This window comes from Bos grunniens, chromosome 8 (genome assembly GCF_055505025.1).
Source record: "Bos grunniens cultivar Pamir isolate PY7600 chromosome 8, Bosgru_T2T1.0, whole genome shotgun sequence".
Taxonomy (NCBI): domain Eukaryota; kingdom Metazoa; phylum Chordata; class Mammalia; order Artiodactyla; family Bovidae; genus Bos; species Bos grunniens.
In genome coordinates, this window is record NC_141172.1 from 83,445,439 (window position 1) to 84,022,154 (window position 576,716).

Below are 576,716 nucleotides of genomic sequence, written 5' to 3' on the forward strand. Positions count from 1 at the left end.
CCCGATGGGCTGCCGTCTATGGGGTCGCACAGAGTCTGACACGACTGAAGCGACTTAGCAGCAGCAGCAGCAGGTCCTCACTGCAGTCAGATTCTTTACCGTCTGAGCCACCAGGGAAGCTGGTAGACAGGACTTAAAGTGGTCTGAACCTACCTTGTATGATAGAAGTTGGTCAGGTTTAAACTGGCTTAAAGCTGCTCTCCCAGGAGGCACAGGTCACACGCATGCAGGGTCTCTCATCGTTGGACAGGCAGCTCACCCTCATGTGGGAACTACGATGTACATTTCTTAAAGAAGAAATCATCACTGGGCTCCATACGTCACCCACATCAAGCAACTGAAAGAACCTTTGTCATTAAACACTTCAACAGGCAAAGCAAAACTGTTAACAATATCTGGCCACATGATGGTCAGGATCCAGGGAAGAGCCAGGGAGTTCTCGAGTTCAGCCCCGTGTTCTGTAAAGACAGACAGAAAGTGCCCTGATCCCATCATCCCAGGCTTCCGGCAGGAGGCAGACACATTGGAAGCCTGCTCGAAAAGGATATTCTTTATCGGAATAAAAATGTATTGTTGAAATTGCAAGCACACTAGTTATTATTTGCCAACCTCAAATATTCTTAAAAGCTTAGTCCCCTGATCTTTGTGGATCATTGGCTCCTTTGTGTTCAGATATTTGGGTAGAAACAAGCCATCATTTCAAATTAGTTTCTTATAATTCTGTTATTTGCTGTTATATGAATGAAAGGTCACACTTGAAAAAATACATAAGAAAATCCCTGCAAAAGTCAGAGCCAAAGAAGCCACAAGCTGCATGCATTTTGCCTTCTAACAGTTTCAGCTTTCTCCCTGAAGAAACCTGATAAAATAGGCACCCTGATTTTTTCACTTCTCTGTTCAAACTGTGCTAAAATGAAATGATTTTCATATCAACAAGTAAGAATTTCTGAGTTTTGAGATGTCACACCAGGGTAACAGGTGCTGGAGAAAACAGAACATTCCTATGCTGCTGCTGCTGCTGCTGCTGCTGCTGCTGCTAAGTCACTTCAGTCGTGTCTGACTCTGTGCGACCCCATAGACGGCAGCCCACCAGGCTCCCCCGTCCCTGGGATTCTCCAGGCAAGAACACTGGAGTGGGTTGCCATTTCCTTCTCCAATGCATGAAAGTGAAAAGTGAAAGTGAAGTCGTTCAGTCGTGTCCGACCCTCAGCGACCCCATGGACTGCAGCCTTCCAGGCTCCTCCATCCATGGGATTTTCCAGGCAAGAGTACTGGAGTGGGGTGCCATTGCCTTCTCCACTCCTATGCTACTGGTAGGCAAACCACATCTTTAAAATAAGCTTAGTTTCAAAGTGGATTTAATTATGACACTACATGATTATATGAAGTATGAAGCAAGAGTCTAAAGATCTCAGGCAATATGTAATGACAAATTTGATACCACATTTGTGAGAGTAAAAGCTACTGGTTTTTCCAGTATTCATGTACGGATGTGAGAGTTGGACCATAAAGAAGGTTGAGCACCAAATAATTGATGCTTTCAAACTGTGGTGCTAAAGAAGACTCTTGAGAGGCCCTTGGACTCCTAGGAGATCAAACCAGTCATTCCTAAAGGAAATCAACCCTGAATATTCATTGGAAGAACTGATGCTGAACCTGAAGCTCCAATACATTGGCCACCTGATGCAAAGAGCCAACTTATTGGAAAAAAAAACCCTGATGCTGAGAAAGATTGAAGGCAAAAGGAAAAGTGGGTGACAGAGGAAGAGATGTTTAGATGGCATCACCAACTCAATGAGCAAGAGTTTGAGCAAACTCCAGGAGATAGTGAAGGACAGGGAATCCTGGAGCACTGCTGTCCATGGGGTCACAAAGGGTCAGACACAACATAGCAACTGAACAACAATGTAAGAGCAAGTGTTTCTTGTTAGATCTGCAGCTGGTATGCACAAATTGGCGTAGAATACTCTCCAACAGAGAGTAAGTTGATTTAAGTAAGTAGGGCTTAACTAAGCCGGTTAAGTGTGTCACAAGTACATGCGTCAAAAGGTGATGTATTCGTTCCAGGAAGGAACAGAATGTTACTTTGAACAGTCTGTAAAACTTATAGGTAATCCACTCAAGATTTAAAATAATAAAACATTTATCTGAAATTTACAGCCTTTTGGAAAGTTGTGTTCTATCTATGAAAACATTTCCTCTCTGCCTTTCTATTAATTGAGGCTTCCCTAGTGGCTCAAATGGTAAAGAATCTGCCTGTGATGCAAAAGACGCCTGTGATGCAAAAGACCCAGGTTCAATCCTCGGGTTGGGAAAGTCCCCTGTAGAAGGGAATGGCAACCCACTCCAGTATTCTTGCCTGGAGAACTCCATGGATAGAGGAACCTGGCAGGCTACAATCCATGGGTTCACAAAGATTTGGACACAACTGAGCAACTTTCACTTTCTGTTAATAATTTTTCACATATTTAACACTTTAACTCCTCAGTTGCAGATGTTATTACCAAAATAAACTTGTCTTCATGGTTGAGGGAGGTGGAGTTGATTCATTGTGATTGCTGTATGGTCAAATGACTCTCCCAGTTTCTAATCATGTTTCTACATTCAAAATATTTCTTTTTATATCCATCAAAGTCTACTTCTCACATTTTCATGTACACCAAATACATGAAGATAAGAAATAAGAAATATCTGGTGAGTTCAGATTATATTAAACACTCTTTCCATAGCTTTTCCCATGTCAGTTGAGTCAGAACAGGGTGAACCAGGGAGAAGTGTTGAAATTTTAAATGATTTATAAGGCCCCTAAAAAAATATACATTAGACAGAAATCCTAGCCTTCACTGGTCTATACGAATGAATTACAATGTCTCTTTCTTATGACATTGCAAGACATGACTAATGAGAGTTGCAACAAATTGGAGTTATGCTCGGAATGATTTGAGCTGAAACAGTTTGGATGAGGGCATATGAAGATGTGTGGGATGACACATACTTAAGGAGGTATCAACAAGTATGTATCATTAAGTTGATAAGGTATATTTTGTAAACAAAGATGAAACATTTAACTTTTTTTCACTACCTGACCTTTCCAGAATTTGCCATCACCACCTGAATCTCCTGGGACTTGATGGTTTATTTACATGAGTCCTGGTTAGATTTGTTTTCTTTGCTTTGAAATTCTTTATGTGTCCCTCTCATAATATGATTTTCTAAATGCCACTATCTGTATCACTTATTTTATCTACCTATAAGGTTGTCTCTCACACTGTCCACTGTGTAACCATCTTCTGTGTATATGGATATTTATATGTCTGTGTATATATATATTGGAGAAGGCAGTGGCACCCCACTCCGGTACTCTTGCCTGGAAAATCCCATGGACAGAGGAGCCTGGTGGGCTGCAGTCCATGGGGTCGCGAAGAGCCGGACACGACTGAGCGACTTCACTTTCACTTTTCACTTGCATGCATTGGAGAAGGAAATGGCAACCCACTCCAGTGTTCTTGCCTGGAGAGTCCCAGGGATGGGGGAGCCTGGTGGGCTGCCGTCTATGGGGTCGCACAGAGTCGAACACGACTGAAGCAACTTAGCAGCAGCAGCAGCAGCAGTATATATATATCTACATCTATATGTATATATAATAGATATTCACGTCTGTATGTACATAGATATTTATGTCTATATGTACATAGATGTTTATATTTCTCTTTATGTAGATATTTATGCCTCTATGTACCCTGGCATTTATATCTCTATGTATATAGACATTTATATATCTATGTACCTAGAATTTACATTTCTGTGTACCTAGATATTTATATATTGATGTTCCTAGACATTTATATATCTATGAACCTAGAATTTACATTTCAATGTAATCTAAACATTTATACATCTAAGTACATGGATATTTATGTCTTTATGTACCTAGAATTTATACCTATGTACACATATGTATAAGCACATAGATGTCTTACAAGTGTAACAGGGCCTGGAGAAAAGGGAACACTCCAACAAATATAGTCAGATATGATGACTAAACAATAACAAAATAGAAAATATATTCGGTTCACCTGCCACCAATAACACATTGTATATCAGTGTTACTACAATATGAAATAAAGGTTAATTTAAACAAGAATGCACAGGGGTACTTCTCTGCAGTCCAGTGGTTAAGATTCTGTGCTTTCCTGGATGGAATATGGAAAAAATTCTGATTAAAATTATATTCAGTTCAGTTCAGTGACTCATTCGCATCCAACTCTTTGTGACCCCATGAATCGCAGCACGCAGGCCTCCCTGTCCATCACCAACTCCCGGAGTTCACTCAGACTCATGTGCGTCGAGTCAGCGATGCCATCCAGCCATCTCATCCTCTGTCGTCCCCTTCTCCTCCTGCCCCCAATCCCTCCCAGCATCAGGGTCTTTTCCAATGAGTCAACACTTCACATGAGGTGGCCAAAGTATTGGAGTTTCAGCTTCAGCATCAGTCCTTCCAATGAACACCCAGGGCTGATCTCCTTCAGAATGGACTGGTTGAATCCCCTTGCAGTCCAAGGGATTCTCAAGAGTCTTCTCCAACACCACAGTTCAAAAGCATCAATTCTTCGGCGCTCAGCCTTCTTCACAGTCCAACTCTCACATCCATACATGACCACTGGAAAAACCATAGCCTTGACTAGACAGACCTTTGTTGGCAAAGTAATGTCTCTGTTTTTGAATATGCTATCTAGGTTGGTCATAACTTTCCTTCCAAGGAGTAAGCATCTTTTAATTTCATGGCTGCAGTCATCATCTGTAGTGATTTTGGAGCCCCCAAAAATAAAGTCTGACACTGCTTCCACTGTTTCCCCATCTACTTCCCATGAAGTGATGAAATTATATTATTCCTGAAAATTATACTATTTTCAGGAAAATGTATTTACATATTCTCATCTAAGGCAAGCTTGTCAGAAAACCACAGAAAACTGCCACAGGAAATCACACTTAAGTTCAATGTAAAATATGACACAAATGAACTCATTTATGAAACAGAAGGAGATTCACAAATCCAGAAACGAACGGATGCTGTGGGGATTTGGTTGTGGGTGCTGCCAGATGTGGGTAGAGGTTAAGAGAGAAAAATCACTATGTATAATGTATGGAAAATAATAGGATATAGTATGCAGCAGAGAGAAATAAAGACATGATTTTGTAATATCTTTAAATGGCATATATTCTATTAAAATATTGAATCACTATGTTGTATCTCAAAGCAAATATATAACGTGAATCAACTGTACCTCAGTTGAAAAAGAAACAGTGGATGGGTAGCTACAAACACAAGAAATAATCAAGGATGAAGGTTAGCAAAATAAAAATGGGAAAATTTTAGGAATAGAAATTCCTATCAAGAAATTAATTTGGATGAAATTACTAAAAATGCTCATTGGTTCATCCACTAGATGGAACAACATGAGGATCTTCAAAAAATATAACACAGAAGTGCCTTAGGAAGCAGTAATCACATGCCTTGATACAGTCAGGGAAAAGCAACATGTTCAAAGACAAGGGTTCCCTTGCCATCCCTGCCAGACCAGTTTCCATAGCAAGGACACTGGTGCAACCTAAGTGTACAAGGACACAGAAATGAATAAAACAAATGGGTTCTATACACACAATGGTATATTAATCAGTCATAAGGAACAATGAAACAATGCCACGTTCAGGCACAGACAAGAAGGTAGAGATGATCATAGCAAGTGAAGTAAGAGAGACAGGGAGTGATGAATAAAATATGATGTAACTTCTAGGTGGAATCTAAAAATGGATACATATGAGCTCTTTGAGCCAAGATAAACAGTTCACAGACTTAGAAAAAACTCTTCTCACTTACTGTTAGCAGAGAAGAAAGGTTTTGGAGTGAGCTACTTGACTAACATGTGCACACTGCTATTGAGAAAATAAGCCCCAAGGACCTACTGGATAACACTAGGAATGATACTCCACTTTCTGTCATAATCTATACAGGAACAGTGTCTGAAATACAGCATGTACACATCAATGTGTGAGTGAATCAAGTGACTATGAATTAAAAAAAAAAACCACTGCCTTGTAATTCACCTATATACTCAAGTTCAAATAACTGGATAAACACAATAAATATATAAACATATGCTGACTCTATTCCCTTCATCCCATGGTTACGTTGGTTGGAATCACATCTCTGAAGACTGGGCAGGCTTGGGTCCCAAGGCTGGATTGTTGTGGGGCTCAGGGTCCTGGGAGGATGTGGCAGGCAATGTGACCCCACAATGTTGCTGGAGTGCCTCTTGCCCTGTGCAGAAGCCCTCCATCTCTAGATACAGGTGAAGTAAATTAAGAGATTTGAATTAATGTAGACACACAAATAAATCCAATAGATTGTGCGAGGGTTATTAAAACTAAGAAAATTAGAATGAGGTTAGAACACTCTCTAACACCATCAGTTCAGTTCAGTTCAGTCGCTCAGTCGTGTCCTACTCTTTGCAACCCCATGAATTGCAGCACGCCAGGCCTCCCTGTCCATCACCAACTCCCGGAGTTCACTCAAACTCACGTCCATGGAGTCGGTGATGCCATCTAGCTATCTCATCCTGTGTCGTCCCCTTCTCCTCCTGCCCCCAATCCCTCCCAGCATCAGATCTTTTCCAATGAATCAACTCTTCACATGAGGTGGCCAAAGAATTGGAGTTTCAGCTTTAGCATCATTCCTTCCAAAGAAATCCCAGGGCTGATCTCCTTCAGTGTGGACTGGTTGGATCTCCTTGCAGTCCAAGGGACTCTCAAGAGTCTTCTCCAACACCACAGTTCAAAAGCATCAATTCTTCAGCGTTCAGCTTTCTTCACAGTCCAACTCTCACATCCATACATGACCACTGGAAAAACCATAGTCTTGACTAGACGGACCTTTGTTGGCAAAGTAATGTCTCTGCTTTTCAATATGCTATCTAGGTTGGTCATAACTTTCCTTCCAAGGAGTAAGTGTCTTTTAATTTCATGGCTGCAGTCACCATCTGCAGTGATTTTGGAGCCCAAAAAATCAAAGTCTGACACTGTTTCCACTCTTTCCCCATCTATTTCCCATGAAGTGATGGGACTGGATGCCATGATCTTCGTTTTCTGAATGTTGAGCTTTAAGCTAACTTTTTCACTCTCCTCTTTCACTTTCATCAAGAGGCTTTTTAGTTCCTCTTCACTTTCTGCCATAAGGGTGGTGTCATCTGCATATCTGAGGTTACTGATATTTCTCCCGGCAATCTTGATTCCAGCTTGTGCTTCTTCCAGCCCAGCATTTCTCACGATGTACCATACACAAAATTAACTCCAAATAATAAAGATCTCAAGGTCAGGAGGGAGTCTATGAAATTCTTAAGGAAAACATAGTCAGGACACTGGATTATATAAACTACAAGGTCTTTTGGGGTTTGGATGACAACATTACAAGGTCTTTTGGAATCCATTTCCTAGAGCCATGAGAAATAAACCAAAAACAGCAAAGCATGACCTACTTCAATTTCAAAGCAGGTGCCCAGGAAAGGAAACCTTAAGGAATGAAGAAGGCAACCCAGAATATGAAGAAATATTTGTAAACCAAGATATCCACAAGGAATTCATCTCTGAAACCAGCAAGCAACTCACAATTTGGTCATATTTAAATAAAATTTATTCTGTAAAAATATTGAATAATTATGTTGTATTGCAACACAAATATTGTCATGTTAATATACTATACAATTACAAAAAATATTTGATGTAGAGCTACAAACACAAAAGAAAAACAAGAAGAAAAAAGAAACAAAATGAAAATGGAAAACTTTATACAACAGAAAAACCAATTGAGAAATTACTTTGGATGAGATTATTATAAATCACATAAACTAGATTTACTGCTTTAATCTTTGCTTCAAAAAGAACTAGTCAGAAGAGGCCAAAGAATCTACCAACAAGATAAATACGGACAAGGAAGTGATGCAAAAGTCACATTTTACCAAGCCTATGTTCTGATAATGAGTACCGTCATAAGATGCATAAAAATTTTGATGATTTTTTCAAAAACAATTCAAAAGGTGTTAACTCTGAAGATGTATTTCCCATATTTTTATCTAAGCCCCAATTTTTCTGGATGAAATGTGTAGAATTTCCTATTTCAGGCAGGAAAATCTGCACCCTAGCGTTCCTGGATGAAATATGGAGAATTTCACATTTCAGGCAGGAAATTCTGCACCCCAGTTTTCCTGAATTACATATGGGGAGTTTCACACTTTAGGCAGGAAAATCTGTGCCTCAGTTTTCCTGCATGAAGTATGGAGAATTTGACATTTCTTGCAGGAAAATCTGCACCCCAATTTTCCTGGATGATGTGTGGAGAATTTCATATTTCAGGCAGGAAAATCTGCACCCCAAGTTTCCAGGCTGAAATATGGAAAATTTCATATTTCAAGCAGAAAACTCTACACTCCAAGTTTCTGGGCTGAAATATAGAAAATTTCATATTTCAGGCAGTAAACTCTGCACCACAGGTTTGGGGCTAAAATATGGAAAATTTAGTACTTCAGGCAGGAAACTCTGTGCCCCCAGTTTCTGGCTGAAATATGGAGAAATTCACAGTGTACCATTCCATGAGAAAAGAGGTCAGGGGAGAGTGTTCTGTGAGTGTTGACTGCCATACCTGTCGTTACCCTGATTAGTGAATCTGTCCTGTCAGAGGACGTCCCAGGAAGAAGTGGCAAGCAGCCTGTTTCTTTCAGAAAATAGAAAACTAGACCAAAGCTGTTGTTATAATGAATAGAGAAGTGAACCAGTGTGATTTTCTGGCAGGACTGAGGCTGCAACTGTTGAGCTCTCACAGTTGGAAAATAATTCTTTAGCCATTAGACCCCAGGTCCCAGGTTTAAAAAAAAACAAACATATTTTCCTGCATTTTAGAGCTTTGTAAAACACATGTAGGAAACACTGTACCACTTCATGAGAAAAGAGTTCAGGGAAGAATGTTCTGTGTTCTTTGAGTGTCAACTGCCATAGCTGTTGTCACGCTGATTAGGTGAAACTACCATCAGGTGACTTTCCAGCAAGAGGTGGCAAGCAGCCTGTTTCATTAAACTCAAAAACTTTTCCAAAACTGTTTGTGAATGAAGAGAAAAATGAACCAGTGTGGTTTTCAGGCAGGTTGAGGCTGCAATTATAGTGCTTCCACAGGTGGGAAATATTGCTTTTACCATAAGGGCACAATTCCCAGGTTCACAAAGGCATGTTTTCTGGCTGTTTCAGAGTTGTGTAAAGACACAGGTAGGACTCAGTGTACCATTCCAAATGAGATAAGATGTAAGGGTAGAGTGTTCTTTAAGTGTTGACTGCCAAACCTGTTGTTACCCTGATCAGAGAATCTGTCCTGTCAGAAGACTTCCCAGCAAGAAGTGGCAAACAGTCTGTTTCTTTCAGAAAACTCAAAAACCAGACCAAAGTTGTTGTTATAATGAAGAGAGACATGAACCAGTGTGTTTTTCTGGCCAAACCAAGGCTGCAACTATTCAGTTTTCACAATGAGAAAACACTGTTGCCATCAGGTTCACAGAAACATGTTTCCCTGCGTTTTCAGAGTTCTGTAAAGACACTCCTATGAAACGATGTACCATTCCTTGAGAAAAGACGTCAGGGGACAGTGTTCTATGGGTGTTGACTGCCATACCTGTTGTTACTCTGATTAGGTGAAATTTTATGGTCAGATGACTTTCCAGCAAAAAGTTGGAGGCATGCTTTTTATTTCAGAAAACTCAACATTGTGAACAAAGCAGTTGTAATGAAAAGAAAAATGAAGAAGTATGTTTTTCTTGCAAGTTTAAGGCTGCAACTATGCAGCTTATACTGGGGGAAATACTTCTTTTGCCATAAGTTCCCAGTTCCCAGGTTTACAAAATCATGCTTTCCTGTAATTTCAGAACTGTGTAAAGACCTCATAGGATACACTGTACCATTCCATGAGAAAACAGGTCAGAGGAGAGTGTTCTGTGAGTGTTGACTGCCATACCTGCTTTTACCCTGATTAGGTACTGCTGTTACTCTGAAATGGTGCTGTTATGTGACTTCCCAGCAAGACGTGACAAGCAGCCTGTTGTTTGTTTGTTTGTTTGTTTCAAAAAACTCCAAAATTTGACAGAAGCTGTTGTATTGAAGAGAAGAATGAACCAGTGTGTTTTTCTGGCAGGTCTGAGGCTGGAATTATCCAGCTTCCAAAGGTGAAAAATACAACTTTTACCATAAGGGCCCAATTCCCAGGTTCACAACAGCATGTTTCCTGGCTGTTTCAGAGTTGTGTAAAGACACACCTATGACACACTGGACCATTCCATGAAAAAGGTTGTCAGGGCAGTGTTCTGTGAGTGTTGACTGCCATATCTGTTGTTACCCTGATTAGGGGATTCTGTACAGTCAGATAGCCTCCCAACAAGAAGTGGCAAGCAGAGTGTTTCTTTTGGAAAACTCAAAAACTTAACCAAAACTGTTGCTGTCATGAAGAGAAAAATGAACCCGTGTGTTTTTCTGGCAGGTTTGAGGCTGGAATTATCCAGCTTATAAATGTGGAAAATACATGTTTTACCATAAGGGCCCAATTCCCAGGTTCACAAAAGCATGTTTCCTGGCAGCTTCAGAGTTGTGTACAGACACACCCAGGACACACTGTACCATTCCATGAGAAAAGATGTCAGGGGAGACTGTTCTCTGAGAGTTGATTTCCATTCCTGTTGTTATTCTCAGTGGGTGAAACCATACTGTCAGGTGACTTCCCTGCCTGAAGTCAGAAGGAGCCTGTTGCTTTCACAAAACTCCAAAACTTAACCAAAGCTATCGCTTTAATGAGAAAAATGAAACAGTGTGTTTTTCTGGCAGCTTTGAGGTTGAAACTATCCAGCTTTCACAGTGGGAAAATACTTCTTTTGCCATCAGGCCCCAATTCCCAGGTTCACAAAATCATGTTTCCCTGCACTTTCAGAACTGTGTAAAGACACTCCTAGGACACACTGTACCTTTCCGTGAGAAAGGTACAGTGTCAGAGGAAAGTGTTGAGTGCTGACTGCCATACCTGCTATGACACTGATTAAGTGAAACAGTAGTCATGGGACTTCCCAGCAAGAAGTGGCAAACAGCCCGTTTCTTTCCGAAAAATAAAACACTCAACCAAAGCTGTTGCAATGAAAGGAAAGATGAACCAGTGGGTTTTTCTGGCAGGATGAGGCCACATATTTCCAGTTTCCTAAGGTGAAAAATACAGGTTTTAGCATCTGGGCCCAATTCCCAGGTTTACAAAAGCATGATTCCTGGACATATTGTACCATTCCGTGGGTAAAGATGTCAGGGGAAAGTGTTCTTTGAACAAATTGACTTACAAACAATGCTCAGAATGGAACTTATTCATAAGTAGGGGACTTAAATGTAATATATAAAGCTTAACTAGGACTAGAACTTCAGAAACTATGAAAGAAGAGACGGGCATATTTAAACATGTAAAAAAAATTACTTATGAATGAGAACTATCATATACAAAGTCAAGAGACAATAAGTTTTTTTTTTTTAAGTTACTACATTTAGTATATAAAAAGCTGTAACATACTGACAAGACAATCCAAAAAGCAAAATTTATGAACAGTTTATAAAGACAACCTGCAAATTAGCAAAGTGGTAAAGGAACTTTTAAACAGGTATATCAATATATCCATTAAAATAAAACTAGTTATCACTTTGAAATCATAAAATTCCTCAAGGTTAAAGAATAATAGCTACTTTTAATAGAGGGGAAGGGCACATTTTTATACTATTAGAATTATGAAATATTAGTCTTATTCAAGAGAAATCTGGCAACCTCTGTTAATATAGTTGAAGTGAAGTCGCTTAGTTGTGTCCGACTCTTTATGACCCCATGGACTGCAGCCTACCAGGCTCCTCTGTCTATGGGATTTTCCAGGCAAGAGTACTGGAGTGGGTTGCCATTTCCTTCTCCAGGGATTTTCCCGACCCAGGGATCAAACTCAGGTCTCCTGCATTGCAGGCACACTTTACCCTCTGAGCCACCAGGGAAGCTCTCCTGTTAATATAAGAAAATACAATTCAATCCATCAGTCTCATTTTAACAAGGGAAAAGAAGGCTCTGGTAGGTAAGAACATGATTATACTGTCCTCTAACCTGTTTTCTGTGCCACCTCTTGAGGATGGTGGATCAGTTTTCCTCGTGGCAAAACTGTCAATAAACAGTGGCAAGAGGTTGAAAAAAATATGGCATGTCCACACCATGGGCTCTTCAGCTGGTTAAAAGTACTACTGAGTGCAAAAGATGCAAAAATGCATGTAATGCATGTATAATTCTATATTAAGATAATGAAAACACACATATGTGTGCACAAATAACATATTAGTGTGTCCATATGTGATCATGTGTAAAAAGAAAAATATAAGAAGCTCATCAACATTGCTTATCTGTTGACAGACTGTTGATGGCTGGAGTTACTGAGAATTGAGAAAGTATAAAATTCAAGAGACAAAATATGTCACACTTAATAAAGTTTTGCATGTATGCACATGTGTGTGTGTTTTTAATTAAAAGAGAGGCAATTTTTGGACTGGCCTATTTATCCTCACTTGTTCTACAGACATGAGCATGAAAGCTAAGAAATAAACAAGATGAAAAATTGCTTCTAGAGGAAGACTTCTTCCACTGTATCAAATATATAGTTTCTTCCTAGTATTAATTTTGTGGCATTTTAAGAAAATGATATATTCTTAGAAGATTTACTTTTCTTAGTTATTTATCTGTTGTCAGTAAGGTGTAACTCATGGGCAGAGACATATACAAATTACAATAATCATAGGGCCTTTCTATTGTGTATGCTTAGTCACTCAGTTATGTCCAACTCTTTGCATCCCCATGGAGTAGCCCACCAGGCTCCTCTGTCCATGGTGATTCTCCAGGCAAGAATACTGGAGTGGGTTGCCATGCTGTCCTCCATGGGATCTTCCCAACCCAGGTCTCCTGCATTGCAGGTGGATTCTTAACTATCTGAGCCACCAGGGAAGCCTTTTTGAAAATATAAATTACATAAATTATAAATGAATAATTTATAATACTGACTTGTGTAAGAAAACTTTCTCACTTTTAAGAAATACTTCTGTATAAGTACAGAATACTGAAAACTGATTTATGAAAGAAAATATTCCATTTAGTGCATTAATCTTGCTCTAACAGAAATTTTCTGATAACTTCCAACTGTGGAGTTCTCTAGTTATTGCTTTTACAGGGTTTTCCCTCCAAAATGAGTTTCTCTAAAGAAGTATAATTTGTGAATGCACTTGTACTCAAATTTAATCATACAAAGAACTCTCCCCTATGAATTATCTGATGCATAAATATTGGTTTGGGTGAAAGCTTTCTCATACTGAATTCACAAAACAAGATTCTTTTTTGAAAAATTAACATAAACTGCACTTTAACTTAAAATTTTACATTTTAAGCTGTCTTAAAATAGTTTTGCTGTAAATACAAATGAATTGTATTATAGTACTGTCATAAAAAGATATGGCTAACTCACACTACTTTCCCTAGTCAAGTCTGTACCCTACACTTCCTTCAATCAGTTTATACTAACCTTGGGATTTACCTACTTAAGATTTAGTTCTCATATTCCACTGATAATTTTCCATCATCCATTCCTCAGTTAATTCCCAAGTATTCCTTGAGATGTTTTTCTGGAACTCTTGCTTTTTCCATGATCCAGCAGATGTTGGCAATTTGATCTCTGGTTCCTCTGCCTTTTCTAAAACCAGCTTGAACATCAGGAAGTTCATGGTTCACATATTGCTGAAGCCTGGCTTGGAGAATTTTAAGCATTTCTTTACTAGCATATGAGATGAGTGCAATTGTGCGGTAGTTTGAGCATTCTTTGGCATTGCCTTTCTTTGGGATTGGAATGAAAACTGACCTTTTCCAGTCTTGTGGCCACTGCTGAGTTTTCCAAATAAGCTGGCATATTGAGTGCAGCACTTTCACAGCATCAAGTTTCAGGATTTGGAATAGCTCAACTGGAATTCTATCACCTCCACTAGCTTTGTTTGTAGTGATGCTTTCTAAGGCCCACTTGACTTCACATTCCAGGATGTCTGGCTCTAGGTCAGTGATCACACCATCGTGATTATCTGGGTCGTGAAGATCTTTTTTTACAGTTCTTCTGTGTATTATTGCCACCTCTTCTTAATATCTTCTGCTTGTTAGGTCCATACCATTTCTGTCCTTTATCGAGCCTATCTTTGCATGAAATGTTCCTTTGGTATCTCTAATTTTCTTGAAGAGATCTCTAGTCTTTCCCATTCTGTTGTTTTCCTCTATTTCTTTGCATTGATCGCTGAAGAAGGCTTTCTTATCTCTTCTTGCTATTCTTTGGAACTCTGCATTCAGATGTTTATATCTTTCCTTTTTTCCTTTGCTTTTTGCTTCTCTTCTTTTCACAGCTATTTGTAAGGCCTCCCCAGACAGCCATTTTGCTTTTTTGCATTTCTTTTCCATGGGGATGGTCTTGATCCCTGTCTCCTGTACAATGTCACAAACCTCATTCCATAGTTCATCAGGTACTCTATCAGATCTAGGCCCTTAAATCTATTTCTCACTTCCACTGTATAATCATAAGGGATTTGATTTAGGTCATACCTGTATGCTCTAGTGGTTTTCCCTACTTTCTTCAATTTAAGTCTGAATTTGGCAATAAGGGGTTCATGGTCTGAGCCCCAGTCAGCTCCTGGTCTTCTTTTTGCTGACTGAGCTTCTCCATCTTTGGCTGCAAAGAGTATAATCAATCTGATTTTGGCGTTGACCATCTGGTGATGTCCATGTATGGAGTCTTCTCTTGTGTTGTTGGAAGAGGGTGTTTGTTATGACCAGTGCATTTTCTTGGCAAAATTCTATTAGTCTTTGCCCTGCTTCATTCTGTATTCCAAGGCCAAATTTGCCTGTTACTTCAGGTGTTTCTTGACTTTCTACTTTTGCATTCCAGTCCCCTATAATGAAAAGGACATCTTTTTTGGGTGTTAGTTCTAAAAGGTCTTGTAGATCTTCACAGAACCGTTCAACTTCAGCTTCTTCAGCATTACTGGTTGGGGCATAGACTTGGATTACTGTGATATTGAATGGTTTGCCTTGGAAATGAACAGAGATCATTCTGTCGTTTTTGAGATTGCATCCAAGTACTGCATTTCAGACTCTTTTGTTGACCATGATGGCCACTCCATTTCTTCTGAGGGATTCCTGCCCGCAGTAGTAGATATAATGGTCATCTGAGTTAAATTCACCCATTCCAGTCCATTTCAGTTCGCTGATTCCTAGAATGTCGACATTCACTCTTGCCATCTCTTGTTTGACCACTTCTAATTTGCCTTGATTCATGGACCTGACATTCCAGGTTCCTATGCAATATTGCTCTTTACAGCATCAGAACTTGTTTGTATCACCAGTCCCATCCACAGCTGGGTATTCTTTTTGCTTTGGCTCCATCCCTTCATTCTTTCTGGAGTTATTTCTCCACTGATCTCCAGTAGCATATTGGGCACCTACTGACCTGGGGAGTTTCTCTTTCAGTATCCTATCATTCTTGCCATTTGCAAGAATACTGAAGTGGTTTGCCATTCCCTTCTCCAGTGGACCACATTCTGTCAGATCTCTCCACCATGACCTGCCCATCTTGGGTTGCCCCACGGGCATGGCTTAGTTTCATTGAGTTAGACAAGGCTGTGGTCCTAGTGTGATTAGATTGACTAGTTTTCTATGAGTATGTTTTCAGTGTGTCTGCCCTCTGATGCCCTCTTGCAACACCTACCATCTTACTTGGGTTTCTCTTACCTTGGGCGTGGGGTATCTCTTCACGGTTGCTCCAGCAAAGCACAGCCAATGCAAGAGAGTTCCATAAAAACATCTATTTCTGCTTTATTGACTATGCCAAAGCCTTTGACTGTGTGGATCACAATAAACTGTGGAAAATTCTGAAAGAGATGGAAATACCAGACCACCTGATCTGACTCTTCAGAAATTTGTATGCAGGTCAGGAAGCAACAGTTAGAACTGGACGTGGAACAACAGACTGGTTCCAAATAGGAAAATGAGTACTTCAAGGCTGTATATTGTCACCCTGCTTATTTAACTTCTATGCAGAGGACATCATGAGAAACGCTGGGCTGGAAGAAGCACAAGCTGGAATCAAGACTGCTGGGAGAAGTATCAATAACCTCAGATATGCAGATGACACCACCCTTATGGCAGAAAGTGAAGAGGAACTAAAAGCCTCTTAATGAAAGTGAAAGAGAAGAGTAAAAAAAGTTGGCTTAAAGCAAAACATTCAGAAAAGTAAGAGCATGGCATCCAGTCCCATCACTTCATGGGAAATAGATGGGGAAACAGTAGAAACAGTGGCTGACTTTATCTTTGGAGGCTCCAAAATCACTGCAGATGGTAATTGCAGCCATGAAATTAAGACACTTACTCCTTGGAAGGAAAGTTATGACCAACATAGATAGCATATTCAAAAGCAGAGACATTACTTTGCCAACAAAGGTCCGTCTAGTCAAGGCTATGGTTTTTCCTGTGGTCATATATGGATGTGATAGTTGGACTGTGAAGAAAGCTGAGCGCCGAAGAATTGATGCCTTTGAACTGTGGTGCTGGAGAAGACTCTTGAGAGTCCCTTGGACTGCAAGGAGATCCAACCAGTCCATCCTAAAGACCAATCCTGGGTGTTCACTGGAAGGACTGATGCTGAGGCTGAAACTCCCAATACTTCGGCCACCTCATGCGAAGAGTTGACTCATTGGAAAAGACTCTGATGCTGGGAGGGATTGGGGGCAGGAGGAGAAGGGGACGACAGAGGATGAGATGGCTGGATGGCATCACTGACTCGATGCACATGAGTGTGGGTGAACTCCGGGAGTTGGTGATGCACAGGGAGGCCTGGTGTGCTGTGATTCATGGGGACACAAAGAGTTGGACACGACTGAGCGACTGAACTGAACTGAACTGAACTGAAAGGAATGAAGAGCTTTCCAGGCGGCTCAGTGATAAGAATCTGCCTGCCAATGCAGAAGATACAGATTTTATTCCTGGGTCAGGAAGATCCCCTGAATAAAGAAATGGCAACCCACTCCAGTTATTCTTACCTGGGAAATCCCATGGGTAGAAGAGCCCGGCAGCCATGGGGTTGCAAAAGAGTCAGACATGACTTAGCAACCAGACAACAAACGGACAAAAGTAGAATTAAGGTCCTTCAGTGGAGGAGAGGCCTGATAAATCTCTCAAAGACCTAAGTCTTGAAGAGTATCCTCTAAGAATAAGAGTGAAAAAAAATAAATAAATAAAGAAGTCTTCACAGGGACTGAAACCCAGTTTCAAATAATCTCAATATATGATTGGATGAAGGCAATCAGGGATTACTCGTCTTCCTAGACTGTTCACCTGTTAAAAGCAAAGACAAACCCTCTCTGAAAGATAATATCATCCAGAGCATCTAATTATATCTACAGTTTTTAGTATATAGTGTCTAAGCTGTTCTTCTACAATCACAAGTTATATGAGAAAACAAGATATTACCAAAATCCAAGAAAAACAACAACTATCAGAAAAGGGCTAACAAGAAATCTAGACAATGGGGTCATCACTAGGAGAAGAGATGGAAGATAATCAAGTAACTGCATAATTTGAATAAATAATAACTAAAATTTTCCCCAAGTGTGCAAAAAACCCCACTAAGCTACAAGTTTTTTACAGACTGCAAATCCCAAGCAGAATACATATAACATCATACCTAAGCATACCACTGTCAAACTGCTGACAGCCTAAAACAAAGACATAGATTTTCAAGGAGTGAGAGAAAAGAATTTTAAAAAGAACGTAACCTTCAAAGATAACTAGATTGAAAGCTTAATTTTCAACAAAACAATGAAAGACAAATCATAACAAAATCTCAAAATACTAATAGAAAATAAAACTTGGAATTCTAAACTCAGTAAAAGCATCTTTTAAAAATGAAAGCAAAATTAATACATTTTCCAACAAATGAAAGCAATTTGTCACCAGCAAACATACACTAAAAGAAATACTAAAAGCTGTTGTTCAGTCAGAAGAAAAAAATTCAAGAAGGAAAATTAAAGGACAAGATAAGTAACAAAAAGGGTAAATATATGCATTAATTTAAATGAATATTGAAACAGTAATGATTAATGAAATAGTAATGATTGAATATGTCAAATACATATAGAATTAAAATGCATGACATCAATACCATGTCAGAAAGGAAATAACAATGTTCTATTCATCTTACAAACAAAATGGTGAGTACTAACTTACATTAGTCCTTAACAAGTGAAGTATGCATAGTGTATTAATATCTTACATAGTAAAATTTGAGACAAAAAGCATGACTAGAGATAAAAAGGAACATTTTATAATGATTAAGTTTCAATTAACCAGAAAGAGTATAACAAGTCTAAATGTAAATGCATGTAGAACCAAAGACTTAAAATATATAAAATGAAAATAAGGAGAAACAGATTCACAATTACTCTGGAAGACTAGAACACACTTCATTCAGTACCTAATAGAATAAAAAACCAAAAAAAAAAAGTTAAAAAAAAATAGAGGATTCGAGATCAAAATTAAGATCAATTTGTAGAGATTAAGAGGAGATAGGAATACTCTTTCAAGTATGCAACTTTCTTCCAAGAACACAAGCTCAAATGCAAGACAATTGCCTCATGGTAACCTAATATGTCCCCTTCATGGATCATAGCCTTGTCATGATGACGGGGCTTGCATAACTGACTGAAGCTATGAAACATGTCATGCAGAGCCAACCAAGATGGATGAGTCATAGTGAAAAGTTCTGACAAAACATGGTCCACTGGAGAAGAAAAGGGCAACTCACTCCAGTATTCTTGCCAGAGAACCCCATGGACACTATGAAAAGGCAAAAAGGTATGACATGGGAACATGAGTCCCCCAGGTTAAAAGGTGTTCAATATCTATAGGGGAAAAGCAGAGGGCAATTACTAATAGCTCCAGAAAGAATGAAATGGCTGGGCCAAAGGAGGAACCATGCTCAGCTGTGGATGAGCCTGGTGGTGAAATGAAGTCCAATGCTGTAAGAACAGTAAATATTGCATAGCAACCTGGAGTGTTAGGTCCACGAATCAAGATAAACTGGCCATGGTCAGGTAGGAAATGGCAAGAGTGAACATCAACACCTTAGGAATGAGTGAACTAAAATGGACAGGAAGAAGAAATAGAATAGCTCTCATAGTCAACAAAACAGTCTGAAACAGAACAGAACAGTGTCCATTTTGGGTGCAGCCTCAAAAATGACAGAATGATGTCCACTGTTTCCAAGGAAAACCATTCAACATCACAGTAACACAAGGCTATGCCCCAATCACTAATGCCAAAGAAGCTGAGGTTCACTGATTCTATGAAAACCAACAAGACCTTCTAAAACTAACATCAATAAAGATTTTCTTTTTATCATAGGGCACTGGAATACAAAAGTAGAAGTCAACAGATAACCAGAATAACAGGCAAGTTTGGCCTTGGAGCACAAAAGGAAGCAGGGCAAAGCTTAACAGAGTTTTACCAAGAGAACGCAGTGGTCATAGAAAACACCCTTTCCCAACAACCTAAGAGACAACACTACACATGGACATCACCAGATGATTAATACTGAAATCTGATTGATTATGCAGCCAAAGATGGAGAAGCTCTATACAGTCAGCAAAAACAAGACATGGAACTGACTGTGACTCAGATCATGAGCTCCTTATTGCAAAAGTCAGATTTAAATTGAAGAAAGTAGGGAAAACCACTAGGTCATTTAAGTATGACCTAAATCAAATCCCTTATGATTATACAATGGAGGAGGCAAATAAATTCAAGGGATTAGATCTGGTAGACAGTGCCTGAAGAACTAAGGATAGAGGTTTCTAACACTGTACAGGAAGCTGTGATCACACCAATCCCAATGAAAAAGAAATTCAAGAAGGCAAAATGCTTGTCTGAGGAGGTATTACAAATAGCTAAGAAAAGAAGAGAAGTGAAAGGCAAGAAAGGCAAAGATATACCCAACTCAATGCAGGGAATATCAAGAGATAAGAAGGCTTTCTTAAATGAACGATGCAAAGAAATAGAGGAAAACAATAGAATGGGAAAGACTAGAGATCTCTTCAAGAAAACTGGAGATATCAAGGGAACATTTCATGCAAAGATGGGCACTATAAAGGACAGAAAAAGTAAGGACCTAACAGAAGCCAAAGAGATTAAGAGGTGGCAAGAATACACAGAACCATACAAGGTCTTAATGACCTGGATAATCACAATGGTGTGGTCACTCACCTAGAGCAGGACATCCTGGAGTGTCAAGTCTAGTGGGCCTTAGAAAGCATTATTATAAACAAACCTAGTGGAAGTGACAGAATTCCAGCTGAGCTATTTCAAATCCTAAAAGATGAAGCTGTTAAAGTGCTGCACTCAATATGTCAGCAAATTTGGAATACTTAGCAGTGGCCATGGGACTGGAAAAGGTCAACTTTTATTCCAATCACAAAGTGTGTATGAAAGTGTCAGTTGCACAGTCGTGTCTGACTCTTTGCAACCCCATGGCCTGTAGCCCATCTCTGTCCATGGAATTCACTAGAGAAGATTACTGGAGTGGGTAGCCCTTCCCTTCTCCAGGGGATCTTCCTGACCCCGGCATCAAACCCAGGTCTCCTGCATGGCAGGCAGATTCTTTATTGTCTAGCCCAATTACAAAGAAGGGCAATGCCAAACAATGTTTAAACTATGATACAACTGTACTCATTTCACATATTAGTAAGGTTATGTTCAAAATCCTGCAAGCTAGGCTTCAGCAGTGCACGAACCAAGAATTTCCAGTCCAAGTTGGGTTTTGAAGAAGTAGAGGACCCAGAGATCAAACTGCCAGCATCCACTGGATCACGGAGAAAGCAAGGGAATTCCAGAAAAACATCTATTTCTGCTTTATGGACTACACTAAAGCCTTTGTGTGGATCACAACACACTGGAAAATTCTTAAAGAGATGGGATTTCCTGACCACCTTACCTGTCTACTGAGAAACCTGTATGTGGACCAGGAAGCAACAGTTAGAACCAGACATGGAACAACTGGTTCAAAATCGGAAAGGAGTATGACAAGGCTGTATATTGTCATCCCGCTTATTTAACTCATATGCATGCAGAGTACATGATGTGAAATGCCAGATGGGATGAATCACAAGCTGGAATCAAGATTGGCTGGAGAAATACCAAAAATCTCAGATATGGAGATGATACCACTCTAATGACAGAAAGTAAAGAGAAACTAAAGAGCCTCTTGATGAGGGTGAAAGAGGTTTCAAGCCAGCTTGAACTCAAAATTCAAGAAAACTAACATCATGGTATCTTGTCCCATCATTTCATGGCAATTAGAAGGGGATAAAATGGAAGCAATGACAGATTCTATTTTCTTGGCCTCCTAAATCACTGCAGACGGTGACTGCAACCATGAAATTAAAAGACACTTGCTCCTGGAAAGAAAGCTATGACAAACCTAGACAGCATATTAAAAAGCAGAGACGTTACTTTGCCAACAAAAGTCTGCTTAGTCAAAGCTATGGTTTTTCCAGTAGTCATGTACAGATACGAGAGTTGAACCATAAAAAAGGCTGCATGCCAAAGAACTTATGCTTTCGAACTGTGGTGCTGGAGAAGACTCAATCTTGAGAGTCCCTTGGACAGCAAGGAGATCAAACCAGTCAATCCTAAAGAAAATCAACCCTGAAGATTCATTGGAAGGACTGACACTGAAGTTGAAGTTCTAGTACTTTGGTCACTTGATATGAAGAGCTGACTCACTGGAAAAGACCCTGATGCTGGAAAGATTGAAGGCAAAAGGAGAATGGGTTGACAGAGATGGTTAGCTAGCATCACCAACTCAATGGATATGAATTTTAGCCAATTCTGGGAGATAATGGGAGAGAGTGGAGCCTGGTGTGCTATAGTCCATGGAGTTGCAGAGAGTGGGACATGACTGAACAACAACCACAAGAAACTTAGTATGTAATAAGTAAGTAGAGGATGCATTAACAAAATTGGAAGGAAAGAATTCTAGGTTTTAAAACTTTCTTAATTTGTCTCTTTAGAAAAAGAAATCATTCAAAAAGTAGAGGTTTCTGTAAAAGACAGTGAGAATCCAGAGTGCCAAATCTGTAACCTGTGGCTAACTTTCATGATCTCAGAACCAGCTATAGTGTAACAGGTAATCTTTGGGGCTGCTGCTTACATCAATGATCACTTCTGGGATATAGTCTGGGAGCACTTTATACCTCTTGGGCATGAGTTACCTGCTGCCATGGTAGGGAATTAATAAATAAGGAAACACATTAGTTACCTAAAGATGCCTGTGAATATCCAGGTAAGTCTGTGGTTTTTGCCAATCTCGAAGTCAAATTTTAAACTTATTAATCTAAATTTCCACACACTAATAAACATTGTAAGCTATAAATAATAGTGACATCCCAAAGAAAAGAAAAAAAGTAGAGTCCATCTTTGTATCTTTAATGTCAATTTTCACAAAAACTTCTAGATTCTTTTTATTATACATCTGAATTGTCTACACTGTTGCCTTGATTTTAGTGTCCATAGAGTGCTTGGACAATGAAAATTTTTCTTGGAAATCTACTCAAGAAATTCCTTTGGTCAACATTGAATATTTTTGCTATACAGGGCATGAACAACTCAACAGCCCTGATTTATAAAGCTGCTTATCCAAAACGTGAAATAAGAACTATTGCCAAGTCATCTTCTTGCACATGTACTATTATTTGCAGGTGCTTAAAAATCCCAGTATCTGTCAAGTAAACAAGCATGCCATTAATCACTGCTTAAACACTTTCTCCAAAGTGTCTGCCCATATGTATAAAACTGGACATAAGCTATGAGATCCAGATATTCATACCTCTGACTAGTTGGAGGAAAATTGACTTGGGTTACCTCCTGCTTCTTAGTCAAGCTATAGCTCCTCACAACTTTGTATCCCTACCCCATGATTGTGGCACTGGGCATTCTACTTCCTCAGTATTAGATTTCTGATGTACACTGAATTGTGCTTTCCAGTTAAAGTCTTTCCTAAAGTCACTAGATTTGTAAGGTTTCTGTTTAGTATGAATTTTCTGGTGTTTAATAAGATTTGATCTGATGGAGAAGGCCTTTCCACATTCAGTACACATATAAGGTTTCTCTCCTGTGTGAATTCGGTGATGTTCAAGGAGTTGTGACTTCTTAATAAAAGCCTTCCCACAGTCACTGCATTTATAGGGTTTCTCTCCAGTATGAATTCTCTTATGTCGATTTAAATGTGACTTCTGGATGAACGACTTCCCACATTCAGTACAAATATAAGGTTTCTCTCCTGTATGAATTCTTTGATGCATAATGAGTGTTGATTTTCGTGCAAAGGCTTTCCCGCATTCACTACATTCATAACGTCTTTCTCCAGTATGAGACTGCTGATGTATATGGAGGCCTGACTTTCGAGTGAAGGCTTTTCCACAGTCATCACATTTATAGGGTTTCTCGCCAGTATGAATTTTCTGGTGTGTAAAGAGATTTGATCTGTCCGTGAAAGCCTTTCCACATTCAGCACATCTGTAGGGTTTCTCTCCTGTGTGAATTTGCTGATGTACATGAAGCTGTGACTTCTTTGTGAAAGATTTCCCACAGTCACTGCATTCATAAGGTTTCTCTCCAGTATGAATTCTCTCATGTGTAATAAAATGTGACTTGTGGAAGAAGGCCTTCCCACATTCAGTGCAAACATAGGGCTTTTCTCCTTTATGAATTCTTTGGTGCATACTCAGTGTTGACTTCTGAATAAATGCTTTCCCACATTCATTGCATTCATAATGTCTCTCTCCAGTGTGACATTTCTGATGTATCCTGAGCCGTGACTTCCAGGTGAATGATTTCCCACAGTCACTGCATTTATAGGGTTTCTCTCCAGTATGAATTTTTTGATGTTTAATGAGATTTGACCTGTCAGTAAAGGCCTTCCCACATTCAGTACATATATAGGGTCTCTCCCCAGTATGAATTTTCTGGTGTATAATGAGATTTGTCCTGTGAGTGAAGATCTTCCCACATTCTGAACATATGAAGGGATTCTCCCCTGTGTGAATTCGCTGATGCACATGGAGTTGTGACTTCTTTATAAAGGACTTCCCACAGTCATTGCATTCATAAGGTTTCTCTCCAGTATGAATTCTCTCATGTGTAATAAAATGTGACTTTCGGATAAAGGCTTTCCCACATTCAGTACATACATATGGTTTTTCTCCTGTGTGAATTTTCTGATGCATACTTAGTGTTGATTTTCTTGTGAAAGATTTCCCACACTCAATACATTCAAAGTGCTTCTTGCCAGTATGAGCTTTTTTGTGTATACTGAGATTTGAATTGTGAGAGACATTTTTTCCACATTCACTGTAATCATGGGGTTTTTTCCCTCCAGTAGGAATTCTCTGGAGTCTGAACAGATCTAACTTCTTGATAAAGGCTTTTCCACGTGCACTGCATTTATAGTCAATTTCCTCAGTATGAGAAGTTTTCTCATGGTTTGAGTTGAGGGAAAATTTCTTCCCATGTTCAGTGCCTACATAGGATTTTTCTCTTGTATAAACCTGAGGCACAGCAAATTGGGACTTCTGAGTGAAGATCATCTCACATTTGGTGCACTCAGGATGTTTCTCTTCAGTATAAATCCTTTGATGTGCAAAAAGGTGTGTCTTATGGGTGGAGAATTTTACACAATCAGAAAATACATGGAAGTCCTCCCCAGGATGGTGTTTTTGATGCTGAATGAGAGCTTGCTTGCTCAGAAGTTTCTTACATTGATTATATTCACAAGCATTCGTTTTCGTATGAGAATTCATATAAGTGTTACCATGTCCAATAATCTTATCAAAATTTTCTGTTGCATTGTTTCTATTACAATTACATAAGCTTACAATAGGCTTCAAACTCTTTTGAAATGAGTCATAGTTATGGAGTCTTTTTCTTGAAGGAACAAGGTTTGTGTTTACATGAAATTTTTCCCCAATGTCTTTTTTATAGTCACAGTTCCCCTTATTAGCTAGCATATCCTTGTTGGTGAAGATGATAGGACTTAAATGTTTGTTCTGGTTTTCCTTATCTCTTCCTGTCTGTTTATTATCTTGACAAAATTCTTCTAAAATGGAATATAAGTCATCTCTTGGGAAGAGACGTATTCCCTCAAAGCAGACTGAAACATCTTCAGATATTCCCTGTTGTGATGTTTCAAAACCAATATCCTGATCTAAAAAATAAAATACACAAAGAACAGTTAGCAAAACACAGAAGGGATAATAGAGTGGATACAAGATGAACACAGAGAAATGGGAGAGGTTCTATACACATGTAATACTAAATATAGATAAATATATAAAATAAGAATAAATATATATAATAATCTCTTTATATGAAATAATATGCAATAATAAAGTAAGCCCTTACATTTACTGTCTGATAATAGAATTTAGATGTCTCAGGCATTGTTCTAACTCATTTAAACATCAACATAACCTTTTGCTATTAATGGTATTATTGTCCCTACTTTACAGATGAGGAAACTGAGCCACAGAAGAGTTAAGTAATGTGCCCAAATCAAATGCTTAGTAATTGGGGAAGACGAGATTCAAACTGAAATATGCTGTTCTGAACATGTAGCATAAGTACATAATAGGTGTTAGAACAAAGTGACAAACCATGTGGCTAAAAAATATTTCTGAGTCTAGATTCTTATTATCCTTCATCTATAAATCCTAATCTCTCTGCTTTCTCTATTCCCTATTAATCACTGTTCCATAAATACAAATTTATTTATGTACAGAAATCTATTGTAGCCACAGTCATCCTGAATTAGCTTTACCGTTTACAAATGGTAAATATATATCTATGATTCAATACTTTATGCCTGGTTTTGGGGTGCAGATACACACACTTAATAACGAAGAATATAACAGCAAAAAGGGCCAACTCTGAAGCAGAGACAGAAGTTGTTCATTAAAATCCATCCCCTTCCTTCAACAGTCTTAAGCCTGTAGCCAAGCATGTGTCTGTCTCAAAACAACAGGCATATACAGCCTCATTTGTAGGTAAATCCAGGTAATTCACCTATCACCATTCAAATGAGAATAGGAATTATATTTGTTATAATCAGGTCAATGTTTTAAGGAAGTAAGTGTGTCTCCCATAACTCTCTTCCCACTGGCTATATTACAGACTTGATAGCTCAGTTCTATGTTGCTGGTGATGCCCAAGACAAGAGATTAGAAAACTACAGCCCTCAGGCTAAATCCAGGCCTGGTTAATGTTTGTGTTCTCTAAGTCACTGTTTCTTGGGGTCTATCAATGACAGGAGGTGGGTTTTATTCCAATATACCATTCTTACCTACAACAAGAATCACTAATATCCCCAACTGTGGAACAGTGTATAAGACATAGCAGAGTCAGTTCTGATGAGGTGGATGAACCTATAACCTATTATACAGAGTGAAGTGAGTCAGAAAGAGAAAGATAAATATCGTATTCTAACGGAGAAGGAAATGGCAACCCACTCCAGTATTCTTGCCGAGAGAACCCCAGGGATGGGGGAGCCTGGTGGGCTGCCATCTATGGGGTCGCACAGAGTCGGACATGACTGAAGTGACTTAGTAGCAGTAGCAGCAGCAGCAATGCATATATACAGAATCTAGAAAAATGGTTCTTTAGAATTTATTTACAGGGCAACAGTGGAGAAACAGACATAGAGAATAAACTTATGGACACAGGGAGAGGGGAGGAGAGGGTGCTGCTGCTGCTGCTAAGTTGCTTTGGTCGTGTCTGACTCTGTGCGACCCCACAGACGGCAGCCGACCTGGCTCCTCCGTCCCTGGGATTCTCCAGGCAAGAGTACTGGAGTGGGTTGCCATTTCCTTCTCCAATGCATGAAAATGAAAAGTGAAAGTGAAGTCGCTCAGTCGTGTCTGACCCTTAGTGACCCCATGGACTGCAGCCCACCAGGCTCCTCCATCCATAGGATTTTCCAGGCAAGAGTACTGGAGTGGGGTGCCATTGCCTTCTCCAGGACAGTGTGAGATGTATGGAAAGAGTAACATGGAAACTTACATTACCATGTGTAAAATAGATAGCCAATGGGAATTTGCTGTATGGTTCAGGAAACTCAAAACAGGGGTTCTTATCAACCTAGAGGGCTGGGATGGGGAGGGAGATTCAAAAGGGAGGGTATATATGTATACCTATGGCTGATTCATGTTGAGGCTTGACAGAAAACAACAAAATTCTGTAAAGCAATTATCCTTCAATTAAAAAAAATTTTTTTAAGACATAGTAGATTCTTAGTAAATACTTACATAAAAATCAGATTACTCTTTAATATAGACACAGTCCAACCTTGTATCCATTTCATTCTATCTCTAGGATCTTATAATGTTTGTAATATCCCCAAACACATTCTTTTAACTTTTATATTTTTGGGCTTCCCATGTGGTGCTAGTGGTAAAGAACCCACCTACCAATGCAGGAGACTTAAGAGACATGGGTTCAATCCTTGGATTGGGAAGAACCCCTGGAGAAGGAAACAGCAACCCATTGCAGTATTCTTGCCTGGAGAATTCCATAGACAGAGGAGCCTGATGGGCTATACAGTCCATGGGGTTGCACAGAGTTGGACATGACTGACGTGACTTAGCACACATTACAGTTTTACTCACACATATTAATGTTTTCATTAAGCCTGAGGACCTCTAATACTAGATTCCTCAACATGGCTTTCACCTTTTGCAACTTTTCACTTTCTTTAGCTTATAAACCCACTGCTATGCCTGACAGTATTTACATTATTATCAATGATGTTCAATGTAAAAAATTTGCTCCTGTGGTAAAAAGTTTAATTATTCATAATTCCTCTGTCACAAACTGAATTATCAATTCAGTAAAATACAAAGTCATAATTCAGGCCAATAAAATGAGTGTATGTAAGCTATCTTTCCACCAGTCACTAAAGTCTATTTTATTACTGAATCTAAACATATATTCTTTTCCTTTTCCCCACTAAGCTTCCTTTTCCTGATCTTTATTCCTTTTCAAAATTCATTTCCTTCATGGATCATTTAGGGTTGTATGCTGTGAAAATGAATCTCAAACCTCAGCAAAACTCTAGGAAGGCTCTCTTTTCTCTTAACTTAAAAATAAACACAGATATTCTGAGCCTTACAAAGTCATATTTAATTGGCATAGATGTACACAATAATAAATGCTTAATGCTCAAATGCTTAAATTTTAAACATTTCTTTCAGTTGTCTCCCTTTTCCAATTACAATTATTGGTCCTTTAAATTACTCTTAGCAGAAAAATTTCAAATCCCTCTGAAATAGAGCAAAATATCACCTCAAGAATTTAATTTCACTAAATATTCTCTAGAGAAACATTTTTGAAATAGGTAAAAGACTCAGTTGTCATTCAAATTAATGTCATTTTCTCTGAGTTTTTGTGGGTCAGAGAATTAGAAAAGGGAAAAAGCAATGTATACTGTAATATGTCCAATAAAAGAGTTAGTGAAACATGAGAGCAAAGTATAAGTATGTAGATTATCTGAATAGGCAGACAGATCAGAAAATAAAGGGTCAGATACAGAGGAATAATTAAAGAAAATGTTAAAATGAACCAAACATGATTATGGAAACTAAATAAAGATAAATGTGAATTGCAAATATGAGGCATGTTTTTCCTGTAGTTTATTAATCCATTGAGAGAAGAATTTCTCATATGTTAGGTAATATTTTGCATCATATAGTTACAACAAGATAAGCACAGTATTTTAACCAGTAGCACCTAGAAAAAAAATGTTTTTAAACATCAAAACAGGATTAGAATAATTCAAGCATAAGTAAATATAGACTTGGTCTTAGGTTTTACTTTTCACTGGAAAGTCAAAGGAAGAGGGCATCTAAATGATACTTTCTAAAAGAGAAAAATTAGTAGAAAGAGCATAAAGAATTGTTTGAGAAGATGAGTCACAGGGAAAAGCAAAAATATGACATTAAAACAATAAACAACAATAAAATATGACAACATTTAGAAAAGTGGTTTAGCATGCTGCATTGTAACTGCTCTTCCTTCACACAAGTAGCTGCCTGATAGGCCCTTATATACATAAGGTATCAGTTGTTCCCCTGAGAGCTTTATACAATGAGAGCCAATCTGATCTGTTTCCTTAATTCTGGTATCAGTCATGGCTTATGCCAGAATTGAGACAAATGATTCAATTTGAGACACATACATAGGTCTTAAGCTACTTTATGGAGGGCCTAGTTCTTTACATCTGTCCCAGAATACCAACAATAACTTCCAACTTCAACTGGAAGTTATATTTGGTGTGTGTGTGTATATATATATATATATATATATTTGGAAGTTATATTTGGTGTGTATATATATATTATATAATATATATATATATATATATATATATATATATATATATTTATATATATATTTATATATATATATATATTCTCTGGCAGTGAAGCCAAAGAACAAGAGAAGAAAGACCCCCTTGGTGGCGATCATCATCCAAAGGCCCTGCTTACTACACAAACTGTTAAGTCACCTGCAGAGGAACAATGGACTCCCACACCAAATTTGGTTCAGATGTCAAGAGTGATGATTTGACACACAACCAATAAGATATGAAAAAGTTCATTACTCATTTAGTGAGGCTTTTGAAGGGAAAGCTCCTAAGCAGGTCTAAAAGTGGCTTACAAGAGTGAGAAAAGGAAACTAGCTTGGGTTTTTTATAGTAGTTGGGGGGTGGTGCTAAGCTGACTGATACAGAGCAATTTCCCACTAGCACTAATGGAAAGAGCATCTGAGTTTTCTTGTAGTTTGCCCAGATGTGGGGCAGAAGATGAAGAGAGAGTGGTGAAGTTTGGAAGGTGTCAACAGTCAAATACCAAAAATGAAATCAGAATCTATTACAAGGTACATGATAAGATGTTCAAAACATTTTGTTATTAGAGAAACACAAATTAAAACAAATGGTTAGAAATTAAAATCCAATAGATTATGAGAAATTATTAGAAATATGGGCAGGGATGTAGAGAAACTGATGCCTTTGTATGTTTAGAGGACTGTAGACCAATACATCCAATCTAGAAACCAATATGGTTATACTTAGTGAAATAAAGCATTCATATATTCATTAATAAAACACTCCCACTACTCTTCCTCAAGAAATTCTTGTTTCCTATAAGAATAGTTCTTGAAGAAATTTATTATAGTACTAGCTATAGTAGCTAGAAAGCTGGACAAGTAAATGTGGCATATATATATACTATGGAATGTATATATCTATTAGAAGCAATGAGCTAGAAAAACAGTGTAACATGAACCAATTTAGTGCTGAGAGGAAAGAAATAAACTAAGGATATATATATAGGATATATAGCACAGTACCATTTTTAGAAATTAAAATGACCAACAATTTAAATTTTACAAATACCCAACAAATTCAAGAATAAATTGCAAGCAAACATATAAAATACAGGAGAGCAACTGCCTCTGGGAAGAATAAAAATGAGTAGGGAGTGAGGATTAAAAGGGATAAATAAAAAAATTAAATAAAACTTTTTTAAAAATTGTAAAATAGGGGATTCCCTGGCTATCCACTGGTTAGGACTCTGAGTTTCCACTGGAGGGCGTGCAGGTTCAATCCCTGGTGAGAGGAACTAAGATCCCGCATGCTGTGGGGTGTAGTCCCCTCAAATTATAAAGAATTAAAATAAGAAGCTATCCCCAAATGTAAGTAATAGAAATCTCAAAGCCAACAGTTGAGGGAGAGACATGGGAGATGATATAATATGGCCATCTTTAGATGACAATTTTGAAGTACCTTAAGGGAAGAGAAAGAAAATGAAGAGAAATATGCAGGTGAGTGACCCAAAGTAATTTTTTTTTAAGGCAATTTTATGAGTACCTGAATGTGTAAGGAAAGGATTTAAGATATTGACAGAGATTTAAAAAAAATTTTGTTAATGCTATAAAAAGGGAGAAAAAGCAAAACAGCAGGATCCTACAGCCAATGTACCAGTAACTGTAGCATATCCCTCTTAAAGAGTCAAACAAAGAAGACACTGATATTGGAAGGGGCCTTAAATGGGAATGGCATTTAGATGTCTAAGAGACCAATATCAACTCTATCCATGCAGTTTCAAAAGTTCAGAATGTTAGAGAAATATCATATTAAAAGCACTTCAAAGTTGCCAAACTCTGCCAGCAAAACTGATTTGGTTATACGATCTCCTATGCTTTTGGTTCCTACTCACCCAGACAGCCCTGGCTTGAGATTTTGCCATTCCACATATATGGTTCTTCTCCCCACTCCAAGCTGAAAATGACTTCTGCTTTGGGAACTTGAAACCCTGATGATAGGAAATAACAAAGCCCTCCATTTACTTTTCAGAAAAGTTCACGGGGAACAGAAGTATATTCTTAATGTCCAAAAGAGATTGTTAAAAACATAGAACAAAATAAGGACAAAACTATTACACACTTCAGATGTCCTACAGGCTTTAGAAGTCCCACATACCTTAGAAACACCAGATTTCAGAAATTCCACTAAGGAGAAAAAAAAAAAAAAACGTTCAGTTAGGTACAGCCTTACCCAGCAGAGCTGTGCTTACCCACTGAGATCAAGTTGAAATAGTTTTCCAGCATCACATCCCTGTATAGACTTTTCTGAGCAAGGTCCAATTGTTGCCACTCCTCCCTGCTGAAGTCTACAGATATATCTTTGAAAGACACTGATCCCTGGAAAAACACATGTTTATTCAACGAAAAGTATCAGGACTGTAGGATAAGAGCAAGATATTTATGAACTTATTTTTAATAATTTTTAACATGATACAACATATAAGCTTCTCACTAAATACCTAAATTTGACATTATTATTTCAAGGGAAAAATAAATATTAAAAGTATCAGGTCATTCTTTCTGTGGCTCTAATAACATTCTGAGGTTTTGTTTTTATCTGCATGCTGGTTACAAAAGAATAAAGTAAACTCATCAAGCTGCAAACCTGATTTCTGCATTCTTTTCCATGTATGCCATATTTCATTAACACTTCACTTAGGCAATGATTTTTCAGATATAAAATCAGAAGCACAAGCAACCAAAGGAAAAAATAGATAAATTGGACTTTATCAAAATTTAAAACTTTGCACTAAAAAGGATACCATTAAGAAAGTGATAATATAAGGGAATTTGCTGACAGTCCAGTGTTAGGTCTCTGCACCACCACTTCAGGGGGCATGGGTTCAACGCCTGGTAGGGGGACTAAGATCCCCATGCTATACCCAATGGCCAAAAATGAAAAATAAACAAAGAAAAATAACAACAACAACAACAAAAAACAGAACAAACAAAATGTTTACTTAAAAAAGAAAGTAAAAACAACTCAAAGACTATGGGAAAATGTCTGCAATTATATATCTGATAAAGGATTTGTGTAAAGAATATATAAAGAACTTTTACAACTCAATAAAAAGATAAATGATCCAATTAAAAATGGACCAAGGGGACTCCCTGATGGTCCAGTGGCTAAAACTCCATGCTCCCAATGCAGGGGGCCTGGGTTTGATCCCTGGTCAGGGAGCTAGATTCCACATGCAGTAACAAAAGATCCTGGATTCTGCTTACAAAGCTCGAACATCCCTCATGCCACAGCTAAGACCTGGCACAGTCAAATAAACAAATGGACCAAGAAAGAATATACATATCTCCAAGGAATATATACAAATGGCCAAAAAGCACAAAAGGTTCTCAATACAGATCAATATAGTCAAAAGGGATATCAAAATTCAAAGAGATACCCCTTCAAATTCACTAAGATGATTATAAAATAAAAAATGCTCTGCTTGTGTGTATTTGTATTTTTATTATTTTTGTAGCAAAATAATAAATGCAATTAAATCTTGAATTCTGAAATTTAAAAAATGCTCCAGTCATTAGTTATTAGTCATCAGGAAAATGCACCTACTAGGATGGCTATAATAATAAAAAACAAAAGGACACATAATATCAAGTGCCAGTGGGGAAGTGGAGATATTGGAACCCTCATATAGTAAAGGTGGGAAGGTAAAACAGTCTGGCACTTCCTCAAAAGGAGTTATATGAGCTAATGGTTCCACTTCTAGGTATATACCCAAGAGAAATCAAAACATTCATTCACATAAAACTTATATAGAAATGTTCATAGTAGCATTATTCTTAATAGTCAAAAACAGAAACAACCCAGGGTATCAACCAATGATGAATTTCAAAATGTGGCATATTCATAAAAGAGATTATTCAGCCATAGAGAGGAATGAAATACTGATTTATGCTATACTGTGGATGAATTTTGAAAATATTATGCTAAGTGAAATAAGCCAATCACAAAAGACCACATATTATATGATTCCATTTACATGAGATGTCCAGGACAAGCAAACCTATTAGGACAGGAAGAAGACTGCTGGTTTCCCAGGGTAATGGAAGGATGTGGTGGGGAGGGAGGTAGGAACAGCTAAAAGGTATGACTTTGGATAGGGGAGGGAAAGAAAGTGTTCTAAAACTGGATAAAGATTGCACAACTCCATGAATATACTAAAAATGATTGAATGTACACTTTAAATGGACAGTACATATGATACACTTAGGTGACCCTTTTGAGGCACTGTCATATCCAGATGGCATACAAGAGTTTGTGATGGTCCAGGGTTTCTTCCAGGAATAACTATACTTGCCAGATGAAATACTGAAACTATCTGTTTGAAAATACTGGAAGCAGTTAGGTGCCAAGACTCTACAGACAACATTGAAGGTTTAAGTTGATGTACGTAACCACTTTTACACTAGGAGTATTTATCAATTCTGGGTGTGGTAAAAGGTGAAAACCCAGGCTTTGAACCAGCAGAAGACTAAAGTTGGGTGATAGAGAAACCAGAATTCAAACACATGGACGGTTTTCCCCCTAAGACATCTGCTAAATTCTAGGGCTGTAGGAGCAGAAGACTAAACACTTAAGCAGATAGCCTCTGAAAAGCAAGGCAAAATGTTAGTAGTCTGATAAGAAAACACTGTTGGCACTTATCAAGAGGAGGGTCCACAGAGGGCAAACTGGGCTCTCAGCTGAAACTCCTGGATGGTCAGAGTGAACCTGAGGTAGACTATTATCAGAGCTTCAACTTAGTCTTGATTCAACCTAACACTGCTTGACTAGACAAAGGTGTTCATCCTCCACTCTATCTGCTAAGGGAAACAAGAATCCTCTCCTGAGAAAGTTTGTTATTGTTCAGTCATTAAGTCATGTCTGACCCTTTGTGACCCCATGGACTGCAACAAACTACGCTTCCCTGTCCTTTGGTATCTCCTGGAGTATGCTCAAACTCATGTTCATTGAGTCAATGATGCCATCCAACAATCTCATCCTCTGTCATCCCCTTCTCCTCCTGCCCTTAATCTTTCCCAATGAATATTCAGGATTGATTTCCTTTAGGATTAACTGGTTTGATCTCCTTGCAGTGCAAGGGACTCTCGAGAGTCTTCTCTACCACCACCCCTCAAAAGCAACATTCTTTGGTGCTCAGCCTTCTTTATGGTCCATCTCTTACATCCATATATGACTAATGGAAAAATCACAGCTTTGGCTATTTGGACCTTTGTTGGCAAAATAATGTCTCTGCTTTTTAACACACTTTTTAACACGCTTTTTAACGTTCTAGGTCTGTCATAGCTTTCCTCTCAAGGAGCAAGTGTCTTTTAATTTCAAGGCTTTAGTCACCATCTGCAGTGATTTTGGAGCCCAAGAAATAAAATCTGTCACTGTATCCATTTTTTCTCATCTATTTGCCATGAAGTGATGGAACCATATGCCATGATTTTAGTTTTTTTCGAATGTTGAGTTTTAAGCCAGCTTTTTCACTCTCCTCTTTCACCTTCATCAAGAGGCTCTTTAGCTCCTCTTTGCTTTCTGCCATTATGGTGGTGTCATCTGCATAGCTGAGGTTATTGATATTTCTCCCAGTAATCTTGATTTCAGCTTGAGCTTCAGCCAGCACAGCATTTTGTATGATGTACTCTGCATATAAGTTAAATAACTGAGAAAAATACCATAATCTAGATCCTTAACAATGTTTTATATGTGTTTTGATACAATAAAAGAAATGCCTATCAAAAAACAGAACAAAATATCTAAAGCCAGAGGAAAAAAAATTCAATAGAAAGAGTCTTACAGGATTTTGGAGTTAGATGAAAAGGTGGAGAATTTCATCAGAGAAATGGAACTTATACTAAAAAAAATGAAAACTGAAAAATTAAGTATCTAAAATTAAGAACTGAGAGGGGTTTAATAGCAGAAGAACAGAATTACTGAAATGGAAGACAAGCAAACAGAAGATATCCAAACTGAACCACAGAGGTTTTTTAAATAAAAAAAGCAGAAGAGCATGTGATGTATCACATGTACAACACCTTGGAAAGGAAAAACATATTGTTGTCTGAGACAACAAAGAGGAAGAATATGAGGCAGAAGCAAAATTTGAAAAGGAAAGGTGAATGACATCAACTCAAAGACTCAAAAAGTTTCTCAAATCCCACTTTATAAAACTGTAAATACTGACTATGCAAAAACAGTAATAATAATATCTTGTGAAGTTTAAAACATATGTAGAATTTAAATGTATAAAAATAATAATGTAAAAATGAGAGGCAGTAAATGGAATTAAGATGTTTTAGCATCTATTAAGGGGGTAAGACAATAATAAGTTAAAGATGGATATTATAGTATCTAGGGAAACAAAAGAATGCATCACAAACAAGCTAACAAAATAAAAATTAAAACTTTGACTAATCTAAAAGAAAGTCAAGGAAAGAGTGGAAAAATAGTATTAGACATTTCAAGTATGAAACTAATAAAACTGGATATAAATACAAATATATCAGTAATTGCATTAAATGTAAATAAACTAAACAGTCAAGTTAACACCAAAGACTGAGACTTTCAGCTAAAAAAATTTAGTAAGGTACATTCTACCCTGTTCATCTTGCTAAACACCTAAAAATCTAGAAAAATATTCATATATAAAGCATCTATCCACACCCTTGACTTTCTCTCAAGAACATCCTTTCCTATAGTGAAACTAATTATAGCATCTTTTGTAATCTTGATAGCCCCCAAATATCCCAAATCATCAAGTCTAGTTCCTTTTTGCTTAACAGTTCTTCCTCCAATCTATCGCTTAATATTCATATTTTATTGTAAGCAGGAAAAAGAAACCAGGCCACATCTCCAATCCTCTGCTTGAAATCACCTCAGAGAAAAACACAAGTCCATCACTGACAAATCTGCTTTCCATATAACTACAGGAAAAAATCCAGCTAAGCTTTCTGCTACTACATACCAGAGATGTTCCCTCCCCTACTTTCCAGTAACATATTTCTCATTTCCTTCTGAGTCTTCACCAGAAGCACCTTTAACACCTGTATTCTTGTCAACCGTCTGTTTAAAATAATGAGATATTCTGGAGAAGGAAATGGCAACCCACTCCAGTATTCTTGCCTAGAGAATCCTGTGGACAGAGGAGCCTGGTGGGCTGGCGTCTATGGGGTCGCACAGAGTCAGACACGACTGAAGCGGCTTAGCTGTAGCAGCAGCAGTGCCACAAAGTGAAAATATAGGTCACTAGCTACAAACCACCAAACGGTTCCATTTCCACTTAAACCAAGGTCATACACTTTCTGTCTGAACTTTTTTTATTTTTTGTCTTCATTCATATCTTGGTAGTTTTCCCTGCTTTCCAATAACGTTTTTCTATGAGGGCTATTATAAAAAAAAATAATAAAATAAAATAATGAGATATTCTATAAAACAATATAGTTTTTTTCCTACTGTGCTCCTCACTTTCTTCTGAGTTCTCTAGCAGAGTTAACAACAATATTTCTATTATCAGTCTGTTCAAGGAAATCTAGGCTATTGCTATTATACACTTCAAATTTTTTACAGTTTTTATTCATTACCAAATTCCAAAGTCTTTTGACATTTTGGGGTATTTGTTACAGCATCATTCCATGTCCAGGTACCAAAATCTGTAATGGTGTCCTATTGCTGCTGCAACAAATTACTGCAAACTTAAAACAACACAAATTTATTATCTGGATCTTCCTATCACATCCAGTAAGAAAAGGTGGGATGATTAAAGTAGAAAGAATGTCTTAAAATTTCTGAGTAAAAATGACTTACAATCTAGAATTAGCTATGAAATTACTGAGGGTCAAATAAAAATACTTTTAGACATGCAAGGTCTCAAAAAACCTAATTCCCATACAATACTTTCTGGATAATATTCTCTAAAAATGAAAGCACGAATCAAGAAAGAGCCAAAAAACAAGAGATCCAATACTTGAGAGACATGAAAGGAATTCCTAGCAGCATGCCAAAAGAAGACCCCCCAAGTCAGTGCATGAGAATCAAATAGAGAGCAACTTCGGTAATGTCAAGAACTCCAAGGGAAGTTTCTTTCAACTGCTGAAATAAAGAGCCTGTATTCTGGAGCCAAATTGCTTGGGTTTTACTCCTGGTTTCACCACTTACTAGCAGTACAACCCAGAGCAATTTACTTAACTTCTCTGTGGACCTACTTCCTTCTCTGTAAAATGAGGATAATGATTATAGATACCTCAAAAGGGATGTGATTAAATCAGCTGAGAGAAAGAGTGTGTGTTTACAATGCCTAGCATACAGTAAGCACTATATTAATATTTATGACTGGTGTTAACTGTCATTACCTAATATATTTTAACATATTGTAAAGATATTTATATTGCACTCATTTCACATGCTAGCAAGGTTATGCTCAAAACCTTTCAAGCTAGGTTTCAGCAGTTCATGAACCAAGAACTTCCAGATGTACAAGCTGGGTTTAGAAAAGGCAGGGGAACCAGAGTCCAAACTGCCAGCATTCACTGGATCATGGAGAAAGCAAGGGAATTCCAAAAAATATCTACTTCTGATCTACACTAAACTCTTTGATTGTGTAGATCACAACAAACTGTGGAAAATTCTTAAAGACATGGGAATACCAGATCACCTTATCTACATACAGAAATCTGTATGTAGATCAGGAAGCAGTCATTAGAACTAGACATAGAACAACTGATTGATTCAAAATTGGGAAAGGAATATGACAAGGCTATGTTCACCCCATGTGTATAACTTATATGCAGAGTACATTATGTGAAATGCTGGGCTGGATGAATCACAAGCTGGAATCAACATTGCTGGGAGAATTATCAACAACCCCAGATATGCAGATGATACCACTCTAATGGCGGAAAGTAAAGAGGACTAAAGAACCTCTTAATGAAGGTGAAAGAGATCGAAAAAGCTGGCTTGAAACTCAACATCAAAAAGCTAAAATCATGGCATCTGGTCCCATCACTTCATGACAAATAGAAGGGGAAAAAGTGGAAATAAGGACAGATTTTATTTTCTTGGGCTCCAAAATCACTGTGGACAATGACTGCAGCCAGGAAATTACAAGACACTTGCTCCTTGGAAGGAAAGCTATGACCAACCTAGACAGCATATTAAAAAGCAGAGACATCATTTTGCCAACAAAGGTCCTTTAGTCAAAACTATGATTTTTCCAGTAGTCATGGACAGATGGGAGAGTTGAACTGTAAAGAAGAGGGAGTGCCAAAGAACTGATGCTTTCAAATTGTAGAGCTGGAGAAGACTCTTGAGAGTCCCTTTGACTGAAAGGTAATCAAACCAGTCAATCCTGATGGAAATCAACCCTGAATATTCATTGGAAGAACTGATGCTGAAGTTCCAATACTTTGGCCACCTGATGAAAGAGATGACTCACTGGAAAAGACCCTGATGCTGGAAAGATTGAAGGCAGGAGGAGAAGCAGTCAACAAAGGATGAAATGATTAGCTAGCATCACCAACTCAATGGACATGAATTTGAGCCAACTCCGGGAAATAGTGAAGGACAGAGGAGACTGGTGTGCTGCAGTCCATGGGGTTACAAAGAGTCGGATATGACTTACTGACTGAAAAACAATAGCAACAAAACACCTAACCTTCTGAAAGTGTTCCACAAAATTACAGCTGTAGGAAAACTTCCAAACTCATTCTCTGATGCCACCGTCACCCTGTGATCAATATCACACAAAGATACCACAAAAAAAAGAAAATCACAGGCCAATATCAATGATGAATGTTAGAGACATAAATCCTCAACACAATACTAACAATCCAAGTCCAACAATACATTAAAAAGATCATTCACGATGATCAAGTGGGATTCATGTACAGATGCAAGGATTTTTCAATATCTGCAAATCAATCGATGTGACACACAAACTGAAGAATAAAAACCATATGATTATCTCAGTAGATGCAGAAAGACAAAATTCAGCACCCTTTTATGATAAAAACTCTCCAGAAAGTGGGCATGGGGGGAACATTCCTCAACATAATAAAGGCCATATATGACAAATCTACTGCTTAACATCATACTCAATGTTAAAATGCTGAAAGCTTTTTCTCTAAGATCAGGAATAAGACAAGGATGTTTGCTCTCACCACTATTATTCAGCATAGTTCTGGATGTCCTAGTTACAGCAATCAGAGAAGAAAAAGAAACAAATGGAATCCAAATAGAAAATGAAGAAGTTAAACTGTCACTGTTTGCAAATGACATGATACTATTCATAGAAGACCCTAAGGACACTACTACAAAACTATTAAATCTCATCAGTGAACCTAGTAAAGTTGCAGGTTACACAATGAATACACACAAAAAAACTGTTGCATTTCTATACAATAACATCAAAAGATCAGAAAGAGAAATTCAAGAAACAATTCCATTTACCATATATCAAAAGGATAAACTACCTATGAATAAACCTACCTAAGGAGACTAAAGACCTATACTCTGAAAATTATAAGGTGTTGATGAAGGAAACTGAAGAAGACACAAACAGATGAAAAGATATATCATGTTTGTGGACTGGAAAAATTAATATTGTCAAAATGAATATACTACCCAAAGCAATCTACAGATTCAATGCAATCCTGATCAAATGACCAATGGCATTTTTCACAGAACTACGGCTTTCCTGGTGGCTCAGACGGTAAAGAATCCGCATGTAATGCGGGAGACCTGGGTTTGATCCCTAGATTGGGAAGATCCCCAGGTGCAAGGAATGCAACCCTCGCCAGTGTTCTTGCCTGGAGAATCCCCATGGACAGATGAGCCTGGTGGGTACAGTCCATGGGGTCGCAAGGAGTCAGACATGACTGAGCAACTAAGCACAGCACAGCACAGAACAAAAAAATCTCAAAATCTGTATGGAGACACAAAAGACCTTGAACAGCCAAAGCAATCTTAAGAAAGGAAAACGAAGCTGGAGGAATCAGACTTCCTGACAAAAGTAGAAATACAGATCAGTGGAACTGAACAGAAAACCCAGAAGTAAATTCATACACCTTTGGTCAGTTAATCTATGACAAAGGAGGCAAGACAATACAATGCTGGACAGACAGTCTCGTCAACAAATGGTGCTGGGGGAACTAGACAGCTACCTGTAAAAAAAAAAATCATTCTTTAATACCATACACAAAAATAACGTCAAAATGGATTAAAGACCTAAATGTGAAACCAGACACTATAACACTCCTAGAGGAAAACATAAGCAGTACAATCTTCAACATAAATGTAGCAATATCTTTTTTATCTGTCTCTCCAAATAATGGAAAGAAAAATAAAAATGCACAAATGAGGCCTACTTAAAATATTTTGCACAGCAAAGAAAACCAATAACAGAATGAAAAGAAAACCCACAGATTGGGATAAAATGTTTGCAAATGATGTGACTGACATGGGATTCGTCTCCAAACTTTACAAACAGCTCATGAGGTTTAACATAATCAAAACAAACAACTCACTCAAAAAATGGGCAGAAGACCTAAATAGACATTACTTCAAAGAAGACATACAGATGACCAAGAGGCACAAGAAAAGAGCTCAACATCGCTAATTACTATAGAAATGTAAATCAAAACTACAATGAGATACCATTCACACCAGTCAGTGTGGCCATCATCAAAAAAATCCACAAAGAATAAATGTTGGAGAGAGTGTGGAGATAAGGGAACCCTCCTACAATGTTGGTGGGAATGCAAATTGGCACAGTCACTATGGAGAACATTATGGTGGCTTCTCTAAAAACCTAAAAATACAGCTACCATATGACTTTGCAATCCCATCCCTGGGCAGATTCCTGAAGAAAATCATGGTCCAAAAGGATATATGCACCCCCAGAGTTTGTTTCAGTGCTGTTTACAATAGCCAAGACATGGAAGCAACCTAAATGTCCATCTACAGAGGAATGGAGAAAGAAAATATGGTGTATATATACACAATGGAATATTACTCAGCCATTAAAAAGAATGAAATAATGCCATTTGCAGCAACATGGATGAACCTAGAGATTGTCATACTTAGTGAAGTAAGTTAGACAGAGAAGGATAAATAGTGTATGATACCCCTTCTAAGCAGAATCTAAAAAGAACTGGTACCCACGAACTTATTTACAAAACGGAAACAGACTTAGAGAACAAACCTAGATGCCGGGGCGGGGCGGGATGGGGGAAAGAATACGGGGAAGGAATAGTTATAGTTAGGAAGTTTGTGATTGACATATACACACTGCTATATTTAAAATGGATAACCAACAAGGTCCTACTGTAGAGCACAGGGAAGTCTGCTCAATGTTATGTTGCAGCCAGGATGGGAGCAGAGTTTGGGGGAGAATGCATACATGTATATGTACAACTGAATCCCTTTGCTGTCCACCTGAAACTCACATCATTGTTAACTGGCTATACTTCAATATAAAATATAAAGTAAAAAAAAAATCTATCAAAATTTTTCTCAAACATCAAGAACCAGGAAGTAGTTATTATAGATGAAATAAATTACTTTTTAACAATATAATGCATGTATTTCATTTCCATTATTTCTGTCTTTCATGAAGATCAGAGACAATTTTGTAGTTCAAAGTTCAAAACTGTTAAGTCACACAACTCACATATACCTATAATCCAAGCTTGACTTGGAGCTGATAGTCTCTTTTTACTGTCTTTGATCTTAGTTTTTATTTATTTACACTTGTCCATTCACTATATGGGTTAATAGATACCTTCTAAAACTCACTGAAAAGTAAAGAAATAAATAAATGAACAAATAAGAACTTACCAGGGACTTGGTCATTTCTGGCTCTTCTGGGAAAGGGGCAGAGATCTGAGAAAACAGATTGACAGAGGGACACGAGAGAAGGAAACGTGTCAATGTCATTTACTGTCCATGAACCTGACCCAAAAACTTATTTGTAGAACCATATCACAAAAAAATCATCCTGTACTGTACAAAGATTTAAATGCAGGAGTTTTACCACAGCATGGCTAATACAAAAAAAAAAAAAAAAGAAAATTAGAAACATCTTGATACCCAATAATTATGAACAGCTTAAATACTTTACAGGGCATCCATAGTATACAGTATTATGTAAAATTAAAGTACTATAGAAAAATAAAATGGTAAGTAAAAATAAAAAGATGTACCAAACAGTATGGGTCCATTTTCATTGAATAATATGTGTGTATGTACACATGAACACATACATGAATGCATTCATGCACACAGAGAAAATCATCTGGAAGGAAATATATTAATATGTTAACAGATATAACATTTGGATGATGGGAAAATTATAGGTAATTTTTGGTATAGACCATCTGGTGATGTCCATGTGTAGGTCTTCTGTTGTGTTGTTGGAAGAGGGTGTTTGCTAAGACCAGTGTGTTCTCTTGGCAAAACACTATTAGCCTTTGCCCTGCTTCGTTCTGTGCTCCAAGGACAAATTTGCCTGTTACTCCACGCAATGGCACCCCACTCCAGTACTCTTGCTTGGAAAATCCCATGGACGGAGGAGCCTGTTAGGCTGCAATCCATGGGGTCGCTAAGAGTCGGACACGACTGAGCGACTTCACTTTCACTTTTCACTTTCTTGCCTTGGAGAAGGAAATGGCAACCCACTCCAGTGTTCTTGCCTGGAGAATCCCAGGGACCTTGCCTGGAGAATCCCAGGGACGGGGGAGCCTGGTAGGCTGCTGTCTATGGGGTCGCACAGAGTCGGACATGACTGAAGTGACTTAGCATAGCCACGTATTTTTTGACTTCCTTCTTTTGCATTCCAGTCCCCTATAATGAAAAGGGCATCTTTTTGGGGTGTTAGGTCTAGAAGGTCTTGTAGGTCTTCCTAGAACCATTCAACTTCAGCTTCTTTAGCATTACTGGTCAGGGCATAGACTTGGATTACTGTGGTATTGAATGGTTTGCCTTGAAAATGAAGAGAGATCATTCTGTTATTTTTGAGTTTGCATCCAAGTACTGCATTTCAGACTCTTTTGTTGACTATGATGGTTACTCCATTTCTTCTAAGGGATTCCTGCCCACAGTAGTAGATATAATGGTCACCTGAGTTAAATTCACCCATTCCAGTCCATTTTAGTTTGCTGATTCCTAGAATGTCGACATTCACTCTTGCCATCTCCTGTCTGACCACTTCCAATTTGCCTTGATTCATGGACCTAACATTCCAGGTTTCTATGCCATATTGCTCTTTACTGCATCGGACTTCAGTTCCATCACCAGTCACATCCACAACTGGGTGTTGTTTTTGCTTTAGCTCTGTCTCTTCATTGTTTCTGGAGTTATTTCTCTACTGATCCAGTAGCATATTGGGCACTTACCGACCTGGGGAGTTCATCTTTCAGTGTCCTATCTTTTTGCCTTTTCATACTGTTCATGGGGTTCTCAAGGCAAGAATACTGAAGTGGTTTGCCATTGCCTTCTCTAGTGGACCCCGTTTTGTCAGAACTCTCCTCCATGACCCGTCCATCTTGGGTGGCCCTACATGGCATGCCTCATAGTTTCACTGAGTTAGGCAAGGCTGTGGTCCTTGTGATCAGATTGGTTAGTTTTCATCCCCATCCTTGGTACTCAATTCCTCACTCCCACTCCTAAATTTTCTTTTCCAACTGCCAATCATTGCACACTGACCTCACCCCAGCAGCCATTACTCACAGACCAGAATCACTGGTTCCCATGTTCTACTGCTCACAGGCCCCAGATGAGGCAGGAGATAGATGGGCTCCAGGTTAGACATTTACAGCCAGCATCCTATTTACACTTCCAGATAGAAATAACAACAGGAACAAGTTAAATACCTGTACTTTGCCTCCAGTGGATACTTTAAGATAGCAGTCCTGGCCATGGCAGAGAGGAGCTGAGTCCTGCTCAGATAAAGAGACCACATATTTCTCATTCTTGAGGTCAAGGACACTTCCCTATCTATATATGCACAGAAAGTTTCCTCAGCAGTCAAAAAGGGAGGGAGCACCACCCATAAGAGGTGGTGTCAACCTTCCCATAGGTTGCTGCACTGGAACCCACCTTGGCAAAAAGATGTGCACACATATGAGGGAGGACCTAGGTCAGGTCAGTTATGAGGAAAAACAGTGAGATAACTGGTCAAAGGCAAACAAAAACCTAGAACTGCCCTATATAAAAGACGTAACTGTCTCTTTACTGTGCTCCTCCTCACTAGTGGGGATGCCCACACTCTTTCTCTCCAGGCATGTATCTCTACCTTGCTATGTCTTAACTAAACAAACTCTACCACATGTTATGCTGTGTCTCTAATAATAAACTTTATACTGGTTTTTGTTTTGTTTTTTTACAGTTTTTGCCTCCTTAAAACATTTTTGCTTTCAAATAGGGCAAAAGCCAGGGAAACTCTGCTTCTGGCTCTTGCTGGTGGAGTGGACAGGATTCCTGGTTTTCACCCAGGTTCAATTCTTGGGCAGGGAACAAAGATCTCACTTCAAGCCACCATTGTTCTCTCTACAAGATCATAATCATTCATTCTATAGTTCCTGATCACAGAGCCTCCAATAACTGTACCCCATGGTCCTGACTCTATGTCAATCAATCCCATGCGCTGAAAAGGAAAAACTCCTCCTGTGTGTTTTTCTTCTATTCTCACACCATCTACTTAGAGTTTTAGCATTATTCACACAGGTTAGGGGCTCAGTCCTATAAGACTGTCCCCACCCCAAATTCAGATGCCAACAAGTTCAGGTTCTTACTTGTGTTTCTGACAAACTGGCTACAATTAGATGTTCCCATGAGGTTCCCTCATATTACACTAATTTTCTAGAGTAGCTCATAGAACTCAAGAAAATATTTTACTTATTAGATTACCAATTTATTATAAGAGAATATAATTCAGAAACAGCCAGGTAGAAGAGATGGATATGCAAGATATGTCAGAAGGAGTGCACTGCTCTTCCAGAATCTCTACATGTTCAATCTAGAAACTCTCCAAACTCCATTCTTTTGAGTTTTTATGAAGACTTCACTATGTACAGATGACTGTTTAAATAACTAGCCATTAGTGGTTCAACTTCCTACTCAACTTCAAGCCCTAAAACTTTAAGAACTTGCTTGGTTCCCCTGGCAAACAATCCCCATTGAGTGATTCACTAGGGGCTTTCCAAACATCATTTCATTAAAATAAACTCAAGGGTGTTTCAAAGTAACTTATTATTTATAACAACAACAACAAAAACCCTACTAATTTCACCTTTATCTCTCTAGTGCTACGTCAAGAGACAGAAATAAAAGAGGCCCCTATAACTCTTATCATTTAGGAAATTAGAAAGGTGTTAGGAGCTTTGTGCTGGGAACTGTGGATGAAAATCAAAATACGTATTTATTATATCACAATCCCGCATGCACCAATAACTGGCATCCACACCTTTATTACTACTGTTGACTGAAAAAAAATTCTCACCCTAAAAGGTGAGGATTATTTTTATTCAGTAGACTTACTGAGGACTTAAGTCCAGGATACAGCCCCTCAGACAGCTAACAGGGACTTTTCTGAAGAGATAAAGGAGGAGCCAGAGTAAAAGGGAGCTTTTGCAACAAAACAAAAACCAAGTATTTGGAATATCAAAAGATTCAGTTCAGTTCAGTTCAGTCCAGTCACTCAGTCGTGTCTGACTCTCTGCGACCCCATGAATCATAGCACGCCAGGCCTCCCTGTCCATCACCAATTCCCAGAGTTCACTCAAACTCATGTCCGTCGAGTCGGTGATGCCATCCAGCCACCTCATCCTCTGTCATCCCCTTCTCCTCCTGCCCCCTCTCCCCCCCAGCATTAGAGTCTTTTCCAATGAGTCAACTCTTAGCATGAGGTGGCCAAAGTACTGGAGTTTCAGCTTTAGCATCAGTCCTTCCAGTACTGTCTGTCAATTAAAGAAAATCCAGGCATCTCAAGTTAATGAATTTAGCATTTTTCTATATATGGGACAATGCAAGAGTTTGCATTCATTAGAAATCGTTCCTTTGATAAGCACTGTAACAATCTGGGACCAATGTCTTATTTTTCTCCATTCTGAATTCCCCTAAAGGTGAACAACTGCGGGTAGCAGCAGTGGCTGATGGCTTGATGGTCACAACCTCTTTTGTTTACTGAAATGTCAGGCCACATTCTTGGTCCACACTACTCACCATACATCTCCATTGGTAATCCCAAGTCTCCAGTTCCAGACAGGCCTGCACCTTAGTGGGCCGTGAAAAAATCACCCAAGGACTCCTCTCACTATCCACACACAGTAGACCTATACCATTAGTTTTCCTAACAAATTTACATACACACACAAACAATTGGGAACTCAATCAGTGAACAAAGCTATGAATATTCCTGAATTTTAAAGATAAATTTTAAAATCTAAAACACATCCAAATCTAAAGTGCAAGTGAATGAACAGATTATTTACAGAGAAAGAATTAAAAAAATCAAGATGCCTCATCTGCAGTAATGAATGCTAAGTGACATCAGAAGTAGCATCTAAAGGATGACTTCTCTGTTAGGGCCAAAGACATTTTCAAAAATGAAAGCACTTATAAAGTATCTCTTACCATTATCTGAGAAAAAAAACCCCACAAAAGTATTCCAAATAAATGTAAAATAAATCAGGTGAGAAATAGCAAACAGAAATATATTTTTCAGCAATAACTTTTGTAAGGTATATAATTATTAAAAAGGACAATGATGATGATATGATAAGAATGTAATCAAAGGGAAAAGTAATAACATTATCATATGACAAAACATTTCAGGAAAAAATCAGAAGTTATCTGGGGTGTAGAATGGAAACAATGAACAAAAATTTCATCAATCCAATGAAAAAGGAAAAGAAAATCAGAAAACAGTGAGTTAAAATAAATAGTAAACATTAAAATGGAAGGTATAAAATTGGGTAAATCATTATTACACCAAACTGAAAAGGTAAAATTATCTATTGACAGACTAGATTATAGGTTAGATTTGGAAAAACCAAAGTGTATCTATTGCAAGCAGTAGATCTAAACAATGAGAGCAATAGAAATACAAAATAAAGCCCTGGGCAAAGATAAATCATCCAAATGAAAGTGAAAGCTGGGATAGCAATATAAATATCAAAATGAAATTCAAGGTTGAAATTGCTTTTCACTGAAAAGACAGATCCTATAATAATAGCATCCAATAAATTTTTAAAAATACAAAATGCATTAACCATTAGATTTATGCATGCCTTTCCCCCATATACATGCAAACAAAACTAGTAAAAAAGCACATAGAACTACAAAGTGAATTATTAGTAAAAAATTATTACTGCAACTCTTTGGAAATATGATGAATCAAGTAAACCAAAAATAAGAAAAAAAAGACTTGAAAAATACCAACAAGCTATATTTAATATACATTAGGAAAGGTTTATACCACACACACAGAAAATATGCTTTCTCTTATATCCATTGAACAAAGTTCACTGTAACTTGTGTAGCTTGCCTTCAAGTCACAAAGAGAAAGAGAAATATCGTATTCTAACACACATATAGAATCTAGAAAAATGGCTCTGAAGAATTTATTTACAAGGTAGCAATGGAGAAACAGACATAGGGAACAAACTTACAGACATGCGGAGAAGGGAGAAGGGGAGATGTATGGAAAGAGTAACATGGAAACTTACACTACCATGTTTAAAATAGATAGCCAATGGGAATTTGCTATATGGCTCAGGAAACTCAAACAGGGGTTCTGTATCAACCTAGAGTGGTGGGATGGGGAGGGAGATAGGAGGGAGTTTCAAAAGGGAGGGAATATATGTATACCTATAGCTGATTCATGTTGAGGTGTGGCAGAAAACAACAAAATTCTGTAAAGCAATTATCCTTCAATTAAAAAAAAATTTTTTTAAGAAAAAGCTTGATAAATTGTTAAAAGTTGAGACTTTGCAGTCTACAGTCTATGAAAATACAATAAAATTAAAAATAAACAAAACATAGCAATAATTCAGGAATAAAGAAACTCAGGATCAAAGTGGAACATCAAACTGAAATTACACATTTCAAAAATAAAGATGCATATAAAAGAAATATCATACCCCTAAATGTATCCAGTATGGGAAAGAATGACAGTTACATAAAATGGGGGAAAATGGGGGAGTGGGGAGAAAACATTTTTTAAAAAGATAAAATTAATGTAAAAATAGAGAGTATAAACATAATGAATACTTCAAAATGACCAATAAAATAAATCTTGAGATTCCTGATAATAAAAAAAGGAAGAAAAATGATACATAAATAACTAGGAACGACAATGTAGCTCCTAACCGGGATACAAAGCACATAACAATATATTTTTAAATCTCTAGCAAAGTGTACCATGAAGAAAACTTTCACATATTGAGGCACGGAGAAGTCGTTTTGGCTTACACATGGTTCAGACTGAACTTTGTGTGAACACACACAGCACATCTGCTTTAACCATTAAGGTGTTTGGAAGATAAGAATAAGTAACTCCCTTCTTATAGCATCCCCTTAACAGGAATCATGGTCCTGCAGTCTCACTGTGTAAGTATTAAATCTGGCTGCTTTAAAACGTTGAAGGAATGTATCCCTGTCGTGTTTGATATATGATCTTTGTTCTGATAAGTTTATAAGGCTAAGCTGAAAACCATATTCCAACCCAGCAATTCCTCAGAGCCTCCTAGCTGTCTCCTGGGCTACAGTCCTCAGTTTGGCTCAAATAATACTAACAAAATTCTTTTCTACTCCTATTATGATTATTTATTATTTATTTCCATCAATAATTTTTTAAAAATCAGAAATAGAAACAACCTAGTAAGCAGAAAAAAAGAGAGGATATTAATGACCATCTACCATCTCTCCCCTTCAGATCCTTCATTTCTCAGGCCCCACAGTTACCCTCCCCCCACAGAATCCAAGAACCTGCCCACCGATCCAACAACAAAGGTCCCATAGATCCCATCACTCCGCCTGGAGTTCCACCATCTACTATCAGTCCCACCCCATGTCTCCAGGGATTCACCATTACAGACCCCACCAATCCTGCCGGAATCCACCATCAAGACCACACCGACCCCTATTATTCCATCCACTGACCGCCTCCCCATTGTTCATCACGGACATCAGCGACACTTTCCCACTAAATCCCCACCCCAACGCTCCCTGCACTCACCAGCCCCTCACCCATGCTCTTTCCAGACAGTGGTCATTTAGATGTCGCAGTGGTAAAGAATCTGCCTGCCAATGCAGAAGGTGCAAGAGGCATTGGTTGGATCCCTGGGTGGCAAAGATCCCCTAGAGAAGGAAATGGCAACCCGCTCCAGAAAATTCCATGGACAGAGGAGCCTGGAGGGCTACAATCCATGGGGTCGCGAAGAATCGGACACGACTGAGCGACGGAGCGTGCGCGCGCGCGCGCGCGCGCGCACACACACACACACACACACACACACACAGTCACAGGAAATACAACTCCACCTACTTCCTTTTTCTGGATTTCCCTCCTTGCCATTGTGGAAATTCTTAGCTCCGCCTCCATATGCCCATGCTCAACAGTGGCTTCTCTGCGGAAATTTGCCAGTATTCAACATGGCGCTCTCCTGAACTCTGCTCTTCTCTAAATGATTTAAATTTGATTCAATATGGCGGCGCCCAGGTAGTCACTCAGGCCTGTGGGCGGCCATGTTGAAATGAGGTAGACTTGTGTAGTAAAGAGCTGCTAAGTCACTTCAGTCGTGTCCGACTCTGTGCGACCCCGTAGACGGCAGCCCACCAGGCTCCCCCGTCCCTGGGATTCTCCAGGCAAGAACACTAGAGGGGTTGACATTTCCTTCTCCAATGCATGAAAGTGAAAAGGGAAAGTGAAGTTGCTCAGTCATGTCTGACTCTTAGTGACCCCATAGACTGCAGCCTACCAGGCTCCTCCGTCCATGGAATTTTCCAGGCAAGAGTACTGGAGTGGGTTGCCATTGCCTTCTCCGTAGTAAAGAGCTGTCAGGAGGAAAGGGGGAACCGAGGGATGTATCCTGGAATTAAGCCAGGAACAACCAGAGCTGATCACCCAAAGCAGCCCCAGGCATCTTTCCTATTCCTGTGGATTTGAAGCACCTCAAACAATAATATCTAAGCAGCAATTATTAAGCACTCCATCCCCAAGTAGCAGAATAAATATTCTATCCAAGCATCTAGGGAGCATTTACCAAGGGATACCATAATTTGTGGGCTTCCCTGGTGGTGTCAGTGGTAAAGAACCCGCCTGCCAATGCAGGAGACACAATGAGATATGGGTTTGAAAAGAACATGAGAGACCTGTAACCAAATTGGCTTTGGACTTGAACAGCAATAATGGAACCTAGAAGATAAAAGAGCAATACATTAAAAATTTGTGGGAAAATTGTTTCCAACTTGGAACTGTTATACTATACAAAATTTATTAATTACGTGTTGGTATAGAAACTAACATTTTCAGACGTGCATGGTCTCAAAGTAATTGCTCTCCTATTCATACTTTTCTTAGGAAACTACTGGAGAAAGAAATGTGAAATCAAAATAGCAGGATCCAGCAAAAAATCACAGATGTGCAGGAGTTCTAGAGAGCTTTCATTACAGATCTGAACAGCTCAGAATAAATATCTCCAAGAATATGACACTGTCAAAATCAGTGTTACTGTGAATGCATTAGGAACTCATGGGGGGAAAAAAGACCTTTGAAGGTGGTATGAAGAGGTTGGAAAAAAGTATTGTTTCAGAGCATGTTACACTAGTTTCTCCCAGATACATATCCTCACACACATACATTTTCAATAAGTAGGCAAGAAGAAAAGCAAGTCAAGAAAAGCAATACAAGCAGAGGGGCATATATATATATATATATATATATATATATATATATACACACAAACTAGCAATAAACATATCTTTGTACAGAATGATTAGCATTCTGATCCTACTGGATTTGATTTAGGTCATACCTGAATGGTCTGGTGGTTTCCCCCATTTTCTTCAATTTAAGTCTGATTTTGCAATAAGGATTTCATGATCTGAGCCACAGTCATCTCCTGGTCTTGTTTTTGCTGACTGTATAGAGTTTCTCTGACTTTGGCTGCAAATAATACAATCAATCTGATTTCAGTGTTGGCCATCTGGTGATGTCCATGTGTCTTCTCTTGTGCTGTTGGAAGAGGGTTTTTGCTAAGATCAGTGTGTTCTTTTGGTAAAACTCTATTAGCCTTTCCCCTGCTTCACTCTGTACTCCAAGGCCAAATTTGCCTGTTACTCCAGGTATTTCTTGACTTCCTACTTCTGCATCTCAGTCCCCTATAATGAAAAGAGCATCTTTTTTGGGGTGTTAGGTCTAGAAGGTCTTGTAGGTCTTCATAGCACCGTTCAACTTCAGCTTCTTCAGCATTACAGGTCAGGGCAGAGACTTGGATTACCGTGATATTAAATGGTTTGCCTTGAAACTGAGCAGAGATCATTCTGTCATTTTTGAGATTGCATCCAAGTACTGCATTTCACAATCTTTTGTTGACAATGACGGCTACTCCATTTCTTCTAAGGGATTCCTGCCCACATTAGTAGATATAATGGTCATCTGAGTTAAATTCACCCATTCCAGTCCATTTTAGTTTGCTGATTCCTAGAATGTCAAATATCACTCTTGCCATCTCCTGTTTGACCACTTCCAATTTGCCTCGATTCATGGACCTAACCATTCCAGGTTCCTATAGAATACTTTTCTTTACAGAATCTGACCTTGCTTCTATCACCAGTCACATCCACAACTCAGCTTTGGCTCCGTCCCTTCATTCTTTCTGAAGTTATTTCTCCACTGATCCCCCGTAGCATATTGGGCACCTACCGACCTGGGGAGTTCATCTTTCAGTGTCCTATCTTTTTGCCTTTTCATACTGTTCATGGGGTTCTAAAGGCAAGAATACTGAAGTGGTTTGCCACTCGCTCTCCAGTGGCCCACATTTTATCACTGTAAAACCACTAGACCATACAGGTATGACCTAAATCAAATCCCTTATGATTATACAGTGGAAGTGACAAATAGATTTAAGGGATTAGATCTGATAGACAGAATGCCTGATGAACTATGGATGGAGGTTCATGATATTGTATAGGAGACAGGGATCCAGACCATCCCCAAGAAAAAGAAATGCAAAAAAGCAAAATGGCTGTATGAGGAGGCCTTCCAAATAGCTGTGAAAAGAAGAGAAGCCAAAAGCAAAGGATAAAAGGAAAGATACAACCATTTGAATGCAGAGTTCCAAAGAATAGCAAGGAGAGATAAGAAAGCCTTCCTCAGTGATCAGTGCAAAGAAATAGAAGAAAACAATAGAATGGGAAAGGCTACAGATCTATTCAAAAAAATTAGACATACCAAGGGAACATTTCACGCAAGATGGGCTCAATAAAGGACAGAAGTGGTATGGACCTAACAGAAGCAGAAGACATTAAGAAGAGGTGGCAACAATACACAGAAGAACTGTACAAAAAAACCTTCACGACAGAGATAATCACGATGGTGTGATCACCGACCTAGAGCCAGACATCCTGGAATGTGAAGTCAAGTGGGCCTTAGAAAGCATCACTATGGACCAAGCTAGTGGAGGTGATGGAATTCCAGTTGAGCTATTTCAAATCCTAAAAGATGATGCTGTTCAAGTGCTTCACTCAATATATCAGCAAATTTGGAAAACTCAGCAGTGGCCACAGGACTGGAAAAGGTCAGTTTTCATTCCAATTCCAAAGAAAGGCAATGCCAAAGAATGTTCAAACTACCGCACAATTGCACTCATATCACACGCTAGTAAAGTAATGCTCAAAATTCTCCAAGCCAGGTTTCAGCAATATGTGAACCGTGAACATCCAGATGTTCAAGCTGGATTTAGAAAAGGCAGAGGAACCAGAGATCAAATTGCCAACATCCACTGGATCATGGAAAAAGCAAGAGAGTTTCAGAAAAACATCTATTTCTGCTTTATTGACTATGCCAAAGCCTTTGACTGTGTGGATCACAATAAACTGTGGAAAATTCTGAAAGAGATGGGAATACCAGACCACCTGACCTGCCTCTTGAGAAATCTGTATGCAGGTCAGGAAGGAACAGTTAGAACCGGACATGGAACAACAGACTGGTTCCAAATCGGGAAAGCAGTACGTCAAGGCTGTATATTGTCACCCTGCTTAATTAACTTATATGCAGAGTACATCATGAGAAACGCTGGGCTGGATGAAGCATAAGCTGGAATCAAGATTTCCCAGAAAAATATCAATAACCTCAGATATGCAGATGACACCACCCTTATGGCAGAAAGTGAAGAAGAACTAAAGAGCCTCTTGATGAAAGTGAAAGAGGAGAGTGAAAAAGTTGGCTTAAAGCTCAACATTCAGAAAACTAATATGGCATCTGGTCCCATCACTTCATAGCAAATAGATGGGGAAACAGTGGAAACAGTGGCTGACTTTATTTTTTGGGGTGGGGGGAGCTCCAAGTCACTGCAGATGGTGAAGCTGACTGCAACCATGAAATCAAAAGACGCTTACTCCTTGGAAGGAAAGTTATGACCAACCTAGATAGCATATTCAAAAGCAGAGACATTACTTTGCCACCAAAGGTCCGTCTAGTCAAGGCTATGGTTTTTCCAGTAGTCATGTATGGATGTGAGAGTTGGACTATGAAGAACGCTGAGTGCCAAAGAATTGATGAATTTGAACTGTGGTGTTGGAGAAGACTCTTGAGAGTCCCTTGGACTGCAAGGAGATACAACCATTCCATTCTAAAGGAGATCAGTCCTGAGTGTTCATTGGAAGGACTGATGCTGAAGCTGTTAACTTCAATACTTTGGCTGCCTGATGCGAAGAGCTAACTCATTTGAAAAGACCTTGATCCTGGGAAAGATTGAGGGCCGGAGAAGAGGATGACAGAGGATGAGACGGTTGGATGGTATCACTGACTCATTGGCTATGAGTTTGAGTAAACTCCAGGAGTTAGTGATGGACAGGGAGGCCTGGCGTGCTGCAGCCCATAGGGTCGCAGAGCGTCGGACACAAACGACTGACTGAAACGAACTGAACTGATCCTACTGGAAGAGAATATATTTGTGGGTACTAGTGAAATGCTGTAGATAATTGGATGTGTTGGCCCAAGAGTGTTACATGTGTGCTTTGAGCACAGAAATCACATATATAATTTGAACATTATCGCAGCATTGTCTATAAGGTTACATTGGTTGATTTCTTTGGTTTGTTTTGAGGAAATGAGAATAAAATTTGAGAAAAGCTTAACTTTATAATGTCACAGTAAATGTAAGCCTTAAGTGCTAAGACTTAAAATTAGAGTTAAAGGGAAGTGTTAGAACTGGATATGGAACAACAGACTAGTTCCAAATAGGAAAAGGAGTACGTCAAGGCTGTATATTATCACCCTGCTGATTTAACTTATATGCAGAGTACATCATGAGAAACGCTGGACTGGAAGAAACACAAGCTGGAATCAAGATTTCCGGGAGAAATATCAATAACCTCAGATATGCAAATCATACCACCCTTATGGCAGAAGCCACAGGCTTCCCTGGTGGCTCAGAGGTTAAAGCGTCTGCTTCCAATGCTGGAGACCCGGGTTCGATCCTTGGGTGGGGAAGATCCCCTGGAGAAGGAACCGGTAACCCACTCCAGTATTCTTGTCTGGAGAATCCCATGGACAGAGAAGCCTGATAGGGTACAGTCCACGGGGTCGCAAAGAGTCGGACACAACTGAGAGAATTCACTCACTCACTTATGGCAGAAAGTGAAGAAGAACTAAAGAGCCTCTTGATGAAAGTGAAGAAGGAGAGTGGAAAAGTTGGCTTAAAGCTCAACATTCAGAAAACTAATATGGCATCTGGTCCCATCACTTCATGGAAAATAGATGGGGAAACAGTGGAAACAGTGGCTGACTTTATTTTTCTGGGCTCCAAAATCACTGCGGATGGTGATTGCAGCCATGAAATTAAAAGATGCTTGCTCCTTGGAAGGAAAGTTATGACCAACCTAGACAGCATATTAAAAAGCAGAGCCATTACTTTGCCAACAAAGGTCCATCTAGTCAAGGCTATGGTTTTTCCAGTGGTCATGTATGGATGTGAGAGTTGGACTATAAAGAAAGCTGAGAGCCAAAGAACTGATGCTTTTGAACTGTGGTGTTGGAGAAGACTCTTGAGAGTCCCTTGGACTGCAAGGAGATCCAACCAGTCCATCCTAAAGGAAATCAGTCCTGGGTGTTCATTGGAGGGACTGATGTTGAAGCTGAAACTCCAATATTTTGGCCACCTGATGCGGAAAGCTGACTCATTTGAAAAGACCCTGATGCTGGGAAAGACTGAGGGCTGGAGGAGAAAGGGACAACAGAGGATGAGATGGTTGGATGGCATCACCGACACAATGGATATGGGTTTGGGTGGACTCCGGGAGTTGGTGATGGACCGGGAGGCCTGGTGTGCTGTGGTTCATGGGGTTGCAAATAGTTGGACACAACTGAACTGAACTGAACTGAACTGAAAGGGAAGTGTAGCTTCAGCGGCAAGACAAGAAGTACCTAGGGATGAGGACAATAGGGAAAGGAAATAATGACCAATACAGATTCAACTAATAGGTGCTTAATAGGAAAAGACCCTGATGTTCTTCACAATTGCTTATTAAGCACCAACTATGTGCCATGAACTCCTTAGTGCCAAATTCAGACTTAAATTGAAGAAAGTAGGGAAAACCACTAGACCATTCAGGTACGACCTAAATCAAATCCCTTATGATTATACAGTGGAAGTGAGAAATAGATTTAAGGGCCAAGATCTGATAGGTAGAGTGCCTGATGAACTATGGAATGAGGTTCATTCCATAGAACACTTTTTCACTCTCCACTTTCACTTTCATCAAGAGGCTTTTTAGTTCCTCTTCACTTTCTGCCATAGGGGTGGTGTCATCTGCATATCTGAGGTTATTGATATTTCTTCCGGCAATCTTGATTCCAGCTTGTGTTTCTTCCAGTCCAGCGTTTCTCATGATGTACTCTGCATATAAGTTAAATAAACAGGGTGACAATATACAGCCTTGACGAACTCCTTTTCCTATTTGGAACCAGTCTGTTGTTCCATGTCCAGTTCTAACTGGACATGGAGACAGGGATCAAGACCATTCCCATGGAAAAGAAATGCAAAAAAGCAAAATGGCTGTCTGGGGAGGCCTTACAAATAGCTGTGAAAAGAAGAGAAGCGAAAAGCAAAGGAGAAAAAGAAAGATATAAACATCTGAATGCAGAGTTCCAAAGAATAGCAAGAAGAGATAAGATAGCCTTCTTCAGCGATCAATGCAAAGAAATAGAGGAAAACAACAGAATGGGAAAGACTATGGATCTCTTCAAGAAAATCAAAGATACCAAAGGAACATTTCATGCAAAGATGGGCTCGATAAAGGACAGAAATAGTATGGACCTAACAGAAGCAAAAGATATTAAGAAGAGATGGCAAGAATACACAGAAGAACAGTACAAAAAAGATCTTCACGACCCAGATAATCACGATGGTGTGATCACTGACCTAGAGCCAGACATCCTGCAATGTGAAGTCAAGTGGGCCTTAGAAAGCATCACTACGAACAAAGCTAGTGGAGGTGATGGAATTCCAGTTGAGCTATTCCAAATCCTGAAAGATGATACTGTGAAAGTGCTGCACTCAATACGCCAGCAAATTTGGAAAACTCAGCAGTGGCCACAGGACTGGAAAAGGTCAGTTTTCATTCCAATACCAAAGAAAGGCAATGCCAAAGAATGCTCAAACTACCGCACAATTGCACGCATTTCACACACTAGTAAAGTAATGCTCAAAATTCTCCAAGCCAGGCTTCAGTAATATGTGAACCATGAACTTCCTGATGTTCAAGCTGGTTTCAGAAAAGACAGAGGAACCAGAGATAAAATTGCCAACGTCTGCTGGATCATGGGAAAAGCAAGAGAGTTCCAGAAAAACATCTATTTCTGCTTTATTGACTATGCCAAAGCCTTTGACTGTGTGGATCACAATAAACTGTGGAAAATTCTGAAAGAGATGGGAATACCAGACCACCTGATCTGCCTCTTGAGAAATTTGTATGCAGGTCAGGAAGCAACAGTCAGAACTGGACATGGAACAACAGACTGGTTCCAAAAAGAAAAGGAGTTCATCAAGGCTGTATATTGTCACCCTGTTTGTTTAACTTATATGCAGAGTACATCATGAGAAACGCTGGACTGGAAGAAACACAAGCTGGAATCAAGATTGCCGGGAGAAATATCAATAACCTCAGATAGGCAGATGACACCACCCTTATGGCAGAAAGTGAAGAGGAACTAAAAAGCCTCTTGATGAAAGTGAAAGTGGAGAGTGAAAAAGTTGGCTTAAAGCTCAACATTCAGAAAACGAAGATCATGGCATCCGGTCCCATCACTTCATGGGAAATAGATGGGGAAACAGTGTCAGACTTTATTTTTCTGGGCTCCAAAATCACTACAGATGGTGACTGCAGCCATAAAATTAAAAGACGCTTACTCCTTGGAAGGAAAGTTATGACCGACCTAGATAGCATATTCAAAAGCAGAGACATTACTTTGCCAACAAAGGTCCGTCTAGTCAAGGCTATGGTTTTTCCAGTGGTCATGTATGGATGTGAGAGTTGGACTGTGAAGAAGACTGAGCGCCGAAGAATTGATGCTTTTGAACTGTGGTGTTGGAGAAGACTCTTGAGAGTCTCTTGGACTGCAAGGAGATTCAACCAGTCCATTCTGAAGGAGATCAGCCCTGGGATTTCTTTGGAAGGAATGATGCTAAAGCTGAAACTCCAGTACTTTGGCCACCTCGTGCAAAGAGTTGACTCATTGGAAAAGACTCTGATGCTGGGAGGGATTGGGGGCAGGAGGAGAAGGGGACGACAGAGGATGAGATGGCTGGATGGCATCATTGACTCGATGGAGGTGAGTCTGAGTGATCTCTGGGAGTTGGTGATGGACAGGGAGGCCTGGCGTGCTGCGATTCATGGGGTCGCAAAGAGTCGGACATGACTGAGCGACTGATGTGATCTGATCTGATGTGCCACGTCTAGACAAGCAATCAGAGTAGAACAACTCATTGTGGGCTATAGAGCTTGGTTTCTGTCTGATTTTATATGTCCTGTTGAATTAATTTTATCTCCCTTCTTCTTTCAGATGAAGAATTTAGACTTGAAACTACAAAAATTGAAATTTCTGAAGAATGTTTCTTCCTTTTTGAGATGTTAGATCAGTGTGTATATATCCATTTCAAACTCCCTAAATATCCTTCCTCCCATCCTTCTCCCAGGCAACTATAAGTTTATTTTCTAAATCTGTGGTTCTGATTCCGTTTTGTAAGTTTATTTGTATCATTTCTTTTTCCATTCCACATATAAGGGGTGTCACATGTGTCTTTTTTATTAATTTATTTTAATTGGAGGAGTCATATGACAGTTCTACTTTTCTGACTTACCTCACCTGACACCTGCATTTAGAATATAGGAAAATAAATGAGCATTCAAGATTGCACTCAGGACTATGGAAAAAAGAAGAGAAGGGAATAGAATGGACAGAGTAAAAGTGAGCATTTGCTTTACACAGAGTGGCCATGAAGGCCCAGATGGGTGGGTGCCATCTGGGCAGAGGCTGGAAGAGATCAGCAAAGCAGAGGTGCCAGAAATAGGAACAAAGACTAAATATATGTTGATTATAAATCACAATATCACGAGACCCAAGTGACAAAATGGTGGTCAGTTCTTTGGGTTTTCTTTTTGTGTTGTACATCCTGCACTTAGAACTGAAGAGGCCAACAACCCAGGGATGCCAAAGAGTGCAGACAGACAAACACACACACACACACACACACACACACACACACACACACACACACAAAAGCTCTAGCCAAAGGACCAGAAAAGAGAAAACCTAGCAAGACAGAGAACTTTTAGAGAATAACCTCTCTATTCCAGCAAAAAACCGTAAAATACCATTACTAGGGGCTTCCCTGGTGGTTCAGATGGTAAGGGGTCTGCCTGCAATGCAGGAGACCCAGGTTCGATCCCTGGGTCAGGAAGACCCCCTGGAGAAGGAAATGGCAACCCACTCCAGTACTCTTGTCTGCAAAATCCCATGGGTGGAGGAGCCTGGTAGGCTACAGACCGTGGGGTTGCAAAGAGTCGGACTCGACTGAGCGACTTCACTTTCACTTTCACCATGACTATGGCTGCATCCCACCACACCAGCAAAGTCCAGACCTCTACCCTCAAATCACTTTGTTATAACAAAGTATTCCCAATCATCCCCTTTCCTGACTTACGAGGATGGTGTCAGAGAAGGCTGAGTAGGGTTAGGGTTTACTTCTTTCAACTCCTTGGTAAAATTTATTCTTTTTTTCATTCTTCATTTTTATTGGAATGTAGTTGCTTGACGATGTTGTGTTAGTTTCTACTGTATAAATCAGCTATACATATGCATATATTTCCTCGTTTTGGGATTTCCTTCCCTTCTAAGTTACCACAGAGCATTGTATAGAGTTCCTTGTGCTATATAGGTTTCCACTAGTCATCTATTTTATACATAAATTTATTCTTAAACATTTTATTGGTTTTGATACTATTATAAATATGGTCGTTTTCTTTATTTCTTTTTCATATAATTCATCATCAGCTTATAGAAATGCTAGCAATTTGTGTATGATAATTTTGTATCCTGTAACTTTACGGAAGTCATTGATTGGATCTAGTAGTGACTGGGTGGAGTCCTTAGGATTTTCTTGTCGGAAATTCTAACATTTGTTTAAACTTGGTCTTGCTATCAGTGATTCTTTTGTCATGAGTTGTGATTTTCTTAGTTCTTAGAATAAAGATTTTCTGTTGTTAGGAGGCTTAGGTTCCTATCTAAGTCTTTTATTTTCGCAGGCAGGTATCCTGTTCTGTTTAGCGTACAGGTCTTAACCTCCTTTTTTAGATAGTGGTTCCCCTGACAGTTTAAATTTTAGCAGCTTTGTGGTGTCATTTTGGTCAGCTTTTGGAAAAGGAAATGGCAACGCACTCCAGTACCCTTGCCTAGAAAATTCCATGGACAGAGGAGCCTGGTGGGCTACAGTCCATGGGATCGCAAAGAGTTGGACACGACTGAGCAACTTCACTTTCGGTCTGCTTTAACTGGTGCCACTGGGGCTCTCTGCTAGTGCTGCCTGAGGGGATAAAATGAGTCTTCCTAGGTTGGGATGCTGAGTCTCTCTCTGGGATGAGAGGTCTTTGGCCTCAAGGAACTAAGAAGTTTCTCTGTTCTAGAGCTGCCTTATCTTTGCGCTACAGGCCACATGCTTATTACAGTGAGACATTCCTCTCCCCCCAAACCCTGGCCCTCTCTCCCCTCCCACACACACTAGTTACCCTAGTCACCCTGGTGTCTCTGGCAAAAGATGGGTTACTCAGGCCAATCAGAACAAGAGGCTGCCTTGTCTGGGTGCTTATGGTAGGATGCCCTCTACTGGTCACCCCTTGTAATACCTGGTTTCTGGGAGGAAGTGGGGCTTGTTGTTTACTGCTTAATGTTCCAGAACTCCTTTGTTGATGGTGTTGGGTTTGTGTCATACACAGGAAGTCCCCTACATACAAATGATTTTCGTTCAGAGAGCTTGTTCATATGACCAGTTTGTTTTAAAGTGAACGAAGTTAGACTGGGTACCTAACTAACACAGTAGACTATATAGTACCATACCATAAAAAGTTTATAATACTTTTCATACAAATAATTTGGCTGGCATACAGGATCTGTCAACTCATGAAGGGTTACTGACTGGAAGGAGAGGAGGTGGGAAATGGTAGAGCTGAAGGATTGTCAGCAACAGGAGATGGAGGGCAAGCTGCAGTTTCACTCACAGCTGATGTTGCTGGCACAGGTTCTGGTTCCTTGCAGGATTCAATTTTATCTACCTTCTTGAAAAAATGATGCAGTGATGTCTGGGTGATAGCTTTTTTTTCCTCATCATAGATGGCAAGGTAGCATAGGTTGCATTCTGAATGGCTGCTGCAAATTTCAGGTTCCATCCTATGTACCTGTGTCTCTCCTCATGTTGCACAACAGTACTGTCAAGTACAGAAAAGCACAACCACTCATAGAGCATGTGTGCAAGGGACAATGTACGCCAGACACATGAACTAGCATGGTTGGACATGCAAATATGTGTCACATCTCTGAAAGTTTACAACTTGAAGGTTTGTATGTAGGGGACTTATCATAGTTTGAGGGACTTCTGTTTGATCTGTAAGAGGAACCGACTACTTGACTCTCTTCTATGGCTAGGTTGGATCACCATCTTCTGTTCAGTGGGGAAATTAAATCCTACCACTTAGGTTGTCTTTCCAGTCATGAGGTTCCAAATCAATTCACCTCCCTCTTAACATTTTTGAGAGTTTTCCTTTGGTTGCCTCCTTCAGTTCAGTTCAGTTCGGTTCAGTCACTCAGTTGTCCGACTCTTCGTGACCCCATGAATTGCAGCACACCAGGCCTCCCTGTCCATCACCAACTCCTGGAGTTCACTCAAACTCTTGTCCATCGAGTCGGTGATGCCATCCAGCCATCTCATCCTCTGTCATCCCCTTCTCCTCCTGCCCCCAGTCCCTCCCAGCATCAGGGTCTTTTCCAATGAGTCAATTCTTCGCATCAGGTGGCCAAAGTATTGGAGTTTCAGCTTCAGCATCAGTCCTTCCAATGAACACCCAGGACTGATCTCCTTTAGAATGGACTGGTTGGATCTCCTTGCAGTCCAAGGAACTCTCAAGAGTCTTCTCCAACACAACAGTTCAAAAGCATCAATTCTTTGGCGCTCAGCTTAGTTATTTCCATAGTTTATAGAGGAGCAAAAACAAACAAACAAACAAAACAGGTCTATGCACTCTTGTACGGACCCGAAGTCTATGTTTAACTTTTAAGAAACTGATGTTTTCCAAATTAATAGTATCATTTTATATTCCCAACGACAGTGTATGAGGTCTAGTTTCTTTCACATCCTTGCCAACACACGATATTGTCAGACTTTTAACTTTTAGTCATTCTATTGGGTATGTAATGATTGCCATTATAGCTTTAATTTCCAATTACCTGATGACTAATGATGCTGAACAATATTCATATGCTTATTTGCCATTTGTATCACTTCTACAGTGAAATGCCTATTCATCTTTAGCCAAATTAAAAAAAAAAACTGGGCAGTTTGTCTTACCATTGTTTAAGAGATCCTTATATATTCCAGGTTCAAGTCCTTTTCAGATACATTTTGCAAATATTCTCTCAGTCTGTGGTTTGCTTTTTATTATCTATAAAATATCTTTTGGAGAAATGAAGTCTTTAGTTTTCTAAGTCCTACTTACTCACATTTTCCTTTATAGTTTGTGCTTTTTGTAACCTATTTAAGAAAACTTTTGCCTTGCTCTAATAAATTATCACCAACTTAGGTTAAAACAACACAAACTTATTTCATATAAGTTGGTAGGTCAGAAGTCTGGTGGACTTCGATGACTTCTTTGCCTTGAGCCTCACAAAGCCAAAGTGAAGGTGTTGACTGTCTAGGCTCTTATCAGGGCCTTCTGGGAAGATCTATTTCTAAGGTTGGTCAGGCTACTGTTAGATTCTAGTTCCTTTCTGCTGCAGGACTGAGGTCTCTGATTCCTTGCTATCATCTGGGGCTGACCTTAGCTCCTAGAGGCCCTTATCCAGTTCTTGCACATCAACCCCGACATCATTGAGCCAGCAACAGAATAGCAAATTCCTGTATTTGGATTTTTTTTTAATTGGAGGATAATTGCTTAACAACATTGTGTTGGTTTCTGCTGTACAACATGAATCAGCCATAAGTATACATATATTCCCTCCCTTTTGAGCTTCCCTCCCACCCACCCCCACCCCAGCTCAGCATCAGGCCGAGCTCCCTGTTATACAGCAGTTTCCCACTAGCTATCTATTTTAAACATGGTAATGTATATATTTCAATGCTACTCTCTCAATTTGTCCCATCTTCCCCTGCTATGTCCACAAGTCAGTTCTTTACGTCTGTCTCTATTCCTGCCCTGGAAATAGGTTCTTCAGTACCATTTTTCTAGATTCCATATATATGCCTTGTTAGTTGCTCAGTTGGGTCTGACTCTTTGTGACTCCATAGACTGTAGCTTGCCAGGCTCCTCTGTCCATGGAATTCTCCAGGCAAGAATACTGGAGAGAGTAGCCATTCCTTTCTTCAGGGGATCTTCCCAACCCAGGAATCAAACCTGGGTCTCCTGCATAGCAGACGGATTCTTTACCGTCTGACCCACCAGGGAAGCCCCCAATATGCTTAAATGTACATTTGTCTTTCTCTTTCTTCACTTGTCATGTTTGGAATTTATTACCTCCCCTTCTGTCAATTTCTCTTGCCTCCAGAGAGAAAGTTCTATGCTTTTAAAAGCTGTGATTAGACTGGGCCCACTCAGATAAACCAGAATAATCTCTTTAAAGTCTATAGCCTTAATCACACCTGTAAAGATGTGACCCTGGGTATTTAATATACTTACAGGTTCCAGCGATTAAGGTGAGGACATCTTTGGGAGACCATTTTACTTACCATACAAAGTCACTAAGGTTTTCTTCTAGTTTTATAATTTAGCTTTACTTCTGTTATACATTGTGGTAAAATATATTTTGCCATATTTTATATTTGTTGTATTTATATATTTTGACTTACGAGTCCTTTTGTAAATGGAGAGGTATAGAACAAGGTTCTGTGTATGTGTGTCTATTACAATCCACTTGTTACAGCACCATTTTGGAGAAAACATTATCCCTTTCCCATTGATGTCCTTGGCATCATTAAAAAAAAATTAATTGAAAAAATATAGATCTATTTCTGGATTCTCTATTCTGCCCTAATGCTCTATTTCTTATCTTTCTGCCAATTCCAGTCTTAATTACATAGTTTCATAAATCCTATAATCAGATTGTTTAAATCCTCCAAGTTTGTATTTCTCTTTGAAAATTTGGGTCTTAAATCCTCTGTATTTCCATATAAAATTTAAAACCAGCTAGTTAAGGTTATAAAAAAATCCTGCTGGGATTTTGATCAGTATTACATCAAATCTTTAGATTAACTTGGGATAACTGTCAGCTTAATATTATCTTCGGATCTATGAAAATTATAAACTGAGTTGTTTTCTTGAAATTCAAATGTTGACATTCTAATGCCCATGTGATTGCATTTATATTATAAAGTTAATTAAGGTCACAGGTGCCAACTAGCTTTAGTCGTGTCCGACTCTTTGCAACCCTATGGATTGTAGCCCGCCAGACTCCTGTCTATGGAATTCTCCAGGCAAGAATATGGAGTAGGTTGCCATTTCCTACTCCAGCGGATCTTTCTGACCCAGGGATAGAACTTTGTCTCTTACTTCTGTCTCCTTGAATTGGCAGTTCTTTACCACTAGCAACAACTAGGAAGCTGAAGTCATGGGGTTATGTCCCTAAATCCATAGGACTGGTGTCCTAATAAGAGACACCGGGAGTTCACACACACAAAGAGGCCATGTGAGGACGCAGTGAAAATATAAGAGCCCTCAGGACAGACTAAACCTGCAGACTTGGTGATATTGGACTTCTAAACTCCAGAATTGTGAGACAATAAACTTCTGCTGTTTACGACACCTGGTCTGTGGTATTTTGTTATGGCAGCGCTACCTGACTAATATGAACATGACATATCTCTTTCAATCATACAGGCTTTATTATCTCTAAGCAATATAATTTTCAGGATACAGGTACTACACATCTTTGGTCAAATTTGTCCTTGAAGTATTTCACAGTGTTTGATGCTATTACAAATAATTTTAAATTTAATTTTCTTCCACTTATTAACAGAGTTTCCATACACTCTACAACCAGCTTACCTTACTGCTAACTTACATCTTACATTTATCATGGTACATTTTCACAGTTATTGAACCAACAATGATACAATACTGTTAACTAAACTCCATACTTTATTTGGATCTCATGAGTTTTCCCCTTCAGATTTTTTTCTGTTCCTGGATCACATCCAGGATGTCACATCATATTTAGCCTGTCTGCTTTGTCCCCTTTGATCTGTGAATATCTCAGATACTCCTTGTTTTTGATGACCTTGACAGTTTTGAAGAGCCAAGTACTGTCAGAATCTCTCTCAGTTTATGTTCCTCTCGTGGTTAGCGTGGGGTTCTAAGTGCTTGGGAAGACAACAGAAGTAAAGTAACAGTCTCATCAAGTTCTCTTAAGCGTATATGCTGTCATAACTGATGATGCTGACCTGTCCGAGGCAGTGTGTCCCAGTTTTCTAACTGCGAAGTTGCTTTTTGTCCCCTTTCCATACTTTATACTCTTTTGATGTAAATCATGAAGTACAGCCCACTCTCAGGGTATGGGGAGTTAAGGCATACCACCTTGAGAGGGAACATCTATATAAATTATGTGGAATTTTACCAAGATCTGTCTCACCTCTCTATTTACTCAATCATTTATATCGGCATGTACTCATTGATGTTTATTTTATACTTTGGATTTTAATTCAATACTAAGTTACATTTTTGTTCAAACTGTTCCAGCTTTGGCCATTGGAGGCTCTTTCACGTTGCCTTCTGATCCTCTGACATTCAAAAAACAACTTAGCTATTTTTAAGGATCAAGCTTAGTATGTTAATTATATTCACACTGTGCAAAAGACCTCTAGAACTTTTCAAAACTTGCAAAACTAAAACTATTCCCATTTCTCCCTCTCTGTAGCACCTGGTAACCATCACTGTGTTGTGTTTCAATGAATTTGACTACTCTAGATATCTCATACAAGTGGAATCACACAGCATTTATCTTTTTCTGACTGGCTTATTTCACTTTGCTTAATGTCCTCAAGGTTCATCCTTCTTTTTCAAGACTGCATAATGCTCAATTGTATGTATACATTACATTTTCTTGCTTCATTCATCCTTTAGTGGACATTTGAGTTGCTCCACCTCTTGGCTACTGTGAATATGTTGCAAAACCTGGGTGTGCAAATATTTCTTCAAGACCTTGCTTTTAATTCTTTTGGATATATATCCAGAAGTGGATTGCTGGATCATAGAAATCATACTAGTTCTACTTTTAATTTTTGAGGAACCTCTATACTCTTTTCCATAGTGACTGCAACATTTTACATTCCCACCAACAGTGCACAAGGGTTCTAGTTTCTCTGATCCTTGCCAACATTTGTTACCTTGTGTGGTTTCCTCCAACTTTGTGGGTTTGGATTTGAATGCATTTATTCTAGTGGCTACAGCCACATGATTCAGAGTTCCTTTCAGGAGAATCTGATGTAGGGAGTATACCTGATCTAGCTACTGGATTTTCAGATCAACGGATACATCTGTGCTGAGGCCACAGTCCCCTTCAGCCACTAAGCAAGACATGGTCCAAAGTCAGGTCATTTCTGCCTAACTCTGGACTCCTTCTGAAGGCTCTACCTTTGTCTTAAACCCTCCCCTTTATTTTTTGTGTATTAGAAAGATACCCTTCCCCTAGTAGGTTCTTGCACATCTAATTTTGTCTTGGCATCTACTTCTCTGACACAGCATTTCTGGGAAGAAGTGAAATTAGATATTTAGTTTACTACCATAATTTAACTATTAGGACAATTGCTTCAAATCACCCTCTTTAGTTTGCTGACATTAACATGGTCATAGCCCTGGAAATAACTTGGTGCCAAATGTGTTTCAAAAGTAATCTGAAGAGTTTTAGAAATAAATTTCTTTCAATGAAAAGGAAAAAAAGATATTTAGTCTAGTGTCTTAATATGGAAGTGACTATTAAGTTTTGAGTTCTTTAAAGATGGGAGAATGAATTACTTCTAATGTATTATCTGAGAGAAAGTTTATTGTTCTCATTTACTGAAACTTAAAATATTCCATCAAGTTACCCAGGGAAATCCAGGCAGCAAAAATTATACAACACTGTCCATTCCTTTAACAGATTTCAAACCAGTTTTAAAAGGCCACAGAGCTATATATAAATATATGAGTGTGTGTGTGTGTGGACACACACACTATACCATTTAAACTACTTCTATATTCTATACTTAAAATTTCAAGTGTAGAAGCATACTTTTTAGAGCTGAGGTAACACCAACTTTCCCTCAACATAACTGCATAGGTGTTTAAGGTTAAGTGTGAATACTCCTGTGAAGTCTCAAGTCACCCGATCAATTCCATTTTGATTTTAGGTAAAAAGCAGTATATTATACTGCATCTGAACGAAACATCTTCAATACGTCTGTGTCCATGTGTCTGTGTCAGTGGAGGGGGGAAGAACAGGTATATGCCAGGGAAAAGCTGACTGAACCACAGATAACTGAATGTTAGAAGTCTGCTGTAGTTGGTAACACAGAAACATACACAGTCTTCGTATTCAAAGTCTTCATAGGGATTTCTTCTGTAATTTCTAGAATGGAAAGAAGAAGTTTTAAGGAAATAATTTTTCTATCTATTCTGGATGATATTAAAAAAAAAAATGTTAACTGCCTGGATAGCAAGATATTCAGCCTTACCTTAAGGGAAGCCTAAACTTTGTCTCAGCTACTGGGTCGGGGGGAGGTACTTTTTCCTGAATGACAGGAGTATCTTTTGTCATACATTGTGAACACGCCTGGTAGTTTATGCTAATGAGATGACAATGAGATGACTCAGGGTGGAGCTGGCCACACCAGAAAAAACAATCATACGAGCAATTATACCTATGTAATGAAGTCTTAATATAAACTCTGGACATCAAGGCTCAGGTGAGCTTCTCTGGTTGGTAATACACTGTACATGCTACTGTCATGCTCTGGGGCTAGGAGGAGGTAACACTGTCCACGGCTCCTTGGGGAGAGATGATCTGAAGTTATATACTTGGACTCTCTTCCAGATTTGGCCCTTTGCATCTCTTCCCTTGGCCTGATTCTAGTTTTTTTTCCTTTCCCTATAATAAATATGGTCATGAGTACAACAGCTACCATAAGTTCTGTGAATTCTGCTTGTAAATTATCAAACCTGAGAGTAATTTTGGGAAACTCTCTGAAATGTGCAGTTGGTGTCAGGGGGACCAGAGTCTTGTCCGAAGTCTTTTGTCTGCCTAGCTCCTAATACTTGGGGTTAGAAGTTTTAGGCAGATTTCTCGAGGACTGTGTTCTTAACTTAACTAATCTTAACTAATCTGAGTACTGACTAAGATGTACCTACACCCTCACTCAAATAGTATTTTCTTTTTTTTTGAATGCATGAATTCCTTTATTGAAAATATTGGGCTAGCACTGCATTACATACACTCAATATCCATAAATGAAGGGCTACACATGTCTGATGGACAATATTGTCAAACAGTATTTTCTATGTCTACAGAAAAGGCCTAGACTCAATTCTAAGCAAGTAGCTCAGAGTTGTGGTTTCTAAATACTAACACCTTACAATAGGAAGAACAATCAGTTCCAAGTTTAGGGAAGAAAGAGTATATGATAAACCAAGGACACTTACAATGTCAGAAAGCAAGAAGTTATCAAAGATTGAAGGCTCAGGTCAAAAGATATAGGAGACAATATGACTAAAGATAAAATATTTGAGCATCCAAAAGTATAACACAGATGTTATAGATCAAAACACACTGAATACATAAAAGCTCAAAGAAAATGGGGACAGAAAGGAGAGAGAGAAAGAGAGAGAGAACAAAAGAAAGCCACAACTACTGAGCCTATGAGCTCCGGAGCCCACACTCCACGATCAAAGAGCCCATACACACCAACTATTGAGCCTGAGTGCCACAACTAGAAAGTCCGTCTGCTGCAACTAAAACCCAACACAGCTAAATTAAAAACAAGAAAAAGTGTCCCTGTATACTGGATAATTTAGAAAGCCATATGCATGCCCAGAGCAGTATGCGTACATAGAGAGACCTGAGAAGACCCTAGGCATTCGATTCTGATAAAAATAAAAGGCTTTTGTGGCCAAAGGTGGCTGACTTTCAGGACTCTGTGCAAAAAGAAAGAGAAGCCTAAGGCAGGGCGTGGCAGAGTTGAAGGAGTGGCCCAGAAAAGACCCAATCTTTAAAGACTAGGAGAAGTGGGTATTTTATTTTTAAACTTTTAGTTCCTGGAAGTCAAAAAAACTCTTGTCAAAATATTAATAAAGGAACTATTTTTAAAAATAATTTGGAAAAGTCATTGACAGTTACAGCGTTCAATCATTAAAAACAGCAAATCCTGGGGAGGAGAACCTAATTTCCAGAGTCACCACATTCAAATATCCAGTTCTCAACAACCAAAAAATTACAAGGCATACAAAATATAGGAAAGTATGGCCCATTCACAGAAAAACATAAGTAACAGAATCTGTCCCTGAGAAAGTGCAGATACCTGAACTTAACAGACAGACTGTCTTAATCAACTGTCTTAAATGGAAAACAACAGACTAACGGAAAGGCCAATGGAAACCACAGACAAAGAACTAAGAAACCACGAAAACTATCAACAAAATGAGAATATCAATAGAGAAATTATAAAAAGGAATTAAACAGAAATAGTGGAAATGAAAAGTATAATAACTGAAATTAAAAGTCACTTGCGGGACTTCCCTAGCAGGCCCCTGGTCCCTTCTGATGCAGTGGGTGAGGGTTCAATCCCTGGTCAGGGACCTAAGATCCCACATGCCTCATGGCCAAAAAACCCCAGAAAACATAAGACAGAATGATACTGTAACAAATCCAATAAAGATTCTTAAATGGTTCACATCAAAAATTCTTTAAAAAAAAAAGTCACTAGACAAGTTTAACAGCATAGTTTAGCAGACAGAAGAATCAGTGAACTTGAAGATAGGATATGTGAAATCATTCAGTCTGAAGGAGAAGAAAAGAGAATGAAGAAAAGTGGACAGAACCTAAGAAGCCTGTGAGACACAGGCCAAGTGACCAACATACATTTTATGGGAGTTTCAGGAAGAAAAGAATATAAAGAATATTTGAAAAAATAAAAACCAAATCATGAAAGCAGCAAAAGAGATGGAAAATACCAGGGATTCTCAGTAAGACTAAAAGATTAATTTCTAACCAGAAACCATGGGAGCAACAAGGCAAAGGGGTAACATATTTAAAGTGCTAAAAGAAAAAACTATCAGCAAAGAATTCTCCATTTAACAAAACAGAGTTTTTCTTAATTTTTTCTTCAAAAATTAAGGAACAATTAAGACATTTCCAAGTAAACAAACATTGAGGGAGGAGATCATTACTACCAGCTCTGACCACAAAGAGACGCTACATGGATCGTTCAGGTTGAAATGAAAGGGTGCCAGACAGTGAATCAAAGTCATGTTGCTGCTGCTTTTAATTTTTAACCCCACTTTTTGTTTTCTACATGATTTTAAAGTAAATACATAAAACACAATTAAGAATTTATGTTTTGGGGCACATAATTATAAAGATATAAATCCTGACAAGAATACAAATGGGGACAGAGCTGTATAGAAGCAGAGTTTTGTATGTTATAAAAGTCAAACTGGCATCAATTCAAACTAGACTGTTATAAATTTCACATGTTAGTTGTAATCCCCATGGTAAACACTAGCATCTTAAGAGAAAAAATCACAAAAGGAAGTGAGAAAATAGTACAACACAAAAAAATCAACTGAACACAAAAGGTGACGGTAATGGAGGAAATGAAGAGAAAGAAGGCACAAGGCTCCTAGAAAAAATGTCTCAGTAAAATGTGAGAGCTTCTTCCTTATCAGTAACTATTATTTTTCTTTTTAACCAGAGCCTAACTGACCTGGAGAAAGAGAAATACCCATCTCTAGGCCCCTTCAGCCTTCCTTTCTACCTAAAGAGGAAATATTAAAAAGCTGAGTAAACATCTGTGAAGGTCACAGCTCAGAGGCATAGGCCCACTAAAGACTGAAAACTAACTTTAAAATTATAGAACACTTCTGCCACTTCTCCTCCCCTCATACTCTACTACATCAGAAGGGCTCCTGTATAATAGGGTATTACAGCTGAAAGGATGTGCAAAGCTCTGACCATATTTAAAAAGGAATCTCTAGGGAAACCATAAAACAACAGAAGGAAATTGGAGCCTCTGGAGCCTACAGCAACAATAAACAATTATAGCCTAATTCCTAGAAGATAAACATAAAACTTTACAATGAAGGCCTACCTTACCTCAGTTCCCTTTCCCCAAAACATCATACACTGCTATCAACCAAATATCACAAGTTATTCTAAAAGGGAACACAGTAGGAAGAGATGAAGCAAGCATCACCACTAGACTCAGATGTGACAGAGATTTTGAAATTATCAGACTGGGTATTGAAAATAACTAGGATTAATGTTAAGGATGCTAATAGAAAGGGTGGACAACATTGAAGAACAGATGGGTATGTAAGCACAAAGATGGAAATACTAAGAAAGAATTAAAAGGAAATGTTAGAAATCAAAAACTGTAACAGAAACGCAGGATGCATTATAGCAAAAAATTTATACTCAAGAACAGCATATTCAAACTTCAGAAAATCAAAGATATGACTACTTTGGGAAAGACAATGTCTAGTAACTTTCCACCAGTGCTGGGAGACACAAATCTTGATTTAGAAACTCCAATAAATCCCACGCTATAAGGCTGTAAAAATAAAAGGATGAAGTGACAAAAGGTTTTTGGGATGACAAGAAGGATGGCTATTAATCAGAAAAAAACAGATCCCATTAAGGGAAGCTATTTGAGGAAATGATTCCAGTAGCATCAGCATTAAAATGAACACCCATGTGAAACGGGATTATAGAAAAGAACACAAGGGGAGGGCTAAAAAGTCAATAGAGAAATTGTTGGAACAGCCACAGAAGCTGAAATCACAGAAGTGGATGATGTAAGTGGGAGTAAGAGAAAACCTATCTTTAAAGACACTAGCCCGTGTCTTGTCCTGACTCTGTCTTCTCAATTATGGAATGGAGAATGTCAACTAATGACCTAACTCTTCACATTTTTATGCAGCTCATTGAGAAAAGGTATGCTTTATAAGTTGTAAAGGAGGAGGCACATAAAGTCAGTTATGTTTCCTTTAAGCTGTTATTTTAAGATACAGTGATCATTTTGATTCTCGGGGAAGAGGACAATTTTGGGATCAGCAAACAAGCTAACTTACCTAGAAGCGTATGTTTTTAATAATATACCATTATATATTTTTAGATTTATTTCCAAAACAAAAAGTAATCATCCTTTTAATTATTATTAATATTCACAATATGGCAAATTTCTGGAGATAGCAAAAAAGTAAAAGAAAACAATAGCATAATCTCTTACACATATAATCTACAAATGATTGATGGTATCAAAATCTATTTTCAAGAAAATAAAAACAAAAATGAAAAAGATTAGCATGTTCTAAAATCTCCTCACCTTCTGTTTGAGTCTCATTCAGAAACAGCTTTAGCTTCCTGCTCCGGAGGCCAAACATCTTGGCAGCTTCATACAGAAGACCTTGGTGGGTAAGCCCATTCTGTCCAAGTGGATTTTCAAGCAGAAGAGTGCCTACTGTTCCCATTAAACACTCTATAGAAAAATAAAAAAGATTTAAATCCTGAGAGTTCACCCTCTCGCTGGTGGATCCCTACTGGAGGTGGTAACCAGCTCTACTGGGCAGAGCTACAGGCTTGAAAGCCAGACGTGGGTACAAGAGTGGGATTCACTGTAGAAATAGAAAATATTCCACTGGGGGAAAGAAGAAAGGGAAGAAAAAACAATTAGTACAAGAGCCCAGGAGTTTAGGGAAGAGATATTCAGTAAACAGTCAAACGAAGCACATGAAGACAGTAATAAATGTGCACAATGAGGATCTTAAAATATCAAGGAAAAACAAGTGTCGATCTAGTCTGCTGATTAAGGTGTGGATACTTACAACAGTTCTCAGAACATATTTCAAGAGAAAAAGGGGAAAAATTACCAATTACAATGGTCTGGCACTTAGACAATTCAGCTTCATTTGGCTGTAATTTTTACCTAACCAATTTACCTTATTTCCTAACCATGTTAGATGGACGGGTGTTCTACATAAACACACCAAAGAAACAGGCCATGAGTGTCCCCCAAAGAAATGTGGGCGTCTACATTTTAAATTACTAAGTTGAAACTGACTTGAAAAATCCATATAAATCAGAAAGATTGAACATTAAAGGAATCTTAACACCTAGCATTCCATTACCTGCCCGCTGAGTGTTCACAGTTGGGGGAGGTACGCACCTTGTGGATCTGCATTCAAGAGCTGTAGGTTGATGTACTGACAGAGAAGAGTACTAGGACTGTCCACCACAGACAGCGCTGATCCTGCAGTCACACAAAGTGTTTTCCCACTAAGATTCAGTAAGTTGGTTTGGTTTTTTATTTCTAAAAATAACAACAACAACAAAAAAAACAATCATTCTTTAGGGAGAACAGTTCAGAGCTGAAGTCATTCACTTTTTCTTACTTAATTATTAAACTATCATGTACCTTTATAGTGACGCTTTCCACTTAATTTACATTTATTAAAGAACACTGCCTTTTCTATAAAATTAGACATTAATGACATGCACATAGTAGGAAATCTTAATGTTGCAAAATAACATAATATTCATAACTTATAAATAAAGCAAATTAATTTCCCCCTTTAGTATTTTTTCCTCCATACTATGCATGTGCTCAGTCGCTCAGTTGTCTCTTTGTGACCCCACGGAGTGTAGCCCGCCAGGCTCCTCTGTCCATGGACTTTTCCAGGCAACACTGGAGTGGCTGCCATTTCCTACTCCAGAGGATCTTCCCAATCCAGGGATTAAACCTGAGATTCTTGTGTCTCCTGCATTGGTAGGTGGATTTTTTATCACTATGCCACCTGGGAAGCCCCATAGTATAGGTTCCTTTTAAAATTTCTTCCTACATAAACTTACCATGAAAAGAAACCTTATGTCAAAAAAATTATGGTCAGAAGGTAAACTGATTAATGAATATAGTCAACTATAGCAAGACACACAGAACAGACATAGTGTAATTTCATTTATATACAATTAAATATTGTTTCAATGGTAAAGAACCTGTCTGCCAATGCAGGAGACGCAAGAGACGTGGGTTCAATCCCTGGGTTGGGAAGATCCCTGGAGAAGGAAAGGGGAGTTGGACACAAGGAACTGGATACAACTGAGCACACCCATGCTAAACACTGCTTGAGGTAGAAGATTAGTTATAGTTACTATGTTCCTAAAGGTCAATGTGGGGCCCAGGCACGCCTCAGCTTTCACAGGCTGCCACTTGCTGGGTCAGAGGGGACAGCAAGCAACCCACACTAACCTTTCCTGTAACCTCCCATCTTTTGAGCCAGGTACAAGAGCAACTCTCTGGCAAAGCTCTTCTGCAAGTCCACAGACTGTCAGTGTTAGATGTGGCTAGACAGATGTGTTCCAGTCTTTTTCTTTCTTATTTTACAATGACTTGAGACAGAGATCCAAGCTGTCCACTGACTGACTTACCAGCTTCCCTTGGTGGATCTGGGTCAGAGATTTTTCCCCAGATCCTCCAATGAACCATCTGTCTTTTAGATCTTACTTTTCCAAGTTTCTCCCATATCAAGTTTGTGTCCCTTACTCAGCCTTAAATGATACAACAGCAAATGGTTTTCATGTTGCTTCTATCAATTTATAATCCAACATTAAATGACAGTTCCTATTACATAATATCCCTGACAACATCTGATATTATGAAATTTTTCTGGTTTTTTGCCAATCTGGTTGCATGTAACAGTACCTCATTGTGGTTTCTACTATTGAGGTAGAGCAGTGTTTTCTTTATTGGCCACTTAGATTTCTTCTTTTAAGCTATTTAGACATTTCACAAAATGAACATTCAAATTTATTAATTGAGTGTATTAGTTTCCTATGGCTGTTGTAGTAATCACAAACCGAGGAGGGGAGTGGTGGAGGGTGAGGTAAGCAAGACAGCTTAAAACAACAAAAATGTATTGTCTCACAGCTTCCTGAAGGTGATACGTTCAGAATCTGTCAATAAGGCCATGCTCCCTCTGAAGCCTGTAAAGGAATTCTTTCTTTTCTCTTCCTAACTTCTAGAGGTTCCCAGCAATCTTCGGTGTTTCTTGGCTTGCAGGTTTGCCTAATTCCAATTTCTGTCCCTGTCACCACATAGCCTTCTGTTTCTGTCTTCACATGGCCCTTTTCTTATAAGGACACATACTGGGGTAGTGCCCACCTTACTCTAGTATTATGTTAACTAATTCTAATACATATGCAATGAACCTGTTTTTCAAAGGTCACATTTGAGTGCACTGGGGGTAGGGAAGAGGACTTCAACATATCTTTTTTTGGGTAGAGATGGTGGGGTGCTAGTACCACAGTTAAACCCATGACAGTAGGAGGAAATGCACTTATAATTCTTTAAAATTTTATGTAGGCTTGTCTTATTGAGAATTTGGATTTAAGATGCAGATACTATGTCTAATAAAGTTAAAACTCAAGAGGGAAGTCTCTGAAGCCTAGAATACATCACATGGCTAACAGGAAAGACAGCAGATTAGAATCTTCATCTCCTATTAAGTTCAGTGTTCTATCAGCCACATCACACAAAGGAGGCACAAAAAGACAGGGCAGGCAGGAAGTACTGTAGAGGCCAGCCCTGACTCAGAGTTAGGAAAAAGGCAAAGGTTATGTATCATAACTGTTACCAAATTAAGATCTTCACTGATTCACCTCATGTCAAAGGACACAGGTGAATACCTTTGACTTCCCACATACCTGTTTCACCAAGGAAGACAGCCAGCTCTGTATTTTTTACACCAAAAATGCTAGTAACAACATTCTTCAGTTTTACAAGGTCCAACCTATTATCTCCTTTTGGATTTTCCAGAAGTAATACTCCACCTAAAAAGCCACAAATATAAGTGAAACTGAAAAAAAAAAGTTAAATTTGAATGAAAAGTCAAGGGGAACATCATCTATATATTTTCTTTGGTCAATGTCTATTCATGTCTTCCCATTTTCTAATTAAATTTTTAAAAACTGCTGACTTTAAGAGTTCATTATATATTCTGCATACATACATCCTTTGCTGTATACGTGATTTGCAAAGATCTTCTACTAGTCTATAGCTTTTTTTTTTTTTTTAATCATTTTCACAGGATCTTTCACAAAGCAGGATTTAAAATTCTGAAGAAGTTCGACTTTCTAGTTTTTCTTTTTATGAATTGGACTTTTATTACTAAGTCTTAAAAACTCTTTGCCTAATTCTGAATCCTAAAAATTTTGTTTTCTCCTAAATGTTTCATAGTATCATACTTATGCCTGTAATCCCTTTTAATTTACTCTCTGGACAAGGTGTAACACTTAGGTCTAGGACAATTTTTGCATATGTATGTCTAACTGCCTGGTACCACATAATGAAAAGACTAGTCAATTAAATCACTTTTGCTGATCTATTGAGTGCAGCATCATCTTTTTGGATTTGAAACAGCTCAGCTGGAATTCCATCACCTCCACTAGCTTTGTTTGTAGTAATGTTGCCTAAGGCCCACTTGACTTCACAATCCAGGATGTCTGGCTCTAGGTGAGTGATTACACTGTTGTGGTTATCTGGGTCATGAGACATGTTTTGTACAGTTCTTCTGTGTATTCTTGCCATCTCTTCCTAATATCTTCTGCATTGTTAGGTCCATACTGTTTTTGTCCTTTATCATCCCCACCTTTGCATGAAATGTTCCGTTGATATCTGTTCACTTAAGAAGGCTTTCTTATTTCTCCTTGCTATTCTTTGGAATTAAGCATTCAGCTGGGTATATCTTTCCTTTTCTCCTTTGCCTTTCGCTTCTCTTCTCTTCTCAGCTATTTGTAAGGCCTCCTCAGACAAGGATTTTACCTCTTTGCATTTCTTTTTCTTGGGGATAGTTTTGATCAGCACCTACTGTACAATGTTACGATCCTCTGTCCACAGTTCTTCAGGCACTCTAACAGATCTAATCCCTTGAATCTATTTGTCACTTCCACTGTATAATCATAAGGGATTTAATTTAGGTCATACCTGAATGGTTTAGTGGTTTTCCCTACTTCAATTTAAGTCTGAATTTTGCAATAAGGAGTGCGTGGTAGTGGAGCCTAGTTTATTCTCTGTAGTTGGTTGGAGTAGAGCAGTTATGGTCTAGACGTTTTTTTGTCTTGCTAGGTTCCCCTTGAAGAGACAGCAGGATTTTCTGTGTGCGTGCGTGCTTAGTCGTTTCAGTCATGCCTGACTCTTTTCGACCTCACGGACTGTACCAGAGAGGCTCCTCTGTCCATGGGATTCTCCAGGCAAGAACTGGAGTGGGTTGCCACTCCCTCCTCAGGGGATCTTCCTGACTCAGGGATTGAACCTGCATCTCTTGGTTCCTGCATTGGCCACAGGGTTCTTTACCACTAGTGCCACCTGTGAACATTCTGCTGGGGTGTTTATATTCATGCCCGTTGGTCTTTCATGGTTGCCAGCTTCTTCAGCTCCGAGTCTGGGATACATGAAGCAAAAAGAAAAACTAGGGAATTTTCCATCTTCTTACTTGATCCCAAGATTCTTAGTTGGTCTGCCTTCTTCCCTCCACCATTAAGAGTCTTCTTATGCTTGCTTTTATATATCATGTCTAGGGTGTTTAGCAGTCCTTTGTGGCGAGAACAGGGAAAAGTATGTCTACTTCACTTCCTAGAAGTGGAAGTTCAATCATTTACTTTTTTTTACCAATTCTCTTATAATAGCCTTAAAAACATTCATAGGTTTAACTAAAAAATAAAATAAAAGCTATGGAATTCATTTACTCTTACCTTGCTCACTGCCATTTGTACAAATGTTAAGATTGACATATGCACAAGCAGGGCCATGCGTGGAAGATCCTTTGGTGAGTGTAATTTCCAGGTCAGACCCTTTTAACTAAGCATATGAGAAAATGTGACTGGGTAACTACAGCATCGGATCAGTGTCACCAACTAAGATAGCAACTATTCAGCAAGAATAAGAGCTCTACACAATTCTGAGAGCATATTTAATCTAATTACTAAAACAGCCAAGAGCTACATTTCCCCCCGCTTTTATCTTATTCTTTCCCATTGAAAAGACAGTCACATTCAGGGCCTGCTTGTCTGTTCCATTTGTCCCATACAAAATAGGATCAACACAAGGAACATATGACTGAATATATGATTAACTGATATAGAAAAGAATTTTTTTCTTTCAGATATACTTCTGAATTACTGGCCAATATTTTTCATATCTTGGTCAGATTTCACAGTTACATCTAAAATGTACCAACAAGAAATGAAATTGTAATTCTATGTATAACTTATTACCATAAAAGTAAACTGCTTTTCAAGTCAAGTGCTATTTACACAATACTAATTTTTATAGTTTTAGATAAGACAGCACCATAAAGTCATCTAACAATTCTTATGTATGTCCTGGTTACCTTTTCCAAGAGAATAGCTCTAATTTTCTTTTTTCTCTTTTAGACCTCACTCTCTAATCCTATTCACTATTCTCCAGAGAAGACTAAGAACTATACTAATTGCTACCAGGGGAGAGAACATCAAGATATGACTAAAAAACTTAACATAAAATTTAATCCTAAATCACTTACTAGTTCAACAGAATTCAGAACTTACCTGCATTTTTTCTTGAATAAGTATTTCATCCGATATAGGAACTGGATATGGTTTCAAAGGAGACTTTATGGTAGCAAATATGAAGTCTGTGTGGCTTTCGATAACATTATTCAGATATTTTCCCTCAGAAGTTGCTTTATAATAAACTGTTATTTCATCAGTTGGAACCAGATTACACTGAAAACACAAAAAGAAAATTTAAAAGGGAAGCACACTTGTCAATTAAAACATAAAACACTGTTAAATAGAGCTGATGATCCCACACTGAATCATTATGGAAGGGTACGATATCCTGACAAATTCTCTGGGAAAAAAAGCAAGAATTCACAAAGCTTTTAATTGAGACATAGTTCATAAGCACACCATTATCTATTGGAGTGGCTACCTCAGACCTTGAACTCAGTCTCAAAAACCTGACCAGATGAGGACAACTTGTGGGGGGCCCTCCCTGAGATAGAAACTCTCTGGCTCTCTCACCCAGTAAGGGAAGGCAATGGGTTTTGTGCACTTGCTCTGGCTCTCAGCTTCTTGAATGAGGAAGAACCACCTCATTCCATCCAGATCCAACAATCTCTCTCTCCCCTGAGCTAAGAACCCTTCCACACTGAGTGCACCTCTACTCTTCTTCAGAGGTGTTTGCTGTCATCTCTGATAACCATATGTGCCAGCCAGGAGGACTACCTATCCAGAAGATGGTTTTGTGGACACCCTAAGGAACTGAAAAAGGAAGACAAGGAGCACATGTCAACAGAAAGCTTCCGATCAGAGAAACAAGAGTCACAATTAGCTTGGGAGTGAACAATGAAAGGGAAAAGAGGCCTAAGAAGTATAATCTGAATGGATCGTAGATCAATGATAATCAGTAATAAATTACTGTGGTTTATATTACCTGTGTCTCCTCTCTTTCCCAACAAGCAAAACAAAAATCAAAACAAAACTCTAAACAGTAGCTTATCTTTAATTTCACAAACTGACCTTTTTGCGAAGTTTCTGGATACGATTGATGACTTCCCGAGCCATTCCTTCATCCACCATTGACTGGTCAGGGGTGACATCTAAGAGAACCAAAACCTGTAGGAATGAACAGTGTACACCATGACAATCAAACATAGAAAAAACAGTTCTTTCAAACTCAGCAAAATGGTGTTTAAATTCTTCGAAGTCTATAATGCAGCACCATTCAATCACAAAACTGAGTCAAAGACATGAAATTAGTCTCTTTATAGTTTGAGTCCTCCGTTGTAAACAGTTATTTTCTCATCTGGAGAAAAAGGTGCAACTTTTCATTTTTCTTCTGAAGGGTGTTGCTCACAGGAGATGTCCTGAGACCAACTTAAACCACTTCAGTATTCTTGCCTTGAGAACCCCATGGACAGTATGAAAAGGCAAAAAGATGTAACACCAGAAGATGAGCCCCCCAGGTCAGTAGGTGTCCAATATACTAATGGGGAAGAACAGAGAAATAGCTCTAGAAAGAATGAAGAGGCTGTGCCAAAGCAGAAACAATGCTCAGTTGTGAATGTGTCTGATGGTGAAAATAAAGTCTGATGCTGTAAAGAACATATTGCATAGGAATCTGGAAAGTTCGGTCCATAGGTCAAGGTAAATTGGACGTGGTAAAACAGTAGATGGCAAAAGTGAACACTGATATCTTAGGAATCAGTGAAGTAAAATGGATGGGAATGGGAGAATTTAATTCAGATGATCATTATATCTATACTGTGGGCAAGAATCCCTTGGAAGAAATGGAGTAGCCCTCATGGTCAATAAGAGTCCAAAATGCAGTACTTGGGTGCAATCTCAAAAATGAACAGAATGATCTTGGTTCCCTTCTAAGGCAAACCATTCAACATTATGGTAATCCAAGTCTATGCCCCACCACTAATGTCAAAGAAGCTGAAGTTGACTGCTTCTATGAAGACCTATAAAACCTCTCGAACAAACACCAAAAAAAGAGGTCCTTTTCATCACAGGGGACTGGAAAGCAGAAGTAGGAAGTCAAGAGATACCTGGAGTAACAGGTAAGTTAGGCCTTAGAGTACACAATGAAGGAGGGCAAAGGCTAACAGAATTTTGTCAAGAGAACACACTGGTCACAGCAAATACCCTCTTCCAACAACACAAGAGACAACTCTACACAAGGATATCAACAAATGGTCAACACTGAAATCAGATTAATCATATTCTTTGTTGCCAAGGATGGAGAAAGTCTATACAGTTAGCAAAAACAAGACCTGAAGTTGACTGTGGCGCAGATCATGAGCTCCTTATTGCCAAATTCAGACTTAAATTGAAGAAAGTAGGGAAAACCACAAGACCATTCAGGTATGACTTAATCAAACCCTTTATGATTATACAGTGCAGTGACAAGTAAATTGAAGGGACTAGATCTGGTAGACAGAGTGCCTCAAGTACTCTGTCTTGTACAAACGGATGAAGGTTTGTAACACTGTACAGGAGGTGGTAACCAGATCCATCCCCAAGGAAAAGAAATGCAAGAAGGCAAGTGGTTGTCTGAGGACTTACAAATAGCTGAGAAAAAGAGAAGCAAAAGGCAAAGGAGAAAGGGAAAGATATACCCAACTGAATGCAGAGTTCCGAAGAAGAGCAAAGAGGTAAGAAAGCCTTTAAAAATGAACAATACCATGAAACAGAGGAAAATAATAGAATGGGAAAGACTAGAGAACTCTTCAAAAAATTAGGTACCAAGGGAACATTTCATGCAAAGATGGATACAATAAAGGACAGAAATGGTAAGGACCTAACTGAAACAGAAGAGATTAGGAAGAGGTGGCAAGAATACACAGAAGAACTATAGAAAAAAGATATTAATGACCTGGATAACCATGATGGTGTGATCACTCACCTAGAGCCAGAAATCCTGGACTGTGAAGTCAAGAGGGTCTTAGGAAGCATCATTATGAACAAAGCTAGTGGAGGTGATGGAATTCCAGTTGAGCTATTTCAAATCCTAAAAGATGATGCTATAGTTCTGCACTCAATATGCCAGCAAATTTGGAAAACTCAGCAGTGGCCACAAGACTGGAAAAGGTCGGTTTTCATTCCAATACCAAAGGAGGGCAATGCCAAAGAATGTTCAAACTACCATACAATTGTGCTCGTTTCACGTGCTAGCAAGGTAATACTCAAAATCCTGCAAGACAGGCTTCCACAGTATGTGAACTGAGAAATTTCAGATGTACAGCCTGTATTTAGAAAAAGCAGAGGAAGCAAGAGATCAAATTGCTGACATATGCTGGATCATAAAGAAAACAAGGGAATTCCAGGAAACCATCTACTTCTGTTTCATTAACTATGCTAAAGCCTTTGACTGTGTTTATCACAACAAACTGTGAGAAATCTTAAAGAGATGGGAATACCAGACCATCTTAGCTGTCTCCTGAAAAATCTGTATGCAGGTCAAAAAGCAGCAGTTAGAACATGATATGGAACAATGGATTGGTTCCAAATTGAGAAAGGAATATGTCAAGGCTATATATTGTCAAACTGCTTATTTAACTTATATGCAGAGCACATCATGTGAAATGCTGGGCCAGATGACTCACAAGCTGGAATCAAGATAGCCAGGAGAAATATCAACAACCGCAGATGATGCCACTGTAAAGGCTGAAAAAGAGGAAGTAAAGAACCTCTTAAGGATGGAGAAAGAGGGTGGAAAGCTGGCTTAAAACTCAATATACAAAAAACAAAGATCATGGCATCCAGTCTCATCACTTCCTGGCAAACAAATGAGGAAAAAGTGAAAAGAGTGGCAGATTTTATTTTTTTGAGCTCCAAAATCACTGTGCACGGTGACAGCAGCCACGAAATTAAGAGACACTTGCTCTTTGGAAGAAAAGCTATGACAAACCAAGACAGCATATTAAAAAGTAGAGACATCACTAGGATGACAAAGTTCTGTATACTCAAAAGCTATGGTTTTTCTAGCAGTCACGTACGGATGTGAGAGCTGGACTGTAAAGAAGGCTGAGTGCCAAGGAATTGATGCTTTTGAATTGTGGTGCTGGAGAAGACTCTTGAGAGTCCTTTGGACAGCAAGGAGATCAAACCAGTCAATCCAAAAGGAAATCAACCCTGAATATTCACTGAATGTACTGATGCTGAAGCTCCAGTACTTTAGCCACCTGATAAAAAGTCTACTCATTGGAAAAGATCCTGAATCTGGGAAAGATTAAGGGCAGGAGGACAAATGGGCAACAGAGGAGGAGATGATTGGATGGCATCACTGACTCAATGGAGATGACTTCGGTCAAATTTTGGGAGATAGTGAAGGACAAGGAAAGCAGGTATGCTGTAGTTTATGGGTTGCAAACAATAAGACACGACTTAGCAACTGAACAACAATAACAACGACATGGAACTCTGCTTTCTAATAAATAATATCAACTCTGCTCATAAATAAAATCACCAATCATGAAGCTAGTACAGCAGTATAACTTTTCATAACAGATTCACCACAAACAAGTGAACCTCAAAGCAGCCATCTCCGTTGTTTTCTTTAACCATGACCTGTTCTATCCACTGGTTGGTTTGTACAATTCAAGATACAATTTCTATAATGGGCCACAATACTTTTTAAAATTGCCACCTTCCTGTCAACTTTATCCACTATTTCATCTTCTCTGTCATAAAGGTTGTCAATGATGATGTGGTAATAATGACAGTATCACTTCTATTACAGAGGGAAATACATATATATATATATATATATATATATATATATATGAATTAGGCACCATCCCCATTTACATTTTTGAGGACACTCAAAGATAACAAACTTGCTCCATTTTATGAAGATGCATAGGAGGTAAACTGAAAATGGATAAGTCACGGCAGGGTAACCATGGCCCACAATACACAAATTACATTAAGAAACTCAGAAGTATCACAAGACAACATTTCCTTAAGTATAGACAAGCTCTTCCAGCCTCTCTTATTTACATCTTCTTGCTGGTTACAAACCTTCTTCCCTGGCCCCAATTCCTTCTTTTGTAGTTTTCTCACCTTCAGCTCCTTACACTGTCTGCCCACGTGGAGTTCTGTCTACATCATATTTAAGACTCTGTGTATGGCAATTCCCCAGCAGTTCAGTGGTTAGAGCTCAGTGCTTTCACTGCTGGGGGCCCAGGTTCAATCCTTCACTGAGGAATTAAGATCCCATAAGCTGCATAATGTGGCCAAAAAAAAAAAGACCTCATGTAAAGGTTGACTAAACTCACACGAGGTATTCTCCATCATCCCCCATATGTGGAATATTAAGCACAGAGGAACTCCAGCAGGTCCCTTACTCTCATATTAGAGATCTTACAATCTATCTGTCTGGAGAAGTCTGGTCAAGAGTGAAGAGAGATGCTGTGATCCATCACAACAAAAAACCCAGACCCCAGAATCCACAACTGTCTGTACATCCTCTTCAAGGGATGCTCTCTAACCACTCCCACTTCTACCCCAGACTTAGCCCTTCCCTGTACTTATCTCTACCAGATAACTTACCAAGTAGAATAATAAGAACAGATTTACTTTTCTATCTCCATGACTGACCCATTCCTTGAAGGGTAGGATTACATCTTCCATGTTTTTGTATGACCCAGCACTTATTGGCATGCATAAAGTCACAAAATATTTATTTATATATCCATTAAAGAAATGCGTATGTCAAGAAGCTATAATAGAGAAGTTTAATAAGGCCAATCTAAAATAAAAGCCATTTTACCCTGAGACAAGCTGCCAATACTGTCAGGAGGAGCATGCTGCTGCTGCTGCTAAGTCGCTTCAGTCGTGTCTGACTCTGTGCGACCCCATAGACAGCAGCCCACTAGGCTCCTCTGTCCCTGGAGGAACATGGGTGAGTATTTTTTTCCTCTGATGTTCTTATTTTTTGGTAAATGTTCTAGGGAATAGAAAAATACCTGGGCATCCGAGTGTGCTTCAAACTGTGTTGTTCCACCTGTCGCCTGATCAAAGGTGTATATGAGACGGATATCTTCTTCATGCAATTCATGGCCTTCCACAACAATGGTCCCTATTGGAAAAGCAACTGTCACTGTTACTCAATCAGTAACCCACTCCTGAAGCTGCCCTGCTACCAATATACTGTGCCACTCTCTAATAAAAACTTCAAATCATCAAGCTACAGTCTTTAAGAGATTATGTCTTACTGACTGACTCTTACTGACTCATGACTACTGTTGTAGTCAAGGATGAGATAAACTTTCCTTAGACTACACCATGCTATCGTAAGGCCATTTATATCACCAATATCTACTGCTGTATATAAGGTCCTAGATCCAAAAACATGTGCCAGAGGCAACAAATGAATCCCCATCATAAACATAAGCAGCAAGCTACAATGAAGAAAGCACAGTCTGTAGAGTCAAGCTAGACTTAGGCCTACCACTCAAAGGTGGTAAATCCCTGGTGTTCTTCTACCTGCCTATCCGGGTACAGTCAGGGTGAAAAGAGGTAGACAGCGTGAAGGTCTGAGCATCATACCTATTCATGGTAGGCAGAACATGTAAACAGCTGAGGATGGCAGTTCCCATTTCCCATACCATTTACTATAGTAATTCACAAAACAATCTTCTGGATCTTTGAGCAGTGGGCTGTCATTTTCACTTTATGTCACTGTATTCTAAAAACTGCTTTCCATCAATATGGAACAGTTCACTCAGAAACTACAGTTTAAAAACTACAGGCTTTCAGTTTCAAATAAAGCTTATTTCAAGAATTTTTAATATTTTGGCTAATTGGTGAAACAACTTGAGATTTATGACCTGAAGGCTGATCAAAGATTTTGTTAATTTAACAAATCAAGCTGAATTAGTACTGATTCAACTTTTAGTTGCTAGTCTCTAATGTTTTATAAATTTTATCTAAAAATTTGGGGAATCTTATGGACATTTCCCCCAATTTCCATAACTACTCATCTGAGTTATGAATCCTTAAATCTTTCTTCATGACATTTCCATGCTTATGATTTTCAATTTCAGAGGGAACCCAAACAATCAAACACCTTGTACCCTAGGATTGCTGCAGGAAGTCAAATAGCTGTAATCAGACCATATATGATTCTAATCATGGCAGAGGTCAGAACTCCTGGGCACCTGGAACAGCTTCCTAAAGATTTCCTTCAGCACACTTATCAAAAATATGATTATATTCATACATCTTTAGCGTCTACCAGCACCATGAGGGTAAGGACAATGTCTGTCTTATTCAACTCTATGTTCTCAGTGTCAACAAACAGAAGGGCTTTAAAAAATATTTGCTGAATGAATGACTCCACTCTTGCTCAATTGAGAACAAAATATGTATTCTAGATATTTCAGAGAAACATTTTAAGTTCTGACACAGTTTTGGAAGAAGCTCCAAACCTCAATGCTAAATCCCTTTCATTAAAAATACTTAAGTGTTTAAAAATTACAATTTTGAATTAAAATTAAAAGATAACTTTCTTCTTTGAATATCTTCTGGTCTTCATTCTGGCAACTCAAGTCATCTTTTTGTCTACAAGCAACATCTGACAAGGGTAACACTCTATACCACTGGGTGGTGAATCTGAAGGGTTTTGCTCTCTCATTAGGGTAGATTTTTCCAGGCCCATATTAGCACTTATAGAATTCAATGGTAACTTACAGTTTATCCATCTGACTCAATGATTTCAAGTAGAAACCTAGCTGAAAGTGAAAGTGAAAGCCACTCAGTTGTGTCCGACTCTTGCGACCCCACGGACTGTATAATCCATGGAATTCTCCAGGCCAGAATACTGGAGTGGGTAGCCTTTCCCTTCTCCAGGGGATCTTTCCAACCCAGGGATCGAGCCCAGGTCTCCTGCACTGCAGGCTGATTCTTTACCAGCTGAGCCACAAGGGAAGCCCAAGAATACTGGAGTGGGTAGCCTATCCCTTCTCCAGGGGATCTTCCCGAACCAGGAATGGAACTGGAGTCCCCTGCATTGTAGGCGGATTCTTTAACAACTGAGCCATGAGGAAAGCCCCTAAACCTAGCTAGAATGAATCAATTCCACAAAACATCTACCTGTGAGAATATTCACTGAAATATTAGTTATACTGTTAAAAGAATGGAAACAATGAAAGCACCAACAATAACAGACTGGTTAAAAAAATACCAGGTAACCACAGGAAGAAAATTTTTGCAACACTTATTGAAATAGCATTTTAAAGACTGACAAAACACAGAAATGTTTATAATGTAAAGTGAAAATGCAAAATAAAAAGGTAAATGAAAACCAAATAATGTAAATATAAAAAAGTGAAAAATGTGAAATAAATTACAGGGTGATTCCCATTTGTAAAGCTATAATTATATGACTACATACGTATATAGGATGAACTAAATCAGAATTTTAACAGTGAACTAAATCAGAATTTCAATCTACATTAAAAGGACGGGTGATGGGTCATTTTTATTCTTTGTACTTTTAAAAAAATAAATTAGCAGAATTATTCATAATAAATATTTTTATGAACAGAAAAAAAAGTTCTAATTTAAGGGAAGGCTGTAATAGTAGAAATCAAAGAGGAGGCTAAGTACGAGATATCCATCAGGTTGAGGACACAAATGGTGCCCCCCAGTGAAACAGATGCCCACCATTTTCCTGGAACCGCTCCAGCTCCTCATTGCTCAGCTGTTTGATGGATGTCATTACCATCTTGAAAGCTCCTTTCAGACGCTTCCCCAGGACCATGTGATCTGGCTCTGCCCTTAGGCGAACGCCATACTTGTTTTTATCTGTAGATAATGTAACTTTTCGAACATTCAATTCCTGTATTTGATAGACATGCAAAAACAAAAACGAAACAAATGAAAATATGTCCACAAAAATTTGAATACAAATATTTATAGCAATAACCAAAAAGTGGAAATAACCCAAATGCTGATCGACTATGAAAGGATAAATAAAATGTGGTATATCCACCTAGTGGGCCATCATTTAGCAACATAAAGGAAAGAAGCATTAATACGTGCTATAACATGAATGACCCTTGGTGCTAAGTCACAGAAGCCAGACACAGAAGCCCACATATTGTATGATTTCATCTATAGAAAATATCCAGAGTGAGCACACCCAGAGACAGAAAACAGACAGAAAACAGGACTGTAGGATCCTGAGGGGAAATGATGCATGAATGATAATTTGGGGTCTCTATTTGGGGTGATGAAAATTCTACAAAATTGTGGTGATGACTACACAACCCTAACTCAATTAACAAGGACTGTAGCATTAGAAATATGGACTTCATGTCTCAGGGGTAACCTTTGCTCAAGCAATTTAACTGTCAATTAACCAGAAGAATCAGTTAATTGTAGTATTTCATGTCTCCCTCATGCTAGCAAGTTAAGGATTACTAATGTAGTAGGAAATGGTGACTACACAGCAGGAAATAAGAAAATGAAGTATCATGGAATTGTCAACTGAAGCAAATTATATGGAAATATTTTGCCATTATACATTACTATATTATTTGATCTCAGAGTGCTCAAGATATTTAAGAATATTTTATTTTTATCCATATCTTAAGCATTCTTTACAGAATTTATATTTCCTTAGTTATAACCTTTTAAATTTCTAAAGAGTTTTATAAACTCTATTTATCCAGAATTCTCAAGTAATTCAAAACCAAATATAGAAATTATTTTCTATCCTTAAATATTATCTGTGAAAGGAATAAAAATGAAATTTGAAATATATATTTCATTTAAAAACACCATAGGATAAAGCTTTCTGGGAGGACAACTGACAAGACAGTTTAAACTTCTGACCTCACAACTCCACTTTTAAGAACCTGTCCAACATCCACACTGTCAACTAGCAATTGGCACCTGCCATCGACTTATCTGGGCTTCACAGGTGGTACTAGTAGTAAAGAACCTGACTGTCAACAAAGGAGATGACTCAAGAGACACAGGTTCGATCCCCTTGGGAAGACGCTCTGGAGGAGGGCATGGAAACCCTCTCCAGTATTCTTGCCTGGAGAACCCCATGGACAGGTGAGCCTGGTGGGCTACAGTCCATAGGGTAGCAAGGAGTGGGACGTGACTGAAGTGACTGAGCACACATGCATCTACCTATACCTGTACATTGGCACCCCACTCCAGTACTCTTGCTTGGAAAATCCCATGGACAGAGGAGCCTCTTAGACTGCAATCCATGGGGTCGCTAAGAGTCGGACATGACTGAGCGACTTCACTTTCACTTTTCACCTTCATGCATTGGAGAAGGAAATGGCAGCCCACTCCAGTGTTCTTGCCTGGAGAATCCCAGGGATGGGGGAGCCTGGTGGGCTGCCATCTATGGGGTCGCACAGAGTTGGACACGACTGAAGTGACTTAGCATAGCATAGCATACCTGTACAAGGATTAAATTGTGTTGCTGCAGCTGCTGACCTTCACTAACCCCCTGAAAGGAGTTCAGGGTGGACAGCAGAAATGAGACATTCTGTGTTTGGGGAAAAACTGGCAGGAGAGGTCTTTAGATAGGTGTTTTCAGGAGCTGATTTTATAAGCCCAATTCTTGAATCTCCCCATGGAAAGGCCCCCAAAAACCTTCATGGTGGTAACTGTTCCTCGTGACTAGCAAAGCTTCACAAGACTAGCAGAAACCTTCTGGAAAAAAATGTACTTGACTGCATGTATTCCCCCTTTACCAAAATCACATATATACTGACCTTTTCCCACTGCTTCTTAGGAGCACCTTCTCAGAGCTATCTGAGGTGCTGTATCCTGGGCTGCATCCTCATTAACTCGCATAAGAGTTAACTCGCAACTCTTATGTTGTACATTTTTTAAATCTACAGTTAACAACTTATTTGCACAAGCGCACACACACACAAACTTTTATTTTTAATCTGAAACATAAATTTCCAACAATACTAGAGTAACTAAATAAATAATGATGCAGCCAGAAAGTGAACACTATGCAGCTGGCAAAAAGAATAAATTAGATCCCTAATGTTTTGTTTTTAAAGGAAGAGTTCTTTAAAAATATTTATTTAAAAATTTTATTTATTTATTTGGCTGTGCTGGGCGTTCGTGGCATGCAGGATCATTAATTGCAGCACATGGAATCTAGTTCCCTGATTGAACCTGAGCCCCCTGTGCTGGGAGTGTGGTCATAGCCACTGGACCAACAGGTAAGTCCTAGGGCTCTAGGTTTTAACATGGAATGTTGTTTAAGTGATACTATGAAGTGGAAACAATTAGTAAAAAACTACATATATGATCATCTCTATTCACAAATAAAACCAGTGATGTGCGTATTTGATGTTTAGTTGCTGAGTCATACCTGACTCTTTGCAACCCCAAGGACTGTAGCCTGCCAGGCTCCTCTGTTCATGGGAGTATCCCGGCATAGGTTGGGAAAATACTGGAGTAGGTTGCCATTTTCTTATCAAGAGGAATCTTCCCGATCCAGGGATCAAACTCAAGTCTCCTGCAGTGGCAGGTGGATTCTTTACCACTGGGCCACCTAGGAAGCCTGCATGGGTGTAGATGTATGTACAAATGTGTCTACATGTACGTAAAATGCTAGGAACAACCCAGTAGGAGATACCGTAGTGAACATCCCTGTAAGTGGGAAATGAGACATGACAGAGGGGCCAGGGTGAGAAGAGACTTTGTCTTGTACCCGATTGCTAGTGTTTATTTATAACCAGTGTTTACTTGATACTTGGGTAATTTGAAGGACTAAGCTTTTTCTTTTTGTTAATTATCAAAAATTACCTAGGGGAAGAAAAGTGGATGAAGGGATAAATGATCCAATGAAGGTGAAAAATTCATGGACCTTGAAATCACTGTTAAAGAATTATAATTACCGGGACTTCCTTGGTGGTCAACTGGTTAAGACTCTGTGCTTCCAATGCAGGGGGTGTGGGTTTGATCCCTGGTAGGAAGAACTAAGATGCCACATGCCCCCAGCATGGCCAAAAAATAAATACAAATTCTTAAAAAAAATTTTTTAATTACATTGCAAAAAATTCATGATGAATCAAAAAGCAAACTGTAAGATTTCACAGATGGTTACATTTATGTATATACTGATAAAGAATACTAACCAAAATAATCTTCCCAAGGACAGAAGCCTGTTTGGACTAAATCACACAAATCAACTGTCTTACCTCAATGATATATTTCTCCAAAGACTTAACTTCATTAAGAGCTTCCTGATCTTGATGGATAACAACAATTTCTTTCAAAGGATACTAGAAAGAAAAGGGAAGGGAAAGTTCACTAAGCATCCAGGCTTCTAAACTGCAGAAATATGAATGTTACATGTTCTATCTGAATTTCAAGCTCTAGACTAAACAGGCTTAACTAGTATTAAGTCATTCACAGCCTTACTGCAAAAAGAAATTAATGCCATTGCTGGAAGCCCTTTATATTAAGAAAATACTCCAAAGACATAATTCTCTAGGTGTATGCAATTTAAAATAGAAATAAAATCTCAAACCTTTATTGGAATAGTTTTGCGGTCTCGAATCACTCGGCCAAGTTCAATCACAGACTGCATTCTAGATACTGCACTCTCAGTTTTCTTGTCGATCAATTCTTCACTGATTGGGAGAGGTAGGAACATAAAAGATAATAGATTTAAAAAGAGAAAATCTCAAAGAAGAAACGTGCTTCATTGAGGAAGAAAGTCGGATGAGAGATGTGATGGTGTGGTTAGCTTCCCAAGGGAGGCTCTTGGGAACATAGTGTGACTGTTTTGGGGGCTTATAGTGAGAGGCAGGGAGAAGGCAATGGCACCCCAGTACTCTTGCCTGGAAAATCCAATGGGTGGAGGAGCCTGGTAGGCTGCAGTCCATGGGGTCACAAAGAGTCGGACACGACTGAGTGACTTCACTTTCACTTTTCACTTTCATGCATTGGAGAAGGAAATGGCAACCCACTCCAGTGTTCTTGCCTGGAGAATCCCAGGGACGGGGGAGCCTGGTGGGCTGACATCTATGGGGTCGCAGAGTCAGACACGACTGAAGCGACTTAGCAGCAGCAGCAGCAGCAGTGAGATGCAAGCTTGAGCCTGATGCTCAGTGCATAGCAGCTCCCCAAAACGATACCAAAGGCCTACCCACACCCTACATGCCACAGCTCTACAGGGGATTCCACCCTAAGTATCCCTCTTATACTCATTCTGTAGCCTGAGGAATAGCTCAACTGGAAGGCATGGCATGGGTGAGCTGGAGCAGGGAGCTGGGGCCCCCACATGAGTGCATCTCTAGCAACTCTCCTTCCCATGGCCCAGGTGACGCTTAGGTATATTTGATTCTTACCGAACATGGGGCAGCATGAGGTAGTGAATACTGAATGTGTCCTTGTCCTGGACAGAAACAGGGTCAATCAGTGTCTTCAGATTCTGATACATCAATTCAGTAAGAAAAGGGGTATAGGGGGCCTGTATAAGGACAGAAAACATTATGTCATTCATATGTAGCCATCATTAACTGATCTCAGAGTTAGAAACAACTAAAACATTTTAGAGAAATGACAGGGGAATATGCACAGAACTGGACATGAGGTTAATACAACATGCCCTAAGAAAATGACCTCATTTTGAACTTGGTGAGACACACTCACGAAGCAAAGAAGTAGGACTACAGACAGAAGTGTCCAAAACATCCTTGAAGATGTCCATAATAAAAACAGGAGCCGATGACCACATGGCAGTTAGGTCAATTGCAGAGGAATGAATATTCCTAAAATCTCAGAAACCTCATCTGTAAACTGGAGAAACACTACCTGCTTAACAGGAAGAAGGAATGAGCTCATACATGAGACACCAGGTAGAGGACCTGGGATAAAGCAGGTTCTCATTCCATGTATGTTTAGGAAATAAACAGAAGGCTTGTATCATTAGAGTGAAAGAGCAGAAATAAGACACAGGAAACTAAGGGTGGAATTTTTACTTATATATCATTTAATGAATATTTCAATTGGTAGGAACATGTCTCAAGTGAAATACTGTTTGCAATATATGTATTTGTTTGGTTAGCTGTTAGCTCAAGACCTTCCCTGATACTCACAGAAGATTACAGGACTTTAAAATGTAGAAAAAAGAGAGAACAGATACAAACAGAGGACAGTGCAGCAACTGGGCACCACAAGCAGCCCACAGGGCTAGAGCTTTAGAACGGGATCAAGCATCTTACCATAAGTCTGCACAAAGACAGCAGAACACTAAACAAGGTCTCCAGGGCCTTAACACAATCCTCTACTCCATTTTCACCCTAAGGATGAAAAACACACACAGTAAACTGTTAAAACCAGTAGCTCACTACAGAGAAAAAAAAAAGGTAATAAAAAGGGGCAAACTCAGCTATAATTAAGTTATCCAGAGATAACATAACTACTTTAAACATTTTAATGTTCTGTTAAATATATGTGCATACACACACATACATGCACGTGTATGTAATATATTTTAACAAAACAAAATTACTGTTTTGTTACAGGATTTTATCATTAACACATTTGAAGGTAGTACTGATGGGCAGTGGTCTGGGTGCACCTCACTCCCTGTTTTGGAGCATTGCTGTTTATGCATAGCTTAAGTTCTGGGACAGGCTCCATGCTTCACTCATCCTATATCCCCAAAGGCTTAATGAAGAGTATCATCAATAAGTAACTGTCCCTCTAGTGTTAGAAGCGATGAAGTGCCCATCTGAAGATCACAGCTGTACCGAACAACATTTGCAAAATACCTGCATGAATTATTTGATTTTAACAGGTCTGTTCAGTACAGTCCTAAATGGCCTGAGACTTTGCCTCTAATATGATGTCTATAATTGTGTTTTGAAAACATGTGAGATGACTTTTAAACTTAAGGATTCCCCTATCCAAAACATGGCAGTACAGTTAATATGCAACGTAAAAGGAAAAAGATAGCTTCACCAAGTGAGAGCATTTGAAAACGCCCTTTTTCCTTTGGGTTGTTCTCATTTTTCCTCAACTCTCATACTTCTTGCACTTTCTGCTCTTCCCAATAGAAGCCTTCACTTACCTTTAATCTTCTACGGTTCATCCGAACATACCAATTGGTCAAAATATCCACAAACTTGACCAGGCGAGGAACCACAGTATAGAGCCTGTAAGCTGAAAGTAAGACAACCAATTGGACCGTGAGAACATATAAAAGTCTTGGGAGCTTAAGATAGGGCTGGATACAAGAAGAGCAAGTAGGCCCTGCCATTCAAGGGCTATCACATCTATTAGAGAGATAGGTCAGTTTTCATTCCAATCCCAAAGAAAGGCAATGCCAAAGAACGCTCAAACTACCACACAATTGCCCTCATCTCACATGATAGTAAAGTAATGCTCAAAATTCTCCAAGCCAGACTTTAACAGTACGTGAACCATGAACTTCCAGATGTTCAAGCTGGACTTAGAAAAGGCAAAGGAACCAGAGATCAATGCCAACATCCATTCGATCATCAGAAAAGCAAGACAGTTCCATAAAAACATCTGCTTTATTGACTATGTGAAAGTCTTTGACTATGTGGACCACAACAAACTCTGGAAAATTCTTAAAGAGATGGGAATGGGAATACCAGACCACCTGACCTGCCTCTTGAGAAACCTGTATGCTAGTTGGGAAGCAACAGTTAGAACTGGAGATGGAACAACAGACTGGTTCCAAATAGGAAAAGGAGTACGTCAAGGCTGTATACTGTCACCCTGCCTATTTAACTTATATGCAGAGTACATCATGAGAAACACTGGGCTGGAGGAAGCACAAGCTGGAATCAAGATTGCCGGGAGAAACATGAATAACCTCAGATATGCAGATGACACCACCCTTATGGCAGAAAGGGAAGAAGAACTAGAGAGCTTCTTGATAAAAGTGAAAAAGGAGAGTGAAAAAGTTGGCTTAAAGCTCAACATTCAGAAAACTAAGATCATGGCATCTGGTCCCATCACTTCATGGCAAATAGATGGAGATACAGTAGAAAGAGTGACAGACTTTATTTTTGGGGGGCTCCAAAATCATTGCAGATGGTGACTGCAGCCGTGAAATTGAAAGACGCTTGCTCCTTGGAAGAAAATCTATGACCAACCTAGACAGCGTACTGCAACTTTGTTAACAAAGGTCCATCTAGTCAAAGCTATGGTTTTTCCAGCAGTCATGTATGGATGTGAGTATTGAACTATAAAGTAACCTGAGCGCCAAAGAATTGATGCTTTTGAACTGTGGTGTTGGAGAAGACTCTTGGGAGTCCCTTGGATTTCTCAAGAGGCAGGTCGGGTGGTCTGGTATTCCCATCTCTTTCAGAATTTTCCACAGTTTATTGTGATCCACACAGTCAAAGGCTTTGGCATAGCTAATAAACAGAAACAGAAACAGATGTTTTCTTGGAACTCTCTTGCTTATTATGCATGTTTAAAAGTGGGCATAGTCCTTTAGGATGACTGATAAAACATTCAAAATTTCCTGGACTAACCATCCAATTATGCCAAATACAGAGGCATCAACTTTTCCATGAAGAGCTATGTACCAGCTGAGGAACTGAAGACCCCTACATGAACCACCTGATTGCTCTGGCCTCTTAAATCCACTGGAGTGCTGTACCTGAGTAGCAGCACCTGCCAACCCCAGGATGCTGTGCGAGGGTGGTTTATGTTACCAGGGTGCACACAGGGATGCCATTTTTTCTCCACTGGCCACCGACTTTATCAGACCCATAAACACTCAGACCCATCTCAGGTATCCTGGTTAACAGTTTCTTGAATTTCTCACCTTGACTTATGGTTGTCTATCTCCCACTTTAAGGGAACCAACATTACCTACCTTTTCAACCTCTGTCTAAAAACACATTCATTGTTGTTAAGTAACAAAAATGTGGGGAAATGTCGATTTCCTTACTGTGTTTCTGAATTTCCTAATTTTTCCAGTCTACTTATTTAATAAAGTAGACCTAAAAATAAATTAAAAACATATTAGTAACAAGTACTACTTATTAAGAACCTGCCTATTATCTGCTAGCTACTGCATGTACACAGTTTCTATCTAAGTCTTATAAAAACTATTACTAGGTACTTTTTGGAGATAGAAATGGAGGCTCATAGACTAGACGATGCTTCCCCCAGGGAACAAGTGGTGTACAAGTTGGGATCTGAACCCATGGGCATCCACTACTGAAGCCTGTGATTCCATGGGCCTGTGTGGTGTCTGTGGTGGGGTAAGGCCACTAGATATCCCCTCAAGACAATCTCTCAGGCCTTGGAACAATACATTTCTACAACAAACAAGCCTTAAAATTATATTTGAGAGGTAAAAAGAAATATTTATTCATCTAGTGTTCTGTCTCTCTCGAAATTTCTATAAAATTTCCTCTATGTTTAGAAAACCACACACCTATGGTGAATTAATCTTCCACAAAGGAGGCAAGAACACATAATGGAAAAAAGATAGTCTCTTCAGCAAGTGGTGTGGGAAAACCTGGACAATCACATGTAAATCAATGATATCAGAACACTCATTTACACCATACATAAAAATAAACTCAAAATGGCATAAAGACTTAAGACATGACACCATAGAACTCCTCCAAGAGAACATAGAAATGGGAACAAATACAAATGGGATGTAATCAACCATAAGCTTTTGTACAGCAAAAGAAACTATGAATAAAACAAGACAATGTGTGGACTAGGAGAAAATATTTGCAAACAATGTGACTAACAAGGGCTTAATTTCCAAAATATACAAATAGCTCATACAAAAAAAAAATAAAAACAAGAAAAAAAAAAATGGGCAGAAGACCTAAATAGACATTTTTCCAAAGAAGATATACAGATGGCCAATAGGCACATCAGATGATGTTCAACACTGCCAATTATCATTTACACCAGTCAGAATGGCCATCATTAAAAAAAGCCCTCAAATAACTAATGCTGAAGAGGATGTGGAGAAAGGGAACCTTCCCCTACACTGTTGGTAGGAATGTATACTGGTATAGCCACTATGGAAACAGTATGGAGGTTCCTTAAAAACCTGAAATTCTAACTTGAAAAGAGGCATGCACCCCAGGGTTCACTGCAGCACTATTTACAATAGCCAAGATATGGAAGCAACCTAAAAGGCCACCAACAGAAGAACAGATAAAGAAGACGTGTGCGTGCACACACACACAGAGGAATGCTCCTCAGCAATAAAAAGAATGAAATAATATGAAATAAAGCCTTTGCAGCAACATGTATGGATCTAGAGAATATCATACTAAGTCAGAAAGAGAAAGACAAATACCGTAAGATATCACTTATACGTGAGATCTAAATAAAATATGATACAAATGAACTTATTCACAAAATGAAACAGACTCATGGACATTTAAAAAAACCAACCAACAAACAAACAAAAACCTTACAGTTACCAAAGGGGAAATGGGATGGGGGAGGGATAAATCAGGAGTTTGGAATTAACAGATACAAACTACTATAAATTAAATAAACAACAAAGTCCTATTGTACAGCACAGGGAACTATATTCAATATCCTATAATAAACCATAATAGAAAAGAATATGAAAAAGGAAAAAAAAAAACATATATATCTGAATCACTTTGCTGTACAGCAAAAACTAATGGAACATTGTAAATTGACTATTCTTCAAAAAAAAAGTCTGTGTTTATAAAGAAAAACAATTAAATACTAAAAGAGTAATTATAAAGAGAGAATCTTTATTCCTGGGAGGAAGGCTGAAAAGAGACATACCTGCCATTTCGGTCTCAAAGAACCCAACGAGCGACTGCATAAAGGACAGGACCCACCGGTCTGTGATGTTGGTACTTTCTTTAACCATGTTCTCGTTGTAAAGGAATTCCACTTCTTCTTCCTAGGAAGTGACAATTATTGAAACTTTTTGCATGCATGGGGGAAACCACTGTAAGGAAATGAACTCTTTAAATGATTTAAACTGAAAGAACTAGCCAAACCAAAAAAAAAAAAAAAAAAAATCACAAAATACAGACTCTACTGGCAATCTAAATTGCTGATTCTTAACAATATTTTCCAAGTAAATGCTAAATTTGGAACATTAAGTCCTCAATTAATGAAATACATTTCTGAATGAACTAAAGAGAATTTAGGAAAAAATGATTCCTATTATCAAAGAGTAATTATGAATTCAGAAATATTTCAAAATCCTGTCAGTAAATATAGTGTTTAGTTACCTTAAATCTGAGGAAGGATGGACAGTAAAACTGGGTAGGAATGGACAACTATCTATAAGCTGAAAATGAATACTAGGAGTTAATGTCTTTGCTTAATTTATTTTACCCAGAATGCTCTATTCACCTGCTGCTTTTTCCTTTGCAAATCCTCCTTGATCCTTAAGGCCCACTTCACCTGTCCCTTCTCAACAGCATCACCATCAGGATGGCGAGGGAGCAACCACACTGACTCCTGCCCTGATTTAAGCACCCAGTGCTGTAGTCTGCATCTTTCTGTCAGGCCCAGATAAGCCCCAGAGATGACTGGTTTAACCCAGTCTGTTTTCTTGAGTTCCACACAGGCAGAGGTCTGCAAAGTAGACCCACTTCATGACTACTGGCCTGAGAGGTGGTGGGATCAAAAAGAGGAACAACACTAGGGCCTGGAGAAGACCCCGTTCTTCCTGGTAGGGGGGGTTCATTAGCAGACAAGATGAACCAGAGGCAGCAAAACATATGGGGCCTTCTCAGAGGATGCTTCCCAAGTCAGCAGGTCACTGCTCTGAGACACCTTCACGTATATCACAACCACTGTTTTTCATCCCAGCAACTCAATGAGAATTTTTCTTGGAGTCTCAGCCCAAATGCCCTCATGAAGTGGCCCTTCTTGACCACTCATAGGCAGCAGCCTTTACGAGGCACTCACTCTGACAGTAGCTGACTCTTTACTTGCTTGCTCATCATGAATTTGGCTGGCTAAATGAATATCCAAAGCAACTCTTCTTAAACAGGTGAAGCATCTGTGTCTTGCAGAGGTGAGCATCTGCCCAAATGGCAAAGCTCCAGTCCTGTTCTCCTTGGCTCAGCACAGTCCCCAGACAACTGTTGCACCTTCATCTATGGCCTTTCCAACGGCTCCGAGCCCCCACCCATGGGGCCTGCGCAGCCGAATCTCTCATGGAACTCCACCTCACAGCTCACCCCTATCTTTTACAAACCCAGCTCAGTGGGGCAGACCCCACTCCGTAGCATGGCAACCCATACCTTCTGTAGCCTTAGGACGTTCTGGATGAAGAAGCGATAGGCATTGTACCAAGGGAGCAGTACATCCTTCAGGACATCTCGGACACCCTCTTCCTTAAAGCGAAGGTTTTCTGCTCTCACCACAGGGGAGTTAATCAGATATAATCTGGAAGAAGAAAAAATTACATGGAAATGGAATGAAGACAGTAAACCAAATATTACTGACATGTTGACAGGGTAATACCCATATCAGCACTTTTTCTGCAAAATGGGGACATTATAAATACTTTTCAAACAGTCCGCTTAAAACTGACAAAGTTCTCACTTTCTGTAAGAGACCTAGAAAATTCTAAAGGGGAGACCAAGAGTGCCACACCAGAATATGGCGCTGGACTAACCTAGAATCATGTCCTGGCTGGTTTGGCACAGGCCCCAGGAGGCATGGCAGCACCAAGAGGAAGTAGCCAGGCCCTCCTCCCAGGACTGTGTGTTTAGGCATCAGGGATTCACAAGGGACAGCCACACAAGCATTTTGCCAACACAGAGGGAGTCAGAGGGCAGAGGCCAGGGACAGTGTTAAACATCCTGCAGGACAGCCTTCAATACAAAGAATAATCAGGCCAAGTAGTCAGCTATGCCAAGGTTGAGTCTAACAGATAACTGGGGTTGCAGGACACTGAATAAACTGCTCCTGGGCAACATGGGAACCGCGAATACGCTTGCCCAAAGGCCCTGGGTGTGGGTCTCCTGTTAGTAACAGGAGGATGCAGAACAAGATCTCCGTGGTTCCTTTTAACCTGAGCACCGAAAGTTTATGACTCTATTTCAAGCAGTATCTTTCTCTAAAAAATTTTCAGTATTAATTTTTATTTGCTCTAGCATAAATGTACCTCATATGGTTGTCTGAGGAGTAAGTGCAAAATAGAAATAAATGATATAAGAATTTTAATACCAAGACAGGGAATCTATAGGAGTAAGTCAGAGGCACCAGCAACTAACTTGGAAGTACCTGTGCTACTCAATAAAATCTAACACAGAGACTCATCTTCCAAAAGACCTCTAGATTTAGAAACATCTTTACAATTTAGAAAATGATCTTTGGATTTAAAGTCAATAACATATCAATACAATTCCATGTAATAGACGTGCATTTTTAAAAAAGAGCTAACTATAAACCAAATTAATAGAATGATCAGCATCACCGAAACCATGACTGTATCACTGAATGTAAGATGCTTACATAAGAGACGACAAATACACACAAGGCAGAGCACTGGTCCGTACCTGAGGGCATCAGCACCATATTTATCAATTACTGAAAGTGGGTCTGGATAATTCTTTTTGCGTTTGCTCATTTTTTGACCATCACTTGAAAAACAAAAGGGAGACATCAATTAAATAAGTCAACATCACAGTTTATATATGGCTACAGATTATCTATAATTTGGAATACATAACTGCAAAGGGGACACAAGCTACTATTAAGGCACAACAATTAGGTTGTTTTGTTAAAATCTGTGTAAGCTTCTTTCAGACTACTGTAGTGAGTAAATGGAGAAGTTTCAGAATAAATGGCAGCAGGAAGATGTAAGAGTATAACAATTCAAAAACACAGCTTTTGTATTTATCCCAGAGAAATGAAAACTTCGATTTGCACAAAATCTATGAAGAAAAGTTCACAGTTTTACTCATAGTTGGCAAACACTAGAAACAACCCCAATGTCTTTCAGCAGGTGAAAGATCAAACTGCTGGTCATCATGGAACACTGCTCAACAACGAGAAGGAACTATGGATACATACAACCACCCAAGGGATCTCCAGGAATTACACTGAACAAAAAAAAGTCAAGCACAGAACTGGATACAAATCCATTTATGCATCATGCTTGAAATGACAAAATTACAGAGATGGGGAATAGATTAATGGTTGCCAGGTGTTGGAGATTAGGGCTGAAGCTGAACTTGGTGGGGTATGAAGGGGTAGAGAAGGTATGGTTATAAAAGGGCAATAGAGACATCCTGTGATGCTGAAACAGGCCCAGTATTTTGACTGTGCGGGTGGATAGAGGAACCTATGCATGAAATATTGCATGCAATAGCAAATGAGTGTAACTGGGGAAATCTGATTAAGATTGGTGAACTGAATCAACAGCCTGATCTTGACGATATGCTATGGTTTCAAGAAACATGACCACTGGGGAAACCAGGCAAAGCACATAAGCGGTCTCTATTAATTTTCGCAACTATAATTCAATAAGATTTCTATTTTTTTTTTAAGCACAGACTGTAGAGCCAGACTACGTAGGTACAGAACTAGAATTTATCACTCTGTTGCAGTGTAACCTTACTTCTTCTGCACCTCAAATGCCTCAGATGTTGAACCGGACAATTAAAGGACCCATTTCAAATGGCTCTGGGAGTAATGAGTAAAGATGTATAAATGCTCAAAACAGGGCCTGGGACAGTGCTAGGTGTCATCCCTCACTTTGAAGGGCACATGAAGCAAGATATCTATGTATAATAATTAATTTTCTTATTTTTGTTTTTACTTTTAATGACTAGAGGCAACGGAAGCAAAGGAAAAAATAAGAGTTCTCTATTATAAGCCTCTGGAACGAACAGGTTCTTCATATATTAAAAAGAGGACAACTAAAAGTACATTAAAGGACCAGTTCACAGATTAAATAAGAGCTATAAGCAAAAGTACTTTATAAAATTCTAAATGACAAATGCTATTTTATCATTAGTAGTATAATGGGACACATGTCCCCCCCTTGGTCCGCCTCCATTAGGCTTAGTTCTTAATGAAGTCGTTCTCATAAGATAGAGGGATATGTAGAGATAGAATGCTACAGGTGGAGAAGGACAGAAGTTGGATGAAAACAGAAAACAGAAAGAAGTATAAAAGTAGAAGGAAGGAAAGAACAGGAACAGAACTGGTGCATTTCTAAATTCCTCTATTCACAAAGAACGGTTAGATCCAACCAGAAAACGCTCTAAGAACAGAGAGGAACTGGAACTCATAATTATACAAGGGAGTGCACCTGCCTTGCCAGGACAAGTCCATTCACAATCACATTTTTGAATGGTGGCCGTCCAAAGAGAGATGTGGCTAGCACCAGCAAGGTGTAAAACCTGGGGGGAAAAAAAACACACAAAGAAACAGTTCAATAAAATAAGAAATAGAATTCAAGCATAGGAAAGAAAACTGTGTTTACTTATTGCACTGAATTTCTATTTTAGGTAAGTTACATTTCTTGATAAGCACTTAAAGCAATGGTTCTTAAGCCTGGTGATATATCAGGATCATCTAGGGAGCAGTAAAAAAATTAAGGACAGGACCCACTGTAGACCAATCATACTAGAGCTTTTCACTAGGAATAAAATGTACTTTATTTAAAGCAAATAAAACTCTGGAGTGAGGTACTGACTCTCTGCTGGGGACAGTACTATCACCTTCCTTGGGGAGCTAGTTGGACAGCCACAAGGCAGAGGTGGGCAACGCTGGGTGTTCTCTCAGGACCTCCCAGAAATGCCAGGCTGAAAATCCAGAGATGTATGTTGCCTTTAGCACAAGGTCATAGGGGACAGCCTGATGACAAAAGACGCAAAAAGCACTCTCATTCAAAAGTCAAAAGGTAGACTGTAGGAACATAGAAAATGTTTTTATTATATCAGATATCATGCATGCCATTTATTTGCTAGCTAGATTGTTTCCTAAAAGAACCACATAACACCCATGTAAGCTGTCCCAGTGTCATCTAGGACCGGATTTTGCAGTCAAAGAACATCACCAGACACAAATGATGGGGATGGGAGACCAGATCCCTTGAATAAATGATCAGATACCCCTTCCTCTGAGGGCAGGTCAATAGGACCATAGTTCTCAGGAGAGGCAGACCATGCCTGACAGAAGGGGAAGGAGGCAGTGTGCACATGTGGACCCACATGACAGCTTTTAACAGTTGCCAGATCTGGAAATTCCTCAAACAACTTATTGGTCAGTCATCTGGCTTTCTCTTTAAGAAAAGCTGTTTCTATAGAAAAATGGATTGAAAGCTAAAAATAGTACATTCCAGAACATTAAGGCTGGAATTCCAACAGTTTGTGAAGACTACTAGTAGTAAAGACAGAAAATGACCCAGCATTCCTTAAATACTCCTTCAGAAACATTACAAATGAAAGTATAATAAGAACGTGGGTCAGTCCAAAAACACTGTTTTTTGTTTCTTTTTTACTTTATTTTTATAGAATCTGAGCTGGCTTTAGAGTGTCAGCGTTCAGCAACAGCTCAAGGAAGGATGCAATTATCTGCTGGTCCTCACCTCCCCAGGTTAGGGTGAAGGAGATTTCATGCCAACAGCTGTAACTCCTCTCAGCTTCCAATTAATGCCTGTGGCTCAAGCAGGGGGATAAGGAGTGGGGAGGGGGAAGCTCCTGAGGCTCACACGCGGCTTGCTTCTCCCTCCTCCCCTTTCCCTTTGCTCCCCAGCAGAGCACAGCTGACCTGAGGCAGCAGTTGGAGGGAGGTGGATGGGACAGAGCACCAAAAGGAAGGAGCCCTCAGCCCAAGGAGGAAGGGACCTAGCATCCCTCAAGCCTGCACCTACCCGTGGGAGGAAATGATGGGACGACTGATATTACCGTTAGTGGTCACAACATTCAGTTCCCACCTGATGTCATGGGGCAAACAGGACTGGTCCAGGTTATACCGAATCACAGCCAGTTTGCAGTCTTTAGATTATGGCTAAAGTTCAAAACGTGTAAGTCAAAATGATCTATGAGGTCAAATCCCAGGCTCTCCACAGGAGACAGACTGATACCCCCAAAGAGGACAATCTCGTCACCAGCAATACAGCAGGGTGGGTGGACAGTCCAGCCAGGCCTCAGTCCTCGTGTCAAAGACTCAGATAAATCTCACTGCTGGAATGGAATGGCTCAAAATGGTTGGAAGGACCCCCAAAGACATACATGTAACTAACCAGCATTGTGGCCCAGTAATTCATCTTTTCCTAATTAAAAGGATGAGGGCACCACTTTCAGTAAGGCACCAGATAAAACCAGGGTCCTCCTGACCTGCCCTCAGAGGAAGGGGTATTTATTTGGTCTTAATTGTAGCACATGGGATCTTTGATCTTCCTTGCGGCATGTGGGTCCTTCAGTTGTGCAAGCAAACTCTTACTCCCATCATGGGCTTTGTTTTTTTTTTTTTTTAGATTTTAAATCTGGATTTTTCAAAAAGTTATGAGGCTAGCCTTAACACCTGAGTACATTTTCAACTATTTCTCAATTTTGTAGCAACCTCCCCAATATCTTGTATGTAAATACCCACTAAATATTTGAGTAAATGATTTGAAGTAAACCAACTAAGAGGGACATATATTGTTTTGTATCACTTAAACTTCCAATATAATAAATCTCTGTATTCAAAAATGTCAAAGAAATAATTCAAACTCTAAAACTACCGCAGTAATGTAGTAAGAGATACCTTCTCAAAAGACACTTTTTTGGTATGTGGTGGTAAGGCACAGAGGGCAGGAGCAGAGCCTATCTTGTCTGACACAATCTCCCCAGCACCTAGCTGATTAAAAGTAAAATACCTGCTAAGTTAAATCAAATCAATAAATCACTTTTAAGAACAAGGAACATACCATCCTCTTGTTTGGTCAATGCCTTCAGCAATGAAGTCTGCAGGAAATGCATCCTCAAACTCCCTCTTGTTTTCAAATGGATAATGAATTTGAGCATATGGCATGCTGCCACTCTCGAACCAACAGTCAAACACTTCAGAGACACGATGCAACAATCCCTTTCCACAGCGTGAAGGAATGGTCAGATGGTCAATGCTAGTAAACAAAGAAGTAAATGAAGAAATAGCTGCTTCAATTAACTTTAAGCAAAACAGAACATACAGTTTAATTGCCAAAAGGAAACACAATGCTCTCACAGCTCTTTTACATGCAAACAGAAATACTGGCAATTATCACAGGCTTTCACAAAGTGTCATCAGTGCTCAGTCTGGAAGGTTATATGTCAGAGTCTCCTGACATCTAACTCAAGGACAGATGCCACCTTTCCTCAAGATGACATGAATCATCAACAGCAAAGTAATTTAGCAAACTAGTGTTTGATCTCTTCATGGAGCTCTATGACATGCAACAGAGACCATGTATTAACAGGCTAGGACCTAGCCCCATACTCTCTGAATGACAGAACAGAAGTGAATCAAACCGGCAGAAACTGACCTCTCTCTGTGGAGATCTGAGATCTTTGTTCCTGATAGTTCTTCCAGTTCTGCTATTGACCCAATACATACTACCTGTCAAAGATAAAAGGCCTCAGAGTCAAAGATCACATGCAGTTAATTTATGTAACATTTATTTTTAGATTTAGAAACCTTTCATCTTCACAACAGTTATCATCAATGTGGCTCCACATGAAAGACTGTGGGAAACTGTCTGAATAGGTGAGCAGACTTCACTTCTTTGCTACCTATCCCTGTATCACAGAAATTCCCGACAGAGAGAGAATTTCACAGCCATCATCTCAACTACTATTTCTTGAGGATTTACTATGTCCAAATCTCTGCTAAAAGTAATAAGCATAAGTGAAATGCCTAGACTATTGCTCTAAGGCATCTTAGTTTATTCCTGGCACCTGAATTTGGCTTTTTAATCCTAAATCTTCTCAAATTAAAGCTGGAACTAATTTATTGTGTATGAACTGGACCAAATAATCAGATTGAAAGATACCAGGATTATGTTCATGTAAGGAGGCTGGGAAAGGGACTTGGCCGGGGCTATTCATAATGGGGAGTCATCAAACAGGAGCCAAGTTCCTGACTTACACTAGTAGGAGCTGCTGTAGTTCACATCCAGAGGACATCTGCTATCTAACAAACATACACAGCCTTCTTTCTCTGCCCCTCCTGCTCAGTTCTGAAAAGTCCTCTGATTTAGTTATTTCACTCTTGCCTTTCAGGTCCCTATCAGAGATTTACTGAGGTCCCTGGGCTGCTGCTCTTCATAACCGTTCTAATGCTCTTAGCATTCAGCACAGGAAATACATCTATATGTCTGTTATTATTATTTACACACACACACACACATTTGACTTTATAGATTAAAGGTCTATAATCCTTTGGTAATTTTAAGTTGTCCTTTTTATCACTAAAAGGTTGTTTCAATATACTGCCACTTAGTGCAGGGCGTGGAGTCTTTTCTGTTCATTAAAAACTCAGAGGTAAAAAAGAATCTAAGTAACACAAGATAAACAATGTGAGGATTTCCCAGAGACAAATACAACTTGCATTCTTCACTTTTACACAAAGGGAAATTTAAAACTATATTTAATTAAAGAAAATATAATTTAAAATAAATTTAAAACATATTCTTATTTATGTCATGATATTAGGAAGGAATAAAGAGGAAAAAAACCTGATGAAATAAAGGAACGAAATAATAAAGAAACCATATTCTTTTACCCCATACTGAGATACATGAATGAGGTGCTTCTGCAAAAATCAACACGAGGATATACTGCCCTCCTGCCCTGCCTCACCTCCTCGAAGTCACCGCTGACCCACAGTGGGATAGGAGTGCCCCAGTATCTGTTTCTGGAAATTGCCCAGTCACGTGCATCTTTCAGCCAATTTCCAAATCGCTTTTCTCGCACAAACTCTGGGACCCTGCAATAAACATATCAGATAATCACATCAAAACATTAGTAAGTAAACTTATAAAATTATATCTGCATAAGCCTTTGTATAATCCTTTGTGAAACTAACACTCTGGAATCTGTGCACTCACTTCTAGGAGAATGTTTTCTACAAGGACAGTACCAAAAAACCTACAGTGGTTGTTTCTGCTGTGAATTCATCCCAGGGAAGATGCTCTGTAATATGAAACTCCACAGCACATAAGCTTCCCAGTCCTGCTCTCCAACTGCAGGACTGCTGCAATTCTTTAACTAATCACCCTGATCCTACTCAGACCTAGTCTTCCGGTCAACCACACAATAGTGGTTTTACTAAAAGTCACTAGGTAAGGGCTCTTAATCACCTATAAAGTAAGAGTGCGAACGAGTGGGGCTGTTTGTAGTCGGTGGGTAGCTGCCTCTCCAGGCTCACCTGCAGTCCCCCTGCCACTGCACTTCAGGGTCCAGGAATAAGGCGAGTACTTAGAACGTAGCTGCTTACCTCACTGCCTTTGCCTGTGCCATCCCTCCACTTTGATAACCTTCAACTTGCCACCCTCCTTCCCCAAGGTTCCTACAGCTTCTGACTGGTAAATGACTCCTTATTCTTTGAGGTTCAACTTTGCAGAAAATCTTGCCAAACTTCAAGCCTGAGTTAGGGCACCCTTCAGCTCCAAAATACCCTGTACGCTCAGGCACTGCAATTAACATCCTAGGTCAATTTATAGGCCTGTACCCTCTCCCCACAATTCCCAATAAGGCAGCCACACTAATTATCCATACTGAGCACTCCACTAGGAAACGAAAAGGTATACAAATGAAAAAAACTACTTTCTCTTGAGAAATCAGGGTCAACTTACTAAGAAATATACAATTTCCTCTTACTGTCCAGAGATTCTCTCCATTCTTCCAAAGTCAAATGCACTATTTCTTACTTCCCCCAAGAACTTCTTGGAAAAGTAAAAACTAGTGATTACCCTCAAAACTCTCCATAAAAAAATGTTCTTCTGGAATACAAAGATTTAGACTTAGATCATTTTTGCACCTACAGTGTACCTGCTTCGTCACCCAGACACGTACGACTCTTTGTGACCCCACGGACTGTAGCCTAGCAGTTACCAAGTCAGTTACCAGGTCACCTGTTGACTACTTCAGTGCCTGTGTTCAGATAACCCTTATTTTTACTTAATAATGGTCCCAAAGTACAAAAGCAGTGATGCTAGCAATTTGGGTACTCTTATTGTGCCCAGTTTATAAATTAAACTTCATCACAGGTGTGTAAATATGTACAGGAAAAGCGCCGTACATAAGGTACAGGGTTCAGTTGTTGTTTTGTCACTAAGTTGTGTCCAACTCATGACCGGTAGCCCACCAGGCTCCTCTGTCAATGGATTCTCTAGGCAAGAATACTGGACTGGGTTGCACTTCCTTCTCCAGGGGATCTTCCTGACCCAGGGATCAAACTTGTGTCTCTTGCACTGCAGGCGGATTCTTTACCACTGAGCTACCAGAGAAATACATTTAGGATTCAATACTATCTGCGTTTTCAGACATCCACTGGGGGGGTCTCGGAACACACCCACCATGGCAAAAGGGAAGAACTACTGTAACACCTCTCTGCAATTTAGATATTAGCTGAAAAGAACAAGGATTCTATCCTTGCAGTATTTATCTATGAACCCACAGTACACAAGGTATCACCGTATTTTAGGAACTCAATAAGTGTCAAAAATAAAGTATTAAATGGCTTCTGTAGTACCTCCAAAGATAAATTTTTATCCTGAAAATGACTATCACTTAAAGCTAGGGGACTCTGACAGTTTTCCAAAGTCATTCAGATCAAATGAATGGCAACTTCTCATTTTCACTGGGTTAAGAAAAATATTCCCCTGTATGTCTTATCATGAGGTAAGACATATCCCCTATATGTCTATCACGAGAGGGATTCTGCTTCTGTTATACAAAATTATTTATTTTGTGTTCCTGAATAAACAAAATAACACACAGCTATTACTATACAATTAAAGATGGCTTTTAAAACAATTATAATTTGGAGGAAGTGTAAACCAATATTAACTACTGACAAAGGACATTATGAAGATACACATTTAACTGCTCACCAGTAACACAGGTCATTGTTCCTCAGCAGCTGATCCACCATGTGCTCCACCCTAACGAACCAGCTAGGCACTGCTTTGTAAATGAGTGGAGTGTCTGACCTGGGAAAGCAAAAATGCAGAATGTGGCTGGTCAGACTGAGGTATGCAGGGACCCAGGGTAAGACTGACCTTTAGTTTCTTACTCACATCACCATCATGTATTAGGTCTTCTACTGCAAATACTAGTGTCTATGTCATCTCCCTCCACGACAGGTGGAAAATGACAGTTAACAAAACTGTAGTTCTGCTTGTGTGACAGCTGTCTAAGAACTGATGTCAACCTCAGCAAAGAGGAAACAGGAATGAAACATGATGCCACTGAACATTCCATTTTAACCCACATCTTCATACTATGATGTCTTACATCACATGATATTCCTCACTAAATTCCATTAGAAAATTGTAGACATATATCTCATCCCAGAGAAATGTGATCTTAACACAAAAGATATTGGTACAGATCTATTTTTCTAACATCTAAAGATAGAATAACTATATAGGTGAATTCATAAAATTCTCATTAAAACAAAAATGAAGTTTCCACACACTAACTTGAAAGGATACAAATGAGATGGGAAGCACGGAATGATGAAATGGTTTTACATAACAAGTATATTCACAAGTCTGAAGCTCTAGCTGTATTTCATCTCACCTCCAACAAAAAGGGTAGCTATGGGTGAAGGTGCTGGCAACAAGAAGTCGACCTTGTTCCTTTAGAGTCTTGATGATATTTTTGTCAGCATCCTATTTTTAAAAAATTAAAATCTAGCCATTAAAAAATCCCACAATAATTACTAATATAATATAATTAAGTATATTACTAAAATCTGTTATTTTGTTTCCTTTACTGTGACTAAAACACATAAATAACAAAAGTATTACAAAAATACTTGGTCTATATCTCAGCTATTGTATAACATTAAGTACTTTTAAAGTATGTTCCAGATCATTTAAGAAATGAAATTTTCAATTAGCAGTGACTACACAAGGTCACAAAGCTGCTTCCTGAGTCACAAACCAGAGTTCATTTTTTCTGATTCCTACCCTTGAAATTACAGCATGCATCCTCTGAAAATATTAGACCTTGGAAAGCAGCTAATCTGATTTTATATGCTGAAACAAAACAAAACCAACTTCCTGGGGGAAAAAAATATCCCAGATATGAAAGCTATTTAGTAAAAACTAATTAATGAAAGAAGTAGGATGAAACTGACACCTTTCTAAGTCACATAGATACAAACCTTCACATACTGTCCTGCAAAATCTGTCACTTCAGCTGTAAAACAGCCTGAGGCATCCACAGGGCAAATAGGGAGAGAGTCTTTCTGAATGATGTTGAAATCCATACAGACCCGATAATCGTCCTAGGGCAAAGGAGAAAGGAGGAAGGGAAGTACAAAGTAGTTACGTGTGGATATGGCAGGAGAAAAGCATGCCAGGCAACAGATTTATAGAATTTTTCAGTATCCTGACCTATAATTGTAACCGACTTTTGTTATTCTCTCAATTGAAGTTAACTCAAGGATCATTCAGAGAATCCAGAGCCCTACAGCAGTGTTTTAGATCTGGTAGAGAGAGTGCCTGAAGAACTATGGACAGAGGTTTGTGACACTATACAGGAGACAGGGATCAAGACCATCCCCAGAAAAAAGAAATGCAAAAAGGCAAAATGGCTGTCTGAGGAGGGCTTACAAATAGCTGAGAAAAGAAGAGAAGCAAAAAGCAAAGGAGAAAAGGAAAGATATACCCATTTGAATGCAGATTCCAATGAATAGCAAGGAGAGATAAGAAGGCCTTCCTCAGTGATCAGTGCAAAGAAATAGACGAAAACAATAGAATGGGCAAGTCTACAGATCTCTTCAAAAAAATTAGAGATACCAAGAGAACATTTCATGCAAAGACGGGCTGAATAAAGGACAGAAATGGTATGGACCTAACAAAAGCAGAAGATATTAAGAAAAGGTGGCAAGAACAAACAAGATCTTCATGACCCAGATAATCACTATGGTGTGATCACTCACCTAGAGCCAGACAACCTGGAATGCAAAGTCAAGTGGGCCTTAAGAACCATCATTATAAAAAAAAAAAAAAAGAACCATCATTATGAACAAAGCTAGTGGAGGTAATGGAATTCCACTTGAGCTATTTCAAATCCTAAAAGATGATGCTGTGAAAGTGCTGCACTCAATATGTCAGCAAATTTGGAAAACTCAGCAGTGGCCACAGGACTAGAAAAGGTCAGTTTTTATTCCAATCCCTAAGAAAGATGATGCCAAAGAATGCTCTAACTACCGCACAATTTGCACTCATCTCACATGCTAGCAAAGTAATGCTCAAAATTCTCCAAGCCAGGCTTCAATAGTATGTGAACCATGAACTTCTACACGTTCAAGCTGGATTAGAAAAGGCAGAGGAACCAGAGATCAAATTGCCAACATCTGTTGGATTATCAAAAAAGCAAGAGAGTTCCAGAAAAACATCTATTTCTGCTTTATTAACTACGCGGAAGCCTTTGACTGCTGGAAAACAACAAACTGTGGAAAATTCTTCAAGAAATGGGAATACCAGACCACCTGACATGCCTCTTGAGAAATCTGTATGCAGGTCAGGAAGCAACAGTTAGAACTGGACATGGAACAACAGACTGGTTCCAAATAGGAAAAGGAGTACGTCAAGGCTGTGTATTGTCACTCTGCTTATTTAACTTATATGCAGAGTACATCATGAGAAACTCTGGGCTGGGTGAAGCAAAAACTGGAAACAAGATTGCCAGGAGAAATATCAATAACCTCAGATACGCAGATGACACCACCCTTATGGCAGAAAGCAAAGAAGAAGCCTCCTGATGCAAGTGAAAGAGAAGAGTGAAAAAGTTGGCTCAAAGCTCAATATTCAGAAAACTAAGACCGTGGCATCTGGTCCCATCACTTCATGGGAAATAGATGGGAAAACAGTGGAAACAGTGGCTGACTGTTTTGGGGCTCCAAAATCACTGCAGATGGTGACTGCAGCCATGAAATTAAAAGATGCTTGCTCCTTGGAAGAAAAGTAGTCATGTATGGATGTGAGAATTGGACCATAAAGAAAGCTGAGCACCAAAGACTTGATGCTTTTGAACTGTTGTGTTGGAGAAGATTCTTGAGAGTCCCTTGGACTGCAAGGAGATCCAACTAAGTCTATCCTAAAGGAAATCAGTCCTGAATATTCATTGGAAGGACTGATGTTGAAGCTGAAACTCCAATACTTTGGCCACCTGATGTAAAGAACTGACTCATCTGAAAAGAGCCCGATGCTGGGAAAGATTGAAGGTGGGAGGAGAAGGGGACAACAGAGTAAGATGGTTAGATGGCACTAAATGGACATGTGTTTGGGTAAACTCTGGTAGGTGATGGACAGGGAGGCCTGGTATGTTGCAGTCCATGGGGTCGCAAAGAGTCGGACATGACTGAGTGATTGAACTGAACTGAACAGTAGGGTAGGGAGCTAGATCTGTCTTCCCAGCCATTACCTCACAAACCCCTAATAGAGCAGAATATCTACTAAGTGAGAAGATGACACATGTGAATATATTAGAACAAAATCAAATTTCAATTATAAAAGCAGCATATATACACACATACATGTATACACAAAGCCGAAGAACATACAAGTATAAGGTATGTTTAGTACTGGACAATGCTTGATGTGCTTCTGGATTTGCATCCTGTCAGGGAGCACCTGAAAGTATGGTAACACTTATCTAAATCCAAATTATCCACTTTATGGGAATTTCCCAGCAGTTCAGTGGTTAGACCTTGGTGCTTTCACTGCGAGGGCCCAGGTTCAATACTTCATTGGGCCAGTAAGATCCTGAAAACTGCAAGGCTCAGCATATATAATTAACTAATTAAAACAACTCCCTGACCCAAACTATTCACTTTACAAAATAACACAGGCCCCAAGCAGCCTGGGTACACCATGATGCTGCAGGAGTATACTTTGAGCAATGTTAACAATAATCTGGGCAAACAGTTATAAAGCGCTGTATCAGACAGTGCTCTGAACACTTGACCACATTTACATTAGCTTATTTAAACCTTTACAACAATCCTGTGAGGAAGGCAGATAGCTGTACTAGGTTTTCACCATATGCTCCCCTCAGACAACCTAGCAACTATCTCCATTTTATGAATAAAGTAGCTGAGGCACAAAGAATTAATCCAGCTGCAAAGCGGCAATGCTCAGATTCAAAAGCAAACAGCCTGGTTCCAGAGTCCAAGGTCTTTACCTCTTTGCTATGTTGCTTGAAATCTAAAATTAAAGGGATTATCTAAGATTAAAAGTAAAACTACATCCTAGTTTGACTCCAAAACAGGCTGGAAAGCCAGCGTGGTTCCACGTGGGCCTATGTTCAATTGTCGTTATGCTGAGAGGCTGTCTGGTATGAAGTGACATGTGAGTGTGCCAGCAGCAAGGGAAGTGACATCCTGGTCATGAAGGAGGACCCTGAAAAGGAAACTAAGCAACACAGATAGGGCAAGCCCCAAAGCCCAGCATTTTAAATCATTTAGTATAGAGCAAACAACCCTATACAATTCAAGTAGCTAAGACAGCAGCATTCCTGAACAGAGCCAGAATGATACCCAACATGGTCATGTAGAAGTCCACAGACTCTGCAGAGAGATTATATAGTACACTGTCTGGCAAAGTCGCAACATGGAAAGTCTCTTGGAAAATGTCTACCGAGTTTAAAGGCTGAAACTTAAAGATATGATCTTCTATAATATTTACCTGCCTGGCATTCAGAACAGAGAAGACACCAAGAAGTTACCTCTTTATTATTTATTATCAGTGGAACAACCACACCAGTTGACCCTAAAATTATTATGGATAACTGAAATTTGATCAGTTCCCAAAACTCAATAAATAGTATTATCAGGAGTGTTTCCTTTCCATCTAATTTGAATACCGACCAAGCATTGGATGATATCAAGCAACTATTCCTTTCATTGGATATAATGGCACAGTGGCTATGTTAAAAATCAAAGTCGTTATAAGTCAGAGATGCATACAGAAGTACTTGCAGATGAAAGATACAATCGTGAAGATTTGCTATAAAACCCTCCAGTCAAAATAAAAATGGTGTTGGGGAAGGGGAGATGTAATGAGATAGGTAAAATGGAAATTCCAAAATGTTGATGATTATTTTTAATGATTAAAGCAGCTGGATGACATGAACCTAAGAAATTACTGTATTTTCTTAACATCTGTGTATGTTTGAACATTTCCATAATAAAAATCCCTGCAAAGGTTTAGTATGGGAAAAAAAAAAAAAAGACCAATAGGGACCAACAAGCTTCACTGCCTCTCTCACTGACAAAATGATCAAGTCGAAAAGAATTTGTTTTGTCCCCAGTGGGGTCTACACTCCCTGCAGTGACTGCACACACTCTTATAAGTGTCAGGTATTGTACTAATGCTCTAAACGGATGAATCCATTTAATCCTTGCAAGTTACCCAGATAGGCTGGTACTATCACCGCGTGTCACACAGGAGGGAAAGGAACTCAAGACAGGCTAAGTAACTTACCTACAGATGGCCTGTTAGTGGCAGGGCTGTGAGTTAAAGTGTGGTTTAGTTCTAAATATGTGCCCTTCATACCTATGCTCTTCAATTTTATTCATACACAAATTACATTAAAAGGATTACATTTTTAGAAAAATTACCCTGGGAAAGACTAGAGATTTTTTCAAGAAAACTAGAGATACCAAGGGAACATTTCATGCAAAGATGGGCTCAATAAAGGACAGAAATGGTATGGACCTAACAGGAGCAGAAGATATTAAGAAGATGTGGCAAGAATACACAGAAGAATTGTACAAAAAGATCTTCACAACCCAGATAATCATGATGGTGTGATCACTCACACTTATCTAGAGCCAGACATCTTGGAATGTGAAGTCAAGTGGGCCTTAGGAAGCATCACTATGAACAAAGCTAGTGGAGGTGATGGAATTCCAGTTGAGCTATTTCAAATCCTGAAAGATGATGCTGTGAAAGTGCTGCACTCAACATGCCAGCAAATATGGAAAACTCAGCAGTGCCCACAGGACTGGAAAAGGTCAGTTTTCATTCCAATCCCTAAGAAAGGCAATGCCAAAGAATGCTCAAACTACCACACAATTGCACTCATCTCACACGCTAGTAAAGTAATGCTCAAAATTCTCCAACCAGGCTTCAACAGTACGTGAACCATGAACTTCCAGATGGTCAAGCTGGTTTTAAAAAAGGCAGAGGAACCAGAGATCAAATTGCCAACATCTGCTGGATCATCAAAAAAGCAAGAGAGTTCCAGAAAAACATCTATTTCTGCTTTATTGACTATGCCAAAGCATAGTCAATAGTCAATAGTCTGTGTGTATCACAATAAACTGTGGAAAATTCTGAAGGAGATGGGAATACCAGACCACCTGATCTGCCTCTTGAGAAACTTGTATGCAGGTCAGGAAGCGAGAGTTAGAACTGGACATGGAACAACAGATTGGTTCCAAATAGAAAAAGGCGTACATCAAGGCAGTATATTGTCACCCTGCTTATTTAACTTCTATGCAGAGTACATCGTGAGAAATGCTGGGCTGGAAGAAGCACAAGCTGGAATCAGGATTTCCGGAAGAAATATCAATAACCTCAGATATGCAGATGACACCAGCCTTATGGCAGAAAGCAAAGAAGAAGCCTCTTGATGCAAGTGAAAGAGGAGAGTGAAAAAGTTGGCTCAAAGCTCTATATTCAGAAAACCAAGACCATGGCATCTGGTCCCAACACTTCATGGCAAATTGATGGGAAAACAGTGGAAACAGTGTCAGACTTTATTTTTTGGGGCTCCAAAAACACTGCAGATGGTGACTGCAGCCATGAAATTAAAAGATGCTTACTCCTTGGAAGGAAAGTTATGACCAACCTAGACAGCCTATTAAAAAGCAGAGACATTACTTTGTCAACAAGATCCGTCTAGTCAAGGCTATGGTTTTTCTACTGGTCATGTATGGATGTGAGAGTTGGACTATAAAGAAAGCTGAGTGCAGAAGAATTGATGCTTTTGAACTGTGGTGTTGGAGAAGACTCTTGAGAGTTCCTTGGACTTAAAGGCGATCCAACCAGTCCATCCTAAAAGAGGTCAGTCCTGGTTGTTCATTGGAAGGACTGATGTTGAAACTGAAACTCCAGTATTTTGGCCACTTGATGCGGAGAGCTGACTCATTGGAAAAGACCCTGATGCTGGGAAAGATTGAAGGTGGGAGAAGGGGACAACAGAGGATGAGATGGTTGGATGGCATCACTGACTCAATGGACATGGATTTGGGTAGACTCCGGGAGATTGTGATGGACAGGGAGGCCAGGCATGCTGCAGTTCATGGGGTCGCAAAGAATCAGACACGACTAAGCGACTGAACTGAACTGACCCTGGGAAAAATTTTAAGTTAATCACACTGCATAGCTCTGAAGAAAGAAATCAAAGTCTCTTCTGATGATATAGTATGTAGTCAACAACACAGCACAGGTGATGGAACTTTTCTTCATTTTGATGGCTGTGGTGACTGTATAACTCAATGTGCCCTTGTCGAAACTCCCAGCTGCGTATCATAAAACAAAAGGACAGTCAATCAGTCGTGTCCGACTCTTTGTGATCCCGTGGACTGTATGTAGCTCACCAGGCTCCTCTGTCCATGAAATTCTCCACGTAAGAATACTGGAGTGGATTGCATTTCCTTCTCCACATAAAGCACAAAGTGTATAGCAAATATTTAAATAATGAATGGACGAAAACATTGCATGCCTTTTAGAAAGACAAAATGCCTAGCAACACTCAGGATTTAGCCTATCATTTTCAGAACCAGCTCAGGATGGAAAGGAATTTCAGATGCAAGGTTTTTCTCTTTTGGGGGAGGTATCTCCATAGTCTGAACAACAGTGAGAAACATCTTTCTGTGATACACATACACACACATACAACTTAGTGGCCAATGACATTTCCTTCTCATAAGTACACTTGCAAGATTTATAGTACTCACAGCACCGAAGTAAGGAGCTTGGTGTACAATCCCAGTGCCTTCTTCCTCTTTCACATAGTTGTCCACAAGCACAGTAAAAGCACCACTCTCTTTACACTGGAAAAGAAAGGTTATCGGGCTTAAAGAATAAAATAAAACCATATCATAATATTAATTTAATAATAGTTTTTGGTAAGACCCTGAAAAAATTTTAACACTTAATTTTTGGAAATAGAATGGACAGAATAATTCAGATTGGGAAGAAATGTGCCAATTCAAATCATTTCCATGAATAACAACAGTTCACCATTTATAAATGAAATCGTTATCTAAAGACTTACAGATAAAAATTTCTTCCTTAGTCACAAAACTTTTCATCAGTTCTTCCAACCTCACTCCTGCCCCAGTAAGCAGTTTATCTTAAAATGTCTCAGAAGATGTGCTCCCTCAACAATTCCCTTCCTGCTGTATTTCCAATCACTGAAAACACTTTGCTGCTGCTCCTTTTCCTTTCAGGTCAGCTCAGGTTTTTCAGTAATAAAAGGCAAACTTTGAAAGAATCAGGATGGGAGCCAAGTTACAAGTTCTACATTCAGGTAGTCCAAGTACTGTAACACTGAGGGGAATTGCTTTCAGTTTTATTTTTTTGGTAACAACTAAAGTCAGGTTTATACATATAAGACTACTGACTTACTTTTTCTACCTTCGTCTCTTAGTATTTCTTTTCACATACCCTTTGTTTCAGTCAACAAACTGTGCTTTCTTATCCCTCTGCCTTTGTAAAATGTACTTTCAGAAATGATTTTCACATTGAATCCTATAATACTGTCAAAAAGGCACTGGCAGTCCCATGTTTTAAAAATATTCTGGTTGTATTTCAATTTCACAGATGAACAAACTCTGGACAAAGATGGAATTGTTTGTCCAGATTATACAAGTAAGTAATGATGAAGCCAGGCCTTCAGTGATGAAGGCCTTTGGATTCCAAACACAATTTTATATTCAACCACATCACAGCTCTTTAATTCTTTGGCATTCACTTAAAATTAAACTTGAAAAATAACTCTGAATTTTTAATTGCTATAACCCAAATCACCTGGAAACATTTTTGGTGTGGTGTGATAGGTCCTTTTCAATAGTTTAAACTTGGAGAGATAATATGCGTATCCTCAGAATCAGACGTAAGAAGAGGGAATACAAAGGATCCTACTGTTTGTAACTGTAGACAAAGAAATGCTGCATTGCATTCCTATTTCTCGAAGTCAAGTTTGAGGTATTACCCCTGCTGAATCTTAGCGGGCAGGGTCTGAACTGGGTTAGCATTCACACAGAGAGCTATAGTGCTGCACTTCACAGACAGCATCTATTCTCATAGCTCCCACTTAAAACTTCAGAACATGGGTATTTTTACATATACACCGGATGATTTTTGTTGTAAGTCAAAGAACTTGCAGCATCGTTCTAAAACTTACCAAATGTTCTAGAAATTTTATGAAGATAACTGAACGCATATGTGCTATTCTTAAAAAACTTAAATCAGTATGAACTGAATGCATATTCCAGAGAGACTCGTGACTTCACACAAAGTTCCTATCTATTGTGTCCATGTACATTTTCTGAAAGAGCTCAACTTTCCTTAGGGTCTCAATAGGATCTTCCCAATAGGGTCTATAATTCAGAAAGGTCACTGATACAGTGCAAGAGTTTTAAGACAAATAAAAACAAATATTTTTAAAAAATGTTAAGATACAGAAGAATGGAGTAATGATATTTTTCAGAGGGAGAAATCAAAGAAATATTTCAGAAAATGCTTTTCCCAGAGGGCATCTGAGTTTACTGTTGAAGAGTGTCAAGTTGATATGACAATAAAGAAAGGTGAACGTTTTTTAAAAATAGGAGGAAAACAATGAAAACAATAAAAACAAAGGCAAGGAGAGAGGAAAAGAAAGGACAAGTTTGATGGATGCAAAGGATATGTTTAAATCAACATTAGGAGACATGGTTAGGGAGCGGGACTGCCCTGTGTCAAGTAGAGAACGCCTAGTGAAAGACCAGGTAAAGCATTTGGCAATCCATTAGCGACAACATGCAGTGAGGAAGTTTAGTTAGGAGATAAGAAATACAGGAAAATACTCAAGTGCACAGAAGTATAGACACAGGTGTTGCTGTGGACAAAGCCCACCTGCATTAGTCAAACTCTTATTATCTCCACACTGAACCAGAACAGAGGTAGTAAATATTTTATCCCAGCCTGTGATGTAAGCTTTTGCTGGCTAATGCCATGTCCAGCTGAATATAATTTCCAGTGTGTAAAACCAGGTCTGACGGTGTTGCTCATTATTTCGCTCCAAGACCTATAAATAAGAACCACTTCAAGAGGTCTCCCCTGGTGGCTCAAATCAATGCAGGAGACATGGTTTCGATCTCTGGTCCAGGAACATCCCACATGCCTCAGAGCAACTAAGCCACAACTACTGAGGCTGTGCTCTAGAGACCAGGAGTCACAACTACTGAAGCCTGCACACCGAGGGCCTGTGCTCCTCAACAAGAGAGGCCCAGGTGCTGAAACTAGAGAGTGACCCCAGCTCACAGCACTAGAGAAAGCCCGTGCAGCAACAAAGACCCAGGAAAACCACAAATAAAGAGATTAAAGAATCAACGGGAAATTCCTATTGTTTTCATTCTTTTGTTGTTGCTGGAGTTTACAACTACAGCCGTGGATTCTGTTGACAGAAAATGAAAAACCACGTAAAATAGTTCTGTGACTCTGATGAAAATTAAGTTACTAAATGTCTGAGCTTAAAGAACTTACCTCATAAATTCCTTGAAATGAACTGTTACTTTGACACACAGTTTTATTCTGAATTATATTTTAAATTTATAAAAACAAATCCCAAACACTACCTGACAGCAATGACTTTCCTGGGTGATAATAAGCAATACAAAATATACACATATAAATCTTATCAAACATAACTGATTCCATACATAATTTGAGAAAACTACTTAAAATTTTATATAGTATTTTAATTATTAAAACAAGAAGGCAATATGAACAGAATTTAATTTTTTAAATACCTAAAAAAAATTTTTTTGGATTCAGGCACACTTATATAAACAATATAACCAATAAGACAACATGAATATCACTCCAGTTATCAAACACATAGGTTGTGGAGAGTGCCTGTGGTAGAGGGCTCTAAGCTTACCTTTACAAAATAGTCAAACAGGGGCCGGTATTTCTTGCCTCTGAGAGAGGCACCAGGAAATCTAGAAAACAAGAGGAGCAAACTCACAATTAAAATCATCAAAGAAATGAGGCTGCAGCCACATCAAATTACCATTTCTTTCTGATTTCCTTGTTTCTAAGTCATTAGTGCTAGAACATGTGACTTGAATATATTTGATTAAGCTTGAATACTATATATAGCTCTTGGGCAATAAAGTATCTCACTTTTTAAAACTAAAGACACACACACACACACACACACCACACAAATGCATGCATGTATACATCAATGATTTGTATATTCACCTTTCAAGGATCTCATAGTCACTCTCCGATTTATAGAGGGCTGATAATCTGGCTTCCATTAAAATGAGTAATTTTCCTCTGACAGAATCTATGAGAGCAAGGGAAAATGTGGACTTCAATGACATGCATTGATATTTTCTGAATAAAAAACAGAACACAGGGTTCACCAACCAGAAAAGTTGTATACAGGCAGATGAGTGACGTGACTGGAATCTTAGGCAAAGGGCCTTCAAGGGTGTCACGTTCACTGACCCAGAGGTCACACCAGTACACTTATACAGACAGAAATGCACTTGCCTACAGAAGTAGAAGTAGACACCACAGGTAGCTTCTATGGTGGAAGCAGCTCCTTCCTGACAGTAGCATTAGAAACCAACTGTTGGTTCTTAAATTCTCCTAAGGCATAGCTAAATAAAGGTAAAAGTATCTGTTTTCTGACTACCAATCCTTTTCCATTCCTTTCTCAATATTATTCCCTGATAGTACAAGCTACTGTGAATCAAACTGTCTTGTAAGATGAATTTCTTTCTGGCTATGAGCTTTTCTTTCTTTCCTTAGCTTCCCCCTGCTCTCCATAAACTGCTGAAACCGGTCATCTGAATTATATTCTCCCATTCCTGTTCATTTTAGTTCACTGATAATAAGAAATATATATTTAGTCTCTGTTCTGGCATGGGTGCCTGCTCAGTCACTTCAGCTGTGTTAGACTCTTTGCAACCCTGAAGACAGTAGCCTACCAGGCCCTTCTGTTCATGGGCTTCTCCAGGCAAGAATACTGCAATGGGTTGCCATTTTCTCCTCTAGGGGATCTTCTGAACCCACAGATCAAACTCATGTCTGCCAGTATCTCTTCCACTGCAGGTGGATTCTTCACCTACTGAGCCATCTTTTCTGGCAGAGCTCTTAAATCTCTTGGAATTTCTTAAGTGATGGGAGCCATAAATGTGTCTTTTGTTGATAACAAAACATGTTATGAGGTAGTACACCCCAGTTCTGGAGAAACTTGAGACCCTTCCAGATCTCTCTATGTACTTCACTTGGCCGTTTGAGTGTATCCTTTACAATCCCTTTTTATACTTAACTGGTAATCTCAAGAGTACAATGTTCTCTGAGTTCTGTGACTTACTCTTTGGACCCAAGGAGGAGGTCATGGGTTGGTTAGAAATCTAGGTGACAACCAGAACTCATGACTGACATCTGAAGTGTGGGTGCAGTAGCAGAGGGTCATCTTGTAGGACTAAGCTCTTAAACTGTGGTATCTGACTCTTCTCCAGACACCTAGTGCTTAAATTGATTTAACTGTTTGGCAGTGTTGAGAAAACACATATTGGAGATTCCTAATAGCAATGATATGCTACTTCGTTGAATCTCAGGTTCCTGGGCTGCTGAGTAAAAGTACAATAATCTGAAAATAATAAGAAATTTTTACTTTTCATCTCTCTGTATAATGTTAATTTTTTTGTGTTAATTTCAACTTGTTACTTTTTTAATCAGAAAAACACTTGAGGATGTTTTTCTGATTATGTCTTAATAGTTTTTCAAAAACGTTTTTATTCCAAAAAGAAATGTGATTTTTTTCTTTTTTAACCATTGTGTCAAAAAGAATAAAAAGCTAGGAATAAATCTACCTAAGGATGTAAAAGACCTTTACTCCAAAACTTATTTGACTGATGAAAGACATCAAGGGTGACACAAACAGATGGAAAAATATACCACATTCTGGGACTGGAAGGATCAATGTGGTCAAAATGAATATACTACCCAAAGTAATCTACAAATTCAGTGCAATCCCTATCAAATTACTAACAGTATTTTATCAGATCAAACAATTTTAAGATTTGTATGGAAACACAAAAGATCTCAAATAACCAAGCAATCTCAAAAAATGGAGTTGGAGGAATCAGGCTCACTGACTTCAGACTCTACTATAAAGCTACAGCAATCAAAACGGTATGGTACTGTTATTCTCTATTTTAGAGTAGGGAAATGATGTTAGACAAAAAGCAAATTTGAGAGATTTTCTCATTCAAGTTCAAAATGAGTTCAACAAGCAGCAGTTCAAAAAGCAGCAGAGACAACTTACAACCTCAACAACAAATTTGGCCCAGGAACTGCTAATGAATGTACAGTGCAGTGGTTGTTCAAGAAGTTTTGCAAAGGAGACAAGAGCCTTGAAGATTAGGAGCATAATGGCCAATTATTGGAAGTTGACAATGACCGACTGAGAGCAATCATCAAAGCTGATCCTCTTATAACTACATGAGAAGCTGTCCAAGAATTCCAAGGTTGACCATTCTATGGTCATTCAGCATTTGAAGCAAATCGGAAAAGAGAAAAAGCTCAATCAGTGGGTGCCTCATGAGCTGACGGCAAATTAAAAAAACTGTCATTTTGAAGGTCCCTCTGCCCAAGAAAGAGTCAAATTATTTCCAGTTTTAGAAATATACTGGAAGCTAACTGGCTTTGTTGTGCTGTTTGAAACTTATTATCAGATTCTCCTTTCAAAATATCTTGGTATATAACACCATACCTATGTATTCACCACTAGACAATTATTTCTTAGAGGCTTTCTGGGTTTCTAAGAAATTTTATTAGTAGGCAAATTTCCCTGGGGTTATTAGCACATAAAAGTGATTATGATATACCTAAGTACAGATTCTCAAACAATAAATTGTAAGACATGTGACCAGAGAGTTCATGCTACCTCCCAGCCCCAACAACTTTACTGATTCTAGTAAACATTTATTTCTTATATAACATGCAGTATGTTAATTAAGTTATAATTTTAAATCATGCCCTGATTACTAATAGTGATGTCTATTTAAAAATCAAAGAATATTTTTTAAAATGTAACACATTTAGGCATGACAAGTTATTTCCTATAAAAATTTTAGACGTTATCTAATATTGTATCCAACTGAGTTTTCTTAATGAATTAACTGTGTGCTGTTTCTAGTGTGACCCATCTGCTGCTGCTGCTGCTGCTAAGTTGCTTCAGTCGTGTCCGACTCTGTGCGACCCCATAGACGGCAGCCCACCAGGCTCCCCTGTCCCTGGGACTCTCCAGGCAAGAACACTGGAGTGGGTTGCCATTTCCTTCTCCAATGCATGAAAGTGAAAAGTGAAAGTGAAGTCCCTCAGTCGTGTCTGACTCCTAGCGACCCCATGGACTGTAGCCCACCAGGCTCCTCCGTCCATGGGATTTTCCAGGCAAGAGTGCTGGAGTGGGGTGCCATTGCCTTCTCCGGTGACCCATCTACTGTCTATTTATTTATTGAATACTTATCTTGTTTCAGGTAATGGGATATAAGGGCATGCTGTTGCTGCTGCTAAGTCGCTTCAGTCGTGTCCGACTCTGTGCGACCACATAGACAGCAGCCCACCAGGCTCCCCCATCCCTGGGATTCTCCAGGCAAGAACACTGGAGTGGGTTGCCATTTCCTTCTCCAATGCATGAAAGTGAAAAGTGAAAGTGAAGTCACTCAGTTGTGTCCAACTCTTCGCAACCCTGTGGACTGCAGCCTACCAGGCTCCTCTGTCCATGGGATTTTCCAGGCAAGAGTACTGGAGTGGGGTGCCATTGCCTTCTCTGATATAAGGGCATAGCCCTCAACAATACCTATCCAGGTCCTGCCTTCCACAAACCCCGGGAGTTAGGATTTTTTTGTTATTTGCTAATAACAACATCCTTGGGAATTCCAGGGCATTACAGTGATTAGGACACGGTGCTTCCACTGCCAGGGCCCAGGTTTGATCCTTGGGTCTGGGATCCTGTAAGCCATGTGGAAGGGCCAAAAAACAAACAAATAAAAAACCTCAACTGTATCCTGATAATCTCTCTCTGTAGCTAAATGAAATTACTCTAATAAATGCCTTTTGGAGGAAATATACCTCAATATAACAAAGGCCATATAAGAGAAGTCCACAGCTAACATCATATTTATGGGGAAAAAGCTGAAAGTGTTTCCTCTAATATCAACAAGATAAAGACACCAAATCTCGACATTTTTATTTTAGTACTGAAGTCCTAGCCAGAAGAGTTAAGTAGGAAAAACAAAAGAAATCCAAATTGGAAACAAAGAGGTAAAGCTCACTATTTTCAGATGACATGATAGTACATATATAAAATCCAAGACTCCATCAAAAACTTAGAACTAAAAAACAAATGCAGTAAAGTAGGATACAAAATCAACATACTGAAATTCACTGCATTTCTACACACCAATAATGAACTATCATAAAGAGAGAAAATAACTGCATTTACAATTGTATCACAAAGAATAAAATACCTAGGAACAAGCTTAAGAGTAAATGAAAGACCAAGACACTGAAAAGTTTAAGACACTGATGAAAGAAATTAAAGACACAAATAAATGGAAAAGAATTCTGTATTCAGGGACTCGAAGAATTAACAGTGTTAAAATGTCCATACTACTCAAATAATTCTAGATTCAGTGCAATTTTTGTCAATATTTCAATGGCATTTTTCACAGAAATAGAGTCAACATTCTTAAAATCTATATCAACCCACAAAAGATCCTGAAAAGTCCATTCAGTCTTGAGAAAGAAGAACAAAGCTGAAGGCAGAACACTTATTTATTTCAAACTATATTACAAAGCTCCAGTAATCACAACAGTATGGAACAAAACAGAGAGTCCAGAAATAAACTCACATATATATAGACAATTCATATACAACAAAGGAGCCAAGAATATACAATAGAGAAAGGAGAGTCTCTTCAATAAATAGTGTTGGGAGAACTAGATCACTCTCTCATGCCATGTACAGAAATTAACACAAATGAATTAAAGACTTGGACATAAGACCTGAAACCCTAAGATTCCTTCATGAAAACATAGCTGACTGGACTTCCCTGGTGGTCCAGTGGCTAAGACTCTGCACTTTCACTGCAGGGGGCATGAGTCTGATCACTGCTCCTAGTTGGGGAAGTTTCACACGCTGCTCAATGTGGGGGAAAAAAAAATCCCCACAAAACATATTTGATAAACTCCCTGATGTTGGTCTTGGCAATGTTTTTGTTTGTTTTTGACCTGACAACAAAAGAAATCAGAAGCAAAAAAAAAAGTGGGACTACATCACACTAAAGCTTCTGCATAGCAAATGTAATCAACAAAATGAAAAGGCAACCATGCAAGAAAATATCTGTATATCAAATATCTGATAAGGGGCTAACATCAAAATTATAAAAAGAACTCACACAGTGCAACAGCAAATGAATAAATAAATGGGTAGAAGATCTGAATAGATATTTTTCCAAAGAAGACATACAGATATCCAACAGGTACATGAAAAGATGCTCAATATCACTAGTCATCATGGATACACAAATCAAAACCCTAATAAGGTATCACCTCATACCTGATGGAATGGCTGTATTCACAAGAGACAAGTGTCGGCAAGGATATGGAGAAGATAGAACCTTTGTACACTGCTGATGGGAATGTAAATTGATGTAGCCACTATGGAAAATAGTATGGCAGTTACTCAACAAAGTTAAAAACACGTATGATCCAGTCATTTTACTTTTGGGTATTTACACAAAGAAAATGAAAACACTAACTTGAAAGATATCTGCAACCCATGTTCATTGTAGCATTATTTACAAGAGCCAAGTCTTAGAAACAACCTGTGTCCATCAGTGGATGGATGGATGAAGAAAATCTGGTATATATATATACAATGAAAAGCTATTTGGCTATAAGAAAGAATGAAATTTTGCTGTTTAAAACATCATGGATAGATCTTAAGTGAAAGAAGTAAAAAAAAGACACATCATCTCACTTTTATGTAGAATAAAAACAAAATCAAAACAACAAAAATATACCTCATGCATACAGATAACAGACTGGTGGTTACCAGAGGCAGAATATGAGGAAGAGGGGGTGACAAAATGAGTAAAGGAAGTCAAAAGGTATAAACTTCCAATTATGAAATAAGGCATGGGGATAAAATTTATAGCATGGAAACCATAGTTAATAATACTATATTGCATACTTGAAAATTACTGAGAGAGCAGATCTTAAAGGGTCTCACCACAAGAAAACAATTCTGTAAGTATTACAGATGTTAACTAGACTTACTGTGATGTTTATTACCCAATGTATACAAACATCTAATTACTTTGCGGTAAACCTGAAACTAATATGTGCTACGTTGTTTCAGTTGTGTCCTAATCTTTGCAACCCTATGACAGTAGCCTGCCAGGCTCCTCTGTCCATAGGATTCTCCACGCAAGAATACTGGAGTGGGTTGTCATTTCCTCCTCCAGGGAATCTTCCTGACCTAAGGATCAAACCCAAGTCTCTTGCCTCTTGTGCACTGGCAGGCAGGTTCTTTACCTGGCAAGGGTGTTCCTTACCACTAGTGCAACCTGGGAAGCCTGAAACTAACACAATGTGTATCAACTATACTTTAATTCAAAAAGTTAAAAAAATAAAAAAGGAAGGAAATGTCAGCTTTCATTCATTAAAATTATTTTATTCATATCAATCATAAAGAACGAGGCTCACACTTACCTTTAATCTTCACATACTGCAAGTCGGGATTAACACACAGGGCAAGGTTACTAGGAAGAGTCCAGGGAGTAGTTGTCCAGGCAACCAAAGAAATATTTTCATCTTCCTCCAAAGGGAAAGTTACAAATATTGAAGGATCTTGAACATCCTGAAATCAAATGAGATAAAATATTCTTTTATAAAATTCGTAATAGCAAACTTGCAAGAAAAAGGAACTGATCCTAAAGAATACAATAATTTGATTTTCAGAATAAGCTGAGCTTTAAAAAAAAAATCTGCCATATTTGTAAGAAGAAAATACAAAGCAAGAAATTCCAAATACATTTTTATATAAAGAAATGCTTTAATAATTACCTTAGTAGTCACAATTAAAATATTTAAAATTTATCAAGAGGGATACCTAATGGAGATTTCACTATTACAATGATCTATTTTATAAAGTCCATAAAGAGTTAGGTCAATAAAATAACTATTTTGGAAAACAGCTATTATTTATTCAAAAATATATTAATAAAAATTTCACTGAAGGGTATATGAGAATTGTGTTTTCAACTTTTCAGGAAATCTGAATTATGTCAAAAATAATCCTTAGTATACAATTAGAGCATGACCAGAGCAAAAAAAAGAAAATACTAAATGTTGGCAAGGATGCAGTGTAATCATAGCAGTCTAGTGGAGGTATAAATCAGTATAACCCCTTTGGAAAAGTCTTTAAAAGTGGGAGACAATGAACCATGGTCCTTGAGTCAAATCTGGCCATTACCAGTTTTTTGTACAGCCCAAGAGCTAAGAATGGTTTTGACAGGACTGACAGACCATGTGGCTTACGAAGTCTAAAACAATTACTATCTGGCCCTTTACATAGTTTGCCAACTCTAGTACTAGAGCTAAATGTAAGTATATCTTACACACAATAATTCCACTCCTGGGAATGTAAGCAACAGAAATGTCTATATATACTCCCCAAAACTCAAGTTCTAGAATATTCATTAACAGCCAATAACTAGATATTACCCAAATGGCAATCAACATTAGAAGGGATAGGGACTTCTCTGGTGGTCCAGTGGCTAAGACTCTGTCGTGCAATGCCAGTGAAGCACGTTCAATCACTGGTCAGGAACTAAGATCCGACATGTCGTGGAACAACTGAGCCCACTTGGCAGCTACTGAAGCCCATGTGCCACAACTAGGTAGTCTATGAGCCTCAAAAAAAGATCTCACACGCCACAACTAAGACCTGACACAGCCAAATAAATACATACATTTAACCATTAGAATGCTAAGCTGCTGCTGCTAAGTCACTTCAGTCGTGTCCGACTCTGTGCAACCCCACAGACGGCAGCCCACCAGGCTCCCCCGTCCCTGGGATTCTCCAAGCAAGAACACTGGAGTGGGTTACCATTTCCTTCTCCAATGCATGAAAGTGAAAAGTGAAAGTGAAGTCGCTCCGTCGTATCCGACTCTTAGCGACCCCATGGACTGCAGCCTACCAGGCTCCTCTGTCCATGGGATTTTCCAGGCAAGAGTACTGGAGTGGGGCGCCATTGCCTTCTCCAACCATTAGAATAGATAAGTTAAATACTTGGCAGTATGTAAAATGATCTACAACTACATACAACATGGATGACTTCCAGAAACACAATCTTGAGCAAGACAAGTCAGACAGACAAAAAAGAACAAACTGTACTATTGTATTTATACTTAGTAGAGAATCACTGAACAATGAGGCTGGAATGAGGACAGCAGTAACTATAAAGGAGTAGGGTGATACATACTAAACTGAAAGGACCATGAGAAGGTAGAGCTCTTGATAGATTAATTGATAAGGCTCCTTTTGAACTTTATCAGGGTGTTGGCTTCAAATATACATTCATTTTGTACAAGTATATGGAATAGAGCAAGGAAATGGAAGAGCAAAAAAAATGCTGTCTTATTAAGTCAGGAAATAGGTACTATATTAATTTTAATATATACATAGTAATGAACATAAAAAACTTAAAAAATAAAAAAAGCCACTAAAGGGAAACCTAAAATAAAACATTAATAGTGATTTCCTTTGGGTACTGGGATTATAATTTTCTCCTTCTTCTTAATATCTTCTATGGCTTCTAAATTTTCCACAATGAGCATAAGCTTCATAAATAAACACATCAACCAGACTTCTAGAAACTAAAAATTAAGACAATATAAAAAACAAGTGTTTTTATATACCATCATTTAGTTTGGGTGTGTACGCTCAATTATCTTTTGGAAAAGTCTGGAAGGATTTTCTTCGTTAACTCAATTTACTTCCCTACAGCTTGCTCTTTCCCAGTAAGAAAATATATCTATTTACTATATAGATGAGTATAAACTTTGAAAACTCTAGGACCAAACTACTATAGGAAACTAACATGTAAAAATTTAGTTACCAAAGAAAACTGCAGCACAATACACAAGGATTTGTATTACAAAATGTTTGGAACAACACTGTTACCATTTGAAGAAAGAAAAAAAAAAAAAAAAAAAACCCGAGCCCTCTGAACAATTCAAATATCTATTGAAAGAATTAACAGATAAATTGTAACCTATTTGTTATATGAAAAGATCCAGGAGCTGTAAGAGATGGGGGTTTGATCCCTGGGTCCAATTCCTGGGTTCCTAAGATTCGCTGGAGGAGGAAATGGCAAACTACTCCAGTATTCTCACCTGGAAAATTCCAGACGAAGGAGCCTGCTGGGCTACAACCCATGGAGTCACAGAGTTGGAAACGAATGAACACACACACATGCAGCAGGGGTCCCAAACCTCTGGGATCTAATCCCTGATGGTCTGAGGTGGAGGTGATGTCATCAGTTCAGTTCAGTTCAGTTGCTCAGTCAGGTCCAACTCTCTGTGACCCCATGGACTGCAGCATACCAGCCTTCCCCATCCATCACCAACTACCAGAGCCTACTCAAACTCATGTCTATTATGTCGGTGATGCCATCCAACCATCTCATTCTCTGTCATCCCCTTCTCCTGTCTTCAATCTTTCCCAGCATCAGGGTCTTTTCTGCTGAGTCAGTTCTTTGCACCAGGTGGCCAAAGTACTGGAGGTTGAGCTTCAGCATCAGTCCTTCCAATGAATATTCAGGATTGATTTCCTTTAGGATGGACTGGTTTGATCTCCTTGCAGTCCAAGGGACTCTCAAGAGACTTCAACATCACAGTTCAAAAGCATCAATTCTTCAGCACTCAGCTTTCTTAATGGTCCAACTCTCACATCCATACATGACTACTGGAAAAACCATAGCTTTGACTAGATAGACCTTTGTTGGTAAAGTAACGTCTCTGCTTTTTAATATGCTATCTAGGTTGGCCATAGCTTTTCTTACAAGGAGCAAGCATCTTTTAATTTCTTGGCTGCAGTCACCATCTGCAGTGATTCTGGAGCCCAGAAAAATAAAGTTAGCCACTGTTTCCATTGTTTCTCCAATTATTTGCCATAAAGTAATGGGACTGGATGCCATGATCTTAGTTTTTTGAATGCTGAGTTTTAAGCCAACTTTTTCACTCTTCTCTCTCACTTTCATCAAAAGGCTCTTTAGTTCTTCTTCACTTTCTGCCATAAGGGTGGTGTCATCTGCATATCTGAGGTTATTGGTATTTCCCCTGGCAATCTTGACTCCAGTTTGTAGGTCATCCAGCCCGGCATTTTGCATGATGTACTCTGCATATAAGTTAAATAAGCTAAAAACTAAAGGTGATGTAATAATAACAGAAATAATGTGTACAATTAGTGTAATGTGCTTGAATCATCCCCAAACCATCCCCTTACTTGGTCTGTGGAAAAACCGTCTTCCACAGAATCAGTCCCTGGCTCCCAAAAGGCTGGGGGTCACTGCTATGTTGTTGCTCATTCGATAACTTGTGTCTGACTCTTCGTGACCCCACGGACTGCAGCACGTCAGGCCTCCCTGCCCCCTCTATCTATTACAGTTTGCCCAAGTTCACGGCCACTGAGTCAGTGATGCTATCCAACCATCTAATCCACTGCTAAACAGCAGTTAAAATTAAACTTAGAGCTACATGTATAAATGAGAAGGAATTTTAAAACATAATGTTTTTGTAGAAGGCAAGGTTCAGAATAAGAATAATGGATGATACTCAGAAACATATATAAAAAATAGTATATACTGTTAATGAATACTTATGTACATAGTAAAAATATAAAAATATGCATAATTAAGAAATCTCAAATTGAGCATAGTGGTTACCTATCAGGATGTAAAGAAAGAAATGGAAAAGAGAAAGGTGGTATAAATAAACAAACTGTGGTATATTTACCTACACAGTAATTAGAACAAAAGATCCATAACTCTACAAAACATGGATGACTATCACAAGCAATGCTGAGTGAGAAAAGCCAGAAAGAAAAGAATACATAGTATATCTTCCCATTTCTTCAAAGTACAGAACCAGACAAAACTAATCAACTGTTATCTGTGATATTTGATGTATTTGAAAAAAATAGATGCTTTTAGTGAAACCCATTTTATTTTTAATTCTTTTGGCCATGGCACAGGGTTGGCAGGATCTTAGTTGCAAGACCAGGGACAAAACCTGTACCCTCCGCAGTGAAAGCTCAGAGTCCTAACCACCGGATCACCAAGGAATTCCCCAGTGCAATCCATTACTTGGTATGCTTAAGATCTGTGCATGTCCAAATAAAAAAAACAAATACCGACCTCTATTATATACGGTCAAAGAAAAAACAAACAGAGAAACAAAGTACTTATATCTATAAAATTCAGAGGACAGAGAAAATGTTAAATCAGATTATGAAGCTGCAATCATTAAAATTCAGATCATGGGAAACTCAACAAAGCAAAACCTGTTACCCAAACAATGATTTGCAAAGGTGGGAGGTGGGCGGGGGCGAGGGAAGCAAAAGAAGAACACAAAAACAGAAATGGAGACCTACACATTAAAAAAGATCTAAGAGAAAACTATTACTGGGTATGAACTTTCCTTAGGTCTGGATTAAAAACAAACAACTAGAAATAACCTTAGGGGAAAAAGATGCTATTTAGAGACAAACAGAAATGTGAACACTGATGATATCCAGCAGTTGAACAATTACAGAATATTTAACACTAAGAATATTAAAAATGATTGATGATGACTTTTTAAGGTGTGACAATAGTAAGGTACATAATGGATTACTTATCAATAAAATGACATGTCTATTATTTGCTTTTGAAAAAGCATCTGGGAGAAATAACTGTAGTGTGCAGATGGGGCAGGACTGGCTATAGAGACTGTTGGGGATACATGATAGGTACAGGAGAGTTAGCTAATTACTGTCTAGTTTTGTGCATGCTTGAAATTCTTCACGTTAAAATGTTTTTAAGAAGGAAGAAAATACAGCAATATAATCAGATCTGACAAAGTTTTAAGCCGTTGGTACTCAACAGTTATTATATTAATCTCTACATTTTTATGTCTTAATATATTTTATTAAAAAAATACAATAACAGGAGTCCCTAAGAACAATCTAATGAGATGTTGAAAGCATTCTCTAAGATGGAAAATGCATCCGAAGTGCAAGTTTTAATAATTTCCAAACCTAGCCATGAAATAAGAATTCTGAACAAATCGAAGTCCTTTAAAAACAAAGAGGGTTAAATAATATCAGAAATAAAACCACCACTTGAATACAAACACATGAGAACAGATACCTCTTATTTCTAAAGACTTACAGTCTTTACTATCTCTCTGGCTAAGGTAAAGCAGTACACTGAGTCCCCTGGACTGCAAGGAGATCAAACCAGTCAATCCTAAAGGAAATCAATCCTGAATATTCTTTTGAAGGACTGATGCTGAAGCTCCAATACTTTGGCCACCTGATGCAAAGAGCTGACTCAGCAGAAAAGACCCTGATGCTGGGAAAGATTGAAGGTAGGAGGAGCAGGGGACAACAGAGAACAAGATGGCTGGATGGCATCACTGACTCAATGGACATGAGTTTGAGCAAGCTCTGGGAAATGGTGAAGGACAGGGAAGCCTGGCATGCTGTAGTCCTTGGTGTCGCCAAGAGTTGGACACAACTGAATAAAGTACACTGTGTAAATATAAGACATGTTTAAATTCTTATACCAAAGACAGCAAGTTATTTCATTCATCAAAGAAAAGATCATAACACACCACTAACTGCAAATCAGATTTTCTTCCAAATACTTTTGACAAATAAATGATATTACAAGGTCTTAGACGAGGCATAAAATAATCCTAAGCAATAAGCCTTATGAAACAAGTGACTTGAGAAAAATAGAGCACAGCTGGACTTCTTAAACAAAGAGAGGCATAAAAATATGGTTAAAATAAGCAAAATCTATCAATCAAAATCTATCTATTAAGACCAGCCGAGGGCTTCCCCAGTGGCTCAGTTCATAAAAAACTGCCTGCCAACACAGGAGAAGCAAGAGACATGGGTTTGATCCCTAAGTGGGAAGATCCCCTGGAGAAGGAAATGGAAACCCAGTCCAATATTTTTGCCTGGAAAATTCCATGAACAGAGGAGCCTGGCAGGCCACAGTCCATGAGGTCTCAAAGAGTCAGACAAAACTAAGAGCACACGTGCACACATCACATTAAGATACATCATTTATATTACTCCCCAGGCTTAACGTTCCACACCGGGACTAAGTTACCATGATCATACAACCATTTAACTTCTGATTCCATAACTTAATGTCCAATGCCATCTCACATACCTTGTAATTCTGGTGAGATTCAAAGTTGGAGAGTGGAGTATTGCATGCAGTGGAGAAGGGCATGACTTTCACACCTCTATAAACAAGGCCTTTATCATAGAGTTGTTTGAAGATCCACCTGGCAAGTAAAGAGAAAGAATTTTTCAAAAATTACATCACCAAAATCCTGTTTTCCCAAATACAAACATTTATGCCAGTCTAGTTTCCGTTTGCAGAGTATCTGACAGGCAAAGACATAGAAACACAATGTCTCTCAACCAGTGAATAGCTGGTAAATTATAACAGATTAGTATAAAGAGATATTATGTAGACATTAAACCTGGAGAGGGAAACAATAATCCACTACTGTATTCTTGCCTGGTGAATCCCATGGACATAGGAGCCTGGCAGGCTACAATCCATGGGGTCGCAAAGAGTCAGACACCACTTAGCGACTAAATAAAAACAATGTAGACATTAAAAGTGCTAGTATCTGCTGACACAGAAAGATGCTCATGACTTGATGTTGACTGAGAAAAGCAATTGACACCATATTGTACAATGAGGTACCAATTATGTAAAACTGTACATATGTATAAATATGTATACATATTTATATTTTTAGAGATGCTAAAAAAAATAGGTTTCCATCAATGTATTAACTTACAGTTGGGATTTTAGGTTTTTTGTTTTTCTTCATACTCTTCTGGTGTACTGTTTAAATTTCACTATAATGGACAGTTTTACAAAGGCTTAAGTAGAAATAATTGGGATTAGGATCAGATATCTCTCCTTTAGTCAGTCAAGAATGTTTATTAAACACTGAAGCATGTTGCTTTATGCTAAATACACCAAGACACTGCAAAACAGTCATCCCAGGTTCTCCTGTGGTAACCAGTCACCTTTTCCAGACGGATACAAGAATGCATTTGGTGGGAATCCTTACTTAATTCTGCCTTTATTTAACTCATTTTTGTAGTTTGAGTCCTAAGTACTTGGAACAATAAATGAATTAAATTCTCTCCCATATGCTAAAATACATTTTTGTGAAAAAACTGTGCACAAATTTTCATGGTAATCAAATTTCCTTGACTTTGGATAAAGTCTGAAAGCCTGGTGTCTTTTAACAAATATCCCAAGTTTAAACTTTAAATGATATACTCTGATTCAAGTACATTCACAGGAGACCAGAGGAACTGTCAGATTTGATATCATTAAGACCCAGATTCAAGCCTAAGAGCCATATAACTCGCTGAGTGATCTCAGAGAAATCACAGTCACTTGCCTTTACCTCCAACAGGGTCTGACCCCAATTCACAGGACTTTCTGAATCATCTGGGAAAAGGGATATGGACGTACTTAATATATACTCAAAAGTACCAACTCAAACCAAATTATCATCATTATCATTTTAAATGTATCACCTACTATTATTTTTATATTCACGCTAGGTTTATGTGCCTTATTTATATGCCAACATGTTCCTCAGGAATAACTAACATTCTAATGCTGAGAGGCTTTGAATGGTCTTCCCCTGACTGAAATATGTTTGAATGTAAATAAAGAAGTACGATGTAAAGCTGCACTGTCTACTGTGGTAGCACTAGCCACACGTGCTCATTTAAATTTACTAAAATTAGAAACTCATTCTCAGTCATACCAACCACATTTAAGTGCTAAATACTTAAATGCTGATCTAGAGCATAAAGAATACCTTCTTTTTCAGATATTTAACAGAAACCCTGCTTTTTTACAATGCACTAGTCATGAGAACTCCAGCTTGTCAGCGAAATAGGAAGAAAGTTCCTGTCCAAAGTTCCTGCCTTGTCAGAGAATTTAATCAACTTCTACCCTTGGATACATGGGTCTGGAGATGCGCTCACAGGGGTACATTAGAGTCAGAGGGTCTGAGAACTGCCCTAGATATCTAGCTCCTCAAAGGACATGTGCCAAGCATGTGCAACAGATCTTGACTAATAGAGATGTAATCAGGGAGACAGGAGACAGTAAGAAGCACAAGCACTTCAGTGTAGGGCCAAAAAAAAAAAGAATCCTACAAAAGATCTCTGCAACTCACCTGTAATTATACATAACTTAACAAAAGCAGGACTTCCTCAAGGTCTGAGTTATGTACACAGGGCATTTTGTAGCCATAATAATTGTTTGCCAATTAATGATATGTAATGATTCTCAGACTACTGTAGGAAGCTCAAGTTAAATTACCTATCAAAACTGGCATTGCAACAATTCTTATTTACAGTTAAAGGAAGCAAAATTAATTTTGAATCTGTTAGGAAACAGTGACTGCATATATAATTTCTCTCAGTAAAAAATTCAAGTACACATCAAAAATTCAAGTATCATTAATACCTTCTTAGAATCTAAAATATACTGAATTTAAAAATAAATTTTGGAGTGGAAGGAATGAATAGTACTGTAGAATTTCAGGGAATATAAATACTCTGTATGATAGCAGAATTATGGAAAGTATGTCATCACATTATCTGTCCAAATCCAAAGAATGTACAAGAGGAGGGAACCCTAATGGAAACTCTGGACTTCAGTTGATTATGATCCCTCAATACAGGTTCATGAATTGTAACAAACGTACCACTCTGGCGGGGGATGTTAATAATAGAGGAGGCTCTGTATGTGTGGAGGCACAAAGCATGTGGGAAATCTCTGTATCTTCCTCTTTTTTCATCTTTTTAGAGCATTTTTAGGTTCATAGCAAAATTAAGTCTTTAAAAACAAAGGAAAAAACAAACCAATTCCTAAAGATTTCAGGTAACTATGAAAAAAGCTGATTCATACTAGAGCATCTCTCTACTAACTAATATAATAGAACAGTCATTATAGTTATACCGTCAAATAAACTTACCAAACAGATTCCATGAATTGTGGATACAGAGTTTTGTAGTCATTGTCAAAGTCAATCCATCGGCCAAGTCTGGTAATAGTAGACTTAAGACATGTGAATATTAAAAAAATAGGAATATTAGAGTTTTTAGACAATGACATGTTATTACATAGCAATTTTCATTATATATGATGATTTTGGAAGAACAATCAATAGTTCAAGTAAATCTATATTGTAAACAACTCATAAAAGTCTACCAAAGCTACCAAATGTCCAACACTGCAGATCTAACCGTTGCTGGCATGAATCATCAATGGTTGCTAAAATTAATGAGTCACAGTGTGATAAGAAACAGGGTACTTACTAACTACAAAGGAAAACCTGAAACCTGACAGTGGAGAAACTTCACAGAATCACCTTAGTGAACAACATTAACAATGCCAACGAGACATATCAGCACTGTGTGCCTTCTGGTATGACAGACTAAGAGGGCTTGATGTTACTTCTTAGGCATTTTTGCCAAAAAAGTATAGCCCAAACTGAATCATGAGGAAATACCAGACATTGAGGGAATTTCTGTATTCTTTAAAAGTCACAGGGTCAGGAAGACAAAAGACTGAAGGAATGTCCCAGATTGAAAGAGACTGCAGAGATATGACAACTAAATGAAATCTGTATTCCTAGACTGGATCTTGCATCAGAAATAAGAATTAGTGGACACTGGTTAAATCTGAATAGGTGTATAATGTTGTATCAATGTTAATTTCCTGATTTTGATAATTATACCATAGTCATTAAAGGTTAGCTTTTGGGAAGTGGGTGATTGGTACAGAGGCTCTTTATACTATTTTTTGGGGGGGAAAAAAGCCCACATGTATATTATAATCATCAGGACGTTCCCCTATTAGTGACCAGGCAATAAACGTAGATTCAGAAAAGTTAGGTTAGGAGAAAATTAAGGAGCTTTGATTTTTAGGTTGGTGAAATCAAATTTCATTAAACAATAAAAATAAGTTTTGAGCAGAAAGAGCACAATAAATAGTCTTGAGAGAAATAACTTGGCAAGCTAAGTGGAAAGAACACGAGCAAGAGACCAATTATTAGATTGTTATAGAAATGAAGACCATGGTGGCTGAAAGACTAGGCTGTACGAATGAAAAGAAATGTCTAGATAAGAGACTGGAGAAGGCAATGGCAACCCACTCCAGTACTCTTGCCTGGAAAATCCCATGGATGGAGGAGCTTGGTAGGCCGCAGTCCATGGGGTCACTAAGAGTCCGGCACGACTGAGTGACTTCACTTTCACTTTTCACTTTCACGCAATGGAGAAGGAAATGGCAACCCACTCCAGTATTCTTGCCTGGAGAATCCCAGGGACAGAGGAGCCTAGTGGGCTGCTGTCTATGGGGTCGCACAGAGTCAGACATGACTGAAGTGACTTAGCAGATAAGAGATATTAAGAAAAGTTTGCTTGAATTTGACATTTGAACAGGTCATGATGACTAAAATTTGAAGTCTGGAAGACTGATACCACTGGCAGGAACAGCAAATTTGAAAAAGTGGTAAGATCATGAAGATGGAAAAAAATAAAAGCCAGACATGTTTCTGAATTGTACAGGTATCTGTGAAGTGAAGTGAAGTGAAGTTTCTCAGTCATGTCCGACTCTTTGCGACCCCATGGACTGCAGCCTACCAGGCTCCTCCCTCCATGGGATTCTCCAGGCAAGAATACTGGAGTGGGTTGCCATTTCCTTCTCCAGGGGATCTTCCCGACCCAGGGATCAAACCCGGGTCTCCCGCATTCCAGGCAGATGCTTTAACCTCTGAGCCACCAGGGAAGCCCATACAGGTATCTGTACAGTTGTACAACAATCCGAGAGGCAGGGAGGAAAGGGGAAGTTGAAGACCTTTGTTTCTAAGCCCATCAGAATTAAGAGAAGATAAGAGCTCTGCCAGACTTGACAGTTATAATACGTAAATGCATCAGCTGTGGGAGCTCTATGACTAGAAAAGCAGTGGGCAAGATGGGAATCAAGCTAATATAACAACCATGAGTCCAAATGTGAATTATTTTTAACATCTGAATTTTAAAATTGCAACATTCTAGTTAATCTGTTTACTAGGACAGCATGATTCCTGTCATACACTGTGGGTAGGTAGGAGATTAAATTTGGAAGATCAATCAGGAACACAGAAATCAGAAAAGAGAGGGTTCAGCATAACAGTTTAGGTAATGAAGTTGAAGATGGAAGCTAAACAGTCTTTTAAAGAGGACAGTCAACTTTGGGTGCATGTCATAAAAAGCACAAATGATCATAAAGTATTTCAACTCCCCTTTAAAAAACTAGTTTTTTAAAAAAATTCTACTTAAAACAACAAACTATACCTTCCATTCAGTAGAGTATCGCATCACAATTGCTCGGCACTGACTGTTATACTCTGCAATCCCCAATTTGGCTACATCCTCTGGTCCTCTGATTCCCAGGGTCTTATCAATTTCATATTCCTGAAAATTTGCATTAAGATTGTTAACATCCCTGCCCTATGACATAAATGCAATTCAACAAAGCTAGAAAATAAAAGGGATTTAAAAAAATTAGTTCTCAGAAAATCTATAGAGAAAATGAACTGTACATACTATTATAGAAATAAAGTTGAATAATATCTGATTATAGTAAAAATTCATATTTTAACATATTATATATTGAAATATAATGCTTATTTTAAAATATCAGAACATAATATGGCTGATGACTCAAACATACCACAGGTAAACCATGACAATCCCAGCCAAATCTTCTGTCAACGTGAAACCCACTCTGGTGAGCATATCTTGTAACTATATCTTTAATTGTCCCTGCAAGTATATGTCCATAGTGAGGCAGTCCAGTTGCAAAAGGAGGCCCATCATAGAAGGTAAATCTAAGAGGTAAGAAAAATTTGTTGTTACTTTAAAATAGACAGCAAAAACTAAGACAGCATTTTACTATAGACCGCAACTCTAACAGTAGAGTCTTTGGGGAGAAGAAAAGCTGCAAGGCTAGGAAACTCAGACATAACTGATTAGATATCTACTGGAGGCCTTGCATTCAAAAAGGCTAATTATGACCATTTGGAGAGACCTGCATTAGACCATCCATTCTTCGTTTATTAGTTCTATGATCTAAAGGAAATTATTCATCCTGCTCGTAAGTTAGATTATCTGTAAAATAAGCCAAAAAACAGCTATTATAAGGTTTTTTGAGCAGAAGAGACACATGATAAAAACAGTAATTAAAGAAAAGACTGGTTTTTAGGTGAATGAAGACTAGAGGTAGGAAGAACCCCAATAGGAAGCTACTACACTCTGCTTGTCTAAATGCTTAAATGAGAATGGTAATAATAAGAAAAGTGGAAAGGAAGAGACTTGACATATAAACTATTTGGAAGACCTCTTTAAGAAACTAAATCTACCTCTAGTAATTAAGAACTCATTCATTCAACATATATCTACTACTGAGATATATAAAGAGGTAGGAAATTCTGAAAAATGATTATTTTTAGACTATACCTTTACCAAAGAAATTCACATACTTTGGCCTATGTTTTGATTGCTTTAAGCATTCCTGGAAACAATTAAAGTCAGACCAAAACTGCAAGATTTTCTCTTCTTCAGCAGGAAAACTGATGTTTTCTGGAACTTGTTGAACCATTTTTGTCACTGCAAGAGAAATCAAATTTTTTATTCTCAGAGGAGAAGTCGAGGAATAACAGAGTACCATACATTAAAATGAACGTTCCTATCACTAGCCATGATACTACATGGTACTTTAAACTTTTTAAAGGTAAAGTTCACATACCATAAAGTTCACCCTTTTAAAGTGTACAATTCACTTTTGCCTTTTTCTTTTTAAAGTATATACACAAGACTGTGCAACCACCATCACTCTCTAATTTCAAAACATTTTCATCACTATTCCCTCTTCAGCCTTCCCAAAAAATGCAAACATTAGCAGTCATTCTCCATCCTCTTCTTCACTAGACTTCTGGTGAATGTTCTGCCTTCTTTCTAGATCTTCCTATTTTGGACATTTCACATAAATGAAATTACGTATATACAGACTACTGGGCCTGGCTTCTTTTACTTAGAATTATGTTTTCGAGGTTCATCCATGTTGTAACACGTACTCGTACTTCATTTTTCATTTACGGCTGAATAATAATTCATTTTACAGATATGACACTTTTTCTTTATTAAATTCCTCAGTTCATGGACATTAGCATTGTTTTCACTTTTGGAGAGGGCAGCTTTTATGTGGACGTAGGTTTTCAGCTCTTAGGTAAATACCTAGAAGTGAAACTGCTGGGTTATGGTAACTGTGTTCAACTTTTTGAGAAACTGCCAAAATGTGTTCCAAAGCTGCTGTGTCATTGTACATTCTCCTAGCAGAGAATAAGATTCCAATTTCTCTACATCCTCACTCCTTATTGTCCATCTTTGGATTATATGAAATCCTAGGTGGTATAAAGTACTATCTCACTGTGCTTTTGATTTCCATTTCCCTAATGATTAGTGATGCCGAGCTTATTGGTCGTTTTATACCTTCTTTGGAGAAATGTCTACTCATCTTTTGCCTACTGTTTAATTGGGCTGTCTTTTTACTGCTAAATTGTAAGACTTCTTTATACATTCTAGATATAAGCCCCTTATCAGTTACAGGATTTGCAAACAAAATTTTCCCATTCCACAGCTTGTTTCTTATTTTCTTCATAGTCTATTTTTTGAAGCACAAATACTTTTAATTTTGGTGAAGTTCAGATTATTTACTGGTTTTGTTACTTGAACTTTCAGTGTCATATCTAAGAAATCACTACCAACAACAAGGTTGTGATGTTTTAGCTCTTATGGTTAGGTCACTGATCCATCTTGAGTTATTTTTGTATATGGTATGAAGTAAAAACATATGGTACTTTTAAATTTCAAAATTTATATCCAATTCACACTCATTTATTCTTCAGCTACAGTATAACATTTAGTAATCACAGACCACACATTTCTTAAAAGAAAAGAAAACCTTGCCAATTGTAATGATACTAAAAATTCATTAATATTCTGAAAAAATAAATCTCAAAGTAGGTAAAATTCTTACCTACAGTCACTTTTGTCGAATCAAACTAATCTGAGGAAAACAGGCAAAACCTTAAAAAATGTTAAAGCTAAAAAGATAAGAATTACATTCAAATAATTCCAAGATTATTTTAATTTTACATTTTATCAATTGTGCTACTTACTCATGAATTTTGTAAAGGACAAACCCTATGCCTCTCTGATTTAGTGCCTACTGAGAGGTCTTAGTGTCTTTTTCAGAAGTTAACAACCTCATTCAGAAATACCTGATCAGTCTGGGTTTAACTATCTAGTGGTTTAACTATCTACTGAGCATCCTTGAGTCCATTTCTCCTCAAAGCCTATTTATTCTCACTTTATAATTTTAATAAGGTTGGTGATCAGATTTCCAGGCCAACATCAGATTACAATGGGATAGGAACGCTAATAATGAGAAAACAGAGAAGGCGGAAAACCTTAAGAACTCAAATAACAATCTGAGATAATTGACTCTAGAAGCTCAGAGATTGACATACTTCAACCAATTCTGAAAAATCAAAGCCTAAGCACCATAACTGAACTATGCCATAAAAATTTTTTTTTAATTAAAAAAAAAAAGCTACGTATATAAAGCAATGGTAGAAATTATGGAATTTCAAAGATATAGTTCTCACTATGTTAACTCATTTTTATTCTATTTTATTTGACAGAGAATGTGAAGAGACAAACTAAAGGACTGACCACGAAATGGCAAATACACAAACTGATTAAAAATAAAATTAGGGAATCAAATTAAAATTATATGGAAATTCAAGACCAGGGAAAATTTAAATCATGCAGATCCTTGGTCTAAATTACCAACACTAATTCAAGATATGACTGTAAGCTTCCTGGCAGCCAAGACAAGGGATTAAAAACTCAAAAGGATATTGATTTTGTACATAAGTGAAAATCTACAGAAAATGAGATTTATGCCACAGAAGTCTGAGTCACACACGGAAATGAGTGATCTGTTTAATTAATATTTTTAACATTAGAAAAAGTTGTTTTTAAAGTTTGTTACAAGCAGTATTTCTCCTTTTGTCCCTCTTTTATTCATTTTTGAGATGTGAGAGTGCCTTTGAGTTTTATACAGGAAAAAAATAAGGAAGAACATGTGTGCCATTTAATTCTACTATCCATTTTCTGATTAGAGTAAGCCATTTGCATGCATGTGTGCATGCTAAGTCGCCTTAGTCATCCCCAACTCTGTGCGACCCTATGGACTGTAGCCTGCCAGGCTCCTCTGTCCATGGGATTCTCCAGGCAAGAATACTGGAGTGGGCTGTCATGCCCTCCTCCAGGGGATCTTACCAACCCAGAGACTGAACCTGCATCTCTTATGTATCCTGCATTGGCAGGCAGGATACATACTTACTACTAGAGCTACCTGGGAAGCCCCAGAGTGTGTGCCATTGCTGCTGCTGCTACTGCTGCTGCTAAGTCGCTTCAATCGTGTCTGACTCTGTGCGACCCCATAGACAGCAGCCCACCAGGCTCCCCATCCCTGGGATTCTCCAGGCAAGAACACTGGAGTGGGTTGCCACTTCCTTCTCCAATGCATGAAAGTAAAAAGTGAAAGTGAGGTTGCTCAGTCGTGTCCGACTCTTCTCGACCCCATGGACTGCAGCCTACCAAGCTCCTCCATCCATGGGATTTTCCAGGCAAGAGTACTGGAGTGGGGTGCCATTGCCTTCTCCGAAGAGTGTGCCATTAAATATTATTAAACAAAAGTTGAAAGGCATTTTGGATCTTCAGCTCTTGTTATAACTCACAGACTTTCAAGGATGGAGAGAGGCGTTAAAGTCTGTGCATTTACTGATGTAGTAGGTGTCCTATTGGATTAGTGACAACCTTATTAGAGGCCAGTTTAAACTTAAAGAGGTTATATCTGAAGACTAACAGATCTTCAGATATCAACACATTTATGTCTGTCACTCTTAATGCTCGTCAAGGCTGGTCCTATTATTCCAGCATCTATAAAAGTTGACTGGAGTAGACTCATCAGCCCTTCCTCAGATTAAGGAGTCCAAATCTACATTTTAACAAGATCTGAGGGGATGAGAATGCACATCAAAATTTAAGTCCTTCTCTTAAACTGTTCTGTTATTTTATTTATCTGAACATTTTTCCTTTTTTTTTTTTTCTAAGAAAATGAGAGTTAAGCTTTCTGTGAAGATGGCTTTAGAGTTATATACAATTTCCAGTGAGCCTCTACATCTCCAGAGATTAAGAACCACTGCATCATTAGACCAAATACAAACACCCCATGTAATGGCACTGACTATTCGAGGAACTAAAAAGCCTCTTGATGGAAGTGAAAGAGGAGAGTGAAAAAGTTGGCTTAAAGCTCAACATTCAGAAAACGAAGATCATGGCATCCGGTCCCACCACTTCATGGGAAATAGATGGGGAAACAGTGGAAACAGTGTCAGACTTTATTTTTCTGGGCTCCAAAATCACTGCAGATGGTGACTTCAGCCATGAAATTAAAAGACGCTTACTCCTTGGAAGGAAAGTTATGACCAACCTAGATAGCATATCCAAAAGCAGAGACATTACTTTGCCAACAAAGGTTCGTCTAGTCAAGGCTATGGTTTTTCCTGTGGTCATGTATGGATGTGAGAGTTGGACTGTGAAGAAGGCTGAGCGCTGAAGAATTGATGCTTTTGAACTGTGGTGTTGGAGAAGACTCTTGAGAGTCCCTTGGACTGCAAGGAGATCCAACCAGTCCATTCTGAAGGAGATCAGCCCTGGGATTTCTTTGGAAGGAATGATGCTGAAGCTGAAACTCCACTACTTTGGCCACCTCATGCATAGAGTTGACTCGTTGGAAAAGATTCTGATGCTGGGAGGGATTGGGGGCAGAAGGAGAAGGGGATGACAGAGGATGAGATGGCTGGATGGCATCACCGACTCAATGGACGTGAGTCTGAGTGAACTCCGGGAGTTGGTGATGGACAGGGAGGCCCGGCATGCTGCAATTCATGGGGTCGCAAAGAGTCGGACATGACTGAGCGACTGATCTGATCTGATCTGATTCCAGGAAGTGTCATGTATCAGTGACCGGGCTATGGCAGCTGCTGAGGAGAAACAGCCCCCATGCATATATCACAGGATTGCTCTAGCCCCTCATATCCACTGGAGAGCTGTACCTGCACAACAGCATCCAGTAACCACAGGGCTTGTGGGTAAAAGTGGGAGCAGAAAGAGGAGGGGGATTAACCTTACCAGGTCATGCTCAGGGAAGCAATCTCCTCTTCTTCCTTTCAACTATAATTCAAGGTCTCCACTATCTTCCCTATTCCATGACTCCTGACCTCTTTAGCCTCAACATCCTGTTCAGCAATTTCTAGATACCCTCTCCTTGACCTTTACTTGTATTTTCCTCAACATATCTTGGAAAAGCACACCAAAAAAATTTAAAAATAAATCTCATGATCTTTACCATACTTGCTCCCATTTTTAATATCTAGTAGTTCTAGTAGTTCCACTATTTCTTCCCATTACCTGAAATTTCTGAGTCACCTTTAATACAACCAGATGATCCCCACATCCAAAAGATCACCAAGTTACATGGGTCTGACTTCTAAGTCTTCTAATTTCTCTATTCTGTCTTCCTCATTCCCAGATTTCCATAACCTGTTACATTAAGTCAAATTTAACCCCAATGGTGGGTCCATCTCCAGTCTTTTTTAAAAACAACTTATATCTTATTAACATATAAGCCAGAGAGGCATGCAGTGGAGAAGGAAATGGCAACCCACTCCAGTATTCTGGCCTGGAGAAGCCCAGGGACAGAGGAGCCTGATGGGCTGCGTCTATGGGGTCGCAGAGTCAGACACGACTGAAGCGACTAAGCAGCAGCAGCAGCAAGCCAGAGATATACTTACGCAAATGTGTAAAATATGTACAAAGATATCGACTGAAGCACGTCTATAGACAAATATCTGAAAACAATTTAAATATCCATGAATAGGTAATAGCCTAAAATAAACTATGTTACATCAATACCACGCAGGCAGTAAAAATAATAAACCAAAATATGTAAGCATACATATTACTTAAACATGCTGAAAAACAGTGAGTCACAGTTGCTGATAGTAATTTATACTATATGCAAAATATTATTTTCAAGTGATTAGAAAATATACATATATATACTAAGTTTATGTTTAAGCAATTTTGTACTTAATTTAGAAGGCTACCCACCAAACAATGGCTACCACCAAAGATTAGGATATGATGGGGAAAGTGTGAAGGAACAGATTTTTATTTACTTCATATTACTGTTTTGGTTATTTTTGAGTATGTCATTAACTTTATCAAGTTTCCCTGGTGGCTCAGAAAGTAAAGAATCTGTCTGGAATATGGGAGACCCAGGTTTGATCCCTGGGTAGGGAAGATCCCCTGGAGGAGGGAATGGCTACCCATACCAGTACTCTTGCTTGGAGAATTCCATGGACAGAGGAGCCTGGCAAGCTACAGTCCATGAAGTCACAAAGAGTCGGACATGACAAGAGAAAAATAAATACTATATATCCTGCACACCACCTTCCTAATGGAAAAGTTCTGGAAGTACCATTTCTGTATTAAAAAAAAAAATCCAGTGGTTCCTTACTCCCAGTGGTTTCTGTTCAGGCTTTTCACTGGGGCACCATGATCTTACCTACAATTCCTGCTCTTGACCTTTTCTTTACTCTTACAAAACTCGAACTCCAAATTATATCACATTCTTAGATACTGCTGAGAAACAAAACTTTTGGCTGACATAACTGCTTTCCAGTTTCAGGCCCTTTCTCTTAAGTACTCTAGCACTACTTAGCATAAATGTACTCTGCTCTATGGGAATTTACCAATCCACCTTTTTCAAAATTAAATATTCCCAGTCCCCAGAATCTGTTCCTCTCCTACACATCAAGGTTTATTTATATTGCATGTCTCTCCAATTCAACTGTAAACTTGTTGCTGGCAGAAGCATTTCACTAACCTCTTACTATTTTATGTCTTACTGTGTGCTTACACAGCATAGGTGCTCAAAAATATTTAAACGAATCCCTTTGTCAGCATCCTTAGTGATACTCCTCCCAATTGATCTTCCAATCTATCCCACTCCATGGGCTTCTCTTGGCAAGAATGATTAAGAGGGTTGGCTTTGGAATGTGACGGTTTTGGTGCCACAACTTAATATGTGGCTTATAGGAAAAGTTATTCAACCTTTAAACTTCAATTCCATCATCTGTAAAATAAAAGTTGTAAATACTCGCAATGCTAAATCACAGCAATTACTTAACATCTATGGAAACTATTACTACTTCTTCGTTCACAAATGCTACTCTTACTGCCTTTGCCCAGTCACTAAATCATCTTTCCAAAAATAATTAGAAAAATAAATAAATAAATAAATAAATAGAGTGCAATCTACATTGAGGTGCCTCCTGTTCCCTATAATTCACTCTTTAATAATCACTTATGAAAAGGATATTTTGTCCACTATTTTACCGATAATTTTTAAAAGCTCATCTTATTTACTAAAATCCCTAAATCAACTGCTTTGCCTCTAGTTTCATCCTGCCTTTCTTCTCAGCAACTCCTGAATGAATGCAAAAACTAATACTGTCCCACCTAAAAAAAACCCTCATCTTCCTTCATGTATTCATTTCAAACACCACTTCACTAAAGAAGAAAATCATAAATTCATAAGGCTGGAAGTTAAACATCGTCTCCCACTTGCTCCTCACACGAAGCTACAGTGAATACAGCAATTCCTCATCTCCTGAATCACACACAACGTAAAATCCTGCTATACATTATACTACAGTCCTCTGCACCTACTCCTCCAGTTACTATTCATTTTCAGGGCCAAAACCACTGCAGTTCTTGAGAAGCCTTCTTCTCCCACCGAAGAACTGGTCCTCATCTGGGCCCCTGAATTATTGTATTAAAGACTGTTATACGGGAGACGCCGCGCTTACTTACCAGCAATACCCAGACACCCAGCAATACATGCTCATTATGGGAACCTAAGACTTGATTTGTTCTTATGAATACCTAGACTTTCAAGTAATTTCATCCACCTTCTGAACTTCTCCAGTGAGCTTGATCACACCAAATTCTCTGAGTCACTCAACGGCGCAAGTGTTAGTTACCAGTATCCCAGGCTGAAGCTGAGTAACTTGCAAGGTTTGTAACGCTCGGTCAAACCGCTGAGCCAGGACTGGTATCTGGTTGGATTCTTTCGCCCCATTTAGACCGTCTCCCAATCTTTTCCTTGGAAACGGATATGCACGTACTAACCCACGGCCCCCAATAAACATTAAAAAAAAATTCTTGTGAACCAGAGGGGACCATGGGTCCCCGTGGGCAGCAAGGGGCGTATCTGAGGGGCCCGTGGGCAGGACAAGGTGACCTGAGGAGCCCCACGGGCAAGACAGGGAGTACCTGAGGGGCCCCACGAGCAGGGCCGAGCGTACCTTAGCGGCCTGCAGGACGGCGTAGCTCTGAAAGAAACCAGTCTATGTCTTGGCCGGGTGATGCAATGTCCACACAGCGTGAGGCTAAGAGGAAGAGCCCTGGTTTGCTACGGCCAATCAGAGCCCGGCATTTGACACCTATCAACAAGCCGGATGCCGATTGGCAACGTGGGTCCCAATCACGCCCACCGGCCTTTCCTAGGTGTGCACTGGGAAGCTTGCAGTATAGTCCCAGGCGTGACCGCTGTACCTTGCGTTCTTCACGCAGCTAGGGCAATGGTGGAGGACGCGACCGTTTTATAAAACGGAGACTGATTGGGAGAGGCACACAGGAAACATGTTGTGCATCTTGACAGGGCGTTGTTACACAAGATGTTTGCCTTCATCGGTGTTCACCTCACTACACGGAACAGATGTGCATTTCCCCACAGGTAAACCAAATGCAACGCCAGGGCCTCAGTTATGGTGTGGAGCCGTGAGTGCTCATTTTCAAGGCTGCTTTACTAGGCGATATTAAGGAAAGCAAGCCTAGACATTAAGGCAATATTTTTTTTGGTGTAATGGAGACCTGCACCAAAGCACCTTGGAGTCTGCAAATATGCAGAGTCCTGGAGCAAAGACTAGGCTTGCTAAATCTCTGATATGGGTCACAAAAATCTCCCTGTGGAATGTTCTCAGGTCTGTGCAACTCTTTGCGACCCCATGGACTGTAGTCTGCTAGGCTCCTCTGTTCATGGGATTTTTCAGGCAGAAGAATACTGGAATGGGTTACCATTACCTCCTTAAGGGGATCTTTCCTACCCTGGGATGGAACCTGTGTCTCTTGCATCCCTTGCATTGGCAGGCTGATTGTTCACCACTACCGCCACCTGGGAAGCCTATTTTAACACACATTCTGGATAATTATGCTCCTCACTAAAATTCTTGACCTGCCTATCTGAAGAGACCCTCCTATATCGCAGGGAAATACAGAGGCCACAGAACAGTCTGAGAGGAGCTGAAGCATTAGAGGTCAGTGCAGTTCACAAAAACCTTTCCTTTCTCCTTGAGTGCCACACAGAGTTCTCATGAATTGTACTGCAGAAATAATGGTAAACAAACATACAGAGAGATATAACAAGAAAGGAAGAAAATGCCTGACAACCAGCTTTGTAAGTATTGCATGTTAATGTTTCTTGTATTGAAAACAAAATTATTTGCATATTAGTCTGCTTTCTTATGTATTTTGAGTCTCCCCAGCACCCTTTGGTTATGTTGATTAAAAACCAAAGGGAATCCAAAGCCATGCAAAGGACAGTTGATCTCAGGATTGGAGCCTTGACAAATTGAGAGTCCCTCAGTGTATTAACTGCTTAGTATAGCCAATAACATATCCCGGACTTGCTTGTGGGTGTCCAGGAGTCTCCAGTGGAGGCTTGGGTCGGTGGTGGCCTGCTGCAGGGTTGGGGGCACAGAGTGTAGCAGTACATGCTGCTGCTAAGTCACTTCAGTCGTGTCCGACTCTGTGCGATCCCATAGACGGCAGCCCACTAGGCTCCTCTGTCCCTGGGATTCTCCAGGCAAGAACACTGGAATGGGTTGCCATATCCTTCTCCAATGCATGAAAGTGAAAACTGAAAGTGAAGTCGCTCAGTCGTGCCCGACACTTAGCAACCCCTGTGGACTGCAGCCCACCAGGCTCCTCCGTCCATGGGATTTTCCAGGCAAGGGTACTGGAGTGGGTTGCCATACATGCATGGAATCTTTTGAGGGAGGTCATCATTATCTGCATTACCTCCACTAGTTTGGTTTCACATAAATAGTAGGGAGGGAACACAGCTCCACCAGAGAAAACCCAGCTCCTCCATCAACAGAAAATTGGATTAATGATTTACTGAGCATGGCCCAGCCAATCAGAACAAGACCCAGCTTCCCCTTCAGTCAGTCTCTCCCACCCCAAAGCTTCCATAAACCTCGTATCATGTTCCATCAGAGGGCAGAAAGACTCAAAACCACAGTCACAGAAAACTAACCAAATTAATCACATGGACCACAGCCTTGTCTAACTCAATGAAACTATGAGCCGTGCCATGTAGGGCCACCCAAGATGGATGGGTCATGGTGGAGAGTTCTGACAAAATGTGGTCCACTGGAGAAGGAAATGGTAAATCACTTCAGTATTCTTGCCTTGAGAACCTCACGAACAGTATGAAAAGGCAAAAAGATAGGACACTGAAAGATGAACTACCCCATATTTGGTAGGTGCCCAATATGCTTCTGGAGATCAGTGGAGAAATAACTCCAGAAAGAATAAAGAGACAGAGCCAAAGCAAAAACAACACCCAGTTGTGGGTGTGACTGGTGATGGAAGCAAGGTCTGATGCTGTAAAGAACAATATTGCATAGGAACCTGGAATGTTAGCTCCATGAATCAAGGCAAATTGGAAGTGGTCAAACAGGAGATGGCAAGCGTAAACGTCAACATTCAGGAATCAGCGAATTAAAATGGACTGGAATGGGTGAATTTAACTCAGATGACCATTATATCTACTACTGTGGGCAAGAGTCCCTTAGAAGAAATGGAGTAGCCATCATAGTCAACAGCAGTCCTAAATGCAGTACTTGGATACAATCGCAAAACAACAGAATGATCCCTGTTCATTTCCAAGGCAAACCATTCAATATCACAGTAATCCAAGTCTATACCCTGACCAGTAATGCTGAAGAAGCTGAAGTTTAATGGTTCTTTGAAGACCTACAAGACCTTCTAGATCTAACATCAAAAAAAAGATGTCCTTTTCATTATAGGGGACTGGAATGCAAAAGTAGGGAGTCAAGAGATAACCTGGAGTAACAGGCAAATTTGGCCTTGGAGTACAGAATGAAGCAGGACAAAAGCTAATAACGGTTCTGCCAAGAGAATGCACTGGTCATAGCAAACACCATCTTCCAACAACACAAGAGAAGACTCTACACATGGACATAATCAGATGCTCAAAACCAAAATCAGATTGATTATATTCTTTGCAGCCAAAGATGGAGAAGCTCTATACAGTCAGCAAAAACAAGACCGGGAGCTGACTGTGGCTCAGATCATGAACTGCTTATTGCCAAATTCAGACTTACATTGAAAAAAGTAGGAAAAACCACTAGACCATTCAAGTGAGATCTAAAGCAAATCCCTAACAATTATACAGTTGAAGTGAGAGATAGATTTAAGGACTAGATCTTGTAGGCAGAGTGCCTGATGAACTATGGATGGAAGTTCATGACACTGTACAGGAGACAGGGACCAAGACCAACCCCCAAAATAAGAAATGCAAAAAAGCAAAATGGCTTTCTGATAAGATCTTACAAATAGCCGTGAAGAGAAGCAAAAAGCAAAGGAGAAAAGGAAAGATATACCCATTTGAACGTGGAGTTCCAAAGAATAGCAAGGAGAGATAAGAAAGACTTCCTCAGTGATCAGTGCAAAGAAATAGAGGAAAATAATAGAATAGGAAAGACTAAAAATATCTTCAAGACAACTAGAGATAGCAAAGGAACATTTCATGCAAATATGGGCTCAATAAAGTACAGAAATGGTATGGACTTAATGGAAGCAGAAGATATTTAAGAAGAGGTGGCAAGAATAAACAGAACTATACAAAAAAGATCTTCACAACCCAGATAAGCACGATGGTGTGATCATTCACCTAGAGCCAGATATTCTGGAATGTGAACTCAAGTGGGCCTTAGGAAGCATCACTATGAACAAAGCTAGCGGAGGTGATGTAATTCCAATTGCGCTATTTCAAATCCTGAAAGATGATGCTGTGAAAGTGCTGCACTCAATATGCCAGCAAATTTTGAAAACTCAGCAGTGGCCACAGGACTGGAAAAGGTCAGTTTTCATTCCAATTCCTAAGAAAGGCACTGCTAAAGAATTTTCAAACTACCACTCAATTGCACTCATCTCATATGCTAGTAAAGTAATGCTCAAAATTCTCCAAGCCAGGCTTTAACAACATGTGAACTGTGAACTTCCAGATGTGCAAGCTGGATTTAGAAAAGGCAGAGGAAACAGAGATCAAATTGTCAATATCCACTGGATCATTGAAAAAGTAAGGGAGTTCCAGAAAAACGTCTACTTCTGCTTCATTGACTATGCCAAAGCTGTTGACTGTGTGGATCACAACAAACTCTAGAAAATTCTTCAAGAGATGGGAATACCAGACCACCTGACCTGCCTCTTGAGAAATCTGTATGCAGGTCAGGAAGCAACAGTTAGAACCGGACATGGAACAACAGACTGGTTCCAAATAGGAAAAGGAGTACGTCAAGGTTGCATATTGTCACCCTGCTTATTTAACTTCTATGCAGAGCACATCATGAGAAACGCTGGGCTGGAAGAAGCACAAGCTGGAATCAAGATTGCCGGGAGAAATATCAACAACTTCAGATATGCAGATGACACCACCCTTATGGCAGAAAGCAAAGAAGAACTAAAGAGCCTCTTAATGACAGTGAAAGAGGAGAGTGAAAATGTTGGATTAAAGCTCAACATTCAGAAAACAAAGATCATGGCATCCGGTCCCATCACTTCATGGCAAATAGATGGAGAAACAGTGGTAGACTTTTTTGGGGCTCCAAAATCACTGTAGATGGTGACTGCAGCCCTAAGATTAAAAGGTAGTTACTCTTTGGGAGAAAAGTTATGACTAACCTAGACAATAAAGCAGAGACATTACTTTGCCAACAAAGGTCCATCTAGTCAAGTCTATGGTTTTTCCAGTAGTCAAGTATGGACATGAGAGTTGGACTATAAGGAAAGCTGAGCGCCGAATAATTGATGCTTTTGAACTATGGTGTTGGAAAAGACCCTTGGGCTGCAAGGAGATCCAACCAGTCAATCCTAAAGGAAATCAGTCCTGAATAGTCACTGAAAGGACTGATGCTGAAGCTGAAACTCCAGTACTTTGGCCACGTGATGCGAAGAGCTGACTCATTTGAAAAGACCCTGATGCTGGGAAAGGCTGAAGGTGGAGGAGAAGGGGACGACAGAGGATGAGATGGTTGGATGGCATCACTGACTTAATGCACATGAGTTTGAGTAAACTCCGAGAGTTGGTGATGGACAGGGAGGCCTGGCATGCTGCAGTCCATGGGGTTGCAAAGAGTCAGACACAACTGAGCAACTGAACCGAACTGATAGCCAATAAAAGGACAGAAAAAAACTGATAGAATATGTGTAGGGCATTCCTGAGATAGTTTAATTAAGAACATTTAGCTTATTAACTAGAAGTTGGAATGTGTTTTAATTTTCACATTCCTCAAAATGCCATCTTGTTCATTTTATCATCTGTCTGGATAGGCCAGATTAGAGCAGAACAGAGGGTTTCCAGACAGACGTGTCCATGGGGAAAAAAGGTTGGGATTATAGGTCTAATTATTTTAAAATGATGTCTAAATTTAATGTCTAAAACTGAAAAACCAAGAAATCACAGTATAACATGTTAGGTAGAAATTCGGAAATAATGTCAGAAGAAACAAAATTTCTGAAAGTGCATATATCTGGGGAGCACGAATTGGGGATGCACAAGGCTACTTGATGTTACATTTGTCTACTCTGGAGATGGAGGGTATAACAGATTTAAACACGGCCACAGATTCTGAACACTCTTTGCACTGAGACGTGAGCATCTATGTCCCCTCACTTTTGAGTCTCGGTTGGCTCAGTGTCTGTTTTACCCTATAAGATAAAGTGGAAATAACTGAGCCAGTTTCTGGGTTAGGACTGAAGACATCTGCTTCCTGCTCCTAAAATAGGAACAGGAAGAAAATTGATTGCTATGAAACTGAAAGTTATGTTGCTATGCTGTGAGGAAACTAATGGACAGGCACTGAGTGAACAGGCCATTTTAGAAGTGGATCCTTTAGTGCCAGCTGGGCCACTCCCATGACATACATGGAGTAGAGATGAGCAGTCCCCAAAGTCCTGAAAAAGTTGTTTATCTGTGAGCAAAGTGAACGAGTGTTAATAGGATGACTTGTTATGCAGCAATAGGTAAGATGGTACAAATATAGTCAACATCAAGAAAAGGTGGAGTTATTTGTCCTGCTGAGGGGTGGGTGCCATTTTTCATGAAGTCTGAAGCCTTGGAAACAGGAATTCTGAATGACTCTTCAGTTACTTAGCTCCTCAGACTCTGTTTACTGAGCACCCAGTTAAAGCCAGACATAGTTCTAGGTAGTACCGACATAACAGTTAACAAACCAGGTGATATCTCAGCCTTCACAGAGTTTATATTTGATCAAGATGTAAATCAATAAATATGTAATTTCAGATACACCCACTATGGTTCAATGATAATCCCCTGGGACTTTATTATATAAAGCATAATTTTGTACAGAGCCCAGTTTGATAGAGGCTTATCTATAGTGAATCCTAGCCACGTTAATTTAATGAGGTATTAAATCTGTTTCCTTATCTGGACCCAGGGCACTGACTCCTAACTGTGACTATGTCATCTGTCAGGCACTTCAATTTTTCAAAAACTTCTAATCTAACTAGAATTTGGGATTGACGAGTCTGCCTCCATCAATTCCTGGAGGCTGAGGAAAGGAAAACTCTGCATTTAGCATTCTTTTCTGGTCCTCACAGAACTCTCCCATGAAAGTTGGTCTGAAATGTCCTGCATTTCAGTTAGCTTATTCAACAGGACACAAATACAGAACTCAAGGTTAACTTGTATTCAACCTCTTAGAAAAAAACCACAAAATGGAGGTAAGGTATATTTAGTACAATCAGAAATATTTCAAGTATAATTTACATGAAACATAACTTGAAAAATATAAGTGCTCTGATGCATATATTTTAAAACCTCATGTCAGGAAATGTCCATTAGTTATTGAAAATGGAGGGCAAATATATACAAAGTATTTTGAGGGACTATCTTATGCTTCATTAAAACAAATGTTCCGGTTGTTTGAAGTAATTTGGTAAGAACAAATAGGAAATGTACAGAAAAAGAAAGCAATCAGAATGATATCCACCAGATAAGATTTAGAATATTCCTTCACTCTGAATTCTTTGCCATCTAAACTCATTTTCTAGATCACTCCAATATCCATGGTAAGACTTCTTTACATTCAGTATCAAAACTAATGATGACATTTATTATTTTAGCTTCAATCTCCTTTTGGCATCTTTATGTTTCTTCCGACAGTCCTAGAAAAACATAAAATCAAAAGCCCTCGTTAGGTGTGGCATGGCAGGTTCATAAATAAGACAGAGTGTGCATATTGTTATTTTGAGAGTAGACTCTTCAGTCAAAGTCTCCAATAATTCCCTCATGTTATTTATATTCTTTCTTATACTTCCTCCATTTTCCAATAAGTTATTGGAAATTCATGAAGCCATTAAATTAAAAAGAAAGTCTTTGTTAAAAATAAAATAACTTTCACAGTGTTCAGTAACTACATAAAGTAAAATTTAGATTATTCAGTGACTGGGTCGTAGAAATCATTTTGGAAGTGCTCACATGTATGTGGAATGTTCAGACTTTTGGCTTTAAGTGCTTACAATGGAAACTGTAATTCAGTCTTTCAAAAATTTCATCATTTCCTGTTACTTAATAAGCATGATGAGAACTCAGATCAGTCACTCAATGGAGCCACTCTTTAGTCTCCTTTCTGCACATGGGTGGATTGAGTTAAACAATTAAAACTTCCCTTCCAGCACTATTAATTGTGAGCATTTAAATCATGTTTTCAGTTATCTCAAGTTTCATGCCTTCCTATATTCCTACACCAGGAAAATATTAACACAAAGGTAACATCATATCTATTTCAGGAGACAATTAACATGGCGATACTCACCATTCGCAAATTGTTTGTTCTGATCTCCCAAGAATTCCTGCTAATATTACTTCCCACTCCTCTCCAAAATAAGTCAGAACCTAGAAGGAAAAACAAAGAAAGGCAAGGCAGCACAGTAATATTAAAACAGACAATATTTTAGTGCTGGCATTATCAAGGTCTTCAAGTTAACATGATTCCCCACCCGCAGTTTATGCTAATTTTCAAAAATATTTTATTCTTTTAGAAAATGAAAATGTAGAATTGCTAGGATTTTTACTGTTTATAAACCATTTACTGTGATGTAACTTAGTTTCTGTTTGTGTTAGGCTTCAGATATGAGTTCAACAGCCTCAGCATTTTCATGTGAACTTTTTTTTCTATTTTTGTTTTACTGAAGTATAGTTAATTCACAATGTTGTGTTAGTTTCAAGTATACAGCAAAGTGATTCAGTTACACACATACATTCTTTTCAGGTTCTCTCCCATTACAGTTTATTACAAGATATTGAGTATACTTCATGTGAACTTTTTAGGGTACTAAAAACTTGCGAATTTTGTATTTCTAGCATCTCAGCAAGCCCCTGGAACAAGACAAGCCCTTGCTGAGGATAGCGAGTAAGCTGAGGTGATGAATGGGAGCTTTCAGTTTTCCAGAGCTTTATAAGTCAACAAGCTTCTGTCTAACAAGAGGGGGCTAAAGCATATCACACTGCAAAGAATCAGAATTTTTCCCAATCAGTTCTTACTTGGATGCATGTTAGTATTAATATATCAGAATACACTATGTATAAATAGAGATGTACTATATATGCCATTTAATAAAAAAACTGACTTACCATGAAGTCTCTCATCATTCTTAGAGAAAAAGAAAAATCTAGTAGTCTCTTTCTCAGGTAATGGTACTTCTCTGAAGTGAGAAAGACAGAATTGGCCACTTAATTTCAACATTTAAGAAATGTTCACATTGTAAATATAAATGAACTATGCCTTAAATATCTGTGCTTTGTGTCTTGCTCATTTTTGCCCTGAGTCAAAGTAATACCACCCTTTCTCTATTCAACATTCTTCGCTTCTACCTGTAACTTTGGTAACAAAGATTTAAGTACAAGCTCTATCTTCCCCATGCTGATTGTTAAAACTCTCACCCAACCACTGCTACCCATTTTGCCAGTGTTTCCTATGAGGTAGCAGCCAACTAGATGAAGCATCCTCTTCCAGACCAGGGACTTCAGTGGCAGGCTTTCTTCCCTACGTGCAGCATATCCCCCACCCAGTGCTATCCAAATCTCAAGGAAAAGAAACACGCTCCCAATGACAAAAAGACTACAGAACTCTCTAAAGGAGCAAAAAAAAAAAAAAAAAGAAAACTGTCTTGAAAAGCTAAACTTAAGATACTTCTATAATATCTCTAAAGCATGTCCAACTCAGATTTTATAAATTATGAAATATATCTGGACAGAAGCACATTACTTACTGAGGGCTCTGCTTTTTGTCATCTGTTTCTTCAGTAACATCTTCCTCTTCTGAACTGCTGTCTTGGAAACGAGGGTCTCCCTGCCAGGCGACCTTCCCAGGTTTTACTGCTTCAACTCTATAGGTCTCTATGTCATCAAGACAATGAAAGATGACACAACTGTGACCTAAAGCCCAAGTATTTATGGACACATTCACTTGTTTACTTTCACCATGCATACATATTTCTACATTTTGAATATCATAATCATTAATTCAAAATGTGTAGTAGTATCTTTTTGATTTTCAAATATTGAGAGAAACTTTTATTTTTTGGCATTGCTACAGTGATCTCATAAGGAATACAGTAATACTCTCAAAAGATATAAAAGCTGAAGGTTTATAAATGAGCAACACAATTTACAAGAAAGATCAAAATAAGTGTGACACCTGTGCTAGCATTGAGCAGTCTAACGATGCAGTGAAACCCATTTGCCTTCCTGCTTATTCATAAAGGAGAAAAGGAACATATCTTTACGTTTTCAATTTCCCAAATTTCCTTCTAAAACTGCTGAAAAAGCTGCTGCTAAAAGCTGTGGATGATCACCTCACAAGTCCTCATAATTGCCAAAGCACATAAAACACATCTCCCAGGTTGCTTGGGTGTCTTAGCAATCATTTCAAGGCCAATTTCTCACACTTGGCTCTCAAAGTTAGAAAAATTAAAACATCTATATCATACCAACTCTGTTCAACAGTTTAGGACTGACCTTGGTACTCAAATGGACAGCATAGGCAAGAGAATGAAATAAGCAGAGCAATGATATATTGTATCTTATTTAGGACAATTTTGGAAAAACTACTTGATTGTTGTACCTCCTTTTGTAGCACCACAAAGCTGGAATCTAATACCTATCTGCTAAACACAAGGATGCTATTTTAACTGCTGATCTTTCAAGTAGAACTTATTGTTAGGTGTATTCTGTATAGGTGTACCTTGCTTTTACAGTGAACTTTCAGAAAAACTACACTTACATCTTAAGGTGAGAAGCAACTTCCTAAGGAATATTTGTTTCAAACTTTTAGACAGGTAGGACTTCAGAGGTAAACCTCCTGAAGTAGAATGGAAAATTGTATATACCAGTGCTATACTTTTCTCTGCTGCTAAGTCACTTCAATCGTGTCCAACTCTGTGCAACCCCTAGATGGCAGCCCACCAGGCTTCTCCATCCCTGGGATTCTCCAGGCAAGAACACTGGAGTGGGTTGCCATTTCCTTCTCCAACACATGAAAGTGAAAAGTGAAAGTGAAGTCGCTCAGTCGTGTTCGACTCTTAGCAACCCCATGGACTGCAGCCCACCAGGCTCCTCTGTCCATGGGATTTTCCAGGCAAGAGTACTGGAGTGGGGTGCCATTGTCTTCGATACTTTTCTCTAGGTTCTGGCAAATCTCCAAGGATAAAGTTTGAAACAGCTGGTATATTGATGACACAGCATATTTGTTTAGAGCCAGGGTTACATATTTCTTCTCCTAACAAATAACACTGGCTTTCCTTAAGTTATGGCTTCTCCAACTGCATCAAAGACGTAAAGCTATTTAAATATATGACTTCTTAAACATATTTAAATATATGACTATTTCTACTCAACAGAAGAAGGAATGTTGCATATTTCTCTGGCTTGCCTTCATATGGCAGCTATCTATAAGTTTGCTTCCAAATTCAAGAACAATTTCTTACTGTGTTGAACACAGCTCTAGGCACGTTACATTTATGGTTATGTAATGCTGACTGAAATACTGTTTATCTAGATAAAGAAGAGAATATTGCCTTCAGCTAATGTTAAATCATCATACTTACAGTAGACTCAATTAAATTCAAACTGCATGAAATGAAAAAGTAAAAACAAACAAAAATATACCTTCTTTTTCATCTTTGGCATCAGACTCAAAAAAGGAAAATGTGAATCCGCCGGTTTGCTCACTGCGAGTCATCAGAGCTGGAGTGTCCTGGACTACCTCAGCTTTCTCTCCATCAGAGTCCTCATTCCAAGGTGTGTTATCTTCCTTTTCACTAGTATCTTTTACACTTTGGAATATTTGTTTCAAATCCGTAGCAATGTTATAATACATTTCTTTAGACACCTCAGGTAGTTTCTCAGCTTCCTCCCTTTTCTTCTTTCGTTTTGCTTTACTGCATTGACATATATAAAGATCACAAAAAAGTCAATGTTTGGAAAAATTCCAGAAATCAGGAAATAAAAATACCTTGGATAACATTAGTCCCATTGTTTCAACCACCAAGAGGATCCACATATACAACTCATAAGGACAGAATCTTAACCAAAAAGCTTTTAATAGCCAAAATTATTTCAAACAGCTCCAAGTATTAAACATGAATCATATTGTCCTCTCTTTTATCCTCTGAACTACACTTCAGAAATTACACCTAAGATATCAGCTATGAGTAAGACAATTACTTAACTGCAATGGCCCTCAGTATCCTCATTTACAAAATGAACCAGGTTAAACCACATGACTTTTAAGACTCTATCAAATTGTAAAATGGTGAGTTTTATGATACTGGCATTAAAGGTTTTAGTCATAATTCTGTTGTAGAAATGCATTATAAGTATGTCTGGGATGAAATTTTTCTGTTTCCATCAAACCTGCTCTATATTTAGGAATATGTTTTTGTTTTTGGTTTTAACCAGAGTTACACAGTAGTTTCCAATACTGAGTTTTTAGATAGTAAGAGATTCCTCTTCCAACAACACAAGAGAAGACTCTACACATGGACATCACCAGATGGTCAACACCAAAATCAGATTGATTATATTCTTTGCAGCCAAAAATGGAGAAGCTCTATACAGTCAGCAAAAACAAGACCGGGAGCTGACTGTGGCTCAGATCATGAACTCCTTATTGCCAAATTCAGACTTAAATTGAAGAAAGTACAGAAAACCACGAAGCCATTCAGGTATGATCTAAATCAAGTCTGTTATGATTATACAGTGGAAGTGAGAAATAGATTTAAGGGACTAGATCTGATAGACAGAGTGCCTGATGAACTATGGATGGAGGTTCGTGACATTGTACAGGAGATAGGGATCAAGACCATCCCTATGGAAAAGAAATGCAAAAAAGCAAAATGGCTGTCTGGGGAGGCCTTACAAATAGCTGTGAAAAGAAGAGAAGTGAAAAGCAAAGGAGAAAAGGAAAGATACAAGCATCTGAATGCAGAGTTCCAAAGAATAGCAAGGAGAGATAAGAAAGACTTCCTCAGCAATCAATGCAAAGAAATAGAGGAAAACAACAGAATGGGAAAGACTAGAGATCTCTTCAAGAAAATTAGAGATACCAAGGGAACATTTCATGCAAAGATGGGCTCGATAAAGGACAGAAATGGTATGGACCTAACAGAAGCAGAAGAGGTGCAAGAATACACAGAAGAATTGTACAAAAAAGATCTTCACGACCAAGATAATCACGATGGTGTGATCACTCACCTAGAGCCAGACATCCTGGAATGTGAAGTCAAGTGGGCCTTAGGAAGCATCAGTATGAATAAAGCTAGTGGAGGTGATGGAATTCCAGTTGAGCTATTTCAAATCCTGGAAGGTGATGCTGTGAAAGTGCTGCACTCAATATGCCAGCAAATTTTGAAAACTCAGCAGTGGCCACAGGACTGGAAAAGGTCAGTTTTCATTCCAATTCCAAAGAAAGGCAATGCCAAAGAATGCTCAAACTACCACTCAGTTGCACTCATCTCACACGCTAGTAAAGTAATGCTCTAAATTCTCCAAGCCAGGCTTCAGCAATACGTGAACTGTGAACTTCCAGATGTTGAAGCTGGATTTAGAAAAGGCAGAGGAACCAGAGATCAAATTGCCAACATCTGCTGGATCATGGAAAAAGGAAGAGAGTTCCAGAAAAACATCTATTTCTACTTTACTGACTATGCCAAAGCCTTTGACTGTGTGGATCACAATAAACTGTGGAAAATTCTGAAAGAGATGGGAATACCAGACCACCTGATCTGCCTCTTGAGAAATCTGTATGCAGGTCAGGAAGCAACAGTTAGAACTGGACATGGAACAACAGACTGGTTCCAAATAGGAAAAGGAGTATGTCAAAGCTGTATATTGTCACCCTGCTTATTTAACTTATATGCAGAGTATATCATGAGAAATGCTGGGCTGGAAGAAGCACAAGCTGGAATCAAGATTGCCGGGAGAAATATCAATAACCTCAGATATGCAGATGACACCATCCTTATGGCGAAAGTGAAGAGGAACTAAAAAGCCTCTTGATGAAAGTGAAAGAGGAGAGTGAAAAAGTTGGCTTAAAGCTCAACATTCAGAAAATGAAGATCATGGCATCTGGTCCCATCACGTCATGGGAAATAAATGGGGAAACAGTGGAAACAGTGTCAGACTTTATTCTTTTGGGTTCTAAAATCACTGCAGATGGTGATTGCAGCTATGAAATTAAAAGACGCTTACTCCTTGGAAGGAAAGTTATGACCAACCTAGATAGCATATTCAAAAGCAGAGACATTACTTTGTCAACAAAGTTCCGTCTAGTCGAGGCTATGGTTTTTCCAGTGGTCATGTATGGATGTGAGAGTTGGACTGTGAAGAAGGCTGAGCGCTGAAGAATTGATGCTTTTGAACTGTGGTGTTGGAGAAGACTCTTGAGAGTCCCTTGGATTGCAAGGACATCCAACCAGTCCATCCTTAAGGAGATTAGTCCTGGGTGTTCTTTGGAAGGACTGATGCTAAAGCTGAGACTCTAATACTTTGGCCACCTCATGGGAAGAGTTGACTCATTGGAAAAGACTCTGATGCTGGGAGGGATTGGGGGCAGGAGGAGAAGGGGACGACAGAGCATGAGATGGTTGGACAGCATCACCGACTCAATGGACGTGAGTTTGGGTAAACTCCAGGAGTTGGTGATGGACATGGAGGCCTGGCATGCTGCAAGTTATGAGGTCGCAAAGAGTCGGACACGACTGAGCAACTGAACTGAACATCCTTTTTTTCTATTAGAGTCTATTTTATTTATTAGGCCAAATATTCTGTTTTACCTAAAATAATAATGTCCTAAATGATCATCTTACTGGTGGAGACTATCTTATACAGAGAAACTTTTAATACTTCATTAAATAAACCATAGGCTATAAGTCAAATATGCCTCCTACGAAACTGAGCTTCATGATCAATGAAACACAAGGTAGTGGTTTTTTTTTTTTTTTTTTTAAGGTAGTGGTTTTAAAGGTGGTCCAAATGTCCTCTGATACTTCAAGAAGTGGAAGTTAATTCCTCCACCCCTTTCAGTGTGGGCTGTTCTTAATGACCTCTTCTAAGGAACAGAATAAGGCAGATGTGGTTGGGTTCAACTACTGAAACTAGGGCTATAGAGTGCACTGTGGCTTTCTCCTTGCTCTCTCCCCTTTCCTAATCACCGGCTTTGGGAGAAATCAGATACCATGTTCTGAGGCCACCCAAACACCCAAAAGGAGAGGTCAGCAAAGCAAGGAACTGAGGCCCCTGCCAGCAGTCAAGTGTGTGAACCATCTTGCAAGCAGATTGCAAACTTTCAGAGACTATAGTCCCAGGTGACATCTTGACTACAACCTCTTGAGAGCCCAAACCAGCACTACCTGGTGAAGTGCTCCCAAATTCCTGACCCACAGAAATTGGGACCTAATAAATTTTTAGTTTCAAGCTCTTCGTTTTGGGGGCCATTTTTTACATAGCAATATCTAACTGATACATATTTTGGTACCTAGAAGTGGGGTACTGCTATAAAAGCCCAAAATGTAGGAATGACTTCATAGCCCACACAATGAGCAGAAGTTGGAAGGTCAGCGAGGAGGGTGTTAGCAAAAGCATGAAAACTCCCTGAAGAAACGGTTAGTAGAAACTACATGCCAATTGAGGCTTCAGGTAAGGCCTTGCAGAAAAGTGAAGTAAACGCTATTGGAAAATGGGGGAAAGGAGATCATTGTTATATAGTGGCAGGAGGCTTAGCAACACTGTCGCCTTTATTAACTGGTAAGTAGAAAATGCACCTAACGAATGGGTGATCTAGCAATGGAGATGTCTAGGAAGGTGTTGAAGGCATTTTCTGATTTCTTCTTGCTGCTTACAGTAACATATAAGCAGAGATAGTGAAACTAAAGAAAGAAGTCTTTTTTAATAAGGCACTAGGACCTCATGACTTTGAAGACTCCTGTTCTCTAGAAGGCAAGTAACATAAAATTTAGGAAATATCTTCTAACCAAGAACAAATCTATTTTTTCAGGAAAATATAGTGTAAAGCAGGTTTTGGCAAAGTAAACCCATGGATGAGATCCAAGCCACTGCTTATTTATGTACAGATTGCAAGTTAAGAATAATTTTTGTAGTTTGAAGTGACTGGTAAAAACTATATAAAAAGATGGCTTCATAATATGTACAAATTGCATGAAATGCAAATTTCAGTGTCCTACTAATAGTTTCATTAGAATACAGCCTACCTTATTCATTTTATGTATTATGTATGGCTCTGTTTCTGTTATAAGGACAGAGAAGAGTCACTGCAAGAGACACCATCTGGCCTGCAAAGCCTAATACATTTACTATTGTACTCTGAAGAGAAAAATTTGTACACCAGGCTAATTATTAATATAAAGCAAAATCCTTTGTTGAGAGCCTAGATATAGCTCAGAAACTCCAACTGTTCAAACAAGAGGGCTTCTTATGAGTTTAAAGGTATTATTTCTCAGCAGTCCCGGCAGAACACCATGGTGGAAAAAAAGTTTATCTTACACTGAATTTTGGCTTTTGTCTAATGAAGTGAACCCCAGAAAGATTCACAGGAGACCCAAATACTTTAAGACAATTAAAGGAACAAAAACACCACTAGATTTGATGGGTAGGTACAGAGACATTCCACAATGAGGAGGCTTGCATGGTCTGAATGTGATTCTTTTTAAAAGAATCTTTTAATTTTGTAATAATTTTAGATTTACAGAAAAACTAGAAACAGATTTACAGAAAAACTAGGAATAACTTTCACCTAGTTTCCCCTCATAGTAGCATCTTACACAGATATGAAACAATTGCCAAATCTAGAAGATTAACACAGGTACCTTACTAGTAACTGTAGCAGTTTACCTTTCTTTTGGTTTATCATCCTGCTTTCTTTCATAAGTTGCATGGTCATCCCTTGTTGGATCATAATGTATGATGTCCCTATTTAAAAAAGGAGAGTGATAAGTTTGAAGGGACAAATCAGAGTATAAATCCAAAAAACTAATAGCAAAACATAATGCAAAACCAGGACAATTCCACTTTTGAGCAAGACAAAGGCATAAATATCAAATAAGTGTAGCAGGAGCTCCTTAGAAGCAATTATATTTTAAATTACCCAGTTCTGAGAGGATCTTTGAAAATTTTTTAAATATTATTTTAAAACAGGAAAATATATATAGATAAAATGATATACTATTGGGATTTGTATAAAATATTTCAGTGGTGACAGTAGTGGGGAGTGAGTAAAAGTATAGAAGAGAAAACTGGTCACATGTTAGTGATTGGAGAAGTTGGGTGATGTACACAGGGGTTTCATTACACTAGTCTTCCTAAATTATATATTTTCTATAATAAACTGTTAACATTTATTAATATTTAAACAGTTGTCCATTTTTTCAGTAGTAATAAATACAGAAAAAATTTTAGATTAGTTTCTTGAAGTGAATCACTAGGTAAGTATAATATTAAGAGTATGATACATATTGTTAACTGATCTCCCCAAGAAGTTGAAAATGGCCTAATTTTGTGGCAAAGGAAGAGAGAAGAGTGAGATGAAACATAAGACATACTTAAATTTCTTAGCAGCTACTGATCCTTTGCTTGTAGAATTGCTTAAGCTGATCTGCAAAACACTCTGCACAACATTCAGGGCTTTCAATTTTTCTGCAGCAAGCTCTTCCTCCTCAGGAGTTTTCTTTTCATTTATTTCTTTGAGGGAAGAGGATAATTAGTAATCTTTTGGCAAACCTAACTTGAGAAATCTCAATAATCAAATACTTATCAAGCACTTAAACATGTGCAAAGCACATTAAGACAGGAAGAACAAAAGTTAAACCTTGTTTTGCTAACCTCTCTGTCCCTAAGCCCCTGATGTCACAGTGAATCCAGAAATTGCATGATCAGCAAACAAAATTCCCATTTCTACTTATAAAAATGAAATACAAAATTAATGGCTTTCAGTGGCAAGTCTAAGTTTTTAAGGTAAAGATTGACAAATGTAATAGAGCAAGATAGTAATTAAAAACCTAAAGTGAATAAAGATTCTTTGATTTTTGGCAACAATCTAGAAATTAATCTAAATTACATGTAAATCTAAAAGTGAAAGACAGAAAGGTGGTAATTGTACTGACTATTAACATGATATGTTAGCAGTTACTTTAGCTTTTAAACTCAGTAATAAATATCACAGGAATAGAGCCTACCCACAGGGCATTGTGGAATCCTATAAGCTGGCTTTCTTATTTACTAAAAACAGACAAACATCAGGGAACAAAGTTAAACATTTAACAGCCAGTTTGGATTATAAGAGAAAACATAAAAGAAGTCTGAGCCTTAAAGACCTTTTCAAATTACTGTAGAATATAAACAACTAAATAACAGAAATTAATAGAATAAAACACTGATTTGCATAAGTTTTCTATAGAGATGGCCCAAAAGTGTCTAAGGGTTCAAAAAAGGTAGGGATTATGTTCAGTTGGATTAAGAAATGTTTTACAAACCAGGTACAGTCTAAGGTAGGAAAGACAAAGTAGTTCCCTGAGGAAGGAAGAGAGCACGCTAGGAAACAAAATGAACACGTAACTGAAATAAGAAACTGCAAAGAGTTTACATTGCATTAGGCTAAACCACATGAAACTGCTCACATTCAATGATTTCTGACTTCAAAAAGTGGCAATTTTAATTTTATCCTAATATTGCCAATTAGGAAGTAGAACAGAATGTTAGAAAGGGCTCAGTGTATTGGCAGGCTGCTTATCTGCAGGACGGTCTTTGTGCAACACACAAAAAGCTCAGTCTCAAACGTTCCCAAGGAACCTCTGATACAGGCTCTTCCTAAGGTTCTGTAAGATCCTCTGGCTTTAGCCTTTTTTTATACATGAATATTTTCCAAATGTAGGTAATCTTTGCTCATGACTATTCTGCTGAGCTCCCAATTATTCTTTCCTCAATGCCTGGTGGATATTTCTCACAGGTGTATCTAAAGTTGAAAAGCAGAACAGCCAGGAGCAAAGATGACCCAGATTTGGAAAATATTCATGTAAAAATGAAGGCTAAAGCCACATGGACTATAGAACCTTGGGAAGAGCCTATATCTCAAAGCAAAGGGAAAATTTAAGAACCAAGAATTATGAAGAAAACAAGGAAGTTATAGTGCAATAGAAGCAAAGGGAAGAGAACATTTCAAGGATGATGATCAACAGTAACAAATGCTATAAGCAGGTTGAAGGATGAAGCTTGAGAAGACGCCACTGCATCTGGTAAACCAGTTATTCACAGCTTTGAGGGAACGCACGCTAAAGAGTTGTAAATATGAGACAGACAAAAGTGGCAGGAGTTAGAAAGCAACATCTATAGCTTCTTGACTAATCCCAAGGTTCTATCCATTCCTATGTTATCAACATGGAATTCTGAGTGAAAAGTTCTGAAACAATAAGTTGGTATGGATCCTGGAGAATTTACTCTCGGAATACTTGTTTTCAGAAATGTATAATATACAGAATAATCACTTCAAAGAATTGAAAGTATCATATCCAGAGATTGTACTTTCAATAAAATCAACTGCTTCTAAATTAGATGAAATTTATTTTTTCATTTCAGGCTTAGAACTGAAAAAAAAAAAAAAAAGGAATGGCAACTTAAAAACTGGCAGGGTTGAAGAATGGCTTTTTGAACCTATGAGACCGAATTATGTCTGCAGAAAGAGCGAAGAGATAGAAGAAAGTTAAGTGTGAAGATGCAAATGAGAAAGGAGGGAACAGGAGGTATAAATGGAGAAGATCAAGATACAGATTAGATAAACTCAAGAAAGAAGAAAAAAGAAAGGACAGAGTAGTTTGAGATTGGAAAGGAAAGCAGGGAGCTACCTGAAGTGACCATCATCTTGGTCAAGTAGGAGGTGAGGTCTTTTGCAAAGGATAAGAGTAGAAGATCTTGTAAAGAAAGTTTGGAACCATTGCCGATGCTTCCGATAGCATCAATGCTGTTAAACATATTCAAATAAGAATGAATTTAAGTAGAGTGATATTCAGTGGTACATTGCTTTGAAAAATCTGCACCGAGCATGAACACTTTCTTTAAGTAAACCAAGTGGGATGTATCTGTCTTACACAACCTCACGAGGACCTGTTGACCTACTGCCAGGTAGGGTCCTTGACTTATAACACCAGGATGAGGGAAGATGGTACCTTTGGCAGATGCTACTTATTCCTATCTTTTCTGGCAGCTTCAGGAAATTAAAATTTTATAAATAAATTAATATGTACAAGTGTTACATGTACATGTAACACACCATGTACACGTAACACTATATGTGTTCAGATCAGATCAGTCGCTCAGTCATGTCCGACTCTTTGCGACCCCATGAGTCGCAGCACGCCAGGCCTCCCTGTCCATCACCAACTCCCGGAGTTCACTCAGACTCACGTCCATCAAGTCAGTGATGCCATCCAGCCATCTCATCCTCTGTCATCCCCTTCTCCTCCTGCCCCCAATCCCTCCCAGCATCAGAATCTTTTCCAATGAGTCAACTCTTCGCATGAGATGGCCAAAGTACTGGAGTTTCAGCTTTAGCACCATTCCTTCCAAAGAAATCCCAGGGCTGATCTCCTTCAGAATGGACTGGTTGGATCTCCTTGCAGTCCAAGGGACTCGCAAGCGTCTTCTCCAACACCACAGTTCAAAAGCATCAATTCTTCGGCGCTCAGCCTTCTTCACAGTCCAACCCTCACATCCATACATGACCGCAGGAAAAACCATAGCCTTGACTAGACAGACCTTTGTTGGCAAAGTAATGTCTCTGCTTTTGAATATGCTAGCTAGGTTGGTCATAACTTTCCTTCCAAGGGGTAAGCATCTTTTAATTTCATGGCTGCAGTCACCATCTGTAGTGATTTTGGAGCCCAGAAAAATAAAGTCTGACACTGTTTCCACTGTTTCCCCATCTATTTCCCATGAAGTGGTGGGACCGGATGCCATGATCTTCGTTTTCTGAATGTTGAGCTTTAAGCCAACTTTTTCACTCTCCACTTTCACTTTCATCAAGAGGCTTTTTAGTTCCTCTTCGTTTTCTGCCATAAGGGTGGTGTCATCTGCATATCTGAGGTTATTGATATTTCTCCTGGCAATCTTGATTCCAGCTTGTGTTTCTTCCAGCCCAGTGTTTCTCATGATGTACTCTGCATATAAGTTAAATAAACAGGGTGACAATATACAGCCTTGACGAACTCCTTTTCCTATTTGGAACCAGTCTGTTGTTCCATGTCCAGTTCTAACTGTTGCTTCCTGACCTGCATACAAATTTCTCAAGAGGCAGATCAGGTGTTCTGGTATTACATAAAACATTTCTCTGTGTGTTAAGTGAAGATGCTAGACAAGTTGATTTCTTGAGGTACGCCAGCTCTAACAACAGGACTGTTTGTTTGGACAATGAGTCATTTACCTTCATGATCATCTTCACTATCACTTTCTAGAAATCGGGAGTCCATGCGAAATCTGTCATCAGTGCCAAAGTGAGACTGCAAATTCATGAGCTAAAGACAAAACACAAAGACAACTGACAGTCGCATTCCCAAGAAATTACTTATAAAAAAGACCCTCCAAGTATACTTCCCATGCTGTGAAATTTACTACATTAATGTTTGCATAACCTCACCCACTCATGAACCAAACAAAGAGGGCCATGGAGGACTCAATCTCAAAAACCTTAATGTTAAGAGTATGGGCAAGGTCTGCCTTCATTAACCTAGATTTAAGGACTATGTTGAAAAAATAAGAGCATGTTGCAAATTTTTTTTATTTTCAGTCTTCACTAACCTTCTGTCCAGCTCTGCCCTCAAACTGAGGTTTAATTCTGAACCTGTTATTGTCATCTTCGGCACAAGATTCCTCATCATCGCTGCTGTCAAAGAGCTTCCCAGAGGCTCTACCCATGGACTCCTGCTACATAAGGACAGAAATGTTTATTAATAACCAAGACAACCAGTATTTCCCTCATTATGCAATTTTCCTCATTACACTTAAGAAACAACTCAGATGCATATCCCAGGAAACAGGGTGGTGGTTATAATAGAAACTCTTGAGTCAGTGATATTTACATGGGCCCCTGGGTCTCCAGAGGCTCCTAATGCAGCCTGAAAGGGGGGTAGTTATTATATATAAGAACATTTTCTGCATGGTTTCACTAATATTGATGTCACTTTGCAGAGGACAGATTTATGTGCGAGAAAATCTTTAAGGCCCCCGTAGCATCCATGCGTGGTGGTCTGGGGAGTTTTGTGTTTCATTGTGGCTTTCAGAGGAAATTTTATGTTGAGCCCAGCAGTCGGGGGCAGGTTTTGGTATGCAATATGCAGAAATGAATCTGCACAAGTAGAGGCAAGCCCATAGGGACATCTTACATTTCTTACTTTTACCAGTTCCTCTCCTGGATGGCTTTGCTCCTGAGTGGATGTCTCCTCTGTTTCGCTTTCACTATTGGAACCAAAGATGATGTGCGTCGGCTTGTTCTCTGGATGACCATCCTAGAGTGGTCATCAAAAGCATTACCTTTAAGACAACCTCTCTTCTTCCCCAAGTAAGTCTATTTCCCACCCTATTTTTTCTCTAGTGAATGCTGCCATCATCCCAAGATAGAAACTTCTCGCTTTCCATTTGCAGTTGATCACCAAGTCCCATCAGTTGGGCCTTCCTGCTATTTTAAAAATATATTCCCACAGTCACTGCCTTGGTTCTGGCTCAAAACCTCCCAAAGGCTGTCTATCCTTGTTCCCTTGTTTGTCCCATTTGATTTGTTGTTCTCACCACATCCTGAACCATTTGCCCCAAACAGAAGTTGGCAAACTTTCTCTGTCAAGGGCCAGAGAATAAATATTTTAGGCTTTGCAAGCCACATATAGTTTTAGTTCTATATTCTTTTTTTTTTAACTCTTTAAAAATGTAAAAACCATTCTTAGCCAAGAGGCTCTTTTAAAACAGGACTCATTTTAAAACATGGGCTCGTTTGCCAAATCCTGTTCCAACACAACTAATTTTTACTCCCTTACTTCCAGTCCTTCAGTTTTTTCCCACACTTAAGAATAAACTCCAGCCCTGTAGCCTACTTATCTCTCTCACTTGTCACCACCTTGTACTCTATTTAGTCAGTTATTGCAAATATTCACTTTTGTACAAACTGCTGCCTTATCTTATAATGCCTTTCCTCTCTCTTCCTAACCTTTTGCCTCTGCCAGACCAATTTCTACTGAGCCTTTCCCACTAGATTTAGGTCAGCTGGGGAAGTACCCACTCCCCGGCAATGCCAACAAACTGGTCTGCTTCCTATCAGGGCACGTAGGCATACTTGTTTCCCATTGCATGGAACTGAACTGTGACCCTCTGTTCACCACACTGTGAGCCAATACTGCCTGATAGTGATCTTTTCTATACAATCGAACACTTGCTGTGAAGGACTGGAACTTTGCAGGAAGTTAATAATTCTTGAAAAAATGAATAAGGTCCCATTATAGTAAATCTTCATAAGACACGACTCACTTGACAGGTGATATATATGACAACTGAGACGTATTAGTACACATCACTTAATTATATCAGTAATATCTTCTAAAGCAATATCCAGATATACTATATAGACACAAAGACATAAAACACAAACGTTCAGCTCTAAAGGGGCCTGCCTACCTTTGTGGGAAAGAAAGAGACTAGACCTGGAGAGAGTTCTTGGTAAATTCCTAGACTGAAAATATACTCACCAAATTTGCCAGAGCATTGTGAACCAACTTCTTTTGGACTTCTTTGGCTTTCTGCCTTGCCTCTAAGGCTGCCAAACGTTTCTGATTATCTTCAGCATGCTTATCTTTAGCGTTAACATCTGATGAACTATTAACAGAAAGTGGGAAGTCAGTTTTGCTTCCCTGGGAGTCTCTCCTTGAGAAAACCTCTGGTGATTTCTCAGGGGTCTTGGAGCTGCACAGATCAGGCCTCCCTTCAGAGCTCTCTCCTGACTTTCCAGTCCCGTGGCAACAGTCTTCATCAAGGCCTCTGTTGGGAGTCTTAGCCCCACAACTTGAAGATTTCTTATCTTTCAGTGGCAACAGACTAGAAATAGGATTTCTATTTCTCTTTTCTGAACTGTTAGGGGACACCACTTTGTGACCCTGGCTCAAAAAAGACTGTCTCTTTTGAGGGTGAATTTGGTTTGAGTCATTTGCCTCCTTTGCATGTTGGAAAGGAGTCTGTTCACTTGATAGGCCATTAGCACACAGGGACCATTTTCCCATGGACACGTTCCTCGGTTCCTCAAGTTTCAAGGAAATTTGATCTTTATTAATATTATTAGAGGCAACACTCTCTTGCAAGGATTTTTTCACTGATTCCTTTCCATAGAGACAGCCCACTCCTTTGAAAGCCTGAAATTTTGGCTTTAAGGTATTTTCCTTTGTTTTCTGTTTTCCACATGGGTTCTCTCTTCCTTCTAAAAGAGAAGCCACAATTTCCTCAGGATGAATACACTGCTGGCCTCTGCGGAGGTCACCTGGAGTCCTTCGGCTCTTGGAGGCCCTGTCACACTTGGCAGTGGTTTCCTGGCCACTGCTCTCAGTCTTTTCTTTTGGAGCCTCCTGGTTACCGCCAGCCAGCTGTTCCAAATCAGCCAAAGTCAGATTCACATGGAGACAGTTTTCCATCAAGGTGTTATACTCCTTATCTCCTTCACACTCAGTTGATTCTGATACAGAATCAGCATCTTCACTGCTACTGGACTCAATCAGAGATTTACAACTAAGAGGCTTAACTCTGTGACTGAGGGCTATCTCTACTTTGTTTTTTCTTTTTTGTTCTTTAATACAGTCATCAGAAAGATCATACTTTTTTCTGCTTTTCAAAGTCTTCTTGTACATAGACTTTTCTCCTTGTGAAAAATCTACACCGTTTTCGATCTTACCAGAACTTTTTTTCATTGCAATGATTTCATCTGTATCTCCTGAATCAGAGTCACAACCATTTTCCGTAACATTATTTTCACTGTTTTTGAGGCCTAAACCTGTTGAAGTATGAAATTTGTGAAAATCAGATTTAAAATCATCCCTTACAACTTCAAAGGGATCATTTTCAAATTCATTTGAGGACCATGTAGTTTTCTCTAAGTTTTCCTCTCGTGCAATCATTAGCCTTAATTCATCTTCAGAATCAATATCATCATCAGATATGCTATTTCTCTTTTTGGTAGTTTCTAAACCAGAAGTCTGAAAAAATACATTTTTAAATTTCTGATGATCAAAATCAGTTATATACGGTGATTTAGGAGTACTGGAATTATGAGGTGCTTTTTGTGCAAGCTGTTGTATTAAATGTGGACTCTCCACTATGCCACTAGGTTTTGATCTCATGGTAGGAAATGCAGTAGAATCCTCATTCTTCTGTACTTTTATTATCTTTTTGGCAGGGCTGTGAAAGTCAGAGAATTCTCCTCGCCGTTTCTTACTCATAGGATCATTCCCTCCTTCCAGTTCCCAGGTGAGGTTGGATATAGGGACAGCATTTGTGAAATCCTCCCCTATCTTCTTTAAGTTGTGGCAGTATTTTGAGGGATCATACTTTATGATGTCACCAACAGTCAAGGAACAAAAACAGGCACTAGGTTTTAGAAAAACCTATCAATCTGATTAAGCAAAAGAATCCTGTTTAATCTTGAGCAAATCATTGACTCATTTTACCCTCAGTTTCCAATCAAACAAAAAAGGACTTCATTAGGTAACTCAGGGTCTTTGGAACTGACATGTGCATGGCATGTCGAGAGTGAAAACCAACGATCATCACTATTAACTAGAAGAAATTACTTGGGTTGTATATGTATATTACAACAAACTGATTTAAGGTTATATTCTAGGTACTTTTCTATATGTCTGAGAAATCTATTCACTGCTAACATCATAAAGCAGAGTATAGAGGGGCAGTCAGAGGGGGAACAACTAGACACTCTGTTGGTTATCTCAAACCTGAGAATCAAAGATTCTCCAACATTTTGACCACTCCTGTCTTTTCAATGCTGGCTCATCCTAGACCTGATTCTCTTAGCTCAAACATCCACTTCACATTTCACTCACTCTCTGAATTTTTGCAGGTCTTTCTTAGAAGGCTAATACTTATCAGATCTGTTTTGTTGCTAACCCTGTCCAGAAAGATTCCAGTCAATGTCAATGGCATTGGCTGATTTCCTAAAACATACGAATAGACAAGTATAAGTTGCTTTCATCTCTCACTCCTGAACAGTTCCTTTGTTCACTTAGTAATTACTGAATACCTGGCTAATTATATGTGAAGTGTGTCAAATACTGTTTATTATCTCTTGGCTTTACACTGTCCTTCCAAATCCTCCTCTCTGCTGTCCAAAGCCTACTTTTATGACTGCACTGTGTTCCCTTGCCCTTCCTTAGTTCCTCTGGAAATGGCTCTGAATCCATGTCAAACGAGAGGAATGATATATAAATAAGTAAGTAAAAGTGCTTGCTTAACAAGCATCATCTGTATTACTTACTTGTACAAAACGTCACTACATTTTCTCATCCTCTAATTGCTTCATACATGTAGGTAAATGGATCTTACCTTATAGAGAAATTGGGAACATAAAAACTCTTAAACATCTAAAGATTTACTGACAGCAGCAGTGAAACTCCAAAGACACGAAGTTAACTTCTGCAGTATCCATCACTGTAGTCAACAATAATTTCTCTGAAAGGCCAACTGCTAAGGATATTTTACGTTTACGTTCATTCTTTAGATGAAGGACAGGTAAGACTCTTCCAAATTTACTCACAACCCAATTCTAAAAGAAAAAAAAAGGATATATTTATTATACTTGTCACAAACAGAAAAGATTAACCATTCTGCATAAATATAACTTAAGAAAAAAAAGTATAGAAAGAAAGAAAATTGAGGCAGTTGTTGATCCCATATAAATCACATAAGATGGTACAGAAATAACAGCCATTAAAAAGGCAAACTTGGGACCTGTTTGGACTCCTCACCACCTCTATTTCCCTCAGGAGACTTGCCTCCATGTGGGTTTTTATTTCTCTTTCTAAAATGGGGGAAACCTGTGCTTTCCCAAAAGCTGTAAATGCACTTGGAAGATCAAAAAGCACTATTTATGTTAACTGCTTCAAAGCAAGAGAGAAAAAGCAATTGCTTTAAACATGATGTTCATGGTCATTTGGTCTCAGGAATTGGTTCCTAGGCTACTCAGGCTACCAGGGGTGACTTACTTTGTGCCCTGGTACTTCTGTTCCTGGCACAGCTTTCACATGGAAATCCACCGTTTTCATCTTTTCTAACAAGCTGGTGTTGCCTGTTGTTGATTTTCCTTTCTTTACTTTTGCTTCTTCTCTCTCTTGGGCCAATCTGAATCAAAGAAAAAATACAAATAAGTGAGTTACAATAACCAATCACACTATTAACCATGCTTCTGTCTTGTTTTTTCATACTATAAAGCTGTTTAACTTCATAGGTATCATTTGGGGTCTCTCAGCTTTTCCCTTTCAACTTATGTACTTTTGGTATTTTAACTATTCTTAATCCCTTCTCTTTGTTATGAGGAAAAGGTCTCTTCTTTCAGATTCTCATCTGCTAAATCTTGAATATTACTACTCTCATAATGAAGAGAAAGCAGAATAGAATGCCAACTAAATCCTCCAATTCAAACTCCCTATCTGATTCAGGCCTGGTCAACTGTGCTGACCAATTCTCACTGGCCTCTTTGCCTCTGGTGTGGCTCTTTTCTGAGCACTGAAGAATTGATACTTTTGAACTGTGGTGTTGGAGAAGACGCTTGAGAGTCCCTTGGACTGCAAGGAGATCCAACCAGTCCATTCTAAAGGAGATCAGCCCTGGGTGTTCTTTGGAAGGAATGATGCTGAAGCTGAAACTCCAGTACTTTGGCCACCTCATGCAACGAGTTGACTCATTGGAAAAGACTCTGAGGCTGGGAGGGATTGGGGGCAGGAGGAGAAGGCAACGACAGAGGATGAGTTGGCTGGATGGCATCACTGACTCGATGGACATGGGTCTGAGTGAACTCCGGGAGGTGGTGATGGACAGGAAGGCCTGGCGTGCTGCGATTCATGGGGTCGCAAAGAGTCGGACACGACTGAGCAACTGAACTGAACTGAATTATGGCTCTTTTACATTTCAACTTCCAAGATTCATGCTCCACAGGCAGACGTGCACAGGTACTCAAAGGCAGCAGCACTGTGTGCTCACCCTGCTCAGGATGGGAGCCCCAGTTCTTGCCTATAATAGGCACAAAAGTACTGCTGAATCAAAGTCTCATCCTTACCCTGTTTACAGAGGCCCACAGCTGAAGAACAAAATCCTCACCTTCGTCTCCAGACTAGTTCCACAAAATTTGATTTAGACCTTATTTTTCTTTGTGGCATTTCTTTGCTTGAGAACAATCTTAAAACTCTCTTGGTCACTTCATCTGTACATTCCGAAAATGTCTCCCATTTTGAAAGCATCCAAACGCGTACAATCTTTTCTCCCTAAGGATACTTTTCGGATCTTAAAATGCTTTAATTGCTTTTACATTGCCTTCTTCTTAAATCTTAAGCTTAATTAATCTTATGCCTCTCTTACAGGGATCCCTATTATCTTTAAGTTTTTGTATGATACTTTCATTAACAGTTTAAAGCTAACATAAGCAATTTGGTATCATCTATTAAAATTTTAAGTGTGCTTAACTCCATGACATAGCAACTCCTTTTGTTGACATACACACCAGAGGGACCCTTGTACATATATAGAAGTTATCTTCAAGGGTCATCTGTTATCAAGAGGAAGTGGAAATGGTCTAAAGGTCCATGAGTCGGGGATGATTAACTAGACTATGGGACATTTTCTAAAATAGTACTAAATAGGTATTACAAAGAAGGGGGAAGATCTACATCATCATAAAAGTTTGTGTCTAAAAAGCTGCAAATAGCTCTACTTATAATGCATAAATTTGTTAAAACTATAATAGTGTGATAGTTTCAAATCAATTAAGTGAACATATAAAATCACTTACAATATTAAGAAATTAGTGTGTTAATGTTTGGATTAAATCAAATACAGCAAACCTTACCTGTGCAAAAAACTTTCCTTTGCTAGCTGAATTTGCAGTGTCCCACCTTTCCATTTTGTTTTATTTAAAACAGACATACCTATAAAGCAAAGAATTAGTACCCAAGTACATAGCAATGCAAAAATATATTTCAGCATGTGCTTTTACTAATTAGTACCAAAAAAAGAAAACTTGTTTATCACAAACACACAGAGGAAAGAGAATAAGGAAAGTGAAAACAGAAAGAGGAAGCTTAGGTCCCATTCTTATCTTGACCACTTAGTAGATTCTTATGTTCCCTATTGTCTCATGTAACTGGAAGATTTGAATGAGGCAAATCTGCAAACCTTTAAGCAAAATTTGTCATTTGTTTATAATGTCAGAAATCTCTGGCAAATGGTTGGTATTTATTTAACATATCACTGTTATTTACCATACTAAAACTATAGAATATTTATGTAATTTTCTTAGGGAGAATCAGAGGACACTGGAATCCTACAGCTCCTCATTCTTACTTACTACCTCATACTAATTATTACTGCATAACTTGCAAACATATTAGCACAAGCAACTACACTGTGTTTGAACTACTGTACCCTAGTAGCTGATTTTTCTCAGTATCTGCTATCAGCTTCCTTAATAATTATCACTGAGAGAAATTTCTATGAGACAGGTACTATGCTAAGTACAGAAGTATTATTCAATTTCATATTCACAGTAATATTATGAGCCAAGCTGTATCTTGGTCATATATCAGGTAAACAAACTGGGTCTTCTATTAAATAGAATCCAGTACTCTTGCCTGGAAAATCCCATGGACAGAGGAGCCTAGTAGACTGCAGTCCATGGGGTTGCTAGGAGTCGGACATGACTGTGTAACTTTCAAGTAGACAACCTGAGTGACTTCACTTTCACTTTCCACTTTCATGCATTGGAGAAGGAAATGGCAACCCACTCCAGTGTTCTTGCCTGGAGAATCCCAGGGACGGGGGAGCCTGGTGGGCTGCCGTCTCTGGGGTCGCACAGAGTCGGACATGACTGAAGCGACTTAGCAGCATCAGCAGCTAAGTCACACAACAGAACTGTGTTTATGACTGCAATGTACTTGTCATATATGTTTCCCAACTGGATGATATTACAAAAGGCCAATGGCCTTCCTTCTCTATTGGCATGTTTCCTACTCAGTGTCTTTTGACTTTTCAGTCTCCAAATAATTAGAATGCATTTCTACATTAGTGGCAGTATGAATTACTTCTCACTCTTCACTGAAGGCCACAGCTGGTCCTCAGCTTTCTTAAACTTATTGATAGATACTTCATCATTTCAAGGATATGATCTTATAAGGGCATAATGTAAAGCCCTCTTCTAATAGCATTTATTAATAAGAATTATTTACCTGAGAAATGAACACCCTGAGGAGTTGGGTATGGCATAATATCCAGTGGGATATAGGTAACATACAGTTTCTACTAAAGCATGGTCCTTTGTCCACAATATTTGATAATGCCACTTTTGAGCAAACTTGTTGGTAATGTGCTACCATATGTCATGCATTATGGGATGAATCTAAATCTCAAACTGTAGAATATCAGAATTCTATTCATCATGGTTGTCCCTCTCAATGACGTAAAAGTGGCTGTTTAGATTTAGAATCAAAGTTATTCCAAATTACATAGTGACATGAAATGGTAAATAATATAGAAAACATTCATTACATTTCTTCAGGTCTGCTTCTGTTACTCTGATGTTGATATATGCAAAAACTTTCTGTGGGTTTCCTAAAAAAAAAAAAAAAAAAATTAAATTCTTTCTCAGAGAATAATGTAAAAATGACTTCTAAATTTAAAAAAGACCTCTTAGAAACTTACTCTTCCAAAGAAAAACCTTGTTTATTTTTCATTGGATACAAAGATTGCAAATTTTTAAGCACGATTATCTAAATATTTTAAAAGAAAATATGTACGAGAAAAATGTCAAGCAGTCAGTTAAGGAAACATTTTTCATGTTTATATGTTAGTGGTATTCTAACAGGACATTTACTAATTATTAGAATTTTAGCTCTGAAAATTTAAAGCAACTTGTTTCAGAAATTGAATGTTTGGGAATTCCCTGGAGGTCCAGTGTGAGATTTTGGGCTTTCACTGCAGAGGGCAGATTCAATCCCTGGTCAGGGAACTAAGATTCTGCAAGCCACATGCTCCCTCCCCCCTACAAAAAAGGGGAGTGGGGATGTTTGGGAATTTAGAACTTTTTTATTTCATACATAACACCTCCAGGGCATATGTGCTGGGATGGGGTTAGTACTATACTCTCATAATAAAATAACATCACTTTCAGTGTTCAGGGCTAACATTCATATTTGGGGGTTCATTTTGTGATATTTGACTTGAGTTATATTTGCTTTAACTACCCATGAAGAACTCTAAATTTACCTTGATCATCTTTCCGAGTGATGATCTCCACATCAGAAACTTCTCCAAATCTGCCGAACTGATTCTGCAGGTCTGCCTCAGAAATATTCTGCCCAAGACCACCCACAAAAAGGCGTTTCATTTCTCTGTTGGCTTTCATCAAGGCTGGACAAACACTCAGGGTGTTCTAGTGGAAAAAGACTTCTACCTAGAGTTCTTTCCCTTAAATCTAAAACAAACAAAGAACAACAACAAAAATAAAACTCCAACCAATTAACCAACAAACGAAAAAACCCTCAACTCCTTTCCCTGAACCTTCTATGCCAATTGGTTGCCTGGATTTGTGCTTCCCTTCCTATTGTATTGTTTCCAATTTTATTCCTGAAGACTCTGTTCACACACTACATCCTTGTTCTTCATGAATGCATTTTGGAACAGAACCGCTAGACAGACACAGGTGCAGGTGGACATTTTTCCCTCTAAATGACCACAATATACACTCTACTCCCCCTGAGTTTACTAATCCATATTGTTAGGTGTTTCTCCTTTATTCACTCACTTTAATAAACTGACAGAAATGGGATGGGACATATTAACATCTACGGGATCTTCCCAACCCAGGGATGGAACCCAGGTCTCCCACACTGCAGGCAGATTCTTTAAGCTCTCCATCTTCAAGTTTCTCACAGTCAAATGAGAAGTAAGCAAATGCTGAAATTGCAATACTACATTACAACAGAAATACATACAAAGTGGTTTTCAGGCACAAAAACAGCAATGGATATCAAAACTAATACAGAATTTTTTTTTTTTTTTTTTAACACTATGCGCCAGCGTTGTACGAAGTAGTTTGCAGGTGCCTTTCTTTCAGATTAGCAGGAGAGGTGAAGTCACTTTCCCAATCCCATTTAGAGAAACAGCGGTGAAGCTAAGATTATAACTCAAATGTAATTTCAGAACCCGTAATTCTAACAATGTACCAGGGAGGTTGCTGGAATAGAAGGGACTCAGGAAAACTCTTCCAGAGATACTGGGATTTAAGGCCTACAATGCCTATCTCGCTTAGTGCCCAGCTGTTGCTCAGCTCCCAACAAGCCCCTCCCCCCAAGTTGACAGACCTCGCACACATGGAACCCCCAAACAACGCCAAAATGCCAAAGCATGGGTCGAGATCTAGGCGTGAGCCAAGGCCTATATCTTCCTGGTGGCTTCCTCTGTCCCAAACCTACCCACCCCATACTTCTTTCTCTGAGAAGACTCGAACACAAGCACGGAGAAGGTAGGCCAATTAGCCCCTTCCCATCCCAGGCCCCAAGCCCCGGGCTCACCACTTCTTTTTCTACATCCAGCGCGGCGTACAGGCCTAAATTCTAGTCACGTGTCCCAACAAGTACCCTATCTCTTTCTTCCTACTGGATTTCCAACCCAGCCTCCTCAGGTTCCATTAATACGCTCAGTTTCCCAGTGTTCTTTATTTCGTTTCCAGTCTTCCAGGCAATCGCGATGACCCCGTCCCCTGCCTCTAAGTCCGCAAAAGACCCCAAACAAAAATTCTCTAATTCATACAGAAGAAGGTTATCATCTTATCTCCTGGATACAGTCGGCGGAAATGAGGAAGGGGAAGAAATACAAAGAAGCTCCCTCTTCAAGTGCTCGCGGAACCGCCTCTTCCGTGACTGGGGCTCCAAGCCGCCATCAGGTCGGGGTGGGTAGCTACGCCGTTGGGCCTCGAGAGGGATTTCAGCTCTCTTGAAGCGTAAGGACTGCTGGAGGACAGCTGTGGAAAAGTGCGCAGGGATGGCAACTAGCCGGAGACACTTGCGGGACCGAGTTATAGGCGCGGGAATTGCGCATGGTTCCCTTGCCTCCCCCGCCGAGTTCCAGAATGGTTCGCTCCAGGAGCGCGCGAGGCTTGAAGAGCCAGACCTGGCGCGCCCAAGTCAGGGAGCTTCACGTCAGCACAGCTCCATGGATTCCCAGCGGGCAAAAGCCCGCGCCTTGGAAGCCGAGATCGCTGCCTTGAGGCGGGCGTGCATAGAGACACAGGCGCCCGGGGACGACGACTCTCAAGTTCGGTACGTGGCATTCCCCATACCTGGTGAGGTGGGTGACAATCTCTTTACTAGAGGCGCCCCGGACCTCCCCACAAACTTTTCCCGAGCACTTGACGTGGGCTGGAACTTACCTGTCTGTAACAACAGGGGTGAAAGTGATAAGCCCACGCATGGACCCCGTTGTAAACATATTGCTGCTGCTACTGCTGCTAAGTCGCTTCAGTCGTGTCCGACTCTATGCAACCCCATAGACGGCAGCCCATCAGGCTTCCCCGTCCCTGGGATTCTCCAGGCAAGAACACTGGAGTGGGTTGCCATTTCCTTCTCCAGTGCATGAAAGTGAAAAGGGAAAGTGAAGTCGTACAGTCGTGTCCGACTCTAGCGACCCCGTGGACTGCAGCCTACCAGGCTCCTCCGTCCATGGGATTTTCCAGGCAAGAGTACTGGAGTGGGATGCCATTGCCTTCTCCATGTAAACATATTACCATATATTATTTGATTAAATCGCAGTCATTTAATTTCAAAGTATTCTCTTTCTCTTACTGGTAACACTCAGGGTGAAAGTCTTGGTTGTCTCCTTAGAAATCTTCCTTTTACTGATGATGAGCAGTATCTAATTGTTCAGTCCCTCAGTCGTGTCCGACCGACTCTTTGCGATCGCATGGACTGCAGCACGGCAGGCTTTCCTGTCCTTCACCAACTCCTGGAGTTGGTTCATACTCATGTCCACTGAGTCAGTGATGCCATCCAACCATCTCGTCCTCTGTCGTCCCCTTCTTCTCCTGCCTTCAGTCTTTCCCAGCATCACGGTCTTTTCTAATGAGTCAGCTTTCTCATCAGGTGGCCAAAGTATTGGAGCTTCGGCTTCAGAATCAGTCCCTCCAATGAATATTCAGGGTTGATTTCCTTTAGGATTGACTGGTTTGATCTCCTTGCAGTCCAAGGGAGTCTCAAGAGTCTTCTCCAGCACCACAATTCAAAGACATCAGTTCTTCAGCGCTCAGGCTTTTTTATTGTCCAGCTCTCACATCCATACATGACTGTTGGAAAAACCATAGCTTTGACTATATGGACCTTTGTAAGCAAAGTGATGTCTCTGCCTTTTAATATGCTGTGTAGGTTTGTCATAGCTTTTCTTCCAAGGAACAAGTGTCTTTTAATTCCATGGCTATAGTCACTGTGCACAGTGATTTTGGAGCCCAAGAAAATAAAGTCTGTCATGGTTTCCACTGTTTCCCCATCTATCTGCCATGAAACGATGGGACTGGATGCCAGGATCTTCATTTTCTGAATGTTGAGTTTTAAGCCAGCTTTTTCACTCCTCTCTTTCACCTTCATAAAGAGGCCTTTCAGTTCCTCTTCACTTTCTGCTTTAAGGGTGGTGCCCCCTACATATCTGAGGTTATTGATATTTCTCCTGGCAATCTTGATTCCAGCTTGTGCTTCATCCCACCTGACATTTCGCATGATATACTCTGCATATAAGTTAAATAAGCAGGGTGACAATATATAGCCTTGACATACTCCTTTCCCAATTTTGAAAATTGTTGTTTTCAAACAATAGTCTGTTGTTCGGTATCTGGTTTTAACTATTGCTTCTTGACCTGTACAGGTTTCTCAGGAGGCAAGTAAGGTGGTCTGGTGTTCCCATCTCTTGTGAACCACACAGTCAAAGGCTTTAGTGTAGCCAATCAAGCAGAAATAGATGTTTTTCTGGAAATTTCTTGCTTTGTCTATGATCCAATAGATGTTGCCAGTTTGATCTCTCATTCCTCTGCCTTTTCTAAATCCAGCTTGAACATTTGGAAGTTCTCGGTTCACTTACTGTTCAAGCCTGGCTTGGAGAATTTTGAGCATTACTTTACTAGCATGTGAGATGAGTGCAAATGTGTGGTAGTTTGAACATTCTTTGAATTGCCCTTCTTTGGAATTGGAATGAAAACTGACCTTTTGCAGTCCTGTGGGCACTGCTGAGTTTTCCATATTTGCTGACACATTGAGTTCAGCACTTTCACAGCATCATCTTTTATGATTTGAAATAGCTCAACTGGAATTCCATCACCTCCTCTAGCTTTGTTCATAGTGATGCTTCCTAAGGCTGACTTGACTTCACACTCCAAGATACATGGCTCTAGGTGACTGATCACACCTTTGCGGTTATCTGGGTCATGAAGATTTTTTTTGCATAGTTGAAGATATTTTTTTGCATAGTTCTTCTGTGTATTCTTGTCACCTTTTCTTAATATCTTCTGCTTCTGTTAGGTCTATGCCATTTCTGACCTTTATTGAGCCCATCTTTGTATGAAATGTTCCCTTGGTATCTCTAATTTTCTTGAAGAGATCTCTAGTCTTTCCCATTCTATTGTTTTCCTCTATTTCTTTGCATTGATCACTGAAGAAGGCTTTCTTATCTCTCCTTGCTATTCTTTGGAATTCTGCATTCAGATGGACATATCTTTGCTTTTCTCCTTTGCCTTTAGCTTCTCTTCTTTTCTCAGCTGTTTGTAAAAGCTCCTCAGACAACCATTTTGCCTTTTTGCATTTCTTTTTCTTGGGAATGGTTTTGATCATCGCCTCTTGTACAGTATTATAAACCTCCATCTATAGTTTTTCAGGCACTCTATTAGATCTAATCCCTTGAATCTATTTGTCCCTTCCACTGTGTAATCATAAGGGATTTTATTTAGGTCATACTTGAATGGCCTAGGGGTTTTCTCTACTTTTCAATTTAAGTGTGGATTTTGCAATAAGGAGTTCATGATCTGAGCCACAGTCAGCTCTCCAGTCTTGTTTTTGCTGACTGTATAGAGCTTCTCCATCTTTGGCTGCAAAGAATATAATCAATCTGATTTCAGTATTGACCATCTGGTGATGTCCATGTGTAGAGTCTTCTCTTGTGTCATTGAAAGAGAGTGTTTGCTATGACCAGTGTGTTCTCTTGGCAAAACTCTGTTAGCCTGTGCCCTGCTTAATTTTGTTCTCCAAGGCCAAACTTGCCTGTTACTCCAGGTATCCCGTGACTTCCTCCTTTTGCATTCCAGTCCTCTATAATGAAAAGGACATCTTTTTTGGTGTTAGTTCTAGAAGGTCTTGCAGGTCTTCATAGAACTGTTAACTTCAGCTTCTTCAGCATTAGTGATTGGCGCATAGACTTGGATTATCGTGATATTGAATGGTTTGCCTTAGAAATGAACAGATATCATTCTGTCATTTTTGAGATTGCACCAGAGTACTGCATTTCAGACTCTTTTGTTGATTATGAGGGCTACTCTATTTCTTCCAAGATATTCTTGCCCACAGTAGTAGTGGTCGTCTGAATTGAATTCAGCCATTGCTGTCTGTTTAGTTCACTGATTCCTAAATTGTTGATGTTTTCTCTTGCCACCTCCTCCTGTTTGACCACTTCCAATTTACCTTGATTCATGAACCTAACATTCTAGGTTCCTATGTGATATTGTTCTTTACAGCATTGAACTTTACTTCCACCACCAAACACATCCACAACTGAGCATTGTTTCAGATTTGGCTCAGCCTTTTTATTTCTTCTGGAGCTATTTCTCTGTTCTTCTCTAGTAGTGTATTGGGCCTCTCTTGACCTGGGGAGTTCATCTTTCAGTGTTATATCTTTTTGCCTTTTCATACCATTTGTGGGGTTTTCAAGGCAAGAATACTGAAGTGGTCTGCCATTCCCTTCTCCGGTGGACCGCGTTTTGTCAGAACTCTCTACCATGACTTGTCCATCTTGGGTGGCCCTACATAGTATTGCTCATAGTTTCATTGAGTTAGATAAGGTTGTGATCTATGTGATCAGTTTGGTTAGTCTTCTGTGATTTTGGTTGTTTTTCTCTTTATGACTTACTTCGCTCTGTATAACAGGTTCTAGGTTTATCCGCCTCACAAGAACTGACTCAAATTTGTTCCCTTTATACCTGAGTAATGTTTCACTGTATATATGTACCATGTCTTCTTTATCCATTCATCTGTTGATGGACATCTAGGGTGCTTCCATGTCCCAGCTATTGTAAACAGTGCTGCTCTGAACATTGGGGTGCATGTGTCTTTTTCAGTTACGGTTTTCTCAAGGTATATATCCAGTAGGGAGATTGCTGGGTCATGATAGTTTTATTCCTAGTTTTTAAGGAATCTCCATACTGTTCTCCATAGTGGCTGTATCAGATTACATTCCTACCAACTGTGTAAGAGGGTTCCCTTTACTCCACAGCCTCTCTAGCATTTACTGCTTGTAGATTTTTTGATGATGACCATTCTGACTGATGTGAGGTGATACCTCCCCGTAGTTTTGATTTGCGGTTCTCTAATAATTAGTGATGTTGAACATTTTTTCATGTGTTTATTGGCCATCTGTATGTCTTCTTTGAAAAAGTTTGTTTAGGTCTTCTGCCCGTTTTTTGATTGGGTTGTTTGTTTTTCTGATATTGAGCTATATGAGCTACTTATATGCTTTTTTGGAGATTAATCCTTTGTCACTTGTTTCTTGTTGGCAATTATTTTTTTATATTCTGAGGGTTGTCTTTTAATCTTGTTTATTGTTTCCTTTGCTGTGGAAAAGCTTTTAATTAGATCCCATTTGTTTATTTTTGGTTTTATTTACATTATTCTAGGAGGTAAGTCAAGGAGTATATTACCTATGTTATCCTCTAAAAGCTTATAATTTCTGGCCTTACATTTAGTTCTTTAATCCATTTTGAGTTTGTTTTTGTGTATGGTCTTAAGAAGTGTTGTAGTTTCATTCTTCCACATGTAGCTGTCCAGTTTTCCCGTCACTAGTTATTGAAGAGGTTGTCTTTTCTCCATTGTATACTCTTGCCTCCTTTGTCAGAGATAAGGTGCCCATAGGTGCTTGGGTTTATCTCTGGATTTTCTGTCTTGTTCCATTGGTCTCTTTCTATTTTTGTGCCAGTACTAAACTGTCTTGATGAATGTTGCTTTGTAGTATAATCTGAAGTCAGCAGGATTGATTACTGCAGCTCCATTTTACTTTCTGAAGATTGCTTTGGCTATTTGAGGCTTTTTGTGTTTCCATACAAATTGTGGAATTTTTTGTTCTAGTTCTGTGAAAAATAATTTTGTGTTCTAGTTCTGTTGGTAGTTTGATGGGGATTGTGTTGAATCTGTAGATTGCACTGGGTAGTATAGTCATTTTCACAATATTCATTCTTCCAGTCCAAGAATATGGTGTATCTCTCCATCTATGTGTGTCATCTTTGATTTCTTTCATCAGTGTTTTATAATTTTCTGCATACTGATCTCTTGTCTGTTTAGGTAGACTGATTTCTAGGTATTTTATACTTTTTGTTGCAGTGGTGAATGGGATTGTTTCCTTAATTTGTCTTTCTAATTTTTCATTGTTAGTTTATAGGGATGCTAGGAATTTCTGTGTGTATTAATTTTATATTCTGTGCTTTTACTAGTAGCTCTAGTAATTCCAGTTGAGCTATTTAAAATTCTGAAAGATGACGCTGTGAAAGTGCTGCACTCAATACGCCAGCCAATATGGAAAACTCAGCAGTGGCCACAGGACAGGAGAAGGTCAGTTTCCATTCCAATCCCAAAGAAGGGCAATTCAAAGAATGTTCAGACTACTGCACAGTTGCATTCACATGCTAGCAAGGTAATACTCAAATCCTTCAAGCTAGGCTTCCATTGTACACAAACCGAGAATATCCAGATGTTCAAGCTGGATTTAGAAAAGGTAGAGGAGCCAGAAATTAAATTGCCAACATTCATTGGATCATAGAGAAAGCAAGAGAATTCCAGAAAAACATCTATTTCTGCTTCATTGACTACACTAAATCCTTTTACTGTGTGGATCACAACAAACTAGAAAATTCTTAAAGAGGTGGGAATAACTGACCACCTTAGCTGCCTCCTGAGGGAACCCTGTATGTAGGTCAAGAAGCAGTAGTTAGAATGGGACATGGAACAACAGACTGGTTCAAACTTGGGAAAGGAATCAGTCAAGGCTGCGTACTGTCACCCTGCTTATTTAATTTCTATGCAGAGTACATCATGCAAAATGTAGTCTGGATGAAGCAGAAGCTGGAATCAAGATTGCTGGGAGAAATATCAATAACCTCAGATATGCAGATGATACCACCCTTAAAAAAAAGAGGAACTACAGAGCCTCTTGATGAAAGTGAAAGAGGAGAGTGAAAAAGCTGGCATAAAACTCAACATTGAAAAAACTAAGATCATGGCATGTGATCCCATCACTTCATTCCAATAGATGGGAAAAAAGTGGAAACAGTGTCAGACTTTATTTTCTTGGGCTCCACAATCACAATCACTGTGGATGGTGCTTAGCTATGATATTAAAAGACACTTGCAAAAAAAAAAAAAAGATAGAAAAGATACTTCTTCTTGGAAGAAAAGATATGACAGACCTGCTGCTGCTGCTGCTGCTGCTAAGTCGCTTCAGTCGTGTCCGACTCTGTGCGACCCCATAGACAGCAGCCCACCAGGAACCCCCGTCCCTGGGATTCTCCAGGCAAGAATACTGGAGTGGATTGCCATTTCCTTCTCCAATGCATGAAAGTGAAAAGTGAAAGTGAAGTTGCTCAGTTGTGTCAGACTCTTAGCGACCCCATGGACTGCAGCCCACCGGGCTCCTCCATCCATGGGATTCTCCAGGCAAGAGTACTGGAGTGGGGTGCCATTGCCTTCTCCATGACAGACCTAGACAGAATATTAAAAAGCAGAGACAGCTGTTTGCCTATAAAGGTTTGCATAGTCAAAGCTGTGATTTTTCCATTAGTCATATATGGATATGAGCATTGATCATAAAGAAGACTGAGCACTGAAGAATCAATGTCTTCAAACTGTAGGGCTGGAGAAGGAAGACTCTTGAGAGTCCCTTGGACTGCAAAGAGATCAAACCAGTCAATCCTAAAGGAAATCAACTCTGAATATTCACTAGAAGGACTGATGCTGAAGCTGAAGCTTCAATACTTTGGCCACCTGATGTAAAGAACCAACTCATTGGAAAAGACCCTGATGCTGGGAAAGATTGAGGGCAAGAGGAGAAGGGGGTGACAGGATGAGATGGTTAGAAGGCATCATCAACTCAAGGAACATGAGTTTGAGCAAACTCCAGGAGATGGTGAAGGACAGGGAAACCTGGTGTGCTGCAGTTCATGGGGTCTCAGAGTTGGACATGACTGAGCAACTGAGCAGCAACTAGTGATTTTCTGGTGGCATCCTTAGAGTTTTCTGTGTATAGTGTCATATCATCTGCCAACAGTGAAAGTTTTACTTTTTCTGTTCCAATCTGGACTCCTTTAATTTCTTTTTCTTTCCTGATTTCTGTGACTAGGACTTCCAAAACTATGTTGAATAATAGTGGCGAGAGTGGGCACCCCTGTTTCTGATCTTAGAGGAAATGCTTTCAGTTTTTCACCTTTCAGAAAAATGTTCGCCGTGGGTTTGATGTATATGGCCTTTATGATGTTGAGGTATATCTTTCTGTGCCTATTTTCTAGACAATTTTCATCATAAATGGGTGTTTAATTTTTTCAAAACTTTCTCTGCATCTATTGATGTAATCATATGGTTTTTATCTTTCAGTTTGTTAATATAGTATATCACATTGATTGATTTATTATGTATATTGATGAAATTCTTGCATGCTCAGGATAAAGCCCTCTTGATCATGCTGTATAATCTTTTAATGTCTTGTTGGATTCTGTTCACTAGACTTTTGTCGAGGATTTTTGCATCTATGTTCATCAGTGATATTGGCCTATAATTTTCTTGTGGTGTCTTTGTCTAGTTTTGGTATTAGGGTGATGGTCCAGTACTCTTGCCTGGAAAATCCCATGGACGGAGGAGCCTGATGGGCTGCAGTCCATGGGGTCGTGAAGAGTCGGACACGACTGTACGACTTCACTTTCACTTTTCACTTTCATGCATTGGAGAAGGAAATGGCAACCCGCTCCAGTGTTCTTGCCTGGAGAATCCCAGGGACGGGGAAGCCTTGTGGGCTGCCATCAATGGGGTCGCACAGAGTCGGACACAACTAAAGTGACTAAGCAGCAGCAGCAGCAGCCTTGTAGAATGGGTTGGGAATTTTCCTTCCTCTGCAATTTTCTAGAAGGATTTAAGCAGGATATGTGTTAGCTCTTCTCTAAACTTTTGGTAGAATTAGGTGAGCTTTTTGAATTCATGTCACTCGTCAAATATCAACATTTTTCACCATTATTTCTTCAAATAGTCTCTCTTCCCCTTTTCCTCTTGCTTTTTCCTCCTGTACTTCCATGATGCATACATTGGTCCTTATGGTTGTGTCCCCACTAGTCCCTTGGGCTGTGTTCGCTTTTCTTCAGTGTTTTACTTCCTGTTCCTCAATCTCCACATCCATTATCTTCTCTTCAAGTTCACTGATTGATGCTTCTCTACTCTTAAATCTGCATTTCAATTCCTCTAGTGAATTTTTCATTTTATTTATTATAGTTTTCAGCTCCTGAAATTCTTTTGGTTTCTTTTTACACGTCATTTTCTTAACTTTCTCCAGATCTTCCTGTATTTCTTTGAGTACCTTTAAGACTTCTATTTTAAAGTCTTTGTCTGATATATCTGCCAATAAGTCTTTTTTTAGGGACAGGTTCATTTGAATATTTTTTTTTCCTTTGAGAGTGCCATACTTTTTTTTTTTTCTTTCTGTATGCTTTGTGATATTTTGTTGAACACTGGACATTTTAATTTAATACTGTAGTAACTCTGGAAATCAGATTCTCCCCCCTTCCCCAATATTTATACTTTTTTGTTACTGTTTTAACTTTCTTTTTGTTATTTGTGCCTTATACTGTATTGAGCCATATCATTAAAAAACATAGAATGCCTCACGAATTTGTATGTCATCCTTGTGCAAGGGGATTACTAATCTTCTCTGTATTGTTCCAATTTTAGCATTTGTGCCACCAAAGTGAGCACTAATTATGTCTTTTCTGAGCTTTTCCTTCAGTATGTACATCATTTTCTAATTTTTCCCATATATTTAGTTGGATTTTTGCATGTCCTAGTCTTTAATGTCTGAATCCTAAAAAGGTAAGATAATGAAGATGGGAAACAAAATGCAGCAGCTCTTTTAGTATCCTTAAAGTTATCTCAGTCAGAGGGTAGGGGCTTGAAACAATAACTCCCCACCTCTTTGTCTGCATCTATGTGATCAGAAGCAGCAATCAGCAATTGGAGCACATGTACCCAGTATTTGGGGGACAGTCCTTTTTTGCCCACCCTTGCTCCCCTAAGCTGTATGCACACTGCTCCCAGAATATGTGCACAGCACCCTGCCATGTTTTTCAAGTAGGCATGGGTACTTACTTACTGTACTAAGAGCTGAAATTGCCCCAAATTTATTGTACCTTATTTATTTACCTTAAAGCATTCTCTGTGAGGTTGCAAGCATTCAGTAGTCTCCTGAGTTCTAAAAAAGTTATATTAGACAGATTCTGCCTTGCAATTGCTGCCTGACTGGGGAGTAGATTACTGGTTCTTCCTACTTTGCCATCTTCATAGAATCCTAGATCATCGACTTTTAAACTGAAGTCTCTGGGTAGATTTGCTTTGAAGGAAAAAAAGCTTCTTGTGAACACCTAGTTTTGAACAAAAAATATATGCTACTAAAACAAATATGCAAATAATAAACTACAAAACCATAAAGCCCATAACCCCAGTTCATTCAAAATAACATCATTAATTTCAATGGACCAATGGTATTTTGTTCAAAACAAATTACTATTATGAATGAGTCTTTTTTCAGTTCAATTGCTCACTCGTGTCTGACGCTTTGCAACCCTATGGACTGTAGCGTACTAGGCTTCCCTGTATATCACCAACTGCCAGAGCTTGCTCAAACTCAGTGTTCATCGAGTCGGTCATGCCATCCAATCATCTCATCCTCTGTCGTCCCCTTCTCCTCCTGCCTTCAATCTTCCCCAATATCCGGGTCTTTTCCAAGGAGTCAGTTCTTCACATCAAGTGGCCCAAGAATTGGAGCTTCAGCTTTACCATCAGTCCTTCTGCTGAATATTGAGCACTGATTTCCTTGGACTTACTGATTGGATATCCTTGTAGTCCAAGGGACTTTGAAGAGTTTTCTCCTCACCGCAGTGCAAGAGCATCAGTTCTTCGGCGCTCAGCTTTCTTATAGTCCAACTCTCACATCCATACATGACTACTGGAAAAACCATAGTTTTGACTAGACAGACCTTTGTTGGCAAAGTAATGTCTCTGCTTTTTAATATGCTCTCTAGGTTGGTCATAGTTTTTCTTCTAAGGAGTAAGCGTCTTGTATTTCATGGCTGTGGTTACCATCTGCAGTGATTTTTGGAGCCCCCCAAAATAAAGTCTCTCACTGTTTCCATTGTTTCCCCATCAGTTTGCCGTGAAATGATGGGACCGGATACCATGATCTTAGTTTTTTGAATGTTGAGTTTTAAGCCAGCTTTTTCACTCTCCTCTTTCACTTTCATCAAGAGGCTCTTTAGTTGTGCTTCGCTTTCTGCCATAAGGGTGGTGTCATCTGTGTATCTGAGGTTATTGATATTTCTCCCAGCAGTCTCGATTCCTTCTTGTGCTTCATCGAACCCGACATTTTGCATGGTGTACTCTGTATATAAGTTAAATAAGCAGGGTGACAATACACAGCCTTGACGTACTCAATTCCCAATTTTGAAATAGTCTGTTGTTTCATGTCAGGTTCTAACTGTTGCTTCTTGACCTGCACCAGTTTCTCAGGAGGCAGGTAAGGTGGTCTGGTATTCCCCATCTCTTGAAGGATTTTCCAAAGTTTGTTGTGATTTGCACAGTCAAAGGCTTTGGTGTAATCAATAAGGCCAAAGTAGATGTTTTTCTGGAACTCTGTTGCTTTTTCAATGATCCAGCAGATATTGACACTTTGATCTCTGGTTCCTCTGTCTTTTCTAAATCCAGCTTGAACATGTGGAAGTTCATGGTTCACATACTATTGAAGCCTGGCTTGGAGAATTTTGAGCATTACTTTGCTAGTGTGTGAGATGAATGCAACTGTGCAGTAGTTTGAGCATTCTTTGGCATTGCCTTTCTTTGGGATTGGAATGAAAACTGACCTTTTGCAGTCCTGTGGTCACTGCTGAGTTTCCAAATTTGCTGGCATATTGAGTGCAGCACTTTCACAGCATCACCTTTTAGGATTTGAAATAGCTCAACTGGAATTCCATCACCTCCTCTAGCTTTGTTGGTAGTGATGCTTCCTGATGCCCACATGACTGCTCGTTCCAGGATGTCTGGCTCTAGGTGAGTGATCACACCATCATGGTTATCTGGGTCATGAAGATCTTTTTTGTTTAGTTCTTCTGTGTATTCTTGCCACCTCTTCTAATATCTTCTGCTTCTGTTAGGTCAGTAAGATTTCTTGCATGAAGATCTTTTTTGTATAGTTCTTCTGTGTATTCTTGCCACCTCTTCTTAATATCTTCTGCTTCTGTTAGGTCCATACTATTTCTGTTAGGTCTTTTATTGTGCCCATGTTTGCATGAACTGTTTTCTTGGTATCTCTAATTTTCTTGAAGAGATCTCTACTCTTTCCCATTCTATTATTTTCCTCTATTTCTTTGCATTGATCACTGAGGAAGACTTTCTCATCTCTCCTTGCTATTCTTTGGAATTCTGCATTTAGATGGATATATCTTTGCTTTTCTACTTTGCCTTTAGCTTCTTTTCTTTTCTCAGCTGTTTATAAGGCCTCCTCAGACAACCATTTTGCTTTTTCGCATTTCTTTTTCTTGGGTATGGACTTGATCACTGCCTCCTGTACAATGTCATGAACCTCCATCCATAGCTCTTCAGGCCTTCCGTCTATCAGATCTAATCCCTTGAATCTGTTTGTCACTTCCACTGTATAATTGTAAGGGATTTGATTTAGGTCATACCTGAATGGTCTAGTGGTTTTCCCTACTTTCTTCAATTTAGGTCTGAGTTTTTCATTAAGGAATTCATGATCTGAATCCACAGTCAAACCCTGGTCTTGTTTTTGCTGACTGTATAGAGCTTCTCCATCTCCATGTGTAGCTCTTATGTTGTTGGAAGAGCGTGTTTGCTATGACAAGTGCATTCTCTTGGCAAAACTCTGTTAGAAGTGAAAAAGAACTAAAGAGCCTCTTGATGAATGTGAAAGAGGAGAGTCAAAAAGTTGGCTTAAAACTCAACATTCAGAAAAGTAAGATCATGGCATCCAGTCCCATGACTTCATGGCAAATAGATGGGGAAACAATGGGGAAAAAAAGAGAGTATTCACTCTCAAATGACATAGTGCTATTTTCTCTTAGAAAAGAAGAGACACCAAAGGCAAGGAAGAAAGGGAAGGATATACCCATCTGAATGCAGAGTTCTGGAGAATAGTAAGGAGAGATAAGAAAGCCTACTTAGGCGAACAATGCAAAGAAATAGAGGAAAACAATAGAATAGGAAAGCTAGAGCTCTCCAAGGAAATTGAAGATACCAAGGGAACATTTCATGCAAAGGTGGGCCCCTTGAGCCAGACATCCTGGAATGTGAAGTCAAGGGGTCCTTAGGAAACATCACTATGAACAAAACTAGTGGAGACGCTGGAATTCCAACTGAGCTATTTCAGATCCTATAAGTATGCTGTTAAAGTGCGGTGTTCAGCATGTCAGCAAATTTGGAAAACTCAGCAGTGGAACAGGACTGGTAAAAATCAGTTTTCTTTCCAATCCCAAAAAAACAGAGTGCCAAAGGATGTTCAAACTACCATACAATTATGCTCATTTCTCATGCTAGCAAAGTTAAAGTCACTCAGTTTTCCAACTCTTTGCAACCCCCGTGGACTGTATCCCGCCAATATCCTCTGTCCATGGGATTCTCCAGAAAAGAATACTGAAGTGAGTACCTATGCTCTTCTCTAGATTGGTTGCATAAAAGGATCATTAAATTTCTGGTTAATTTCTCCAGGCCACATACTAGAGTAGTAACCATTCCCTTCTCCAGGAGATCTTCCCAACCCAAGGATCAAACCCAGGTCTCCTGTGTTGCTGACGGATTCTTTTCCATCTGAGTCACCAGGGAAGACCAAGAATACTGGAGTGGGTAGCTTATCCCTTCTTGAAGGGATCTTCCCAACCCAGAAATCAAATCAGAGTCTTCTGCATTGCAGGCAAATTCTTTCCCAACTGAGCTACCAAGGAAGCACATATGCTGGTGAGGTAATGCTCAAAATCCTTCAAGCTAGGCTTCAGCAGTATGTGAACTGAGAACTTCCCGACATACTGGCTGGATTTAGAAAAGGCAGAGGAACCAGCGATCAAATTGCCAACATTCATTGGATGATAGAAAAGGCAAGAGAATTACAGAAAAACAGCTACTTCTGCTTGCCAATACACATAGATGTTACGCAGGTTTGATCCCTAGGTCAGGAAGATCCCTTGGAGAAGAGTATGACAACACACTCCAGTATTCTTGCCTGGATAATTCCATGGGCAGAGGAGCCTGGTGGTCTATAGTCCATAGGGTTGCAAAGAGTCAGACAGGACTGAAGCAACATAGGACTGGAATACTCTGCTTCATTAAGTACACAAAAGCATTTGACTGTGTGGATCACAAGAAACTGGAAAATTTTTAATGACTTGGGAATACCAGACTGCTTTTACGTGCCTCCTGAGAAACATGTATATAGGTCAAGAAGCAACAGTTAGAACCAGACATGGAACAACAGACTGGTTCAGAATTGGGAAAGGAGTCTGCCAAAGTTGTGTATTGTCACCCTGCTTATTTAACTTAGATGCAGAATACATCATGCAAAGTGCCAGTCTGGATGAAATACAAGCTGGACTCAGGATTGCTGGGAGAAGTATCAGTGACCTCAGATATGCAGATGACACCACCCTTATGACAGAAAGTGAAGAGGAACTTAAGAACCTCTTGATGAAAGTGAAAGAGGAAAGTGAAGAAGCTGATTTAAAAACTCAGCATTCTAAAAATGAAGATCCTGGCTTCTGGTCCCATCACTTAATGGCAAATAGATGGGAAAACAATGGAAACTGTGAGAGACTTTATTTTCCTAGGCTCCAAAATCACTGTGAACATTGACTGCAACCATGAAATTAAAAGAGGCTTGTTCCTTGGAAGAAAAGATATGACTAACCTAGACAGCATGTTTTAAAGCAGAGACATTACTTAAGTCAGTCCTTAGTATTCATTGGAAGGACAGATTTTATTTTTTCTTGGACTTCAAAATCACTGTGAATGGTGATTGCAGCCATAAAATTAAAAGATGCTTGCTCTTACATAAATCATAGCAAGATCCTTTATGACCCACCTCCTAGAATAATGGAAATAAAAGCAAAAATATATAACTGGTACCTAATTAAACTTCAAAGCTTCTGCACAGCAAAGGAAACTATAAACAAGGTAAAAAGGCAGCCCTCAGATTGGAAGAAAATAATCAATATGAAACAACTAACAAAGAATTAATTTCCAAAATATACAAGGAGCTCATACAAGTCAATAGAAGAAAAACAAACAACCCAATCAAAGAGTGGGCAAAAGACCTAAATAGGCATTTCTCCAAAAAAGACATACAGATGGCTAATAAACATATGAAGAGGTGCTCAACATCACTTACTATTAGAGAAATGCAAATCAAAACTACAATGACATATTAGTTCAACCCAACATTGGAAAGGACCTTGATGCTGGAAAAGATTGAGGGCAGGAGGAGAAGAGTCTGTTAGAGGATGAAATGGTTGGATGACATCACCAGCTCAATGGACATTAGTTTGAGCAAACTCTGGGAGATAGTGAAGGACAGGGAAACCTATCGTGCTACAGTCCATTGGGTCACAGCGACTCGGACATGACTGAGCAACTGAACGATATCAAGTTCAATCTACCTTGCAGATAGAAGAGAGATGATTGGAAGTCTGATTTACAAGTACTGGCCTGAAAGAACTGAGATTAATCATCAAACATTTTTCTAGAATGAGAGGATGCATATTTCGAAGACCAGAGGCAAGATTTAGAAGATTTTCTTCTGACATTGGAGACAAGATGCATGGACAATAAGAGACCCAAGATGTAAAATGAGAATCAAGATAATCATGCCCCAGAAGGCAAGGAAAGTATGTTGTAAGACAGTGGAAGTCAACAGTGTAAAAATGTGGCTGAGAGCATGATGGCAATAAAGGATTACAAAAAATAAAATATAATTTAATGCAATTATTTGCTGAAATTTTACTCTTTTTCAAGGAAAATAGAGCTACATATTCTTAATGAAAAATATCTGATTACAGTGTTGTTTAGAGATCATGCTGTTTGTTATTCCTCTGGAATTTTTACCCCCATACTCTTCAATGTCCCAAGAATATCTTTCTTACTATAAAATGCCCTCTGATACTGCACTTGTTTAAGAAGCAAAAGATTTATTATTTCATCATATCTTTTTAAATAGTTTGCAACGTCCTGGGATAGCAGATACTTAGGTTAGAACACTTAAAATATTCCAACCTAAACAGACATTTTAATTCTGCAAAGTATTCCTATTATAATTTATTTTATCAGTTCGGTTCACTCAGTTGTGGCCGACTCTTTGCGGTCCCATGGACTGCAGCACTCCAGGCTTCCCTGTCTATCACCAACTCCTGGAGGTTACTTAAACTCGTGTCCATCGAGTCGGTGATGCCATCTGACCATCTCATCCTCTGTTGGCCCTTTCTCCTCCTGCCTTCTATCTTTCTGAGCATTAGGGTCTTTTCCAATGAATCAGGTCTTTGCATCAAGTAGCCAGAATATTGGCATTTCAGCTTCAGCATCAGTCCTTCCAATGAATATTTAGGACTGATTTCCTTTAGGATGGACTGGATGGGTCTCCTTGCAGTCCAAGGGACTCTCAAGAGTCTTCTCCAGCACCACAATTCGATAGCACCAATTCTTTGGCGCTCAGCCTTCTTTATGATCCAACTCTCACATCCATACATGACTATTGGACAAACCATAGCCTTGACTAGACGGACCTTTGTTGGCAAAGTAATGTCTCTGCTTTTTAATATGCTGTCCAGGTTGGTGATAGTTTTTCTTCCAGGGAGCAAGCATCTTTTAATTTCATGGCTGCAGTCACTGTGCACAGTGATTTTGGAGACCAAGAAAATAAAGTCTCTTACAATTTTCAATGTTTCCCCATCTCTTTGCCGTGAAGTGATGGGACCAGATGCCATGATCTTAGTTTATTTTAAGTTGTTTCTAATATATAGAAGTATGGTATTATAACTTGGATCAGTTCATTTCAGTCGCTCAGTTGTGTCCAACTCTGCAACCACATGAACTGCAGTATGCCAGGCCTCCCTGTCCATCACCAACTCCTGGAGTTTACCTAAACTCACGTCCATTGAGTCAGTGATGCCATCCAACCATCTCATCCTCTGTCATCCCCTTCTCCTCCTGCCCTCAATCTTTCCCAGCATCAGGGTCTTTTTCAATGAGTCAGCTCTTTGCATCAGGTGGCCAAAGTATTGGAGTTTCAGCTTCAACATCAGTCCTTCCAGTGAATACCTAGGACTGATCTCGTTTAGGATAGACTGGTTGGATTGCCTTGCGGTCCAAGGGACTCTCAAGAGTCTTCTCCAACACCACAGTTCAAAAGCATCAATTGTTCTGCACTCAGCTTTCTTTATACTCCAACTCTGACATCCATATATGACTACTGGAAAAACCATAGTCTTGACTAGGTGGACTATAGTTGATAAAGTAATGTCTCTGCTTTTTAATATGCTATCTAGATTGGTTGTAACTTTCCTTCCAAGGAGTAAGTGTCTTTTAATTTCATGGCTGCAATCACCATCTGCAGTGATTTTGGAGCCTCTCAAAATAAAGTCAGCTACTGTTTCCACTTTTTCCCCATCTATTTGCCATAAAGTGTTGGGACCGGATGCCATGATCTTAGTTTTCTGAATGTTGAGCTTTAAGCCAACTTTTTCACTCTCCTCTTGCATCAAGAGGCTCTTTATTCTTCTTCACTTTCTGCCATAAGGGTGTGTCATCTGCATATCTGAGGTTATTGATATTCCTCCCAGCCATCTTGATTCCAGCTTGCGCTTCATCCAGCCCAGCATTTCTCATGATGTACTCTGCATATAAGTTAAATAAGCAGGTGACAATATACAGCCTTAACATACTCCTTTTCCTGTTTGGAACCAGTCTGTTATTTCATGTCCAGTTCTAACTGTTGCTTCCTGACCTGCATAGAGGTGTCTCAAGAGGCAGGTCAGGTGGTCTGGTATTCCTGTCTCTTTCAGAATTTTCCACAGTTTATTGTGATCCACACAGTCAAAGGCTTTGGCATAGTCAATAAAGCAGAAATAGATGTTTTTCTGGAACTCTCTTGCTTTTTCCATGATCCAGCGGATGTTGGCAATTTGATCTCTGGTTCCTCTGCCTTTTCTAAAACCAGCCTGAACATCTAGACGTTCATGGTTCACGCACTGCTGAAGCCTGGGTTGGAGAATTTTGAGCATTACTTTACTAGTGTGTGAGATGAGTGCAGTTGTGTGGTAGTTTGAGCATTCTTTGGCATTGCCTTTCTTAAGGATTGGAATGAAAACTGACCTTTTGCAGTCCTGTGGCCACTGCTGAGTTTCCAAATTTGCTGGCATATTGAGTGCAGCACTTTCACAGCATCATCTTTTAGGATTTGAAATGACTCAACTGGAATTCCATCACTTCCACTAGCTTTGTTCATAGTGATGCTTCCTAAGGCCCACTTGAGTTCACATTCCAGGTTGTCTGGCTCTAGGTGAGTGATCACACCATCGTGATTATCTGGGTCGTGAAGATCTTTTTTGTACAGTTCTTCTGTGTATTCTTGGCACCTCTAACTTGGTTAGGATGTTTTATATTGAGATTAATGGCTGCAGTGTTAATAACCACACTCATTTTAAGAAAACTCCTACTAGTGTTTTAATGGGAAGAGAATAAGAAAGATAAAATGGAAATGATTTGAAGAAATTTATAGATGTTAGTTGAAACACTTGTTAGTAGTTTCTTCATTGGAGTAATTATTTGTGTTTTGTGCTTTTTAGGAAATCATTTCAAGAAACACACCAATCAGATTCTGAAGAATGGGGATTGTCAAAAGATCTGAGAAGTCATCTTGGAAGTTTAGAATCTGAACTTCAATTTCTAAGTAGACTTACTGGTATCAGTATAAGAAATTACTGCAAGAACACAGAAGACCTAACTAACACTGAGATGGCAGAAAAGAGTAAGCAGGTTTTTTTTTTTTTCTTTTGGCTGCACCAAATGGCTTGCAGAATATTAATTTTAGTTTTCCAACAAGGGATTGATCCTGATTTTACAGCAGTGAAAGTGTTGAGTCTTAACCATTAGACTCCCAGGGAATTTCCAGAGTAAGCATTAATTTCAATCAGGAAGTAGTATTGAGGTTTACCTTATTATGCATAGAAAATTAGTTTTCTTATCATTGAAATAAATTCTCCAAGGTAACGATTTGAATGTGTGGTTGTGGTAAATTTGTTTGTCAGGTGCCTATTGAACTTTACAGCGTGTGTAATATTCTTAAAAGCTGCCTGACATAGATATTAAAGAAGACATGGTCTCTCGTTATGTACCTGAGTAGTCAAGTAACATAGAAAAGTGATTTTAAGGAAAACAGCACTATTAGTTTGTAAATCTTAGCTGTTGTTCACTACTGATATGAGAAGTGTGTCATCTCTCATACTCAGATATTTCAAGAACTGGATCATTTGGCAGAGAAGGGTTTCTGGTCCCAGTGACTAATGCTATATTACTAAGAATCTGTGATACGCTAACAAGTAAAAAGAAGCTAATTCAGCTCTACAGTTGTATGTTGGGATCTTTGTTTAGAAGAAGAAATCATTTCAGGAAATGCTTCCTGATTCGTACAAAAATAACTCTCCTGACTGGGGAGAGCGAGAGTGAATGCATTTAGAATGGTCTTGTTTCAGAGCTTTTCCTATTGCTGATTTAGATTTCAATTTTCCTGGCTCTGCCAGGTTACTTTCAATTTTTCACATAATATCCAGCTGATCCATCTGATTTTCATCTTATAAAATTAGTTTACTCTCATCTTTTTTCTCTATATCCTTGTAGAGTTGTGCCCTTCTGGTAGAAAGGCCAATACAGGGTAGATTAAGAGGTACAAACTATTAGGTGTAAAATAAGCTATAAGGGTATATTGTACAATATGGGGAATATGGCCAATATTTTATAGTAACTGTAAAGGAGTATAACCTTTAAATATTGTGAATCACTGTATTATCCACCTGTAACATATATCGTATAGTACCTGTACTCCAGTTTAAAAAAAGAGCGAATTGTGTCCTTCTAAAAACAACTTCATTAGGAAAATATAATAAAGTCAAAATCATGGTTATCTCCTTTCTGAGACATATTGTATAACTTGGAAAAGGCATGAGGAACTTATGCGATATGTTAAAATTTCTGTATCTTGATCTTGATCAAGTATACAGCAAGTATACTTGCTGTATACTTAAGAAAGGACATTTTATGAGTGTATTCGTGTTATACCTAAAAAATACTTTTGCTATCATTTTAGTAACGTTTGGAGAGTTAACTGAGATAATTGCTTGGATTTAATTTATTGTCTAACTGGAGCCAGACAATGTTGAAAATATGAAAAATACCAGTTATCATAATTTGAATTTGTCTAGGGTTATACTATCATATTTCTATTTCTTACTTTAATCTTTGGTATCATTGAGAACTAGAAAATACAAGTTATCTTTAATCATATTTCTCAAAGGTGCACATCCTTCCAAGTATTTTCAATGCAAATGCTAATACTCTCACACATAAACGCATGTGTATTATAGACAGCCACACAAAATTAAATAATTGATATTTAAAGAAAATTGTTATTTGCAAATAAAAATCTTTGTTTTTCTGATTTACAGGTATTAAAAAAGTTTTGCAGAGACACAGATTATCAGGAAATTGCCACATGATTACGTTTCAGCTTGAATTTCAGATTCTGGAAATCCAGGTAAATGAAAGAACATGTTGTGGTAGATAACACAGATTCTGCTGTTATGAAATAAAAATACCCTACACCCCAGTTTTCAGCAGTGGCTGAGTTGAGGAGACATTCCTGAGCAGGACCCCTTGTAGCATGTTCATACAAAGTGGTACCATTAAAACATTTTTTTTTTTAATATGACTTCCCCAGCAACTGCATATGGTAGTATTATTGCTGAGAGCATAGTCTTTATTGGAATAGATGTAATGAGATGTTTGTGGGATTCCAGTGTGAGCCCTGAGGTCATGTGAACAGTCTTGGATGCCCTCAGTAGTCATCAATCATCTGTTAGTTATTTATTGCTGCTTAACATTTTCTCCCAAATTGAACAGTTTAAAACAACAAAAACCATTTATTATCTCACCATTTTCTGTGAGGCAGGAATTTGTGAGTAGCACAGTTGGTGTTCTTCCTCTGGCCTCTCCTATAGTTGTGGTCATCTGGGACCACCACAATCTGAAGACTGTTCAGAGCTGAAGGATTAGATGTCAGGATGGTCATGGTTATGCCAGCCAGTTATACAGGACTACTGAGGCACAACACTGGAGGAAGATACTCTTGGCTAGGATTTTCACATAAAATCAGAAAGGAGACAGACAGAATGTTAACATGCAACCCCTGGCCAGCATAGGGAGAATAAGACTCAGAGATCTTCAAAGTCTGGCTCCAAGAAGGGTTGGATCCAGGCATAATTTTGAGAACTAACCAAGTCTGGACATGTGCTTTGATAGCAAAAAAACAATTTCAATCAGTTTGTTTTATGAGTTTGGGCCTATAGGGAGAATGTATAGAGGAGAGAACAGGTAAGGACAGGCAAATTGCCTTGGCCTCAGTTCATCAGATAACTAAAGTGAATGTAGACCAGTTGTCACAGCCAAGTCATAGGGATAAGCTGTTTGTTTGCACTCACAGTACTGTGCCTGGATTCCTCATGCTTATCCTCAGCCACAGAAATAGCCTCAAGTTGTCCCTTTTTGTATAGGGGTTGATGCCAGATATTAGAAGTTACCCTCAACTAGTCATGAGTGATTGGGTCTAGGTATCTGCACTAGAAGTTTTGCCTCTTGTGAACTCTTTGCAGTCTATGTCCCTGGTGGTCACCACTGACCCTGGCAGGCTGAGAACTGACTAGGTCTCTCATCTGATGACAGAGTTTCCAACTTGCTCCCACCTCAGGGTATCTCTCTTTAGTCTGTCAAAGTGACACACGAACATCCACAGTGTGGCATTACCAAAACCAGTTGAGCAGGATGTCAGGTACATGGGTGATGAATATCCTTGGAAATACACTGCTGGCAGGTTGGCACCAGGTCTTGAAGCCATGCAAAATTCTCAGGATGATACTATAGTTCTGCATGACCTCAAAGATCATCTGCTGAAGACTAGAATAAAATATGGACCCAATTGAGTTGATCTCATTTATGATGAACAGCCCATTCCAGGACTCCAGACTCCTCAGAATTCCTGGATGTTGTCCCATTGCAGAAGGATGCATAGTTGGACCAACTGCCTTTTCTTTCTGGTTAATGTGATCTTAAACTCAGAGTGGTGATATACCAATGCTTACTTGCATTCTTGCCTCCATTAATGGCCAGGCCTATAGACTGTGTCAGGTTGGCAGAATCAGACCTCTGAGATCTAGTTCTATGTCTTAAAACATCTGCACTATCAGTGTATACATGTCCAGGAAACTGCTCAGGGACATCCTATTAGGTTGGTGCAAAAGTAATTGCAGTTTTGCATTGTTGAACTTTGCTGCTTGATATTGGAATACCTTCTTAAATAAATATGGTTATGTTATGCATCATTTTAATGTACATTTCTCACTTTATGTTTGTTTGCTAATTACTTATTACTTGCTGTTTATTTTATATTTATTTTAGACTATAGAAATGATATTAGACAAAAAGCAAATTTGAGGAGTTTTTTAATCTATGTTCAAAATGGGTTGTAAAGCAGAAGAGACAATTCATAACATCAATAACACATTTGGCCCAGAAACTGCTAACGAGCATATAGTGCAGTGGTGGTTCAAGAAGTTTTGCAAAGGAGACAAGAGCCTTGAAAATGAGGAGCCTAGTAGCTGGCCATCATAGGTTGACAATGACCAACTGAGAGCAGTCATCGAAGTTGACCCTCTTACAACTACATGAGAAACTGCCAAAGAACTCAATGTCAACTATTCTGTGGTCATTTGGCATTCAAAGCAAATTGTAAAGGTGAAAAAGCTCAGTAAGTGAATGCCTCATGAGCTGACCGAAAATTTAAAAACCGTTGGTTTGAAATGTCGTCTTGGCTTATTCTGTGTAACAACAGTGAACCACTTTTCAATTAGATTGTGATGTGTGATAAAAAGTGGATTTTATACAACAACCGACAGTGACCAGCTCAGTGGTTGGACTGAGGAGGAGCTCCAAAGCACTTCCCAAAGCAAACTTGCACCAGAAAAAAGTCATGGTCACTGTTTGGTGGTCTGCTGCCCATCTGATCAACTCCTGCTTTCTTAATCCCAGCAAAACCACTGCATCAGAGAAGTATGCTCAGCAAATTGATGAGATGCCCCAAAAACTGCAACACCTGAAGCCAGTATTGATCAACAGAATGGGTCCAGTTCTGCTCCACAACAATGCCTGAATCCACGTTGTACAACCAATGTTTCAGAAGTTGAACGAATCAGACTACGAAGTTTTGCCTCATCTGCCATATTCACCTGGCCTCTTATCAACTGACTACTACCTTCTCAAAGTATCTCAGCAACTTTTGGCAGGGAAAATATTACCATACCCAGCAGGAGGCAGAAAATGCTTTCCAAGAGTTTGTTGAATCCCGAAGCATGAATTTTTATGCTACAGGAATAAACAAACTTATTTCTCATTGGTAAAAATGTTTTGATTGTAATGGTTCCTATTTTGATTAATAAAGATGTGTTTGAGCCTAGTTATAATGATTTAAAATTCATAGTCTGAAACTTCAGTTACTTTTGTATCAACCTAATAGTAGCCTTGGGCTTTTATAGGCTTTTTCTTCCGTTGTTATTTATCTTTTTTATAGTCACTCCCTGGGTTATCTGGAGAGAAGCCAGATTGCTGGTAAAATTAGGCTCCTCCTTGGGAAGTTGTTGTTCAGTCACTCAACCATGTCTGACTCTTTGCAACCTTGTGGACTGCAGCACACCAGGCTTCCCTGTCCTTCACCATCTCCTGGAGTTTGCTCAAACTCATGTCCATTGAGTTGGTAATGCCATCCAACCATCTCATCCTCTGTCATCCCCTTCTCCTCCTGCCTTCAACCTTTACCAGCATAAGGGTCTTTTCTAATGAGTAGGCTCTTCGCCTCAAGTGGCCAACATATTGGAACTTCAGCTTCAGCATCAGTCCTTCCAATGAATATTCGGGGTTGATTTCCTTTAGGATTGACTGGTTTGATCCCCTTGCAGTCCAAGGGACATGTATGGGAAGCTGTACATGAGTCCAGTTGGATAAAAGACGATACTCTGAAGTTGAGATGAACAATCTACTCGGTGCAGCTGTACATTCCAGGATAGGCTGTGGCCAAAAGTTGATTGGTGTGCTCATTAGTGGGGCTTTGGTCTGAGAGATAGAATAGACTATTTTAATTTCATTTTGTTGAAGTTGCATACTTGTGGTCACTTTAATCCTTTGAAGGAAAGCATCAGTGGCAATGTGATCACATCAGAAGTCAGATCACACATAAGGTTTCAATTTAGGGACATTTTTTAAAATAATGTGATGTGCTTCTGAAGAATGGCTATTATTTGACCAGAGGCATTCCTAGCATGAACTGGTACTGCAGTTCCCACAGTGGCTTGACTTGAATGGTCCTGGGTGGCCACCATGAAGTCACACAGACAGGACCAGAGCCATGTGGGGCCTGCCATACATACTATAGTGACTACACTCCCTACCTCCTACCAGACAGTAGTGATACCAGCCCAGACCTCACCTCCCTATCAACAGTACTTTAAGCTAATATTCTGATCCTCATATTGCCAAAGCATGATTGAAAATTTTTTAACCATTTTATAATGGCCTGCAGTTACACTGTTAGTTCATATGCTTAACAAATTAAAATTAGTTGTACTCCATGTAATAGAAAACTTTATCTCTGTTGCTTAAACAAAATTGCAAGATCTGTTTTCAAGGACTAGTATTGTGGTTTTATGATCATCAGGCTCTGCCATCACCCACGTGGCTGCCACATTGTGGTGCAGTTATCACTTGAGCATTTCAGACATTGGGAAAGAGCTGGGCAAACAGGGGCTCACCTTTTCCATTGAACAGCATTTTGTAGAAATTGTAATACCCATCATTTTCACCTGCATTCTAATGGCCAATAAGTAAGTGCAGGGAAGGCTGGAAATTTAGTCTTCATTATGCATGGCCATGGGGCCAATGGAAAAATTGGAGCAAGAAAGAAGTCCACATATTGTGGACTACCAGCAGTTTCTGTCCCATATACTTTAGGGGATGCAGGAAAAAAAACTAAGGAAAAGAACAATTCATACAATTCGAAAGACCTAAAACTCAGTAATCGCTGAATCTCTAAAGGGACGTAAGTTGTTATTATATACATTTCAAAGTATGTAGGTACTTTTGAACTGCTTGGTTTTACCTAATTTGCTATAGAAAGAGCATGCTGTCCCAAGCTATGTTAAGAACACTCTGTTTCTCTCTATACCTTAGAACTATATCTCTAGTGAAATTGCCAGGTTAAAGGAGATGTACATGTACATTTTGATTGATAGTACCGAACTGCCTTCTAAAATCCTTTTACCATTTTACATGTTGGGCAGACTTTTATACTTGAGACTGATAGAAAAAAAGCAGTGGTAAAGAAATAGCTATATTTTATGTTCTAAAATATTTTTAAAAAACAAAATTTCCACTAGAGGGAGATGTTTAGCTATCAGAAAGTTTAAAAGTAATCTAATAAGTCTATCTTACTTTAGAATATTGTTTTTATGAAATCATAGTAGTACAGTGTTAGAAACCACAGGTGACCTAAAATCGTATAAATCAGATGTTGGGACCAAAAGTAAACTGATAGATTATCTGGCTCAACCCTCTTACTCTGTAGGGAAACACACCCAGAATGTTTGAATGATTACCCATGTTGGCACAGTTCTTCTTGTCATATGCAATTGGAGCATACAATTCTTTTCTCCAGATTTACTGTCTGATGTTGTTAGTGTTGTTGTACTGTTTGTGAGGAGTTGCAAGAATATTAGAATTAACATGTATCAGCATTCATAGTCCATGTAGCATAATAAATCAAATGGGTGGCAGTTTGTGGAATAAGAGACAAATTGAATGTATTTTTGTAACTGCTCTCCCTGAAACCCAACGAACTGGAAAAAATGATCCAAAAATAGGGAACTTTTTAAACTAAAAAGAATATTTGTCTTGGTACAAGTTCAACTACTGGGAGCTATAAGAAATAAAATTGACAGCTTGGGTAATCACAAAGTTATGTGAGACAACCAAGAACAATGGCAGGGTTGAACAATAAGGTTCACCTCCTACACAGAGCCAGCCCTTCAAAACTGAAGAGGTGGCTATTTCATCTAATGCATAGAAACAAACAAAGACAATTAGGTAAAATGAAGAAAGATAGTAATATGTTTGAAACAAAAAAGAACAAGATACAGCCTCAGGAAAAAAACCTAATGATGCAGAGATAAGTAATTTACCTGATGAAGAGTTCAAAGTAATGGTCACAAAGATGCTAACAAACTCAGGAAAAGAATGCATGAATACATTAAGAACTTCAACAAAGATATGGAAAATGTAAGTTCCAAACAGAGGTCCCTGAGTTGAAGAATACAATAACTGAATTGAAAAATATGTTAGAGAATTTCAACAGCTGACAACATGAAAGAGAATAAAAGATCAGTGAACTCAAAGACAGGGCACAGAAACTCACCAGATCAAAGCAAAAAGAGGGAAAAAGAATGAAGGTGAAGGTAGCCTAAGGGATTTATGGGATAAAATGAAGCATGCTAACATTCACATATAGGCATCCCAGAAGGAGAAGAGAAAGGGTACAAAAACATACTTAAACAAACAATGGTGGTAATCTCACTTCCCTAAACTATAAAAACAGTTCTTCAGATCTAGGAACCCCAGAGAGTTCCATGTTAGAGAAACCCCCCAAAACCCCACACAGAGACACATTAAAATCAAAATACCAAAATTTGAAACCCAGAAGAGACTCTTAAAAGCAACAAACGAGAAAAACAATTGTTATATATAAGGGAACCCCCTAAAGACTTTCAGCAGGTTTTTTAGCAGAAACTTTGCAGGTCAGAGGAGAGTGGCAGGATGTATTCAATGTGCTGAAAGAAAATAATTTCCAACCAAGATTAAACTTGGCAAAGTTATGATTCAGAATTGAAGGAGAGATAAAAGAGTTTTGCAGATAAGCAAAAGCTGAAGGAGTTTATCACCACTAAACCAGCCTTAAGAGAAATGTTAAAGGGATTTCTTTAAGCTGAAAAGGTCAGTAAATTGGTAACAGGAAAACACGAAAGTATAAGTCTCACTGGTAAATGTAAATATATAAGTTTTGTTGTTCAGTTGCTAAGTTTTGTTGTTCAGTTGCTAAGTTGTGTTCGATTCTTTGCAACCCCATGGACTGCCGCAGGTCCGGATAGGTAGTGAATTAATCACTTACAAAGCTACTATGAAGGTCAAAAGAAAAAAGTAAAAACAACTAACTACAATAATTATTTCTGGGAGTATGGCTGAGTCCCTTTGCTCTCTACCTGAAAATATCACAACATTGTTAATCAGCTATATTCCAGTATCAAATTAAAGATATGAAACCCAAAGATAACAGAAGGAAGGGAATAAATAACATAGATCAGCAGAATTGCCTGGCGGTCTAGTGGTTAGGACTCTGCACTCTCACTGCAGAGGGCCTGTGTTTGATCCCTGGGAACTAATACCCCACAAGCCATGTGGTATGGCCAAAACAAGGAAAACTCTGAACATAGATCAGAGCAGAAACAAATGAAATAGAAACTAAAAAGACATTAGAAAAGATCAGTGAAACTGCCGCTAAGTCACTTCAGTCGTGTCCGACTCTGTGCAACCCCATAGAGAGCAGCCCACCAGGCTCCCCTGTCCCTGGGATTCTCCAGGCAAGAACACTGGAGTGGGTTGCCATTTCCTTCTCCAATGCATGAAAGTGAAAAGTGAAAGTGAAATCGCTCAGTCGTGTCCGACCCTCAGCGACCCTATGGACTGCAGCCTTCCAGGCTCCTCTGTCCATGGGATTTTCCAGGCAAGAGTCCTGGAGTGGGTGCCATTGCCTTCTCCACAATGAAACTAAGAGCCGGTAATTTGAAAAGATAGTCAAAACTGAATAAACATTGAGTTAGACTCACCAAGAAAAAGAAAAAAGACTTAAAAAAATCAGAAATGAAAGAGGAGTCATTACAGCTGCTACCACAGGAATACATAGGATCATAAGAGACTACTATGAACAGTTATGCACCAACAAATGGATAAACAGCTAAAAACAACCTTCCAAGGCTGAATCAGGAAGAAATAGAAAATCTGAACAGACTAATTACTAATAGATTGAATCAGTAATTTAAAACCTCCCAACTAACTAAAATCCAGGACCAGATGGTTTCACTGATAACTGTACCAAACATTTAAAGAATTAATACCAGTGGTTCTAAAACTATTCCAAAAAGCAGAGGAAGAGCACTTTGAACTCACTGTATAAGGCCAGCATTACCCTGATACCCCAAACAGACAAGGGCACAAGGAAGAAAATTATAACCCAATGTCCCTGGTGAACATAGATGCAAAAATCATTAATAAAATATTAACAAACTAAATTCAACAATGCATTAAAAGGATCATACATGATGATCAAGTGAAATTTATTTCAGGGTTGCAGAAATTGTTAAAAATTTGCAAATCAATTGATGTGTGTATCACATTAACAGAAAAATAAGGATAAAAAATATGATTATCTCAATACATGCAAAAAAAGCATTTGATTAAAGTCAACAACCATTTAGCAAATTTAACCATTTAATCATTTCAACAAAGTGAGTATAGAGGGGATATACCTCAAAATAATAAAGGATAAATATGGTAAGCTCAACAGTGAAAATAACTCTTCCTGTAATATCTCACTGGAGTAAGAAATGGCAAGCCACTCCAGTATTCTTGCCTAGAGAATCCCATGGACAGAGAAGCCTGGTGGGGCTACCATCTGTGGGGCCGCAAAGAATCAGACATGACTGAAGTAACTTAGCAGTAAGATCTCAGATAAGACAAAGGATGCCTACTCTTGCCATGTTTACCCAACACAGTATTGGAAGTCATAGCCAGATCGGTTATATTTTTTTAAAAAAGGACTTTGCTAGTGGCACAGTGGGTAAGAATCCACCTGTAGTGGACACAGGTTCTGTCCTTGGTTCAGGAAGATTCCATATGCCACAGAACAACTAAACCCATGAGCCAAAACTACTGAGCCCATGTACCCTAGAGCCGGTGCTCTGCAGCAGGAGGAGTCACTTCAATGAGAAGACCACACAACACAACTAGAGAATAGCCCCCACTTGCTGCAACTAGAGAAAGTCCACACGCGGTAATGAAGACCCAATGCAGCCAATAAATAAATAAATTTAAATAATAATGAAAGGCATCCAAATCAGATAAGAAGTAACAATGTCACTGTTCATAGGTGATATATGTTGTTATTTATAGAAAACCCTAAAGGCTTCCTCCCCACCAAAAAACTGTTAGAATAAATGAACAAATTTAGTTAAGTTGTGGGATACAAAATCAATTAATCTGTTGCATTTCTATACGATAATAGCTACCAGAGAAATTAAGAAAACAATTTCATTTACAATAGCATCACAAAGAATAAAATACCTACAATAAGTTTAACCAAGGAGATGAAAAGCCTATGCACAGAAAGCTATGATATTGATGAAAGAAGTTTAGAACAGAAGTAAATAGAAAGATATTCCATGCTTGTAGATAGGAAGAATTAACATTGTTAAAATGTCCACACAGCCGAAAGCTATATACAGATTCAGTACAATGCCTACCAGAGTTCCGATGTGTTCTTCACAGAACTAGAAGAAACTCCTACAATTTGTTTGGAAGCACAAAATATCTCAAATAGCCAAAGCAGTCTTGGGAAAGAACAAACCTGGAACCATTACACATCTTGATTTCAAATTGTATTACAAAGCTATAGAGATCTAATCAATATTGTCTTGGCATAAAGTGGACGCATATGTCAATAGAACAGAATAAAGAATCCAAGAAATAAACTCATACATATGAGTTAATTTATGTCTGCTTACCTGATAACTCAGTTGGTGAAGAAGCCGCCTTCTTCTTCACAATGCAGGAGACCCCGGTTCAATTCCTGGGTCGGAAAGATCCACTGAAAAAGGGATAGGCTACCAACTCCAGTATTCTTGAGCTTCCTTGGTGGCTCAGCTAGTAAGGAATCGCCTGCAATGAGGGAGACCTGGTTTCGATTCCTGAGTTGGGAAGATCCCCTGGAGAAGGGAAAGGCTACCCACTCCAGTATTCTGGCCTGGAGAATTCCATGGACTATAGAGTCCATGGGGTCTCAAAGAGTCAGACACAACTGAGTGACTTTCACTTTTATGTCAAAAGAGCCAAGACTATAGAATGGGGAAAGGATAGTTTCTTCAATAAATGGTGTTGGGAAAACTGGATAGCCACATGCCAAAGAATGAAACTGGACCACTCTTACATCATACACAAAACCTAACTCTAATTAACAATTAACAATATTAACTCAAAATAGATTATAAATTTGAATGTAAGACCTGAGACCATAAAAATGCTAGAAGAAAACATAGGTGGTAAGCCTCTTGACATCACTCTGACAATGACTTTTTAGATTTGACACCAAATGCAAAAATAAACAAGTGGAACTATATGAAACTAAAAAGTTTCTGCACAACAAAGGAAACCATCAACAAAATGACAAGACTGAATGGGAGAAAATAGTTGCAAATCATATCTAATAAGGTATTAATATCCAAAACATGTAAATCATAGGCTTTATAATGACAAGATAATTTGCCTATTCTAATGGGTAAAAGGCCAAAATCCAACATACACACACATACTCAAACAAAGACAAGATATTCCTCTGAGATTTTTTCTTTCCTTTCTTTTTCTTTTGTCTGTGTGGGTTATCATAGCTTTATATGAGATGTAGTTCACATAACATATAATTTATCCATTTAAGGTATACATTCAGCAGTTTTTAATCTGTTCAGATTTGTGCAACCATCACCGTGTCCAGTTTAGAACTTTATTACCTCAAAGAGAAACTTCATGCTCTTTTTCACCCCTCATTTGCCCTTCTTCTGCCCAAACCTGACTTATCCATATATCTTCTGTCTCTATAGATGTGCCTATTCTGGGCATTTCATAAAAAATGGAGTTACATAATTTTTGGTCTTTTTTTGACCAATTTCTTTTACTTAGCACCACTATTTTCAGGATTCATTCATTCATGTTATCACATGTATTGTTACTTCATTCTTTTTTTCTAGCTGTGCTGTGAGGATATATCACATTTTGTTTCTTCATTCATCAGCTAAGAAACATTTGGCAGCTTGTTTTTTCCTTTTGGCTGCTATGGATAACACTTCTGAAACTACTCATGTATAGGTTTTTCGGTGGACATATTTTTCATTTCTCTTGTGTATATCTAGGTAGAGAATTACTATGGGGCTTCCTTGGTTGCTCAATGGTAAAGAATACACCTGCTAAGCAGGAGACCACCTGCAATGCAGAAGACTTGGGTTCAATCCTTGGGTTGAGAAAATTCCCTGGAGAAGGAAATAGCAACTCACTTGAGTATTCTAGCCTTGAAACCCCGTGGACAGAGGAGACTGGTGGGCTACAGCCCTTAGAATCACAAGAGTTGGACACAACTTTGCGACTAAACCACCAGCACCAGAAAATTACTGGGTCAGATGGAAGTACCAGATATGACTAGTATGTTGAGCATTTTTTCATAAGTTTATTGGCCATTTGTATTATCATCTTTGATGAAATGTATGTTGAGATCCATTGCCCAGTGTTTAATTGGGTTATTTGTCTTTTTATTATTGAGTTGTAAGAGTATTCTGGAAATTTGTTTCTGATTAGATGTGGTAGTAGAGGCCCACAGTCTTCTTTAACTACAGCTGCTCCTAATAATTCCCACTATATTCTTGAGCAGCTGAAAAACTAAACAAAGATTACAAGCCATTAATACCCATTTCTCCAGCAGCTGAAAATACTGAAAAGTCAGATACACCCAGACAAATGGGGAAGAGTCAGTCATTTATCTGCTCATCCTGTATCCTTAGGAAATAGCAGAAATTGCTGGATCTACTCCTGTAAACAAAAAAGATCCACAGAGTACACAGCACAAAGATGGTACAGAGTTTGTTCATCATCATTTAGGATTCTTGCCATGAAAGGAATTAGAAAATGGAGTTAAAGTCTCTTTGAAAGAATGAATCCAGGAAATGCAAGAACATGCTATATTGTAACTGTTTACATTCTCAAATGAAAACATTCAAAGAAAACTGAATAAAAGGGAGACAGCTGAGAGAAAGAAAGGAAGAAAGAATAAAATGATTATAGTGCTGAAAGCTAAATTAGGAGTAGCTAGGAGTAGAATATAGGAGAAGGCAATGGCAACCCACTCCAGTACCCTTGCTTGGCGAATCCCATGGACAGAGGAGCCTGGTGGGCTGCAGTCCATGGGGTCGCATAGAGTCGGACACGACTGAGCGACTTCACTTTCACTTTTCACTTTCATGCATTGGAGAAGGAAATGGCAACCCACTCCACTATTCTTGCCTGGAGGATCCCAGGGATGGGGGAGCCTGGTGGGCTACTGTCTATGAGGTTGCACAGAGTTGGACACGACTGAAGCGATTTAGCAGCAGCAGCAGCAGGAATAGAATATGGAGGATAGGCTTGAGAAAAACCACAAGTGCAACTGAAAAGAAAAATCTGGAAAACAAAATGAAGATTTGTGTGATTTTTTTCCAAAAAACAACCAAAAAAATGAAACAGAAATGATAGGTAAATATATAGCATGAGAAAATTTACTAAAGAAGAAAACCTTTATTTTGCACCTTAAAATATTTAACAGTTTATTTAACAATCCTCATTATTGTATATAGTGTTGTTTTAGATTTTTGTAGTAAGGAGCTGTTAGGCTTTGTCTTCATTTCATATTTCTTTAAAGTACAAATTGGTGTAGATGGTAAAGATCTGCCTGCAATGCAGGAGACTGGGGTTCGATCTCTGGGTTGGGACGATCCCCTGGAGGAGGAAATAGCAACCCACTTCGGTATTCTTGCCTGGAAAATCCCATGGACAGAGAAACCTGGTGGGCTACACTCCATGGGGTTGCAAAGAGTCAATGATATATTAGAATTCAAATTGCTGAGGCAGAGAGTATAAACTTTTTAAGTTATGCATTATCAAAATGATGTTATAGATTAACATGTCATCTCATTGTTTTATATTTACATTTATCCTGTCAGAGTGAACTTTTTTTTTCCATGTAACTTGTCATTTACCTATAAGTTTTTAGTTCATGTTCTTTGCCTTTTTCTTTTAAGTTTTCATATCTCCTTGTCATGTTTATAGAACAAATTTTCCTTGTTTATTACTTTTCTTTTAGTTATGTCATTTTATAGCAATAGTTTGTATTTTTATGTAATCATATTTGCTATTTTGTTGTTGCTGTTTACTTAGAAAGTTCTTTCTCACTCAGTAATCGGTTAAATGTCTATATTTCTTCCTCATATTTTATGGCTTCAGTGTTTACATTGAAGTAAGTAATTCACTCAGTGTTCATTTTCTTTTTTTTTTATTTTTTATTTTTATTTTTTTATTTTTTCCTAATTTTATTTTATTTTTAAACTTTACATAATTGTATTAGTTTTGCCAAATATCAAAATGAATCCGCCACAGGTATACATGTGTTCCCCATCCTGAACCCTCCTCCCCACTCCCTCCCCATACCATCCCTCTGGGTCGTCCCAGTGCACCAGCCCCAAGCATCCAGTATCATGCATCGAACCTGGACTGGCAACTCGTTTCTTACATGATATTTTACATGTTTCAATGCCATTCTCCCAAATCCTCCCACCCTCTCCCTCTCCCACAGAGTCCATAAGACTGTTCTATACATCAGTGTGTCTTTTGCTGTCTCGTACACCGGGTTATTGTTACCATCTTTCTAAATTCCATATATATGCGTTAGTATACTGTATTTATGTTTTTCCTTCTGGCTTACTTCACTCTGTATAATAGGCTCCAGTTTCATCCACCTCATTAGAACTGATTCAAATGTATTCTTTTTAATGGCTGAGTAATACTCCATTGTGTATATGTACCACAGCTTTCTTATCCATTCATCTGCTGAAGGACATCTAGGTTGCTTCCATGTCCTGGCTATTATAAACAGTGCTGCGATGAACATTGGGGTACACGTGTCTCTTTCCCTTCTGGTTTCCTCAGTGTGTATGCCCAGCAGTGGGATTGCTGGATCATAAGGCAGTTCTATTTCCAGTTTTTTAAGGAATCTCCACACTGTTCTCCATAGTGGCTGTACTAGTTTGCATTCCCACCAACAGTGTAAGAGGGTTCCCTTTTCTCCACACCCTCTCCAGCATTTATTATTTGTAGACTTTTGGATAGCAGCCATTCTGACTGGTGTGAAATGGTACCTCATAGTGGTTTTGATTTGCATTTCTCTGATAACGAGTGATGTTGAGCATCTTTTCATGTGTTTGTTAGCCATCTGTATGTCTTCTTTGGAGAAATGTCTATTTAGTTCTTTGGCCCATTTTTTGATTGGGTCGTTTATTTTTCTGGAGTTGAGCTGTAGGAGTTGCTTGTATATTTTTGAGATTAGTTGTTTGTCAGTTGTTTCATTTGCTATTATTTTCTCCCATTCTGAAGGCTGTCTTTTCACCTTGCTAATAGTTTCCTTTGATGTGCAGAAGCTTTTAAGGTTGATTAGGTCCCATTTGTTTATTTTCATTTTGTTTAGGTTTGGAGTGAGGATCTGAGGCATTCTTTTAAGAAATAACCCAGATCTTCCCTAGTGGTTCAGTGGTAAAGAATCTGCCTGCTAATGCAGGGGACACAGGGTTGATCCCTGGTCTGGGAAGATGCCACATGCTGCGGGACAGCTAAGATTTATACCACAACTACTGAGTCTGTGCTCTAGAGCCCAGGAGCCACAACTGCTGAGCCCATGTGCCACAATTACTATAGCATGAATGTTCTAGAGCCTGTGCTCTGCAGCAAGAGAAGCCAACTCAGTGAGAAACCTGTGCCCCCACTTACTGCAACTAGAGAGAAAGCCCATACAGCAATGAAGACCCAGTACAGCCAAATAAATAAATAATATTTTTTAAAAGGAAGTAACCCTTTTGCACAGTGAAGAAAATCATAAACGAAAAGACAACCCACAGAATGGGAGAAAATATTTGCCAATGAAGCAACTGGCAAGGGATCACTCTCCGAAATAAACATACAGCTCATACAACTCAATACCAAAACAATGAACAACCCAATCAAGAAATGGGCAGAAGATCCAAATAGACATTTCTCCCAAGAAGACATAGAGATAGCAAGAGGCATATGAAAAGATGTTCAACATCACTAATTGTTAGAAAAATACAATCAAAACTGCAATGAGGTATCACCTCATGGATGATTCTGGTGATGGTCAGAATACCCATCACCAAAAAATCTACAAAAACCAAATGCTAGAGTGGGTGGAGAAAGGGAACCCTCTCACACTGTTTGTGGGAACGTAAATCAGTACAACCGTTACGGAGAATAGTATGGAGCTTCCTTAAAAGACTAAAAATAGAGCTGTCAATCCCATTGGTGGGAATAAGTCTGAATAAAAACGTGGTTTGAAAGGAGTTTTTATTGTTCAGTCACTAAATTGTGTCCAACTCTTTGTTGTTTCACTGTTTCCACTTTTTCCCCATCTGTTTACCATGAAGTGAGAGGATGGAATGCCATGATCTTACTTTTTTGCATGCTGGATCTTAAGCCAGCTTTTTCACTCTCCTTATTAACCCTCAGAGAAGGCAACCCAATCCAGTACTCTTGCCTGGAAAATCCCATGGGCGGAGGAGCCTGGTAGGCTGCAGTCCATGGGGTCACTAAGAGTTGGACACGAGGACACAACTGAGCAACTTCACTGTCACTTTTCACTTTCCTGCATTGGAGAAAGAAATGGCAACCCACTCCAGTATTCTTGCCTGGAGAATCCCAGGGACGGGAGAGCCTATTGGGCTGCCATCTATGGGATAGCACAGAGTCGGACACAACTGAAGTGACTTAGCAGCAGCAGCATTAACCCTCAGCAAGAGTCTGTTTAGTTCCTCTTCGCTTTCTGCCATTAGAGTGGTATCTTTCAAAGGATAATGTACCCTGGTGTTCATTGCAGCACTGATTACAATAACCAGGACATGGAAGCAACTTCAGTGTCCATTGACAGAAGAATGGATCAAGAAGATGCGGTACAATGGAACATTACTCAGCCATAAAAAGGAGGAATAATGTCATTTGCAGCCACATAGATGGACCTAGAGATTGTCATACTGAGTGAAATCAGATAGAGAAAGACAAATGTGTATCACTTATGTGTGGAATCTTAAAAAAAAAAGGTACAAATGAAATTATTTTAAAAACATAAATAGAGTCACAGATGTAAAAAACAAACTTATGGTTAATAAGAGGAAGGGGAAAAGGGATAAATTAGAAGATTGGGATTGACATGTTGTTGTTTAGTCACTAAGTTGTGTCCAACTCTTTGTGGCCCCATGGACTGCACACTAGGCTTCTCTGTCCTTCACTGTCTCCCAAAGTTTGCTCAAACACATGTCCATTGAGTCAGTGATACCATCCAACCATCTCATTCTCTGTCGCCTTCTTCTGCCCTCAGTCTTTGCCAGCATCAGGGTTTTTTCCAACGAGTCGGCTCTTTGCATCAGGTGGCCAAAGAATTGGAACTCCTACTTCAGCATCAATCCTTCCAAAAAGTATTCAGGATTGATTTCCTTAAAGATTGACTGGTTTAATCTCCTTGCTGTCCAAGGGACTCTTAGTCTTCTCCAGCACAACCGTTTGAAAGCATCAATTCTTCAGCACTCAGCCTCTTTTATGGTCCAGCTCTCACATCCATACATGACTACTGAAAAAAACATAGCTTTGGCTATATGGACCTTTGTTAGCAAAGGATATCTCTACTTTTTAATACACTGTTTATGCTGTCTAGATTAGTCATAACTTTTCTTCCAAGGAACAAGTGTCCTTTAATTTCATGGCTGCAGTCACTGTCCACAGTGATTTTGGGGCCCAAGAAAATAAAGTCTTTCAGTATTTCCATTTTTTCCCTGTCTATTTGCCATGAAGTGACAGGATCAGATGCCATGATCTTAGTTTTTTGAATGTTGAATTTTAAGCCAGCTTTTTGACATGTATAGACATTTTACATATAAAATGGATAACTAATAAGGGCTATAGCACAGGGAATTCTACTCAGTACTCTGTAATGATCTATATGGGGAAAGAATCTTAAAAAAAAAGACTGTGGATGTCTGTGTATGTATAACTGATTCACTTTGCTGTGCATTTGAAATTAGCACAACATTATAAACCAACTGTACCCCAGTAAAAAAATTTTTTTTAAGTAACCCATATTTGCAGTACTTTTTATTGGTTACTTTTCCTATAACTTAGTGACATTTCATTTGGCGTATTTTGAAAAGTAGTTTTTTCTCCTTATTTAAAAGTTGACTGTGCTTTGATAAAAAAAAAAAAAAGCTTTTTTTTTTGTTCTTATTTTAGGATAAAGAGAGTTTATCTTCTGTTATTACTGACCTCAGCATAATAATGGAGCCTACGGAATATTCAGAATTAAGTGAATTTGTGTCTAGGTAAGATATTTACTTATTTTTATAAAGATATTTCTTTCAGCTTACAATTTTAAGTTTACCTGTTCTTTTTCTTGATAAGTAAATATCAAAATGCCTCTAAAAGCATAACACCGGTTTTGGTCCTGATACATAGGCACTGTGCTAAGGGGGAAGTGAAGTGAAGTGAAGTTGCTCAGTCGTGTCCGACTCTTTGCGACCCCATGGACTGTGGCCTGCTATGCTCCTCCATCCATGGGATTTTCCAGGCAAGAGTACAGGAGTGGGTCGCCATTTCCTTCTCCAGAGAATCTTCCTGACCAAGGGATCGAACCCAGGTCTCCCGCACTGTAGGCAGACGCTTTACCCTCTGAGCCACCAGGGAATTTAAGGGGGAACATGACATCTGTTAGCAACTGACAGGAGGGCAGAGTGACTGGGGGAGTGTTGGATAAGATACAGTCAGCAATGTATGTAAGGTCCACATTATGGATTTTGGAGCTTGACCATAGTCCTATGACAAATGTGAAGGTATGGAAAGATTTTAAACAGAGCCTAAGCGAGGCAAAATTTTGACATCTCGGAAAGGATTGTTGTTGATGTTGCAGGGAGAAGGGATTTAAGGGGTGCAAAATTGGATACAGGAGGATCGGTGACTAGCCCATTAAAACAGTTCAGGGAAACAGAAATTTGTAGTTTGGACTAGACTAATGGTGGCTGAGGTAGAGGACTGGGTAGATGGGGTATATTTAGGAAGCACCATTGAATAGGCATGATATTGGTTGAAAAAGAGGGGTCAGGAATCACTGACAAATGATAATTCCTTGATGATGGTGACTGCATTTGTTGAGATAGGAAGAGTTGCAAGAAGAGCATGTCAAATGAGATTGTGGCTTCAGTTTGGACATGTTGAACATAAGTGCCTTTGAAACACTAAAGTAAAAATAAGAAGTAGGCAGCTAAAAAGAGATGTAAGTAGTAGATATAAACACTGGGGTTTTCCACCAGTGGGTAAAGTTAAAACTTTGAGCAAGAATGAGATTGCCTGTGGAGAGAATATAGAAAATAGGGAAAGGACTGAAACTGAACCTTGAAGAATTCTAAAATGTATGTTGAATAGATTTGAAGGATCCTGCAAAGGATTTAGAAAACTGAAAGATGGGAGGGCAAACCAGGAATTTATTGTTGACCTTTGCCAATTGGATTGACAATTTTTCTTACACGTCTTTAAAGAAATCCTTCCAGTGTCTACTGGAGTACATAGGTTGTGAAAAGAAGTCTGCTATATTGTTTGTGTGTATGCATGCATTTTGGGGGCTGCTTTCATATCTATTAATTTTTTTTTTGACAGTTTCTGCTATTTCTAGAGAGTGTTTATGTGAACATTTCTAGCCATATCTTTTCAGGTACTTTTACTGTCCTTTTCTCTTTCTTCTTCTCCAACTCTGATTACTTATATGTTAAAACATTTGATATATTATGTTATCTTCAAGTTCTGCAATGAGCTCACTGAAGGGATTCGTCATGTCTAAAGTAATGTTGTTTTTATTTCTAGTGTTTTCATTTGATTCTTAATTTTTTCTCTCTGCTTAAATTCCCCATTTTTTCATGAATATTATCTAGCTTTCTTACTAGATCTTTTAATCTATTAATCATAGTTATTTTTTTCTTTAATGTTTATTACGGAAATTTTCAAATATAGGTTCCTACTGCTTTCCAAAAATAGAGCATTCCTATGAAACCTTTTGTAAGCCAAAATAGTGTAAAGCAAAGAAGCTGTTACCTCTGGACAGTTTTTGCTAATAGATGTGCAGAATAAATCAATATATAGCACAGATAGTCATAGACACAGTTCAAAGTTTGATGCTGAGATGCTGAGTGTGGTTTCTGGGGAAGGAGCTTGATGGTACCAGTCTTGCTGCTCAAGGTGCATGTTGGCTTGCTGCAAAACAAACCCTGAATCCTGTTTTCACTTTTCACCTTTTTTCGTAAAAGTGAAGATTCTTTTCAGATTTCTTTTGTTTAGCAACAAGAGGTAATAATGTAGGTCTTTGGTAGAAGTAAAGTGGTGTGAGTATTCCTTGCTGGCTCAGTGGTAAAGAATCTACCAAAGCAGAGACATGGGTTCTGGTTTGGGAAAATCCCACATACTGTGTAGCAGCGAAGCTCGTGCACCACAACTATTGAGCGTGTGCTCCGGGGCCCAGGAATCACACCTACTGAAACCCATGTGCCCTAGAGCCCGTACTCCACAAGAGAAGCCATTGCAATGAGAATACTTCACACTGCAATGAAGAGTAGCCCTTGATCCCTGCAACTAGAGAAACGCCTTCATATCAAGGAACACCTGGCACAACCATAAATAAATGACAAGTGAAAGTGAAAGTCGCTCTGTTGTGTCCGACTCTTATGGAATTCTCTAGGCCAGAATACTGGAGTGGGTAGCCATTCCCTTTTCCAGGGGATCTTCCTGACCCAGGAATTGCACCGGGGTCTCCTGCATTGCAGGCAGATTCTTTACCAGTTGAGCTAACAAGAAAGCCCCATAATTAAATAAATAATTTAAAAATAAAAAGTAAAGTGGATTGACTCAAACTTTTGAGAAGTGGAGGGATACATGGATCTATAAAAATAATAGTATAATTAACCTGCAGCTACATTACTTTGGCAACAAAGGTCCATCTAGTCAAGGCTATGGTTTTTCCAGTGGTCATGTATGGATGTGAGAGTTGGACTGTGAAGAAAGCTGAGCACCAAAGAATTGATGCTTTTGAACTGTGGTGTTGGAGAAGACTCTTGAGAGTCCCTTGGACTGCAAGGAGATCCAACCAGTCCATTCTAAAGGAGATCAGTCCTGGGTGTTCTTTGGAAGGACTGATGCTAAAGCTGAAACTCCAATACTTTGGCCACCTCATGCGAAGAGTTGATTCATTGGAAAAGACTGTAATGCTGGGAGGGATTGGGGGCAGGAGGAGAAGGGGATGACAGAGGAAGAGATGGCTGGATGGCATCACCGACTCTATGGACATGAGTTTGAGTGAACTCCGGGAGTTGGTGATGGACAGGGAGGCCTGGCGTGCTGTAATTCATGGGGTCACAAAGATTCGGACACGACTGAGCAACTGAACTGAACTGAACTGAACCCATTAGGCACTTTCAACAATTATAAATATTTTGTGACACTTATTTTCATCTTTCTTACATGTTTTAAACTTTGAATTTAGAAATAATTATAGACTCACAAGAAGTTGCAGTAAAAACCATATATAAGGAGACTGAGAGTGGTAGCATCTTATATAATTGTAGTATACTATCAAAAGCAGAACATTGATATTAGTAAAATTCAGAGAGCTTTTGCAGATTTAAATCTACAGTTCAGTGATATTAAATACATTCATAATGTTATACAGTCATCATCACCATGCATCTCCATGACTCTTTTCATCTTGTAAAATTGAAACTCCATACCCATTAAACCAGAGCTCCCCATTTCCTTCTTTGCCCAACCCCTAGCAGCCACCATTCTTATTCTTTCTCTGTGATTTTAAATCATAGTCATTTTAAAGCCTATATCTGATATTATCAACATTTGAGTCATCTTTGAGTTCAATTCTGGTGACTACAGAACTATTACTATTAGTTACCATTAACTAACAATAATAATATTACTATCACAATGTTATTGTTGTCACTATGAACTATTGTCTACAGTAGTTCATCTTTTCTTGAATTTCTGTGTCTCATAATTTTTTTATTGACTGATGGACATCAGTAAATGTCCATCTATTGATGGACATTTCAGTAGAGACTGAAACAAATAGTATTTATGCTCAGAAATGGGCACATTTCACTTATCAGTCTGTTCGTATGGGGTTTAATTTAAGGTAGTCAGCAGTTGAGCTGGTTTGGGGTTTTTATTTCTTTTATTAACTTTAGTCACTAAAGATTTCAAATTCTTCCAACAGTGAATTCAAACTCAACTTCAAATTTCGTTCTTCCTTATGTTTGGAATGGAGAAGGCAATGGCACCCCACTCTAGTACTCTTGCCTGGAAAATCCCATGGACGGAGGAGCCTGGTAGACTGCAGTCCATGGGGTCGCTAAGAGTCAGACACGACTGAACGACTTCACTTTCACTTTTCACTTTCATGCATTGGAGAAGGAAATGGCAACCCACTCCAGTGTTCCTGCCTGGAGAATCCCAAGGACAGGGGAGCCTGGTGGGCTGCCGTCTCTGGGGTTGCACAGAGTCGGACACAACTGAAGCGACTTAGCAGCAGCAGCAGTATGTTTGGAATAGAGTTTAGGGAGCTGGAAGGTTTTCATCAGTATTCTAGCTTCACTCTCAACTTTTAGTAATTCCTGTACGTCTGTATCTCAGAGGGGAATGTTTCTCCCTGCACTTGACACTCTCCAGCAGTAGGTGTCGATGCTTGTTACTTGGTGCTAGGCTCATGGTGGGAACAAAGGGAGATCTATATTCCATGGTTCATCCATAGTATTGGGCAGATCCTATGGACCTGCACCTTGAGGATTGGGAACACAAGTTTTCCTGCTCTTCCCAGTGCAGCCAAACTCAGCCTGGGTCTGGGGTTGGTCTTGGGTGGAAGAGTGTTCCTTGTCCTTCTCACCCCCACACTCCTGTGGTAACAGGATTATGCTTGGTTTTAATGTAGGATCCTGCACCCACAGGTTTTGTACCCCTCCCATGGAACAGAGGTGTTTAATTTCTGTCCTTCTTTATAAAGCAATGGATCTTTCTCTATGTAACCTGAGCATTTTCTGCCCTTCCCCCAGGGTCAAATGGGTTTGACTTTTATTCCTCCCTTGGAAAAAAGGGATTTTTTTTTTGCATTGCTTTCCTGCTGCTTCTTTAGCAATTTAGAGTTTTGGCTTCCTACCAGAGAAAAGTTCTGGCTTCATTTTGAACCCCAGCAGCAGCTGATCACCTCTTTGTGCCTGTGCCACTGAGGGGAGCTCCTGCTGGGCTCCTGCCATGATCTTTCTGGTGGAGTCCTTTTGTGCCTGGGGTTCCCATCTGTTCCAAAATGACATCTACCCCACAATTGTCCTTTGATAATTCACTGGAATTTTAGCTAATTTCTTGTTACCCGCTTGTATGGTGGCTCCTTCCCTCCCCTCTGTTTAACCAAGGGTGAATAGTTTATGTGTCCTGTTTCTCCTTTGAGGAAGAAAAGTGTTAATTTATTTGGTTGCCTTGTGATTCAGATCTTTGATGGGCTCAAGAAAGATTATGATTTTATAGATTATTCAGATTTTCCATGATTATGGCCCTCTCTGCAACTTTTTATGTTTTTTGTAGAAGTGGTTCAGTTTTAATTTTCTCTGATTCTCAATCTGGAATTTGGGCCATACTATCTTTTTATCTTCTGTATCTATCTTACTCTTTATATTTTCTGTCCCTTCATATCTTTGTGCTTATTTCTGATTGTTCCTCAGATATGTATTTTGGTGCAGTAATTATTTCTTAATTTTCTAACTAGTCTTTTTTAAAAAACAGTTATTGGAGTGTAGTTGATTTATAATACCAGGCTCCTCTGTCCATGGGAATCTCCAGGCAAGAATATTAGAGTGGGTTACCCTGCCCTCAGGGAATCTTCCTGACCCAAGGATCAAGCCCACATCTCTTACATTTCCTGCATTGGCAGATAGGTTCTTTACCACTAGTATCACCTGGGAAGCCCATTTTATATATAGTAGTGTGTATGTCAATCCCAGTTTCCCATAATCTGCTCTTAAACCCCTGTCCATTGAGTCTTTTTTTAAAATTGAAATATAGTTGATTTACAGTGTTAAGCCAATCTCTGCTGTACAGCAAAGTGACTCATTATACACATATATACATTCTTTTTTATATTCTTTTCCATTATGCTTTATCACGGGGTATTGAATGTAGTTCTCTGTACTATGCATTAGGTCCTTGTTCTTTGCATCTACTAACCAACTCCCAGTCCATTCCTTTCCCTCCCCCTCCCACTTGGCAACTGCAGGCTGTTCGTTACGTCTGTGAGTCTGTTTCTGTTTTATAGATAGGTTCATTTGTGCCATATTTTAGTTCCCACATATAAGTGATATCATGTGGTATTTGGCTTTCTCATTCTTACTACACTTGCTGCTGCTGCTGCTGCTGCTGCTGCTGCTGCTGCTGCGTCGCTTCAGTCATGTCCGACTCTGTGCGACCCCATGGACTGCAGCCTACCAGGCTTCTCCGTCCATGGGATTCTCCAGGCAAGAACACTGGAGTGGGTTGCCATTTCCTTCTCCAATGCATGAAAGTGGAAAGTGAAAGTGAAGTCACTCAGTCGTGTCTGACTCTTAGCGACCCCATGGACTGCAGCCCACCAGGCTCCTCCATCCATGGGATTTTCTGGGCAACAGTACTGGAGTAGGGTGCCATTGCCTTCTCCCCTTACTACACTTAGTATTATGATAATCTCTAATTGCATCCATATTGCTGCAAATGGCCTTATTTCATAATTTTTTGTGGCTGAGTAGTACTCCCTGGTATATGTATATCACATCTTTATCCATTCATCTGTTGATTGATATTTACATTGTTTCCATGTTTTGGCTATTGTGAGTAGTGCTGCTATGAACACAGTGGTGCATGTATCTTTTTTTTTTTTTTTTAAGATGCATTCTCATTTATTTATTTTTGGCTGTGCTGTGTCCTCATTGCTGTGTGGGCTTTTCTCGTTGCGGCATGCCAGTCAACTCTAGTTGTGGTGTGCAGGCTTCTCATTATGGTGGCCTCTCTTGTTGTGGAGCACAGACTCTAGGGTGCACCAACTTCGGCAGTTTTGGCTCTCCCATTCTAGTGCACAGGCTCAATAGTTGTGGCACACAGGCTTAGCTGCTCCACGGCATGTGGGATCTTCCCAGGTAATGGATCAAACCCATGTCTCCTGCATTGGCAGGCAGATTCTTGACCACTGAGCCACCAGGGAAACCCCCATGTATCTTTTTTAATTATAGTTTTGTCCAAGTATATGCCTAGGAATGGGATTGTTGGATCATATGGTAATTCTATTTTTAGTTTTCTGAGGAACCTCCGTGCTGTTTTCCACAGTGGCTGTACCAACTTATATTGTCACCAACAGTGTAAGAAGGTTCCCTTTTCTCCACACCCTCTCTAAGGTTTGTTATTTGTAGACTTTTTAATGATGGCCATTCTGTCTGTTGTGAGATGGTACCTCTTTCAATTTTGATTTGCATTTCTCTAATAATTAATGATGTTTGAGCATCTCTTCATATGCATTTATCCATGTTGTTGTTTAGTCACAAGTCATATCTGACTCTTGCAACTCTGTAGCCCACCAGGCTCCTCTGTCCATGTTCTTGCTGGATTTCCCAGAAAGAAGTGAGTTGCTATTTCATTCTCCAGGGGATCTTGCCGGACCCAGGAATTGAACCCTCGTCTCCTGCAGTGACAGACAGATTCTTTACCACTGAGCCACCAGGAAATCTCTTTGCTTATCCATTGAGTCTATAACTTCACTGACAGTACTTGTCATTTGTAAAAGTTCTATGTGTCTGATTTTCAAATTTTCTTATCTTTTTTAAAAATAATCTTTTTTTTAATTATTGCTTTTCCATGTAATTATTCTTGGTGATCTCCTCACTTGTATATTCCAGTAAAGTAGATAATTATTGTTTCAAATTGTCTAACCATGTATTAAAGCTGTCCACTCACTGATCTTTTAACCTCACTGTCAGGACCAGTCTTTCCTCAAAGTTCTCTGTGTGACTTCTTTCATAATTTTTCTCTTTTCTCTTCTTTTCTTTCTTCCTTTTCTGTCTTTCCTTTCTTCCTCTCCTTTTTGCTTCCTTCCTTCTTCCATCCCTCCATCCCTCTCTCCTTCCTTCCCTCCTTTTTTCTCTTCTTTCATAATTTTTTTAGTATGTTTCAATTATCATACAATAAAATTGACTTTCTGTCATAGAAGTATTGTCAATTTAGCACAAATATAAATTCATAAAGCTGTCACTATAATCAGAATAAGGAACAATTCCATAATACTAAAAAACTCTCATGCTGACCTTTTTAGATATGACCATTACTCCTCCTCCTAGGCACTGACTATCTTTGGTATGTTCTTCATCAGTAGAATTTAGCCTTTTCCAAGTGGAATCACATGGTATGTAAACTTTTGAGACTAGTTTATTTCACTAAAGCTAATTCCATTGAGATTAATTCATATTTTTGTGTGTATCAATATCTTTTTCTTTTTATTATTGAGTAGTATTGTATTACATGTATATTCCATAGTTTGTTTATCCATTTACTCACTGACCGACATTTGGGTTGTTTCTAGATTTTTGCTATTATGAATAGAGATGCTCTAAACGTTTGTGTGAAGCGTTTTGTGCGAGTGTAAGTTTTCATTCCTCTTAGGCAGAGATAGGCAAATTTTGATTCACAGACCATTTGCTTATTCTTTTTTAAGAGTCAGGTCAATTTTATTTGGCTGTGCACCATGCAGCATGCAGGATCTTAGTTCCACAACCAGAGGTCAAACCTGTGCCCCCTGCACAGGAAGTGTGGAATCTTAACCACTGGACCACCAGGGAAGTCCCCAGCTACCTATAAGAAAAGTTTTATTGAAATGTAGTCATGTCCATTTCTTAAGTATTGTCTGTAGTTGCTTTCATTGTAAAATATCAGAGTAAATTAATTTTACAGTGTTATAATACAGACTACATTGTCTGCAAACTTGATGTATTTACTATCTGATGTTTTAAGGAAAATTTACTGATTTCTGCTCTAGGATGAATACTTGGGAGTTGGACTGTTGGGTCATGTGATAAGCACATGTTTTGTTTGTTTGTTCTAAGAAATTGTCAAGCCATTTTCCAGAGGCTTTTACCATTTTGTGTTTCCACCAGCAATGTATGAGAGTTCCTATTGCTCTGCAAGGTCTCCAGGACTTCGTATGCATGTATTTTTAAATTTATCCATTCTAGTAGAAGTGTAGTAGAATCTCATTTTCCTGCACGTTTGTTTGTTTGTTTGTTTTTTATTGCTTCTTTAGGTTGTTTCTCACTATTGTTTTGAGAGTTCTTTACATATTCTGCATACCTGTATACAAGTCCTTTATCATATATGAAATTTCTAAATATTTCTCCCATTTCCATAGCTTGTCTTTTCATTTTCTTAACAGTATCTTTCAAAGAGCACAATATTTTGGTTTCAAGATCACAGTTTGCCTTTATTTATTTATTTTTTTGCTCATGTTTTGATATGATGTCGGAAAACTTTTTGCCTAACCTCAGGTCATGAAGGCTATCTTCAAAATCTTTAGAAATTTTTATATTTTCACCTTTTACACTTAGATCTTTGATTTATTTCCATTTAAGGTAATTGTTGATCTGTTTGGATTGGGCTCTACCCAGCAGTATTTGTTCTCTTTGTTTTTTTCTTGTATTTTTCCCTTCTGTATCTTTTCTAGATTCTTTGAATACTTTTTAAAATTCCACTTTAATTTGACTTTTTTCTATATCTCTTACATAAGTATATATATATTAAAATAATATATCTAAATGTGTATTATGTTTATAATATATATATGTATATAACTGGTTGATATAGGGATCACTGTCTACTTAGAATTAATATTTTACCACTTCAAATAGAAATTTTGTACTAAATAGGTCCCTTTACATGCCTATCTCTTCATATTAAAGCCATCATTTACTTCTACATACATTTTAACCCCATCAGATAATATTACAATTATTGTTTTCTAGATTTTAATATATTGTAACAGTCTGATATAGCTATGCAGATTTTTATGATTTGGGTTGTTTTTATTTATTTTTCATATTACCAGTTTCCCTCTAGCATCATTTCCTTTTGAGTAGGTTGAGTTGGACAAATTCTTTCCATTTTCTTTCTAAGAATATCATTATTATACCTTCATTTATTAAAAATATTTGCACTAGATATTGAAATCTGAATTGACTTCCTTCTGGCCTCCATGGTTTCTGTTGAGAAATCTATTCTCTTTGAATCTTTGTTACTCAATATGGCATGTGTCTATTTTCCTCCAACTGATTCATGAAGTTTTCTTTTTAATTTTCAATAGTTTGGTTACGATATATTTAAGCGTGGATTTCTTTGAGTTTATCCTCGCTGTGGTTTTTCTGAGCTTCTTAAATTTGTAAGCTTGTATCTTTTACCTAATTTGTCAAGTTTTCAGCCATTATTTTTCCAAATATTTTTTTCAATCAACGTTCTTTCTCCTTTTCTTCTGGGTCTCTGTCAACATAATTATAAAATCTTTTGGTGGTGTTATACATGTTATACAGGAGTCCCTTGGACTCCATTAATTTTATTTAATTTTTTCCTTCTGTATTATTCCAATTAGATGGTTTCTGTGTACTCACTAAAATCAGGATATTAAACACTTCCATCAATGCAAAAATTCCCTTATACTGTTAACACATGGCAAAACCTGCTCTGATCTTCATTACTGCAATTTTTCATTTTATGAAATGTCAAATAAGTGAAGTCGTGTAACCTTTTGAGATTGGCTTCTTTCCTTAGCCTAATGCCTTTGAGATTCATCTATCTTTTCATTTGTGAGTAGTATTCTGTTGTATGGATAATATTTTATTTATACATTCATCTACTGGAGGACATTAAGGTTATTTCCAGTTTTGGTGATTATGAATAATACTGCTCAGTAGAGGTTTTTATGTGAATTTAAACTTTCTATTTTCTAGAGTAAAAACCAGAAGTGAGGTTGCTGGGTCATATGATAAAAATATGTTTAAATTTCTAATAAACTGCCAAATTGTTTACAAGAGTGACCATGCCAATTTGCATTCCTACCAGCAGTGTATGAGAGTAACTGATAGTATTTTAGTGAGTTAACTTCTGATAATCATTTTATTTTATTTTATTTATTTTTTAATTATTTATTTATTTTTTTTTACATTTTATTTTATTTTTAAACTTTACATAATTGTATTAGTTTTGCCAAATATCAAAATGAATCTGCCACAGGTATACATGTGTTCCCCATCCTGAACCCTCCTCCCTCCTCCCTCCCCATAATCATTTGATTTTAGACCTAGTATTGGCCACCCAAGACAGATGGGTCATGATGGAGAGTTCTGACAAAACGTGGTCCACTGGAGAAGGGAATGGCAAACCACTTCAGTATTTTTGCCTTGAGAACCCCATGAAAAGTATGAAAAGGCAAAAAGATAGGACCCTGAAAGATTAACTCCCCAGGTCAGTAGGTGCCCAATATGCTACTGGAGATCAGTGGAGAAATAACTCCAGAAAGATTGAACAGATGGAGTCAAAGCAAAAACAACATATGTGAATGTGACTGGTGATGGAAGTACAGTCCGATGCTGTAAAGAACAGTATTGCATAGGAACCTGGAATGTTAGGTCCATGGATCAAGGCAATATGGAAGTGGTTGAGATAGCAAGAGTGAGTGTCGACATTTTAGGAATCAGTGAACTAAAATGGACTGAAATGGGTGAATTTAACTCAGATGACCATTATATATACTACTGTGGGCAGGAATCCCTTGGAAGAAATGGAGAAGCCATCACAGTCAATAAGAGTCTGAAATGCAGTACTTGGATGCAATCTCAAAAACGACAGAATGATCTCTGTCCGTTTCCAATGCAAACCATTCACTATCACAGTAATACAAGTCTGTGCCCTGACCAGTAATGCTAAAAAGCTGAAGTTGAACACTTCTATGAAGACCTGCAAGACATTCTAGAACTAACACCCAAAAAAGATGTCCTTTTCATTATAGAGGACTGGAATGCAAAAGTAGGAAGTCAAGAAATACCTGGAGTAATGGGCAAATTTGGCCTTGGAGTAAAGAATGAAGCAGGGCAAAGGCCAACAGAGTTTTGCCAAGAGAACACACTGGTCATAGCAAACACCCTCTTGCAACAACACAAGAGAAGACTCTACACATGAACATCACCAGATGGTCAGTGCTGAAATCAGATTGATTATATTCTTTGCAGCCAAAGATGCTTTATACAGTCAGCAGAAACAAGACATGGAGCTGACTGTGGCTCAGATCAGGAACTCCTTATTGCCAAATTCAGACTTAAATTGAAAAAACTAGGGAAAACCACTAGACCATTCAGTGATTTACCTAAATCAAATCCCCTACGACTATACAGTGGAAGTGACAAATAGATTCAAGGGATTAAATCTGATGGACAGAGTGCCTGAAAAACTATGGATAGAGGTTTGTGACATTGTACAGGAGGGAGTGATCAAGACTATCCCCAAGAAAAAGAAATGCAAAAAGGCAAAATGGTTGTCTGGGAGGCCTTACAAACAACTATGAAAAGAAGAGAGTGAAAGGCAAAGGAGAAAAGGAAAGATATACTCATCTGAATGCAGTGTTCCAAAGATAGCAAGGAGAGATAAGAAAGCTTTCTTCAGTAATCAATGCAAAGAAATAGAGGAAGACAATAGAATGGGAAAGACTAGAGATCTCTTAAAGAAAATTAGAGATACCAAGGGAACACTTCATGCAAAGATGAGCACAATAAAAAGGACAGAAATGGTATGGACCTAACAGAAGCAGAAGATATTAAGAAGAGGTGGCAAGAATACACAGGAAAACTATACAAAAAAGATCTTCATGACACAGATAACCACAATGGTGTGATCACTCATCTAGAGCCAGACATCCTAAAATGCGAAGTCAAGTGAGCCTTACAAAGCATCACTATGAACAAAGCTAGTGGAGGTGATGGAATTCCAGTTGAGTTATTTCAAATCCTAAAAGATGATGCTGTGAAAGTGCCACACTCAATATGCCTGCAAATTTGGAAAATTCAGCAGTGGCCACAGGATTGGAAAAGATTAGTTTTCATTCCAATCCCAAAGAAAGGCAATGCCAAAGAAATGTTCAAACTACCACACAGTTGCACTCATTTCACCCATTAGCAAAGTAATGCTCAAAATTCTCCAAGCCAGGCTTCAACAATATGTGAACCATGAACTTCCAGATGTTCAAGCTGGATTTGGAAAAGGCAGAGGAACCAGAAATCAAATTGCCAACATCTGTTGGATCATCAAAAAAGCAAGGGAGTTCCAGAAAAACATCTACTTCTGCTTTATTGACTTGCCAAAGCCTTTGACTTTGTGGATTACAACAAACTGTGAAAAATTCTTCAAGAGATGGGAATATCATACCACCTTACCTGCCTCCTGAGAAATCTGGATGTGGGTCAAGAAGCAACAGTTAGAACTGGACATGCAACAATAGACTGGTTCCAAATAGGAAAGGAAGTACATCAGGGCTGTATATTGCCACCCTACTTATTTAACTTATATACGGAGTACATCATGAGAAATGCTGGACTGGATGAAGCGCAAGCTGAAATCAAGATGCCAGGAGAAATATCAATAACCTCAGATACGCAGATGACACCACCCTTATAGCAGAAAGCAAAGAACTAAAGAGCCTCTTGATGAAAATGAAAGAAGAGAGTAAAAAAGTTTGCTTAAAGCTCAACATTCAGAAAACTAAGATCATGGCATCTGGTCCCAGTACTTCATGTCAAATAGTGGGGAAACAGTGGAAACAGTGACAGACTTTATTTTTTGGGCTCCAGAATCACTGCAGATGGTGACTGCAACCATGAAATTAAAAGACGCTTGCTCCTTGGAAGATAAGTTATGACCAACCTAGACAACTTATTAAAAAGCAGAGTCATTACTTTGCCAACAAAGGTCCCTGTAGTCAAAGCTGTGGTTTTTCCAGTAGTCCTATATGGATGTCAGAGTTGGACTAGAAAGAAAGCTGAGCACCGAAGAATTGATGCTTTTGAACTGTGGTGTTGGAGAAGACTCTTGAGAGTCCCTGGACAGCAAGGAGATCGATCCATCCAGTCCATCCTAAAGCAAATCAGTCGTGAATATTCGTTGGAAGGATTGATGTTGAAGCTGAAACTCCAATACTTTGGCCAGCTGTTGTGACAAACTGACTCATTTGAAAAGACCCTGATGCTGGAAAAGATTGAAGGCGAGAGGAGAAAGGGACGACAGAGGATGAGATAATTGGACGGCATCACTGACTCAGTGCACATGAGTTTGAGTAAGCTCCAGGAGTTGGTGATGGACAGGGAGGCCTGGTGTGCTGCAGTTCATGGGGTCACAAAGAGTCTGACACGACTGAGTGACTGAACTGATTCCTAGGGTTTTTTTTTTTTTTAAGTTTAAAATTTTTAGTCCAAATTTTTCTTTGTGCTTACTTTATCCTTGCTTGAGAAAGAGACATTTGGAGTTACTTTACGTTTTTGACTATCATAGTTGCAATTGAAAGGCACCACTGCCAACATTTAGTGAAGGAAGTCCATAACATCTGTTTTACATTTAGTGAAGTTTTAACTGTGCTTGGGAAAAATAGATAAAACGCAATAATTCCTACAGCTATAAGAGCCAACACATGCATGCTCTCTTTCTCTCTCTCTCTCTCACCCACACACACACACTTTCTAAAATAGTATACTATGGACATATAAAATGGGAGTGAGGGAATTGTGACTTAATCCACTTTAAATGCAGTTTTTTTTAAAAGTTATGTAACAAAACTATCTTTTTCTTTTTCTCTCTTTCTCTGAGTATCGTGTGTGTGTGTGTGTGTGTGTGTGTGTGTGTGTTTAAACTTTGGGCATTGTAGTTTTTATTTTTTATTTCTTGGCTCACTCCAGCATCACATGATTGAGCGCATATTTTTTGCTCCCTTGCTTGATGAAGATCAAAATGTCGTATCAGTTTGGCCTTGTAAGCTCTAATGAAATAACTACTGCTTTTTATAGGTTTCCCTTGATGGTTCAGTGGTAAAGAATCTGCCTGCCAATGCAGGAGATTCAAGAGACTCAAGTTTAATCCCTGGGTCAGGACGATCCCCTGGAGAAGGAAATGGCAACCCACTCCAGTGTTCTTGCCTGGAAATTCCCATGGAGAGAGGAGCCTGGCGGACTTCAGTCCATGGGGTCATGAAAGAGTCAGACGTGACTTTGTGACTAAACAACTGCTGTTTATAAGCCTTTGTTCTTTGGAGAGTAATTTCATCTCTCAGGCATTAGAAAAGTATTGATAATATTTTTATTTTTATTGTCTGTCTGAGATATTTCAATTACATAAGGTAACTTTTGACAGTCTACTTAGATTTAATACTTCACCACTACAAGTACTGTCTGGAAATGCTTATAGCCATATAGATCTCTTTCTCTCTCTTCGTGTTTCAGATTTTATATGAATTACATTCATATGTATGCACTGAAAACCCCATCAGACAACGTTATAGTTTTTTACTTTTCAACCATGATATATAACTTAAGGAACTAAAAAGTGGTAGACTGTTATATTTAACCAGGTTTTTACCATTTCTGTTGTTCTCTTAGGTACTTTGGTGTACAACCTAAGAATAGAGGTGTTCTCTTCTGTACTCATAGTGCAGTGAATGACTCTATAAATTGACGTTTTTAAAAATAATTTCTGGTTTTTTGTATTTATTTATTTGGCCACACCAGGTCTTAGTTGTGGCACACAGGGTCTTTGTTTCTTCGAGTGGGATCTTCTGTTGCAGCACAGACTCTCTAGTTGTGGTGTGCAGACTCAGGAGTTACAGTGCAGGAGTACCAGAGTGTCTGCGGAGTTGGTTGCTCCATGGCATGTGGGATCTTAATTTCCCAACCAGGGATCGAACCCACATCCTCTGTATTGCAGGGTGAATTCTTAACCACTGGACCACCAGGGAAGTCCTCATAAACTGACATTGATATAATACTTTCATCTATTTTGCCATCCATATTTCAGTTTGGTTAGTTGATCTAATAATGTCCTCTCTTGTGTTTTCTTTTCCTCTGCAGTACATGATCTAGTCTAGGGTCAAGTATTGCATTTAGTTGTCGTGTCTTATAGATTTCTTTAATCTGGAACAATTTAAGAGCGCTTCATGACTATGCCATCTTTACAAAATACAAGTCTTTCACCTCCCCCCAGTCCTGCCACATATAGAATGTTTTTAATTTTATCTTGAATTTTTTTCTCATCAATTGCTCTTATGTTAGACAAAATACTGTATAGGTGATGTTTTGTCTTTTTCAGATATCTTTTACTCAAAGGTGATGTTAATTTTAATCATCAGCCAAACTGTTACTTGATTCTCCTCTATATCATTACTGCTTTTTTTTTAACCTCACAACTAATAGGCAATCTATAGGGAGACACTTTATGACCATGCAGATGCTACTCATTAAGATTTCTGCCTATATTTAGCATCACCTGGTGATTCTTATCTGATCTGCTCTTTACTATGATGGTTGCAAACTGATGATTTTTCAACTCCAGCACTTCACTTTACATTTCTCAATAAACATTAGACCTTGCTTAAGAAATAAATCACCCTTCACCCTGTGTATGTGTACATATGTGTACATATCTATTTATTATAGATATTTTATCATTCTTCTTATTTTTCTTAAAGATGTACAATTCTTTACTCCTGTATTTTTGAACACTTCCTTACATTTTGGCATAAAAAGACTTTCCAGTCTTAAAAGATACCTCTTCTGCCCCAGAATGAAAATTTAAAAATAAATAAATACATACATGTTGAATGTGTATTATGTACTCTGTACCGTATTAGTCTCTCATAATATAATTGAACAATATTAGATAGTGCTAAGTGGTATCAGGGATAATAAAGCCATGCCCTCCTCCAAGTAATCTTCCCAACCCAGGGATTGAACCCAGGTTTCCTGCATTGCAGATGGATTCTTTACTGTCTGAGCCACCAAGGAAGCCAATAATAATATAATTGAACAATATTAGATAGTGATAAGTGGTATTGGGGAAAATAAAGTGGGATGGGAAATAGGGAATATACGTGATAAATGAGAGCTATTCACTTTTAAATAAGGTGGTCAGGGAAGGCCTTATTTAGAAGATATTGTTTTTGTTGTTCAGTCACTTAGTCATTTCCAACTCTTTGCGACCCCATGGACTGCAGTACACCAGGCTTCCCTGTCCACCATCTGTTGGAGTTTGCGCAAACTCACGTCCGGTGATCCCATCCAGCCATCTCATCCTTTGTCGTCTCCTTCTCCTCCTGCCTTCAATCTTTCCCAGCATCCGGGTCTTTTCTAATGAGTTGGCTCTTAGCATCAGGTGGCCAAATTATTGGAGCTTCAGCATCAGTCCTTCCAATGAATATTCAGGGCTGATTTCCTTTAGGATTGACTGGTTTGATCTCCTTGCAGTCTAAGGACTCTCAAGAGTCTTCTCCAACACCACAATTTGAAAGCATCAATTCTTTTACAAGGTGACATATGAGTAAATCAGGGAGCTAACCTTGCCTTATTGTACCTCGCTGGGTATCAACTCTAGGTACTCTCTAAAAATGAATCATATGCTGCCTTGTATTATAATCACCTAGTGTGTATATATGTGTATATGTATATATATATATATGTTATCTTTAGTTTACAAATATGTGATAACAAGGACAGTGTACCAGTATATAACACATTTCATTGGTTTTAAACTAATGACTAACACCTCTGAATTAGGAAAAATACTTAAACTCTGTGGAGCTCCTTCCTTATCTGCAAAATGAAGGAACTGGATAAAATTCTTTGCAAGCTTCTGCCCCATTCCAGAAGTTTATATGAAGGATAACAAATCAAAGAATAAAAATATTTCTGAGAAATAATGGAACTTATTGGAGTTGGAATAATAGAACTATGAGAACATCCTTAAGCTATTAATAGGTCTCTCGTTTACAGCATGGAGTGAGCCAATATTTGGGGAATGCATCTCAGCAAAACTAAAGCTACAGTTTTGTATTCCTCTGGGCCACCCACTCTACATAAAATTACTTCATCTAACAGATTGCCTATTGTTTGATATTACTTGTGGCATAGATTCCTAAACTCCTTCAGTAAGAATATGTGCCCACCACTATTTACAATACACTCAACTGATCTAGTTACAGGGACTCTTTAAGAATGAAATCTATGTGCCAGATGACTTCTTTGCTTTTTTGCTGTTGTTTTTGAAAAAGCAAAAGCATAAAAAGTTCTAACTGAAAGAGATTTAGGATAAAACTACTCAGATTAATCATTTTACACGTAAGCTGAATGGTTATTACATAAGCATGCTCTTTTTTCGTATGCCTGAGACAATTTTAGATCATTTTCCAAGAATCAATTCAATTAATCCCCATGCTGACTTCCACAAGCTACTTGCTCTATGGAGTTACTTACTATTCCAAATTTTAATAAATTCACCAAGATTACTTTAAAAGTAGCTTCAGTGATCATTATTTTTTACTCAGTGATCAAGACATGCCACAAATTGGTCACTTTCATAGACATATCACTAGCTTCCATGAAGACTAGGTTGGTGAGATCCCTCTGAGAAGCAGTTCCAGTGTGTTCTTTAACTCATGGTTACAGGGTTATTTGCCTGAATGACCAAGTATGGAGAGAATAAACCTCTCTACTGCTGTTTATATAGTCTCAGTTCAGTTCAGTCACTCAGTTGTGTCTGACTCTTTGCGACCCCATGAATTGCAGCATGCCAGGCCTCCCTGTGCATCACCAACTCTCGGAGTTCACTCAAATTCACGTCTATCGAGTCAGTGATGCCATCCAGCCATCTCATCCTCTGTCGTCCCCTTCTCCTCCTGCCCCTAATCCATCCCAGCATCAGAGTCTTTTCCAATGAGTCAACTCTTCGCATGAGGTGGCCAAAGTATTGGAGTTTCAGCTTTACCATCAGTCCTCCCAAAGAACACCCAGGACTTATCTCCTTTAGAATGGACTGGTTGGATTTCCTTGCAGTCCAAGGGACTCTCAAGAGTCTTCTCCAACACCACAATTCAAAAGCATCAATTCTTTGGTGCTCAGCTTTCTTCACAGTCCAACTCTCACATCCATACATGACTACTGGAAAAACCATAGCTTTGACTAGACGGACCTCTGTTGGCAAAGTAATGTCTCTGCTTTTGAATATGCTATCTAGGTTGGTCATAACTTTCCTTCCAAGGAGTAAGCGTCTTTTAATTTCATGGCTGCAGTCACCATCTGCAGTGATTTTGGAGCCCCAAAAATAAAGTCTGACAGTTTCCCCATCTATTTCCCATGAAGTGATGGGACCAGATGCCATGATCTTAGTTTTCTAAATGTTGAGCTTTAAGCCAACTTTTTCACTCTCCTGTTTCACTTTCATCAAGAGGCTTTTTAGTGTAGGGTAGTCTTTTTCCTGTCTACAGGAAGCTACAGATTACATGTGAAATAAACATCTATGTTCATATATCCTACCTGGCTGATGTTTAAAGTTAGTAATAAATGCACAGGAAACTATTTTAAAAGATTTTTTAAAATTATTTGAGTATGGTAAGTCCATCAGATCAGAAAGATGATTACGATTGGAATTTTTCTCACATTTCCTGCAAGGAGGGGTACATCATGCCACAGGCACCACTAGAATAGGTCAGGAGTCAGTGGGAGAGGGGGAAACTGGTCATCTGTGGTTTCTGAGGTAAGGAAAAGGTAAGTCAAGGTGAACAGGCTTACACTGGCTAGTTTGAAAAATTTTAGAAGGCTCTGGGTCATAAAAGCTGTCACTAAATGCCTCTGGTACCTAAGCCTGGGCAAGTGGATAAGGGTATAGCAAATATAAAGGAGGTGGTTGAGATACAAGTTCTGGACTGGTTGGATCAAGTTAGAAAATCACACTCAGGAGCAAGTTGTTTACTATCTCTAAGAATGGGCTAACCTTGGGAGGCATAGTTTGCTCAGGGTTATCAAGACTCTAGATGTTAAAGCATCAGAATACAGAAAATAAAAAGACATGATTAATGCAGAGCCCTCTCTGAGTCCTTTTAAAATCGAAGGCATAGATGTCAGTGAAACTAACAGAGTAAGTAAGTACCTTTGAAGATTCTATCCTCTCTAAAAGCAGCAAGAAAACTGGCCAAAACTGTCATGATCAGATTTTTTGGAATTCTAGAAATGAACCATCTTTGCATGAAATGTTTCCATTTTCAGTTTTCTTGAAGATATCTCTAGTCTTTCCCTATTCTATTGCTCTCTGTTTCTTTGCGTTGTTCACTTAAGATGGTTTTCTTATAACTCCTTGCTGTTCTCTGCAAAGATTAGTCTGAAGTCTGAAGCCAGGAAACCTGATTCCTCTAGCTCCGTTTTTCTCTTTCAAGATTGCTTTGGTTGGCTATTTGGGATCTTTTGTGTCTCCATACAAATTTTGAAATTTTTTTTTTCTAATTCTGTGGAAAATGCCATTGGTAATTTAATAAAGATTGCACTGAATCTATAGATTGCCTTGGGAAGTATAGTCATTTTGATAATATTGATTCTTCTAATCCATGAACATGGTATATCTTTCCATCTCTTTATGTCTTCTTTGATTTCTTTCCTCAGCATCCTACACTTTTTGAAGTATAGGTCTTTTGTCTTCTTAGGTAAGATGCAATGGTAAATGGAATTTCTTCTTTAATTTCTCTTTCTCATCTTTCTTTTTTAGTGTATAGAAATGCAACAGATTTTTGTGTATTAATTTTATAACTTGCAGCTTTACCACATTCACTGCTGAGTTCTAGTAGTTTTCTGATACCATCTTTAGGATCCTCCATATATACTGTCATGTCATCTGCAATCCAATTTGGATTACCTTTACTTCTTTTTCTTCTCTGATTGCTGTACCTACGACTTCCAAAAATATGTTGAATAAAAGTGGTGACAGTGGACATCCTTGTCTTTTTCTTGATGTGACAGGGAATGCTTTCAACTTTTCACCGTTGAGTATAATGCTAGCTATAGGCTTGTCATATATGGCCTTTATTATGTTGAAGTATATACCCTCTATGCCCACTTTCTGGGGATTTTTTTTTTTATCATAAATTGGTGCTGAATTTTGTCAAAAACTTTTTCCACACCTATTGAGATGTCCCTTGGACTGCAAGGAGATCCAACCAGTCCATCCTAAAGGAGATCAGTCCTGGGTATTCATTGGAGGGACTGATGTTGAAGCTGAAACTCCAATACTTTGGCCACCAGATGCGAAGAGCTGACTCATTTGAAAAGACCCTGATGCTGGGAAAGATTAAGGGCAGAAGGAGAAGGGGATGACAGAGGATGAGATGGTTAGATGGCATCACTGACACAATGGACATGTGTTTGGGTGGACTCCAGGAGTTGATGATGGACAGGGAGGCCTGGCGTGCTGCAGTTCATGGGGTTGCAAAGAGTCAGACATGACGGAGCTACTGAACTGAACTGATTGAGATGATCATATGGTTTTTATTCTTCAATTTGTTGATGTGGTTTATCACATTGATAGATTGGCAGATGTTGAAAAATTCTTGTGTCCCTGGATGAATCACACTTGATCACAGTGTATGATCTTTTTAATGTATTGTTGGAAAAGAATTGCTAGTATTTTGTTGAGGATTTTAAATCAATGGAGTAGGATACAAAACCCAGAAATAAGCCCATGCACCTATGTTCAGTTAATCTATGACAAAGGAGGCAAGACTGCACAATATTCCTTCTCTTGTGTTCCCTGCCTAGAGAAGTTCTTTTAGCATTTCTTGTAAAGCTGGTTTGGTGGTGCTGAATTCTCTTAACTTTCGATTGTCTGGAGAGCTTTTGATTTCTGCATCGTATCTGAAAGAGACTCTTCCTGGGTAGCGTATTCTTGGTTGTAGGTTCTTCTCTTTCATCTGCATAGACTTTTCTGTTGACCATGATGGGCTACTCCATTTCTTCTAAGAGATTCCTACCCACAGTAGTAGATGTAATGGTCATCTGAGTTAAATTCACCCATTCCAGTCACATCTATTCTATCTATTCTATTACTAGTACTTCTATTTCTAGTCACATCCACAACTGGGTATTGTTTTCGCTTTGGCTCCATCCCTTCATTCCTTCTGGAGTTATTTTCCACTTATCTCCAGTAGCATATTGGGCACCTACCGATCCACGGAGTTCTCCTTTCAGTATCCTATTATTTTGCCTTTTCATACTGTTCATGGGGTTCTCAAGGCAAGAATACTGAAATGGTTTGCCATTCCCTTCTCCAGTGGACCACATTCTGTCAGATCTCTCCACCATGACCCGCCCATCTTGGGTTGCCCCACGGGCATGGCTTAGTTTCATTGAGTTAGACAAGGCTGTGGTTCTAGTATGATTAGATTGACTAGTTTTCTGTGATTATGGTTTCAGTGTGTCTGCCCTCTGATGCTCTCTCGCAACACTTACTTGGGTTTCTCTTACCTTGGACATGAGTTAGCTCTTCACGGCTGCTCCAGCAAAGCGCAGCCACTGCTTCTTACCTTGGACTAGGGGTATCTCCTCATGGCCACCCCTCCTGACCTTGAACGTGGAGTAGCTCCTCTCGGCCCTCCTGCTACTGCACAGCCACAGCTCCTTGGACGTGGGGTTGCTCCTCTTGGCAGCTTCCCCTGACCTCGGGCATGTGGTAGCTCCTCTTGGCCGCCACCCCTGACCTCGGGTGAGGGTTAGCTCCTCTCAGCCACTGCCCCTGACCTCAGGCATGTGGTAGCTCCTCTCGGCCGCCACCCCTGACCTCGGACGTGGGGTAGCTCCTCAATCTCAAAATAGACAGAATGATCTCTGTTTATTTCCAAGGCAAACCATTCAATATCACGATAATCCAAGCCTATGCCCCAACCAGTAACGCCCCAACTTCAGAAGCTGAAGTTGAATGGTTCTATGAAGAACTATAAGACCTTTTAGAACTAACATCCAAAAAAGATGTCCTTTTCATTGTAGGGGACTGGAATGCAAAAGTAGGAAGTCAAGAAACACTTGGAGTAACAGGCAAATCTGGCCCTGTAGTACGGAATGAAGCAGGGCAAAGGCTAATAGAGTTTTGCCAAGAGAATGCACTGGTCATAACAAACACCCTCTTCCAACAACATAAGAGAAGACTCTGTATATGAACATCACCAGATGGTCCACACCAAAATCAGACTCATTATATTCTTTGTAGCCAAAGATGGAGAAGCTCTATACAGTCAGCAAAAACAAGACCGGGAGCTGACTGTGACTCAGATCATGAACTCCTTATTGCCAAATTCAGACTTAATTTGAAGAAAGTAGGGAAAACCACTAGACCATTCAGTTATGACCTAAATCAAATCCCTTATGATTATACAGTGGAAGTGAGAAATAGATTTAAGGGACTAGATCTGCTAGAGTGCCTGATGAACTATGGACTGAGGTTCGTGACACTGTACAGAAGACAGGGATCAAGACCATCCCCATGAAAAAGAAATGCAAAAAGGCAAAATGGCTGTCTGAGGAGGCCTTACAAATAGCTGTGAAAAGAAGAGAAGCAGTAGAGCCTGAAGTCAGGTAGGTTGATTCCTCCAGTTCCATTTTTCTTTCTCAAGATCGCTTTGGCTATTCGAGGTTTTTTGTGTTTCCATACAAATTGTGAAATTATTTGTTCTAGCTCTGTGAAGAATACTGTTGGTAACTTGATAGGGATTGCATTGAATCTATAAATTGCTTTGGGTAGTATACTCATTTTCACTATATTGATTCTTCCAATCCATGAACATGGTATATTTCTCCATCTATTAGTGTCCTCTTTGATTTCTTTCACCAGTGTTTTATAGTTTTCTATATATAGGTCTTTAGTTTCTTTAGGTAGATATATTCCTAAGTATTTTATTCTTTTCATTGCAATGGTGAATGGAATTGTTTCCTTAATTTCTCTTTCTGTTTTCTCATTATTAGTGTATAGGAATGCAAGGGATTTCTGTGTGTTGATTTTATATCCTGCAACTTTACTATAATCATTGATTAGTTCTAGTAATTTTCTGGTGGAGTCTTTAGGGTTTTCTATGTAGAGGATCATGTCATCTGCAAATAGTGAGAGTTTTACTTCTTCTTTTCCAATTTGGATTCCTTTTATTTCTTTTTCTGCTCTGATTGCTGTAGCCAAAACTTCCAAAACTATGTTGAATAGTAATGGTGAAAGTGGGCACCCTTGTCTTGTTCCTGACTTTAGAGGAAATGCTTTCAATTTTTCACCATTGAGGATAATGTTTGCTGTGGGTTTGTCATATATAGCTTTTATTATGTTGAGGTATGTTCCTTCTATTCCTGCTTTCTGGAGAGTTTTTATCATAAATGGGTGTTGAATTTTGTCAAAGGCTTTCTCTGCATCTATTGAGATAATCATATGGTTTTTGTTTTTCAATTTGTTAATGTGGTGTATTACATTGATTGATTTGCGGATATTGAAGAATCCTTGCATCCCTGGGATAAAGCCCACTTGGTCATGGTGTATGATCTTTTTAATGTGTTGTTGGATTCTGATTGCTAGAATTTTGTTAAGGATTTTTGCATCTATGTTCATCAGTGATATTGGCCTGTAGTTTTCTTTTTTTGTGGCATCTTTGTCAGGTTTTGGTATTAGGGTGATGGTGGCCTCAGTACCATTTCACGCCAGTCAGAATGGCTGTGATCCAAAAGTCTACAAATAATAAATGCTGGAGAGGGTGTGGAGAAAAGGGAACCCTCTTACACTGTTGGTGGGAATGCAAACTAGTACAGCCACTATGGAGAACAGTGTGGAGATTCCTTAAAAACTGGAAATAGAACTGCCTTATGATCCAGCAATCCCACTGCTTGGCATACACACTGAGGAAACCAGAAGGGAAAGAGACACGTGTACCCCAATGTTCATCGCAGCACTGTTTATAATAGCCAGGACATGGAAGCTACCTAGATGTCCATCAGCAGATGAATGGATAAGAAAGCTGTGGTACATATACACAATGGAGTATTACTCAGCCATTAAAAAGAATACATTTGAATCAGTTCTAATGAGGTGGATGAAACTGGAGCCTATTATACAGAGTGAAGTAAGCCAGAAGGAAAAACATAAATACAGTATACTAACGCATATATATGGAATTTAGAAAGATGGTAATGATAACCCTGTATACGAGACAGCAAAAGAGACACTGATGTATGGAGCAGTCTTATGGACTCTGTGGGAGAGGGAGAGGGTGGGAAGATTTGGGAGAATGGCATTGAAACACGTGAAATGTCATGTATGAAACAAGATGCCAGTCCAGGTTCAGTGCACGATGCTGGATGCTTGGGGCTGGTGCGCTGGGACGGCCCAGGGGGATGGTATGGGGAGGGGGGAGGGAGGAGGGTTCAGGATGGGGAGCACGTGTATACCTGAAATTTTTTTAATTTAAAAAAAAAAAACTATGAAAATAAACAATTTTAAAATTAAAAAAAAAAAAACTGGGAAAAAAAAAAAAGAGTCACTGCAGGAAGCTTGTTAAAAAAAAAAAAAAAAGAAAAGAAGAGAAGCAAACAGCAAAGGAGAAAAGGAAAGATATAAGCATCTGAATGCAGAGTTCCAAAGAATAGCAAGGAGAGATAAGAAAGCCTTCCTCAGTGATCAATGCAAAGAAATAGAAGAAAACAACAGAATGGGAAAGACTAGAGATCTCTTCAAGAAAATTAGAGCTACCAAGGGAACATTTTATGCAAAGATGGAATCAATAAAGGACAGAAATTGTATGGACCTAACAGAAGTGGAAGATATTAAGAATATGTGGCGAGAATACACAGAAGAACTATACAAAACTTCATGACCAAGATAACCATGATGGTGAGATCACTCACCTAGAGCCAGATATCCTGGAATGTGAAGTCAAGTGGGCCTTAGAAAGCATCACTACGAACAAAGCTAGTGGAGGTGATAGAATTCCAGTTGAGCTATTTCAAATCCTGAAAGATGATGCTGTGAAAGTGCCACACTCAATATGCCAGCAAATTTGGAAAACTCAGCAGTGGCCACAGGACTGGAAAAGGTCAGTTTTCATTCCAATCCCAAAGAAAGGCAATGCCAAAGAATGCTCAAACTACCACACAACTGCACTCATCTCACACACTAGTAAAGTAATGCTCAAAATTCTCCAACCCAGGCTTCAGCAATACATGAACCATAAACTTCTGGATGTTCAAGCTGGTTTTAGAAAAGGCAGAGGAACCAGAGATCAAATTGCCAACATCCGCTGAATCATGGAAAAAGCAAGAGAGTTCCAAAAAAACATCTATTTCTGCTTTATTGACTATGCCAAAGCCTTGGACTGTGTGGATCACAATAAACTGTGGAAAATTCTGAAGGAGATGGGAATACCAGACCACCTGACCTGCCTCTTGAGAAATTTGTATGCAGGTCAGGAAGCAACAGTTAGAACTGGACATGGAACAACAGACTGGTTCCAAATAGGAAAAGGAGTACGCCAAGGTTGTATATTGTCACCCTGCTTATTTAACTTATATGCAGTGTACATCATGAGAAACGCTGGACTGGAAGAAGCACAAGCTGGAATCAAGATTGCTGGGAGAAATATCAATAACCTCAGATATGCATATGACACCACCCTTATGGCAGAAAGTGAAGAGGAACTAAAAAGCCTCTTGATGAAAGTGAAAGAGGAGAGTGAAAAAGTTGGCTTAAAGCTCAACATTCAGAAAACTAAGATCATGGCATCTGGTCTCATCACGTCATGGGAAATAGATGGGGAAACAGTGGAAACAGTGTCAGACTTTTTTTTGTGGGGGGGACTCCAAAATCACTGCAGATGGTGATTGCAGCCATGAAATTAAAAGATGTTTACTCCTTGGAAGGAAAGTTATGACTAACCTAGATAGCATATTCAAAAGCAGAGACATTACTTTGCCAACAAAGGTCTGTCTAGTCAAGGCTATGATTTTTCCAGTAGTCATGTATGGATGTGAGAGTTGAACTGTGAAGAAAGCTGAGCGCTGAAGAATTGATGCTTTTGAACTGTGGTGTTGGAGAAGACTCTTGAGAGTCCCTTGAACTGTAAGGAGATCCAACCAGTCCTTTCTAAAGGAGATCCGTCCTGGGTGTTCATTGGAGGGACTGATGTTGAAGCTGAAACTCCAATACTTTGGCCACCTCATGCGAAGAGTTGACTCATTGGAAAAGACTCTGATGCTGGGAGGGATTTGGGGCAGGAGGAGAAGGGGACGACAGAGGATGAGATGGCTGGATGCCATCACTGACTCGATGGACGTGAGTCTGAGTGACCTCCAGGAGTTGTTGATGGACAGGGAGGCCTGGTGTGCTGCGATTCATGGGGTCACGGAGAGTCAGACACGACTGAGCAACTGAACTGAATACAGTGGATGGTACATAGTACGACTTCAGCCTAAGGAATGAGTGAACAAATGAATTGGCACTGTCCTAATCTCATCTCTGATATTTTCCTCTTCACTTGTCTCCTTCTACTCCTCACTGTAGCCATTCTGAATACCTTGCAGTTCTTTGAACACAGTGTTCTCTTAACAGGGACCAGTCTTTGTCTGTACACCTTTCCTGTGTGCTTCCCCAGTAATGGAAAGTAGTGTCGTGCCTTCTGTGTAGGCATTATTGTATAACTGAGTTCATGGGGTCACAAAGAGTCAGACATGACTGAGCGACTGAACTCTGCATAGAATTAGATAAACAGGGTGACAGTATATAACCTTGTCATACTCGTTTCCCAGTTTGAACCAGTTCATTGTTCCATGTCTGGTTCTAACTTGCTTCTTGACTTGCATCATGTTGCTCAGGAAACAGGTAAGGTGTTCTTGTATTACCATCTGTTTAAGAATTTTCCACAGTTTGTTGAAATCCACATAGTTAAAGGCTTTAGCATAGTCAATGAAGCAGAAGTAGATGTTTTTCTAGAATTCCTTTGCTTTCTCTGTGATCCAATGGATGTTGGCAGTTTGATCTCTGTTCCTCTGCCTTTTCTAAATCCAGCTTATACATCTGGAAGTTCTCAGTTCATGTACTGTTGAAGCCTAACTTGAAGGATTTTGAGCATTACCTGGCTTAGCACATAAAATGAGCACAATCTGTGCTCATAACTGTCCTCACCATACAACTACTGTACAGGAGTTTGAATATTCTTTGGCATTATGTCTCTTTGGGATTGGAATGAAAGCTGACCTATTCCAGTCCTGTGGCCACTGCTGAGTTTTCCATATTTGCTGGCATATTGAGTGCAGCACTTTTACAGCATCATCTTTTAGGATTTGAAATAGCTCAGCTGGAATTCCATCACCTTCACTAGCTTTGTTTGCAGTAATACTTCCTAAGGCCCACTTGACTTCACACCCCAAGATGTCTGGCTCTAGGTGAGTGACCACGCCATAGAGTTTTCGTGATTGTTAAGACTTTTTTTGTATATTTCTTACGTGTATCCTTGCCACCTCTTCTTAATCTCTTCTTCTTCTGTTAGGTTCTTATCATTTCTGTCCTTTTTTGTGCCCATCCTTGCATGAAATAATGACTAGGAACTAGTAACTAAGACCAGATATATTCTTTGTTATACCATGGATCATCAAATGAGGTATCAAGGAGGATGTGGCATTTGTGTGATGTCTTGAAAGATGGGTAGAATTTAAACATTTGAAAATGGAGAAAAGTGAATTCCAGTCTGAGAAATCACACAGGGGCACATACTCAAAAATGCAGAGTTTGGTATATACAAATATATCAAGCAAGTACTTTTCAAGCTGTAGTGTCAGGTCTGTAAAAAGCAATAATAAAATAAAGCCAGATTGGGGGGGGGTTCATTTAATGATATTTATTAATCATAGAACCTTGTATTTCTACAGAGCAGAAGAAAAAAGAGATCTGCTTATGTTTTTCCGAAGCCTACGCTTCTTTGTGGAGTGGTGTGACTATCGTAAGCGCACATTTAAACATTTCAAGGTAGAGTCTAAAGTCTTTCAATTTAAACATATATGGAAAGTGAAGCTGATGTCAATTTGGGGATTTAAGATAACATTCTTAAAGTTTTCAAACGATAGAAAATATTTTTATTGGCTTCTGGGATTTGCATTTGTTTGCAATAAATAGAGGAGGAATGCTTCTGTAGAAATCAGTGAACCATTTTCACTGAAAGAAAAATAATTATAGTCATATTTATTTTATAATATACATTTTGAAAAATTAATCTGTCAAGGATACTTGAAGTAAAATGCTAAATGCTAGTAAAGAATATGAGCTTAGAAGCCTTATAATGTCATAATGTAATCTTTACATTCTAAATCACTCTCTGTATTTAAGCTTCTTATTTATTGTATATTTCAAGTTTAAATATTGAGGTCTGATTCTTATAAAGTAATGCTTCTTAGGCCTAATGCAGATACATTCAAAGACATTTTTAAAACTCCCTGTTTTTGTTTGTCATAGCTAGAATTATGTTTGGCTACGTTGTAATCCTCTGACTCATGCTTAGCTGGATAGGATCAAATTACTGACAGCAGGGATCCACACAGAAATCAGTTCTAAAAGAGTTCACATGAATAATATGGCAAGGTTCAGGTTTCCTCAAAATCCTGAGTCATGACTTTTGTCATGACTATTGTTTTTATGACTGGTACTAACACTCATTTATTTTGGATTCTTTCTTTAAATCATCGTCATCATCATTTGCATTTTATTTGGTTGAGCTAATCTGTCAAGCATAGGATTTTCTTTAGAACGAAGCATGCTGATTTCTGTACTGTACTGTGGTCCCTTGAGGAGTTCTCAGGATCATGTTGTTTACTTGCAGGTGCTCTTGAACAAGAACAGTTAAATAGCTCTTCTTCAGAATTGGTAAAATAGAGTAATAATTGAGGAGCATGCTGGCAGTTATGATAATAAATCATATCATATGGCCATTTACTTATACATTAGGATGAGCTGTGGGAAATGTGAGCACTGGTTCCATTTTCAAGCTGACTTTCCTTGACATGTTTTTAAGGCAAGTAGAGAAGTATAATTGGTGTGCTTTTCCTGTAGCAAATAAAGTGCTTATTTGAGCTGGTCTTTGCTGGTGACAAGGTTGTTAGAATGGAAAGAAACAGTCACATGGTTGTGCAGTCATCACCAGTGTTTATCTACAGAATGTTTTATTCATCCCAAACTGAAAACCTTGTCCCCATTAAACACTTAATTTGTCATTCCTCTGTCTCCCAGCTTCTGGGAACCATCATTCTATTTTCCATTTCTGTGAATTTGACTAAGTATCTTGTTCAAGCAGAATCATCAAATTTGTTCTTTTTGCCAGATTATTTCACTTAACATACTGTCCTCAAAATTTATTTATATTGTAGCATGTGTCAGAATTTCATTCCTTTTTAGCCCTGGATACTATTCTGTTATATGCACTTACCAAACTTTGTTTATTCGTTCATCTTTAATAGACACTTAATTGTTTTCACTTTTTGGCTATTGCAAATAGTCCTTCTCAAGTCATTGGTGTACAAATATCTATTCAAGTCTCAGTTTTAATTCTTTTAAGTATATATACCTGTGAGTGGAATTGCTGGATTGTATGGTAATTCTCTCTTTCAGCTTGCACCACTTTATATCCCCAACAGCAGGGCATGAGGCTTCCAATTTCTTCACATCCTTGCCAATATTCATTATTGTCTGGGTTTTTGTTTTGTTTTTACTTTTTTTTGTTTTTTGTAGCCAAACTGTTGGGTGTGAATTTCTATCTCTTTCTGGCTTTGATTTGCATTTCCTTCCTAATGATTAGTGACCTTGAGTATCTTTTCATGTGCTAATTGTCCATTTGTATTTCTTCTTTGGAGCAATGTCTATTCAAGTTCTTTGTCCCTTTTTGCATCAGGTTTTTTGTTGTTGTTGAATTGTAGATTTTTTTTATATATTTACTTCATCAAATATGATTGGCACTTATTTTCTTCCATTCACTGAATTGTCTTTTCATTTTCTTGATAGTGTTCTCTGATGTATAGAAATTTTTAATTTTGAAGTCCAGTTTATCTATTTTTTTCTTTTTTGTCCTGTGCTTTTGGTGTCATATCCAGGAAATTGTTGCCAAATTCAGAGTCATACAGAATTTTCTCTTTATTTTTAGTAGGAGTTTTATAGATTAGCTCTTAAGTTAGGTATTTAATTCAGTTTGAGTTAATTTTTGTGTATGTTGTAAGCCTGCAGTCCAACTTCATTCTTATACAAGTGAATATCCAGTTTTCCTAGCACCACTTGTTGAAGAGACTGTCTATTCCTAATTGAGTGGTCTTGATGCACTGAACTCCGGGAGTTGGTGATGGACAGGGAGGCCTGGCATGCTGCGATTCATGGGGTTGCAAAGAGTCGGACACAACTGAGCGACTGATCTGATCTGATCTGATCTGATGCCTTTTTCAAAAATCATTTGATTGTACATGAAGTTTTGTTTCTGGTCTCACTATTCTATTCCATTGGTCTATATGTCTGTCCTTATGCCAGTATCACACTTTTAATTACGGTAGCGTTGTAGCTAAATTTTGAAATGAGGAAGTGTAGAATCCTCCAGTCTTGATCTTTCTTTCAAATTTCTTTTGACTATTTGGAATTCCTTGAGATTCCATATGAATTTTGGTGGGTTTTCCCAGTTCTTCAGAATATTACATTGAGATTTTGATAAGGATTATTTTGAATCTATGAATTGTTTTGGATAGTGTTGACATACTAACTTTTCCATCTTTCATTCATGAACACAAGCTGTCCTTCTATTTATGCGTATCTTCTTTAGTTTCAGGAATGTTTGTAGGTTAAAATACTTAAAATTTTAATCTTCTGTTTCTTTCATTATCAGTGTCAAAAATAAAGCATTATCTATTTAAGATAATGGAAATGAGCATATTTTTACTTTTATTATTTTATCATGAAATGAAAAAACACCAATAATATTTGTTCTGGAAAGAGGATAGAGACCAACTTGATTCTCATTTATAATTGATGTTGGAAACAATGTTGGTTATTTTTATATACGCCCTTCAGACTTTTATTTCTAAAGCAGTGATAATTTTATATGCAACCCCAAAGAAGTGTGGAAGTTAAGAATTTTGAATGGGATTTGGGCAAGAGGAAAGTTAATTTCAGGAATTTCAGTCTTGCAGCAGTGCCATTATAAATCATCACCATTAGATTAGAGATTAATTCTTATCTTTAAACATATTAGTTAATCGTGGATCTTTAGAAAATGTTTCTGAGATGCTTTCTTATGAATATATGGCCTATATTCATGAACATGAATGTGAATGGGTGGTTGGGAAGGTGGTGTGCAATAGTAATGCCACAGAATTTGCTTTGTTTTCATATTTTATATTTGGATAAATTTATTGATAAGATTCATTCCTATAGTATAAAAAATATTTTGTAGGTATGTCATAACTGAAAGACTTTACAGTGGAGAACTTTATGGCTATATTCTGAGAAACAGAGTGGACTTTCAGTTTTTTTAATAAGCATACTGATTTTGATGTGCCTAGCTTCCTAAAATGTTTTGTGGTGGACTTAGAATGTTGATTATTTAGATTAAATAAATTTTCGTACTACTTTACTAAAGCTTTTAATTGTGTAACCACAAAACAGAATAATTGAACATTACTATATTAGCTCTTTGTCAAGAGAGTAAAATTATGCTTTATTTGGAAAGTTTTGCTTAGGTATAAGACTATACCCTATTTCTCAGGCTAAGTAAAAATATAGTAGCTGCCTTAAAAGAAAGAAAACAGAGTTCCTACTTCATAATGAATAATGTATAAATCATAAAAGAAAGAAAAGTGAGAGATCCTTAGAAATATTCAGCTTTTCAAAGTCTTTGGAACATATGCCTTAAAAGCTTTAGGGATCCAGTGGAAGCCAGGAAAGACAGTTGAAAGTTTCTTGGACTTATCTTTTAACTTTGTAACACTTCTTAATTTTGGGTATTTATATAAAAACATACCTTTTAAGTGTTACTCTATTACGAACTACAGGGATTTTGTAATTCTGTTCAAATATTTTCACATTTCTGTTTTGAACTTAGAGATTCAATCTTACTTTTTACTTGTTGTTATATATAAGACTTTTTTTTAAACATTCTTGCTTAAAGCATAAGTTCCTTCAATAGTCAGATGCAAAATTAATATTAAATATTTATGCTCCTTTAGACATTGTTGAGACAGATTATAAGTATGTGTGTACTTTAGCTATGCTGCATTGATAGTGGTTAAATGTATGACCCTACAGGCAATCTTTTTAAGCAGATAAAACTGTTGGGATGTTTTCCCAGGATGACGGGGTTGCCCTCCAAGCGTATCTCTTCAATGCGGTCCCGAATATAACTGGTGTCATTAGCCTTGCAGAATGTATCATCTGTAATTGAAGTTATGTTGTTAAACTGGAAAACAAAAGGGAAAAAATCATTTATAAACTCCAAATCATCCTTTTGTATGCTATGTAATGAGGTCTGGCAGAATATTTTATCTGTCGATAAAAAGTGATTTTTAAAATATGGTACATACTGTATATCTATCTTCATGGTAATAAAAAACCCTGTCTGAGCAATCTGAGCCTCCCTTTTTAATGTCTACAGTATTACTTTGAAAGAACAGACTACTTGCTTTTTCTAAGAATAAAACTCATGTATGTAACAAATTTCTGAGTACAAATAAGATTGTACTAACTGGAAAATGTATCCTGTTGTATAGTGTCAACTCAAAATGGGTACTGTGTCCTTAAATGTACTTTAAAGAAGTAAAAAGAACAAATGAGAATTCTTGTGATGGTGAAAGACTACTTTTAGTCTCTTTTTATTCCCTCTTCACTTTTCTATTACCCTTGATGTTGGACAATAAAGTCAGCTGGGAAGTCTCCAAAAGCAAGTGTTTACTGCTATTTGGAGAAAGAAACATAAACCACGTCTTAGTGTCCCCTAACTTCAAATCCACATGTCAGATTAACTAGGAGATGCCAGGTACACACCTGGAGACAAGCCATCCTGTAAGAGCAGACCTCATACCTGGTGTTACTGATCCTTTGGCTTTGCTCTGAATAGAACTGTGGCTTCTGGGCAAGAGAGAGCATTTGACTAAATATTAATGCTTTTGATGGGCAACATTTACATATAAGTAAGTGAATTTCCTAATGAATTGTAAGATTGACCCATAGTAATTTGAATTAAAGTCTGATACTGTGAAAGGAGCAATCATACCTGAAGATGAATTACACGCAGACTTTCTGGTAAATTAAGAGGCACAGATTCCAAAGCATTGTGATCCAAGTAGAGGAAGGAGAGGTTATGCAGTTTCTGTAAGGAAAAGGTGCTTTTGCTTGAGTTGATACCTGAGATCAGTGCATTTTTTCACGACTCAAGCTATATACACATATATATAAATATACATATGTATAAAATACATAGATATAGTCATGTATCAATACTATTAGTCATTGGTATGGGAGTTTTTGATTTGGTGGGATTTTTAGTTTGCTGTTTTGGTTTTACAAGTAGTGTATTTCAGTCCTTTACAAAGGGCAATAGAACCCTAATGCATCCCCATGTCTGTCTACTCACCTCACATCTGAATACCCAGTCATAGCCAGCCTCAGCCCTCATGTCAATTTCTGGGGCTCTTTAAATTTGTCTTTGGAATAGGTGATGATATTAATGCTTATGCAGGATTGTATTTGGATCCTGGTACTGCTATAACTTCTCTTGAATCTCCAGAACTTTCCATTTCAGCTCCACTAACTTATAGTAGAATGAATATTCCTAAGAGATGTGTGTGCTTGTTAGTAAGATATCTTCCAAAGCAATGTATTAAATACGTGGCTGGGTATGATTTTTCTTTTTACCCTGCTAAGGGGTCTACATTAGATTACTCTTCATAATCAATAACCCATTATTGTGTATAATTCTGTAGTTTCAAGATATAGTTTCCCCTGACAGTAATGTTTTACCTTACTTTTGATATACATCCTATGGCAGAATTTGGATTCTATTTTTTTTTTTTTTAGAATTAATTTGTTGTTATTTTAATCCTTTCTTAAGCATCCTACATGTGTGCTTAGTCACTCAGTAATGTCCAACTCTGTGTGACCCATGGAACCCACCAGGCTCCTCTGTCCATGGGATTTTCCAGGCAAGAACAGTGGAGTGAGTTGCCATTTCTTACACCAGGAGATCTTCCTGAACCAGGGATCCAACCCAAGTCTCCTGCTTTGGTGGATAGATTCTTTACCACTGTACCACCTAGGAAGCCCTCTTAAGCATCCTACAACCCATTATATAAGAATCAAGCTCCTGTCTTCCCCAGTGGACCTCTTTACATGGATTAGAGTGACTTGATTTTACGTGGCTTTTGCAGCCTTGGGCATTAAGCAAAACTAGAAAATAGCTGACTTTATCATTTTGATGCCAATTTGTCATTAATCCCTTCTGTAATAAATGCGTAAAATAGTCAAATACTTCTTTTGTAAATGTTGACTGGCTCCTGTAGGTCTTTAACATACCAGTTATTCAAAGGTTTACCTGCTCAAATTGTGTATGTTCAAATTACAAGCATTTTTTTGTTTGTTTTTAAAGTAAGGCCAGTCTGAAAGTCCCCTAAGAGTTCCTTAACTTCTGAGGAACTGTTAGAAATTGTCAAAAGGAGCTACAATCCTGTATTTTGAGCAAGGTCTTCTGTTGCTAACCAGTAGCATGATTATCTCAACCTTTCATCTGGGGTTTCTTCCAGGACTGGGAATGAGTACTTCAGATCTATGGAAGTCCTGGGCTGAGGTGATTACTTCTCTGTAGACTGCATTTTGAGACAACCTGGCTACCTAAATCAAAGTAAATCACCTTCCTTTTTTCCTGAGCATTTATTTTCTTGAATGATTAAATTAAGAAATATATTTAATTTTTACTACATACAGAATTTTGTATTAGGTGCCATCATGGAATTCAAAAGAATATTTCCCTACAGAATTCTATGGGCTAATACTTTTAAGTATTAAAAATAAAATTCAGTCTTTACAGCATGATTTTTCTGGTGTTTATGAATTACTAATACTGTAGGGAAGAAGAAACACAGGAAAACTTCCATTTTGAGGTTTTGGAGACTCTTGGTACCATGAGTCTTTGTCTATATAAATAAATATTTGCTGTGTGAACAAAGGAAAAAGATGTGACACCAGGTAGTCCCATGAAACCAAATAAAGTTATTTTAAGTGAGGTACAGGCATAAGCTAGACTTGAATAAGCCTAATAATATCACTATTTATTATGTAATAGTTTTAAAACAAAATTCTAGGCTATAGTTTCTTCTTCTTTTATCATGTTATTATTGGCTGTATAACAATGATATTATATTGTGCTCAGTCATACTATAAAATACTTACTTTGAATGTATTTGCTTTGATTCCTCTACTCTTGATTTTGTTATATTTTGCATTAAATAAAGTAAGCTTGGGAGGGAGAACTGGAAGCTTCAGTAGTTGATTTTCAGCTAGTGTAAGTTCTTCTAACAGAGAAAGTTTTGAAAAAGTACCGTCTTCTATGTCTTCAATCAAATTTCCCGTAAAATCAAGTCGTCTTAAGTTAGCTTGAAGGAAAAATATACAAACAATACAGAAAAAAATTTTTTAAATACATGAAGTTAAATTCTTAATTGTGTGGACTGAGGAAAAGCATTTATTTAACAGGTAATTCAAATTTCTTTTATGTTTAGTGCTTTGCAGAACATGTACAATTAATAGCTCAGTAAGTTTTATTGAATGAATACTCAGCATGTACTCAGTGCTTGACACTGATGGCATTTCTCACTGGAGTTCTAGAATTTCAGGTTTGGAAGGGAACTTTAAGTTAATAGAGTCCTTCCATCCTTTTTTGTTTGAATTCTGAGTATGCTCAAGTAATATGAAAGAAATTCTTTGTTGCAAATTATGGAAGGCAAGCATTATGTTTGATTGAATAGAATCATGTAAATATTTGTGAATTTCTTGCCATCCTGTTGCATTGTGATTATGGGTTTGTTTTGTTTGCATTAGTTGCTCAGTTGTGTCTGACTCTTTGCAACTCTATAAACTGTAGCCCACCAGGTTCCTCTCCTCTGTCCCTGGCATCCTGTCCAGGCAAGAATACTGGAATGGGTTGCCATTCCCTTCTCCAGGGGATCTTCCTGACCCAGAGATTGAACTCAGGTCCTCCTACGTTGCAGGCAGATACTTTACCATCTTAGCCACCAGGGAAGCCCCTGTGATTGTGGGTATATTATCTTAATCTCTCCATGCCTTATTGCTTAAAAACAACAAAGGCAAAAATGTTCCCTATTTTGTTAATGTGGTACATACTGAGAGAGAAATTCAATATGTGTGTATGTATGCATCACTTTTGTTCTGTCTGGGATGATAAGGAGATATGGTCACTTCTCACTATTTAAGGTAGTCATCTATAAAGTCGACAGAAATGCTGAATTAGTGAATATGGAACCATTGCTCCTAGGGAATATACGGATTCGAGCCTTTCATCACACATTTTCATCAGCCAATCAGAAAATTGTATGTGTGTTTCTTTTTTAAAGGCATCTTAAGCACTGTAACTCACTGTAACTCACTTAAATGAAGACTACTTAACACGTATTTTCTCTGGAAGGCACATCACAGCCTTCTTGCAGTTAGAAATAATATACAGCACTTCAACACTATATTTAGGGAGTGTTTCAAACAGCAAAAAAAAAAAGCCAAAAAATGAAAAGTGAAAAATATTGCACTAAGTAGGCTGTAAACGAGGTACTTGTTTAAAGCTGAAATAAAAGACAAAAAAAGCATCTTGTTCTACCTCACCTGGATGACTCAAATTTTTTGCCACAGGCATGTGCCTGTGAATAACCCTGAAAGTGCCAGAAGTATTTATTTTGGGGTTACAAATAAATTTATAAAGTAGGTGAGTTTGAAAACATAAAATCCACAAATAATGAGAAACAACTGTATTCAGTCAGTTGGAACTACCAGTGACAGCATGAATTCAGGATGGTTAATCTCGTCAGTGTGTAGTGGAGCCAGTGTGCATTTCTTGGTATCATTTTCTTCAGAAGCCCTCGACAAAATTGGAATATAGGAAACTTTTCTGGAATGAGTGATCCAGGACTTGGACTTGACTGCAGAAGTAGTTGCTGTGTGTGGTGCTCATAGCAACACCCTCCTGGCAGGATACTTAAAATACCCCAACAGTGACTATCCTACGTGTGACCTAGAAACTTGTGTTTATATGAGTTAAATAACTAACATGAGTTAACACTAATATTTTATTTAAAATTAGCTTACGTATGTCTGCAAAATCTTTGGCGGTCAGCTTTTTAATTTTGTTGAATCGTGCATAAAGATAGGCTGATTCCTTTGGCAAAGGTGGTACAGCATCAATGTCAACTTCTTCACAGTATACAGAGCCACTTAAACAAACACATAGCAGGCATGTGGGCATTTCTGAATTGGGAAACAAAATCATAAAAATCAATAATTTAAAAATATCTGACCTCTAGTATTAAAATTCTTGCTATCATGAATGTTATTACTAATTCGAAAAGATACTTTACACAATTATAGATGATAACAGGAAAGATGTTATGGCCATATTAGCTAGTGATCTATATTGTATCTGGTAACTCAGCGTAATTTTATTTTAAATTCTGTAATACACAATCTCTTTTACTGTCTGTTTTGGCAATGATCATTTATTTAATTGCTGAATTGATTGACAGTTACATTTCTTCATTTGCATATCAAAAAATCATAAAGCTGGACTTAAGGTAAGCACAAGCTTGATTTATCACTTGTGGTAGTGCAAACACATTTCTAATGAGTTTGTTGTTCAGTTGCTAAGTCATGTCCTCCTCTTTGCAACCCCATGCACTGCAGCACACCAGGCTCCCGTCTCCTTCACTGGCTCCCGTAGTTTGCTCAAATTCATGTCCATTGAGTTGGTGATCCTATCTAACCATCTCATCCTCTGCCACCCACTTCTCCTTTTGCCTTCAGTTTTTCCCTGCATCAAAATCTTTTCCAGTGAGTCAACTCTTCGCATTAGGTGGCCAAAGTATTAGAGGTTCAGCCTCAGCATCAGTCCTTCCAATGAAACTAATTAGTGAAAGTATGAACTTGGAATCATAGAGAATGTTGAATTTTAGCTTCGTAATAATCTCCTCCATTCTCCCTTAAACTTAGATTCAAGTAAAAGTCATTTCCAGCAACAACAACAGCAACAAAAATTTGGAGTCATTGTGAGCACTTTTAGAATCCCATTGCACCCTGCATCATTTTTTTTAATTTAAATTTATTTATTTTAATTAGAGGCCTGTATCATTTATTGCACTTACTTGTCATGCCTTCATCCTAGAAGAGTTCCTTAGTCTTTGTTTTTTATATCTTTTTACTGTTTTGGAAATTTTTGAATTTTTTAAAAATTTATTTTCAGGGCATTTATTTTGCAGAATGTCTTTCAACTGGGGTTTATAAAAAAGGTTCCTCATTTTTGGCAGGAATACTACAGAAATAATGTTTCATCCTCTGTGTCATGTATCTGTGTCATTCCTTACAATGCTGTCTTGGGTAACTTGGTTCAGTTGGTGTCTGCCATGGTTCTCACCCTGTAAAATTACTGTTTTTCGCTTTGTAATGAGTGTGTACCTTCTAGAGAAGTACTTTGAGATTCTAAACATCAGGTTTGTTATCAAACTTTCATGTTTTAAAACTCTAGTTTTCATCTATTGATGAGTCTTACTTGAATCATTTATCACTGGGATAGTTGCCAAATAATAATTTTTCTGATTCCATCATTTCTTCTATATTTGTTAGTTCACATTCTGATATGAGGTGGAATGTTCCCTCCTTATTTATTTTTGTCGGTATGAACTTATGAATTCCTTATCCCATGGGTCATATGTTACTGTCATATTTATTTTGATAATCAGATTGTCCCAGATTAGTCGACGAGAACTCCTAAACTCTGTTTTATCATCCCATAGCCTTTTTGTGATTCAATGTTATACAATAAGTTGCACATATTTAACTTGTAAGATTTATAAGTTGGATGTCCATCACCGCAGTCAAGATAATTAACATATCGATCACTCCAAGAGTTTCCTCATGCTCTTTGGTAATTATCTCTCCCTCACAGTAACCACTAATATCCTTTCTGTCATTATCTTAATATGTTAATATTATGAATATATTGAGGACCAGAAACTTAATATATTATGCAGTATATACTCTTTTGTCTGGCTTCTTTAACTCTGCATAATTATTTTGAGGGTCATCTATTTTTGCATTATCAGTAATTCATTTCTATTTGTTATTGAGTTCAGTCCAATTCATTCCATTCTGTCAGTAGACACAGTTTATACAGTCATCTCTTAGATATATTTGGGTTGTTTCCAGTTTGCAGCTATTTCAAAGAGAGCTGCTATGAACGTTAATGTATGGACTTATCGCTTTCATTTCTCTTCTATAAATACCTAAGCATAGAATGGCTGTGTCTTATTATACATATATATTTTACGTTTTGGAAAAAGTCCTACTAAACTGTTTTCCAAAGTCATTGTGCCATTTTAAATTCTCGTTAGCAGTGCATATAAGTTCCAATTGCTCCGCATTCTTTCCAACATTTGGTATGTGTGGTTGGACTTTTTGATTTTAGCCTTTCAAGTAAGATGTGTTGTGGTATCTCATGTTTGAATTTACATTTTCCTAATGACTAATGTGCTGAGCATCTTTTTATATACTTATTTGCCATCCACATGTTTTTGTGTGTGTGGTGAAGTGTCTACTCATGTCTTTTGCCTGCTTTTTAAACGGGTTTTGCATTATTAGTTTTGAATTATATATATTATATAGATATAAGTCATTTGTCAGAATATGTTTTGGAGAAAATGTTTTCTCCAGTTTCTGGCTTTTTTTTTTAATTTTCTAATCAATGTCTCTTAAAGAGCAAACATTTTTTATTTTAATGAATAATAATTGATTCCCTTATAGTTCATGCTTTTTGTGCTGTGTTTAAGAAATCTTTGCCAACCACCAAGTTTTTATCCTGTTTTCTTTTAAAAGTTGTATAGTAAGTCTTGATATTAGGTAGTGTAAATTCTCCAAATTTATTCTTCTTTAATGTTATGTTTCTTCTAGGTTCTTTTCATTTTTATATAAATTTTAAACTCAGCTTGTTAATTACTTAAAGCCTGCTAGAATTTTAATTGGGACTGCATTGAATCTACAGACGAATTTGGGAAAATAGACATTTTAATGATACTGAGTTTTCTGGTCCTTGAATACAGTGTATCTCTATCTATATATTTAGGTCTTTTTAAATATCTCTCACCATTATTGTCTGGATTTTAGTGAATAAATCTTATACATCTGTCATACATTTATACATATATTTTTTTAATATTTTGATTAAAAAATTAAATGTCTCTACTATTCTTTGAGAGCTTACTTATTTTCTGGCATGCTGAGATGTCCCATACCAATCCTTGCCCTTTCCCTGCCCCAGGTCTGAAATCAGCTATTACTTTAAGAAGTACTGGTCCATGTCAGTGGAGAATGGTATTTAGAAACCAAGATTTGGGTGTGCATGTGCTCATTGCTACTGGGATCTCATTGTTCCTGGGATCTTTCAGCAAAGAGGACTGGGAAATATATTTATTTTTATTTTGCTCTCTTTTCATATATAATACAGATAAGGAAATGGCAACCCACTCTAGTATTCTTGCCTAGAGAATCCCGTGGACAGAGGAGCCTGGTGGGCTGTTGTCCATAGGGTTGCACAGAGTCGGACACGACTGAAGCGACTTAGCATGCATGCGTGCACTGGGGAAGGAAATGGCAACCCACTCCAGTATTCTTGCCTGGAGAATCCCAGGGACAGAGGAGCCTGGTGGGCTGCCATCTATGGGGTCACACAGAGTGGGACATGACTGAAGCAACTTAGCAGCAGTATGTATAATACATACATACACATGTATATGTTTTTATACATGGACACACTACACATGGACACACATGTAAACATATATAATATATATGTACCATATGCTCATATAAAACCATAAACATATCATATGCATATATGCACATACATACTCATACAGGGAAGCAAACATGTTTATATCTTTTTCTGTATATCTGTATACAAACCAGGAGTTGATGCTGATACCTTTCATTCCAGTCCATTCCACTCCATTTCCACAGTGTTCCTTCCAGCCTTCCCCCTGACCATATCTTTTAACACCCTTCTCTGATTATGAGAGACCTGACTCTCCTGATCCACTTTGTATTTACTTTACTCAATCCTAGAACACACGTTAAGTAGTTTCATTATTGTTAACCTATAACACTATGGAAAACAAACCTACTCATTGGAATTTTAGTATTTGTCTACTGAAAGTATACATCAAAATACTGAGTTACTTCAGTTAGATTTCCCTTCCTGTAATGTGTTATGTTGCTCATTTGAAATACAATTAAGTTTGTATTTTTCTGTTTGTTTGTCAGTTTGGGTTCTTTTTATCTTATCCTTGTTGATTTTATTTATGAATGTACTATATTTATTTGCTTATGTGAATATAATGTTCTAAAATCAGATATGCACAAAAAGTGTGCTCAGAGAAGTTCTGCCACCTTTTCCCTGTACCTATAGTTTCTGTCTCCCCCTCCTTCCACCCCTAGTCCATCTGTAACCCATAGGTAACTAGTCTCAGCTTAATTGCCCTTCTTGAATTTCTTTCACACAAGTGTATCTTCTCTTATATCCCTTTCATTTTTAGAAGAGACAGCATACTGTAGATACTCTTTTGCACTTTGGTTTTTTTCACATAATCTCTTCTAGAAATCAATCCATATTCGTTATATAAATATTCCTCATTCATTTTTACCACTTCATAGCATTCCGTAGGTAGATGTACCATACTTTATTCAACCACTCTTCAATTTATGGATAATTAGATTGTTTCCAATATTTTGCTGTTGCAAGCAATCCTTCAGAGATTTTGCATATGTATTTTCTTACTTTTGAAGGTATATCTTTAGGATAAATTCCTAGAGGTCAGTTGCTAGGTCACAAAGTAAATGCATATTAGGTTTCATCAAATATTACCAAATTCCTCTCTGTTCTACCAATTTGCATTACTATCAGCAACATATGTCAGTGTCTGATACCACGCAGGTTTTGCCAGTGGAATATATTAATATATTGTCACACTTGTGTCAGATAAGTTAAAAAATTTTATCTCAATTTAAATTTCCATGTGAGATTGAACACCTTTTATGTGTGTAAGGGTCATTTTTATGTCATTTTGTGAATTGTCTGTTCATACCTTTTGCCCATTTTACCCATGGATTTTTTATCAGTTTCTTTTTCCTGGATTTTTACTTGTTCTTTATAAATTAGAGATATTAACTCTTTACAGTGCTGTATATTGAAAATATTTTTCTCAGTTTTAAGCTGTCTTCAGCTTCATTTATGATGATTTTTGCCATGCAAATGTTTTTCATTTATGGAGTCAAACTTACTGGTCTTTTCTATTATCATCTCTGGATTTTGAGACATCCCACAGTCAGGTAATCTTCTACTATTTAAATGGTTTCACTTTTTACATTTAGACCCTAATTTATTTGAAGTTTATTTTTCTGTATAAGAGGGATATAATTGTATCCCTTTTCAAGGTTGTCCCAGACTCAGTTTTTAAAAACATCATCTTTGGGACTTCCCTGGTGGTCCAGTGGTTAAGAATCCATCTGCCAATGCAGGGGACATGGGTTCAATCCCTGGTCTGGGATGATGCCACATGGCACAGAGCAACTAAGCTCCTGAGCCACAGCTCCTGAGCCCACATGCTACACCTATCGAAGCCTGAGCACCTAGAGCCTGTGCACTGCAGCAAAGGGTAGCCCCATCTGCAACTAGAGAAAACTCACGGACAGCAATGAAGACCCAGAGCAGCCATACCTAAATAAATAAATATTTTTTAAAAATAAAAACATCATCTTTGCTTCAGTGATTAAAGATGGTCCCTTGGTTATTTACTAAATTTCTATATGTATTTCTTTCTGTCTGTGGACATTCATTCATGTACCAGTATTATACTTATTTTAAGTTTGGAGGCTTTAAAGTATGTTCTGATAGGTGATTTCATGCAGATCTGATTTTCCATCTGAACTTGAGGATCAACCTTACCCAACTCTTTAAAGAAGTTTATTGTTACAGATTTAGGGAGAACTACCATCTTTGTAATATTAAATCATCCTATCCACGAGCAAGAAATGTCTTTTAATTTCTTCTAGTCTATTTTCACTATGATGCTTTTCAAATTTCTTGAGATATATTTTCTGTTTTGTTTCATTTTAATTTTATTGTAGCACTATAGAAATTAGTGTGTGGTTTTTTTTTTCATATTGTCACGTGAAATAATGGTCTGTGAGAGAGCAATAATAAACCAAATAGAAACTAATAAGTAGTACTTTGTAATTTGTTATTGTATAAGTTTTCTATTGTTTTAATTGAAACATACATTATAATTACGTATATAACCATTTCTCCTGTGAATTTCTTAAAAGCAAAAATAATATTTTATTTACTTTATCCTCAGACTACATGTGAAAGTGAAAGTGAAAGTCGCTCAGTTGTGTCCAACTCTTATGGGACCCCATGGGCTATACAATCCATGGAATCCTCCAGGCCAGAATACTGGACTGGGTAGCCAGTCCCTTCTCCAGGGGATCTTCCCAACCCAGGGATTGAACCCAGGTCTCCTACATTGCAGGCAGATTCTTTACCAGCTGAGCCACCAGGGATTTGCAACTAATTGGAATTTAACAAGTATTTCTTGAATTGATTTTATATAGATAGAAGCACACACTTTACAGAGGCTAAACCCAAACTGAACTTTGGTTGTTCTTGAATGTTCCTATTCCATGTTTTTCACTCATAACGTGGAATGGCAAATGGTGAAAATTCACAATATACCTGTTTGACTTTATCATTGGAGATAAAATTCCACTGTTTGGATTTACTGTATCCTGATGCAGTTTTGAACTATAGCAGATAAAGTTCCATTGTAAGCTACTTTTTAAAGCTCCTTTTAAAAATAGGATAATAGAGTATTCATACTTACCATCATTTTCTTTCTTGGGGGGTAATGGCGTTATATTCTCATCTTTTTGTAATTGAAAACTTTTCTCATTGGGTACTATTATCATAGTTTCTTTTTCCTATTGGAAAAATAAACGTTTATTTACAATTATTTACAATTTGGTAATTTTGGTATTATTTACAATTTGGACTGTAAAACTGAGGGATTACAGACAGCATTCTCCCATAAATGTTCTGGTTGAACAGTCCTTCCACTCTCCATTTGTCTATTAAGTGCTGTTGAATTCTGCTCCACTTCACAAATATCTTGGTCCCTGTGTTTAGAGAGACTCCTAAAGCAATGTAAAGAGAAGAAGCAGAGAACTTTTTTACTTACTACTTTTTAGGGACCAGGAGATTTTGAAAGTATTCTTTAAACTGATTGATAAGATTGAAATCAGCCATGTGAGCCGACAGCTTGTTATAATAGGCCTTTTTTTTTTTTCTAAGCACCTGGGAAGCATGACTATTTATACATATATTATTAATATATACATATATGATAATAATAATACTAGGATATTAGCCAACTTCATTGAAAGAAATTGTAGTATTAACATTTGCTCATCTGTACTGAAAAAAAAGAATCTATTATAACTGTTCACTCTTAAAATACTTATCATCTTATTTATAGTAGAGAACTTTTGAAGGAATCAACATTGTTAAGTATTTGGCTGCATCTCTTATTTTCCATTTTGCGTGTGTGTGTGAGAGAGACACGTACAGACACACTGTAGGAAGGCAGCAGATCCTTATGTGCTGTATTAACTTTTTCTTTATCCAGTATTCATTTCTGTGTTCCAGTAAAACCACAAGTAATTACTTAGTCCCTGTGCAAGCAGAATATGAAAAATGTGGTAGGAAAGTCATCTCTGTAGACAATGACAGTGACAGTTACTTGGTAAAATGATAGAGCCTAAGTTGTTGAAATTGATTGAAAATCATGCTGCATATTAGTAGTTTTAATTTTTTGATACTGTGTAGTTGACATACGTGAATTATTATGAAATCCTGTAGATACAAAATAAGCAGTACTCTTCTATTTATGTACTTGAACTACTTCTTCCTAAAATAATAAACCTTAAACTGGTAATCCATCTTTATTTCTCCTAATACACATTTCTCCTGTTTTATTTTAATATGCAAATAAAAGGCACTATGTATTGTGACTTAAATGTAAATCTCTGCTGATAAGAGATCATCTTTAAATTGAATTTTCCTTAAATTGTATATTTCAAATTTTAGTTTTCCTTAAATTTTATGTTTTGGTTGTTACAGATACTATTTGGTTATCACAGAGTCTATTTATTAATTTGGGAAGCATGCATACTTTAAAAATATAATTTAGGGACAGTTATTTTGAATTGTTTTGAATCATTTCAAGTGCTTTTCCTTTCCTCTTACCTTATCAGACACATTCAGAAAAAAACAAAAACATGCATTTAAATGGGTGACTATTTTATAAATTAAATTTAGAGTAGAAATAAAATACCTTAGTACTTTTTCCATCCAGGTATTTATCCTCATAATCTTGGCTAAAAAAGGTTTCTTCAAGATTATCTGTTCCATAATCATAGATAATGCGTGAATCCTGCTGAGATGGTGGTGCTGGCTTTATCAGAGGCACAAACAGGAACAGGAGAAGTGTAGATTGCAGAGTCTTCATTTTAATAGAAATTAAGGTGACTGAAAACTAATAAGCTAGTGGCCTGCTGACTGTGGGACAATACTCTCTTTTTCCCTGGAAATAAAAATGCAGACCATCGAAGCAATATTTAAAAGCTTAGAGGACTTTTTGGCAGGGTATACGCAGCAGGGGCCAGCGAACAGTATTTAACCCTTTGTGATCTTTAATTAGATGCTAAAAGTTTTTATGTATCAGTGATATTCTGAAAAATAGTTTCAGAAAATGGTTTTAGTTCTTTTTCTATCAAAAATCCAAGCAACGTTGATAATTTCAGTTTTTTAATAATTAGGTACCTTGAACAAAGGTATGCAATTGAAGTCTTCTTAGAATACCTGTAATATAAACAGTTAAAATGAAGACCCATGATCCTGTCTCATGTGAGTTAAAAATATCATATTTCAGCTTTGCTACTTTATAAGAACTCCTGATTTGTATTGGTATGAGCAGAAACAAGTTCCAGGAACAGTTTTAAAACTTAAACTTTAAATTTAACATTTTGAAAAATAGTCATTAACACTTACTTTTAGGTGATACAGAATATTGAAAAAGCCATGATTTCAAATTCCTCAGTTTCATAATTTCCATAGATATCATTATTTTTAGGTAATAGCATTTCTTTTAAAATTTAAGGTATGAAAAATGCAAAAATAGTATTGCAGACTAGAAAACTAATAGAACTTTAATCAAAGATTTCAAGAGAATGAAATGGGAAAGATTCTTTTAGGCTCACCACTGGATTTTATCTGGTGGTACACATTTTCTGCTTTTTCTTAAGTAACTTCAGACAGAATCACTCAGAATTGCTGGTGCTGCGTTTTAGATACTAGTTTGTCAAAAAAGTCAGTGGTTGAAATTAAGCATAACATGGTTTTGTGACTTTTGCAGCACGCTGTTCTTGCCTGCATGGACATTCAAGTTATGCGGTGATATACTTAAGTGCTTGTTAAAAAATAGTTATCCGAGGTAACTGAGACTTAAAAAGATTTAAGATTGCCTTTATATTTACTAAGATTGTTATATGTCACATTTTAACAAACAATATTTAAAATAATATGTGAGAAAAGAGCCTACCGTTGTAGCTGTTTTGAAGTTTTTTGTGGTTTTCCTCAATAGATGGTCATGGCTTGCATTAGCCCCAAGTGGGAGGGTGAATGAGAAAAGCTGTGGAGTGATTTCAAACTGTTGAGTAGAATTTCAGGGCCCAACAGCTTTAAAAGCAGTTTCCATGTGGTAGAGATCTTTGCCAACATTCTTTCTGCAGGGTGAAATGTAGTGTGTTGTACTAGAGAACTAAAATATTTGTAACTGCTGTACTCAGATTGCTTCCACTGATTATCATAAACTTCTGTTATTTTTTACTTTGTGTAATAAATACTCGTAGCACAAATTATTTTTTAGTTTAGTCATTTGAGGCCCACTTCCCCCTTTATTTTGTTATATGTAACAAAAACTCAACTGTCAGAATCAGCTTTTTAAATATAAATGTTACAATTCGGGATTTGTAAAATATGTTTTTGTTTGCTGAATGAAGAAAATAGTATTAATTACCTTAATATTATTTTTTTTGAAGTTGAAGTGGTATCTAGATAACTAGGTGAACATCTTTAAAGATTAATTTTATCACTGGTACTTTTAGCAATCAAAGTAACCTTTCTTTCTCCTCTCAGCTGAAATTTCAGTGTGTGGATATGAATATTTTGTAAAAAAAAAAATAGAAAGTGAAAGAATACTGGTTTGTTTTCTTTTCTACTCAAAATTGGCTTTGGAGTTTTTTGAATTAAAGCTTGAATAAACTAAGATGTGAATACTTACATTTTTACTTGAATGTGAATTAGTTTAAATTTAGTTGTGATATTCTCTGATTTGGGTTGATTTTATGACTTTAAATTCTTTGGAAAAATCTAATAATGAAATAGCAGATATTGATTTGTTTTCTGTTGTGTGGCAGGTTTAACGGGATGTTGAGAAGTGAACTGAATAGATGTTGAATAGATTTAGAGAATCTTAGAGGTTCATAGTTTACTATGGTATACACAGTTTGGTACTTTGTACTACATAAAATTATTTTGTGGATTATAACTTTTTTTTCCTTGAAAAGTTCTGACCAATGTGTATAGTTTTATTGGCATTCATTCATTTGTTGTTATTGTTCAGTCCCCAGTCATGTCCGACTCTCTGCAACCCCATGGACTGCAGCACGCCAGGCCTCCCTATCCCTTACCATCTTCTAAAGTTTGCCCAAGTTCATGTCCATTGCATCGGTGATGCCATCCAGCCATCTCATCCTCTGATGCCCTCTTCTCCTTCTGCCCTCAGTCTTTCCCAGTATCAGGGATATTTCCAGTGAGTCGGCTGTTTGCATCAGGTGACCAAAATACTGCAGCTTCAGCTTCAGCATTAGTCTTTCTGATGAGTATTCAGGGTTGATTTCCTGTAAGATTGACTGGTTTGATCTCCTTGCTGTCCAAGGGACTCTCAGGAGTCTTCTCCAGTACCACAGTTTTGAACGCATCAATTCTTCGTCTCTCTGCCTTCTTTACTATTCAGCTCTTACAACCATATGTGACCACTGGGAAGACCATAGCCTTAATTATACAGACCTTTGTCAGCAGAGTAAATTCATTCATTTAGTAGAAGTTTATTGAGTGCCACTTCTCTGCCAGTACTGTAGAAAAATAAACCCAGACAAGCAAAACTTGTTTTTTCCCTTCAAGGAGGAAGAGTTTGTAAGTAAGCAAGAACAGCAGCAAACAAGCGATAGAAGGCACAGTGAGCGACCTGCTATACAAAAATATTCTGCAGTGATCTGGGAAAGGGTAAAGCCACTGAGGTGGCACCAAACTGACTTCTGTAGAGAAAATGAGGGGGTAGTCAGGGCAGGAGCAGACCAAGGGAGAATTGCTCTAGGAATGGAAACAGCACATAGGTGGGGGAGGATAGATCATTAAGATAATTTATAATTAGTTGTATATGGCTAGAGCTTAGAGGGAGAAAGAGAAGAGGTTAGGGGGGTGGTATATATTAAGAGATCAGACAGGGTACTAGAGGTCAGATTAAGGAAAAGTCTTTTATACCTTGCTGTGGTGTTTGACTTTCATTTGTATTCAGTGAGAGACCACTGAGAAATTTTTTTAAGCCAGCGAGTGGCATGATTCTATTTTCATTTTAGAGATAGCTCTCTAATGTTGCATTTCTGAAGAATACTACTAGTTACCTATTTTATTGGTTATTTATTACAGGTATAGTGATCTAAAATAACACACCTTTATTATCCCATAGTTTCTGTAGCTCAGGAGTCCAAATATGGCTTTGCTTGTGCATGAGTGCCAAGTTGCTGCAGATGTACCCGACTCTTTGCAACCTTTTGGACTGTAGCCCTCCAGGCTCCTCTGTCCATGGCTTTGTTTATACCTCATTTGCAATCAAGGTGTTGGCTAGGGCTGTACTCTCTTTTCAAGGGTCAAGTAAGGTAAAGGTGTATGAGCCTATGTGGTTGTTGGCCACAACTCCATTCAGAATGTAGGACTAAGCCTCAGCCTTGCTTGATGTTGATTGAAGGCCACCCTCAGTTATTTGCAACGTGGCCTCCACCATTGGGCAGCTCATATTATGGCAGATTTCTTCTTCATAGCCAGAAAGGAAGATTAGTATTCCAACAAGATGAGCAGTACAGTTTTTGTAGCAATCATGTACCTGTAATCATATATGCCATCTCTTTGTAGTATTTTGAGATCAGAGGTCATATCCACATTGAAGGGGAGATGACTGCACAAGAAAGATTCTAGAAATATTCAGAGTTACACCGAAAAATATGTATGTTCCCTCCCAGAGTTAGTCAAACTAAAGTTTGAGAGCACAGTTCCAAAGACCATCTTCATTTCTTATACCAACTGCAAGTTTGAGAGTTTCCCAAAACCACCCTTACATTTGATAATTTGCTTAAAGGACTCATGGAACTCACTGGAAGCCATTATTTCATGGTTATGGTTTATCACAGAGAAAAGACACACATAAATATCACCCAAACGAAGAGAGGCAGTAGTCAGAGTCTGGGAGGGTTCCACATACAGAACTTGTATTGTTCTCAGGATGTTCTCATCAGTGCCCTCCCAGCATTGACGCATGACAAGGAACATGGGTATTGCCAACCAGGAAAGTGCTACTGAACCTCATGGTTCAGCTTTTACTGGGGCTTCAGTACATAGGCATGATCAATTGAGTATTCCACATGGTTGAACTCTGCCCCCAGTTTGACTGATTCTACATGACCCATCCTAAACCACATGGTTGTCTTTCTGGCGTGGCCAACCTAAGACTGTTAGGTTTGGCCTGTCCCATTCTAAAATCTGTTGTTGTTGTTCAGTTGCTAAGTCTTATCCAGCTCTTTGCACCCCCATGGACTACAGCAGTCCAGGCTTCCCTGTTCTTCACTGTCTCCCAGAGTTTGCTCAAACTCATGTCCATTGAGTCAGTAATACCATCCAATCATCCCATCCTCTGTTGCCGCCTTCTCCTCCTGCCCTCGGTCTTTCCCAGCATCATGGTCTTTTCCAATGGCTGTTCACAACAGGTGGCCAAAGTATTGGAGCTTCAGCTTCAGCATCAGTCCTTCCAGTGAATATTCAGAGTTGATTTCCTTTAGGATTGACTGGTTTTATCTCCTTGCTATCCGTGGGACTATCAAGAGAATTGTTATTGTTGTTCAGTCGCTAAGTCATTTTGTGACCCCATGAACTGTAGTACACCAGGCTTCCCTGTTCTTCACTATCTCCTGGAGTTTTCTCAAATTCATGTCCATTAAGTATAACCCTCATTTTAAACAAAGATATAGATTAATTCCTAGAAGCTGAACAAAGCCCAAACTGCTCTTTGGAGTCAAAGTCTTTACTACCCCATTTCCAGTGTAAAATATGTTTCAAACTTAGATTGTTTTCTACTCCAAAAAGAGCTATTTAACTTTCACTGCACAGTAATAAAAGATGAATGCCGTCAAGGCTCAAGAGCAGGCATTTATCCAAAATTGAGAGGGTTATCTCTGTGGAGTTCTTTTTGTTAACCCTACTACATTATCCTTGGTATCTTTGTAGGGTTTTATGTCTTTGAAGGTGTATCAGAATTTTACCTTGTGTAATTGTTGCTCCTTCAGTGTGGGAAAGACCTCTGACTTGTTTCTAACCAACATTCTGGGCTTTTTGTGGGACGTCTATGATTTGAATCTCCGTATCAAATACCTGCTTATACCTAATAAGCAGGTATAATACACCTAATAATATAATATACCTAATAAGCAGGTACAATACCTTATACCTTGGTCAAATGAAATAAAGATGGGAACCCAAGTACTTTCTGGACTAGAAGGCTAAAACTTAAAGGGAGGGGAATTATGACTCAATATAAATAAGAGTTAATGTTTAAAATGGATCATATTTGTGATTTTAATTTTTCTGAGTAGTATTCATAAGTCTCCGTATAATAAGTTTGCAACCTAAACATGCAACGACAGACATATCCAGAAATGCTGTGATATTTACCTGCTGGGCATAGCAGGTTATATTTATTTAGGAAATTGGAACATAAAAGAAACTGGATTTTTAGCTGTTATGATTTAATTTTGTTTCCAGCTGCTGTTATTCTTCATTTCCAAGATTTAGAAAAGATGGATTTGGAATCAGGAAATTGGAGTTTTAGTTCTAGCTTTCCTTGGACTTCTTTGCTACAGTAAAAGTATACAGAAGAAACAGGTTTATTTTTTTTAGCTTTCATACCATGGAATTGGTTAAGTGTGTTACATGATATGCATATATCTGCGTTTTGGTTTAGTGGTTCCAACTTGAGGAATAAAGTAAAAAATGTATAGTTTTCAGGTTATACTTAAATACATGCTAAACATTCTCAACCAGTATATTGTAAGCAAATTTATTGAATATCCTTTATTTTTATTTCCTTTTTAATGTATTTGTTAAGCTTGGGTTCATGGTATCATTTGAATTTATTCCTTAGTAGGCACAAAGACAGAAAGTTCAACCTCAGAGCTAATATAGCTAATATTTTGAAGTGTAATGAGAAAATTGATGAATTTTCATCTTTTTCTTTCCTGATATATCACCTAGTTTTGTCTGTAACTCTGGTAGGAGGTAGAACTTTATTCTTCTGTTCTGCAGAAAGCATTGGTGGTTATTTGTTTTGTTTTCTTTTTACTGAGAACTACTTGGGGTATGAGTTCCTCTGGGTGTTTTTGATTAATGTAAGATGGTTGTTCATCTACCTCCCTCTGGGTCCTGCAGCTGGAGGACATTTTGTGACGTGTTTATATGTACTTGCCTTTAAAGGGAGAGCAGAGTTGGCCTCTTTGACCTCTTCTACCTAACAGACAAGAAGAGTTTCACCTTACTCTGGCCAGAGGAGCCAGGTAGCCAAATGCCTCGTGAAGGGTCTGGGAAACTGCTCCTCATCCTTCTAGGCTATCTAGAGGTGCTTTGGAAAGCTAAACCATCAAATAATGACTTGGAATATGTTTGTTGTGGGTATATGATTTTAGATCTCTCTTCTCTCTCCCTAATGAAACCTTTAGTAAATTCTCTGTTGTTTACTAATCTTTTGTACAATAGAACCTTGGAAGGAACCTGAAAGATGCAAACTCCTTTCTAGAGGGTCCACTGAGGCGTGTGAAGCACAGCTGACGGCTCGGGGCACATAGATCCAGCAGGAGGTTGGGCCGGACATGCTGCAATAATAGTTACTGCTTGTAGGATACCTGTAACTGGCATGCATGTGTGTGTGTGCTTAGTCGCTCTTTGTGACCCGCTAGGCTGTAGCCTGCCATCCTCCTCTGTCCATAGGATTGTCTCGACAAGAATACTGGAGTAGGTTGCCATTTCCTCCTCCAGGAGATCTTCCCTACCAGGGATCGAAGCCACATCTCCTTCGTCTCCTGCATTGCAGGCATTCTTTACTGCTGAGCCACAGGAAACCCTTGTAACTGGCATGTGCTTTGTTAAATGCTGTGGTATGTATTGGACTTCCCTGGTGGCTCAGACGGTAAAGCATCTGTCTACAATGTGAGAGACCTGGGTTCAATCCCTGGGTTGGGAAGATTCCCTGGAGAAGGAAATGGCAACCCACTCCAGTACTCTTGCCTTGAAAATCCCATGGACGGAGGAGCTTGGTGCAAGCTACTATCCATGGGGTCACAAAGAGTCGGGCATGAATGAGCAACTTCAATAACAGCCCTGTGAGAACCACCTTCCTTACAGAAATGCAGAAAGAGAGACTTCAAGAAGTAACTCACTCAGAGTCATCTTGCTTAGTTACAAGAGTGAAGTCAGGCTTCTACCAAGGTATATCTGATTTCAAATTCCATGTTTCCATCAGTTTTTTTCTTTGCTAAGCCTGTTCTTAAATGTATTTTCTTTTGTCACTTTAGGAGGAGATAAAAATAAATGCTCCAGAATTCTCAAAATTTGGGATGTTTTAACTGTACAAGAAGCGAAATAACTAATTACCTCATCTTTATGTTAATCTCACCTTGGGACCTTATTTTCTTCACTCCTGCCAGTCAGTTACTATTCACACATCAAAGTGCCACCTCTTCCTTGAAGCCTTCAGTTGCTTCACCACATCCTGGCCAGAAGCAAAGTTAATATATCTGTGTTCATATCATTTTTCAGTTACTGCCACATTTTCTTTCTTTCTTTCTTCCTTTTGTTAGAATGAATTATTACATCTTATTTTCTTTGTTACATTTTTAAATAACAGCTTTATTAAAATAATTCACATCTCATACAACTCACTTTTTTAAAGGGTGCAATTCAGTAACTTTTAGTGTTTTCAAACTTGTACAGTTATCACTACAGTCAATTTTAGAATATTTTCATCACCCAAAAAGAAATTCTCTATCCATTATCAGTCACTGCCTCAGTTCAGTTCAGTTCAGTCGCTCAGTAGTGTCCGACTCTTTGTGACCCCATAAATTGCAGCATGCCAGGCCTCCCTATCCATCACCAACTCCCAGAGTTCACCCAAACTCATGTCCATCGAGCCGGTGATGCCATCCAGCCATCTCATCCTCTGTCGTCCCCTTCTCCTCCTCACTGCCTAGTTCCCCTGTTTCTCCTGCTCCCCAACCCCAGGCAGCCAATAATCTTTCTGTGTCTATAGTTTTGCCTGTTTTAGACATTTCATATAAATGGAATCATACAATACGTGTTCTTCTGTGACTGACTTTTCACTAACTAGCATAATGTTTTCATGGTTCATCTATATTATAACATGTATCAACATCCTTCCTTCTTTTGACTGAATAATATTCCATTGTGTGGATATACCACATTTTGTTTATCCTTTCATCAGCTGAAGGACATTTGGGTGGTTTCTACTTTTTGGCTATAAATGGATAATGCTGCTATGAACATTTGTGTACATATTTTTGTGTGACCACATGTGTTCAGTTTTCTTAGATTTATATCTAGGAATGGAATTGTTGGTTCATAGGTGACTAAATGAAGGACTGCCAGACTGCTTTCCAAAGCAGCTGTACAGTTTGACTTCGTCACGAGTGGATTCCACTTTCTGCGTCTCCTCACTAATGCTTATTGTTTGTCTGCCTTTTTGATTTCAGCCATCCAGTAAATGTAAACTATCTGGTTGTAGTTTTTTATAATTTGTATTTTCCTGACAGCACTCATTACATTTTAAATAGTCTTCTCTTTCTCATCTCATAAAACATCCACAGTGTTTTCCATATGTTAGATCATAATAAATGTTTACATTTGTAACCCTGTTTTTTAAAATGTCAGTAAAGGAGGAGATGGTCCTTAAAGTTTTTTACCTCTTTTGAGAATGTGCTTTACCCACATCACTAACATTTACTCTTTACCATCACAGCTGTTGTCTTACAGTGTCACAGATGCACATATCTATTCTGTTTGACCTCTCATTGCTAAGCCCTACATGCCTTGATGAATGTTTATTAAGTGAATGAATGGAGTATTGTTCATATTCATTCTGGATTGTTGAGCTAGCCCCTAGGACACACGGGTAGTCTGTTTCTGCTAAATGTTAATAACCTGCTCAAAGATATAAATGAGCATGAGAGGCTTCATTTTAAACTGTCATCTCCAGAAAGTTAGACTCATCGCTAGAAAACTGCTTCTAAAATATTGTTCTAATTGTCTGGTCTTTTTGAATACTGTTTAAAAAAAATTTTTTTTAGGAGTTTCCTATATAGGCAGTCCCAGATTTGTGTTTATTCCTTACCTGAGGAATTCTATAAAATACTAACCTGGTAAATCAAGAAAGTTCATCATAGAAGTTATACTTCATTATAGGCATATTAAAATGCTTCAAAATGATATGTGATTATTAAGGTTTTAAAGAAGATATCAAAACCTGTTATTCAAATTTCAAAGGAACTCTGTTCAACTTTAGCACTATGTACATAAACATTGGCTGATATACATATATGTTTCTAATATATTGTGCTAGGAAAATAGGAGTGTTAATAATGCTGATATACTTTCTTGTGCTAACATTAACTTAATCTTATGAATAGAGCAATTATTTATTAGCAAATTTTTATGTAACTAAAACCTTTCTCTAGTGAATTTATTTAAAAAATGTTTATCCCAATTAAAATGGAACATAGAAAAGATTGTGTTGTATAATAGCTGAAATTTGCTAAAATACAAATTTTGCTGTTTTTCTGGCATCCAAATGGGCATCCCAGGTGGTGCCAGTGGTAAAGAACCCATTTGCCAATGTGAGAGACATAAGAGATGCAGGTTCTATCCCTAGGTCAGGAAGATCCCATAGAAGAGAGCATGGCAACCCACTCCAGTATTCTCGCCTGGAGAATCTCCGTGGACAGAGGAGCCTGGCCGGCTACAATCCATAAGGTTGCAAAGAATCAGACATGGCTGAAGCATCTTAGCATGCACACATGCAGTCATCCAAATACAAGGTTTAAGTTTTTGTTGCTTTGGTGCTCTGAGAGAAAAGTAAGACGAGTTGATTTCAAAGGCACATGTATCCCATTTTTCACTGCAGCACTGTTTACAATAGCTAGAACATAGAAGCAATCTAGATATCCATTGACAGATGAATGGATAAAGAAGTTATGGTACATATACACAATGGAATGTTACTCAGCCATAAAAAGGAACACCTTTGAGTCAGTTCTAATCAGGCAAATGAAACTAGAATCTATTATACAGAGTGAAGTAAGTCAGAAAGAGAAAGATAAATATTGTATTCTAATGCATATATATGGAATCTAGAAAAATGGTACTGAAGAATTTATTCACAGGTCAGCAATGGAGAAACAGACATAGAGAATAGATTTATGGACATGGGGAGAGGGGAGGAGAGAGTGAGATGTATGGAAAGAGTAACATGGAAACTTACACTACCATGTGTAAAATAGATGGCCGACGGGAATTTGCTGTGTGATTCAGGAAACTCAAACAGGGGCTCTGTGTCAGCCTGGAGGGGTTAGGGTGGCGGGGGAGATGGGAAGGGGGTTCAGGAGAGAGAGGATATATGTATACCTATGGCTGATTCATGTTGAGGTTTGACAGAAAACTGCAAAATTCTGTAAAGCAATTATCCTTCAATTAAAAAAAATAAATAAATTTAAAACAAAACAACAAAAAAGTAAGACTGGTTGATTTCATAAATTTGTGCCTTGGATCCTTAGTTAGGATAACCTCTTTTGAAAATCAAAACTCATTCTGTGCTCTAAGTGGTAGGACCAGGGTGGGTGGCTGTCATGGTGATGATAGCCAAATAAAAGTATGAAAGCTTTTCTGGAGATTAGACCAAAGAAAATAGTCTATTCCTTAAATGAGTTGCTGCCTGTTACATTAATATGACCTCTTGGCATTTAAACAGTATACTCATAGTGATTTCAAGTGCGTGGTTTACAGTTGTTAGCTTCTAATGCTACTTCTTTCATCATTTTTAGAAAAATTACTGTTAATACAGATAAGCATACTTGTTTTTTTTCTCAACATGATAATTTTATGTTCAAAGTGTAGTTTTTTGATCCTACTTGTCATTCTAATTTATATTTCTACAAGATTTGTATCATTTTGAGTAAATTATAATCCTATATAATGATGAAGATGTTATCAACAACCTAAATTCAATCTGATCTTAGTATACTAAGTACTCAATTCTATCTATATTACTATGAACTATGCATATTTAGCTAAATTTATATTGAATAATAAGATCTTATGAAGTTATAAATGTATACCTATATAGTTTCTTGCCATTCTTGACTTCCATAATAGTGAGCATCAATGTTTTCTTCTGTTCCTTCTTCTTCTGGGCCTTCATGATGATCATCATGATCTTCACTATCACCATCATCTTGAAATCTCCTGAAAACTTGGGTCTTCAGTTGTATCGTTTGACCGTTAGTGCTTTGTTGTTCACCATAATAAATAGTGTGTATATGAGGGAAGCAGAGGAAAATGTATGAGCTTATTGGCGCTTTCAGCTTATTTTGATCTATGCGAATGTGTGTTAAATGGTGGTAATGTAGTGGATCAACTGATGGACACATCACTGTGACATTGACATCTGAAAAATACAAATTAAAAATTAATCCTTCTGTATTATATCCATAATACTGTAATGGATTTTATTAAAATATTTGTTACGTTTAATTATTTTATAGTACTCAAATAATAAAATGAATAAAATGAAACTATAAATGAATTTTATATTATCAAAATAAATGATGGCTTCATTGGCTATTAAGTAACTATTTAATTATTAAATAAATTATTTAAGTAATAAATTCTTAGCAGAAACAATCTCAAGAGAAAAAAAGTGAAAATCACGTATAGTTCTACTATTCAAGATCTCATATTTCTTTGTGTACTCTATAGTATTTCATATTTTTTTCATATACTTTGTAGTACATATTCTCAGAGTTCAAAGTGATAACATTTAATAGAAAAGACTATAAACCTTGAAGTACAAATTTCTCTGGGGCCTATTTTCTGCCATTTCCCTAGCCAGCTTCAAAGCAACCATTTGTAATTTGTAGCACCATGTAAAGCATGGGTTTTTAAAGATCTGTTCTTTAAAAGAACAAAATAAGATTTCTTCTATCTTTAAAAGACAATAATGGACTTCCCTGGTGGTCCAGTGGTTAAGAATCTGCCTGCCAGTGCTGGGAACACAGGTTCGATCCCTGGTCTGGGAAGATTCCACGTGTAGTGGGTCAACTACGCCCCTGCACCACAACTACTGAACCCACACTCTAAAGCCTGTGTGCTGCAACTCCAGAGTAGCTCCCATTTGCAGCAGCAAAGACCCAGTACAGCCATAAATAAATAGATAAATAAAATAGGTAACCAACAAGGACCTACTGTCTAGAACAGGGAACATTGCTCAATATTTGGTAGTAACCTAAAGGAGAAAAGAATTGAAAAAAATAGATATTTGTATATGTATAACTGAATTCCTTTGCTATACACCTGACCCTAACACAACATTGTTATTCAACTATGCTCCAATATAAAATAAAAATTATAAATAAATAGTAAAACACAGACATACACAAAATGAAATTTTACATACTTTCAATTTCATTATTTTCTAGGTATAGGTGTTCTAAATTCCTTGGAATATAGAATGCTTGCTTCAGTTTGTTGTGTCCAACATTGAGCTCTATAAGGTTGGAAAGATTAAAAATATTATATGGGATGTCTTGTAGTTTGTTGTGTGATATTCTTAGAGCGTGAAGTTTCGGAAGTTTGTTGAAGTAATTTTCTGGTATAGAAGATATTGAATTATTTTCTAAAGACAGATACATAAGTGAAGAAGGCAAACCAGGAGGCATTGATTCTAATCTATTATTACATAGGTTGAGCTGCATTAATTTTTCCATTTTGGCAAGTACCTTTTCTTGTAACACAGAATCATCAATTTTATTAAAACAGAGATCAAGCATGGTCAAGTTTACAAGCCCATTCACAGCATTTGTCTGCAGTCTGGAGATTTCATTGTAACCTAGAAAAATCCTTTCCAAAGACTTAGGAAGAGGAAACGGAAAGTCTTCTAAATTGTTATGCTGTAGGTGAAGCTGTAGTAGATTTGGCAATTTAGCAAACACACCATGATCAATCTTTTGAGATTTAATTTTGTTGTGGCTGAGGTTGATTTCTTTAAGATGAGTGGCATTGGTAAATGAATCTGCAGTCACAGCCTCAATTTCATTGAACTGAAGATAGACTTGCTGAATGTGTGCTGGAATATTTGGAATAGTCTTCAATTTGCGATTATCACAGTACATTGATGATGGAAAGTTAGGTGGACAGAAGCATTCACTGGCACAACCTAAAGTATGCTGATGAAACGGAGCTTCATAGTTTATATTTTGTTGAAATTGGAATTCTGTTTGGTAGACATCATCTGGTTCTTGGTCATAATCTTCATCCCATTGATAACTTTCATATTGACAATATACTTTGACTCCAAGAAAGAAGAAAAGGACACATACTAAACTTGAAAAGCCCATGTTTCTTTTTTGTCCTATTACAAGGCAAAAGGAATATATAGTGGAAAAAGTGAGTGAAACATGTAATAACTCTTATATAAATTGACAATTATCTAAAATGCACAGTATTTAGGTCTGATTTGAAATATGTAAAAGAATGTCCAGAATTAATGGCTGCTGCTCAGAACAAAATTAATGTTTAAGGTAATATTTTTTAAAAAGCCTCATGCTGCATTAAACCAGACTAAGTAATCATCTTTTTAGAGAATCTCGATTTGTCTGGCTTACTAGACTGTGAATTCACAATGATAGCATGACATCTTTCTACCCCAAAGCTGAGTGCTTTTTCCATATGGATATTAGATGTTCTCACTATTTGGCCCCTTCAGTGATGTTCACTACCTGTGAGAAGAGAGACCCTATGTTTTAGTTACTTAGGAGATTATTAATACTGACCAAAATTTGCCCACTGTAACTCCTGTTTGCTGATGTTCTTTTCGGTTCTTTGGAAAAACATAGAACACTCCATTTTATGTGAAAGCTTGAGATATTAAAAATAAGTATCATGTTTCCTCTTAGTGTTTTCTGTCCAAGTCTGACTGTCACTTCAAATTTTCCCTGTGAAGTAGTTTCCAGAATCCAATTATTTTGTCTCTGACTCTACTTGAATAACTGCATCAAATCCTAGATATACACAATATTTACATTCTATAAAGTTTTAGTTTCTAATTGTTTTTTCTATACATTTTTCCTAATTACCCTCCTAGCTTTTTTCTTTCCACTAATTTTTTTTTTTTTTTAGTTAATTTCTAGATACACAGGTATTAAAAACACACTCTCCTTAGTTCCTAGGAGTTTAGGTCTAGTGGAGAATCGGACGTGCAATACAGTGAATAGGAGGGTATGTGTGGGGTAGGATTGTAAAGGAGGGAGTGCTCAGCTTGCGAAAGAGAGACAAATGACAACAGCCGTGCTGAAACTTGAAGTTGTAGTGAATGATGGGGAATGTGAACTGGATGAGGAGTCTGAAAACCTTCATTTCAGTCCCATCACTTATGACAGTCGAGTCACTTACATCTGCCTCTTGCCTCATCAGTAAAATAAGAACTATAATCACTTGCCTGCTTATCTCACTTGGTAGTTGTTATCGTCATAAATGCATATGAGGTATGCATGTTAAAGTACTTTGCAAATTAGAAAGTGAACCAGATGGAATAAGTATGTTATTTAGGAAAAGTTTAAAAAAAATCATACCTTTTATTCTAAGGCCATTTTTCTCTACCCTTCTCATCCAGGATTTCATGAGAAGATTAATATTCTAATAGAGAGAATTAATATCCTACATCATTGTATGTAATGAAACAGCTTATCTCCTGTTCATCTAGAATGGTATTATTTTTCATCATTGGATAAATGAAAAAATAGTTACTTAAATCATTTTCTCTGACAGAACCCTCCTTGAGAAAGGCTGCCCTAGATCCTAACAACTTAGTTTCTTAGTCTGTTTTCTTTTCTTGTCAGAATCTGAATAGTACAGAATGTAAATATTCCTCTAGTCTTCCAGGTGCTGCTAGTAATGAAGAACCCGCCTGCCAATGCAGGAGATGTAAGACACGCAGGCTTGATCCCTGGGCTGGGGAGATCCACTGAAGAAGGGCATACCAACCCACTCCAGTATTCTTGCGTGGAGAATCTTGTGGACAGAGGAGCCTGGCGGGCTACAGTCCATAGTCACAAAGAGTCAGACACAATTGAAGTGACTGAGCATGCCCTTATGCAGCCACATGAAGGGCCTTGTCAAGGGTACTGCAAGTCTTTTGCATACTGACTGCTATCTCCTGTCTTTATAACTTACTTCATGTAGTAACTCCAACTGCAACAATTTTCACTTTCAGTGGGACCTAAAAATTATTTGATCCAACTGTTTTTCACTGCTCCTCATTCATACCTCTCAGTATACTCAGGTCCTACCAACCTAGATCCCATAGTGCATCATGACCATCACTGCACATGCCCTCAATTTGCTGGCCCCTTGACTCTTCATAGTCCAATCCTGGTTACTCCAGTTCTCCATCCTCCCATAGCCTGACTCATGCAGCTGACAGCATGAGAGAAAATAGGACAGTGCCAACTGGCTCACTTTAAAGTCATGACCATTCAAGTGCTGCCTGTGTGACCTCTCATTAGTGCATTCCTTTTCCCTTACTCCTACACAAGCCTCTAAAACCTCACCATTGGTTTTGGATGATGACCCTGCTTCCTGTTTCACTCAGAAACTATAATAGATAATCATTTACTCTAATATATTGTCTTGTATTTAATCCTGTCCCTTCCTACAGAAAATGCCAAAACAGTAATAATTTGATCTTTTTAAACAATTTTGACTTTGAAATTTGTAGTTTCCTTTTGATAATCAGTTAGATTCCTGCCATGTAGGACATGGCATTTAAATTAGACTTTGAAGGAATATGAGGGTTCCTCCAGAGGGAAGTAGAGAAGAAAATTTGCAGATAAAAGAAATGAGCAAAAAACATGTAAAGCAACAAAGGATGAGATGTTTGAGAAGTTGCGGTTAACTGTTGAAATAGCAAAATAAGATTGTACAGCTAATCTGGCCCAAAACCTTGAGGCCTAAATTGTGATCTCAGGAATTTGCACATTGGGAATGAACACCTAGTTCATTAATATAGTTGAGCCATGATCTTCACACTGCAGTGTTCATGCATCAAGTAAGAGTCCTGGGAGGGGAAGTGAAAGAGTATGGTCTCATCCCAAAGGACAGTGTTCAGTGCTGGCTGATCCACACTGGGGAGCTCCCAGTGGGTATGATTAAGAGTGCTTTTTCACCTGCTAGAATTAGTGACCATGTACTAGGTAATTGTGTTGACATTATTAACAAAGCAGCTTACAAATATTACTGGTGATTTATTTAGTTTGATTTGGTTATTCAGTGATTGTCTTGAATTTTAGGGGTGAGGCACTGTGATCGGTGGGGAACACAGACTGAAAAAACCATGAAGACATGGCTCCTTCTATAAAGAGCATTCAATTTAGTGGACAAGAGAGTCGCAACACAGTGAACCGATTCTCAGACAAAGGGAAATAATGGCTTGCAGCAGAGATATCAGTGCTGTGGGAGCCAGTGGCTTAACCCTGCAAGAATGAGACAGGGAAATCTTTGTAGACATCATTTGGCCAAGATTTAGGGAGATTAGCAGGAATGGATAATAGAACATAAAGTACTGCTCCATGAAGTTGAGATGAAAGTAGAAGCAGAGGCAGAAACATAACAACTATCCAGGATCAGGCCGTGTATAGGGTCTCAGAGGTTGACTGTTATACAGTCAAACTTCAAAAACAGCACTACTCATCAGAGCTCTGAATTTTACCCTTGTGTTAAGAATATCAGTAATTATCAATTAGTAACCTTATATTTGAGAATTAAAGTTGTGACTATTCAATAGTTACGAGAAATTTGGGGGTAAAAAGAGACCTGGATGATACTTTTTAGTTCAGCCTTTACCTTTGACTTGGAATCCAGACCTGAAGATAGGAGCCTTTCTGAAAATGAGATTCTTAGTATTATCTGCTTTTGATCTTTTTGGCCAACTAAGAAGAAAGGTCTTTCCCTGAAGATAGTTTGTCTTCTGAATCTGAGCTCATCCATTGAGCCCTCATTCATGGAAGACCTTGGCTCTATAGCTCAACTTTGTCCCACTCCCTTTTGACTTACTGCAGTTTTCTGTTCAGAAATCCACTCCGTCTTCATGGATATAGCCATTATTTTCTATTCCTCTTACTCCTCAACTTCACCCCTGATCATTTTACTTGTTACAGTGATCTTGTTTCTTTTCATCCAAATTTTTCATTCAGCTAATTGTTTACCAGTCATTTGTTAAGCATATTGTTATTACTTCTACCTTTGATGTTCAGCAATTTATGTCATGTTTCCTATAGGATAAGTCATAGTGAAACATTATAACTCACTGTCAATCATCTCATATCCCAACTTCTAATTTTTGATAGGCTGTAGTACAATGAACATTGTGGAAGTGCTCAGAAATTTGCTGGATGAATGATTAATTATAGATTACATCTCATTGGTGATGTTTATTACTACTAATGTTGATTGTTTCTAGGAATTTATTTCACCACAGTGATTTCTCTAAAAGAACATAGTCACAGAGAGCATGGCTGTTTTCTTTTCTAATAGAAAAGAAAATATTTCTGTCACAATATACTATATTCACTTCTCTATTACCTTGTTTAGTAGAAAAATAACAAATGTGAAACAGAAAGTTTAAAGCAAAGTGAAACATGTTACCAGGCTTTTAAAATTATTTGTTAATGTGTATTTTTCATATTATAGCTAAAAAAGTTTCTATATCATAACATTTCTCCTACCTGGAAAAAAGCACTCTTACTTTCATCAAGAAAGTTTTAATTTAAATTACTAATCAAATTGACATGAAATTTTGTTCTGAAAAGTTTAAAGTAATTTGAAAGCTTCATAGCATTTAATTATTTTAAATATTTGTCTCATTGGTATGCCATAGAAGCTAAAGTGTAATAAGAGACCCAACTATTAGTATATAATTCAGAATTTTTTCCAAACCAGTTTTAAATTTAAGTCTGTAAAATTAAAGTTGTATACATCAGTATCACACCCAAGGCCTAAAGAAGTAAGACTCTTTTGCTATTAAAAATATGAAAGTCTCAAGATTATTTTTAGCCATAATACATTTGAATCTTAGTTAACTGAAACCCAAGAAACTAGATCCTTTAGAGCTACAGTACTTACATTTTATCTTTGAGGAAGAGGCAAACACATTGTAATATTTGGTTAATAGAGAAATTTTGAGAAAATGTCCAGTGAAATTTATACAAATACCCATTTCTTTACAACCAGAATCTCTAGCATTGCTCAGATGTATGACTCAAAGGTGTTTGCTGATTTTTTGTCAGCAACTTTTTTGGTCAAAGTTGAGAAAGAAAAAGAAAGAGAAACAGAAATTACTGTATTAACCTGAAAATCTTTCATTCAAAGTAAAAAATAAAACTCTAAACAAAGATTATTTATTGGGTAAACCTTAAGTTAGAAAATTAAATTTCCTGCATTACTTCTTTCCCTGAATATTTTGGCTAATCCAAATTTAATGTAACTTTTACCAGATATTGCTTACCAAAATTATGCATTTATGGTGGCTACAATCTATTTTAATGTTAAATCAAATATACTTTATTTTTAACAGCAGGAATATTTTTTTAAAAATTGAAAATTATTTTATCATCATACCTGTTGAATTTGCTTTAGTTTTCAGGGGCTGATGAATTTGCAAATCCTGTGAATGAATCAGAAATTCCTGAATTCTTAAACTGAGTCTCTTAAAAATCCACAGTAACTGTTGTGTTCAGGCAGGGCTGTCCCTTGAATTGGTATAGCAATTTAAGCAAATATAATCTGCTTGGAAAATACTTGGGTTGAATTAAAATTATGTATTTCTTTTCATTATCTGAAACTTGTGGACTCTTAATTTAAATGCTTGTGTTCTTGGTCAGATTTATGTGGCTTACTTCTTTCTTTCCCCCTTAATTTTGGTTTGAGGAATGGCAAGAATTTCCTCTAATATGAAAGGCAAACAGAACTAAATGAAACAGCATGTACTGATTACTGTTTTTATTTTCATTTTCATGCCAAAGAATTCTTCAAATTAAGGTTCACAGTAACATGGAGTTCAGTGTCTTGGCATTTTAAGGTGGAACTCAGAGTCGTCTTGAGACTTCGGTTATCTGATACCTTGTGTTCTCACCAGTGCTTTCCGTTATTAAGACAGGGAATCAGGATTAGAAATATACAGCATTTCACTTCTAGTTTATTTTAAAAATGAAATAGATTGTCATTTGTGACACAGATTAGATATATTGCTTTTCCATAAAAAGAATTATACCTTTTCTATCAGCTTTCTCACTTTCCTCCCAAATAGATCCACTAGCATACCTTCTAATAAAATATTTGAAATAGAATTATTCTCTTTGTTATGGAATTTACTCAGAAGGTATATCTCTAATTTGTCTATTTTTACTAGTACAAAAATTAATTTTATATTAAATAAGATGGAGTTAGGAACTTCTGTTGACCAACCATTTTTGCCTTTATTTTGCAGATGTTAGGAAATTTACAAATTTCACTGAATAGTCTCTCCTGAAGAGTAACAATTAACTACTTAAATGCTATATTTTTATACTAATGTTTTCATATTTTAAACAGAGAGTTAACTTGTATCTCTTGGCAGTGAATTTTGAGTTCATTCTTTTGGGAGATTCTTTTAAGCTTGTACAAACTAATAAGATAAAGTAATTATTGAAATTTGTTTTTGTTTCCTCAAAATAGTATTTTCCATTAAGTTTTTACAAATAACTCGCAAGATTTATTTGGTTATACTTCAGACTTTTAAAAAGTGTATGGTGTTTCAGGAGATGTTTTGGCAGTATTATAAAAATCTTATCTGTTATTTGAGACACTGGTCTGTAAAACGTGGCAAATCATATTTGGGCCAAGATTTCATCCCGTTACTGATCTTTTCCATATGTTTCCTATTAGTGTTTGTTCTTAAACCTCAGGCTTTCACACTAAGGATGTACTTTATCCAAAAATTATTCTATATGCCCTGATGGTTCTTTTGGAAGATTAATTTAAAATTAGCAGCTTAATTTTTCTTTAATTCTTCATTTAACTCTGAGATTTGAACTTGTGATAGTGATTATATTTTCATGTTCTTAACAAATGTGAAAATATTTATCAATAAATAGCTAGAACACTCAGAATTAAAAGTAGTATCTAGGAAATTTAAATAAAGGTTGATGATGTCATCGAGTTTTAGTTTGGTAGGGGATGGGAGAGTTGGTTTGAGTCAGACCTTAGAGGGAAAATAGAAGCTGCAAGTAATTGTGATAGTTCACTGTTTCAGTTGGAGTTTATTTTATTTTTTAATTAGTTAATTTATTTTGGCCATGCTGTGGAGCTTGCAGGATCGTAGTTCCTCTACCAAGGATTGAACCCTTACCCTCAGCACTGAAAGCACAGAGTCCTAACCACTGGACTGCCAGGGAATTCCCTCAGTTGATGGTTATAATTGTAGCAGTTAGGGAGAAAAGTCAGTTGAATTGGTGAAAATCTAAATTACATTCTACGATTATAATTTGATTGAAGTAGATTCAAAATGTCAGAGCCAAATAATTAGTGCTGGCTAGGAAAGGTCTGACTGAGACCTAGTAATTATGGTAATAAACCATAATAAACATTTTTAATTCATTTATTCATCCAGCTAATACTTGTTGAACACCTACTTTGTTCAAGGCAGTTTTAGTTGCTGAGGAGCTAGCAGCTAAAATAGTCTCTTTTTATCATGGAAGAGGAAGATAGAAAATAAACATATATCAAGTGGTGTGGAGTGCAATGGAAAAATGAATGAGCACAGAGGTATAAGTCAATAGTTCTGACACTACTGTGATGTATGCTGGTAAGGAATGGTGGTGTAACTGGCAGAACTGCTGGAGGGAGCTTACAGATAGGCAAGTTGAGGTGGTGGGAATGAAAGGCAACAGTTGTTTTAGATCTCACTAACACTTGACATTATCTGACTGTTTCCCCAATTTATTTGGTATATGAAGGTATTACTTTTGATTTTAATTTCCATTTCCCTTATTACTAAACAGGTTGAACATTTTTTCAAATGTTTTTCAGCCATTTGGATTTTCTCTTCTGAGATATGCCTGTTAATTTTTTTTTTTTTTGCTCATTTTTCTATTATGTTATTTGTCTTTCTGATTGATTTTTAGGGTTTCTTTTTTTATATATTATGGCTACCTATATGCACGACTGTGTCATTTTTCAGTTGATTGTCCTGGGTTTTTCAGGTACATATGAATCATATGCAAATGATGTTGTAACTTTTTTCTTAATATTTTTGAAGGGATAGCTTGTATTTCAAGAAGACATTTTGTAAATCTTTACTATTCAGACAACTAGACTGTTGGTTTGTATTTCTCTCAGTTAACACCTAACTAAACCATGTGAGATAAAAAATACAATTCAAATCAATAAACCATACAATAACAAAACTGGGAGATACCATAGAAACCTCATCATATAAGGAAGTAAAGAGAAGAATTTTATTTTTCTTTTAAATTAATTTCTTTATTTTAATTGGAGGCTAATTACTTTACAGTATTGTGGTGGGTTTTGCCATACATTGACATGAATCAACCATGGGTGTTCATGTGTCCCCCCATCCTGAACCTCCCCCCCTCCCCCCAGTCCAGGGAATGTAAAATATGTATTTCCACAAAGCATGAGAAATCCAGAGCCTAAACTGTTTAACTAGAAATTGGGGGTTAAAATAAACCAAATTCTTACCAAAAGAAGAGACTTTTAAAGGCCAGTATACTATTAGCCATAAATGGCAGAGAGTGCAAAGGAGCACTCAGAGGCATCCAGTACTCTCCACCCTCACACAAATTTCCAAAATAGTATATACAATTAAAAAGTAGTTGTGATGGTACTAATGAACCTATTTGCAGGTCAGGAGCAGAGACGCAGACATAGAGAACAGACTTATGGGCGTGGGGTTGGGGGTGGGAAGGAAGGAGAGGGTACGACGAATAGAGATAGGGGCATGAAAGCATATGCGCTACCAAACAGATAGATAGCCAATGGACATTTGCTGTATGACTTAGGGAGCTCAAACTGGGCCTCCTGTAACAACCTAGAGGGGTAGGAGGAGGGAGGGAGGTTCAAGAGGGAGGAGACATGTGTATACCTATGGCTAATTCATATTGATGTATAGCAGAAACAAAAGTCATGTTGTAAAGCCATTATCCTTCAATTAAAAATAAATTTTTAAAAAGTCAGCTTGCCAATTCAGGAGAAGCAGAAAAATAAAGTTGTTGTTTATATAATCCATTCAATGTTTTGTTTTGTCTTTATTTTCACTGACTGGGAATAAAGTACAAAGCAATAGCATTTTCAGATTCAGGAAAAAGTGATAAGATATGTTTCCCTTTGCCAAATTAATGAGAATGTTTTGTTTTGTTTTGTTTTGTTTGTTAAAGAGGATGGGATATGTGGATCCAGGGAGCAGAATTACTATCACTTATGTTTACTGAGTTCAGTTCAGTCACTCAGTCATGTCTGATTCTTTGCCACCCTATGGACTGCAAAACTCCAGGCTTCCCTGTCCATCACCAGTTCTTGGAGCCTACTCAAACTCATGTCCATCGAGTTGGTGATGCCATCCAGCCATCTCATCCTTTGTTGTCCCCTTCTCCTCCCGCCTCCAATCTTCTCCTCCCACCTCCAATCTTCTCCTTCTCCTCCCACCTCCAATCTTTCCCAGCATCAGGTCTTTTCCGATGAGTCGGTTCTTCACATCAGGTGGCCAAAGTATTGGAGTTTCAGCTTCATCATCAGTCTTTCCAATAAATATTCAGGACTGATTTTCTTTAGGATTGACTAGTTTGATCTCCTTGCAGTCCAAGGGACTCTTAAGAGTCTTCTCCAACACCACAGTTCAAAAGCATCAGTTCTTCAGCACTCAGCTTTCCTTATAGTCCAACTCTCACATCCATACATGACCACAGAAAAAACCATAGCCTTGACTAGACGGACCTTTGTTGGCAAAGTAATGTCTCAGTTTTTTAATATGCTATGTAGGTTGGTCATAGCTTTTCTTCCAAGGAGCAAGTGTCTTTTAATTTCATGGCTGCAGTCATCATTTGCAGTGATTTTGAAACTCCAAAAATAAAGTGTCACTGTTTCCATTGTTTCCCCATCTTTTACCATGAAGTGATGGGACTGGATTCCATGATCTTAGTTTTCTGAATGTTAAGTTTTAAGCCAACTTTTTCACTTTTCTCTTTCACTTTCATCAAGGGGCTCTTTAGTTCTTCTTCGCTTCTGCCATAAGGGTGGCGTATCTGAGGTTATTGATATTTCTTCCGGCAATCTTGATTCTAGCTTGTGCTTCATCCAGCCTGGCATTTCTCGTGATGTACTCTGCACAGAAGTTAAATAAGCACAGTGACAATATACAGCCTTGACGTACTCCTTTCCCAATTTGGAACCAGTCTGTTGTTCCATGTCCAGTTCTAACTGTTGCTTCTTGACCTGCATACACATTTCTCAGGAGGCAGGTCAAGTGGTCTGGTATTCCCATCTCTTGAAGAATTTTTCAGTTTGTTGTGATCCACACAGTCAAAGACTTTGGCATGGTCAATCAAGCAAAAGTAGATGTTTTTCTGGAACTCTCTTGCTTTTTCAATGATCCAGCAGATGCTGGCAATTTGATCTCTGGTTCCTCTGCCTTTTCTAAATCCAGCTTGAACATCTGGAAGTTCACCGTTCGCATACTGTTGCAGCCTGGCTTGGAGAATTTTGAGCATTACTTTACTAGCATGTGAGATGAGTGCAGTTGTGCAGTAGTTTGAATGTTCTTTGGTATTGCCTTTCTTTGGGATTGGAATGTTTACTCAGGTTAACAGTTATTAAGGAAATTTTTAGGAGATGGTTATATTGCCAGTGGCAAAGTTCTGGGATGGATATGTCTGCTTGGTTCAGTGAGTGAATGAATGAATATATGCTGGATGAAGTGGGAGTATGAACTAGAAGGGAGCATGGAAGAACCTTCTGGAGTGATAGAAATCTTTTATATCTTGATCTCCTTTGAACAAATGGTGCTAAGACAACTGGGTCACATGTAAAAATTTAGTGAAAATGGAATAAAGATCTAAGTTTCAGAGCTAATACTATTACATTTCAGAAGAAAAATTAGTCATTATGACCTTGGGTTAGGTAGGCATCAGTTTCTTAGATGTGACCCTGAAAGCATAAGAAACAGAAGAAAAATAGATGAATTGGGTACCATTAAAATTTAGATTTTTTTTTTTCTGTACCAAAAGATACCACAAGAGTGGGGGGAAAAAAACAACACCCACACGTGGGGAAAAAAGTTTGCAAATCATATATGTGACTAAGAACCTGTGTCTAGAATAGTTAATAAACTCATACAAGTCAATAATAATGATAATGACCAATTTTAAAATGACTGGAGGATCTAAATAAATGTTTCTCCAAAGATAACAAATGATCAATAAATACATGAAAAGATGCTTAACATCACTGATCATCAGGAAAATGCACATCAGAACCACAGTGAGGTACTACTTCATGTTTTCTAGTAGCTGAAGTAAAATATATGGACAACTGTGAGTATTGGTGATGATGTGGAAAAATTAGAATCTCTATATATTGCTGATGAAAATTTAAAATGGCACAGCCACTTTGGAAAACAATCTACAGTCCTCAAATAATTGAACATAAAGTTGCCACTTAACCAATCAGTTTTACTCCTAAGTGTATACCCAGGAAAAGTGAAGATACATATTCACACAAAAACTGTGTGCACGTATTTATAGCAGCATATTTATAATAGCCAAAAGGTAAAAACAAATGTCCATCAGCTGATGTGTGGATGAATTAAAGTGGTCCATTCATACAATGGAGTATTGCTGCTGCTACTAAGTCGCTTCAGTCGTGTCCGACTCTGTGCAGCCCCATAGACGGCAGCCCACCAGGCTACTCTGTCCCTGGGATTCTCCAGGCAAGAACACTGGAGTGGGTTGCCATTTCCTTCTCCAATGCATGAAGGTGAAAAGTGAAAGTGAAGTCGCTCAGTTGTGTCCGACTCTTAGCAACCCCGTGGACCGCAGCCTACCAGGCTCCTCCAATCATGGGATTTTCCAGGCAAGAGTACTGGAGTGGGGTGCCATTGCCTTCTCTGTATGAAATGTCCAGAATAAGCAAATTGATGAAAACAGTGGATTTGTGGGTTACTCAAGAAAAGTTATGACCAACCTAGATAGCATATTGAAAAGCCAGAGACATTACTTTGCCAACAAAGGTCTGTCTAGTCAAGGCTATGGTTTTTCCAGTGGTCATGTATGGATGTGAGAGTTGGACTGTGAAGAAAGCTGAGCATCGAAGAATTGATGCTTTTGAACTGTGGTGTTGGAGAAGACTCTTGAGAGTCCCTTGGACTGCAAGGAGATCCAACCAGTCCATTCTGAAGGAGATCAGCCCTGGGGTTTCTTTGTAAGGAATGATACTAAAGCTGAAACTCCAGTACTTTGGCCACCTCATGCAAAGAGTTGACTCATTGGAAAAGACTCTGATGCTGTGAGGGATTGAGGGCAGGAGGAGGAGAAGATGACAGAGGATGAGATGGCTGGGTGGCATCACTGACTCGATGCACATGAGTTGGGTGAACTCTGGGATTTGGTGATGGACAGGGAGGTCTGGCAGGTTGTGATTCATGGGGTCGCAAAGAGTCGGACACAAATGAGTGACTGAACTGAACTGAACTGAAGGCTGGGAGTAAATGAAGAGTGATTTTAATCAGGACAGGATTTCCTTCAGAAGTGACAAAAATGTTCTGTAATTAATTTTGTGATGGCTGCTAACCTTGAATATGTTAAAAATCTTTGAGCTATATGCTGTTTTTTGAACTGTATGCTTTAAATGGCGAATTGTATGATATGTGAATTATACTTCAAATAATGCTATTATTAAAAATAGTAATAATGATGAGAGTGTAAATGAATATAATTGGCTATAAGAATTCCCAGATTGCTCAGTTGTAAAGAATCCACCTGCCAGTGTAGGAGCTGCAGGAGATGTGGGTTCAATCCCTGGGTCAGGAAGAGCCCCTGGAGAAGGAAATGGTAGCCCACTCCAGTATTCTTGCCTGGAAAATCCCCCAGACAGAGGAGCCTGGCGGTCTACCATGCATGGGGTCATAAAGAGTTAGACATAACTGAACATCCTTACACACACGTAAGTTGGTCCTTTTAAAAATTGAGTCAGAAGTACATGAAAGTTCATTTTAGTGTTTTTCTGCTTTTGCTTCCATTATAAATTTTCCTTATTTAAAAAAAAAATCTCCAAACCATAATTCAAAGTCACACTTATCCCAGTGTTCATTGCAGCACTATTTATTAGGTTGGTGAAAAAGTAACTGCTGTTTCATATTATTAATTTTAAATCATTATAGGGCTCAGACACATCTTTATTAATCAAAATAGGAACCATTACAATCTAACCCTTATGGCAGAAAGTGAAGAGGAACTAAAAGGCCTCTTGATGAAAGTGAAAGAGGAGAGTGAAAAAGTTGTCTTAAAGCTCAACATTCAGAAAACTAAGATCATGGCATCTGGTCCCATCACTTCATGGGAAATAGATGGGGAAACAGTGGAGACAGTGTCAAACTTTATCTTTTTGGGCTCCAAAATCATTGCAGATGGTGACTGCAGCCATGAAATTAAAAGATGCTTACTCCTTGGAAGGAAAGTTATGACCAACCTAGATAGCATATTGAAAAGCAGAGACATTACTTTGCCAACAAAGGTCCGTCTAGTCAAGGCTATGGTTTTTCCTGTGGTCATGTATGGATGTGAGAGTTGGACTGTGAAGAAAGCTGAGCACCGAAGAATTGATGCTTTTGAACTGTGGTGTCGGAGAAGACTCTTGAGAGTCCCTTGAACTGCAAAAAGATGCAACCAGTCCATTCTAAAGGAGATCAGCCCTGGCATTGCTTTGGAAGGACTGATGCTAAAGCTGAAACTCCAGTACTTTGGCCACCTCATGCGAAGAGTTGACTCATTGGAAAAGACTCTGATGCTGGGAGGGATTTGGGGCAGGAGGAGAAGGGGACGACAGAGGATGAGACGGCTGGATCGCATCACTGACTCTATAGACATGAGTCTGAGTGAACTCCAGGAGTTGGTGATGGACAGGGAGGCCTGACGTGCTGCGATTCATGGGGTCACAAAGAGTTAAGACACGACTGAGTGACTGAACTGAACAATCTACACATTTTTGCCAATGATAAATAGTTTTCATGTAGTGTAAAAATCTATGCTTTAGGATTCGCTGAACTTTTGGAAAGCATTTTCTATATGCTGCTGGTTGTGGAAGCATTTTCCCTGCAAAAAATGTTTGAGAGGCTTGAAGAAGTAGTAGTCGGTTGACGAGAGGTCAGGTGAATATGGAGGACGAGGCAAAACTCCTTAGCCCAGTTCAATCAACCAAAGTATTGATTGTGTGATGTGTGGTCGAGCGTTGTCATGGAGAATTGAGCCCATTCTGTTGACCCGTGTGGGCTGCAAGCGTTGCAGTTTTCTGTATATCTCATTGATTTGCTGAGCATATTTCTCATATATATGGTTTTGCCAGGATTCAGAAAGCTATAATGGACCACTCTGACAGCAGATCACCAGACTTTGACCATGATCTTTTTCTGGCGCTGGTTTGACTTTGAGAAGTGCTTTGGAACTTCTCAGTTCTGCCACTGAACTGGTCACCACTGGTTGTCGTATAAAATCCACTTTTCATCGAATGTCACAATCCAGTTGAGAAATGGTTCATTGTTGCACAGAATAAGAGAAGCCAACACTTCAAAACAGCCTTTTTTTTTTTTTTTCAGTCAGTTCATGAGGCAACACTTACTGAGTTTTTTCACCTTTCCAATTTGCTTCAAGTGCAGGCTGTAGAGTGGTTGACATTGAGTTCCTCAGCAACTTCTCATGTTGTTGTAAGAAGATAAGCTTTGGTGATTGCTCTCAGTTGGTCGTTGTCAGCTTCTGATGCCAGCCACTATGCTCCTCACCTTCAAGACTCTCGTCTCCTTTGCAAAACTTCTTGAAACCCCACTGCACTGTACGTTCATTAGCAGTTCCTCGGCCAAATGTGTTGATGTTGCAAGTTATCTCTGCTGCTTTATGACCCATTTTGAATGGAATAAGCAAATCACTTGAATTTGCTTTTTGTGTGACATCATTTCCCTAGTCTAAAATACATATACATTGAATTTATATTATGTGTAATATAAATATAAAGCAAGTAATAAGTAATTAGCAAATAAAGTAAGAAATGCACATTAAAATGATGCATAACATAACCACATTTACTTAAGAATGTATTCCAATATAAAGCAGCAAAATTCAACAATATAATGCCACTATTACTTTTGCACCAACCTAATACAATAGCTAGGAAATGAAGGCAACCTAGATGTCCATCAACAGATGAATGGATAAAGAAGTTGTGGTACATATATATATATACAATGGAATATTGCTCAGCCATAAAAAGGGATGAATTTGAGTTAGTTGAACTGAGGTGAATGAACCCGAAGCCTGTTATACAGAGTGAAGTAAGTCAGAAAGAGAAAGACAAATATCACATATTAATGCATATATATGGAATCTAGGAAAATGATACTGTGAAACTATTTGCAGGGCAGGAATAAAGACACAGGTGTAGAGAACAGACTTGTGGACAGAGCAAGGGAAGGAGAGGGTGGGACGAACTGAGAGAGTAGCATTGAAATATATGCATTACCATATGTAAAATACACAGCTAGTGGGAAGTTGCTGCATAACACAGGGAGCTCAGCCTGGTGCTCTGTGATGACTTAGAGGGGTGGGATTCCCCTGACTATGAAAGGGCTCATTTTCAACCAGTTGTCTTTATTATCATATTATTATTTTACCAAGGGAGAGATGTTACTGCTTACCTTGTTACAGCACTGTTCAGAGCTAACTGGGTGGGAGGATCTGTTTCATTTAGAGTTCTCCAGAGCCTGTGATAGACACTATGATGAATCCTTTTGATAACACTGAATGCATTGGGAGAAAATGCCATCTGCCCCTATTTTAGAGTAGTGTGGGACACACAGTACATCTGCATCAGGTAAGTATACGTCTGTGAGAGAGCTCAGGTGAGAGGGGGTGCATTTAGGATGAAAAGAAAGACATGTAGGATAAAAACACATTGCTTTGTTAGAGTGAGGATAAAGGCTTTTTATTTCCGTTCAATACACACCCTTTGTTGATTCCAGAAGTATGTTTTGAGGTAACGAAGTGTGCTACCCTTTGGTGGGAGAGAGAAAAGGGATGCAAACCTAACTAAAACATAAGACTGGGCCTTCCTTGACAGTCCAATGGTTAAGAGTTTGCCTTCCAACTCAGGAGTTGCTGGTTCGATCCCTGGTTGGGGAACTAAGATCCCATGTGTCTCTTGGCCAAAAAGCCAGGACATTAAACAGAAGCAGTATTGTAACAAATTCAATAAAGACTTTAAAAATGGTCCATATAAAAAAAAATCTTAAAAAAGAATACAGTGCTTACAATCAAGATATTTTCAATTCTGTAGAGAATATGAAGGGAAAAAGCCCATATTTAAATAGCCACAATAAGTTAAGATTATGATAAGTGCAAAAGATAAGCATATTAAAATACTGGGAAGGTTCTGGAGATGGGATGTGAGAAATCACATCTGTTTGTGGGAGAATCAGGAAGATGAACTGAGAAGGGTGAACTTTGACACAGACAGTTGAAGTTGGAAAAGATTTTGACAGATGCACATCATGTGGTATTAATAAAGTCCCAGAAGCCAGAAAATACAGAGCATATTTGAGAAACAGCAAATAGTTTTCAACTGGAGTATAAAAAGATGTAAACAGGAAATAAAAACCTCAAAAATCATAGATAATCTTGAAAGGTGAATTAAGCATTTTTTGTAATTTTATAATCAATGGGAACTGTTATAGTCTTTTGATAAAGGACTGACATAATCCAGATAGCACGTAAATCTGTTTGGTTAGTCATGATAGAGTTGAATTGGCAAAATGAGGCCAGGAACTTATTTTGATACTCCAAATAGAAAATAAAATGATTTGTGGTATGGTGAATGAGAATAAAAAGGAAGGAATGGATGCAAGTAACATGGGAGGTAGAGCAGGAATGGCACTTGCTGAAGTTTAAAACTAGAAAGATTGGGGGAAAGAAGAGCTCAGGAGAGTCTGTGTAGGTTTGAAAGAAATTGTTTTTGATGTTGATTTTTATTGAATTTTATATCTCCAACTGTTTGGATTTTGAGAGTTTGTTACTCCCCAGCAAAATCCTCTTTTGAGAGGTGGATTTCAGAGGCCTCACCTGAAACATTATGGCTAATGTTTAGAAATGCATCAGTTTATCAGGAGCAAAGTGAAGAGGCCAAAATAGTATTGAGGAGGAACACTAGCCATTAAAGAGCAACCTGAAAGGCGTGGTGTGTGGGAGCCAATAAGCGTAGAATCTCCAGGAGGAAGCACTGTCCACTATTTTATACGCTTGATCTCACTAACTAAAACATTAGTGTGTTATCATGGTTAGAAGCTTTGAGCTAGACTGCTGGGATCAAATCCTAGATAGGTAAAGGTACCTGCCTCATAGGGCTGTTGTGAGGATTAAATGAATAAATGCAAGTAAGGCATTTGGAAGAATATCTGAAAATGTTCTTTACACACTGCCAAGATAAGACAATTCTTGTACCAAAAAATGGAATTAGAAAGGAAAGAAAAATAATGCTGTAGTTTAAGGAGAAACAAAATTGACTAAAAAAAAAAAGCTTTTAGCAACTTCAGGTGATTTTCTAAAAGTATTACATTTGTTTTGTGAATTCTGTGATATTTTTTACTGTAGTATTTGGAAGGAAATAAAGGTAGATAGCCTCTGAGATTTTTTTTCTGCCTGGAAGCCCTTAGTAAACTCAGTAAGTTGCAGTAATTCATTTGCTTCCAAACTTTAACAGATTTTTAGTGGGTGATATTTTGTATTTACCATAAAATATGATTAAGAAAACTTAATACAGTTTTGGGTGGTTATGCTTTTATTACTGATTTGCTTTTTGCAAACTTACAACCAAAAATGATTAACACCTGTGGGATGAAAAACACAGACATTAACTACAGGAAATTAATTTTAGTGGTTTCAGGAATCATTTCCAGTAGTTAGAAAATTTTGCTGTGTTTCCTTTTTAAAAAGAAAAGCTTCTTTCTTTTAAGCTTTTCTATTCAGATCATAGGGCTTCCCAGGTGGCTAAGTGGTAAAGAGTCCTCCTGCCAATGCAGAAGCCGCAGGAGACATGGGTTTGATCCCTGTGTTGGGAAGATCCCCTGGAGGAGGAAATGACAACCTGATCCGGTATTCTTGCCAGAATAATAGCATGGACAGAGGAGCCTGGTGAACTACAGTCTATGGGGTCCCAAAGAATCAGACACAACTGAGTGACTGAACAAACATGTTCAGATCATAGACTAATTTATTTGTTTAGATGATTCTAACCTTAGCACTAACTTATACATTTAATTATTAATTCCCAAAGCTGGATTATTACAATTTCAGTGAATTTCTACTTATGTTCTCATAAGTGGCATGATGTCACATCTTATTTTTATGATATATTGTAGAAAATGAATTTTATTTGTTAAAACTATTAGAACTTTAGAACATTTTAATTTTAAGATGATTGTCATTGTTATATATCCTTTTTAAAAGCTTTATTTATTTCTTGGCTCTGTTGGGTCTTCGTTGCATGCAGGCTTTCTCCAGTTGCAGTGAACAGCCTACTCTTTGTTGCAGTGTGCAGGCTTCTCATTGCTGTGGCTTCTCTTGTCGCAGAGCGCAGGCTCCAGGTGCATGGACTCTAGAGTGCTGGCCCAGTAATTGTGGCGCATGGACTGAGTTGCTCCACAGCATGTGGGATCTTCCCCAACCAGGGATTGAACCAGTGACCACCACATTGCAAAGCTAATTCTTAATCATTGGATCACCAGGGAAGCCCTGTTATGAATTTTTTTTTGCTTTTAGACCTCATAATCTTTCATTTTTCTTGTCAGTAAATTATTGTCCAGTATAATAGTTAAGCATATTTCATGAATCTTTATGGTTTACAGAGCATTTTTCATACACTTTTTTCATTCAGTTCTTACAGCAACCTATCAGATCAGTAGTGTCATCCCTACCCTTTTTAGATGAGAGGACAGGTTCAAAGAGATGGTGATTAGCTCAAGGCTATAAATGGAACTGGATTTCTGGGTATATATTCTCAACTCAGACCTCTTTATCCCTGGGCTCTTTCTGTTATATCACTACTGGTGGTATTATTTTAATCACACTTTGATCTTGCCCTTGCAGTTTTCAGTTCAATTCAGTCACTCAGTCGTGTCTGACTTTGCAACCCCATGGACTGCAGCATGCCAGGCTTCCCTGTCCATCACCAACTCTCAGAGCTTGCTCAAACTCATGTTCATCGAGTCAGTGATGCCATCCAACCATCTGATCCTCTGTCATCCCCTTCTCCTCCTGTCTTCAATCTTTCTCAGTATCAGGGTCTTTTCCAATGAGTCAGGTCTTTGCATCTGGTGGCCAAAGTACTGGAGTTTCAGCTTCAGCATCAGTCCTTCCAATGAATATTCAGGACTGATTTCCTTTAGGATTGACTGTTTTACCAAACAAAAAAAACTATTTTATTTCAGGTTTGCAAACTTGTGCCAGAATTTAGAAATTAAGTAAATTTTCTATAAATCAGTGGTTCTCAACCAGCTACAGTTTGGCTCCACCCTTTCCCCCTGGCACATTGGCATGTTTTGGAAAAATAGTTGATTGTCACACAGTGGTACAAGTGCTACTAGCGTCTAGTAAATACAGACCAAGGAGCTGCCAGACATTCTGGAAAGGACAGGATAGCACCCCTTCTCTGTCCCGCCCTGGCCCCATGCCACCCAGAATGATCTAGCCTACAGTGTCAGCAGTTGGGAAACCTCACTGTGAAAAACAGATCTAATTACTCTTTCTTGATCTGGATATCCCAACCTTCCACCCCTTTTTATGTGTCTGTAACATATGGCTCTCCCCAAAATTATTTGAAGTCTAGTTTTTGAGGTGGTTTACTATAAAGGTGGTTAGCTCCCATAGCTCAGGTATGATTTGGGTTGTTTCAATACTATTATTAAGAATAAGCATTAACACTGTACTAAAAGTGTCATATATAAGAGTTTTATCAAAGATAGTTTATTTTTCTGGATGGGGGAAGAAAAAGCACAAATATTTTATTTCAAGCCAATATTTTAATGTTTTTCTTATTTTTTTTTAGTTTTATTTATGTTGAACACCAAAAAATACATATGTAAGTACTGTTAATTTTTATACAGAGCTAGTTTCTATTTTATGATCTGCCTATTCAGTTATACAAGATGTGTTCTTCAGAGTTATCCAGTCTGTGCATATTTAAGGAGACAGTTTGGTGTAGAGTTGATAGTATCCAGTCTCTTCCAACCAAGGTCTTACAAAGGGACATCTTGAAAATATTCGTTAGCATTGAAGTGACAGTGTTATATAACCTAACAATTGACACACTGTTAAAAGCTTATAATAACTGTAATAATAAAAAAATGTGAGATTTTATATAAACACTCACTATGCATTTCTATAGAGAGTTTATAACCAGGTAATAATCATTAAAGAGAAAAGTATGTGCTACAGCTTGAAAAACAGCCGTATGAATAGCATCTGTTTGAGTTGGTAATAAACACTTACTGAAGACTTTATTATAAAGAAGTTTTAAACATAAAGACAGTAAGTCTTGAAGTTGTGAGAATTTGAATAAGATTATATCAAACCATACTTCAACATTATTAGAATATTACAGTAATACCCAAGTTTTTAAAGAAAGAATAAGAATAGTATAATGTATTCTTTATATAACCGTACTTGTCAATTTTCTTTTTCTAATAGCAAATGAAAGAACACAAATTTTGCTAAGTCAAGCATTCCATTTACAGTACAGTTCTTTTTTAAATGCACTTGATAACAAAGTATTAAATATTGAATGTCTTTATTTTTTGTTACTGAGAAAGAATGTTCAAGCATGAAATTTATGCAAAATCATTTACATGTAAAAGGAAACTGCAATAAATGCCTATTTCCTTTAATCCTGATGTATCAATAGTTTTTGCAAAATTCTGTTGAAATTTATTGTCATACAATAAGTCAGTGGACTTAAGCACATAGGAATAGATTTTTGCATTGATGCATAGTACCACCATTATTAATAGAGTTCAAGTATTCCAAATGTAACAATTTTTGAATTTTATATTAAATGTATACTGCTAATTACTAATTATCACTTTCTGAAGTTCCCAAGCTGAACACTCATTCTGCTCAAAACACAACGAAATGTTGCAGGTTGTACCTCCCAATACTTTACCGGGTTGTTGGATAAACTTATTGCACTGTATAAAGATTTCTTCATCTTTGGCACTGTTGGGCAGAAATCATTCACTCCCACTTTTGTAATTGAATTAGAATGAAGAAAGATTATCTGTTGTAATGGGGGAAAGAATGGATAAAAAATTCTTGATAAATGTGAAAAAGAAGATATTCTATTTGTAGTCAGCATTTGTTCATGGACATATTTTGCTTAAAATATATGTGCTCATTTATGCCTATTAAATATTTATTATAAAGACTCAAGCTCCTGTATTATACAGAAATTGCTGTATATATGAAGTGTGGTGTAGTATTCATGCCAAAGCCCAGGTCAGCCTGGTCAGCACATGCCACTCTCCTGTCCCTGTCTCTCTCTTTCTCTCTCTACATACACACACACTCACACACACACATAGATGAAAGTTGTTTGTCATACAGTAAGTCAGGAGACTTACCACATGGGAATAGATTTTTGCTTTTATGCATAGTAATACCCAACTTTTATATATGGATGTGTGTGTGTGTAGGGTTGTTTCAGTACCATATGCAATAATGTGTTTTTAAAGTATTAGAAATGAGTGGAAGAATGAAATTTAATGCTCTAAGAATTAGTTTTACAAAATGAATGTGAAGAATTTTTAGCTAGCATTTTCTGTGTTCAAAGGAGAGAAGTGTAGATAGAGCTACTTTTTTGTTTTATAGAAAAATATGTCTATTGACATCTTAAATACATATCTGTAATATAGCATCAATAGTTGAATCTTTATTTGCACCAGTGGACAAAATACAATTTTATAGGCTGTGTATATGTCTTATTAAATTATTACTCAGAAAAAAAATGGAAAATATAAGACCTTCCATTCATTCCCTTTAATAGCCCTATAAATTCCTTCTTTGGACTCTTTTGACAACTGAGATTTCTAGGAAGTAAAAGCAATCTACTTAACTAACAAAGTTTTGGCATATTATAAAGAGCGAGCCTTTTGCTGGCAGGCTAGGATACCAGTTCTAGGTTTTGTTACCTCTGCATTTTGCTTTGGTGAGATTGATCTGAGCCAGTCCTGAGAACTGTAGGCATTGCTAAAACCTCTTAAGTTTTGTGTTTGAGTCGCTGCTGCCCTCTATTAATCTTGGGGGCCTCATGGCAGATGCATTATATGGTTTCCTAGCAGCTCAGCAGCAGTGCAAGATGTAGTTTACCACAGCATTGACCTCATTGGGAATGGAAAACGTTGCTGGACATGGGTGTGTTTGGTTTGTGGACGTTTGTTGAATGTATCCTTATGACTATGTTTGTGTTATAATTCTGTTTAATTTTTTTAATGCTAGCAATAGTATGGATAGATTTAAGATGCTCAGAATCTAGGATCAGTGTTGTGGAGTAAAGTACTGAAAGACTGGACAGCTTAAGGGAGGAAAGACCCCGCTGTGCCCACTGTTTTTTTTTTTTTTTTTAAAAAGGTTATACACAACATTTGAAAAAAATCAAAGCAGAAGCCGTAATCTTAATTGGCAGATTAGCACCTGCCAATGTCACATGCATTTTGATTGCTTCTAGGCCAAAGGGTTCGTTTTGTGTAGTGAACAAAACTTAAAGAAAAATTAGAAAGAAATATAGAATCAAGTGGCTCAAGACCCATTTTGTTCTCAATGTGTTTTTCCTTGGATGATGAGGACTTTGTATAATATATCAAGGAAAGCACATGAGAAAAATGGACTAAAGGTGATTCAGATTAAGTAGAGATGCTTAATTTGAGGTCCATAGATGAAAATCGGGAAGATCTGTGAAATTCCTAAAATTATGTGAAAAAATTTTCTTCATATTTTTTCTTGGGAGTATCTAAAGCTTTATCAGATTCTCCAACAATTCTGTGGCCCCTTCTGGCTAGTCAAGAGTTGCCAGATTAGAAGGGAAAGTTTTTCTAATAATTAAGAATAAGAAATGTGAGCCCTTAATGTTCCAAACACTGACTTTTGATTATATATTCTGGCCTGAGTTTTTTGAAAAGCATGCACACTTTTAGTCTGGCACCATATTGATAGTGAAAACACCTCGGACTTTATCCACGTGCTCTTCCTTCATAAAATGTGTACAGAAATGAAAGGTTATATAATCCTACTTCATTGCCTCCTGACCAGTCCTGTCTTTACATAGTTATTGCCACCTCAGAACCTGAAATTAGCTGTCAGCACCTTAACCACAATGACCTTGACAGTTTCAGCAGAAGAAACTGAGGGTTAGAAATGGGTTCCTGAGTGTTTTAGCTTATACCTTAATAGAAACTGGCCTTCTAACACTCTTGCTGCATAAAATATGTTGCATAATCTGGAGGGTCATTAGGCTGTGAATTAGGAGGGTCATTAGGGTGTTAGGAGGATCATTAGGGTGTGAAGCTACTTGCTGCTTTGCTTCATATACTAATATATTTCATAAAAACAAAGGAAAGTATTAATATCTACAAAACACAAGTAGAATGTTTTACCTGGAGGTATTTCAACTCTTGTAATCCTGAAGGCACTTTTTTTAGTTTGTTGTTTTCTAGGTGTATTTCTCTCACACGTGGTATGTTAGCAAGACTTCCGTTTTCAATATCTGTGATCCTGTTGTTTCCTAGACCCAGCCTAAAAGTGATATAAAATGCATCAGTTCTTGAGCAGATGATATGATTCAATTAGCTGAAAACACAACTAAGTTAGAAATATTTGTATGTATGTTCAGAGAAAGGTATTCCATGCTTTCTTTTAATAACCTATTTCAGGATGTAATAGCCCTCTCCTCTACTGTCAGGAAATTTTCTAACCTGTTTGCAACAAAAGGAACATTTGGAAAGTGTCCTTTTACTCATTCCCTCTTTCATTTCTGAGACAGAATGATAGCAATCCATTCTAGTTTTCCCTTAATTTTGATTGTGTCCCTCTCTATACATTCTCTAACGAGTTTCATTAATATTGTCATCATATGGACTACCACCTACAGGTTGGATAGGATTTGAGAAATGTTTACCTTTGCAGATCTTTGTATCGTTTAAAATCCTCAAGTTCCACAACTGAAATTTTATTATAATCTAAATGTAGCTCCAGTAAAGTTGAAGGTAGTTCTAATGATAAGAAAAGAAATATGTATGTTAGATCAGGCGAAGACCAAGCCCTGTTGAGTATTTATTTTCTTGTTAAGTTTCACATTATAGACTTAGGCAGTTTGGGGGATTTGCTTTTTTTAATTATTATTATTATGGAAAATTTCAAACATAGAAAAATAGAAACTAGAAACCTTGCTGGTTGCTTGGCTTCAACAATTATCTCCATTTTTCCAATTTTGTTTCATCTACCTTAGTAGTTATGTGTTATCGATTTGTTTTTATTAATTTATTTTTTTGCTAGAGTACTTAAAATCAAATTTCATATATAGTGTCATTTCATTTGTAAAGACTAGACATCTCTAACCCATAAGGTCATCTTTTTTTTCCCCTTTCATAGTCATCATGTCTGTATCACGTCTAACGAAATTAGCAATAATTCTTTCCTATCATCTAATAATCAGTTCCCTAATAAGTATATGATTATTACTATATTATTTTACAGTTGATTTGTTCAGGTCAGGATCCAAATAAAGTGTACAGAATATATTTGAGTCTTGTATCTCTTTAAATCTCTTCTTCTGTTACATACTACCTCCTCTTTCTCCTTCTAGTGATTGTTTTAGATATTAAATTGTTTGAGATACTCATTTGTAGATTGGGCTAATGGCCTCCATCTAGGCCCTTTATTTCTTATTACCTGGTAGAAGAGCTGACTCATTTGAAAAGACCTTGATGCTGGGGAAGATTGAGGGCAGGAGGAGAAGGGGACGACATAGGATGAGATGGTTGGATGGCATCACCGACATAATGGACATGGGTTTGGGTGGACTCTGGGAGTTGGTGATGGACAGAGAGGCCTGGCGTGCTGCAGTTCATGAGGTCACAAAGAGTCAGACATGACTGAGGGACTGAACTGAACTGAACTGAGTAGTTAGATCTAGAGACCAGATTAGATTCAGTAAATTATTCTTTCATCTGATAGTCTTCACACTCATTCATTGATTACTGCTACTTAGACTTATTATTTCATTAACAATTAGAAAATGGTGATTTTCTGATTTCATCATTCATTATGCATTTATTAGGTGAGATTCTTCTCTAAAGAATTTTCCTTCATTAATTATTTAGTTACTTTATAATACAGTTTTTATAGAAAAAGCAGCATAAATGTTTGATTTCATTAAAGTAATGAATTGGTACAATACCCAGAGGTGACCAGTGAATTTTTTTTCTAATTTTTGGCCACATCCTTCAGCTAGTAATTGGGGACCTTAGTTCCCCAACCAGGGATCAAACCTGCGCGTCCTGCATTGATTGGATGGTGGAGTCTTAACCACTGGACTGCTGGGGAAGTCCCAATGAATTTTTTTTAATATCATCTTTTCCTGGGCTCCAAAATCATAGTGGGCAGTTACTGCAGCCACAAAATTAAAAGATGCTTGCTCCTTAGAAGAAAAGCTATGACAGACCTAGATAGCATATTAAAAAGCAGAGATGTCACTTTGCCAACAAAGGTCCGTATAGTCAAAGCTATGGTTTTTCCAGTAGTCATGTACAGATGTGAAAGTTGGACCATAAAGAAGGCTGAGCGCCAAAGGATTGATGCTATTTAATTGTGGTACTGGAGAACCTCTTGAGAGTGCCTTGGACAGCAAGAAGATCAAACCAGTCAATCCTAAAGGAAATCAACTCTGAATATTCATTGAAAGGACTGATGCTGAAGCTGAAACTCTAATACTTGGGCCACCTGATTTGAAGAGAAGATTCATTGGAAAAGACCCTGATGCTGGGAAAGACAGGGCAGCAGAAGGGGACAACAGAGGCTGAGATGGTTGGATGGCATCACCGACTCAATGGACATGAGTTTGCGCAAACTCTGGGTGATAGTGAAGGCAAAGGAAGCCTGGTGTACTGCAGTCCAGGGGTTGCAAAGAGTCGGACAAGACTTAGAGACTGAACAGCATAAACACAAGAATTTTTTTCCTCTGATATGTTTGGATCCCTGCAGTTCTGACCCTAGCTTTCTCCATTTAACTGAAGCTGGAATGAAAGAGACTAACCAGTGATTCAGTCAGACCTCATTTCATTAATCCTACACATAATGTATTAGTTTTCAATCAGAATTTCTTGTTGCCTAGCTAGGAAATGCATTCTTTTTTTCAATTCTTGCTAAAACATTTCCTTACTTTATTAGTATTAAGACTGTTAAAGATAATTTTCAAATCCTTATGAATAGCAATATTCATCATGGCTGAATTTATATTGATTTTATAATGTACTTTTATTTTTAAAAATAAATAAATTAGAGAGCAGGAAAATAATTCTAAACTGAGAGCATCCTAATTTCTTGAATTCTGATCAGTTGAGGTTACTCATATTTAAGGAATGACTATACTCACATATAAAAAACATAAAACTGCTTCATGGTTTTTTGTTAATGACATTACGTGTTTATTTTATATTTATTTTATAGTATGGAAATAATGTTAGAAAGCAAATTCAAGCAATTTTCTTATTTGAGTTCAAAGTAGGTTATAAAGCAGTGTAGACAACTCAACATCACAACTCATTTGGCCGAGGAACTGCTAACAAAAGTAAAGTGCAGTGGTGGTTCAAGAAGTTTTGCAAAGAAGACAAGAGCCTTGAAAATGAAAAGTGTAGTGGCTGGCCATCAGAAGTTACAGTGACCAATTGAGAGCAATCCTCGAAACTGATCCTCTTAAAACTAAAAGAGAAGTTGCCAAAGAACTCAGCATTGACCATTCTGTGATCATTCGGCATTTGAAGCAAATTGGAAATGTGAAAAAGCTTAGTAAGTGGGTGCCTCATGAACTGACCGAAAATCAAAAAAATTATTGTTTTGAAGTGTTGTCTTCTCTTATTCTGTGCAAAAACGATGAGTCATTTCTTGATTAGATCGTGACATGTGATGAAAAATGGATTTTATATAACAACCAGCAACAACCACCTCAGTGGCTGAACTGAGAAGAAGCTCCAAAGCTCTTCCCAAATCCAAACTTACACCAGAAAAATGTCATGGTCACTATTTGGTGGTCTGCTGCCAGTCTGATTCACTGTAGTTTTCTGCAAAACCATTATATCTGAGAAGTATGCTCAGCAAATTGATGAGATGCATAGAAACTGCAACACCTGCAGCTGGCCTTGGGCAATAGAATGGACCAAATTCTTCTCCATGACAATGCCCAACTGCATGCTGCACAACCATCACTTCAAAATTGATCAAACTGGGCTCCAAAGTTTTGCCTCATCTTCCATATTTACCTGACCTCTTGTCAATCGACTACCAATTCTTCAAGCATCTCGACAGCTTTTTGCAGGGAAAATGCTTCCACAACCAGCAGGATACAGAAAATGCTTTCCAAGAGTTCGTCGAATCCTAAAGAATGGATTTTTATACTACAGCCGTAAACAAACTTATTTTTCGTTGGCAAAAAATGTGTAGATTGTAATGGTTCCTATTTTGATTAATAAAGATGTGTTTGACCCTAGTTATAATGATTTAAGATTAGCAATATGAAAGCACGATTACTTTTGCACCAACGTAGGATATTTCTGTATCTACTCTATAGTCAAACAGGTCTCTGTTCCACTCCACACAATTCCATTATGTAACAAAATTTTCCAGTTGAATATGAAGGAAAAACAGTTTTCAGTCTACTTCTTTTTTTTTTTTGGTATGGCCATTTTTATTTTAAAGTCTTTATAGTTAACATTACTTCTGTTTTATGTTTTGGTTTTTTGGCTACAAGGCATGAGGCATCTTAGCTCCCCGACCAGGGATTGAACCTTCACCCCTTGCATTGGAAGGTGAAATCTTAACCACTGGAGACAAGGAAAACCGCTTTTCATTCATCTTACGTTGTCCAGTCTAGTTAAGAATCCTCTGGACCTCTGCCTAATTCACCCTGTTGCAATGGGTAGTGATGATTGAATTATAACATTTAGGCAGTCAACCTTAACATTTGAGCAAATAAGGCATAGAAACAAAAAACTGTCTTTTGAATGTCGTAAGGATTTTAGTGTCATAAGCTTCCCTTGTGGCTCAGCTGGTAAAGAATCTGCCTGCAGTGCAGGAGACCTGGGTTCGATCCCTGGGTTGGGAAGATCCCCTGGAGAAGGGAAAGGCTACCAAATCCAGGATTCTGGCCTGGAGAATTCCATAGACTGTATAGTCTATGGGGTTGCAAAGAGTTGGACACGACTGAGAGACTCTCACTTATTAAGGACCTTAAAGAAGTAGTTATGTAAATTTAGAGATTTGAAATTTAAATTTCTAAATATATAAAATCTTCCTTTAGACTTTGGAAAAATCTCGAGAACTTCATAAGGAGTTAAAACTTCATTTAAAGATACACTTTGAAACTTGAGAATTACTCTCAGCATGTTTTGTAGTAAAGAAAACTGCTAATATAAATATAAAGAGTGATGATAACTGCAAGACCTGGGAGCCACAGCTCTGGGGTGGTGCCCCTCTGTTCTCCTCTAGTACATCCTCTTCCCGTCTGCGTCAGCTTCCAGCTTATAAAAGTTATTTTATTTAACTTGTTAGGTAGAGTATGTGTTTTTGTTGTTGTTCTAAAGATTAGACGGTAAATATAATATTTCAGCTTTCTTGTGGAAAAACAGCCAGCTCCTTGAAAACTAAATTAAGGTTGTTTTTAATTGTGTAAGTTCTGAACTAAACTGATTTTTCCTATACTAAATGAAATTGTCTTTTCACTTTAGATGAAATGAAAGATCAGTAATAGTAGCCTTGCTTGATTTTTTATCAGCTTATGTTTGTTTTGTTAATCTGGATCTACTGAGTAATATAGAAAAGGAGTTAATGATAAAATAGAAGAAAAAAAGATTATTGCTGATTTTACTGTGGATACTGAAAGAGGGCTGTTTGAAAGGAAAGTATGTTATTAATCATAGGGGTTATTTCTGATCCAGGTATTAGCATAGGAGAGAGACTTTGTCAAGGGGGAAGAAGGTGAGACTTTAAGCATGGGCTTGGAGAAAGGTAAATGCTATCTAGTTAGTCATTAGTCTGGGATTTTGTAAGTAATGATTTAGAAAATTGGTCCTGTGGCAAACTTAAGAAACATTTTACTTTGAGGTACCAGCTTCAGGTCATGTGATAGAGCATGGTGGTCATTCTGGTACTGGTTATGTCTTGTAAGAGTGTTTAGAATGTGCCCAACGTTGTCTTCAGACCTTTCTGTGCATTAGCCTGTTAATGTACACAACTCGGCTGTAAAAAAAAATGAGGTGTAGAGTTCCTTGCCTAGAGTATACACCCACCCCCACCCCTGCCACTGCCAGCACCTGCCAGTCTCTCCTCACAATTCCCACCCTGAACTACTGCTGCAAGCCTGGAGAAAGGTCTCTGACCCTGTGCATTTCCCTCTGCTTTCTTCTCTACAGAATTCTCACCTCTCTGAGACACTTCACAGAATGACAGGTATAGACAAGTAAATGTCAGGAAAGAGAAAATTAAAAGTTCATTGCTTCTTAAGTTTTATTCTCCCTGGGAATAAAGATTCTGGTTTCAAACTATCAAAAAAAGGAGAAAAAAAACCTCTTTTTGTGTACATGAGAAAATACTAAATTGCATACTATATGACCAGATATACCGGTAAAAAAGAATTCTGTGGTTTTGACAGTGTTTATAGCATTACATTTAATAGTCATTTTAAGATGACAATTTAAAAAATACTATACAAATACAAACCTTTTGGAATTGAGGTCAGTTTTGCTTCTGCAATTCTGATATGGAACACTGTTACCCCTTCAAATGCCCCTGGTTCAATCCCATTGTTATCCAGAGGGTTTGCACTCATTTCTGTTAGGGGTGGAATTATATAGTTTAGTACACATATGTTGTATATTGAAGGAAACTCAGAATACAGAGATACATGTCCCTAGAAGTGTGAGCATTATTGTTCAGACTCTTCTTTGCTCAGTGTATCTGTTTCTGTGTCTATCTACTCTCCTTTCTGTTAGTCTCAGATGACAGAATGCTTTGTATTACATAGGCTGGAGTATATAACAGCTTTACTCTTTTGCTTTGAATTACTAAATCAATAACTTACTTATTCTTTTCCAACCATGAGCATGATCAAAGTTTTGTTACAGAAATACTACATTAGGAAGAAAGACCATCATTCATATAATTCAAAACCTTTGTGTTTTTCAGTGTACATTTATTTGTCACCTAAACTTTTTAAATTGCAAGTCAATTAAAAATTATTTGTTAACAGAAATATAACTGAGGAAGTACCAGATAGTGAAACTGTTTGGTAAGTGTCTGGCACTTGGTTGAATTAAATGAATAAATGAATGAGAATATTGGTTAGGAATTTTGAATAGATATTGTGGGGGAAGTTGGCATGGTCATACCAGGGGTGTTAGAAGTAAAATACTGTGTAAAATTTAAAGTATATAGTAAAAATGCCATAGTTCAATAATCTTAAAGAAATAATGAAAAGTCAGCTGTACATTCTAAATAATATCTGAATTAATTTTATAGGTTATATTTAAGTAGTTTTTACATTAAAAATGATATCTTTAAATTAAATGAGAATAACAAATATTCACCACTTAAGGTACAATCAGAAAATGGAAACCACATTAGGGAATTCTTGAGAGTGCATGTGTATTTATGTACAAAAGGTGTATTTCTTTAAGTGCTATAAATTTTGTTTGATACTTTATTTTTGAATGGCTTATCTAGGTAAAGCTTATTAGATTCAAAAAATTAATTTTAGAAATTATCAATCCTAAATTTGTTAATGATGATAAAGATCTCTATATCTGCATATTGCATATAATTTCAAAATGTCCCATTTATTTGCAAAAACTTACCTAGAACATGTAAAGCATTCATTCCTTTGAATGTTTCCTTTTGTATTTTCTTAACTTTATTGTCATGAATTCTGAGTTCTGCTAATGATTTGGGAAGATTAAGCGGTATTTCACTTAGTTGATTGTGGGACAAATATAGCCTTCGCAACTTCTTTGTGGTTAGAAAGGCTTTTGGGTGAATCTTTGTTAGCTTATTGTTGTTCAGAATCAAACCCTAGATAAAGCATAAAAAGTTGTACCGAATCAGGAATTTTATTTACCAATATTTGATTACCAATATTCAGTAGTGATTGGAAATCATGGAAATCAACGCAAATTGTGTCATTCATATACTTTATTAACCATGTAAATAATTCTACAGTCCAATCTAAGCTAATAGACACGCGCGCGCGCACACACACACACACACACACACACATTTGCCACTGCATTGAAACAGTGCAAAGCTTTAACAGTTGGTTTCATGCCTTTGATTTATCTTGAGTAGGTGAAGTGTTCCTGTGTTTAAGATTCCCCTCTCCTATTTCAATTCATGGAAGTAATGAATGGTATTATCTTTATCTTATCTTAAACCTGTTCACTCTACAAAGTTAAGTTCAGTACATACCAAATACATTTTTGCATGATTTTATCTACTCTTAAAACCTCATTTCTGTCTTGTTTACTAATGTTTACTATTTTCTCCAGAATAGAGACTTGTAAGAATAAATTCCTACAATGTGCCCTCAGCATTCTGGCATACTGTAGACACTGGGGAGGTGGTAGTAGGTTCTGAGGAATGACTCAACCCCTTCTCAGTTCTGTGGCTATTTCTTGGTGCAACGTGGCAAAACTCTTCATAAGAGACACAACCCCAGAAAGTGAACGAACTTATACAGCCTGAATCTGCGTTCCCCACGGTCAAACCCTTTATGACACGTTGAGGGTCTGACTGCAGCCATCTAAGTCTACTGGGGTGCAGAACTTCAGAACCAAAACTGGGAAAGTCCTTGGTACCAGGGCTTGCCAGTCACATAGCAACTATTTTCAAAACATGCCAGATTTTGCAGAAAGAATTTTCAATGTTTTCCAAGGGCAATGGCAAGTGGTTTAGCATTCCTAGAATCTACTGGGGCACAGAACTTCAGAACCAAAACTGGGAAAGTCCTTGGTACTAGGGCTTGCCAGTCACCTAGTAACTATTTTCAAAACATGCCAGATTTTACAGAAAGAATTTTCAATGTTTCCCAAGGGCAATGGCAGGTGGGTTTAGCTTTGCTAGAACTTTTTATTCCTCTCTGCTAATCTGGATCCTCTCATTCTTTTAGGGAGCAGATTGAGATTCTTTCCTTTTGACTTCTGTCTCTGGTACCATTGTACAATAATCTTCCTTGTTTCCAGACTGACTTAATATGCCTTTATCCTGTTATTTACACTGTTGTTGTTTCACAGAAGAAATACAAATACTTTGGCAGTTAGAGTCCCTTTATTATCATGTCTACTGGTTTCACTGCAGGCCTTTACTGTCTCCTTTTTCTTACCCTTCTTTCAGACATCACTAATTTTAACAATTTCAGCTAAAAAAGGTTAAACTGAGAAGAATTTAAGCTACATTTTGTTACCAACTGGTGATATATATTCCTTTCTGTGTGCTGCCAAATTTAGAATGTGTTCTCTTTTCCTTTGGTTATACTGAAAAAATGAGAGGACAGGGAAGATTGAACAACTTGACGAACTCACTCAACCCCCATGAGGTAAATTTAACAGAAGTTATTTCTGTCCTCTTAGTGACGAGGACATGAGCACAGTGAAGAAAAGTGATTTGCCCCTGCCTGCCCCCACCCCTCAGCCCTCCATACTTTGCTCTTCCTCTTGTGTGCACTCCCTGTGGGCTGCCACTGTCAGGAGCCCCAGTGGGAATATGGGCCTCAAGTAGATCCAGCCATCACAAATGGGGTTTTGTTTGTTTTTTCCCTCTGGTTAAGACATGCGGTTGTCATACTGCATAAAAGGAAGGATAAGAATACAAAATGGGGTAAGACTTTTAAACCCTCTAATGCTGCCCCAGCAAGTTGAGTTAGCACAGTGTCTCCATTTAAGCAGTACTTTCAATGTTGGCTTTCACATGAAAATTCCAAACATAGCAGTCACAGAGCCCCAAACAATGTGGTTATATGTAAGGGCAGAGGATAAGAAAAGTATAGTCTTTCAGTGGTAGGACAATAAGTCTTCATGATGAATGTGTCTGTAATAACGGGCTGGAAGTGTACTTGGAATATGTGCGTGTGTGTGTGCAGTGATCTCACTTATTCTCTAATGCTTCGTTGTTCTCTGTGCAAGAATCAGAATGCCAAACAAGCAGCTAAAACATATAGAGAATTTATAGGATATCTAAAAAAATAATTTTAGTTCTCTTTAAAGACCAGTGCCATGTAGATGATACTATAATTAAATAAGTGTTTTGAGATATACAGCATGCTAACAATTTAAGTATAAAGTGTGCTTTTAAAAGTACTTAACATTTCATGCATTGACCGGTCTAGAAACAATAAGCTGGTAGCAGTAATAGCTGACAGCTGGACTCTGAGCACCTTATATGCATTCACTCGTCTAAATAACCATTCTGAATTCCATACTATTATCACACTTCTTTTAAAACTGAGAGAAGCCAGACTTAGAGAAGTAAGTCACTTTCCCAATGTTTCTAATTCTGTTAGACCAAGGTTTCAGCCTGGGACTGCTGAACTCCAGAACACTCCAATACAATGCCATTTAAAAATTGACTAAAAGCAAGTTAAGGAGGCCTAAGACAGCTCCTGACACCTTTTTGATTCTCATTTCTCAATGAATAACTGGAGTACTAGTAGGTTAAATCCCTGGAATACTCCTAAAATATAATAAAATAATGATGTGAAAAAGACTTAATGATTCAGAGTTAAATATGGCATTAATGATTGTGGTTTTATAGATAAATATAGGTTGAAGAAGTGGTAGAAGCATTCACTATATTTCCAACATCTGAGGCTAAAATAATGGCCTTGGTATTTAAAAGTCTTTGTAGACTGGAGTTAGTGGGGTAGATTGGACAGATCATATTATGCTATTTCTGACTGTTTAAGTGAGGCCTCATTTATAAGATATATATATATATGTTCTTCCATTTGCTCTTTTCTTTTTAACATGGAAACTTTATTATGTATGGAACCCAGAAAATCTGCACTGTATATTTGAAAGGGAAAAGAGCAGTCAAGGCCCCACAAGCCCAGCCACCAGGCAGTGCAAGGGAGAGTATGGCTTCACAGGGGGTTGACTGGGCTCTCTCTGGGTGCCATCCGTGCCAGGCCTTATCAAGGGGATTTAGCAAGAGAGTTGAGTAAAACACCCCATGTGGTGTCTAGAACACAATCTTCCAGCTGACATTTAAGCACTGGTTTCGTAATGGGATTTGGTAGTCTCCTTCCCTGCCTGCTAGGGTGGTTCAGCAGGGTTCATGTGGGTAGAGTGGCCTCAAGCCTCTCAGACATAGGAAGAGAACAGGGCTATATGGGTGGCTACATAGCAAGAGACTGCTATGGTCATAATATCTCTCCCATCGCCTCTTGGTGCCTTGCAGGTAACAGGTTTACTTTCTTCTCTCCAGCGTAGCATGAGAATGTGGAAAAACAGCCTAGAAGAGCAGTATTACCTTACCACCATAGCCTGGTGCAAAAAAGAAGCTGTTCTACTCTAATATTACTCTGAGGGGAAGAGATGACATCCCATGTCTGTGACAGTGTGGAATCAGGTTCTTCCCCGAAACCAAATTTCAAATAGCATTCAAAATTTTACCTGCTAAAATCTAGAGGCCCAAAATGTTAAATAGAGAAATAAGAATCTTTTAAATTTTAGAAAGCTAAAATATTAATCAGTATAGTAAGAAAAGTTCTTTTTCATCTTCAGAAGTCTAGAAAAAAACTCATATAGATATATTTAATCAATTATGTATGTTGCACATGCTGCTCTTAGAGCTTTATGGTTTCTTAAGTCAGTGGGTTTACATACTGCTTTTCTTACACTGTACATTAATAAGTTGCTATAAATAACCATAGTTTCATTATTTTAGTGTGTAATGACTGTGATTACTGAAATAATCTCATCTAAGGACCATTTACTTGAATTCTTAGCCCACTGCCTTTCAATCGTCTATTATTCAGTAAACATCAGTTGAATCAAATTAATAATTGAATTAAATCTATCATTTTTCATTAACTAGAACAATGCAAAATAACAGGATTTTGTCATTCATCACACAGAGTAAATAAAGACTTGTTTATACAAACACAAATACAAGTAATCATTTTAGCAGTGATAGAGATTTTCACTTAAATATTTGAAAATATGAACATGTATTCTTACATAAAGTGAGGTGAGTCCTTTAAAGTCATTTTCTTTGATTTCCTTAATTTTATTGTTTTGAAGGTCAACCATTCGAGTATCAAATGGAATGTTGCTTGGGACGGAGGACAGACCTGAGAAAGAAACACATTGCGTACATATTATATCCTAAAGATAAGATTGCTGATATTAGTGTGCTTTTTAAGAAATCCGTGATTGCCATTAAATAGTAGATGACTTAATGTGTAGCAGATGACAAAAACATTGGTCTTTGGAATGGCCTAATCTTATCAAGTAACTTTATTTTTACAAGGTGTCTAGCTAGGTCTAGCTATCACTTCAGTCATAGTGACATTAAATGGAGCTAAGTTGAAATGCTCTAATATGACTACAAGGAGGAGACCAACAGTGGAGGCACAGATTCTGCTTATGCACTTTCGACTAAAGAATATTGACATTCTTTGCAGATTTTCAGGCAGTCATAGTGCTAAATTGGAGCCTGTGGGTTTTGATCATTTTAAGAAGCATCAATATGTAGAAAGTTATGCTTAGAAAATAGGTAAGTTTATTTTCATGTATACTATTAAAAACCTTACCACCCATTTATTTTAATAATGAGCTTCTCTAATTAGTTGTAACTTATTTGATTTACAAAAATTTATTCATCTGTTTGTGACCCCATGGACTGTAGCCTGCCAGGCTCCTCTGTCCATGGACTTCTCCAGGCAAGAGTGGAGTGGGTAGCCATTCCCTTCTCCAGGGGCTCTTCCTGACAGAAATATCAAAATTGGGTCTCCTGCATTGCAAATGGGTTCTTTACCATCTGAGCCACCAGGAAAGCCCTAATTAAATTATTTAAAGATGTTAATGTGTTTTTTCTTTTTTAAAGAAGCAAAAAATCAGCAGGAGCAGTATGTGGTACATTTCTTCCTTACTTTCCTTGTTTTCCTCGAATGGTTGAAAATGTGCACCCCTGATTGTTACCAGACATTCCATATGATACTTATGCTTGATGCACATGGGGCCTTCTTGGTTTTCTTCTATATTTTATTATTGAAACATTCAAATATACAAAAAAGTTTAAAGAATTTTCCAGTGAAATCTAATATTCCTTTTTCTCCCATCAACATTTTACTATACTATACTTACTATCCATCCATACATCAATTTATCTTTTTTATGTATTTTAAAGTGAGTTTCAGATATTACTACACTTTTAGTGGAGCCATCGTTACTCCTGAAGAGTGTTGTTTTTTATTTAGTCGCTAACTCACATCTGACTCCTTTGTGACCCCGTGGTTTGTAGCCTGCTAGGCTCCTGATGAGTAATATTAATATTATATTTAATAGCCCAAAATTGAAGAATTAAATATTAAAAAATACTATGAATGTCAACATTCCACTTGACAGCCCTCGATACTTTCTCCTTTATACTTTAAAACTGACAATTCTTTGAAGAAGTTTGACATAGTTGGAAAGAGGGAAAAGGGGGTAACTTGATGGGTTACCAAGGTAGCAGCAGTTTTGTTAGGAGATTACTTTGATTTTAGAAAATAAGTGGAAGGTCTTGTAGGAAGCTAGAAGTTCTGCAGACAGGACCTATAACATAAATTTTGAGAAACCTTCCCTTACCCTACCCCTGATGAATTTGGAACCTTCATTTTCTGTGATCATGGGGTAGGTGACATTTATGCTGCTAACAGTGCCATGTCATTTTAAGATATGTGCCTGTATATTCCATTAAGACTTTCACAGTGATTCTAGCTGATAATAATATCCTCTTTTTCTGGATGGTTTTTGTTCACCTTTCTCACTATATCCCATAATAACACATTTTTAAAGTCTCTGGAATTCACTGTAGCAAGTTTTGCATATTGCCGCAAATGCTGTGACCATGGGAAATGAATCTAAAGCTTGCAGAGGCATTGTCTGCTCATATATACCCTCCAAGTGGCCTTGATGAGCTCCAGGTCCAGTATGGCAAATGTGAACTATACCTTTGGCTTCCCACAGTGGGTCAGGTCTGAGTCATTCTGTGTTTTGGAAACAGCTGACTACAATTTCAGTGTGCATTCCTGTTACATCTCTCCCTGAGTATGCCCTTCTGTTTGACAGCACTCTTGTTAGAAGTATTAAAATAATAAAATACTCAGCAGAGAATTATGCGTTTTTAAGAAACTTTAGAAAGCGACTTGCATTTCAGCCACTTCTTTTCTAGATAGTTTTAAACCCAAATCATTCAAAACACATAGAGTATTGTCTTTAAAGTGCCTAGATTAGAGATTTCACAAACTCTATAACCTATTCATTGTTCTGGGCAGACAACTATTTTGTTATTGTAGAATTTTGCTAGAAAGCACAGTTTAAACCAGTTGACACTCTATAAGATGAAACCGCAGTGACATCCATTCTCTCTGAAGGAAATTAAAGTGAAGTATTGATTGAAATTTGGAGAGAGAAGGAAATGTTCTGTATATGAAATTTCCAATGTTTTCCTCAGATTTTCTGGATTTTTAAAATAAGTTTGGATGGACTTTGGGGTTTGTTATACTTTTCAAAAATTTAAATGAAAAAATTCCTTTACAATTAGCCGATTTTTAAAATTTCAGTGAGGTCTTTCCCTGTCCTTTAAATTTTATCAGAACAACATAATTCTTCAAAACAAATTGATGTATGTTCTTACCTAGATCGGAACAGTGTACAACTCTCGAATAGCATTGGCATCCAAATGGACATGTTGAAAACAGATCAAATGGGAAGAAGGGGTTAATTGGCTCTCTTGTTGGAAAGAGAGAGTTGTCAGCATCACTGTCACCTTCGTCTTCCATGTCCTTCAGCATCAAATTCTTCAGTGTCAAGTACGAAGGGTGAAATAATGGTTTGGCAGAGCACAAAGTCAAGAACACTAGAAGCACATACACCTTCATGTCTTCCTATGTAGAGGACCGATCTAGAAGTAAGTAGACATTGAGGATTAAGTTCAAGTTTAAATAGATATAGTTCCTGCTGCTATATAGTTCCCAGGGCTGGCAAGAATACAATGAAATGGCATTCTTATTTGTTACTAATGTGAGAGTAAGTTTATTAAAAGTTTTTGGAAAGCAGTGCAACAATATGCATTGGATGCTTTATGAATATCTTTATTTTTTCATCTAGTAATTTTACTTTTGGCATCTAGTCTCAAGAAACAATTCTAATGTGCATAAAGGTGTTCACAGAATTATGTAATAACAAAAGATGTTTTAAGATTATACTTATGGTTAAAGGGAAATACTAAAATAAAATAGGGTGTATTTATTCCTTGAAATACTTTGGAACTCACAAAATATTTGCAAATATATTTAAAAATAAGAAATACTGTTGTTTGAAAGAAAATATTTAAAAAATCTATATGTAGTATACTTACACACACACTCAAATCCTGGCACAAATATACCTAATTGATGATACTATCTGGGTTGTAGAGTCATGTCTTTTTTCCTTCAGTTTCTATACTGAGCAATAAAAATTATATTTATACCTAGGAAATTAATGTTTTGTTTTTAAAAAAAAAAAAGGTTATCATATTCCCTTATTCCTAAAATCTTTCCATTGCCTTAAAGTCTATGTCACTTTTAAAGTAAAATCCTTCATGTCCCATTAGTACATCTGGAAGTTTTCTTTAACTTCTATCCCACCAGCCTCCCTAGCCTCATTCTCAGAGTTAGTTACTTTTTCCATAGTGTTACTGGATTTCTTCCTTCCAATCTGTTCCATTATCCAAAACATCTGATGTCCAGGCTATTCTTTCTCAACTCATCATTCCACTGAGTTTCCTTTTGTTTAGTTTTTCGGAGGTGGGGGTGCTATCATTTGCATTTTTCTAAAGCCCACACAGAGCTGGAATGCACAAGTGAGAAACTTCTGAGGGTTTATTGTCATATGATGGCAGATCTTCCCACAGGTATGTTTATATATCGTGGTTTCTTAACTATGAACTGTGAAACATATGGTTTTTTTGGTTAATTTTCAAAAAGTAAAACCATTATGATATCATCTAAAACAGACTTATGCCTGTCTTCCCTTTGGGGCATTCAGTTAGCCGCACATAAATCCATTGGTGAGGCTGTAGCCTGGCAGGGGGTAGTCCACACGCAGCCGAGTCACCCAACAGTGTGGTTGGGCTGCTATGCCTGAGCGTCAGACAGCGCCTTAGTCACAAAGGACTTCTAGAGTCACTTAGAATTGACCCAACCTCAGGAAGACCTGGCTCCCTGGATCCTTGAATTATGCCAGCTTCTTACAATTCTCCAGAAATTAGGTTTAATGTCTCTCCACCACCTTGCTATTTCTGGACTTGAAAATCAGAAATGAATTAACTAATTTAATTAAAATATTCATATATATGTATATACGTTTTAATCATCAGAGGAAGATTTTTTTTAAAAACCCTACTGTCATCAGTGATTAACCTGATAATTAATATTATTTAACTCTTAGAAATCTATATGGCAATATGCACATTTTGCCCAGTGGACATCACCAGCCTTGTCAGATTTCCCTATGATAACTCACACTCAGTTGTGCTAGGTAAGGGAGAATATAGGGCACAGAACAGTAAAAAGTTTTTTATTTTTATAACCTTACTCTGAATCCCACTCCAGGAACAACAGTTCTGCCCTCCCATCTCTGCACTGCCTTGTGGAATTGTCAATTCAGTTTATTCTAGATACATCTCTCAGATTAATCAGGAGGAATAGGAAGAACAAAGAGCTTCAGTGGCTTCCCCAAGGCCACATGACCAAATTGAACTAGAACTTGAGTTAGAGATCATGTGTTCTGACCCATCCTTGCATCTTCTGCTACAACCCACACAGGAGCACTCTCTTTTATCTTCTTTTAGCTAATGGCTTCTGTCACCTCTTCCTTTCCAGCCAGTCCACACATTGCTATCCAGTATACATCTCTGCATAAAGGAGTGCACTCAGAGCTTTCAGAGGGTGGAAATGGGGGTGGTTTGGCAGTCAGATTTGTATAGTACAGAGAGAAATTGTGCTGGCAACTCACGGCCCAGCAGCTTCTGTCAGCAGGTTACCTTCCAGTCACCCTGGAATCCTGGCACCGGCACCTGATTATGGTCAACTGGGCTTCATTTCCAACATCATTTTTTGGCACATCATTTCTGCTTCTTGGCTGCCTGCCTAACTTTGCTCCATTATGTTTCTTGACCACAGGTTTATTTGTGGTTCCTGGTTCCTTAGCGCTTGGTGCCCTGCCTTGTCTTGATTTCTAAAATTCTCATTCTTGAGCTAATTTAGCTTTTGGTCCTTATCAAAACCAAAGCTTGTCCCTAGTACCAATTTATTCTTTAAGATTGTTCTGCATTGCAGCTTTATCTTCTAGGTCCATAGCTGCCCCAGCCTTGTTTGACCCTGGTGGAGAAGTTAGTGGTGGCGAAGAATTAAATGTCATTTGATGTCCTGTCTCTAGCTTTCTTTGAGGTTGCTGAAGTTTTTTGTTGGGCATTTATCAGTACGCGCTATGTACTAGGCACAGATGCAGAATCCATGAAGTAGAACGTATTTGGATGCTTTCAATGGATGTGTCTCTCCCTATGCACTTCTCCCACACTTCCTTGCTCAAAAAGCAAAAACATACCTTCTAATCCCCTACTCTGAGGTAAGTGTGGAATTATCGTAAAAGTGAATGCTTAAATGGCAGGTGCACTAATAGAAAAAGTAAAAAATAAATGCTCAAGTTAGTAAATAGAACTAAACTGCAGGTGATCAGTGTCAGCTGTGTACACTGTGACTCTAATGTTTTGGAAGAATCTCCACGTGTGTGGTTCACAGACTCTGAAAGTAAAATTCTTCACCATAAGTCTCTGTGTTCCTCATAACCTTCAGTTTACTGTTTAAGACCAATAGAAATAAAGATGTCAATAAAATATACATACACAAAAAAATGGTTGAAATAGAATATACAAACCTAATAAAAGGGATAGTGGGATTATGAGTTAAAGGTTATTTTCTTGTCTATGGTGCATATTTTGTAAATTATTATTTTGCTTTTTAAATATTTTAAATAGCAGTCTGCAACAAAATTGTCTTTGCTCTGGTCCTCCATGTACTTTTGCCTTTTCTTACCACTTCTATAGCATTAGACAGTACAGTTAAAGGTTTCCCATATACTACCCCCTCAAAAGTCAACCAAAAATGCTTCAAAATAGTTTGGAGCTACAGTTTTTGGTAGGACTAGCACTATTTACTCTGGTCCATGGGAGGCAGAGAATTTTCATAAGGTTATTTTTGAGTTAATTGGTTGTTTGAGTTTCATTGGTTTTTGGTTTTTGTGGGGTTTTTTGGTAGAAGCTTAGAGATAAATAGGTTGTAGTTTCCCTGTCTAAACCAGAAAAATCTAACATATAATATCCTAGAAATATAGACCTAAGAAAGCCAGAAAACTTTTTTAAAAAATACATGTAACAAGAGGAATATATTAGAGATCCAAAGTGGGAAGCCATACCACATCTTGGCCTTTCCTTGTAACCTGGCAGCAGGCCAAGAACTTGCCTTCATTCCTGCAAACCCGATTTCCTGCTGCACTCATGTTTCCCTGTGACATAGAAGAGCCCTGGAGTGGGATGCAGGCTGGGATGAGGAAGAGAAAGGCAGTTGTGACAGACTTAGAGGGACACTGGTGTGAAGGATGCACAGAAGGGTGGTGTACAGGTGAAGGAGAGGAAGGAAGCCAGGCATGAAGTGGGGCGGGGGGGCTTGTTTCTCTTCTATGTCTCTCCCAGTGGGCTTTTGATCAGCCTACTTGCAGAGTCAGAAGGGGCATCAATCAGTTTCCTTTCCTCTCTTCTTATACTGATGAGCTACATAAGCTCCTCCCTGCCTTGGATGAGATGGCAACTCTGGCTTGCTAGATGAGGCAGTGGCTCCTCTGTGGTAGTTGGGAAGCTTTCCTTTGGCTGGCTGGTGGGGGCAGCCACCTGTCATGCCTTCCTGGACCCTTCCCTTGTGAGTGAGAGAGGAGACATGCCGAAGCAGAAAATGTCATTTAGTTGAAACTCCCTCCCAGTGTTGAAGTTTCCTCCAGAACATTGTGGACCAGATGGCGTGTCCGCTCTCTGATTGCATGACTCCAGTGAGAGGACTCAGGGAGCACACCTCCTCAAGAGACATCCAGTTCCACTGTTGTCCATCTGTGGTTGATAGGAAATTCTTTATAGAGACCAAAATATCTTCTGTCACAGTCTTCTCTCTGTGCTACTTCTGTCTCCTATTAGTCATATGAAATTAATCGGATCTTTTTGCATTCTCTTATCCTGGTTACTTGAAAAGAGAAGTCGGGAGAACCTTGATTCCATGAGGAATTTACCAGTTATTCCCTTCATTTGAAATGACAAAGCCTTGATAAAAACAAGTGATTATAGACCCTAAATCTCTCCCTATTCTAGTTAAGCACTTTTTATCAGTAGGAAAATACTGGAATGTCCAAGAGGGAACACCAAACAGTAGTGTTTTTCTATTCAGTGTGGAGTGTAGAGAATATTGTTTCTCATTTAAATGATGCGCCTTTTAGTTTTTTATCTTATTTTGAGATTTTGAGCTTATTAATATGGATCAAACTCTTATTTGTTTAGTTTTGGCAGTATTTAGATTGTTATTTTTAAGACCTTTTAAAGTGTTTATGTCTTGTTCTCAAGAAAACTCAGTATTTCCCTGATTTAAACCAGTTTTGCCAGAGTTTCCTACTCATAGAAAGCTTTGAATTTGGTTTCAGGTTTCTCTGAGTAGTATTTGAAATATTATTTCAATGCTACTGCTGTTATTACTAAGCCATTACATATTAGAGCCAGGAGAGGCCTTTGAGACTTTGCTACCGTGCCCTCTTTTAAAGTGGAAGAACCTGAAGCTGGCCTCCTCATTCCTGCATTGTCCACCCTTCTGCTTAGCCTTCTCTAAATGGGTCTTACTCTCACAGTGACTTCCAGACAGTAACCAGACTCCCCTCGGAGAGAATGGGGCTAGAGGTTTGGCCAAGTTCTTAGGATTGGAATTGTAGCTAAGAAGTGTCTTTCTGAATTTACATAAGCTCCTATTTTCTGCTTAAATGTTCCACAAACTTAGAATGGAAAATCTGTCTAAGTGAAATGGTATTTCCTCTCAGACACTATTATTAGGAAAATAAGCCACTGTGCTTTTAAATCCTATCCTTAAAGATCCGCTTGGCTGAAATGTTCCTATAAATTCACATGTACCAATAATAGTTTTCAGTATATAAATGTGATATACCATTCTTTGTGTATTCACAAAAGGAATCCAGACTAAATTCAGCTGGAATCAAGGTACTTGTAAGTGAACAAGTTAAATCAAACATCCAAACATGCATTTGGAAACTTAATCACAGTACCTTTTGGTCATGGAAACAGATGCTTTTAAAGCCTACGATTTCCTTAAAGAAATAATTAACTTTACCTCAAAAGTATAAGTAGCAGCTGATTGAAGAACTTGCTGGCTGCTTTTCTCTTTATATGTTTTGTCCTTCATCAGTTTTTCAATGCATCCAGCAACCTAGCTGCTTTTAAAAACAAAAAACTCCTACCTCTTCATTTTTCTAATTTTTCCTATGCTTCCTTAAAACTTGTGCTTATAAAGTTAATCTATTCTGTCTCAAACCTCAGGTCAGATATCTGAATATTCTTTTTTAATGTAGTAGTTGTAACAGAGGACTGCATATCCCCTCTTCTTTCCACCAGTATCCTATTTTTCTAAATACTAAAAACATCAAGATGCTTTTATGTGTGTGTGGGCTTATGTTTTTTTTTTTAAAAAACAACTCAATTCTTAGTGGGATTTTTTAAGTCTTTATTTTTAAAGACATATAGACTCCCTCAGATTTCTTTGTAACTTAATCCTATACCATGTGGCTATTGTTTATGACTGCCACACCTCCAAATAGATTGAACAAGAAAGAAAAGTGTGCTCTATTAGATTATGAGGGAGTAGGATATCAAATACATTGTTTAATCTTTTAAGAATTTACTTTGAGAGGGGATAAAGGAAATCTTTATTTTACATTCTGACTGGATTTTGTGAAGTCTCTAATCTTTCATATTGAATATAGAGCTTATTAAAGTTTGCTAATAAATATTCTTTCTTAGACTTATATGAATCTCCATTTTAACTGTCCAGTGCCATTTCATTACATAAGAATAAGGAAGACATTTATCAAGGAAAAACATGAATATTCAAATGTATAAGTAAAAACATTTGAATAACTCATATTTTTTAAATGCCTTAGAAAATAACATAGTTTCACATTTTGGAAAGAAGTTTTTTTACTATTTTCACTTAATGTATTTTTAATATCCCCAAGCTTTTTTTATCATTAATATAATTTTTTAAAAGAACATATTCATACACTATTTGTTTAAATGATTTTAAAAATCAGCCATGTTAACTTTTATGGCAAAGCATAGTGACAGGTTATCATCTAGCTGTTTTAAGAAGTCACAGTTATGTTGAAAGTAAATCCATTATATATAAAACATAAAGCTAGAATAATATTACATATGTATCTAAGTGCTGTTTTTTAAGAAATTATACAGATAAACTTTATATTATATAATTTACAGGCATTTATGTTAATAACATTAATGTCCTCTTAGTATTGACTAAAATAATTGTACACTAGTGCATGAAAAAAAGACATGAAAACATACCTTGTAAGAAGAGAGTAAGTCCTCTTGAAAGTAGAATTTTCCACCATGTACTACAAATCTATAACGTAAATGTCCTCAGCTACTATTTAAGAAGAAAATATGAGAAGGTATTACATTTAAAAGAAAAACACCCTTCCACAGAGCCTGGTGTGGCTGCACCCTGGGTGACACTGGAATAAGCTGCTTCCACAGATTAGCCCATGTTAGTACTGAGAAGCGAGATTAAAACTTGTTACTGCTCATGTGTTTTCCATCACTGTTTGTATCATAGCCAAGACTTCTAGCTAAACTCTAGACGTCTACTGGAAGATTCTGAAGAAAAAAAAAAAAGAGTCTAATAATTCATGGCAACTGGCCATTGAGAATACAGTCAAAGTCATCCAAGAAATACCTGATTAAGAAAAATACTTTATGAAATTCTTAAATGAATGAATACTTATACATTACGGATTTAAAACTCACTCTATATAGACTAACAAAATATTTATCAATTTTAGAAAGGGGTACTGAAAGAGTACATTATTGAAATATAAACCCAGTCTCCAGATGTACCTAAGAAAGGAGCCATGCTGTTAATTTTCTTCTGATGACTGAAGCTATTACATCAAGCATATGTCTCAAGATTGTCTTTAAAAGCTTTTACTCCTGCCATAGGCATGTCAGTGGAACTGCAGACCAGGCCCTATATAATCCTTCTAGCCTTTATACTGTGATACAAACATAGACTCAAGGATACAGGTGATGCTTCCTTGGACTTTACTTTTCAAGAGAATATCACCTATGACCACATAGAGTTTAGGGAGGATGTGGGAGCAGGAAAGCAACATTCTCTGTTACCCTGAAAGAGTGCCCAATTTACATCAGTTAAGAGACCGTTCTTCAAGAGGACGTTTTTCTAAGTCTGGTGAGAAAGACTCACCAGTACTAGGTAACACCAAACCAGCATCTTCATGATGTGCAGATTTGGGGGCCAGCCTGTTTGCAAAGTGTGTTTATACTAGTTAGCAGAATTTCTTCTCTCCTCCCACAAAGAAAATCTGACTGTTGTTTGTTCCCAATTCTCAGAGAAATGGCACATGTTGAAGCAAGCCATAGCAAGAGTACCGTGCCTCCATTGTACAGGGCAGCCAGCCATCAGTTAAATAAAATATCCTTCTGTGGCCCTCACATCAAAGAGTTCCATATGCTGGACCTCCCTCTGCAGAATTTTAGGCCTGTCCTCGGTACAGCACCTGAGGTTTGGCAGGCCTCCTGTTTGGTTATAATGCTCATGTCCATATTTATTCAGTTATATTTAGTTCAAAACATTTGTCTGTTATCTTGATGAATTGGGACATTGTAAAGGTTGAACTGGATTTTATTAACCTGAGTTCCATCAAAGCAGCGACCATAAATGGGAAGCTCCTTGGGCAGAAATCTGTGTCCTTCACAATGTTTTGTTTTTTTAATTTTAACTGGAGGTAAAGTTTAGATTCCAGAAAAATAAACATCATACTGGTACAGCTCAATTAGTTTTCACAAACACCTAATCAAGAAATTCCAGCACTCCCAGACCCCTCTTCCAAATCACTCTGTCTTCAGAGGAGGCCGCTGCCTGACTTCCAACACTGTAGTTCCCTGAACGTTCCATGTATATGGGTCATACATTGCATTCTCTTTTGAGCCTGGATTTCTTCATCCAGTGTTATGTTTTAGAGATCCATCAGGGTCATTGTGGTTAGCAATAGTTTGCTTATTCTCATTATAAGCATACCTTCTTGTGCTTCACTTCATTGCATTTCATAGATCTAGTGTTTTCTTTGTGTTTTTTCACGAACTGAAGGTTTGAGGCAACCCTGTGTCAAGCGAAACTATTGGCCAATAGTTTCCAATATCATTTGCTCACTTCATGTCTCTGTCACATTTTGGTAATTTTTGCAATACTGCAAACTTTTCCGTTGTTATATTTCTTATGATGACCTACAGTCAGTGGTCTTTGCTGTTACTACACTTTACTGATGGCTCAGATGACGGTTAGCATTTTTAGCAATAAAATCTTTTTAATTAGGTACATTCTTTTAAAGACATAATGACATTGCATGGTGACACTTGACTGGGGCCGAGTGGCAGCCTCTCATTGCCAGGGAACATGTGCTTCCCACCCTCTCCCTTTGCCTCTGTGCACACAGGGCCCCTCTCCCGTGTTACTCTTCCGCCCTTTCCTCACCTCACCTCTCCTCTTAGTCATGGCGTCTGCCCCACCACCACCCTTCTAAGCTGGGCTCTGCCACCTTATCTAGAGAACTGGGAGGCACGTCATGTGAGATTGTTTTTCTAAAGATATGTTGTAGCCTCTCTCCTCTCCCCACTTGTGAGCCCTGAGCTTGTCTTCCTCCAACATGATGTGATCTTTAGTCAGAGGCTTAGGCAAAGAAATAGGCCTTGAAGTATAATGCCAAAAAGTGAGTGGTCTTTTTGGCTTATTCACCCTATTCTGCTGACACTGTGACTAGCAGTACAGCCCAGGGCCCACAACCCCTCGCCATAGTCTTGGAGCTGCCAGTGGGAAGATTTACCTCACAACTACACAGACAGCCCAGCATGCACAGACACACCGTTTGGATATAAACGGGAGTTTTTTCTCCACACCTTTGCACATTGTCATTCTAGACACATCAGTTTACTTCCTCTTCCCTAAAGTATTGTGAGGAGAATTTCTTCCATTCTTGGTTCCTATGAGGGTCCTCTGAAGGGGACCTATTTCTTTTCTACATGTCTGTTTTTTACTGTTTGGGTTTTGCCTTATCTAAATTTGTCTTGGTCTAAATATTGGAGAATTAGCATTACTATTTATAGTCTTTAGGAATCGTGAATAATCTGCACATTATTATCTTGTAAACAAGATAAGTTTCAAAATTAGAAAAGCACTACTCGCTTGACTTACATTTTAGGAAAAGAAGCATTGGTTGCATGTGTGTATATGTGTATATTCAGTTGCTTCAGTCGTGCCGACTCTTTGCGACCCTTTGGACTGTAGCCCACCAGACTCCTCTGTCCATGGGATTCTCCAGGCAAGAATATTGAAGTGGGTAGCATGCCCTTCTCCAGATTGGGGTACTGGAAAGGACCTTAAAAATCATTTTATGAAAATTAAGACTCCAAAGGGTGAGGAGTAGGGCTGATTGTGGCCACATGAGACACCTTCCTGAGCTTGAGTATCACTAGAATTAATGAGTTTTATGATGTTTGTCAGCTGATCTCTTGTGTCTCCTCCTCTGTTTACATTAGTTCAGTTCAGTTCAGTTCAGTCATTCAGTCGTGTCCGACTCTTTGCAACCCCATGAACCGCAGCACGCCAGGCCTCCCTGTCCGTCACCAACTCCCGGAGTTTACCCAAACCCATGTCCATCGAGTCGGTGATGCCATCCAGCCATCTCATCCTCTGTTTTCCCCGTCTCTTCCTGCTTTCAGTCTTACCCAACATCAGGATCTTTTCAAATGAGTCAGCTCTTTGCATCACGTGGCCAAAATATTGGAGTTTCAGCTTCAACATCAGTCCTTCCAATGAACACCCAGGACTGATCTCCTTTAGGATGGACTGGTTGGATCTCCTTGCAGTCCAAGGGACTCTCAAGAATCTTCTCCAACACCATAGTTCAAAAGCATCAATTCTGTGCTCAGCTTCCTTTATAGTCCAACTCTTACATCATACATGACTATTGGAAAAACCATAGCCTTAACTAGACGGACCTTTACATTAAGTACATTTTAATGGATTGTGTAACAGTCTCTTATAGTAGTAATCACAAGGAAGATTTTGGTCATCCATTTATTCAAAGAATGGTGTTAAACTCGGGGAAAAAAGGCAAAATGGGGTGGAGGATTGTCAGGGAAGCCCTGAGGAATGTGAGAGGATGTGCCTTGTAAATACCTACTTTAAGAATGTTCTAGACCATCAAACACTAAGATGTAAATAATGTATTTTATTTGTGCATAACCAAGTTTGTATATAGCTCTATTCAGTTCAGTCGCTCAGTTGTGTCAAACTCTTTTCCACCCCATGGACTACAGCATGCCAGGCTGCCCTGTCCATCACCAACTCCCGGAGCTTTCTCAAGCTCATGTCCATTGTGTCGGTGATGCCATCAAACCATCTCATCCTCTGTCATCCCCTTCTCCTCCTGCCTTCAATCTTTCCCAGCAACAGGGTCTTCTCCAGTGAGTCAGTTCTTCTCATCAGGGGGCCAAAATATTGGAGTTTCAACTTCAGGATTGATCCTTCCAATGAGTATTCAGGACTGATTTCCTTGGACTGGTTGGATCTCCTTTCAGTCCAAGTGACTCTCAAGAGTCTTCTCCAACACCACATTTCAAAAGCATCAGTTCTTCGGTGCTCCACCTTTTTTATGGTCCAGCTCTCACATCCATACATGACTACTGGAAAAACCATAGCTTTGTCTAGATGGACCTTTGTTGGCAAAGTAATGTCTCTGCTTTTTAGTATGCTGTATAGATTGGTCATAGCTTTCCTTCCAAGAAGCAAGCATCTTTTAATTTCATGGCTGCAGTCACCATCTACAGTCATTTGGGAGCCCAAAAAACTAAAGTCTCTCACTGTTTCCATATCTATTTGCCATGAAGTGATGGGACCGGATGCCATGATCTTAGTTTTCTGAATGTTGAGTTTTAAGCCAGCTTTTTCATTCTCCTCTTTCACTTTCATCAAGAGGCTCTTTAGTTCTTCTTTGCTTTCTGCCATAAGGGTGGTGTAGCTGAGGTTATTGATATTTCTCCTGGCAATCTTGATTCCAGCTTATGTTTCATCCAGCCTGGCATTTCTCATGATGAACTCTGCATATAAGTGAAATAAGCAGGGTGACAATATACAGCCATGACGTACCCCTTTCCCAATTTGGAACCAGTCTGTTGTTCATGTCCTATTCTAACTGTTGCTTCTTGACCTGCATACAGATTTCTCAGGAGGCAGGTCAGGTGGTCTGGTATTCCCATCTCTTTCAGGATTTTCCACAGTTTGTTGTGGTCTACACAGTCAAAGGCTTTGGCTTAGTCAATAAAGCAGAAATAGATGTTTTTCTGGAGTTCTCTTGTTTTTTCAATGATCCAGCGGATGTTGGCAATTTGATCTGGTTCCTCTGTCTTTTCCAAATCCAGCTTGAACATCTGGAAGTTCATGGTTCACATACTGTTGAAGTCTGGCTTGGAGAGTTTTGAGCATTACTTTACTAGCGTGTGAGATCAGTGTAATTGTGTGTTAGTTTGAACATTCTTTGGCACTTCCTTTCTTAGGAATTGGAATGAAAACTGACCTTTTCCAGTCCTGTGGCCACTGCTGACTTTTCCAAATTTGCTGGCATTTTGAGTGCGACACTTTCACAGCATCATCTTTTAGGATTTGAAATAGCTCAACTGGAATTCCATCACCTCCACTAGCTTTGTTCATAGTGATGCTTCCTAAGGCCCACTTGACTTCACATTCCAGGATGTCTGGCTCTAGCTAGATGATCACACCGTGGTGGTTATCTGGGTCGTGAAGATCTCTTTTGTATAGTTCTTCTGTGTATTCTTGCCACCTCTTCTTAATATCTTCTGCTTCTGTTAGGTCCATTCCATTTCTGTATATAGTAGGTATTCCCAAAGACTTCTGAAAGAAGTGAATTCTTGGGTTTGATATGACTTCATGGGCTGTTTTGAATGTTCAAGCATCTCTCATGGTGAATTAGGCTCTGTAGTTTATAATGAATTGACTTTATACAGTAGGTCATGACCCATGGGCAGTTTTGAGCCCACAGCTGTGGTTTGTTTAGAGCATGTATTATTTTTAAAAAACAGGAAACTTACATCAAAGGCCAGATTTACCATATTTTAAAAGTTCAATTTGGAAAAGACTGCACTGAATTTCTGTGTCATTCCAGCAAATGGGTGAGCTCTCGGTGATGGTCTTCTTCAGATTGGTTTCCGGTCCCTGGCTCTCACCTACCATTCTTCTATACCCAGTGCTATAAGGACTCACTTCTACTTCCTGCAAGTTGAGCTACTGCCATCATCCTGTTTAATGTTTTCCTCTAAAAATGAATTAATGCCATAAATAGTCATTTTAAATGAATTGAGTTGGATTTATAAAAATGTGGGTATCAAATATTTTCAGATAATGCTTCATAGGTCAGTTTGCTTTCAGGAATGAGTATAAGTAATGGTTTTCTTTTAAATAAATTTTCTACCACTTTCCTCTGAGAAGACTGGAAAACAGTGAGTGCATCTAACTTCCAAATCTGTGTTGCTAAGGTCCACTTTTCATTAGGACGAGCAAGGCTCCTGAGAAAAATGTCAAGTAACAGATCAGGACCAGGGAATTTGTAAGGTATGCCTGAAACATCATACCAGCAGGCACAAAAGCACACAGAGATTACTGCGGACTTGTGAACAGTACATAGAAGCTTGGGTAAAGGCATAGTTTGAGTTCAGTTCAATTCAGTTCAGTCGCTCAGTCATGTCTGACTCTTTGTGAACCTCATAGAATAAGGGTGGCAGTGGATTATAACACATCAAATGCAAAGTCCTTTTTATTGTAACAAGGAAAGAGGGTCAAAAGGGTCACAGCTTCTTCTGTAGAGGAATGCCAACTAATGAGTACAGAGGAGCCATAGAATTAGAAAATCACCACTGTGAAACTTATAATGTAGTCACTGATTTCGGCAAAGAACTTCAATAGGAGCTAAAAGCCACTAAATGAAAAGTTATTGGATGGCATGATATTCACACAGACCTAAAGTCTTACTTTGTAGGATATTTCTTAATTACAAGGAGATGAAGGTACCACCTTAACCAAATGTCTCAGCATCACCAATTACAGGCCAGCCCAACATTTTGTGCTTCTTGATGTGATACAAAAGGAAGTACATGATATCAACTATGTGGAATTCTTGCCAAAAGTATTCTGCCTAAATCTAAACAATGAGACAAATGTATATTAGGGGACATTCTACACGGCAGCTGGCTTAGAATCCCTTCATAAAGTGAAGGAGTGAAAAACGTAGAGTGACAGCTGCTGCTCTAGATTGCCAGAGACTAAGGCAAGCGAACTCTGATTGGATCTTGAGCCATTAGATCTGCACTACACACAGCGATTTGGACATAGTTGGGACAGTTGGGGAACTCTGAATATGGACAGGATGTTGATCCTGAATCAATATTAAATTTCTGGGGTTTGACAATGTGAGAGAATGTGGTCATTGTTTCATGGTTATGTAAGAAAATGTCCTTGTTCTTAGGAGATTCGTATTGAAGCACTGGGGCAACATGTTATATCTGCAACTTACATTCAAATGGTCCAGCCCCTGTACCCCACAAATACATATATATGTATAGACATGAATGTGGAAAGAGTGACAAAGATAGAATGAAGATGACAAAATATTCATTGGTGAATATAGCTGAAAATATATAGATGTTCATTGTATTCTTTCAACTTTTCTATGACCATTAAAAATATTGCTAAATGGGGAATAAAGGCTAAATATTTGTGGGAAATAAGGGAATAAGTTGTGGTAAATAAGTTGCCTTAAATTAAGTTTAACTCTGATTTATCCTTAACTGCAATAAAATATTTACATGAAAAATTTAAGTTAATTAAGGTCTTATTCTACATGTAGGGTGGGTTTTATGAGTCTGTTGATACATGCGAAGTGTTTGTATATTTTTCTGCATTGAAGAGCCATCAGAGCTTCGATCATATCTTCAAAGGGTAGGTCCATTCTTCAAATAGTTTAAAACTACTGACCTAGAATAGATTTACAGTTTTCAATGCATTGTTTATTCTGAGTATCACACACTATTAATATTTCAGGCAGTTCATATATAAATTTGGTAATTGTGAATGTAATTCTCAACTTACGTAAAGCAAATGAACTTTCAGCAGTTTCCAATTTATAAAAAGATTTTCTTGTATCTTACATTAAGCTGTTAGTTTAATGTAAGTTTATTTGACCACAAGATTCTGTTACTTAGAAACACACCATGACATTCTAGTAACATGATGTATTCCTTTTCTTTTCCAAACTAATATGTGTTTAGTGCAATCACATGTTATTTTTAATACAGTCTACTTTCCCTTGTGTGGATTCACATTCTTCACATTTTGTGCAAAGGGAAAAATACGCTAGACTGTAAGTTTTTTTAATCCGTTTTCTTGTAGAAAAGGAAACATAATGTCAAAGAAGAAATAATCATGCCATTTATTCTTTAGTTGTGTAATCACTAAGCTCTGTTGATCTAATTAGAAATATTCACCTCTTTGCCAATAACAGTGTGTGACAGACCAAATTTCAATGTGACTTATAGTTTCAACTCTTCCTGTTCAGCATGTTGAAGCAAAGGCATGTAAGTAATATGTTATAATATGCCAAAGTGTTGTTTAAGACATTATAGGATGAAATGTACACTAACACATAACTACACTATTTACATAGATTGTAGTTCCTCTAAAAGTCTTTCACCAATGCTTCTGGGTCTGTTGCAGTAGGTTTAATCAGAGCTGATGTTCACAAGAATAGTAAATACTTAAACACCCCAGAACCATCTGCCCAGAGCATGCCGCACCTGGCCAAGGCTTACACGCAGACTCTTACTATATCCCTGTAGACCCACTTGCGGATTATCTCTATGGTAGAAACCCATCTGCAGGACAGGTTTATTGATCAGGTAGTCTTCTCATTTGGCTATTTTAAATACAGTTTCTCTCTCTCTCTCTTTTTTTTTTTTTTGGTTTTATGTTATTATAGTGAATCACACCTATAAGTCAAAATTACTTTTCTTTCCTATAATCAGGATTTTTTAAAATCTGCTTCTAATCTACTCCCATATCTATGACAATAAATGGTTTAGCTTCTTCGAGTTCTGGTTTCACACTGCATTTATAACATGTTCTAAGCGGGTTTCATTCTATTCTGTGCAATGGATGTGAGCATACAGTGACACAGCACAAAGGCCACCAAGCTCAAGAGAGCTCCTGACGCGGCTGCAGCGTCCCACGTGAGCCCAGCCCTCTACAGAGAGCAGTGTCTGACCCTGCTCTACTGTAATGGGCCCATTCCTTTTTCCAGTATATATCACAATCTAAGGAATCATTTCCTTAAATTATTAATATCTACCATATTATAAGACTTGGCAGCCTTGAATAAGTCACTGAACTTTCCTACCTTCTGGTTTCCCAGCACCTATCCTTGAGGGAATGGATAGTCATCTGACGTCCACCCTGTGCTCAGTACTCTTGTGGACATCACCTTATTTAACCTTCACAGACACCTTGGTAGGCAGATATTCTCCTCAATTTCATGGGCAAGGAAACTGGAAATCAGAGTCTAAGTAACTTGATCATGTCCACAGCTAAAAAGGATTCCAGTTTCAGACCCAAGATACTCATTCTTGTTTTTTCATTGCAAGAGATGGACTTCATTTTTCATAGACTTCTAGGGTTTAAAGCCCCCTGGAATCATCTGGTATAGGTTAGAGTTGGCCAGAAACATCTATTTTCATACATATGTGTGTGTGTGTTACTTGCTCAGTCGTGTGCAACTCTTTGCAACCCCAAAATGCTTTTAATGTTTTTGAATTTTAAGTTGAATTCATATTCAACTATGGACAAATGAATAATTCAGTCATTACCAATTTGTAAATACTTCTCCTATGAGGACACTTTCTGTTTTCTAAATAAGGGAAAGAGGTGAAATAGATATCATAGAGGGTTTACCCAGTCCTTTGAGGTTTCACTTAAACAGCAGAACTTGAGTATTTTATTCTTTTATGTCAGCATCTATGAACCTAGTAATTCATGTTGTTTAAATGATGGCTTTGGAAAACATTGTCAGTGTTGCTGTTATGGAAAACAATCAGTTGTCAAAGCATGACTTATTTTTTTATAAAATATACTCTGCCTTATAATGTCTATGTCAGAAAATATTAATAAGAGAAGTTATTCCTTACTAATCATATGACCGTATATAAATCTTTATCACTTTTCCTTTAAAAATCCTTAAATTTTGCACATTTCTCTTTGTTTTGTTTAGGGATAGTATTAATGTCAACTTTGGACAACTCATGAGCTGATCGTTTAGACTGAGGGATCAACAATTATATTAGTACCTACTCTATACACAGAATATAGGGATTTAAGAAATGAATTGTCTCTTATTTTAAGTTTTACAATCTTTTAGGAAAACATGGTATACCGTCTACCAATCTACTGTACAACATCCTATAATGCAAATAAATAATCAATGCAGACCTAACTCATAAAACCAGACCTGTCTGTCAGGAGGTTGGCGGAACAGATGCCAAGTACCGAAGGGAGGAGGCACTTGCTGAAGAGCTGGGCTTCTAGGCACAGCTTGCTTTGTGCCTTGGAAGCTCCTTGAGGTCAGATCATATGGCTCAAGTCAGATGCAGCCATATAGTAAACTTATTCCCCTTGAAATTGAAAGTTGGTACCCATTAGGGTTCTTCTCCTGCCCTTCTCTTCATCCACCCCTCATTGTAACCTTTCCTTTGGATTCCCCTCCAGCTGAGTGCATTCCCATCCTCCTGCCTAAATTCCATGATGACACCTCCAAACTTCAGCATATTCTCACCCAAACTGTCTCTTTCTCTAAGTTTCTCAGCAGCATCACTGAGACTCAGAGCAGTTCTCCTTTTTATCTGCTTTTCTCTTCTTTGTATCTCTTGTCTGGTAGATCACTATCCCTTTTCTTTTTTTCTTTGTATCCCTTGCATGGTAGATCACTACTTCCCTTTTGTTTTTTCTTTTCTTCTCTTCCTTTTTACAATCAATCAGTTCATTTTTTAAAATTTATTTATTTTTATTTGGAGGATAATTGCTTTACAATTTTGAATTGGTTTCTGCCATACATCAACATAATCAGCCATAGGTATGCACATGTCCCCTCCCTTCTATCAGTTCATTTTATTCTTAATATATTCTCTATTGGACTTCCCAGTGGCTCAGTGGTAAAGAATCTGCTTATGATGCAGGAGACACAGGTTCAATCCCTGGGTCAGGAAGATCCCCTGGAGGAGTGCAAGGCAAGACATTCCAATATTCTTGTCTGGAGAATCCCATGGACAGAGGAGCCAGGCGGCTACAGTCCGTAGGGTCACAAAGAGTTGGACACAACTGAAGCAACTTACCATGCATGCATGCATATTCTCAGTTTTTGATGGTTCATAGTGTCCTCCTGAGATCGAGCCCCTCAGAAGATGGCAAATATGGCAAGCTTGCCTTCAGACTTAATCTACAGCAATGAGAATGTGGGGGTTTTTTTTCTTCTTTCAAAGTCTCTGTTGTACCTATCCCTGTTTTTGCTTGTTCCTCCTGTCGCCTATACTGAGTGGGTCCCTCTTATTCTGTTTCTAGATTATCAGAGTGGTGGCTCTTTTCCCTTCATTACTTCCATGCACCTCTCTTCAGAGGTTTTTGGTGGTGTCCTATATTTCTCATTGCAATAAGTATGGTCTCCTCTTATGGGCCTTCCAGGCCACCCCAAGCCTCTTATTTCCTGTATGGTCTCGCCTCCCCTGGTGAACCTCAACTATGCTTGGCTCATGCCTCTTTGTTTCAGTCAGTTATTCCTTCCCCCTCAACTGATTCAAATTTCAAGCCCCAGTTTAAGCCTAGGGATCTTTTCTCCCCCAACTCAGTGCTAGTTATTTCCTATACCATATATACCACAGACTTCTTTGTTACTCCTGATCTAAATTTGTCAACTCAGGGAAACCATTTTTGCCTGTAGCACACTGTGGCACCAGTAAAAATTTGGGATTTTATCCTAATTTAGCTATATACCCATCATCTGTGGCTAAATTTCCACATACCAAATCTAAAAATATCTTGAAACAAGTATTATAGTTTATTAACACTTTCCAGTGAACTTAAAGGTTTTGACTACACAGTTTGAACAGTTATTGGAATAATCACATTCTTCTGTGTGAATGAGGTGATCATCCTTTCTGCTCTTAGTGGTGTCAATGTGGGATAGAGGCACATTTCAACTCGTGTTGTGGGTGGTGTTTTCCATGTTAATAGAAGAAGTCATCCCTAGGAATAGTTAACTTTAACCTCTCAAGGCCAACTCCTGAGGGATGTATGTAGAGTCACTTGACAATAAAAGCCCAAGGAGACAGTGTTGTATCTACTCAATCTTGTTGGCAGCACCCGCCAGATTTATGGGTGCGCCTACCCACTCTCAGGTGTCCAGACTTTCCACTTTCGGGACTGCATTCAGCAGATGCATGTTAAGTCCAGGCTCAGTCACATATTCCCTGTTGTTCCCAAATGCCACACATCCACCCTTAGGGTGCTGTGGGCATTCTAACCTGCCTGCTCCACAAGGAGTCACACAGTCTGGCAGAGACAAAGATGTGATCCCAATCTCTGTGTGTGGCAGCATTGCCATGTTGTCCCCATCCTATAGAACATGCACTCACGCTAACTGCCTTTCAGGGTGTTTTAGGTCAGAGGTCAGCAGTCTTTGGTTGTGGCAGAGGTGCTCAGGGCTGATCCCCACTATGACACTGGAGGTCCAAAGGAACAGACACAGCTACTAAGCTTCCTTGTCCCGGCATATCCAGAGGTTGGCTCTGTTCAGGCAGCTGTAATCCTTGTAACTGAGAAATGTTTCTTCAGGCCAAAGCTCTCCAGTGAAGTTCTCTGAAAGTATAGGAGGAGCTGAGGAGAGGATAAGGACCAGGGACTTTGGCTGAATGTTCTTTATGACTTTTAGAACTTGATGTGTGATTTATATAGTACCTTGTCTATTGGTTTCAAGAAATAAGGGGAGCTGGGGAGGCAGACAGGAACAGTGTCAGCTAACCCTTTCTGATGGTAGCAGAGCTGTTTTGTCTGAAGGGAGTACACAGACTCTGTGTACTTCCTCTCTAAAGGACGCTTCCTCCCCAGGGCACCATGAACTCCTGATGAGCCATGCTTGAAAACCATTGATGTGTTCCAAGAATGCTATTTTGTAATTGAATCAAGTGATCTCAGAAAAGTAAAATGACTGCATAATTACTGGAGACCAAGATGGGTACCCAGATGTCCTGATTCTTGGTATAATTACTTCCTTATAATTCTAGGCTATAAGTTTCTTTAACCACATCATATCTTTAATGCTTTTTACAAAATACCTTAATCTACAAAGCCAAATCTCAAAATTGAAAATATAGTTAGTATTTCCTGTACATATGTGCAAAGATGACACACTATTAAATATTTTCAGACCATGACTGGGCCAGGATTTCCTTAGTGTACATCTGTGTTAGTAATTACAGTATACTTCTGAAGCCAAACAGAACACCTCTTTGTTACACATTATATAAACATTATATATCATGAACAGTGTTTGCTATATGGACATTTATCACTTTTCTAAAATGAAATTAAAGCTTCTATCCAGAGCATTATGAAGTTTCAAAGCAAACAACTTCAGTGCTAGATATATTTTATATTTTAAATTATATAATCAGTAGATATAAAAGCATCTTCCAACTTAAGAACAAAGCTTCCATCAGTCATTCTGATTTTTCACCTTTCTAGAGATTCTTCTCCCAATTCTCAGTGCACAGTAGAGTCTCAGTGCATGCCTGGGTCTAGTGTTACTCCAAGCCTCCTGGGGGTTGCAATGTCTTATTGCAACTTTTGTTATTTGCACACTCTAGAGACCCACAATCTGGGAATACCCCTAGGCCTAGGCACAGGGGCTTTGGGACCCCAACATACTTTATTACATCACCACCCTTTGTGCTGATTTCATCATACTTGACTTGTTGATTTGATTGTCTGTTTGATTTCCTGCTTATTGCCTCTAAAACACCACACATTCCCAGAGAGCAGAGACCTCATCTGATCTCTTGATCCCTTTCTCTCTAAAACAGCATCTGGGACACAGCTGATTAAAATCATAATGACAAATTAATGCAAGAATGCTTCAGTATTCATCTCTATTGTCTAGGATGCTAATTCTTTTGACTCACTTTATTTGGTTTGAGTCCCCTCTAACAGTAATTTTTTATTTTTTAAGTTTCTTTAAATCATTTACATTGATGCATTTATATTCAAACAGCACAAGGGTTCTTGTTAAGATAAACAGATACCTGTATCTTATTATTTGTCTCTTTCATTCAACTTGGCCAATTTAAATTAGTAATGCTTCTACATACCCAAATTGGTTATAAATCTGAACTTTTTGTTCCATAAGATTTTATTTCTCTTCTTAGCCACCTGGTTTAAGCCTTTGATGCTCGATTCTAACATTTTGTATCATATTATTATTCTTGTTCATTTTGTGATCTCAAAAGCCTATATGTTAAGAAAGAGAGCTTAGAAATAACATTATCTTAAATGGGATAAATCAAACTTCTACATCTTGAAAGCTGCCCGGGTAATAATGAACTTTGACTGAATATGCTGTTTACTGTCAATTTTATATGAAAGGTTGGCAATATTAAGTGTACTCACTATGCATATCACACTTCTCAAATACTTTTTATTCTTCTCTGGTTCTCATAACAGCCCTGTGAAGTGGGGCTGAAAGGCTCTGAGAACTGTGGGAGAACTATTAAAAGATTAAATAACTAAAGTTTGAAAAATTAGAGTAATCTGCCCAATGGGGCCAAGACTAGAAATTAATCTAGTGTTTTAATTAATTAAAAACACCTAATCTGGTGTTTTTCCAAGGTACAAAACTGAGAGTAACAAGAAAAATCAACATGGTTTCTATATGTGTCTTTTAAATATTATTTTAGAAATAAAGATAAGATGTCATTATATAATGAAAATTTTAATACATGATATGATTTTGTTAGGATCTACTACATAATGAATACTAATAGCTTTATGTTGTATTGAGTAAAAAGATACATTTGAGCAAATTAGGACAAAGACAAGAGATGTTAACAATGACCAGAGGAGCAAAAGTTTTTTAAATGTATGCATTAGGTTTATATTTACAAGGTTTAGTCAAGGGTAGTTAACTTATATTTTAAGCAAACTCCACTGCTTTCCATAAATCTTTTGATCTTGAGCAAATAATCCTGAGGGTGATCTTCAGATCAGATCAGATCAGTCGCTCAGTCCTGTCCGACTCTTTGCGACCCCATGAATCGCAGCACGCCAGGCTTCCCTGTCCATCACCAACTCCCGGAGTTCACTGAGACTCACATCCATTGAGTCAGTGATGCCATCCAGCCATCTCATCCTCTGTCGTCCCCTCCTCCTCCTGCCCCCAATCCCTCCCAGCATCAGAGTCTTTTCCAATGAGTCAACTCTTCGCATGAGGTGGGTGATCTTAAAATACTGTTAAACTTTTTAGACTTACAGAGAAATTAAAAAATCATACAGAATTCACATATACCCTTCTCCCAGCTTTCCCTAATGTTAATAAGCACATATTTAACCATAGTATAGTTCTCAAGATCAGGAAATTAACTTTATAGTAATTATATTTTAATTCTATTCATGTAATTAATAGGAACTAAAGCTAAGCCAATGATTAAGTTTATTTATATCAATAATTGTATTAGAGGGTCTTAATTACTTATAGAAAATTAATAAAGTTTTGCTTTAACAGAATAATAAACAGAACATTAGTTCATAAATTCTACCTATTATTTTTTCCAGCTATCCACTTCCTGGGCTTGAACCATAGCATATATACTTTTTTAAAAGACTTAGGGAGTTCTTAGCTAATAGAAATTCTGTGGTCTGTTGTAAAGGTCATATTTAGTTTCAGATTTCTCTCAGTCTACTTCAGCAGCACACAACATCCTATTCTTGTGAGAAAAGTTTGCAACAAGATGGCTTCTTTCTAGAGTGTGAAACTGAAAGTTTCACTAAAACTGTTAAAAGACTAAACCTTGTAGATATATGTTTGGTTGTCCTGTGCATTGGTGAATCAGGTTGACTAGCATAATGACACTTTAATATGACATTATATCTCTTATTTAGGAAAATGCTACTAAAACAAATATATGAGTATGATTTACAAATGACAAAGAAAAACTCGAAATTATTTGATATTTTGTGGTTTAAGAACAATACTTGAATATGATCTTATGCATGAAAATGCATAGGATGGTATTTCTCTTGTTTTAATGTAGTTGTTTTCAAGATGAAGATGTTGTAGATTTGAATCATCATCTTCTTCAGCATTGCAAATTTGTTCTGGAAGAATATTCCTGAGGAAAAATAGACATGCAGGTCATAAAGGATTGAAGTAATATTCCATCTTCATAATTTAGGAGTTAAAATAAAATTAGATCCTTGTCTTATATACCAGAAAAAATTCCATATATGTCAAGATCTGCGTATGAAAAAATGAAGTCATAGAAGTGATAGAATAAAGCATGGTTATACCCCGGGGTGGAGGGAGAAATCTTCCTGTGTGTGACTCAAAAACCAGAAGCACTAGAAGGAAAGATTTAAAAATTGGCTACAGTTTTTTTTTTTTTTTTTTAATGCAAAGTTAAAAGACAAATTGCAAACTGGGAGAAAGTGTTTGCAACTTAAATAAAGGGCTAATATACAAAGACCTAAAAATCTAGGAGGCGAGGGAAATCAAAGAAAAAAAAAGATATCTGGTGACCAGTTTACAGAAGAGAAAATGAAATGACATGTGAACATAAAAGGATGCTTAATTTCATTTATGATAAGAAAAATTAAATTGAAATGATACTGGCATGCCAACTCTAACTTATCAGATTTTTCCACCTCTCCACAGAACAAATCAAAGCTCATTCACATGTTCTGATGATAAAGTTGTATAGGATCAAGCATCACTGAAGGGAATTCAAAACTGTTCAGGCCCATGGAAAGGAATCTGGCAGTATATAACAAAATTACATATTCATTTTATTCCTTTCAATCAGCAATTCCATTTCTACGGATTTATCCCAAAGTTAGATTGGAAAATACAAAATTATATTTGAACAGAGTTACTTATACGCACAGTTGCACTCATGTCACACGCTAATAAAGTAATGCTCAAAATTCTCCAAGCCAGGCTTCAGCAATATGTGAACAGTGAAATTCCAGATGTTCAAACTGGTTTTAGAAAAGGCAGAGGAACCAGAGAGCAAACTGCCAACATCCACTGGATCATGGAAAAAGCAAGAGAGTTCCAGAAAACATCTATTTCTGCTTTATTGACTATGCCAAAGCCTTTGACTCTGTGGATCACCACAAACTGGAAAATTCTGAAAGAGATGGAAATACCAGACCACCTGACCTGCCTCTTGAGAAACCTATGTGCAGGTCAGGAAGCAACAGTTAGAACTGGACAAGGAAGAACAGACTGGTTCCAAATAGGAAAAGGAGTACTTCAAGGCTGTATATTGTCACCCTGCTTATTTAACTTCTATGCAGAGTACATCATGAGAAACGCTGGGTTGGAAGAAACACAAGCTGGAATCAAGATTGCCGGGAGAAATATCAATAACCTCAGATATGGAGATCACACCACCCTTATGGCAGAAAGTGAAGAAGAATAAGGGCCTCTTGATGAAAGTGAAAGAGGAGAGTGAAAAAGTTGGCTTAAAGCTCAACATTCAGAAAACTAAGATCATGGCATCCAGTCCCATCACTTCATGGCAAACAGATTGGTAAACAGTGGAAACAGTGGCTGACTTTATTTTTCTGGGCTCCAAAATCACTGTGGATGATGGTTGCAACAATGAAATTAAAAGACGCTTATTCCTTGGAAGGAAAGTTATGATCAACGTAGACAACATATTAAAAAGCAGAGACATTACTTTGCCAACAAAGGTCCGTCTAGTCAAGGCTATGGTTTTTCCAGTGGTCATGTATGGATGTGAGAGTTGGACTATAAAGAAAGCAGAGTGCCGAAGAATTGATGCTTTTGAACTGTGGTGTTGGAGGAGACTCTTGAGAGTTCCTTAGACTGCAAGGAGATCCAACCAGTCCATCCTAAAGGAGATCAGTCCTGGGTGTTCACTGGAGGGTCTGATGTTGAAGCTGAAACTCCAATACTTTGGCCAGCTGATATGAAGAGCTGACTCATTTGAAAAGACCCTGATGCTGGGAAAGATTGAGGGCAGGAGGAGAAGGGGATGACAGAGGATGAGATGGTTGGATGGCATCACCAACTCAATGGACATGAGTTTGGGTGGGCTCCGGGAGATGGTGTTGGACAGGGAAGCCTGACATTCTGTGATTCATAGGGTCACAAAGAGTCGGACACGACTGAGTGACTAAACTGAACTAAACTGAACACGTTGTGGCATTATTTATAGTATAAAGAAGTGGAAACAATCAAATGTCTATCAGTAAGAAGCTGGTTGAATAAAGTCCCTACATAATAGTACTATTCAGTTGTTAAAAAGAAAGAGGAAGTTTTCTACATACTGATTTGGAGTGATATTCAGGATATACTGATAATTTTTAAAAGTAAAGACTAGAAAAAAGAGAGAAAAGAATAATACTTATTCTTCTTATTCACAGATGAATAATACTTATGTGAGATAATTTGTATAATAATTCTGAGGGGGTATGGAATATAAATGTGTATGTTTCAGATCAGATCAGTCGCTCAGTCGTGTCCAACTCTTTGCGACCCCATGAATCGCAGCACGCCAGGCCTCCCTGTCCATCACCAACTCCCAGAGTTCACTCAGACTCACAGCCATCGAGTCAGTGATGCCATCCAGCCATCTCATCCTCTGTCGTCCCCTTCTCCTCTTGCCCCCAATCCCTCCCAGCATCAGAGTCTTTTCCAATGAGTCAACTCTTCGCATGAGGTGGCCAAAGTACTGGAGTTTCAGCTTTAGCATCATTTCTTCCAAAGAAATCCCAGGGCTAATCTCCTTCAGAATGGACTGGTTGGATCTCCTTGCAGTCCACGAGACTCTCAAGAGTCTTCTCCAACACCGCAGTTACAGAAGCATCAATTCTTCGGTGCTTACCCTTCTTCACGGTCCAACTCTCACATCCATACATGACCACTGCAAAAACCATAGCCTTGACTAGACGAACCTTTGTTGGCAAAGTAATGTCTCTGCTTTCGAATATGCTATCTAGGTTGGTCATAACTTTCCTTCCAAGGAGTAAGCGTCTTTTAATTTCATGGCTGCAGTCACCATCTGCAGTGATTTTGGAGCCCAGAAAAATAAAGTCAGCCACTGTTTCCCCATCTATTTCCCATGAAATGATGGGACTGGATGCCATGATCTTCGTTTTCTGAATGTTGAGCTTGAAGCCAACTTTTGCGCTCTCCACTTTCACTTTCATCAAGAGGCTTTTGAGTTCCTCTTCACTTTCTGCCATAAGGGTGGTGTCATCTGCATATCTGAGGTTATTGATATTTCTCCCGGCAATCTTGATTCCAGCTTGTGTTTCTTCCAACCCAGCGTTTCTCATGATGTACTCTGCATATAAGTTAAATAAGCAGGGTGACAATATACAGCCTTGACGAACTCCTTTTCCTATTTGGAACCAGTCTGTTGTTCCATGTCCAGTTCTAACTGTTGCTTCCTGACCTGCATACAAATTTCTCAAGAGGCAGATCAGGTGGTCTGATATTCTCATCTCTTTCAGAATTTCAGTTTCAAAAATAACACTGTAATCATCAACAGGAAATTAATTTAAAAATTTGATCAAAGGAGAAGGATGGAATACAGTATAAGGGACAGGCATAGAAAAATATTATGTAGGAAGTAGCAATTCCTAAAAAACTTTTGAACTGTAGTGTTGGAGAAGACTCTTGAGAGTCCCTTGGACTGCAAGGAGATCAAACTAGTCAGTCTTAAAGGCAATGAAACCAGTCAGACTTAAAGGAAGTCTTAAAGGAAATATTCATTGGAACGACTGATGCTGAAGCTGAAGCTCCAATACTTTGGCCACCTGATGAGAAGAACTGACTCATTAGAAAAGACCCTGATGCTGGGAAAGATTGAAGGCAGGAGGAGAAGGGGACGACAGAGGGTGAGATGGTTGGATGGCATCACTGACTTGATGGGCATCAGTTTAAGCAAGCTCCAGGAGTTGGTCATGAACAGGGAAGCCTGGTGTGCTGCAATCCATGGGGTCACAAAGAGTTGGACACGACCGAGTGACTGAATACTAAGCAAACTAAAGACCTATCTGAATATTAAATTGTTGACATACTGTTACAGAGAAAACTACTGTGCTTAAGCTATACATCCTCCTTGGAACATATTCAAAGGACAAATAGAACTACCAAAAACATAATAAACTTAATTAAATACTTTTGCTGTTAGTTGTAATAATGGTATACATTTATTACCTTACAAAATAGGTTTATATTGTTGGCAATGTAGAATTTCAACATAAGATAAGTCTACATCAGAAGGATTTCTCTATAATGGTAAATGTTTTTTTCTTTTGTTTTTTTTTCAATTGGAGGATAATTGCTTTACAATATTGTATTGGCCTCCACCATATATATCAGCCTATAATGATAAATTTGATTTGGGAATATCAGTATGAACTGTTTTTGTTCTTGTGTGTGTGTGTGTGTGTGTGTTTAACAAAAATGCATATTTCTGGCAGTCCACTGAAAGGCCTTGAGACTAAAAATACATTTGAAAGAAAGATGCCTGGTGCCCAGACTGGGGCCTCTGAACACTATTCCCCAGTGAAAGGAGCTAGGGCTCTTTGGAAGAAGGCTGGCATTGGCCTATAGTGGGTAATGTAAAAGTGAGCCATCCAAGATCTCTGGAGGCCTGTCCAAGGACTCAGGAGCCAGCTCGAAGGGCTCCATCAGCTGAAGATGAGACAGTTATTGCAACTGATGGAAACATTCTTAATATATAAAGCCATAAGTTCATATTGAGTCTCCAGAGAAAGAGAGAAGGCCAGAAACAAAGTAATAAAGCAAAAATATTTAGGCACCAACTTCTTTTTTTTTTCCTGAGACAGCCACTATTAAAATTTTTAAATCTTTTATAGTCTTTTTCATCTGTGGTTAATGCATATGTATAATTTTTTACAATTTTATAAAGATTGGCATAACATTGTATTAGTTTCAAGTATACAACATAATGATTAGATGTGTATGTGTGTGTGTGTGTGTGTGTGTGTGTGTATGGTTGAAATAATGACCACCATAAGTTAATTTGCATCACCTCACATAGTTACAAATTTGTAACCAACTTCTTACCATGATGGGCAATTTAAAGGAAAGAACAGAGCATTTATCTTACCTTTCAGAGTAAGGAACTTGCCCTTGCTGATAAGAAAATATTATTTACAGAGGAATGTGCTTAGTCGCTCAGTCATGTCTGACTCTTTGCAACCCCATGCATTGTAGCCCATCAAGCTCCTTTGTCCATGGGATTCTCCCAGCGAGAATACTGGAGTGGGTTGCCATTCCCTTCTCCAGGTTACAGAGGAATTCCATTTAACAAATGTGGAAAGAATGACAAAAATAGAAATTCACCATTTTGTTACCCCTAAGGAAATAACAGATGCAAGCAAGAGTCATCATGAGTAAAAAAACCATTGGTTTAGTGGTGGAGGAGAACGGTTATGATGGAGATATCATACCATTGCCACCTATATCCTACCAGAAGTGGGATAATTTATGCCTCCTGATGAAACACAATAAGAACCATATGGCACAACCTAGAAATTATCTTCCCCCCAAAAATTATACTCTGAATATTTTAAAGCCCTCCCCATCCCCACCACTTCCCTATAAACTTGACTCTTTGTTTTATTTTTTAGAAGTTTGTGTTTGGAATTTTAGAGATAGGTAAAAGAATAAAGAGTATAATCTTCAAAGACCAGACCACAGAGCTCAAGGATCTGTTAGCCTCATTGGCTGCACTAAGAATGTGTCCCAGGTTAATCTTGAGACATTCATACTTTTTAGGCAGGGGGGATGACTCAGTCAGCAAACAGAACACTCACAGAAAAATGTGTCCTCAGAAGTGAAGAAACTGAGTTTTAATAAATGTTTTCAGAATTTTGTTTTCAGAAAAATCTAGATAGAAGCAAGCAATTTTAATGTTAGCATACACTTAGGTTTTGTGCTCTACAGATCAGTGTGTTTGAAATCACATATGGAGGTAGGAGCAGCACCATAACATGCGGCCTTGAAGTCTCACTTGAAAGTGTCTCTAAGATTCTAGATATTATGTAATCATACTCTATTTTTTTAAAAATTTACATGGAAGTTTGCAAACATAGAAAAGTAGGGAAAAAACTGTAATGAATCCTTATGTACTTATTATCATCCAATTTCAACAATCGTTAACATTTGCCAGTGTTGTTTGATGCAACCTCTTGTCACTTTTTCTTTAAATTCCAGACATTATGTCATGATCATTTAATCAGATTTTTTTCACCCATAACAATTTAAATGGATATTTGAGAAAGTCAAAATTTACCGTATCTTGTTGTTGTTCAGTCTCAGGAAATGCAGTGCTTTCATTTCTTGTACCCCAGGTGGTATAGATTTTAATTCATTATGATCCAGAAACAGCTCTCGCAGAGAATGGTAAGCTCCATAGAAGGAGACTCGGTCTATGCCATCATCCACAAGCTTATTAAATGACAGGTACAAGTATTCCAGGCCTGGTTCCATGTGACCAAACACATAGCCAGGGATGCGTTCGATCTGGTTCCCGATGAGTACAAGGTGCACCAGCGACTTGGGTAGATAGGAGGGGACATGGTAGAGCTTGTTGTAGGAGAGGTCTATCGATTCTAGATTTCTAGAAGAGAGTAAACAGTGTGGGTGCATCAGGGCAGTGACTGTTAGCTCAAAGTTTTGACAAGCCAGTCAGGATGCTTGTCTGCTTTCATGCCAGTGTTTAGTAATGATTCCCAGTGCAAGTGTGGCTATATGACGGCTAGCTGCAAGGTTAGTGCTCTTACCTGGGTAACAGCTACTTGAGTTCCTGTCTTATGGAGAAGCACCAGAGTTGAGAGAGAAGAAACTGATGTCCTAGAGGTAATGCTGAGACCCAAAGAGGGCCCACAAATATCTCTGAGGCATAACTTACATTGGAAATAAAGTCCAAAGTTCTAGCTGACATCAAAACCCTATCCCTACCATCATCTTTGGTTCCAGCAAGGAAGTAGCAGTAAGAGGTCTGTGCATTCTTCTCCCACATTTGATCTGATAACTTGGGATCTGGAACTTGGGGTTAGAATGAGGGATCTAGAAAAAGTTGATAACCAATCAGAAGATCTGGGAAATGTGGTGAACTCCCTGGCTTTTTTCAGGAGCCTCACCTGCAGCTTCTGCCCACTGCATGAAGATTTTTCACTTGCTGAAGACTCGGTTGCCCTGCCACTGCCACATCCTGCTATACCTAAAGGGCCCTCAAGGTCTCTTTTCATCTCTGTCCTGCTTCTGAAACATGCCTATCCCCACGATGCTACTCAAATCCCTCATTCCCTCACGACATGACTTCAGATCTGCTCTGATGGCACCTGCTGCTGGGGCCTGACCCTGCTTCCCTGGGTAGCTAATCATCTCCCTCCTGACAGGCAAGGCCTCGACACTTTGCACTTCCCTGAGAGCTACAGCCTGGGACCATTGATTCCTCTCAAGGAAAGTGGGCTCTGTTTTTCCCTTCCTCTATCAGGTCATGCATTCTTCAGTCTCTTTTGTAAGACTTGAGATAGAGAAATAGTATCAAGGAATGAAGACAGTGTGGTATAGAATCTAGTGGTGAGGGAGGAGAAAAAGGGAGAAGGGCAGCTTGCTTCCTTACTGTATTGTTGTTATTGTTGTCTCTAAGTCATCTCTGACTCTTTGTGACTCCATGGACAGCAGCACACCAGGCTTCCCTGTCCTTCACAATCTCCCAGAGTTGGCTCAAACTCATGTGCATTGAGTCAATGTTGCCATCCAGTCATCTTATTCTCTGTTGTCCCCTTCTCCTCTTTCCTTCAGTCTTTCCTAGCATCAGAGTCTTTTCCAATGAGTGGGCTCTTCACATCAGGTGGCCAAAGTATTAGAGCTTCAGCTTTAGCATCAGTCCTTCCAATGAATGTTCAGGGTTGATTTTCTTTAGGACTGACTGGTTTGATCTCCCTGCTGTACAAGGGACTCTCAAAAGTCTTCTCTAGTACCATAATTTAAAGCATAAGTTCTTTGGAGCTCAGCCTTCTTTATGGTCCAACTCTCACATCCATACATGACTACTGGAAAAACCATAGCTTTGACTATACAAATGTTTGTTGACAAAGTACTGTCTCGGCTTTTTAGTATGCTGTCTAGATTTGTCATAACTTTCCTTCCAAAAAGTGTCTTTTAATTTTCTGGCTTCAGTCACAGTCTGCAGTAATTTTGGAGCCCAAGAAAATAAAATCTGTCATTGTTTCCACTTTTTACCCTTCTATTTGCCATGAACTGATGGGACTAGTTGCCATGATCTTAGTTTTTCAATTAGAGTTTTAAGCCAGCTTTTTCACTCTGCTCTTTCACCTTTATCAAGAGGCTCTTTAGTTCCTCTTCACTTTCTGACACTAGAGTTATATCATCTGCATATCTGAGGTTGTTATTTCTCCCAGCAATCTTGATTCCAGCTTGTGATTCATTCAGCCTGGCTTTTCACATGATGCACTCTGCATATAAGTTAAATAAGCAGGATGACAGTATACAGCCTTGACGTACTCTTTCCCTATTTGGAACCAGTCCATTGTTCCATGTCTAGTTCTAACTGTTGCTCCTTGAGCTGCATCCAGGTTTCTCAGGAGGCAGGTAAGGTGGTCTGGTATTCCCATCTCTTTAAGAATTTTTGTTTGTTGTGATCCACATAGCCAAAGGCTTTAGTGTAGTCAATGAAACAGAAGTAGATGGGGTTTTTGGAATTCCCTTGATTTTTCTATGATCCAACGGATATTGGCAATTTGATCTCTGGTTACTCTTCCTTTTCTAAATCTAGTTTGTACATCTGGAAGTTCTCAGTTCACATACCGTTGAAGCCTAGCTTGTAGGATTTTGAGCATTACCTTGCTAGCATGTGAAATGAGCAAATTGTATGATAGTTTGAACGTTCTTTGGTATTGGAATGAAAACTGACCTTTTCCAGTCCTGTGGCCACTGCTGAGTTTTCCAAATTTGCTGGCGTATTGAGTGCAGCACTTTAACAGCATTCTCTTTTAGGATTTGAAGTAGCCCCACTGGGATTCCATCACATCCACTAGCTTTGTTTATAATAATGCTTCCTAAGGCCCACTTGATATCACACTCCACGATATCTAGCTCCAGGTGAGTCACCACACCATCATGGTTATTTGAATCATTTAGACCTTTCTTGTACAGTTCTATATATTCTTGACATCTCTTCTAATCTCTTCTGCTTCTGTTAGGTCCTTGCCATTTCTGTCATTTATTGTGCCCATCTTTGCTTCAAATGTTCCCTTGGTATCTCCAGTTTTCTTGAAGAGATCTCTAGTCTTTCCCATTCTGTTGTTTTCCTCTATTTTTTGCTTTCCCATTCTGTTGTTTTCCTCTATTTTTTTGCATTGTTCACTTCAGAAGGCTTTCCTATCTCTCCTTTCTATTCTCTGGGACTCTGGATTCAATTGGGTATATCTGTCCTTTTCTCCTTTGCCTTTTGCTTCTCTTCTCAGCCATTTGTAAGTCCTTTTCAGACAACTACTTTGCCTTCTTGCATTTCTTTTTGGGGGAGTGGTTTTGGTCAACATCTCCTGTGCAGTGTTACAAACCTCTGTCCATAGTTCCTCAAGTACTCTATCAGATCTAGTCCCTTGAATCTATTTGTCACCTCCACTTATAATCATAAAGGATTTAATTTAGGTCATACCCAAATGGCCTAGTGGTTTTCCCTACTTTCTTCAATGTAAGCCTGAATTTTGAAATAAGGAACTGATGATCTGAGCCATAGTCAGCTCCAGGTCTTGTTTTTGCTGACTATATAGAGCTTCTCCATCTTCAGCTACAAAGACTATAATCCTCTCTGCAGGTAGAGGATTATCAAACTTAAAGTTCATGACTGCCTGTGAGGTCAACAGACCAGCACAGTGATCAGACCTTGGGTCATGCTGCTTGGGCTTGGCACTTGTACATTGTAGGTTATCCACAGCAGCAGTGACCATAGCTATCCTAACATCAGTTATATCATGAACAATTTGAACTCTGAAAATAACCAAGTTTTTGGTAGGGGGAGGTTCACTAAGAATGCTGTCATCTTCCTCACTCATTCATTTTCATACCCTGTTTAGTAATAGCAAAGGAAAAGAATTCATCTATGAACATCAAATTGTAGCATGTACTTACTCTTGATTTATCCAGGCTAAAGGAGCAATTCTATTTTCTTCAATTTTATTATAACGTAATCCAATGACATTGATCTTTCTGGTATGATTAAAAGAAATTTCAGTTATTTCTTCAATTTGGTTATTTTCTAGGTATAATTCCTGTAATTAAAAGAAAAGACATTTTTCTTCATATTACTTGATATGATAAATATATTCAATTTCACAGAATTAAAATATATTCAGTTTCACAGAATTAAAATCATGTTATAAACTGTTGTCATTAGTGTTAGTTAATGAAAGAGTCTTGCAGCTCTTCCAAATGAGTTAATTTTTTACATTGTCAGATTTTCTAGCTAGCAAAATAAAGTGTACTGTCTGTCATGGTTATGGAATTAAATGAATTTAATTATTTTTAACCATAAAATGATATGATATAGCATATCATGATAATTGTATAAAGCTTTCTAATTTATAAAACTTATTCACATAAATTATTTCATTTGGGCTTCAAAGACCTAGAAACTAAAAAATAGGTAGAAATTATCCCCATCTAGTAGTGAAAAAACTCAGGCCTGGAGAGATGGCAAGGTGTTTGCAAAGTTAAACGGCTGATACATGAGGGAATGCTTGCTGGCCCCAGCTTAGAGTCATCCTGTTTCCTGCCAGTCCATGCTGTCTGTAATTTTTTTAGGCTCACATTTTCAAGGTTTGTTTGTATTATAATTTCTTTAATTAAAAGTTCATTAAGAGCCTTCATTTAACATCAGGGTGAAGTTAGAACTATTAGTAAGTTGTCAGTAGCTAGCTGCCTTCAAGTTAAATTCATTTGACTTTACAAGGAATTTGTCACTCAGAAATCTTGTTGGAATTCAGAAGTATGATTTGTGTATATATATTTGGAGTAATTCCTATTGTCGTAATTTCCCCCTCTTTGTCATTTAATTTTGATATTGTTGGAACTGTGTAAAGTAAATTTTAGTGTTCTGCTTCATACCTATTTAGGGGTGAACTCTTATTAGTGGCTCCTAAACTTGATTGTAGGTTAGAATCACTCGTCAGCTTTTTAAAGTATAAATTCCAACTTAAATTAACAGAGCACACTCATTTATACGTTGAAACTGCACGTGTGAAGTGGTGCGTTGAAAGGGTTCAGAGTGTATGTACATGCATGGACAACAGCTCCCAAGAAGCTAGTAAGAGGGTCTTTAGAAAGAGAAACCAGGGATGGGAGTGTCAGACATGGAATGGAGACACACTTCCCTTTTGTACTATTCAAGTGTTGTGTGTGTGTGTTTTACTGTGTGCATGCATTATCTATTTAAAATTTTATTAAAAAAAAAAAACAATAAATTGTTGACCCCATTCTCCAAAGAACCTGATTTAGCATGTCTGGTATAGGCCCCAAAATCTGTATTTGTTTAGAATCCAAGTAATTCTGAGGTAAAGCTAGGTTATGAGTGCAACCTCAATTTTTACAGTTTTGGTAAATTCTAAATGCCTGTCTTAATCTACAAATAGGAGGAAGAGGAAGCATGGTGGCTGTATAGCAGCAGTATCAGATTGAGATTGATGGCCCTCTTTTGGCTCACTAGGTTCACAGCCATATGAAGCTTCATCCTGCTGGCTGATTGTTTATGGGACAGAAATAGAGCTCAGAGGAAGTAACCTACGGGTCACCTGGATCTGCTAAACCTCAGTTCTTAATGTGGAATGTCAGGGTGTACACTTAGCAGGGAAGGCCCCACCAGAGTACCCCCATAGTAAAGTGTGTCCTGTGTTGTAGCAAGGGAGACCACACACTTGGGCCGCAGGAAGTCTATCCAGAGGGGACGGACACCGGACAGTGCTAGTCAAAACTAGTAAGCTGTGAGAAGTGAGTGAGGGGTGGACTGCTCAGCAGCCTTCTCTGCAAATCTTGTCCATCCTTACAGGGTCACTGCTAGCCTAGGTGGGCCTCTGAGTGGAACAGACTGAGATGAACATCACATTTCCAGTTTGAGATAGTTTAAACTACTTTGCAAATCAAGGTGCTTTGTCCAAGTTGTACTTTCTGTTTGAACTTTGAGTTCATCTTCCCTATTCTCTCCCCAAGAGCTGTCAGTAAGACCAATTTTCACTTTACCAAGATTCTCTACTAGTAGTAATAATTCTGATTCATAATTTTGTATTGTTTGAAAACAGTACTCAAATTATAATAAATTTTATTTATAGCACCAGAATGACTCAGTTTAATATGCATCACGATAATCTTTTTTTGTTGTTGTTGTTTCCCTGTGAATTTTTTTTTTTTTTATGGAATTTATTTTTTTTTTTTATTCTTCCAATTTTATTTTATTTTTAAACTTTACATAATTGTATTAGTTTTGCCAAATATCAAAATGAATCCGCCACAGGTATACATGTGTTCCCCATCCCGAACCCTCCTCCCTCCTCCCTCCCCATACCATCCCTCTGGGCCGTCCCAATGCACCAGCCCCAAGCATCCAGCATCATGCATCGAACCTGGACTGGCAACTCGTTTCCTACATGATATTTTACATGTTTCATTGCCATTCTCCCAAATCTTCAATATATTGTTTGTTTTGTCATTGTGTGCTATATTTAAAGTATAAAACATTATAAAGAAAATATTGGTACCTCAATAGAAGCAGGAAGACCCTGTGGTATAATTCTAAATTTATTTCTTCCCAGACGCAGGTAGGATAGGCTCTTCAAATGTTTGAAAGCTAAGGAATTGACATTGGTTTCACTGAGATTGTTTCCTTCCAATTCTAAAGTGACCAATTGATTTAAGTCTATAAAAAAAAAATTATTGTGATATTATGATTTAAAAACATGCAATTTCTATAGGCTTTCAAAATTTCATGTGAGATGTTCACTTTATTTGGACGACTAATGTTATAGCTTCTTTCTTTGAATCCCCCCATAGAGCCTTTTCCCAAGTACTCTTCACATTTGCACAACAAATGTTCAGTTCAGCCAGGACTCAGTGCTGACTGCATGGTTCAGGAGAGACACACCTGTAGAGAAATCACTGTTGTGTTGTATGATGAAAGTTTGTAACCCTCATACCAAAGCCAAAAAACACCACAGAAAGAAAGAAAATTATAGGCAAATATCACTGAAAAATATATATGCAAAATAACTAACAAAATACTGGGAAACCAAATTTAATAATACATTAAAAGGATCATAAACTGTAATCAAGTGGGACTTGTTTCAGAGATGCTAGAATGGCTTAATATCCACAAATAAATCAGTGTGATACACCACATTAACAAATTGACAAATAAAAGTAATATGATCACCTCAATAGAGGCAAAAAAAGCTTTTGACAAAATTCAATATCCATTTATGTAAAGACTCAACAAAGTGGGTACAGAGGGAACATCCCTCAACATATATGACAAACCTACAGCCAATATCATACTCAAAAGTGAAAAGCTCGAAGCATATCCTCTAAAATCAGGAATAAGACAAGGATGCCCAATCTTACTGCTTTTATTCAACATAATGCTGGAAGTCCCAGCCATAGCAATCAGACAAGGCAAAGAAAGGAATCCAAGTTGGGAAGGAAGAAGTAAAATTGTCACTGTAGACAACATGATACTATATATATAGAAAATTGTAAAGACTGCCTCCAAAAAGCTATTACAACTAGTACATGAATTCAGTAAAGTTTCAGGATACAAAATTAATACACAGAAATCTGTTGAGCTTCTATACACTGGCAATAAACTATCAGAAAGAGAAATATTAAGAAGACAGCCCCATTTCCAATTGCCTCAAAAAGAATAAAAACTTAGGAATAAATGTAAACAAGGAGGTAAAAGACCTGTACTCAGAAAACTATGAGACACTGATGAAAAAATAATTGAAGGCAACACAGACAAACGGAAAGATATTCCATGTGCATAAACTAGAAGAGTTAATACTGTTAAAATTACTATACTGCCTAAAAAGACAGTCTACAGATTCAGTGCAATCCCTATCAAAATACCAATGGCATTTTTCACAAAACTAGAACATGTAAGTGTAATATTTGTATGGAAGTGCAGAAGATCTCAAATAGCGAAAACAATCGAGAAAGAAGAACAAAGCTGGATAGATCACACTCCCTGTTTTCAGGCTACAGTAATTGAAACAGTGTGGTACTACCACAAAAACAGACCTGGAGACCAATGGAACAGAATAGAGAGCCCAGAAATAAACCCACACATTTATGGTCAATTAATCTTTGAGAAAGGGAGTTAAGAATGTACAGTATGGAAAGGAGCGTTTGTATAATGAACAGAAGTCAGAAGAAGGAGGTGGGGGAGCAGGACACCACCCAGAGGTGGCAATGAAGTATTTGCAAAGACAGATAGGTATGAAATGGTGGCATAACCAGGGAGGTACAGAGAGTGTAATGCAATGGGTGGTTCCTTTTTTCAGGACACAAAAGGAGCACTCTTGCCTGGTAAACCCTCAGTCTTTGAACAAGGGAATTACAGCAGTAAATTCCCATTGCAGCGTTCACTTCCTGGCAGAGTGAAGCCAGATGGACATTTTGAAAGAATGACTAAAAATTCCACACATTCAGATTGAGCTACCAAGAAAGGCCTTTATACAAACAAGTTTCTTTCTAAATTGTTTCTTCAGGTCTCTGGAGTGGTATGACCAAATCAATTGGAAACTTAGAAGAGAATGGACAGCTTAGCAGTGATGATACCCAGAGGCATCTGAGTCAGACACTCAGGGTGTAACTTTGGAGTTTGTTCAGTGGCCAAAATTTTCAGAATAGCGGATGTTTTCATATTCAATTCGAGTCATGGATATTGCGCTGATACGCTCTGTGCAACTTAGATCCTACTCTTAGGCATGCAGAGAAGTAAGACATAGTCTAAAGTGAAAACAAAAGACACTGCCATCACAAGTACCTCATAGGTTCTAGAACATGACAAGGAGAAGATGGCAGTGTAGACTTGAGGGGTACGGAAGTGTGAGTGGAGCTAGACTCTCAAGATAGAAAGACATAGGTAGAAATGGGAGGGTGAGGCAGCCAGGTGAACACATGGAGGTATGAGCCCACATGGTTGTGCTCAGGAGTAGGAAAGAGATCAGCCCTAGAGTGGCCCATCTGTAAGAGAGGATGAAGGTTGTGGAGAAGACAGAGGTAGGCTGGGCAGGGCCTTCATGCACCAGAAAATAAGGTGTGACTTTCCTTCTGGGCAGCGAGAAGCCTCTGGCCAGGGAACAGCATGACAAAATACTAATCTGCTGGTATTTAATATCAACTGAAGGGCAGAAAGGAAGTATGGAGGCCAATTATTAAATTATGATACATGATTCTATTTCTTTATATAACCAATTCCACAACTAAAGGTACTGAGGATCCAAGCATATTTATCTAGAACATAGCTGAGGTTTGGGAATGGAGAATTTTTTTCAGAGAAAAATAGGTGACAGAAGTAGACTAGTGGTTATTACATGAGCTCACAAGAGAGAGAAACACAATAATGCAAATTCATGATCTTATGCATTAATGTACAGTCATTCTGAGTGGATAGCCACACGCCATCATCGCTAGAAATGACACCATGATCATGGATTTTGGTTTGTTGTCATCATTAATGCAGACAGGAACATTTTTTAGCATGTCCTGTTTTCTTCTGCTCTCCCCCTTCTAGCTTCACCTTCCCTTTTGATGTTGTTGTTTAGTTATTAAGTCATGTCCAACTCTCTTGCGACTCCACAGACTGTAGCCCACCAGGCTCCTCTGTCCATAGGATTTCCCAAGCAAGAATACTAGAGTAGATTCCCATTTCCTTCTCAAGGGGATCTTCCCGACCCAAGGATCAAACCCATGTCCCCTACATCGGCAGGCAGATTCTTTACCACTGAGCTGCCAAGGAAGCCCCACCTTCTCTTTTAAGACCTTCCTTTTCTCTAGAGTGGGTATGCAGGTCTCCCAGTAGATCCTGGATAGCCTCCTAGCACCTTGGCATAGCGTGTATAGCTCTCCGTTGTGTGGTTCCTTCTCATCTTTTCACATCATCTTTTGTTCTTCACTCCTTATCATAGCCTGCATCTAAGATTTATGAAACTGAAATGTTTTTCCCATAGCATCTAGATTGTTTTTTACACTTTTGCATGTATTACTTTCCATGAAGTGCCGTCTTTCCCACTTCCTTGGAACTATACATTAATATATAAAACCTGGAAAGGTCATGAGGGAGGTAACAGAAGTGCTGCAGGCCACTGATAGTCAGCCCAGGGGCTTCCACCCAGAAAAGCAGTGTCACAGCGCTGGCAGTGGCCTTTGTTTTGGGCTTGCCTTGCTCACTGCCAGCCAGCCTGACCATCCACAACAGTGGGACTCACAGGAGCTGAGGAGCTGCAATGGCTGCAGCAGTTGAAAGAGAACTCAGTACCAAAGGTGCCAACACTGGAGCAGAGCTAAGAAGCCAGTACCGAAGGACCAGCACTGGAGTGGGGCTAAGAACACAGGCTAAACAGAAGAGGAGCCTTCAGGACACAAAGCCTACAGAGGCTTCGCTGGGCAAGATGACAGTGCAGAGCCTCCTCACTGGTCACCTGCAAGGAGCTGAGGCATATGAGGTACTCAGACTGTGGAGATGGGCAGGGGAGGCTAGGTCACCCTGGACCACAGTTAGCCCTCTGGGAATATGGAAACTTTTTCATGAGGGAGAGGTGCATGTGAGTGGAGAAGCAGTTATAGGAATGCGAGAGAATACTTTCCAAACAAGGACTTAAAGCATGCCATTTTGATAGCTCTGCTAGAAATACCATCTCACATGTAGTTCACATGTAGCCCATTAGTACACTTGTCCTAAATTGTGTTCCTTTGGTCTGTTTCACCTCGCAGCTAGAAGTTGAACTTTCTAATGTCTTTTCCATATGACAAAAGCCCTTCAAATTTTGTTTGTTAATGTTTTTCACGTGTACCCTGAAATCCATCTGGAAATAGAGTATTTCCATAACTCTGTCATCCTCAGATTTGGCAATTTTCATTATTGTTTTTTTCCTATCACCAGAAGTGTTTTGTCCTTATGAATTTTTTTGAGGAGTAAATTCCCCATTTTAAAGGAATAAAGGTAGGGTGATCAACACTAACATCATAAGTATAGTTCAGATCAAATAAACAAAAGTTAAGCACCATATCTCTATACCTCAAGAGCTACACTAGACTGGTAGGAAGATAAAAAGAAAAATCAGACAGTCTTTGTCTTAAAGAAGCATATAATCTAATCAACAACATTAGCTAGAATTCTTGAAAAGGCAAATGTAATACTACCTTATTTATCTTGAGTTCATAATATGACAACCTCAGTTATCCAGCTCAGTCCAGAAATAGTCTTAAGAAGAGTGAATTCCAGTTGTATCAAATGAACAAAATGTGGGGCACCTTCACTTCAGCCCATCCATGGGAAAGCCAGGCTGACCTGGCAACCACATACCCATGCACATCATTTGTCTTGCCTTGTGGGGCACATGCACCTCGATAACACACAAGTGCCAGGAGTGACAGAGCAACTCTCAGGGGAACAAGACTATTAAAGCCAAAGTGACTGCCGTATATAGTGCATGTGCTAAAGTTGATGTTTGCTTTGATTTTAGAATAGCCCCTCAAAACCTCACATCCCCATTTACTTACATTTTATATATGATTCTCATGTGCCAAACCATGACATGTTAAAATAGCAAAATGTTTGGATGTGATGGAATTGTGGATGGGGTATTTTGAGCATCTAAGGGTGATAAAGGAGACCATTTAAACAAGCCATGGTTATATCACCATTAACACCATCGTGTTATCACCAATACCAAAAACAGTACAAATATAGGATGAGAACACATGGCTATTTGGGGAATGTTAGTATAACTCTTAGGACATTATGGATTTGTTGTTCAGTTATTGTATTATAAATGATGAAAACCTGAAATCATTGAAAGTTTATTTATAGAATACTTTTTAAAGACAACAGGCAGTTTAAAATACATTTTTTAAAGTTTCACCAATCAATAGTTAAAATAAGTTTTATCAACTTAAATGGTAACATGAACTAAAAACTTTTTATTAGCTATTCACTTAGCAATATTGCAAATAAAATTTCCATACAACTATAGAAGAAAGATTATAAGGACACACGTCATAAAGTCAAATGTTAAGTACCTGATAAACTTTCTTCATCAATAACCTGCAGCTTGTTCTCATTGATTTTGAGTTCTTCTAATGTAGATGGTAGTTCTGAAGGAATCGTTACCAAATTGTTTCCATCCATATTTAAGCGCATTAAATTCTTTAGAAACTTCAAAAAAGGCAAATCTCAAAATTACTTTTTTATCTTGTCACAGAAATGCAGTCATATATATTATTTAATAGTCAGTTTGCAGTAGTTACTAAAGTTTCACAAACTTTCAGTTTATTCGGGCTTAGGCATGAATCCCCAATTCTCCCTGCCAGGTAGATGTTGATCCTGTTTATAGCATTTATTCCCTGGTATTTTCAGCAAACCACATTTGGTGATTTTGTATCATACTCATCCATATTTTTACTGTGACTTATATTTTAAGTCATATTTTACTGTGACAGGAGAAAGTTCCTATCACCACTGGACCAGCCATATTTTCCTAGATCTTATGTTTTTACCTTCTCAGCAGTAGAGTCAAAATTTATTAAATCATGCAGTAATCTGAATCTGTCATCAATACTAACAATATAGCAGTTTGAATCCTTTCAATGTGTTTGTAAACCTCAGTTTTCTGTCTGTACTAAGCAGAAACAGTCATGAAATAGCACTAACTATTGTGGAAATTCATCAAAATTAAATGCCACAAATATCACAAACTATTTCTATATGGTACCCAAACTGTTCTGACAGTCTGGAGAGTGTATATCCACATTTGTAGTTACATGTTTGTTGGCCAGACTAGCCCCCACTACCGAAGTTGCAGAGTGATTTACTTCAAAGATGCTGAAAGTCAATTTCAGCAGTTTGGAAATGAGGTAGAGAATCCCAAAAACAAACAAACAAAAAAAGCAAGTTATTTCCTACAATGTCCTCTTTTTTGATCAAATAGAGAAAATGTACAAGTCCCAACTGTTGTTCTATCAGAAGGACAACTAGCATGAAGCAGGACTCCAGGTCTTTCACATGAATGTGGACACCAAGTGTCTGGAACTCTCTCATCTGCAGCCCAGAATGTAAATAAGAACCAGGAACTAAGCTTGTAAGAGGCCAGTGACTTATCCAAAGAGTGGAAGAAAACCATCCAAGGGGATAAAGTTTGACTTCCTGGCATATAACATATTTTACTTGGGCTTCTTTAACCACACACAATTTTGAGTAATTGTTTGCACACACAAATTCCTCCTTTCTTCTGCCTTTGTTTTTCGGAAAGCCCTTGTTACTCTCTTTTCTCCCTTTAGAAAAAAAATTTAGTTAAATCTGATTCTTTCCAAAGTTTACTCTATGCTTTTCTCTTTCCCTCTCTGCCCAACCTATCCCCAAGCTAATTTTCTTCTGAGCCTCTTTGTTCTTGCAGAACCCTACCTGCTGAAGTATTCTTTACCAGATTTTGCAGACTGCACAAAATAAGGAAGTTTTGTCTTGCTGGCCTGAAAATGTTAACAATTTCTAAATAAGCTCTCCTTTTTCCCCAGAAATACCTCACATACTAAGAGACCATATTTCAACATGTTTTCAGGTACTTGGGAAGAAACTCTTCCATAAATTCTAAACATTAGTTTTGTCATTGATGCAACTGTGGGTGCGTTAAGGACAAAGCATAGAAAAAACAGAAATTTGTAAAACAACCAAGTATATTCAAGACATAACTTGGATACAGTTTAGGGATATCAGAGAAGAAAATTCCTTTGACAAAAACTCCTTTAAAACATTTTACTGGGACTTCTTTGATGGTGCAGTGAATAAGAACCCACTTGCCAATACAGGGGATATAGGTTCAATCCTGGTCCAGGGAGATCCCACATGCTGCATGGCAACTAAGCCCATGCGCCACAACTACGGAGCCTGTGTTCTAGAGCCTTGAACCACAGCTGCTGAGCCCAGGGGCTGCAGCTGCAGAAGTTCGCATGCCTACAGCCTGAGCTCTGCAACAAGAGAAGCCAGCACACCACAACAGAGTAACCCCTGCTCACTGCAACTAGAGAAAAGCCTACATGCAGCAACAAAGACCCAGTGCAACAACAAAAAAGAACATGCTTTTCTTTCCTTCTCCATCTCCACCCATTATCAGTACAGTTAATGAGAAAGCCATCCAAGTGGACTTTTAGAAATCATAGTACATATTTACCTTGAATGCTTTTGGACCTATGCCTGAAGAGGTGATATTATTTTTGCTCAGATCAAGCCTTTCCAAATTCGGTAATCCATTAAATGCTTCATCCGGAATGGAGGTGATGGAATTGTCTAGGACACACAGCAATTATGTTTTAGGCCTATGTGCCTGTAAATACATATATACATGTACATGCATAGATAGCAAAAGAGAGCTTTATCTAGAGGAAAACACAGTCCTTAGAGCAAGGACAGTGTTATATAATAAATGAGTATTTAGAAAAAAATAAAAGACTGAGACTAGACTATTACATGCGGTCAAAATTTTCACTCTGAGGACCTGTCTTGCTGTAGTACATCATGTTTAGATGAAACTGCTTAAAACAGCCAGAATGTGGGTTGCCAGACAATTCTGTTAGCAATGTGCATTTTACAACAAAGATGTGTTGTGGAAGGTACTATAGAAACTGAATTTTATAGTTCTTCATATTTTCCTATTGACACTTCTTAGACTCTGGACCAGAAATATTTTTTAATGAAATCTTAGGCAAGTAACTTACCTTCTCCAAGCATCAGTTTGCTCTAAATAAGAAGTTTGAGGAGATTATTTCTCAGATTGCTACCAGATCTAATGTTAAAATTCTATGACTTCAATCTATAGAAGTTCCTGCATGCTTTAATTTATGGGGTTTTGTTTGACATTTAGTTAAATATAGTAGTCAGTGATTTTATACCCAGAGAATGAGCTTAACAGAAATGGTGGTGGTTTAGTCGCTAAGTCGTGTCCAACTCTTGTGACCCCATGGACTGTAACCTGCCAGGCTCCTCTGTCCATGGGATTCTGCAGGCAACAATACTAGAGTGGGTTGCCATTTTCCTTCTCCAGGGTACCTTCCCAACCCAGGAATTGAACCCACGTCTCCTGTGGCTCTTGCATTGCAGGTCAGTTCTTTACCACTGAGCCAATAGGGAAGCCCAAGAAATGGTGAGTACTATAAAAACCATGTGGTAGCTTTCTTATAAAACCAGGATAGTGTAACTGAGCACACATCATCTTTTGTAAGATTTTCTACCTTCACAGATTAATAGTTTGTCTAATGGCAGAGCACACCTAGCAGTTAGGCTACAGAAGGAGGGGGCATTGCTAAAAAAGGAAGCTCTCAGCATAAGAGTAATTCCTTAGGAGATCATATAAGCCTAGCATCAGGAAGGCTATAATACCTGAAGTGTCCTATTGTAAACTGGCTGTCCTGACTAAGGAGTCAGGCTGTGTCAGTTGAGTATTTATATGATCATTTATTATTTCTATGGTAGTTTATTTCTGTTACTTCTCCCAAGACACGTCTGAAACCCCACTCAGATTCTCTCAGCCCTCCATCTTAAGAGCCATGCCCAGCGTGGCCTTATCGCCGAGACTCGTTCACTGTCCCAGTCTCCACACCAGCCAGCCTCACACACATATCTGTCCTGCCGGTCCTCTACTCAGAGCTCTTCTTGACCCTTTAAGAACATGAGCAAACGGTCTGGATCACGTCATGCCTACCAAGTAGCTAAAATCAGGGGGAAAGCAACAGGGACGCTGTGATATTGCTGGAAGGAGTCTCACAGCCATTTTAAGGAAGTCTGGCCATTTCTTATAAAGGTAAACCTGCTTTTACTGTATCATTCAGCAATCCACTCCTGGGTATATGCCCTAGGAAAAAGAAAACTTAAGTCCACACAAGCATCCATATATGGATCTTTATAGCAACTGTTGCATAATTGCCCCAAACTGGAAATAATCCAGATGTCCTTCACCTGGTACGTGTGGTCCATCCAAACAATGGAATGCCACTCAAAAGTGAGGAGGAACAACTTGTTGATAAACACAAGAACCTGAATAGCTCTCAGAAGTTTTATGGTAAGTGAAAGAAGTCCAACTGAAAAGGCTCCACACTGTATGCATTTCTGTGGCATCCTAGAAAAGCTACTCTAGAGACAGAAAACATCAGGGCTGGTGAAAGAAGGGACATGAGAGAATTTGGTGAGGTGATGAAAATGTTATACCTTGAATGTGTGACTGTATGACTATGCATTTGCCAAAACTTAAAGAATAACACGCTAACAATTTTTTTACTGAATATAACTTATACCTCATAAAGCTGATTTTAGAAAAAAAGTCAATGGGACATCATGATTTGATTTGGAGGAATTTGCATTATACCTGATGGTGCTTTTCTGTAGTAAACACCTATCTCTTCTGCAAAGTTTTTATGTTTGAAGATTGTGAAATTAATCTGTTGGGGTCCATTTATATTATGAAATTATAATATCACATTCATAGGGCAATGAGAGGTAACCACAGAATCAAACAGACATCCACATCTTACCTATGAGCTCCAGACTTGTAATCTCTGGTGCTGTTAGCGGTGGTATTTGTGTGAGGTCAGCGCTGATACAGGAGATGGTTTTGTAGGACAGAGAGCACATGCTTGGCAGAGACGGTATGCCTCTGGGGGTAGCTGGGATTGGGAGTCGAGGGGGCATCCTGAACGTGTCTCCTCTGATGGTCTCATCCTCATCGTCATCGTCTTCCTCCTCATCGTCATCGTCTTCCTCCTCCTCCTCGTCGTCTTCCTCATTCTCCCTTGCTGGGTTTCTGTGTTGATGGGCCTGCCTCCCCTCCTCTTCAGGCCTCTGCGCTTTCCCTTCTCTGCTCTGTCCCTCATTGATAGGTCTCCCCCAGTCTCCAGGTCTAAAAGTCTTTTTCTTTTGCTCCCTATTTTCATCTTGTTTGACTTCTTCATCCTCCTCAAGTTGAAGTTCCTCTTTTCTCAGTGCTCGATTCATTTCCACCCAAGGAGGTGACTGTTGCTTATGAGGTAAATTGGTAGGTTCTCTTTGTTCTGAAGAATCACCAGAAAATTCAGTTCTGTCATTTAATGCTGTACCACTGAGTAGCAAATAGGAGGCTACTGACCACGAAATAAGACAGCAAGGGCAAATTGTGGTATTAATGAAAGGAAAAATCATAGTGAAAATTAGGTTAGTAAATATTATTCCCTCCAGGAATATGAGTGCAATTTAAACATGAAATGCATTTGTAGTCTTTGCTTGAATAATTTTAGTAGAAATAAATGAATGTTATTTGTGTTTTGTAAGATGTTATAGGCAATTCTTGTTTGCTTTATGAGCCTTATTTTACTAAGGTATCATGCTATCTGATGACTAAAGAGGGAATAATATTACCATATGTTACAAAATGGTAAGCAGTCCTATTGTGAGATTATAAAATAATCAGATGTGATGCCTTTATAATAGATACTGTTCAGTTAATTGGGGTTATTGATAATGTAAGAATTTGTACACTGTCAGACATAAAAACATGAAGCAGGTGTATATTTTACTTGTTTATGATAATGAAATCGGCTTTTATTATATTTGTCTGATTTTCTTTCAGCTCCATGTGCCTAAAAGTATCCTCTGAAATTCAGAATTATAGAAAATCATCTTCTCTTTTCCTCCCAGACTCTGTACTTAAATCATGTTTACTGCTTGAGATCTATGGAAGATGTCCTGTTTAAATGATACTTTCTTAACCTAGACATATGCATAGAGTATTTTTTTATTATTTCATGATGATAACATAATATATTATAGTAGAAAGCTTATCTACATTTGTATTTAATTGTTATTATCTTTGGCAGAGAGCAGGGAAGACTTGACACAGACCAGACCCTCTGAATGAAGAGTTTTTAAGGGAAAAATAAGCTCAGTACATAGATTTTCTTTCATCAAAATATAAAAATTTACTTAATCATTTCCATGATCTTATTTAATACCATACATAAATCACCCCAAAAAAGAACTCAAAATGTAATTATTTGAAATAATTACTTGAAATTTCAATTCAGTATATATTATAAAGTCTGTGAGTTATTTTTTTCACATCTCTTGACAAACATGCAAAAGGAGAATAGGAAAAAATTAGCAAAAGGAAACTAAAGCTATCATATTGAAACATTTAAAATCTTTCCTGTGTATCCAAGTTTATTTTTCCAAAATAACCACAGTATTTTTCAAGAACAGTAGTTCAAGTTTTGAAAAATATCTGAGCATTTCTGGATCTTGCCTTTATAAACCTTGTGTTTCATCTCCCAAGGTGTCAGTTTCATTAAACACTTTTATTTTCTAACACTTTTTTAAAAGTTATATTATCTTAGTAAAACAATTGGTGCTTAGTCACTCCATTGCATCCGACTCTTTGCAACCCTTTGGACTGTAGCACACCAGGCTTCTCTGTCCATGGGATTCTCCAGGCAAGAATACTAGAGTGGGTTGCCATTTCCTCCTCCAGGGAATCTTCCCAACCCAGGGATCAAACCTGCGTCTCCAGTGTCTCCCGCATTGCAGGCGGATTCTTTACCCAATGAGCCATCAGAGATTCTCAAAGCAGTTGGTACTCTACACCAAATACAGTTCCTAAATGTCCTGAAGTTCTTCTTGGAAGGAGACTTCGGTGGATAGCTACCCTGTGATCATCCTGTGTGTGTGGAAACAGTCTACCTTAATCATAGGCAATAGAAAACATCCCTGTTCCCTATCCCTTCCCGTCAAATTATCTAACACACATTTATTTCATAAGCTACTGACTAGGCTTTTCTTGAAGGAATCCTGAGCCTCCTTCTTGAGAGTCCTCTGCCCCATCAGTCTCATAGGATAAGGGACAGTGAGCAGCCAACAAAACCTCATAGCATATAATCTTTCTCTGCACAGCAGTACCACAAAAGAAAGCCACTGCTCTTGGGCCATGGCCTTTATTTCCCAAGGATTACCTGAGCAGTAATAACTGCACATAGACTGAGAGAATTGGGCTTTATTCTCTCTAGATGCAAGCCCCTCCCCACTTTCTTCACCCTGAGTTCTTTATTTGGGTTGATAACTGTAGGTACATTGAGTTGAATTGAGACGACGCATATAAGGAACTAAACAGAGCTCTTCACACCTACTAAGAATGTGGGAGCTGTTTACTGTGTAAATTCTGTCACTCCATCTGTAAGGCTGAGAGTCAAATGTGGAATGTGATGTGGGCCGAGTTCAAATTGAGCTAAAACTCTAAAACCACTGTCTTTTATTTCTCTCCTCTGATATAATCTCCCAAGTAATTTCCTTGTTTGTCATCACTGTGCCAGTATTTAAGTACCCTGCTGACTAGTTTATCATAATTTAAATTTTAAGATAAGGACTTCTGTGGTGATCCAGTGGCTCAGACTGCACTCCCAGTGCAAGGGGCCCAGGTTTGATCCCTGGTCAGGGAATTAGATCCCACACACTGCCACTAAGAGTTTGCATGCCATGACTAAAAAAGATCCCTCATTGCAGGAGCAAAGACTAAAGAACCCACCTGCTGCAACTAAGACCTGGCACAGCCAAATAAGCAAGTATTTTTTTTAAAAAGAAATATCCTTTAAAAAAATAAAATTTAAGGTAGTGATGAAATAAAAGCAAATGAAAGTTAAAGACTAAATCACGTGTGATATTTTGTTTGGGCTAAATATTTGTACCAGTATCAGAGCAGACAGGGCAGCATTCTCCTTCAGGTATAATTGTTTGGGGGCACATCTGAGGGTGGCACTTGGTCTCATCACAAAGCACTTTTCCATTCAAGCAGAGGCAGGTAGTACAGGGCTCCGGAGACCACACAGCTTTGTTATACATGATCATCCCATTTGCCAAACAGTGTCCTTTCTTTCCTAGAAGAGAACAGTAACATTTAAATTCCTTCTCTGATCACTAGCACCTTTGAATGGAAGTGAGCCCAATGTGAAGCCCAGAGTGATAGAGCCACACAAGAATAACATTATATGTTCATTCATACATAGGGTAAAAGTATCTTACATATGTAACCCCTTGAAGTGCTTTTCACATGTACTCTCAAGCCCTCTTACTTCTCTGAGTGGACCTCCTCATGGTAACTTGACTCTAAATTGTGCTTTTCATCCTGCATCTGTCAGGATGGCTGAGCTATTATAATGGCGACAAATAATCCTCAAATCTCAGTTATTTCTTGTTCATGCTGGATATCCAATGTAGATATTGTTTGTCGAGACAAACGATAGGCTTCGTCTCCAAGCAGGCTACCCTGCTGGCCACAGCAGTGGGAATATGAGGTTGCAAATAACACACAAGCTCTAAATGTATCTAATTACATTGAACCAAGGCAAATTATATGGCTACATCTAACTTCAGAAGAGAAAAAGCAGTATAGTTCCATAACATGCCAGAGAGCAGAGAACCAGAACAGCACTAATGATGAGCCAGCCCACACTGTACCCTTCTCAGTGTGCAGATGGAGAGGTGAAATTAGGCTATGTGCCTGTGGTGCTTCTGGCATTGAAGTCTCAATAATACATTGCAGCTATCTCTGGTTTTAGAATTGTTGTGTTGTTGAAATACAGTTCTAATACCCTTTTAAAGTGCACAGTACAGTGGGTTTTAGTATCTTATTCTCTCCTCATACATGGATAAGTGTGCCAACTAAGCAGGCCATTAGACAGCCAATTTGAATATTAGAGGTGATGTTTTCCTTCTAATCCTAATGTTAGTCCTGATAACTCTTCTCCATTTGATGAGCCACTGTCCCCTCAAGTGAGAGCTCACATTTGTCTCCTTCTCTCCCTCACCACTGTGTTAGCCCTATTCATCTCTAGGTTTATATGCAAGGGAACAGGAATTCAGATAGAAACTTGTACACAAATATTCATAGCTGTCCTATTCACAGTAGCCAAAAGGTGGAAACAGCACAGTTATATCCATCAGTGGATGAAAGGATAAACAAAACGTGGTGTTTCTCTGCAGTGAAATATTATTCAGCCATAAAAAAGAATGAAGTACATACTACATGAATGAACCTTGAAAACATTAGGCTGAGTGAAAGCAGTCAGACACAAAAGGCTACGTATTATAGGCTTCTTTTCATATTAAATATACAGAATAGACAAATTCATAGAGACAGAAAGATTAGTGATTGCCAGGGACTTGGTGGGGAGGGGTGGGAAAAGAAAATGGGGAGTAAGTGCTTAATATGTATGCAGTTCTCTTTTAGGGTGAAGAAAATGTTCAGGAACTAGGTAGTGGTGATGGTTGTACAATATTGTGAATATACTAAATGTCACTGAATTGTACACTGTATAATGGTTAAATGATAAGTTTTATGTTATGTGTGTTTTATCACAATTTTTTAAAAGTCTGTTTTCCAGACCACTGGAAAACATTTTAGGACAATTTAGAAATGTTTAGTATACATTGTTTGTACTTTATACACATCACCATATATTGTATATTTTTAAAACAGATTTGAGATCACATTATGGATACTGCTTTTCAGTCTTTTTATTTTCTGTTATTATAGCTTAGATATCTTTCCACATAATTAGAGAAATTGACTTCATCATTCTTTAAGAGTTGTGGGTACACTATAATTATCATTTTAGATTCCCTGCCTTGAGACTCTTTCTTCTCTCCAATCATGTTGTAAATATGACCTAAATTGTCTATTTTCATCATAATTGTATGTTATTTCTGTTAGCTTCATGGAAATAACATCATTTAAAAGTATTTGGTTCTCTTGAGACAGATATGAAGTATTGGTCACAGAACATTATGTGGTGATATTTTCTTTTGTCTTCTGAGAGTTTTATGTAATGATAACATACGTAAAATATAATTACTTTTTCCTTCCAAACCTGGAAAAATGCGGACCATTACATATTAGTGTTTAAAATGCCTAGTTGAAATCTTTGGAAGAATTTCCAATCTTTTCAAACTTTAAAAATTCAGGAAAAAAATTCTGTAATTTGATCTATATAAAATAAATTCAGTGGCTTAACTTCATATTTGTTTGAAAATATTTAATAGCCATGAGTTCATAGACTCATTTGAATCATTTATTTCTATATCCTAGATAACCTATCATGATAAATGACATGTATATTACTATAGTAGGATTACAACTATTTAAAATACATGGCATAGTAAACAGACTGGAAATAATAAACCAAATAGTAAGTATGGTTTTATAAATATAGTTGTGGAATAAGTAATGTTTTTCTTTTTTCCAATAATTTTATAAGTATATTCTATAAATGATTTTTTAATTACTTCAAAATTTATCTTTATAGATTAAATTAAAAGATAATAACTTGAGTTTTTAAAAATTTTCTTCATGGAGCTTCTCTCTCTCTTCCTCTCTCCTACTATTTTCTTACCTGGTAACACATTATAGCTTGATTCTACTCCAGGAACACTTAAAAAAGATTCAAAATTTTCCTCAATACTGTAATCCAAGTTAATTATGGGAAGTTTTGCTGCAGGTGTAACTGTCTTCATCTGCTGAATTCCAGGCTGTCTAACAGATCTGTGGGTGGACAAGGAACTTTTTCTCAGTCTTCTATGATACATCTTCCTTCTTTGCCTCCTAGAAGTTTCTTCATTTTGTCCAAAGTCAGTTTGAAAAATGAGAAGCAGAAGAAAACAATACAAGCTTGAAAACTTCATGCTTTCTTTTTCACCATTTGATTCCTAGGATGAAAATGAAATGGAATTTTGGAGTTAGTGACTAAATTTTTTACCTCTGAAAATTGGCTTATAATTGCCTATATCCCTCAGCAGCAAGTCTCTGAGAAATAAAACATAGATATATGGGCTCAATGCTATACTATTATTGCCAAGTCAGAATTTAGAATTTTTCTGTCAGAATCAAAGGTTTTTGTTTTGGTTTGGCTGCACTGGATCCTCGTTGCTGCATGCAGGCTTTCTCTAGTTGCAGGTGAGCGGGGGCTACTGCTCATTACAGTGCACAGGCTTATCATTGCATTGGCTTCTCTTGTGGCGAAGCACAGGCTCGAGGTGCTCAGGCTTCAGTAGTTGCAGCACACGGGCTCAGTAGTTGTGGCGTGCAGGCTCTAGGGAAGGCTCTGGGGAGGCTGTGGCTCGTGGGCTCTAGAGCACCAGCCCAGTAGTTGTGGGATGCTGGGTTAGTTGCTCCTCGGCATGTGGAATCTTCCTGGTCCAGGGATCTAACCCATGTCCCCTGTATTGGCAGGCAAATTCTTACCCACTGTACCACTATGGAAGTCCAAAGAAATTTTAGTATTTTATCTTTATCTTTATAGACCAGGCATGAGCAAACTTCTGTCTATAAAGAACCAGATAGTAAATATTTTAGGTTTTACAGGCCGTGCATTCTTTGTCATAACTACTCCACTCAACTCTTGTAATATGGAAGTAGACAATATGTACGCAAGTGGGTATGGCTGTGTTCCTATAGAAGTCTATTTCCAAAAACAGGCAGTGAGTCAGACTTAGCCCCTACAGTAATTTGCCAGCCCCTTTCTGGACCGCTGTGTTGTAGGTTTCCAGAGGTTACTTGGGAGATTTCTCTCCACTTGTCTGCCAAGTCATTCTGTGACTAACGTCATCCGAAACTTATTTTCCCAGCTCTTCTATTCTATTCTTTTATTGTTATAATTTTCTTTGTTGGGAAGGAAGCAGCATAATTTCATCATATAAGAACAGTAGCAAACTAATACCAGACCACCTGACCTGCCTCTTGAGAAATCTGTATGCAGGTCAGGAAGCAACAGTTAGAACTGGACATGGAACAACAGACTGGTTCCAAATAGGAAAAGGAGTACGTCAAGGCTGTATATTGTCACCCTGCTTATTTAACTTATATGCAGAGTACATCATGAGAAACGCTGGATTGGAAGAAACAAAAGTTGGAATCAAGATTGCCAGGAGAAATATCAATAACCTCAGATATGCAGATGACACCACCCTTATGGCAGAAAGTGAAGAGAAACTAAAAAGCCTCTTGATGAAAGTGAAAGTGGAGAGTGCAAAAGTTGGCTTCAAGCTCAACATTCAGAAAACAAAGATCATGGCATCTGGTCCCATCACTTCATGGGAAATAAATGGGGAAACAGTGGAAACAGTGTCAGACTTTATTTTTGGGGGCTCCAAAATCACTGTGGATGGTGACTGCAGCCATGAAATTAAAAGATGTTTACTCCTTGGAAGGAAAGTTATGACCAACCTAGATAGCATATTGAAAAGCAGAGACATTACTTTGCCAACAAAGGTCCGTCTAGTCAAGGCTATAGTTTTTCTAGTGGTCATGTATGGATGTGAGAATTGGACTGTGAAGAAGGCTGAATACCAAAGAATTGATGCTTTTGAACTGTGGTGTTGGAGAAGACTCTTGAGAGTCCCTTGGACTGCAAGGGGATCCAACCAGTCCATTCTGAAGGAGATCAGCCCTGGGATTTCTTTGGAGGGAATGATGCTGAAGCTGAAACTCCAGTACTTTGGCCACCTCATGTGAAGAGTTGACTCATTGGAAAAGACTCTGATGCTGGGAGGGATTGGGGGCAGGAGGAGGAGGGGATGACAGAGGATGAGATGGCTGGATGGCATCACTGACTCTACGGACGTGAGTCTGAGTGAACTCTGGGAGTTTGTGATGGACAGGGAAGCCCGGCGTGCTGCGATTCATGGGGTCGCAAAGAGTCAGACACGACTGAGCGACTGAACTGAACTGAACTGAATACCAGTTATAAAGAGGTAAGAGAAACAAACTAACTTTTAATCAGCTGGTCTTAAGAGCAGCACAGGGCCCAGTACATGATAAAGCTGAAAAACAAGTTTGAGAAATGAATACTTTTTCAGACCATAAACATGGAGTAGCACAAAACAGAAATCTCTGAGAGGGGGAACATCCAAATTAACCTCCTGCGCACTGCCTAGAGGGAGTTCCTTCCCAGGCTGAAGCCAAGGGTGAAGACCCAAACAGAGCCTCACAATCTCCTAGAGCTGAAGAAACAAAACCTGGGGTCCCAGAGAGGCAAGAATTTGCAGAGCAGAGCACAGAGAGGTGAGAGCAACCCTGAGAAAGCCTTCCAAAGATGCCAGTTCTTCAACTGAGTACTGATTAACACATTTGTATGAGCAGACTATTCAACACTGAAGAAAGAACTACCATGAATGACAAAAAAAAAAAAAAAAAATTCTTTGGGCTAGAAAAGACTGGACAGACTTTGTGTGTCCACCAGTCATAGCGGAGAACCTGTACTGCAAAGGGCATCAGGCAGAATGCTCAGAAGGGCATTGGCACATCAAAGAAAACAATTTACTCTGGGCTGATGGCTGATCTGATCACATGTAACAGAACTGAACAGCAAGCCTTCTGGAAAGGATCAAACTGTATGCAAGCACCCAGCAAGGGTTGGGAAAGTCAGCAAAAATTTACCAGGCACAAAACAGGAATTGTTGACCCATAATGATGAGGAAGATCAATCTATTGAAACACATCCATAGCACAGCTGGCATAATTATTAAATAGGTCATTAAAAGTTATAAAAACTTTAATTTCAAAGTTATTAAAACTATAATTTGTATGTTCAGGAAGGTAAAGGAAAGATATTTAAAAGAAATTCAAATGAACTTATAAAGATATAAAATAAAATGTGAGAGAGAATAAACTATACTGCAAGAGATGAGTAGGACATTAGACACTATAGGAAAAAATTAGTAAAGTGGAAACTATAGTCATAGAAGTTACTCAAAATGAAACAGACACACACACAAGACCAGTAAAAAAAACATGAACGGAATATCATCACATTGTCAGGCAACTTTAAGCAGATCAGTTTACATCCAGTTCCAGCCCCTGAAGGACTGTGTTTGAAGAAATAAAGCCTGGTCTTTTCCCAAATATGAAGAAAATTATAAAGCCACATATCCAATATCAATAAACCCCAAAAATAAGAAATATGAAGAAAATTATGTCAAATATTCAAATTGCTTTTAAACCAGTAATAAGAATATCTTAAAAGTAACCAGAGAAAAAAACATTAGAATAAAAGACTTCTCATTCAAAACAGTACAAGCCAGAAGACAATGGAGCAATAGCTTTTAGGTATTGGGGGGAAAAATAAATAGAGTTCTTTGGGGTTTTTTTTTAAGATTTTTTTTTTTTGATGTGGACCATTTTTAAAGTCATCATTGAATTTATTACAATATTATTTCTCTTTTATGTTTTGGTTTTTTGGTCAAGAGCCATGTAGGCTCTTAGCTCCCTGACCAGGATTTGACCCAGCACCCCTTACATTGAAAGGCAAACTCTCAACCACTGGACTGCCAAGGAAGTCCTTACTTAGAGTTGTATACTCAGTGAAAATGTCTTTCAGAAACACAGGCAAAATAAAGACTTTTTCAGACATAGAAAAGCTGAAGGAATTAATCACTAGCAGAAATGCACTACAAAAAATGCTAACATATAAGGAAAATTATATTAGATGGAATTATGGAGCTACACAAAGGAATGAAACCACAGGAAATGGCATACAAATGGATAAGTACTCTTTTATTTTAAAATCTCTTTTAAAAATTATTGTTTAATACAGTCATCTGTTTAACAGTTGTGTTAATATAATAATACCATATTTTGGGCTTTCTATCTTAAGTGAAAGTAAAGTGTATGACAACAGAAGCAGAAAGGAGAAAGTGTAAATATACTGTTGTAATGTACTTATAAGTAAAGAGGAATATCAATTGAAGGTAAACTGTAATAAGTTAAAGACACATATTATATGCCCTGGGGCTTAGAGGGTAAAGTATCTGCCTGCAATGCAGGAGACCCGGGTTCGATCCCTGGGTCGGGAAGATCCCCTGGAGAAGGAAATGGCAACCCACTCCAGTACTCTTGCCTGGAAAATCCCATGGACGGAGGAGCCTCGTAGGCTACAGTCCATGGGGTCACAGAGTCGGACACGACTGAGCAACCACACATTTTTTTTTAGCCACTAAACAAAAAGTTATAGCTAATAAGCCAATAAAGATGATAAAGTGGAATAATAAAAATAATCCAGAACATTACATGTACTATGTGTTGTGCTCAGTCACTCAGTCGTGTCCGACTCTTTGCAGCCCTATGGACTGTAGCCCACCAGGCTCCTCTATCCTTGGGATATTCCAGTTAAGAATACTAGAGTGAATTGCCATTCCCTTCTCCAGAAGATCTTCCCAACCCAGAGATCGAACCAGTGTCTCCTGCATTGGCAGGTGGATTATTTACCACTGAGCCACCTGTAAATCATATTGAATGTGGATTTGTTAACTGCTACAATTAAAAGGAAGAGGCTATCCAAGTAGAATTTTTAAAAATTAAGACCCAACTCTATGCTGCCTATAAGAAACTCATGCTAAATAAAAATACAAATAGGTTAAAATTACAAGGATGGAAAATATACCTTAGTAACACTAATCAAAAAAAAGTAGATGGAATATTTTAGCAATAAAGTATTTTGCCACCAGGGCTTCCCTGCTGGCTCAGTGGTAAAGAATTCACCTGCCAATGCAGGAAACACAGGTTTGATCCCTGGGTCAGTAAGATCCCCTGGAGAAGAAAATGGTAACCCACTCCAGTATTCTTTCCTGGGAAATCCCATGGACAGAGAAGCCTGGAGACAGTCCATGAGATCTCAAAGAGTCAGACATGATTTAGCAACTAAACAATAGCAATATTTTTTTTTACATAATGCTATTTCACACTTAATAGACTAGAGTGTACTATGAATATAACTTTTATGCACTTGAAAACAAACAAAAGAAATGTGTGACTCCCCTTATTGGCGGTCTAATCAAATCCACAACATCTCTGTATTATGCTTGTATGCTCATTAATCAGAATTGCACGTTCCTTTATTTATGATCCTACTTTCAGTTTTTGTTTTCGTTGTGCTCGGGTGATGCTTCTGTTTCCTTGAAATCTGTATCATTTATAATGGTGCTTCACTCTATAGAACTTAGATTTTGAATGAATCTTTGAAGTCATCTGCTTTTCCATTCATGGGAAATTCTTTTTTTTTTTTTTTTTTTAAATTTTAAATTTTATTTTATTTTTAAACTTTACAAAATTGTATCAGTTTTGCCAAATATCAAAATGAATCTGCCACAGGTATACATGTGTTCTTTATCATCCATGTTCAAACTGCTCTGCCAGAAAAGTCTTCCTTAGATTGAGCTACAATTTGTTGTTGGTCACATCATGGCTCATAAGAGGTTTAAAGATAAAAGCCACATTTACACAGTTATCTTTCCTCTGAGTTCTTAATCTTTTTTATCAATGCTTTTAAAGATGTGTTTAAGTTTCTAAAAATAGTACATAGTTCTTAAAAAACTCAAAATGATATGTAGGCATAAAAGACAAGTTGCTTAACCATAATTCATAGTTTATTACAAGGGTAGGCATACTTTTTCTTCAGGGTCCAGAGAGTAAACATTTTCAGCTTTGCAAGACAACAATCTCTGTTGAAACTACTCAACTTTGTTATTGTACCCCAAAATAGCAATGGACAAGAAGTAAATGGATGGCCGCAACTATGTTCTGATGGCACTTTGAAAAACAGGATTTGGCCTGTGGGCCATAGTTTCCCAACTGCTAGTTTAAGAGTGTCTTTCAAGATGCCTCCTAAACATGTATGAGCATATATATTTAAATGTAAATGAACTATTCTATATATGTTTCAGTACAACCTGTTTTCTTTCCATTCAGTAATAAATCATAGTCATATGGACATATATAGCAGTGTTTGTAAATGCTTATAGTCTGTGCACTCTATTTTCATTCCATAAGTTATGTAACAATTTGGTGATGGATATTTAATTTTTTTTTTCATTTTTCTTTTATTATAAACACTCCTGTGAGAATTCCTTGGCAACCCAGTATTTGATACGCCACCCTTTCACTGCCAGTGGCCCATGTTCAGTCCCTCATTGGTTAATATATTTTTGCATTATTTTACTTTCACCCTTTCATATTTTCAATATACTTTCTATTAGCATATCATTTTTAGTGTGACATGACAATTTTTATCTTTGATCTTTTAATTGAATATTTTGTCTATTTGTATTTGTTGTAACATTTGATATCTTTGGATTGAAATCTATTTTCCAGTTATCTGTTTTCTAGTTGTCCTGCATGTTCTGTGTTTTTAATTTTTTTTCATTCTTGCTTACTTGGTTTTTGCTGCTTTGTTTTTATTATTCCATTAGTCATTATATACTTTTTCCTTTTATGTTCTGAGATTACCACATACATCCTTGACTTATCAAGTCTAATATAAATTAGTACCTTTACCTATTTCCAGACAACTTTAACTTTACTTACCTCATTCTAACACATCTACTACTTTTGTTACATATTTTAGTTCTTTATTCAAAAGACGATGATGATGATCTTATGCTCACAGTTCATTTAGATCAGGCTCTCTAAATCTTAGCACTATTAACATTTGTTTCAGATAATCCTTTTTTGTAGTGGAGGGGGGAGCTGGCCCTTGTAGAGTTGGTAGTATCCCTGGTTCTACCCAGATACCACTACCACCTTCCTCTCAGTTACAGCAACCAAAAATATCTTCAAATATTACCATATGTGTCTTGGGAGATGGAAAGAATCAGTCTGCCTCCAGTTAAGAACCACTAGTTTAGATCTATGTAAATATTTATCCTTTTTCTTTCTCATTTCTTCCTGCATCTCCAGTCTTCTATCAGGATTATTTTCTTCCTAATTGAAGAATACCTTTTAGTAATTCCTTTAGTGCAGGACAACTGGTGACCAGTTCCTTTGTATGTTTGTTTATATGAAAATATTCATATCTTATGTTCATTCTGAAAGAATGTATTCACTATATATGGAATTCTAGGTTAGCAAGTGTTTTAGCATTTTGAAGATTTCACTCCAATGTCTTCTTTTTTCCATATTTTGTATTGAGTAGTCATCTGTCAATCTAATTATTTTTCCTTTAAAGGTAACTTTTTTGGGGCTGCTTTTAAGATATTCTCTATTGGGATTCATAGCACTTCTTGAATCTGTGATCTTATATTCATCAAATTTGGAAACTTCTTAGCCCTTACCTCTTCAAATAATTCTCTTCTGCTTCTCTCTCCTTTTTATTTTAGAACTACAATGACATATATGATGTGTTAGTCACTCAGCTGTGTCCACCTCTTTGTGACCCCATGGACTGTATGTAGCCCACCAGGCTCCTCAGTCCATGGAATTCTCCAGGCAAGAATACTGGAGTGGGTTGCCATTTCCTTCTCCAACATGTATGATGAAGTGAAGTGAAGTCACTCAGTCATGTCCAACTCTTTGCGACCCCATGGACTGTAGCCCACCAGGCTCCTCCATCCATGGAATTTTCCAGGCAAGAGTACTGGAGTAGGTTGCCATTTCCTTCTCCAGGGGATCTTCCTGACCCAGGGATTGAACCCAGGTCTCCTGCATTGCAGGTAGATGCTTTACCATCTGAGCCACCAGGGAAGCCCACATGTATGACAGTCTTCTCATTGTCTTTAATGTCACTTTCTCTCATATTTTTCATCCTTTCGTCACCCTGTGATTGATCCTGGTTATTCCACTAACCTCTTTCCTTCTGTTCAGCTGTGGTTTATCCACTATTGACTTGAATCCATCCATTGACTTCCTTGTTTCTGTTTTTCTGGTTTCTTAGCTTTTCGGGTTTTTAATGGGTTTTTATTCTTTCTGATTCTCTACTGAAATTTTTAATCTTTCATGTTTTCCACATGGTAATCACATTTATTTAAGTCTGAGTCTGACAACTCCATTTTGGGACCATGTATATGTCTATTTCTATTGTCTGTTATTTCTTTTTCAGTTTTTAGCCATTTTCTTCTGTTTCTTCTTATGCCTGATGGTATTTGACTGCCAGCCATTACATATGAAAAATTATGAAAATACTTTGAAGCCTATAATGATGTATTATTTATCCTAAAAGAATTTACATTCAAACATGAAATTAAGTGTACTATCAATCATAAATTACATGATTTGAAGCTGAGTTTCACTATATCTAGTTAATAATTATATTTTAGGTCCCAAACCAAAGCCTGGTGATTTCATCAGCATCACTTTTTCCTACCACCCCTGCTACTTCCTGCTCCTTTCCTTGAGTTTTATTTCTGTCATGACTTGAGCGGCTGCTTTAAAGCTATACTAACCTTCTCAGTCACCTCTTTCGGTTCCACAGATGCCTCCAGAAGAAAAGATCTTTGGGTTTTAGTTTTGTCCTAAATATTGGCCCTGTTATTTTTCCTACTTTTTAAAAAAACAATTCTCAGCAGTCTAAATTGCCTAGACTGCAGTTATGAAAGCAGAAGTCACCTCAGATTAGTTTTATTTCACTGAAAATATATCCTCTTTCTTTGAGCAAATGTTTTGGGTTGTAAATTTTAATTCTTTTATGTCAGAAAATATCATTTTGTTTAGTTGGAAGTAGAATTATGATTTTAAAATCATTTTCCTTCAATACTTTATATGTATTGTTCCATTTGTTTTTTTATATCTGCTTTTATTGATGAAGAGTTTAACTTGAATCTGATTCTCATCTCTTTGTAATAAACCCTTTTTCCTCTCTCTGGAGAGGTTCTTTTCACATCTTAAACTTACTTTTAATATTCAGAGGTTTTAATATAATGTACAGGGTTTTTTGTTTGTTTTTTCCTTCTTTATGTATCCTTTTTGGGATCTTTTACTCCCAAGTAAAAGAAATATTTCTTTTCCACATACGTTCTTTAAACTCAGTTCTTTCCTATACCTATTCAAGGCTGTTTTTCCTCTTTAAATTCATTCACATCTTCTCTTTGTATTTGAAGGATTCCTCACGGTTTCTGTCTCACCACAAGTTTCCCTTCTTATTTCCTACATAGCTACATATCCATGTGTGTATTTATTTGTAATATATCTTCTCTTATTTCTAGGTATTTGGTGAGAGGAAAGGAGTGATATCTGCTTAGCTTGCCCTCTTGAATCTCGGTAGTTCTTTTTATAACTTTAGCCACTTGAATTATCCTCCTCTAGTCAGGTTGTACTTGGGTCACATGCTGACTTGTCACCACTTTACATTAGCTCAACAAGTGGCAGCCTCTAGGGTATTTTCATGTCAACTAACCTCAGCATGCAATCTTTTTTTCAGTATATATGTACATTAATTACTGCATTTCAAACCCTTTACTGTAGGTCATTGAGATGAAACTATATTAGAACAATGTTTTGTCATCTACATTAGGTTTTTAAAAAACTAACTTGCAAAATGTGAGGGAGGAGCAAATTCCCTAGTTGACTGGCAACTGAAATTGTAAAAGTCAATTCAGAGAACAAGCTAATATGTTGGGAAGAAATGATAACAGCAGCAGGGGAAAGCAATATGAAAAGTTGGCCCATGAGACAGGGTAGAAGTAGAATTTGCTAAGTGGCAGGGGAGGTGAACTGTGGTAGTGTAAATTCTGTGTTGTACATAAAATCTGTACATGGAGATTTTCTTGCTTTGACAGTTGACAGTTGGATATGTAACTCTCCATTCTGTGTTAGGTGAGAGTTATGAGGAGTCAGGCCCTGGACCTAAGGGCTCTGGAGGTAAACTTAATGAGTGTCTCAGGCATCATGTTGTCCCTGAGCCTGTTAACTTAACAAGAGTACTGCCCAAGCTCACCCTTCTCCCATTATCCCTACCTCTCTCTCTCTGCCTCCCCCACCCCAAATTGGCTCATTTTTTGCTTATACAGAAGCCTAAATAGGTATATACAGAAATAAATTTACAGAGCTATCTTAATTTTAACAAAATCAGACTCTATAAATAGTCTCATTGAAATGTTTAAATAAGTTTTATGAAATGGCCTCTCAATAATAATTTTATCATTGATGCCTATGCCTTTGTTATTTTCAGTGATTTATAAAATTTCACATAGCATTTAATATTTACTTTATAATTGAGTGAATATGTTTCTGGAGGTAAACGTTTATGATACAGTCGGTCTAACCACTGTAGGCATTATTTTGATCAAGTAAAATTGTCTTTCTTTTTAGTATTTTTTGTGTTTATCCCAACATTAAATATCATCTGTAAATCTTGATTAACTTATTTTTTTATTAAAAGTTTTTCATCAGCTGTCTTAAGTAAGCTTTAAAAGGGTTTAAATTCAATTTTAATCTTCTACACAAAGCCACAAGATACCTATTATCCCTTTTAACTTCGCTTAGTAGGCTTAAAATGAAAAACATTTTTAATTAATCCTTTATGCTCCTTAGGACTGTAAAATAGAAAAGAATGAAATTTTCAAACCAACTTATACTTCTATTGAACAAGTAACTCTATTTAAACATATAAAAATATATTTAATCCTAATTCATAAAGTTTTAAATACTTCAGAAGTAGTCATCCTGAAAAAAAAAAAAACAAGTAAACAAAATAATGTACACTTTAAACTTTAAAAACCTATTAGTAAGAGCTAATTTCCTCAAGTGCTAAACATATTTGCCACACAAAACACCCAAATATTAAAACCATTCCACACGCTTTAGTAGAAACTTAAAATTTAAAACATTTTACCTGGAAATCTAAACTAAGTAGGCTTTGCTTGGTGTCATTTAAGTCTCCGGATGAAAATGAAACAAAACCAGAGCTTTCTTTAAGACAAAGAAGGGAGTGTTGAAAAATGTTAACTGACTTCTTTGTAAAATCTAAAATAACTGCCTCCCTTGGGGTTACATGCCTTTCGGTTCTTTGTGCAGAAAATCAGCCAAGAGAGTAACTAGGGAAAATGGTTACCAAGGCAAATATTTGTTCTAAATCACGGGAAAATGGAAAGCAGCAGGGGGTGGGGGCGGGAAGCTTTAGTCTGTAGGCTGAGAAAGTGGAGTTAGAAACAACAAAAGTGGAGCTTAAGAAATGTGTGATTTTCACAGACTAATTGCATTAAAAATGTTAACATTCATACTAGCCTGCGTGTCACTAGAGCTTTATCAGACTGCAGAGATGCTATTGTTCCCAAGTTAGAGGACTATACATTCCTGGGATGCCTTAATTGGGTTAATGTTATTTAAATCTCTAATCAGCTCCCTGCCAGCCATACCAGTCTCCCACACAATATTGTTAACAAAACAGGGCTTCCCTGGTGGCTCAGTGGTAAAGAATTTGCCTGCAGGCGGACACGGGTTTGATCCCTGATCCAGGAAGACCCCACATGCCGCCACACATAGTAACAAAGACCAAGAACAGCCAAAAATAAATAAATTTTTAAAAAGCTGTTATATATTAGTGTCACTGAAATTATATAACTTCCAACCTTAAGCAATAATAAAATAGGCAAGAGAGCCGTGAGGCTTCTGATTAGGGCAAATTGGTTATCTAGTTCAGCCTCAGTTTCTTCATCTGCGAATGAGCAGGTCACAGTCAGATCAAGGTTCCTGGCCTACAGTGCTCCTTATGGGGGACCTTGGATGAATTACTGCTGTTTATAACTGTTTATTCTTTATACAGCTGGGATGGTAATACCTACCCTTCAAATTTTTGTGCAAATAGAATGAATAGCAATACAAAATGCCTGTCATAGGCTAGGTAATTTTAATATCTGTTTTTTTTAATTCTTAATTTACCTCAAGGGTCTTGACAGAGAAGAACTTGCTTGACAGAGAAGAACTACATTTTTGTCTTTCCAAAATCTTAATGTGACTTGGATAGATCAAATCAAGATGATAGATTGAGCACATGGGCCACCCAAATTCCTAAAACTAAAAACTACATTTTCTTTTAAAAATGTAGTACTGCATCACAAAATTATTAGTACTATTAGAAGACAGAATTTTTGATAAATTCCTTAAAGACTGAAGGCATATAGGCTCTGACAGATGACACTATAGCCCAAACAGGTGTAAGACAGGATAATTTTGTGAGTGTTCCAAGTTTAAAAATTATAGATCTTAGGAATGGTGAGATTCATTGGGAAACTGCACTCAGCAGAAGCAAGGTATATGACCCCAATCCTCCTGATGTCTCCATCATTTGTTCCAAGTATTATGCATTTACCTCCAAATTGACCCATGTTCTCATCTACTTGGTTTTGCGTGTCTAATAGAAAAGGGATCCAAACTAGCTCAACCGAGTACAAACACTAAGTTGACTATCTCTACCCACACATTCTGAGCTTTTGGTCAGTGTTTCTAACATAAGTAGATAGCCCAGGATTACCAAATATTTGAGAAGATACTAACATTAGAGATAGGAGTTCCCCTCATCTCTTCCCCCAGAATACCTACACACAATCTGAAAAGAGCTTTGGAGATTAAATCAAGAATGAGATGCCACTAGACACCTATTGCTTCTGCTGCTGCTGCTGCTGCTAAGTCGATTCAGTCGTGTCCGACTCTGTGCGACCCCATAGACGGCAGCCCACCAGGCTCCCCCGTCCCTGGGATTCTCCAGGCAAGAACACTGGAGTGGGTTGCCATTTCCTTCTCCAATGCATTTGTAACTTATAAGCCTGAGTGATTATGTTGTATATAGGTTCATCAGATGTAACAAATGCACCACTCTACTGGGGGAGGCTGTGTGATGAGAGTACTAGGGATATATGGAAAACTTCTGTACCTTCCTCTGTTTTTCTGTGCATCTGAAACTGCTTTAAAAAAAAAAAAGTCTTTAGGCCTTCCCTAGGAACTTCCCTATAGCTCAGATGGTAAAGAATCTGCCTCTAATGCAAGGGACCCAGGTTCAATCCCTGGGTCAGGAAGATCCCCTGAAGAAGGAAATGGCAACCCATTCCAGTATTCTTGCCTTGAGAATTCCATGGACACAGGAGTCTGCCACGCTACAGTCCATAGGGTCGCAAAGAGTCAGACATGGCTGAGCAACTCACACACACACACACCCAGGCCTTCCCTGGTGGTCCAGTGATTAAAAATCTCCCTGTCAGTGCAGGAGACATGGGTTCAATCCCTGGCCTGGGAAGATTCCACATGCCGTGGAACAAATAAATCCTTGTGACACAGCTACTGCAGCCTATGAGCCACAACTACTGAAGCCCACACACCGAGAACCCGTGTTCTGCAAGGAAGAGTGGCCCCTGCTTGCTGCAACTAGAGAGAGTCCATGCATCAAAAATAATAAAATAAAATAAAATTTTTTGATAGTCTTTAAAAGAGAATGTGGCTTGATTTGAAATATATACATTGTTTTCGGAAGAAAAAAATGTGAATAACATGCAGTATTGGACACATTGCCTAGAGCAAACAAAAACTCATTCTTTTGAGAACAACTTAGCAATAGCTATGTTCTGTCCCAGCCTTCCACTTCTAGGAATCCATTATAGAAACATGTCTTTCTCTGCACAAGTGTACCTCCAGGAAAGTACTTTAAAACATTGTACCCAAGTGTAGAGGGTAATTAATCAGTTGTATACTGACAGGGAACAGTAGGCTGTTATAAAGTTACATCGAGAGACTGAAGTAACTATTATACAGACATCATAGTTGTCCACAGTATTACCAAGAAGAAGAAAGAAACTTTAAAGCAGCGCATGTGCTATTATGTTACCTTCTTTTAACATATACAATTTAGTATCTTCCTAGAGAAAAAAATGGAAGAAATAAATAACAAACTGTTAGTTATCTTTGGGTGATGGAATTATGAGAGGATTTTTAGTATGTGATTCTGTATTCTTATAATGTTTTGAGCTTTTCATAACCAGGTCAGATAAAAGGAATCTTTAAAAAAAAAATTAAACAATTAGAAAGAGAAATAATTTAAATAGCCACATAGAGGAGTAGCCAAGACTGGCAAAATTGCAGAGAACCAGATTATACAGTTTCTGAGGTCCCTGCTCTAAAATCTTGTGAGTTAATGGACTGTTACATGAGTCCTTCTGCAGAAACTGTTTTAACCACAGTAGTATCAACACATGGAAAATGCTGGTATTAGTGTTCTCCTCCCTTTTATTATTGCAGCCATAACTATGTTCTAAAGCTTGGCTCTGACGGCTGCTCTGCAGTTTGGTGTTGGTCACCAAACAGGATGTCAACAGGTCCTTCAGCACTCGGGCTATAAGCACAGCCAGTGCAGGTACCAACTCCTTTTCGGTATTTTTACCTCTGTGGTAGAAAGTGCCAATGAGTTAGTTTTTCTTTTAAGGTTGTAGTTGCTTATGACAACTTTGTAGATAACACTCAGATAAAGCTAAATTTTGAAAATTTTAAGTAAGGGTCCTCTCAGAAATGGGAGTCTTATCTTACCTCAAGCCTATTCTATATCCCTTCCTAGTGTCATAGTCAAATGCCTTTTCAGCTAACTCATACTGAAGTTGCTTCATCTTCCCACAAAGAATACTACACACATCTTTTGGCCACATCACATGTGGGAACACGTGCCCCGGGCATTCGAAGTCCAGAATCTCAACCAGTGGACCACCAGGGAAGTCCCTACTACAGGCCTATATTAATCAACACATTCTTCTGAACAGTTCTTTAAGGTCAGCATAACCATACTATAACCTGACAAGGAAATTATAAAAAAGGGTAATTGTAAATCAGTCTCACTAAGGAACATAGATTTTAAAAAACTAAAATATTAGCAAACCAAATCTACTAGTATATAAATAGGATAATATATCATGACTCTACTAGGCTTATTCAACAAGTACCTGGTTGATTTAAGGATAAAATCCAAACATTATATGATCATCTCAAGGTCTAAAGAAGGAAGAAGGAGGAAAAAAGCTTTTACGTACTAGAAATAGAAGAGAACTCATTAGTGTGTCAGAGTATCTACAGAAAATAACTTGCTTCCACTCCTAGCTATATACCCAAGAGAAGTGGAAACATAAATCCACATGAAAACTGTACACCAATTTTGAAGCTACACTCTTCATAACAGCCAAAATGTGGGAACAACTCAAATATCTAGCTGGTGAATGGAGAAAGTAAGTATAGTCTGTTTCTACAGTGGAGTATTATTCAGCAATGAAAAGGAATGGTATGATACATGCTACAACATGGATGAACCTCAAACACATTATGTTCAGTGCAAGAAGCCAGTCACAAGAGGCCGCATATTGTATGCCTCTTTTGTATGGAGTGTCCACAGTAGGCAGATCCACTAGGCAGAAAGTAGATGAGTGGTTGCTGGGGTGAGGAGACTTAGAGTGGGGTGACAGAATGGGGGGTGACTGCTACTGAGTACAGTGTCTCTTCATAAAGTGGCCCAAATGTTCCAAAAATAGGCATTAGTGATATCTCCCAAATATGAAAATACTGCTGCTGCTGCTACTGCTGCTAAGTCGCTTCAGTCGTGTCCGACTCTGTGTGACCCCAGAGACGGCAGCCCACCAGGCTCCCCCGTCCCTGGGATTCTCCAGGCAAGAACACTGGAGTGGGTTGCCATCCCCTTCTCCAATGCTTGAAAGTGAAAAGCGAAAGTGAAGTCGCTCAGTCACGTCCGACCCTCAGCGACCGCATGGACTGCAGCCCTCCAGGCTCCTCCATCCATGGGATTTTCCCGGCAGGAGTACTGGAGTGGGGTGCCACTGCCTTCTCCGATGAAAATACTAAACCCCACTAAATTTGTACTCTAAAAGGGTGAATTTAATGATATGTAAATTATATCTCAGCAAAGCTATTATTAAAAAATAATGTTGTGATACTGCAATTTTTCCTTTTCTGGGAACGAGACAAGCAGGCTCACTGAAAATTCTGGCAAGTGCAGTAAAACAAGAAAAGGGGGGGGGTGTGGAATTTAAGTAGAAAAGTAGAAAATTGGGTATAAGTAGAAAATCAGGAATTCTCTGGTGGTTCAGTGGTTGGGACTTTTGCTGCCAGGGGCCTAAGTTCAATCCTTGGTCAGGAAACTTGAGATCCAACAGAACATGTAATGCAGTCCCCCAAAAAGTGTAAGAAAATTAAGGAAGGAAAAAACTTATTAGACAGGTGAAATGCTTTCTTTGCATAGGAAATCTAAAATGAGGGGGTGGTGAAATGAGTAAAGGGACTCAACTGTATGGTGAGAGATGGAAAATAAATTTTTTCTGGTGAGCATATTACAAGTGCTTAGGAAGCATCACTACAAACAGAGATAGTGGAGGTGATGAAATTCCAGTTGAGCTATTTCAAATCCTAAAAGATGATGCTGTGAAAGTGCTGCACTCAATATGCCAGCAAATTTGGAAAACTCAGCAGTGGCCACAGGACTGGAAAAGGTCAGTTTTCATTCCAATCCCAAAGAAAGGCAATGCCAAAGAATGTTCAAACTACCACATAAATTGTACTCATCTCACACACTAGCAAGGGAATGCTCAAAATTCTCCAAGTTAGGCTTCAACAGTACATGAATCAAGAAATTCCAGATATTCAAGCTGGATTTAGAAAAGACAGAGGAACCAGAGATCAAATTGCCAACATCCATTGGATTGTAGAAAAAGCAAGAGAATTCCAGAAAAACATCTACTTCTGCTTCATTGACTCTGCTAAAGCCTTTGTGGATCACAACAAACTGTGGAAACTTCTTAAAGAGAAGGGAACACCAGACCACCTTATCTGCCTCCTGAGAAATCTGTATGTAGGTCAAGAAGCAACAGTTAGAACCAGACGTGGAACAACAGACTGGTTCCAAATTGGGAAAGGAGTACATCAAGGATGTATATTGTCACCCAGCTTATTTAACTTATATGCAGAATACATCATACAAAATTCTGGGCTGGATGAAGCACAAGCTGGAATCAAGATTGCCAGGAGGAATATCAGTAACCTCAGATATGCAGATAATACCACCCTTATATCAGAAAGCAAAGAGGAACTAAAGAGCCTCTTGATGAAAGTGAAAGATGTATCTAGTCAGTCCTAAAGAAAATCAGTCCTGAATATTCATTGGAAGGACTGATGCTGAAGCTGAAGCTCCAATACTTTGGCCACCTGATGTGAAGAACTGACTCATTAGAAAAGACCCTGATGCTGGGAAAGATTGAAAGCAAAAGGAGAAGAAGGCAACAGAGGATGAGATGGTTAGATAAACAGCATCACCAACTCAATGGACATGAATTTGAATAGACTCTGGGAGATAGTGAAGGACAGAGAAGCCTGATGCCACAGTCCATGGGTTACAAAGAGTAGGAAACCACTTAGCAACTGAACAGCAATATTCCATTGTATATATGTACCACATGTTCTTTATCCATTCCTCTGTCAACAAACATTTATGTTGCTTCCATGTCTTGGCTCTTGTAAACAGAACCACAGTGAATACTGGGGTGCCTGTATCCTTTTGAACCATGGATTTCTCTGGATATATGCCCAGGAGTGGGATTGCTGGATCATATGATAACTATTTTTAGCTTCTTACGGAACTTCCTGATTTTTGTCCATAGTGGCTGTACTATTTTACATTCCCACCAACAGTGTAGGAGGGCTCCCTTTTCTCCATACCCTCTCCAGCATTTATTGTTTATAGACTTTTTTATTATGGCCATTATGACTGGCATGATGTGGTTCAGTTCACTTCAGTCGCTCAGTCGTGTCTGACTCTTTGCAAACCCATGAATCACAGCAAGCCAGGCCTCCCTGTTCATCACCAACTCCTGGAGTTTACCCAAACTCATGTCTGTCGAGTCAGTAATGCAATCCAACCATCTCATCCTCTGTCGTCCCCTTCTCCTCCTGCCCCCAATCCCTCCCAGCATCAGAGTCTTTTCCAATGAGTCAACTCTTTGCATGAGGTGGCCAAAGTACTGGAGTTTCAGCTTTAGCATCATTCCTTCCAAAAAACACCTGGACTGATCTCCTTTAGAATGGACTGGTTGGATCTCCTTGCAGTCCAAGGGACTCTCAAGAGTCTTCTCCAACACCACAGTTCAAAAGCATCAATTCTTTGGCCCTCAGATTTCTTTACAGTCCAACTCTCACAACCATACATGACTACTGAAAAAACCATAGCCTTGACTAGACGGACCTTTGTTGGCAAAGTAATGTCTCCGCTTTTGAATATGCTATCTAGGCTGGTCATAACTTTCCTGATGTGGTATTTCATCGTAGTTTTGATTTGCATTTCTCTAATAATTAGTGATGTTAAGCATCTTTTCATGCATCTCTTGGCCATCTGCATGTCTTCTCTGGAGAAATGTCTATTTAGGTCTTCTGCCCATTTTTTGACAGGGTTGTTTGTGTTTTGGATGTTGAGCCACATGAGTTGTTTATAAATTTTGCAGACTAATCCCTTATCAGTTGCATTGTTTGCAAAAATTTTTTCCCATTCCATGGATTGTCTTTTTGTTTTGTTTGTGATTTCCTTTGCTGTGCAAAAGCTTTTGAGTTTAATGAGGTCCCATTTGTTTATTTTGGTTTTATTTACACAAGTCTACTCAGAAAATGGCTCAGAAAAGATACTGCTGTGTTTTATGTCAAAGAGTGTTCTGCCTATGTTTTCCTCTAAGCGTTTTATCCAGTTTTCCCAGCACCATTTATTGAAGACACTGTCTTTTCTCCATTGTATAGTCTAGCCTCCTTTGTCATGTTGGTCACTTAGTTGTGTCCGACTCTTTACAATCCCATGGCTGTAGACCACCAGGCTCCTCTGTCTGTGGGATTCTCCAGGCAAGAATACTGGAGTGCGTTGTCATTCCCTTCTCGAGGTGATCTTCCCGCCCCAGGGATTGAACCCAGGTCTCCCACATTGCAGGCAGATGCCTTACCATCTGACCCACCTGAGAAGGCCTTCTTTGTTGTAGATTTATTGACCATAGTTGCGTGAGTTTATTTCTTGGCTTTATATCCTGTTCCATTGATCTATATTCTGTTTTTGTGCCAGTACTGTACTATTTTGATGACTGTTGCTGTGTAGTATAAAGTCAGGGAATGTGATTCCTCCAGCTCCATTTTCCTTTCTTAAGATTGCTTTGCCTATTCGGGGTCTTTTCTGTCTCCTTACAAATTTTAAGGGTTTTTTTTTTCCTTGTTCTGGTTCTGTGGGAAATGCCTTTGTTGATTTGATAGGGATTGCATTGAATCTATAGATTGCCTTGGTCAGTGTAGTCATTTTGATAGTATTGATTCTTTCAGCTGAAAAACATGGTAGGTCTTTCCAGCTGTTTGTGTCATCTTCAATTTCTTTCATCAGCATCTTATGGTTTTCAGTGTACAGGTCTTTTGTCTCCTCTGGTATGTTTATTCCAAGACCGGGTAAACATCACTAAACACTTGGACTTGAATGTCACACTCTGGAGATAGTTGAGTCATTCAGGCTTAGGTCATGAACACAAAAGAATGGAGAGCTGGGATAGCCTAATATTCACAGCTCCCAGCTATCCATTCTTTTGTGTTCATGACCTAAGCCTGAATGACTCAACTATCTCCAGAGTGTGACATTCAAGTCCAAGTGTTAAGTGATGGCACTGACTGTGTCTTAGTGGAATCATGGGGCCGTTAAATCAGCAGCATGGCATTTTGCATAACTGTAATTTGTTCTTCTTTGTTTACTAGTATATTCGGTTCTGTCAGTCAGAATCTTCCTATATCCTGTCTGGATGTCCTCAAACTACCATCTATTCCATCTTCCTATTCTCTCCTTGATTTCTTGAAATAATATCTACAGAAAATACCTCCACGTGTTTGGGCTCCCATTTGTCCCTTAATCTACTGTGACTCAGCTGTGGCATTTATGGTCAGTGTAAAAGTGCCCTCTCAAACATTCAGAGGCCCACAGAAGCCGTCTATCAGCCTTCTTTTTTCTTATTGTCTTATTGATCGCCTTATTCTTGGAAGTCTGTCTGTCCTTCCTTCTATCCATCTTTCTTTCTCTTCATCTTTTACTGACTTCATCCCACCCACTTCCACATCATAAGTATTCATGTTCTCCATCCTCCATAGCCCTCTTCTATATCTGTCCTTGCTTGCCCTCATAATATTGTTCATCCAGTAAGCAAACGTAAAGGAGCACTAACCACATTGCTTTAACATACGCCAATGAGCTACAGATCTATTCTAAGCGCTTAACTGTTTCCTGAGCTTTATATTCAAATTGCCAACTTTCATTTGTTCAGATTGGTTTGCATCTCTCCCACGCATTGTATCAGCACATACAGAAGAACAAGATGTACCGTCTACTCCAAAACTTGTTACTCCTCCTGTATTCCTTATTGTGATAACTCATGGAAATTCAGAAATTCAAGATTTACCTAATTACTGGTTTTACTGCTCAGAGGGGTTTTAAATTTTGGTTCCGTCTCTCCCTTTTATAGCTATTTATTTAAGTTTAGGCTTGAAAGGAGATGTGAGTTTATATCATGTCTTCACAGCCAGGATATAGTTTTGCTTATCCAAACCAACTTATATTAACACTTGCAATATTCTGACAAGTGTTTCAAGAGGTTTTGGGTAAATTTTTTGGAGGAGAAATTTTGTGCAAAGAAAATCACATTTGGTATTTATGGTTTAATTTCCATTCTTAAAAACTATAGTGATTTTTTTTTGCCACAAGAATGTACATTCAAGGGTAAAAATATAATGCAAGTTATTTTAGCAGTTGGTTTTATAGAGTCTTAAAAATAACCTAAGAACAGACATTTTTTGTATGTCCTTTGGCAGAATCAGGTCCTCACTTTTTCCTACATACCCTGTACATGATGGGGATAGAAGAGAAACAAAGAAACTGGCAGCATTAACTAGCTCCACTATGTGCCAAATATTCTCTGGCTAGGGGCAGTGCTCAATAAATCAACCCAATAATATACCTTGTTATACTCCAGTTTTCAGAGGAAGAACACTGAAGTATTACAGTCTAAATGAGGAAACTAAAGCTTCACAGAGTTAAATAATTTGTCTGACTTGCTGAGAAATGGAAGAACTGAGCGTAACTTCAAGTTCGTCTGATTTCTTTCTTTTCACAACAGTCAGGCTACACACTTTTCAGCTCACCCCTACAGTGCTTCTTCTCCCAGCAGAAATGGAAGGATGGGTAGAATATATTCTGCAGCCCACATCAGCAGAAACTGACTCTCATCACCATTATGACTCCACATGTCCATAAACCATAGGAGTCAGATGCCTTCAAGATGAAAACCAGATTGCCTGAGTGTTTGGGGAGCAGACGTGATGAAAGTCACTGCAGAGGCATCAGGACCAGAATTCATCTTGGCCTCTTGCCTGCCAGGAAGAACTGGATGAGTCCTACCCTCCCCTGGGACTAGGTTCTTATCTTTAAAAAAGACCACTGTTGACAACCCAGGTGTTTCTCTCTGGCATTCTGGATGTGTCATTCCCACTTAGAGATGAACCACCACAGCCACAGCCTCCAGAACTGCTCTTTCCCTGTAATTTTCCTCCTGCCAAACTCTGAAACCTACACTTAGCGTGAGGTTTGTGAGATGATTACACATATGGTAGTTTTAACGTTTGTTGGGAATGGGATTCTTTTCTACTGATACACTGTCTAAAGGCAATGGCTATAAATCAGAGCAACCACAATATTTACAAAGGTATTTTGTGGAAAAGAAGACTTTGGCAACTGGTTAAGCCATCACTCATGGGGGATAAAGTAAAGCTCACTTGCAGTTTAATAAATCAAAACATAGTGTGTTTGTCCATGGCCTCATTTTTTCCCCATTACTAGTGGGTGATATCATCTTTTTCATTTCCATTAGAATCTTTCAGCATCCGAGAGTAGGAAAAAATTAATGCTAACTTCATTTATTCCATTTTTAAACAAATTTAATTTTAATTCTAGCAGATTTATAAGTGCAATTTTCAAACTCTTCCAGGGCTTATGGAATTTTTATGAATAGTATTCTGGAAATTACTGACTTTTTTCTGTATGTGCAAATATACTGTTTTTGAATTACGTTCTTTTCTCAATTTGCCCAGATGAAACTCTGATCTTAAAAAGAATAAAACTAAACTCCTCCCTCCAAATTACAGCAGAAGAGTAAATTTAGAAATTGATAAAACAATGTGTAACAAAGACTAAAATTATCCGTGATCATACCCTGTTGAGACAACTAATCCATAAATAATAGTATTTTTAAATACAATGCTCACCTTTACTCTGCATTTCTCTGCCAGAATGAAAAGTTTGAATGTTCCCACTCACATGCACATAGGTATTGAAAGCAAACAGGTGTTACTGTTTTAAAAACTCAAGACTCCACCTTCTGATAGCCTGATCTTTTCTTCAGTCCCTAACTTTAATATCATCTTTTCCAAGAAACTGTCTCTAGTTCCACAGTTCACCCCGGTAGCACATTGGCTTTACTACTTTGCCAGGGCTGATTAACTCTGTTTTATATTATAAATAGTGGTTTCCATATGTTTTCCCCAAATCTATATAAATTCTTTGAGGACTCACACACATGTGTGCTGCTAATTAAGTCATTTAAGTTTGTTTTTTTCTTTTACTGTGTGCATCTTCAGCTCATTGTTAAAATCTGTAAAAATAAGTAAGGTTGACAAAGGTCTTACTTACATTTGGTTATAGTCAATTCTTGTGACTGTGTGGATCACAATAAACTGTGGAAAATTCTAAAAGTGTTGGAAATACCAGACCACCTGACCTGCCTCTTGAGAAACCTATATGCAGGTCAAGAAGCAACAGTTAGAACTGGACATGGAACAACAGACTGGTTCCAAATAGGAAAAGGAGTACATCAAGGCTGTATATTGTCACCCTGCTTATTTAACTTATATGCAGAGTACATCATGAGAAACGCTGGGCTGGAAGAAGCACAAGCTGGAATCAAGATTGCCGGGAGAAATATCAATAACCTCAGATATGCAGATGACACCACCCTTATGGCAGAAAGTGAAGAAGAACTAAAGAGCCTCTTGATGAAAGTGAAAGAGGAGAGTGAAAAAGTTGGCTTAAAGCTCAACATTCAGAAAACTAAGATCATGGCATCTGGTCCCATCACCACATGGGAAATAGATGGGGAAACAGTGTCAGACTTTATTTTTTTTGGCTCAAAAATCAGTGCAGATGGTGATTACAGCCATGAAATTAAAAGACGCTTACTCCTTACTTCCAACTTGCACATCCATACACGACTACTGAAAAAAAATCTATTGATTAAACAGACCTTTGTTGCCAAAGTAATGTCTCTGCTTTTTAATATGATGTCTAGGTTGATCATAGCCTTCCTCCCAAGGAGCAAGCCTCTTTTAATTTCATGGCTGCAGTCACCATCTGCAATAAATTTGAAGCCCAAAAGAATAAAGTCTGTCACTGTTTCCATTGTTTCCCCATCCATTTGCCATGAAGTGATTGGACTGGATGTCATGATCTTAGTTTTCTGAATGTTGAGTTTAAGTCAACTTTTTCACTCTCCTCTTTCACTTTTACCAGGAGGCTCTTTAGGCTTCTTCACTTTCTGCCATAAGGGTGGTGTCATCTGCATATCTGAGGTTATTGATATTTCTCCTGGCAATCTTGATTCCAGCTTGTACTTCATGCAGTCCAGCATTTTTCATGATGTACTCTGCATATAAGTTAAATCAACAGGATGACAATATGCAGCCTTGATGTACTGTTTTCCCTATTTGGAACCAGTCTGTTGTTCCATGTCTGGTTCTAACTGTTGCTTCTTGACCCACATACAGGTTTCTCAGGAGACAGGTCAGGTGATCTGGTGTTCCTATCTCTTTCAGAATTTTCCACAGTTTGTTGTGATCCACACAGTCAAAGGCTTTGACATAGTCAATAAAGCCAGAGATAGATGTTTTTCTGGAACTCTCTTGCTTTTTTGATGATCCAATAGATGTTGGCAATTTGATCTCTGGTTCCTCTGCCTTTCCTAATCCAGCTTAAGTATCTGGAAGTTCATGGTTCACATACCTTTGAAGCCTGGCTTGGAGAATTTTGAGCATTACTTTGCTAGTGTGTGAAATGAGTGCAATTGTGTGGTAATTTGAACATTCTTTGGCATTGCCTTTCTTTGGAATTGGAATGAAAACTGACCTTTTCCAGTCCTGTGGCCACTGCTGAGTTTTCCAAATTTCCTGGCATATTGAGTGTAACACTTTCACAGCATCATCTTTTAGGATTTGAAATAGCCCAATTGGAATTCTATCACCTCCATTAGCTTTGTTGGTAGTGATGTTTCCTAAGGCCCACTTTACTTCTGCATTCAAATGGGTATATCTTTCCTTATCTCCTGTGCCTTTTGCTTCTCTTTTTTTCTCAGCTATTTGCAGGACCTCCTCAGACAATTATTTTACCTTTTTGCATTTCTTTTCTTGGGGATGATATTGATCCCTGCCTCCTGTATAATGTCACAAACCTCCGTCCATAGTTCATCAGGCACTCTGTCTATCAGATCTAGTCCCTTAAATCTATTTCTCACTTCCACTGTATAATCGTAAGGGATTTGATTTAGGTTATACCTGAATGGTCTGGTGGTTTTCCCTACTCTCTTCAGTTTAAGTCTGAATTTGGCAATAAGGAGTTCATGATCTGAGCCACAGTCAGCTCCCGGTCTTGTTTTTGCTTACTGTATAGAGCTTCTTCATCTTTGGCTGCAAAGAATATAATCAATCTGATTTTGGTTTTGACCATCTGGTGAGGTCCATGTGTAGAGTCTTCTCTTGTGTTGTTAGAAGAGGGTGTTTGCTATGACCAGTGTGTTCTCTTGGTAAAACTCTGTTAGCCTTTGCTGTGCTTCATTTTGTACTCAAGGCCTAATTTGCTTGTTACTCCAGGTTATCTCTTGACTTCCTACTTTTGCATTCCAGTCTCCTGTAATGAAAAGGACATCTCTTTTAGGTGTTAGTCCTAGAAGGTCTTGTAGGTCTTCATAGAACCCTTCATTTTCAGCTTCTTTAGCATTACTGGTCAGGGAATAGGCTTGGATTACCGTGATATTGAATGGTTTGCCTTGGAAATGAACAGAGATCATTTTGTTATTTTTGAGATTGCATCCAAGTACTGCATTTCAGAATCTTCTATGGCCTATGAGGGCTACTCCATTTCTTCTAAGGGATTCCTGCCCACGGTAGTCGATATAATGGTCATTTGAGTTAAATTCACCCATTCCAGTTCATTTTAGTTCATTGATTCCTAAAATGTCAGTGTTCATTCTTGCCATCTCTTGTTTTACCACTTCCAATTTACCTTGATTCATGAACCTAACATTCCAGGTTTCTATGCAATCCATCACCAGTTACATCCACAACTGGGTGTTGTTTTTGCTTTGGCTCCATCTCTTCATTCTTTCTGGAGTTATTTCTCCACCAATCTCCAGTAGCATATTGGATACCTACTGACCTGGGGAGTTCATCTTTCAGTGTCCTATCTTTTTGCCTTTTCATACTGTTCATGGGGTTCTCAAGGCAAGAATACTGAAGTGGATTGCCATTCTCTTCTCCAGTGGACCATGTTTTGTCAGAACTCTCCACCGTGACCCGTCCATCTTGGGTGGCCCTCCATGGCATGACTCATAGTTTCATTGAATTAGACAAGACTGTGATCCATGTGATCAGTTTGATTAGTTTTCTGTGATTGTGGTTTTCATCATGTATGACCTCTGATGGAGAAGGATAAGAGGCTCATAGAAACTTCCTGATGGGAGAGACTGACCAAGGAGGAAACTGGGTCTTGTTCTGATGGGCTGGGCCATGCTCAGTAAATCTTTAATCCAATTTTATATTGATGGATGGGGCTGTGTTCCCTCCCTGTTGTTTGACCTGAGGCCAAACTATGGTGGAAGTAATGAAGATAAAGGCGACCTCCTTCAAAAGGTCCCATGCAGGCACTGCTGCACTCAGTGCCTCTGACCCTGCAGCAGGCCACCACCGACCCATGCCTCCACTGGAGACTCCTGGACACTTCTGGGCAAGGCTGGGTCAGTCTCTTGTGGGGTCACTGCTCTTTTCTCCTGGGTCCCAGCGTGTACAAGGTTTTGTTTGTGCCCTCCATGAGTCTGTTACCCCAGTCCTGTGTAAGTTAGGGCTTCCCTGGTGGCTCAGAGGTTAAAGCGTCTGCGTGCAATGTGGGAGACCTAGGTTCGATCCCTGGGTTGGGAAGATCCCCTGGAGAAGGAAATGGCAACCCACTCCAGTATTCTTGCCTGGAGAATCCCACAGACGGAGGAGCCTGGTGGGCTACAGTCCACTGGGTTGCAAAGAGTTGGACATGACTGAGCAACTTCAGTTTCACTTTCTTTCACTTTATGGTGGTGTTAATGGTGACCTCCTCCAAGAGGCCTTATGCCATACCCAAGTCTGCTGCACCCAGAGCCCCTGCCCCTACAGCAGGGCACTGCTAACCCGTACCTCCACAGGAGACACTCAAACACAGTTCTGGCTCAGTCTCTCTGGGGTCTCTGGGTCTTGGTGTGCACAAAGTTAGTTTGAGCCCTTCAAGCATCTCAGGAGGGTATGGGGTTTGATTCTAAATGTGATTTCGCCCCTCCTACTGTCTTTCTCGGAGAAGGCAATGGCACCCCATTCCAGTACTCTTGCCTGGAAAACCCCATGGACGGAGGAGCGTGGTGGGCTGCAGTCCATGGGGTCGCTAAGAGTCAGACACGACTGAGCAACTTTACTTTCACTTTTCACTTGCATGCTTTGGAGAAGGAAATGGCAACCCATTCCAGTGTTCTTGCCTGGAGAATCCCAGGGACGGGGGAGCCTGTTGGGCTGCCGTCTATGGGGTCGCACAGAGTCAGACATGACTGAAGCGACTTAGCAGCAGCAGCAGCACTGTCTTGCTGGAGCTTCTACTTTGCCCTTGGACATGGTATATCTTTTTTTGGTGGGATCCAACATTCTCCTGTTGATGGTTGTTCAGCAGCAAGTGGTAACTTTGGAGTTCTTGTGGGAGAAGATGAGCGCACATCCTTCTACTCTGCCATCTTGAAACTTCCTAAATATATTTTCAAAAGAAATGTGTGCACATGTACATTCAGAAACGTGCATAAAACTATCACAGCACTGATCGTTTTGCAATTTGTACATTTATCAGATCATTGTACATCTTATGTAGTATTATGTCAATTATATCTCAATAAACTGGAAAAGTGAAAGTCATATAAATAGAAACTGATAGATTTTACCTCTAACATATGTTCATTTTAGAATTAAAGGATATTCTTCAGGCAGAGGGAGAATGACCCAGGAAAGGATTTGAGATGTAATAAGGAACAGAGAATATGGTAAATACAGAAAACAGTTTCCGTATAAAGTCATAATAATGTCAAGTGAGGTGTTTTTTTTTAAGCTAGAATTCAGACTGAAATTAAAACATTATAAAGCCCTTTGTTCATGAAGAGCATTGAGACATGGATTAATTTGGACTTTGATGAGTATGCGTGATAAAATATCTAATGTCTATTTGACATACAGGAATAGATCATGTGACATCCTATCTAGTATAAGGGAAAGCAAAATTTTTAAAAGCTAATAAAAGGAAAGGCAAAAAGACAAAAAATTTTTTTAAGAAAATTGTAAAAATCAGTTGTGGCGGAACTTTCAACTGTTGCAGAATGATGAGATCATTGAATCTTCTCCACAAAAAAATACACGTAAAGCTGGGAAAATTGTTCAAAAGAACCATTTCAGAACTGAGGAGATTGATCAAGGCAAAGAACAAATAATTCAGAGCTTAATTCTCCCCTCTCTTTTAATATCTATGTTCTCTCATGATGTCCTAGATAGGACATCTAAATATCTCCTAAATATCTCCCTTATCCATCCCATACTTTTTATTGTCAATAATGGAATTGAAATGGCCATTTTGTTTGTGAATACATTTCAGTTGCAGGTAATTCGACTTCAATTACAGAAACTCACTTCAAATAAGCCCAAGAACAATGTGGGTATATTGGAAGGACACTGAGAATACCCACTTATTGAACGGCCTTAGAGATTTCCAAGGCCCTGGGACCAGGAATGAGGTGGTTCTCATAGTCCCGGCAGCCCTCGAGGACTCTTACCTTGCTTTCTTTTTCAGAGTTGTCTCATCCTTATCATTTTCTGCATGTTCACTTCATTCTGCTCTCAGTAGGTCTTGCCTTCTGCAGGACAACTTCTTCTGGGTTGACACGCATATGGCCAGCCAGTGGCCCATCTCCAAAAATACAAACCTGTTTACTTTCACTTCAAGCTACTTCCCAGATTGGTGGTATGGCCCTTAATTTCAGATTTCTCCAAAGAACCTGATTTAACCAGATTGGATCATGTGTTCACCCGCTGGTCCTATCAACTATGATCTCTAGAGGAAGCAAGGTCACAAAAATTTTCCTGGGTATTGGTGATAAAATGTAGTACAGAGGTAAACATACTCAACAAAAAAATTTTCATATTGACTATCACATGTAAAGCTTTTGTGAGAAAGAGAAAAGTCATTAATATTTAATATAACCTTCTTCAATCAGCCTGTATTTATCTTCACTTCCTAAAGAGAACATCTTTATACTGTTGTAATACTCTATTGTATAGCCTAGGGCAAGTTTCTTACCTATTAATCTGTCAGTAAATATTTAGTGATTATTTCTTTTTAGATTGTTTCATTTATACAATACTTTTAAGTGAGTGTTGAGATTTTATACAATTTGTAAATCTTTCTCATGAGAATTGTCCTTTAATTAGTATATACACATTTCAAAGACTATGGCTGCTTAATTTTTTTCTGAATATATACTTAAATTACAGAGAGGTTTCTTTTTTTCTATTTTAGAGGGTGGTTAAAAACCATTTGTTGTACAAAAAGCAAAGTCCTCTCTGGCTAAGGAGTTTTTTTGCCTTTCAGTTCAGTTCAGTTGCTCAGTCATGTCCGACTCTTTGTGACCCATGGACTGCAGCACGTCAGGCTTCCCTGTCCATCACCAACTCTCGGAGCCTACTCAAATTCATGTCCATTGAGTCGGTGATGCCATCAAACCATCTCATCCTCTGTCATCCCCTTCTCCTCCCACCTTCAATCTTTCCCAGCATCAGGGTCTTTTCAAATGAGTCAGCTCTTCACATCAGGTGGCCAAAGTAATGGAGTTTCAGCTTCACCATCAGTCCTTCCAATGAATATTCAGGACTGATTTCCCTTAGGATGGACAGATTGGATCTCCTTGCAGTCCAAGGGACTCTCAAGAGTCTCCTCCAACACCACAGTTTAAAAGCATCAATTCTTCGGCGCTCAGCTTTCTTTATACTCCAACTCTCACACCCATACATGACTACTGGGAAAACCATAGCCTTGACTAGATGGACCTTGTTGGCAGAGTAATATCTCTGCTTTTTAATATGCTGTCTAGGTTGGTCATAGTTTTTCTTCCAAGGAGTAAGCGTCTTTTAATTTCATGGCTACAGTCACCATCTGCAGTGATTTGGGAGCCTAAAAAATAAAAGTCTGTCACTGTTTCCATTATTTCCCCATCTATTTACCATGAAGTGATGGAAAGGGATGCCATGAACTTAGTTTTCTGAATGTTGAGTTTTTAAGCCAACTTTTTCACTCTCCTCTTTCACTTTCATCAAGAGGCTGTTTAGTGCTTCTTCGCTTTCTGCCATAAGGGTGGTGTCATCTGCATATCTGATGTTTTTTGCTTTTAAAACTAATTTCAAGCAGGCTTTAGTGAAACAAACAATATTTTCACTATGAAATCACCAGTACGATAGCAGGAGGAGCCATGCCGTCATCTATTTATGATGGCATGCCATTTGGTATCTGTGATTCAGAGTAGTGAAAGTAAATTTTAAGTGTTTTCATGCTGGAAATGGTTTATTTATGTCTTTTGAAGGGAGAATTGGCAATGATCAAGCACTTAGCAGTGATCATGTTTTCTGTCTACAATTTGATGGCTCCCCTTAGTTCAGTTTATTTAATACAATTTTTAAAGGTTACTTTCCATTTATAGTTACTACAAAATATTGGTTGTATTCCCCATGTTGTGCAGTATATCCTTGGGCCAATCTTACTTACATCCAAAAGTTTGTACTTCCCCCCCACCCCTGTATTACCCCCTTCCCCTACCCTCACTGGTGACCCCTCATTTGTTCTCTGCTTCTGTGAGTCTGCTTCTTTTTTGTTATATTCAGTAGTCTGTTATTATTTTTTAGATTCCTCATGTAAGTGATATTATATAGTATTTGTCTTTCTCTGTCTGATTTCTTTCACTTAGTGTAAAGCGTTCCAACTCCATCCATCTTACTGCAGTTTCTTGAACCATCACAAGACCTATGCAAGCATTATGCTCCATGTCAAATAGGAATAAAAGACTAAATCAAACCACTGTAATTAATCTTGCTTCCTCATATTTTCTCAGAGACTCTTTCTCAGCACTGCATTGCCCCTCCCCAGTACCATCTTGGCCAATTTCATGACTGTAACACACAACTGGATGCCAGTTCCTTCTAAACAAGCTGCTAGCAGTGACTCCCAGCATGCATCTGCTTTGTTCCAATTCCTCTTTGCCTCTCAAAATCAGATGAGGGTCTTGCCTAAGTATGTGTTTCATATACTTTTGGCACAGAGTTAGGTGCTCAGCATTTTATTTTTTGGTTTCTGTTTGTTTTAACCAACTACTCATATTGTTTATTCACCAGGCACTTATGTGCCAGGAATTACAGTAGTTGCTTCTGTCTTGGACCAAGTGTCTTTCCTGAAGTTTTCCAGATTTTATACTAAAACATCTATCTAAGAACTTCTCTGTATTTACTTCCTTATTTAAAGCTTTGTTTTTCAATCATTCTCCTATAATTCTCAGTTTCACTACATTACTTTTGTTTCCTTTGGCTTTTTTACTTGTAAGTCATGTGCCTTCAATGAATTCAACAGATATTTGTTAAGCCTACTGTATGCCTTGATACATACCCTCTTGCAATGAATGGAGCCATCAGTGTCAACATCCGACCCGAAGTTTTGTGGAGGTGTCCATCGTATTCTGTGGAATGGTCCTAACACCATACTTATATTATGTAGCAATGAGTGACTGGTAGAACGTGGTGGTAGAGGGTGGACATCAGTTGTTTGGTGCCCAATATCTTCCCTTCCTTCTGCTAAAAGCATTCCTTTCCTTTGAGGAAATTTTCCCTCATGGGCTGACACACCCTTGAAAATTATTCACAATGGAATACTACACAGTGATTAAATACTACCCAGCAATTAAATACACAATGGAATACTACACAGCGACCCCAGATAGAAACTCTGTCTTCACTGAGAAAGCTCTTCAATACACATTGTTGAGTGAAGAAAAGAAATGAGAAAACAATATGGTGTAATATGATTTTATTCACTAAATTTTCTCTATTGAGGTATTTTTCATTGAGATGTAATTTCATATCTTCTGTGGGTCTGTAGAGATCTGTAATATGGGAAGAGATCTGCAAGATACCTGGGGACAGAGGGTTGCAGACTAGAATTGGGGTTATGTCAAAGAAGACTTTAACTTAGCTTTTACCATTTAATATTTCTTTCTTTATGGCTGCACTGGGTCTTTGTTGCTGCACAGACTTTCTCTTTGTTGGGGTGCTCCAGCTTCTCAGTGTGATGATTTTTCTCTTGTTGTGAAACAGAGACTGTAGGCGAGCAGATTTCAGTAGTTGTAGCACATGGGCTTAGTTGCACCACGGCATGGGGGACCTTCCTGGATCAGGGATCAAACCCATATCTCCTGCTACGGTGGGCAGATTCTTAACCACTGGACCACCAAGAAAGTTCCTTTAACCATTTGATTTTCATAGTGCGGATGCATGTGTTAATTATTTGTATAATTAAAGAGAAATGAAAATGTGATATTTCTCACCAAAAAGAAAGCAAGTGGAGACTTAAATATGTCAGGAACTAACCTGGTGGTTAAGATTACACAATTCCACTGCAGGCGGCACAGGTTCATTTCTGGTTGGAGAACTAAGATCCTGCATGCCTCATAGCTCAGCCAAAAAGAAAAAGAAAGTAAATATGGCAGGCTAAGATGACCATGTGTACCCTTTCACACCATTTTAATTGTTCAGAAATCCTGGATTAAGTATAACATGTCTTAAGTACTATAGTCAAGCTCAAAAGAAAGAAGTAGAAATGTCCCAAGAGCCATAAATAAGGAGACAAATCAAAGCAAGAACAGGAGCTATTGCTGGGTAGAACACAGATTTGGGCCCTGGGTCTGGAAGACAGCCTGGACTGTATCAGATGCTAGGGTGAACCCTCCTCCCAGAGCCTGGGGCCTCAAAGATTTCTGTTAGTTGACAGAGGAAGAGGAAAACTGCCAGCCAGGCCAAAGAAACTGCAGGGAACTTAGGTGGAGAAACTCACGTCTCCAGATCCCTGGCATAGATATATACTGGATCTCAGTTTATACTGCCTGTGTGGTTTAGGTAGAAGCCCAACTCTGGAAAGGAATATAAATTGTAAATACAGGGACTTCTCCAGGCTCTGGGAAAAGCCACCTTGAAACTGCTAGAGAGGGAAATTCTCACACAATTTCACAGAACTGTCACAGAAAAATATGACCCCAGATAAAACAGTGTTAGTCACTCAGTCACATCTGACTCTTTGCAACCCCATGGACTGTAGCCTGCCAAGCTCCTCTGTCGATGGAATTCTCCAGGCAAGAATACTGGAATGGGTAGCCATTCCATTCTCCAGGGTATCTTCCCAACCCAGGGATCAAAGCCAGGTCTCCTGCTTTGCAGGCAGATTCTTTACCATCTGAGCCACCAGGGAAGCTTGTAGATGAAGCAAGTATACATTTAAAAAATTATGCATTAATTGCATAAAACAAACTTCTATAAGTGAGAATTATAAAACAATCTAGACAAAAACAACAAGGTACAAGGTTAAAGATATCAAAGAAGTACCTGAAATATAAACCTAATTTAAAAATAAGGGACAGTTTCTTAAAATTTATTTATTACGTTTGGTTGCACTGGGTCTTTGTTGCTGCATGCGGGCTTTCTCTAGTTATGGTGAGCGGGAGCTACTCTTGGCTGTGGTGTGCAGGCTTCTATTGCAGTGGCTTTTCTTGCTGGGGAGCACAGGCTCTTGGAGGGCTGTCAGTAGTTGTCATACCCAGGTTCAGTAATTGTGGTTCTCAGGCCCTAGAGTGCAGGCTTGGGCTCAGAAGTTATGGCACATGGGCTTAGTTGCTCCACGTCACGTGGTATCTTCCTGGACCAGGTGATCCTTGCATTGGCAGGTAGATTCCTATCCACTGTGTCACCAGGCAAGCCCCAGAGCAATTTTTTTTTTTTTACAAAAACCTATTGGAAAAAGAAACAAATTTACATCTATACATTTTTTCAATGTCATTAGAAATTTTAAAATTTAGAAACCAGTGGATAAATGAAATAACAGGTTAAATATTAGTAAAAAGAAAATTAGAAGATGTATTTGAAGAAGTCAGACAAAGAACTTCTAGAAAGATAATTAGATGGAAAATAAATGAGTTCAGTTAAGCATAGAATTAGGTGGTTTAATGTAATCCAATAAGAGTACCAGAAAGAGAGAATGAAATAGATGCTGTATTTTAAAAAAAGAATGTTGTTTTGTCAGACATCCTCAGGAGTTTGTCCCAGTGCAGAAAAATTTGAATGACAGGATCCTGTGTAAAAATAGGGACTAGGTTTAAAGAGACAATTAAAACTTCATACATGAACGTATCATCTCAGAATTTATCAATTCGGTTCAGTTCAGTTCAGTCGCTCAGTCGTGTCCAACTCTTTGTGACCCCATGAATTGCAGCACGCCAGGCAGTGTGTGTGTGTGGGAGGGGTGGGGGAGGGAAACAGCCAAACTCTTAAGTGGCTATACCATTTTACATCTCACCAACGTCTGAGGTTTGCATTTGTCACATTCTCACCAACATTTGTCTTTTTATTGTCTGTCTTTTTTATTATAGATATCCTAGTGGATCTGAAGTGGTTCTGTATGCTTTTAAGGTAGATTTCAAATTAAGCATCCTGCAAATCTATTTTTTACACTAAAGTATTACATTCAAGCTATTTATCATAGTTCACATTGTTGTTGAATGCCTTTTTAAACTATCTTACAAAGTCTAGTTGTAATTTAAATAGAAAATAATATATTCACATTTCCTCTTTATTCATTCAGTCTTTTATAGTCTTTATCCAGTCTTTGATTACAATATTTTTAATGTGTTTTAAATAGTGTATTTTTCTGATAAACACAAACCAGACAGTATTACCATCACTGCCCACCCCGCCACCCCACCCCCAGTACCCACCCAAAAGAAAAGACTGATTATATTTTTGCCTCAAGAACTTAAAGATTGGTTACTTAGGGAAAGCATGAGGTAATAATCACCTTCCTCTTGTAAGTAGTTAAATGATTTCAGACAACCATAATCATGTTTGCATAAATCAGGGTCTGCAGGCCAGTCATTTAGGAGCATCTTACCAGAACATTATTATCACTTTCATGTAGAAACGTGTGGGAGAAAAGCCCAGCTATTTGCTAGTGCTCTTGGAAGAAACAGGAGGGCCCCGCTTAAGTTCACTAGTAGTATTTCAGTGGAGGCATGCTTCAGCAAAGGGCTTTCAGCTACTCAGTTCTGTTAGTAGGACAAATTGTTTTAATTGTTTTATACTTGTTTTAAGATTTTTTTTTAAACTCCAACTGTTGGTTCTTCTCTGTATGTTTTCTTGCTTTGTAAGAGGCAGTAAACCACATCTGGTTAGTATTCAGTGCTTTTGGCACTTATAAATAAAGGACCCTCTTTCTGTTGCAAATGTATAAATACTGTGCTTACAGCTTTTGATATTTAAAACAGGATGGAATTTATATTCATATGAGGCTGAAGTATGACCTTTAGGAAAATGGAATCTCCTTCGACTGTCTTGTCTTTAAAAAAAAAAAAGCTCGACTTTGTTGGCTCACATCCTCTGTTTCCATTTTCTCTTGTTGCTGGGCCACGTAATCCACCTTGGACTGTTGTTGGGCAAGCCTCTGGGGTCCTGGGGCCTGAGTTCCCCACCGGCCCTTCATCAAGATGTCTTTCTGTTCCCAAATACAGATAAGTTTGTACAGGCCTTTTCCATTTCTTTGGTCAGCCTCAGCCTCTGGAAATTAGTATGTTTCTTCAAGTATTATTTAAATGTACCAATTGGCTGAACTTTAATATAAGGAGATTAGGAAAGATAAGTAGAAAGTTTACAAACATTCAGGACTTCCCTGGTGGTCCAGTAGTTGAGACTCTACCTGCCAGTACAGGGGACACAGGTTCTATCCCTGGTCCAAGAAGATTCCATGTGCCGTGGGGCAACTAAGCCCATGCACCGCAACTCCTGAGCCATGCTCTAGAGCCCGTGCTCTACAAGAGAAGCCACTGCCGTGAGAGGCCTGGGCACCACGACTAGAGAGTAGCCCCGCCTGCTGCAGCTGGAGAAAGCCCACGCACGGCAACAAAGACCCAGTGCAGCCAGAACGGAAAAGATGTTTACAAGCATTCAAGCAAACGTTTTTACAAGTAAAATTTTCATGTAACAAAAAAATTTTAAGCTGCAGCTTTTGGCCCACTTATCTCAAATGTGGTTCAACTAATTCCAGTTTAACAAAGTCACGTGGACCATATTTTCATAATAGAGAAGTGTTAAGCAATTGAACAGTTATAAAATGAGCCAAGAAGAAGTCAACAGTAAAATCTCCATATTTTCGGACAACTTTAAGCCTTTCCACATATTGAAATACCAAGAGAATGGGAATGCAGTGAAAACATTAGTTAGAGGACACAAAAAAATAATAAAAATTTATTGTGCATAAGATAAGACCTTCAAGGAAAAAGAAATCCAGAAAATACCTATCAAAAGATGGGCCCTTGGGGACTTCCCTGGCAGTCCAGTGGTTAGGACTCCATGCTTCCACTGCAAAGGGTGTGAACTTGATCTCTGGTCAGGGAATAAGATCCCACATTGCAATGCAGCATGGCCAGAAAAAAATGTGCCTTTGGCTATCAGTAGTGACCCCAAAAAAGGCATATTACTACTTCTCAAAACAGTATTTCAGATACCTCAGCATCAAGAAAGGCTTGCAGATTGTTAGCCTTAATTCAGGATGATCAGGTAAAAGAAAACAGATTTTATGTTCTTTGTCCCAAATCCTAGAATATCTGTACATATTTCATGCAGTTAGGTTTGGCTCTTCAGGACAGATATGATAGACCTGGAGAAGACCCAAAAAAGATAGCAAAGTAATTGAGATGGCTACTGGGCTTCCGGATGAGAAAAAGAACAAAGCTTTCTCCACCCTGGATGGCAGAGGCAGAGGGGAAGCATTTCTGTGTTTACTTGCTTATGGTCTGTCTTCACTAGGTTGTATACTTCATGGGCTGAGGGGTGCTGTCTTTTGTATTTTAATTTTTTGTTGAAATATATAGATACAGGAAAGGACACACACGTCATAAATGCACAGCTGGATGATTTTTCACAAAATTACAGAACCATTCACTGGAAGAGGAAGCAGAGCAGGAGCAGCCCCCAGGGCCCACCCACCTGCCACAGGTGCTACAAGACGGGTTGGTGCTTGTCACTGCATTCACTGTCCCTGAGATCCATCCATGTGGAGTGTAACTGGTGACCATTCATTTCACAGCCCTTGAGCCTTCTGTCACATGGATGAGCCACAAAGCGTTCACCCAGGGCTCTGTCCCTGGCCCTTTCCAGGTCCTGGCAGTTGTAAACAGTGCTGCTGTGTGCTCATGTCTTTTGGTGATACTGGTACATGTTTATGTTGAGTAGAATTGCTGAATCTTAGGGTACATGTATGTTCAGCTTTTGGAGGTGTTGTCAAAATAACGGTGCCCATTTACACTCTCACCAGCAGGGTGTGAGGGTAACAGTTGCTCATATCAGTTTCAACACTGGTTTTGTCAGCTGTGTGTAGCCATTCAGGTGTGTATGTTGTGGTATTCCATTTGTAGTTTTTATTTTTACTTTCCTGATGCTCAGTGTTATTTTGTTCCAGGACATACCCAGCATTTAACAAAGTACCCAGTGTTTTTATTGGAGCTCTTTCAACACAGACAGAAATGTAAATTCACATTGGCTTAACAAAAAGCAAAGTTAGTCACTCCAGTTGTAGCAAAGAGCTGGAGTAGTTCAGACAATTAAAGAAAGGGTAGCCTGCATGTGGGGATCACATCAAGATAGAGGATTTTCCCTCCTGTTGTGAGGCCCTCATTTCTGCACGATTCTCTGCTGGTTGTCTATCAGGGCAACACACAGGCCTCCCACAGCCTGAACAGCTCCTGCTGGAAAAGGTTTTGTCCTCCCAGCATCTGTCATTTGGCCCAGGGTACATTATATGCTGTTCGTGAGGAGCTAACAGTCTATGATGACCTGAGCCAATCCTATGAAAGGGACAGGTCTGTTGCCAGAGTAAGGGTAATAAGAACGCTTGCCAGGCAAAGAAAAACAGGTCTGACAGTCCACAATAGTTCCACACAACAGCCACGCTGCAAATCATTTTGAGTGATGAATTATCAATCCAAGTTCATCATGTGTGTAGGTCTCATTGTGTGTGAGAGGATGAATTTGAAATACTTTTACTTAAGAATTTCTCTAGGAAAATAAAGCAGTTTCAGGACAAGGCAGCAAAGAAAATCCTCTGCCCTCAATCAATTCAAGAGCTAGTCCATGCTAAAAATTTGAATTATTATAAGATGCATTTTGCCAGCTCATGGATGATCTGTAGACAGATGCATATGTGAAAGCGTTTTCATGTTTGCTCCTCTCTTATTACCTGTTTTGAGTCTCAAGTCAAGCCCAGGATCAGCTGACCCCTTCTTCCGGCCTGGTTCTAAGGGCACTGCCAGATGTGTTACTCTAAGACCCAAAGAACAACTGTGCATTTTCTCTTAAGAGTCTAGGTAAAAAAAAAAATTGGAGCCCCTTATTAGAATAATACTTAAACCCATGGCAGAACATAAGAAGGTGTATATAGAGTAAGGATCTAGGTGAATTTTCCTACCTCTCACAAAAATGTCATGTGGGATCCTGAGTGGGAATTCTGAAACAGAAAATGGACATTAAGTAAAAACTAAGATAGCTAAATAAAATATAGACTTCAGTTATAATAGTGATATCTCAATATTGGTGCATTGATTGTAATAAATATACCACACCAATATTAAATGTTAATAATATAGGAACTCTGTACTATCCTTCCAATTTTTCTGTCAACCTAAAACTGTTCTAAAAAACTTGTTTTGAATTCAGTAGAGGGGCTTGAAAGGAGCCCATGTACGTGGAGGGAGGTGTTGGTCCCTGAAGCATAAGCCTTATTGGTTTCAGGGTGAGTTTATCTGAGCTGGACCATGGGTCACCTGAGTTTGCTTCAAGAAAGGCATTGGAGTTAGGAAGTCAGCTCAGCTTGGCTTCTTTACATTGGGCTCAGGGTCATTGGAGCAGCCTTGCAAATCTATGAGCCTTTTTTCCCTTATTTTTAAAGTGTGCATAATTTTATATCCCTGATTCATAAAGGTATCATGTGAATAAATATGTAAAGATCTGGCAAAGTTAGAACTATTGTGCAAATAGAATATATTATTATTGTCCTTTGGATTATTTCACCAAGACTTGTTTCCTCTCTCACATTTTAATTCTCTTGCCTAATATTCATTTTGTTTTATGACAATAAAGCTATCAGGACTTGATATAGTACAAGATTTGAACCATTTAAAATTTTAGCTACATGAAGAAGGCGATGGCACCCCTCTCCAGTACTCTTGCCTGGAAAATCCCATGGACGGAGGAGCCTGGTAGGCTGCAGTCCATGGGGTCGCGAAGAGTCGGACATGAGTGAGTGACTTCACTTTCATACATTGGAGAAGGAAATGGCAACCCACTCCAGTGTTCTTGCCTGGAGAATCCCAGGGACGGGGGAGCCTGGTGGGCTGCCGTCTATGGGGTCGCACAGAGTCAGACACGACTGAAGCGACTTAGCAGCAGCAGCAGCAAAATGAATTTTTTACTTTTGACTTATATTTAAAAAGAACTAAGATCTTTTTACTTACATTTCACAATAAAAATGGATTAATTATGCCTTTAAAAAAATAAAATTTTAGTTACAAACATTATTTATGCCCTTTTATTTTGTCACAGGGTGGGGATTTCCTCTATTTCTAAGGACATGAGTTGACTTAATTATTTATTTTCTTTCCATTTTGAAAAACTGAAAGCATTTTATTTTATTAATTTTTTTTAATTGGAGGCTAATTACTTTACAATATTGTAGTGGGTTTTGCCATACATTGATATGAATCAGCCATGGGTTTATGTGTTCCCCATCCTGAAACCCCCTCCCATCTCCTTCCCCATTCCCATCCCTCTGGGTCATCCCAGTGCTCCAGCCTTGAAAGCATTTTAACATAGGACTCGAGAATACAAGTTTGGACATATATCATTAGCTTTATATATAAAATAATTTAAATACTATTTAAACCTTAAATTCTATACCCAAACTATTCAGCAAGTATGAGGGAAAATTGAAAATATAAATGTAAAAGGTCTCCAAAGTGGACCATTGAAACATACTACCTTCATCAGCCACTCTGCTAAAATTCTTCAGAAATGACAGTAGAGAGAGTTTTAAAAGACATAATACACAAAAATGAAGGATAGGCCAGAGGAAGGCAGCAGTACATTCAGGAAGCAGATAATTATAGTTTGATGAGGCCCAGACAAAGCTGAGACCTAACCCCTGAAGGGAACATGCCGGAACAGTCGTTTGGAGGTTGCTTTGACTTTCCCTGGGAGTATGGGAACCGTCCCTGGGGGCAGGGCCTCAGGGGCCATTGCCACTGACAAATGACCTCCAAGCCAAAGCTTTCCAGCTGTGCCTGACTCTCAGCACGCAGGAGACTGGGAAAGCTATCTTCCTTGGAGGAAGGAACAAATCAACCGATTTGTTCTCTGGAACCTCTGAAAGAGGGACTGTGGGTAGAAGAATTAGTAGAAAGTCTATATGAGAGGCAGTCCATCCTCACCCTGACAGAAGGCCTGTGTGAAAAAGCTTGGCACTACTAAAAGGGGCCTGGACTCTGCAATGCAACCTCACTCCTCTGGAGAGAAAACTAAGAACCTCTAATAAAAAAGAGGCACAGGGGAGTTCCTTGGTAGCCTAGTGGATAGGATTCTGGGCTTTCACTGCCATGGCCTGGGTTCAATCCGTGGTCCAGGAATGAGACCTAGCAAGCCACATAGGGCAGCCAAAAAATATACGCACAGCAAGTTGCTTGCACTAGATCAGGAGCCCGTTACCATTAGGGACCTAGTAAGTCTTATACCATATGGAATATGTGAACAAACCTTTAGGGGCTATTGTGTTTCCCAATCAAAATGGTTTTGTTTGTACCTTCAAAATCAGTTGCCAGCATGAATTATGTTACAAGTTGATTGTAATCACACTTGGCCTCTGTATTACAACTATAGTTGAATTTGGAAATGTGAAATGGTAGTATTATTTATTAGCTCAGGTTTTGGAATCTGATTGCCTTAGTTTTGAATCTGTTTACTAGTTGTGCAATCTTGAGCAAGTATCTTAATTTTTTTAAGCCTCAGTTTCATTTAAATGGGCATTATACCAATGGCTTCATATGACTGCTGTCATCTTTGAATGAGCTAATGCATATTAAGGACATGGGGCCTATAACTGTTAGTTCAGTTCAGTCGCTCAGTCGTGTTTGACTCTTTGCAACCCCATGAACCGCAGCACACCAGGCCTCCCTGTCCATCACCAACTGCCGGAGTCCACCCAAACCCACATCCATTGAGTCAGTGATGCCATCCAGCCATCTCATGCTCTGTCGTCCCCTTCTCCTCCTGCCCTCAATCTTTCCCAGCATCAGGGACTTCTCCAGTGAGCTAGCTTTTCATATCAGGGGGCCAAATTATTGGAGTTTCGGCTTCAGCATCAGTCCTTCCAGTGAACACCCAGGACTAATCTCCTTTAGGATGGACTCATTAGATCTCTTTGCAGTCCAAGGGACTCTCAAGAGTCTTCTCCAACACCACAGTTCAAAAGCATCAATTCTTCAGCGCTCAGCTTTCTTCACAGTCCAACTCTCACATCCATACATGACCACTGGAAAAACCATAGCCTTGACTAGACGGAACTTTGTTGGCAAAGTAATGTCTCTGCTTTTTAATATGCCATCAAGGTTGGTCATAACTTTCCTTCCAAGGAGTAAGCGTCTTTTAATTTCATGGCTGCAATCACCATCTGCAGTGATTTTGGAGCCCCAAAAATAAAGTCTGACACTGTTTCCCCATCTATATGTCATGAAGTGATGGGACCAGGTGGCATGATCTTCGTTTTCTGAATGTTGAGTTTTAAGCCAACTTTTTCACTCTTGTCTTTCACTTTCATCAAGAGGCTTTTTAATTCCTCTTCACTTTCTGCCATAAGGGTGGTGTCATCTGCATATCTGAGGTTATTGATATTTCTCCCGGCAGTCTTGATTCCAGCTTGTGTTTCTTCCAGTCCAGCGTTTCCCATGATATACTCTGCATATGTTAAATAAGCAGGGTGACAATATACAGCCTTGACATACTCCTTTTCCTATTTGGAACCAGTCTGTTGTTCCATGTCCAGTTTTAACTGTTGCTTCCTGACCTGCATACAGATTTCTCAGGAGGCAGGTCAGGTGGTCTGGTGTTCCCATCTCCTTCAGAATTTCCCACAATTGATCGTGATCCACACAGTCAGAGGCTTTGGCTGTTAAATCGTATGTGCCAGTGTGGATGTGTAATGTGTCTTTTGAAAGAGAAAACACCTTAAAAGCTCAAAATGTCTGTGAATCTATGAAAAAATTCAAATTAGACCATAGTAACTTCTCTTTTTTTTAACTTTTAAAAAAGTCTCTTTTATTTGGCTGTGCTGGCTCTTAGCTGTGGCATGTGCAGTCTTTAGTTGCAGCATGTGGGATCTAGTTCCCTGACCAGGGATTGAACCCAAGCCCCCTTCATTGGGATCACAGAGTCTTAGCCACTGGACCACCAGGGAAGTGCCCAGACCATAGTAAGTTTAAATGATGATCAGTTTCAACGCTTTGCACATTACTTTGAGATATATAAAATAGAGTTTTATTAGTAACAATAAAATTACCAGTGAATAGCTGAATATTACTTTCATCATCTGCCTGCATTTCATTATTTTGCTGGCACAATTACATGTTAAAAACTGTATGAAGAGAAAGTTGTGAAATTTAAAGAGTTTCTAGTGCTGATTATTACACGTATGTGTGTGTGTGTGTGTGTTCAGCTTCTTAATTATCATTTCTGACTACTGTAAAAGAAACCAACTTGCCTTGCTTTTTGATTATTAGTCTAGAAGGGAACAGACTACATACAAAAGTACAGTTGCTACCCAATTAGTTAGAATGAAAATGACAATCTTAAAAATCTTAAGAACTACTTCTTGGACTTGTATCCCCACCTGAAGTGATGTTTATTGTCTAGTACTCTTAATGGAGTAGATCTTTTACGGGTACACTTGCCTTCAGAGTTATTGCAGGGTGTATGTTTCTTGGCTATATATTTGATTGATTTTGCTTGCCTAAATTTCCCCTTTCCATTCTAAACAGGGAAGGTATAAGGGGATTATTTATGTAAGCTCTCTTCCTTCCTAGGCGTAGAGTGATTTTATAGCTGCAGAAGGAAGAAGGCTAGAAAATTCTGGGGCGTGGATAGAGGTATTGAGGTCATCACCTGCTTGTTTGTTAGTATGCATGTGCAGAAGGATTCCCAAAGGGCTATGGTATGTGCATGCTCGTGCATGTGTCACACCAACCTGTCTTACCAAGTTCTTACCCCTGAGAGAGCCTGGAAGCCACCAAAGCCCCAGGAGCAATGAGCCTAGGTCTTGGTTTCTAAATACCATCAGCTTCCTAAAGAAACACTGATATACGTTGAATAAATCAGTGATTTGTGAGTCAATGCTGATAGAAAATAAATAAGGGAGAAGTAAAAGCTCGTTTTTCTGGTGAAAATCTACTTGCCAGTGTGGAAGGAATGATGGAGACAGTCACCCTTTGGCACCCCTTGTGTGGTTGACTCAGCTTTGAGGCACCAGCAGGCCCAGGCTGATGAGTGGATGTCTGAGGAGCCAGACAGTGGCCTGGTCTCATGATGTCCCCTTGGAAAATTCCAATAACGGGGGAAAGGGTGGCTTTTGGGTCACCCCAGAAGCACAGCAGCATTTCTGGAGCACTCCCAATGTGGCATCATGAGGAGACATCAGACGTGGACTGAGGCCCAAGAGGCCTCATTTTCCAAACTGCCAAAACTGCCTGGGGCAGTTGGGGCGGGGAGAGTGTGATGGTCACCGGAGGGAGCTGGGAACATCTGAAAATTTCTGGTTGGAATGTTATGTTTTGGTAAAGCAGGAAGATGGCCCTGTTTGGGGAAATGCCACTGAGTGTCCAGGGATGAGGGGTATCATGACTACCACTTGCTCTAGATATCTGTGAACACTCAAGGATACATTTAAGCTCAAGATTCAAGGTTTCCATTTATTTAAGTGGCAGCGCGGAGTAAACTAGGATAGTGTGACTGATCCGTAATACATGGTTGGTTTTCTCTAAAGTTCTGTTTAAAATTCTCTTCCTTTTGGACCAGCATCCAGCAGCCATTCCAACAGTAAAGTGGGTCTCAGGTATAAAACTGGGATGAATAACAAATTCCCAGCTTTCTCAAGGCTACCATTTTTTCTATCATAAACACCAGGAGAGTTCTTGACTGCAGACTCCAGACACATGGCAAGCAGCTAAATAAACACACACACAACCCCCACCCCTTTTTTTTGGCTGCACTGTGTACCATGCGGCTTCCCTGGTGGCTCAGATGGTAAAGCCTCTGCCTGCAATGCGGGAGACCTGGGTTTGATCCCTAGGTCGGGAAGATCCCCTGGAGAAAGAAATGGCAACCCACTCCAGTAGTCTTGCCTGGAAAATTCCATGGACAGAGGAGCCTGGTATCATGCAGGATCTTAATTCGACCAGGGATTGAACTCATGCCCCCGCATCAGGAGTATGGAGTCTTTCACCACTGGACCACCAGGAAAGTTCTAAACATCCATTTTTGAATCACCACTTAGGACAAACTTCCTGTGAAAGACTGACAGGCGCAGTGTATGTACAGGATCAGCACAACGCAGCCTGTTCCAGCCTTCCCAACAACACTGTGAAGCACAAGGCTCCCATTTGCTCCCTTTAGGTTCCAGGCCCGGACCTTAGTTTTACTAGTGGCGGAACGTGAAGTGTCTCAGGTGATTTCCAAGTCAGGCTGATAACTTTCCTGTCAACCTTTTTGTGTGTGTGTGCAGCTATTTTTTCATGTTAAATATTCTAAAACACACTGGCCAGATGGCTGCCTTATCTGAGTTCATCATCTTAATCCTTTCTTGGGGATTCTGTTGTCTTTTTTGAATGTCAAATACAGTAATATGTAGAACTTTTAATTGCTTTTGAAATGTACTGATATTTGGCCATGACCTCAGACCCACTTTGCATTTAGTTGTATCACTTTTTCCAACTTCTCTGTCTTCTCCCTCCAGGCCACCTGTATGCGTACACTCTGTCGATGAGACCCACGCTTTGTATTTCTAACTATCAGCAACGGTATCCAGACTTTGCTGTTTATGTTGTGTCTCTGGGCTCCTCTTCAGCCTTTAGTTGCTTTCTTCCTGTCAGCTTTGAATATTTGAGGTCACCAGGCAAGTGAATGAAGCTGGATAAATGGGGCAATATTATTAACTTGTATAAAAGGAAACTTTCCACACAAGTCCCTAAGAGCTCTCCAGAAATGCCCGATCTCTTCCTAATGTCAGCATTTCTACTTTTGGTTTTTATTTTAAAAACTAAAAAGAGTACATTTTATTTATTTTTTTTTTTTAGTGAAAGCTTTTAATCTAAACCCTCCTTTTGCTCATGAGAAGAAGGCCTAGAGAGGCTGAGGTCTGCTTGGAGGCAGACCAAGCCCTTGGACCTCACGCTGGAACTGGCCCAGGCCACGTGCTTTCAGCTCAGCCTGGAAGTTATACTGCCACAGTCACATGTTCTCCTTTACATTCCTCATACAGTTGTTATTAATTTAGAAGAGCCTGAGGTTTAAAAACCAGCCAGCACTTTCCATTTAAAAATTTTAGGTATACATTTTCTCATAAAAACTGTTTCTCTGAAATTAGAAATCATCTGTAAGTTTAAACCAGGCCCACCCCAGCCTTTGGTCAGAATGGCTTGGTGTTTGGATGTGTTCTTGCTCCATCAGCATCTTTCACACACGGGTCTGGGAGCACTGGCCTCACACGCTGGCAACAAGCTCACTGATATGTGGGCTGGTCCTTTAAAAGTTGTGACACAACTTTGTCCCCACAAGACCTCATTTGAGGGAGCTTATTTTGTTCAGCCCTTCAAGTACCTGTGGCCTCAGGAAGGCCCCATCCTCTGAAGCCCATAGGTTCTGCCCACAACAGTTCCAGTCTTGTCCCTTGTCTTGCAGGGGGAGGGGGGCTGTCTGATTGGCTGCTAGACCAAGCATTTCTCAGATGAAGCTGCACCTCACTGTCCTTCCATGAGGCTTAGGGTGGCCCTCAGGGCAGGGTGTAGGTTTGGATTTGGGACGTGGCAGGGCTTACATCTGATTTCAGCATCAGCCCAGGTGTCTGTTTCTATAGCAAGAGCTGTAAGAAGAGGGAAAGAAAATATGTCTTTCAAAAGCTGTCCCTTGTGGAACTTGAAATCTCACTGTGGAGCCTACTTTAAGTCTCTGTCATATCACCCCAACCCCACAATCTGTTCTTATAAGAACAAACAAAAAAGTTTTCCAAGAACTGAAGACAGAGCCACTCATTACTCTGTTATAAACATTCTGTTTGGATTCCTGCAAAGCTTTGTTGTTCTAATGACCTACAAGTCAAGTCTAATACTGGAGGTTCCCAGGGCCCACTACAAATAACAGAAAGAAGCAGACAGTTCCAAAACTATTACATGGGGTCGGGGGGAGTCAACCCCTAGAAATTTGTGAAATTCTACTTCATTTTCGTTTAAGAGAGAATACTTTCAACTCTAAAACGGTACATGATCTCATCATGAAGCTGAGCTCTAGCAGAGCATGCTTTCTGAAAACCTATTACCCAGAATTGCCAGACACCATGCCTGGTGAGACCCGTAGGTCACTAGGAGAGCTCAGGTAGCCCCACGCTGGCTGTGCAGGAGCTGTCTGCATGCAGTTACCAGTTTGCGGGCCAGGGCCATTCAGCAGCAAATGTGAAGGTAGGGTGGAAGTACCCACTGTTGGAGCGGCAAGCCCACGGACCTCAGTTTGAAAGGCTTTTGGGCCAAATGTTAAAGCTCTGAAGAAAAACATTTGCTTTACAATAAGAAACCTGGCATGTAGCACCTCACTTCAGTCATCAGGATCAGCATCACCTTCATGAGGCAGCTGGCCAGCATGCGTGGCCAGCCTCCGCAAGCTGTCCAGGTCACGAGACAAGACAGAGGAAGTATGTTGGCCAAATGCTGCAGGGCCCTGGGTAGACAAGCCAGGAAAATCAGAATGCAGTCATGTAACTTGTTAACACTGGGTGGTTGTCAGTGTGGAATCCAGGAGGCTGTGTGGCAGTAGAGATCTAGAACAGGCAGGGCTGATGAGCACAGAAGCCATGAGCGGATGGCCACGGCCAGGATGCCATGATGCCTAGATGAGAAAGTGGCACGCCTGATAATTAAGATTTTCAGGGAATGCAAGACACACCCCACAGATTTCTCTGTTTCTTCTCCCCACAGGAAAAGTACCCAGAAGCTGTGCAGCTCTCAGAGGGGGCCTCCTCCAGCTGCATGGGCATTAGGAACCCCAGTCAACCTGGGTGAGTGCACAGGCCCCACCACGTCCCTCCCCAACCCAGACAGTTCTTTCCTGTTAAAAACGATTATAAATAGTAGAAAACAAATGTAAACCACCTAACTGACATCTTGAGATGTGTCTGTGGAGTTATAACAGATAGCAGCGATGGCAGGAGAGCACCAGGGGGAGCTTGCTGGGTGAGGGAGGAGGGGAACGTGGGGACTGTAAACACAAATGGGATCTATGAGGAAAAGTCCAGCAGGTGCTGATCTCACTGCTGGAGTCCTTAGGGAGGGGAGGCCAAGGAGGGGAGGCCAGAGGGGTGGAGTTCTATTTTCATCAACTTATTTCAAGAAAGGTGGGGAGTCTGCAAGTACTGAGTGAGGGGAGAAGTCACCCAGGTCCCCTTCCGCCCACTGTGGGTACCTTTATGTGCACGTGGGCAGGATGTGCTTCTGTGACCTGCGCCTACAGATGTTTCGTTCCAAGCCTTAAAATGGTGTGGTTATGTAAGCCTCTGGAACATGCCTTGTTATTCAACATTATTTCCAAAATTCACCTGTGGTGGTGCCTATAGCTGTAGCTAATTCATTCTCACTGCTTACACTCCATTAGGTGAATATATGTATTTCTGCATTCTTCAAGTCTTGGGCCTTTGGGTTATCATTATCTTCCACTATTTCTAACATTCCTGTTTATGTCCTTGGGCACACGAGTACACAGGCTTCTCTTAAGCATATACTTAGAAATGAAATTCCTGGGTCATAGGGCAGATTCAGCTATCACTGCCAAATTCCTTTTAAAGTAGTTTATCAATTCGTATTTCCCACCAGTAATCTTTTAAGTTCTCGTTGCTGGATATCCTGTACTTCACTTGTACGGTCACATTAACATGTAGTGGGCACAAAACAGTAACTCCCTGTGGTCATTTTCCTGTATGTTAATGATGCTGAATATCTTCTCATGTTTAACTGGCCATACTCCCTGTTCACTTGTGGGTCTTTAAGATCAAGGGAGTCTGAACACAGCCTTGGGGAAGGGCAGCAACTCCAAGGGTGACTGGGAAGACAGCAGCATTCCTGCCCATGGAGGCATCCTCTCCTCTAGAGAGAGTCAAATGCTGCATACAGTTTAGTCTGGTTTTTAAAGCACTCAGCAATGCATCTTACCTCTTTCAGATTTGAACTAGTCATTGTTTGGAGGATACAAATAGATGAAGAAGGGAAGGTTTTGCCAAAGCTGGATCTTCTCACCAAAGTGCCGTTGCGAGGTAAGGATGTTCTGGTGATTTCTCACTGTGTTCAACACAGACACCTGCTCATTTCATCTGGTTTTATATGGCAAGAATCAAAAGTAAAAAATCTCACTGATGTACTTTTAAAATAGGTTTTCAAAATATTTTTTTGTCCATAATCCCTCAAAAAGCACATGGAAGTGGGGTTGCCCCTGTAAGGCCCCTCCAGGCTGTGAGGGCCTGATGTCTCTGCCTCAGGAACCGGGGAGGGGCCTGGGTCAAGGTGATTCAGTTGTCCTGGCTTCTCTTCAGTGCAGCCAGTTGAGAATGAGGGAAGTGTCTTGGTGAAGTGTCTTACCCGATTTATTTTCTTTACAGCCCTGGAACTGGACAAGAACAGAGTCATAGAAACTGCTCCTCTCAGCTTCCGAACCCTACTGGGCGTGCTGGGCATTGAAGCCACTCTAGAAAGCCTGATTAAATCATTTTGCACAGAGGAAAGCAGCTATTCCCAAACAGTGAACAACTACACGTAGGAGTAAGATGCTGCACCTGGAGGTGTGTGATTTTATTGAATATAAACATTTGCTCTTTTCCACTTAGAAACCTTACCTTTAGAACATGTTTATGCAATTATGGCACATTATATATAAGTTGTCAGGACATGAAAAATAAATACAGTTATTTAAATTCAAAATACCAAACAAGTGACACATATAGTGTATTTTTAAAAGTAAACTCAACATCCGAGAAAGTACATAAGTGGCTATCCATCCTGGGATATGGGGAGCCACCATGCCCCTACCTTGGTATGAATCTAAGGGCAGAGGCGGCACCAGCCCATCTCAAAGGCTGGCCCTCCTCCTACCATCCACCACTGAAGGACTCCTGGAGGGCTTACCAGTGCAGCCTCATTCTTTTACATTCCTCAGACACCCCAGGGGAGCCACACCACCCTCCTCACCTCCTGGCTCTAGAAGCAGCACTGGAGGCTTTCACAGCACCTCTCAGCAGCAAGTCCTCCGACATTCACTCTTCATGGTCTTTCACAAAAAAGTAGAGTGGTTAACATTAACAAATGCAATAAGACAGCAAACACGGCATTGTCCCTTCACACAGGGCCTTAGCCCCCCGGCCCCTCTGCACAGAAGAAACAGTGTCTTCATTAAAGTCCCCCAGAGTCCTAAGTGCTGCACTGACCTGAGTCGCCAGTTTAAAGTAGAATGGGTGAAAACACTGTTTCCATCAAATGAAAGCCTCAGGGAAGGGGCTGAGGTGGAGTGTGAGAAGTGCAAAGGGTTGAGTCAAGACCCTCTAGCAAGACATACTCATCTTTAATTTTTTTCCCCCAAATAGAGGGTGATTGTTTTCAGACTGTTCACTCCAGTCAGAATAGGCAACAGGAGGCTGCCCAGCCTACCTCCTTGAGGGGCTGGGGTTTCAGAGCTCCACACACAAGAGATTCAGGATCCCCTGCATACCCTGGTGCTGGGCAAGACCATCCTCACCCCAGGCCAGCAACAAGGAACAACCTCAGGCCAAAACAACTCTGGCAGCTACCTACTTCCATGCACTCTGGAGCCTGCAACTTGACCATGAGAACAGGGCTCCATGCACACCCCTATATGTGGAATCTCCAAAGCCCTGTACCCAGCATCCCACATGAATGAGAGGCATGTGTTATTTGAGTATCTTTTTGAACCTCTGAGTGAAGAAGTAAGAAGTAAATGGTAGGACAGGACTGAAGAATAAATTCTAGAAGAGCTGGCTTGATTCAAATAAGCATAATTCTCAATTTATCACAAAATTCCCCACAAAAATTATAATCAGCAAAATATTCTCATTTTTTGTATAGTATTTTCATACAATCTCATGGTTTCACTATTATATTACAATAAGCCTTCATTAGTCCCTCAAAATGATGATATAAATAATCTATACAACCTACCATAGAATAAAAAACTGAAGCCAAGATTCCCAACAGTTTTCATAGCAGCTGGGCACGCTTTTGTGACCCCAACAAGAACCCTCTTGGTGCCAGCCAGGCATCGCTCGTCATGCAGAAGCAGGGCCGTGGGCAGCCCCGATGGGGAGGTGGTCCAGAATTACTCAAGGCCACCAACACCACACATCTTAGTGAAACCCGAATCAGGATGCTGGCCCTGGCAGAAGTAGCTGAGGTTTCCCAAACATCCAAAAATGTCAGAACACAGAACTGGCAGACGCACAGGCACCCCACGACACCCACCCTGGGCATAGCAGCTCAGAGTTACAGCTCTGCTTTCAGCTTCCACAGCAGCAATTTCAGGTGGGAAAGGATACCTTGTTTCCCCTAAAGTTAAAGATAAAATCATTCAACACAAAATAGAAAGTCAGTGCTCGCATGAGTGGTGTCTACCCCTGCCCTGAGTCCCACGCTCCCTGCTGACCCTGAGCAGAGCAGTGGGTCCAGCACCTCCACATGGACTGTGAGTCCGCTGCTCAGAACTGACGTCCACATCAGCAACTCAGTGCTCTCCACAGCAGGGAACTACTAAACCTGCGCTGACACACGGCTTGTGTTGGAAGAGTGACCAGGTAACTCAGCTGGGAACGTTCCAGTAGTATCTGTGTTTTCTTCAAAGTCCAACTGTAAGGTGTATGTGACAATTCAAGTTTTCTATGTTAGGATTCTGGTGGTAGGAGATCCAAACCTGGGGTCTTATAAGGCTTTTTAGAGATTAGATGTGAACCCTGGGTGGAAAGGGAGAACTGCCCAGGGGGGCCTCCAGGGACACAGCACACTGCTGGGCTCATGTCCAACATTCCTTGTCCTGGAAGCTGTCTCTAATAGGGCATTCCATGTCTCCTAGAGGCAGTCCCACCTGAACAGGGCTTGAAAAGCAAAAACATTCACAGCCAGAAGTCACCCTACACAACAGAAAATAGCTCTATCATTCAACCTTCACATTCTGTGTTCAAGTTTCAAAGCCACTACAAGAAAAAGGTTAGACCTTATGGAGAACTAACGTGCAATCTTCGCTTTCCTTGAACCTTGTCGACATCACGGTGGCATCTTTGGCATGTACGGTCTTTAAATAGTAGTTGACTATCTTGCTATCCAGTTTATACTGATGAGGAATGCTCTCGTAGGGCTTGAGGTCCAGGTCCAGCACAGACACAGAGAAGGCAAACCTAGATCTCGATGAAGGGACAACAGGCCTTTGATCGGAGCTGGAAGCAAAAGAGCAATTTCAGAATACACAAACCTCCCAAATCCTTTCAACTCAGCTCACAAAGAGCACCCGTTCTGTGCATCTATATGCATTCCATCTCTATCTGTGCCAGCTGTATGCCTCATGCTTGAAGCTTCTGCAAGAGAGGCACCTACTGTGATACCTACCAGCACACCAGATAAGAAAGGGTTAAAGTGCAGAAAGATGGAAAAGCAATTAAGTAGACTATGCAACTGATATTCCCCATATCCCAGTAGTATAAACAAACGCTAAAAATGTTACTTATCATGAGCCAAGTATTACAAAACCTAAGAAAAAGAAAGTAGCTCTAGCCATACAACAGCCAAATGCATAAAATGTTAAGAACAGACTTCTCTTTACATATCTTTTCCCATGTCTGGTGAGAAACTCTTGCTCCTCTATGCTTTTTCACATTAGGAAAGAGAGGTCTGGTTTCATGTTTTGTTCTCAAATTGTGTCTGTAATGTTTTCTACTTTGTTTCTTAGGGTTTGGCTTTGTGGTTTTTCTAAATATTGGAATAGTTGTATGCTTATAACAAAATATAAACAATTACTTGTACTTAAAACCCTTGATGCGAAGAGCTGACTCACTGGGAAAAAACCCTGATGCTGGAAAAGACTGAGGGCAGAAGGAGAAGGGGACAACAGGATGAGATGGCTGAATATCATCACCAACTCAATGGACATGAATTTGAGCAAATTCCAGGAGATAGTGAAGGACCAGGAAGCCTGGCATGCTGCAGTCCATAGGGTCACCAAGAGTCAGACATGACTTAGAACAACAGCAACAACCAAAACACTTGCAGGCTAGTTCTGAGTTTTGTACTAACATTTCTGTATATACCACTTAGCTCTCAAAGTGCTCTCAGTGTGCATCCAGATGATTGGTTAAATACATTATACAAGCTCGGTTTAGCCCGAGAGAGAAGTATTAAGGAGTTCTGGTTTCTCCATGCATGCTATTCTAGATTTAGACATTATTAAAAACAAATAAATAAAATACCAATTTCTAAAGGTCCTGCCTGGGAGAGGGAAGGCAGATAAAAACATTCCTATCTAATAACCTAATTAAGGCCTAGACTCTCATTCAATTCCTGCTCAGAAATACTGTTTATAAGAAAAATGAATCCCTGGCTCAGTTGCTGGGGTCTTAGCTACTCCCTCCTGAACAGCAGAGAACATGTATACAAATTAAGGTCTTGCTTCTGAGTCTCACTCTCAGGGCCTGAAACCCAAGCTTCATGCACCTGGGCTAGGACAGTGAACATCTCTGGCCCTCACCAGGGCTGCACATTTTATAGGAAACCACACATCACATCAGAACCAACACCTGACAAGATGACGTGGATCAAGAAAGGAATCCATCACACAGAGTCTGGTGAGAGCATGGTGCAGGGCACTCCTGAGGAGCCTACTGGTCAGCCTCAAGCTCCCAGTGAGCCCAGATCTGAGTCTTCTGATAACTAAAATGCTTCTCTACCCTGTGGATGACACAGGTGCCCACATGCTTCAGAAGTTTCTGGACAAACATCCTCACTCCTCTCCAAACATGTCAATTTCTGTTGACCAGCTGTGGTCAAGGGTGTCAGGACTTCTGGTCCCCACCCCATCACATTTCTGTATCCTGACTATATCCTTCCTTCAGGAAGGGCTATAGATAGTAACATTTGTGTGCTTTTCTCTCACCTAACAACACTAGCTTAATCCAAATGGATTCCTGCTAAGCACTGGGAGCATTTTCTTAGGGGATAATGAGAGATTTCAACTAAACAACTCTTTTTTTTTTTTTAAACAACTCTTTTAAAAAATATTTCAGTTATGCCCTATAAATGTCCCTCCGTGTTTCCTATCAGAAAGTGGACAATCCTATGCCTGCCAAGAAGCAGGACTCTTAGGAATGTTTAGTTCAGAAGCATCAAAAAACCGAGTGGCTGGCAGCCAGTTACAAGGTCACCTCGACCCAGGAACACCCATCAGAAGATTATGGAACATTCCACAAAACCGTGTGTGGGGTTTGGCACCCTGAAGATTAATGCTATCAATGAGAGAATTTAATCAGGTTCATCCTGAATTCCTAGGCAGAGATAGGATTGGATAATGATGCCCTGGGAGAGATACTGCAAAGAGGAAACAGAACAATGGAATGTTGTTTTAAAGGCTTTGAAATGACTATAAAGGTTGGCACATCAGGACCTGGAAAAAGGAAGGAAAATAAGGCCTAGAGTAACCTACAGCTTCTTGGGCCTCTGAGCCATGATGGAAACTTGGGGTTTTCTTTGACAGAAAAGTATTTGCACCACAACATCTAAACTGCTTCTAAAGTCCTTGAGATATTTTCTTAGAAAACAGTAGTAATCTTGAATTTAATAGAACAAGCTTTTAAAATTATTCTCAAAAATGTCTTTTTGACTTGTTACAGTCTTCTAAAGAGCAAGAGTTAATAATCCCCATTGTATTAAGTAGGCCTTGGAAATTGGCCTTTGTTTATAGACATGATCCTTTAAGGGCCTCTCTCTTGCCAAGCCACAGAATCTTACTAGACCAAGGACATGTGACATAGCAGAAGGTGCCTCACCTTGCATCCTGCAGACAAGGAGAGAGTGCAATCATGATGGAGCAGTCCTTTGCAGTCATGGCAACCCGGTACTGCTGAACCTGCAGGGAAGGAGAAGTCAGTTCCATGGCACCCCCACACATACCTTTCCCAACTGGAGAGGTCCGGGAACTGGTCCCAGATCAGGGGTGGGTTAGGAAGACCCAGGCCCAAAGGGCTCCTTAGAGGCCATTCCCGCCCTCTGACCTCTCACTGTAGGCAGTGTATGGACCCTGATTCCAGAGACCTGGGACTTCAGCAAGAAGTCAGTCCACCTTGTAAGAAGAAGCAGTAGCCACACTGACAGCAGCGAGTATCTCCCTGGGCCTTTGTTGCTGCACGTGGGCTTTCTCTAGTTGCAAGCAGCAGAGGCTACTCTAGTTGCAGTGCAGACTTCAGTAGTTGCAGCACAGGGGCTCATTAGTTGTGGCTTGTGAGTCCTAGAGCATGCAGGCTTTAGAAACTGGCACGTAGGCTCAGTAGTTGGAAGTCTCGGGCGCTAGATCATGGGTTTAGTTGCTCCATGGCAGGTGGAATCTTCCTGGACCAAGGATCGAACCCATGCTCTCTGCATTAGCAGGAGGATTCTTATCCACTGCGCCACCAGGAAAGTCTCATTTGAATTTTTTAGACTGCACAGCTCTCACTTTTACAGAAATAAACTAATTACAAAAAAGTGGGCCCTACACATTATCACTAGCCTCAACATCTGTGTGATGGCAGATCATAACTTCTTGTCTCCCTTTCAGTCATTTCCTTCAATGAAACACATCAAGAGGACTGCCCTGAGACAACATTCAAGCTTCATTCCACAAGGCAGGAATGTGTGGGAAAGAGGGGAGAACCCCAAGTGTGGGTTACACAAGTGTGGCCCCAAGTGTGGCCTGCAAAAATCTTTACAGTAGGAGGAAAAAGAAGCTCTTCTCCTAATACTCATTTAGCTAAGAAATCAAGTATTTTACAATATATACACACACAAAAATCCAGTCTAAAACAATTACAGAGATAAATATTAAAAACAAAATATAAAATATTACATCCTAATCTGCAAGACTTAAAACATAAAAGCCATGAAAGACAAAGACATCTGAATACCTAAAAATAAAAAGCTTTTATTTGATATAGTTATAATCCAAATATAGAAACTTGAATAGGAGAAAATATCTGCAGCATATAATAATCAACATCAAGAATATATACAAGATCTCCCTAGTGGTTCAGTGGTTAAGAATCCACTGTCCAATGCAGGAGGTTTGATCCCTGGTTGGGGAACTAAGGGCCCACATGCTGAGGGTCAGCTACTGAGCCTATACCCTCTGGAACCTGCCTATCACAAGTAGAGAGCCCATGAACCATGATGAAGACATCTGTGCTGCAACTAAGACCCTACACAGCCAAGATACATTTAAAATATATATATATAAAGTGCTACTATTCACAATACCTAAGACATGGAAACAACCTGAAAGTCCATTGACAGATGAATGGATAAAGATGTGGTACATATATACAGTGGAATACTACTCAGTCATAAAAAAGAACGAATGAAATAATTCCATTTGCAGCAACATGGATCCAACTAGAGATTATCATACTAAGTCAAGTAGATCAGAACGAGACAAATACCATATGATTTATTACTTAACACATGGAGTCTAAAATATGACAAAAATTTATCTATAAAAAACAGATTCACAGACATACTGAAGAGACTTGCTGTTGCTAAAGGAGTGGGGGTTAGGGGAAGGATGGACTGACAGTTTGGGATTAGCAGATGCAAACTATTATTAGAGAATGGATAAACAACAATGTATATCACAGAGAACTATATTCAATATCCTTAATAAGCCATAATGGAAAAAATATGAAAAAGAACCTATATACATTTATAACTGAATCACTTTGCTGTATAGCAGAAATTAACACTATATAAATCAATACTTCAATAAAATTTTTTTAAAATATATGAAATGCTAGATCAATATGTAAAAAGAAAACTAATCAAAAAAGATATGGACCAAAGAAATTGACAAGATAAAAAATAGCCAATATGTAGATAAGATGTTCAAATGTACTACTACTAATCAGGGAAATGCAAATTATAACTGTGAAAATTTTTGCTTTCATCACAAAAGTGTCTTATTTATATATATATATATATATGAAAGGTCTAGACTTTCACTTCAAGCAATGCTGGAGTATAATCAGGGCCAACCCAACTGCTGAAGTAGAAAAAGCTAAACAAAATATCAAAAACACCTCCTTGAAGTCAGAGGTCACAAGACCAGTGAGAACTGCTTAACCATGGGGAGGACAAAGACCTTTTCTGCCTAGGGAGTGAATGACAATTCTGGAAGGCCAGCCAAGAGACACTTTAACCTTCAGGGCCATGGACAGGAACCATGATGAATCCCTGCTCTGGGTTAGTATCCAAATGTTGCAGCTTTAGACAGGGTGAGCCAGAAGTCAACAGGCCTTACCAGGAACTGCAACTCTGCTTCAAAGAGAACAGTCACCAAAGCTGGATTAAGATGGCCCCAGCCTGCTAATGCTTCCCAGGTCCCTGACAGAAGCAAACCTAAAATTCTCTCTAGAAGAAGATAACATCCTAGGCCTCAGATTATCTCTAAACTAATTATACAAATACAGTTTCTGACACACAGGCAAAACTACCCAGGCACAAAAGATGATGCCGTGAGAGAAAACCAGCAAACACACACACACACACACACACAAATGAACCCCCCCAAAACCCACAATGGTAGAAAGAGGTATCTGGTATCATGGACTCCAGGTATCAGAGGTACCACACACACACATGCTGCTCGGCTCAAAGAAATAAAACTGAGAACTTCAGAGAACTGGAGACTATGGGGTTTCCCTTGTATGTTACTTGTCGCTTGTCCCTTGCTGCTTTTAATATTCTTTCTTTGTATTTAGTCTTTGTTAGTTTGATTAGTATGTGTCTTGATATGTTTCTCCTTCAGTTTATCCAGAATGGGACTCTTTGGGCCTCTTGGACTTGATTGACTATTTCCTTTTCCATGTTGGGGAAATTTTCAACTATAATCTCTTCAAAAATTTTCTCATAGCCTTTCTTTTTCTTTTCTGCTTCTGGGACCCCTATAATTTGAATGTTGGTGCGTTTGATATTGTCCCAGAGGTCTCAGACTATCCTCACTTCTTTTCATTCTTTCTTACTTTATTCTGCTCTTCAGAAGTTATTTCCACCATTTTATCCTCCAGCTCACTGATTCATTCTTCTGCTTCAGATATTCTGCTATTGATTACTTCCCTGGTGGCTCAGATGGTAAAGCGTCTGTCTTCAATGTGGGACACCTGGGCTCAATCTCTGGGTTGGGAAGATCCAATGGAGAAGGAAATGGCAATCCACTCCAGTACTATTGCCTGGAAAATCCCATGGACAGAAGAGCCTGGTAGGCTATAGTCCATGGGGTCACAAAGAGTCAGACATGACTGAGCGACTTCACTCACTCACTCAGAGTACTTTTAATTTCAGTACTTGTGTTGTTTGTATGTTTATTCTTTAATTCATAATACAAATTCATAATTTGTAAGTTTATTCTTTGTTAATTCATTCTTGCATTTTCTCCATTTTGTTTTCAAGGTTTTCAATCATCTTTACTATCATTATTCTGAATTCTTTTTCAGGTAGTTTGTCTATTTCCTCTTCATTTATTCCTCTTCTGTGTTTCTAGTTTGTTTCTTCATTTGTGTAGTATTTCTCTGCCTTTTCATTATTTTTTTTTAACTTATTGTGTTTGAGGTCTCCTTTTCTCAGGCTTCAGGGTTGAATTCTTTCTTCCTTTTGGTTTCTGCCCTTCTAAGGTTGGTCCAGTGGTTTGTTGTAAGCTTTGTATAGGGTGAGATTTGTGCTGAGTTTTTGTTTATTTGTTTGTTTTTCCTCTGATGAAGGCTGAGTGAGGTGGTAATCCTGTCTGCTGATGACTGGGTTTGTATTTTTGTTTTGTTTGTTGTTTAGATGAGGCATCCTGCACAGGGTGCTCCTGGTGGTGGGTGATGCTGGGTCTTGTATTCAAGTGGTTTCCTTTGTGATACTCCCCAGGATTAGTTCTCTGGTAGCCTAGGATCTTGGAGTCAGTGCTACCACTTCAAAGGCTCAGGGCTTGATCTCTGCCACTGGCGCCGCACCAGAGCTGTAGTCAGAGGGAGCAGGGAAAGAGCCAGGAGGAGCTGGGAGCCAGTGGAGCAAGCCAGAGGGGCAGGACGCAGGGCACGGATGTGTTTTTTCACAAACTGGTTTGTGGCAACCCTGCATCACACAAGTCCACTGGCACCATTTGCCAATAGCATTTCTTCATTTCATGTCTCTGTTACACTTTGGTAATTCTCACACTATTTAAAATTTCATTATATTATATTTGTTATAATGATCTGTAATCAGTGACCTTTGATGTTATTATTATAATTGTTTTGGAGCACCAGGAACTGGAATGACATAAAATGACAATCAACAAATGTGTGTTCTGACCGCAAATACTGACTGGCCATTCCCCTATTTCTCTTTCTTCCTCAGGCTCCCCATTCCCTTAGGCCAAATCAGGCCAATTAATAGCCCTACAAATGGCCTCTAAGTGTTCAAGTGATAGGAAGAGTCACAGGTCTCTTACTTTTAAATCAAAGCCTGGAAATAATCAAGCTTAGTAAGGAAGGCATGTTGAAAGCTGTGATAGACCAAAAACTAGGCCTCTTGCAACAAACAGCCAAGTTGTGAAAGCACAGGAAATGTTCTTGAAGGAAATTAAAAGTATTGCTCCAGTGAACACACAAATGCTAACAAAACAACTTATTGCTGATATAAAGTTTTAGTGGTCTAGATAGAAGATCAAACCAATCACAGAACATGAAAGCATTGGTCGCTCAGTCATGTCCAACTCTTTGAGAACCCTGCCATGACTGTACCCTGCTAGGCTCCTCTGTCCATGGGGTTCTCCAGACAAGAATACTGAAGCAGGTTGCCATTTCCTTCTCTAGGGGATCTTCCCAACCCAGAGGTCGAACCTGCATCTCATGTCTCCTGCATTGGTAGGCAGGATCTTTACCACTAGTGCCACCTGGGAAGCCCAAACCAATTAAACATTTCCTTAAACCAACGTCTAAGCCAGAGCAAGGTCATAACTCTCTTCAGTTCTATTAAGGATGAGAGAGGTTAAGGAAGCTGCGAGAAAAATTTGAAGCTACCAGAGATTAGTTCATGAGATTTAAGGAAAGAAGCCATCTCCATAACATAAAAGTGAAAGATGAGTCAATAAGGGCTGATGTAGAAGCTGCAGCTAGTTATCCAAAAGATATAGCTAAGATAGTCCATGAAAGTTAAGCTACACTAAACAACAGATTTTCATTGTGGATGAAACAGACGTATCAGAAGAAAATACCATCTAGGACTTTAATAGCTAGAAAGAAGTCCACGTCTGGCTTCAAAGGACAGGTTGACTTTTGTTAGGTGCTAATGCTACTGGTGACTTTAAATTGAAGCCAGTGTTCGGAGAAGGCAATGGCATCCCACTCCAGTACTCTTGCCTGGAAAATCCCATGGATGGAGGAGCCTGGTGGGCTGCCATCTGTGGGGTCGCTAAGAGTCGGACATGACTGAGCAACTTCACTTTCACTTTTCACTTTCATGTACTGGAGAAGGAAATGGCAACCTACTCCAGTGTTCTTGCCTGGAGAATCCCAGGGAAGAGGGAGCCTGATGGGCTCATCTATGGGGTCGCACGGAGTCGGACACGACTGAAACGACTTAGCAGCAGTGTTCATTTACCATTCCAAAATTCCTAGGGCCCTTGAGAATTATGCTCCATCTATTCTGCCTTTGCTCTATAAATGGAACAACAAAGCCTGGATGACAGCACATCTGTTTACAACATAGTGTACTAAATATTTTAAGCCCACTGTTGGGGACTACTGCTTAGAAAAAAAAGATTCCTTTCAAAATATTACTGCTCATTGACATCCAAGAGCTCTGATGGGAGATGTACAGTGAGATTACAATGTTTTCATGCCAGCTAACAAAACATCCACTGTTTCCCCATCTATTTCTCATGAAGTGATGGGACCAGATGCCATGATCTTAGTTTTCTGAACGTTGAGCTTTAAACCAACTTTTTCACTCTCCTCTTTCACTTTCATCAAGAGGCTTTTTTGGGCTCCAAAATCACTGCATATGGTGATTGCAGCCATGAAATTAAAAGATGCTTACTCCTTGGAAGGAAAGTTATGACCAACCTAGATAGCATATTAAAAAGCAGAGATGATATTACTTTGCCAACAAAGGTCAGTCTAGTCAAGGTTATGGTTTTTCCACATCCATGGTATGGATGTGAGAGCTGGACTGTGAAGAAAGCTGAGCACCAAATAACTGATGCTTTTGAACTATGGTGTTGGAGAAGACTCTTGAGAATCCCTTGGACTGCAAGGAGATCCAACCAGTCCATCCTAAAGGAGACCAGTCCTGGGTGTTCATTGGAAGGACTGATGCTGAAGCTGAAACTCCAATACTTTGGCCACCTCATGCAAAGAGTTGACTCATTGGAAAAGACCCTGATGCTGGGAGGGATTGGGGGCAGGAGGAGAAGGGGACGACAGAGGATGAGATGGCTGGATGGCATCACCAACTCGATGCACAAGAGTTTGGGTGAACTCTGGGAGTTGGTGATGGACAAGGAGGCCTGGGGTGCTGCGATTCGTGGGGTCACAAAGAGTCGGACACGACTAAGTGACTGAACTGAACTGAATACAACATCCATTCCATAGCCCATGAATCAAGGAGTGATCTCAGCTTTTAAGTCTTACCAGTTACATTTTGTTAGGCTGTAGCTGCTACAGATAGTGAATTCTTCTGATGGATCTGGGCAGTCAACTGAAAACCTTCTGGAAAGGATTCCCCATTCTAGATACCATTAAGAACATTCATGATTAATGAGACAAAGTGAAAAGATCAACAATAACAGTTTAGAAGAAGCTGATTCCAGCCCTCATGGATGTCTTTGAGAGTTCAAGACTTCAGTGGAAGAAGTAACTGTCGATGTGGTAGAAACAGCAAGAGATCTAGAATTAGAAATGAAGCCTCAAGATGTGACTTCATTGCACATCATAAAAATTTTATTTTTATGATAAAATTTTACTGGATAAGGATTTGTTTCTTATGGATGAGCAAAAAGAAACTGTTTTCTTGAGATGGAATCTACAAGTAAAGATGCAGTGAAGATTGCTGAAACAAGAGAATATTTAGACTATGACATAAATTTAGTTGGTAAAGCAGTGGCAGAGTTTGAGAGGACTGACTGCAAGTTTTGAAAGAAGTTCTACTGTGGTAAAGTGCTCTCAAAGAGATTTCATGCTTCAGATAAATCATTCATCAAAGAAAGAATCAACCAATGCATCAAAGTTCATTGTTATCTTAAGAAATTGCCACAGCTACCCCAACCTCCAGCAACCACTACCCTGATCAGTCATTAGCCATGAACACAGAGGCAAGGCCCTCCACCAACAAAAAGATTACCTGCTATAGGCTTAGGTAATGGTCAACATTTTTTAGCAATAATGTATCTTTTAATTAGCTACATTCTTTAGACATAATGCTATTGTATACTTAATAGAGTATAATATAGTATAAACATAACTTTAATATGCACTAGAAAGCCAAAAAATTCACATAACTCACTTTATTAAGATATTTGCTTTATTGTAGTGGTCTGGAACCAAACCCACAATATCTCTGAGGTATACCTGTAACCACATTAACAGAAAATAGAAAAGTCACATGGTCTTCTCAATAGGAATAGAAAAGGCATTGAATAACTCAACACCCACTCCTAAAAAATCTCCTAACAAATCAGGAATAGAAGGGAACTTCCTCAATTTGATAAAGGTTATTTATTTTCAAGTAAACCAGGGCTTCCCTGGTGTTTCAGTGATAAAGAATCTTCATGCCAATGCAGGAGACATAGGTATGATCCCTGATCCAGGCAGATCTGACATGGTGCAGGGCAATTAAGCCTGTGCGCCACAACTATTGAGCCTGTGCTCCAGGGCCTGGCAACCCAAACTACTAAGCCCATGTGCTGCAGCTACTGAAGCCCATGCACCCTGGAGCCCATGCTCAGCAACAAGCGAAGCCACCACAGTGAGAAACCCATGCATTTCAACAAAAAGTAACCCCTGCTCGCTGCAACTAGAGAAAGCCGTGTGTGCAGCAACAAAGACACAGCACAGCCAAAAGTAAAATAAATAAATAAAATTATTAAAAAAATAATAATAAACCAAACATCAAAAAAGCCTACAGTAAATAATTTAATGGTAAATGCTTTCTCTTTAAGATTGGGAACAAAACTAGAATTTCCACTATCAGAAATTAGTTAGGCAAAACAAATAAGTAAAACGTATACATATCAGAAAGAGGAAAAAAATCAAATTCACAAACAATATTTTATATATATAGTTAGAATTAGTGGCTTCAACAAGCCTGACAGATAAAAAACACATCAAGGTAGAAAAATCAATTGCATTTCTATATATCCACAATAAACACTTAAAGTGAAACAATAAGATACAATCTATATCTAAAACCATCAAATATCTAGAAATATATCTAGTAAAATATATGATCTCTCTAAAAAAAACTATAAAATGTTTTTATCAGATTTTAAATAATACCTAATAAAAAGAAAATGCCCATGTTGGGGACTCAATCTTGTATCAACTCTTTTCATCATTTTAGTGCCAAATCAATCAAAATCCCAACAGGTTTGTTGTTGCTTTCCCTTGTAGAACTGAACAAGTTGACTCTTTTTTTTTTTTGAGGTACAGTTGATGTACAATGTAAGCTGATGTAAGTTTCAGGTATACAACCTAATGAGTCACAAACAACTGAAAAATAATTAATCTTCCAAATATACAAGCAGCTCATGCAGCTCAATACCAGAAAAAGAAACAACGAAAAAGTAGGCAGAAGACCTAAACAGACATTTCTCCAAAAAAGACACAAATGGCTAATAAACACAGGAAAAGATGCTTAACATCACTCATTATTAGAGAAATGCAAATCAAAACTACCATAAGGTATCATCTCACACTGGTCAGAATGGCCGCCATCAGAAAGTCTGCAAAGCATAAATGTTGGAGAGGGTGTGGAGAAAAGGGAACCCTCTTGAACTGTAGGTGGGAATGTAAATTGACACAGTCACTAGGGAAGATAGTATGCCTATGGCCAACTCATGTTGATGTATGGCAAAAACCATCAAAATACTGTAAAGTAATTATCCTCCAATTAAATTAAAAAAAATTATATCCCATTTATAGCTATTTTATAGCTATTATTAATTATCAGCTATATAACCTGTGTTGTACAATATATCCTTGTAGCTTATTTATTTTATACATAGTAGTCTGTACCTCTTAATCCCCACCCCTACTTTGCCTGTCCCTCATCTCTCTCCCCACAGGTAACTACTCATTTGTTCTCTATATCTGTGGGAAGTGTTTCTTTTTTGAACAAGTTGATTCTAAAATTTATATAGATAAGCAAACGGTCAAGAAGAGCCAAGGCATTAATTAAAGGAAAGACATTCTTGAAGAAAGTATATAAGAATTTACCCTATTGGGTATCAAAGATTTATTATGACTCTATAGTGATCAGGACAATTCCTATGACTCTAGGACAATGTCATATGAAAATAAAACCTTACCTCATGCCACACCAAAAATCAACTGCAAAAGTATCTACCAAATGCAAAAGGCAAAACAATAAGGTTTCTCAAATATCTGGAGGACCTTAAGGTAGATAAAACACAGAGAAAGACTACTAAAGAAAGAAAAAGATGTAAATTAATCTTAAACTTATGACCTTCCCTTCTGAAAGGGACAAACTTCATTAAGAGAGTAAAATGGCTAGTGGAAGAAGATATCTGTAACACATATATCTGACAGTGGACTTCTTGACTTCTTTCCAGAACACATAAAGAATTCCTTCAAACCAATAAGAAAAAGACAACCCTACCAAAAAAAAAAAAAAAACCAAAACTGGGAAGAGACTTAAATGCGTGCCTCGTGGAAAAGGAAATAGACCAATAAACATATGAAAAGGTGCTTAATCTCACTGCCCAATAAACCACTATTACCCACTCACCAGAATGACTAAAATTAAAAAGACCCACAAACAAGTGGCAGAGAGGGTGTGGGGCCACAGGAACTACCCTAGCCTGTCAAACTACCTTAGCCAGTTGTAGGGAATATAAACTGTTTCACAGTATCTGCTAAAGCTGAATATGCTCACATCTCTGGCCCAGAAATTGCACTCCTAGGAATATACCCAAGAGAAATGTATGTGCATGTTCACTAAGAGATCTGCACAAGACTGTTTTGCGAAACCTTTATTTGTAACAGTCAAACTGGGAGCAACTCAAATATCTGTCAGCCATAGAATGGGTGAACTGTAGCATATCCATTTAAATGCATCACTATGAAACAATGAAAATATGGAAATGCATGCAATAATATTAGTAGATTTCATACATGTCATACAGAACTTTAAAAAAAAGAGATATACTTGATTCTGTAATTATAAAGTTCAAACACATAAACTAAAATATAGGTATGGAAGCCAATACAATAGTTAACTTGAGGGAAAAATGCAAGAGTAATAACTTACAGGAAACCAACAGGGATTCTAATTAGCTGCCAGTATTTCATATTCAAACCTAACTGGTAGTTCTCCAAGAGTTTTCTTTATGACAAATAATTGAGCTGTACATCTTTTGCTGTGCACTTTTATATGTTGCTGTATTCCACAATATAATTAATGAATAAAAAGCTTAGAAAATTAAAATTTTAAATACTAAAAATATAAATTATTTTTGAGGGCATGTGGAAAACAGGGCCCTCGACTATTACAGGAAGGAACATAAATTGGCAAAGTCTTTTTCAGGAGGACAATATGACAGGATCTAACAAAAATAAATCTAGCATTTTAACTTCTAAAAATCTCACTGGCAGATTATGAGTAAGTGCACAAGGGTTAAAGTAACAAAATGTAAACGTTATTTTTAATAGTAACAAATTAAAGATAACACTCAAACAAATTACAATTAGTTATATGACCACACTAACAAGAACAACACTTTTGGGAGTATAGAGAACTTCCAAGGTCCCTCCGACAAAACAATGGTATCCCTATTAACACTGTTAATGCACTGCTAGGCTTGCAGAAGGTAAGGGAAATCCCCAACCCAATCCCCTCTTCTCACTGTCAGTCCCAAAAGAATTGAAACTAGAGGTTTGAGCAAAGAGCAATAGAGAAGGCTGAGCTGCCCTGTAGGCAACGTCAGTGTAGGTATGGTTTCTAGGTATAAGCCCTAGAGTACAGCATCTAAACCCGAGACTTCCCCCTTAGGCCAAAGATCCATATCTTCTCTGGAGAAAAGCATTCCCTATTTAGGTCCCCAGGATTCTCATAGATTAAGGTCAAACAAACATGAGCTCATGATCATACAACTTTAAAAACCCAAGCAGCATGGATGAGCTGGCCAAAATAACAAGAGATTATTATTTTTTTAACCTCCAAGGTTTTATTGTATCTTTTAAGATACAGAATATAAAATATCTATTCATTAAAGAAATAAAAGATGGAGTTTAAAAATGGGCAAGCAACAAGGAACTATGAAAAATACCAAGCAGATGTGAAAATCAACCAAACAGAACTCTGAGAAATTAAAAGTATACCTACTGAAATGGAAAACTCAATGATCAATAAATTAACAGATTAGACAAAGATGAAGACAAAATCACTGAACTGGAAGGCAGAACTAAAGAAAATGATAAAATGAGGTCTGCTATATATCTAATTATAGAGTCTAAGAAGAAAAGAACAGGATAATGGAGAAGAGAGAATATCTGATGAGAAAATGGCTGAGAATTTCCCAGAACTAATAAAAGACATATCCACAAATACAGAAAGCACAACACAAACCAAGCAAAATAAATTAAAAGTACACCACACTGAATCACACTGCATTAAAATGTCAAATTAAATAAATAGACTTTAAAAGCAACTATAGAGGAAAAAAATCACCTTTGAGAAAAGGCAGTTAGACAAACAGAAAACATCTTAGCAGCAACATCCACAGTCAGGTAATATTGCATAAAATGATTAAATGCTAAGAGAAAAACAATCAAGCCTTTCTTTAAACCCAGAAAAAAATTACTTTTTAAAACTATGATAAAATACAAATACTGTATATCCAGATAAACAGATACAAAGATAATTTACCAAAAGATATTCACTAATGTAACTTCTAAAGGATATACTTCAAGAAGAGGAAAACTGTAAACTATATGCCAATAAATTAGACAACTTAGATAAAATGGAAAAATTCCTTAAAAGATATGAAATAACAAAACTGCCTCAAGAAGAAATAGATAGCAAAATTATACCTATAAGTAGTAAAGAGACTCAACTGGGTATCAAAACATTACCAACAAAAAAAAGCCCAGACCCAGATGGCTTCACTAGTGAATTCCATCAAATAAAGAATTACCATCAATCCTTCTCAAATCCCCCCCAACCCCCAGAAAAAAACAGGCTGAAAAAATACTTCCCAATTCATTCGACAAGGCCAGAATTACAGATCCATACCTCTTATGAGTACAAACACAAAAAGCCTCAACAAAATAATAGCAAATTGAACCCAGCAATACACAAGACTTATATGCCATGACCAAGTGGGGTTTATCCCAGGAATGCAAGGTTGGTTTTAATATCCAAAAATGAATATGTCATATCTATAGAATAAAAAACAAAAACCACACGATAATATCATAATAAATATCAACTGATGCAGAAAAAACGTTTGACAAAATACAACGTCCTTTCATGATAAAATCATTCAACAAATTAAGAAGGGAATTTCTCCAACCTGATCAATATACAAAAAGCCCAAAGTTAACATTATACATAATGATGAAAGACTGAACACTATCCCAGAAACCAGTAACAAATCAGACAGGGATGTCTGTTCTTACATTTAACACTGCACTACAAGTTCTAGCCAAGTGCTATTATGCAGGAAAAAGACGTAGAAGGCCACCAAATTGGAAAGAAAGTAGAAAAACTATCACTAAATGATCTTCTATAGAGACAATCCTAAGGAATTCACTAAAAACAACTCATTTAAAACCTAATAAACTTGGCAAGGTTGTAAGCTACAAAATCAATATAAAAAAACAACTTCATTTACAACAGCATCAAAAAGACAACATTCAGGAATAAACTTAATAAAGTACAGAATGTATCTCTGAAAAGATTGTTGAAATAAAAACAAAGATCTAAATAAATGGAACAGCATCCCATGTGAACAAACTGGAAGACTTACTGTTGTGAAGATGGCCATACATACTGTGCAAGCAAAGTGCAGACTCACCACAATCCCTATCACAGTCACAGCTGGTTTCTTTGTAGAACTTGGCAAGCTGATTCTAAAATTCACAATGGAATTACAAGGGGCTCCAAATAGCCAAAACAATATTGGAAAAGAGCAATTTCAAAACTTATTAAAAAGCAACGGTAATCAAGAGATGTACAAGCATAAGTATAGATATATAGATATATATATCATTGGCACACAAATGAATATCAAGAAATAAACCCATACATTTAGGGGTAAAAAAAAATAGTCTCTCAACAAATGGTGCTGAGATAACCGAATATCCACATACCAAGAATGAAAGTGGATCCCTACCACAAATCATATATAAAATTAACTCAAAATGGATCTAAGAACAAAATTTAAGAGCTAAAACTCTTTGAAGAAACAGGAAAATAATCATGACTTTTGATTTAGCAATGAATTCTTAAATATGACATCAAAAGCATGAACAACAACAACAAAAAACAGATAAACTAGACTTCATCAAAGTTAAAAACTTTCTCATTTCCTACTCCAGGAGATCTTCCTGACCCAGGGATCAAACCCCCATCTCCTACATCTCCTGGATTGGCAGGTGGATTCTTTACCGCGGAGCTACCTGGGAAGCTCACTATGCAGTATACTTGAAACTAACATAATATTGTATGTCAAATAAACAAAATGTTTAAATTGCAGATATTTTGTAACAAGGAACATGATCAAAAAACTGAAAAGGACTCTGACAGAAACTTCATATATTTGCAAATCATATATCTAATAAGGGCCTACTATCCACAATGGACAGAATTCTTACAACTCGACAATGAAACAACACAATTAAAAAGTAAGCAAAGGATCTGAATAGACATTTCCCCAAAGAAAAATACAAATGGGCAATAAGCACAAGAAAAAATGCTTAGTCTTCAGGGAAATGCAGGCAATGGCACCCTACTCCAGTACTCTTGCCTGGAAAATCCCATGGATGGAGGAGCCTGGTAGGCTGCAGTCCATGGGGTCGCGAAGAGTCGAACACAACTGAGCGACTTCCCTTCACTTTTCACTTTCATGCACTGGAGAAGAAAATGGCAACCCACTCCAGTGTTCTTGCCTGGAGAATCCCAGGGACGGGGGAGCCTGGTGGGCTGCCGTCTATGGGGTCACACAGAGTCAGACACGACTGAAGCGACTTAGCAGCAGCAGCAGGGAAATGCAAATCTAAACCACAATGAGATACCATTTCATACCCATCAGGGTGGCTAAAAACAAAAGGGCAGGTAACAAGTGTTGTCAAAGACAGAAAGGAGCTGGAACCCTGTATACTGCTGGTGGGGATGTAAAATGGTACAGCCATTTTGAAAAAAGGTCTGGCAGTTCCTTAAAAGTTAAACATAAGTTACCACTTGACCCAGCAACTGCACTCTTAAGTATATGCCCAAGAAAAGTAAAAATATGCCCACACAAAAATTTATACACACATATTTATAGCAACATTATTCATAATAGCCAAAAAGTGAAAACAATCTAAATGCTCATCAAACAAAATGTAGTAGCTCTATAGAATTAAATACTGTTCAGTCACAGAAAGAAATGAAGAACTGATACCTGCCACAACAACAGAAGCAGAAGATATTAAGAAGAGGTGGCAAGAATACACAGAAAAACTGTACAAAAAAGATCTTCACGACCAAGATAATCATGATGGTGTGATCACTCACCTAGAGCCAGACATCCTGGAATGTGAAGTCAAGTGGGCCTTAGAAAGCATCACTAGGAACAAAGCTAGTGAAGGTAATGGAATTCCAGTTGAGCTATTTCAAATCTTGAAGGATGATGCTGTGAAAGTGCTGCATGCAATATGCCAGCAAATTTGGAAAACTCAACAATGGCCACAGGACTGGAAAAGGTCAGTTTTCATTCCAATCCCAAAGAAAGGCAATGCCAAAGAATGCTCAAACTACCACACAATTGCACTCATCTCGCACGCTACTAAAGTAATGCTCAAAATTCTCCAAGCCAGGCTTCAGCAATACGTGAACCGTGAAATTCCAGATGTTCAAGCTGGTTTTAGAAAAGGCAGAGGAACCAGAGATCAAATTGCCAGTATCCGCTGGATCATGGAAAAAGCAAGAGAGTTCCAGAAAAACATCTATTTCTGCTTTATTGACTATGCCAAAGCCTTTGACTGTGTGGATCACAATAAACTGTGAAAAATTCTGAAAGAGATGCCTCTTGAAAAACCTATATGCAGGTCAGGAAGCAACAGTTAGAACTGGACATGGAACAACAGACTGGTTCCAAATAGGAAAAGGAGTACGTCAAGGCTGTGTATTGTCACCCTGCTTATTTAACTTATATGCAGAGTACATCATGAGAAACGCTGGGCTGGAAGAAGCACAAGCTGGAATCAAGATTGCTGGAGGAATATCAATAACCTCTGATATGCAGATGACACCACCCTTATGGCAGAAAGTGAAGAAGAACTAAAGAGCCTCTTGATGAAAGTGAAAGAGAGTGAAAAAGTTGGCTTAAAGCTCAACATTCAGAAAACTAAGATCATGCCACCTGGTCCCATCACTTCATGGCATATAGATGGGGAAACAGTGTCAGACTTTATTTTTGGGGCTCCAAAATCACTGCAGATGGTGATTGCAGCCATGAAATTAAAAGACACTTACTCCTTAGAAGGAAAGTTATGACCAACCTACGCAGCATATTGAAAAGCAGAGACATTACTTTGCCAACAAAGGTTCGTCTAGTCAAGGCTATGGTTTTTCCAGTGGTCATGTATGGATGTGAGAGTTGGACTATGAAGAAAGCTGAGCACCAAAGAATTGATGCTTTTGAACTGTGGTGTTGGAGAAGACTGTTGCGAGTCCCTTGGACTGCAAGGAGATCCAACCAGTCCATCCTAAGGGAGATCAGTCCTGGGTGTTTATTGGAAGGACTGATGTTGAAGCTGAAACTCCAATACTTTGGCCACCTGATGCAAAGAGCTGACGCATTGGAAAAGACCCTGATGCTGGGAAAGATTGAGGGCAGGAGGAGAAGGGGACGACAGAGGATGAGATGGTTGGATGGCATCATCGACTCGATGGACATGTGTTTGGGTGGACTCTGGGAGTTGGTGATGGACAGGGAGGCCTGGCGTGCTGCGGTCCATGGGGTCACAAAGAGTCAGACACAACTGAGCGACCGAATTGAACTGAACTGAACACAGTTAAAGGCTTTGGCATAGTCAATAAAGCAGAAATAGATGATTTTCTGAAACTGTCTTGTTTTTTTGATGATCCAACGGATGCTGGCAATTTGATCTCTGGTTCCTCTGCCTTTTCTAAAACCAACTTGAACATCTAGAAGTTCACGGTTCACATACTGCTGAAGCCTGGCTTGGAGAATTTTGAGCATTACTTTACTAGCGTGTGAGATGAGTGCAATTGTGCGGTAGTTGGAGCATTCTTTGGCATTGCCTTTCTTTGGGATTGGAATGAAAACTGACCTTTTCCAGTCCTGTGGCCATTGTTGAGTTTTCCAAATTTGCTGACATATTGAGTGCAGCACTTTCACAGCATCATCATTTAGGATTTGAAATAGCTCAACTGGAATTCCATCACCTCTACTAGCTTTGTTTGTAGTGAAGCTTCCTAAGGCCCACTTGACTTCACATTCCAGGATGTCTGGCTCTAGGTGAGTGATCACACCATCATGATTATCTTGGTCGTGAAGATCTTTTTTGTACAGTTCTTCTGTGTATTCTTGCCATCTCTTTTTAATATCTTCTGCTTCTATTAGGTCCCTACCATTTCTATCCTTTATTGAGCCCATCTTTGCATGAAATGTTCCCTTGGTATCTCTAATTTTCTTGAAGAGATCTCTAGTCTTTCCCATTCTATTGTTTTCCTCTATGTCTTTGCATTGATCACTGAGGAAGGCTTTCTTAAAAGTAGATCAGTAGTTGCTTAGTGGGGTGAGGAGATAAGATATTGGCTAAAGGGTACAGAATTCTAAAACTGACTATGATACTGCTTACACATCTGTGAACATATTAAAGACCATTAAATTGAATACTTTAAGTGGGTAAATTGTATGGTATGTAAATTATATCACAATAAAACTTTTAGAGAAAAAGGAAAGAGCGGAGAAATCAGAATATTGAGCAAAGATATAGGAACATGTGACAGATCTAAACAAATATCTGTATAAAATAGTACTGTAAGTTGTGATTTTTTTTTAATTAAAAAAAAAAAAAAAAGAACATGAGAAATGGAATACCTGGCAAAAACGCATATAAGTTGGGAACAAAAATGGAATTAAAGTAACCCAATTCCTTATGTTTGTGTGTCAGGGAGTGATGTGGGAGTAGGAGTTAAATTATTAATTTTAGTCTTTAAATATGCATGGTCGAATTGGACAAGTAACCAGAAAAATGTAATATCAGAATGTCTAACTTCTAAACCAACAGGAAAAAAGGAATATTAAAACTAACAAACAAAAGTGAACAGAAGTCAGCAAAATATGGGCCAAGGGCCAAATCCAGCCCACCACCTGTTTTTATAAATAAAGTTTTACTGGAGCACAGCCATGCTCCCTTATATTTGTCTCTGGCTGCTTCTGAGCTATAATGGCAGTGCTAAGTAGATACAACAGAGACCAGATGGCCTACAAAGCCTAAAGCATTTACTGTCTGGCTCTTTATAGAAAAAGTTTGCTGACACCTACAATGGAATACTAAACAACAGTCAGAAAGCAAGAATTACTCTCAGCTGCAGCTTCCTGAGCTTTGAAATAAATACAATATTCTCTCCTCTCTCATTTCATCAGAGGCACAAAGCTCAATTAGATAAACCATATTTGTGAAAGAACTTTTTAATCATCTGTGGCCTAGGAATGTTCTCAACCTGTTCTCCAGCTTCAGCTTCACATACACCCTCTTCAGATTCCAACTAACAGAACCTAAATCCCTAAAACAACAACAAAAAGATAGACCCTTATATTCCAACACAGAGAGATGTCAAGACACGTTAGTTTAAAGGCAAGCCAGTGACACATTAACGTGAATAACTCCTCAAATAGGATGAGTTAGTGAGTTAGTGCTTGTATATGTGTTACTGTGAAGTTCTGAAAAGATAACAGTGGATATATATTTTTTGGGCAGAAATAACATTTTATGAATTATACTCACTACTTGAATCCTTTTCATTAAATTATTTGTTTGAGATAATCCTGGGTTCCGAATACACTTTACCCAGTCTCCCTCAATGGTGACATCTTACAAAACCATACAGTACAATATCACAGCCAGGATAGTGACATTAATACGCTCCATGATTTTATTCCAGTCTGCCCTGGACCCCTTGGTACAGCTGTCCCAGTCCTGACAATGTGTCTGTGGTTCTCTCTTGTTAAGAGTCCTCGCTCCTGTCTCCAGCCGGGGCTGAGTGTACCCTCCTCTGTGGCTGTGTTGTGTATGTGGACGAATCTCATCACACACGTAGGTTCATGCATCATCTGCCACCACAGTTAAAATACAGAGCAGCTGCATCATCACAAGATTCCACTTGTTGACCTTTTATAACCACAGCCCCTTCCTTCCATCTCCTCCTCATCCCACAGCAACCATTCATTCATCTTTGTCATTTCAAGAATGTCATATAAACAGAATCATTGTGTGTGATCTTTTGAGATTGGCTTTTGTCACTCAGCACATTTCTCTGGAGATTCACTCAGGCTGTTGTGTGTATCCACTTTGCTCAACAGTTCCAGCTTGTGTAACCTATAGTAGGTCACCTGCTGACAGGCACTTGAGTTGTGCCCGTTTCCAACAATTACAGTTACAACAATTACAAACCAGGCTGCTGCGAACACTTCTGTATAGGGTTTTGGGTGAGCCTAAGTCTTCCCTTCTCTGCAACAAATGCCCAGGAACACAGGTGCTGGGTCATAGGGCACGTGCATGATTAGCTCTGCAAATCTAGGTTCTCGGCACCAGCATTCAGCGTTGTCTCAGTGTGCTTAGTTTAGTCATTCTGAGAGTTGTGTAATGATCGCTTGAACCTCTTAGAAGATTCCATTTACATATGAAGCAAGAAATTGCAATAAAGTTAAAAAGTAATCCATCCTTATTACAATTTTGAAAAATACAGAAATGTGTAAAAAAGGAAGTAAACGTCTATGCTTCTTCTCTCGATAAAAGGAATACTGATATTTATTCCTAAATCAATATACCCAATTTGCAGACAATGTAGGGCAGTCCATCGCTTTATTCTGATAGAGGCTTCCTTTTGGATTTCTCCCCACCATGAGGACAATTCCACCCCCAGACACCTCAGTTAATTCCCTCTGGGCTCTTAGCTTTGGAGGGGACCTCCTCAAAAACTGAATGGCCACAGAGGAGGGTACACTCAGCCTTGGCCAGAGACAGGAATGAGGACTCTTAACAAGAAAGAATCACAGACACATTGTCAGGACCAGGACAGCTTAATCAAGGGCTCCAAGGCAGCCGCCCAGAGGAGGCAGAGGGCATGCTGTTTTATTCCCGTCTTTTCATCACTTCGCTCCCACTAGAACAGTGTTCCTTAACCATTTCAGCATCTAGCAAAACCTCTGACAGCCTAGTGAAACTTATGGATCCTTCTCAGAAAAACATTCTCAGGAGTGACAAATATAAAGATACCATGAGATATCTATAGCAACTACAGTGTGAAATCAAAAGGTCAGATTTCTCTTAATGGCAAAGGTGGGGGTCCTGTTGACGCTACAGTGGTTGCTGCCACATTCTTAATGGAAGGAAACACTAAACTCAGAGATTATGAAAACAAATATGTAAGTTTTTTTCCTATCCAAGCTCATGGAGGCCCTGAATGCCCTGATTTCACAGAATCAGAAAGAATAGGATCAAGGCCTCTTCCCTAAGAGACTCTCCCAGGGTGCCGCTTGGCCTGAGGTAGAGGAAGGAAGGAAGCCAGCCACACACAACCACAGGCAGGGGTCTGGGCCCAGAATCCCCCCTGAGGGCTATAGGAGAGATGGTCGGCACGTGTCTGCTCTATGGCTGCTAAGGAGGAAGCACAGACCCAGCAAAGGGAGGGTGGAGAGAGGACTGGGCTCAGGGTGGCCTGGAGCCAACTGAATAAAGGGAGCTCCTCCCTAGAAGCTAAAGTAACATGTCATCACTGACCCAGTCTATCTGGGGGAAACTTTAGCCACATTTTAAAAAATTTTTTTAATTGGAGAAAAATTGCTTTACAGTGTCGCACTGGTTTCTGCTGTACAACAATGCAAATCAGTCGTAATTATGTATCTCCCCTCTCTGGGGAGCCTCCCTGCCCTCCCCACATCCCACCCCTCTGAGCTGTCACAGAGCGCCAGGCTGGGCTCCCTGTATTATAAAGTAGCTTCCCACTAGCTATGTTTTACACATGGTAGTGTATATATGTAAACTGGCTCCAGGCCGCGCTGGGCCCTCCCCTCCCTGCTACCTTCTCAATTTGTTCCACGTTCCCCACCCCCCGCCCTGTCCACAGGCCCATTCTCTTTATTTGCGTCTTCATTCTTTTCCTGCAGATAGGTTCATCAGTACCATTTTTCTAGATTTCACATACTGCATTAACATATAATATTTGTTCTTCTCTTTCTGACTTACTTCACTCTGTATAACAGGCTGTAGGTTCATCCACCTCACTACAACTCAAATCTGTTCCTTTTCATTCAGCTCAGTTCAGTCGCTCAGTCATGTCCGACTCTTTGCTACCCTATGAATCACAGCACGCCAGGCCTCCCTGTCCATCACCAACTCCCGGAGTTCACCCAAACTCATGTCCATCGAGTCGGTGATGCCATCCAGCCATCTCATCCTCTGTTGTCCCCTTCTCCTCCTGCCCCCAATCCCTCCCAGCATCAGGGTCTTTTCCAATGAGTCAACTCTTCGCATGACGTGGCCAAAGTATTGGAGTTTCAGCCTCAGCATCAGTCCTTCCAATGAACACCCAGGACTGATCTCCTTCAGGATGGACTGGTTGGATCTCCTTGCAGTCCAAGGGATTCTCAAGAGTCTTCTCCAACACCACAGTTCAAAAGCATCAATTATTCGGCATTCAGCCTTCTTCACAGTCCAACTCTCACATCCATACATGACCACAGGAAAAACCATAGCCTTGACTAGACGAACCTTTGTTGGCAAAGTAATGTCTCTGCTTTTGAATATGCTATCTAGGTTGGTCATAACTTTCCTTCCAAGGAGTAAGCGTCTTTTAATTTCATGGCTGCAATCACCATCTGCAGTGATTTTTAAGTCCAAAAAAATAAAGTCTGACACTGTTTCCACTGTTTCCCCATCTATATGCCATGAAGTGATGGGACCAGATGCCATGATCTTCGTTTTCTGAATGTTGAGCTTTAAGCCAACATTTTCACTCTCCTCTTTCACTTTCATCAAGAGGCTCTTTAGTTCCTCTTCACTTTCTGCCATAAGGGTGGTGTCATCTGCCTATCTGAGGTTATTGATATTTCTCCTGGCAATCTTGATTCCAGCTTGTGCTTCTTCCAGCCCAGTGTTTCTCATGATGTACTCTGCATATAAGTTAAATAAGCAGGGTGACAATATACAGCCTTGACATACTCCTTTTCCTATTTGGAACCAGTCTGTTGTTCCATGTCCAGTTCTAACTGTTGCTTCCTGACCTGCATATAGGTTTCTCAAGAGGCAGGTCAGGTGGTCTGGTATTCCCATCTCTTTCAGAATTTTCCACAGTTTATTGTGATCCACACAGTCAAAGGCTTTGGCATAGTCAATAAAGCAGAAATAGATGTTTTTCTGGAGCTCTCTTGCTTTTCCCATGATCCAGCGGATGTTGGCAATTTGATCTCTGGTTCCTCTGCCTTTTCTAAAACCAGCTTGAACATCTGGGTTTAATCCATAATTATTCTGCTTTAACCATCAGGAGTTGGTACTGGGAAACACTTCTTATGAAAATTCTGAGTTAGTATTCTGAGTTAGTATTAAGAGCCTAAGGAGCACATAATATGTTTCTGGAAGAGTTTACCCACCTTTGTCAATGCAAAAGCCACTGTACCATCATCCTCAGTGGAAAGATCGAGCAGCCTCTGGTAAAATGCTTCATCATAAGGCCCATCTATTTGCAATGTTTTTCTGAAGAACAAAGCACAAAAAAACAGGATAGCAAAGCTGCCTGGAAATCATCTGTTATCTCTTTGCAGTTTAAGAATCATACATCTGTTTTTAAAGAACATTAGTGGATTCATCTCTTCCTAATGCTAAACTGTTATGAAGCGTGAAAGTTTTAAACACAGCTTGCAAGACCAGAAACCAGGAGAGCCTGAATGTCTCCTGTTTATGACAAATGGTGTCGAGGTCAGAGATTCTAGTGAAGGGGTGATAGAGAGGAAGCCAGGCCAGGCGACAGCTGCAGCCCCCACCACATGCCACAGGTGCGGATCCTTGCAACCCACATCAAGACGGTCAGGAAATGGACAAGGAAGCGCCTGAAGGCCAAAGCCCAGCTGGGCTGAGTGAAAGCGGCTCACCGGCTGTGGAGCAGCACTGCCCCCTGCAGGCTCAGCTCCAACTCAGAACATGGAACTGACTAACAGGGTTGTCAGGACATACTCTCCTTTCTAGAAATGGGAAAGCTATCTCTGATCTGACAGGACCTTGGTCCTCCTTCACATGGCACTGAATCTCCGGGCTGGCCCTGCAGCTGGGGGCAGGGAGGGGGTAGATGGGGTGAGTCATCCTCCTGGGAGGCCTATGCAGTCCTCCCACTGGGTCAACCTGCTACCCTCATCCCCATCTTGCCCTCAGGGCTGCTCGGGCCCCATACAGGCCCAGAAAGGGCAGGGGAGCACTGGGTCTATGCCTCACCTCTCCTCAGGAAACTCCTCCAGGTACCGCTCAACCCGCCGGTACAGAGGGTAGAGGCCTTCGATGTCCAGCAGGTCCAACATCTGCACCTGGAGGGTTTTGTACAGAAGACAGCCCTTCGGTAACCCTGAGCGCTCCGGGGTGTTTTTTCCTACCAAGAACATCAGGGGAAAACGAGAAGTTTACTGTCAAGGACTGAAGAAGGTGGCGGGCACAGGCCGCACCCTGCCTCACGGAGCTGCTGGGGCTGGACAAGTGCACGTTCCGGGTTAGACACAAAGGAGAGGCAGGCCCCACAGCTCACTGTGCGCATCCCCCTCCTCTCAACATCCTTCAGTCTCCATCACACCAGCCCAATCTAGAGAGAGAACCCTCAGTCTACAGAAGACTAAGCACAAAATGTAAAAGGACCGCAGTAACGTCCTCACATCTGCAAGACAGCATCTGCAGAGCCCAGGGAACAGCCTGTGTGAAGAGGTGTGACCACACTGAGCAGGGAGCCACCGGGGCGGGGACAGTGCAGAAATGAGGTCCATTCCACACTCAAGGGTTCTCAGGGGCCTTAAGGGCTGGGGAGACAGAGTCCTAGCTCACGTATCCCATCCTTTGAGCAAACAGTCATGTCTGATGAATGAACAAACATCATTGAGTCCAAGCCACAAGGAGCACCTGTGGCCACGTCCAGTTCTGACACTCTGACCTCCCACTTCTGGCAAAACATGCTCAGTCATCCAAGACAGAGTGAAAATGCACAGGTCCAGCTAAAAGGGATTTGTTACAATTACAGGTTATTCATATAGTAGAGTATCTACTTTATGGTCAAAAAATAAGTTAAAAAAATAGCATGTAGAATACATTGTACATCCCATGGGTCAGACTTGTGTCTGTGTACATATGCAGGGAAGGTCTGGAAGAAAAGTCCACAGGGGTCTCTGACCAGTGTCCACCTGTGTGTCCTTCCAAACAAGTTCTGTCTACTTACAAGCAGTTAAGTACCCAAACACGGGCATGAGTTTACAAAAATTGTCTGAAATGAGTAGGCATCACTTTTGCAACAAGAAAAATACCCGCAAAATTCATCTGTGCCACTGCATGGGGGACAAAAGAAGGGTGACTTGTGCCCAGGTAGCTGCATGGGAAAACCACTGCACCTAAAATCCATGCAGGAGCAAAGCTGCCATCTCCCTGTGTCACACCCCCACAGCATCCTCAGAGGCTCCAAGAGACTACAGGGACTGGCAGCACAAAAACTGAATAATCTGAATCCTCCTAGTCAGCCCCTCAAAATAAGATCCTGGTTACGGCTCCACATGCTACATACTTGAGCATGTTGGCGAGCCTGCCAGCAGATGACAAAGGTGGCAAATGAGGAGCCGTGAACATTCATGGCAAAACCCAAATCAGTCACAAAGTCACCTTGAAGTTTGGGTGCCCACTAAGTCAAAGCCAGCCCATGGCAAGTCTGTAAGGAATGGGGCCTAGAGTAGGAGACACCCAGAGTCACAGGTCTCATACATCTGTGTTCATAACCTATCTGCAAACTGCCACCCACTGAGGCCACCCACCCACCCTAAAGGGCCTTGTACTGTGGGAGTCCAATATTCTGGGCCTCAGTTCTCTCCATCTAAAAGAAAGGCCAAGGAAAACCCACCTCCAGGGCTGCAATGAGATGGAACAATGTAGAGAAACCACAGAGGATGTCAGACATGTCGGACGACATTTAGAGAGAATCTTATAGCTCCAATGTATGCTGCAATTTATAAACCCAGACAGGAGATGAGAACGGTAATGTCCCCACCTGGGGCTGAGACGATAGGGAGGCCCAGCTTTGGGGAGCCCTGACGGGACCAAGGCTGCTCCCACAGAAGCTCCGTGAGGCCAGGCAGGACCCTTGCAGGCCATGCCACAAGCTCTGCTTCCCTTGCGCCCAGCCCGCCCACCAGGCCTACCTTGGCAGCGCAGGCTCCTGCTGAAAGGGCTGGCTTCACAGACGGGTGGGCCCCGCAGCCCAGGCCCCGACCTGAGGGCACCCGCCCGGCCCTTGTCCGAGCCACTCAGTAGCACCCGTGTGATGACACGCACCAGCTCCCGGATCACAGCCCTTGTGCAGTGGGGTCCACTGGCCAGGCCATTGGATGGGAAGAAGAATGGCTTCAGGTGGTGCGCGAGCTCACTCCAGTCAGCCATGGGGCTGCGGGCATCTTTGCAGCCATAAATCAGCTCACCATTCTTCAGGAAGGGAAAGAGACAGGGAAACATCAACTCCAACAGGTTGATAGAAAAACACCTCCGTCCCCACCCACTAGATAGGCAAAGGCACTTGACATTTTACACGTGCCCCCATTTAGGGTCTCTACCCACCCTCATGTACCACATTAACTGACCAAGTGGAAAATCCCACTGGAACATGAAAAAGAAGAAAAGTTCTCAAAAACCAAAGACCAGAAAGGCCCCAGACCTGAAATTCAAACCCTCAGACAGGAACACGTGGTATGCAGGCAACCTCAAACAAACTCAGCCCAAAGCACAAACTCCCAAAGATCCTAGCCTGTTACTGAAAAGACCCTAGCCTGTTACTGAAGAGGCCAAGTGACACTGTGCTACTGAGGGACACAGAGTATCAGTCTGGCCCTGAGCAGACAAACTGCTCAACCACTGTGGGCGTACATTGGCAGCCAGCATCCCAGAGCCTTCTGTCCTCTGTGAAAGACTAAGCCAGGCTCCAGCCAGGGTGGTTAAGGCCATCAGCATCACTAATACGGAAGTCTTCATTTTGGAAGCCAATCCTGCCTTTGAAAACAAAGTCCAGCAAAGAAACTCCTCATGGCACCAATGATCCCAGGGCTACAGAAAGGGATGCTCAGTAGGTGCAACCCCATGACTTTTTACAGGGGTCTGCAATGTCCAGGAAAAAGCTTGATCAGCAGCCAATCCCAGGTGACAGACATTTTCTAGTTTGTGAGAGTGTGGTCAGCACCCTCCAGTAGGTCCCCAGTGGCCTTCATCCCTTGATACTCACACCCCGTAGTTCTCTCTCCAAACAGTGGAGGTTTAGTCTGTGTGACTGACAGAATACAAGTAAAGCCAACAGCATACCCCTGGCAAGATTAAGATGCTGTGGATTCCGTCCTAATGATTCTCCTCTCAGATCACAGCAGCCACACTGAGCTGCCATGGAGCTGTGCGGTCTCCTGCCTATGGCTGTGGAGGCACCATCCGAGCAGCAGAGCCTCTGGCCCCACAGCTGAGCCCTCAGATGAGATGCAGCCTTGAGAGGCCCTGAGCCAGAACCAGCTATGCTGCTCCTTCTGGCCACAGAAACCGAGAGGATCAGTGGCTGTTGTGCAGTAGATGGTACCACGAGGACGATCCCAGCTCTGCCCCCAGGCTGCAGATGGGGGTCAATTCAGTCCACTAAGAAGCGTGGACGGGGATTCAGCAGCATGATGCCTCCCTAGGAGTCCCCTGTCAGCACCGTCAGAGGGCGCAGATGTGGGTGCCCAGAGAGATGGGAACACAGCTGAGGCCGCTGCTGACCAAAGGACCAGGAGAAACCAACAAGAGATGCTGCCCCTTGAGACGGGCCTTACAGAGGGAGGGTGGGTGTGCCAGGCAAAGGAAAAGGAGGAGCTTCTGGGAGGAAAGCAGGCCAAGACGAAGTATAGAGCCAAAACCACTCAACATGGGCTGTGGCCAGAAGGTAGGGCCAGGGCTCAGCCTGCCGTCCAGTGCAGGGGCAGCCTTGGCCCACCATGAAGCTCTCTCCTCCAGGCCCATGAGCAGCTGAGTGACCCTGGACAGTAGAAGGCTTTCTCTCCCCAGTGTCTGGAATCCAGACAGACAGGCATCTTACATATACACATACAGTTGCTAAAAACCTCATGTGACATGTGCAGAGCACTGTCATCCCAGTCTCTGTGACAGTCCCACATGGCCCCCACCACATCTCACAGGTGTCTAGTATCAGGGTGGACAGAGCCACAGGCTTGGAGTCTGTGAACAATATTCAGACAGACAAGGAGAAGGCACCAACGGCAGAGAACATAGTGGCAGCATGGATCACAATCCAGGAGACCTCCCCACACCTGGAACTTCACGAGAGAGAGCTTGCCAGCACTTGCAAAATGTACTGCATTGCTCCTGGTGTTATTTTAAAAAGCCATTCCATGTCACTTATTTTAATCCATCTCTTTTCAAAATATTATCTCAATCTCTGGATTTTCCCCTTAGCTGAGTTCAACAGAAGCAGCAGATAGCCAGGGTTCTCAGTCCCAGGTCCCAGGTCAACTGATCCAGGGGCCAAGTCAGACTCACCACTCAGCTTATGCTGGCCTAATAGGCCAGCCTACGTGAGGGCAGTCAGAAAAGGGTCCACTTGAGACAAAATGTCAGCCTTACTATAGGTTCCAAATAAATCCCCAGAAGAGAGGGAACTTATCTTTGGCATTTAAATATAAAATTCCTAAAGTCTTTATAAGAGTTAAAAACAAAAACTGATTTTAAACTATGTCTCTTTTTCTGGATTTGGCAAGGCAGGAGACAAGGTAAAGCTGATTCAACTGACCAGGTTTCTGAACCATACGGGGAGAAGTGAGTCAAGAATAGGCTTCACGCCCACATTCCCCAAGCTCACTTCTGAGGGGCACCCAGTATGCAGAGCAGCACTGTCTGCTCTGAGGGGATTCTGAGGGGCATCCAGTATGCAGAGCAGCACTGTCCACACGGAGCAGGATGCAGAGGGCACCAGGCTGTCCAGACCCAGCAGCCCTGCTACGCCACACAGATCCACCGCCTGTAAACCTGGAGCCTGTCACGAGCTCTTGCTTATATGCCACACCTAGTAAGAACATAACCAGGACTGGGAGCAGTCAGTGGTAAGCAGGAAAGGAGATGACAAGGGGGACCCCAGGGGACATATTTCCAATACAAACTCTTCCCCAGATCTGGGCCAGCCCTGCCCCCTCTTCCTGCACCCCTTCTCCCCACTCCTCTGCCCCTCAGCATCTCCTCCATGTATGCCTGACAGCAGGAGGTAGGGACCACAGGGCCTGAGCAAGTCCAGTCAGGGTGCCAGAAGCAGGTGGTCATGAGGAAGCAGAAGGTGCCAGTGCCAGATGGTGAGTATGCTGCATGCAGAACCCTTCCCCTACACAATCAGGATGCAGGACAATCAGAGCTGCAGGACTCTGAGAACTCACTAACTGACAAGGAGATCCCCTAACTGTAAGTTCCCTAAGTTAACCGGGAGGAAAGGCACAGGTGTGGCCACCCTTTAGGTTGCCCTGCCCCAGGTCCTACTCCCATCTCAACCACAGAGGACACCTGAGACGTGGTCAGGGCCATCTTTACCCAAGAACCAGAGTCAGGGTCTGGGCCTTGAGTCTGAGGCCACCCAGTGGGCAAGGAGTTACCATTACACACCCCAGGAGTCCCAGGATGGCACGTGCTCATGAAATAAGGCTTGGAAAAAAGACCCAAGGGATCATACTGAGGCAGCCTCTGTGCAGATGCCCTTGTCTGCAGGTCACAGAGCCCTGTTAGGGACCATAGCACCAGGGCTTCATCCAGCTCAGTTCAGACACCCACTGGACCCACCCAAAAGCCATAAAATAGAAGCAACTTTTACCTTAAAGATCTTTAAGTTGTTCTGTGCCTCCTGTAACAAGCTTTTCAAAGCAAAGTACATTCTCTGTTTATTTCTAAAAAGAGAAAGTATTATTGACAATTAGAGCAGACTTTGCATTTACCTGCCTGTGGCTCAGGGGACATGCCCAAGAGTTGCCACTTGAGATCTCCAAGCTTTGCAGATTAAGGAGTTGTATTCTCCCCAGCCCTCTTCAGAGAGGCACCCCCATTACCGCCCCTAATCCCTACCCTTCTCTCTGCCCCTTCCTCTGGCAACAACTCCCCAGCCACTGGTAATCTGCAGGAACCTATTGAGGCAATGCTGACCCCAGGCAAGAAACCTGAGCCCTGCCCAGGGCCCTGCTTTCTGCAGGCAAGTAGCCCCTACCTCGCAGAATGCACCCTCCACCCCCCACTACAGAGAATGCCACACACCCCACCACCACCACCAAGGGAGGCAGCACTAGGGACAAAGGAGAAGTATTCTCTTACCCTGAGTAGAGATCGAGAGGGCAGTATTTACTTATCTGCTTCCACTTCCCAGTTGCTACCTGTTAAGAAATCACCACAGGGTGTCAGTGATGGGACTGGGGAGGCACACTGGGCTAACTCTAACACACAGAAGAGCTCGAGGGACTGTGAGATCACCAAGGCAGCTGAAGGGCCCAGCAGGGGACACCACCTCCAGGTGCAGGGAGCTGGCACAGGGAGCTTGACTCTGACTCCAAGAAACCTCGGCCCTCCTCTGAGAGCCTCACGTAGCTGCCAGCCCCTCCACATGAGCAGAGAAATGCAGCCAGCACCTTAATAAGATGTCATGGCTGAATTTTGGTAATCAGATGAACAAATCTTTACAATTATAATATCCAGGAAAGGTAGGTTGCACCCAACTAGCAATTCATGTTGTCGGTGAGAAGACAAATTGGCACAACCTTTGAAAGGCAACTTGCTGGTTTCCATCACAATTTTAAAGATGGATGCCCCCTGATTTGGCAAATCTATGAGGAATCACTGGGTCAAGGATGTTCACTGCGACATGTGAAACAACCTGTGAAACACAGCAAGACCTAGAAACAACTAAATAAATCAAAGCACATCTGCTCTTATGGACTAGGACACAGCAAGCCACATGTTGAATGAAAGAATCAGTAAATAATATGCGGCCACTAACAGACAGAGGCAAAATCACAAATATTTATTCAAAGAGAAAAGCAAGTGGCAGAACAATGCGTATGAAATAACTTGCTTTAAAAAGAAAAGAAGGGTATGTGCATCTATACATGCGTTATCCAAACACATAACAAAGAGCCTCGACAGACACACGGCAAGCAATCTTCAAGCGTTATTTAAGTGAACAAAATCAACTAGCAGAGTAATTGCTTATGGCAAGAAAAAAAAAAAGACAGGACTCAAATGACTAAGAATGAAAGAAAATACATTACTATCAATCTTGCAGGAATAAAAATAAGTTTAGAGAAATGCTGTGAACAATTACATGCCAACAAATTATGTGAAATGAACAAATTCTTTAGAAACATACAGCTACCAAAACTGACTCAAGAAGAAATAGAGAATGTAAACAGACATAACAAAAGACTGAATCAGTAATCAAAAACCTTTCAACAAGAAAATCCCAGGACCAGATGGCTTTGCTACTGAATTCCACTAAATGTTTGAAGAAAAATCAACACCAATACTCAAACTCTTCCAAAAAATGAAGAGTAAAAGATGGAAAATCTTCCGAATTCATTCTATCAAGCCAATTATCATCCTGGTACCAAAACTAGACAAAAACATCACTAGAAACTACAAATATCCCTCAAGAAAAAATCCTCAACAAAAACTAACAAACCAAAATAAGTAGCATACTACAGATTACACACCTTCATCAAGTGGCATTTATCTGTCAAACACAAGGGTGGTTCAACATATGAAAATCAATCAACATAATACACCATATTAATAGAAAGAGGAAAATACCTCATGATCATCTCAACAGATGCAAGACAAGCATGTGACAAAATCTAACATTCTTTACGATTTAAAAAACAAAACTCTAAAAATAAAAAAAAATTTGACAAACTTACAGTGAGAACATTACATTCTACAGTGAAAAACCAAAAGCTTTACCCCTCAAGACCAGGAACAAGATAAGGATAGCCACTCTTACTACTTCTATATAATACTGTACTTATAGTTAAACCCAGAATTACCATATGGCTCAGCACTACTGCTTCTGGGTGTATACCCAAAAAAACTGGGAGCAGAGTCTCAAAGAAATACTTGTACAACCACGTTCACGGAAGTATTATTCACAACAGGCAAGAGATGGGAGCAGCCCAGGGACCATCGACGGATGAATGGGATAAACCAAATATATTATACACGTTCAATGGACACTATGCAGCCTTGAGAAGGAAGAAACTTCTGATACAAGCTACAGTATGGATGAATCTTGAGGACATTATGGGTGAAATAAGTCAGTCACAAAAGGACAAATACTGTATGATTCCACATATATGAAGTACCTACAGTAGTCAAATTCACAGAGATAGAAACTACAATGGTGGGTGCCAGGGGCCTGAGAAAGGAAGAAATGTGTTATTTCATGGATGTAGAGTTTCGGTTTTACAAAACAAAAAACATTCTGGAAATGGACAGTAATGATAGTTGTACCACAATGTAAACGCACTTCACACCTCTTAACTGTGCACTTAATGGTTAAAATAGGAAGTTTTATGTCATGTATATTTCATCACAATTAAATACCTATATTTATTTCAAAAAAGTCATTGCATTTCTATGCAATAAACAACTTGAAAATGACGTTTTTAAAAATTCTATTTACAGTGCTTAGTCGCTCAGTCGTGTCCAACTCTTTGCGACCCCATGGACTATCGTCTGTCAGGCTCCTCTGCCCATGGGATTCTCCAGGTAAGAATACTGGACTGGGTTGCCATTTACTTCTCCAGGGGATCTTCCTGACCCAGGGATCAAACCCAGGTCTCCTGCATTGCAGGCTGCTTCTCTACCATCTGAGCCACCAGGAAAGCCTCTACTTACGATGGCATCTCCAAGAACAAAGCACTAAGGATAAGTTCAACAAAGGAAATATAAAACCTATATGCTGAAAACTTTATAACATTTCTGAAAGAAATTAAAGATCTAAATAAATGAAAAAACCCTGCATTCACAGAGTACTAATACTGTTGAGGGGGCAGCACTTCCCACACAAATGTGCAGCACAATGATTCCCTGTCAAAGTCTCAGCTGGTTTCTTGGAAATCATGAAGCTTAAAGACATCTATATTGGAAAGGAAGAAATAAAACTCTATTTACAGATGACACAATTCTGTACATAGAAGATTCCAAAGAATATACAAAGAAAGCTACCAGAGCTAATAAATAAATGCAGCAAAGTTGTAGGGTACAACACACATATTAGTTGTGTTTCTATATTCCAGCAATAAATAAACCAAAAAGGAAATTAAGGAAGCAGTTCTATTTATAACATTTACAATATTCCAAAAGAATAAAATACCTAGATATAAATTTAACCAAAGTGGCAAAAGACTGGTACACTGAAAACTAAAAAATGTTGCTGAAAGAAATTAAAGAAAACCTAAATGAGTAGAAAGACAGGATGGCAAGGCTTCCCTGGTGGCTTAGATGGTAAGAATCTGCCTGCAATGCAGGAGGCACAGGTTCGATCCCTGGGTTGGGAAGATCCCCTGGAGAAGGGAATGGCCACCCAGTCCAGTATTCTTGCCTGGAGAACTCCACGGACAGAGGTTCCTGGCAGGCTACACAGTCCACGGGGTTGTAAAGAGTTGGACACAACTGATTGACTAACACTTATACACTATCCAAAGTGATCTATAACTTCCTGTAATTTCTGTCAAAATTCCAACAAAATTCCAACTGCAATTGTTTGCAGTTACAAAAAATCCAACTCTCAAAATCATACGTAATTGTAAAGGAGCTTCAAATAGCCAAAACAATCTTGAAAAAGAAAAACAAAGCTAGAAGACTAATACTTCCTGATTTCAACAAGAGTGGCATAAGGACAGACCGATAGAAAGGTCAGAATTGAGACCTCACGTATAAGGCCAATAAATCCACCAACACCAATCAATGGAGAAATGACAGTCTTTTCACAAGTGGTGCTGGAAAAACTGGATATCACATGTAAAAGAATGAAGCTGGACCCTTATCTAACACCAAATATAAAAACTAACTCAAAACAGATCAAAGACCAAAACATAAGAGCTAAAACTATAAAACTCATAGAAGAAAACATATCAGAAAAGCATATGACCTTAGTTTAGGTAACAATTTCTTGAATATGAAAGCAAAGGCATAGGCAACAAGAGTAGAAAAAGACAAATCAGACTTTATCAAAATGTAAAACTTTTGTGCAACACTGTCAACAGAGTAAAAAGGCAACTAACAGAATGGGAGAAAATATTTGCAAATCACATATCTGATAAAGAGATTAATATCTAAAATATACAAAGAACCCCTAAAACAACTAAAAAAATCACAACTCATTCAAAAATGGGTGAGGAATTTGAAGAGACAGCTCTCCAAAGAAGACATACAAATGGCCAATAAGCAAACGAACAGATGTTCAACATCACTAACCTTTGGAGAAATGCAAATGAAAATCACTTGAGATACTACTTTGTATCCATTAGGATGACTACAATCACAAACAGGGGTAAGAATTAGTGCTGGTGAAGCCAGGACGTGGAGAAACCGGAGCCCTCATGCATTTGTGGCTGCTGTTGTTCAGTTGCTAAGTTATGTCCGATTCTTTGCAGCCCTATGAGCTACAGCATGCCAGGCTTCCCTGTCCTTCACTATCTCCCAAAATTTGCATTTATGGTCTTTCTTTATTATCCGCTCTCACATCCATTCACTGCTGGGGGGAATACAGAATTGTGCTATAGCTATGCAAAACAGTCTGCCATTTCCTCAAAACTTTAAACAGAATTTCCCCCAAGATCCAGCAATTCCACTCCTAGGAATATACCCAAGAAAACTGAAAAAAAGTGACTCAAACATGTACATGTACACATACGTTTACAGCAACATTATTCACAGTAGCCAAAATGAAAAAGCCGTATGTCCATCAATAGATGAATGGGTAAACAAGATGTTCCCATACAATGGAGGATTATTATTCAGTCATAAAAAGAATGCGGTGCTGATAAATGCCACAGCATGTATTAACCTCAAAAGTATTATGTTAACTAAAAGAAGACAGTCACACAAAGCCATAATTTGTGTGACTCCGCTTGCATGAAATGTCCAGAATAAGCAGATCCACAGATTCGGTAGTTGCCAAGGGTTGGCAGGACAATGGGTGACTGCTAATGGGCACAGGACTTCTTTTTGAGGTGATGAAATGTTCTGGAATTCGATAGTGGTGATGGTTGTAAAATCTTACGAATAGACTAAAATCTGCTGGATTATACACTTTAAAAGGGTAAACCTTAGGATATGTATAACTATCTCAATTAAGAAGAAAAAGATGAACTACTTTTGAAATAAAAGGTAAACAGTATCTCCATTTTATTTTACTCCTCTGAAAACTCTAGATGACCCAGCCATTCACCCCAGGCTCTGTGCAGTGAGCGCCCGGAGGCCAGCTCCTACCTTGAGGTGCTGGTGCATGCAGTAACGACACACCCTGTGCTTCAGCTCGTGTGTAACATCACTGGAGGAGGGAATAAACCCGCATTTGGGCTGCAAAACAGATAAGGAAGAAAAAACGCTTAGGGAGAAAACATATACCTTCAGGCAGACATATAACTACAGGATGATGAAGTGCAATTCCCAGGAGAATCAGGAAGTATTAGCTACAAACATTCCCAAAAGTTGCTTTTATCTTCAGTCTCAAGTGGGAATTGATGCCGCCCTCACTGTATCGTATAAATCTCTCTTTGCCCCTGGAGAATCCACCCAGAACTCTCACTGGAGAAGAACAACGAGGCCTGAGTTGCTCACTTGACAAACTGCAATAGAGTAACCCTGTGTTTTCATTATAGAACAAGACTGGAAAGACCAGGAGTGCAGATCTGTCCCACACTCTCAGCTCCAAGAAGCAGAACCCACGGTCTCTCTGATAAGACTGAGTGAACACAGTGGTGCTCATCTGATGGTTCCTAGGATCCCAGAATGTCTGAAATTCTGGTTATCTTTTAAAATCCAGAGTTCTGTGTCAGGGCACCAAATCATTTGTGACACCTGAGACATTAGCCTCTGTTTAGAGAGGCAGAACATCGTCCACACTGAACATCCGGAGTGTGAATGCTCAGGGCCAATAGCATGACCCAGAAGTCACCACCAGAGATTTGGAGAAAGGAAACAACAAGATACCTGGGAGGCTTCCTGAGGGAGACTCAGGTGGCCATGCTGGACAGGGAGCCACAGAGTTGAAGCAGGGGAGTGACCCTTCTCCAGTAATCACTGACCTCCACTAGACAAGCAACATCCTTTGTAGCCCCTACCTCAAGGTGGGGAAAGTGCACTCCAGGCAGATGACCCATGGATTTACAATTTCTCCTTTTTCCCCAATACCATTTCCCTTTAACAAATATGCACCTTGATCTCCACACACAGAATCGGCCGGCGCTCTGCAAACTGGTAGGTCTGCAGTCTGGCTAGGTTGGGGAGGCACAGGGCATAGCCACTGAGCGTGTCCAGGTCCTTGTCACAGCGAGATTCTGGAGAACAGAAAGAGGAAGATAACTGAGGGTCAGCGAGAGCAGCAAGACAACTCCATGGCAGCCTGGGCTCCTGCTGGGGGCAGGACCAACTCAGCCTCTGCTTTGGGGAGGTCACCTCTAAAGCTTGGGTTATCCTGCCTGAGGAGTCTCTGTAAGGACCTAGAGTCACACAAGGATAACACTGTGATTCCTGGTAGGAGTTTGGACCTTGTAGTACCAGCTCCACCTCTGGAGGGGCTGGAGGTTGAGGGCAGCCACACAGGTGGCCAGCTGTGTCTACATGCCCTGCTGCTGCTGCTGCTGCTAAGTCGCTTCAGTCGTGTCCGACTCTGTGCGATCCCATAGACGGCAGCCCACCAGGCTCCCCAGGCCCTGGGATTCTCCAGGCAAGAACACTGGAGTGGTTGCCATTTCCTTCTCCAATGCATGAAAGTGAAAAGTGAAAGTGAAGTCGCTCAGTCGTGTCCAACTCTTCACGACCCCATGGACTGCGGCCTACCAGGCTCCTCCGTCCATGGGATTTTCCAGGCAACAGTACTAGAGTGAGGTGTCATTGCCTTCTCCAGTCTACATGACCAAGCCCCAGCAAAAACCTTGACCCCTCTTCTCTCAGCTGGTTTTAATCTGTGTCCCTAAGCCATAACCATGAGAATAACAATGAGTTCTGTGTGTCCTCCTAGCAAATTATCAGATCTGAGGTTGGTCCTGGGGACTCTCAAATATGCAGCTGCCATCAAAAGTGAGAGTGATCTTGGAAACTGCCCCCCAATTCTGTTGACTCCCTTAACCCAGGAGTCCAGAGAAGGCGGCAACAGCCACTACCTTCCTTTTAAAGCTTCCTTCAGAATATTCAGACACTAATATTTCCTCAGCACTGACTACTAGAAGTTATACTGCAGACAGTCACATAAGATATGGCCTCTAGATTCCTCCTTCCACACAACAAGGCTGAGTGTGAGTCACTGTTACCACAGGGGACAGTCTTATCACTGTTAAGTAGTATAACTGCTGATTACAAAACTAATGATGCCGCATGGCACTAGTAACTAGGAGGCAGAATCACAGCGGGCCTCAGTCTGTCTAGATGAGGAAAACAGAGCCAAGACACAGTCCAGGTTTTGAACAAGGCTGCTGCCTCCTTCCCCTTCGTTACCTGTTTCCACCCATGAAGCCCTGCTCCTCATTGCTCCCCAAACCAGGGGCTCCAGGGCACAGTATCCTGTTTTCTTCCATTTTCTTAATCAAATACAGAAAAAAATTTCATATTGGCTTACTACACACTCTGACTGCCTGGCCGTGATTTAGGAGGAGACATTTCACTCCTTAACAACATAAATTTTATATCTCTGTCTCTGACTGTGAAAGGAAAAGCTTTAACATGGTTAGTGTCATTACTGTGACAAATAAGTATAGGGAAAGTACCTGAGGTATGGAGGGAAAATACCTGAGCTGATGGGGGAGAAGTTATGTGAGGTGATGGCGGGGCGGCGGGGGGCGGGGGGTGGGGGGTGGGGCGCGTTATGAGAGGTGATAGGGGTGATATATGAGGTGATGGGACGGAGGGCATCTGAGGTAATGAGGGAAGATATGTGAGGTGATGGGGGGTATGTGAGGAGATGGGGGTATGTGAGGTGATAGGGAGAGGGTGTGGAGATGGTAGGATGGTAGGAGAGGATGGGAGGTGATAGGGGAAAGGATGGGAGGTGATGGGGAGCGTATGGGAGGTGATGGGGAGGGTGTGGGGAGGTGATGGGGGGATGTGGGGAGGTGATGGGGGTGTGGGGATGTGATGGGGAGAGTATGAGAGGTGATGGGGGGGTGTGGGGAGGTGGGGGGAGGATATTTGAGGTGATAAGGGAAGGTATAGGAGGTGATGGGGGAGAGTATGTGAGGGGATGGGGGAAAATATATGAGGTGATAGGGGATGTATGTGAGGAGATGGGAAGTATGTGAGGTGATGGGGAGAGGGTATGGGAGATAATAGACAGAGAACACGTAAGGTAATAAGGGAAGGTTTGGGAGGTGATAGGGGGTATGTGAGGAGATGGGGGAGGTATGTGAGACAACGGAGGAAGGTATGTGAGGAGATGGGAGAGGTATGTGAGACAACGGAGGAAGGTATGGGAGGTGATGGGGGGTACGTGAGGAGATGGGGGAGGTATGTGAGATAATGGAGGAAGGTATGTGAGGAGATGGGGGAGGTATGTGAGACAACGGAGGAAGGTATGGGAGGTGATGGGGGGTACGTGAGGAGATGGGGGAGGTATGTGAGATAATGGAGGAAGGTATGTGAGGAGATGGGGGAGGTATGTGAGACAACGGAGGAAGGTATGGGAGGTGATGGGGGGTACGTGAGGAGATGGGGGAGGTATGTGAGATAATGGAGGAAGGTATGTGAGGAGATGGGGGAGGTATGTGAGACAACAGAGGAAGGTATGGGAGGTGATGGGGGGTACGTGAGGAGATGGGGGAGGTATGTGAGATAATGGAGGAAGGTATGTGAGGAGATGGGGGAGGTATGTGAGACAACGGAGGAAGGTATGGGAGGTGATGGGGGGTATGTGAGGAGATGGGGGAGGTATGTGAGATAATGGAGGAAGGTATGTGAGGAGATGGGGGAGGTATGTGCGACAACGGAGGAAGGTATGGGAGGTGATGGGGGTATGTGAGGAGATGGGGGAGGTATGTGAGACAACAGAGGAAGGTATGGGAGGTGATGGGGGGTACATGAGGAGATGGGGGAAGTATGTGAGACAACAGAGGAAGGTATGTGAGGAGATGGGGGAGGTATGTGAGACAACGGAGGAAGGTATAGGAGGTGATAGGGTGGGTATGTGAGGTGATAGGGAGAGTATATGGGAGATGATGGTGGGAGGTATACAAGGTGATGGCTGAAGGTATGGGAGGTGATGGGGGTATGTGAGGTGATGAGGGAAGGTATGGGAAGTGATAGGGGAGGCATGGGAGGTGATGCGGGGAGGTATGAGGAGTTTGGGGGTATGTGATATGATGGGGAGAGGGTATGGGAAATGATGAGGGGAGGGGATGGGAAGTGATGGGGGAAGGTATGAGAGATGATGAGAGAGTATGGGAGCTAATGGGGGAAGATACGTGAGGTGATGGGGGAAGATAGGTAATTGGGGGAAGGTATGAGAGGTGATGCGGGAGGTATGTGAGGTGATTGGGGAAGGTGATCGGGGTGGTCTGTGAGATGATGGGGGGTATGTGAGGTGATGGGGGAAGGTACTGGAGGTGATGGGGGCTGCTATGTGTGGTAATTGGTTTGATGGGGGAACATATTATTGGTGATAGGGAAGTATGGCCAGTGGGGAAAGGTACAGAAGGTGAAGGGGGAAAGTCTGGGAGGTGAGGAGGAGCAAGTATATATTGCAGGGGTGGTGGGGGGGGTGGCGGGGAGACGGATGGGGCGGTACATTTCTACTGCTGGGTAGAAATCACGTGTGGTGATGGGGGAAGCTATGTATGGTGATCCAGCTCCAGTTCAGTCGCTCAGTCGTGTCCGACTCTTTATGACCCCATGAACCACAGCACGCCAGGCCTCCCTGTCCATCACCAACTCCTGGAGTTCAGGGAAGTAAGTGAGGTGTGGTGGGAGGTACAAAAACTCAAGTCTCCCAGCTTACCTCAAGAGGATAAGCAGGTTGGGTGGTGCTGGCTTCTGAAAGAAGGAACTCAGGACTGCCCTCCTCTAGGGCCTGGCCCACCCTCCACAGCTCAGGTCTGCTCTGGTTTTCTTTTGGACTCCTCCAGACCACCCTAGAGCCCACCTTCCCTTCCCTAACTCTCCTCCAACTCCTTCAGCCACCTTTTGCCCCTCAAAAGCATTATTTTTATGAATTAGTTCTTGGTCATATATTCCCTGCAGTGATCTGCATATTTGACACCCAGAATTGTATTCACAAACTCCTAGGATTTCTACCCCTGATAATGAAGTCCCTGGCAAAAAAGTTGCTAAAAACTGTATCTGCCTAACATCAAACACTTTTCAAACGGAATATTATAAATTTTGTAAGTTAGAAACCCTTACCTGGTCTTTCACACTGTATCTTTAAACAAAGCTGTTTCACAAAATCTAAAGGCAGCTGAACAACTTCCTGTAAGAACAAATAAGAAATACTCAGTGTGTGTTACACAACAAGGTAAACGCACTTAATGCCACAGAACTGCAGACTTTAAAATGCTTAAAATGGTAAGCTTTATATTCTGTATATTTTACCACATTAAAAAACACTCAGTATGTGAGTTTTGGGAATAAAAGCTGCTCTGTTATTTTAAGGACATGTCCAGATTATGTCCAACTCTTTGGGACCCCATGGACTGTAGCCCACCAGGCTCCTCTGTCCATGGAATTTTCCAGGCAAGAAATACTGGAGTGGGCTGCCATTTCCTTCTCCAGGGGATCCTCCCGACCCAAGGATCAAACCTACATCTCCTGTGTCTCCTGCGCTGATTGGTGGATTCTTCACCACTAACGTCTCTGTGCACTAACAGGAACAGGCCCTCCTCAGGATGGCTGGTGTCCACAATGGCAGTGGCTAGCAGCATGCCCAATGTCACCCACAATCAGTCTCCAGAGAATACTCCTCAGGCAGCTCCTGTGTTCTCAAGGCGACCTCATCCTCATTCTCCAGGGGTCTGTGGATGGCACAGCAGGGGCCTGAGACAGCCCTCTGCCTGCAAAAACTTCCTCACCAGCTGTCTCCTCGGGCAACCTGAGGCTTCTCACATTCCCATCTGAGAAGCAGCTCAAGGAACAGGGTCTGATCAAATATTAATCTCTGGGTAAGGGATTTCCCTCATGGCCCAGTGGCTAAGACTCCGCACTCCCACATGCAGGGGACCAGGGTTTGAGCCCTGGTCAGGAAACTAGATCCCATATGCCACAACTGCAAAGATCCTGCAAGGTGCAGCTAAGGATCCCGCATGCCATGCGGGATCGGAGATCCCACGTGCTACAACTGGATCCCAGCACAGCCTAATAAAATAAATCATCTTTAAAAAAATAAATCCCCAGGTGGACATCCTGTGCCCCCATCAGCTACAGGACAGCCAATATTTGGTGCACTGGGGCAAGAAACAGAAAAGCAACTTCTTTCTGCTTTGCTGTTTCTTTGCAATCTCCCAAACTAAGAGTTTCTATTTAATCCACATTGCTCACCATCTTCCCTATATTTCCAGGGTGGCAGAATTCTGACTTCTAAAGAATCCCAAGGGGATGGAAGAGACTGGCCTAGAAAGAGGATGCTGGGATCCTGTCCATTTACATGCCACACCTCCATCACGCCCTTTCCCACCTAACCTCCAACTCACATGAAGACAGGCCCAGATCAGTCCCCAAACCAGCCAGGCAGGGTTGGAGGCAGCATGGCACAAGGGGTGTGTCTGTCTCTCTGTCTGAGCCTTGCTCTCACCACTGGGCTTGTCATTTCTCGTCTCAGGACACAGAAGAGGGAAACGCTCTCAACAGGGCCCCTCTCTAAGCTAGCTCATGTCATCAGAAGGAGAAAACCATATCGTTTACAAATGCGGACTTTGCCTGAATATGGTCTTATTAGGACCAGAGGTGCTGGGCCCGAGTGGCAGTCCTCTCACTACTACAGCCACCTGGAGGAAAAGCAGGTTGTGTTTCACTCTGGCAGTGTCTTCATGCAAAGGAGGTATGTCAACAGGGTGAATACTCCCAAGATGTGACCTTGTGAATCCACCTCACAGGCCCAGAGCCTTGTCCACTGTGGACAAACAGAATCAAACTCGGAGTTAGAGCATGCCCTAGGCCTGAAGGGACAGCCCAGTGTTATTCCCACCTGCCAGGCTGCCACTAGCTGGAACCGCAAGCTCCTCACCACCCTTCTTCACCACTGGCCCCTCCTGGAAGAAAAGTCTAGAGTCCCTGAGTGAGACAGAGCAACACTCCCACTTGGCCAGACGAGCATGCTCTTGCCCCAGGAAGGACACTGACAGTCGGCACAGCTGCGTTCTCTCAGACACTGTCCAGGCCGAGGAGGAGGAGGCAGCCAGCACTCAGTCACTCAGGCTCTCACAGGAGGTGGGTTTCAGGCGTCCACAATCTAACAGGACAGCTGGGGAGGGGTGGTGCTGGCCCCCAGGATGGCCTCAGCGGCCTTTGCCTCTGTGTAGTCCCACACTGCCTAGAATTGATCTGCGAAGACCCCAGGATGCTGTGGAAGTGACAGACACAACTTCTTGACAGGTCATCTGTCAGACTGCGCACTGGAAGAGTCAGGACCGAGTCACAAGGATGCTCAGAGCCCTGCAGAGAGTCCACATGGGGAGCTGCTGAGCCCCAGTCAGCAGGTCAACAGCCAGCACCACACTGCAAGCTCTGTGGTTCTGGGCCACCCTGGAAGAGGATCCTTAGCCCCAGTCTTCAGATAAGACCACAGCCCTAAGGAACCCAGAGAGGCACCACCCACAGTACATCCTAAGCTGTCAAAGGAGGACATTTTGCTGTCAGAGCCACTTAAAATTCTGTTTTGCCAGGCAATCCTTCTTGGCATCATTTTTCTCAAGATGCACACAAGGTACAGAACTTGCAAAACAGGCAGTACTATTCCCTCTGTTCAAAATGACAAATCTGATCATCTGTTCAGGGTTCTGATCTAAGACAAGCAGTAAGGCCAGCAGAAGCAGAGGCGCAGCGGTGATCAAAGCCAAGGCGTAGGAATGACTGTCCCAGACGTGGACCGTGGCCATCTGCTCTGAGGGTTGCCAGGATCACAGGGCCACTCCATTGAGGCTTCTTATGCTGCCCGCTCCATGAGCATCCAAACAGCAGACCTTGCCTGTAACAAGTACTGCTCTCCGTAACTGAGACCAGAAGCCAGCAACAGAGACCACCTGCAGGCAGGTGGAAGCCACCACCCCACGTGAGCTTCAGCTGGGGTCTCCCACGAGACCAGGTCACACCTCCCAGTACGGGGGCCCTTTTCTCCCTACCTTGCTCGAAGGTGCCTATCAAAGATCCAGGCTGCTGCCTGGACCTCACTCAAGAGCTCTCACCAACTTGAATGCCCCCCTGAGGGTGGCGTGGTGGAGTCCCAGGGGTCCCAGCAAGTTAAGGTCTGACAAAGTATCTCGGAATCCCATGCTTCTCAGCTAGCAAATGAGAATAACAGGATCTGCTCTGCTACCTCATGGGGCAAAAATGAGAAAAGCACTTGGAAACTCTGTAACTAACATTAGGGGTTATTGTGAAGCACAAACTTTCAAACTATAATTGAGAAGTTGGTATTTTGATACAGAATGTGCTCATGAATTTAGACTACATTTAAAAAACATCACTTACCCCACAATGAACATAGTTCTCACCCAAAAACTCTTTCATGACATTTTTGCCGAAGTCCACTATGTTCTGCAGGTGCTGAAATATTTCTTCCGAGGTCTGTAAAGAGAAGGACAAGGAGGCCTCAGTGCCCGGGAGCTCCCAGAATGCAGACTCTGGTACCATCACGAGCCCCTGTCACATACAGGGCCGCCAGGTGCGTGGCCACGGAAACCACCAGTGGCCCTGGACCCGGAGGAAGGTAGGCCCCACCGCGGGGACTACCACACTCAGGGGAGTTTCCGTCCCCAGGGGCCCCTGGGCCACCTCTGCATTCTACTCAGGGCCCCATGTGATTCCGAAGCTGTAAGTTTAAGAACCATATCTGTGGCCCTGCCTTCCTCACACCAGGAACACAGGGGGATTCCACCTGTGGCCCGTGCACACCTTCTGAGAAATTTGACTTTAAAAATCTTTCCCATCCAAAAATTACTAGATATTTAGATTTTATTCTTCAGCCTCTAAATGTAGAAATAAAACACTTTTACCCCAGAGGTTCTTAAAGAGTTGATAAGCTGTGCGATTTAGGTGAGACAGAAAATCAATCTTGTATCCCTCACTCTGACCCAAGGCAAGAAGGACAAAGGGTTGATCACAGGTCTCACTCAGGAGCGAGAGGGCTGTCTTCTTCAACAGCGGGCTGAGAGGTGCCTGACACACAGCTCAGGCTCTGAGAAGGTCTTGGTCTGAGCTGCTACGCAGGCACCAGAACATAGGCAGACCACAGCCTGCATCCCAAGGCACTGCTGCGTTAGGATGAAGCCTGGCAAAAAACTCCAGAACGCAGGCAGTGCTTCTGTAGAGCTGTGGCCATAGGCTTCTGACAAAAAGGTCTTCTTATTGACAGAATAAGACACAATTCCCCACAAATAATGCAGCTGGCATCACATAGAGCCATTTATATAACAACAACAACAAAACAGCACACTGTTGCCTTGAGAGACATTACCTCAATAAATGTAAACGGGAAGAACTGAAAACAGAGGCATCCAGAGAAGTCTGACCCTTCATCAAGGCTGGGCTCCACAGACCCCGAGTGGGGGACGGGGGCAGGGGAGAGGACTACAGGCAGCCTCTGAAATGTTTCTCGTTTCCACCTGGATTCCACAGAAACAGAACCTCCCCGCAGGATTCTCTTCAGCAGCCGCACCTCCCCCGCATCCTGAGCCATCTTTCTCTGCACCGACCACACCAGCCCCAGACCTCACTGCAGCCAGTCCCACCGTGACGACGGTCCTCAGCTTTCTCCCCTGGTCCCCTCTTCTCATTCTATGAAACTAACCCCCAAGGGTGCCTTTCATTTGCACAATCAGCCACCGTTGGCACCCATAAGCCATCCACCTCACCATCTTTTCTGGCTGTTTCACCATAATTCAAATGAGGTGAGGTGGTGACTCATGTCTCCAACACCCTGATCTTGAGCCCAATTTCCACTCACCACCCAGCACCACGGCCCTGCCCCACTGTGTGGGTGTGACCTGCAACTCCAGCCTTTTCTGCCCTTTTAAGATAGAGTCTATGCTCATATCACGCCCTCCCCACTGAACATCAAAGACGAAAGGCTCCCACAGGGCTCCTGCATATTGACCTCTGCGACCACTTAGATAAACACCACGGCAACATCACACCTCAAGGTAGATAGACACTGCAACTCGGGGGTCAGCAGGCATGCAGCAGAACAGTGGTTTTCTAAGGGTGCCCACAGTACTCTGCTTGGCTGACTCAGAGAACAGAAACCCAGCGCTCCATCTGAACTGCCAGCTGTGACTTGTAACACTGATTGTCTACCACAGCATTACAGACTTCATTTTCATAGCTAGACTTCCACAGATACGGAAACTGAGGCAGCAGGGTGTAAGGAAATCGCCATGGCAAAGTGAAGGCCTGGCCCTGGGTTTCCCAGTCATAAGCAGAGGTCTCTGAACTAGTCTGGTAGGCTCCTGACTCACTACCCAGGGACTGACCATGATGACCCAACAGGCCAAAGCACTGGGTCCTGCAGGAATGATGGGCACATCGCTTTCAGCACTGAATGCTTATATCATATTCAAATTTCTAAAATTAGCATTAATACTTTTTTGCATCAGAAAAAAAATCAAAGTTTTCTTAAATAATTATTTTAACGATGGGGTGGCAAATCCACTGATCTTACCTTCTTCCTATTAGGAGGAAACTTCAGAAAACGAAGCACCACACAACGCTATTGGAAAATAAAACAGAGTCCGATTAGTACCCACACAAAGCCTGGGGATGAGGGTAGATGGCTGTGCAGAAAAAGCTGTCCTCAGCAGTGCCTGGGACACCCAGTGCCCCGGGGAGGAGGTGAGGGCCATTACTGGGCCACATGTCTGAGGACACAGAGCAACCAGGAAAACCTCTGCTCTCTGACCTAGTCAGGCGGCTCCCAGTGATTTATCTTAAGGAAAAAAGATGCACAGAAGATTTCAGCCACTGCATGTAAAAGGACTGTTTACAATTCCACATAAAATGTAAACAACCTAAATGTCAACAACAGTAGGATGGTTAAATACAGAGGAAAGTGTTCCAGACCATGGAATACCAGGTAGTCATTTATCAGAAAATATGGAAGATCCATGTTTCAGACACAGAGGCATAGCCATCATCACTGATAAGTGAAAAAGATTACAGGATGGGGCTTTCAGAGTGAACCTATTTTTATAAATATGTACATATATATGTGTGTGTGTAATCGAGAATGATGTATGGGTACAGTGCTATTTATGTAAAGCTCAAAAACAGGTAAGACTCAGATCTCTGGCACCTGGGATGGTCCCTGAGAAAGGTTCTATAAGGAGCTGGTCATGAGAATACAGGTCCATGTACTTTGTCATAATCAAGCTGTGTACCCACATATGATGTTATCCCTTGTTTAAAATAAAGTATGTGCATGCTGAGTTTGTATGAACTGTGAGAAAACTTCAGAACAGATAACCGTGTGTCCAGGTAGCAACAACTGGGGAACTTAATTTTTTCAAGTTCTGGGTTTTCCAACTTTTTACAATGTTAATATAACATACATTTCAAAAAAATACATACAAAAAATATAACATACGTTTCAAAAATTTTTTACAATGCTAACATACATGTCAAAAATGTAAAAAAAATAACCTTTTAAACAAGTACAGCCTTTGAAAACAGCCATTCTTCAAGGAAATAACCTGGATGTGTTATGGAGTCTTGGTAATGGGGGAGATTAATTCCATTTGGACAACTTCAGAAACCATTCCCATGGAGACAGAGAGTTCCAGGCAGAAGGGCTTGGATGGGAACCTAGCCTGTAAAGCAGTGGCCAGGAGGAGGGGAGGTGCAGCAGTCTGGGTACTGTCTAGAGCACTGGGGTCCAGGTGGGGCAGGAGGGGCTGGTGATTGAAGAGACTCAGAAAGTACAGGTTTAGCACTCAAAACATGGCCGAGAGCAAGCAAGGCCCATAGAGATCAGATCCATTTCCCCAGCCCACGGCCCCCCAACACTTCCTATCCCACTCTGATGACACATACTCCTCTCAAAACTCCAGACAACCATCACCTCCCTGAGCCCCAAGCCCAGACTTGGGGAAGCTAAGGTCAAGGGCATGTACCCGCCCCTCAGTTCAGTCGCTCAGTTGTGTCCGACTCTGCAAACCCATGGACTGCAGCACACCAGGCTTCCCTGTCCATCACCGACTCCTGGAGCTTGCTCAAACTCATGTCCATTGAGTCAGTGATGCCATCCAGCCATCTCTAACCCCTCCCAAATCCAGGCAGACGTTAGTATTCAATCATGGGAATCGACTGGCCAAGGATTCCATCAACATTCAAGGAAAAACAAAAGTTGATAATGCAGAAACCCTAATTCTAGGCAACTTCCCAGAAACTTGGGCCCCTAAAAGTCACTCACTTTTTACCTGGACTTCACTATTTCTCAAGACCTACTAAGAAATTCTGAGTGTCATGTTGTGTCTGCTTCAAGGAAAACTGCTTTCTCTACTGACCTGTTTAGCATTTAAAACTGTCACCAGAAACTGCCCCACAGGAGCTGCAGTGTCAGCCTTGAAGGCCAGTCTCCACAAACGCAAGCACTCAGTGGGCACATCTGTTTTGGACAGCAAGCACTAACTGCCCCCTGTGAGGGTCTGACTGGGCTGAGTTGGTGGCCCTGTGACATGCCCCAAGGCCAGCCATGGGACCAGGCGACACCCATTCAAGCAGACAGAAGCAAAAAGATGAGAAATCAACCTTACCAGCCCTGGTTGGCATAAAGACATAGTTAGTTCAAGGGACACCCATGGTGTGTAGCAAGACTGATGCAACCGCCCACAGGGAGATTCCCATGAAGGAGCCCAAATTAACACCTAATCTGGTAAGCACCAGGGCCCTGCCAGCTCACAAACTTCTAACCAGTTGTGAAGCAAACAACTCCTTTCCTTTCAAACATCTGAAACTAGATGTTTAAAGTATATCTCCTTCATAGTGTCTAGGATAAATGTTAAGAACATGAAGAGAAAGGAATGAGACTAAGAAGAGGGGCTTAAGAAGAGTTTCTGCATGGTCCGGGGCAGAGGCAGCTCTTCCCTGTTCCAAAGTAGGACAGGGAATCTTAGTGGGGCCCACACCTCTTCTGTCCTTTAGGATAGAAAAGTGTGGTGTGCTCTCTTGCGCCTTGAAACACTAGATGAAAACCAAAGATTTCAACAAGACTGAAAAAGTCAGTGAATGGAGAAATGACACATATAAAGACACACACACACACATTAAACAGTCTCAAAATGTATATAACACTCTACGTATAAAAGAAGGAGATGGACTTGCCAGGTGGTCCTGCCAGTGCAGGGGAAACAGGTTTGATCCCTGCTCGGGGAAGATCCCACATGCAAAGGGGCAAATAAGTCCATGCGCCACAACTATGGAGCCTGTGCTCTAGAACTTGCTCTAGAACCCGGGAGCCGCCACTACTGAGCCTGCGTGCTGCCAACGACTGAAGCCTGCGGGCCCCAGAGCCTGCGTCCTTCAAGGAAGAGTAGGCCTTACTCCTTACAACTAGAGAAAGCCCACACGCAGCAACAAAGACCCAGTGCAACCAAAAATAAATAAATTTAAAAAGAGTAGAAAGCATTCAGTGAGGGTCCAAGGCCGTGGTGGGGGAGGACTGGCATGTTATGTGCCAGGACCTAGGACATGCTCTTTGATCCCCCCTGAAAACCCATCCAAGTCATCCGAATATCAAGACATCAGCAAAGCCTGGCTCATAACAGCTCTAAAAGCACAACCATGTGAATGTCTGACAGCACAGGAACTCTGGCTGCCCAGTGCTCTGCAGCCTTGTGTGTGTGTGTGTGTGTGTGAAAAAGTATCTACACATTTATGCTATAGAGTTGAGAGCAGAAAAGGCAATGGCATCCCACTCCAGTACTCTTGCCTGGAAAATCCCATGGACAGAGGACCCTGGTAGGCTATACTCCATGGGGTCGATAGGAGTCGGACACGACTGAGCAACTTCACTTTCACTTTTCACTTTCATGCATTGGAGAAGGAAATGGCAACCCACTCCAGTGTTCTTGCCTGGAGAATCCCAGGGACGGGGGAGCCTGATGGGCTGCTGTCTATGGGGTCGCACAGAGTCAGACACGACTGAAGTGACTTAGCAGCAGCAGCAGCAGAGTTGAGAGAAAAGGCAGGAAACAAAAGCAGACAGATACCATTCTTAAGTATTCAATAAAAATGTGTTATAGAAGGAAGTGCATCAAATGTTAACAAAAATTATTTTTACTAGTAGGGAAATGCTGGATGGTTTTTACTTTCTTCCTTCTAATATTCTGTATTTTCTGGGATGGTGAGAGGAACTAATGATTGGCATTAAATAGAAATAAAAGAATACAAAAACAATATAGTAAGAGGGTCACCTACCCATGTGAAGCCCAAAGGAGGAAATTTGTGGGTGGAATTAAGACTCCAGGACCTCTCGGCAAAGGTAAGGTATGACGTGATGAGCTGCTGAAGCCTCGCTGCTGGAGGACAAGCTTAAGTCAAGTCTTCCTCCAGAGTGAGGATATTACCCAGGACAGCACCCCAAGAAAACCCCAGGGAAGCAGAGATCAGGTAACTTTCAAGGGAAAAGGAGACAGATAAACACAGCAACAGAAGAATAGAGCCTCAGGGTGCTGCCCCAAGCACCCCAAAGTGGCTCAGCTCTGCTTCTTGGTGAGGCCACCACTCACAGACACCCCACCAGCCACTGTCCGGATCTTCCAGCAGAATACCTAGGACAGCATATCAGGCCAGGCCACTTGTGCCCACTAAACAACCAGAAGCACACCACAGTTCCAAAAGAAGGATAAGAGGGACAAGGGTGGGACAGTGTGTGGCTGACAGCTTCAGGCAGAACAGATGGAGAGTGAGGTGAGACATTCCACAGGCAGGAGCCCAAGACTCTGAAGGGAGGCCAGACAGGAAATGGGGACAGCAGGTGCCTGGACTAGGAAGGGCACTTTCCTTCCCAAGTTTCATCTGTCTGTATGGACCACAGCTGCCACAGGCCTGAAGCAGACACAGACACGAGTTATGAGGTGGGAGACAGGAGAATGGAGGTGTAAGCCCAGTCGGCATTTACAGGCAGGACACCCAGGGACTGCGGCAGAAGAGGTGCTCAGAAGGTTTCTAAGGGATGGAAAATCCAACAGCAAGAAGAGAAGCAGAATGTTTTGTAAAGACAAACCACAAGTGCATGCAAAGGACAGTGAGGGTGACAGAGAAGCACCCAAGTCCCAGGGGAGGCTTTGAAGTCCCAGGCCCTCCAAGGCCACATGGTGGCCACAGAGCAGGTGTCCAAACAAACCAAGGGGTGGGTGACCCAGTGCTGTGGTCTCATCCTTCTGCAGCATGGAGAAACTTTGCTTACCTTCCTGGTAAAAGGGGCAGCTGCTGTCCTGACTGAGTTCTGACTGAGGAGGAAGAAGGTTATCATCAGGGTGGGGGAAGTGACCATGCCACCTTAGGATACCAGGCCTAGACTGGCAGACCTCCAAATGCCAGGAAGGCAGAGCTCAGCACTCACCAAGGCCAGGATTGAAAACCACCAAAGAGAGAATGTCTTGGAAGAACCAAATCCTAACCATTCAACTGCAGGTGATCCCAGGAATAAAGACAGGGCTAAATGCAGAGTTCTTCAATGAGACGTAATCTCATCAGCTTTATCAACCTGTGTGAATACCATTAAAAACCTCAAATACAGAATAAGTTACTTGTTTAAAAAAATACTATAGGCAACAGAGCATTAAAATATCTAACTTTCAAAAAAAAAAAAATCTAACTTTCTACTAGATTCAGGAGAAGAGTAAGCCCAGGATTTGGGAATATGTCTTTAAAAAAAAAAAAAAGAACAACTCTTACTTGCTTCCAATATCTCCATTAAGAAGTATGATCTACAAATCAGAAATCCTAAAACACAAAAGAGAAACACACAGCCCCTGACTGGTTGAACCTCACATCTTCAGGGCCCACACAAATATCCCAGGGCATCAAAACAATTGCAGAAACAATCTGAAGCCCGATCAGAATCTTAGAAAGGATATAAACCCTGACAGATCAGGAACAAACTTTTGCTAAAAGATCTCAGTTGCCAAGTCTTTCATGTTACCTCTGTCAATAAGGAGAAAAACATCACAACAGCTTAGTGTGATAAAGGGAGTTGGGCCCTACTTCCCCTGCATCCCAGAGGTGAGGGGAGCTGGGGGGCAGCTCAGTACCTGGGGAGGAACCTCTGCCTGGCCTGCCCTGGGTGACTTCCCCCACTGAAGGCACTTAAGAGATCAGGTGACAAACCAGTCTTACAGTGACCTTCACAGGACAGGCCACCAAGCCAAAACCAACAAGACCAAGGTGAAGAAGGGTCACTGCAGATGTAAAAGCAACACCACCAGGAGAGAAATCCAACGTGGCAGCAGCGCACTTGAGGGCTGCCCTGGGCTTCAAGACCATGACTCAGCATGAGCAGAGGTACCATGCGCTCTCTAGAATGAGTGACAGCACCTCAGGCTGCAGTAGAAAACGAAAGTATGTGCCCACAACGGAAATGCTCTTGCCCCAGACCCCCCACAGGGTCACTGCCGGGAACCCCAGGCACTAGCATACAGAGCCAAGTTGGCCATAGCCTTTGAGCACTGCAGAGGGCTGGTGGCAGGGCCAAGGGCCAGTGCCTGGGAAAAGGCTAAATTGCACAGCCGGTCCCAAGGATGCTGAGCACTGGGCCATGGGAAAGTTGACAGCAACCTGTCAAGAACTGGCCTACCATTCAGTCATCTCTTACTGCCCAACCCTGAACACATCCTCACACTACAGCCCTCCTTGGGCCTGCACTTAACTCCTCCATATCCAAGTCCCATTTTCTGCAAGTCCTGTGCTCTCAGAAGCCTCCCAAGCCACCAGGCTGGAAGACTGACTGTGTCTCATCCTATGTTCCTTCACTACAGAATGCCAGACCTTAGGACTGGCTGGCTGAAGGTATGTCAGGCTTTGACACTGGAAGGGACAGGGGATGGACTCATCACTTTTTAGTTCAGTTCATTCGCTCAGTCGTGTCTGACTCTTTGTGACCCCATGGACCACAGAACACCAGGCTTCCCTGTCCATCACCAAGTCACGGAGCTTACTCAAACTCATGTCCATTAAGTCGGTGATGCCATCCAAGTGGCCAAAGTATTGGAGCTTCAGCTTCAGCATCAGTCCTTCCAATGAACACCCAGGACTAATCTCCTTTAGGATTGACTGCCTCATCACTTTTTAAGGAACTGTCAATTCTGAAAGTAGATGATGCCCTCTCTGAGGAAGTGACCATCTCCCAGTCTGAATGAAGCCTGGTAAGGGTCACACTCTACTTCAGAATGAATGAGGTGGGTCTGGAGAGTCCATCCATGGGAGCAGGAATACATGTTCTCACTCATTCACCTTCTTCTATCCCACTCACACACACACCCTCTCCTTGGGCACAGTGGACCCTGAAAGCTGCCTTCCAGGGCTCCCTCTTCCTTCCTGGTCCTCAAGGCCCAAGCAAAGCCTAAAGGCTTCTCAGTACACAAGGGGCATAATTCTCCCTTTATTCAGTGTGTTCACTTGGTGGGAACGTTTTTTTACAAGACCACTTGTGATCACAATCTTCAAATGATAACAACCACCAAGTAGGAATGAGCACAGTAACAAAGATTTAGATTTAAATTAAAGAATGAAGAGAACAGGTAACAGAGTAGCCTGATGACTCCATCTAAAGGAATAAGAAACATGACCTTAACAACCGAAGCTGGGCAACAAGGGAAGGGGCAGCTGCCGTAGAGAGCGGACACATGCTTGTCAGGGACAGTGGAGAAGGCATCTGAGTGCCCAAGGCCCGGTGTCCTTTTACTTTGAGTCTGGAAATTGCTCCTTCATCTGATGCTATTTTTGAAACTCAGTTCATTAGCTAAAAGAAGTCTTAATTAGCTTTACATAAAATGAAGATATACCATGTAGTCTTACTGAGGAACAGGAATATGAGTATTTGAATTGTGAAAGGATGCAGGGGGTCACACAATATTCAAACAAAAGGGACTCATGCTGGACTATCCGGGGCTTTGCACAACCCTGAAACACAATGAGGCCCAGCAGACTGACAGAGAAGAGCGGCTTCAGGTTAAGCCTTGTCAATTATTAATTATCCTAAAGATCTTGAGCAAAGCCTGCAGACTCACTTCTTCAGTTTCCCAACAGTGCTAATGGGTAACAAAACGCAGAACACAGGGGCCACCTCGGTGACTGCAGCTTATCCTACAGCTGCCCCAGGGCACCCAGCTCAGGAACAACAGAGCAGGACATCACTCAGCTCCTGCGCCAATCACTCTGTAGGAGCTGTTGGGCTGGGTCAGAGCTCCTAAACCCTGAGCCAAGTGGGGATGATAGTTATCACTTGCATAACTTCTCCAGCTCATCTTTCTAGCAATTCCGCAAAGAGACTCTGTTACCAGTTCCACTGGGCAAATGCAGAAACTGAACCTAAGCCAGGCAGTGGTAGAACCGGGATTCCGCCCAGCTCTGTGTAAATGCAACTCCCATCCTCTTAAGCCCTCAATGACACCTATTGGTTCCTCCCCCAGCCCATCACATTCCTGCCTGGTTGAATCAGACAGCAAGATGTCAGAGATCCGGGGCCTTTACACAAACCCACAAGCTTCTCTTCCTGGATTCAACTCACTGAGAGTCCTTACTGCATTCTCTGAATCTCTCATCCTTACTGAATAAAGAAAGGGAAATTCTTTAAATTCTAAAAGATTCTGGAGAAGAACCTGTAGATAATGCTCCACTGATATTAACAACAGCAGTAGGAGAACAGCAATTCCCTGCATTTCAGAGGCGTAACTCCCTCGGTGCTTGGGGAGTTCAAGCACTCCAAGCACGTTGCTTCTTCCTCCGGAGTTTGCCCGTAACCTCTATCTTGCCTAAGATTACACCGGGCGTCCTCACCGCGGCTGGGCAATCGGGGCCGGTCCCGTGTGAGACTAGGATGGGGGGCGTTGGGAGGACACGAAACAGACCCAGGGGGAGGAGATAACACTGGAGGAACAGGGAACCGATCTGGATGGAGGGGAATGCTGGGGAGACACGGCACCAACCTAGGGGGAGGAGGAGAGCGCTGGGGAGACGCGGAACTGATACGGGGGAAGGCGGTGACACAAAGCGGAGGCAGAACCGACCCGACAGGGTAGTGATGCTGGGGGGAGGCTAAACTTATCTATCCGAGAGGCAGTGACACTCGAGGAACGCGCAACCGATCAGGAGAAGGGCTGCTGGGGAACCGATCGGGGGTAGTCGGTGCTGAGGGGATGCAGAACCAACCTGAGCTGAAGGGGCTCTTGGGGGACGCGTAACCCCCTGGGAGTAGGGTGAGGGCCCTGAACCTCGCCGACAGGCCACCGCTCACCTGCGCATGGGCCACCACTAGGCTCTTGTTGCCTTCACCGTGGTACCGCCATTCATTCTCGTCCATCTTCCCTTCGTCCATCCCACGGTGCGGCCGTGGAGCTTTGCGGGGCCGCGAGCTGGAGGCCGCTGGTTTGCCTGGGCACCAGCCGCCGCCGACCGGGCAGCAGCGCCTGTCACCTGCCACCTCCACTAGATTCAGCGCCGGGACTCGCAGGCGCGGGCCACCGGAAGCTACGCCCCCGAAGCTACCACTGCCTAGCCGGGCAACTTCTGGGTTCACGCCGGCTTCTTATCTATCGTCCACTGAAGCAGGTGGGATGGCGGCCATCTTAAGTACTGGCACAGTGACTCACTTCCGGAGCGCGATCTTAAGAATCTGAAGGTTTCCGGCCTGGGCCCGGAAGTGAGGCAAGCGGGAGGAGCCGGCGGCTTGCGGGCGTCCCGAAATGACAAGCTGGTGAACGGGAGTCCAGGCGGGTTGTGGGTGGAGTTATACTGGCGGGCTAGCAGCCAAGGGGGTGCCAGCAGGGGTAGGAGCTGGGGATGGGGCGGTCCAGGTGGGCCTGGGGTGGGTGGTCTCTAAAGCTGGAGACCACTGGATCATGAGCCTCAGCGTTCTTTTCTGTAGAATGGGATAAATTTCTCACTCATCGGATTGTTAATATCTGATGCAGTAGTCCCAGGAAGTAGAAACATTGTGGTCCACACCTTACAAATAAGGATACGTGGTTTAAAGAGGCAAGTGGACTCCTAAATGGCGCTCTTGCCAAAGAGTTACCTGAAAACCTGGGTTTGCCTTTTGGTGGTGTCAAGCCAAAAAGTGGGAGAAGGAAGGATTTATTACTTTCAACAAGTAAGGAGATCCACGGGGATCTTTCCCAAACCAGTGTCTCCCCAAATCGGACAACTGAGGAAGTTTTAAACATAAAGGAGCTTTGGGCAGTCAGAGTGCAAACTTCCGCTGGATGAACTCATGAGAGGCAGAAAAGGTCTACATCATCCCTTGTTATCCAGTCACTAAGTCGTGTCCTACTCTTTGTGACCCCGTGAACAGCAGTATGCCAGGCTTCCCTCTCCTTCATTATCTCCCAGGGTTCGTTCAAACTCATGTCCATTGAGTCAGTGATGCCATCCAACCATCTCATCCTCTGTTGCCCCCTTCTCCTCTTGCCCTCAATCTTTCCCAGCATCCAGTTCTTTTCCAATGAGTCTTTGCATGAGGTGACAAAAACACTGGAGCTCCAGCATCAGTCCTTCTGGTGAATATTCAGGATTGACTTCCTTTAGGATTGACTGGTTTGATATCCTTGCTGTCCAAAGGACTCTCGAGAGTCTTCTCCAGCACCACGGTTCGAAACCATCAATCCTTCAGCATTCAGTCTTCTTTATGGTTCAACTCTCATGTCAATACATGATTACTGGAAAAACCATAGCTTTGACTATATGGACCTCTGTCAGGAAAGTGATGTCAAGGCTGTATATTATCACCCTGCTTATTTAACTTATGCAGAGTACATCATATGAAATGCAGGCCTGGATGACTCCTATCATCCCTTTGTCCCAACTTACCTGGCATTTCAGAATAATCTTCACCACTGAAACAGAACTGAGAGTCTTTCATACTGATAAAGTATCTTTCCTATTACTTTTCATGCCTGATGACATTACCTTAAGATTATTATTACTGAGACCTGTTCAAGGGCAAGAGTTGTGGTCAGGCTTAGATAAAGAAATGGCTTATGCCAAAAATGGCTTCTATGTCAAGAAAGCCATGCTTGGTTTTCTTTCTTTGGGGACCCCCTACCCCATTTGCCTACAGGAGGAGTAGGTTTCACTGAACCTTGAGGTATACACTTTAAGGAGGAGGTTTGAATTCTGCCCTTGCCCCTTAATGGCAGTGAAACAAAAGCCACATCTCTTCCCTCTCCAGGCCTCAGTTTATTCCCTGTTGACATGATCTCATAGAGGTGCTATGAGGATTAAATTAGATAAGTGAGTCTCAAATTCTTACTCTCAAGACCATTTTAAACTCTAAAAAAATGATTGACAAGAATTCCCTGGTGTGGTGCAGTAGTTAGGACTCTACACTCTCACTGCCAAGGGCTGAAGTATAATTCCTGGTCAGGGAACTAAGTCCCACAAGTCATGTTTTGTTGTTCAGTTGCCCAATTGTGTCCGACTCTTTGGGACCCCATGGACTGCAGCACATCAGGCCTCCCTGTCCGTCACCATCTCCTGAAGTTTGCCCAAGTTCATGTCCATTGCATCAGTGATGCCATCCAGCCATTACATCTTCTGACACCCTCTTCTCCTTCTGCCCTCAATCTTTCTCAGCATCAGGGACTTTTCCAATGAGTCAGCTGTTCACATCAGGTGACCAAAATACTGGAGCTTCAGCTTCAGCATCAGTCCTTCCAGTGAATATTCAGGGTCGATTTCCCTTAACATTGACTGGTTTGATCTCTATGCTGTCCAAGGGACTCTCAGGAGTCTTCTCCAGCACCACTGTTTACCATATTACAAATTTATATGTTTATCATAAAACAAAGCTCTAAAAATTATTTTCATTTTAAAGCAATAAACAGTACCTTTTTATTTATTTTTCATGGAGGAGAAAGTGTGGCTTTATTACTTTGCCAGGGAAAGGGGGAACACAGTAGGCTAGTGCCTCAAGAACTGTGCCGCCCCTCCCCTGGTTAGTAGGGAGAGGTTGCATAGTCAGGTAAGGCTATGCCATAAGGATCAAGGAACATTACCTTTTTAAAAAGTGATATTTCCCCAAAATACAAAGAAGAGTGGCAACTGTTTTACAATTTTGTTGCAAATCTCTTTCAAGTCTGGCTCCCTAGAGGATAGCCATAGTCTCACATCTGCTTCTGCACTGAATCAGTTGCTAGAGTCGAAGTGAAGTGAGAGGAAGATTCCCTGGAGGAGGGCATATCAACCCACTCCAGTATCCTTGCCTGGAGAATCCTGTAGACAGAGGAGCCTGGCAGGCTATAGTCCATGGGTCACAAAAAGCCAGACATGACTGAAGCAACCTGCACTAGCAAGCACGAGGTGAAGTGAAAGTCACTCAGTCGTGTCCAACTTTTTTCGACCCCATGTATAACAGGAGGCAAAGGAGCAGGGCACAACTTTTGAAAGAATGACATAGCCCAAGGACACAACATAAACCAATTAGAATCAAATGGGTCCAAGATGGCAGACAAGCCAACTAGACCTTGATCCTCAATCAGCAAGCTAAATGACACACACTGAGGGGCCATGATAGTTCCAAGACACTGTCAAAAGACCAAGGAGTGGGCAGTGACTCAATTCCTGGAAATCTCCAACCCTTCCTCAAAATCTCCAACCCTTCATCAAAATGGATGGAATAAACCAAACCTCCCACTCATTAGCATATGAAATTCAATTCAGTCCCTCAGTCATGTCCAACTCTTTGTGACCCCATGGATTGCAGCACACCAGGCTTCCCTGTCCATCACCAACTTCCAGAGTTGCTCAAACTGAAGTCCACCGAGTCGGTGATGCGATCCAACCATCTCATCCTCTGTCGCTCTCTTCTCATCCTGCCTTCAATGTTTCCCAGCGTCAGGTTCTTTTCTAATAAGTTGGCTCTTCGCATCAGGTGGCCAAAGTATTCGAGCTTCAGCTTCAGCATCAGACCTTCCAACAAATATTCAGGACTAATTTCCTTTACAACTAACTGGTTTGATCTCCTTGCAGTCCAAGGGACTCTCAAGAGTCTTCTCCAACACCACATTTTGAAAGCATCAATTCTTTCAAAAGTATCAATCCACTGTTGAGTTTTCCAAATTTGCTGGCATACTGAGTGCAACACTTTAACAGCATCATCTTTTAGGACTTGAAATAGCTGAGCTGGAATTCCATCACCTCCACTAGCTTTATTTGTAGTGATGTTTCCTAAGGCCCACATGACCTCGGATTCCAGGACGTCTGGTCTAGGTGAGTGATCACACCATGCTTATCTGGGTCATTAAGATCTTTTTTGTATAGTTCTTCTGTGTTCTTGCCACCTTTTCTTAATATCTTCTGCTTCTGTTAGGTCAATGCCATTTCTGTCCTTTATTGTGCCCATCTTTCCATGAAATGTTCCCTTGGTATCTCTAACTTTCTTGAAGAGATCTCTAGTCTTTCCCATTCTATTGTTTTCCTCTATTTCTTTGCATTTATCACTGAGGAACTTAGGAAGGCTTTTGTATTTCTCCTTGCTATTCTTTGGAACTCTGTATTCAGATGGATATATCCTTCCTTTTCTCCTTTGCCTTTTGATTCTCTTCTTTGCTCATCTATTTGTAAGGCCTCCTCAGACAAGCATTTTGCTATTTTGCATTTCTTTTTCTTGGAGATGGCTTTGACCACATCCTGGACAATGTTACAAATCTCTGTCCATAGTTCTTCAGGCAGTCTATCAAATTTAATCCCCTGAATGTATTTATCACTTCCACTGTAGAGTCATAAGGGATTTGACTTAGGTCATACCTGAATGGTCTAGAGGTTTTCCCTACTTTCTTCACTTTCAGTCTGAATTTGGCAATAAGGAGTTCATGATCTGAGCCACAGTCAGCCCCTGGTCTTGTTTTTGCTGACTGTATACAGCTTCTCCATCTTTGGCTGCAAAGAATATAATCAATCTGATTTCAGTGCTGACCATCTGGTGATGTCCGTGTGTAGAGTCTTCTCTTGTGTTGTTGGAAGAGGGTGTTTGCTATGACTGGTGCATTCTCTTGACAAAACTCTGTTAGCCTTTGCCCTGCTTCATTTCATGCTCCAAGGCTTAACTTGCCTGTTACTCCAGGTGTTTCTTGACTTCCTCCTTCTGCATTCCAGTTCTCTATGATAAAAAGGACATCTTTTCTTGGTGTTAGTTGTAAGTCTTGCAGGTCCTCATAGAACCATTCAACCTCAGCTTATTCTGCATTAGCGGTTGGGCACAGACTTGGATGACTGTGATACTGAATGGTTTGCCTTGGAAACAAACAGAGATCAATCTGTCATTTTTGAGACTGCACCCAAGTACTGCATTTCAGACTCTTCTGTTGACTGTGAGGGCTATTCCATTTCTTCTAAGGGATTCTTGCCTACAGCAGTAGATATAATGGTCATCTGAATTAAATTCACCCATTCCAGTCCATTTTAGTTCACTGATTCCTAAAATGTCAATGTTCACTCTGGCCATCTCCTGTTTGACCGCTTCCAATTTACCTTGATTCATGGACCTAACATTCCAGGTTCTGTTATTTACAGCATCGGACTTTACTTCCATCACCAGTCACATCCACAGCTGGGCATTTTTTTTTTTTTTTTTTCACTTTTGCTCAGCCTCTTCATTCTTTCTGGAGCTATTTGTCCACTCTTCTTCAGGATCATATCGGGCACTTACCAAGCTAGGGAATTCATCTTTCAGTGTCATATCTTTTTGACACTGTGGATTTTCTAATGAAACACAGTTCCATTGATCAGTGTCTGTTCTTATGACAGAAGCATATTGGTTTTTTGTTTCTTCTTTTGCCATGCTGCACAGCACATGGGTCTTAGTTCTCCAACCAGGGATCAAACCCGCATCCCTAACAGTGAAAGTGTGCAGTCTTAACCACTAGATCACCAGAGAAGTCCTAGTACCATGTCATTGTATCTTTGTAACCTAGTTTGAAATCAGGAAGTGTTAGTCCTCCAGCTTTTTCTTTCTCAAAAATACTCTGGGTACACAGGGTTTATTGTGGTTCAATACGAATTTCAGATTTTGTGTGTGCACGTGTGTATGTGTGTGTGTGCATGTGTATGTGTGTGGAAAATGGACTGGAACTTTAATAAGAGACTTCACTGAACCTATAGTCTGCTATGAGTAGTATGGATACTTTAAGAATAATTATTGCAAACATAACACAGGATTTTCTTTCCACTATTTGTGCCTTCTTCAATTTCTTTCATCGGTGATTTATAGTTTTTAGTGTACAGGTCTTTCACCTCCTTGGGTAAGTTGATTTGTGGGTATTTATTTTTGTAATTTTGCTGTTTTGGGGGTGTATGGGGGCTTCATGGCTTCACGTTGATCTCTAGTTGTCACAAGTGAGGTCTACTCCCTAGATATGGTGTGTGGGCTTCTCACTGTGGTGGTTTCTTGTTGCAGAGCATGGGCTCTAGGGTGTGTGGGCTTCAGTACTTGCAGCACATGGGCTCAGTATTTGTGGCACTCAGGCTCCAGAGCAAGGGCTCAGAAATTGTGGCTCACAGGCTTAGTTGCCCCCCAGGGCATGTGTAATCTCCCAAGACCAGGGATGGAACCTGTGTCTCCTGCATTACCAGGCAGATTCTTAACCACTGGACCACCAGGAAGTCCAATATTTATTATTCTTGATGCTACTGTAAATGGGATTTCTTTCTCAATTTCCTTTTCATATTATTGTTAGTGTATGGAAACAAAACTGATTTTTGTGTAATGACTTTGTATCCTTCTATTTTGCTGAATTAATTATAACAGTATTTTCTGTGAAAATTTTCAGTTTTTTACATATGAGATCATCTGCAGAGAAAATTTTACTTTATCCTTTCCAATTTGGATGACTTTTCTTCTGCTGGAACTTCCAATTCTGTTGCATAAAAGTGGTGAAAGCAGGCTTCCTTGCCTCGTTCCTGCTCTTAGAGGGAAAGCTTTCAAGTCTTACACCACTGCGTGTGATATTCGCTGTGGATTTCATACAGCTTTTTATTATGATGAGGTGGTTCCCTTGTGTTCCAGCTTGGCTGTTTTTATTGTGAAAGGATGTTGAATTTTGTCAAGAGGTTTTTCTGCCTCAGTTGAGATGATCGTGTGTCCTTTACCTTCATCCTGTTAATGTGGTATTCCACATTTACTGATTATTAAGTTGAACGGTTCTTACTTCCCAGGGATAAATCCCAGTTGAACCTGATGAACTTTTAATGCACTCTTGAATTTGGTTTGCTAGCATTCTGTTAAGAATTTTTGCATCTATCTTCATCTAGGGGTATTGGCTTATAATTTCCTTTTATAGTGTCCTTGTTCGGCTTTACTATCAGGGTAATGCTGGCCCATAAGAATGTGTGCCACAAAGAAGTCTTAAGTTGACTCTTTGATCATTACATGTTCTTCTTTGTCTCCTGTTGTCTTAATTAGTCTATTTGGTCTGATATTGGTAAAGTCACTCCTGTTCTTTTACGGCTACTGTTTGCATGGAATGTATTTTCCCATTATTTTAAATAAAGAAGTATTTATCTAATTTGGCTGTGTCAGGTCTTAATGTGACGTGCAGGATCTTCACAGTGGCACGCAAGCTTCTCTCTAGCTGATGTGTGTGCTCAGTAGTTGCAGCACACACACACAACTGCCCCTCAGCATGTGGGATCTTAGTTCTCCAATCAGGGGTTGAACCCATGTCCCCTGGGTTGCAAGGCAAATTCTTAGCCACTGGACAACCAGGGAAGACCCTTTCCCCATTATTTTACATTCAACTGATTTTATATCTTTGATGACGGTGGGAGAAATCAATGCAGTTTGGTAAGCAAGTGTATGATAGGTCTGGGTCTCTATTGCATGCTTCCACTTATATAAAGTGGGCTTCCCTGGTGGCTCAGATGGTAAAGAATCTGCCTGCAATGCAGGAGACCCAGGCTCAATCCCTGGGTCAGGAAGATCCCCCGGAGAAGAGAATCGCTACCCACTCTAGTATTCTCAAATGGAGAGTTCCATGGACTGAGGAGCCTGGCGGGATACAGTCCATGGGGTAGGAAAGAGTCAAACACAACTGAGCAACTAATGCTTTCAATTTCATTTATGTAAAGTACAGAAAAAGGCACAAGTGACCTGCACTGACAGACTCAGGAAGTTATCCCTGGGAGTGGGCGCAGAAAGAGGACTTTGGGAGACTGCCTGCCTGCATTTGTTTCTCATCTGGATGGTAGCTGCACAGTGTCCATTTTGGAAATATGCAGCCAGTGGACACTTGCTTCACTCTTATGTATGTATACTGTACTTCACAAACACTTTAGGGTAAATGAAACAAACTTGACTCCTTAAGAGTGAGATGAACAAATGGAATCCCGGTGTGTGTGGGTGCGTGTGTGTGTGATCAGTGATTCCTACTGTTCTCACAGAGGCCCATGAGGTGGTGTGCTCACAGAGTCCATGCAGGGAGCCTTTTCTGTGGATAAGGTACCATGGCATTGCCTTTCCCCTAGAAGGAGGAACTCTGTATACGTTTCAGGGAAGGCGGGGGCTCCACTCCAGGGACCTGAGCTTATAAAGGATCCAGTTCATGGATGACTGAGGTGAACTCACAAGAGCCAGTTTACTTTCCCACAAAATGGTAACACACAGCTCTTCAGCTCTTCCAGCTCTGCTGTTTGAACACAACTGAAGGGTAAGCACAGAGGCAGACCTGATGGCATCCGGTCCCTGTCAAAACTTCACACCAAGTGATGTCAGAATGTAGGCATCTCTGTTTTCCCAGGAGGCTCCCAAAGGTAGGAGGCAAGGTCTCAAAGCTGGTGCTGTTGTTTATAGCTCTGGTAACATGCTGGGTGTGAGGGTGAAAACCAATGTAGGGAGCTGGAGGAGGTGGTGGCAACAGGGACATTCCCTCGTGGAAAGCACAACCAAATGGAAAGCCTTTGAGCTCCAACTGCCCTCTCCCACAGGCTCCGCGGGACCCCACCCACTCAGGAGGCTGCCACTCCACCTGTGAAATGAAGAAGCACATGTGCAAGGACCCGAAGCACACTGAGGGGTAGGGAAGACCTCAACATCTGCACTTGTGCAAATGAAACACCCCAACGAGCACGACTGCCACGTGAAAGGGCTTGCTCTGCTTAGCCCAGTATCAATACCCCCTCCTCCAGATCTGCTGCAGGCTTTCTTCCCAACCTCTTCCAGAGGCCTGTTGGGATGACAGGCCAGGAGGGAAAGAAGATTTCTTCCAGCTACTGAGTTAGAAAAACAAGTCTCTTTTGAAAGAAAGTTTCAAACTGAACATGGGTTCACACTACCCAAGTAGGATGGATGGGGACTGTCAAAGGGAGGGGCCTCTCAGTGACCATGAGGCCAAGGGAGAATTCAGGTGGAGGGTGGGGTCATGCGGAGATGCAGGGCAGCAGGACCCTGACTTCAGACAGCTTCCCAGAGGGAAGCCCTGAAGTTTGGGTGAAATCACTTAGGTCTGACTAAGACTGTCAGAAGGAGAGGTGGCAAAGTGTCCTAAGACTTTCTGTGTCCTCAGACATGATGTGTACCCTACACTCACGGTCACAAGCAATCGCTGGGACAGGCTCAGAGGACCTTGAGCACATTCCTGCAGATGAACATGGTTTTGTGTTGACAAACAAGTAACTCCTGTTGCCTGTACCCATTCATTCCTGGGGTACAAAGACCAGGAATTTGGACGGCAGAGGACCCCCTTGTCATGTAAATCTCTTTGCTTCCTGATCAGGACAGTACAAAGGCAATGTGCTCTCACTGCCACACTGCTGGGTACTCACAACACGTGATGCCCATCACAGGAGGCAAGCCATGACTTCCCTCCCTCCCACGCCTCCTGAGATAGGGTGCCTCCAGTTCCCACCACCAGGGTTACTGACTGCCTAGTTTTCTTGTTTTAGGTGCTAGAATTACAGTGCATTGCTGCATCCACAGTCATCTGGAGCAGGGGGTCAGAGCAGCCACAAAGAACAAGTCTTGTGCTTTGTCTTTTTATTATTTTTTATTTATTGGTCCTACCAAAATGACCCTTTACCCAGGCCCACTGTTCCTATATGCACTGGCTTTACAGACACTTGTGTCATATGTCTGTGTCCCAGCTGGTGACTGATATCCCCTTCCTATTCCTTTTCCATGTAGTGCCTCATTTTCTCAAAATCTGAAGGCATTTTTGTTTGTTTGGGTCTGTGTAAAAGATCCTTGGCAGGAGAACATGCATATGATCTTAAAATAAAGACAACATTCTGACACTAAGGTAATGCACAGAAAAATACAGTACTCAGACATCATTGCAAATAAATACCCCATACAGATGAAGTTTTTGTAAATGTAACATTATTTCTTATGAATCAACACTGTAAGAGAAGGTAAAAACAGGGGTCCCTACAACTAGGAATAAAAATGCTTATTCCAGGAAACAGAATTCTTTCTTTCTTGCTACTTATATTATTATAATTTGTCCTGTATTTTGGAGAAGAGAGGACACTTTTTCTCATTCCTCCTCCTCGAGTACCAATTTGACCATTTGCACAACCTCACTTAGCAAATCAGGACAGGACAAAGATCTGGTTTGCTAAGGAGCTTCAGTGATTTCTGTTTCCTGAAATTAACAGTGATTAGTTACACCAAGCAAGAGAATATATAATGTCTCTTCTCACATTTGCAAAGAATACTATGGCTACCCCTCACCCCAGTGCACGGGGCCGACAGTGCCAGCTCCCCTGCCACCCACCCCACTCTTCACAAACGTGGCGTGTTGTTCACATACTTGCTTAGCTTGTCCCGTAAAGTCCATTTGGTTCCCAAAGCACACTCAAGGTTTATATTCACTTTCATTTTTTCAGCCCCTGAATTTGCAAGGATCTGCACAGTAAAGAATCACTGACTAACAGAATTTTGCACAATTGCTGTTTTCTTTCCCTCAATGAAGATGCCCAGATTTAGGTTCAAAGGTGTGTGCCTATTCACACCAACTGGTCCATACCAGCCTTCAACATTTCCAAATAGCTCTTTACTGTCTGTTTTAGAGAATAGACTACGCTGGGCCACCTCCCTCAACTGATGAAGGCACTACTGGCAATGATTACTAACAAAAAGGCGTTGAAATAGAACACCCTAAAAATCGAAGACTGTAGGATTTTCTAAGTGTACCACAATTTGGCACAACAACCAGAGTAACAAAACAATTCCAATTTGGAATTTCACTGGTACAGTTGTATAAAATTCTGTTAATCAGTCATGCTTCACAATGTCCTAAAACCCAGAAAATTCTGGAATTTGTAGGTAATACTACTCATTCAATAATTTATCTTTTTGTTTTCAAGTGCCTTTTACTGTTTAACCAGAGCAAAGGTCAAGTTTTCTTCTTGTTACACTGAACTATTCCTAAGAATAATAATAATACAATATGAAAAACCCCAGAATCGGAATACCCTGGATTTCTTAATGAACATGGCATTTAAAATCTGTAATTTCCAACATGAACCACAATGCCGTATAATCTAAAAGGCTGCTGAACCACAGTGTGGATACATTCAGCCGGGCTCCTTACCGGGTTGAAGCCTTCACCTAAACAGTCTAGAGCTACGCGCTAGGAGGACACGTCTGTGCCATGTGCTGATATCAGACCAACACACTGTGGGAGCTACAGGACCACGAGACAGACTACGGCATCTGAGACCATCTCTATGCCAGGGATTAAGGAAGCAAATATAATATCAAAATATCAAAAGTGCACAGATTGATTGGGTAAAAAAGGAGTATCTGTAATAGGGAGACCCCAGTGGTGAGTGTTTCTAGAGGGTTCCTAAGCAAGCCTGGTGGTCGCTGTCCAAGCAGGTTCTTCAGCGCCTGTACAAAGGCCTTTCCAAGCAGCAGCTGGCGGTATTCTCAACATTAAAGCTTTTATTTCCTCTGCCATTAAAAACTTGGGGAATGCTATTTTGAAAAGAATTGCAGTGGCATATCCAAAAACGTTTCTAAGTGGACTTTTAGGCTGCCCTTCCTTCCTCTGCGTGGACCATGGGAGAGGAAGGGAGGGGGGTGCAGTGTGACAGGGCCGGCGGCCGAGTCCTCCCAGCAGCTACTCTACAGCTGAAAATGGGAGAAAACAAGACAGCGTTAGAACTGGTCACCTGTCAGACAACTAAGCTCTCACCGAGCTGTGAGGGCATGGGTGTGTTAGTTGGCAGCAGAGAAGACCTGCATGTGTTAGGGGGGCCGCTGGCCCCGAGTGCCTCATGAAAACCCTTTACAAGTATGGAGAAGCTGTGTGCCAGGTTCGGCTAGAAGGCAGAAGCAGTATGCGAGGCCAGCAGGCAGTCATGCCCCTGGGAGTCCAGCTTGCAGAGGGGAGATGGCCTGACATCTTCTCAAGTGGGAGGGGCATCAAGACCTGACATCCCTTCTGCAAAGCAGCCTGGAGCTAAAGACAGGCACACAGAAGGGACAGGTGTGGTCTATCCTGCGTATCTTCAATCCGGCAGTTTGTAAAACCCATACTGGCATCTGGTGGGAACTGAGACATGCTCGGGAACTAAGGGAAAGAGTGGAATGGGGCAGACAGAAGTGTGCAGGGGAAATGCAAACTCCCCCTCCTGGCCACAGAGAGAGAAGCAAGGAGCTATTCAAGGTCTGCAGCCTCACGGCTGGTGGGCCCATGGATGACAGGGAGAGAAACACTGAGAGAAGTCCAGCTGCCAAAGCTCTGGTGTGGATGCAGCTCCTGAGAATGGGGGAAGTCCTATGACTGCCCTTCTGGTCTGTTACCACCCCTGCAACTGCACTGACGATCATGAACCATATTCCTCCTACTGTGAATCCTGAAACTTGCCCTGTCTCCACACAAAGCTCCTTTCCCACACCAGGCAGGGCTTCAGCTATAGCTGTGGGACCGAGACCCACTGTTCAGCCTGGTCTGCTGGTGACTCAGACTCAGCTTAGGGGTTTCCATAGCCCTGTTTCTTGGAGTCTGAAGCCCTGTGGGAGGAAGGCCTGATAATGGGCAGAGAGTGAATAAATCCACTTGAAAGCTGGGGACACCGTTAAGTTCAAAAAGATGGGCTTCCTGTGAGGACAGAAGTCTAGCCAGGCAGGCACTTGGGAAGCTTTTCTTTTTGGAAAAAACCCAAGCCTTTGGCCCACCAATTTGTCACCTTGCAGGCCACCAGACAAGCATACAAATCTCAGACAGAGAAGCTGAGACTGCTGAGCTCTGGTCTGGGATGTGGCTAGGCATGCCTGTGCCTCTTGGGCATGACTGGTCCCTGGGCTGGAGAACGTGGGGCTGCTCTTCCTCTGTGTTTAGGGGAAGGAATTCTGTAATTCTGTCCCAAATATAAACTGCAACGAGATGCTGCACAAACTTCATAACTTGCCAAGTGCAGAGTGTCCTCCAAGGCTGCACCTGGGACTCAGGCTGGAACCTTTAACACTGGTTTCTGGGTGCTGGGGCAGTATAACTGCATTAGACACATGCAGGGAACATGCAAGTTTCAATGCAAGTTTCAATGCAAGTTCTGCCCCTCCCACTGGGAGCCAACAGCAACTGGGCCCTGGAAAGCCACATTTTTGCAAGGACGTGTGGCTCCAACCCCACCTTGACCACCCAAACAAGAAAGCAGCTGCTGTGAAGGGTGGTCCCGAGGGATGAGAAACAGACGCAAAGCTTGCAGCGTCCAGGTGGAGTGGCAGGCTGCCTCTGCTAAATTCTTCCCTCTGTGCATTAGTCACAGTTAAGACCAGCCTAGCACCACAGTCCCGCTGCTGCCAGGTTAGTTGAGGTGAAGCGACAGGTGACGTGCGGCAGGTTAGCTGCAGCGTGTGACCTTGCGGCCCTAATCGCAGTAAATGTTATACTTCTCGCCACAGAGCACCTGGGCAGCAAGCCCAGCACCCTCAGCCCTGTCACTAGCACAGGCGCAGGTGTGACTTACACTCGGGGGGCCAGGCTTGGCCTTGGAGGTGGCCTTGGCGCGGCCCCTCCGGGTCTGCTCGTGGTCCAGCTCGAGCAGCTCCAGCCGCTGGGTCAGTGCCAGCTTCTGCTGGATGGCCATGCGCAGCAGTGAGTTGAGCGTCTTCTTCTCATCCTCGGCAGCTGCCAGCTGCCGTTGCATCTCATCCAACTGTGTGATGTACTCGTCACATCTGTGGGAAGGCGAGAGGCAGAGCGTGGCTGAAGGACCTGGGAGAGCCAGCAGAGCACGTGACCATGGTCCCCATGCTGAGAGCTCCAGGTGCTCGCGTGCTAAGTAGTTTCAGTTGTGTCCAACTCTGTGCGACCCTACGGACTACAGCCCATCAGGCTCCTCTGTCCAGGGGATTCTCCAGGTAAGGACACAGGAGTGGGTTGCCATGCCCTCCTCCAGGGGGATCTTTCCAACCCAGGGATCGAACTAGCATCTCTTAAGTCTCCTGCACTGGCAGGCGGGTTCTTTACCACTTGCACCAACCTGGGAAGCCGAACTCCAGGTGAGGGGACTGCGATAGGATTCATCAGCTTACTGAGCCACAAACGAAGAGGATGTGCCTTTCTGAGGTTTGGTTTTCTCTGAGAGGGACTCTCTAAAGCCAGTTTTCACTAAAGCAGGCAGTGGATGGTGCCCTTGAAGACCTCCAGCTGGCCCAGGGGAGCAAGTTAGGGGTGTGATGTCACTTGGCTCTCAGGATGTGGGGATAAACCCGAGGACAGGAATCTGTTTGTTCTTGGAACAGCCCAGGCACACAGCAGGTGCTTAGTAGTCTGGGACAAACAGCCAACAGGGCCTAGGAAAAGCACACGTGGGCGCCACAAACAGCCCCATTTTAGCATCTGCCAACTGACACGGGCCCTCTACCTGGGTAAGGATCTGGGAGAGAAATGCCCACTCTGGGTCTGCCCCTGAGGGAGTGTGGCTGGGGTAAAGGTGGTGGTGGGCACACCCACCCACCCACCCTACACCCCCATCCACCAAGGCCAAGGACCATCAGCAAGTTTCAACCTTTGCCCAGAGGTTTGCCATCTTGGCTCCATCTGAGAAGTCACACTTTTAAATAATACAAGTTAAGGGAGCAAAGGTCAACATACCATGTGCTAAGGGACTAACTGAAATCTTTCCCAAACACCGCCCAGAAGGAGGGAGCTTTGTCCCTCTCCTCCCATATCGCTGAAATGCAGGGAGTGCCCAGCACCTTGACACAAGGCGAAGCAGACCCTGAGCTCAGTTCCAACCTATTTAACCAGGAGTCTCAGCCTCCCAGCCCTGAGGACACACCAGGCCTATCCAGAGAACACTCCCCTGGTGCTTGACTGACTGTGGCCAGCAGATGGCACCAAGCCTCTCTGAATAGGGAGACACCCAGAACCAGGCCCCAAAGCAGCCTCCAGCTCCGCACTGGCCCAGGGTTCCTGGCCAAAGGACTGGCCTAAACAAAGATGCTGCCACCACCCCCAACAAACTCCACCTGGTAGGGTCAGAGTGGGAGCACTGTGGCCTCACCACTGCTGGGAGGGGAACCTTTCTTCTAAAATATACGAACTTTCCACCAAGTTCTGGAAAGCAAGCTCCTCATTTGTTATCAGTGGCTTGCCCACTTGCCTGCTTCTCCTTCGAAGCTCAAGCCTCCAGCCTGGCCACTAAGGACCCACCCTCATGGCCTTTTGCTTCCAACTTCCTCATTTTACACAAAGTGGAGACAAAACTTGGGCCCCTGGGTTTTCACAAATAGCAGAAATGGAAATTTCCCACAGGGCCAGGTCCCCGGGCTGCTGAGCAGTGACAGCAGTAAGCATTACCTGGTGGCAAACATAGCCCGCAGGGAGGAGAAGGTGGCCGCGTCCTCCTTGAGGGTCTTGAGCTCATTGCGCAGCTTCATCATGGTCTCAGTCACCATTGCCTTCTCGTTCTCATACTTGCTCTTTAGGTTGGCAAGGGCCACCTCTGCCGTCTGCGGGGGTCAGAGTTGTAAAAGACAGGCAGACGAGGCATCAGGAGGAGTCCGCTGCCTTGGTGAGCACCACAGATCAAGGCCCCAGCCAGCCCTGGGCCCCTGAGACCCAGCCCCTCCCCACAGCACTGAGGTGAGGTTTTCTCTCATTTTTTCTTCGAGCTGGGACAGGACAAGGTGGGAAGCCAGGGAGGCTGAGAAAGCCCCCACCCACCTACCCACCCCCTGCTGGACCCAAGCGCCATGCACACCTGCTTATTGGCCTTGAGCACCATGCGCAGTGTGGTGATCTGCTCCCGCTTGGTGCTGAGCAGTGACTTCAGCTTCAGGATCTCCTCCATGAGTGCCTCCCGGTCCTTGTCTGCAGCTGGGCCCAGCTCCTGTGAGGCTAGGCGCTGCCGTGACAGCTCCGTGGTGCGGTCCACGGCTGCCTGCAGGTGCCTGATCTGATCACGGATGATGGCAATCAGATTGTAGATGTTCATGGGCTCTCGGCGTGGATCACTCAGGGGTGAGGGCAGAGAGGAGCCAGGCGAGGGGCTGCTGTCCCTGGCCCTACCCTCTGCGGGTGGTGGGCCCTTGGGCAGGACAGGTGAGCGGCGCTCACGGGTCTCCGGGCTGCAGCTGCCAGTGCCAGCCTGGCCCTCACGGTAGTAGTCTAGCACCACACGCGTGGGTGTCTCATTGTTGCACATGCACACGTGGTGGTAGAGATTGGCCAGTTCCTCGCTGAAGGTCACCAGCTCATCCTGGGCCACGCTCAAGCTGCCTTGTGTCTCGCCGGCAACATCGCTCACCTTCTTCAGCTCTGTCTGCAGCCGTGCCAGGAGCTCACGGTCCTGGCAGCTGGCTTTCTCCAACAGGGAGACCTTCTCAGTGAGCGCCTGGCTCTCGGCCTCGTGCCGGCCCTTCTCCTCGGCGTGCTGGGCCTCGCTGGCCTCGTGTGCACTGCGCAGGGCCTTCAGCTGCTCCCGGAGGTCGCCCGCCTCTGCCACGGCCACACGGTACTTGCAGGCCAAGATCTCGGGCCCGTTGATGTCCACCTCGTAGTAGTCACCGTCTTCGTGGCTATCCCGCTCCTTCTCGCTGTCCAGCGCGGTCCGCCGCTCCTTGCTGGCCTGCAGGCGCCGCAGAGCACTCAGGTTCTCCGTGAGGCGGCTCACCTCCGCGTGCTGCTCAGACAGGGCCCCTCGTGCCTGCTCCAGCTGCTTCTGTGTGTCCTGCAGTGTTGCCAGCAAGCCCACCTTCTCCCGTTCCACCTGCAAAGGCAGAGAAAGGGACCATTAACAGCCCACAGGAGTCTCTGCCCTCAGAGAACCCCTGGTCAGTCCCAGTGAAGACCCTGTCCATGCCACATTCATCACCCTGCTGAGCTCTCTCTGATAAATATGGGTCAAGGTGTCATGTGTGGGGCCATGATGGCTCCTCCCCCTGCCCAGCTGTTTGTGGGGCCAAGTGAGTCCTTCCTTAGAGACATGCAGCAAACCAAGAGGCTGTGATGCAGACCCTGGGGTTCTGTTCTGTTGGGGCAAGAAACCCTGACGTGTCTAACGGACACAGCATGGGAAACCATATGTGGAGACCTCAGAGAGATGTTAAACCTCTGGTGGTGCCCAAACTCATAACCAGAAAACTATTTCTCTGGGCACCTTCCTCCTATAATGCTGCAGTTCCACTTAGGTAACAATACAGAATTACCTACGTAAAAGAAATGTAAGTAAAGGACTGCATAGCATTTAAAAAATTCACAAAGTGTCAGGCAAGCACTGTCGTGGTGAACAGCAGGTCTGGCCAACACCATCGAGGACAGCAGTGGAGGTGGGGATGGCGCACACGGGCCCAAGGCCCAGGGCTGTGGCACAAACCCAACGGGGTGGGGTCCCAGCACCATCCACCTGCTCACCTGCATTAGCTGCTGCTTAAGCTTCTGGATCTCAGAAATGTTGAGCTCACTGAGCAGGTCAGAAACGAGGCTGGGAGGGGGTGGGGTGAGACCGTCCTTGGTGGGCGTGGAGGTCTTGTTGTCCAGTGGCACCTTGCCCAGGCCACCGTGCTCGAAGCCATTGGCCAGGGCCTCGGCGTCGTCACCAAGCTTGAGGCCGTCCAAGGAGACGTGCAGGTGGCTGGTATAGAGGGAGTCATTGATGCTCATGTAGTGCGACAGCTCCTTGCGCAGGCTGTTCTTCTGCTCCCGCTCTGTCTTCAGCGTCTCCAGAGCCTCCTCCAGCTGCCGCTCCGAGATCTCCTTGAGCCGAATGGCGTCCTCCAGCTGGCTGTTGAGGTATTCAGTTTCCTCCTCCAAACGCTTGATCTCATGTTTGAGGCCCTCAAACTCCACCTGTAAAAGAGAGGTCGACACTCTTCTATCCCCACGGGATGGGGAAGAAGCACCATCGTAGTGACTGAACAACTGGGAGAACATGGATACTCAGAGGGTTGCAGGCATGAGGTGCACACAGGAAATGCTGAGCCCGCGCCTCGGACACGTGTGCACACATGAGCAGTGCAAAAGCATGCAACTTGCTCAGCACCAGAGGTGCCCTCTGGAATTCAGAACACACCCACACTGCCAATTTGTTAGGTGACTTAAAATGCTACCAAGTATATATTGACTTCAAATCCTACAAAACTTCATTATCACTAAGAGTTGATTAAATCTTTTAAGATACAAAAAATATGTATCTAGATGTGCAATGTGACCACCACTTCTAATCACATTTCAAAATGAAGGAACTAAAGCTCTCACTGGAGTGGGATGTGCCTTCACTGCACACACCACCCTGACTGAGAAAGGCCCGGGTACAAGTAGGGGGGTGGAGTCCAAAGCTGTGCATGCCAGGACAGTATATGCAGGCAGACAAGGAGAGAACTGACAGAAACCAATGCCTGGTGCGGGTAGTCAGGGCCTATGAGCAACTTAAAAACAAACTGGTATTATTCTGCAATATTTGTGCAAGAAACGAGGAGTAAACCACTCAGAGGCAGGTCGATTAGGGTCTCTGTGGGCTGAGGACTAGAGTAGGGGAACCCCAGGGAGAGGCCAGACTCCATGTGCCACTCATGGACTGGTTTCCCACTCCTCAGGATGCTTGACCCACAGATGAGCACAGCGTCACAGAGAGTCTGCCGAGCGGCCAGAGGAGGAGCTCTGGTGCCTGTGTTCCTGGGAGGAGATCCACTTCCTCTGGCTCCAAGGGTCAGAAGTTCTACTACCAGCGTAAACATATGGGCCCACACTTCCTTATGCTGGATTTAAATACCTGGGTCCCCAGTTTGGGGATTTCTGGGATAAAGGTCCCCCTAGTCCCCAACCTGTGAAGCTGGGGTTCTTGGACAGTTAGGTGACAAGGGCAGGCCTTGAAGGGCCTGGGTGTCTTGTCCCAGGCAGAAGTGACCCTCTTGTCCTCTCACAGGTGGAGGTGACCCTTCTGTCCCCATCCTGTCACAGGTGGGGAGAGGAGACCTCCTGTCCCTGACCTGTCCCAGGTGGAAGTGTTCCTATTCGTCCCACCCATTTTTATGTTACTTGAGAACATCATATGACAGCCTGGACATCTCCATACTGCTCAAGGGTCACTAGGCTTCACCCCAAAGTCCAGGACCATATGGGGTTCAAAGGAGTCTAGAAAACATGATACAGTGGGAGGAGTGGGTACACTGATAGCTCTAGGGTTCCAGAGGGCATACGGACATCTCTGGTCTCCTGTTGGCACCTGAAATGAGATGGAGCCAGACACCCAGCCTCTGGGATCTCTTGGTTTCACATCTTCATCACCTCCATTTTCCTCCAATTTTTGCTGGCTGACAATTGCCAGCCAACAATACAGCCGGAGGCTTTGTTTTTCTGGTCTTGAAGGGGCTGGGCCCTGCTGCCACACCCTTGAACCACAGTGGCATATAACCCTCAGCCTGAGTGCGGAAGGAGGGAGGGAATGTCTTCTGACCATGGAGACAGCAAAGTGAGGGTTAGGCCAGGCTGTGGCCCAGAGCTAATCTACCCGTCCCACCTGTGCAGCCCAGATACTTGCCTGATTCTGCCTCAGCACAGACACCTGCTTCTGCAGGCTGATATTTTCCTCCTCCAACTCCGAGTAGTCCTGCAGCAGGCGCGCCTCCCGGAACTTGTACTCCTTGATGTCATCCCGCAGGCGGCCACGTTGAATCTCTACATTCTGATTGATCTGCCAGGAAGAAGGTGGATATGAGAAGCCTGCTCTAGTTGGTCTCACCACTCCAAAGGCAGAAGGAGCTCAGTGCAGCCAGGCCCACCATGGTAGCCACACAGCCAGGACTTGGAATCCCAGGCTTGCCGTGGTGTCCAATGTAGCCACCTAACAACGAGCTGGGGCCGTGAGCTGTGTGGTATAGGGGTGAACAGCAGAGAGTCTCAGCAGCTCTGACCCCTGGTTTCTTGATATGTAAAATGGGGTCTAAAGTAGTTCCTCTGTCACATGCTCCTGGCAGCATGCACTGGTGCAGTGCTGTGGAAACAGTCTGTAGATACTCAACAGTTCAGCACAGGGTTAAAGCTGACCCAGCAGTGGGCCTCAGCAGGCACTCCAAAGAAAGGAAAACACATGTCCACACAAAACCTTGTGAGTGAATGTTCAGACACTATTCATAACAGCAAAGGCAGAAACAACCCAAATGTCCACCAACTGAAGAGATAAACAATATACGGTATATTTATACAACTGGACGTTACTACACATGCTGTAACACAAATGGACCTTGAAAACAACATGAGTAAAAAAGAGGTGTTGGTGTTCACTTACCTTATGACTTCACTTATAGGAAATATTGAGAATAAGCAAACCCAGAGAGACTGAAAAAGCAGGTCAGTGGTTGCTGGGGCGGGGACAAGGGGAAGATGGGAAGGAGAGTGACTGTTAATGGGGTTGCTTCTTGGAGTGATGAAATATTCTAAAATTGATTTGGGATGATGCATGAATCTGTAAATATACTAAAATCCACTAACAGCATATTTTCAAATGGGTGATTTGTAAGGGATATGAATTATCTCAATAATTCTATTAAAAAAGTCCCTGCCTCCAAGTTGTCTAGGGGATTCAAACATGCACGGAGACGGGCAAGTGCAGACCTGGCATGAATTGTGCAATCAAGACCGTGGGGGATTCTCAACCAGCTACTACTCTGTGCCAAGGGCCAGGACCTGGGTTCCTTGGCCAACATTCTGGAGTCATTGTATACATTGTAGGATTAGCTGCAGCCCAAGGTTGGTGCCCCTGGAGGCAGAATTGTCTCTGAGGCAAACTCTCCATCTCTCCTCACATTCTCTGTCCCAACATTCTACGCAGCCTCCCCTACACACCTGCAAAGATCTAATGCCCACCCCCTTGGCTAGAAGCACCATCACCCACTGGGCCCCAGAGCTCACTCTGTCCTCTCCCAACACAGCAGCATCTCTGCTGGTGCTGAGGTTTCTTGTGATCCCACTGATGCATACACTTTGCAGACAAGATTCTATGATTCCACATAGGTACACATGGAAAAGTAATGTTGGATTGATGAAGTGAAATAGGACCAATAAGAAAAGAAGAACACAACAAAAAGGGGAACGAGTTATCACATATATCAAGTACTCCTGACAAATGCTTACTACCAAAATCTCCAGCAAATGGACCGATGCAGTCCCCTCATTAAGTGAGCCAAGGAGGTACCCAACAGATGACATGGGGCGCAGGCAGAGCAGCGGCTGTGCAGCGCTGATGTCTGAGGAGGCCTTACAAATAGCAGTGAAAAGAAGAGAAGCGAAAAGCAAAGGAGAAAAGGAAAGGTATATCCATTTGAATGCAGAGTTCCAAAGAATAGCAAGGAGAGGTAAGAAAACCTTCCTCAGTAATTAGTGCAAAGAAACAGAGGAAAACAATAGAATGGGAAAGACTAGAGATCTCTTCAAGAAAATTAGAGATACCAAGGGAACATTTCATGCAAAGATACCCTCTAAAGGACAGAAATGGTATGTTAGGTATGGACCTAACAGAAGCACAAGATATTAAGAGGTGGCAAGAGTACACAGAAGGACTATACAAAAAAGATCTTCATGACTCAAATAATCACGAATGTATAATCACTCACTTAGAGCCAGACATCCTGGAATGTGAAGTCAAGTGGGCCTTAGGAAGTATCACTACAAACAAAGCTAGTAGAGGTGATGGAATTCCAGTTAAGCTATTTCAAATCCTGAAAGATGATGCTGTGAAAGTGCTGCACTCAATATGCCAGCACATTTGGAAAACTCAGCAGTGGCCACAGGACTGGAAAAGGTCAGTTTCATTCCAATCCCAAAGAAAGGTAATGCGAAAGAATGCTCCAACTACCACACAACTGCACTCATCTCACACACTAGTAAGACAATGCTCAAAATTCTCCAAGCCAAGCTTCAACAGTACGTGAACTGTGAACTTCCAGATGTTCAAGCTGGATTTAGAAAAGGCAAAAGAACCAGGGATCAAATTGCCAACCTCTGCTGGATCATCGAAAAAGCAAGAGAGTTCCAGAAAAACACCTATTTTTGCTTTATTGACTATGCCAAAGCCTTTGACTGTGTGGATCATCACAAACTGTGGAAAATTCTGAAAGTGATGGGAATACCAGACCACCTGACCTGCCTCTTGAGAAATCTATATGCAGGTCAGGAAGCAAGTTAGAACTGGACATGGAACAACAGACTGGTTCCAAACAGGAAAAGGAGTACGTCAAGGCTGAATACTGTCACCCTGCTTATTTAATTTACATGCAGAGTACATCATGAGAAATGCTGGGCAGGGGGAAACACAAGCTGGAATCAAGATTGCCAAGAGAAAGATCAATAACTTCAGATATGCAGATGATACCACCTTTATGGCAGAAAGCAAAGAACTAAAGAGCTTCTTGATGAAAGTGAAAGAGGAGAGTGAAAAAGTTGGCTTAAAGCTCAACATTCAGAAAACTAAGATCACAGCATCTGGTCCCATCACTTCATGGCAAATAGATGGGGAAACAGTGAAAACAGTGTCAGATTTTTTTTTGGGGGGGGGGCTCCAAAATCACTGCAAATGGTGACTGCAGCCATGAAATTAAAAGATACTTACTCCTTGGGAGAAAAGTTATGACCAACCTAGACAGCAATTAAAAACCACAGACATTACTTTGCCAACAAAGGTCCGTCTAGTCAAGGCTATGGTTTTTCCAGTAGTCATGTACGGACGTGAGAGTTCGACTATAAAGAAAGCAGAGCCTGAAGAATTGATGCTTTTGAACTGTGGTGTTGGAGAAGACTCTTAAGAGTCCCTTGGACTGCAAGGAGATCCAACCAGTCCATCCTAAAGGAAATCAGTCCTGAATATATATGGGAAGGATTGATGTTGAAGCTGAAACTCCAACACTTTGGCCACCTGATGCGAAGAACTGACTCACTTGAAAAGACCCTGATGCTGGGAAAGATTGAAGGCAGGAGAAGAAGGGGACAACAGAGGATGAGATGGTTGGATGGCATCACCGACTCAATGGACACGAGTTTATGGACATGAGTTTGAGTAAACTCCGGGAAGTGGTGATGGACAGGGAAGGCTTGTGTGCTGCAGTCCATGGGGTTGCAAAGAGTCAGACACGACTGTGCGACTGAACTGAACTGAAATTACTGATTGGTGAAATGCAAGGCTTGTCAGGAAAGCAAAACTCCTGAGAGGCAAAAATAAACAAAATAACACAGTGTGAGCGGTAACCTGAGGAAACATACTTACTTGCTTCCTAACAAAATTCTACATACACCTTGACTCTGGCCATTTCCCTTACTTACCACCCAACTGATTGTTACAATTAATTTTAGTGTCAGCTTATCTAGGCCCTGGCCTCCAGATATTTGGTCAAACACCAGTCTAGGTGTCACCATTCAGGTATATTTTCAGATGAGATTAACATTTAAACTCACAGACCCACTGAGTAAAAATGTGGATCCAGTCAGTCGAAGGCCTTTAAAAAAAAAAAAAAAAGATAGCCTTCAGACTGTAGCTGCGACATCAGCTCTTTCCTGGGTCTCCAGTCAGATGGCATAACCTGCAGATTTTGGATCTGCCAGCCACCACAACTGAGTGAGCCAATTCCCTACAATAAATCTCTGCCTCCCACCCCCTGACCCAGCACCCTGCAAAACACATACCCCTATCCATCTGCTTCTCTAGAGAGTCCTCGTTAACTCAGTGATTGATATATAAGAATTGTGCTTTGGATATCAGAGAAGAAAAAGAAATAAAAGGAATCCAGATTGGAAAAGAAGTAAAACTCTCCCTGTTTGCAGATGACATGACATGATCATCATACCACACACAGAAAATCCGAAGGATGCTACCAGAAAATTACTAGAGCTAATCAAAGAGACACAAGACCTGTATGCAGAAAACGATAAGACACTGAGGAAAGAAATTAAAGACCACACAAATAGAGGAGAGAAACAGTATGTTCTTGGATTGGAAGAATCAATATTATGAAAACGACTATACTACCCAACGCAATATACAGATTCAATACAGTCCTTGTCAAACTACCAATGGTATTTTTCACAGAACTAGGACAAAAAAATTCACAATTTGTATGGAAACACAAAAGACCCCAAACAGCCATAGCAATCTTGAGAAAGAAGAATGGAGCTGGAGGAATCAATCTTCCTGACCTCAGACTATACTACAAACCTACAATCATCAAGACAGAAATATAGAAATATATTTCCATATATAGAAAACAGAAATATAGGCCAATGGAACAGATTGAAAGCCCAGAGATTAACCCATGCACTTATGGGCACCTTATCCTTGACAAAGGAGGCAAGACTATACAATGGAGAAAAGACAGCCTCTTCAGTAAGTGGTGCTGGGAAAACTGGACAGCTACATGTAAAAGAATAAAATGAGAACACTTCCTAACACCGTACACAAACATAAGTTCAAAATGGATTAAAGACTTAAATATAAGGCCAGAAACTATAAAGTTCTCAGAGGAAAACATAGGCAGTATAATCTTTGACATAAATCACAGCAAGATCCTCTTTGACCCACCTCCTAGAGTAATAGAAACAGAAACAAAAGTAAACAGATAAGACCTAAATAAACTTAAAAGCAACTGACAAAGGATTAATCTCTAAAATATATAGGCAGCTCATATAGCTCAATACCGAAAAACAAAGAGCCCAATCAAAAAAATGGGCAGAAGACCTAAACAGACATTTCTCCAAAAAAGACATTCTCCAAGTTGTTCAGTTGCCAAGTTGTGTCCGACTTCTTGCAATCCCATGAACTGCAGCACGCCAGGCTCCCCTATCCTTCACAGTATCCCTGAGAGTGATGGTATCTGACCATCTCATCCTCTGCTGCCCCCTCTTCTTCTTTTTCCATCATTTTTTCCCAGCATCAGGGTCTTTCCCATTAAGTCGGCTCTTCGCATCAGGTGGCCAAAGTATTGGAGCTTCAGCTTCAGCATCAGTCCTTCCAATAAAATATTCAGGATTGATTTCCTTTAAGATTGACTGGTTTGATCTCCCTGCTGATGGCCAATAATGAAAAGAAGTTGAACACTGCTCATCATTAGAGAAATGCAAATGACAATTATAATGATGTATATCACCTCATACCAATTAGAATGGCCATCATCAGAAAAACTACAAACAATAAATGCTACAGAGGATGTGGAGAAAAAGGAACCCTACTGCACTGTTGGGAATGTAAACTGATACAGCCACTATGGAGAACAGTGTGGAGATTCCCTAACTAACCAGGAATAAAACCACCCTATGACCCAGCAATCCCACTACTGGGCATACACTCTGAGAAAAACACAATTCAAAAAGACACATGTACCCCAGTGATCACTGCAGCACTATTTATAACAGCCAGGACATGGAAGAAACCTAGATGTCCATCAACGGATGAACGAACAGAAAAGATGTGGAACATATACATGCAATGGAATATTACTTGGCCATAAAAAGGAACACATTTGGGTCAGTTGTAGAGAGGCTGATGAGCCTAGAACCTGTTACAGAGTGCAGTCAGTCAGAAAGAGAAAAACAAACATTGTATATTAATACATATACAAGGAATCTAGAAAAATAATAATGATGAACCTATTTACAGAGAAGAAATGGAGATACAGACACAGAGAACAGACTCATGGACTCAGCAGGGGAAACAGAGGGTAAGACAAATTGAGAAAGCAGCATTGACATACATACAATATCATGTGTAAATAGGAAACTGGTGGGGAAGTGCTGTGTATCACAAGGAGCCCAGCCTGGTGCTCTGTGACAACCTAGAGGAGTGGGATGGGGAGGGAGGCGCACCAGGAAGGGGATATATATATAAAATTATGACTGATTCATGTTTTTCTACAGCAGAGACCAGCACAGCACTGTAAAGCAATTATGCTCCAATTAAAAAAAAAAAAATTGCCCGCTCAGTATGGGAAGACATAGGAGTTAAGATGGTGAAACAGGGGCAGCAAGTGGGAGCTGTTGGTCAATGAAAAATGTAAATGGACTTTACTTAAAACTTAACAGCTCTCCTCAATGAAACAAGTGGTCCTAAAGTAGACAGAAAAAGGACAGAGGGGGAGACAAGACCACGGGCCAGCTTGACTGCCTAGTCGAAGCCATCTGCACCCCAGAACCTGTGCGCCCAGGCTGTACCGGAAGCCTCTGCTGAGCTGCACCCTAGCACAGTCTGCCTGCACAGGAGAACCATTTTTGTTTTTTATTGAGATATGATTCACGTCCCATAAAGGTCACCCACTGACAGTGTACAATTCCAAGGTTATAGTTTATTCATAGCTGTGCACCATTACCTATTCTAGAACATTTTCATTACCCTAGAAAGAAACCACACACCAATCAGCAACCACCAATATGCTTTCAGTCTGTGAATCTGCCTTTTCTTGGCGTTCACAGAAATGAACCTGGACAATGTGTGGTCTCTCTGCATGGCTCAAAAACCCTTTCACTGGCGCTGTCTCCATCCTGGCACCGCTCCGGCAACCCTAGGGGCATGACCCCTTCCTTCAATACTGAGTACGGACTGTGCTGGGTGCTGCTCTAGGCTTTGTGTTGTTCACTGAGGCTCCCTAAAGTTGCCCACGTACAGCACACACATTGCCAGCTGGTGTCAGCTGCTGCTGAGGGAGGCCCTGATGAGGCAAGGAGGAGTGCTATCCTGAGGTCAGGTCTGGGGATCTGGACTGCAGAGAAGTTAGCACTCTACACTGCAGAAGCCCCATCATAGTGCGGCTGGAGCTCAGGCACAGGGAGGGAGCACCACCCTGCACAGGAGTGCTCCAAAGCTGGTCTGTATCGTTCCCCAGAGGAATGGGCAAGACATTTAGCCAGGTCGCAGCCCAATCCCCAGGAAAGGCCTGCGGCCCCAAGGAAGCCCAGGGTGGACATGGGAGTAATGCCCCAGTCCTGTCAGACCTGCAGAGCCTGCACAGGAGGAGGTGATGGCAGAGGCAGAGCCTGGAGCAATGTGAACACAAGACAAGGGTCTGCAGGTTGCTGCCACCCAGAAGCTGGAAAGGTTCCACGTGGAACATGGTCCTGACAGCACTTTTATTTCAGATACAGAAAACTTAAGAGAATAAAATCTTGTTGCTTGTGGCAATCTAATATGGTGGCCCCAAAAACCAAATATACCAATTTAGGTTTAATACCAGGAAAAAGATGCCACTGTAACAAATACCCAAAAATGTGGAAGTGGCCATGGAGCTGGGGATGGCCACAGGCTGGAAGAGCTTAGAGAGCAGGACAGGAAAAGGCCAGTCTGCCTTGAGACTATTGGTAAAAAAAAGTAATTGTTTCAGGTGACTCTGGTGAGGGTCAGAGAGGAGTCATAGAGAAATAGTCCATTGTCTCAGGGGATGCATGGACTATCATGAAATAACACTAGGAGAGATGTGAATGCTAGCGGTGCTCCCTCTAAGGCCTTAGGAGGGAATGAGGAATGGCAGAAAGGCTTGCTGTAACGTGGCAGAAAACCCAGCTGAGCTGTATTCCAGTGCTGTGTGGAAAGCAGAATTAGTAAGCGAGGAAGATGGATGAACAGCCTGGGAGATTCTGAAGCAGAAGGTTAGAAGTACAGCCTGGTTTCTCCTTGTTGCTTATAGCAAAGTGGGAGAGGAGACAGAAACCGAAGAAATAATTGTAAGCAAAACAGAACTAGAACTTGAAGATGTGGAAAATGCTCAGCTTGTCCTTATTGCAAAAAAATGAGAAAGCATTTTTCTGGAGACAGCACCAAGGGTATGGCTTACAACTCAGCCACCCGGCTGGGAGGCCAGCAGGCCCACTGCTCCCTGGGTTCCAGGAGTCAGAGGAGGGGGCCAACAAAGACTGTTCTCAGGCCCTGAAATGCTCAGCTTCTTACTTTCTGGGACCTGCAGCCCGTTTATTCTTTCCTCTTCTCCCTTCTGGAATAAGAGTAACTCTCCTTTGCCTATCCTAACATTGTATTCTGGAAGCACATAATTTGCACAGGGAGGAATTTCACCCCAGGATGGACCATCTCAAAGTGTCAGCCTTTCCTAATTTAGTGAATTTGAGATGTGATAAGGGATTTGAAGAGTTGATGCTGGAATGGGCTAAGACTTCTGGGAATGAGACGAATCTATTTCACACGGAAAATATATAAATCCTGAAGGCCAGAGGGTAGAATGTTATGGGTTTTAACTGTGTTCCCTCAAAAGATATGCTGAAATGATAAGCCCTGGAAGGGGTGAATGGGATCTGACTTGGAAATAGGGCCTTTGCAGATACACCCAAGTTAAGATGAGGTAATAGGGGTTAGAGTGGGCACAAATCCAAGGGCTGGTGTCCTTCCAAGATGGAGAGTTGGAGACACCCAGGGAGAAGGCCACAGGAAGACGGAGGCAAAGACTAGAACACAAGGACTCCCAGAGGCTGCCAGGTGCTGGCAGAGGCACAGGAAGGACTCTCCCGCACAGCCTCCAGAAGAAGCCATCCCTGCTGACACCTTGATTTTCTGTTGTCTTCAGCCCTCAGTTTGTGGTAATCTGTCACAGCAGTCACAAGAAATGAACACAGGTTTTGGTCTTATCCCACTGAAAGCTGGGGTCGGGCATGGGAAATGAACCCTGAAGACACAGGAGAGCCCAGAGCACCCGACAGAGCTAAGTGAAGTGGAAGAGGAGCCCCCAGCGCTGTCAACACTGTGCCAGGTGACCCACCTCTCATGGCAGGGTGCTGTGGTTGCCCCCACCAGAAAGCTGCCAAGGGGCAGTCCCAGACAGGTGACTTCACTCACTTGGCACGTATGCCCCTGGGGAGCCACCAAACATCTGTACTGCAAGTGTGCTGTCACCCAGACAGAACCACACCTGGAGAAGCAGCAAGGAATCAGCAGTGAAGATGGCTCAGACTGGCTCAGGCAGGGGTAGGGCTGAGGGGCCCGTGTGGGAGACTGCGCTGAGGAAGCAGTGACTCAGCCTTGCCTCCACATGGAGGCGCTATGTGAGGTGCTCAGGAAAGCGAATGCCCTCGAGGGGTAACCATACCTTGGCTCACTTCCCAGGGCCTTGTCTCCCCTCTGAGAATGGAAGGGATGGTAACTGGAGGAGAAGCTGTGGCCCCTGTGCATCCATCCGCAGCACCAACCCACCCTGCTGCAGGTCACACAGGCTGGCCACAGCTAACCAGTCTACCTAACTGGTCTTCCTGCCTCCAGTCAGATGGGACAGGCTCCCACAACAATTAGCTTTTGCTCTCTCATCTTGTTTTTCCCCTGCTTAAACACTGAACTGTATCCCCTTGCTGGCTCGCACTGCTCTTGGCGTGCTGTGGCTATGAGCCCCTAGCCTTGCCCAAGCCCCTGTCCCAGTGCTTCCAGCTGCCTTCTCGCCCTCTGTGAATACACTAGTGGGCGCACGCTCACTCCTCTGCCAGAATTCTCTGCTTACTCCTCCCTCTTTCCCTGCTAAGTCACGCTGCTTGGGGAGGTGCTCAAACATGTGCGGCTTGATTTCACGTGACCACCCAACAGAGTGGAAGCCAAGAGGAGAGTCTAAACCCCACCAGCTCCCCAAAGGTTTGCACATCAGGACTAACAAACCTAGAAAGCCCTCCAGGCTGCGATGAAGAAACTCAGATCAGCTTCCCCCATGGCCTGGGCAGATTCCACCTTCTCAACTCAGAACTGGAACACAGCCTCCTGTCATAGCAGTGGAGCTGACAAAGGAAGTATGGGCCCTTACAGGTCTGCAGGAGAGCTTCTGGACAGCAAGGCGAGGTGCACCCAGGCTACAAGCTGGCGTGGCAGGTGAGGGCACTGCCGCTGCCCTCAGGGGAACCTTTGCCTGGCACACACCCAACTACCAAGGGCTCAAACAAGCTCCCACTGGCCATTGTGGGGTTTGATTGAGAGAAGCACCTTCTCTCAGGTGAGCCTGACAAGAGCAGCCTTGATGATGCACAGCAACCAGGGACACAGGAGGCCTTGGTCCAACAGGGTATAAACCAGATAGTATGCGGGGTACCATCTTAGCACCCCCTGTAGGCCCTCCCTCACCAATCTGACCTCCTAGGGGGCTGCTGGATACCGCATCTGAACCAGCTGGATCCAGCTCTGCTCCCTGGGAGGAATTTCCATTTCCTTATGGAGTCCATTCCCTCGGGACTCATCTGTGTGCCCCCTCCAGCTCCTCCTCGGCTGCAGGGCTCACCCCTGACTTTACCCCTTACCCTTGCTGCTTTCTCTACAAACCCAGGGCCATTCCTCTTGACTCTGGACTGCCAACGTGACATTCTCCACTCAATCCCCTGGATCTGGAGCGTAGGTGTCCTTCTGTACAGGCCTGTCCACACCACAGTGGAGAGCCCCCTGGTGCCTGGGGCTGCTGCTCCGGATCTAGCACCCACCACTTCAGCTTGTGGCCAAAACCCTGGCTTCCTTTCAGCCGTTCCTAGGGGCCCAGATGCCACCATAGCAAGAAACAAGTATTTCTGGCTCCTAGCCAGGACAAAGGAGATGGTAACAGATACGATTTCTCCTGGCACATCTTTGCCACTCACTCTTAGGCCTGTGAAGGGCCTGATACATGCAGAGTCCACCAGGAGAGCAAGGCCAGGGTCCACTGGGATGCTAATTTTACCTAAAGGGGTCACCCCCTGGGCTGATGATGCCCACCCCCTCCTCAACTCACAGTTCTGCTTCTCAAGGCAGCCCTCATCACCCCTCTCAACCCCTTCCCAAGGCAAATCTGAGGAATGTGCAAAAGACTTGACTCTGTCATCCGTCAGCTGGATCTGATCCTTGGGTCTCTCTCTGCTTCTCTATATGCAAAATGGGCCCTCAGGGCATGTCCCAGGGCAGAAGCTGGCAGGGTCCATTCACACACAGTGCAGAGGTCAGGACCCAGTGACCCTGGGTGAGCAGTCAAACCTTCTTCACCTTGATCTCCCAACCTGTGAGATGAAGGAAATAACTGGATGCCCACAGGGTCACCCAAAAGACAAGTCACAGAGTAGCTGAATTGTCCCCCACGCTGAGCATGTTTGCCATACGTGTCACATGACCGAGGCCTCAAGTTCCTCCTGGAGAGCTGGGCATGGGATGAACCCCTAAGCCAGACATCACAGGGTGGAAGGACGGGGGTGGGTCAGAGGGCACAGCACAGCTGGCCCCTCAGTCACTGAACTGGACAGCAGCAGGAGCAGGCACCAGCAGGGAAAGGCCTGCGTGTGGAAGGGGCATTTCCTGTGGAGACTGTGCAGAGCCTGCTTATCTGGATCACTCCAAGACAGGTGCAGGCTGGTGCTCCTCAGGGGCAGCGCTCAGTGTTGAGCTCTCAGGATCTAGGCTCCTCAGCCTCAGTACAGGCCTCCTGTAAGAGCGGGCCTCCAGGGCATAGCCCCAGAGGAGCTCCACACAGCAGCTCAGGCAGAAGTGGCAGGACCAGGATGAGCAGAATAACTGGAGAGGGATGGCAGCAGAGCACAGGCAGAGCCAGCAATGGTGGGGACACTGACCAGGGCTCTAGTCTGAGTAGGCGGTGACGGAGAGCCTCCACTCCAACCAAGAACCTGGCATGGCTCCATAGTGCCTGCCTGACAGTGATCAGGGGCACACAGGCAGGGCCTCAGGAGAAAATGTACTGAGGATGTATGGGGGTGGGGAGTCGAAGGCTTCCTCCAGAAGCACTAACAGGAATGGCAGGAAACCTGACCCCACCAGACCAGTTCTTCAATAGCAGCATGTGGGACTGGCTTAGTTCATTTCCTGGCGCCAAAGCCAGTAGTCAGCAAGTCCCCTGCCACTCCTCTGGGGAAGAGGGAAGCTGCAGAATGAGTCTGGGCTGGGGAGAGCATCTGCATTGACTCTTTTAGGAAAGGGCTCGTAGCTGGCCATGAGGCTAGCCTCCCCCTTAGGTGGTCAAATCTACAGCTCTGATAGTCCCTTCTCCCCACCCTAACCAGAGAGCTCCCGTGTGAAGATATGAGATCATGCACTTCTCCTGGATTCAAGCCAAGTTCCTCCCCAGCCCACAAGTCTTGGTGACCTCTGATCCCAAACCAGGATGGATGACCACTTCCCACTGCTGCCAGTTCCTGGGCTCTGTCCCAAACCTTGCCAGTGTCCCTCCCACCCCTGTGGAACCCTGATTGCCATATACCATCCCATCTGAGGTGTCGACCTCAGAGCTGACCACCACTCAAAACCATCTGCTGTTCTGGTCAACCCCTCCCCACCCCTATGGAGAACAGAGGTTAACAAGGCCCTTCCTGATGAGAACTTGGGGATTCTGACAGTAGGGTACCCTAAAGCCACGGCCAGGACTACAGCTCAGGTAGACGTCTGGTCATGCCTGCTCCCCTGCTGCTGCCGCCCCACCCCACCTTGGGAACACTGGCCCAGCCTCCCACCTCTCTCAGAGGGTACTGGCTGCCCTGCCCCTCCATCTGCCCAGGCCTCTGACGGCCAGGCCCCTGTTAGGGGCCAAACTGATCCTCAGAGCTGTTTTTAGTGGCCTCCCTCTGACTTTATTGTCCCAAGCTGGGAGGTAGACACTATAATTACACTGCTCACATGAGGAACCCAGGACGCACATCACCCCAAGTGCAGAGATGGGACCCTGCCATCCCCAGACCTTTCTGGACCACCATGGACCACAAGAAGTTGGGGTAAAACAATCTGTGGGTGGCCCTGACCCCCGCCCCCTGCCAGGGAGCACTTACTTGTTTTCCCACCACCCACCTAGAGTCAAGCAAACGGCCCCAGTTTCACTGGTTACCTCCTTCAGCTCCTGAGCCACTGAGGCCAGACGCTCATTCTCCGACTGCGTGTTGGCAAGCACGTTGCGCAGCTGCTTCAGCTCTGTCTGCAGCTCTAGCACCTTGCGTACATAGTACTGCTCCTTGGAAGCTGACTCCTGGATCAGACTCTCCTCTCGGCTCTCGCCATCTGCAGCCACCTTCTTATGGTTCGTGTGGGCCTGTCCAAATGCCTGTAGAGGATGAGATGCTCTTGAGAGAGAGCCTGGAGGCAATCCTGTGGCCAGACATGCAGAGGAAAGTGGGGGGACTTTTCCCACAGGAGAAGCAAGATACCTAAGTGCGACATGAGGGCTATGAAGTTACAGAAAATCTGAGGGTGGGGCTAATGAGGAGCCCTGGTAGGATAGGATGGTGGGAGTGGCTGGAGGAACTGGGACAAGGCAGGGATAGGAGGTCCCAGCCACCGTCTCTGCCAGTGTGGCCCCCATCAGCAAACAGACCCCTGTCCTGGGTCCCAGCAGGGAAGCCCCCAGCACTAGGGTGGGTCTGAGGTTCTCCTCCAGATATGGAAACCAAGGTTCAGGCAGTGCCCTTCCCTTGATTGATCCTGATTCACTCATCCTGGAAGACACCTATACCAGGGGAGGCCTGAGAAGGTGAGAGAGCCCAAGCCCAGTACAAGTGAAGCTTGTGCCAACTGATCCCCACATGTGTCCTAATTGGGAGACCCTGCCCACCTGCCCAGGACCTGGGCACAGAGCTGAAAATACCCGAGGGGAGAGGACCCACCACCCCCAGACCCAGCAAGGGCTTTGGGCTCTAAAAGCAAAGGATCTTGCAGTGGCTCAGGGAGTAGCCCCCATGAGCAAGTACAACCAGAACTGGTGCTGGTCTGCCCAAGTCCATGCCCCAGGTCCCGGCCAGCTTGGACGCACCATCATGCCCTGTTCATCCAGGTGTCACAGCCCCAAGCGAGCACCTTTGCTTCTCTTTCCCTCCCACCCTGCGTCATCACAGTAGCCAGGACACGGCCCACATAGGCCTCTAGTGTGCATCCTCCCCAGGGACCCCGTCCTCACTGGCCACCCCACGCGGACCTCTGAGGGGGAGACCCTGTCTCTTTACCCTGGTCCTCACTGGCCACCCCACGCAGACCTCTGAGGGGGAGACCCTGTCTCTTTACCCTGGTCCTCAGTGGCCACCCCACGCAGACCTCTGAGGGGGAGACCCTGTCTCTTTACCCTGGTCCTCACTGGCCACCCCACACAGACCTCTGAGGGGGAGACCCTGTCTCTTTACCCTGGTCCTCACTGGCCACCCCACACAGACCTCTGAGGGGGAGACCCTGTCTCTTTACCCTGGTCCTCACTGGCCACCCCACACGGACCTCTGAAGGGGAGACCCTGTCTCTTTACAGGGCTCCTGGCTCACAGAAGGAAAACAAAAGAGAGAGGGCTACTAAAGAGCAAGGAAAATGATGCCTTTATTTCTTGAGAGAAATACAAACATTTTCATTAATTTATTATTTAATATGAAGTCTAGAAATCCAGTCTAAGAAACAATTGGGAAAACATACAAAGCTATGTATATAAGCAAAGCTCATATGTATATGAGCAGGACTATGTGTAATATAAAAAATAAAAATGTAGAAAGCGACTTGATTCTCTATCTGAATAAAGTAGGGTAGGGTCAGGTCAGGGTAACTGCTCTCCCTCCCAAGAGTGGGCCTTGTTCATCTGCTCCCAGCCACTGACAACTTGCTCTGTGAAGACACAGGTTCCTTTTTAAATCAAGTCAGCTCAGCTCTCTCTCTCTGATTTCTGTTGCTGTTCTCTACTTCCTCCATCCTTGTCCCAGGGAAAAACCAAAGCACAAATCCGTGTCTAGGCAGGACCTGCCACATCCTGGGTGGCAATCCCAACTACCAGTTTGCATGCCACAACTAACGATCCTGCATGCCACAACAAAGAATGAAGATTCTGCATGCCTCAACTAAGTCCTGGTGCAGCTAAGCAAACAAATAGTAATTAGGGGGGCAAAAAAAAGAAAAAAAGGAAGAGGTTTTCAATAAATTGTGCTAGAACCGATAGAAACCCACACGCAAAAGAATGAAGTTGAATCCCTTTCTTACATCATATATAACAATTAACTCAAAATAGATGAGAGATCTAAATGGAAGACCTAAAACTACAACTCTCAAAAGAAAATGTGGGTAAATCCTCATGACCTTGTTGCCAACGGGATCTTCCTTGTGGCACCAAAAGCACAAGTAACATAAGAAAAAAACAGATAAACTGTACTTCATCAAAATTCTAAATCTGTGTATCAAAGCATACTATCACATGAAAAGACAACCTACACAATAGTAGAAAATATTTTCAAATTTTTGTATTTGGTAAGCGTCTAGTATCCAGAACATATAAAGAACTCCTATAACTCAACAATAAAAAGATAAACAAAACAATTTAAAAAATGGACAATGGACCTGAATACATGTCTCCAAAGATTTTTAAAAATGGCCAATCAGCTTATTAAAAGACACTCACCATCAGTTGATACGAAAATGAAAGTCAAAATCACAAGAAGATAGCGCCTCACACCCACTAGGATGGGTATAATCAAAAATTTTTTTAAAGGAAAATAACAAGTGCTGGTGAAGGTATGGAAAAACTGAACCCACTGCTAGTGGGAATATAAAATGGTATTGTGGAAAACAGCCTGGTAGATCCTCAGAGAGTCAAACACAGAATCACCATATGATTTTGCAATTTCACTCCTAGGTACAGACTCAAGAAAAATGATAATATACATTCACACAAAAACTTGTACACAAATCTTCATAATAGCCAGTAAGCAGAAAAAAAACAAATGGCCATCAACTGATGAAGGGATAAATAAAACTGTCTACACATACAATGGAGTATTATTTGGTAATAAAAAGAAATGAATTACTGACACATGGAACAACATACATGAACCTTGAAAATATTCTGCTATGTGAAAAGAGCAAGTCGCAAAGGGCCACATATTGTATGATTCCATGCATATGAAATATCCAAAACAGGCAAATCTAGAGATCGAAAGCATACGAATGGTTGCCCATGGCAGGGGGTGGAGTTGGGATGTTGCAGGGGGTGACAGTTAAAGAGGTATCTTTTGGGGCTAATGAAAATATTCTAAAATTAGTTGAGGAGACAGATGCACAACTCTGAATATACTAAAAGCCAATGAATTGTACATTTTGAGTGAATTGTACAGTACATTGAATTATACTAATAAACTGTTACAGTTGTTTTAAGTTAAAGCATGGAAGAAGATAAAGCACACTAACACTCCTCAAAAGAAAGCTGGAATGTCTCTATTAATATCAGATAAAGTAGGTATTTTATATATCTTTTATATATTTTTCAATGCAAAGAATATCATCAGAGACAAAGAGGATCATTTCATAATAATTAGTCTAAGTCACAAAGAGAACCTTACAATTCTAAACATTTATGCACTTAATAACAGAGCTTCAAAATATATGAATAAAAAACTGGTAGAACTACAAACAAAAATAAGACAAATCCAAAATTATAGTTGGGAGAGTTCAACACCCAACTCTCATTATTCCTCTCAATATTTCATAGGACAAGTAGACAGGACATCAATAAGGACACAGTAGACATGAACCGCACAATTAACTAGCCTGATCTAACTGGCATGTCTAGAATCTCCAGCCCAACAGCAGCAGCACATTCATTCTTTACAAGGACACATGGAACATTTACCCAGACAGACCATACTCTGGGTAAACGAAACACACCCCAGAAGGATTCCGGCCATACAAATATTTGTTTTGACCACAGGAAATTAAATAAGAAATCAATAATGGAAAGATTTCTAGAAAATCCCTAAATGTCTGGCAACTAACCAACACATCAAAGAAGAAACCCAAAGTGAAACGAAGTATTTTTAACTACATGAAAATGAAATGAGTATGAGAATTGGCGGGATGCCATTATGGCAAGGACTTAGTAGAATATTTATAGCATTAAATGACTATGTTTAAAAAAAAAAAAAAAACTACCAATCTAATCAATAACCTCAGCTTCCATCTTAAAAATTACACCAGGTATTGGGCACAAAGCTCATGGTGCAGCTAAAAGCCCTGTGAGGCTAAGCCCTTTTAAGAGATAAGAAGACTGAGGCTCACAAGGCTAAGAGCTTAGCCCCATGTACACAGCTATTAAGAAACCCATGCTCACCCCAGCTCACCATGCCATAGTTTTCTCCAGACAACACTCCTCCAGGCCTTTGCCCAATGGTCTCTGGGCATTCTACAGGCCAAGGGATGAAGGCCTTCAAGTCCTGCCTGAGGGCTACCGTGTTTCTCACCTCCCAGACACAAGTTCTGTACTGAACACAGACCCTATAAACCCCACTGGAGCATGGTTTTAAACCCTCCTTATAGGCTGTGTGTTACTTAAGGAAGGAGCTGTTTCTTGTATTTGGCTAGTCTTGGGCCCACATGGTATCTGATTAGAGCTGAGCCAACCCCAGTGAGAACTGCCTCTCCTTTCAGCTGTGTGCTTGTGTATTCACTCACTCAGCAGCTCAACCAACACTGGACAGCACGATGGTGTCTGGAACACATATTGTGTACACCCTGCCTGAAACCCTCATGAACTCTGATCTTCTGGTAGCGGGAGCGTAACTGGCACAACCACTCAGGAAAACTATTATCTACTAACACTAAGCACACATCTGTTCCACGACCCTGCATGTTTATAGGAGCATCATTTACAAAAAGACTCAAGCCAGAAAGTTCCCAAGTTCTGTCAACAGAAGGAAAAATTATGATATAGTCACATTACAAATACTACACAGAAATGAAAATGAGTAAATTGCTGTTATTTAAACAACATAGACGAATCTCATACAACATTGGGTGAAAGAAGTCAGACACAAGAGATATACTGTATGATTCCGTTTATATACCAACTCAGCTGGTAAAGAGGCAGTGGTCCCTTGGGTTGGGGGAGGGCCCTTGAAAGAGGCTTCTGGAGCTGAAGATGTGTCGATTCTTGATCTGGGTGCTCATAATGTAGGCGTGTTCAGCATGTGAAAGTTCACGCTTATGATTTGTGCTCTATATGTTTCCCCTCAGTAAAAAAGTAAAAGCAGAAACAAGAAACAAGGAGCATATGAAATTCAAAGGAAAAAACAGAAATAATAAGGATCAGAGTAGAAATCAATGAAATAGAAAAAAAAAATAGATAAATCAAAAGCAAGTTCTTTAAAAAACGTTAATCAAATGGATACACTTATATCCAGAATAACTGAGGTAGGGGTAGGTGGAGGGAGCACCACAGGTATTAAGAAGAATAAGGGATATCATGAATAGTTTGATGCCAATAAATATGACAGATGAAATGGAAAAATTCCTTGAAAGATAAAAATTACCAAAGCCCACTCAAGAAGAAATGGATAACCTCAATAGTCCCAAATCTACTAAGGCAAGTGAATTTGTAGTTTAAAACCACAGAGAGAACATTCTGGGCTTCACTGATGAATTCTACCAAACGTTTAAGAAAGACATAAATACAACATACACAGATTCATCCAGAAAACTGAAAAGCAAGGAAAACTTCCCACTTGACTTTATGAGACCAGCTTTAAACCAAAGACAGTATAAAAATCCACCAATATATAAAAAGGGTAAGGAATTATGATACAGAGGGGCTTATCCAAAGAATGTAATATTGATTGACAATCATTAGAAGAAAAAAAATAAATGTACTTGAGTATATTAAGACAAAAAACAATCTACGGGATCATCTCAAAAGCTGCAGGAAAATCTGACAAAATTCAACATTCATCCCTGTAAGCAGTCTCAGCAAACAGAAGGGAGCACCCTCAACCTGATGACATCTTCTAAACATCTGTCAGCTAACATTATTTAATGATGAAAAACAGTCACCTTGCTCTGGTCAACACTGCACTTTTTAAGTTCTCAGCCTACAGTGCCATGAAACAAGAAAAATCAAAGGGACCTAGCCTGGAAAGGAAGAAGTAAAACCATCTTTACTTAGACATCACACAATAGTCTGTATAGAAAATCCAAAGAAATCTACAAAGTTACTAGAACTAATAAGTGAGATCGGCTAGGCTGCAAGACACAAGATTACTATATAAAAATCAAATCTTATTTCTGTATTTGTTTAGGACTAAACAATCGGAAAATGAAAAAAATTTAAACACTACTTACAACAGCATCAACTGTATTAAATGTTTATACTTAAGTCTGACAGAAGATATACAAGACCTATACATTAAAAGCCACAGAATACTGCTGAGAGAAATTAAAAAATAGAGATATATTTATTCATGGGCCAAAAGACTCAATATTGTTAAGATATCAATTCTCCACAAACGGATCTTTTAATTCATCATGATGACAATCAAAATTCCAGCATTTCTCTTTCTGGTGGAAATTGACCATCTCATTCTAAAATTTGTATGGAAAGCTAAGGGACCTAGAACAATCATAATCACTTTGAAAAAGAAAAACAAAGCAGGAGGACTAACTAGCTGATTTCAACATTATAAAGCTATAGTAATTAAGAGAATATTGCTGTTGTTCAGTCACCCAGTCGTGTCCAACTCTTTGTGACCTCATGGACTGCAGCATGCCAGACCTCCCTGTCCCTCAACATTTGCTGAAGTTTGCCAAAGTTCATGTCCATTGTATTGGTGATGCCATCCTGCCATCTCATCCTCTAATGCCCTCTTCTCCTTCTGCCCTCAATCTTTCCCAGCATCAAGGACTTTTCCAGTGAGTCGGTGGTTCACATCAGATGACCAAAATACCGGGCATACTACCAGCATAAAGACAGACAAACAGAGGTACTGAACAGAATAGAGAATCCAGAAATAGACTCTTATGTACGGCCAACTGACTTGACAAAGGTACAAAGGCAATTTGGTGGAGAAGGGATAATCTTTTAATACATGGTGCTGAAGTAAATGAATATCCTTGTATTAAAAAATGAACTACCACCCATACCTTACAACATATAGGAAAATTAATTTAAAACAGATCATAGGTTTAAACATTAAAAGTATAAGATTTCCAGGGGAAAACAAAAGAAAATGTCTGTGACTTTGGACATGACCTACAGAAGGAGAAACTGGTAATCTGGACTCCAAAACTATAAGCTTATGCTGTTAGACAAGGTAAGAGAATGACGTGATAGACTGGGAAAAAGTGTTTGCAAATCACACATCTTTTTTATTAAGGACTAAGATCTGTAATATAAGCTCAGTAAGAAAAATAATCCAATTAAAATTGGGCAACAGAAAGTTTATGCCTCTTCTTGTCTTAACATGACAGAAGAATACCATGTTCAGTTCAGTTCAGTTCAGTTACTCAGTCATGTCCGACTTTTTGTGACCCCATGAATCGCAGCACGCCAGGCCTCCCTGTCCATCACCAACTCCCGGAGTTCACTCAAACTCATGCCCATCGAGTCAGTGATGCCATCCAACCATCTCATCCTCTGTCGTCCCCTTCTCTTCCTGCCATCAATCCCTCCCAGAATCAGGGTCTTTTCCAATGAGTCAACTCTTCGAATGAGGTGGCCAAAGTAATGGAGTTTCATCTTCAGCATCAGTCCTTCCAATGAACACCCAGGACTGATCTCCTTTAGAATGGACTGGTTGGATCTCCTTGCAGTCCAAGGGACTCTCAAGAGTCTTCTCCAACACCACAGTTCAAAAGCATCAATTCTTCGGTGCCCAGCTTTCTTCACAGTCCAACTCTCACATCCATACATGACCATTGGAAAAACCATAGCTTTGACTAGATGGACCTTTGTTGGCAAAGTAATGTCTTTGCTTTTTAATATGCTGTCTAGGCTGGTCATAACTTTCCTTCCAAGGAGTAGGCGTCCTTTAATCTCATGGCTGCAGTCACCATCTGCAGTGATTTTGGAGCCCATAAAAATAAAGTCTGACTGTTTCCACTGTTTCCCCATCTATTTGCCATGAAGTGATGGGACCAGATGCCATGATCTTCGTTTTCTCAATGTTGAGCTTTAAGCCAACTTTTTCACTCTCCTCTTTCAACAAGAGGCTTTTTAGTTCCTCTTCACTTTCTGCCATAAGGGTGGTGTCATCTGCATATCTGAGGGGCTGCTGATAAATGAGTGGGTCACAAATCTCATGACAGGGAGATTTGTCCTAATAGTCCTATATTCCTCTACTCATTAAAAAATGTTACATCCCAAATACTAACCAGATTTATTTAAGCCACTTGTGACAAAAGTACTTAATAAACTATACAATAAACTCTGATGTTTAAAAATGTAACTGATTTTTCTTTCAAAAAAAATTGGCAAACAACTATACTTCAATGAAAATTAATTTTAAAAAATGGGCAGAAGAACTGAACAAATACATCACCTGAGAAGATACACGTATGAGAAAGAATCATATGAAAAGGTGCTGAACATATTAAGTGACAGTTCAGTTCAGTCGCTCAGTCATGTCCGACTCTTTGCAACCCCATGAACTGCAGCTCGCCAGGCCTCCCTGTCCATCACCAATTCCTGGAGTTCACCCAAACTCATGTCCATCGAGTCGGTGATGCCATCCAACCATCTCATCCTCTGTCGTCCCCTTCTCCTCCTGCCCTCAATCTTTCCCAGCACAGGGTCTTTTCCAATGAGTCAGCTCTTCGCATCAGGTGGCCAAAGTATTGGAGTTTCAGCTTCAACATCAGTCCTTCCAATGAACACTCAGGACTTATCTCAAGGGAAATGCAAATAATAATTAAATGAGTTAACCACAACATATCTACTAGAATACTGAAGATTAAAATGTCTGATCCTACCTACCAAGACTGGATGAGTGGGAAGCAATTAGAGTTCTCCTACACTGCTGATGGGGAATGTAAATGGTACAACCATCTTGGCAAAGAATCTGGCAGATTCTTAAAAAGTTAAGCATATATCTGACCTATGGCACAGCCATCCACTCTTAGGTATTTACCCAAGAGAAATCCAAGTATGTATCTTTGTATAGATACATACAGTAATCTATGTATCTGTAACAACCAAAACAAAACAAACTCAAAACAGCCCAATGACCATCAATAGGAAAGTAGATTTTTTTTTAAATGTGGTATAGCCGCACAATGGAATACTACTCCACAACCAAAAGGGACAGCTATTGATACACACATTAACACAGACACCTCTCACACCAAAAATACAGTATGTGTTGTATGATTCCATTTATGTAAAACTAGAAAATGCAAACAAATGTATATATCATCGTTGCCTGCAGATGAGGAGGAAAGAAATTACAAATAGGGATGAGGAAACATGTGGGGATGACGAATACCGTCATTATTTCAATTACACTGTCTACTTCATGAGTATGCACCCATATGAAAACTTGTCTAGAGCACAGATTCAAGAGTTGTGGTACACAGGCTTAGTTGCTATGTGGTACGTCGGATCTTCCTGGACCAGGGGCTGAACCTCTGTCTCTTGCATTAGCAGGCAAATTTCTTTACCACTGAGCCACCAGGGAAAACTTGAATACTTTAAATATATTCAATTTATTGTATTTCACTTATACTTCAATAAAGCTAAGAAAACAACTTGGATGTTTCTGAAGCATTCAACCTGGAGACCTCACCCTTGTGCTCACTGCCCCAGCTCACAGGCCAGGAAGCTGAGGGCTGGAGAGGTGGAGACAATCTATGCCCCTGGTCACTCAGCCCACCTGTCTTTCTTCTGACCAAAGCATCCTTACACACCTCATAACATCCTATGTGGCTTGAGTCTATCTCAAAACCTGCCCCCTCAACCCAGGAGGTCCTCAGAGCAGCTAAATGTACCATCTGACTGCAGTGTCCAGCTGTGGATATGCTTGTCTTTGCCTCTCCACAAACCTCCCAGGCTGGTGCTTTCTGGAGGGCCTCACAAGTTCCCGGGCAGCTTGGGGACCCAGTTTTGGTCTCCACCCCAGGCCTGCCCACGATATTCCCTGACCACTGACCTCCTGGATCACAGGGTGCCTGTATGGGCTCTGAGGTGGCAGTGGCAGTGCCTTTGTGATGTCCCCACAGGGCTGCGCCAGCTGTAAGCAGGCTAACGCTGTTTCGACACAGGATTGCAGACCACACCCTCCCCACTGCTGTGTATCTTCCAAGGTCCAGTGAATACAGATGTGAGGTCATGCCTGGCCTTGCTTCAAGTACATCCGCACTCACGTGGACACTTGGAGCCAGAAGCAAACATAGTGGGGGAGGTTACATGTGCCAAATGGGAAGGGTGCCCAGGGCAAGCTTCAGGCCAGGAAGTGAAGTTGGAGGCCTCCAGAGGCAGATTTCAAAGCCAAACCTGGTGGGAAGAGAGGTCACAGCTCAGGAAGTAGTGTGAGCACATGCCAGGCAGGAGGTCCCAGGCTCTCAGGCAAGCATCAAGAGCTGCTTTCTGAGAAGGGGGCAGCTAGGAGACTCAGAGTGGGGAGCAGAGGAGCTGGGTGGGGATGGGAGTCAGGTCTGGGGGCTTCCCCCAAGTGACCTGGCAGACCACCTAGCTTCTGTGGAGTGGGAACAGCGGTGAGAGCTCAGGGATCAGGGCACCTGTACACTTGGGTAAATGAGACCTGGGTCACCCTGACCCTCCCGTCCTCAAGGCCTGAAGTCTCTCTGCAGGAGGCCTCAGAGACAAGACAGGATGAGTTCCTGTCGCAAAGTTCTGGCTCTGGGTCAGCCCTTCTTGCTGCCCAGTGCAGCCACCCACCTCAGTATGTTGAGGGCGGCATGGTTCAGAACACAAGCACCCACAGAGTAGGACACAGAGGGGACAGAACAGGTGCAGGGCCCCTGAGCTGCAGTTTCAACTAGGGTCGTGCCGGGAGCGAGGCAACTAGGGGACCATTTATGAGGGTGGTGTCGGGGCAGGGATGAGACTCCCATGAGGACATTCAAGCAACAAGCCAAATCTTTGCTTCCACTAGAGGCTGGGACACACCAGTGGACAGGTATCCCCCCTCCTGCCTCAAGAGGAACCAACGCCTCCAGAGCCAGCACTTCTGACTAGCGTCAACACGCTGAGATGCCCAACAACCCCTGGCCCCATGCTATGCTATCCAGGACCAGGTCCAAGACTCCACCAGATACTCAGGCCCGCACTACCCCGACAAGGCCCAGATTCAGAGATAGACGCAGGACAAAGAAGCAGAAGTAACAATTACAGATAACAGGCTTCCTCTGACCACCTGATGAGAAGAATGGAGGGCAGCACGATGTAGCCCTGTGGCCCATGTTTGGTCCAAGTCTCGTTCTGCTACTAAAGCTGTCTTGGAACAGAGCTAAACGGGAAAGCTGAAGCAGGCTAGCATGATGCTGGGGCCTCTGCCACGAGTCCATGGATGTGAGGTCCACACAGCTAGCAGCCTTCATGGCCTACACTAGGGTCAGAAACTAACGCAGACTGAGAGTCTGGTGTCTATAGGGAGTTCATGGACTTTCCAGGCAAAAGGCTCCATCTGCCTCTCCCTAACCTGCCTGGCTGGAGAAGGCAATGGCAACCCACTCCAGTACTCTTGCCTGGAAAATCCCATGGACGGAGGAGGCTGGTAGGCTGCAGTCTGTGGGGACTCGAAGAGTCGGACACAAATGAGCGACTTCACTTTCACACATTGGAGAAGGAAGTGGCAACCCACTCCAGTGTTCTTGCCTGGAGAATCCCAGGGACGGCGGAGCCTGGTGGGCTGCCATCTATGGGGTCGCACAGAGTCGGACACGACTGACGCAACTTAGCAGCAGCAGCAGCAGCAGCAACCTGACTGGCTAAGGGCACTGGTCCCACAACACTGTTTTGGGAAAGATCTATGGTATTCTACTTAACTTACTGGGAGTGACAAATCCTTCCTTTCCCATTCTTTGGCTTGGCTGAGTCTTTTGGCCCAAAATCCACCAAGAGTTACCAGTTTTTCAGGTGACAATTTGATGTAGCAGATGCAACACATGCCAAGCCAGGAGAACCAGATTGAGCATTCCCAGGATGTTAGGTGTGCTTCCAGGAAGCAGTTTTCACAATGAAACTGGGGTTTGGGATTCTCAACTTCCTTGTTGTTGGAATTCCTCGGCTGATCCAGCCCCACCCTCCCACAGCAGTTCCCACAGCTTCCTGAAGGGCTAGCAGCCTGCAACAGGGTGGGGGCATCCCGGAAATTCCCAACTCCTATCAGCTGCCCATCCTGGCCCCTCTGCTGGGCTTGCTGCCTAATCCTTTTCCTGGGATCAGGGACTGGGGACCATCATTATGTGCCTACCCCACAATGTCTTCCTGTGCCACCAGTAGCTTCACAAGGACCTTTCAAGAGCATGCTTCCTGAGTGTCTGGCCTCGGGAGGGTGCCGCTGGTACCAAGAGAGCCCACACTGTCAGGCCCTCAGGACCCAATTCTGTCCCAGCTAGGACTACAAACCCTGACATCCTTAGGAACCACATGAATGGACAGAATCACCTCCTACCCTCAGCTCACCAATGGTCTTGGTTACTGTAACCAGTGATCGTCAGCACTACATCCTCTCTATCCCCAACCAGAATCAGGGGCCCCTAAAACATCCCTCACTTCTTTTCTGGTTCAAAGTGGTGTCCCTGCCAGAACCTCACCCTGGGAAGCAGCTCCTCAGAGCCAGTATGTGCTGAGTACCCCAAGGGGCAGAGTGCCAGCCTGGGGCAGAGCTGGGCCACCAGCAGCTGGTGCTCAGGGAAGGAGGAGTCCCTCCAGTCATCATTCCACATGGTCACCATCTGCTGGCACACTTGGGCCTGCTGAACCTGTCAGCCCAGGCTCAGCCACACCTCAGCCACAGAGCACTTACTAATCAGTTGAAAGCTTTAATTGTCCACTGATCTGAGGAAGGGAAGAGCAGCCTTGGGAACTGGCCTCTCTCCCAAACCTTAATTCAGGGAGCTAGGTAGGGAAGAGGAACCAGTAACTCAAGTTCAATGCAGGCTGTCGCAGACAATATTCAACAGATATTGACTGCTGATGGCTTCCTCTCTACCCCAAAACTAGTACATACAAACCACGGGGCTTAAGCCCTTGCTTGAGTTAAAAGGGCATCTGGCAACTCTGAGGACTGGAAAGAAGACATGATGGGAAGACCTGCGAGACGGGGCCACATGTAGGCATTACCCTATGGCTAGCTCCCTCTGTGAGGCTGTCAGCCCCAAGAAACCACATCAGCCTCACTCATCAACCTCAAAATGGGACTCAAGTCTGTGAATTGTATACAGATAACAAGTCCAATACTTTGGCCACCTGATGCAAAGAGCTGACTCATTGGAAAAGACCCTGATGCTGGGAGGAATTGAGGGCAGGAGGAGAAGGGGACGACAGAGGATGAGATGGCTGGATGGCATCACCGACTCAATGGACATGAGTTTGGGTAAACTCCGGGAGTTGGTGATGGACAGGGAGGCCTGGCATGCTGCGGTTCATGGGGTCACAAAGAGTTGGACACAACTGAGCGACTGAACTGAACTGAACAAGCTCTATGATATTATCACGAGATAAAGATTTTACAGCACCAACCAAAAAACACAGACTGGCTGGGCAGATGAAAACAGATGAAAAATGCATGTGCTCCAGTTACCACATCACTCTGCTTGACCCCCCTAAACTGTATGTAATTATGTCATATTGTTAATCATGCTCCCATTATGGCTTGCAATTGTAATTATCTTTTTTTTTTGTCTGGCAATTGATTGTGAAAACTGATAAACATCTTTTACTACTGTGATTATGTAACTATTACTTAACACCATTGAATCATGACTGGTCAACAGAAAAAAAACAACTCTATATTACCAAAACTAGGACTTAACAGAAAAACCTGTCATCACTTTTTAAAATCCAGATGTATATCAGAATTATCTTGAAAATTTTTGAAAAACACAAATGCCCACATATTGCTTTTTTTCTTCCAGAGCTCCAGATACGTTTCTAATGAGCAGCCATGTTTAAAAACAACTCGACTATATGAGGTTCTTTTACTTTTATCTAGTTTCTCACTTTTTCTATTTCATAGTCAGTGCTCTTATTTCATTTAGCTTATGTTTTCCAATTTCTCCATCTCTTCTTTTTTTTTAATGCTTTATCTCAAGCTTTTATCATATGTAGTAGAAAAACTCTTGCATACATATATATAAGTAATATGTATATGTATTTTGGAAAACTTATGAATTTTTGCCCAACTAAAAAACATATATTTTGATTCTACTTGTCTTAGTATGAATAGAATGCTAGATTCCTAATTTTAAAAAAATAGGTATGCCAACAAGCAACAAAGGTTTACTGTATAGCGCATGGAACTAATAGTCAATATCTTTTAATAATCTATAATGGAAAATAATTTCAAAATAACATATATGTATAACTGAATCACCTTGCAGTGCATCTGAAACACTGTAAGTCAACTACACTTCAATAAAATACATGTATTAAGAAAAATATATATATCAGTATGCACCCAAACACATGGAATATGATCTCTTAAATACTGTCTGTATCAGAGAGGGTATACAAAACAACAGAAAACCAAGTAAACAAAAAGTAAAAACATTTCATATCAGAACTTGGGGATCACCGCCAAAGCATTACTGTGTTGGGGGAGGGATTATACTATAAATACATACTAATGATAAAAATAGCAACTGAACAAAGAGATGAGGCAAAAGTCTCACAAAGAGGAAGTAACATAACAAAAACCCCAAACAAAAGAAAAAAAGCCACTAAGGTAGTTTATTTTCTCAATCTGATGATGATTATATTCATATGCAAAAGCACAAGCCCCTAAACCAAGGAGCTGCAAGCCAGTCCCTTACCATCACCACCATCACCACAACTTCCCCCGCCCCCACCGGCTGACCCACCCGCCAGGACTTTGCACTGTGGCAGGGCTGGAAATCAGAACTTCTCTGTCCACTCACAGCACAAGACAGGATGTGGGGAGGGAAGGGTGGCTCAACAGACACCCTGTAACTCACAAATTCTTCCTTCAAGAGCCGGGGGTGGGGGAGTGTCCCAGGTCACCTGGGCTGACTATGCATGCAGAAACCTGGGTGAGATCTCAGCACACAAAAGTCAAGAGTTCACCTGGAGAAGCACTCACTTGCCCCAGGAACACAAAACCAAAGGCATTAACTTAACTCAACTTAAAAATATTGATTTGGCATCTACCTGCACAGTAAGTAAACAATACAGTATGTCAGAAAGTGAACTATCAACATTTCTGCTGCAAACTAATGTTAAGAAAGGATGCAAGAATGTCATTTGCACTAAGATGCTTTCAACCTGTTCCTCAACATGAATCTTAGAAAAATGGTTGTGTAACTTTCTTTCTTAATTTCATAGAAAGAGCACCTACAGCTACAGTAAATCTACCTAAACAGATTTAAAATGAGAGCCAACTTAACAAAGAACAGAATGCATTATTAAAAAATAGACAAGCACTGGAGTCGCTCTACTTAAAAGGACAAGGCAAGATAACCTTAACTTCTTACCACACTTCAGAGACTGGAAGAAAGAGAAGAACGGATTAATTCCATGTTACCTGTATAAAATTATCACCTACAGACAATATGGAATTAATCCTTTCTTCTCTTTCTTCCAGTCTCTGAAGTGTGGTAAGAAGTTAAGGTTATCTTGCCTTAACTTGATATATCCATATTGTCTGTAGGTGATGATTTTATGGTCCGTCTAGTCAAGGCTATGGTTTTTCCTGTGGTCATGTATGGATGTGAGAGTTGGACTGTGAAGAAGGCTGAGCGCCGAAGAATTGATGCTTTTGAACTGTGGTGTTGGAGAAGACTTTTGAGAGTCCTTTGGACTGCAAGGAGATCCAACCAGTCCATTCTGAAGGAGATCAGCCCTGGGATTTCTTTGGAAGGAATGATGCTAAAGCTGAAACTCCAGTACTTTGGCCACCTCATGCAAAGATTGACTCATTGGAAAAGACTCTGATGCTGGGAGGGACTGGGGGCAGGAGGAGAAGGGGACGACAGAGGATGAGATGGCTGGATGGCATCACTGATTCGATGGACGTGAGTCTGAGTGAACTCCGGGAGTTGGTGATGGACAGGGAGGCCTGGCGTGCTGCGATTCATGGGGTCGCAAAGAGTCGGATATGACTGAGCGACTGGACTGAACTGAACTGATGATTTTATCCAGGGGACTTACCTGGCGGTCCAGTGGTTAGGACATAGCCTTTCAATGCAGGAGATGCAGGTTTGATCCTTGGTCAGGGAGCTAAGATCCTAACATGGCTTGTAGCCAAAAAACACAAAACAGAGCGATACTGCAACCACTTAAAGACGTTAACCTTGAATACTAATTTAACCAGAAACCCAAGATTTATTCAAAGACAGTGATAAATAAGCTACTGAAAAGGGCTGAACCCAAGTAGGAGGGTAAGGTGCCTGAGCTGTCACTTGTAGCTCACATGTTAGGGACTGCACAGCTATCAAGCTGAAGGAAACTGCCCCAAATCCTCTGGGATTACGTGAGAGCATAGTGTAGTTTATCCAGATGATTTAGCAAGCAAAGAGATTCTTCCCTTTGCTTCCACTGAAAAAACCTTAAGGTATAATTTACATGCCATAACATTTGCCTATTTTACGTACAATTCCATTCAGTAGTTTTCAATAGAGTCACAAGATTGAGCAACCATTATCATCATCTAATTTCACATTTTCATAACCCACACTTTCATTCCCCATTAGTATTCATTCCCCAGCTTCCTTTCTCCAGACCCTAAATAGTGTACTTTCTATCTCTGCGGCTTTGTCTATTCAGGATATTTCATATAAAGGGAACCATACAATTTTATTTTCTGTGACTTGCTTCTCTCACTGATCATAATGCTTCCAAGGTTCATCCATGTTATAGCGTGTACCAGCACTTCACTTCTTTTTATTCCCAAATACTATCCCATTGTATGCATGGACCACATGTGTTTATCCATTCATCAGCTGATGGACATTTGGGTTGTTCCCCCTTTTGGGTTGTCATGAATACTACTACTATGAACATGTATGTACAAGTTGTGTGGACATATATTTTCAATTCCCTGGGTATGTATGTAGGAGTGAACCAGTGGTATATATATGATAACTTTATGTTTGACACCAAGAAACTGCCAAATCATTTGCCAAAGCAGCATATCATTTTCCATTCAAGTGTGGGTTTTGATTTCTCCACATCCTTGTCAATACTTGTTATTGCTGGTCTTTCGATTTTAGCCATCATAGTAGGTATAAGGTATCCTACTATTTAAAATAATTTAGTATTAGCAACAATAGCTACCACTCTTAAAATTCTCCTTAAATCGATTATTTCACTTATTGCCTAGCTCAAAGTTCTCAGGAGAATTCTGGTTCCCAGTTGATGAAGGAAGAAACTGAGTCCAAGAGGCCAAAGCCATGTCAAGGCCTCATCTATCCTGGTAGAGGCACAGCTGTAACTCTGGGCCATCCCCACCCTCTCACGCCAGCTCTTCTATTACACCAGCGGTGGACCTACTGCTGAAGGGCAGGAGGATCCACATCCAAACCACATCACGAACTCTGACACATAAGGAGGAAAGAAGCAGACACCCCACAGAAAAACTGGTAAAGATCCTGAATAGGCTCCTCGCAAAAAGAGGGTCAACACAGGAGAGGTCCACTGGGAAATGAAAGCCAGCACCAGGCTGGCAACTAGGACATGGACCAGAAAGGCTGGAATTTAACATGGACACCAGTGCCCACCCTGGGTCTACCTACATGCATGTGCGGAGGCTCAGAATCCACCTGCCCAAACCTGGGGAAGCAAGCATGGTGTGTCCACATGCAACCCTATCAGCAATGAGTGCTATCAATCCACAAATCCGTGTCTCTAGACACAAAATTCAGAGTGAACACACAAAACTCAAAGTCTGTGGGACTGCCTATGCTAAGTTGAAAACGGGCATGATCAATTCATGGGGCAGAGTCTGAACAATTACCTCTGGACAAGCATCAGAGAACAGTCCCTGGGATGCTGACAACATGCTCCTTGCTCCATCTATGGAGCTGCATGGGGACATTGAGCTGTATAAAGATGATCGTGTAGTTTCTGTACTTTAATAAAACTAATTTTAATTTTAAAATAGTACTGTATGACCATTATCAAAACTGTGATAAACGGAATTTACTGGGTTGGCCAAAAGGTCAGTTCCTTAACACTTTATGGAAAAACCCAAATGCATCTTTTGGCCAACCCAACAGAATCAAACCATTGAAAATGAAGCAGTATCTGAAATGTTATCTAAATGTACAATGCTAGAGGTGAGATGCTCAGTACCTTAAGCTACCACCACTCTTGGTGATGAGAAATTACCAGAAGCAGGGTGCAAATGTGCCCAGGGATGGTGTGTACATGCACTTAAAAGTCTGTGTTTTACTGCACCTGATTACAGTTATAAGATTAACAACTGGTGCTCAGTTGCTCAGTGTGTCTGACTCTTTGTGACCCTGGACTGTAGCTTGCCAGGCTCCTCTGCCATGGATCTTCCAGGCAAGAATATTGCAGTGGGTTTCCATTTCCTCCTCCAAGGGATCTTCCTGACCCAGGGACTGGACCCACGGTACCTGCATTGGCAGGCAGATTCCTTATCAACTGTGCCACCTGGGAAGCCCCATACAATACCCAAACCAAATGTACCCCAGATCTGAATATAACCCAGGGAGATCAATTACTCTTTCCGAATGAAACAGAAGTTATCAGACACACAATGAGAGAGCAACTTTCCACAACTGCACTTCAGCAAAAACCTGATATCAGAATGTAAGGTCCAGCCAGAAAATGGAACCAAAAAAATGGACTGCAGGCTCACTGTGGGCCATATGCTTCCTTTCACCCCATACAGGCACACAGCCTTGTTGGTAACTGGAGAAAAACAAGTTACAACAGCTACAAAGTACAGATTGGACCAGGGATGGGGTAAGGAGAGAGGGGCATAAAAAGGGCTAGAGATGGCAATCAATGAGGATACATCCAGGACAGAGATCCTGGAGAAAGATGCTGAGGCTCACAGAGCACTCAGAAACAGAGTGGCTCCAAAGCCCATTTTCTCGGGCCCTGCTTTCCAGCTTTGATGGGGGCCCAGGGAAGAGACAAAACAGTTGGGGAGAGGTCCAGGAGGGTTAACAATAACGTGAGGCCTGTGCACTTCACAGTCTGCACCAACAAGAGCCCATTCGCTTCTCTCACAGGAGGGACCTTCTTTCCCAGGTGAGAAACTGAACTCTGGGAAAAAGCAACTCCACATGACTTCCCAGGTGAAACTGCCACAGAAGGCAGGAAAGCAGTGTAACAGGTTGGAAGGCAGAACCAGCATGGGACCCACAACTCTGTTGTTCCGTTGCCCACACCTAAGAATCACACCAGGAACCAGAACTGTCCCTTCCCAGGTGCAGACCCACCTGCCTGCCAGTCAGTCATTCCTGTGGTCTCAGGCCTAGAATCTGAAATGTTTTAGCTTACTGGGGCAGTGCTTATTAATTCCCAGATCTGGCTGAGACTGGTTATGCTGGTTCCTGCTCCTACTTCACATGACTTACGGAGATTATCTCCCTCCTGGCAGAGCCCGGCCACCCTCAAGCATTAGGGTGAAGTGCAGAAGGGGCAGAGGTTGCAGAGGAGCTGGCCTTTTAGCCAGAGGACCAGGGTGGCTATCTGTGCGTATCTGTCCCGGACAAAGGGAGATGAGTTCTGTTCATGGGTATCACTGAGGAACCTGAGAATGCAGGTCCACACAGAGCCTGGAACAGGTGACTCTGGCATCCTCCAAGGGGAGGTGCTGGTGACTCAGGCACTACCGCTCAGAGAGAAAAGCAAGCACCAACACTCACAGCTCCGATGCCTCCTCTGGCTCACAGGAGCCAGACAAAAAGGCCACCTGGGTGTAGCCCATCAACATGTAAGTCTAAAACAGAACCTGCAGCAGCAGGCCAGCAGGGCTGTACTGGATGACGTGAGCTGGAAGGTATGTGAGGATGACCCTCAGGCAAGGCAGCCACAGGAGTGCAAACAACTGTGTCTTGTAATAAGTAAATTATGCCTCAATTTTAAAATGAGAACTAATTGTAGATAGAATCATCTGGACAGCAGCCAAATTTGTTGCTCCAGAAGCATCTGTCAGAGGTGGACCTGAACAATACCTTCTGCCACTAGAAAAGAAGCTCAGCATCACCTCACGGTGAATCAGCCAAATTCCAACAGGTGGGTAAGACCTAACTGGCCAGGAGGAGCAACTTCCAGGAAAAGAAACCAGGGGTGGAGGGGACACATGGCCAAGCTCCCACACAAGGACAGAACCCTCTGGAAGGCTGGACGGAGCCTGTGACATCTCTGCTCGGTCCTCATCAAGCCATATTTCAGATTGGGGTGTCACCAGCGGTCAAGGGAGCCTGGATTGAGGCAGGGCATGAACTCAGGGCAATCAGTCCCGGGGATAGTAGGAAACAGGCAGGAAAATAAAAGTGCTGGGGCTACCCTTGGACTTGCCACTTTCCCTACAGAAAGCCACCCTAGGGCTGGTGCTCTATCATTTCAGTTCACAGATGCAGAGAGCTGGGCTGGGGGAAGGCAGGGTTCAAACCCCCTGGATACATTAGTGCAGGCCAGGGTGGTGGGGGTGAGGTGGCTTCTCACACAGGGAAAGTGGGTGTGGCAAGTGGGAATGCAAGCAGTGGTGCACACAGGGCACCCCATGCCTGGCAACTGAGTCTCTGCCTCCTCAGTGGGGTACAGGCCTAGAGTCAGTGGGCAAGCCCAAGCCTGGCAAATGACTGGTGCTCAGTAAATATATGTGGACTGACTGGAGAACAGGGAGGATGTGGGGGCACTGCAGAGGGGTGACAAGCCCACATCAGCAACGGGTGGACAGGGACAGCAGGTCCAGTGAATGGACAGGTAGTAGGGGTGCTGGGTGAGGCTTGGTGCTGCGGGAGCTGGGAAACAGGCCTTGCAGGCATCTCTCCATCTCCCCTCCCCAGCTAGCAGGATATACATCCCCAGTGACTTGGCAGCAGGAATCGCTCTGAGGCTCACCCCTCTCCCTGGGTCTGCCTGTGGCTTATGCATACTTTCCAGGACCAGCCCAGGGCAGCTGGTGGCCCACCACCTGGCCATGGGAAGCAAAGAGGCAGGCTTTCCCGCCAGCACATGAACACAGCCAAGGGCATTCCTGGGCCCTGACTGTGTACCAAGGTAGAGAGATGCAATTAAATTCTATAACCACAAAAGTACAGAATGATAGTCCACCCATGTGACCAGGGAAAGTTCAGATCCCTAACATAAGCTGCAGTGACACGATGGGTTTCTTAAATTCATCTTCCCACTGGGATCCTTCCAGAAGTATGAAAACTTCTGATGCCATGTCCTACCCTGAAGCTGTTTTGATCCTTCAGGGTGTGGCCAATGCTTTGGAATTTCTGAACATTCCCAGGTGACCCTGGCATGCAGGAAATTCAATACACCACACCAGCTCCACATGAGCCTCCACTGGAACCAAGTCAGCTGAGAAACCAGAAACAGACCCATTCCCTAAACAGGCCTTCACAGATCTGCAAACCTGCACAAAAGGACCCCATGTGCACTCCGAGAGACCTCAGCTCACCTCCTCAGCCAGCTTTTCCTATCTGCTCTTACCTTCCACTCCAAGAAGGACCTATCCCAGACCCACTCCCACTTACCTGGCTCACAGGTTTCCTGAACAGACAGGTGGTGGCAGGCATGGCCCCAGGCCCCTAAGCATTTTGGGAGGCAGCCTGGGAAGGCCTGGCTACCACCCAAAAGAGACAGAGATGGGTGTGAATCTCATGTGATCTTCACAAAGCCATGCAAAGTATAAACTTAACACTCCCATCTCACAGGTGAGCAAACCATGGTTATGCTAAGTCAGATGATTCCCCCGAGTGGCACCATAGGGCTTCTCACTCCAAAAACGACTTTACTTCTTTGCAGCAAAGTAGTTCCCAGATCTGGGGTGTCCTGGAAAAGGCAAGATATGCTGGAGAAGGGGTGGCGTGAGGGTGGGGCTGGGTTCCAAACTGGCCCAACAGCCTCATCTGGCAGGAGGCAGGGAGGCACCTGGGAAGGCTGCACAAATCCCCCTGCAGGAGAGGCGGGGCCTCCTGGAGATGGGGCCCACCTGAGAACTGCAGCGGAACAGATGCTGCCAGCACACCTGTATACACCCTGTCCGGCAGACAATTAGCATCCAGCAGACCAGCATGCCAAGGCCCACCCTTGTCCTAGATCCCCTCCAAAGGTCTAGGAGGGGCACACGTATGACAGCTGTTCTCCACTGGCCTGCCCTTCCCACTGTGTGACTTCCGGTCTCAGTTTCTCAACAGAGCATCTGCACACTGGCTGTAGGGATCAGAAGAACTGGACTCAAGGATTGGTGCCCACATAGGGAACACCCCCACTCCCCACGTCCGTCCCACCAGCCCACATCCATCCCATCACCAACCACAAACCCCAGCTGCCCTGGGCAGTGTCCAAACACTAAGCTGCTTTTAGAAAACTGAGAATCCACTCCTGGGCAGGAGGGATTTAGCCAGAATTGGGTGTCATTTAGAGAAGATTACACCCTAATTGCCCCAATGTCAGCAGACAGGCTTCTGGCCAGCTGAGCCCTGTAGCTGGTGGCAATCCCTATAGACCCTGGTTCATCTGCCAATCCTGGGTCCTGGGACAAGATCTTGTCTTCCACGGCAGCTGGCTGCCAGATACAAACCTCTATTGAATGGCCTGAAGTTGGGGGGAGCTGTCCAGCTGCCATCTGTCCCAAGCCTCAGAAGACACTCAGCAGGCAGCACAGCCAGGACTATTCTGGGCTGGAAACACCAGAAGAGTTAACTGGGGTTTCTTACCTCATCTCTAATCTCAACACGTCTTCATGTTATTAGCGCCATTTAGGAAGGGACATCCAACAAGGCTCATAGTCAGCAAGTAGCCAGAGACCCTGTAACTCAAGTCGTGTTCCTGCCAAGAACCCAGAGGTCTGCAGCTCTGGGGACGAGAGTGGAGCCTATGGAACCGTGGGCATGGCTGTAACGATGATTCGATGTTCACATCTGCCCTGGAAGTAGACGGGCCTGTTAGTCGCTGCAGCAAGGTAAGACGAAAGGTCTTGGCCAAGTGTCCCCCATGTCCAGCATTCCATCACAATCACCCTTGCAGGGTAAACCTCGGATACTCTGAGGGCCAATGCCACTAAGGACTGGCACAGCCTGAGGAACCGAGGGTGCTGACTGCTCATGAAAGGAGGTGAGAACCTGAGGTTCAGAGTGGGCAGCTGAGACCCTATACTGAAGCCGGGTGTCTTTTCCCCGAGCCTTGCCCCTCCACCCTCCACATATCAAGGTCACCCAAAGAGTGAGGCTGCAGAGATCCTTCCTGTGCTGTCACACACACACACACACACACACACACACACACACGTGAACACATGCACATACATGCACACACAGTTCACTTCATCATAGTTCAGGCACGAAAGCCCACTGCCTAACACAAGTGACTCATCCGGACACCATCCAGCAGATTACCTGGGGCCATTTCTCAGCCCAATCACAACAGCACCAATACTGTTTCAGGTTGCAGCAGCCACTGTGCAAACCACAACCAAAGAAAGTGCCATGTCAAGCCCTGACCCTCTGCCTGGTGCCTTTGGCCCAGGCACGCTCCCTTCTCCAAAGCCTCACAGCCTTCTGTCGGTCCTGAAAACAGAATCCAGACTTCAACCAACACGGGCACAAAGGGGCATCCCACAGTGGAGGTGAGACTGATGCTGAGAGCACAGGAGGGAAAAGAGGTGTGCTTGGCAGTGAGAGTCTGCGGGAGATGTAGATTTGGCAGCCTGGCGTGTGGAGCACCACCCACACCAACCGTAAATCTATCATGGGTCCCGAAAACCTGTCCTAAAGATGGTGAAGAGGGGGAGCAGGCATGGGGAAAGGCTGGCATCTTGAGGGTGGAGTTTGGCCCTAGCACCACAGGAAGGGCCAGAGCTAGAGGCCTGGCAGGCTGGAAAGGGGCTTACACAGGTGACCTGAGATAAAAGAGAAGGCATCTGAAGCCCAGAAAGGAACATGTCTGTTACACTTTTGGAGGAACCTGGCAGCCAGCTTCTGCCTGTGGGGCAAGCAGCTATTAAATGCCCAAGTGGGACTCAATCCCAGGTCTGAGCAGTGGCTGAGTCCACACCTCTCCCTTAACTCCTGAGTCAAACGCATAAGGCTAGCAGGTTAAGCAACTCTCCAGGTGGATTCTCAGGGGTAAAGACAACCCTAACTGAGCTGCTCAAACAGAAGTTCCCATGGACCATCTTAAAAAGACACAGAGAAGTCTCACTTCTCATCTTCTATCAAAAATCTAACCAACTGTACTAGTGATTTTTGTTTTTAACAGTTTGCACTCTATTACTTTTCCTCAAGATTAAAAAAAAAAAAAAAAAGACTATCGATTGATTATGACCAGGACCAACCCTGTCAACGCAGGGCTGAAGACCCAGGCCAGCAGACACCATTCAGTTGTGCTGAGTCACACAACAAAAAACACAGGCCTTAAGGGGAAGATTCGCCACTAACACATGAAAAGGACACAAACCTAATAAAATCAGCAGCATACAATCAAGAGAGTAGAGTACTGGAAAAAGGATAATTGCACAGATCAACAGAACAGAACAGAACTTCCAGGAGTAGACCCACACACGTAATAGGCTGATCTTTGACAAAGGAGCAAAAGCAACTTCATAAAGAAAGTACAGTCTCATCAACAAATGGTGTTGGAGCTTGTACATCCATGTGCAAAAACAAAAAGAATCCTGGACACAGACTATATACTTCTCACAAAAACCAACCTGAAATGAACCAGAGATCTAAGATCTAAATATAAAAGGCAAAATTTATCAACCTCTAGACAGAAACATAGGAAAAGATCTACATGACCTTAGGCTTGGTGATGACAATCTTAATATGAAAGCAAAATGGCACTAAAATTAAAAACTGCTCTGTGAAAGACACTGTTAAGGGAATGAAAAGCCAAATCACTAGGTTACAAATTTGAAAAGTAGGACTTGTATCCAAAATAAAGAATTCTTAAAATCTATAATAAGAAAACAAATATTTCCATTTTAAAATGACCAAAAGATCGGAACAGACAACTCAACAAAGAAGATATACAAACAGCAAGCAAACACATGAAAACACGTTCCACATCATATGTCAGCAGAGAAATGCAGATGAGAACTATGAGATGCCCCCACACACCTACTCTAGTGGATAAAAGCCAAAACACTGGCAACACCGAATGCAGGTACAGAGACGGAGCAGGAGCTCTCATTCACTGCTGGCGGGAATACAGACTCGTGCAGCACTTGCAAGGTGATTTCTTACAAAATTAAACGTACTCTTAGCCTATGATCCAAAAAGTTGCATACTCTTTGGTGTTTACCTAAAAGAGTTGATAATTTATGTCCACACAAAACGTGCACATGGATGCTTTATAACAGCTTTGTCACAGCAAACACCCCCAACTGGAAGTAACCAAGATGCCCAGTTTGAATGGATAAACAAACTATGGTACATCTAAACAATTCTGTGATTTTTTTAAATAAAAAGAGCTATCAGGCCATGAAAACACATGGATCAATCTTAAACGCATGTCGCTAAGTGAAAGAAGCCAACATGAAAAGGTTACATACTGTATGATTTCAATTATATGACATTCTAGAAAAGGGAAAAAAACTACAGAAAAAGTAAAGGATCAATGGTTGCCATGGGTTCTTTTTGGGGGGTGGAGCAGTGTTGAATAGGTAAAGTACAGGGATTTTATAATGCAGTACAACAAGTCTGTAAAGCAACTATGAACTGAACAGGGAAATCCAAACGCTGACCAGATAAAAGACAACATTAAGGAATCACTGTTAATCCTATGAGGTGTAAAAATTAATCTGTGACTATGTTTTATTTTTTTTTAAAGTTATCTTCTCAGCACAACACATCAATGTACTTACGGAAGAAGTGAGACACAAAATGCAGGCTGCCAAAGCTGGAGGCACCAAAGTGGGTAGGAAAACACGCAGGCCAATGTCTCTGCTCTGGTTGTGCATAGAACATCCCCTCAAGATGGAAACCCTTTAGGAGGGGAACTGCTTTCAAAAAGCAGACCCATAAAACTCAAACCACAACCATTATTGCACATGACACCGTAGACTGGACGTGCACAGCAGCTTCCAAACCCATGGAAATCTTCATTATCTTCATCCAGTTGAATGAAACCTACTTTACTGCAACTCAGAGAGGAACCCCAAACCCCGTCTCTCCTTAAAAACAACTGTTATAGATGCTCAAAGCACTTTCTGGTTTTTAGAATACCATATGCATCTCACACACACATAAAGGAAGAAAAAGCTGGCAAGCAGAAATACGCAGTAGTCCTCCATACACATTCCGTACTTTCTACAGAGACATGCTCATTTCCACTTTTTGATCTTGATGAAAGTGAAAGAGGATGTATCATGTGAAACTGATGCTTTCGAGTGAAAAAGCTGGCTTAAAACTCAACATTCAAAAAACTAAGACCATGGCATCTAGTCCCATCACTTCATGGCAAATAGATGGGGAAACAATGGAAACAGTGACAGACTTTATTTTCTTGGGCTCCAAAAATCACTGCAGACAGTGACTGCAGCCATGAAATTAGAAGACCCTTGCTCCTTAGAAGAAAAACTATGCCAAACCTAGACAGCATATTAAAAAGCAGAGACATCACTTTGCCAACAAAGGTCCATCTAGTCAAAGCTATGGTTTTTCCAGTAGTCATGTACGGATGTGAGAGTTGGACCATAAAGACGGCTGAGCACTGAAGAACTGATGCTTTCAAATTATGGTACTGGAGAAGACTCTTGAGAGTCCCATGGACAACAAGGAGATCAAACCAGTCAATCTTAAAGGAAATCAACCCTGAATATTCATTGGAAGGGGGAATGCTGAAGTTGAAGCTCCCGTATTTTGGCCACCTAATGGGCAGAGCCAACTCATTGGAAAAGACCTTGATGCTGGGAAAAATTGAAGGCAGGAGGAGAAGGGGGCAACCAAAGATGAGATGGTTGGATGGCATCACCAACTTAATAGACATGAGTTTGAGCAAACTCCAGGAGACAGCAAAGGATAGGGAAGCCTGGCGTGCTACAGTCCAAGGTGTTACAAAGAGTCAGTCACAACTGAGGGACTGGACAACAGCAAAAGTAAATGAATAACTTTTTGAGTGAACTCCGGGAGTTGGTGATGGACAGGGAGGCCTGGCGTGTTGTGATTCAAGGGGTCGCAAAGAGTTGGACATGACTGAGCGACTGAACTGAACTGAACTGAATCTCTAGAGAAGAAAGCAGTCTTCTCCTCCTTAATGCCATCGACTACCCGACACTGGACTGTCCGTTCAGCCACATGTCCCTGACACCCACCCTGCTCCTACAGCCCCATCTGTCAGCCCACCTCCCTGGGTGGTTTGATGCCCAGGACAGCAGCTAGAAGGTCACACTGGGCACTCCTGGCTCTGGAGAATAGCTCAAGGGGCCACACTCCAAACAGTAGACAATATGGGGCCTGAGGCCCAGGAGGGTCTCATCTAGCCTCTGCCCACTAGCCACTTTCACTTCACTAAGAAACCAAATCTTTCTTTACCTTCAATGTGTGTACCGGCCCTTTATCCAGTGCACACATGTGGAGCAGCAGGTCTGACTGAGGAGTGGCTGCCCCAGGCTGACAAGGGTACACTGAGCTCCCACTTCACAGGAAGGGGTTGGGCTCCCTGAGCGGGAAGGCCCAGCGAGAGTCTGTGTCTGCCTTGCCACAGCTCTCTCTGAGGCAGCTGCTCAAACACACGGAGCCTCAGCCACTACCTGCCTAAGTGCCCCAGGCACACTGGCCTGAGGGCAGAGCCATTCCTCTGGGGCCACATAGCTCCTGAGGGCCCAGGCAGGGTCCCGTTGGCCCCGTGGAGCCAGAATGTGGAAACCACAGCCCTTGACAGCACAGGTAGCACCTCCTCGCCTGCCCGGGCACAGCCACTCTCAGGCCTGGCCTCCCTCCTGCACCAGTCATGGAAAAGCAGCTCCTTCTAAGTGTGTCCACCCACCTGTCCAGAGCCACGCCCCCAAAACACTGAAGTACACAGCAGCTCACCCACCATGGCCTAAAGGAAAACAGACTGCCAGGTGACATGGGGGTCTCAGGAGTTTTCAAAAGTAGAAGAGCCCTCAAGATTGCTTCACGATGCCACACCAGCTACAAGCTCTACAGGCAGGAAAGTGGGGAGTGCCCAGCAATGTGGACACAATAGGCCACGTGGTCACTGCCTTTGGATGCTGGAAGCTGCCTCTCCCAACTATCAGATCCCTGGGAGCAGGGCCACCTCAGCACCTCCAGGACTTCCTGGAACTTAACTTCTTTCCCAAGTCAGGCTTCTTCAGGCTAACAGCAGACTACCACACAGCTGGCCCTGAGAGGCCCATAGGACTCCCAGAGCCTCCCAATCCCCAATGGCTCTCTGCTCCAAGTTCAAGGGTGGTAACAGATAAGTGGGATCCTCACAGAGTCTGGCCCAAATCAGGACTTTTCCTGTCCCAAGACAAACACTTGAGGAGGTTGAGCCTTGCACAGAGGATTCCCATTACCTTCCCTCCTCCGCAGGTGTCCGCTCTCTTGGGGACAGGTTGCCTGGGCTCACAGTCTTGAGTCAAAGCCAACTTCTTCGTGCCTTGGTTTCCACAGCAGTACAACAGACCTAACAGGGTAGTGACCCCAAAAGTCAGAATGAGGACTGCAGGAGTTGGTGGGGCACAGGGAGGCTAGAGCCACTCATCAATAGGGGTGAAGCCTGGGCAACAGCCCTCACATCACCCTCCTCTGGAGCCAGCTCATGGCTGGAACTTCTACAAACCTGGACAGGAACCTGGTGCCCAAGGACCACTTCCAACTTGGTCTGAGCTACTGCACCTTCCTCAGACACTCACACCCATCCCTACCTTGGTTTCCCCATCCTCTGAGAGAGAAAATTATGATAAAGAGAGATGGGAAGGAGGAAGCAAAGAGGACAGAGCAGCTGCTCTCACCAGCTCTGCCACAGTTCTTCATGCAGCTGCTGAGCCTATAGGATGAGAGGGATACCCATGTGGGTCACCTGGGAGCTGGGCTCAGACAAGTCCAGAGGAGGCTTTGAAAAGCATCCAGGCCTTGAAGGGCAGGCAGGACTTCCAAGATCCAAGACTGGGAAGAGGCAGGGATAGTGAGGACCATGAAGGCAATTAGGAAGCAGGGGAGCAGTGTAGGCTGAGCCAGGCCAGCGGCTCAGGCTGCCCTCTAGGAGACGCAGTGGGGCTGCTCCAGATCCCGCAAGGAGTAGAGATAAGACAATGAGAGGGACAGTAGGAAGGGTATCCAGGGTCGGGTGAGGTAGAGGGAAGGAAGAAGCTTAAGATACCAGCCAGCACACACTTACTGTGTGTGCTTACTGAGTAAGCACTTACTGTGTGCCAGGCACCAGTCCCAGCCTGTGACAGGTTGCAGCTCACCAAATTCCACCCCTGGGTTCCCTGGGATGTAAGTATACTGCACAGCCAAGATCCTGAGGTAGCACAGAAGCCAGCAAGGACGTCCAGACCTTGTCTTCCTGCTCTCTCTGGAAGCTGAAAGAGGATGGGGCTGCGACTGCACTAGGACTCCCACCACTGGCCCTTACATTCCAAACCAAACCCTCACATTCCAAAGAGCTACCCACTCCCGGTGCCTAACTGAGCCCTGCAGGCAGCAACCGTCAGCCCAGCACCCCTGCCCTCCTCAAACCGCAGCTGAGGACACACAGCAAGACGTTCCATGGCCACTAAGGACAGGAAACACCACATGGCTGACCAAAATTTATCCGATTCTCTTCCCCACCATGGTGGGGAAGGGACACAGCAGAACTTGGGACAGACGGGGCCCTCAGTAGGCCAGGCTCAATCACTAGCAAAATGGGCCATTAGTACCCCTCCTCCCTAACACCATGGTGTCAGCAGGACACAGACACACACACACTTACCAAGCGAGAAAGGCTGCAGGGCCGGCACCACTGCCCTACACAGGACACTCTTCAGGTCTGGTCGCAAACCCAGTCACCTGGGATAGGCCAGTCGGCTTTCCTCCCTCAAGACAATACTATCTACAAACGCTGAACAGGAACACAGGTACCTCTGTGGCATGACTTGTTAGTGACCGAACCCACTTTAGTTAAAGAAATAAAGCTTTAAAAAGAATGAAGATGGCTCGTCTCTCTACAGGAGAAAAAAATTTTTAAAAGATCCAATAGATACTGTCTCCTTAAATCTTAATTTTTTTTTTCAAATTATTTTTATTTATTTAGCTGCACTGGGTCTTTCTGAAGCAGCATTTGGGATCTAGTTCCCTGATCAGGGATCGAACCTATGCCCCCTGCATTGAGAGAGAGGAGTCTTAGCCACTGTACCACCAAGGAAGTCCCTAAATCTTTATTTTTTAAAATAAGAGTTAATACTTTGAAGTATAACAATACAAAGATTTAGAGAGGCTGACTGACTTTGCGTAAATGGATGTGAGCTTTCTGGCAATATCTACTGAGGCTCTGATGCCCCTTCCTCTAGCTTCTGCTCAGACTTCCATCTGAATAGACTCTGAGGGGAGGGGCGGGGGAAGGCCAGGCTCCCCTCTGAAGTGTAGAGAAGGTGAACCTAAGATGCTCCCACTTCATTTTCTCAAGGCCCCTAAGCCTCCCTCCATCATTGCCTGCCCCATATAGTAAGATAAGGCTTTTGCCAGAGGGATCACATATCACCCCTCTAGTAGATTTAGTGCCAGATAAGGCTGGCTTGGAGGAGGTACCAATACCTGCTGACATATACAAGACCTCAAGTTGAAGGAGCTACAGAACTATCCTCCTTGGGCACCCTTATCTGTCTTCTACAGACACTAACAGGGCACTTGTTCCACCAAGCACAGATTTAAGTACCTTCATGCATTAACTCCCTTTACTATCAGAAGGGAACCTGACTGGTCTCCCAAGTGAGGCATGGAGGCTCAAAACACTCCAGGGACCTGCCTGAGGCCACCTGGAGCAGGCTGCTGGGAGGTGGGCAGCTGGAGAAGCAGCAAATGTGGTGGATCCTGAGACCAAGGGCCAAGAGCCCACCTGGACAAGGGAAGAATCAAGTAGGGAAGGAGAAAACTATCTCAGACACTGACAGGCTAAATATCTGACACCTTCTCTAGCCTTTTTCAATGTATCTCAGATGAACCCTTTCTAGGTGAGATGGTGTGGTGGGAGAAGGTGCATGCTCATAGCCCCATCACCAGTAAGGGGCAAGACCTAGGTCCAAACCTGAGTGTCCACCCAGAAAGCAACTTCTCCCTCCCCACCCCTACAACAAGGCTGGGAAGTCAAGAAGGATTGAGATAGGAATTGGTGTTTAAAATCATCTAAGAGAACTACTTCAGGGAAGGACTGCCTAGCTTTACCACTGCAAGATTTCTTGGTAGCCCAGTGGTCCAACCTGTTCATCCCAGAGTAAAAATATCACAGGAGAGATAAGGCTTCACCTGTGACAAAAATCCACAGACGTGTCCCTCAACTTTGGGAAAGGGCCTGGATGGGCATCTAGGGCAGGAAGTGGACAGAACACTGTATCCCAGAGAAGTAACCAGCGGGGTGGTCAGAGAGCAGAGCATGGGGAAGGCCTGTGGGATACCCCGGCCAGCTGTGATCGCCACATGCAAGGCAAGTCCCCAACTTGACCCTTTCCTGGTGTCCCGGCGCTCACAAAAGACGCTGAAACCGCTGAAGGCAGCTGCGCCCAGAGACAGGAGATGATATACACAGAAATGATGGATACACACGCCTGGTGTTTCCCAGCCGGCCACCTGCATCCATCCCACGTCCAAATCCCCGCTACTCAAAAAGTCAAACACCGCAAAGGACACCACCCCCACCGTGCCCGAGACCTGCCATCAAGAGCAGAAAGGCTAACCACCAGGCTCCACCGCAGCCCTTGACGCGGAGGCCAGGGCTTCTAGAACCCAAATCGCCCACAGCACCTAAGGCCCGTCATCCACTGCAGGGCCGCCTCCGGGACGGCCAACCACACTGACCCCGGGTGCTCCGGTGCTGGTCTGGTCGGCGCGGAGTCAGCAGTCGGCTGGTGGTCGACCTAACTCGGGCTAAGGGGTCAGTTCGGCCTGGGTCGGCGGCTGCCTCGGGGGTCGCCTTCTTGGCTCGGGTCAAGGGCCGATTCTGGGGTCGGCGCGGAGGTCAGTTCGGAGGGATGAGGGATCCGGGTCCGGAGTCGGAAACGGCCGGGGGACACGGAGGGCGTGGCGCCAGCCGCCCTTGTTCCTTACCTCCTTGAGCTGCTCCATCTCGCCGCGGATGGCCTCGTAGTCCACCTCAAGCTCTTCGAACTGCAGTTTGAGTTGGTGCTTCTCCTCGAGGACTGCCAGCCCGTACTCGGCCGCCTGGATCTTCTCACGCGTGGTCTCGGCCAGCTCGTGCGACAGCCGCTTCACCTCCGCGCGCAGCCACTCTGGCTGCGCCTCCATCACGAGCCGCGCGTACTCTTCTTCCTCGGACGGCGCGGACATGGTGGCCACGGCCCGAGTCGCACCACTCGCTCCGTCGGAGGCTCAGACCAGACTCCTGTCCGCGCCGCCCCGCCCGACGGCAACCCGGCCGCAGCCGCCGCCACCGCCGCCGCCGCCGTCGCCGCCGCGCAGCCGCAGTGAGCTCGCGGTCGCGCGGGGCACTGTGGGGGCCATAGTCCCGCCTGCGGCAACTACAAGGCCGGTCGTGCCCCGCGCCCGTCTTCCCCCGCCTGTGATTGGCCCGGGCTCCGTTCCGGGCGGCCCCTTCCAATTCCGTAGCCTCCGCCGCCGCCGCGCGGAGCATTGTGGGGGTCGTGGTCCAGTCGCCGCGCTGACTACAAGGCCCGTAGTTCCCCACGCCCTCCCGCCCCCGCCAGTGATTGGCCGGCGCGTCCGCCGTCGCGGAGCCGGAAACTGGCGTTTTCCGCTGCCAGTCCCGGGGCGTGGGAGGTGGGGGTCGGTGGTTAGGTGGGTCGCTGGAGAGGGTGCGCACTGCGCTGCTCAGGGGAATGGGTGGAGCGGGCCCCCGATATGAACCACCAGAGGTGGAGCGCCCGGAGAGTCGGGGGAACCGCGGGCCAGGTGGCGGTGAGGATTGTAACCTGCTGGTTCGGGCCTTATCCAGTGGGAAAAATGGTCAAACCACTAGCAGAAGAGGCGCCTTCCATCCAGCTAAATACGAAATGCCGCGTGCGTGTTTCCTAAGAATTAGGCATCTCCATTCGCTCTACAGTGATCCAATTCAGGACCGTCGACACGGACGCGGCCTAACTCCAGCATAGCGTCCCTGCGCTTGTAGCACGGTTCCAGCCCAGGACCTGGTCCTGGGTCACTCAAACGGCAGTCAGCTGTCTTTACTCTGCTCCTTTGTCTTCATGACCTTGACCTTTCTGAGGCGTGCAAGCCAGAGATGTATACACCGATGCATCCTCCAGGGTTAGAGTAGATTATGCACTTCGGCTGGAATATCACGAGATGGGGCTAAATTTTCAAAGAATTCTATCCGGAAGCTCGTAAACCCATCGCCCCGGTGCTGCTGGGCACTCCTTTGTAATCACTATCCTATGAGAAGACAATTTACACTTTTGGCAACCCACTCCAGTATTCTTGCCTGGAGAATCCCATGGACGGAGGAGCCTGGAGGGCTACAGTCCACGGGGTCGCAAAGAGTCGGACACGACTGAGCGACTTCACTCACTTGCGGTAGATTTGATTTATAATGTTTCAGGTGTACAAAATAGTGATTAACAATTTTAAAAAATTATACTCCATTTACAGTTATACAATATTGACTATATTCCTTGTGCTCTACAATATATTGTAGCTTTATTTTATACATAGTGGTTTGTATCTCTTGATCCCTTACCCCTATCCTGCCCCTCCCCATTTCCTTCTCCCGGCTACTAACCACTAGTTTGTTCTCTTTATCTGAGTGTTTTCTTTGTTGTTGTTATATACACTAGTTTATTTTTTAGTTTCCACAGAAAAGTTATAACATACAGTATTTGTCTTTCTTTGTGTCATTTCACTTAGCATAATATCTTATAGGTCTATCCATGTTGTTGCAGGTGGCAAAATTTAATTTTTTTAATGACAGTACTATTTCATACCACATAGTCTTTATCCATTTATCTGTTGTTAGACGTTTAGGCTGTTTCCATATCTTGGCTACTGTAAATAATGCTGCTATGAACATTGGGTGGAGAAGGAAATGGCAACCCACTCTAGTACTCTTGCCTAGAGAATTCCGTGGACAGAGGAGCCTGGTGGGCTGCTGTCCATGGGGTCACAGAGTCGGACATAACTGAAGCGACTTAGCACGCGTTGTAGGAGGAAATGGCAACCTACTCCAGTATTCTTGCCCGGAGAATCCCAGGGACAGAGGAGCCTAGTGGGCTGCCATCTATGGGGTCACACAGAGTTGGACACCACGGAAGCGACTTAGCAGCAGCAGCAGCATGAACATTGGGGTGGAATTGTATCTTTTTGAATTAGTGTTTTCACTTTCTTCGGATATAAAACCAGGAGTGGAATTAATGGATCATATACTAGTTCTTTTTATTTTTTGGTTTTTTGAAGAATCTCCATACTGTTTCCATAGTGGCTGCACCAATTTATGTTCTCACCAACACTTTACGAGAATTCCCTTTTCTGTATATACTCACCAACATTTGTTGTTTGTAGTCTTGATGATAGCGACTCTTTGCAACCCTGTGGACTATAGCCTGCCAGGCTTCTCTGTCCATGGGATTCTCCAGGCAAGAATACTGGAGTGGGTTGCCTCCAGGGGATCTTCCTAACCCAGGGATCTAAACCCACATTTCTTAATGTCTCCTATATTGGCAGGTGGGTTCTTTACCGCTAGTGCCACCTGGGAAGCCCATTCTTACAGGTGTGAGATCATAGCTTATTATGGTTTTGATTTGTATTTCTCTAATAATTAACAGTGTTGAGCATCTTTTCATGTGCCTATTAGCCATCCACATGTCTTTCTTGGAAAAATGTCTGTTCAGGTTTCCAGCCCATTTTTTAATCGTATTGTTTGGTTTTTTGATATTGACTTAAATGAGCTCCTCAAACTTTTAGCTGACTAGTTTTCATTGATATTTCTTGCCTAAAGAAATTAGATTATTAACCAGACTATTCTATTTCCCTCATTCCTGTTCCACTTACTTAACTTTGTACTTTAGAGAAGATATTTCATTCGTTAGTGATATGAATCTGTGGATTCTCATTTTACTTAATGAGTTATAATCCATTATTCTCCATATTCACTTAGATGCTCAGATGTGGCAGATCTGGCTAGTGGAAGCTGCTCAGTTGAGTCTGTGTCCTTTCAACATGTCATGATTTTTGAGAATTTTCTTTGATTATAGCAAAGTTGTTTCAGGATCATCTTATACTCTGTGTCCCAGACCTGGAATCAGCCATTTCTCTAAAGAGCCCTTATTCCTTTTAGTGGTTTAATGGTTTATTTGTCTGAGGAGAATATGTCATAATTTTACTTGTGAAATTAAAAAATTACTTTTAGGGCATTCAACCACAGTAGCAGTATGATGCCCAAACAGCCAGTCTGTCCTGGTTTTAGCACCAAGTCCCAAGTCCTGAAAAGCCCTAAGGCCCATGCTCACCATTCAGTCTAAGTGGGAGAGGTGATTGGGAAGAGAAGTGAGGAGGAACAGGCCTTGTTTGAGTGAGATTAACATAAGATGAAATACTGATACACTGGTGTCTCAGAGGTTAAAGCATCTGCCTGCAATGCGAGACACTAGGGTTCAATCCCTGGGTGGGGAAGATCCCCTGGAGAAGGAAATGGCAACCCACTCCAGTACTCTTGCCTGGAGAATCCCATGGAGGGAGGAGCCTGGTAGGTTACAGTCCATGGGGTCGAAAAGAGTCGGACAGGACTGAGCGACTTCACTTTCACTTCACTTTGACCCAAGCTGTCTAAACTCCAAACCCCTACCCAACTCCACACCTTCATATGAGGCTGGGCTGAGGGAGGGAGAGAATAAAAGGTGGGAATCTGGTGCAGGCATTGACAACAAAGCTTAGGGTGACAGTAGAAGGGGATAGGCAAAGACTCTTACAGGTACTGGGGACAGAGTGCCTATCCCTGGAAGAGTCATGATATGTAACAATATCGGGGGGATAGGCATCAAGAGAAGATTCCCTGCAGAGGTGACACCCAACTGGAGACCCAGAAAGTGCACAGGAAGTGGCCAGTCAGGCTGGTGGAATAGGGGATTGGCAAAGATAAGAGAGGTGGGGCCACTGCTTGTTGGGCTCCAACTGGGTCTCCAACATTGCCAGATACTTTACCTCCATTATCTCTTTGAATGCTCCCAACACCCCAGAGTGTGGGACTTTGCTCTCCTAGTGGCTCAGACAGTAAAGCGTCTGTCTGCAATGCAGGAGACCCAGATTCGATCCCTTGGTTGGAAAGATCCCCTGGAGAAGGAAATGACAACCCACTCCAGTATTCTTGCCTGGAAAATCCCATGGATTGTGGAGCCTGGTAGGCTACCGTCCATGCGATCACAAAGAGTAGGACATGACTGAGCGACTTCACTTACAAATGAGAAACGAAGCTCAGGGTAAAGGCCTCAGTGTCACCTTTGACGATTTGTCAATCTCTAAGCAAATGACAGACCCAGAACTTGCCTTGACCTCCTGCCTTCCTGACTGCTCCGTCTCCAAGCACTAGCATGAATCTCTTGTTGAGCTTCTCTGGTTTCTTTAATCTGGCCTCAGGTGATCTCCTCTGGAATGCTAACATCTTCTACTTGTTGGAGGTTTTAATTCTGCAAAGAACTCAAATATACTGTCATGTGTATCTGCCCTGAGGTAGAACCAGGAACCTGCTCAAGGCGAAACTTGTTTCTTGGCTGCTCCTCTCTCATCTCTGCATCTCCTCCTTTCCCTGGTTAGCAGATGTTCAAATCTGAAGGAAGGTATATTCCCTACAAGAAGTGGAGGATTCAAAATGTTCTGTGCCCAGGAGCCCCATGGGGTCAGTAAATCGTGGAACTCAGACTGGGACTTGAACCCATAGTTTTTTAATTGAGATCACACACAGGACTTAATGAAGTTCAGGTTCCTGACATCTTATCACAGAAAGAATTCAGTAAGAGATCAAGTGATAGATAAAAAGTGGTTTTATTTAGAGAGAAATACACTCCAGAGACAGAGTGTGGGCCATCCCAGAAGGCAAGAGTGGCACCAGGGTATGGGGGTTGTCAGTTTTTTAAGGGTGGGTAAATTCATAAACTAAGTGGGAAGACTATTCCAGCTATTTTGGGGAAAGGGTATTTCCAGGTTTCAGGCCTTGACACTTATTTTTAACTTTCTTGTCAGCCTTGGAACTGTCATGGTGCCTTTGTGTGTGTTATTTAGCTTGCTGATGTATTACAGTTGAGAGATGGAGTCAGTTCAGTTGCTCAATCATGTCCAACTCTTCGACCCCATGGACTGCAGCACGCCAGGCCTCCCTGTCCATCACCAACTCCCAGAGTTTACTCAAACTTATGTCCACTGAGTCAGTGATGCCATCCAACCATCTCATCCTCTGTCGTCCTCTTCTGCCTTCAATTTTTCCCAGCATCAGGGTCTTTTCAAACGAGTCAGTTCTTCGCATCACATGGCCAAAGTATTGGAGTTTCAGCTTCAACATCAGTCCTTCCAATGAACACTCAGGACTGATCTCCTTTAGGATGGACTGGTTGGATCTCCTTGCAGTCCAAGGGACTCTCAAGAGTCTTCTCCAACACCACAGTTCAAAAGCATCAATTCTTTGGCACTCAGCCTTCTTCACAGTCCAACTCTCACATCCATACATGACCACTGGCAAAACCGTAGCCTTGACTAGACAGACCTTTGTTGGCAAGGTAATATCTCTGCTTTTTAATATGCTGTCTAGGTTGTTCATAACTTTTCTTCCAAGGAGCAAGCGTCTTTTAATTTCGTGGCTGCAATCACCATCTGCAGTGATTTTGGAGACCAAGGAGCAAGCGTCTTTTAATTTCGTGGCTGCAGTCACCACCTGCAGTGACTTTGGAGAGGAGTATTTCCTGCCATATCTGTAAAGAAAGATGTCCAGCCCTCCAAATGTGAACTTCTGAGCCCTGAGGGCACTCAGGAAGGAGAACAATACTTGTGATCTGGCAGCCATTAGACTGCAGTACTCCCTACAGTAAGCACTGAGAAACAGCCTGAAAATATAGCTTAGATGCGCATGAAAGGAAAGATTCCGGTGAGCCCAGACTCTTGCATCTTCCCACACATAGAAAAGTGCTAAATTCCTTAACTTGAGATATCTGGTTTTCTTTAATTCACAAAAATACTTTCCTCATTCAGACTACCTGTCCTTTGTTGCAAACTTCTAAATAACCTGACTCCCCCTCTCCTCAACCCCACCCCACCCCTACCTCCTCAGAGCAGTTCTCTCAGGGTTACTTGAGATGCTGTCTCCCAGGCTTGAAGTCCTAGAAATTCCCACCAAATAAAACATGTCTCAGCTTTTAGGTTGTGATTATTTTTTAAGTGGACACAATGAGTATATAATGAGCCTCAAGGTCTAGTGGAATTCAACTTGTCCACCATCTTGGACCTGTTAGGTAGGTAGAATAGGGAAAAGGAGTCCAAAATGGCGGTGTCTCAAAGACAAGGAAGGTCAAAGGAAGGTCCGAGGACCAGAGTGAAAACTTCAGGCAGAACAAACAGCACTCCTGGTTAAGCCAAATTTGCATAGGGCAGGCCCAGGTGGAGGAAAAAACATATAAAAGGAGGAGCCAAAGCGCTTTCTCTCGGACTCTCTCTCCCGCGTGTGTGCGCTCTTCTCTCTCTCTCTCTTTCTCTCACTCTCTCTATCTCACTCTCCTGCTATCTTCTAAATAAAATAGAGCTGTAACACTGATTTGCCTAAGAGCTGTAACACGGTTTGTCCAAGACCCGAGAGCTGTGATGCGCCGAGGGCTTTAATGTCCAAATGCTCCAAATCTTTGTTGTCACGTGACATCTATCTGGGTGTGTCTGTATAGGTCTCCTGGGTTATCTTTTTTATCGATGATTTTAAGAATTGATTGGCTCTTTCTACTTTTCCTGAAGATTGAGGCCTCCAGGCACAATGGAGATAATAAGTAATGCCCAATGCTTTCGAGACCCCTTGGGTGACCTTAGAAGTAAATGATGTCCCATTGTCACTTTGTAATGACCTGGGCAGACCAAATCTTGGAATGATTTCATGGAGCAGTTTTTTTACCACCTCCTCAGCCTTCTCAGTCCGGGTGGGAAAGCCTTCAATCCATCCTGTGAATGTATCTATCATAACTAGTAGGTATTTATACCCTAAGAGAAACTGGTATCTGGGTGAAGTTCATCTGCAAGTCCTCTCCTGGGTAGGCCGCACGTCGTTGGACGGGCTGGGCCAGCTGGGGTCTTCGAGCTCCTTGGGGGTTGTTTAATTGGCAAGTGGGACAAGAGGAAACAACCTGTCTTATAGTTGTTTGGAGGCCTGTTCCTCTGAAGGAGCTTTCTAGTAATCTTTGGAGGGCCTTTTCTCCTAAATGAGTAGTGGCATGTAAGGAGTTAACCAACTTCCATTGGCGGTTTCCAGGCAGAAAAAGGAGTCCCTCCTTTTGGAACCACCCCATATGATCTTCTTGAAAGCCCTCGCTCTTAGCTTTAAGAGTCTCACCTTCAATATATGAAGGAGTTTCTGGCAAATTAGTCTGTGGAACTAAGGTGGCAACCCCGATTAGGTCATGGTTCTGTAATGCTGCTCTCCTAGCTGCCTGATCAGCTGCTTGGTTCCCTCGTGCCACTTTCATGTTCCCTTTTTGGTGTCCTTTACAGTGGGAGACTGAAACCTCAGTGGGCAGATGGACTGCCTCCAAGAGTCGAAGAATCTGATCACCATATTTGATTGGGGACCCTCGGGTGGTCAAGTGGCCCCTTTCTTTCCAAACAGCCACATGTGCATGTAGCACCAGAAAGGCATACTTGGAGTCAGTGTAAATGGCTATTCTTTTTCCTTTTCCCAGCTCTAAAGCTCGAGTCAGGGCTATGAGCTCAGCTAATTGGGCTGAAGTACCTGGTGGCAGAGGCTTAGCCTCTATGGTCTCAAAATTGGAGATTACTGCATACCTGGCTCTTCTTTTTTCATCCAAGACAAAGCTGCTTCCATCAGTGTACCAGATTTCCTCAGGATTGGTCAGAGGATCTTCTGACAATCCCTCTCGGGGTTTTGTCCAGTGGTCCAAGGTTTCTAGACAACAGTGAAAGAGGAGAGAGCCCTCGGGGGTAGGGAGGAGGGTGGCTGGGTTAAGAACCTCACAAGGGGATATAGTGAGGCCTGGATTTTCCATCAGCATTACTTGATATCTGAGGATTCTTTGATCAGACATCCATAAATGGCCTCTCCCATTTAGGAGTTGTTTTACTTGGTGGCTGGTTAAAATCGTTTGCCCCCAAAGGAGAGTTTTAAAGCATCTTCTATCATGATTGCAATAGCTGCAAGATTTCGAAGGCAGGGGGGCCAAACTCGGGCAGTTGGATCGAGCCTCTTGGATAAGTAAGCTACAGGCTGGGGCTCAGATCCCAACCTTTGAGTTAACACTCCCAAGCCTATTCCCTCTCTTTCATGGACATAAAGTTGGAATGCTTTTTCTGGGTCTGGCAACCTCAAGGCAGGTGCCTGAGTTAAGGCCTGTTTTAGTGTAGCCTCTGCCTCCTTTTGAGGAGTTCCCCACATCAGTGGGATTGAATCATCTCCTCCCTTTAAGCTTTCGTATAAGGGCTGGGCAATTAGACCATAATTGGGTATCCAGATTCTACAATAACCAGTTAGCCCCAGGAAAGCTCGCAATTGTTTTCGAGTCGTGGGGGAGGGCAACTGAAGGATTCCTTGTACCCGATCAGAGGACAGCCTCCTGGACCCGTGTGTAATCTGAATTCCCAGGTAAGTGACCTTTGTCTCGACCATCTGTGCCTTAGTACGGGAGACTTTATATTCCCTTTCTGCCAAGAAGTTTAGAACCTGAATTGCATGTTGTTGGGCGCTTTTCTCATCTGGAGAGCAGATTAGTAGGTCATCTACGTATTGTAATATTTTCCCATTAGGTCCCAGGTCCAGATCTAGGAGATCCCGGCTAAGGGCCTGTCCAAACAGGTAGGGGCTATCTCTGAAGCCCTGAGGTAATACTGTCCAAGTCATCTGTTTGTGTTTTTCTCCTGGGGCCTCCCACTCAAAGACAAAAAGGTATTGGGATTCTTTAGCCAGTGGTATGCAAAAAAATGCATCTTTGAGATCCAAGACTGTAAACCAGTTGGCACTGGGTGGGATTTCTCCCAAGATTACATAGGGATTGGGTACTGTGGGATGGAGGGGGACTACAGCTTCAATTATAATCCGGAGATCTTGAACCATTTGCCAGGTTCTGTCTTTTTTCTTTACTGAGAGGATTGGGGTGTTACATGGCGAACTGGTAGGGACCAATAGCCTACAAGCAAGGAATTTATTTATTAAAGGCTGTAGTCCTTCCTGAGCCTCTCTTTTGAGTGGATATTGTTTCCGGTTAGGAAACTGAGTGGGATCTCGGAGGACAATGATGACTGGTTCAGCTTGGTGGGCTCGTCCAGGAATCCCCTGGTCCCACACCTGGGGGTTAATTTTTTCTTCCCATAGTTTTTGGTCCCTCTCTATTGAAGGTATAATGGGTTCTTCAGTAGTAACCAGGAGCTGTAGAGCTCTAGGGGCTGAAAAACTTCCCATCACAAGGGTGGTCCCCAGTTTAATGAGTAGATCTCTTCCCATAAGGGGGTAGGACACTCAGGGACCACCAGAAACTGGTGGGAAAATATTTGTCCATCCCAGCAACAAAGAAGTGCTCGGGTGAATCTTTTAGTAGTTGCTTTTCCTGAAGTACCCAAAATGGTACAGGTTTGGGAGGAGAAGGCTCTGGAGTAGGAGATCAAGACAGAGTAGGTAGCCCCTGTGTCAACCAAGAAATTCTCAGACCTACCTGCCACATCCAGTTGCACCCTTGGCTCCAGCCCTGTGATGGTTATCTGTGACAGGCGGGCTGGCTGGAGCGGGCCGCTTCAGTCCTCTTGAACCATCGTATTGTGAGGGTAGGCTTGGCGCTTGACCTTGAGGCTCTTGGGTCCCGAGGGCAGAGTGCCGCCCAATGTCCCAGTTGATGGCATTTGTGGCAAGCCGTTCTAGGAGACTTGTCATGGTTTGGACACTCTTTGGCCCAATGCCCCACGTGTCTACAGATCAGGCATCTGTCTCTCGTGCCTTGTCCCTCAAGGACTCGGGGTTTGCCATAGGGCTCCTCTGGAGGGCGGCCAGCATCTGGGCATGCCTTGTCTCTTTCTTTCTCTCCTTCTCCTGAGCCTTGGCCTCCTTCTCCTGTTCCCTGTTATAAAAGGTATTGGTGGCTGTCTGGACCATCTCATCTAAAGAGGCAGCAGGGTCCTGCTGTTGTAGCTGCTGTAACTTAATTCTGATATCTGATGCACATTGGGACAGGAATTTGTCCTTTAAAATCACCCGTCCCTCGTAAGAGTCTAAGTCCAGGTTGGTAAACTTTTGGAGTGCCTCTTTTAGCCTCTCCAGAAAGGCAGTGGAGTTCTCATTGGGCTCCTGAGTTATTGCTGAGACTGGGCACAGTCCCACAAGTAATAGGCTTCTTTATGTTTCCATGGGTGGACTTCCTTAGGGGTGAGTCTTTCTGAAGCTTATCCTACCCAGAACTATTGCAACCTGAGAGCCAGGGGTCCCCGGGTCAGGGTGCAGATCCCCAGGCAGGCTGAGGCGTGACAGCCTCCTAGAGATCGAATCCTCAGGCAGGTCGAGGAGTGACGGCCTCCCAAGGATTGGGTCCCTGGGCAGGTCGAGGCATGACAACCTCCTGGGACCCCTGGGACTAGAGGATCCCCGAACAGGTTGAGGCGTGACAACGTTTCGAAGACCGATCCCTAGGCAGGTCAAGGCGTGATGACCTCCTGGAACCCCCCCGGACTGGAGTTTGGGCGTCCCCAAGATTTCCAGTGTTACCAGTGCTGGGTAGAGTTAAGAGGTTTGTTTTGCCCACCTTGGACGGAAATAGATATGACTAAGTTCATCCTACCTAGTACTGTTGCAACCTGAGAGCCAGGTGTCCCCGGGTCAGGGTGCAGATCCCCAGGCAGGCTGAGGCATGACAGCCTCCTAGAGATCGAATCCTCAGGCAGGTCGAGGCGTGACGGCCTCCTGAGGATTGGGTCCCTGGGCAGGTCGAGGCGTGACGACCTCCTGGGACCCCTGGGACTAGAGGATCCCCAAACAGGTTGAGGCGTGACAACCTTTTGAAGACCAATCCCTAGGCAGGTCAAGGCGTGATGACCTCCTGGGACCCCCCGGACTGGAGTTTGGGCGTCCCCAAGATCTCCAGTGTGATCAGTATTGGGTAGGATTAGGGGTTGGATATTATAGAGTATTTCCCTCCCAAGGCCAGCTATTTTCTGGTTGTCTCTCCAGAAGATTGTAGAGACCTTGTGTGTCTGGATGGGGCTCAGGAAAAGAGCATGAAACAGGAGGGAAGAGGGCAGAGCACAAACTTTGAAAGAATGACATAAACCAATTAAAATCAATTGGGTCCAAGATGACAAGTCAACTTCAAGTAAACCTTAATCCCCAATCTATAAGCCAACAGACACACCCAGAGGTGGCAAGACAGCTCCCTCAGAAGAGGGAGAAGTGGGTGGTTCCCCAATGGCTGGGATGATCCTCACTCATTAGCATATGAATCCCATCCCCTCACAAAACCTAGCCAGGCTGGTTCACACCCTGAAGGGTGGCTTCTCTCTGGATCCTAACAAATCTACCTCTTATCGCTTTGTCTCTCAATGAATTTTTGCAATGAGACATCAGAGCCTGAGTTTCATTAGTTTTGGCTGGGCTTGAGTCTTGGGAGAGAGCTGAAGGACAGGAGGAAAAAGCAGTGGGGAAAACGTGCCAAGGAATCCCCTTCATAGCCTGCTGGAAAATTTGCTAAATATCTGACCGGTGCTCACAGTTTCATTGGTCTGATCCTTGGCAAAGAGAAGAGAAAGGACAGAAGAACCTCCCTCGGCTTGTGTAACAGCTACTGGGGCTCAGCAGATAGCGCCTTTGGGACATGCTGAGGAATAGCCTCTCCAGAGTCCCTCAATTGTGCCCCTGCCACCCGCCTGTTTGCGGGAGGTTCAAGGAAACAAGAAACGAGAGATTGTAAAGGTCCCTCCAGCCATAGGAGCGAGGATCTCTTACCTTAACCTGAGGTCTTCTGGAATCTTAGACTGGGCCGCTTGAGCTTTCTGCTGAGTTCGTTTTTCGCTGTCCTGGTTTCCAGCACGATGGGCCTTGACCTGCGCTGGATTTCTTTGCCTTCCACTTCTAGCGCGGGAGCTTTGCTGAGTTGGGCTCCTGCTGTGCTTGGCCTCTTCCAAGTAGAGGTTGTTTCAGCCAGGTTAAACCCGAGTCACGGCACCATAGATGTCACGCGAGTGTATGTTCCTCAGTTCCTGGTCACAAAGAGTGAGACAGGACTGAGCAACTGAACTGAACTACTTTTAAGTAGTTCTGGCTACTTTTAAGATTTTAAGATTCCTCTTTATCGTAGATTCAGATCAGATCAGTCACTCAGTCGTGTGGGACTCTTTGCGACCCCATGAATCGCAGCACTCCAGGCCTCCCTGTCTATCACCAACTCCCGGAGTTCACTCAAACTAACATTCATCGAGTCGGTGATGCCATCCAGCCATCTCATCCTCTGTCCACCCCTTCTCCGCTTGCCCCCAATCCCTCCCAGCATCAGAGTCTTTTCCAATGAGTCAACTCTTCTCATGAGGTGGCCAAAGTACTGGAGTTTCAGCTTTAGCATCATTCCTTCCAAAGAAATCCCAGGGCTGATCTCCTTCAGAATGGACTGGTTGGATCTCCTTGCAGTCCAAGGGACTCTCAAGAGTCTTCTTCAACACCACAGTTCAAAAACATCAATTCTTTGGCGCTCAGCCTTCTTCACAGTCCAATTCTCACATCCATACATGACCACAGGAAAAACCGTAGCCTTGACTAGACGAACCTTTGTTGGCAAAGTAATGTCTCTGCTTTTGAATATGCTATCCAGGTTGGTCATAACTTTCCTTCCAAGGAGTAAGCGTCTTTTAATTTCATGGCTGCAGTCACCATCTGTAGTGATTTTGGAGCTCAGAAAAATAAAGTCTGACACTGTTTCCACTGTTTCCCCATCTATTTCCCATGAAGTGATGGGACCAGATGCCATAATCTTCGTTTTCTGAATGTTGAGCTTTAAGCCAACTTTTTCACTCTCCTCTTTCACTTTCATCAAGAGGCTTTTGAGTTCCTCTTCACTTTCTGCCATAAGGGTGGTGTCATCTGCATGTCTGAGGTTACTGAGATTTCTCCCAGCAATCTTGATTCCAGCTTGTGTTTCTTCCAGTCCAGCGTTTCTCATGATGTACTCTGCATAGAAGTTAAATAAACAGGGTGACAATATACAGCCTTGATGAACTCCTTTTCCTATTTGGAACCAGTCTGTTGTTCCATGTCCAGTTCTGACTGTTGCTTCCTGACCTGCATACAAATTTCTCAAGAGGCAGGTCAGGTGCTTTGGTATTCCCATCTCTTTCAGAATTTTCCACAGTTTATTGTGATCCACACAGTCAAAGGCTTTGTTTGGCATAGTCAATAAAGCAGAAATAGATGTTTTTCTGGAACTCTCTTGCTTTTTCCATGATCCAGCGGATGTTGGCAATTTGAGCTCTGGTTCTTCTGCCTTTTCTAAAACCAGCTTGAACATCAGGAAGTTCACAGTTCACATATTGCTGAAGCCTGGCTTGGAGAATTTTGAGCATTACTTTACTAGCATGTGAGATGAGTGCAATTGTGCGGTAGTTTGAGCATTCTTTGGCATTGCCTTTCTTTGGGATTGGAATGAAAACTGACCTTTTCCAGTTCTGTGGCCACTGCTGAGTTTTCCAAATTTGCTGGCATTTTGAGTGCAGCACTTTCACAGCATCATCTTTCAGGATTTGGAATAGCTCAACTGGAATTCTATCACCTCCGCTAGCTTTGTTCGTAGTGATGTTTTCTAAGGCCCACTTGACTTCACATTCCAGGATGTCTGGCTCTAGGTCAGTGTTCACACCATCGTGATTATCTGGGTCATGAAGATCTTTTTTGTACAGTTCTTCTGTGTATCCTTGCCATCTCTTCTTAATATCTTCTGCTTCTGTTAGGTCCATACCATTTCTGTTCTTTATCAAGCCCATCTTTGTATGAAATGTTCCTTTCGTATCTCTGATTTTTTTTAACAGATCTCTAGTCTTTCCCGTTCTGTTGTTTTCCTCTATTTCTTTGCATTGATTGCTGAAGAAGGCTTTCTTATCTCTTCTTGCTATTGTTTGGAACTCTGCATTCAGATCTTTGTATCTTTCCTTTTCTCCTTTGCTTTTCGCTTCTCTTCTTTTCACAGCTATTTGTAAGGCCTCCCCAGACAGCCATTTTGCTTTTTTGCATTTCTTTTCCATGGGAATGGTCTTGATCCCTATCTCCTGTACAATGTCACGAACCTCATTCCATAGATCATCAGGCACTCTATCTATCAGATCTAGGCCCTTAAATCTATTTCTCACTTCCACTGTATAATCATAAGGGATTTGATTTAGGTCATACCTGAATGGTCTAGTGGTTTTCCCTACTTTCTTCAATTCAGTTGTCTAAATTTGGCAATAAGGAGTTCATGGTCTGAGCCACAGTTGGCTTCTGGTCTTGTTTTTGCTGACTGTATAGAGCTTCTCCATCTTTGGCTGCAAAGAATATAATCAATCTGATTTCGGTGTTGACCATCTGGTGATGTCCATGTATAGAGTCTTTTGTGTTGTTGGAAGAGGGTGTTTGTTATGACCAGTGCATTTTCTTGGCAAAACTCTATTAGCCTTTGCCCTGCTTCATTCCGTATTCCAAGGCAAAATTTGCCTGTTACTCCAGGTGTTTCTTGACTTCCCACTTTTGCATTCCAGTCCCCTATAATGAAAAGGACATCGTTTTGGGGTGTTAGTTCTAAAAAGTCTTGTAGGTCTTCATAGAACCGTTCAAGTTCAGCTTCTTCAGCGTTACTGGTTGCGGCATAGACTTGGACTACTGTGATATTGAATGGTTTGCCTTGGAAATGAACAGAGATTATTCTGTCGTTTTTGAGATTGCATCCAAGTGCTGCATTTCGGACTCTTTTGTTGACCACGATGGCTACTCCATTTCTTCTGAGGGATTCCTGCCCGCAGTAGTAGATATAATGGTCATCTGAGTTAAATTCACCCATTCCAGTCCATTTGAGTTCACTGATTCCTAGAATGTCGACATTCACTCTTGCCATCTCTTGTTTGACCACTTCCAATTTGCCCTGATTCATGGACCTGACATTCCAGATTCCTATGCAATATTGCTCTTTACAGCATCGGACCTTGCTTCTATCACCAGTCACAATTGGCTCCATCCCTTCATTCTTTCTGGAGTTATTTCTCCACTGATCTCCAGTAGCATATTGGGCACCTACCGACCTGGGGAGTTTCTCTTTCAGTGTCCTATCATTTTGCCTTTTCATACTGTCCATGGGGTTCTCAAGGCAAGAATACTGAAGTGGTTTGCCATTCGCTTCTCCAATGGACCACATTCTGTCAGATCTCTCCACCATGACCCGCCCATCTTGGGTTGCCCCACGGGCTTAGCTTAATTTCATTGAGTTAGACAAGGCTGTGGTCCTAGTGTGATTAGATTGACTAGTTTTCTGTGAGTATGGTTTCAGTGTGTCTGCCCTCTGATGCCCTCTTGCAACACCTACCGTCTTCCTTGGGTTTCTCTTACCTTGGGCATTGGGTATCTCTTCACGGCTGCTCCAGCAAAGCACAGCCACTGCTCCTTCATAGATTAAAGTAATCCAATTATAACATGCCTTGGAGCTGTTTTTTCCTTCTCTCTCTCTTTCTCTCTATCTTTGTGCTTGGAGCTGATTGGGTTCTTGGACCTGCATGTTTAGAGCTGAGTTTCTCAGTCTCAGGACTGTGGGGTCTGGTGGAGGCTGGGTATGCATATAGGACGTTTAGCAGTATTCCTGGATTCTACCCACTAGGTTCCAGGATAACTCTCCTCTTGTGACAAGCAAAATGACTCCAGACATTGCCATATTTCCTCAAGGTCAGAATCGTCCCCAGCTGAGCACTACTGGTTTAGATTTTTTAAATCAGGATTTGGGGAATTGGGGGATGTCATTTTTTCAATAATGTTCCCCTTCTCTCTTTCTCCCACAGGGATTCCAATTACATGTGTTTTAGTCTGACTGAATTTGTCCCACAGCTCACTGGTGATTCATTAATTTTTTCAATCTTTTTTCTTTGTGTTTCATTTTGGATAGTTTTTGTTGCTATTTCTTCAAGTTGACCCATCTTTTCTTCTTCATTGTCTAATCTGCTATTAATCTTATCCAATATTTTTAATTTCAGAAATTGTATTTACATTTCAGATAGCTTGATTTTGGTGTTTTTCATGTTTTCTTATCCCTAATAACCTGTGCAATCTTTCTTGAACAGTGAACATGAGATACAGCTGTGATAATTATTCCAATTTCCTTATCTGATCATCCTAATGACTCTATCATTTCTGGGTTTATTTTTATTAGTTGATTTTTTTCTTCTCATTATGGGTCAGATTTTCCTAACATTTTGCCTGCCAGACACTCTGAGTTTTACCTTTTGGGTGCTGGCTAATTTGTATTTCTGTGGACATTAGTGAGTCCCTTGTACTGCAAGGAGATCCAACCAGTCCATCCTAAAGGAAATCAGTCCTGAATATTCATTGGAAGGACTGATGTTAAAGCTGAAACTCCAATACTTTGGCCACCTGATGCAAAGAACTGACTCATTTGAAAAGACCCTCATGCTAGGAAAGATTGAAGGCAGGAGGAAAAGGGAACGACAGAGGATGAGATGGTTGGATGGCATCACCGACTCAATGGACATGAGTTTGAGTAAACTCCAGGAGTTAGTGATGGACAGGGAGGCCTGGCATGCTGAAGTTCATGGGGTCGCAAGGAGTCAGACACAACTGAGCGACTGAACTGAACTGAACATTAGTGAACATTGTTTTGGCATACAGCTAAATTACTTGGAAACAGATCTTTCAAGGCTTGCTTTTGAGAGGTGTTATGTAGGACCATGAAATGGAGCAAGACCGTGTGGGACTCTCCCTGGTACAAATACCTTCTGTGTCCCCCATTTCTTATTTGATTAAAAAAGGCTTCAGCCTTCTTTTGTCCCATGAATTCTTAAGAGCAGATTCAAATAAATTCAAAGCTAATCAGGCAAGGTAGGTAATGCAGAAAGAAAGGTGGAGCAGTCAAGAATCAATAGTGTAGCCTTGGGGCAGGGTTCTGATTCTTCACAATGAATATACATGATAATATTTTTGAGTTCTTCAGAAGAACTAAGGCCCCCACCCAGGTGGAGCATGGTAGTTCAGTTCGGTTGCTCAGTGATGTCAGACTGTGACTGCAACACACCAGGCTTCCCTGTCCATCAAAAACTCCCGGAGCTTGCTCAAATTCATGTCCATAGAGTTGGTGATGCCATCCAACCATTTCATCCTATGTGATACCCTTCTCCTCCTGCCTTCCATATTTCCCAGCATCAGGGTCTTTTCCAATGAGTCAATTCTTCCTATCAGGTGGCCAAAGTACTGCAGTTTCAGCTTCAGCATCAGACCTTCCAGTGAATATTTAGGACTGATTTCCTTTAGGACTGACTAGTTTGATATCCTTGCAGTCCAAGGGACTCTTAAGAGTCTTCTCCAACACCACAGTTCAAAAGCATCAATTCTTTGGCGCTCAGCTTTCTTTATAGTCCAACTCTCACATCCATACATGACTACTGGAAAAACCGTAGCTTTGACTAGACGGATCTTTGTTGGCAAAGTAATGTCTCTGCTTTTTAATATGTTGCCTAGGTTGGTCATAACTTTTCTTCCAAGGAACAAGCATCTTTTAATTTCATGGCTGCAGTCACCATCTGCAGTGATTTTGGAGCCCCCAAAAGTAAAGTCAGCCACTGTTTCCACTGTTGCTCCATCTATTTGCCATGAAGTGATGGGACCAGATGCCATGATCTTAGTGTTTTGAATGTTGAGTTTTAAGCCAGCTTTTTCACTCTCCTCTTTCACTTTCATCAAGAGGTTCTCCAGTTCCTCTTTGCTTTCTGCCATAAGGGTGGTGTCATCTGCATATCTGAAGTTATTGATATTTCTCCTAGAAATGTTGATTCCAGTTTGTGCTTCATCCAACCCAGCGTATCTCATGATGTACTCTGCATATAAGTTAACTAAGCAAGGTGACAATATACATAAGTTCCATTCCAAATTTTGAACCAGTCTGTTATTCCATGTCTGTTTCTAACTGTTTCTTCTTGACCTGCATACAGATTTTTCAGGAGGCAGGTAAGGTGGTCTGGTATTCCCATCTCTTGAAGAATTTTCCACAGTTTGTTGTGATCCACACAGTCAAAGGCATTGGCGTAATCAATAAAGCAGAAGTAGATGTTTTTCTGGAATTCTCTTGCTTTTTCAATGATCCAATGGCTATTGGCAATTTGATCTCTGGTTCCTCTGCCTTTTCTAAATCCAACTTAAACATGTGGAAGTTCACGGTTCACGTACTGCTGAAGCCTGGCTTGGAGAATTTTGAGCATTAGTTTGCTAGCGTGTGAGATGAGTGCAATTGTGCAGTAGTTTGGACATTCTTTGGCATTGCCTTTCTTTGGGATTGGAATGAAAACTGAGCATGGTAACTTCAGGCTAAACACAAGATTCCTGGAACAGTGCCTTGTTACCTCACCACCAACCAATCAGAAGAAAGTCCCACACCCTGAAACCCTCACCCCAAATTTTGCCTATAAAACTTCTTCCTGAAAACCATCAGAGAGTTCAGGGATTTTGAGCATTAGCCACCCATTCTCCTTGCTTGGCCTTGCAATAAAGTTTTCCCTGCTTTAAACACCCATGTTGTGGCTTGTTTGGCCTCACTGTAAGACACAAGAACTTGCATTTGGTAACAGTCAGAGTAACCTTTGTTCTACGGCTGATTCCACTAAACCACTGAGGAAATACCCTCCTCAGTACTCTATCTGATGGCCTGAGTATTGCAGTGTTTTGTCTTGACTGGTAGAGCAGGAAATAGTCCCAGCCTTGCAAAGATCTGGTGATTCTTCTCTCACTTCTCACTTGTGGTTCTTTCCCTAGCCTTGAGTGGCACCTCCAGACTCACTCAGTACTCTAAGGGGACCTTCGGAAATGCTCTTTCTCCATGTAGATCTCTCCTCTCCGGCACCCTGCTCTGTGAACTCTAGTAACCTGGTTCTCCTCAGACTCTCAGTTCCTTGTCCTCAACTTACCTGGCCCACCTATTCCCCCTGCAATCACCTCTTCCCACTGCACCCTGGATGATTTCTCCAGGTGGTGAGCTGCGGACAGTTTTAGCTCTCTGCTAATTTGCTTCTCCTCTCTCGGGGGTCACTGTCCCTCACCTCTGAGAGCTAATATTAGAAAATAATTGTTTTGTATACTTCATCTGTTTCTGTGTTACTCCATCTTAGAAGCAGAAATAAATCTTTAAACACTTAATTTTAGCTTTATTTTCTATATTGTTTTTCAAAAGTTTTCAATTTCTACTTTTAAAAGTGTTTTCAGAGATTAGCTGCTAAGCACACTTTAAAAATAATTTTCTAACTGTGGTGGATTCATTTTGATATTTGGCAAAACTAATACAATTATGTAAAGTTTAAAAATAAAATAAAATTTTAAAAAATAATAATTTTCTATTTAAAAAATCTGACAGCTTTAGTATTTTTGTATAAATGCCTAAAAACAGTAGGAGGAGAATATCCAATTAGGATTTGATATTCCTTAGTATAGGAGATAAATTATGAGTATTCATAGGTTGAATAATCTTTCTATGGATTAGTATATCCCATTTTTAATGTTTCACTTCCATAAAAGAATTATAAATGAATTCTCTGGTAATGTGCACCTTCTTTCTGAGATGCACACATTTAACTTACTTCTATTTCTCTAACATTCTGATAATTAAAATTGTTTTCCTATGACCTGATCTCATACAGAAGCTAACACATCATATTTGGCTTTGAAGTGGATCACGAAGGGAGAAAATATGATTTGGTTCTGTTTTACTTTAAAACTCCAAACCACATGTTTACTTTCAAGCTAAAATGTAGTGTTTTTGTGTGGGTTTTAATATGTATGGCTGAAGTATGACTCACTTTTGAAGACCACAGAAATTATAAGGAAACAAAAATAAAGGAAAAGGACTGGTCAGATCATTCTAGGATGGTTGGTGGTGTTCTTTCTCTTCCTCCTCCCCTCTTCCTTTTCCCCTGTCTCTCTCTTCCAGTAACTTAGTTCTTACATTTTACAAGCTATCTTTTCTGCCTAGATTTTGAGTAGTAGAGAAAAGAGTAAAGTTTCTAATTGCGAAGGAACTCTCAAGATGTTCCATTTGCTCAATATTGATAAAAATAATAATGTACAGCATGGGCCAAAAACAAACTTTAATTCAGATGCTGGATATTTTGTTTAATAAGACCTGTTGACAGAACTTAACAGAAAAATAGTCTTTAAGTTGGTAGTGTGACTAGTCTTATAAATGCCATCCAAATGGCCAGGTGTTGTAAGTAAAACCTGGAGGACTGCCCCTCATGGGGGTGCTGACTCCCAAATTCAGATGTAAGAACTTTAGGAATTTACGCTTTTTCTGACACATAATGAAGCAGGATTTTTTTTTTTTAATACACCCCTAAGAGTTAAAGTCATTGAGGAATCTAGATTTTATACTCTGCTTTTTCCCCCCGCTTAGTTCCAGTTGGTAGATTTGTTATTATAGAGTCAACAAAAACCTCCATTGGATGATTAAAAAGGGTTGAATCATAAACTCAATACTTTGCCACTCACTCTGCCAGACAGATGAGACCTTGCTTGGCTTAAGCCCTTCAGAATCCGCCCCTGGAGCTGAGGGTTGTCAATCCCATCCTAATCTCTTGCTTATGTGTGGGGAAGGGACATTCTTGTAAGGAACATGTGTGTCAAGAGGGGAAAAAGGAGGACTTCCCTGGTGGTCCAGTGGTTAAGAATCCATCTGCCAATGCAGGGGATATGGGTTCCATCCCTGGTCCAGGAAGATCCCACATACCTTGGGGCATCTAAGCCCATGCACTCCAACTACTGAGCCCCCGCACTCTAGAACCCGGGAGCCACAACTTCCGAGCCCATGCATCACAACTACTGAAGCCCACAAGCCCTAGAGCCCGTGCTCTGCAGCAAGAGAAGCTACTGCAAGAAGAGCCTGCATGCCACAAAGAGAGCGTATCCTCCACTTGCCACAACTAGAGAAAACTCACACCCAGCAACAAAACCCCAGCACAGCCAATAAATAAAAATTTAAAAATAAAAAAGAAGGGAAAATGGAAAAAAAAATCAGGTTATTAGAGTTCTTACTCAGATTCACTAAGAAAATAGGTTCTGTTTTATAAATACAATATTTTAGTCAGTAAATCTTTTGAAGGGAGAGCAAGATCTCATTTACTTTGTACACTGTGTGTAGTTCACATTCAGTGAATGAGTGTTGAGAGCAAGTAAGCATTATGCAAATAGTTTTCCACGTGAGTGATCCCTCTCCACCTTTCTATATAGTATCAGTGTTCCCTCTTTGCCTTTGACCTCTGTCCTATCCCTCATCACTTGTTAATTTCTTTTCCAACTTTAACACTAAATTCTTTCACTTTGTTGTTGTTGTTCAGTTGCTGGGTTGTGTCTCTTTGCAACCGCAGGGACTGCAGCACACCAGGCTTCCCAGTCCTTCATTGTCTCCTGGAGTTTGCACAAACTCATGTCCATTGAGTTGATTATGCCATCCAACCAGTTCATCCTCTGTCACCCGTTTCTCCTTCTGTCCTCAATCTTTTCCAGCATCAGTCTTTTCCAATGAGTTGGCTCTTCACATCAGGTAGCCAAAGTATTTGAGCTTCAGTTTCAGCATCAATCCTTCCAATGAATATTCAGGGTTGGTTTCCTTTAGGATTGATTGGTTTGATCTTGCTGTCCAAGGGACTCTCAAGAGTCTTATCGAGCACCACAGTTCAAAAGCATCAGTTCTTCAGTGCTCAACCTTCTTTATAGTCCAACTCTCACATCCATACCTGACTACAGGAAAAACCATAGCTTTGACTATATGGACTTTTGTCGGCAAGGTGGTCTCTGCTTTTTAATATGCTGTCTAGGTTTGTCATAGCTTTTCTTTCAAGGAGCAAGCATCTTTTAATTTCATTATTATAGTCACCGTCCACAGTGATTTTAGAGCCCAAGGAAATAAAATCTCACTGTTTCCATTTTTTCTCCATCTATTTGCTATGAAGTGATGGAACAGCATGCCATGATTTAGTTTTTTGGACACTGAGTTTTAAGCCAGCTTTTTCACTCTCCTCTTTCACCTTCATCAAGAGGCTCTTTAGTTCCTCTTCACTTTCTGCCATTAGTGTGGTGTCATCTGCATATCGGAAAAGACAATGGCACCCCACTCCAGTACTCTTGCCTGGAATATCCCGTGGATGGAGGAGTCTGGTGGGCTGCGGTCCATGGGGTTGCTACAAGTCGGGCACAACTGAGTGACTTCACTTTCACTTTTCACTTTCCTACATTGGAGAAGGAAATGGCAACCCACTCCAGTGTTCTTGCCTGGAGAATCCCAGGGACGGGGGAGCCTGGTGGGCTTCCTTTTATGGGGTCGCACAGAGTCAGACACAACTGAAGCAACTTAGCAGCAGCAGCAGCAGCAGCATCTACGTATCTGAGGTTAACTGATATTCTCCTGGCAATCTTGATTCTAGCTTGTGCTTCATCCAGCCCAGCATTTCGCATTATGTACTCTGCATATAGGTGAATATAATTTAAGATTACCCTGTTTGATTTGAAAACTTTAGGGAAAAAAGTAATAAACCTGGTATATGTTTTATTTATTCATCTTAGGTATAGTAAAATTGGATTCTTAATTATTTAGTGTTCAACTTTCATCTCTTTCAGTTATTTTCTTATAAAGTCTAAAATTTGTTATAGCATGACTTTAATCTTTTTCTTAGTAACAAATGCTCTAATCTCTTGTCGTGTTTTGTTTTTCTCCTCTGCTGTGAGATATTAGACCACAACTTTAACTTTTCACTTATTTAACTTTAATATTCTTTTCACACACATGCATTCATGTTGGTGATTTCCCCCTTACTCTCCTCCATGTGCCTTATTGGTCATGACTATCTTTCTCCGTATTTTATGGTCCAGCTCCTCACACTTATTGCAAGGTATTGACAGGAATTCTTCCCTGTGGGATGCCTTCTGCCCTCTACAGAGAGTCCATCTAGCCCTTTCTTGAGGGTCTCTGCCTCTGTGATGTGGTAATGTCCAGATTCTCTTGTCTCTGCTTCTTCTCTTTCCTCCCATGGTTTTTCCCTCTAACCCCCTAACAGAAGCAAGAGCTTGTTCTGTGGCTTTCCTTGCTTCAAGTTCTTGCCCTGGAGGCTGCATTTGTTTCTGAATTGATGGCTGCCTAATATTTTATCTAGACTCTTTGTCTTGACTTTTAGTTCATGTCTGCCTAAAGGACTTTTTAAATCATCTCACTGTTATCTCACAGCTCCCCTGTAACCAAACCAGATTTATTTCTTCTCTCTGGTACATTATTTTTGCCCAGTTCAAATTTTTGAAACTGGAGTCAATTTTGTCTCAACACTTTCTTTCCCTTTATCCAGTTAGTTACCAACTCTTATGGGCTTCCCTGGTGGCTCAGAGGTTAAAGCATCTGCTCACAATGCAGGAGACCTGGGTTTGATCCCTGGGTTGGGAAGACCCCCTGGAGAAGGAAATGGCAACCCACTCCAGTATTCTTGCCTGGAGAATCCCTCTTATGGCTTCCACTTCACATCTTTCATCTGCCCCTTTAGGATCTCACATCTTGCTGGAATGACATATAGCCCTCCTGAAAGTTTTTGTGGCTTGGCTTCCACTTTAAGCCTGTAGTTCAGATTGCAAATGGGTTACCATTTGCAATCTGTGGTCAGGGCCTTCTTTTGCCCCTGACAAGACACGGCCCACTCAGCCCTCTGCTCAGGAGCCTTTCTTGCAGAGCGGGCTCTTGGCGTGTGTGGACACTGACCTCATACCCATCTGCTTGCCTTTGTGTGTGTTGTCCTCTGCACCACTGTGTTCTTTCTTTATGTTCACCTGTGGTTGTTACTAAGTGAGAAGTAAAGATTCGCCTTCTCTCGGGGTTTTGGACCGGAATGGACAAACTTTGTGTAAAGGGCCAGCTAGTAAATAATCAGGATTTGTGGACCTCAAATTACTCTACTTGTCCTTTTAGCACAAAGTGGCATAGACAACATGTCCGTGAGTGGGTGTGGCTTTGTTCGAACAAAACCTCATTTTTTTCAATCATTCTAAAATGTAAGAATCATTTTATATCACAGGTAGAACCAAAACAGGTGGCAGGCTGGCTCTGGTCCTGGACTGTGCTTTGTTAACCCCTATTTTGCATGAAGAAGCATCTGAGAGAGTACTGAAAATAGGAATAAATAACTACCTGCCCAGGTTAGAAAGAAAGTCTACGCAGAGAGAAATACTTGACGGCTCTGACCTACTGCAATCCTCAAGTAGTTGTAGCACGCACAGTGCGCTAACCACAGGATTCCTTCTCCTTCTTCAGTCTCCGCTGCCACCTCTTCAGCCAACTCCCCATCAAGGTCTCCTGCTCTGGCCCTCCATGCTTTCCCCACCAGGAGCTACCATGATCCACCACAAATACAGCAGGTGGAGAGCCTACAGCCTCACACCCCTCAGAGTCCTCACTGCTCTTAGAGGAGCTCCAGGGTCTTACCCTCACATAGAGGTCCTGCCTGGCCCAGGCAGGGGCCCTCTCCTTCTGAATGCCCCACTTCACCAGTTGCCACTCACTAAGACTAGCAGGACGCTCATCCCAACCCTTCTGATGGCTCCTTCTCTCTGTCCTCTTGACCCAGCTTCATGGGACCCTTTGCTGCTGCCTCGTTCTCCCCTCCCGCTGCATGCTTTAGAGAGAGGTAGCACTGCACTTACTGTGCTTTCTTGTTTATTGATTTTCTTTCCTCTCTCTTCTCATTGACCTCCAGCTGGCCCCTAGAGAACACAGGCCCTGTGAGAGCAGGACCTTCATCATCTTGCTGACTGCTGTGTGCCCATACCTAGCACAGTGCCAGGCTCATGAAGGGAAGGACAGGGCCAGACCCACAGAGGAGCCCACTTAGGGGACACATCTCTTGCCAAACAGAACAAGTCTGGAGAGGGCTTGGGTGTACAGCCAAAGGAGCCAAGTGGAGGGTATGATGTAAGCATGTGATGGCTACAGCTAGGTGAACTGGGATTTGGGGACTGCCTGAGAGCCGCTTCAAGCAGAACTTACTTTAAACACAAAACTTGCTTCAAATGCAGAAGACAGTGTCTTCAGGAGAACACCAATGACCCAGGAGTCCTATAATTATGCTTTCTTATCTGTGCTACTTCCCCCACATTGGCCAACCACTTAGCTAAAAATGATGGCATGGAAGGAAAGGGGAAGACATGGCAACACACAGATGCTTTTTAAAAGTTTTCCCTCACTCACTAGAAAGATGGAGGTGTTGACAGAAAGTGAGTATATCAAGAAGTGAAATAAAAGCAGTTGACCCAGCTTTGTGCAGCATTTCCTCTGCCCAAGAATGAAATCTGTATGCATGTATGAGCAATGAATTGTGCAATTTCAGTGATTCTACATATAAGCTGAATGTTCTTATGTTTGCATTTTAAATTGGCATCACGGTTTTCCCAGATGGAGCTAGTGGTAAAGAATTTGCCTGCCAATGCAGGAGACGCAAGAGATTCAGGTTCAATCCCTGAGTCAGGAAGATGCCCTGGAGGAAGGCATGGTAGCCTACTCCAGTATTTTTGCCTGGAGAATCCCATGGACAGGGGAGCCTGGCAGGCTACAGTCCATGGGATTGCAAAGAGTCAGATATGACTGAAGTGACTGAGCATGCAATATAAAGGTAAATGGTAAAATTCATATGATAATTTAAAATTTTTTTTAATTATTAATTTTTTGGCTGTGCCAGGTCTTAGTTGTGGCACGTGAGATCTTCGATCTTTGCTGAGGCATGTGATATCTTTAGTTGTGGCATGTGGGAACTAGTTCCCTGACCAGGGATTGAACCTGGCACCCTGCATTGGGAACATGGAGTCCTAGCCAGTGAATTACCAGGAAAGTCCCTATAATTTTAAATTTTAATTTTTCTTTCCTCAGAATTACTTTAAGTAGCAAATAAAAGTGAGAGAGAAAGCAGAAGAAAGAAAAACACTTTCTGTATGAGTACCTTTCACAGCACTTTTTTGCTGCTTGCTGAGTAAGACGTCTTGCGTTTTCATTTGTACTGGGCCACAATTATGTTGCAGATCATGTATGTGGGGGAGGAATAATACAGTTAGGAAAGCGACATTGTGGAGGTAACATTTGACCTGAAAATGAATAGGGATCTCCAGGCAGAAGTAAGCAGAAGAAACAGCAAAAATTCCTGCCAGGGGATATAAACATGTGTCCTGATCAGTTTCAACTGTGCACTATTGTGATTTATAAGAAAAGAAAAAAGCCAGTGGCCGACAATTTAATCAATAATGCCTATATAAGGAAGATTTCATATAAACCCAAAAGGAAGGGGTTTGGAGAATTGAGTTTGGGGAACCAGAATGATTGCATATGCCACCATGCTGGATCCCGTACTCCACAGGGACAGAAGCTCCCTTATTTAAGATTTCACCTTATATATCTCTTTATTTGGCTATTGATTTATGTCCTTTAATATCCTTCATAATAGGCTGGTAATTCAGTGAGTAAGCAGGTTTCTTGAGTTCTGTGAACTACTCCAGCAAATTAATCAAACCTTACGAGGGAGTCACAGGAACCTCCAGTCTGTACCCAGATGGTCAGAAGTGACAACATGGACTTGTAATTGACATCTTAACTAGAGGGCAGTCTTGTGGGGCTGAGCTCCTAAACTGTGGAGTCTGATGCTATCTCCAGGTACTATTTACCTGACACTGTGTGGGTTGATTTGTAGGTCACCCAGTTGATGTCTGAGATTTGCTTGTTGTTGGGAAACCTCTCCTCCCTCCACACATATACTCATTGGAACTGTTTCAGAATTGTTAGGCTCTTGTAACTAAGTTTCTTTGTATTCTTAAATCTTTTTACAGATTTGATCATGTGCTAACTAACGACTGAATGTCAGTTGCAACAACTATTTTAAAATTTTTAAGATCTGTTTGTTGGGGGGATGGGAGAAATAGGGGGGAAATATGTGTGAGTAATTATAATAATGCGAAAGTGGTATCTAGATTTTACAGCCTCAGTAATCTGCTCAAAGGAGAAGGCAATGGCACCCCACTCCAGTACTCCTGCCTGGAAAATCCCATGGGCAGAGGAGCCTGGTGGGCTGCAGTCCATGAGGTCGCTGAGGGTCAGACACGACTGAGTGACTTCACCTTCACTTTTCACTTTCATGCATTGGAGAAGGAAATGGCAACCCACTCCAGTGTTCTTGCCTGGAGAATCCCAGGGATGGGGGAGCCTGGTGGGCTGCCCTCTATGGGGTCGCACGGAGTCGGACACAACTGAAGCGACTTAGCAGCAGCAGCAGCATAACAAAATACCATATACCAGGTGGCTTAAACAGCAGAAATTTATTTCTTTATAGTTCTGAAGGCTAGAAGTCCAATATCAAAGTACAACATGGTTACTCTCTGGTGAGACCTCTGTTTCTGCTTTGCCGGTGGTTGCCTTTTCACTGTGTCCTCACATGGCAGAGACAGAATGCTCTGGTGTCTCTTTTTTTAAGGCACTAATTCTATTGTGAGGGTCCTACTTATGAGCTCATTTAAATTTACTTATTTCCCACAGGCCCCATCTCCAAAACCATCATTTTGGAGGTTAGGGTGTCAATATATGAATATGGAAGAAGGCACAATCTAGTTATAGCAACATGCATGAAATGTCTGGGGAATATCGAATAGGTTTTTCCGGTAAGAGTAGGTACTGGATATAGGTAGAAGCTGGGACAAAGCTAGTATAAGGTTTCAAAATTCTTCTGCATTGTGCTAAGAGTTAAGCTTTACATAGAAATTGGGAATTTGGAGCATAAACAGATGTGTGTTTTAGAATGATGCTCTGGCAATGCATGTAGGATACAGCTTTGTTCTTCAGTTGCTTAGTTGTGTCCAACTCTGCAACCCCATGGACTGCAGCACACCAGGCTTCCCTGTCCTTCACCAACTCCCAGAGCTTGCTCAAATTCATCTCCATTGAGTTGGTGAGGCCATCCAACCATCTCACCATCTGTCATCCCCTTCTCCTGCCTTCAATCTTTCCCAGCATCAGGGTCTTTTCTAATGAGTTGGCTCTTCGCATCAGGTAGCCAAAGTATTGTAGCTTCAGCTTCAGCATCAGTCCTTCCAATGTATGTTCAGGATTGATTTCCTTTAGGATTGACTGGTTTGATCTCCTTGCAGTCCAAGGGTCTCTCAAGAGTTTTCCCCAGCACCACATTTCCAAAGCATTAATTTGGAGAAGGAAATGGCAACCCACTCAAGTATTCTTGCCTGGAAAAGTCCATGGACAGAGGAACCTGACGGGTTGTAGTCCATAGGGTTACATGACTGAGCACGCAGGCATGAGGGTGGAGGGAGATGGGTTGGAGCAGTAAAATGGTAGAACTTAAAAAAAAATTATTCAGTGCTCAGCTTTCTTTATGGTCCAACTCTCATATCTATACATGACTATTGGAAAAACCATAGCTTTGGCTAGACAGACCTTTGCCGGCAAAGAAATATCTCTGATTTTTAATACACTGTCTATGTTAGTCATAGCTTTTCTTCCAAGGAGTGTCTTTTAATTTCATGGCTGCAGTCACCATCTGCTGTGATTTTGGAGCCCAAGAAAATAAAGTCTCTTACTGTTTCCATTGTTTCCCCATCTATTTGCCATGAAGTGATGGGACCGGATGCCATGATCTTTGTTTTTTGAATGTTGAGTTTTAAGCCAGCTTTTTCACCCTCCTCTTTCACCTTTGTTAAGAAACTCTTTAGTTCCTCTTTGCTTTCTGCCTAAGAGTGGTGTCATCTACATATCTGAAGTTACTGATATTTCTCCCAGAAATCTTGCTTCCAGCTTTACTTCATTTAGTCCAGCATTGTGCATGATGTACTCTGCATATAAGTTAAATAAGCAGGGTAATAATATACAGCCTTGACGTACTCCTTTCCTAATTTTGAACCAGTCTGTTGTTCCATGTCTAACTGTTGCTTTTTGACCTGTATACAGGTATTGCAGGAAGCAGGTAAAGTGGTCTGGAAATCCTATCTTTTAAGAATTTTCCAGTGTTTCTGTGATCCACACAGTCAAAGGCTTTGGTGTGGTCAGTGAAGCAGAAGTAAATATTTTTCTGGAATTCTTTTGCTTTTTCTAGTATACAGCATAATGTGCATTATTTAGATGTAAAGGCTCAGAGAAATAGAGGCAGCAAAGGCTATGATTTGGTTTCCTGGAAGAGGGTGAACCAAAATATTGGAGAAGGACACAAGGATCCAGATGGCATGGTCAAATCATCTGTGTATTTTATATTCTTCTGTAATTTAGATTTTATTATTTTCAAGATAACCTATTTAAAGACTTGTTTTTATCCATCAAACATTCAATATTACTGACTCTGATTGAACTTGAAAGCATCAAAGGGTTGCTCACACAGGATCTATAGGTAGTGAACACCCATGAACTGTGTTGGTCTTGATGTTTTCCTGTGCTTTTAAAGAATGAAAATGATATCTGGCATTCTAGAAACTGATAAAATATCAATGATTAGAAAATAATCTTATGATAAAAATCTTTAACATAAATTTCAGGAACTATATATGCTTGATTGTTTACTTTAAGCTATGGCAACAATCAGAACACTGGACTATAAGCATTTGGAAGTGACAGAACTGTGTACCTGGAAAACCCATGAAAATCAGATTTAACAATCAGTAAGGGAATTCTGTGAAAGTGCTTCACTCAATATGCCAGCAAATTTGGAAAATTCAGCAGTGGCCACAGGACTGGAAAAGGTCAGTTTTCATTCCAATCCCAAAGAAAGGCAATGCCAAAGAATGCTCAAACTACCGCACAATTGCATTCATCTCACACGCTAGTAAAGTAATGCTCAAAATTCTCCAAGCCAGGCTTCAGCAATACGTGAACCATGAACTTCCAGATGTTCAAGCTGGTTTTAGAAAAGACAGAGGAACCAGAGATCAAATTGCCAACATCCGCTGGATCATGGAAAAAGCAAGAGAGTTCCAGAAAAACATCTATTTCTGCTTTATTGACTATGCCAAACAAAGCCTTTGACTGTGTGGATCACAATAAACTGTGGAAAATTCTGAAAGAGATGGGAATATCAGAGCACCTGACCTGCCTCTTGAGAAACCTATATGCAGGTCAGGAAGCGAGAGTTAGAACTGGACGTGGAACAACAGACTGGTTCCAGATAGGAAAAGGAGTACGTCAAGGCTGTATATTGTCACCCTGTTTATTTAACTTATATGCAGAGTACATCATGAGAAACATGAGAAACTCTGGGCTGGAAGAAACACAGGCTGGAATCAAGATTGCCGGGAGAAATCTCAATAACCTCAGATAGGCGGATGACACCACCCTTATGGCAGAAAGTGAAGAGGAACTCAAACGCCTCTTGATGAAAGTAAAAGTGGAGAGTGAAAAAGTTGGCTTAAAGCTCAACATTCAGAAAACGAAGATCATAGCATCTGGTCCCATCACTTCATGGGAAATAGATGGGGAAACAGTGGAAACAGTGTCAGACTTTATTTTTCTGGGCTCCAAAATCACTGCAAATGGTGACTGCAGCCATGAAATTAAAAGACGCTTACTCCTTGGAAGAAAAGTTATGACCAACCTAGATAGCATATTGAAGAGCAGAAACATTACTTTGCCAACAAAGGTCCGTTTAGTCAAGACTATGTTTTTTCCAGTGGTCATGTACGGATGTGAGAGTTGGACTGTGAAGAAAGCTGAGCACCGAAGAATTGATGCTTTTGAACTGGGGTGTTGGAGAAGACTCTTGAGAGTCCCTGGGACCAAAAGGAGATCCAACCAGTCCATTCTGAAGGAGATCAGCCCTGGGATTTCTTTGGAAGGAACGATGCTAAAGCTGAAACTCCAGTACTTTGGCCACCTGATGCGAAGAGTTGACTCATTGGAAAAGACTCTGATGCTGGGAGGGATTGGGGGCAGGAGGAGAAGGGGACGACAGAGGATGAGATGGCTGGATGGCATCACCGACTCGATGGACATGAGTTTGAGTGAACTCTAGGAGTTGGTGATAGACAGGAAGGCCTGGCATGCTGCGATTCATCGGGTCACAAAGAGTTGGACACGACTGAGCGACTGAACTGAACTGAAGGGAATTCTGGAAGGTAGTGTGGTATGTTAATATATATGCACCAATAGCTTTCATAATATAACTAGTAGAATTATCAGATAAAAAGTATAACAACTAGTAGGAAGCTAAACAAAAGAATTCAAGACTTTTATTAGAGGTTAACTCAGAAGTCTTGGGATGCTTAAATGTAGCTTGTTCCAAAGAAAGGAGTGGTCTTTGACTGGATCTTGGCATGTAACTTCTAAGCACTTGCATTATCCTGTCTGATAAGAATGTCTTTGTTTACCTGGGGTCTTGGGCCATGCTAGACAGTTTATACTAACAGTGTGGTTTATCAGATCAGATGTGAGATGAGTGCAATTGTGCGGTAGTTTGAGCATTCTTTGGCATTGCCTTTCTTTGGGACTGGAATGAAAACTGACCTTTTCCAGTCCTGTGGCCACTGCTGAGTTTTCCAAATTTGCTGGCATATTGAGTGCAGCACTTTCACAGCATTATCTTTCAGGATTTGGAATAGCTCAACTGGAATTCCATCACCTCCACTAGCTTTGTTCGTAGTGATGCTTTCTAAGGCCCACTTGACTTCACATTCCAGGATGTCTGGCTCTAGGTCGGTGATCACACCATCGTGATTATCTGGGTCGTGAAGATATTTTTTGTACAGTTCTTCTGTGTATTCTTGCCATCTCTTCTTAATATCTTCTGCTTCTGTTAGGTCCATACCATTTCTGTTGTTTAGTGTGGTTTATAGTGAATGCCTATTTTTGTTTGCCTGGGGCTCTGGGTTATGCTAGGTCAGTCAGATCTCTGGAGGGGCTGATGACTAAAGTGCTCTGTGCTTATGTCACAGGCATTCAGTAGAATTCCTGGACAGGAGGCTCTGGTGAGCTTGCCTGATTGGCAACACTTCACACATGTTGTTACTCATTATTGCAGGGGTAATTAAGTGCTATCTGTGCACTTCCACTGAGCGAGGATGACTGGAAGCTTGCACCTGGTTTTTCCTGGTCTCTACCTATGTACCTATCTCTTCTGCTGATTTTAGTCTGTATCTATCTGCTGTAATAATCCATATATTAACTTTTCTGGGTCTTGTAAGCCCATCTAGAAAATCATCAAACCTGAAGGTGACCTTGGGGAATCCCAGACACAGTGGGTGTCAGAAATGGGACTTGGGCTTTAGTGATCCTGACTTACTAAAACACTGTGAAAGCATTCTTTTGAGAAAAGGAATAATGAAGAAATGGGGTTGATGAAACTGATACCCATGGTATGAAACAGTAGCTACGCTGTGATCAATTACTAGAGGTAAAAGTCACCAATGGAATTGGTACACCCAATGCCTCAGACACTGGTTTAATAAATACACAAGAAAATGAAAGATAATGAGAAAAAAAAGTATATAATTCCTTGGTTATTGCTGAATTAATAGCTAAAATGAAAATAAAGGAGAGCGTTGAATGGGAAACCTGAGGCCATTTTTCAAGCTTGTATTTCAGCTCATCTGAACTATGGGTAGCCTTAGTAACATGACCAAAGGGAAAAATTATGTTGGAACAACAAATGAAATAACAAGCACCTCTAAGAGACTTCTGGTCACCAAGAAGTAGTTCAGGTGGCAGAGGGACAAAACTGAGAAACTATTGAAATCAAGGAGAGTTGCCTCATTGTGTGTGATGGAGTTGTCCCATTATGTGGATAATGCCATCAGCTTCCCCTTATGGGTCTTAGAGAAACTAACAAAGTTAGAATAATTCACAAGGGAATGGGAAAGACAAAGAGGATAGTCAAGGGACTTTTCCAAGAAACATAGAAGTCTTTACACAGTTAAGAAATAGGATAAATAAAATGGACATTGATGGAGTTGAAATAAAAGTCTTAATGCAGCACTAATGGAGGTTGGCTGGACCAATGGGAACCCCAGCTACTCCCTCAACTTTGAAGAGATTTAAACAAATATGCTCTATTTATCCTGCTGCTGCTGCTAAGTCGCTTCAGTCGTGTCTGACTCTGTGCGACCCCATAGACGGTAGCCCACCAGGCTCCCCCGTCCCTGGGATTCTCCAGGCAAGAACACTGGAGTGGGTTGCCATTTCCTTCCCCAATGCATGAAGGTGAAAAGTGAAAGTGCAGTCGCTCAGTAATGTCCGACGCTGAGCGACCCCATGGACTGCAGCCCACCAGGCTCCTCTGTACATGGGATTTTCCAGGCAAGAGTACTGGAGTGGGGTGTCATCGC

The 576,716-nt window shown here is 40.5% G+C and overlaps 10 protein-coding genes, 2 long non-coding RNA genes and 2 other non-coding genes across 42 annotated transcripts; 2 read left to right on the forward strand and 12 right to left on the reverse strand.

The window, feature by feature from the left end:
• Nucleotides 1-22,621: 22,621 nt before the first annotated feature.
• On the reverse strand, nucleotides 22,622-50,132 carry ZNF484 (zinc finger protein 484). 6 transcript variants are annotated; one of them, XM_086315563.1, is made up of 6 exons: nucleotides 49,867-50,132; nucleotides 44,501-44,566; nucleotides 42,468-42,512; nucleotides 31,749-31,777; nucleotides 31,486-31,581; nucleotides 22,622-25,418 (listed from the first exon to the last, which is right to left on the reverse strand). In XM_086315563.1, the coding sequence occupies exons 5-6, from the start codon at nucleotides 31,520-31,522 to the stop codon at nucleotides 23,107-23,109; spliced, it is 2,349 nt and encodes a 782-aa protein (XP_086171689.1). In that variant the 5' UTR covers nucleotides 31,523-31,581; nucleotides 31,749-31,777; nucleotides 42,468-42,512; nucleotides 44,501-44,566; nucleotides 49,867-50,132; the 3' UTR covers nucleotides 22,622-23,106. The 6 variants fall into 6 exon arrangements, with proteins under 6 accessions (XP_086171689.1, XP_086171684.1, XP_086171687.1 ...); XM_086315558.1 differs by lacking the exon at nucleotides 31,749-31,777 and adding an exon at nucleotides 31,843-31,969; XM_086315561.1 differs by having other exon boundaries at nucleotides 31,749-31,969.
• A 17,498-nt stretch (nucleotides 50,133-67,630) lies between these two features.
• IARS1 (isoleucyl-tRNA synthetase 1) lies at nucleotides 67,631-148,844 on the reverse strand. Of its 3 annotated transcripts, none has more exons than XM_086315583.1 (34): nucleotides 148,778-148,844; nucleotides 140,753-140,879; nucleotides 139,945-140,101; nucleotides 139,566-139,685; nucleotides 137,201-137,283; nucleotides 134,341-134,458; nucleotides 127,604-127,751; nucleotides 121,067-121,154; nucleotides 120,741-120,801; nucleotides 117,553-117,648; nucleotides 110,743-110,865; nucleotides 110,154-110,245; nucleotides 109,463-109,561; nucleotides 107,208-107,334; nucleotides 105,893-105,966; nucleotides 105,299-105,493; nucleotides 102,696-102,782; nucleotides 100,932-101,015; nucleotides 99,669-99,813; nucleotides 98,188-98,308; nucleotides 94,478-94,569; nucleotides 93,627-93,704; nucleotides 92,751-92,872; nucleotides 91,928-92,030; nucleotides 91,596-91,679; nucleotides 88,069-88,243; nucleotides 85,368-85,480; nucleotides 80,413-80,508; nucleotides 79,438-79,614; nucleotides 78,604-78,709; nucleotides 76,558-76,683; nucleotides 74,024-74,167; nucleotides 73,184-73,336; nucleotides 67,631-68,214 (listed from the first exon to the last, which is right to left on the reverse strand). In XM_086315583.1, the coding sequence occupies exons 2-34, from the start codon at nucleotides 140,869-140,871 to the stop codon at nucleotides 68,132-68,134; spliced, it is 3,789 nt and encodes a 1,262-aa protein (XP_086171709.1). In that variant the 5' UTR covers nucleotides 140,872-140,879; nucleotides 148,778-148,844; the 3' UTR covers nucleotides 67,631-68,131. The 3 variants fall into 3 exon arrangements, with proteins under 3 accessions (XP_086171709.1, XP_086171710.1, XP_086171711.1); XM_086315584.1 differs by having other exon boundaries at nucleotides 148,746-148,844; XM_086315585.1 differs by lacking the exon at nucleotides 110,154-110,245.
• On the reverse strand, nucleotides 145,357-145,489 carry LOC147367575 (small nucleolar RNA SNORA84). Its single transcript, XR_015132222.1, has one exon. It is a non-coding gene; the product is annotated as a small nucleolar RNA SNORA84 (small nucleolar RNA).
• Nucleotides 148,845-148,848: 4 nt separating the features above from the next.
• On the forward strand, nucleotides 148,849-157,434 carry LOC147367576 (uncharacterized). 2 transcript variants are annotated; one of them, XR_015131934.1, is made up of 3 exons: nucleotides 148,849-149,208; nucleotides 149,838-149,928; nucleotides 157,165-157,434. It is a non-coding gene; the product is annotated as an uncharacterized LOC147367576 (long non-coding RNA). The 2 variants fall into 2 exon arrangements; XR_015131935.1 differs by having other exon boundaries at nucleotides 148,966-149,208; nucleotides 149,828-149,928.
• Nucleotides 155,518-181,243, reverse strand: NOL8 (nucleolar protein 8). Of its 5 annotated transcripts, none has more exons than XM_086315590.1 (17): nucleotides 181,179-181,243; nucleotides 179,872-180,079; nucleotides 179,155-179,217; nucleotides 177,461-177,539; nucleotides 175,605-175,740; nucleotides 175,095-175,165; nucleotides 172,095-173,943; nucleotides 170,754-170,867; nucleotides 170,161-170,283; nucleotides 169,787-169,877; nucleotides 165,918-166,056; nucleotides 165,211-165,288; nucleotides 159,970-160,241; nucleotides 158,073-158,199; nucleotides 157,435-157,505; nucleotides 156,617-156,696; nucleotides 155,518-155,966 (listed from the first exon to the last, which is right to left on the reverse strand). In XM_086315590.1, exons 2-17 carry the CDS (start codon nucleotides 180,008-180,010, stop codon nucleotides 155,916-155,918), a joined length of 3,483 nt encoding a protein of 1,160 aa, XP_086171716.1. In that variant the 5' UTR covers nucleotides 180,011-180,079; nucleotides 181,179-181,243; the 3' UTR covers nucleotides 155,518-155,915. The 5 variants fall into 5 exon arrangements, with proteins under 5 accessions (XP_086171716.1, XP_086171715.1, XP_086171714.1 ...); XM_086315589.1 differs by having other exon boundaries at nucleotides 170,161-170,286; XM_086315588.1 differs by having other exon boundaries at nucleotides 170,745-170,867.
• A 277-nt stretch (nucleotides 181,244-181,520) lies between these two features.
• On the forward strand, nucleotides 181,521-418,545 carry CENPP (centromere protein P). 9 transcript variants are annotated; one of them, XM_086315606.1, is made up of 8 exons: nucleotides 181,521-181,925; nucleotides 199,988-200,169; nucleotides 201,863-201,951; nucleotides 218,919-219,007; nucleotides 247,730-247,826; nucleotides 416,550-416,629; nucleotides 417,786-417,877; nucleotides 418,220-418,545. In XM_086315606.1, exons 1-8 carry the CDS (start codon nucleotides 181,648-181,650, stop codon nucleotides 418,375-418,377), a joined length of 1,065 nt encoding a protein of 354 aa, XP_086171732.1. In that variant the 5' UTR covers nucleotides 181,521-181,647; the 3' UTR covers nucleotides 418,378-418,545. The 9 variants fall into 9 exon arrangements, 8 of the variants coding, with proteins under 8 accessions (XP_086171732.1, XP_086171737.1, XP_086171734.1 ...); XM_086315611.1 differs by having other exon boundaries at nucleotides 181,525-181,953; XR_015131933.1 differs by lacking the exon at nucleotides 247,730-247,826 and having other exon boundaries at nucleotides 181,648-181,925.
• Nucleotides 190,747-190,853, reverse strand: LOC147367579 (U6 spliceosomal RNA). Its single transcript, XR_015132225.1, has one exon. It is a non-coding gene; the product is annotated as a U6 spliceosomal RNA (small nuclear RNA).
• Nucleotides 251,199-265,788, reverse strand: OGN (osteoglycin). The gene is made up of 6 exons (XM_086315614.1): nucleotides 265,532-265,788; nucleotides 264,023-264,119; nucleotides 257,187-257,345; nucleotides 255,264-255,466; nucleotides 253,093-253,188; nucleotides 251,199-252,279 (listed from the first exon to the last, which is right to left on the reverse strand). The coding sequence occupies exons 1-6, from the start codon at nucleotides 265,703-265,705 to the stop codon at nucleotides 252,109-252,111; spliced, it is 900 nt and encodes a 299-aa protein (XP_086171740.1). The 5' UTR covers nucleotides 265,706-265,788; the 3' UTR covers nucleotides 251,199-252,108.
• On the reverse strand, nucleotides 273,454-284,749 carry OMD (osteomodulin). The gene is made up of 3 exons (XM_086315604.1): nucleotides 284,533-284,749; nucleotides 278,318-279,271; nucleotides 273,454-277,309 (listed from the first exon to the last, which is right to left on the reverse strand). Exons 2-3 carry the CDS (start codon nucleotides 279,255-279,257, stop codon nucleotides 276,981-276,983), a joined length of 1,269 nt encoding a protein of 422 aa, XP_086171730.1. The 5' UTR covers nucleotides 279,258-279,271; nucleotides 284,533-284,749; the 3' UTR covers nucleotides 273,454-276,980.
• ASPN (asporin) lies at nucleotides 299,220-324,606 on the reverse strand. Its single transcript, XM_086315605.1, has 8 exons — nucleotides 324,396-324,606; nucleotides 317,367-317,633; nucleotides 314,705-314,817; nucleotides 310,331-310,544; nucleotides 309,198-309,308; nucleotides 303,385-303,478; nucleotides 302,864-303,002; nucleotides 299,220-300,492 (listed from the first exon to the last, which is right to left on the reverse strand). The coding sequence occupies exons 2-8, from the start codon at nucleotides 317,608-317,610 to the stop codon at nucleotides 300,295-300,297; spliced, it is 1,113 nt and encodes a 370-aa protein (XP_086171731.1). The 5' UTR covers nucleotides 317,611-317,633; nucleotides 324,396-324,606; the 3' UTR covers nucleotides 299,220-300,294.
• ECM2 (extracellular matrix protein 2) lies at nucleotides 339,205-380,465 on the reverse strand. 4 transcript variants are annotated; one of them, XM_086315598.1, is made up of 10 exons: nucleotides 380,408-380,465; nucleotides 369,206-369,518; nucleotides 366,503-366,691; nucleotides 363,329-363,844; nucleotides 360,976-361,091; nucleotides 358,832-358,967; nucleotides 353,293-353,450; nucleotides 350,675-350,814; nucleotides 346,806-347,132; nucleotides 339,205-340,616 (listed from the first exon to the last, which is right to left on the reverse strand). In XM_086315598.1, exons 2-10 carry the CDS (start codon nucleotides 369,492-369,494, stop codon nucleotides 340,448-340,450), a joined length of 2,040 nt encoding a protein of 679 aa, XP_086171724.1. In that variant the 5' UTR covers nucleotides 369,495-369,518; nucleotides 380,408-380,465; the 3' UTR covers nucleotides 339,205-340,447. The 4 variants fall into 4 exon arrangements, with proteins under 4 accessions (XP_086171724.1, XP_086171723.1, XP_086171722.1 ...); XM_086315597.1 differs by having other exon boundaries at nucleotides 363,329-363,910; XM_086315596.1 differs by having other exon boundaries at nucleotides 363,329-363,913.
• LOC147367584 (uncharacterized) lies at nucleotides 414,637-416,460 on the reverse strand. The gene is made up of 2 exons (XR_015131936.1): nucleotides 416,193-416,460; nucleotides 414,637-415,444 (listed from the first exon to the last, which is right to left on the reverse strand). It is a non-coding gene; the product is annotated as an uncharacterized LOC147367584 (long non-coding RNA).
• On the reverse strand, nucleotides 418,381-478,602 carry IPPK (inositol-pentakisphosphate 2-kinase). Of its 3 annotated transcripts, none has more exons than XM_086315603.1 (13): nucleotides 477,654-478,012; nucleotides 468,864-468,911; nucleotides 466,676-466,771; nucleotides 463,397-463,463; nucleotides 459,224-459,345; nucleotides 458,276-458,365; nucleotides 453,107-453,165; nucleotides 452,616-452,688; nucleotides 449,072-449,218; nucleotides 446,990-447,078; nucleotides 446,155-446,257; nucleotides 423,653-423,732; nucleotides 418,381-421,054 (listed from the first exon to the last, which is right to left on the reverse strand). In XM_086315603.1, the coding sequence occupies exons 1-13, from the start codon at nucleotides 477,732-477,734 to the stop codon at nucleotides 420,829-420,831; spliced, it is 1,281 nt and encodes a 426-aa protein (XP_086171729.1). In that variant the 5' UTR covers nucleotides 477,735-478,012; the 3' UTR covers nucleotides 418,381-420,828. The 3 variants fall into 3 exon arrangements, with proteins under 3 accessions (XP_086171729.1, XP_086171726.1, XP_086171728.1); XM_086315600.1 differs by having other exon boundaries at nucleotides 446,990-447,140; nucleotides 448,939-449,218; XM_086315602.1 differs by lacking the exon at nucleotides 468,864-468,911 and having other exon boundaries at nucleotides 446,990-447,140; nucleotides 448,939-449,218; nucleotides 477,654-478,602.
• An 8,771-nt stretch (nucleotides 478,603-487,373) lies between these two features.
• BICD2 (BICD cargo adaptor 2) lies at nucleotides 487,374-543,470 on the reverse strand. 4 transcript variants are annotated; one of them, XM_086315593.1, is made up of 8 exons: nucleotides 543,095-543,470; nucleotides 510,597-510,809; nucleotides 497,342-497,494; nucleotides 495,217-495,651; nucleotides 493,565-494,572; nucleotides 493,162-493,313; nucleotides 491,324-491,534; nucleotides 487,374-489,482 (listed from the first exon to the last, which is right to left on the reverse strand). In XM_086315593.1, exons 1-8 carry the CDS (start codon nucleotides 543,332-543,334, stop codon nucleotides 489,477-489,479), a joined length of 2,418 nt encoding a protein of 805 aa, XP_086171719.1. In that variant the 5' UTR covers nucleotides 543,335-543,470; the 3' UTR covers nucleotides 487,374-489,476. The 4 variants fall into 4 exon arrangements, with proteins under 4 accessions (XP_086171719.1, XP_086171721.1, XP_086171720.1 ...); XM_086315595.1 differs by lacking the exon at nucleotides 543,095-543,470 and adding an exon at nucleotides 533,558-533,766; XM_086315594.1 differs by lacking the exon at nucleotides 543,095-543,470 and adding an exon at nucleotides 532,373-532,429.
• Between the last annotated feature and the right edge of the window lie 33,246 nt (nucleotides 543,471-576,716).

Excerpts from the sequence above, each read along its gene's own strand:
- NOL8 (XM_086315586.1), bottom strand. The coding sequence starts at position 180,010 with ATGAAAGCCAACAGAGAAATGAAACGCCTTTTTGTGGGTGGTCTTGGG. Across the intron at positions 177,540-179,154 it reads AGAAGCAGACCTGAAGAAAT|GTATGTCTGTTTTAAATAAA; the intron begins GTAATGAATGTT and ends TTTGCTTTATAG. Across the intron at positions 175,741-177,460 it reads AAGGAAAGTTTTTTGCACAG|ATTGGCCCAAGAGAGAGAAG; the intron begins GTAAGGTTTGCT and ends TCTTTGATTCAG.
- IPPK (XM_086315600.1), bottom strand. The coding sequence starts at position 477,734 with ATGGACGAAGGGAAGATGGACGAGAATGAATGGCGGTACCACGGTGAA. Across the intron at positions 468,912-477,653 it reads TAGTGGTGGCCCATGCGCAG|CGTTGTGTGGTGCTTCGTTT; the intron begins GTGAGCGGTGGC and ends ATTTTCCAATAG. Across the intron at positions 459,346-463,396 it reads GATACAGTGTGAAAGACCAG|AATCTCGCTGTGACAAGGAC; the intron begins GTAAGGGTTTCT and ends TCTGTTCTCCAG.
- ASPN (XM_086315605.1), bottom strand. The coding sequence starts at position 317,610 with ATGAAGGTGTATGTGCTTCTAGTGTTCTTGACTTTGTGCTCTGCCAAA. Across the intron at positions 310,545-314,704 it reads AAGGACTCACCTCACTTTAT|GGTTTGATTCTGAACAACAA; the intron begins GTAAGAATACAT and ends TGCTTTATCTAG. Across the intron at positions 303,479-309,197 it reads ACTGACCTCAATTCCAAAAG|AACTACCTTCAACTTTACTG; the intron begins GTTTGTATTTGT and ends TCTTATCATTAG.
- BICD2 (XM_086315592.1), bottom strand. The coding sequence starts at position 543,334 with ATGTCCGCGCCGTCCGAGGAAGAAGAGTACGCGCGGCTCGTGATGGAG. Across the intron at positions 494,573-495,216 it reads TTAAGCAGCAGCTAATGCAG|GTGGAACGGGAGAAGGTGGG; the intron begins GTGAGCAGGTGG and ends CTGCCTTTGCAG. Across the intron at positions 493,314-493,564 it reads TGCTCAAGGCCAATAAGCAG|ACGGCAGAGGTGGCCCTTGC; the intron begins GTGTGCATGGCG and ends TGACCCCCGCAG.
- ZNF484 (XM_086315558.1), bottom strand. Across the intron at positions 42,513-44,500 it reads CCACTGGAGGCAAAGTACAG|ATCTCTGCCCCTTTCCCAGA; the intron begins GTATTTAACTTG and ends CTGTTTTCTCAG. Across the intron at positions 31,582-31,842 it reads TTTCAACTTGATCTCAGTGG|GGTTTCAAGTTCCCAAAGCA; the intron begins GTAAGCACAGCT and ends TCCTATCATCAG.
- OMD (XM_086315604.1), bottom strand. The coding sequence starts at position 279,257 with ATGGGCTTTTCAAGTTTAGTATGTGTCCTTTTCTTCTTTCTTGGAGTC. Across the intron at positions 277,310-278,317 it reads AGAAAATAATGAAATTGAAA|ATGTCAATGTCACAGTGATG; the intron begins GTATGTAAAATT and ends TGTATTTTTCAG.
- OGN (XM_086315614.1), bottom strand. The coding sequence starts at position 265,705 with ATGAAGACTCTGCAATCTACACTTCTCCTGTTCCTGTTTGTGCCTCTG. Across the intron at positions 253,189-255,263 it reads TCAAAGCAAATACATTCAAA|AAACTGCATAACCTCTCCTT; the intron begins GTAAGTATTTTA and ends TTTTCCTTACAG. Across the intron at positions 252,280-253,092 it reads TGCGTGTAATTCATCTTCAG|TTTAACAACATAACTTCAAT; the intron begins GTATGATTGCTC and ends TTTGTTTTCCAG.
- CENPP (XM_086315606.1), top strand. The coding sequence starts at position 181,648 with ATGGCAACTAGCCGGAGACACTTGCGGGACCGAGTTATAGGCGCGGGA. Across the intron at positions 416,630-417,785 it reads AGGAACCCCAGTCAACCTGG|ATTTGAACTAGTCATTGTTT; the intron begins GTGAGTGCACAG and ends TACCTCTTTCAG. Across the intron at positions 417,878-418,219 it reads CACCAAAGTGCCGTTGCGAG|CCCTGGAACTGGACAAGAAC; the intron begins GTAAGGATGTTC and ends TTTTCTTTACAG.
- IARS1 (XM_086315583.1), bottom strand. The coding sequence starts at position 140,871 with ATGGTTCAACAAGTTCCAGAAAACATCAGTTTTCCTGCTGAAGAAGAG. Across the intron at positions 110,246-110,742 it reads TTGCAGGACAGTATGTGAAG|GATGCTGACAAAAATATCAT; the intron begins GTTTGTATCTAT and ends TTTTAAAAATAG. Across the intron at positions 85,481-88,068 it reads GGAGCGGTTCCAGGAAAATG|GGACCATTGTTGTGGAAGGC; the intron begins GTGGGCATCTGT and ends CTTTTCCAATAG.
- ECM2 (XM_086315596.1), bottom strand. The coding sequence starts at position 369,494 with ATGAAGTTTTCAAGCTTGTATTGTTTTCTTCTGCTTCTCATTTTTCAA. Across the intron at positions 358,968-360,975 it reads TAGGTCCAAAAGCATTCAAG|TTTCTAAAGAATTTAATGCG; the intron begins GTAAATATGTAC and ends CCTTTTTTGAAG. Across the intron at positions 340,617-346,805 it reads CTGAACAACAACAAGATACG|GAATATTCTTCCAGAACAAA; the intron begins GTAAATTTTGAC and ends ATTTTTCCTCAG.